Source organism: Lagenorhynchus albirostris, chromosome 4 (genome assembly GCF_949774975.1).
Source record: "Lagenorhynchus albirostris chromosome 4, mLagAlb1.1, whole genome shotgun sequence".
NCBI classification, from domain to species: Eukaryota; Metazoa; Chordata; class Mammalia; order Artiodactyla; family Delphinidae; genus Lagenorhynchus; species Lagenorhynchus albirostris.
In genome coordinates, this window is record NC_083098.1 from 121,542,423 (window position 1) to 122,119,138 (window position 576,716).

A 576,716-nucleotide genomic window follows, 5' to 3' on the forward strand; every position below is an offset into this window, starting at 1 on the left:
TGGCAAATCAATCAAACTCAAGGAGGGGATCATTGGAAGCTCTAATCTATAGCCTGTAGGTCAGAAACACAGGTGACAACCTGGGTTTGTAATTAGCATCTGAATGGGGAGCAGCAATCTGGGGCAACTGAGCCTCTAACCCGCGGGATCTGATGAGGTAGCTGGGTAGAAAGTCTCAGAAGTGAATTAAGTTGTAGGACACCCAGCTGGCCTGGAGAATCGCTTGGTGTGGGGAAAAACCCCAACACATTTGGTGATGAGAAGTGTCAGGAGTGAGGTATTCTGTGTTGAGTAGTAAAGGAGACACATGGGAAAGAAAAACAGAAGAAAGACTCATAGGAAGGAAAGACCGGGTTTGTTTGTTTGTTTCCTACACGTTTGGAAGAACTGTAGTGTTTTCTTTTCAACAGTGTAACAAGAAATCATTGTAACAGTGCATGTTTATTGAGAGATTGTGTGTCCAGCATGGTCTTAAATACTTTATGTACATGGTTTCATTTAATTCTCAGTAGAACCCTAATGGTAGATGCTTTTATTACCCCTATTTCATAGTCACAAAAATTGGGCCATAGCAAAGCACACATACCTAGTAAGAAGCAGTGCTCTCTGATTGTAGAGCCCAAGAGTTGAACCTTTATATTACCCTCCTTATTCTAATAGCAAACTATGGCATACTCATTCTTAGAGAAAGTATGGTGAGCATATTTTTCTTTTGAGAAAGTGAATTAATCTGTGATATTCTCCTTTCCTCCATGGGGTTAGAGTGGCATGAAATATGTTATCGAGAGCTGAGATCTCCCATTCAATGTTGTTAACTCAGACATTAAAGAATGCTCCCTTGGACAGACTTCATCAAACTAGCTAGCTGGCAATAGAGTACAGGCGTACCAGGTTTTACTGCACTTCCATTCATTGCACTTCGCAGATACTGTGTTTTTTACATATCGAAGCTTTGCGGCAACGCTATATCGAGCAAGTCTATTGGTGCCATTTTTTCCAAGAGCATTTGCTCACTTTCCGTCTCTGTCAGTATTTGTGATACGATGTTTCAAACTTTTTCATTATTACATTTATTATGGTGATCGGTGATCTTTGACGTTACTACTCTGACTTGCTGAAGGCAAGGTTAGCATTTTTTAGCAATGAAGTATTTTTTAAATTAAGATATGTACGTTGTTTTTCTAGACATTATGTAAACATAACTTTTTTTCTTCTTTTTTTTCTTTTTTTCTTTCTTTGCGGTACGCGGGCCTCCCACCGCTGCGGCCCCTCCCGCCGCGGAGCACAGGCTCCAGATGCGCAGGCCCAGCGGCCACGGCTCACGGGCCCAGCCGCTCAGCGGCATGTGGGATCCTCCCGGACCGGGGCACGAACCCGTGTCCCCTGCATCGGCAGGCGGACTCTCAACCACTGCGCCACCAGAGAAGCCCCAAACATAACTTTTATATACACTGGGAAATCAAAAACTTTGTGTGCCTTGCTTTATTGCGATATTCGCTTTATTTCAGTGGTCTGAACCAAACCGCAGTATCTCCAAGGTATGCCTGGGTCATGGAATTTAGACGACCCAGCCTACTATAAGAGGAGAAGAAAGTTAACAGCAAGAGAAAATGGAAGCCAGAGAGAGGGAGCCACACTGTGTACCCTTGTCCTCCACACACAGGACAGAATAGATGCTGCCGGTCCCAGTTCTGTTGACTGGTCTACCTAGCTTATGAGGGAGGTCTCCTGTGAGGTTAGATGGCTGCCATCATGCCTCACAGTAAATCCTTTTCTGCCCTTTCTGTCGTGTAACTCAACAAGTTGCAAACATTTCTCTAGCAGGTGCTGAAGAAGGCGGCAATGAGTACAGAGAAGGCAGCTTGGGTCACCTGAGGGCATGCCAATAGCTGTGCCTAATGACAATATCGGAAAGCCCAGTTTGGCTCCAGAAAGTTCCCTTGAGCGATCCCTGATATGGTGTTGACTTTTGTGAGGCCTCAGCAATGCAGAGCACCTGCAGAAGGGCTTGTTAGCTACAGGAAGTCTCTTTTGCTGTTCAACTGCACCTCCAGATCAGAAACATCAGACTCTTGGCAGGCAGAGCCTGTCAGCAGCTCGGGGAAATCTTTCCTTTGGTTTCAGTTCACGAGGTTTAGCAACCTCTTCAGTCACCTGTGAAGGAACTGAGAACCCACAGTAAACTGCAGCCAACTCACCCATTTATAACAGTTATGGCCATGCACACTATTTATTGTTGCAGAGTTCCAAGCACTGTAAAGCCCTTTTGAGAATTAGTCTCTCTACTCAAATATAGAATTTGTATGTTTCCCCCCCCCCACAGAGCTTGCCCTTTCTCTGTTCTATTTCATAACATCTAAAAATAACGTATAATTTACTATCACTATTTGTTTTTGTTGTTTGATTTGCCCTGCAAAGACCTTTTATGATATACTTTTCCTGGATATATAGAGATCTTCTTCACCTTACGGTGAGGTTATGTCCTCATAAACCTATCGTAAGTTGAAAATATCCTAAGTGGAGAATGCATTGGATATACCTAAGATACCGCACATCATAGCTGAGCCTAGCCCATCTTGCACAGGATCCGAACCCTTAATTAGCTTACAGCTTGGGTAAAATCATCTAACACAAAGCCTATTTGTTACTAAAGTGTTGAATATCTCACGTAATCTGTTGAATACTGTACTGATAGTGAAATACAGAATGGTTGTGTGGGTCCAGAGTGGTTGGAAGTGTGTTGGTTGTTTACTCTCCTGATCACACGGTTGACTGAGAGCTGTGGCCGCTGCCCAGCATCACGAGAGAAGGTGGTACCACATGTCGCTAGCCCAGGAAAAATCCAAACTCAAAACTCAAAGTGTAGTTTCTACTGAATGCATATGGCTTGCATACCGTTGCAGAGTCAAAATCGTTAAGTAGAATCTTTGTAAGTTGGGGACTATCTATAAATTAATTCCATTCATAGTAAGGTGACTTCGGAGGTGATTGCAAAGCAAATTTCCAATTAAACAAGTCTCTCCTTCCTTCATACAGTAAGTCTTTATTTACTGCATACTCTGTGTCTGTACTCTTCTAGATCCTGGGGATATAGCAGCAAGTAAGAGACAAAGATCTGTTCACTCATGGAAATGGGAGGCTTTCCTAAAGAAATAAAATATATAGCAACACAGATAGTAAAGGTCCTATTGAGATGAATAATCAGGGAAGCATAATAAGAACTAGGGTGTAGGGGTGGGACTGTAATTTTGAACTGACTGGGCAGGGACAGTCTCACTAAGGTGACACCTGAGTAAAGATTTGAAAAAGGCAAGAGAGTGAGGCTTACAGCTATGTAGGGAAGAAGGGCTGGTCAGAGAGAAGAGTGAGTGTGGTCGTTTATATATAGGTTGATTCCTTTTGGTCCTTGTGTTGCAAAAGGGAGACAATAGTTCCATAATGATTGACTGTGTTTATGGCTGAAACCTATTGCAATGGACTGTGAGTTTGTGTTCCCCCCAAATTCATATGTTGAGACTAATCCTGATGTAATTGTGTTTAGAGAGGGGGTGTTTGGAGAGGGGGTCTTTGGGAGGTGATTAGGTAATGAGGGTGGAGCTCTCATGAATGGGATTAGTGCCCTTACGGGAAGAAGCTAGAGAGCTCTCTCACTCTTTATCTCCCAGTGAGGATGCACCCAGAAGTAGGCAGTTTGTAACCTGGAAGAGAGCTCTCACCAGAATGCCACCATTCTGGCACCCAGCCTCCAGAACTGTGAGAAATACATTTCTATTGTTCATAAGCCACCCAGACTATGGCAGTTTGTTTTAGTAGCCCAAAAGGACGGAGACACCTATGAAATTAACTAATTGGTTTGAAAGGATAAAACAGTGTGAAGAAATCTCAAAAGATTTTGTCTAAAATGGCTGTATTTAAAATAAAACAGTCAAATCTGTTTATATAAGGCATTGTTAAATTCAAACAAAACATACTATATTTTATCAAATAACTGATTTAACTGCATTTCATTTTGAAGCAATTATTTTTATGACAAATAACAGAAAAGCTTCTCTGATAGAGAAAAAGTAAAGGTATAAGACAATGATCAACACATTCAGGTAAAAAAAATTAAGAAAGTAGATCTCATGTTAAGTGTTCTTACCACAATAAGATAAAATTTTCAAAAATGAATTCAGGAAAAAGTCTTTCTTCAAGGGCAAATTAACCTGACTTGGTTTTCCAGCTTCTATTTATGCGTCAAATAAATCTAATAACTTGAAGGTACTTCATTTTGCAAGCCTGATATGATCTACATCCCTGAATCTTCTATTAATGACTGAGAATATCCCTAAACTGTTTTGTGTGTGGAATCAAGAATCCTGCTCATCCCCTCCATATCTGAATAACTGCACTGGGAAATCCTTTGGTGCCTATGCAATTATTATCCTATTTTCCAAAATGAGAAGCTATAGGGAAGAAAATAGTAAGAAGGCAAGAATGCTCTAACCCTTTAGCTGGTTTCACTCAATGGTGACTTTGTCAAAGTCCCAAGAAGAGAGGATAAGCATCCTTCATATCTGTCCTGTGTTGGAGAGGGGGCTCTGCTCTGGGCTTGAAGTGGGTCCATCACACCCTCACCTTCTTGAAGGTCAGTACAGTTTCTGCCCTCAGCAAGTGTTCGGGAAACTTTTCAGTGTGGACACAATGATTAATTTAGTCTTAGAGTTCAAAGCCTCATTCTATCATTTTGAGTAAGTGACAGCACAAAGAGAGTACAGTAAAACAAAACAAAAAAAACCCCCAAAGGCTGGGATCAAGGCTCTCTGGAAATGCACAGAAGTTTCCAGATAGGGCTCTGCAGTTAGGTCAGGCCTGACCTTGTAGGCTCTGCCCCTCCAAGGCATCTGAGCATTTAAGTTCACAAAAGGTCATGAGCCACTAGGCCCTTCAGATCTCTCATTTAAACATTGCCAACATCCAGATAAGAATGTCTCTTTTTCATTTTCCTAGCTCCTTTTAAATGCACTAGGCATTTGTTACTGTTTTGGGACAATAAAGTTGCAGTGACCTCTTCCTTTGTAGAGACCTCAGTGATCTGCCAGGATTTTCAGGGACATGCTCTCCAGCAGTGGTTTTAAACTTTTTCTTTGTTTTTCTGTTTGTTTGCTTTTAATCCGAAGTGCATTATATGGCTTGTCAGCTAAATGGTTCTCTGTCTGGTGTGTTGTTTTTAATGATTCTCTGTGGCATCCTTTCCATTTCTCACTCCCTGATGACCAGAAGTTAATAACAGTAGAACTCTAAACAAATGAGCCACTATTTCCAAGGGACAGTTTCTGCCAGCATTAGATTATTTTTGTATTGTATGAAATGGTTTCCTAGGAGGATTTTATTTTCAGTAACCACAGTCTTTTTTGCTTCTTGATTTCATGGATGGTAGAAAAGAAAACAGTTTTGGATATGTAGAAAAATTGTCTTTAAAATCTCCAGCTACATAGCATATAATTTCCTATAAAAATTTTTATTGTGAAGCACAGAAGATCCTTTTAATGGAAGTAATCACAGGTGCTTTAATATAAAGCTTGTATAGAGAGAGATTTTATAAGCTAAATTCTATATCCTAGGGCCCCTTTAAGTTCAGTGGGAGAACTAACCATAATGCTGTGGTTTCAGCCTGTGGCCCATAATTTTCCCAAACTGTTTATTCACTTGAAAATTGTGAACGGTTAGTTTCAGAAGCTTTATAATCTGTGAGAATGCCTTTAACTTCCCACCTACCCCCCCACACCCACCCACCCACACACACACACACACACACACACACACACACACACACACACACACACGTCCCCTTCATGGGTCTAAGCTTGCTCTTTGCCTTAGACATCTCATGTTTGGGAGCGAAAGTTAGATTTCTTTTTAAAATCTTTTCAACCAATCCTTCCAAAACAAATCTGGTGAAGTCGATGCCATGCAGGGTTGAGACGTGGTGAACTGGCTGGGCAGCAACATGGGTTCCTGTACGGATCCAATACTGCTGGAGAAACTAGAAATTTTCCTAGAATCTTGTGGGAGAGACTAGCTCTACTTTTCCAGGAGGTTGGTTTATTGACTCATTCATTAGACTGTTGTTCTTACATTGTCTACTTTAAGTCAGGCATTTTGCCAAGAGTTGTAGATACAGATGGTTTTGACATAATTCCTACCCTCAAGGAGAAATGACAGTAGGATTCAGACAAGTAAATTGTCTATGACACTGTACTGTAGGAGACTAGAAAAGGAGTGAGGGGGGCAGAGGATGCTAGACTACATCATGCGGGATCAGGTGAAGTGTCTGCCCAGGGGTACTGAAGTTGCAGAGCTCTTCGTACAGAAACCTTAGCCTTAGTGGCATGGTATTGCCTACTAGGTACTTTCCTTCATGTGCAATACTTTTGCAGTTGATGAAACAAATGCATCTTCCTCAACTGACATCAAACAAATGTGAAGAGAAGTGACATGCTGAGGCAAAACAGAAAGAGAAATGAGTACATCTCTAAAACTCTAAACATTTTTCCATTCATATGTTGTCAGTCATAGATAGAATAGCCATCTATAAGAACTGCTGTAGCCAAAGGGATTGTGTGCACTGAAGAAAAGAGGGCGTCTGAGTAACTTGTCTAGGAATTAATGGCCGTCTCTACTACTCAGGAAAAAAAATCCATCAGCCCTTTCTCCTGTTTCTCAGTGGCTAATGAACCATGTAAAACTCCACCTTTGTACAGCAGGTTGGCTATAAGCAGTGCTTAGGAGGAAATCAGCAGCAGCTAACACCTAGAGTTAGTTAAATATCTCCCAGCATGGTATAAATCATCTTAAATGGAATTAATCCCCATCCTTTCAGTTTGTTTCCTAATGTGGGGTCCAAGGACCAGGTGCATCGGAACCATATAGGATGCTTGTTACAAGTACAGGTTCTTGGGTCTCTCTTCCACAACTACTGATTAAGAATCTGTTTGGATAATGGCCCTAAACATGCATTTTAATAATAAAATTCAGTGATTTTTTGCACACCACAGTTTAGGAGTACTGCTATGGCAGTCTACAATCTTAGAGTACAATCTGGCATAGATATACATGTAAAGTAAGAACATAGAGATATAAGGAATACATTTAACCCATGATAATAAATGTGGTTAAAAAGAGAATAATACTTATTATATTGCAGTCCCAGAAACCACTGAAACACAATTTATATAGAGCAAAACTGCATGAAGAAAACAAATTGATGCTTTCTTCTTGGATCTGCTAAGATTATAAACAATACCTTTCGGCTGGACTTGAAAAGAATTAGGGAGATCAGAAATCACTATTTATCAAATTTGCTGAATTATAAAATAGTTCCACCCATGTGGCATGAAACTACTAGATACGTTGCATATGTAAACAGCAGGAGGAAGGTTTACCATGGGTGCTGACAGAGACACAGATTCCTCTTCCGTGTATCTATCATGCCTTTCAAAGAAGGGGCAAACAACTTCAAATATGCTACATGCCTTTCAGCATTAGAATCCTCTTTGCTAATAAGTGCTAAGCACAGAGATGCTAATTGCTGACCAGTCTCAGATCCAGGAGCTTTAAGTAGCTTTCCTGACGGGCTTAATTGGCTTTTGCACTATGTGTATCTTGCTAGTGGTAAGTTCAAGGTCTATTTCATAGACACTAATGGTACCTTGGTATAAGTACAAATTTCAAACCAGAGCCAATTTTATTCCATGATAACAGTCAGGATCTGGGGTGAGGGTGTGTCCTATTACAACCAAGAAGATTTATATAAATTTTATCAGGAACTTTACAATCAATTTTCTTTTTTTTTTTAATTTTCAAAATTTCTTTAATATCTGGCTTAATAATAAAAGAGCTGGATTGTCATAACTGTTTCTCCATTCAATCTGTTACAATATTTTTTTATTTTAAAAATTTTTATTGGAGTATAGTTGATGTACAATATTGTGTTGGTTTCAGGTGTACAGCAAAGTGAATCAGTTATACATATTTCCACTCTTTTTAAGGTTCCTTTCCCATATAGGCCATTATAGAGTTCCCTGTGCTATACAGTAGGTCCTTATTAGTTATCTATTTTATATATAGTAATGTGTATATGTCAATCCCAGTCTTCCAATTTACACCCTCCCCAAGCAATTTTCTTAATTATCCAGGCTTGGGCAAATGGACATGCAGGTAGAATCTCACCTTTCCTTGGCCACTTTTCATTTCATAGCTGATGCTGACTCCTCCCTCCCTTGCTCTAACTCTCCCTCTTTCCTGGGGTTAAGTACATTTTCCTAGCCATCCCTGCTAAACAAATAGTTCTGGGTTATGATCTGCATTGGCTGAAGCTAATTGATGAATGAGAAAAAGCAGAAAGTTCAAAAGTCTGCATCAGGTTCTTAGATTTTCATATGATGTAGGAAGAAAGAAATAAAAAGTGATGGGGAAAGGGAAAAAGGAGAAGGAGAGAATTATATAAATATTAAAAGAAAGCAACATTATGCCAACTAGACATTAGATGTCAGTATCATTTTATAAAGATCAAACTTGGAAGAGGAAACATTTTTACCTGTTATTAGGAATAAAAGTTTTTCTCTTCTTGTTATGGATTGAATTGTGTTGAAGATGTTGAAGTCCTAACCTCCAGTACCTGTGAATGTGAATTTATTTGGAAATAGGGTCTTTGCAGATGATCAAATTAAGATGAGGTCATTAGGGTGGGCCCTATCCAATATGACTGGTGTCCATAAAATCATTAGGGTGGGCCCTATCCAATATGACTGGTGTCCATAAAAAGAGGAAATTTGGGCCCAGAAATACAACGTGACAGAGAGAAAGCAATGTAAAGACATGGGGAGAATGCCTGAGGCTACCAGAAACTAGGAGAGACATGGAACAGATTCTTCCTTCCAGACCACAGAAGGAATCAGCCCTTCCAACACTTTGATTTCTGATTTCCACCCTCCAAAACTTGAGACAATACATTTTTGTTGATTAAGCCACCCAGTTCATGGTACTTTGTCATGGCAGCCCCTGGAAATGGGTATACTTCTTGAAAATGATATTTAGAATTAAAAAGAACAAATTAAAATGTTATAAAATTGTAGAACTTTGCTCTGTGGGAGATAAGAATTTTCTAAGGAATTTTCTGGTTTGGTAAATGGACTGTTAGAAATTGAGAGTGGGAAAATAAGGTTGATAGGCAAGGTGGTAACTCAAGTTGAAGTCAAATTTTCTGAAAAGCAATGAAGATAGAAATAGAATTACCATGCATTAAAATAACAGAGACAAAGTACAAAAGCTCTGGGTCTCAAGTTAATCTCAGGCCACTGGGTGTGGACTAATACAGCTGAGAGGGCTCTTATAATATGGCACAAACTCCCCTTTTTCACATGATGAAATTGAGGCTCGGGAAGTTAAATTGCTGGCCAAAAAAATAGCTTTTAGCTTACAAAGCTGTCACATTGGATATATGAACAGAAGCTTGATATAGCAGAACGAATTCCATATACTTTATTACACGAAGTGATTAACTCAGAGACAGGCATCATTGTCTGCCAGTATGATTCCAGAATCCAGCCTTGTCTTAGGAGGCAAGGGTTTTAGGTTTCTGCCCGGAGACTTTCAGTCATTCAGTAGCTACATGCCACGTTTACTCACCTGAAAGGAGAAAGGAAATTAAGGTTTCAAGGGACACAGGAGTAATTATTTCCTCCATATCACATTTGTTTCATACGGTTTGAAGGTGACATGCAAGATAATGAGGTGATGTCTCCCTCTTACCCTCCCTCTCTCCTTCTCTATTATCATTAGATGATAAGCAGGAACTGTTAGAGAATCGACTAAAATTCATGAACCCAGTATTAGAATCCCTAAGATCTCAGGCTGGATGGCGATTTTACACAGCAAAGAAAAACAGGAAATCTTGAATGCTACAATTGAAAGTGAGCCCCATCTATCAAGACCTCCGGGTTTGGAAGGACTTGTTGGACATCACTGCAGGATGTCCAACAAGAATCATAATCTGATGGAGCAGTGGCTTCATTTCTGAACTAAAAGCTAATATTCATAAACTGCTGGTATGCTTTGCTGAGAAAATCTTATCTCCTAATCTTAGAAATTGGCTTTAATTTTTAGGAGCTATGCCTCAAGAAATATACTTTTCAGGTTGGCTATCTCACCTATCATGGTATTCTCTGATAATTATACACATAAACTCAAAGTAGGGCAGGGATTCTGTACTTTGGTCAACTTTTTTCTATCAAAGTAAGCTTTCATAACCCCTCTCTAACAGTAACTAAGACAAATCCTTATTTTAGATTTGCAGAAAAAAATGTGAAGTACAAAGAGTTCCCGTATACTTCACCTCCAATTTCCTCTATTATTATTAGCATCTTACATTAGTATGGTACATTTGTTACAATTAATGAACCAATATGATACATTATTATGAACTAAAGTTCATACTAACTCATATTTCCTTAGTTATTACCCACTGTCCTTTTTCTGTTCCAGGATACCACATAACATTTGGTTGTTACATCTCCTTACACTCTTATTGGCAGTGACAGTTTCCTCAGACATTCTTATTTTTGATGAACTTGACAATTTTGAGGGGTACAGGTCAGAGAATGTCCCTCTATTGGGGTTTGTCTGATGTTTTTCTCATAATTAGACCAGAGTTATATGTTTGAGGGAGAAAAACTCCAGAGGGAATGTACCATTTTTATCATATTTCAGGGGTATATAGTACCCATCTCACTGTGACGTCACTACTGGTGTTAAACCTTGATCGCCTGGCTCAGGTCGTGCTTATCGGTTTTCTCCACTGTAAAGTTACTCTTTCCCCCCTTTCTGAACTGTACTCTTTGGAAGAAAGTCATTCTCCACAGCCCACACATAAGGAGTGGATAGTTAAGCTCTACCTCCTTGAGGGAGACATTTCCATGAATTATTTTTAATTCTTATGCAAAGGAGACTTACCTGTTCCCTCCATTTATTAATTTATTTGATCATTTATTTATATCAGTATGGACTTAGGAACATTTTTATATCTTGAGTTACAATCCAATACAACTTTATTTTGTTGATTAAATTGTTTCAGCTTTGGTCATCGGGAGCCCTTTCATTTGGCTCCAGTATTCCCTTTGATACATTCCCATCACTGTGGGGTGTTTTTTTAAGCACTTCTTTACATAGTGGCACTACAGATATCCAGGGCTCATCTTGTTTATTTCCTGCTGTAGTCCTAGAACCAGCCATTTCTCGGTTCTTTTCACTGGAGAATGGTATAAAGATCTGGGCAATAAGTGTGCTCATTGCTACTGAAATATTGTTTCTCAAAGGCCTTCTCAGCTGCCAGAGCAAGGAAATGTACGTGTATAATAACCCTTACATATACATATATTGAAAAATATTATCTGTAACCATCTGTATCTACATTAGGCTACATATGAGTTCATATTGATGTCTCCAACTCTAATGCATTGTTACATGAGTCATTCTAGCCTCTTCCCCTTATCTTATCATTCATTTATGTTACTTATCTGCCATTCAAACCAGCTGCTTTTCACTTATATAATGTTTGCTTCTAGTATATATGTATAGTGGTATCAGAATTATTAACCAATACCCGCATGGGAAACAAATTTATCAATTAGAGTACAGTGCTTATATACAATTTCTTTTGCTTTCAGTCTTACACACTCCACTCTTTTCCAAAGTTACCTTGATCAGGACCTTTTCCCTCACGTTCTTTTGTGAGGTTTTTTCATACATTTGTGATACAGTTAGATTGTACTGTCACATTCTGCATTCCATCCTTGGATTCCCCTGACTTCGTATGTGATATTTTTAAAATTTGCTTTAAGATTCATTCTTTGTACTGTAAACTTCTATGGGTTTTGACAAATTCACAGTGTCATTTATTCACCATTGCAGTATCAATACGGGATTGTTTCACAACCTTAAAAAATGTCCCGTGTTTCACCTATTCACTGTGTCCTCTACCCTTAAAACTCTGCCAACCATTAATTTTTTTCACCATTGCCAGAAATGTCTCTTTTCCAGAATGTCATATAATTGGAATCATGTATGTACTTTTTCAGGCTAGCTTCTTTCACTTAGCAATATGGATTTAAGATCCATACATGGCTTTTTGTCATTTAATACCTCTTTTTTTATCCCCCCTACTAACAACATTCCATTGTAATCATGTACCAGTTTGTTTACTCATTTACCGTTTGAAGGACATCTTGGTTGCTTGTAGTTTGGGGTATGAATACTGCTCTAAACATTCTAATACAGATATTTAAGTGGACATACAGTTTTATCAATTTGGGTAAATATATAGGAGTGTGATTGCTAGATTGTGTGGTAAGACTGTGTTTAGCTTTGCAAGAAATTAATAGACTGTCTTCTAAATCAGCTGTGCCATTTTACAATCCCACCAGCAAAGCATGAGAGTTCCTGTTGCTTCACATTCTCACCAGCAATTGGTATTATCAGGTTTTTTTTTAAATTTTAACCAAACTAATGAGTGTGCAGTGCTTTCACTTTGCTGTTTTAACTTGTAATTCCCTAATGATGTATGATGTTGAGACGTATGATTATTTGCCATCTGTATATATTCTTTGCTGAGGTGTGTAAGGTGTTTTTTCTGCCTATTTTTAAACTGTTTTTCCATTTTTGACTTTTAAGAGTTCTTTGTATGTTTGGGGTACAAGTCCTTTATCAGATACGTGTTTTGCAAGTATTTTCTGCCAGTCTGACTTGTCTTTTCATTCTCTTAACAGTGTTTTCCACAGAGCAAAAGTTCAACTTAACAATCTTTTTCTTTCATGGACTATGCTTTTGGTGTTTTATCTAAAAAATCATCACCAACACAAAGTCACATAGATTTTTGTCTCCTAGAATTTTTATACTTTTAGAAGAAACTATAGAAGTGCTAAAGCTTTCCATTTTATATTTGGGTTTATGATGCATTTTTAGTTAATTTTTGTGAAAAGTGTAAGGTCTATGTTTAGGTTCATCTTTTTGCATATGGACATCCAATTTGTTTTAGCATCATTTATTGAAAAAAGTATCAATTCTCCACTGAATTGCCTTTCCTCCTTTGTCAAAGATCTATTGACTATATTTGTTTGGGTCTATTTTTTTTTGGCTTTCTAGTCTGGTCCAATGATCAGTGTATTTATTATTCTTTCACTATGCTGGTATTGATTACTTGATTACTGGAGCTGTATAATAAGTATTGAAATTGGGTAATGTAAGTCCTCTATGTTCTTCTCCAGTATTGTGTTGGCCATTCTAGGTCTTTTGTCTTTTCATATAAATTATAGAATCATTTTGTCAATTATCTACAAAATAGCCTCTTGGGGTTTTGATTGGGTTGCACTGAAGCTATAGAACAAGTTGGGAAGAAATGACATCGTAACAGTATTGAGGTTTCCAATCCATAAACATGGAATATCTCTCTGTTAATTTATATCTTTCTTGATTTCTTTCATCAGAGTTTGTAGTTTCCTGTATACAGATTTTGCATATATTTTGTTAGTCCTTCATTTTTCGTGCTACTGTAAATAGTATTTTTTTAAAACTATACATTTCACATTGTTCATTGCTGTTACTTAGACAAGCAATTGAATTTCTTGTATTAACATTGTATCCTGCAACCTTGCAATATTCACTTATTAATTCCAGGTGTTTTCTTGTCAATTTTGGGAGGTTTTCAACATCAGCAATCCTGTCATTTGTTTAAAAAAAATTATTTTTCCCTTTCCTTTTCCAATCTGTGTACTTTTTTAATTGCATGAGTTCTTACATGATGATGAATAGGAGTTATTTGCCTTGTTCCTAATCTTAGGGGGAATGTGTTCAGTTTTACACTACTAAGTATGATATTAGCTGTTGGTATTTTATAGATGTTCTTTACCAAGTTCAGAAAGGCCATTTCTTTTTCTTTTTCCCAGTTTTTTATGTTACATAAAGATTGTATACATTTTGGATTGTACAATATGATGTTTTGATATCCATATACGTTGTGAAATGACTACCATCATCAAGCTAGTTAACATATTTGCCAATAGTTATTTCCACCCTTTTTGTGGTGAGAACACTTTAAATTTACTCTTAGCAAATTTCAAGTATACAATACATTATTATTAAAATGGTCATCATGATGTACATTAGGTCTCCAGAACTTATTCATCTTATAACTGAGTTTGTCCCCTCTGACTCACATCTCCCTTTTCTTCCTACCCCCCAGCCCCTGGCAACCACGATTCTGCTCTGCTACTATGAGTTTGACTTTTTTCTTAGATGCTACATGTAAGTGAGATCAGCAGTAAATTTGTCTTTCTGTGTCACACATGACAGGATTTCCTTCTTTATAAAGACCTTATAATGTTCTGTTGTGTGTGTGTGTGTGAGAGAGAGAGAGAGAGAGAGAGAGAGAGAGAGAGTGTGTGTGTGTGTGTGTGTGTGTGTGTGTGTATTCTTTATCCATTCATCCACAGATGGATAGTTAGATTGTTTCCATATCTTGGTTACTGTGAATAGTGCTGCAATAAACTGAGAGTGCAGATATCTCTTAGAGATGATGATTTTATTTCCTTTAGATATATACCCAGAAATGGGATTTCTGTATCATATGATGGTTTTATTTTTAATTTTTTGAGGAAACTCCATACTGTTTTCCATAATGGCTATAAAACTTACATTCCCACCAATAGTGTACAGGGGTACTCTATTCTCCACATCCTCACCAACACTTGTTATCTTTTGGCATTTTGGTAATAGCTGTCCCAACAAGTATAAGGTGATATCTCATTGTGGTTTTGATTTTAATTTCCCTGATAATTAGTGATGTTGAACATCTTTTCATATACCCGTTGGTCATTTGTGTGTCTTCTTTGGAAAATGTCTATCCAGGTCCTTTGTGCATTTCTTAATTAGGTTTTTTTTTTGTTTGTTTTTTTTTTTGCGGTACGCCGGCCTCTCACTGTTGTGGCCTCTCCTGTTGCGGAGCACAGGCTCCGGACGCGCAGGCTCAGCAGCCATGGCTCATGGGCCCAGCCGCTCCACGGCACGTGGGATCTTCCCGGACTGGGGCACGAACCCGTGTCCCCTGCATCGGCAGGCGAACTCTCATCCACTGCGCCACCAGGGAAGCCCCTCTTAATTAGTTTTTTGTTTGTTTGTTTGTTTTGGTTTTTGCTATTGAGTTGTTCCTTACATATTTTAGATATTTAGATATGGTTATTAGATATGGTTTTCAAAATATTTTCTCCCATTCTGTAGGTTACTTTTTTATTTTTCTAATTATTTCCTTTGCTGGGTAGAAGCTTTTTAAAGTCTGTAGACCCACTTGTTTTTGTTTTTTGTTACCTGTGCTGGGGCCAAAGTCAAGGAGATTTCCTCTATGTTTTCTTCTAGAAGTTTTACAGTTTCAGGTCTTAAATTCAAATCATTTTGAATCGATTTTTGTGTATGGTGTAAGATAGTGGTCCAATTTCATTCTTTTCCACGTGGGTAACCCATTTTCCCAACACCATTTGTTGGAAAGGCTATCCTTTCCCCACTGTGTACTCTTGGCGTCTTTGTCGAAGTTTAGTTAACCATATATTCACAGGTTTATTTCTGGGCTATTTATTCTGTTCTGTTGGTCTATGTGTCTGTCTTTATGCCAGATCAATACTGTTTTGATTACTATGGCTTTGTAATATAATTTGAAATCAGAAAGCATGATTCCTCCAGCTTTGCTTTTCTTGCTCAAGAACACTTTATCTATTTGGGGTCTTTTGTGGTTCCATACAAATTTTAGGATTTTTTTCCTGCAAAAAATGCCATTGGAATTTTAATGGGGATTGCATTAAATCTGTAGATTGCTTCGGGTGGTATTGACATTTTTAAAATATTCTTGCAATCCATTAACACAGGACATTCTTTCACTTATCTGTGTTTTCAATTTCTTTCATCAACCTGTTGTAGTTTTCAGTGTACAGATCTTTCACCTACTTGGTTAGATTTATTCCTAAATATTTTATTTTTCTGATGCTCTTGAAAATGGGATTGTTTTATTTATTTCTTTTTCAGTTAATTTGTTGTTAATGTATAGAAATGTAACTGATTTTTGCACTTTGATTTTTGCATCCTGCAACTTTACTGAATTTGTTTATTAGCTTTAACAACTTTTTTGTGGAGTCTTTAGGTTTATATATAAAATCATATCACCTTCAAACAGACAATTTTAAATCATCCTTTTCAGTTTGGATGCCTTTATTTCTTTTCCTTGCCTAAACAATCTGGCTAGGACTTCTAGTACTCTGTTGAAAAAAAAGTGGAGAGAGAGGACATGCTTATCTTGTTCCTGATCTTAGAGGAAAAGCTTTTAGGTTTTCACTGTTGAGTATGATGCTAGCTGTGGCCTTGTCTGAATTATGTTGAGGTATATTCCTTCTGTACCTAACTTGTTGAGAGGAGTTTTTATCATAAAGGATGTTGAATTTTGTCAAATGCTTTTTCTGCATCTATTGAGATGACCATATGATTTTTATCCTTCATTTTTTTAAAACGTGGTGTATCACATTGATTTATATCCTTATGTTGAACCATCCTTGCATCCCAGGGATAAATCTCACTTGATCTTGGTGTATGATCCTTTTAATCTACTGTTGAATTAGATTGGCTAATATTTTGTTTAGGATTTTTGCATCTGTGTTCATCAGGGATATTGGCCTGTAATTTATTGGGCTATAGTATCAAGGTAATTATGGCCTCATAAAGTGAGTTTGGAAATATTTCCTCATGTTCAACTTTTTGGAAGTGTTTGAGAAGGGCTGGCATTAATTTTTTCTTAAATGTTTGGTAGAATTAACCAGTGAAACCCTCTGGTTCTGGACTTTTCTTTGTTGGGAGATTTTTGACTATTGATTTAATCTCCTTGCTTAACATAGTAATATATTAATTAGGGGTTGATGTTCATATATATTTACGATTGTTATATCCTCTTGATGAATTGACCCCTTTATCATTATATGATGACATTCTTAGTTTCCTCTTAAATTTTCAGACTTGACGTCTATTTTGTCTGATACTATTATTGTTATCTCTCTTCTTTCGATTTTCATTTATATGGAATATCTTTTTCCATCCCTTCACTTACAGCCTATGTCTGTCCTTAAAGCTGAAGTGAATCTTTTGTAGCCAGTATAAAATTGGGTCTTATTTTTTAATCCATTAAGCCACTCTCTCTTTCATTGGATAGTTTAATCCACTTAGCTTTAAAGTAGTTCTTAATAGGTTAAGACTTACTATTGCCATTTTGTTCATTGTTTTTTGGCTGTTTTGTAATTTCCTTCCCCTCTTGCTGTCTTTCTTTGTTATTTGATGATTTTCTGTAGTGGTATGCTTTGATTTCTTTATCCTTTGTGTATCTACTATAAGTTTTTACTTTGTGGTTTCCATAAGGCTACAAAAAACATAGCTATAACAGTCTATTTTAAGCTGATAATAACTTTGATTGCATACAAAAACTCTACCCCTTTACTCCCTTACCCACATTTTATGCTTTTTGATGTCACAATTTACTTTTTATATTGTGTATCCATAACAAATTATTATAGCTATAGTTATTTTTAACACTCTTATCTTTATACTTGTCTTTAATACTTACTTTATACTAGAGTTAACAGTGACTTAAACTTACTATTGCAGTATTATAATATTCTAAATTAGACTATATATTTACCTTTACCATTGTTTTACACTTTCATATGTTTTATGTTAATTAGTGTCTTTTCATTTCAACTTGAATAACTCCTGCTTTAAGCATTTCTTGTAAGGCAGGTCTTGTGGTGATGAAATCCCTCAGGTTTTGTTTGTCTAAAAAAAGTTTTTATCTCTCCTTGATTTTGTTGTGGGTTTTTTGTATACATTTTTTAATTTTATTTTTAAAATTTTATTGGAATATAGTTGATTACAATGTGTTAGTTTCAGGTGTACAGGAAAATGATTGTTATACATATGCATATATCTATTCTTTTTCAGATTTTTTTCCCATATAGGTTATTACAGAGATTGAGTAGAGTTCCCTGTGCTATACAGTAGGTCCTTGTTCATTATCTATTTTATATATAGTAGTGTGTGTATGTTAATCCCAAGTTCCTAATTTATCCCTCACCCACACCTTTCCCCTTTGGTAACCATAAGTATGTTTTCAAAATCTATGAGTCTGTTTTTATTTTGTAAATAAGTTCAGTTGTATCATTTTTAATTAGATTCCACATATGAGTGATATCATATGGTATTTGTCTTTCTCTGTGTGTCTTACTTCACTTAGTATGCTAATCTCTAGGTCCATCCATGTTGCTGCAAATGGCATTATTTAATTCTTTTTTATGGCTAATATTCCACTGTATATAGGTACCACATCTTCTTTATCCATTCCTCTATTGATGGACATTTAGGTTACTTCCATGTCTGGGCTATTTTAAACAGTGCTGCAATGAACATTGGAGTGCATGTGTCTTTTTTATGTATGGTTTTCTCCAGATATATGTCCAGGAGTGGGATTGCTGAATCATATGGTAGTTCTATTTTTAGTTTTTTAAGAAACCTCCATAGTGTTCTCCATAGTGGTTGTACCAATTTACATTTCCACCAACAGTGTAGGAGGGTTCATTTTTCTCCACACCCTCTCCAGCATTGATTGTTCGTAGATTTTCTGATCTCATTCTGATTGGTGTGAGCTGGTACCTCATTGTAATTTTGATTTACATTTCTCTAATAATTAGTGATGTTGAGCATTTTTTCATGTGTTTTTTTGGCCATCTATATGTCTTCTTTGGAGAAATGTCTATTTAGGTCTTCTGCCCATTTCTGGATTGGGTTGTTTATTTTTTTTGATATTGAGCTGCATGAGCTGTTTTTATAGATTGGAGATTAATCCTTTGTCAGTTGCTTTATTCGCAAATATTTTCTCCCATTCTGAGGGTTGTCTTTTCATCTTATTTATGGTTTTCTTTGCTGTGCAAAAGCTTTTAAGTTTTATTAGGCCCCATTTGTTTATTTTTGTTTTTATTCTCATTACTGTAGGAGGTAGGTCAAAAAAGATCTTGCTGTGATTTAGGTCAGAGTGTTCTGCCTCTGTTTTCTCTAAGAGTTTTATAATGTCCAGCTTTATGTTTAGATCTTTGATCCATTTTGAGTTTATTTTTGTTTATGGTGTTAGGAAGTGTGCTAATTTCATTCTTCTATATGTAGCTGTCCAGTTTTCCCAGGACCACTTATTGAAGAAGCTGTCTTTGCTCCATCGTATATTCTGACCCCCTTAGTTATAGATTAGGTAACCATAGGTGAGTGGGTTTAGCTCTGGGCTTTCTATCCTGTTCCATTGATCTACATTTCTGTTTTTGTGCCAGTACCATGCTGTCTTGATTACTGTAGCCCCCAAAACAATTAAGAAAATGGTAATAGGAACATATATATCAATAATTACCTTAAATGTAAACGGATTAAATGCTCCAACCAAAAGACAGACTGGCTGAATGGGTACAAAAAAAAGATCTGTATATATGTTGTCTACAAGAGACACAATTTAGACCTAGGGACACATACAGACTGAAAGTGAGGGGATGGAAAAAGATATTCCATGCAAATGGAAATCAAAGAAGGCTGGAGTAGCAATACTCATCTCAGACAAAATAGACTTTAAAATAAAGACTGTCCAGAAGAGACAAGGAAAGACACTATGTCGTGCCCATTTTTTGATTTGGTTGTTTTTTTTTTTTGACCTAGAGCTGCATGAGCTGTTTGTATATTTTGGAGATTAATCCCTTGTCATTTGCTTTGTTTGCAAATATTCTCTCCCATTCTGTGAGTTGTCTTTTCATTTTATGGTTTCCTTTGCTGTGCAAAAGCTTTTAAATTGAATTAGGTCCCACTTGTTTATTTTTGTTTTTATTTCCATCACTTTAGGAGGAGGATCAAAAAAGATATTGTTGATATTTATGTCAGAGTGTTCTGCCTATGTTTTCCTCTACGAGTTTCATAGTGTCTGGCCTTACATTTAGGTCTTTGGTCCATTTTGAGTTTATTTTTGTGTATGGTGTTAGAGAATGTTCTAATTTCAGTCTTTTACATGTAGCTGTCCAGTTTTCCCAGCACCACTTATTGAAGAGGCTGTCTTTTCTCCATGATATAGTCTTGCCTCCTTTGTCATAGATTAACTGACCATGGATGTCTCCTTCATTTTGGAAGGACAGCTTTGCCAAGTAAAGTCTTCTTGGTTGGCAGGTTTTTCTTTTAACACTTTGAATATATTATCTCATTCTCTCCTGGCCTACAAGTTTCTGCTGAAAACACATTGATAGCCTTATGGGATTCCCTTATATGTGAAGAGTTTCTTTTCTCATGTTGCTTTCAAAATTCTCTCTTTGTCTGATCTTTACTTGTTTACTTGTTTATTATAATGAGTTGTATAACTTGTTTATTATAATGAGTCTTCGTGAAATCCTCTTTAGATTGAACTTGGGAACCTGTGAGCTTCACATAGATGTCCATATCTATCCCAGGATTTGAGATGTTTTCAGCTATTATTTCTTTAAATAAGCTTTCTGTTCCCTTCTCTCTTTTACTTCATGGACTCCCCTAATGTGTTTCACTGGATAATGTCCAATAAATTCCATATGTTTGCTTTAGTCTTATTCATTTTGGGGGAGTGGGGTTGTTCATCTAACTGGATAATTTCAAATGACTTATCTTTGAGTTCACAGATTCTTTCTTCTGCTTGATCAAGTTTTCTGTTGACATTCTCCACTGCAATTTTATTTTAGTCATTGAATTCTTCACCTTCAGAATTTGTTTGGTTCTTTTTCATAATTTCTATCTTTGTTGACCTTCTTGTTCATGGATTATTTTCCTGATATTATTTCATTTTGTCTATCCTCTCTTATAGCTTGCTGAGCTTCCCTGAAAAAATTATTTTGAATTCTTTGTCCATCAAGTCTTCAACCTCCATTTCTTTGGAGACAGTTATGGAAAATTGTTGTGTTCCTTTGGTACTATCATTTCCCTTGACTTTTTTCATGTTTCTTGTAGACTTGCCTTGATGTCTGCACAAGTTTGATGCAACAGTTATCTCTTCCAAACGTTATGGACTGGCTTTGGTAGGGAAAGATCTTTATCTAACAGTGGGTGTGAGGGCACTGGCTGGGTGGGGTGTGGTGGTTTCAACACCGGGGAGGGTGCAGCAGCATAGTCTCCATGCAGCTCTGTCAGTGAGGCCACAGGTCTGGGGTGCGGGTGCTCTTGCTGCAGAGCTCATGCTCTAGGCACAGGCAGTTGTAGACTGGCTGCTGAGTCAGAATTTGTAGCATGGGCATGGGCAGAGCAGCCACAAAGCTGAGGTCTGGAGTGTGGGCACGCATAGTGGCTGCAGCTCTAGATCCAGGGTGTGTGCAGGATTGTGGGGGTAGGGCAGACCTGGTCTTGGGGTGGTGCAACAGTGGCTGCTTTTTGGGAGTGGGTGAGCATGCAGCAATGTCTCCCTCTCCAGGGGTTCACTGCAGTGATGGCTGTTGGTTGCATCAGTGGCAAAAGCTGCTGGTGCAGGACCCTAGGCTCCAGACTGATGAACACTATGGGGCCCTCAGATGTGAAAACTATAAGGAGTCTGCAGCTGTCGCTGCCACAAGGGCCACTGGAAACCATGGTGTCACCTGATGCATGGCTGATGCTGAGAGTTCCCACCATTCTTTTTTGTTTCCTAGCTATTTTCAGAAATCTCACTTATGCCAATCTCCCCAGCAATTCTTTGTTTACATTTATTCCCTGCTTTTTGTTCCACTGTGTTGCTGCAGGTTCTTATTGTACTCATGAGCCCTCCCAGGGTTATTTTCATTCATGGTTAGCTGTCTAATTGTTGGGTTTGAAGGGGGAGCAAAGGCTCATACCTCCTATTCCATTATCTTGCCAACATCACTCAAGGAAAGCCGCTTCTGTTCTTAGTTTACTGAGACTTATTATCATGAATGGTGTTGAATTTTGTCATATGCTTTTTCTGTAACTTATATGATCATATTTTTTAACATATTGACATGATGGATTACATTAATTGATTCTCAAATGATGTACCAGCCTTGCATATTTGGAATAAGCCATCTGATTATGGTATTTAATTTTTTTTAAAAGGTTATGTTTTTTTTTTTAATTTTATTTTTGGCTGCATACAGTATTTGTTTTTCTCTTTTTTTTGGCTGCGTTTGGTCTTTGTTGCTGCGCTCAGGCTTTCTTTAGTTACAGCAAGCAGGGGACACTCTTCGTTGCAGTGCATGGGCTTCTCATTGCAGTGGCCTCTCTTGTTGCGGAGCATGGGCTCCAGGCATGCAGTCTCAGCAGTTGTGGCTCACAGGCTCCAGAGTGCAGGCTCAGCAGCCGTGGTGCATGGGCTTCATTGCTCCGCGGCATGTGTGATCTTCCCGGACCGGGTCACGAACCCGTGTCCCTTGCATCGGCAGGCAGACTCCCAACCACTGTGCCACCAGGGAAGCCCTAGGCCTATTTAAATGATCTGTTTTTCTTTGTATGAGTTTTGGTAGTTTGTGTCTTTCAAGACAGTCAATTAAATCTAAGTTATCAAATTTGTGAGCATAGAGCTGTTCATAGTTTTCCTTTATTATTCTTCTGACATCCAGGAGATTGGTATTAATGACTCCTTTTTCATTTATGGTATTAGTACTTTGTGTCTTTTTTTTCCTTGGTAACAATCTTTTAAATCTCTGAATTTTAAAATTTGCTTCTGTCCAAAGTATTATTCACTTTGTCAAAATTTCTCTTATTTTTATTTATTTTTTATTTATTACTTTTTTTATATTTTGTGGTACGCGAGCCTCTTACTGCTGTGGCCTCTCCCGTTGTGGAGCACAGGCTCCGGACGCGCAGGCTCAGCAGCCATGGCTCACGGGCCCAGCTGCTCCGCGGCATGTGGTATCTTCCCGGACCGGGGCACGAACCCGTGTCCCCCGCATCGGCAGGCGGACTCTCAACCACTGCGCCACCAGGGAAGCCCTGTATGACACTCTTGACAGGCCACACTTGCTCAAGAGTTTCTGGTCTGGTTGGCCAAGATTTGCTGATAGTCCGTTGTAGTTTGAATTCTTCCTATCCGCAGTCCTGCTTCCTCTCCTTTTCTTCATAAGTGTTGATCCCTAACAAATATCTTGTGCCTTAACTCCATCTCATCATCCTTTTCTTGGCAATCCAAGCTGGGACGTTCCTGGATGGGGTGGTGTTATGAAAGAATTAATGACAGTGATCATTTGATGTTGATGATCATGAGTCCTTCCTACCTCTAGTGCATTGTTTCCAGGATTGCTTTGGGAAACAATGAGATATCTGGAATGGTGGCATTTTATGGCTCTTGGTAAAAAAGTAAATATGAAAGATTTCAGAGAAAGAAGTCCTCATATATCTAATGGCAGTGTGACTGAAAACAAAAAACAAAACAAAAAAGACCCTGAAACTTTCGAAAGTTAAATCCAAAAATGGACTTTTACTCAAACATGTGCTATCCTATGGAACAATCCTTGACAAAGTAGAAATTCAATACTACTTGACTCCTCAAACCTCCTAACCTTAGTTCTATTGATCTAGACTATTCTAACTAGGTATTTACCAGGTGAGAGAAATATAAACATTATCTGAATTTGTCACAGATTCTTGTACTGCTTCACATAGGGCTTCCAGTTCAATTTGTTAAAGAAGCAAAATGAAGATTTTAGACAACTACCTGTTAATCTGATATTTGAATGTAACGCATGGAGGAAAAGGGATTTCTTTCCTATATCTTTAAACATGCTTTTATCTAGGGTGGAGTAGGAAACAAACTCCATATCCTTGATTTAGCTGGAACATCTATTCTTCTCTGAAGCTTTTATGTAAGGTGAGGGAGAGAGGGAGAGAGAAAATACCAATGAGCAATTACCTACCTGAATTTTCTAGGCAAGGTAGATGTCCCAGGAAATTAAGGAAGAGGTTGTCCAGTAGCCCTTAACATGGACAATGCGCTGTTAGTAGATCTTAGGCACCACAGATTTTTTAAAGACAATCTTATCATGTCTACAAGCATTTTGCCATCGATCTCACTGGTTAATAGGTACTCTATTATTTTCAACTGCCATGCTCTTTTCTGTGGAAAATCATGTATCCATTCAACCCAAGCAAAATCAGACTGCTTTAGGAAATGTGAAATTTAATTGACTAGTACATTGCAAACTAAATATAGTCACTGGGCTCTTTATTTCCTGCACTTGTTTAGTTTACAATTCACATTCGGGTATTTTCTCCTCAGTAACCACATTTTGTTAGAGGTCTCTAGAGCCTGAATCTATTTTGTTTATTGGATTTCTTCCAATGTTTCGTTTGGAGACATTGAGATAGCTTTCATTCAGAGTAACTGAGAACTTACTTGCTGTTCTCCGTCTACAGTATACATTTGACCTTAGGAGACCCTCTAAGTTGCTCTCCACTTGCACATGCATATTGTACATCTCACTGCCGTCTTGGATGGAATCTCTTTCCCTCAGCTTTTCTGTCTTGTTACCAAACTGTTCTATGTTGTAATGTTTTTAAGAATGAGATCATGTTCACTTGGGCTCTTTAAAGATACTCCTTGCTCTTCATAACTTTTATTGACAAATTATTAACCTCTCCTTTCATCCTAATGGAGCGTCTCACTTTTGCCATCCCAGTCCACAAGATATGCTCTCTTTGGAACCAGAATCATCAGGAAGGGTGTCCATATAAGAATATTAACCCAGTTGCTGTATTAAAGATTGTGAAATTTTAGAGGGTCATCCTTGCAAGGAAAAAAAAAATGGGGCTTCAATTAGCTATTAGTGCTGAAGGCTGTCTGTGCATTTTTGTGGTGAGGGGAGTGGAAAAAATTCTAGTTTGAACTCTATTTTCTATGCTGTGTTTGTGTGTGTGTGTGTGTGTGTGTGTGTGTTTGTGTGTTTAACCCTGGGAAAATCTGATCACAAATCCTTACTTAGACAACTTTGAGCTGAACAGTTGCATTTTCTTCTGGTCCAGCTCAGTCTCTTTCATGTGCCTTCTCTTACTTAACAAAACATATCTACTGTTCCAAAAGCCACAAGGTTGCTTCAGAATGTTCCCAACTGCCTAACTGGCTCCTCTCCACACAAAACTGTTACTGGGCTTTCCATTTCCTGTCCACCGAACCCTCCATTCCAGCAGCAGCAAGACACAGCCTCTGCTTTGGCTCCAAATCTCTTCTGAAGAGGCACATTCAACCAGGAATCCTTCATCATAACAAACTTGTTTGTTCTTCAGAACTAAGTACATACTTGAATTAACATTTTCTTCTAACAACCAGGTGGTCCTGGCTCTTTAGAGAACATACACATTTAAAGGGTTAATGTAGTTTTTTAGAGTTGTGTTTTTTGTTTTGTTTTTTAGTTCACCTTTTCTTCGTCCAAAGCAAAGTTGGGATTCGGAATTATTTGCTGTAATTCTCACTGCCTGGCTGCCTCATTTTACTCATTTGGTTAACGGACTTTGGCTTTTTATGTTTTTTAAATTTTATTTAAATATCTGGTTGTTAGCAGACAGAAGGGCTGTACCGTGTTAATGAGGCCAAAAACAATGACTCATCCTGTGTCTGGAAGTGCTGATTTTACCCTCATGGAATTGAGAGCAGAGACCTCTTTAATCAAGATGAGATGATCAGCCTTGCTGCTATGGTGATAGAATGCATGTTTTCAGAGGTAGTCAGAACTGGATGGCACTGCAGCATTCCCCTGGGGAGAAAGACACCACTGCCAGCAACTCCACTCTGATCGCAGGCAATTTCAGGAACAAGTTGCTTACCCTGGTGATGGTTCTTAATTATGAGTCACAGCAGTATTAGGTCAGGCATGTCTGGAAAGCTGTTGTTTTAGTCTTACACTTTTAAAACTTTGCCTGAGTAAAGTTCATTTTGGTATTACTTTCCAAACACTCTTATTTTTAAAAAGTGACTTATTAATGAAGTTGCTTTTTGTTGAGAAAAGAACATCTTCAAACACAAACCTGAAAAAGCACCTATGTAACACTCCACTTCTATGGTATCACCAACCCCTGGGAGACTAAAGGGTATTGTATATGAGAGCTTTATTATTAATTAATATTATTATCATTAAGTATATATTTGTTGAGGGCCTACTATGTGCCAGGACACAGTAGTAATGCTTTCTGTCTTAGAGACACTGACATATGGTTATTAATAGCTACCTCTTCTTAAAAAAAACTTCTTTTTCCTTATATCAAAAATGTTTCATATTACAGAGCATTTGGAAAATTCAGAGAAGCATAAAAAATAAGACAGGAATTATCAGTAATGACAATATTCAGACTTGTTTATTAAAATTTTAATGGATATTCTTCCTTGATTCTTCTATTTATATAGATGGTGGTTGTTACAAAGATAGCATGGTTCCATTCACGAGTGCTTGTCCTGCTTTTACAATGAATATGTCAACTGTTGCTATTGATATATATTTTCCAGCTTTTATAATAAGCCCTATGTATTAGTTAAGACAGTGCTACCTATGATTATAAATATGCTGCCGAATCTCAGTGACTTAACCCAGGAGAAGCTTATATCTGCCTTACCTAACAAACCACTGTGAGTAGCTCTGGTCTGTGGGCAACTTTTCACATGTGTATTCAGGCATCCAGGCTTCTTTCCCTTGTGGCTTGGTCCTCCCATAGAGTTTGAAAATTGTTTGCCTTCAGTGGCAGATGGAGAAAGAGAAAATGGAGAATGCACATCTGTTTCACAGATTTCAAGTTTGAAAGTGACCTGCATCATCTCTACTCCCATCGCATTCACATTGCTGGAACCAGTGGCAAGGCTCCACTTAGCCTCGCAGGAAGCTGGGAAATGTAGTTTCTAGCTGGGCGGCTACTTCCCAGTGATGATTCTAGGCAATGGAAGGGAAGCACAGAGTTTGTGATGATCAGTTGAATGTTTCTATCATGTTCCATCCATCTGCGCAGCCAATATCTACATTCAAACTTCTTTCTAAACACAGAATATGCCTACTTCCTCCCCAAGGAATTTTCAGTCAATGCATCCCCCAAATCTTAGATCTCTGGACGAGGAACAGTCCTCTCCACAGGTTTAGATTGGCTCTTCATGATTTGGCAACCTTTGGGTTAAAAGGCACTCCCTGACACCCATATCATGGTGGAGCAGGGACAGGATAGCTAGAATAGTGAGAATTGATAGTACTTGTGTCAATGGGACTTAGCTAAGTATTGTGGACCACGGTTTCGTTGTTTGTTCCAGGAAAAATTTGACCTGGAAAGACATGGGTGTAAATCAAGAAATAATTTTATGGTTTGCTTTAGGAAATTCCCACAGATTTTTCATTGAGATACAATGGTCTGCTCACCTGGGTAGATAGCTCAATTATCAGTAACAGCTCAAGGCTTCGCTTCAAGACCTTCCCTGTCACTTACATCTACCAATCCGAGACTATTATAGCACATACTTTGCCTTAACTCAAATACTTCCTCACCTTGAATGACTTGCCTAAACCAATTGATCCTGGACTCTGAAATCTATCAGTATCCCATTTCTGACTTCTCCCTCCTGAGACACAGCTAAACCTCCAACGAGGTAGTAACCTCTTTTACTGCAGTGAGGTCTAAAATATTTAGATTTGTTTTAACAGACTAATGACACTGGGGCATTCAACAATTGAGAGGAAAAATGGGAATCACAGAGAAGTCCCTGCTCCCTGGCAAAGTTGAAATCATGCTGAGTTTGTGGCATTGTGAAGTCAGTCCCTCTGTCCTGGCCAGCGAGTGAGTGGTAGGTGGGGGAAGTGTCCCTTGATTCAATATGGAACCAGCTTTCTAGTAGGGATGCCACTGGTGGGAATGGCCATATTGGAGTGGGCGTCAGAGACTGTCCTTTGGTTCTGTTGAGCTTTCCATTTGTGCAAGTTTTGAGGATAATGCTTAAATGTTCAATAGCAGTTTGTTTTCATGGGCATTGAATATCTTTGTTTTCTTTAAATTTTTATTTTATATTGGAGTATAGTTGATTTACAATGTTGTGTTAGTTTCAAGGGTGCAGCAAACTGATTCAGTTATACATATATCTATTCTTTTTCAGATTCTTTTCCTAAATAGGTTATTACAGAGTATTGAGTTCCCTGTGCTATACAGTAGGTCCTTGTTGATTATCTATTTTATATATAGTAGTGTGTATATGTCAATCCCAACCTCTTAATTTATGCATCCCCCCTACTTTCCCCTTTGGTAACCATAAGTTTGTTTTCTAAGTCTGTGAGTCTGTTTCTGTTTTGTAAATAAGTTCATTTGTATCATTTTTTTTTTAGATTCCACATATAAGTGATACCATATGATATTTGTCTTTTTCTGTCTGACTTACTTCACTTAGTATGATAATCTCTAGGCCCATCCTTGTTGCCACAAATAGCATTATTTCATTCTTTTTTATGGCTGAATAATATTCCATTGTATATATGTGCTACATCTTTATCCATTCCTCTGTCGGTGGACATTTAGGTTGCTTCCATGTTTTGGCTATTGTAAATAGTGCTGCTATGAACATTGGGGTGCATATATCTTTTCAAACTATGGTTTTCTCCAGATACATGCTTAGGAGTAGGATTGCTGAATTATATGGTCATTCTATTTTTAGTTTTTTAAGGAAACTGCATACTGTTTTCTATAGTGGCTGTACCATCAACAGTCTTTTTGTCAGGATTGTGGATTCCTTGGCAATGTAACTTCCTCCCTCCATAACTTAGAGTAGATTCCTGTCCCAGGCAGTTTCATATACCAGGACTTACAACTAGAATTTTATCCCATAGCTCATTCTCAGGTCTGCTTTATTTCTTGGATTTCTTGCCCCACACCTTTCTCTTAACTTAGTGATGCCTATCTTAAAACTATCATAAAACAACGGGCCTAGGTGAGAAGGAAATATCTTTATTCTGATTTTGTGTTCCAAGACTGAGTCACGTTGTTTAACTGAAAACATAAAGGGCCTCTGTTGTTTGAAAACTTTTCAGTTACCTATTGATGTTTGAGTGCTAGAATTATGCAGACTTCCCAATTGTGAGAAACCCCAGAGAGCTGCATTCTCTATATTTCCTTTCATTTTTGCTTGCAAACTGGTCAATTCTTGCCCAAGCTCATCTTTCTTCCAACAGCGTGCTAAAAAGAGCCAGTAACAAGCTAACACAACTAACATTCTAATTTAGAGCTGCAAGCTTGGCAGGTACTTACTTATTGGCAGCCAAGTTTTTTCAAATCAGTTGCCACTGCATAACAGACTCTCCCTCTTTCCAATTCCTCCATCAATTTCTGCCATCCCCTGAATGACGGCACTTACTGTAGGATTCTGTTAGAACAGCATACTAGTTGCAGTGCCAATTTTTAGGATGAAAACAAAATGTCTCAGTCAGTGATTTGAAAAAAATAGAAGTATATTTCCTGCTCCTCACACAGACCTATGTGGGTGTTCCTTGTCAGCAAGTGACCTTCCATGTAGAGATTTGGGGACCTCCATTTCACACTGTGTTCTGCACCCCCTGCTCTCCTGCCACCCAGAGCCTCAGAATCCTCACTCAGACAAAGGATGGGGAGAGGACAGAACGCACACCTGGGTTTTCAGGTCTTTGGCCTTAGAAGTGATACACAATGTTTCTGTTCACATTCCATTGGTGAGAAGTAATCACATGACCACTCATTGCCGGGCGGTGGGGGGGGGGGAGGTGGGGGAGGACTAAGACATGCAATCCCTCCCCAGGGCCAGGCAGCGACTTTCCAGTGACACCATTGTACTTAGGAAGGAGAATGATTTGTGGTGACAAGTTAGTCATCTGCCACATTTCCTTTTTTAGGGCAAATTTCTTTTTGATCTGGACACCAGAACACTAATTTTCTATGGTGGCAACTAATAAATACCCAGTGAATTCATCTTCTCTTCTCCACATGCACTGTTACCATCAGGGCTCAGGAGTTTCCATCAGGGCTCAGGAGCTTCCATCGTCCACCTGGATTACTGCCTTAAATTCCTGGTTGAAGTCTGTATGAGTTTCCTACTGCAGCTGTAAGAAATTACCACAAACTTAGTGGCTTGAAACAACTCATATTTATTTTCTTACAATTCTGAGAGTTGGAACTCTCCTTGGGCTAAAGTGTGTACCTTCTGGATGCTGTCTGAGAGAATCTGTTTCCTTGCCTTTCCAGCTTCTAGAGGCCACTTGTGTTCCTTGGCTTATAATCTTTTCCTCCATTTTCAAAGCCAGCAGTATAGCATCTTCAGATCTCTCCTGCGCTCGCTCTCTCTCTCTCTCTCTCTCTCTCTCTCTCTCTCTCTCTCTCTCTCTCTGATGGCTGGTTCTGTAGTCACATCTTCTCTAATTTCCCTGCCTCCTTTCTTCCCTTATCAGGACTCTTGTGATTATACTAGGTCCACCCAGGTAATCCAGGATTATCTCCCCATCTCAAAATCCTTAATTTACTCACATGCATAACATCTCTTTTGCCATATAACGTAACATATTCCCAGGTGCCAGAAATTAGGACATGGGCATCTTTGAAGGGTTATTATTTTGCCTACCCCAGAATCCACATCTCTAATCTTGACCCACTTCAATATATGCTCCACACTGCTGCCAGAGTGATCTCTCTAAAGTACAAAACTAACCAAATCATTCGTATCATTACAATTTTTTTGAGAAGTAGTACATTTTATTACTAGACTAGTCAATTTTAGAAAACCACTTCTCAAAGCAAACCTAATATGAAGAATCAAATGAGATCACACCAACTGGAGAAAATGCATATCAGATACAGAAGCAGGAACATTTGTAATTTCCCAGTTTACTTTGTTGTGTCCCATGACATACATGATTTAAAAAAAAAATTTAGGGGCTTCCCTGGTGGCGCAGCGGTTGAGAGTCCGCCTGCCGATGCAGGGGACACGGGTTCGTGCCCCGGTCCGGGAGGATCCCACATGCCGCGGAGCGGCTGGGCCCGTGAGCCATGGCCACTGAGCCTGCGTGTCCAGAGCCTGTGCTCCGCGACGGGAGAGGCCACAACAGTGAGAGGCCCGCATACCTCAAAAAAAAAAAAAATTTAATTGAGGTATAATTGACATAAAATCTTATGTTAGTTTCAGATAAACAACATAATGATTTGATATTTGTATATATTATAGCATGATCACCATAGTACGTCTAGTTAACATCCATCATGATACATAGTGACAGTTTTTTTTCTCATGATGAGAGCTGTTAAGATCTACTCTCTTAGCAACTTCCAAATATGCAGTTCAGTGTTATTAACTACAGTCACCATGCTGTACATTACTTCCCCATGACTTATTTATTTTATAACTGGAAGTGTGCACTTTTGACTCCCTTCACCCATTTCCCCTACCACCCCCATCCTCTGTTTCTAGCAACCACCAATCTGTTCTCTGTATCTATGAGCTGTATTTTTTTTTTAAGATTCCACGTATAAGTGAGATCATATGGTATTTGTCTTTCTCTGACTTATTTCACTTAGCATGCTACCCTCAGAGTCCATCCATGTTACAAATGGCAAGATTTCCTTATTTTTTATGACTGAAGAACATTATATATATATATATATATGGCTATATATATGGCTATATATATGGCACATTTTCTTTATCCATTTATCCTTCGATGGGCACTTAGGTTGCTTCCATATATTGACTATTGTAAATAATGCTGCAGTGCAAATGGGAGTACATATATCTTTTTGATTTAGTGTTTTTGTTTCCTCTGAGTAAATACCCTATTTTTAGCAGAATCTCCATACTGTTTTCCATAGTGGCCACACCAATTTACATTCCCAAAAAGAGTGCACAAGAGTTCTCTTTTCTCCACATCCTCACCAACACTTGTTATTTCTTGTCTTTTTGATAATAACCATTCTAACAAGAGTGAGGTGATATCTAATTTTGGTTTTGATTTGTATTTCACTGATGATTAGTGACGTTGAGAATCTTTTCATGTACCTGTTGGCCATCTGTGTGTCTTCTTTGGAAAAATATCTATTTGGGTCCTCTGCCCACTTTTTTATTGGATTGTTGTTGTTGTTGTTATTGAGTAGTTTGAGTTCTTTATATATTTTGGCTATTAACCCCTTATCAGATAGGTGATTTGCAAATATTTTCTTCCATTTGGTAGGTTGCCTTTTCATTTTCTTGATGGTTTCCTTTGCTCTGCAGAAACTTTTTTGATATAGTCCCACTTGTTTATTTTTTGTTGCCTTTGCTTTTGGTGTCAAATCCAAAAAAATCATTGCCAACACCAGTGTCAAGGAGCTTATCACCCGTTTTCTTCTGAGGAGCTTTATGGTTTCAGGACTTATATTCAAGTCTTTAACCCATTTTGAGTTAATTTTTGTTTATGGTATAAGATAGTGGTCTATTTTCATTCTTTTGCATGTATCTGTCCAGTTTTCCAACACCTCTTGTTGAAGAGATTGTCCTTTTCCCATTGTATATTTTTGGCTCTTTTGTCATAAATTAATTGACCATATATGCATGGGTTTATTTCTGGACTCTCTTCTGTTCAGTTAATTTATAGATCTGTTTTTATACCAATACCATATTGTTCTGATTATAATAGCTTTGAATATAATTTGAAATTAGGGAGCATGATGCCTCCAGCTTTGTTCTTCTTTCTCAAGATTGCTTTGGCCATTCAGGGTCTTTGTGGTTCCATACAAATTTTAAGTTTTTTTGTTCTATTTTTGTGAAAAATGTTATTGGAATTTTGATAGAGATTGCATTGAATCTGTAGATTGTTTTGGGCAGTGTGAACTTTTTAACAACATTCTTCCAATCCTTGAGCACCAAATTTCTTTCTATTTATTTGTGTCTTCAATTTCTTTAATCAATGTCTTGTAGTTTTCAGTATAAAGATTTTTACCTTCTTGGTTAAGTTTATTTCTAGGTATTTTCTCTTGGTTCTTGGTTGGTTAAGTTTATTTGGTTAAGTTTATTTCTAGGTATTTTCTCTTAATGCAATTGTAAGTGGGATTGTGTTCTTAATTTCTCTTTTTGATAGTTCATTATTAGTATATAGAAACACAACATATTTTCATATATTGATTTTGTATCCTGCAACTTTATTGAATTTGTTAATTAGTTCTAACAGTTTTTTGTTGGAGTCTTTAGAGTTTTCTATATATAAAATGTCATGTTATCTGCAAATAATAACAGTTTTACTTCTTTCTTTTCAATTTGGATGAGTTTTGTTTCTTTTTCTTGCCTAATTGATCTGCCTAGGACTTTGAATACTATGTTCAATTAAAGTGGTGAGAGTGGGCATTCTTGTCTTTTTCCTGATCTTAAAGGAAAAGCTTTCAGCTTTTCACCATTGAGTATGATGTTAGCTGTGGGCTTGCCATATATGAACTTTATTATGTTGAAGTACATTCCCCCTATATCCACTGTGCTGAGAGTTTTTATCATTACTGGATGTTGAATTTTGTCAAATGCTCTTTCTGATCTATTGAAAGGATTGTATGGTTTCTACCCTTCATTTTGTTAATGTGGTGTGTCATGTTGATTGAGTTTTCTTATATTAAACCTTCCTTGCATCCCTGGAATTAATCCCAATTGATTGTATTTTATGATTCTTTTAGTATATTATTGAATTTGGTTGCTAACATTTTGTTGAGGATTTTTGCATCTATGTTCATCAGGGATATTGGCCTGTGTTTTTCTTTTTTTTGTGGTGTTTTTGTCCGGTTTTGGTATCAGGGTGACACTGGCCTCATAAAGTGAGTTTGGATGTGTTTCCTAATCTTCTGTTTTTTAGAAGAGTTTGATATGGATTGGTATTAATTCTTCTTTAAATGTTTGGTAAGAGTGCACCAATGAAACCGCCTGGTCCTTAACTTTTGTGTCTTGGAAGGTTCATCACAACTCCTTAATGTCTCTTTATCCATTATGTATAAGTTCTGTTATTCTTACCATACATGATATTGCATGTCCTTTGCTATCTGCTACTTTTAGTAGATTTACCTGCCAGGAGAAAACACTAAACCACCAATCTCTCTAGTATTATTTCCTAATACATTCCCTGCTCTTCTACTTTTTGCTTCAGCAACACTAAACTTCTTGTAGGTTTCTGAATGTATCATGACATTTTAGCCTTTCATTTTTTCCCACATGTCTACCTGAATCTCCTCTTTAGTTCTTCTAGAAAGATTCTGTTAATGTTTCAAATGTTAACATATGTACCTGCTCAACTGAAGTCTTTGATAATTGCCTTGCATAAGCCTGACAAAATCCAACTATTGATTTGCTCTATACCAGCACCCACGCAGATGAACTTGACAGGAGAAAAACATTTCACTGTGCTGACTTGTCTCATATTTTATTTGTGACCATAAACCCTAGTGGGCTCTCAGAACTTACTGTCAACACAAGTACACTTCCCTAGCCTGCTCCCTCTTCTCCTTCTCCCTCCCTCAACAATATTTCCTACCTTTTCCTCCCCTCTCAAAGCCTAATATCCCATCTTCCACCCTCTCACTAAGCTGGGGGTTTTGCTTCCTATTTAATTGAAACAGTAGGAAAAAAGTGAAGAGAATTTCATGCTGCCCGTCTAAAACCTACCATCCTGTATGTAGTGAGTTACTGTTCTCCACTTTTCTTCCTGTTATATAAAAGGTCTGCCAGTGCTTCCATCTAAGGCAACCCTTTTTCTGGGGCACTGGATCCCATCTCCTTTCAAGGACTTTGCTCCTGCAGTTGTCCCCCCCACCCAGTCCTATGTCATATAACTGACAGATTCAGAAGCCCATGAACCGCAAGCACAAGAAGTACAGAGAAAATACACATCATATGGAGAAAATACACAACCATAGTGATATGGTTATATTTTTAAAATCAAATATGGGGAATTTTGGCAATAATTTCTTCAAATGTTTTTTTTATTTCCTCCTATTCTTCTTCTTTTATGGGGATTTCAAGTATACATGTATTAGGCTGCCTGAAGTTGCTCACAGCACATTAAACTACTGCTCATGCTATTTCAGTTTTTCTCTCTATGCTTCATTTTGCATAGTTTCAATTGCTTTGTCTTTTTTTTTGCATTGCGTGTGCCTCTCACTGTTGTGGCCTCTCCCGTTGCGGAGCACAGGCTCTGGACGTGCAGGCTCAGCGGCCATGGCTCACGGGCCCAGCCGCTCCACGGCATGTGGGATGTTCCCGGACCGGGGCATGAACCCGTGTTCCCTGCATCGGCAGGTGGACTCCCAACCACTGTGCCACCAGGGAAGCCCTGTTTTGTCTTAAAGTTCATTCATTTTTTCTTTTGTAGTGTCTAATGTGCTAATAATCCCATCCAGTGTATTTTAACCCCAGACATTGTCATGTTTATATCTAGAAGTTCTTTTTGGACCTTTTCCTATATATATTTGAATTTCTACTTAACATTCTCAACCTTTCCTCTACTTTCTCGAACACAAGAAGTACAGTAACTGTTTTAATGCCCTTGTCTACTAATTTTATCATCTGTGCCCTCTCTGGATCTGTTCATCTTATTGATTTTTCTTCTGAACATGGTTTGTGTTTTCCTGCTTCTTTGCATACCTGGTGATTTTTATTGTATGCCAGACACAGTGAATTTTACCTTATTTATTGCTGGGTATTTTGTACTCTTGTATTATTAAAAAAATTTTTTTTTCTGGGGCTCAGTTAAATTACTTGGAAAGAGTTTGATTCTTTTTGAGTTTTTTTTTTAATGATCTGTTAGGTGGGATCAGTAAATCCTGTAGGGCTAATTTTCTTCCACTACAAGAGCAGTGCACTTTTGAGTACTCTATCTGATGCCTGTGAATTACAAGGATTTCCCACTCTGGATAGTGAAAGCACAAACTATTCCCAGGCCTATGTGACCCCTCATGATTAGCTCTCAGGTATTTCCCCCCATACTTACTAATCATTACTCACCTGAAGACTTGAAGCGGATCCTCTGCAAATCTCCACAGCACTCTCCGTGCAGTTCTCTTCTTCCTGGAACTTGGTCCTGTGAATTCTACTTGCCTTGGCCTCCCTGTTCTCACACCTCCTTCTCCTCAACTCAAGGAGACTATTGAGTAATTCTTGGGCCCCCACCCTCACGTTGTGTTACGGCTGGAAACTCTCTCCAGGCAGTGAACTTGGGTAATCATAGGGTTTACCTTGTTTCTTCCTGTCTCTCAGAGGTCACTGTCCTGTGGCACCTAATACCTAATGCTTGAAAACCATGGTTTGCTTTTAAACGGTTTTGTCTGTTTTTAAAATTGTTTCAGTCAGGAGGGTAAATTCAACCCCTGGTATTCCATCTTGACATACTTAATTTTGGATGCTTGACTTCTTCTCTCTCCCATCCTCCAAGTGTCATATTCATACAGTCAATTTCTGTCTTTGGCTGCATTTTTTCCTCCTTATTTCTGTCCAAATCTTTTTTACATCTTATCCTATTAATCAGTGGTGACCTTCACTTTGTTCTCATCCTACATTTAATTAATTCTCTGTTTAGTATCTAATCACTGTTTGTGTTTATCATCATAAATGTACTGGGGGAGAGTGGATTGCAAATAGCTTTCTGTTTGTGAAGACTTCAGGAACATTACTGCATTTCTGATTAGTTACTCCACACTTTTTTCTTATTTCCTCTAGATCAGAAGTTCTCAGCATGACCTGAGAATATCTGAGGGGTCCGTGAGACATTAGCAAGGTTTACATAAGGTCAAAACTATTTTCATAATAATACTAAAGTCTTAACTGCCTCTTTTATTTTCTCATGATGGCAGTAGATTTTTCTAGAGGTTGCATGACATATGGTGACATCGTTGCTCTAAGGTATAATAGATGGTGTGCTTGTATATTATCATGTTTGAAAACCTTTTTTGGTTTTAATTTCTAATTTGGTAAGTGTCAATAAACATACCCACATCAACAATACCTTTATGAGTTTCTCAGTTGCTTTTAAGGGTACAAAGTGTCCAAAGACTCAAGTGTTTGAGAAATATTGTTCTAGGTTTCATAAATTCATCCTTTTCATTCCACATTTAAAATTGGTAATAGCTATTTGCCAATTCTTGGGTCTTATTACTCACAAGATTGGCTACTAGGTTGGATGCCATCTATAAGCTGTCAATTTATCTGGTCTTCTTGAAAAATCAGACAGTTTTTTTCTCTATTACTGCTAAGACTGGTGTGAATGTTAATTTTATATGTCAACTTGACTGGGCCATGGGGTGCCCAGATATTTGGTTAATGTCATTCTGAGTGTCTGTGAGGGTGTTTCTAGATGAGTTTAATATTTGAATTGGCAGTCTGAGTAGAGCAAGCTGCTCTCCCTCATGTAGGTGGGTCTCATCCAATCAACTGAAGGCCTGAATAGAATAAAAACGCTTACCCTCCCTCTAGTAAGAGGGAGCTCCTCCCATCTGACTGTCTTTGAGCTGGGACTACAGCTTGCCAATGGCAGATCATGGGCCTTCTGAGTCTCCGTAATTATGTGAGCCAATTTCTTATAATAAATCTCTTTATATATGCATATATCATATTTGTTCTATTTCTCTAGAAAACCCTAACTAATACAACCAATAGAACAAGAATAACAAGGGGAAGTTTCAAAGGATCTTGGATCCTTTTGAGTGTTCATAGTCATTTTCACCCATCTGTAGTTACCAGACTGATTATCCAGGCTGAGTAATTCCATCAGGACTTCCTAGGCCTGTCTAAGGGAACTTGCTAGCCCCAATAGTATTTAACAGCAACCTAAATGATCTCTAGAAAAATAGATATGTCAATTTTAAAGGACAAGTGGAAGTGAAAAAAGAAAAGGAATAAAAGCCCAAACAGGGGCCTAAACAGCAAGGTCCATGTGTAGAAAGATCTGGAGATGAATGTAATCAAGTTGAAAGAACAAGTATTTCAAAACTAAAACTATGAATAGTAAGAGTGTTCTGGAATTTCCCTCCTATGTGGTACCTTGTCCTTCCACTATGGTGACCAGAGTAGAGAATGGGGGCTTAAAGGAACTTCAGATGATTGGACAGTGGAGCGTATACTAGACATGAAATGAGGAAACTTGGATTTGAGATAAAATTTTGTCACTGAGTGAGCTTGGTTATGTAATTTAATCTCTCTGATAATTTTTTTCACACACACACACACACACACACACACACACACACTGTATTTTATTTTTACAAGCGATAAATAAACTGACACCAAGCATTGTAAATGGATGACCACAACAAAAGCAACAATGATTGCAATTACCAAACATGAAACACATTCATACTATGTCATAATATTGACATTCAGTCCAGTAATCCTCCACTGTAACAGGTCCTTTACTTTGCAGTAAAAATTGATTTGTATATTTTTTGCCTCTGAGTCCTTGTGGGATTTTTTTTTATTATTATTCAAACAGAAAGTCACAAAAATTATAATCATCCTCATCAGTTCACTCAGTCCCGTTAATTTTTTTTCATCTTGATCTTTTGTTAGCATTTTTATGAATTCATCAGTTTTCCATTAGAGTTCTGAAAATGCTTATTCATTCAGTACAGCAGTATAGTCACTTACCAGAAACCTGTACTTGTCAGTCTTTTCCATGAATTCCTTGAAGATGAAACCCTTTTATAGGAACATTTTTGCAAAAGCATCAGAGTACACCCAGAACTGTCTGTAAATGACAAAAGACTTAAAAATGACTACGGTTAAAGATTTGATGAACGTTCATAATAATGCAATTGACAAGGAAATTTAGTTATTTCTGAGATATACATTTTAAAATAATAACTAGAATTATGACTTGTAACATTATACCAGAACATATACGACTTTTAGAAATTTCATGTAATGTCTGAAACATTTATATTAACATATTTCCATACAAATAACCCAAAGAAAGTTTAGTATTAATTGTATTTTTTTTATACTGCAGGTTCTATTAGTCATCAGTTTTATACACATCAGTGTATACATGTCAATCCCAATCGCCCAATTCAGCACACCACCATCCCCACCCCTCTACAGTTTTCCCCCGTTTGTTCTCTACATCTGTCTCAACTTCTGCCCTGCAAACCTGTTCATCTGTACCATTTTTCTAGGTTCCACGTACTTGTGTTAATATACGATATTTGTTTTTCTGACTTAATTTGCTCTGTATGACAGTCTCTAGGTCCATTCACGTCTCAACAAATGACTCAATTTCGTTCCTTTTTATGTCTGAGTAATATTCCATTGTATATATGTACCACAACTTCTTTATCCATTTGTCTGTCAATGGGCATTTAGATTGCTTCCATTACCTGGCTATTGTAAATAGTGCTGCAATGAACATTGGGGTGCATGTGTCTTTTTGAATTATGGTTTTCTCTGGGTATATGCCCAGTAGTGGGATTGCTGGATCATATGGTAATTCTATTTTTAGTTTTTTAAGGAACTCCACACTGTTCTCCATAGTGGCTGTATCAATTTACATTCCCACCAACAGTGCAAGAGGGTTCCCTTCTCTCCACACCCTCTCCAGAATTTGTTGTTTGTAGATTTTCTGATGATGCCCATTCTAACTGGTGTGAGATGATACCTCATTGTAGTTTTGATTTGCATTTCTCTAATAGTTAGTGATGTTGAGCAGCTTCTCACGTGCTTCTTGGCCATCTGTATGTCTTCTTTGGAGAAATGTCTATTTAGGTCTTCTGTCCATTTTTGGATTGGGTTGTTTGTTTCTTTAATATTGAGCTGCATGAGCTGTTTATATATTTTGGAGATTACTCCTTTGTCCGTTGATTCCTTTGCAAATATTTTCTCCCATTCTGAGGGTTGTCTTTTCGTCTTATTTATGGTTTCCTTTGCGATGCAAAAGCTTTGAAGTTTCCTTAGGTCCCATTTGTTTATTTTTGTTTTTATTTCCATTACTCTAGGAGGTGGATCAAAAAAGATCTTGCTGAGATTTATGTCAAAGAGTGTTCTTCCTATGTTTTCCTCTAAGAGTTTTATAGTGTCTGGTCTTACACTTAGGTCTCGAATCCATTTTGAGTTTATTTTTGTGTATGGTGTTAGGGAGTGTTCTAATTTCATTCTTTTACATGTAGCTGTCCAGTTTTCCCAGCACTACTTATTGAAGACACTGTCTTTTCTCCATTGTATATCCTTGCTTCCTTTTTCATAGATTCGTTGACCATAGGTGTGTGGGTTTATCTCTGGGCTTTCTATCTTGTTCCATTGATCTATGTTTCTCTTTTTGTGCCAGTACCATATTGTCTTGATTACTGTAGCTTTGTATTATAGTCTGAAGTCAGGGAGTCTGATTCCTCCAGCTCCGTTTTTTTCCCTCAAGACTGCTTTAGCTATTCGGGGCCTTTTTTGTCTCCATACAAATTTTAACATGATTTGTTCTACTTCCATAAAAAATGCCATTGGTAACTTGATAGGGATTGCATTGAATCTGTAGATTGCCTTGGGTAGTATAGTCATTTTCACAATATTGATTCTTCCAATCCAAGAACATGGTATATCTCTCCATCTGTTGGTATCATCTTTAATTTCTTTCATCAGTGTCTTATAGTTTTCTGCATATAAGTCTTTTGTCTCCCTAGGTAGGTTTATTCCTAGGTATTTTATTCTTTTTGTTGCAATGGTAAATGGGAGTGATTCCATAATTTCTCTTTCATATTTTTCATCATTAGTGTATAGGAATGCAAGAGATTTCTGTGCATTAATTTTGTATCCTGCAACTTTACCAAATACATTGCTTAGCTCTAGTCGTTTTCTGGTAGCATCTTTAGGATTCTCTGTGTAGAGTATCATGTCATCTGCAAACAGTGACAGTTTTACTTCTTCTTTTCCAATTTGTATTCCTTTTATTTCTTTTTCTTCTCTGTTTGCTGTGGCTAGGACTTCCAAAACTCTGTTGAATAATAGTGGTGCGAATGGACATCCTTGCCTCATTCCTGATCTTAGAGGAAATGCTTTCAGTTTTTCACCATTGAGAATGATGTTTGCTGTGGGTTTGTCGTATATGGCCTTTATTATGTTGAGGTAGGTTCCTTCTATGCCCACTTTCTGGAGAGTTTTTATCATAAACCGGTGTTGAAATTTGTCAAAAGCTTTTCCTGCATCTGTTGAGACAATCATATGGGTTTTATTCTTCAATTTGTTAATATGGTGTATCACATTGATTGATTTTTATATATTGAAGAATCCTTGCATCCCTGGGATAAATCCCACTTGATCATAGTGTATGATCCTTTTAATGTGTTGTTGGATTCTGTTTGCTAGTATTTTGTTGAGTATTTTTGCATTTATATTCATCAGTGATATTGGTCTGTAATTCTCCTTTTTTGTAGCATCTTTGTCTCGTTTTGATATCAGAGTGATGGTGACCTCATAGAATGAATTTGGGAGTGTTCCTTCCTCTTCAATTTTTTGGGAGAGTTTGAGAAGGATGGGTGTTAGCTCTTCTCTAAATGTTTGATAGAATACACGTGTGAAGCCATCTGGTCCTGGACTTTTTTTGTTAGAAGATTTTTAATCACAGTTTCAATCTCATTCCTTGTGATTGGTCTGTTCATATTTTCTGTTTCTTCCTGGTTCAGTCTTGGAAGATTATATCTTTCTAAGAATTTGTCCATTTCTTCCAGGTTGTCCATTTTATTGGCATAGAGTTGCTTGTAGTAGTCTCTTAGGATGCTTTGTATTTCTGTGGTGTCTGTTGTAACTTCTCCTTTTTCGTTTCTAATTTTATTGATTTGAGTTCTCTCTTTCTCTTGATGAGTCTGGCTAATGGTTTATCAATTTTGTTTATCTTCTCAAAGAACTAGTTTTTAGTTTTATTGATCTTTGCTGTTGTTTTCTTTGTTTCTATTTCATTTATTTCTGCTCTGATCTTTATGATTTTTTTCCTTCTGCTACCTTTGGGTTTTGTTTGTTCTTCTTTCTCTAGTTCCTTTAGGTGTAAGGTTAGATTGTTTACTTGAGATTTTTCTTGTTTCTTGAGGTAGGCTTGTATAGCTATAAACTTCCTTCTTAGAACAGCTTTTGCTGCATCCCATAGGTTTTGGATCATCACGTTTTCATTTTCATTTGTCTCTAGGTATTTTTTGATTCCCTCTTTGATTTCTTCAGTGATCTCTTGGTTGTTTAGTAACGTATTGTTTAGCCTCCCTGTGTTTGTGGTTTTCACTTTTTTTCCCCTGTCATTCCATTTCTAATCTCATAGTGTTGTGGTCAGAAAAGATGCTTGATATGATTTCAATTTCCTTAAATTTACTGAGGCTTGATTTGTGACCCAAGATGTGATCTATCCTGGAGAATGTTCCATGCACACTTGAGAAGAAAGTGTAATCTGCTGTTTTGGATGGAATGTCCTATAAATATCGATTAAGTCTATCTGGTCTGTTGTGTCATTTAAAGCTTGTGTTTCCTTATTAATTTTCATTTTGGATGATCTGTCCATTGGTGTATGTGAGGTGTTAAATTCACCCATTATTGTGTTACTGTCGATTTCCTCTTTTATAGCTATTAGCAGTTGCCTTAGGTATTGAGATGCTCCTATTTTGGGTGCATATATATTTATAATTGTTATATCTTCTTCTTGGACTGATCCCTTGATCATTATGTAGTGTCCTTCCTTGTCTCTTGTAACATTCTTTATTTTAAAGTCTATTTTATCTGATATGAGTATAGCTACTCCAGATTTCTTTTGATTTCCTTTTGCATGGAATATCTTTTTCCACACCCTCAATTTCAGTCTGTATGTGTCCCTAGGTCTGAAGTGGGTCTCTTGTAGACAGCATATGTATGGGTCTTGTTTTTCTATCCATTTAGCAAGACTGTGTCATTTGGTTGGAGCATTTAATCCATTCATGTTTAAGGTAATTATTGATATGTATGTTCCTATGACCATTTTTTTAATTGTTTTGGGTTTGTTTTTGTAGATCCTTTCCTTCTCTTGTGTTTCCCACTTAGAGAACTTCCTTTAGCATTTGTTGTAGAGCTGGTTTGGTGGTGCTGAATTCTCTTAACTTTTGCTTGTCTGTAAAGCTTTTGATTTCTCCATCGAATCTGAATGATATCCTTGCTGGCGAGAGTAATCTTGGTTGTAGGTTCTTCCCTTTCATCACTTTAAGTATATCATGCCACTCCCTTCTGGCTTGTAGAGTTTCTGCTGAGAAATCAGCTGTTAACCTTATGGGAGTTCCCTTGTATGTTATTTTTCATTTTCCCCTTGCTGCTTTCAATAATTCTTCTTTGCCTTTAATTTTTGCCAATTTGATTGCTATGTGTCTTGGCATGTTTCTCCTTGGGTTTATCCTGTATGGGACTTGCTGCACTTCCTGGACTTAGGTGGCTATTTCCTTTCCCATGTTAGGGAAGTTTTCGACTATAATCTCTTCAAATATTTTCTTGAGTCTTTTCTCTCTCTCTTCTCTTTCTGTGACCCTTATAATGCGAATGTTGTTGTGTTTAATGTTATCCCAGAGGTCTCTTAGGCTGTCTTCTTTTCATTCTTTTTTCTTTATTCTGTTCCATGGCAGTGAATTCCACCTTTCTGTCTTCCAGGTCTCTTATCCGTTCTTCTGCCTCAGTTATTCTGCTATTGATTCCTTCTAGTGTAGTTTTCATTTCAGTTATTGTATTGTTCATCTCTGTCTGTCTGTTCTTTAATTCTTCTAGGTCTTTGTTAAACATTTCTTGCATCTTCTCGATCTTTTCCTCCATTCTTTATCCGAGGTCCTGGATTATCTTCACTATCTTTATTCTGAAATCTTTTCCTGGAAGGTTGCCTATCTCCACTTCATTTAGTTATTTTTCTGGGGTTTTATCTTGTTCCTTCATCTGGTACATAGCCCTCTGCCTTTTCATCTTGTCTATCTTTCTGTGAATGTGGTTTTTGTTCCACAGGCTGCGGGATTGTAGTTCTTCTTCCTTCTGTTGTCTGCCCTCTGGTGGATGAGGCTATCTAAGAGGCTTGTGTAAGTTTCCTGATGGGAGGGACTGGTGGTGGGTAGAGCTGATAGTTGCTCTGGTTAGCAGAGCTCAGTAAAAGTTTAATCTGCTTGACTGTTGATGGGTGGGGCTGGATTCCCTTCCTGGTGGTTGTTTTGCCTGAGTCACCCCAACACTGGAGCCTACCTGGGCTCTTTGGTGGGGCTAATGACAGACTCTGGAGGGACTCACGCCAAGGAGGACTTTCCAGAACTTCTGCTGCCAGTGTCCTTGTCCCCACAGTGGGCCACAACCACACCCCGCCTCTGCAGGAGACCCTCCAACACTAGCAGGTAGGTCTGGTTCAGTCTCCCCTGGGGTCACTGCTCCTTCCCCTGTGTCCCAATGTGCACACTACTTTGTGTGTGCCCTCCAAGAGTGAAGTCTCTGTTTCCCCCAGTCCTGTCAAAGTCCTGCAATCAATTCCCACGAGGCTTCAAAGTCTGATTCTCTATGAATTCCTCCTCCCGTTGCCAGACCCCCAGGTTGGGAAACCTGACGTGGGGCTCTGAACCTTTACTCCAGTGGGTGGACTTCTGTGGTATGAGTGTTCTCCAGTCTGTGAATCACCCACCCACCAGTTATGGGATTTGATTGTACTGTGATTGCGTCCCTCCTACCTTCTCATTGTGGCTTCTCCTTTGTCTTTTGATGTGGGGTATCTTTTTTGGTGAGTTCCCGTGTCTTCCTGTCGATGATTGTCCAGCAGCTAGTTGTGATTCTGGTGTTCTCGCAAGAGGGAGTGAGACCACGTCCTTCTACTCCGCCATCTTGTTTCCTCCCCTCTCTGATAATTTCTTCCCTATAAATCATAACTGTTTTTGTGAGGCTAAGATTAAATGGATGACTCAGTATTTTCTTCTCTGGTAATTTCTCTAAGGAAATAATCAAGGATCTGTGGAAAAAGTTAGCTACAAGGATGTTCATTACTTATTGTTGATAGAATAAAAGTAAAAAGAAACATGCATGTTCACCAATAGAGAATTGGTTAAATAAGTAATGGTATATCATTTGGGTAAATAGTTTAGTATGAGGTTACTAAAAGTAATGGTATAGGAGCATATTGTTTTTTGGTTTTTGGTTTTTTTTTGCGGTACGCGGGCCTCTCACTGTTGTGGCCTCTCCAGCTGCGGAGCACAGGCTCCGATGCGCAGGCTCAGCGGCCATGGCTCACGGGCCCAGCCGCTCCGCGGCATGTGGGATCCCTCCCGGACCGGGGCACGAACCCGTGTCCCCTGCATCGGTAGGCGGACTCGCAACCACTGCACCACCAGGGAAGCCCTAGGAGCATATTGAAATGAAATTTGTTTATTATATGCTAGCAAGTGAAAAAAACAGCTTATATAAGGAAACATATAGTATCATCTTATTTTTGTTTTATGTCTGTAATTGGGAGAACTGAACAGGGAGTTTTTCCTTCCTGTAGATGAAGAATGATAAAAACAAAAGATCCTCAGCATTTCAAGCCTCTCTTATGAAATAATCAGTAAAGGTAACAGGGCTGTGTCATTTTTCTAGTAAGCTTGGAGGAGAAGTAGGAAAGAAACCAAATCCGTTAAGAATGAGAAAGGCTATTGGTGATCATGAGGCAACTAGCAATGTGTTTCCTTTTGTCAATGAAAATAATCAATAAACAATCTATAATAAGAATAGAAAAGAGTTTTATTTGAGCCAAACTGAGGACTAGCTTGGAAGCCCACTTCCCGGATTACTCTGAGAAACTGCTCTGGAGTAGAGGAGTTTTCAGCACAGTATTATATCTTGTCAGAACAAAGAAAAGAACACTAAACACATCAGGGTTACCTTACCTCAAAGTTTCAAAAAAACAAAAAAAGAACAGTACATCATGTACATAGCAAGTTAGCATGGCCTTTCACCTGGGAAGGGAGTATTATCATCAAAGGATAACCAGCACTGGCATGCCAGGAAGAGAGGCACTTAATCTTTGGGGTTTTTTTTGTGTTTTTTTTGGTACACGGGCCTCTCACTGTTGTGGCCTCTCCCGTTGCGGAGCACAGGCTCTGGACGCGCAGGCTCAGCGGCCATGGCTCACGGGCCCAGCCGCTCCGCGGCATGTGGGATCTTCCTGGACCGGGGCACGAACCCGTGTCGCCTGCATCGGCAGGCGGACTCTCAACCACTGCACCACCAGGGAAGCCCTTAATCTTTGTTTTTTAACATGGACTTTTTAAAAAAACAAATTTATTTATGTACTTATTTATTAATTTTTGGCTGCGTTGGGTCTTCTGTGCATGGGCTTTCTCTAGTTCTAGCAAGCGGGGGCTACTCTTCATTGCGGTGCGTGGGCTTCTCACTGTGGTGGCTTCTCTTGTTGCAGAGCATAGGCTCTAGGTGCGTGGCTTCAGTAGTTGTGGTGCGCAGGCTTCAGTAGTTGTGGCACACGGGCTCTAGAGCGCAGGCTCGGTAGTTGTGGTGCATGGGCTTGGTTGCTCTGTGGCATGTGGGATCTTCCTGGACAAGGGATCGAAACCATGTCCCCTGCACTGACAGGTGGATTTTTAACCACTGCGCCACCAGGGAAGTCCAACATGGATATTCTTTACTTACGGTCATTGTGTCTTTGTCTCTAATAATTAAAGCAGATGTATGGTGTATGTTTGATAGGCCACAAACAGGCTGTTTTAGTTAGCATCAAACGGAAGTTAACTCATGTATAAGCCAGAATGACTTCTCCATATCTCAATATGTGAAAATTTGTTTTATCACTTTCTGTCTTGGAAGAATTAGTGTTTGTTCTTGGGAGGGTGTGTGTATTCATGCTTTTAACAGATATGTTAAAAACAAAAAAGAAAAAAAAGAGTGAATGTGGAGCACAAAGGTGGGATTAACTCAAAAGAGAAACTTGAGGTTTCAGGCTGTTGGGGCCTGGAGCTTCATAATCCCTCTTTCCTTCTTTCCTGCCAAGTGGCATCATTGAATCAGCGTAGAAATCATATAGGAAACATTATACAGTTGACCCTTGAACAACACGGAGGTTAGGGATGCTAACTCTCCACGCAGTCGGAAATCCTTGCATAATTTATAGTCAGCTTTCCCCATATACACGGTTCCTCCATATCTGCAGTTCTGCATCTGAGGATTCCAGCGGCCAGGATCCTGCAGTGGTGTCATGTTTACTCCTGAAAAAAATCCACATGTAAGTGGATCCGTGCTCTTCAGACCTGCGTCGTTCAGGGGGAAACAGTACGAGGCAAGGAGGCTTCCGCAGCCTCCATGCCTCAAACCCTGGGGACGGCTCTTAGGGAATGGTAACAGATTGGGTGGTGAGAGACCGCTTTCTTGACGTCTACCGAGTGTGAGATATGTTTACCTGTGTAAATTTTAAGGAGTTTGGTGGCCTTAGCATGAGTCAGAGAGCAGGGCAGCCAGTTTAGGAACAAGGTAGACGCCCATAGCGGCCATCTCCTGGCAAGGGGCCCTCTCCTGGGACAATTCTTATCACTGAGCCTGTGACAGAGTAGGTACTCGGTCAGTGTTTCCTTCTGTTCTTGTTGCCTGCCTGTGAGGGTATTTAGTTTTGTTTTGTCTTTCCCACTCATCACGTTCCATTGCCAGCCCGGTGCCTGTCTGCCGTCCCAAAGCGCTTCGTTCTCCCTGTCTCTTCATATATCTGTAAGCTTATAGCTGTGTATATTCAGCGTTTCATCTTTTAGCAGAGTGGTCTCAAAGTGGATGAGCTAATTTTCTTACAAACTGAATGAGGGGAGGTGGGAGCGTGAGATCAATGGTCACTTTTCAAATTTGTCCTCTTAGCCACGCACCCTAGAGGGAGCCCCTCCCTCATAGTTTGAGTAATAGGGAATCTAGTTCTTTTGTTTGGGGGTGAAGAGGTGCTTATGAATCTATTCAAAGAGCAAATATGAGAGGAAGGTAAAGTCTGAGAATTAAGGCTTTTGGAAGAAAGACTGTGGTGACCAACCCCATCTTCAGTGGAAGATGCCTCTGAGTCACCTATATTTGCGACTGTGATACAAAGAGAGCATTGTACACATACCATGTAATCACAAATCAGTTCTTCCCACACAACAGCAAACTTGCTTCAGACCCCGCAGGAACAGGTTCTAGAGATGAACTGCCTGTTCTTTTGTTCACTTTGTGGAGCAGAATCCAGTGGGTGGATGGTGAATAAGGTCTCTGATGTTTACTTAGTTGTTACACTCCCCCGGGCTTGACACCCCACTTTCCTACTTTACTTATTTAAAGTGATAAAGAAAGAAAAACAGCACTGAAGACATTGATCACTAAATGTGGTTTCAGGCACGAAGTGTTCTTTACTTTTTTTTTTCCCCGAGGTTTTCACTGAAGTTTGGGCAGGGTGTCTGGAGGGCTTAAATGGGCCCTTTTTTGGGGACTGGAGTTCTTGGAAGAACTTGCAGTGGAGTGAAATGACCAAACTTTCCTACTCCCGAAGAGTTCTGTGGGGGGAGAATTCTCTAGCGCTGAGTTCACTGGGCACATCAGGAATATAACAAGAGAGAGGCTTCTGCGGATGAGATGTAGTTTGGAGGAGATAACGATTCCTTTTCCTTTTCTTTTTTCACCATTCTCATTACATGCATAGAATAGCAGCTTTAAAGGGGTCGATAAAAACAAAGATTTTTTTGACATTCCCAATGTATTTGTTATACGACAATATTTGTTCCTAAACTTTTTGAAAGTTTGATCCAGTCTCTGTGCAGGTCTCCTCCCTTCCGTAGACACCCATAGCCTAAGGGGAAATAGCCCACCCCTAGCCCTGGGGCAGGTCCTTATCAGTCTAAGCTGAACTGGGTAAGGCATGTGACCTAAGAAATATTTCTTTGCTGGGGGGTGAGGGGTGGCAGGTAGAGGAGAGAGAGAGCAATCCAACCTTCCATTGGATGTTGTCCTGTCCGGATGTGTCACTAGAAGCCATGTCATGTATATTGGGACCGTGAGGTCTTTTAAACTGGATTATAAAGTTTATACCCTTGGAAGGGCAAGCTGAAAAATGTTTATGTTGTTGTCACTGAATTTATCAGGTTGTTTATCCAGATTGTTTATCAACCCTAGAACTAATTCATCCATCTCTCGTTCTGTGAAATAATGTATTTTCCTTGTTAAGCTATTTGGAATTGTTTTCTGTTCCTTGCAGCCTAAAAAAGTTCCAAATATATACATTGATGCTGAAAGTTTATTCTTTATAGTAAAGTTTTTTTTTTCTTTCTTCAAGTAATTATAATGTAGGCAGTTTACAACCCTTGGCGTTACTCTGAGGCAACTCATATATGGGCTGGGAGCCTCAGCTTTTCTAACTGTAAAAGAGGAGAGCAATTCATTAACTTATTTGTTCAACTACAAATTATTAAGCACCTACGTTCCAAACACAGTTCTACGAGCGGGGAATATATCATGAACAAGAAAGACAAAAAGTTCCACCCTCATAAAATAGATAAAATGAGGAAACCATATGTTAAATAGTCATTGTAAGGAGAAAAAAAAAATTGGGGAAGGAGGATATGAAGTGTCCTATAGGAGAGTTAGGTCTGAAGTCTTGGATAAGATGGTCAGGGAAGGCTTTACTGAGAAAGTGACTATATTTTGCAAACAAATAAGTAAGTGAAGGAGACAGCCACTGGATCTCTGAGGAAGTGTTTCAACACAGGAAAAGACAAGTGCAAAGGCCCTGAGGTGGGAGCATCCGTAAAGGTAACAGGGAGCAGTATCAGGTACAGCCTCAAAGGCCACTCTCAGGACTTTGGTTTTCACTCTGAGTGATAAGGGGAACTACTGGCGGGTTTTGTGCAGAGAAGTGACATGCTTTGACTTCTATTTTAACAGGCTCATTTCTAGCTGCTACATCAAGAGTAAACAGAAGAGAGATAAGAGTAGCTGAGAATCCAATTAGGGGGCTATTCCAATAGTATAGAGAACACGAAGGTGATCTGGCCCAAGGGAGGTAGCAGAAGCCATTGTCAGAAGTGGTCAGATTCTGGTTATGATTTGGAGGTAAAAATGACGGGATTTCAAATAGAGGAATTAAGAGAGAGACCAAGATTTCTGGCCTGATCAGAGGAAGAGTTAAATTGCCAATTCTTGAGATATGGAAACAGCTGTAAGGGGAGGTTTTGGCACAGACGATTAAAAGCTCGGCTTTGGACATTTTGGGATGCCTAGTAGATCTGCAACGTAGAGTTTAGGTAGGCAGTTGGATCTACACGTTTGGAGTTTAAGAGAGTGATCCAGGCTGGAGATAACGACGTATCTGAGAGTCATTAACATAATTTAAAGTCATTGAGATTGGGTGCAATTATCCTGGGAGTGAGTGAATATAGAAAAACTAGAAGCGTTCCAAAATTTAAAAGCCAGGCTGTTGAAAAGGGACCAGGTAGAGATTGGGAAGAAGCATCTAGAACGGTAGGAAGAAAGTTGGGCAAGTGTATTGTCTGAAGGACAAGAGAAAAATGTTTCAAGATTGAGACAGGAAGCTGTGTCAAATGCTGCTGAGAGAGCAGGTAAAATGACTGAAAATTGGTCCCTGGAATGAATGACACGGTGGTCATCGGTGACTTTGGGAGAACCTGCTTTGTGGATTCGTGAGGGTGGGCTTAAGGGGACAGGAGGAGAGAGGTGGCAGACAGCAAGCGCATGCAGGCCTTTCAAGGAGTCTGGACATGAAGGAAAGAAACGGGGCGTTGGTGGGGATGTCTAGTGTAGAGGAAGCGATTTATGATGACGGGGTGCGGCGGGGAGACTTGCGATGCCTGCCAGCAGGTGTGAGGGGGAAGGGTGTCGGCCTCTGCCAGGTGCACAAACTATTTCCACAGCAACGGGAGAGAAGGCCAGGTGCTGCGTAGACAGAGATGCAGAGATGGCTTTATTTCTTGCTGTGAAGTCAGAAGCCGGGTCCTCAGGAGAACATTTCAGCTTATTTTTGAGAATTGTTTTATTTGACAGAAAAGCAGAAGTACCGTAAATACTTCGTGCTGCTCTCTCGGGCCAAGGTGGTTTATGACTGCTTATTGTTCCGGTCACGGACACATGGTTTAGTGTGCTGATATTCAGTATCTTTTTTTTAAAAAATATATATTCTCACTTTCACCTGACAAAGGAGACCATGGAAACTGAAACATTTGTAGAAGCCAGTAGAATTTTATTTAATGAAATCACTCAAAGGTTGTGCTTTCTGTGTTCACCCTTACATTATATATAGTTTTTATTTACAGAGATTCAAAATTTCAGTTACTTTAGGCTAAGATTCCTTGAATTTCCCTAGAATATACTGATTTACTCCATTTCATTTTCCCTACTTTCGGCTAGACTACCTCGCTATTCCTCATTTTGCTGCTGAGACATTTGAATATGAGTATATCCTTAGCAATATCAGTAAATCTACCTAAACAGGGCAGCGCATATCAAAACAAGAGTTCTATACGCTTCTGAGTAAGGAATAACTAGAACATTGGGAGTATTACTATCAGTGATTAGAACAGTTAGAGCTGCTACCATTTAATATTTCCCACCAAATATTATTCTAGGTACTCTGTACCTATTATCCCTAACCTTCACAATATCCTTATTGTTTTTTTTCTTCTCATTTTATAAACATGAAAACGAAGGTTCAGAGGGAAGAGGCAAATTGCTCAGAGTGTCAAAGACAACAACGACAGAACCGAACAATAAACCCAGGACTCCGATTGCACTGTGAGTTTCCCATTTATGGTTTGGCCATGGTTCAGCAACTACTAACAACGTCTCCCTTCCTGGCTCTTATATGGAGCCACGGATACAAACACACAGTTCTTGCCTAGAGAGGCATTACTCCAGCAGAGAACACACAAAGATGTATCTCCAAAACAATGTGGTTGGCGGAAGAGTTGAACACAAAGTATGGTCAGTACTGAGAGAGAGAGAGAGAGAGAGAGAGAGAGAGAGAGCGAGCGAGCGCTTAGAGCATGGTCTAGGGAGGTTTGCTGGAGGGGATGATAGTCTAAATTGAATTTCAAGGAATGAGTAAGAATTAGATTGAAGAAGTAGGGGAAGAATATTCTAGAAACATAAACGTGTGGTGCTTTTAATAAACTGAAAGAAGTTGAGTACTTCTGTACACTCAAGTTCAAGTTGAGGGGTAGCGGGAGATGAGGCGCTTGCCTATATATTGGAGATAACACAGGTTTGGTCAGATTTGGGTTAAAAATGGAATCTAGCTAGCAGCCATGAGAAGGATGGAGTGGAAGGCACATTTAGAAATTTTTAGGACTCTTGTTTTAACTGCTTTGTTCTCAGAAAAATTTCCCTAGGAGAGACATTTTGTGCACACAGTAACTTGTCATCATCACCAAGTACGTTCTTAGAAGGAAGCTCAGTTCAGTAGCTTCATCTTTATGTCAAAGGTAAATTATGGACTAATGAGACCATATAGTGCCATTGGCACTAGCCAGCGTCACACATGCATAAATAAATACAGTACCTCTTAAAAATAAAAATGGACACATTGTCAGCAGAAATCACAAATTTATTAACTCTTAAATATATCAATCAGTCATTTACCATTATGGCAAGAAATATATACAGTGTCCCACGGTAAACTGCAGTGTTTCAAAATGAGAGAAGATAATTAATAAATGTGTAATTCAATTGTGGTGGAGAGAACAAATCACAATTTCCTCACGTCTTAGTGCGGAAGACAAACTTGATCTACAGTAATAATACTTCAACACCACATGCTAAAAGTGTAAAAAAAAAACACTCTATACCTATTTTGTTAAAAAATACATGTATGCCACGTATAGCTGCTGCACAAAAAGGTAAAAGAAATTAAAAAGGGAAAAATGAGGCCATTATTTTTTCACAGATCTCATTGGCAGGTTAACATGGCCCAATACATTTACTGTAGATATTTATTTTATTTTAAATATATATAGTTTTAAATCGTGTAATAATTATCAGAAAAGCTTCAATCCATCTACCATACATCCACTAGCAACAATATCTAAGGTGATTAGTAATCAACACAGAAAGGTGAAATGAGAGAAAAGAGGGAGGGTTGATGTTTTTATTTTTTTGCTTCTGCTTTAAAAATAGGCTTCTGGGGATTGTGAATTACTATTGTTAAAATAATGCTGATGAAGATACCATGCACTATAAAGCATTTCAGGGAGGAGAAAAAGCCCCACAGGAATTGAATAAACAAAGGAGAAATGAGAAGCACAGAGAAAACAGGGACAATCCCTCCCGCCCCCCCCTTTTTTAAATAGGAAAATGCTAACTCCTCGAAGGAAGATAATGTTACTCTGACACATGAGAGAAGCTACAAAAGCACAAGTCACAGAGACAGAGTTCAAAACAAACACTTAGGAGAATGGAAAACACCCGCAGGCCTCTCTAACTTCAGAAAACTAGCCAGGGATGACGCAGGAGGCGCGCATCCTGCAAGGCAGAAGGAAGCGCCTTTGCACAAAATCCTGATCTACGACCAGCTTGGTACTCTCCTGGCAACTGCACCAATCAGTGAGACGTGGTGCAGGTACAGTAGGAACCTACTTGCTTTTATTATAAGTTTAAACAATTCTAATACCTCCAACATAGTTAGGATCCCTACGTCCAAACTCGAGCAGAATTACAAACTTTTGAAATCTTCTTGACATCATTTTTATGGGCCCAGAAGATGATCAAAGCACTAGTTTAGCCACCTCCGAAAGGCCTGTTTTTATTTTACCTTCATTATGCAAATTTCACTTTTCTCACACTACTAGACAAAAAGAGAAAAAAGAATGAAAAGCAGAAAAATATAAAGGAAGCAAACAAAAGTAATAAAGAAATAGGAGAAAATGAAGAAAAAAGAGCATAGGTTTGAGAAAGGAACAAAAAATTCAGCAAATTTCACCAGAACAGTGCAAGTATACCCTAAAGTGATCAAACTCGTCAATGACGTGAGTTTTTCCAGTTTACACAGTTTGACCAAAAAAGACATGACTTTAGGTAGTAGCAAACCCACCGATTCTCGCTTCCACATTCATAAGTGATTCTGCCCACGTATCAATCCCTTTAATTGTTAAACAGCAACACAGCTTTCAGTGACATATCAACCATTTCAACCAGGATCACACCAGGAAACTGAAGGTAATTTCTTTTCCCTTTTTTTGTTAAACAAAAAAGCTAAAACAGATGAACAGCAAAGAGTTTTTAAAAACTTACATTTCTGTTACAAACTGTCATTCAAAGAACGATAATTTTGAAGTCTGTTAAGTCTTGGCATAAGCAGAGAAACCGGATGAGTAGGTTTGTACTTTGGAGTATTGTGGAATTTTGTCTGACCTCCCCCTATTGTTTGCCAACAGTGATTGAAGTTTGCATGGAACATCTCCATAGTTGAAGTGTAAACAATGTACAGGAAGGAATATATGACAAGATGATGCATCACATGTGCATTACACGTAGGACCTTCACAACTTCATGCACTCAGAAACATGCATGAAGAGGAGGAGAGGACGGCCCAGGGTTACCATCCAGGTGAGAACAGAGAATGCAGAAGTGGCACTGTTGATACTTAGCTGAAAGGAGAGAGGGGAGACATAAATTAAACTGTTTTACAAAGTAGCATCAAATTGCTTTGCCAAAGATTAGGCTAGGCTACGATTTTATAACTCAGCAGTTAATAGATCGAAAAGGCTACGTATAAGAGATCTTTGCTTGCAGTCATTAAAAGAGAAAATGCACAATGTTAAAGCAATTAATATGGATCTTCTACTTGAATCTGTCAATTTGTCCACACAGAGCTAAGCTAAAAATAGACGGGGACTCAGGCTGCAAGCACATGATGAAATCTAAACATACATGTTTACCGGACAAATTAATAAATGAATAGCATTATTTGGTGGAAAGAGACGAAAAGTTTAAATGCATCCTTTAGCTTCTGTCATTATTCTTAGACTCTGCGGGAAATCACACCTAGAAGTCAATTTTACAGCCTCAGAAGTAGGGAAAACACGATTATTCTTATTTAATTGGAGGCCTTCTTTCTTTAAACCAACAGCTGGGAGCACTACCTCTTCCAAGGTCTGACAAGGTTCAGTGCTTGCTTTGAATGGGGAAAAAATTCACAACAGTACCACACATCTGAATTATTCTAATCCAAGGTAAGAAGCAAATCTTAGGAAATAACAATGCAGGCATGAATTGAATTACAGTCAACTTCCAATTATCCTCTGGAATTACTCGCTTTGTTTTAAATTTCAGCTTGACTTCCTCCTCGTGGTCAAACACTATTATATTCAGTCAGGCAGAGCCAATTAGTCTACCTATTAACCTTAGCCAAGTGCAGAACAGGAACTGTAACCTCTTGTAAAACAGTAAGACTCCAAAAGATCCTAGAGCCTGATATAAATTAGTTCTGGATAATTGAGAGTTGTCTGAATTGACCCAGAGAGAAGTGACTTTTGATGTGAGAACTCCAGGATATTCCAAAACTGCCACAATCCATGTGCTGAAGGGAGGGTCTCCTCAGCACTTTAGTACCTTGAAAATATGGGTTATGCTACACAATGGTGCCAACCATTAGACTCAAGAGCTCATGCAAATATGGTTTTCACTGAAATAATGTGAGGAAATATCCTCAAAGGGAGGAAAAACAGCCATGCAGCTTTTCAGTCATTAGCTCCAATCACAAAGTATCATGGAGCAGGGTGTTACTTACAAGACCCACATGGGAATGGTTTTCAGGCCTTAGATGTTTTGCCACAAAGAGGTGCTTCCTGAGAAGTTTTCTTTCCCATTTGGAATACAAGATGGCCTATTAAGAGAAGCCCCATTTAAGCCACCTGGCATAAAATGAAGTTTTCTTAAATAGGCTCTATCCCATAAACACTTTAGGGAATTGTAGAAAAGCCTAACCTTCTAGTACTGAATGAATGTAATCCCTTCTGTATTAACTGGAAATTGGTGCTGTACCTCTTTGGGGTAAAAAACACAGAAATGCACAAAAACAGGTGTCTTCATTATCGTTACATTCCTTTTGTCTTTCTCTTAATTACTTAGCTTTTTTTTGGGGGGGGGAGTGAATTTCAACCTATTTTTTTTTCCTTACTGACCCACTTTTTACAAATCCAACAGTGATACATAATAAGGCTATAGAGAAGGCCATTGAAAACCACTGTGGTGGGACATTATTAAACTAAGACATTTTGATGGATTCTCCGGAGTGAGTTGAATGGCTGTTTGTGTGGCCTTGATTCCCCATCCCATGCCCCCCAGATATTACCAGGTAATCCTGGTGAGAGAATCTGGAATGAGATCAGCAGTTGGCCGAACTTCTACTGATTCTGAACACCCCTTCTTGTTCTCATCTCACCCCACTTTACTGACGCAACCTCAACCCCCATGATTCCCCTTGACTCGAGCTGGAGCCAGCCTTCCTTACTGACAATCCTCTACCACAGGAAGCTAACGTCTGACCCTGTGCTTTTCCTCATGATGCTCCTTGAACTTGGACTATCTTCCTTTTGTTCTTTCTATCCTTCCATTTCTCCAAATTCCACTCCTCACTTAAGACCTTGTTCAAAATTCTTTTATACACAGTATACTTCCAAACTGTTATAAACAGTTTGCTACATTAGTCATTCATTCCCTTCTACACTGAAGTTGATTATAAACTTTGTTTTTTCTTTGGTATTGGTTGTAAGTTGCTTTCTAAACTAGAATATAAGTTCCTTAAGGGCAACATCTTTCACCTTGCATTTTACCTGGCACATTTTACCTGCACCTATGTGATGTGCAATAAATATGTCTAATTATTGATTGGAAGAGCAAACATGACATCTGAGGTAGAGTGCTGTAGTGAGAAAGATGCTGAAATACCTAATACTTGCACCTTAAATGCTGTATTTCATACATTTCTCATAATTGAGCACCAGTAGAAGAAAACCTGTGAAATGAAGCTCCTGATATTATACAGTCTCCCCACAGTATCTGGGGGGGGGGATTGGTTTCAGAACCCCCGAGGATATCAAAATTTGCAGATGCTCAAGTTTCTTATTAAAATGGCACAGTATTTCATATAACCTACACACATCCTCCCATATACTTTAAATAATCTCTAGTTTACTTAGAATACCTAACACAATGTAAATGCTATGTAAATAGTTCCCTGCAAGACAAATTTAAGTTGTGCTTTTTGAAACTTACTGGAATTTCTCCACCCCTGAAAATTTTTGATCTCAGGCTGGTTGAATCTGTGTGTAAGGAAACCATGGATAAGGAGGGTCAACTGTATTGGTCATTTTAGAAACTTTTCCCCCTAATTTTTCCCCTTCCTCTGCCAATTGTGACAATGAAGTCATAAATAGTTTACCTTATTACATGAATTCTCCCTGATTTAACCATAAGAGAAATCAGCGTAATAGGGTATCCTCTAATTCCTGTCTAAAACTATTGTGTACTTTCTAGGGCAAGTTTCAACCCACAAAAGGCTAGTCTGATTGATCTTTCTGGAGAATTACAGACTGCTTCTCATGAAACATTAATTCCCACCAGTGTAACTGACCACTAAATGACCACTAGCATTAAATAACAGATGCCATGCTATTAACAATGGAATAAGTAAAAGACGGTGACCAGGGGTATATTAACAAAGAAGCTGACAGCCTGGAAATATTTACTTGATGGGTACTGTTCGCGACCCCGAGCGATGAAAATGAACATTCTGCCACTTTCCATCCCGGCGGTGCCACACACGTGTCTCTTCTGACTGCATTGTTTTTGGCATTCCGCTGCCATCCATGTACTGTGTGAGCCTAATGTATGCTATGCAGGCAGCATCATCGCCTACCAGATGTACATGGGGGTTCAGGATAATAGTGTGGATTGGTTTATTGCTTTTGGACAAAGCTGAAAGAGAACAACATGGAAAAGAGAATTTAGTTTCTATGTAAAGTAAACCAAAACCAATAATAACTTCAGTTGGGACCAATAAATAGAATGCCATTCAACTATTAGTTCTTTGCATTAACTGAATGCCTGGTACTGTGCAAAGTATAAAGAAAAAGAGAGCAGAAGTAAATACAGTCATTATTTTCTTTGACTCCCTTTGTAGTTAAATTGTATGCCACTCTGAAAACTTTGAGAAAGCTGGAGAGACATATTTATATTGGGAAGTGGTTAGGAACAAGCCATAATATGAATAGAGATGGAGAAGGGCTGGCCCAGGTACACGGAGCAGTTCCTGTCTTTCCAATGAAGGAACCACTGGGGCAGTTGACAGGGCATCCTGTGGGCTTGTTCATTTTTTTTGTTAGTTGGTGAAGTACATGGGACAAGGGGAACATATCAAGCATGGAGACTGCTGTCTCCTAAGCAGGCTGGCCATAGTGTGACTCTGTTTCCCCATCTCATCCTGTGGCTCCTTTATTTAGTAGCGTCCATTCTATGTTAGTCCAGCTGTGGTTATCCAGTAAAAACCCAAAATTTGGTGTTGGCCATATAGCCTGATTCTGATTCTCTAGCTCTTTTCTTTGGTTGAGCAGCCCTAGGCTCCAGCCTTTGTTGTTTTGACAATAGCTATTTATTCTAGTTATTCAATGACTGAGATATGAAGATTTAGTGCAGATAATTGATTGATGATGCTACTCTCTTAGATCACTAAAACAGGTAGAACTGTTTTACCTGTTAACCAAACACGTCCTCCATTTTCAGAAAAGATCTGAATAAATTACTTAGTGCTACAGTCATGTAAAAAAGAATATCCCATTATGAAGAATATGTATTTTATGTTGAGGTAAGTTAAAATATTAATGGGTTAATTATTCTTTTACTACAGGTGAGATGGTGTCAATCGAGAGTCAACTGAAGAAAAACATTATGAGATGCTGTCAGTCACAGTGCGGGATGGAACAGAGAGAACAGAACATTTACTGAAGCTTTGTTAAGGCCAATTTACCACATAGTTATCTTTGCTTGCAAATGTCTAGTGCATATAAGACAAAGCAATTCATTAAATGTAAAAATCCATGCCAAGGCAGACATTTTCAGTGCTTATAATTACTGGATGTGAGCTTGATTATCCTAATCATTACTACAATTCCTCTTTAATTCATCAAAATCTCACTGCAAAAGGTGAATTCCCTCCCTGCATGATACCTAATGTCGTTATGTGTGAGGGAAAGGAGCATAAAAGAAACTTCTGGTCTACACTTTTCTTGGTGACCTGAAGGAATTCTGCAGGAGTTTCTTTTGTCACTTTCTCTTTCCTCTGAGACCATTAAAATTCTTGTAATTGGAACTGAAATATTTATCTGATTACTCATCTTCATTTATATTTATTTTACCTTGAAAAGGAGCATTAATTATGCTTGGAAGCCCTCCTCTATGTCAAATATTCTGGCATGCTGTGTTTTTTTTTATCTTTTCATATACAAACAATGTTTTATGAAAACCATTTTCATAAAACTATGTTTTATGAAAAATTCAACAATTTTTGGTCACTCATTTCACAGCTTATATTATACATTCACTGGGACTTCTATGGGGTATATTCAATCAACATCACTTTTTTATATAAACATACTTTTCAAAACATATAAAACTCTTTAAGGCCGTCATGTTTTTCAATTTCAAATACAAAAATATAAAAATACGATGCAAAATGCTGGACTAAGGTAAAAACTCTCATTGCAGCAAAGAGCCAAAGAATCTGTAAATTTGGGAGAAATTCAAAGAGAATTTGGAAAAGGCATGATATTAAATTTAGAATAAATGTACCATTCTCAAAGTAGAATCGATGAAAGTCCATCCCTTCCACTAAATTACCCAAAGCTTCAGGTTCAAAAGCAGTAAGGCCTGGGTCACAGATTTTCCTGTAGGAAAAAAAAATAAATAAATGAGTTAATGTAGTTCGTTGTTTCACAATATCTATTCTTATTTATCAGCCAATGAAGGAGTTTTTTTAAAAATATAAAATTTCTATCACAGGGCTTGGCAAGGCGGTTTGAGGAGCAGACCCTAAAAAGGAATATTGCAGAGACCTCAGACAGGGGCGAGACAATAAAACCAGCTCCAGCAGGCGGTAATCTATCACACTTTAGGAAGTTTCCTTTTTTAAAATGCCTACTTTTCAATTTCCAAGGTGAACTCTCTAGGCTTTCCCCAGTTTTTCTAATTCCCTAGTTTTTTAGTTGTTATAAGTTTATTATTTTTTAAATGCTCTCCAAGTCCAAGCTACCCTCCAAGTCCTATAAAATCAACTTTGGCTCTGAAATTAAATACTTTCGGAATAATTTTTGACATCACCTACGTTCATATCAAACATGTATATATGATTGATTTGAAGGCAGGTGTCACATCCTACACTTTCTGGCAATGTCTGACAGACTTAAGTAACCTTTAATTAACAAGCTTAATTAACTTAAAATTAATGAGAGATTCAAATGCACATTAGTTTTCTTTTTAATCCTAGAAATGTAATTCAAGAAAAACATATACTATTTTAAATATTCAGAGAAAGCCAATGGGCTTTCTTGGAAAATTTTATTTATTCAATGAAGAATTGTTAAACACCTACTATGTAGCAGATATTCTTTGAAACAATTATAACACAACAATTAATAATGGAATGGAAATAAATACGAAGTGCTCAAAAACCAGATGACATATATGTGAGAAAGGAAAGTTGAGCTGGGCTTTCTGGAATGAGTAGGAGTTTTCCAGGTGTGTGGAAGGGGGTAGGCAGAGGAGGGCAGCAAGTACAATGGCAGAGTATGGTTGGGGAATGATGGGTAGTTGCTTGACATGGTGAGCACTGGGTCTGGGCATGTTTATAAGTCCCGTGGAAACAGAGGAGAAAATATTTCCTTGGGCCTGTGGTGATCAGCTTAGGCTTCTCACAGAAGGTGCCGTAAAATCTGGATTTGAAGAATTAGTAGTTCACAAAGTTAGATAAAAGGAATACGTACTGAAAGATTTTGGATCATTTATTAATTTGGTGGGGCTACATCTAATTTCGTATGGAAATTGCCCATTTGGGAGGAAAAATGTTTTAACTGTTCAACAGAAATGCAAGTTTCAAAAGCCTCACTCATTATGGTTCTTGAACGTATGGTTCACAGAATTTTGGAACTGATTTTTTTTTAAGAATACTTTTAAAGTAAAAAATCACAGTGGTTATTCGTTGTGATAAAGAAAGCCTTAGTTGCGGGTGGGGTGGGTGTGGGTGGGGATTTTAAACTTTGCCTCAGACTTCCTGGGGGGCAGGTATTAAGGCTCAAAGTTAAATATACATAATCTAAGTAGTAAAATGGGAAAAACAGTGTTCCCATGGTAACAGGACTTTATTCTGCCAGGGGCTATTACTTTATCTATAAATATGACTTTTGGTTGTCAACATTAGTGAATCAAAATTTTTTACTACTTTATATCAGCACCAAAATCACCTGAGAGGGGCTTCCCTGGTGGCGCAGCGGTTGAGAATCTGCCTGCTAATGCAGGGGACACGGGTTCAAGCCCTGGTCTGGGAGGATCCCACATGCTGCGGAGCAACTAGGCCCGTGAGCCACAACTACTGAGCCTGCGCGTCTGGAGCCTGTGCTCCACAACAAGAGAGTCCGCGATAGTGAGAGGCCCGTGCACCGCGATGGAGCCTGCGCGTCTGGAGCCTGTGCTCCACAACAAGAGAGTCCGCGATAGTGAGAGGCCCATGCACCGCGATGAAGAGTGGCCCCCGCTTGCCAAAACTAGAGAAAGCTCTCACACAGAAACGAAGACCCAACATAGCAAAAATAAATAAATTAATTAATAAACTCCTATCCCCAACATCATAAAAAAAAAAGTCACCTGAGAATCACTGTACTATGATGGACCTTTTTACCCAGCCATTGAGTCAAAATACTTGAAAACTTGTTCATGTGTTCTTTCTCTCTCTCATATGTTTCTTCTATGTAAGTAATGTATGTATGTATCTCTCTCTCTCCTATCACAGGCTTTGGATTAATAAAAGATTCACAAAGCTGCCACTTGACCTGTGGGTGTGTATGCTCTGAACAGGTGTTCTAAGGACCAGCTGACAGGGCTGTACCAATACATTCTACCATGCAAAAAGCTCCCAAATGCAAGGTCCTCTTGGATTACCCCTGGGTCTGAGTGTACAAAAATCAAGCCAGATTACAGGCAAAGGAATTCGTAAACTGATGTGATTCCAAGGAATTGCATTATTTAAAATACCCTATTTTAAAGTGTCAGAATATAGGAAACGCTATATTTTGCCACTTTTTCCTGGCTAACAACACCAACAAGACACACTCTACCAATCCGCAGGGGAATGTTATTCCAAAAGATTTTTATCCTAAGTATATTATATTTGAAGAATCATATTGGGTCTAACAAAGTTATATCAGCAAAAAGAATAAAAGGGAATAGGTCTTACGGCACAGAATTCTAAACAGCTCTTTAACAACTGTTCAACTGTTTAATTCTCTGACAACAAACAGTGTTCTTTTAAACTCCATTTCTTACTATTTCTTTCATTCTAAGTATACTTTTATTAGGTCCTGTTAAAGAATTGATAAACACAAATACATATATATGTATATACTTATGTTTGTATGTATTTGCACACACATTAATTTATAAGAAGCAGTCCTGGATTTAATTTAGTTCTTATATTCAGTTACTCTCTTCCATATTTTATATTTGGCTAGCTATTTGTAACTGATGATAAAAAATATCTTCTTATTATACAAAACTTGGAAAGAAGCAGGAAATAAAAAACACAGTTTCATCTCCCAGAGGCAATATCTTTTTTCCTTTTAAAAACCAATTTGTCATATTTCATTCCGTTTTTATATTTTCTCTTATGTAGTTGGAATAATTATGTACACACACGTTTATATCCTGCTTTATCTTCAGTGAATACTCATAAGCGTTTTGCCAGATCGCTAGAAATTCTGCATAAGTATCCACGGTTCCAAACACACCACAGATTAATGTTACCATAATGTTGGACATATAAGCTGTTTATAATTTTTCACTATTTTGAATATTGATTCCATAACTATCTTTGTTCACACTTTTTGTCCCTGTTTTAAATTCAAAATCCCATGTTAATTTTTTTTTTTTTTTTTTTTTTTGCGGTACGCGGGCCTCTCACCGCTGTGGCCTCTCCCGTTGCGGAGCACAGGCTCCGGACGCGCAGGCTCAGCGGCCATGGCTCACGGGCCCAGCCGCTCCACGGCATGTGGGATCCTCCCAGACCGGGGCACGAACCTGTGTCCCCTGCATCGGCAGACAGACCCTCAACCACTGCGCCACCAGGAGAGCCCTAAATTTTTATAACTAGGAACATAGGGTTAAAGTAGTGATTTGAACCTTTGGAAACACTTCCTGGTATATAAATGCGACCCAAATCCCTGCTGTCACCACCACTCTGAAAGTCTGTCCCCATTTATACTCCATCAGGTGGTGGGAAAAGTCACTATTGTCCTGCAGTATCTGTGCCCCTTTGGTGATCAGCGGAGTTTTTATCTGTGCTGATTTGATCGGCAGAAAACCCTCCTTCAGATTTGCACACAACTAGTGGACATCAACATGCTTTCATTAGTTTACTTGTCATTCATATTTCCTCTTTTGCTAATCGCTCAGTTCCTTTACCTATTTTTCCACTTTTCAACCTTATCTTCTCAATCTAAATTAACTTTTGACATGTTTTACAAATATTTTTCTGTTTCTTTTTTGTCTGTTTTATTTTGGCTTTAAAAAAAATTAAAGTATATAAAGTTTCATCTATTTAGGTAGCCTAATCATTTCACTTTTTCATTTCACTGACTTCCCCTGCTTTTAAACTTAGATCTTTCCAACCAGAGATCAAACTCTTTTCTGCATTTAACACTTTCATTCAAGAGGACCTCACTAGTATGGTGTAAGGGGAAAGCTGAGAACTGATTTTTTTCTCCACTCAAATAACTAACTTATTGACCCACGTTCTTTGCACAATAAGCCTTCACGCCCTATTTGAAAGCTTTACTTTTATTTGATCAACGTGACTTCCTTTAATACCTATGGTAAACTTTAAATTTAACATTAGAACCCTTTCTTCAAATAAAATTTTATCTAAGAGGCAAACCCCTAAAAGAGATGAAGATAAAGTTGAGCTGTGCTGGCTGGAAAGGGAAAAGGCTGCCAGACGCTGCCTCCTAATCTCTTTCTCTGTCCCATCACCTCTGCAGAACTGCGAGGAAAAACGTCTCTTAAGCCAAGTGAACTATTTACGTGCTTTCGTGTTTCTTGTGTGTTTGCTCTCATGGATTGCTCTGCCTGGAATGCCTTCTCTCGCATGGAGGTGCCAGAGGGTCAGGCTTCTGTGCACTGACAAAGAAATCCCCAATCTTCCTATCAAAAGTCTCATCTTCTCTCTCTGAAATCTTAATTACATTTATTTCTCTCCTAGAGGCACTTGAGTCATGTATACGTTGGAATGAAGCTATTGCGGGTGTATCAAACCTGGCGTTAAATATACACGAGTCAGGTACATTGAAGAATGCATTCATATAGAAAATACTTTGTCATATGCATGAAAGCAAAATAAATGTGCCTCTACTCACGTGTAAGCTTCAAAGTCCCCGTTGTTGATAGCTTCGATGAGTTGTTCAGTAACTTTGATAATCTCTTGCTTTCGTGCTAAAGGCAAAGATAAAGAGTTGGGTGAGAATAAAGGGCAAAAGCCATATAAAATTACTCTAATGGTACTGCTATTTTCCTTAAACAGGGTATTACCAGTTAAGACACATCCCTCTCAGAATCTTGGTGTTATCCTCTCTACAATCTTGCTGCTCAAAGCGCACAGATCAACATTAGGTCCCTCTTCTGGGAGCCTGGCAGAAACACAGATTCTCAGGTCCTACTCCAGACCTACAGTTTCAGAATCTGTATTTTACCAGGACCCTCAGGTAAGCATGTTCACATTGGGGAAGCACTGCTGCCCTCCCTCTGTTAGAAAACAACAGTCACCCAGAAGGTCAAGGCTATATTTTAAAAAAGTAGTTCTTATTACCTTTACCAACATGATTGAGTTTACGAACATTCTTGTGTTATTTTAATCTATCTTCACAGTATAGCTGACATCTTGCATTGAGACATTTAACTTTAAGTATTTGCATTTTTTTATTGTTCAGCTCAACTAACCCTGCAAAAGAGGATGCTAACACTGTAATTGCCATCATATTTAGATAAATAGCCTTCCATAAACTGTAAATTGGAAAAACAAGGTATGAATCAATGCTGTGGATGGAGATGGAAGTCCCCCCGTATGGCTGTCAACTCTGACAACAAACATGATTTGTTTCTATTTCTAGCCCATAACCGGTAAAATTATTAACAGTTGGCTTGGCTCAAATCCCACCTACTTCATCTGCCTCAAGTGTTCTTTCCCTTTGTGGAAAGCCTACCTTGTATTATTCATTGGGCAATTAAGCATATACTATATACCATGACAACTTCTTTAGTTAAATTATTGTTTTAAATTGTTACTAAACTTGATTTACCGTGTAATGTCTTCCTAGTTAAATTAAAAGCTCCCTGTGGGCAAAGAACATGTTATTTCTTTGTATCCTTGAAAAAGCTTTATCCAATGTCTTTAATAAAACAGATGCTCAATAAGTTGAATTTGATCAACTGATTTGATAACCTTTTCCTGATTTCAGAACAGTATTCTCTTACTAAGGAAATAAAGCCATGAAATATTTTAAAAATTAAATTTAATTGAATTTTGTTTAAAGAACATTGTGATACTTTCTTAAATCACTGGAAATAAACTGGGGGTAATCACAAAAAGTTATTCCATCTATCTTAGATAGGCTGCTATTCATCATAGAAAAAGCTGAAGTCTGGTTTTAGTTCTTATTGATTAAAGTCAACCAGTTTGCATTTTTAATGAATCTGATCTTTTTTTTAGCAGATTCTTAACCACAAACTTAAAGTTTATATTCACTTTCAAAACTCCAGGTTATTCCCCTTATTACTGAACTGCAGGAGACTGAGCCCCCTTGGGCTTTGGCGACCCCATCTGGGCAGTGTTTATTTGTTGGTTGATTTTGCTGTGCCGGGTACTTCCTTTCCCATTTGCTATCATTTTGTAACACACATGCTGACCCTCTTCCCTTCCTCTTCTTTTCCTTGGGAAAATACAATGAATAAAGACTTATCGGTACAAAAAAAAAAAACCAAAAACCAAAAACTCCAGGTTATCCAGGTTGTGATATTCCTTATTTAAAACAAATGTCCTGGTGCTTGGTGATCACCTAGATAGGAGGGATAGGGAGGGCGGAAGGGACACGCAAGAGGGAGGAGCTGATTCACTTTGTTACAAAGCAGAAACTAATACACCATTGTAAAGCAATTATACTCCAATAAAGATGTAAAAAAACAAAAAACAAATGTTCTGTAAACCTAACTTGACTTTACTGAGATTATATGAGACTACCTTATAAAATATGGTTTGTCCACAAATGGTTGCTAACAATGTCAAGGTTGATAATATCAAAAAATAATCTCCATACAGGTTAGATTCCATATTCAGTTATTTACATAATTTCATTTATATTGAAAAAAAATAACATAAGGTTTCTTAGCTCCTATACACACCTAAAACATTTCTTGCCCATGATCATTTGATGAATGAATAGCTATAACATATCGAACATCAAAGCATACTGACAGAAGTAGTGGCAGGGAATAATTCTGTAATAGGGATGGTGCCAATGGCACAGTTTAGCTTAATTTAGTTAGGCAATAAGTGATTCATCTGTCTGTAGCGTCAACAGTATGAACATTTGGCAAAAACGCATGACAGCTGACCCAATTCTGGAATATAAAGGACACTGGTGCAGAGGAGCTCAGAAAATGAGATTAGAAAAATGTGACTACCAAAACTTCCTCCTCGTATTAAATCCTCATTTAAAACTAATAGATTTCTTAGGATGCTATGTGGCTAATAGGAAAAAAAACTACAGTTTAGAAAACAATGTTAATTTTTTAGGATAAAAGAAGGAAAAAATGAACATCAGATCACTGCCCTTTGAAGAGCTTCATTAGGCTAAGAGTTAGTTTACAAAGTGCGAACAGTTCTGGGTCACCTTCTGAAGTTCCTGAAAGTCTCTAGATTCCTTCAGAAGCATAATATGCAATTAGAAACATCGGTGTACATGGCCATGTCTCACTCTGAACCACTACGGAAACACTCATTAGCTCTTCAACAGTCTGCATCCTACAACTGGCTTAATTTTTGTCCTGCATAATCAAAGCAACCCAAGTGGCCTTCTTAGTTCTTATTTTCAGAAACAGTGGTGCTGTAGCTGGCAGGACGGCACATGGGAAGTAGCCAGAAGGCTTCTGTGCTGCATCATCATGAAAGCAACGTGCCTCTCTTGGCTCAGGAGGGGCCTGGAACTCAGTAATCTTTAGAGTGCTTGTTTCCCTGGAGCAAAGGCGCTCGAGTGAGTCAGGGCAGCACATGACAGCTGACTCTTTAAAGGAAAGCAGAAGGCTGGGAATGAATCTTTTGTATATAGAAGTCTGTTGTGGTTGGAACTGTTGCCACAGTGACCTAGAGGAAGAAGGAGGGTTTGATGCGAGCTGTATCTCCTCTCGCCAGCAGTGAGGCTGAGGAACAATCACTGCGCAAGGTGCCTGGATGTCTATGTTCTGGGGGGAGGGGTCGCTATCCTCTGGCCTTCCCTCTTCCTGAATGTCAAGTAATGGCCACTCCGGAAGTCAAAGTGGGGAGAGCTTGAGAGGTGTCACTAATTACCCTGAAGGCGAGGGAAGAGTGTACCAGTAAGGTGTTCCCTGAGTACCAGAAGCTTCTAACCTCATGGCTAGACACTTAATCACAGGGAACTGATTACCAAATAGTTTTACTTATAGAATTGAGGTGCTCAAGCCTATACCCACAGGTCCCAAAGTAGTTTCTGGGGATTTCCAGGTTCCTAGGGGAAAGGCAGGAGAGAAAAGCAAGCGGCAGAAATGCTCCAGATCCTGTGTGCGATTACTTTCCATGCAATTCTGCAAAAGAACTGAGAACACTGCCATGTTCAAATTCATATTTTTTGTCTCTTTATTGTTCTAAAGAAGTCTGGAAGAGAAAGATAAGAGTGTGAATGGGCCCAGTGTTTAAAAAAAAAAACAAACTCAAAAACCAAAAAAAATATATCCCTGGGAACCGAAAGTGATTATGTAATGAAACAACTGATAGATTTCAACATTTCTCAAGCATTATCAGATCTGAGCATCAGGACAATTCTCTGAGATATGCAGACCGATGTTACCTCTCTGGTTAACAGAGAAGTACAGAGTACAGGCACTGCCCAAAGGCACAGAGTTTGCTGATGACTCCTTTCTGCCATCTTGAAATACTCCCCTTTTTTTCTCTTTTCTCTGCTCTCATCATCTCACTCTCATTTGCAATGTGGACTTGAAACGTTTCAATTCCTTTTAAAGGCTCGGTCTGAGGCCCTCTTACCATATACTGTTATCCCTACGGTTCTATCTACACCAGTGTTCTAAATTGCTGTCTGTATCCCATGACTCCCAAATTGTTACCTTGTTTCTAGACTTTTCCTCCAGGTCTGTATGTCTGTGCCTATTCTGGAATCTCCGTTTGGAGATCTTTAATGCGTCTGGAATCCAACACACCCTAAACTGAGCATATGAACTTCTGTTGCCACAAACCTATTTGCTCTTCCAGGGACCTCCATCCAGGTGAACGGCATCATCCACCCAGGTGCACGAGCCAGAAAGAAGCCTGGGGATCATTTTTGACTTTCTCACACCCTGACTCTGAATCCAATCCTTCAAGTCCTATTGATTTTGCCTTTTCAAGGCCTTACACATTAGTCCACTTCTTTTCTTCTTACATCACTCCGGTACAAGCACCCATCATTTCTTGTCCAGAAAAATTATCTGAAGAGGGACTATGAAACCCCGTATAATCTAAACCCTGTCCATCCCACCAGCCCCACTCAAAGGCTGCCTTACTTTATCCTCTACACCCCACCCATGGCGCCTTCTCTCAGCAATTCAAAATGACCATGCTTCCTCCTTTGCAGCTCTTCATGTGAGCTGCCCTCTCTTCTTGGGAAAGTGTCCCCCATTATTGCCTTCATTTCTTTTATCAGCTTTCAACTCACCTATTATTTCTTCAAAAAATCCTACTTGGAGTCTCATTTTAGGAGAGGTCCCCGTGTTATAAGTCCACACATATCCTACACCTGCCGTTTAAAAGCACTTGGTACACTTGTACTTACGTACTTCTTTGTGTGTATTTGATCAGTTTTCTCTATTATTATGTTGTAAACTCCAGCGGGGTAGGTACCTCACCATTACAACCCGCATCTAGCATAGTACATGGCATAGAGTAAATGTTCAGTACATATTTGAATGAGCAAACTCAAGTGCTTTCTTATCCGATCATCCATGAGTCATATAATTTATCCTTAGCAATTACCGTGTTGTTTCCCAGGGTATGTCTTCAGCCTCTTCCTCGTTTCTTTCCTTTTTTCTTGGTAATCTCATTTATTCCTCTGGCTTTGACCATCTACTGAAGACTGCCAAATCTCTATCACGGACCTTAAGTCTTTCTGGGCTCCAAGTTCATTTTTGTGACTGCAATCTAAACACTCCCTGTTGTCCTGGCATTTCACACCTGGGGTGCTCAAAATTGACGTCAAGCATCTTCCTTGCAAAATCTGCTGCTTCTGTTGTATTTCTCATCTTGGATGGTGGCACCGTAATCTACTCAGCTGCCTACACCGAAATCCTTGATGCCTCCTTTCAATTCCTCATACGGTTGATCACCGGCTCCTCTTTATTCATCCAAATCTTTCTCAGATCCATTTCTTCCTCTCTGGGCTCATTGCCATTGCTCTGATTCTGGCTGTCGGATGTTCCTAACCACTCCTGCCCTGATGTCTCCCCCTTCTCCTCCCATACCCTCTCCTCACCAGCCCCTCCACTCCTCACTGCTGCAGAATCATCCCTCTAGAGAACAGAGCTGACCGTGCTGTTCCCCCACTCTCTGGAAGCCAAAGCTCACACTTGTTTGTTCTTTTTTGTTTTTGTTTTTGCGGTACCCGGGCCTCTCACTGTTGTGGCCTCTCCCGTTGCGGAGCACAGGCTCCGGATGCGCAGGCTCAGCGGCCAAGGCTCACGGGCCCAGCCGCTCTGCGGCATGTGGGATCTTCCCGGACCGGGGCACGAACCCACGTCCCCTGCATCGGCAGGCGAACTCTCAACCACTGCGCCACCAGGGAAGCCCTGTTTGTTTGTTCTTTAAAGGTTTTCCTACTCTATTTTTTTCCAGCTTCATTTCCTGACACTTCTTTTCCCCCAGGGCTCCCACATAGCCTATTCTACAGCTACACCAAGGGGCTCACTCTTTCCCAACTAGTCCTGGCTCATTGATAATTCTGTGCCTTTCCTCTCGCTGTTCCTTCTGCCTGGAAACTCTGTCTTCTGCCTGGAAATCTCCCTCAATACTTTGCTCCAACGTCACTTCTTCTGTATGGACTTTCCTGAGTGTTCCAGATGCAGCTATTCAATCTCACTGTGGTCCTCCCATAGCATTATCACAGGATGTTCACAGATCTGACCAGGACACGACCACTTTCTACCTTTTAACACCTAGTATTGAGTAAATGTCTCTGAATGCATGCACATATGAATACATAAATACATGGATAGACAATGTATATAAAGTTCTTTGTGCATTTTAATGCATTAGATAAATGCCAAGTATGGAGGTGATGATGATCATGTCTGGTAGCAGCCTGGCTGTGATTATGCTAACTGGAAAGGCATTCATGGGTCCTGCACATCTCAAAATCAGCAGAATTACCACCATATATGAGGCCACGGTATTTCCATGGGGAAGTAATCTGTATAGGTCTAGAAAGATTAAACTAGGCACATCTATCAATGTTTAAACTTATAATTTCTTTTAAGAGAGTTGAATGGAGAGAAGGAACCAAGTTATTTGAGCTCAGGCTTTTTCTGAACCTTTGTTCAGATTTTAAATTTATTAGTTTGAGGTGAAACTTTAACAATAAAACTTATTCAGAAGACTAGTTGGCCTACAATGAAACTTGGGTTGGGAAATCAACTGAATTTATACATGCAAATTGAGATTCACTAAAATGTTAGCAGAGTATCGAATATTAAAATCTTTTAGTGAACTGTGCCTAAAGATTTACTTATTCAGTGATCAAAAGTTGTTTAGCTTTTTTTATATGTATCATCTTAGCTTAGCAATTCTACTCATTTACTCTTTGTCAATATTTATTCTATTATTCTCTCACATAAATCGTACCCATGTTTTCTTTGGTCAGTCTCCCAAGGCAATAGAAATAAAAGCAAAAATAAACAAATGGGACCTAATCAAGTTTACAAGCTTTTGTACAGCAAAAGAAACCATAACAAAACAAAAAGACAACCTAGAGACTAGGAGAAAATATTTGCAAATAATGTGACCAGCAAGGGCTTAATTTCCAAAATATACAAACAGCTTATACAACTCAACAACCAAAAAACAAACAACCCAATTGAAAAATGGGCAGAAGACCTAAATAGACATTTCTCCCAAGAAGTCAAACCGATGGCCAACAAACACATGAAAGTATGCTCAACATCACTAATCATTAGAGAAATGCAAATCAAAACTACAATGAGGTATCACCTCACACTAGTCAGAATGGCCATCATCAGAAAAACTACAAACAATAAATGCTGGAGAGGGTGTGGAGAAAAGTGAACCTTCCTACATTGTTGGTGGGAATGTAAATTGGTACAGCCACTATGGAAAACAGTATGGAGATTCCTCAAAAAACTAAAAACAGAGTTGCCATATAATTCAGCAATCACACTCCTGGGTATATATCTGGACAAAACTATAATTCAAAAATATACATGCAGCCCTATGTTCATAGCAGCACTATTCACAATAGTCAATATATGGAAACAACCTAAATGTCAACTGACAGATGAATAAAGATGTGATACATATATATAATGGAATACTACTCGGCCATCAAAAAGAACGAAATAATGCCATTTGCAGCAACGTGGATGGACCTAGAGATTACCATACCAAGTAAAGTAAGTCAAAAAGAGAAAGACAAATACCATATGATATCACTTATATGTGGAATCTAAAATATGACACAAACGAACCTATCTATGAAACAGAAACAGACACGCAGATGTAGAGAACAGACTTGTGGTTGCCAAGGTGGGTGGGGAGGAATGGACTGGGAGTTGGGATTAGCAGATGCAAACTATTGTATATAGAATGGATAAATAACATGGTCCTACTGTATAGCACAGGGAACTATATTCAATATCCTGTAATAAACCATATGGAAAAGAATATGAAAAAGAATGTATATGTATGTATAACTGAATCACTTTGCTGTACAGCAGAAATTAACACATTATAAATCAACTATATTTCAATAAAATAAATTTAAAAATTTTGCTCTATTTAGTTTAACTACTCCTTCCATGTTTCTCAGAGTTATTGGGTACCTGCCTGCCAGAGACTTGAAGGACAGGGAGGTTAAGTGACTTACTAAAGTCATCCAGCAAATTCAGAAGCTGTGCCAGGGCTGGAGATTTATCTGGCTGAGGTGCTGTCTGCTGTTTAATTCACTAATCTATGTTCCTTTCCAGCCCATAGTGCCTCATTCAATATTTTGAAATCATAAACTTAAATAAACTACCTAAATGTCTTTGAACTTCCTCTGGGAAGGTGACTGATGACTTAATTACTGAGCCAGAGTTGTAATTAATTAATACACCAGTTCCACAAAACTGGGTATCCCATGGTTTTATTGTCTTTTTCCATGCTGCCATTAACAAAAATAACTCTTGGGAATAGTTTTTATTTTAGGCAAACATACAAATTAGGATCATTTTCATGTTCTGGGTAGTTTTATAAAAAAAGGTGCCTATCAACTCAGCTATGTTTGGAGTTTCCTGTGCAATTAACAGCTTGTTTCTTAGTGACTATTTTTATTTCACTAGTTTGATATATTAGTTAATATTTAGGAGAGTAATTTCCATTATTTTGGCTTTTAAAATCAAAGTCATCGAAGATTCTGGAGTTGATTGGTTTAATACTCTATTATATAATATTTTATCCAAATATAACACCTGGAAATTACCAAGCTTCTAGTCAAGAATGCTTTTCAAGAAATTATTATAAAGCTCACTTATCCATAATTCACTTGTTCAATAACACCAATATTCAGCCTTTTAATTGCTAGAGGCCCTCAAGATTTAAAAGATAAATTATTCAAATCATCTTTGTACTTTGCTCTATAAAAACCTAACTACTCTGAATTTCAAGGCGTAAATTGTTCATTGGGGAAGAAGTACTACTAGTCTTAGTCCTGTTAAATTGCTATGGTCTGACAGTAAATGATTAACAAATATTTAAGAACAGAAAAGTCTGGCATTGGGATCATTTAGTGTAAGTGAAAATAGGTTTAGATTTTTTTAAAAGATTTGTGAAGGTATCATTGGGTTACAAAATATGGCTGTGTCATTCCTAAGATGAGTCTGAATCTGAAGATGAAAAAAATATTTACTATTTTTTTAAAGATTAAAGGATGTGTAAAGTATTTATAAAGATTTTCATTAAAAATGGCTGACATAAAACTTTCAGGGTCTAAAGAAGCTATATATAGTTATACAGAACATTTGCTGATATGAAAGAATTCAGTCCATCCACATTAAAGTAATTGGGTAACTTTTCTGCCACCTGCAGCTGACTTGCAGAAGCTAGAAATAGGACAACATTATGAATACCATTGAGTATTCTAAGTATTAAGATGTTTTATGAATTAGATAGGTGTGGTTCCACTTCCAGTTAAGAGTTGACGACACGGAAAAAAAAGATTTTAAGAAACTGGTTCAAAGAATCATACCAACTGCTTAGATTTAAGATTAAAATTGTAGTCTCTGGGCATCAGGTGTATATATTTGCATGATAAGAGAAATACTAAGCATTCTCAAGAGGTATCTCTTTCTTCCACTGCAGAACCAAGGTGATGGTTAAAACTACTGTCTCAAAAGAAAAATCAGACTAAGAAAAGAGAGAATGAGACTTAGGATTTTTAAATATTTGGAAAGTTATTTTTTGCCTTGTTTTTGGGGGGTTTGTTTTGTCGTGAATGAAATCCAGCTTTCCCCAAATCTTGGAACTGTAATGATTCCAACTAACCCCTCCAATCAATTTTACATGATATTAGCCAAAACAGGGCATGTATCTTTCAGGTCAAAAGTAAATGCCAACCTGTTCATGCTCTGTCCTTCAGTATGGACAGGCAGTATAAAATATTGAGAAGAGTTAAAATCTTGTGCAGCCGTGAGTGTAGGCTTTATTTTTTTCAATGATTTCTACTGCTGTTGCTCAGCTTATAATTAATTTAGTTTCTCTTAAGTAACCTATTCCTTTAGAAAAAGTATAAAATTTGACTTCAATGAAAAACAGAATCCACTGTATGCTTAGATAAGTTTATTTATAACTCTACTTTCCTGAATAAGTTAACTGGTAGATTCATGAATGCTCCCTTGGACCAAGAATGCAGGAGCCTAGAAGGCTATCCGCCATGGTAGAGAACCGTCATATATCTTTGTTCATTTTGCAAAAAGCAAAAATAAAAAACGAACAGAAAGATACACCAAAATTAATTGAAGTGTGATGTCTTTGGATTTTTTTGAGAAAGCACCAGTTAGACTACAGTTAGAGTATAAAAAAATGTTATTCTGTGACTACATTTATTATTAAGTCCCATATATTTTTTAAAGGTCTTTTCCCCTTGTTTCCAGGTTCACACAAGTTCCTAAACGCATTTCAGTATTTCTCACACCAGTGTTTGCTTCAATGAGGTTGACACTAAGCAGTTTCCCAACCCACCACTGTACAGATCATACAGATATTTTAATTATAAGAACATCATTTCACTTCTTTCTAAGTGTTAAAACAATACTCATCTCATTCTGACCAATTTCCCTTGACGAGACTGACAAGATAAAACAGCAGATCTTACTACTGCTCAAGAATATGCAGCAGCATCTGCTCTCATTGTAATTCCATGCTTTCTAGCTAATTCTCATCTTCAGCAACTTTCATTGCAAAGTCTATCATTATCCAATCCATGCTTCCAGAATCATTGAATGGAAACTGCAAGAGCAGATCAGGTTTAGTGAAGTAGAAAAAAGAGAGGCCAATTCACGAAATATGTCATAGAACCCAGTCACACCACACATTGTTCAAAATAACTAGAGCATCTACAATCTACAGTAAATTAGGGAACTAGTGAAAAAAGTTAATGGAACAAATAACGTATCTATAGTTAAGGAATGTTTTTAATTTGGAAAATTATGGGAAATTAATAGACTCTCTTGATAAGTCAACTGTATAATGCATTTGTCTACAGCATTGTAGATCTAAAGGTCAGGGCTCGATGTAATATATGTGCCTATATGCCTAACTTTGATGATCTGATAATTATTATAGCCTTCTGAGATGTCAGACCATGGATTGAAAAGGCAGAGCAGTAGTCAGTCTGGATAAATTTATAATGGGTTATCACAACTTGCAAGACATACTTAAGGTTTGGAGGAAAATAACCTATTTTCACCACACACACACACACACACACACACACACTCACAAAATGATGTGAATTCCTGTAACTCTTCTCATGTCCCCATGCATTTGACAGAGAACAGGGACAAGACTCCTAGGACCAGGAGTCATTTCTGTGATTAGTTACTACATTTTTCAAAACTTAATTTGGGAGGGTGAAAATATCTTATCAGACCAAAAATTCTTCAATGAGTTTTCATGGCTAATGCTTTTTATTAAAGTGATATACCTCACACTGGCACTATATAACCGCTTTAGCTCTGGGATATTCTGATCTAAATTCAGCTTAGAAAACTGATTTAAAAGTATGTGGACCAAAAAGGTTGCCTACCATTTCAGTAAAGTACAAGAATGTTGTTGCCATCAAGCCATCAGACACTGCAGCCACCCCTGACGGTGCACCCTGAGGGGAATTCAGGATGGAAAAAACCAGGATACTGGCCCTAGATAGTTAAGATGCATATCAAAGGAATAATTTCAACGAGCCCAGACTCTTGCATCTTCCCATACATACAAAGCACTAAATTCACTAACTTGGGATGTCTGTTTTCGTGTGTGTGTGTGTGTGTGTGTGTGTGTGTGTGTGTGTGATTAGCAGTAATCTTTTGATGTTCCACTAATTTTTTTTTTTCCAGCAAAAACTTCTACATACCCTGGCTCTTCCCTTACCTCTTTGGGACACTTCCTCAGAGCTATCTGAGAGGCTGCCTCCCAGGCTATAGTCCTCAGTAAAGTCCTCGAACAAAACATAACTCTCAACTTTTAGATTGTGTAGTATTTTTTCCTGTTGACAAGTACTTGTTGGAATATCTTGGCCAAATTTTACAAGACCAGTAAATTTATTCTTGTTTTAATCAATGTGAGTATAGAAAGAATTACATTTATGAACTATATATTTCAGAACTAACAACATATTACTGTTGCTTTCATTTATTCTAGGATATATTATAAATGTAAATTATCATAAAATGTAACAGTAGATACATATTTGTGAGTATGAAATACTTTTTTCCATTATTTGTTGAATATAAAAGATGAACATTCATCAAAGACACCATTCAGGTTATCTGATGAGTAATTAACAGTCCACACTTAGAAACTTGAAGTTCCAGGGGGACAGACCACTTAGAACGCCTATAAGGGTTATCTTTAGCACTTGCATAGGCAGATTATACAACACATCACAAACCACTGAAGAGGAAATTCTTCAATAATTCACAACACTGCTCATGTTAGAAAATTCTAGTACAGACTAAAAGGATCTTACCAACTCAGACACAGGCGCTTACACATTCATCCCAAACAAACGTTGTTTGTTTTATCCTCCATAACAAACAAGCAAGCACCACACTTCATTTTTATTAACTGTTCATATATTTAAATAGCGTTAGTAAGTTCCATCTTAGTCTAATCTTTTTTTTTTTTTTTTTTACTTATAAAGGTTATAAATGAAGATCTTCTATTTCCTGAAGAGAGATTTAAAAACACAATCTCATATGCTCATACCATTTCTACACTGGTCACAGTACCTCTAAAAAAATCACTGGGGTCTCTTTAAATAAGCTGTTTTCTGTCATTAGAGACTGTTAAGCTTTTCAGAGGTAATACTCTATTCTTCAGCAGTATCTTTACATTTTTGTTCACCGTAACTCTATACAACGTAATAGTATACAATTTTTTTTAATTAGAATACTATAATTCTCAGTAAACTAGCTAAGTAGAGAGTAAAAATACTCTGTACTCAAAATAGACACCACCACAGCAAGTTATTTTCCCCAATTGAAAACATTCTCTAGCTCAAATTGAAAACAAATGACATTCTGGAGCAGAATTTCTTTATTTTCTTTCTTTTAAAATCTGAAAACACATAGTGATGATAGGTTTTTGTCTATTACTCAAACTTTCCCTAAAATCCCAAATTCTCTCCTTAACGTTTGCCATCCGTGTTGTGCTGGATAGACATAGTGTAAATAACCACATGTAGTGATGTTAATGAAGAAACCAATAATCCTGTAATGAATTACTTCAAAAACAAACAAATAATAGGTCTTTCACACTTAAGCTGTTAACTTCTGTCAAGATGGTTAGTTTCCCTCTGAGGAAACACTGAACTGGCTAATCACGGTCTCCAAGAAGGACATTTTATGTTATGGTTCTTGAGATAGTTTGCTTGAGAATTTGGCATAGATACACTCCTTTAAAAATATGTATTTTACTTTTGTCGAAAACAATCAGCCTACATACTTCTCTTTTATTCTCATCAGAGATAATCAAGACACACTCAAAATAAGCCAATTTTTCAAAACACGTGAAAACATCCAGGGATAAAAGGATCAGTTTAAATGAGGAAAGACTGAGTCATTACTTAAAATGTTATGTTTAATTAAAAACAAAATATGTCTCTAAACTCAAAAATTTTAAGAGTTCAAAGAAAATTAACAATGCAAAAACCTCATAATTAATTTATTAAGTGCCTACTACATGATATCATGGAAGCAAAAAAACAGTGAATTAAAATAATCTAATTGTTTAAAATTCATGACAAATTAAAATAATACTGTTACCTTAATAAAAGCTTTTAAAAAATATTGGCTTTTGTTTTAAACCAAATATGAATTTATTTTCTGTACTTGGGCAGCTTCTTTGTTTGCTTATGTAAGTAGATTGGCTGGATTGTGGGTTAAGATTGTGGGTCTTAACGTTTACAGATGTTTACCCACTTATCAAAATAAATGGCTTAGAAAATAGAAACACTGATGCTACAATAAAAATCACAGGTCCCTTTAGATTTACAGACTCTTTTAGTAGTGAACCTCTGTGCTTATATCATGTACTCATAGGAAAGAATGGCCAGAATTAATATAATTAATTTTGCTGACTATCATGGGCCAGGCATTTAACAAATATTACTCTAGTTAACATGACTACGTTTTGTTATTGTTATTATTGTTAGGTTTGAACCATACGAAATCTTTACTTCTGAAGGTAAAAAATGGTTAAGTATTGAGACATCATTATCTCCACTGTACACAATGTGACTCAGAGAGGTTTACATGGGCAGCTGGATCGCCTAGCTCATAAAAGGCTGGGCTGTAATTCAAACCTACTATCTTTGATACCAAAACACATCCTCCATCCAAACAGGAAAGAGGATCCTGTGACTTACTTTTGAAATTTTCATTTTCTATGTTTTTAGTTTCTCAATTATGGGGTGGGGGTAGGGAACATGTGGACAAAAACCTATGGAGATAAAAAGCTGAGATGTGATCATAACTTTTAGAGAATTCTAGTCTTTTTAGTGACTACTAGGACATGGCATGGTTGATTTCTATCTTATTTCCTTCCTCCATCAATTAAATACTTATTATTCCTACTCTTGCCAAACACTGCTCTAGATACTGTGGATATAAGTGTGGACAAACCAGTCAAAAATCTCTGTCCTGAAGAAATTTATATGCTAGTAGGGGGAGAGAGACCGTAAGCAAATAAGTAAAATACATATTCCAGATAATGATAAATACTAGGAGAAAAGGAAAGCAGAGAAGGAGAATGGGAGCACTGGATTTGGAGGGAAACAATTTAAAACAGGGTCATCAAGGAAGATCTGAGAGGGTAACATTTGATCAGAGACCAAAAAAGAGAAGAGGCAGCAAGCACATGGAATCTGTATCAGGACATATTAGGCAGGGAATGGCAACTGTAAAGGCCCCGAGGCAGCAACCAGCTTGAGACATATCAGGACAGTGTTCCTGAGACATCTATAGCAGATGAAGTCAGACAGTAAAGGGAGGTATAGCTGGAGGAGGTCCTGATCACTGAGGGCCTTATAATCCATTCTAAAGACATTGGCGGCCAATGGAAACAAGACATAATCTGATATACTTTAAAAGCATTACTCTGACTACTGTGTCGTGAACAGACCATAAACAGGTAATACCAAAGCAGGGAGACTGGCTAAGAAGTCATGTCAATAATGCAGGCTAATGATGCTTTTGTGGACCAGGGTGACGGAAATGGAGTCAGTGAGCAGTAGTCAATTAAAAAAAAAATTGAGTGTACTTTGAGGGGAGAACCCATAGGATTTGCTGGTAGACTGGGTATATAAGGAAAATTGAGGAGACAAAAAAAAAAGCAATACCTATAACTAAATCTGTCTTTTTGTACCAAATATGATGCTACTTTTCATATGATGGACGGGCACATTTTGCTTAACAGCACTGACCAAGGGAAAAATGTTACACTATTACATATCAAAAGAAACAAAGAAAAAATAGACTACCTGATTCACTAAGTGTTAAGGATAAACATTCATGTACCTTGGAAGAAACTTTCTTTAACATAGAGTAAAATTTTAATGCAAAAACAATTTCATTAAAGAATGTACTACAAGACTGAGAACTCCTTGAGCAAGGGTTTTTTGGCCTCAGCCTAGTCTATCATATCTAGTACATAGTAGGTGTTCAATGGTCTTTTGAAAAAAAACTAATTGAATCCGAATTTTCCAAATAGAGGTCTCTTTGTCAGGAATTACATGTGTTACATGCATCTGAAATTTTCTGTATTCGCTCACATGACTATTTGTAGCTATGTCCTTATGTTTGTTTTTCAATGAATATATTATTCTTGTTTTAGAATTATCTGGATACAAGCCAGAAACAAAGAAGGTACACTATCACGCAGAATCATCTTTATCTTTTCTAGACTTACTCACGAGGGCAAGAAGTGTGGCTATCGCCTCCGTAGGGCACCTTACACTGCAGGTGCCCACGGAACATTTGTTGCACTAAATTGAATAATGAAAATACCATTCCAAATGCAAATAAATAAAAACCCTTTACTTCTAGATAGTCTCTTCTATAAAGCGCCTTCATTCATGTGTTTGTTGGTTGCTTTCATTTGTTTTGTTTTGATTTCAGACTTTGTTTTAACCTGGGGTTGGTAAGAGTTCTCATAATTGGTCAGCAGGGCTAAACAAGCCTGAGGCTATCACTGACAAATTTAAGATGCAAATCTCACAGAAGGCAAAGAGTAAAGAGAAAAACAGAGTGAGTGCGGAGGGTAAAATAAAGGAATGTGAAAAAAAAGAGAAAATGAAGTAATTTTACATCGGTGGTAGAATGGAATGAATTCTGCATCAGTCCTATAAGTTATGTATCTTGATCTAAATGTTAAAAGATCAACAGGTAGACACACACATGCAGACAAGAATTTTTCTAAATAAACCTTTTTAAAAATCAAAGTTTGGATTAGAAACCTAAAAGAAGTTACTGTACACTGCCCTACAGGTCTTCTAAGACGCTTTCAATCTAATGGAATGACATAATCATCAAAAGTCCTTAAATACAATATCCAGGAGTTTCTTAATTTGCAGATTCCCTTGAAGTAAGAAATGCATGCAAGGCCAAGTGCTGAGTTACAGACTGCTTAAGGTGGGAAGGGGACTGGCATCAAGTGGTCCTCTGCCCCAGGGAAGCCTACACAGAAACGATGATTTGCACTAAACAGCAGAATTTGAGTATTTAGTCATCACACTGTCCACTACTGTCCAGATTTACAAAAGACACTACTGTCCACTACTGTGATCTGTGTCCAGATCACAAAAAGCTCACTAATCAAGTGATTCTGTAGATTAGCTGAGACCATGACATCCAGGTGTCATCATATACCTGCCTCCAGTCAAGAGATAAGGCTGTCAATACCTGTGTCCTTAAACTGGGCCTTATGCAAACATTCTACGCACATCACCACCACCTACGTGTCAGCAAAAGGAAAAAGAGTATAAACGAGCATGAAGTCCCCACATACAGCCAGTCTCACATTTCTGCAATACATTTCTGCTTGCGGTACAGAGCTCCACTGGCCTAGAGCTGTAAGAAAGATGAAATGCAGCACGAGATCCAAGCAGCTGCTGAATGCTGAGCTGAAGTGAGATGCCGGAAGCAGGATGAGTGACAGAGATCACTTAAGGGCACACAGGAGCCCAACGTCGACAGGGGCTGCACAGCTCTGGCATCCTGTGAAAAAGCAGTAGATGGACCAAACTGATGCGCACGCATCAGGAAGAAGTAGCTGACTCTAAGCAATGGTGCTGGGCAGGCTAGGAGGTGGAGAGACATTGTGGCACACAGCAGCAGGCCCTGCAAACCGTTGCTATAGCCACAAACCAAAGGACAGTCTTCACGTGTACACAGCGTCAAAAGGACCACTTTAGGTACACCCACACCCCCTGAGAGCAGTACTGCCATACTGCCATCCAGTCATGAAAGGCCACTAATGCCAGCTGTTTTGACAACACCTGGAATTAATGAATTACTAGACATATATTCAAAATGGAATGATTATTTCATTAACTTTGGACCGAAAAAAAAATCATATTTTGAAAACACCATAAATTCTAATAGAAAAACTTTTTTTTTTAAGTGTATAATGGCCTGTTATTATCACAGTGCTTCTATGGTAATAACTATGCTTCATTAAGATGCTTATTTGTTTTTAAACTATTAGTATCTCTCTGTTACACTGAATTTATTGATGTAGTGTTAGAGATAATATTTGGGTTGAGTACAGGACAAAATTAGGAAGCTGCTCACAAGGTCAATACTAGGAAGTCAATACGTTGCCTTGGAGAAAGAAAACACAGGACCAGCAGCTTTTTACAAAGAAGAGTTGTGAAACAACACAAAGTCCCTTAGGGTGACTGTGAGTTGGGGCAGAAAAATGTTGTGGTTATAACTCAATGCTGAAGGTTTTTAAGAAAAAGAAAATAAAAGGACGTTTAGATATGAAATACACTTACCTTGGGTCTGACTTTTTCAGTAAGTTTTCCTGATATTTATTGAATTAAATGGGAGAAATGGCTTAAATGATAGCACAAAAGATACATATAAAGCACACGGAAGAATGTTTTGCCTGAGGTGTTGAAAGCTCTTGAATAAAACTAGTTCACAAAGAGAAGACGTGGAGCTCAGGCAAACAGTAGACATTTAGTAAACATTCCCTGAATGAATGAAGAAGCTGAGATAGTTTAGATACAAAGCAAGAGTGACCGGGACCGGGGCCTCTTGAAAGCCAAAGGCCATTCTGAATGGAAACTAATACGCAGAGTTCAAGGAAAATGGGTCTTTCCCAAATCCCCGCTCTCTAGGTTCCACTGAATGGAAAGGACCGTCAATCTACTACAACTTCTGCTTTCTTCCTCCTCTGACAGCTGCTAGTCTTTCTACCTTTTTCCTCCAGAAGAGGCCAGGAAAGCGTACCCTGTTGTTGGTTCCTCGTTTCTTCCTCCGGTCAGGTCACCATGATGTTTTAATTCCCCCTCCCCATGTCTCTTTACAGTGGAGGGGAGGTAGACCTGTCCCTGCCAGGCTGGTCCTCAGGGATGGGACGGAATGTGCACCACACTGGCAGGGGAAGCATGCGATATGGTGTTCAAGGGGTGCGTACACCACCGCGAAACGATGCCAGTCGAGGTGCTGGTGTTGGGGGGGCGCCCAGCAGGAAGGAATGGAGCGTGTGGCTGCGAGTGCACTATGGGAATATGCCTTTAAGAGGATGTTAAAAGTTGTGGTGTTTCACCCTGATAACAAGGCTGTATATAGAAAGGATAGAGTTGGAAAGTGTGTGTGTCAAAGAAAAGACATGCAGTTTTGTGGATAAGATATAGTTTTGTAGTGAGGGTATGGTTTTGGTCAGGGGATATAATTGATTGGTCTTTGTGAGTTCCTAGATGTTGGATATGTGTGTAACTTTGGGTTCTAACAGAGCTGGACAAAAAACACATTCCCTACCAGGCTATTCAGAGCTATGGCAAACTCTGAGGTGAAGAGAAAAGAGTACAGTCATTCAAATGTATAAATATATGAGGGTCTTTCTGAAAGACAGTGCGCTAATAAATGGAGAGGTTCCCACACAAGCCTATCACCACCATAATAAATATATCAGAAACATTTATGACCGTTTTAGTACCCCCTGTCTTACAGTAAGAATGATGGCCTGGGTGACCTTTCAAAGGATCTTCAAGTCTTAAAGTTTTCTGGTATCATTCAATATTAAAAAGGTTAACCACCCAAGGACCGCATGGGTCTTAAAAAGAACACAAATGAGCCCTAATATATATATGCCTCTGTGGCCACATCCACCCTAGGAAAATAAAGCAGACACTTGAAAAGTTTATTCACTGAGTTTAAGGAAAGGAACCAAGGCACTTTGGGCTCCCTTATCAACTGGACGTTTCTTTTGATCTCAATATTATGCTTAATTTCTCTAACATTTGGTGTGTGTAGACTCAGCATAACTATAGAGACAAATACTGTCTCAATTTGGGAAATCCCAGCAGTGAGATGAAACCCATATCATTGTGATTTCAAGAGAAGAGCTGTTTTCTGAGAAGTACTGACATAATTTCATTTCACCAAATAAATATAAGCTGTAAGGCGAGACTGTCAGGGACTCTGTTTATATATTGACATTTACACAGATTCACAGCAATCACCCCAAGCCAATATGTAGTACCGTGAAGAGTCCAATTCAGGTGAGAAAGACCACTTATTAAAACCCTGCTTGTAATCACCTAAGAATAAACATATTCCTCAGAGGATGACTTGCATACAGTGAGGTGTTAGTATTCTCCTAATTTTATTCAGTTATTGAAAGATTCAGTCTCACCAGTGAATAATGCACAGGTTATTTCTTCTTTTTGATTCCCGTTCAGGAGAAGAATGTAAAAAGTCATATAAACATTTTGTTTGGGTGAAAGAGCTAATGAGTCCAAAATACTTGTAAAGATGCTGCTTTCTGAATCACTGGGAAAGCTAAATGGCACATCTGCTTATTTGGTTAAAAAAAATCTCTTTAATAAGACTGGCATCAGTGATTCATAAAATTACTTCAGTTCAAATTTTAGCTCAGAGGCAAGAGGGAGATGAATAGACCTACTAGGGCTTCCCTGGTGGCACAGTGGTTGGGAATCTGCCTGCCAATGCACGGGACACGGGTTCAAGCCCTGGTCCGGGAAGATCCCACATGCCACGGAGCAGCTGGGCCCATGCACCACAACTACTGAGCCTGCGCTCCAGGGCCCGCGAGCCACAACTACTGAGCCCACGTGCCACAACTACTGAAGCCTTCACGCCTAGAGCCCATGCTCTACAACAGGAGAAGCCACCGCAATGAGAAGCCTGTGCACCACAACAAAGAGTAGCCCCTGCTCGCCGCAACTAGAGAAAAGCCCACATACAGCAACGAAGACACAACACAGCCAAAAATAAAATAAATTAAAAAAAATAGAGCTACTAAGTAAAATCCTCGACACAGCTTTCCACTGTAAATAATGACTGACTACTTCTAGCAAAGTTAGATCAGTGCGCTAGTCATCTAAATAGAGACTACAATTTAAGTGTCAGCTGTTCTGTACGACCAAAGAGGAAGAAGTCAGCAGAGGTGACTAGCAACTTGTGGTCTACAGTCATTTTTATTTCTTTTTTTTTTTTTTTTTTTTTTTTTTGCGGTACGCAGGCCTTTCACCGCCGTGGAGCACAGGCTCCGGACGCGCAGGCCCAGCAGCCACGGCTCACGGGCCCAGCCGCTCCGCGGCATGTGGGATCCTCCCGGACCGGGGCATGAACCCGTGTCCCCTGCATCGGCAGGCGGACTCCCAACCACTGCGCCACCAGGGAAGCCCCATTTTCATTTCTTAAATAGCCTGTATGTCTCCTTGATCTGAGAATTTCCAGGTTCTTTATTCTATAACATGAATACAATTTTTCAAAATTATATCTTACCAATGCTACCTACAGAATTAAAGCCTATGGGGATACTATTAGGTAATAATCTTTCCAGATAATGTTTAATTATCTGATGGATCATTTCTCTGAATTTGTTTTATACTTCTTTTCCCTTAATACTTCTGGTTTTAAATATCCTTGTTTTTACCATTCTTTTTCTGGAATGTCTTCTAGACAAGTGGCCTGTAGGAATTGTAGTTACCTATACTAAATTAAAAAAATAAGAATACAAAACTGCATAAACAATTGAAGCAAAATTAACACTTCTAAAACAGCCCTGAGTGAGAGAGGGGCATGGACTTACATACACTACCAAATGTAAAATAGATAGCTAGTGGGAAGCAGCCTCATAGCATAGGGAGATCAGCTCGGTGCTTTGTGACCACCTAGAGGGGTGGGATAGGGAGGGCGGGAGGGAGACACAAGAGGGAGGGGATATCGGGATATATGTATATGTATAGCTGATTCAATTTGTTATAAAGCAGAAACTAACACACCATTGTAAAGCAATTATACTCCAATAAAGATGTTAAAAAAAACAGCCCTGAGACCAAAAAGAAGAAAACTGACTGCAAATGTGTGTTTAGTATGTATGTGCACAGGCACTGAGAAGATGCTGATAGAAATGCTGGCAATGACTCATATATGGAGCTAAGGGAACCTGGACAAATGAACTGAATGGAGATCAAGAATATATTAGAAAAGAGCATGAAAATCTAGGTTTGAAAGGCTGACAAATGCAGAATTTCATTGAAACCCAATTGAGACTACTGAAAGTTTCAAAAAATGGTTATTCTCATGCTCTGTTCTTAAATATAAGTTGTTTTCTAGACATACATATACCTTTTGTATTACCTTTTGACTGATATATTTAGAATTTGATATTATGATCCCAAACATTCATTACTAGTTTAAAATCACAATGTCCTTGAATATACCACATGTTGTCTATAGTTTAAAGACAGAGAAAAGAATATAATGTGAAGAAAAAAATGGACAAAATCAGTACATATAATTAAAATAATAATGTACTTATAAAAAGAAAAGTAATTTTGTGTCTCAGAATAGACCTAGTTCCTAAACTTATTAGCTATTTGAAACAAATACTTTTCTTCCGAGATACATGTAACTCTGAGTTGGGATTTTCTATTTCTGGTTTAATCATACCTTTCACATCTTCATCCTCAATTGTTGTATTTGAACTCTCAGTTGACTCCTGTTGAGAAGAAAACATATTTAAAGTTGCGAACAATGAATAGCTTGACTTTTCTTTTTCTCAAAAAATTGGCAAGTGATATACGTATCATGCAAAATTCTTCAGCAGGCTGTGCGCATATGCCGACATGCAAATGTACAAATATGTTACGTGGTTTTGACAGAAATAAAATGTCAAATGCTGCAAACATTTCAAAAAGGGAGTACTCTGGTTGCCTAATCCCCGAAGCACGATAAATCAAGGTGATTTGTACAAGTAGTCAAAGTATGCAACTTATTTTAAGAGCTGTGTAAGGATGTGTTGTGTTACAGTGCCCCATAAGGTGTGCTTTCTCTAAGTATTTATGAGAAGTTGAATATACTAGCCTAATGAATTTGAACCTTAAAAAACAACATTTTTTATTCCCAATTAATTAGTAATTAGTCCTTTCTTTGTGTGAGGCACTATATCAAGCAGTAAATTTGTAGGCTATTTATCAGCCTGACTTCTCTGTAGAGAGAAAAAGCGTTTCATTGAATCATTTGACGAAGAAGCTGAGATATGGTGAAAGTGCTTTCAAGAAGAATTTCCATGTTTGTGATCAGCACAATGGAATTATATGAATAATTTACTTTCAAGGAAAAAGCAGATTTTTTTCATTCATTTCTAAATTAGAAACTGGCTTTATTGATAAGAAACTTGCTCCCATAATGAAAAGACAAAGCTATTTCTCTGTAAAACTACAAATGAAGTTGCAGATTAATAAGCACAGTTAAAAGGACACTGTAACTGCCAGTATTAAGACGCGTTCCTTAAAATGGCTGACAAATTTTTCCATTAATAATGTATTAATAAAATATTTCTAGCAAAGAAATTTAGTAATGTTCATAAGAAAGACACAATTTTCTACTTGGAATGATTAAAGGCTACTGCCCCCAAAAATTGGAAACTTCTAATCAATAGCTATGTGTTCAGCAATGAAAACAAATTTTGGAAAATGATGCAAACATTAGTCAGTGTACTTTCAGAGATTCAATATTCAAAAAAGTGATCAATTTATACAACTGTAATATATAATATTTAATCCAAAGGGACAGACTAATTAAAGATATACCCAGAGTCTCCACAACATAAAACCAAAGCAGAGTCTTCATGCGTTTCTTAATGTGACCTAGTATTCAAATTTAAACTCAAGATGAGGATAAACCCATGCACTGTAAAAATAATTCATGTAAGCAGGAAATATCATGCAACAACTCTTACAAATGACATAGCTAGAATTATCGAAGTGTCCACTCCAGCTGCTATGCTTGGTCTTTCACTTGCTAACGATATTGAAAATAATTGTTCACATGTGTGATGCTCCTGACTACCTCGAGTCTTTTAGGGACTTAGAACATTCTAAGTGTCATGACTGTAAAATACATCTCATATTAAGGAACATAACACTTCATGTTTTTTTACTTTAGTAATTTTAATATTGACCAACTAAATGTTAGACCAGAGGAAATGTGTTTTCTAAGACTTTAACACTGTAGATAAGAGTAAGGAAAAGTAAGACCCATGACTATACTTAAAATTTGAGAAAAGTCTGATGAAGTATTTTTCCCTCCCCTTAGAGATATAATAATGGATGAGAAGTAACAAAGCAGAAAGATGGAATACGTTCGGGAACTGCCTCCTTTCACCCTACGGACATGTATACAAGTACTGTTATTTAGTTAACGTGCTATGCAAACAATTTACAATGGATAGGAAACATCATAGTCTTCTTTCAGGATAAGCAGTTACATGTCTGTTACTGAAATGCATATAATTAAACAAAAACAAACATACTTCACAAGAAGTGAAACTCCCTGATTATCCTCAAATCCATGCCAAACAACAAAAACACCACAAACAACAGGGAATTAAAAGAAAACAAAAAGCACACTATGACAACAGAATGAATAAAATTCAAAAGCAACATTAAATTTAAACAAATAACTATGAACTCAAGTTGATTTTTTTGAAGATAGTGGAATGATATAGCAAGAAATTCTAAAATTTCATGCAGAACACATCTAAAGTACAATGCAGACAGGCATGGGGGGAAAAACCAGATGGAATTGCTTAAGATACACAGTCATCTCGACATACAGACTTGTTAACTGCACTTTTACTGACTAATTGCACCATTCATTTCTCTTTCACAATGTCATTCATTTTTGTTTTCAAAGAAATATGTGTATAGTTCCAGATAAATTAGGCCCAAAAGAAAGTATGGTAGAAAAGGGTAAGGGTTTTCTTTCCTAATTTGAGATTATGAATTAATTTTGCTTTGAATAGTTGATGAGACGTGTAATCTTATTAAAGCAAGATGATGTTGATTCTTTCTGAATACCTTGTTTCCATCAGGGTTGTGGATTACAGTAGTTTGGGGCTCCTGAGTGAGAACAAAATGGAGAAAGAAACAGTTCGCATCGGTAAGTACATTCTTAACTAGTGCAGGGACAGAGCAGAGTGAGCCAGCTGACACAACTAAATAGTGACAAGAGCTTAAGCAATGTTAACTACTGTCAGAGGTTGCAGCTGACAAGATCTCTGATGAAAGATCTCCCTGGTGAGTCCATGAGATACAGCACCTCAGTACCCAGCAGCAGCATGCACAAGACCTTATTCGTGATCAGCATACAGACAAGGCTTTGAAGTTTGGAGACCTAAAGAGGCACTTGCTGTTTCACAAAGTCCTATATCTTTAACAAACAGCCTGTTAATATCTGTCCCATAGAAAACTGGCCAAGGGCACTGGAGATTAGAACTTTCTGAGATGATCTCAAAGTCTTTGTGAAGATATTTTTCCGCTGTATTAATTTGAGAACAAATTATGGTGTCACAATACATAGATAAATACCCTTGGAAAACCTAGAATCACTGGACAACGCTTAAAAAAGGGCTATCCTAAAGAATGTATTTCACAAGTCCATAAGAAATTCTGAGAAACACTGAAAAGGTTCTAGAACTAATCATATAAACACTGTAATTTGAGACACATTGCTGTTAAATTCCATGTTAATTCATATATATATAAGAAATTTCTGTTTTATAGACTGACATGAAAGATTTGTTTGTAAAGTCATGCTTCTCCATGAAGAATATATTATTTTTCCTATTACTTTCTACTAGAAAATTGAAGAAATAGTCCCAAGCGGAAAATAACAGTCAAATAACTGATGTAAGAAACGATTCAGTGTCAATACATCAACGGCATGCTTGGCACTTTCATTATATGATGTCCTAGCAACTGGGAGTTACTGAAACCCATGGAGAATGCTCTTCAATCATAAGCACTCTGCCCACTAGACTATCTCATCTCCACTACACTTTATGCTGAGTACTTAGAAAGCATATTTACTGCCGTCCTTCTTCCCTTCCCTGGCTGGAGGTATGATCAACACTGTCTTTTTTTGCTAGTAAGTAACCTGCTATCTTGATGTGTCCTTCCTTTAAATGTTTTTAAATTGAGCCTTCTGGTTAACTCTAGTGGGACAATCTCCCTAACATTTTCCATTCATCTGAAATTAACAGGACAGTAAAAAACCATTAACATTTCTGAAACTCATAAATCAAAACATGGAATAATTTGGGGAAAACATTATGGAACTAAGAACACTGAATGCCAGTATTCAAACCTTGAATTTCAACATAATATGGTCTCAAAGTGTTAAACTGATTGAGTTGTTTTAATAGTGTGAATTTGATAGAAATGGAAAAAACTGATTCCCATTGATAATTCAAAGCTCTGTGCTATGCAATTTCATCCTTTGGATTAAAGTGAAACAGTGATAATTTAATTTAAAACACAACAAACAAAAAGCTTTAAATTATCCAGTGCCTCTTTATCTCAGAAAGTGAGGTCTTACAAAGCCCTGCTGTCATAATAAGAGAGAAACGGGAACTCTGAATAAGGTCCACATTTACTTTTGTCTGGCAGTAATCCTCTTAGCTCTCCTTGATGTCAACAGTTGCGTCAGGAAAAGAAGAAACCACTGTTCGCATATCTAGAGCTATCATCAAAAGAAGAGCTAAGAGCAACCAAAGCGCATTCTACGGTATTTCTAAGGCAGCATGCAACACTTTTAACTGAAGACCACAGCTATCGTCAGTACAATGGTCAACAATGAAATGAGGTCATCTCATGTTAGAAACACACTGTTTGACAACTACCTTAATAAAAAGAAAAGAACTTTTCTCATATCTTAGAAAGCAAAAACAAGAACAAAATCCAAAAAAATAAAAATAAAAAATGTATGTATCTATATAGTGAAAGCAAATGAGAGAAACACCAAAAACAGTAAAGAACTTAAGAAGGGTTACAAAGAGTCCAGGTATACCAGCGCCGGGGTAGGAATATTTTCTTTGGGGCTGGTTACCACGTTGGCTTTGTTGTTTATCTGTAGGTATGCAGAAAATAGAAACAGAGATGCCTTAAACCCCTCGGTAGCCAATGTCTCTATACACAGCATGTCTATGTGGAGATATAGACATGAAAATAAAGAGCCACTGAAGATGAATGTGAAAGACACGGTGATGACTGACAGGAATGACGATCAATTCTAGTCTCCGATGGTCACACCCGGGCTAGGACTGTGTCTGTGATGGTGGAATGACAAAACGGACTTGGCTGCTTTGGCTGTGCCACCTTAGCAAACAAAGAGCTGCTTCAACGGAGCTCAAATCAAGTGTCAGAGTATGAAATAAATGTAAACATTTTCATACTCTGCAGGTTGGATTCTGTTCCCCAGCTTCCAATTTTCACTGTTATGCATACATTCCTTTTTTCATTTGATCCTTGAGTCTGAAGTCACACATAGACTGTCTTTCTCTGGGCAGCCATCATCATTTTGTGTAGTAGGTATCAAATTAAAAACTTAGGTCTTCTGATGAAATGCAGGCTTTATAGTAAAATATCTTAAAATGATAAGTCTGGGTCTCCTTTAAAAAATACATCTTCAATTATAAATGAGCAAATCGAACTCCTTACTATATTCTGGATGCAAAATGACTTTATTTTTCACAATTGTTTGAGAGGAAAACACTATGTATTCTATCAAATTACTGCTATTGTTGAAGACTATTTGGTAATACCATTCCCTTGCTTTAACATAATTGGTTTTGACCTTAAAGAAAGATCATTATCACTATGGAAGCCACTCTGTGAAAACAACTCAGAGGGTCAATAAGTATTGTAATGGCCCAGAGAAGACTCTTTGTTGACAAGTGGCAACTTGAAACTACAATTGAGTTTGGTTACTAAAGAATCAGACTGAAAAGTAATACTCAACATTCATTTAAACTCATGCATGACATTGTGATTATCAAACAAATATAAATTAACATTCATTTTCTTGCACTATATTATCTAGTTGTTTTCTTTACATATTATTATCTAAAAAATACATCCCATAATTTTAGTATAAATGTACTTAAGGACTTAAAGAGAAAAACATTCTGCATAAACTAAATGAATACCAAATGAATATTTATAAGCAATTACACGAATTTAATTGTTTAGACTTTCTGAGCATTCTTTTCTTTCATATTTTATACCTACAGATCACATTGAAACTGACACTGAGAGGAAGACAGAAGGTCCAAAAAATTAATTTGGGTACGTAATAATTTGCTTTTCTATTCATTCCTATTTGTGTGACTATTTGGTACCAGTATTATTTAAATACACTATAACACTGCGCTCAGTGACATGCAAGAAAAGAGAGAAAACTTGGTGCCCTTTACTGGAAAACTCTTTAAATATTAGACCATCAATCTATGTTTCGAGGATAGTTTAAAATTTTTCTTTAAATAGAAGTGTGCAGAATTTAACATAAAATTTGTGCAATAGCCAAAAAGATAAGAGATAATGGAGTTTATTAAAGAAGGGTCAAAATTCAGTATTCACTTTGGTACAGAATATATGAGAAAAGAGGAGGGACACACATGCAAATAATTTCCTATTCAGGAAGAGTGCTTGGCAAAACACAGCTGACTTCTTACCAAATGATCAGAAGTGTTTAAGATTAAAGCCCACAGGTATTTAATATAATCCATTTAGTTTGTATCAGTGATTGCAAAGAATGAAAGAGGAATATACTGAGATCTTTTCTGTTCTGAGATACGAGACTTGATTTTTTTTCCTAGGTTGTGGTTGCCAAGAACTGCTTTATTTTAGTGGAAATGTCTCACGGGCATACCTACGCACACAAACATAACCGTATAAGCGCACACACATCAACACACACGTTCCCACACACGTTCACACACAGATACACAGCATACACACACTGTCGTCTCTTCCAAATGAAGGCCATTCTGTCTGGATGAGCCATCCTTTATTGTTAGGCATGGCAAATATGAATTAAATGAATATGTCCCTCAACCACCACTTTTACTTGTGTTTAAATGTACAGTTAAAAACATTTTGGTTAAAGTTTAGCTTAATGATTTTTTTACTGTAGAAATCTTTTGAAGGTATTTGTAATGTTGATTAATTTAAAACAACAGGAGAATTTCTAGGTAAAAGGCTAGGAGGACTTCCTTTTAAAGAATCAGGTATCAAGTATGGGCTCAACCACAGCTGTCTTTTAAATATACAAGAGCTCTGGTACTTCTGTTTGTGAAATGTATTTATTTTATATTATGGAAGCAGAGTATTTTTATTTAAAAAATTAAATGAAACCAGATATTTAAATTATGCACTGAACTATTCTTACGTTATAAGAATAATAAGAATAAGGCATGGGCAAGATATTCTTATTTTTCAGGTGTTGAGCTCATTCAGTTTTAAGGTTAATAAATATTTTTTCCAAAGGTGCTTAACTTGGATGAATCCTTGTAAGATCACTTTCACACAATTTATAAAACTCCATGGTGGATGCATTCTGGTTTATCTGAACTAAGAATCACTCCTATCTTAGTAATCGTGATCACCATTTAAAAATAATCCTATAGTGTTCCTTCACTTTTCACAATAATTATAGACATTAATTATGTCATGGTTTCTTCAGTTTTAGGAGAAAACTGCACTTTTTTAATAGCATATGGATGACGGTATAAACTTTTTACATATTTCAAAAATTCCATTTCAAAGAAAAACAATAATATTTGAACATGGGCACTGTGTTTGATAGTTAATTAACATTAACCTGTAATGATCCTATACTTTCTCCACTTACACTAACTTAGGCAAATAAGACTGTTCTATTCCTAAGTATGAATTTTCACAGGAGGAGAAATCTGGCAGATAGAGATCCTCACCATCATCTGAACACTCGAACTGGACTTCCTTTTCTGAATTGACCAGTCAAAGAGAAAGGAAAAGAAACAAAATATGACCGGTTGAATTTTTAAAGTATCAAAGCATGGAGCACAGAATAATTTTGTCTTTAAAGGTGAACTATAAGTTGACTGGAAGAAAAAAGTTCTGGAAATGTTTCTTTCTATATAAGGATAGTAGTAAAAATAAATGTCTCAATAGAAACTGTGAGCTCTGTATCACCAAACAATACAGAAAAACACAAGGGAATAAAACATTTGGAAAATTTAAAATATCACATTTCCACCAATGTTACATTGGGAAAAAAGCAGACATCAACAGTCATTACTGAACTTTAAGTTGAATAAACTAAGCAGAAGGAAGAGAATATTACAGGTTGAGGACAGGAATTAATCAAAGGTAAATGCCAACCTAACGGGAATCACAAGTGCATGGTCACCATAGCTCTGGAAATTCCCAAATCACACACAGACAGGTGCTGAAGAAATGACTGGGCGTGAACATGAGAAGTGACAGATGATTTTCTAAGTTATATATTCAAAATGAACTGACCACTTGACTTTGGGTCAAGTTTAAATGTTAGAAAGTTAATTAATTCCCAAGAACGTTGAAGTGTTCATGAGGAATGTAGGTGTCTGCCAGTGGAAGAGAAAGAAAAGGATTAAAGAAATAAAACATCGAGGTAATACTCTGGAAAGATAACAAACACAATGCATGTATAAGGTTATATTCAATCAAAGGTAAATTCCTATGAAACAAAACAGGATCAGTAGAAAATAAGCTGTACTATTTTGTTTAGAAATCCAAGAAAGTCAAAATATTCTGCCATTATCTTTCTTGGAAAATTTTTCTAATTATTTGTTCAGGATATTCATGTTAAGTCTGTCTCAATACCTTATGATAGAAGAACAGGAACAATTAAGACCTTTATAAAAACTGCCCAAGCAGAGAAATATAGTTCATTTGAATTTTGATTTCCTAGACTCAATGACTTGATTTTTCCCCCCCAGGGGCTATAAATTTCAGCAGCCTTCAAGAACATAGCATAACTATTTGGAAAAGCATTTGGTTTTCAGGGATTTTCAGGTCACCATTACAGTTTGAGGATGTAGTAAAACAGAGAGGATTTAGACGTTCAGTTTCTATGGTAACTCCATATAAAGTCTTATTTTGTCATGATTATTTAATATATAATAAGTAGAAAAAATGCAGCTTTTCTTGGTATAAATATTAGTCATTCCTGTACATTAAATTATTTTATATTTCAACCTGCATCCTTTATCAGGAACTACAAAAAGTATAAGCTGCAATGACTTAGAACTTATATTTAACATTTAAAAATAATCCAGCATCTGAAAGTCAGAAATGAGTTTAGGAGCACCTGTTTAGCTTACCTTTACTCCATCTGGTTTCTTCAACAAACTCTTGGCTGCTGCAAAACGAGAGTAAAATCAGTTTAGTGAGTTATCCATAGAAACCGATAGCCAGGCAACAAAACAGGTTATTGTTTCCTTCTACCACCTTTACTGATTTATGGCCAACATATGCCAAGTTATCAAGGTCACATTGATGAGCGCGAGCTTACAGGACATTGAAATACAGTATCACTTTTCTTGGTCTTGCCACATCAAATTTAGAACTAAATTCTTATTTAGTTCATTGAATATAATTGGACACTTTGCCACTTATATTATTGGACTTTATTTCACTGTTGGCTGTGAAAAGGATACTGGAACTTTAACTGGACTATGCTTTTGTAATCCAGAAAGTTGATTTCAAGTCTTTAGACATCAGCTCACAGATTGTATTACATGTTCATTCACACCAAAAGTATCAGTTCTGCCACTTAAGTCCCTCTTCCTAGAGGTTTAAAACTCATTTGTGACAATTTTCTCTGGCTAAATAACATTCTTTTTAATAAATATATATTTGAAATCAGATAATTTCATTTTTACAAAAATATTAATAACTATACTTAAAATGAAATGGTATATTATTGACCTAGAGCAAATTTTTTAAATGCTTAGCATATGACCTTTAAAAAAAGGTATTATGTATTTTCTTATACTTCAAAATCAGAATACAAAGGTCATAGACAAAAGCCTTTTACACTGAAAAATTAAAAATCATAAAATTTGAGGCGAGATAGAAAACAAAATGAAATCTTCAACTAAATCAGAGAACTCCTAAAGTACATGGTCTTACATGAAACTTTACTTTTTTGGAGGGAGCTTTTAGCATTCCTTCTGTTACTGAACTCCTTGAGTATATTAAAAAGTGAAGTGAAAAATATACTTATGAATGGGTACATACACGGTGAACAGATTATGTAACTGTCAACGACAATTAGTAGATCAAGTGTAGAACATCCACAAACATGTAGGACAAAGTACACACTTATGCTTCCATTTAATGTTAATTATATATATATAGTTATTTAAGTACATCAGAATAGAATTTGGTATCTGAAATGGAAATACCTAGCTATAATAGAACTGCATGAACATGTAATTTCCTGACATCTGTTTGATTTGGGCCATTATTTTGATAGCACTTTGATAAATTTTAAATTTATTTAAAACATACAAAAATGTTAATTTTATTTAGTCTTTAGCAACAAAGCTATTAATTTATTATTAATAAGGCTGTAAGAAATAGTAGCCTTAGCTGTAATACTGTGTACCTGGAGCTAAGAAGCAATATTAAGTAAATCCTGTGGCAGTTAATAGGTTAGAAAGCAAACTCAGAATAATTGGAATTGCAATAGCAAGCGAAGAGAAGACAATGATTCAGGGTAAGCAGGGATTTGGCCTGGGACATGCAGAAATGTCCCTTTTGCTTACTATTCACCTTACCTCACAAGAAATACATTCCACATAACGGGAGAAAAGAAAAAATAAAAACAACTTTATAACCATATACTCATGGACAAGTTACTTTAAAGAGCATGTCTGGCAATGAAACAGAATGAATACTCAAAACTAAAATGCAATATCAACTATAAGATGTAACTGCGTCTAATGTTATATCAGTTGGTTTTGAAATGACGGATAAAAAAAAGTTTGCTTTTCATGCTAAGACATTCAGAAACAATATCAAATCCACATATTAGTCGTGAGTTTTTAGTTTACACGATGATGACAAGGAAAATGTGAGGTAAAAAGCTTCTATACATGGGTACATATATTACTAAAGGCCCAATTTACGCGTGAGACTTTAACAAAATGTACAATCTTAATTCTGGAGATTTTTTCAAGTTAGTTTGTCATTAACAATACATACCATATAAATCATCCTACTTTTTAGTGATTCACTAATGACTGGGCCACAGTGAATATTAATTTATTTGACTATAGCATATATCAGTTAATATTTAATGAGATACTGAACTCACCCATATAAATGTCAACTATATTAATCAACTGTTCATAAAACAGGTAACTTGACAAAGGCAGTAACAAGATTTTACTACACCAAACAAATTGGACAAAATACATACAATTGACTAACACAGTCCCTCAGTCTGTAGCGTTACTCATTGTATTATCATTGTTGCTGTTTAACAGGTCAGTGGAAGCCTTTGGAAAGCCTCCTATGAACTCACATTATATACAATGGGAGACAAAAGGTGACCATTTAATAAAATGGTAAACAGTAACTAGAAATTGGTTGAGAAATTTGGAAAACATGATAATGATATGGATCATCACCTGACATCACTACAATACTCAGAAGTGAAGTATGTAGCAGGAATAAATTACTGAAGACATAGCTGGATAACTTGATGCTGCAGATCACTCTTATATAAACAGTAAGCAAAGTAAAAAGGTAGTATTTTTGGTATAATCGTCTGACAATTGTTCCAAGTTTAAACAGCCAAACAGTAAGCTTTACCAATGCAACAGTCTTGCTGCTTCAGTCCCTCTCCATACATAAGACTGATGAGCTTTTACCAAAATTTTAGTTTTGGAAACCTGATCCTTTGAGGTAACCTATCAAAAAAAGGAGTTCCAAAACTCAGTTTCTGGAAAAGGTATATACTTTATGTTGACTTTGGCAAGTCACTTCTACAATAAAGAAATAGTTTAGCTTTTTTTAGCCCATTATTTAAACAAACTTATTTTTACCAAGAAATCATTTCAAGGAACGTTTATTACTGTGGGGTAGGTTCTCTGTAAATTCTTGAGTTTAGATACCTTTGAAAGTTGTAATCATTCTTATAGCAGGCCAAGATACTACAGAACTGTACTTTCAAAAGAACTTAGGCCTAAGAGAATTGGGTTCCTCAATAATGGCCTTCTTCTAAAAATCTTGCTTACTGGGATTCCCTGAGAGAATGAGACAAAAACAAGAAACTATTCATAGTTATTACTTTATGAGATACCAATTAATTCTACGTCAAAATGCTGAGCTTCCAGCTGAGGGGAGGACGTAGTTCCAAACTGTGTGCACCCCAGCAGGGGTGACAGAGGGGTTTCGTGTCCTGCTCCAGTGCTGACTAGAGGTGGGGCTGCCTGGGTGCCCTCGTGGAGAGTATAGTCACGGGCCTGACGCCTCTACGAGACAGCACCCAGGTAAGAGCCTCATGGCAGCCACAGGCGTGGAAGGAATCCATGGCATACATTTGCCATCCCTGAACAACAGTGTTTTTCTAATTATTAAAGAATTTAAAATTAAATTCCAAAAGAGATACCAGAGAGGAGAGGAGGGGATCAAGAGCAGAGTTCTTAACGCGTGTACCTGAAAAGTTCCTCGTAGCCAGCATAGTGGTCAAGATGGCACCCTGTCAGGGCAATAAGAACACGAAATTAATGCTGCCTTTGCAAATCACTGGCCTAACAAAGAAGCAGTGTTTGACAATAAGTCTTCTCCTAGCCTTACATTCAGTCAGGGCATTTTTGTCTGTTTTTGTTTTTGGTTTCCTGAGAGTAGCAGGCCTATGTTTCTCATAATGCTGGGACCACCCTTGTGGGTGCGGCCAGATTCCAGTTATTAACCTGCACAGCTGTTTTCCACTGAAGGGAGGGACCATGGCACGCATGGCCAGTGATCCTAGCTCTTCATCGTAGCTGTAATTCCAGTGTAGATTCCATTTCCCAAAGACCCAGAAGAAGAAGAGTATTGAGGCTTACACATTTTAAAAGCCTTTGCTCCGTTCTTCACACAGAATCTCACTGCTCACGCTGCCAAATCTCTCTCCTCACAAAAGTGGAAACTTTCTTACCTTCAGTTTTCTTCTGGCATTGAATTTCTTCAAGCAGTCAACAGTCTCCTGTCTGTGCATCATGGAAGCAACAGTAGAACGTTGCTGGAAGAGGAGAAAAAATAAACTTAATTGAGGATGTTTAAAAGATATTCATTCCTTAACTTCATCAAATTTTTATCAATGGTGCCTGCATCCATCTGACAGACTTACAAGCACTCAACTGCAAGAGTTTCCTAATAATGAATTTTGCCAAGACTATTTGTAAGACAAATTTTAAAGGAGAATGTATTTTTCATTTGCTCTCCTGAGATCTTTGGAGAACTGTCACTTACACAGATCCATGGGTGTTTCAGTGCCTCCGAGGCTGTGATACGCTTGGCAGGGTTGATAGTAAGCATTTTATTGATGAGGTCTTTGGCTTCAGGAGTCACTGTGTCCCACTCCGGTGATGGAAACTTTAAAAATATGTTTATAAAGGGTTTAAAAAATAGATACACTCAGTGGAACAGAGAAGAGCCAAATATACTAATAATTTCCTTAAGCAGTGAATTTCTTGTATAAGTTAAATTGTATCTACATATAGACAAACTGATGTAGATATATATATCCCCCCTCTATGTATATATCTATATATTAAGATAGAGTGTAATTGATAAGGGACAAACATGTACACTAAATTGCCATAACTACCGATACATTCTTAAATTTGGAAAAATAAACTCAGTCTTCTAGTCCTCTCAAAGCGTATTTGCTTTGATATGAAAATTCAATTTTATGCAGCCTTTCGCGTAATTATTTATGCAATTTTGCAAAAGTCAGTAAAGCTGCGACATTGTCACATCATCATGCTACTATGCCAAGGTTCAAAATAATGTGTTACGCACTTCCACAACTCATCAAGAGTAATAGCAGAGATAATAAAACAGCTTCAATTCCTGTTCCCAAACTGACCTATAAATTGTCGCTATTTGGAGTGCAGCAGTGAGAAGAAATTTGAGACTGCAAATTTGAGCCTCAGCAGGATTTCATTTTAACACTTCAAAAATGATAAATTTCACCAAAAGAAAGTTCATGAAATTTACTCTCATAACTTCTATTAGTAATCCGTTTGTATAGTAATAATACGATAAAGAGATTTATTCTAAATTTCTGTGTATAAATTTTTGTTGATAATTATGTAACCTCACTTTCACTTAATAAGCATATTTAGTAGAAATAATATTCTTGATGGGTTAAGAAAAATGTATATCGCATTAGTTTCTAAATAAACAAAATATCAGGTTCTTTTCTCAATTCATGAATTTTTATAGACAATCTTGAGAAAAAAGGCATTGTCACTGTGCCTTAATGGACTTAAGTTAGTGCACTTTTAGTAGTCATAAAATGGGCAGTTTGTGATCCATTGGCAAAAGGAAACATAAGAAAAATGATATTTACTCTTTAATACTTGCAAATTTTTGCCAGTTTAACAAGTGTCATTTTAATTCCAGAAGTTTATTTTGGGCAGTTGTAAAAAATTGCTAATCAGGAACTACTGAAGAAACACTCAACCCTGCTTCTTTATGATGTGCAGATCTTCTGATAGAAAATGAGGGTCTGGGTTCAACCTAGATAAAGGTGGGCCCTTTTCTTATTTTTCTAACTTTCACAAAGTCATTCCTTCACATTCACCAAGCAGTGCATTGCAGAGCTGTGTCTTCCCAGAGAGGTGCTTAGTTCTAGTCTGTAAAGATGGTGAATGTGCTAGCTTGGCCAGGTAAATTACAATCTGGTTCAATTATCATTAGTCTGGCTAAAATGGAATGCTTCAAAATTAAAGATTTCAAATACCTGTGATACACACATCCATCTGAATGTTACGTTTAGTCAGAAATGCATTGGGGAGGTCATGAGACCTGATACAATATAATACAGACTTCTCATAACTTTTCTCACAGCCACATTGAGCTTTTAACTTGTACACAGAAAGTGGATCCAATATTGCCTACCACTTAGCCCACTTAATAACATAGGAAGAGCATGTCCAGACCTTGCATTCTGACTTCCAGAGGACTGTGTGAGGTAAAACCAGAGGAGGTGGTAAATCATTTACAGACATATTTATCAAAGGAGAGAAAATTATACCAAAGAGCACAAAGTTAAGCCCTAAAGACAAAGTAGATATGGTCTTACTCTTCAGATACAGAACTTAATTCATACGCCTACTTTCAAATATTCTAATTGTAAATGAAATGTATTGGAATTGTGATTTTCAAATATTTTTCAATTGTGACACCCATTCTTCATATCAAAGCTCTCAGAGAAGCCACTTGGGTAAACAAAACAAACAGTCAAAACTGACAGAATGGAACAATGTTCTATTTGATACACGGGTCACTGCAAAGTATTGTTGGTATATAATTATGTGATAAGCATTTGAAAATATCATTCAGCTAAACAGGTAGTAACCATTTCTAAAGCAAAAATCTTTTAATTTTTATATGTTTTAAAATGCACTAAGATCCAAATGCTTGGACAAGCAAGGTCCTTCCTCAGAGACTTCAAACTGTTTTCCTTTCAACCTTAGGAGATATTGAGCTAAAAGGAAATAGAAACTGGATATAGATGCTGTATTTCTTATTCTTTATCCCCCTTCCCCTAAGAGAGAGGAAAATAATAAGGGACATTATTGAAAATTATGGTTAAAACAGCAATGAAAAAAATCTGGTTCTTGGTCAATAAACAAAAAACCCTCGTCTAAAGCTGGATGAACATTTATTACATACATCATAAGCTCCAGCCTTGATCTGCTGATAGAGTCTGTGCTGGTCTTCATCCCAGAAGGGTGGATATCCAACCAGTAGAATGTAGAGAATGACCCCTGGAGGGAATGAGCATATTAACATAACGTTAAGTCACAGACAACAAGAAGTTAAACGTGGCAGATCCACAATGATATTAAGCCACACCCATTCAAAGAGGGGAACCTGGACTGTTGGTAAACTTCAGAGAGACATGCTCTGATCTACTCTGAAGTGTTCTGTGGAGGGTGAATGCTGTTCCCCCTATGCTCAAGAGCTCGGATAATGCGGCAGGTCCAATGCACGCACCAAAGAATTCTAAAGATGCACAGCAGGACAACGCTGAAGATGAAGCTCACCTGCCATCGTGGCTGACACATTTGGCCCCGCTGAACCCTGCCTATATATGATCTCTCTGCGCTTTTATCTATTTAGATACCATGTGATTTTAGTCACTTTGTAGGTTGACATTTAAAAACATAACGTGTTATTTATTTCCTTAGTCATTTTGCTGCTAATTAGGACATTTTGTAGAGCAGTTGTGCCCTGGTTATAGATTCATGCTCTAAATAGTCAGGGTCCCTGGGAGTGTGGATAACATATAAAGAAATGAAAATCCTTTTCTCTTTAATGACCTTAGTCTTCAAAAATAGAGTTTTTCAGTAAAACAACTAAACCAGTGTTACTACAGAAGAGTATATGTTACAAAGAAGGAAAAGTAAGAGGAAAGTGAAACTGTACATAAAATTCAAAGAATTAAATACTCAGCTTTAAGACAATTTGAGATCTTTTTCATAAATATCAATATGTAATTCTTCACAAATTAATTTAATCAATACATGATTTAACTTTTAAATTAAAAAAAAATTCTTGCATTTGCTTGTTTTTAACTTGCCTTGAAATCATATCTGGGGTCTAAATTTCTCCCAGGACTGTCCTTTTTATCATCATATGTCCCTTCCTCTACTTTTGAAATACTTTATTACCCTGCTTAAGGTCTTCAGTTTCTTTTCTAGCTCCTTGTCTTGGAGGAAGATCTGCCATTACTCTGACGTCTCCTGCTTTCGTTTCTCTTGCTGAGTCCCCTTAACTGGGGAAGCCTGGGAGAGGTGGTAAGACAGGTGATACATTGACTGGAGTGACTGAGTCTTTTTTATCCCTTTGCCAAAGCTGGTCTCTTCGTTTCCTTACCTTTATTCTGTTAGTGACACCTAGCCCTGCTCCTGTCCATCAGACTTGACATCTGTATACGATAAACACTGTTGCAGCTAAAATGGCTTTAAACAAGGGTTTATTCACCCTAGACTTTTCTAACCTGCTTCAGGAAGACTCAGTTCAAAAGCTTATCACTACTGGAATAAAGCATTTTAAGCAACATTCTTAAACAAAAACCCAACAAGGCTTTAAATTCAAGGTTGAAAGTTACTTCACCACAGTGGAGTTTAAAAAAAAAGGACAATGCAGAAAATCACAATATATTGGTACCTCACCTTCACAACATAAAAATATTTTTTCCACCACTACATTACAGACTCAATGTGCATTCATTTAAATTTATTTTCATATTTTTACTATCTGATGTAATGATCAGATGTCAATGATCTAATGACAATGATAACAATGATGATGTTGAGAGTCTGTGTTTGTGTTCCCAGGATGCAAGAAGAAAAGAGGATGCACCTAAGTAGTTTTAACCCTCTGCTATGGTTTAGGGGGTGAAGAAGAAAATCAGCTTTGTAACTGGAAAAGTCTGTAGCAATTTTCTTTTTCTTTGTGAAAAATTATGGAGTAATTTTATTCAGTAACATAGCTTAATAACACAGGCTGCATTTAAAATTTTTTTTAAACATCTTTATTGGAGTACAATTGCTTTACAATGTTGTGTTAGTTGCTGCTGTATAACAACAGAGTGAACCGGCTATATGTACATATATATCCCCATATCCCCTCCCTCTTGCGTCTCCCTCCCACCCTCCCTATCCCACCCCTCTAGGTGGTCACAAAGCACCAAGCTGATCTCCCTGTGCTATGTGGCTGCTTCCCACTAGCTATCTATTTTACATTTGGTAGTGTATGTATGTCAATGATACTCTCTCACTTCGTCCCAGCTCACCCTTCCCTTTCCCCGTGTCCTCAAGTCCATTCTCTTATAGTAATTTTTAATTAGACATTTTTCTAGTAAACATCTGGAGTTAGACTGTTATAAAATTATAAAGCAGACTCACAACTGTGACATTTAGCGTTCTGGACCTAGGCCTGGCCTGCTTCTGATGCTTTGTTCTTGTGCATTACATCTACTGGTAGACACTTGGTATGGTACTTCTCTGGGAAGGGGAGGCTCACAGACAGTTCATTCCCCAAGAATCAGCAGCCACTATGTAGATAAGTGCTCGTGATTTAATTGCTTGATTGAGGGATTTCTACGAAAAATGTACTTTTAATAAAAATAGCATAAATATAGTAGATTTAAAAATACTTTCAGGCTGGAAGATTTAAAGAAAAGAGCTACATAGACATTACTGAGCAGACTGATGTGAAACTGTCAATGCCTATTTAAATAAACACTGTTTTGTAAGCTTACTTTGCCTTGCTCATTACACTAGATTCCAAGGCATTTCTGGGTTATGTGCTTCTTTGTGGCTCTATTTTCTGAAAGTACAGAACGACGATGAGAGTAGTGGCATTAATAAGGATAATATTAGTAAATTTTATTGCAGATAACACTTGCTGAGCACTTACCTGTGCTTTACTGCATTACCTCATTTAATCTCTATACAATACTATGAGGTAGATGTTATTGCTCCCATTTTACAGATGAGGAAACAGAAGCCGAGAGTTTAAGTGATTTAATTGTTTGAGCCACAAGCAGCCTTGACAAAGTCATGTCTTAAACGTCACCTGCAGCCACCTTTTCTTTACTTATGAACTTTAGCAAGAATGATCGTTTTAAGTTTTAAATTGTTTGTGTTGTCTAATTGAGAGGCCTTGACTTTCACTAGGAAGGTTTCAATTCGGTTCTGCCTTAAATATTCCCTGCAGCCACATTTTCCTTTAGCTATGCACTTTAACTTGATTATTTTAAAGTTCTTGTTGTCTATTTGAGAGTTCTTGCCTCACTAATAAAAATCCAATTTACATTTTCCTCATAATCCTAACATTTTACTTTTCTCCTAGGTCAGAGAAAAAAAGATGGTACTAAGACATCTATAACTAAAGCACTAATATCTTTAAAAGCCAATCAAAGGGTCTTCATTTTCTTTGCAAGAACACTTCAGGGGGTGATATGACCTCCAAATGTCAGACGTCTCTCCTGATGTTAGCCCTTCATGATCACTGCCTAGATATTTCATTAGGGCTTACAAAATAATAAAGATATTCTAATTCTATTACACCTCCCTTAGTCTAAGAATAACTTGCTTCCTCAGCTGTTTGGTTACCCTGAGATATAGTTCATAGAGGAAAGACAGGGTAATTAATTTTTTCCTTCTTTATTAATCAGTTTTCAAAATAATGCCTTGGTTCCCCAGCATCCTCCAAAGGCTAGGATTTCTGATGCATTGAGACCATTACTATGAATGCATGGACTTCAACTTATTTGATGCTTCAATCCCTTACTGTTATTTTGCTTATTTATCCTCTAGTTATCCCATCTTTAACCAGTAGAAGACTCTTCAGTTTGGCTCCTGAGTCCTGTTAATACAAACTCTGTGGCCTTTAATAGTTTCCCTTCTTTCTGGTTATCACCAGATGCTCCTGGATAATCTTGTACTTTTCCTAATCCAGACTTGGAATCAGCCACTTCTATAAGGAATCCTGATTTCTTATAGTGGCAAACGGTATATAGAGACCAAGATTGGGTACCCTGAGGAGTGCTCTGCGGGAAGTACACGCTTCTTCAACAAATAAATTGAGAAAGGAGGAAAGAGGAGTGAGAAGAGGGGCAGGGAGAGAGGAGCAGAACTTACAAATTAAAAGAGACTTAAGAGACCAAACTGATAGCAAAATTATGAGACAAGAGGGCAAATAGCAAAATTACTAGATATTTGATAATTTTAAGCAATTATTACATGACATTTAAAAATATTTCTATTATTGGACTTGACTTAAATAATCTTGGGGTGGAGGAATTAGCAGGGTGGTGAAGATGAAAGAAGATTAGCCATCAGTTCATTATACTACTATTCTCTCTACTTTGTACAGAGAATTTTCCCTAACATTTTCCATGAAAAGTTTAAAAAACTGTTGTGACACGGTCTGCTTCATATAACATTTTAAAAAATGGAAACTACCACTAGCTTTCATTACCTTATGTACATATTTGTGCTTGGGAGATGCCAGAGATGTTTGATGAATAGGAGTTGAGAAGCACTGATTACTGATTAGGTAGAAAGACTACATTATCAAGAACATTCAAAACTGAATTTTAATAAAAGCTAGAGTTAGAAAAATGATTACACCTATAATCACATTAATGATTAAAACATTCTAAAGGCTGTTCTTATGAAAAAAGAGGTGAAGAAGCAATGCCTGAGAAACTCTTGAGAAGTCAGTGGGAAGTTAATGGAGCAATCTAAGAAGGCACCCACTTCATCTTCTCAAAGGGCATGGCATGAGCTTGCGTGCAAAATGCAGGCGGAGTTTGGAAATTAACTAGCGAGGGATAAGTATGGCTCCTTTTTAGCCCTTATGCAAAAATAAATAAATAAATAAATCACAATTCAAATAGGGAAAGTGTTCAACTAACACTCTGAGACCCACAGAGCCAATGATGGGTAGAACAAAGATCTAAAAGATCAAGGCCAGCAAGTTAGAAAATTATTTTTCCGATGATGAAAGCTATTTACACCATGTGGTAGGGGTGGCAAACCGACAGGCTTTCTGGCACCAGGCTGAGGTGACAGCAGGTGCCTGCTGGGCGTGAGGTAGTCAGGAACCAGGGGAGAGCATGTGTCCGTTTGTCTCACAGGTACAGCGGCCTTATAAGAACAAAAGCATCTTGTTATTAGCTCTTTCAATTACTTTAGAGAAGCCAGAAACTGATGGTTTCCAGAAAAAATCTTCTGATAATAAATTATAAAGATAAATGTTAACACCCTCCAAAATAAAAGGTCCAACTGTCTGGCCAAGATATCTGTAGACCGCCTGTTTGCAACTTCTGCTCTACAGTGTAAGAATCCTAAGGTTTGCTGCCCTAAAGGAATTTGCAACTAGCTGAGTTATGCTGCCCAATGCTGGTGTACACCAAAATCACCTGGCAAACTTGTGAAAATGCAAATTCCTGAACTTCATCACAGAGAATCTTATTCAATGGCTCGTGGGTGGGTCCCAGAAAAGTTGTAGTTTTGATAAGCACTCAGGTAGGTCACTTTGAAGCATGTGATCTGTGATCCACAGTTTGAAAAACATCAAGTCAGGGAAACCATAAATACTATATCTAGAGAAATGTCTGAAAGTGTGTAAGTTCAGAATAAGAGGATATTGGTAGAGACTGGGAGTAAAGCTTCATGGGTTGAAGACTGATGAAGACGTGGGTCATAAGGGATGAGGGCAGATTGCCTTCTAAACGTGAGGCACACCAGGAATGGTCCAGTGTAAGTGCTGCAGAACTGGCTGGTAAGAGCAACAAATTGTCCAGTAGGCTTGTGATTTCAAAACGGTAAATACTTTCTCAAAAAGCTCTTGATGCTGACTTATTCCAGCTGAGATATGAAAAGGTTAAGGCTCAGAAATCACACAATTGCTGGACCTAAATTGGCCAAGAAAGAAAAAAGAAATATATTCCATAATATTTCAAAGATTTGTCAAAAGTTACTGTACATTCTGTGACAGCCACTATATTATCACTCATAATTGTTCTGATAACTAATTCAGGTAGAGAAGTAGCAAGATAAGGGGTGTGCGCTATGTTTATAGACTTACATTTATTATTTTTTAAAGCCAAGATGTAGAAGGAAGTTCGGTTAAAAACCAGTGATTCAGTGACATCTATAAACATTTGCTCATCCCATCAGGGAATTATGAAACTAGCTATATATGCAAGAAAACTATCAAAATCAATTTACTGTTGTTAATGGCAGAACACAAGGCTATGTTCTTGCTTCACTAATGTCTATCATTTACTTTCCAGTAATGGACTAGTAGCTTTCAAAGCCCAGGTACAGGTCAGATTATATTCCGTGTGAGATCACAAAAGCAAGGTAATGGTGGTGAGTATTGGAAATTCCCTGTGTACAGACTACTGCATGTTTCTAATAAAAATAATGCACAGACTTCTTTGAGCCATTATACCAGTGCTGTTCTGTGTCAACTGCCCAAAGACAGCCTTAGTGAGTGCTCATAGTTTAATTCACATAGAAGATTATCTGCCATTTTGCTAAACGGCTTATTCTGCATTCCTTTTATTATCTGGGTTATGTAATTTCTTACCACACTACCCAATGTCTAGCCTTGCAAAGAAGTAGTTATTCAATTGGCAAGAGCTAGTGCTGATGGATGGTTGAAAAAGAGCTGCTCTCAAGATATGCCATTACCTAAAAGCAGTAAAATAATGCATATGTTACTTTGGTGGTTATTATGGGGATGGGGATGAGGAAAGGTGCACCATCTTATAAGTGAATTTAATTTAACTATCAAGACATATAATAAAATGGTAAAACAATATTCTAAACCCACAGCAGAGATTCAGAAATGTAACAAAAAGCAGAAGAATCCATTATGATGTTCCTGGCAGTGGGCAGTGGGGGGTTATTTGCCCCAAATATGTAATATTAGAATATCTAAGACATTGCTGTGGTTAGATGCATGATCCCAAGGCATTCTAGGCGTGCAATTAAAAGATGCTACTATCTCTAAAGAAGATGGGAGCTGGTGGCAAATATATGCTTTAAATAGGGCATGGCTTGTCACAAAGGGATTTGGCTGCCTGTAAAAAAACACGTAAAAAGAAAAGGTAAGAAATCAAAAAATACCTAGAAACAAATGACAATGACCCAAAACCTATAGGATGCAGCAAAAGCAGTTCTAAGAGGGAAGTTTATAGCAATACAATCCTACCTCAAGAAACAAAAACACCTCAAATAAACAACCTAACCTTACACCTAAAGCAATTAGAGAAAGAACAAAAAATCCCCAAAGTTAGCAGAAGGAAAGAAATCATAAAGATCAGATCAGAAATAAATGAAAAAGAAGTGAAGGAAACGATAGCAAAGATCAATAAAACTAAAAACTGGTTCTTTGAGAAGATAAACAAAATTGATAAACCATTAGCCAGACTCATTAAGAAAAAAAGGGAGAAGACTCAAATCAATAGAATTAGAAATGAAAAGGGAGAAGTTACAACTGACACTGCAGAAATATAAAGGATCATGAGAGATTACTACAAGCAACTATATGCCAAAAAAATGGACAACCTGGACGAAATGGACACATTCTTAGAAAAGTACAACCTTCCGAGACTGAACCAGGAAGAAATAGAAAATATAAACAGACCAATCACAAGCACTGAAATTGAGACTGTGATTAAAAATCGTCCAACAAAGAAAAGCCCAGGACCCGATGGCTTCACAGACGAACTCTATCAAACACTCAGAGAAGAGCTAACACCTATCCTTCTCAAACTCTTCAAAAATATAGCAGAGGAAGGAACACTCCCCAACTCTTTCTGCAAGGCCACCATCACCCTGATATCAAAACCAGACAAAGATGTCACAAAGAAAGAAAACTACAGGCCAATATCACCAATGAACATAGATGCAAAAATCCTCAACAAAATACTATCAAACAGAATCCAACAGCACATTAAAAGGATCATACACCATGATCAAGCTGGGTTTATTCCAGGCATGCAAGGATTCTTCAATATATGCAAATCTATCTTCAATATATGCAAATCTATCAATGTGATACACCATATTAACAAATTGAAGGATAAAGACCATATGATAATCTCAATAGATGCAGTAAAAGCTTTTGACAAAATTCAACACCCAATTATGATAAAAATTCTCCAGAAAGTAGGCATAGAGGGAACTTACCTCAACATAATAAATGCCATATATGACAAACCCACAGCCAACATCATTCTCAGTGGTGAAAAACTGAAACCATTTCCTCTAAAATCAGGAACAAGACAAGAATGCCCACTGTCACCACTATTATTCAACACAGTTTTGGAAGTTTTAGCCACAGCAATCAGAGAAGAAAAAGAAATAAAATGAATCCAAATTGGAAAAGAAGACGTAAAGCTGTCACTGTTTGCAGATGACATGATATTATACATAGAGAATCCTAAAGATGCTATCAGAAAACTACTAGAGCTAATCAATGAATTTGGTAAAGTAGCAACATACAAAATTAATGCACAGAAATCTCTTGCATTCCTATACACTAATGTTGAAAAATCTGAAAGAGAAATTAAGGAAAGACTCCCATTTACCACTGCAACAAAAAGAATAAAACACCTAGGAATAAAACTACCTACCTAAGGAGACAAAAGACATGTATACAGAAAAGTATAAGACACTGATGAAAGAAATTAAAGATGATACAAACAGATGGAGAGATATACCGTGTTGTTCTTGGATTGGAAGAATCAACATTGTGAAAATGACTCTACTACCCAAAGCAATCTACAGATTCAATGCAATCCCTATCAAAGTACCAATGGCATGTTTCACAGAGATAGAATGAAAAATTTCACAATTTGTATGGAAACACAAAAGACCCCGAAGAGCCAAAGCAATCTTGAGAAAGAAAAACAGTGCTGAAGGAATCAGGCTCCCTGACTTCAGACTATACTACAAAGCTACAGTAATCAAGACAGTATGGTACTGGCACAAAAAAAGAAATATAGATCAATGGAACAGGATAGAAAGCACAGAGATAAACCCACTCACATACGGTCACTGTATCTTTGATAAAGGAGGCAAGAATATACAATGAAGAGGACAGCCTCTTCAATAAGTGATGCTGGGAAAACTGGACAGCTACGTGTAAAAGAATGAAATTAGAACACTTCCTAACACCATACACAAAAATAAACTCAAAGTGGATAGAAGACCTAAATGTAAGGCCAGACACTATAAAACTCTTAGAGGAAAACATAGGCAGAACACTGTATGACATAAATCACAGCAAGATCCTTTTTGATCCACCTCCGAGAGAAATGGAAATAAAAACAAAAATAAACAAATGGGACCTAATGAAACTTAAAAGCTTCTGCACAGCAAAGGAAACCATAAACAAGACGAAAAGACAACCCTTAGAATGGGAGAAAATATTTGCAAACGAAGCAACAGACAAATGATTAACCTCCCAAATATACAAGAAGCTCATGCAGCTCAATATCAAAAAAACAAACAACCCAATCCAAAAATGGGCAGAAGACCTAAACAGACATTTCTCCAAAGAAGATATACAGATTGCCAACAAACACATGAAAGAATGCTCAACATCACTAATCATTAGAGAAATGCAAATCAAAACTACAATGAGGTAGCACTTCACACTGGTCAGAATGGCCATCATCAAAAAGTCTACAAACAATAAATGCTGGAGAGGGTGTGGAGAAAAGGGAACCCTCTTGTACTGTTGGTGGGAATATAAATTGATACAGCCACTATGGAGAACAGTATGGAGGTTCCTTAAAAAACTAAAACCAGTACTACCATATGACTCAGCAATCCCATCACTGGGCATATACCCGGAGAAAAGCATAATTCAAAAAGACACATGCACCCCAATGTTCATTGCAACACTATTTACAATAGCCAGGACATGGAAGCAACCTAAGTGTCCCTCGACAGATGAATGGATAAAGAAGATGTGGCACATATATACAATGGAATATTACTCAGTCATAAAAAGAAACGAAATTGAGTTATTTGTAGTGAGGTGGATGGACCTAGAGTCTGTCATACAGAGTGAAGTAAGTCAGAAAGAGAAAAACAAATACCGTCTGCTAACACATATATATGGAATCTAAAAAAAGCAAAAACAAAACATGGTTCTGATGAACCTAGGGACAGAACAAGAGTAAAGACGCAGACATAGAGAATGGACTTGAGAACACGGGGAGGGGGAAGAGTAAGCTGTGACGAAGTTAGAGAGTAGCATTGACATATATACCCTACCAAATGCAAAATAGATAGCTAGTGGGAAGCAGCCGCATGGCACAGGGAGATCAGCTTGGTGCTTTTTGACCACCTAGAGGGGTGGAATAGGGAGGGTGAGGACATGGGGATATATGTATACATATAGCTGATTCACTTTGTTATACAGCAGAAACTAACCAACCAACATAGTAAAGCAATTATACTCCAATAAAGATGTTAAAGAAAAAAAAAAGAAAGGTAAGGATAGGATTGAGGAAAATGGAAGGTGGCTCTGCTTATGGCAAAACGGGCTGAAATCTGTGAGATGCCCTGTGGCTCTAAGTTTCTAGAGGCATTCATGAGGGGTGTGTGTGTGTGTGTGTGTGTGTGTGTGTGTGTGTGTATGCACATGGGGCACTTATGTTTGTATGTGTACATGCAGTATCTATCTAATATTTATTTGCATTTTTCAAGAATCTGATATAGCTCAGACAACAAGGGGGGAAACAACTCTTCATCTATCTTTTTTCCCTCTTCCAGCCAAGTAAGTTAGAGCTTCAACCCTAGACGTTACCTCACATTTCACAGAAGTGAAATCCCATTATGACAAGATATGCCATTATTTTAAAAGGTTAGCTATACAAACTGTATTGTGGAAATGCACTCACACAGAAAATCCAAAAACAAGTGTACCCAAATTTACCAAAGTAATATTAAAATTGAGCACAGTGTGTTTAGTGAGTCTAAACCCTGATGATATGTCATAGTTGTTAAAAATGCAGCTGCCCACACTGAGCTCAGAGCCACTAAAGCAGAGGGCCCATGTAGGGGCTGGACAGTTCTATGTATTGAAGTTTCAGCACTGATTCTGCTCCACAACCAGGAAAGAATCTCTAGTACAAAATATCAGGGTTTCTTTGTTTTCTTTTTAAATTATCTGATATTCTTCAAGGCCAGTAACATTGATACATTGTAAAAAGTGTTTTCAAATGCAAGAACCAAATAAATGATTTATTTAAGTTATTTAAATGAACGAGATATGATTCAGGAGCTGGAAGGTGGTCCATAATAACATCTTTTGCAACGTAAAAGGCGTGCAAGAAAAAAACTTAAAAGTGAACAAGGAAAGCAGAGAATTTAGTATTCAGGTGAGGCCATCATAATATTCAGCTGATGATCAGAACTACAATGCTGAATCATCTATTTAAATGTGTTCAGTCCCTCTCTTATAAGGCTACAGATCAGTTATCTAGAAACTTCATTTATAAAGAAACACTTTCTAATAATAATAGTAATAATAACTCACACTTATTTATTTTAAAAAATCCTCTCGGAAGTTCTAGGAGGTAAGTGCTATTATTATCTCCGTTTTTATAAGTGGAAGCTAGGGTACTGAGACTTGCCCTGGTTCTGACCCGTCTACACCACAGCCTCTCTCCAGTGCCTGGTCCGAGGGCCACACTCTAGCCGCATCCAACCCCCCACCCCCTAACACATCCTCCAAAAGACCTGTCTGCGTCTGCCTGTCTCTCAGGGTACTCTGCTCCTCTGAAAATTCATCAGCAGAAACGGATCTGTGATGGGGCTGATTTATTGCAAGGGAAATATTTGAGTTATCTGCCATTAACCTTCACATCTGAACAATAACATTTTGTGGCAATCCTCTAACCCAAAGGATTTTAGAGTTCTTGCTTAGGAAGTATTCTCAGGGAGGCAAGAGGAAGACAGAGCTTGGGGCACACCTAAGACCCTACCCTTTAATTAGGCTACAATTCCAACTTTTTAGGATAATAATAACTGTTTCCATTTTAAATTGCTTTACAAACTCTAAAACGTCTTCATTTAATGCACACCCTATTTGACCCTCATATAATTCTATGACGGTAAAATATTTGTTTTATAGGTAAAGAAGCCAACTCAGAGATATGAAGGAGACGGGGTTAGCAGGTGCAAAGCAAAGACTTGAACCCAGGCATTGCGACTCCAAACACTGTGCTCTTCTCACATCTGCCTTCCTAGGCATGGAGGTAACTCTAAGAGCCCAAGATGCACACAGTGAGATCAAACACCAAGTTGTTGTGCTAATGATGTAGTGTCAGGAACCTAGAGGGTTAGCTCCTGCCAATAACTCCAGCAGAAAAATTTTCAGAACACCCTGAAGTATCCCTTTTATTTCAGTCTCTCACCTATTTGAAGTATATGTTGACATGAAGAAATTCTGTTGTAAAAACTGTGGTGGAAATCCTCCCCATTCTATACCTTTGAGCGTGCATAGGCTACTTTTTGATTAGAGCTGGTTGTTAAAGGCCTAACTCGGAGCTCAGTCCCCACGGAACAGTCAATTACATTCCAAGATCCACTCTTTCCCTCTTAATCCCTGTTGAGCATCTTGTGGTACAGACATGACATCTGTGCTCAGGGCTTCCCGGTGGAGGTGACAGGATGGGAGTATACACCCCATGACCTCTGAGGGGGATTCTCTACGGCCCTGATCTCAAAGTGCCTCTCGGACCATGAGCTTTAACATCACCTGGGAACTTGTTAAAAATGCAAATGCTCCCGCCCCAGACCTCCTGAATCAGAAACAGCAACCTGCTTTTAACCGGCTCTCCACCTGACTGTGTTGTAGACTAAAGTTGGAGAATGATAACTCTAAACTGATTGCTAGAGAGCATCAACCTCAAATTTAACAGATACTACTTTTAATTATAACAATACTGGTGTACTGCAAAATCGGCATGAAAATGATTCCTTACCACACGCCCACATATCCACTGGCTTTCCATAAGGATCTTTGCGTAAAACTTCTGGAGAAAGATATCCAGGTGTGCCAGCGAAACCTAGGGGAAACAGATGTTAACGAATTAAAACCAACTTGACAAAACCAATATGAAGTGGCAAACTAAGGAGGAAACTTCTCTGGGCTTCTGTTTGTCAAGATAAAACAAGGATCTCAGAGAACTACAGTAATGTTGGACGAGTTTCTCTCCATAGCAGTATCAACACTAACCTGCCCTGCTTTGTAGCTTATTAGAAAAAAACACATCTTTCTGCAGATATGAAAGCCAATCTATTGTGCTGCACAGTGTGTGTACTTCAGGCCATTTGGTCAGCAGTTCTGATTCTTGTTTATGTGTGAGTTGAAACTAAACCTGTGAAAAGAATCAGAACATCCTCCCCTACACCTGGAAAGAAATGAGGAGAAAATTGAAGATAGGGTTACAACCTTGCCAAAGATGATACTTCTCATGGTACCTACATAACTTTATTATGAGAGGTGTTCACCTATAAAAGAGAAGGACCCAAAACGTGGATCCGGGGGACAAACTTAAAGCAAATTTTCAGTAAATATTTTTTGGAAGTGAGGTGGTCTGTACAGGGTGGGGGATGGCACTGAGAGTAACTGAAGAACTCACTAGGAGAAGGAATGAGTCCAAAATACATCAAAGAGCTCGCTCTGTACTAATAAATAATCAGTGTGTACTTATAACTGGCGACTAAAGAGAAGACTCAGGAATATTCAGAGGAATCACTGTTGAACAAGTATCAGCTAGACTTAACTTAAGGGATGCGGTATGAGAAACCGGACGGCCAAAGAAAGTTTCCTATCGTATAAATCAGTATGTCCAATAAGGTACACTTAAATGACAATTTATAGCTAGAATTTAGAGTAAAGTATTTCTTATTTCCAAAAATAATGGTTTTCAAATAAAAATATATACCTTAAAAAATACCAAAAATAACTATTCCTATTTGGAAGTTTTCTTTAAAGGCACATGAAAACTCGAAACTGTTCTGTAAAATGATATGTAATCAGGAATTCCTCCGACTACAAATCTCTGGTGAAGCACCTTATATATTTACTGTGACGCAAAGTGTCCAAGAAAGGAACCTTTCCCCCATCTCCATGACAAATTTGTACTTAAAAACAAGCATATGTATAACAGCTGGTGACTTCTTTGAACAAAATTACATTAGAAAATGAGGCAATGGGGCTTCCCTGGTGGCGCAGTGGTTGAGGGTCCGCCTGCCGATGCAGGGGACACGGGTTCGTGTCCCGGTCTGGGAGGATCCCGCGTGCCGTGGATTGGCTGGGCCCGTGAGCCGTGGCCGCTGGGCCTGCGCGTCCGGAGCCTGTGCTCCGCAGCGGGAGAGGCCACAACAGTGAGAGGCCCGCATACCACAAAAAAAAAAAAAAAAAAAAAAAAAAAGAAAATGAGGCAATGGGTTTTGGATATTACTTGTTCCCCCATTTTCATTACTTTTCCTTTCCTTGTTTGGTTTAGAGGAGGGCGGGGTAGACAATGAGAAGGGACTTCAAGAAAAGACCTGTAGGTTGTAGTTTAAGCTCTACATGGACCGCAGTGGATCCACCTCTACCTCAAACTTTACTTGATAGAAACGTTTGCTCAGTAGTTGTGAAGTAGGAAGAACTACTGAGCAACGGTGGTGGTTCCCCTGAGTGAAGTTCAAGGAGTACCTGAAGGAGAGACGTGGAGTCCGCTCTTCTAAGGTAGGGTAGGCACAATAGTTTTCAAGAGCTACCCAGCGCTTCTCACTGCCATATACCTGCTCTCTCACTCCAACCATCCCTCTCTGACTCCTCCCAAATTGAGACACACAGGGAACCCAATGGGACACCGATGCCAAAGACCAGATTAAAGACCGAGGTCCCAGCTGGCTCTTTAAGTTCCTTTACCATCTGGTTTTCCCCTTCATTCACCCAACATGACTTCTTTCTACTTCTGAGCACTCAACCTAAAAATCTCTTTAAGGTCTCTTGAAGATAAACTTCTCATGCTCACCCTTGATGATACTTTTTCTGTTCCTTGTACTTTTTCTCTTCCTTGGACCTTCAAGTTTTTGTTCTACCTTTACTCTAACAGAAGGTGGCTCTAAATTAGTTCCATGTTAGAGATCTCTTTAGCTAACTACCGTTCTCAGTGGTTCTTTCTTACTCTGAATTTTGACTACCCTTTTATATGCAATCTGTACCCTCCTATCTAGAGTTGGTAAACTTTAATATATGTCTTAAATAACTCAGTAGAATACCTGGCCTGGAGCAGGAAATGTTAATGATATTGCATCTAGGTAGAAAAGATAGGGAAGTAAGTCACTGTGTAAGAAATGCAACAGGGCTTCCCTGGTGGTGCACTGGTTGGGAGTCTGCCTGCCGATGCAGGGGACACGGGTTCGTGGGTTTGTGCCCCGGTCCGGGAATATCCCACATGCCGCGGAGCGGCTGGGCCCGTGAGCCATGGCTGCTGGGCCTGCGTGTCCGGGGCCTGTGCTCTGCGGTGGGAGAGGCCACAACAGTGAGAGGCCCGCGTACCGCAAAAAAAAAAAAAAAAGAAATGCAACAATAATCTTAAGTGTAAATTATTACAAACCTCTTCTGGAGACTACAAATGCTAAGAGCACAACTATCATTTGAGCAGTCAGTGGGGTCCTTACTCCTAAGAATGGTGAAGCCTACATCTAAATGCACGAACATTAAAACAGTGCACTTACGCTACAATTCTCATGGATACAGAAATACTGAGGGTAAGATAAATTAGGTCTTCTTCAGCAGCAGATTAAACTCCTAAGAATCTAGTTTATGATGATATATGCTATCAACAGGAAACTTAATGAGAGCTTGCCTTCTTTACAGACAGCATACGTTTCTCACTTTGAAAAACCAGTGGGAATATCAGAACAGATGAAACAAAGAGAAAACAGAATTACTTACAGTTGGAAATGTACCCATTGCAACATACTGCCATTAAAAAAACCCTTAACTTTAAAAAAAAGGAGACATAATGGCAACCAAGCAAAATAATTCTTCCATGAAGTAAGATCATGGTAGTTATCCTTTTTTCCTGGCAGCAACAAAAAACCAGAAGTGTATTGAAAAGAGCATTCCCAGTCCCACAGGAGAAACAGGCTGTTCTCTTTGGTAAATTTCTAGCCTTCCTAACAGGTATGTCATAGGGTGTTACTTCTAGCCTTTTTGGCTAGTATTCAAATAGATCAGGGCTAGAAAGACAGAAGAAGTAACATGGGAAAAACAAACACTGGAACTCGAAAATGAGAAAAAAATAATCAAACCCAATTGACAGCTTCTATAATGGCTTGTATAGTTTCATTTTTCTTATTTGTAATAGACCTCTCACATTTATTGAAATAAAATTATGTAAAAGCCTGAAACTCTGGCATTATACATAATGAAGAAAGAGTTCTGCTCTTTTCTTATTAAAATAAAAAGGTTCCCCACTCAACACTTATATTTTAAAAGATAAAATTAATCAAACACATGAGACTACGGCAGATGATACTGAATAAATATCAAAACAAGTCATTCATACTAAAATATGCCTTTACTCCTAAAACCTAAAATATATCACACAATACCTCCAAAAGAAATGTAGTACATCATATGCCCAGTTTTCCTTCACTTAAGTAACCATGAGGATTCACTTGAACTTGTAGAATAAACATTCTATTCTTTAAAAAAAAAAAGCTTAAAAAAAGCTAAAGAAAAAAATAAAAAAGAAACAAGTATTCTCTTAAGCTTAGAAACTATGTTTCTATACTTTTGAAATGCTGAATTTTCTTAGAACTTATAATGCACCTCTTAAAAGTCATTACCCTAATAGCTACCTTAGCAAGAATTTAACTGATATCACCATACTAAAGAGAAAATGGGAATTTTACTCCCCATCTGTCGTTTCTCTAGGACCAGCTTGCTATGAAAAATGAATTATCACAATTTGAAAATTTGTATACTTTTATATGGATGTTATTGCTTTCACTAGCCTGATATTTAGTCATTCACTCAACAACTTTCACTGTGTAGGCCAAGTACTGTGACATGTGTTTCATTCCAAGATGGTTTTGAAAACTTACTGAACAGCTTTCATAGCCCAGGCATTTTCCAATGCTCTACTTCACTTAGTCTCATAACAGCCCCATAAAGGAGTGTTTATTATCTTCATCTACAAAAAGGATACTGACCTCACAGAGTTAAAGTGACTTGACCAATGGCAGGTAGCTATTAAGAATCAGAGCCAGGATATCAGCTGAAGTATTTTCATTCAAAAAGCAGAAACTTTTCACTACACACACAGTCCCTCAAACAGCTTTTGATCTAGCAGAAGAGATAAAACATAGAGCCGCAAGCAAGAGAGATTTCAGGAGCTCAACTCCAATACTCTTGTAAGCGTCATCTAAGTTGTCGATGTTAAATTGGAGCCTTGGTTCTGGTAATAAGGCTTCTGGCTTATTCCTGATATCCAATCATCATCTTGTACACAGTTCTGGCAATTACATCCCTGAGCCTAAGTCCCTCTTTTGGTATCTCGTGAAGAAGGGTCCTGCTTTGCTCTAGAAAGGACCAGAGTCCTGTCTTTGAACCCAATTTCCAGGACTCTGATTTCTTCTAAACAGATTCCCTTTAGAGTTTCAGGGTTCCTGTCCTTTCTGCATGTTACCTGTAACTTGCTCTCTCCTATATACTCCTTAGTTCAAGCTGTCTTCATTCATAATTTGAACTACTGCATTAGCCTAACTGGTTCTTTGCCTTCAGGCTATCCTTAAAGCCATCCTCCAAATTGCTACCAAAATCAACATTACTTAACATAAACCCAATTATGTCCTTCTCTGCTTAAAATTTTTTACCAGATCCCTGAAACTTCTAAGATAAATGCCAAATCCTTCAAAAGGACATAAAATCCTTTCCTAATTCATCAACTACCACTCATCTCAGTATACTTTATATACTTTAGCTATAACAAACTTATTGTTATTCCTGAGATAGAAAAAAATTGTTTTATGCCTCTGAGGTTTTGCATGTGCTGATCCCTCTATCTGGAATGCCTTTATCTCCGTGCATACCAGTGAATAAAACTCCCATTCAGCCACTAGGAAGGCAGAAGCCTTACCCCAATCACTGAAACGTTCCCCAGAGGCAGAATTTCATAATTCTTCTCTTGTGCTCCAGAGCACCTCATGCGTGCTCCTGATACAGGTGCCCTGACATTGCATGCTAAATACTTATTGATATAGAAGTATGAGCATCTCAAGGGGCAGGATCTCTTAATTTATGTATCTCCAGTGATCTGCTCTGCCCATTTCTGTGATAGCCCCACTACTTCCTGTTGGACCCCAACTCCTGTTATTGTATATTCTTTACCTGTGTCAACCATACTCTTTCCTATGATAAAAAGATGTTTCTGAATCTCAAATTTACAGAACTAATTCTAGGTCCTACCTTTCAGTTTGCAGTTAAAAGGAACAAGCTTATTTATATGTCAAAATATGACACACCAAATGCCAACTTTGGAGGTATTAAACTCAGCTGGTAGGTAAGGAGAGCCTTAATGTAAAAGGCAGTATTAAACTTGAGAAGTATCACAGACAAGGATACTGGTCAGGTACTACTGAAACAGGACAGGCAGCAGAAAATGAGGTCCTGAATTAGGCTGCCTTCAGAGAAGACAGGCAAGGGTGCCTCACCAGCCACTCCCATTAACCAGCTGGGGCAGATCAGAGAGACAAGGTGAATCCTGGGAGCTCTGTGTACATTTTAGTACATGTGTATGTTTAGGGATACAGAGAAGTATTTGCACAGAAAACAACAGAAGTAAAGCACTTATTGAGCTCTCTTTGTATTTGTTGTTGTTGTTTAGAGGAAAAGCAATTCAAAGTGAAGGGCATTTTAAAAATTTAATCTCAATACATTGAAAGTCAGAAAAGAAGTGAGACTGAGGCTCTCAGAGGTTATATTTTAGGACACTACGTGAAAAATGGGCTAATACTGGGAAATGGCAGAAAGAGAAGCATAAAATCAGCGGCTGAAATCATTTATTTTGGCTGAATAGCAAAACAATCCATATGCCTAGTTAGAAATACTATAAATTTGTTTAGAGTTAATCTCTTCCTTAATTGCAAGGAAATGGAAATTTCATCATATAGAATTTTTGAAATTATCAAAATTGTAGAGAGTAAACTGGCACTTTGGAGAAATAGAAGATGAGACGAAACACACACACATATGCAGATATATAATATCATATATAAATCTCTATATATACACTTATAATATTTTTAAAACTTAAATTTGCTAATCACAAAGTATGTAAAATATTCTGCAAGTATTTCCTGAGCGCCTACTATTTACATAGGCATTTTTAGCATCAAGTGAGGCTGTATGTGAACAATCAGTGTTTTCTCAAATACTCTTCGACTACTGCAATCCTCCTTTTATTGATTGATTGATTGATTGATTGCGGTACGCGGGCCTCTCACTGTTGTGGCCTCTCCCGTTGCGGAGCACAGGCTCCGGACGCGCAGGCTCAGCGGCCACGGCTCACGGGCCCAGCCGCTCCGCTGCACGTGGGATCCTCCCAGACCGGGGCACGAACCCGTGTCCCCTGCATCGGCAGGCGGACTCTCAACCACTGAGCCACCAGGGAAGCCCAATCCTCCTATTAATTCTCAGAACAGAATCCATTTTATTCATCCATCCTTGAAGAAAAAAGTCTATGTGTTATTGCTCTTCTATTCCCTTAAATTATTTTTAGATTATATATCCTTTAATGTCAGTAAAATCAGGTACATATAAAGGTCCAATATCTTAACATTAGTCAAGTTGTCAGAATGAACGTTTCCATTCTATTTTGGTTAGGAAGTGGGATGTGACTGGAGCCAGAATAGTACAAGCAGCATGAGGTAGAGAGATCCTACTTACCAAACCACGCCTGCTGGTCTCCTTGAACTTCTATGGCTAAGCCAAAGTCTGCCAGTTTCACAGCTGCTCCCTTGGATTTGCTAGCTAAAAGCAAATTCTCAGGCTTTATTTAGAAAGAAAAAAGAGAGACTGAAGTGAGAACCTATTTTAAGTGACTATTCAAAACTAACATTTTATAAGGTTAGGGAAAAAAAAAAAGGCATGCACTGTCCTCTCTCCCGGAGACTGTCATTCCTAAATCCCAGGGAAAATATGGTTAGAAAATGATAACAAATGACCATGTGTGCAGGCTTCAGACAGATGCCTAAGTGTACTGGAGAGATACTGGGCTGAAGAGAGAATACGCTTGGGGAGCGATCAAATGAATGAGAGCACCTGTCTTGACCTGCTCACATGCTTCCAACGGCTGCTTGAAGTCCAGACTTGGCCACGGACATTGGCTTAGAAGCCTAACAGAGCACAGACATTTTCAGCAGAAGGAAACTTGGCAAAATGATAACAAGAGTTGGACCAATCTACAGACATTTGGCAAATGAAACCGTGCAAATTAAATCCTAGTTGACTTCAAGAGCTTGGACCCGAATGCAGTGATTTGGATTCCTCAATGTTTCCAAACAATTTCTGTACAAATTTTAGAGTTTTATTCTGAATTATGTATTAAAATTGCTGTCTTTAAGAATCTGTTTATTCTTAAAGGCAGAAAGAGTCTACTACTATTTGCCAAATGTTATAGTTGGATTTTTTTTCTTCGTAAGCCAGATTTAAAAACACAATTTATGTCTTCAAAGTATGATTCAAAGTATTACTTATATATTTGTTTTCACATCTCAGAATACTATAAGAAAGACACATTTTTATTTTCTTGGGTATTTATCGTTACTCAAGGACTAATAACTCAGTCTTGGAATAAGGCTGTGCCTACACCACTGTTTCCCAACCAGGGCATCGAGACACATTGGTACTTGGAAAATAAGCACCGTGGCAAAGTCTTGAATTTCCGTGGACTGCCTTGGTAGGTTTTAAGAAATGAAGGGAAAAGATGGTCAGGAAAAGGAGGCTGATTAATACGTACAGTACATCTATCATCCTTAGCTATGTGGATGAACGTATGTCTGGATTGGTATGTATATTTGGAAGAGTGGTTCATCTTCTTACCTTGGGATAAGACCCAGCAAATTTAGAGGTGTGTCTCAGACTCAAAAAAGTTGGGAAACAATGGACTCTGCAAGTGTCAAAACGACTGTCTGAAAAATCTAAAAATTCAGTCAGTCAAATTGGTTTTGTTTATATGTTGACAAACAACTAATTTCAATTTTTTCCCCATGAAATTGGCTACTTTTTTTCCTTACTGAATTAGTCAGTTCTGTTGGTTGTTTTGACCTTGGGTAAACACAGCCTAAACCAATACTTAATTTATTAATTAAGCCAGCCATGCAAATTAGCAAAGACTCATAACCAGAACTCAGAAGAAATCAGGTTAAGTCTACAAGAACTAGAGTGTAGGCAAGTAAGTTTTAATCAAGTACCAGACTTCTTCAGGCTATTGCTGCTCACTGCCATCAGATTCATCACTGTTATGACAATTGGTAATTGTAAGGACAACTTTGTAATTTTTTAGGGCTGATAGGGTTTTTAACCTCAACACTAAATACATGATAATTTAATTTCGATGTTGGGATGATGAGGTCTCAAGTATATGAAAGATCTTCATACTAAAATAACTTTTAGTAAAATCTAACATTTGACATTATTTGGAACTCTTGTTCATCTGTCAATATACTATAGTATCTAACCATGCTATATCATCAATATTTGACATTTTATTTTCACAACTAAAGTTTATGGTCCACTACACTCATGTACCTTTTACTTTAATTAAGAAGTGATTTCCAGCTATTAATTTATGGAATAAATGACTTGGAAAAAACCACATTAAACTGTAAGTGATAGTTTACTTCTCTGTAACCTTCATATTCAAAAGCATTGAGATGTCAGAGAGCTCTGCTAATACACATCTGTCCTAATTTGTCAAGCACAGACTCATTCAGGGAAAGAGTTCCAATCACTTTAGAAATCGCAATCATTTTAGGTCTTTCAGATCTCAAGTGAGCAAATGCCAGTGTCATCAGTGAATAAACAATTTAATGTGCTTTCATTCTTATCGATAGATCAAAAAGATCTGGGCAGTGCTGTGTGCATTATGCCCTTAAACACCAGGTATCTGCCAATTCAGAAGAAAGGGAACACCTTAGAGTTTTATCATACATGGCCTGTTGAATGACTGGGGCAAATATTCATACCTAGAGATGACCTAGAAGACCTCTCTGTAGGGCCTTGTGAGTCATCCAGGAAATAATAAATCCATCTGGGATCAGTGTTTCCACCTTATACCCGTGAAGACTGTTCAGCTGCAGTTATGCACAGGAAAAGGCTTGTCTATTTCAAGGCTACTGTATAGATTTAAAAATAAATAGCACTGAAATGGCTTCATGTTTAAGCACATCTTTTAGGCAAACCTAATATACAGAATTATGGAATGCAAACTGAAAAATTAGGATGATTATTGACTTTATTAAAAGATTATTTGCTTTATAAAGAAACATTAAAAGTATCACACACGTTTGATCTATATACAACTCTTTGGAATATATTTGTTTGAATAATCTTGTTACCATGTTCTGCAAGGATATGGAAGGCTTAATCACCAAGAATTTCTAAAGCAGCATTTAAACCAGGGCACCACACAGTTATTCTGATTTTCTTTAACTACTACCATTCATATAGCCTCCAACTTAAAAACATACTGCACTATAAAAGTTCATTGGCAAGTAGGCTAGTTCAGATTATGAATGTCCACAGAAATTAAGATAATATGTGGTTATATTCCACAAAAGCTGAAACAGTAGAATCTCTCACCTAATCAGTGGCTACTTCTTTAGAAAGGATGACCTTTACATTCTTCACTGCTAATATTCTATTATTTTGATTTTCTAAAACAAATGAGAAAGGTGAGATCAGAAACTCAGGCCTTCCAACACAACTATGGTTGAACATGGGGCACAGCACTGTGAGAGAAACGGGCAGCAGCACAATGATCTAGAAAGAGGGTGAAGGCCTGGATTTATTTCCTGGTCCTGACTGTTATTAACTATGTGGATTTGGGCAATTTAGACTCTTGAAGCTAATTAACTAATTCTTCATCTCACAAATGAACATTATAGATATATATTTTATCGCAAAACAGTATATATTAAATTATAAAATCCCACTGGATTTAATCACAGGGGCTCGTGAGGGACATTATATGCGTTAGTGATTAGCTATTATACTGCAGTGCAGCTGGCCATTTCAATGTGCATAACATTGAATATCTGTAATGAATGCTCATGACTTGAGAAATGTCTGTATTTCTAAATTAAGTGCAATCTATTATGTTAATATTTACACATTGAGATTATCTCTAAATTCTTATAATGCATCACTGTTTAGGTTGGTTTTTAAATAGATTCTACTGACATTCTCACACACAGGTTCCCTCCCCGCCCCATTGCTTCCTAATGATGCAGGATTTTCCACGACATCTGGTCTTAGTGTCAACAACCATTTATAGCATATCAGCTGTAATGAGCAGCAACTGTTTGCAAGTTTTGTTCTGTACTTCCATATGGATACAATGGCAACTACTTCCATTGTGATTTGGGATTTTCTTGAAACTGTCCAAGCATCTCAAAGTACCGAGGCAAGTTGCTGGAATCACTTTCAGAACTGGAAGAGACTTGGGAAATAAAATAATTCAAACCCCTCAGTTTGAGGTAGAGAGGTTCAAAATGATGAAGCAAGGACTTGAGGCCAGATTTCCTGATCCCTTCCTTTTCAAAGATGTGATACTGAGGAAGCTTCTCTGATGGTATAAAAATCATTCATTTTCAAAAGGTAGTCTATTCAGCAGATATTTTTAGAAGAATTTAAAGTAGTCAAAAATATTTATTACCCATAATCAAATAAAACAAGGGGAAACATGAAAAAGACATAATTTTGATTTTGCTTCTCAAAAATCTCATAAACACATCATGAGGATTTCTAAATTAGCATGACCTTTATTAAGGAACTGATTCAGCAAAGGCGATGATCATCTTTAACATTAGTCACATTAACATCTTCAACATTAGTGATATCACAGATTTATCTGTGCACATACGTGATTATCTATCTAACCAATGAAACTCAAACATTCGTAAATTATAAGGGTAGTGAAATCATGTGTGCTTTACTTTTTTAAAAAAGCAAAACATTTTTAATGAATATTATAAAACAGCAAGTTATTAGTTTTATTATTCTATATTATTTGATGCTTACATTCCCTTGGATATTAGCTTTTAAGAAGTAAAATTGTCTTTTAAAATTTCTTTCTTCTATTGGAAAGTCTCAGTATTTCAACATGAAGTTAATCAGTCAGTGCTTTGGTGCGTTTTCAGTCACTTCTCCTTTGCCAAAGAAGGTGTGAACAAAGCTCTTAGAAATCAACTAAATGAAATTTTGCATGAATTGAAAAGCCTGAATATCAGGCTCTCATGCACATGGTGGAGGTCCTTTTGTGCACATGGTACAAGTGACTTTTGCTTTTATTTTCACATGGCATGGATACCTGAATTGATGTACTTAGCACGGGGAATTTCTAGCTGATGCATGCACTGTGAGTTTGTGATGAGGAAGTACTGTTTCTATCATCACGCATATATGAGCAAGTTCGTAAGAATCACTCAGTATTCCATTCCTGTTTCTTGATCTGCCTCCGCATTAACAGCACACACTATCGAGCAGCTTGAAAGAACCCCAGTGGGACTTCCCCAATTAGCTGTTTCTCCACAGCCTGACATACACCAAGTACTCCATAAAGAAATACTAGAACGACTAAATGAATGATGGAATTTGTCACATGTATATAGTTTGTTTCTAGTATAGCTAGACATACATTATGTACAAGTGATGTGTTCTTTAAACATTTTTTTAAAAAGGTGGTTCTGAGAAAAGTGGAATAATTGTGATTTTATAATTATGCTAAATGTAGAATTCACTGTTTGATGTATCTACTACCCATGGTGACAAAGGATTTACTGAATGCTTGTCAGATTCCCAGAAAATGAATTACTTTCTTTTCTGGTCATACATGTGATTTTATTGACATTTCTATGAAAGTGTTAAAAATCCCCCCAAATCTCCAGAATTACTATCTTCATTTAAATATCTATATCTATTAACTATCCATCTATCTACTACCTATCACTCTCATATCCATCTACCCGTCTAATGATTTTTCCATTAAACATTGTTTTTCAGGAGGTAGGCTTTCAGAAAGACAGTATTTTCCACTGAGGCAATTCACTGGTGCTGATTTGTTGTGAAAAGATTCAGTCGTATGTATGAAGCCTCCTATCCAGATAGCTGTTCATGAAGTAGTATAGTAACCATTTCTGATACACTCTGAACTGAAGAAATCTTACTACTTTGTGTGAAATGTTTACTTGAAGAAGCACAGCTATATTAACTGTCTCCTTTGACTTACTTCCTTCTGTCAACTGATTCACAGAAGTTGTATTCTCCCGGTTCTTAAATGAGACAACACAACTGACTTGATATGCCTTTATTTCCTGTGACATCGAAAGTTGTCACTTGTTACTGCAGCCTCTTTTCGACCTAATATATTTTTGCAGTGCTTGTCTGATGTACTTCCTTCTTTCTGGGACACACAGCACAGATACATTTTCCACATATATTTAAGTGATCTTTAATTCACCAGCCTGTACGTTCCACACATACAAGGTCTGTTTGTTTTGCTCTGTAATATATGCCCACAGCCCAGACAGGGCCTTGGTAGGTGCTCAAGAAATGTTTGATGAATGTTTGTTCTTCTCTTTTGATACCTGAATTTTTAATCAGCAGAGTTCACAAATATCCAACACCACTCTTCATAAACAATCTATTTATAAGCACTCCAAAGTGACTGTCCTGATGTGGCCTAAATTAAATGGGGCAAATCCATTTTGTTCTTCTCGATGCCTCGTTTTCCAAAGGCTGTGGACAATGCCACCTTACTGATTTTCTAAATAGGACATCTTTGCTTTTTATACCAGTCTTTTGTCAAATTATGCTGCCCTCCTACTCTACATTAAATCTTAAATATGCCTTATTCTCTTATTCCTAATGAGACGAATTTTATATAGCTATGAAAATCCATAGGTGGGGATTATTTTAATCCCTTGACTCACTAAATTTAGACCCATTTTCCCAAATAATTCTTAATATTGCTAGCAAGATTATTTTACCATCATTGTTCTGATCTATTCTTTGATCTCTATAATGGTTTTCAATTCATTTATCTAACTGAATTGAGAAGTGGTAGTGATTAAGCTTGCAGACCCTGGAACCCAACTGCTTGGGCACAAATCCTATCTTACTAGCTTAGTGACCTTGAATAAGTTCTCTTACTCATGGCTGTTAAATCTCCCCTTAGGTAACATGGGGATGGTCATAGTGCCTTCCTCATGAAGTTGTTCTGAAGATTAATATGATGATACGGTACAGGGTATAACAGTAACTGCTTGATAAATGGCAGCTATGGCCATTTTTATTATTAAGGTTCTGCTTTGATTCAAACCCTCTCAAAGACTAGAGTCATATCCCTGAACTATAGTCCTATAATTATGTTAGCACTGCTATATCTCCCCAATACTGCTTGAATCTACAGCAGTTGGCCTGACACTGAATGCACCTTAGACAAAGGTTGTGGTCCATGTATCCAATGGATACTGCCTGGTGCTGACTGACATGCTTCTGTTACGCCAACATCCCACCACCCTGAACTTTCTCCTGTTGCTGTGTCTGCTGTGCCTTAGCCTTGTCTCTAGGTCTCGGTAAGTTTCCATCTGGTGGATTCTGCTGTCTAATAAGCCCCCAAGTGTGGCAGTTATTCAAATATTCAAACCGAGATCTGTATGCTATCACTGTATCAAAGAGGATATGTTTATCCTCTATTTTATTCAACATTAATTAACATACACAACAATCTGTTTTATTCCATGTTGTCCTTTATATTATAAATGTGCTTTTGGTTGAACTTGATTCATTCCTAAATTAAAGGACTATGCTGCAAGTATTAACTAGGTATAAGGTCTCACATTAGGCACTGTAAAGGAACACAATACGTTAAATAGCTATTATCTTAGGAGGGATTTATAAACAAACTGTACAGTACGCCTATGCTCACAGGTGTCTGTGATAATGATGAAAAATGTAATACTTCCTGTGTTTTTATCTCACTGATACGGACAAGTTAAACTGCATGCCTGTAGTGTACATGAATTAACATATGAATCATGACAGGGAAACAAAAATATATGGCCCAACAGAAGTAAGGGCAATATTTTGATTAAAGCCTGAGAATAGGTTTCGGCAATTGATCTTTTTCATTTTAATATATCGGTAAATATGCTATTGCAAGTTGTATACTTATCAGACTATGCATGGCGGATATAAAAGACACAAATCAAAGCCAGTGACTGAGCACACTGAAGGTGTGCATAAGTTGTCTCTCACGCACAAGTTTGGGCCTCTCAGTATATTATGTCATGGCCTACTGAAACAAGCATGAGAACTAGACTCAACTGAAGTGTATCCAAGTCAGCAACTTCACAGAAACTAGGACAATTATAGACATTATAACAAGCTCTATCAGAAATTCATCTCTATCCTCTCCTAAAAACAGGGTAAGAATGGAAAGCAAAAACACTTTTCTCCCTTGCAAGAAATCTGATGGGTGATGCAGCAGGCTGTTTCTTTTAGTAGTAGCCTCGCTGGAAATCACCTGCCTGAGTTTTTAATTAGTGACTTTAGCTCATATGTCAGAAAATATATTTTTCTTCCCCACCCACATCCTAGGCTCACTGCCATCTCTGAGTAAAGTTACAGTCTTTGGGGACTTCCCTGGTGAAAGCCCATGTGCAGCAACGAAGACCCAACTCAGCCATAAATAAATAAATAAATAAACAGGAAGGAAGGAAGGAAGGAAGGGAGGAAGGAAGGTAGGAAGGAAGGAAGGAAGGAAGGGAGTTCCGGTCTTTGAAGAGCTCTGCTGAGTTTGGACACTTACAAAAGTGCAATATCATGACCTCACAAAATATATTTTGAAAGTCATGGAATAGGATTCACATTTTTCATCCTTGGCTTTTAGAGTATACTTATAATTACATAAATGTAGCAAAATGTTTCAAATGATAACTTTATTAAATAGCAAAAATAATGTGTATGCCTACACACGTTCACTTAAAAAGGAAAAGTAGCACTGTGAGTACTACGAAGTAACCAAAAGGGGCACTGTCTTTACATGGCTAGTAAGGAATTTTTGAGGTGATTGCCAAATATATGGATTTTCAAAGGAACATATTATTTTTCCTTTATCCTGAGGGGTAAGTTTGGTGTTAGCAGATGGACACAGTCCTCTCTTGGTTCTCCAAAAGAACAAGCCATTAACCTACTTTTCCTTTAGACATGCAAAGCTCTCAGACTCAAACTGAAAATCAAAGGAAGATTCTAGAAAACTAAGGCAATGTTTTGCTTAAAAATCACATCTTCAAGTAACTCACTGCGGATCGTTAGAGATATATTCTTGTAGAACATACTAAATGAATGGAAACTACAGATTTACAATTTATTATAACTAGAGAAGTCTAGAGAAACCAGCCTAGGTCCTCCCACTGAACCCACTACAGTTCAAGACATTCTAAATTATCCTTTGCCACCTTTGTACTAAAGCCTGGAAAAGGCTGAGGTTTCAGATGAAAAACCACAACTATACAGTGCTCACATTTGCTATTTCCCCCACCCAGGAGTTTCTCTCCATTTAAATTTCTAGGCCTTCACTATTTCTCTGAAATTTCATAAGTAAAACTAGAATGCTGAGAGAAGAGGTCAGAAAATTAATAAAAGGATAGTCTTCTCTGAAATATTTAATTTCTAAATGATCTAAACAATTTTCAACCTCAATGGTTATCAGAAGCTGAGTCAAGTCTTAAAAGTATTAGTATCAAATATACTATTTGATAATAAAATTTGTTTTACCCTTTTTCCATCTGTTTTAAAAGGCAATAATACCTTGGCCCCTAGGAATATAAATAAATAAAAACCCAGGGAGCCTCAATGTCCTCAGAATTCCTGGGACTAATGTTAAGGGAAAGAGACTTCAGCACCCAGAATGGGATTCTTTAGCACCAATCACTTGGGCCAAAAATCTACCTAATACATTTATCTCTATTTACTTTATAATTCTGATAACCATTTACATATTAGGTAAATATAATATGACTATAAAATCACATGTTTGATCAACAAACATACTATTACGTCCACAGAACAAGTTTAGAAAGAAAGAGATCAGTCCTACTCAAAATCACATTAAATGCTGCATCCATTCTTAGGAAGAAGGAAATATAACCTATTTATTGTTAATGTTAGGCAATGCTTTCTCTCTGGATGAAATGGGATTTATGTAAGTCTCAAGTGTGCATTAGAGAAGAGATGACTGTGGCGAGGGAAAGTGTCTTCGTAATGTGTCGGAATGAGTCCACACAACTTTACTGCTCATATTTTTGCCTTTACAGGTATAACTGCAGCTGAACAGTCGTTAGGAATTGTGTGGTGGTTTGTCTTCTCCAAGGGCATTCATTACTCACCTTCAGGTCCCGATGGACTACGCCCATCTGATGGCAGTGTAGCACAGCCTCCAGGATCTGCTGAATGCAATGACTGCATGCAAACACCAGGGGGCGTGTGTTAGTTCCAAGCTTACACTCACTGTCTGTATAGCCTCAGAGAGACTGGGTTAAAGTGCAAAACTAGCAGACAACTGGAGTTGTATTTTAAACATCTTCAGTAATGTAAACATGCTCAAGAAGAGTGACTACTACCTCAGAACAATCAGGATCTTGCCAGATGTGAGCCAAAATGTGGGTCCACTTGTTCTAGAAAAATCCATCTTAAAAATATTTAATTCAGGAGCTCATTTCCTGGTTATAAATCCTCACAGGAAATGAACTGGAACACAACTATTATTTTTATAGCTTTTGTGCTCCACCTCCACCTCACACAAAAAAAGCTGTTTCCCTCTTCTCTCCCATTTTTCTAGTATCATTCCAAAGCTGTCACATTAGCAGTCAAGGCACCATTAAGGTTAAATTAGGATACGTAATGAATTTTTGATAAATCATTAACTTCGCATGCTTTAATTTAGCTGGCAATTATCATCTCTTGCCTGAGGGTTCATCAGACTCAAATGGAGCAATGCGTAACCAGTTGTTCTGCTACAGCAACCCATGGTCTCAGAACAGAAGTGGTGTTTAAATCTACAGGCGGACATACATCACAGGCCAAGTTTATCTCCAGGCAAGTGCTGGTCATCTCAGGAAAGCCTGCCCCCAAACTGCCTCTGGTGGTTTACGCCTCGGAAACGTAACAGGTGTTCTCAATACTGTCCTTCCCTTTTTGCTATGATGTATATTTAGCCTGTAGATGAGCAAACTGAAAGAGCCATCATGCATTATCATTTCATCATTTAGTCATTTTAGGGAAAAGTTGGGAAAGGCAAGGGAACCATTTTAAATACCCACCCTCTGCCCTTTCCCCAGAAAAAAAAAACCAAAAAAAAACTTCCTTTGATTCAGATTTATGGACTCCATATACTGACCTTCAGGTCCCTGTGAACTATGCCATTTAGGTGACAATGATTTACACTTTCTAGAATCTGCTGTATACAATGACTGTAAAGATACAAGGGCAGAATGGAAGGGAGAACATTTTAAAGGCACATAGTCACATTGAATACAAAATAAAATGAAAGTTTGAACGAAACAAACAACAAACAAAAATTATATTTTTCACATTTTTTTAGCTTTACACTGGAATTAAATAATGCTGAATAAAGCTAATTCTGGTTCTAACAAAAATGACATCCAACATAGAATTTGTGACATATTCAGACAAAACAATTTGAGCTGTGTGTGTTTTTCATTGCAACTCCATAAATTAAATCATTTTGTATACAGAACTCAATATTTCCATATTCAGGGAGACAATTTTATAAATAATTCCCACAATGTTCTGGGAAAGTTCTTCAGTGAAATAAAATTTATGGGTATTTCTCATACACATCTAAACTGTTTAAAATCTGAGGTCACAATTAAACATAGGTGTTGAAACAAGAGGGTAAACACAGATGAAGTGGCAGGTGAAACAAAGGTCAAAAAAAATGGAGGGAGACATTTACCATTTTGACTTAGAAATGGTGCTGCTTGTATAATATATTAATAGGAAAACTAACGCACGTCTCCAATAACAGGGAGAATTTAAAGTAAACCCATGGCATAAAACAAACTCCTCTTCAGTATAGTCATACTCTGGGGAAGGGCTAAGAACTTACAAAAAATAAATAAAATTTAAAATCCCCTGGAGCACTGGTGGTTGTTAGACACATTTTCATACACCCCAGTGAAGGAAGACTTATGCTTATTACTATGTTAAAATGCACAACTTATGCTATTCTTATTAAAGGCTCGCTGATGTCAAATAGACGCTAATTAAATTCTATGGTAGACGTCATCGATGGGCACCTATAAGGTCCCATGAGCTGTCATATGACATAGAGTAATGTAGAACATATCACACTGATGAATTCTGTACAAGTTCACTATGCGATTCAAATGCAGGTATATACAGACATTCATTCATTCTACATTCATTCATATAAGGATTAAGCAAATACTTTAATGAGGATATTTTCAATCATTTAATGTACAAAATACTACTACTCCAAAGTAAATTCTTGAATTAAAAGAAAGTAGTCACCATCTGATTTATTACAACATGTCACAAAATTGATCATGATTGTGATTTTCTAGCTCTAACTTGATTAAGTGTACCACTAAAACAGCTTCATATTGGTTGTTTTTGACTATACAGCTTATTGGAGTGTTGGTAATTATCTGTTAAATCATATGACTCTTTTTCCTTCTACAATAATGTTCACTTTATACTACCTTTTAGGAATACTTCACTCTCTCATCTCAAACCACTGGTATAAGTTATTGGGCTTAATGAATAACAGATTTCTAAAGAAGTAAACAAGAATTCATATTAAATAAAGTTCACCATATGTTACCAGTGAGAATTAATTCAATTCTTAACTTCTTGAGGACTAGTACTAAACAGATTTTTACAAATTATTTGCTCTTTATGCTTGTAGTTGAGAAGAGAATGTTTCTTCTCCTTGATTATGTGTGGGACCTATCCTAAAATGTATCCCATAGTACATTCCAAAATTTAATATAAGCATGCATATGAAATGATCCAACCAACCAAGGGTCTATCCTGTTATCTGTAGGGCTGCTCGATAGTGAAAATGGTCTCTAGATTAATTTCAACCAATATTTTGAAACACAAGAACAACCTGTTTAACATAACTTTGAAAAGCAAAATAAAGGAAATTCCCTCACTTTTTTTATTACCTTGATTAAAAAGATTACTCTTTTGGAAAGTGGGCAAATAGCTACTTCCAAGGCTATTCTGAAGCCCTTTTCAGAGGCCTAATGTGAGGAACTGGCTTAAACTGAACAAGCGATGATTCATTCGTTATAGCATAAGTGACATGGAACTTTCTATTTGACTTTGGCAGGAAACATTCCATTAAAAAATTAGAGTGTAGTCATGTGCAGAGAAGATTCACAAAATGTCATAAACAGTAGCATTAAACCAAAAAGATTAATCAGAAACTTAGAAGTGAGCCTGTATATATATACATGTGCTACTTTGGAGCGTTGGGGAACCTTCTATCGGCTGACTATCTGCTGAGGGCCAGGCTACAGGGGGATGAGCAGCCTTAGGAAGCTCTGAAAGCATTAGATAGAGAACCAGCAGGCACAGACCATCAGTAACTGAATATATATAAAACATCTCATTTATATTGCTAATAATGAGCCAAGCACTCACGGCCAGATTTTTCAAAATGAGTACCAACTGCAGAATATGTGTAAGAAATGCCAAGGAAATTAACACCATACAGTCTAAGTAATGTCTGAGCAAGTAGATTAATGTTACTTTACTCCAAAAACATTGCCTAGGAAGTCTCAAATTAGACAAAATGTTAGCCATTTTTAACTTCTGTAAAAATGTTGCCAATTAACAAGATTGGGAAATCCTCTTGAATCCTCTGAAGTACCTGAATAAATATTTTTCAAGTGAGAGTTCCAAGGACATTAATGGAATTTCCAAAGCATTAAACAGCTCATAATGCCTGAAGGAGACCACTGGGCCTTTTGGAGTCTGTTTCTTTTTATGGCCTCTGATTAGACATGGGCTGTTCATGGAACTTCTGTGATGATGGAAATGCTTTGTATCTGCTATATCCAGTCGGTTGCCACTAGCCACTCGTGCAATTAATTAAGCACTTGAAATGGGGCTAGTGCAACTGAGGAAGTGAACTTTTTATTTAATTTTAATTAATTGAAATTGAAATTAAGAGTCATATGTATAAACAACAAGGTCCTACTATATAGCACATGGAACTATATTCAATATCCTGTAATAAACCATAGCAGAAAAGAATAAGGAAAAGTATATATGTATAACTGACTCACTTTGCTGTACAGCAGAAATTAACAACATTGTAACACAGTATCAACTATACTTCAATAAAATAAATTTAAAAAAAAAGTCATGTGTGACTAGTGGCTACCATACTGGGCAGCCTAGCATCTAGAGAGCTCATAACTTTGATAAAAAAGTATATTTCTTTATTAGAAGCCATTCCAGTTAGGCTTTTTTTAAAAATAAAATATGTATTCTAACTATAGATACTAGATAAAAATAAAGTTTAGTCCAGATTCATAGTTGTTTTTTTTTTCTTCAAAGAATCATCTTGGAAATCCTTAAGAGAGAAATATCAATTAAGAGGGTCTCATCAAGAAAAGTCCAAGATGGTATTATAAAAGTCTCATAATCTTAAGCATCATAATATATTTGTAGAGAGATATACTGAACAAGTGTCATCTGAGTGCTGAGTCCTGTATCTTGCCCAGGGCAAGTCACTTACCTGGCGTCGGCTTCACTGTAATATTCTCTCGCCACTATGTCTTCAAACAGTTCACCTCCAGTAACTCTGTGAAGACAAACAAGATAGTCACATTAAAAAAGAAGAAAAAACTAGGCATCAATAGATTTGCACCAGTGTTCATACGAAATATATGCTTTCAGATTATTTTAAAAATTATTATCAAAACAGAAAGCATATTAAAACATTATAAGACTCCATAATGTTCAATTTATATTAATCTAAACATTTCCATCTTTTCTGTTTGCCTTTGCATCACTAGATCCCGAGGATACAACTTTCTGTATACCATAAATATACTCAGACATATCTTATAGAAAATGGTTTCTATGAAACTCTTCAATTCTCTAAATATTAACTGAGGTCTGACAAAGTGTGTGGAACCATTTAGCAACATTTTCTGAACAAAAAGAGAGGATAACACATCATGGGTGTAGAGTGTGAGTTTGCAGGCTGTATTTCTCTGGAGGGGCTCGTTTTTTAAACTGCAATGAACATGCCTTTATGGGCTAGAGGTGACCTTCCAAAATACATACCACTTTGGGGCTGAGTGCTTGATTTTCCTTGTAAAGCAATTTCCTTTATGTTCCATGTCTTTGCCGGTAAAGTAAGACTCAGGTTTTGGCAGTGCCTGAGAGGCAGCAGTGACCCCTTGCCAGCTAGGAAGGAGCCGTATCTGTCTGCCCTTCTTTTTTTTTTTTTTTTTTTTTTTTTTTTTGGCGATACGTGGGCCTCTCACTGCTGTGGCCTCTCCCGTTGCGGAGCACAGGCTCCGGACGCGCAGGCTCAGCGGCCACGGTTCACGGGCCCAGCCGCTCCGTGGCACATGGGATCTTCCCGGACCGGGGCACGAACCCGTGTCCCCTGCACTGGCAGGCAGACTCTCAACCACTGCACCACCAGGGAAGCCCAGCCCTTCTTAATAAAGTGAAGACTTCCCCACAACTCAGCAACTAGATTTGGTTACTCCAGGAAGTTCATTCAGACCGTGGACTTCGAGGTTCTCTAAATAAGGAGATTAACTATCTCTGGGATTAATTTCTTCTTCAGGTCCAATAGATTACTGCTTTGGGGCTACAATTCCCTAACCAGTGATTCTCTGGCTTAGGCTTTTCTTCTCCCTGCTTAAAAAATGACTTTTTAAATTTTAAAAAGTCATGTAATTTTGTGGTAAAATTTTAAAATATGGAAATGTACCAAGTCCTTCCCTATCTCTTAATCCCAATTCCACTCCGGGGAATAAATCGATTTTAACTTTACGCGTGTCCTTTCAACTTTTTGTGTATCTTTTAACATTTATACTTTTCCCTTTGCAAACACACACAAAGAAACACTTTTCTCACTAAAGTGCGCTTGTGCAATATACAACAATTAGGCTAATCGTGTTTTTCATTTTACATTAAATCATGGGCACTGTTTCATGTCAGAAGCATTTTTTTCCCTATTTAAAATAAGTAGTGTGTATGCGTGTGTGCACGTACATCTTTGAGAGTATTATTAGAAGATAAATTCTTAAAAATAAAATTACTGGGTCAAAGAGTATCCACATTTAAAATTTTGTTGGTAAGACAAGGAAAATTACCTTCCAAAATGGTGGTACCTCCAACATTTTGAAAGTACTGACAGGCCCACATCATTACTAATAATGGTTATTGTCAATAAACGAAAATGCCTATCTAATTGGAAAAAAGTTAGCTCATGTTAATACGAATTTGAGTATTAGTGAAATGAATCATTTTCTTATGTATTTATCAGTCATTCCTTCCTCTGTTATGATCTGACTTGATTTTAAAAGAAACTTTCAGCTTTGGAGTTTAATCTCATAAGAGCTAACATTTGTTGAGTGCTTTCCATGTGATACACAGTGTGCTAAGCTTTATGTTAACTGATAAATTCTAATAATTTAGGACAGTTTTACCACTAGCCCAGTGTATTGATGAGAAAATGGAAGTACAGAGAAGTAACTTGCCCAATTTTACACAGCCTTGAGTGGCAAAGGCGGGCCATCCACACCACAGCCCATACTTTTGATCATTACACAGTACAGCCCTTTCAATAATTACACTGTCCATTTTTCTAGAGATTTAGAAGGTATGAGTCATTTGGTCAAGCATCAAGTGAAGGTATAAAACTTGCTGTATGTACATTAGAGAGTGTGAGATAAAATTAATCTAAGATAGTTTTTTGTTGTTGTTCTTGTTTTTTACTTTAATAAGTTCTGAAATATCATCAAACGATAACGATGTTCCAGGGATCACCAGTTATTACTCGTCTGTATTTTCCTCTCCTAAATGAAAAGATGTGATACTATAAACTGTACACTTGTCTGAAAGTTTACCCAACTTTCCCCCATCTCCACTGCATTCTGGGTATTTTTAAGTCCTTTAATGTTGAAGTTACTATTTTCAATTCTATTACTTTTACATATAAAATGGACATCTAAAATGATTATTTAAAGCTTCATATGGGCTTGTTATGAAAACTATGGTTATGTGTACATGTAATTTCATTTATTGGCACAGCTAAGTTTTTCTCCCAATTAGAATCTATGATATTAATGCAATCATAAAGTGTGCCCTAGACAAATTATGATACAAAGTAATTAAATATTAGACAGAAAGAACTTCCAACAAATCTATTACTGTCTCTATAACGATGATAACAGTTTTGTGGGATTTCTTCCTTTGAACGTGACCAACGTAGATATGATATATATTCATATTTATCTTTGTTTCTGACCACAGGTAGCAAGAAAATCTGTATATATTACAAACAATTTTGGATTGTTAAAGTGTTTAACAAATATTGATTAAAAAGTCCATTTTCACTAATAAAATTGCTACTGCATATATAGTAGCTTCTTAAATATATTATATACTCCATGCGAATCGTCAGATCCTAAATCGCTAGGATCAGGACTTACGGATCTTTGTTACCTTAGCACCGAACCCAGCAACTAACACATAACATTTGTTCAATTAATGAGTACTGAAATAATGATTAAATGAATTAACCAAGTCAGAAAATCATGCTACCCATCTACTGTAAGTTTAGAGTTTACATGTGCTTAAAAAGAAAAAGGAAAACACTAAAATTTAGCCATACGTGACAACAGGTTTTATTTCTTAAGGGGTTTGTATCTAAAGAAGAATACTGAAAAGTCAGGTGTAACTATTAAACAAATTTAAGGGGTATAGAGAGCTTTATGTAGAGTTGGAGATTACGTAGTCAACTGTCTCTGACAGTACTCTTTCTCATTTTCTAGCATTCATTTTTCTCATTATTTAAAAATATCCTTGTGCAAATGAAGCCATTTTGTCATTTTTGCTATATGTATGATAAACGTCTGAGAAGGAAAAAATGGAGTTCTAATAGAACACACTGCCTTAAAGAGAAGCTTGAATTTTCTAACTTTAACACATTTCTATACTCACATGATTGTTTAATGGAGCACAAAATTAAGCAGCAGTTATTACAGATTTTGGAAAATTTTTAGTATGCTATGTGAAGTTTCACACAGTCACAAATTAAATCAGTCTCATGAATAAACTGTTAGATTAATTAATTAGAGATTTTGCAAATAAAGTGGGGTCAGGGATCTGTATGATATGAGGCATATCAATTATATATTTGAAGCATTAATTATCATTTATGAGCCTCTATAACCTTAGAGCTTACAGGAAATAAACGATAACTCTAGAACTATGAAAAGATGAGACTCTATATACCAAAAAGATTTTTGTTGTTGCTGTTATTTATGGGAATGCTGATTCATTTTGTGCTATTCAGCAAGAATGAATTATTCATGCTCCTTGTATATATATTTGTGAATTATATCAGAAATAGTTGATAGTAGTTTCACCTTGAATAAAACATTTATAAAATTTTGAGGATTACAGTTTTGCCTATGACACTGAGAGCAGCTGCTAGCATCCAAGATGTCAAAGATTGGACTTTGGAAGAGAAAATGGTTCCACGTTAACTCCAGAACCAGCACTGATGTAGAGATTAGAGCATGCCCAAGGTAGTGGGGCAAAACCCATGAACCTCAGGCTATAGCCACATTGGAAAACAGGAACCCAGAGCAGGGCCCAGCTAACACACAGTGAGGAGGCAATCTCTCCAATGCAGGCAGGGCCAGGAGTGTCTCCGAGAAAAAGGAGTAATTCCCCGTGGAACTCCAAGTATAGAGCTGAAGAACAAACCCAATGAGCAGAGGCCACCGGACCTGAAATCCAAGGCTCTGAACAGAGACAGCAGAAGTCATGTTAGCAAAGAATCACCATAGTCAAATTCTTTGTTTGTTTGTCCAAAAACATTTCATATGCTGACTTGCATTTGGGTGACGGGTGTGTCTTCCAGTGACCTCCTGGGCAGAAGCCGTGAGTGGTGACGTGTTCGCCTGTGCTACCTGCATGGTGCCCGGCACACTGCCTTCCATACTGTTGAACGATAATGGCAAATATCCATTGGGAGCTCACCATGTGCCAAGCCCAAGCACTGTTCTAAGTCCCTACGGGTTGTAACGCAACAACCTCATGAGGTAGATACTAGAGCTATCATTTCCGTTTTATACACAAGGACACTGAATTAGTGGAGGTTAAGGACTTTTCCCAAGAACACACAAGGAAGAAAGGGTTTGTTTATTCCCATTGTGCTACCCTAATTGTTTCCCCTTGGACACAAGCTGGAGAGCAGGAGAAGAGCAGGTCAAAGATCTCTGGAGAGCCCAAAGGGTCACGTGAAAAGACTGGGAAGAACAGTGACATAAAGGCACTCCCACTTATATCCCCTTTAATTCTTAGATTAAAGTAAGACCAACTGCTGGTGAGGGCTGGTCAGAGTGAAGCTGATCACGGTTCATTAACAGGAGTGTTACTGGTCTTCCTTCACCAAGTGGGATGGTCCCTTGAATAGGCAAGACTGTCAGCACCAGGCCCCACAATAGGTGCCAGTAGCACTACCTTGTCAATCCCACTATTCCCAGTCACCCCAAGGTCCCCCTAGTGTCCCTGATGAGAACCACTGAGCTAAGGGAACAGTCTATGGAGATACAATTGAAAAGTCAGGCCTTCTAAGCACCACCTTCTAACATATATAGTCAACCAAGCCAATCTCTGTGCACACATCTGTGATGGAACATTGTATCTTCAGTACTTTATAGCATGTCTGACAGATAGAAAGAGCTTAATAAATCTTTATTGAGTAGATAAATTATCAAATAATTAAATGGATGAATGAAACCAGTCCACAATTTTATGGTTTAACCCATATTTAAGCTAGAAACTGAGGGTAAAGAGGCCCAACTACCTTTCATATTATTTATCTACCAATCTCTAGACAAATCCTGCTGACTTTATCTCCAAAATGGATCTGAAATCAGTACTTCTTTCCATCTCCACTCTAATGTCACCAGTCCAAGTCATCACTGTCTGTCACCTGCATTACTGCAATGGCCTCCTCATTGGCACCATCTCCTCTCTTGCCCCTCTGTCATCAATTCCCCAGACAGTAGCTTTAAGTGTACATCAAATCTTGTCTCATGGCTACATGAAGCTCTTAAATACCTGTGCACTGCTTTTCCAGGCAAAATCCTTACATGACCTGCATGTCTCCTGACCCTCCTTGCTGCCCCTCTCCATCCTGCTCCAACCACAGCAGCCTTTCTCAAGTTCCTCAAGTACACCAAGCTCCTTCCCATCCCCAGGCCTTTTCACGTGCTGATCTCTCTTCCAGAACATTCCCAACGTCTTTACCTTTACTATTTGGTGAGTAAATCCCTCTTATCCTTCAAAACTTGGTTTAAATTTTATATCCTCAGACCCCCTACTCATCTAAGTTATCTTACCCCCTTAGAACCCTGTATTATACTCCATAACACTTATCACCATTATAATCACGTATTTCTTTGTGTACACATTTGTTTAATGTTTGTCTTTCTACCTGTATGGTTGCTCTGGGAGGGTAAAATCTGTTCCTGCTTCTTCACTATAAAATATAAGTGATGACACATAGTGCCTGTGACAAGCTCAATAAATGCTCATTAAGTGAATGATCCCAGGGTTTTATATTTCACAGAGAGCAGACGTGTGGGGTGATCACATATCAAGGCCATAATGTTGATGCTCCTGACACCATATCACTTATCATTATATTTTATAAGAAAGCAGGTATCTCTCAGGCAGTTTTCCCCTGGAAATCATATATTTCAGTTTTGGATCTTATAGTATCTTTCCCATAAGACAGAGTTTGTCTGTGAACTAATCATGTCTAATCACAAATGCAGGAAGTACTTGTTGAATTCATTACAAAGGCACATACTTGGATCAGAGATTGAGAAGGGAATAAAAACATGGTGTTTTGAGGGCAGACAGCAGAAGCAAAAACTACAATCCTGCAGCCTGTGGAACAAAAAACACATTCACAGAAAGATAGATAAGATGCAAAGGCAGAGGGCTATGTACCAGAGGAAGGAACAAGATAAAACCTCAGAAAAACAACTAAAAGAAATGGAGATAGGCAATCTTCCAGAAAAAGAATTCAGAATAATGATAGTGAAGATGATCCAGGACCTCGGAAAAAGAATGGAGGCAAAGATTGAGAAGATGCAAGAAATGTTTAACAAAGACACAGAAGAATTAAAGAACAAACACCTAGAAGAATTAAAGAACAAACAAACAGAGATGAACAATACAATAAATGAAATGAAAAATACACTAGAAGGAATCAATAGCAGAATAACTGAGGCAGAAGAATGGATAAGTGACCTGGAAGACAGAATGGTGGAATTCACTGCTGCAGAACAGAATAAAGAAAAAAGAATGAAAAGAAATGAAGACAGCCTAAGAGACCTCTGGGACAACATTAAACGCAACAACATTCACATTATAGGGGTACCAGAAGGAGAAGAGAGAGAGAAAGGACCAGAGAAAATATTTGAAGAGATTAGAGTCAAAAACTTCCCTAACGTGGGAAAGGAAATAGCCATCCAAGTCCAGGAAGCACAGAGAGTCCCAGGCAGGATAAACCCAAGGAGAAACAGGCCGAGATATATAGTAATCAAATTGGCAAAAATTAAAGACAAAGAAAAATTATTGAAAGCAACAAGGGAAAAATGACAAATCACATACAAGGGAACTCCCATAAGGTTAACAGCTGATTTCTCAGCAGAAACTCTACAAGCCAGAAGGGAGTGGCATGATATATTTAAAGTGATGAAAGGGAAGAACCTACAACCAAGATTACTCTATGAGTAATGAGATACAGCAAGGATTTCATTCAGATCTGACAGAGAAATGAAAGGTGTTACAGACAAGCAAAAGCTAAGAGAATTCAGCACCACCAAACCAGCTCTACAACAAATGCTAATGGAACTTCTCTAAGTGGGAAACACAAGAGAAGAAAAGGATCTACAAAAACAACCCATAACAATTAAGAAAATGGTAATAGGAACATACATATCAATAGTTACCTTAAATGTGAATGGGTTAAATGCTCCAACCAAAAGACACAGGCTCTCTGAATGGATAAAAAAACAAGACGCATATATATGCTGTCTACAAGAGACCCACTTCAGACCTCGGGACACATACAGACTGAAAATGAGGGGATGGAAAAAGATACTCCATGCAAATGGAAATCGAAAGAAAGCTGGAGTAGCAACACTCATATCAGATAAAATAGACTTTAAAATAAAGAATGTTACAAGAGACAAGGAAGGACACTACATAATGATCAAGGGATCAGTCCAAGAAGATATAACAATTATAAATATATATGCACCCAACATAGGAGCACCTCAATACATAAGGCAACTGCTAAGAGCTATAAAGGAGAAAATCGACAGTAACAATAATAGTGGGGGACTTTTAACACCTCACTTACACCAATGGACAGATCATCCAAACAGAAAATTAATAAGGAAACACAAGCTTTAAATGACACAATAGACCAGATAGATTTAATTGATATTTATAGGACATTCCATCCAAAAAAAGCAGATTACACTTTCTTCTCAAGTGCACACAGAACATTCTCCAGGAGAGATCATATCTTGGGTAACAAATCAAGCCTCAGTAAATTTAAGAAAATTGAAATAATATGAGGCATCTTTTCTGACCACAACACTATGAGATTAGAAATCAGTTACAAGGAAAAAAAATGTAAAAACCACAAACATATGGAGGTTAAACAATACGTTACTAAATAACCAAGAGATCACTGAAGAAATCAAAGAGGAAATCAAAAAATACCTAGAGACAAATGACAAGGAAAACACGACGATCCAAAACCTATGGGATGCAGCAAAAGCAGTTCTAAGAGGGAAGTTTATAGCAATATAAGTCTACCTCAAGAAACAAGAAAAATCTCAAAATAAACAATCTAAACTTACACCTAAAGGAACTAAAGAAAGAAGAACAAACAAAACCCAAAGTTAGTAGAAGAAATCATAAATATCAGATCAGAAATAAATGAAATAAAAACAAAGAAAACGATAGCAAAGATCAATAAAACTAAACGCTGGTTCTTTGAGAAGATAAACAAAATTGTTAAACCATTAGCCAGACTCATCAAGAAAAAGAGGGAGAGGACTCAAATCAATAAAATTAGAAACAAAAAAGGAGAAGTTACAACAGACAACAGAGAAATACAAAGCATCCTAAGAGACTACTACAAGCAACTCTATGCCAATAAAATGGACAATCTGGCAGAAATGGACAAATTCTTAGAAAGGTATAACCATCCAAGACTGAACCAGAAAGAGTTAGAAAATATAAACAGACCAATCACAAGTAATGAAACTGAAACTGTGATTAAAAACCTTCCAACAAACAAAAGTCCAGGACCACATGGCTTCACAGGTGAATTCTATCAAACATTTAGAGAAGAGCTAACACCCATCCTTCTCAAACTCTTCCAAAATATTGCACAGGAAGGAACCCTCCCAAACTCATTCTATGAGGCCACCATCACCCTGATACCAAAACCAAAGATACTACAAAAAAAGAAAATTATAGACCAATGTACTGATGAATATAGATGCAAAAATCCTCAAAAAATACTAGCAAACAGAATCCAACAATACATTAAAAGGATCATACACCATGATCAAGTGGGATTTATCCCAGGGATGCAAGGACTCTTCAATATACACAAATCAATCAATGTGATATACCATATTAACAAACTGAAGAATAAAAACCATGTGATCATCTCAATAGATGCAGAAAAAGCTTTTGACAAAATTCAACACCCATTTATAATAAAAACCCTCCAGAAAGTAGGCATAGAGGGAACCTACCTCAACATAATAAAGGCCATATATGACAAACCCACAGCAAACATCATTCTCAATGGTGAAAAACTGAAAGCAATTCCTCTAGATCAGGAACAAGACAAGGTTGTCCACTCTTGTCACGATTATTAAACATAGTTTTGGAAGTCCTAGGCATGGCAATCAGAGAAGAAAAATAAATAAAAGGACTACAAATCAGAAAAGAAGAATTAAAACTGTCACTGTTTGCAGATGACATGATACTATACATAGAGAATCCTATAGATGTCACCAGAAAACTACTAGAGCTAATCAATGAATTTGGTAAAGTTGCAGGATACAAAATTAATGCACAGAAATCTCTTGCATTCCTATACACTAATGTTGAAAAATCTGAAAGAGAAATTAAGGAAAGACTCCCATTTACCACTGCAACAAAAAGAATAAAACACCTAGGAATAAACCTAACTAGGGAGACAAAAGACATGTAGGCAGAAAACTATAAGACACTGATGAAAGAAATTAAAGATGATACCAACAGATGGAGAGATATACCATGTTGTTCTTGGATTGGAAGAATCAATGTTGTGAAAATGACTACACTACCCAAAGCAATCTAGAGATTCAATGCTATTCCTATCGAATTACCAATGGCATTTTTAACAGAAGTAGAACAAAAAATCTTAAAATTTGTATGGAGACACAGAAGACCCGAAATAGCCAAAGCAGTCTTGAGGGAAAAAAACAGAGCTAGAAGAATCAGACTCCCTGACTTCAGACTATATTACAAAGCTATATTAATCAAGACAATATGGTACTGGCACAAAAACAGAAACATAGATCAATGGAACAAGATAGAAAGCCCAGAGATAAACCCACGCACCTATGGTCAACTAATCTATGACAAAGGAGGCAAGGATATACAGTGGAGCAAAGACAGCCTCTTCAATAAGTAGTTCTGGGAAAACTGGACAGCTACATGTAAAAGAATGAAATTAGAACACTCCCTAACACCATACACAAAAATAAACTCAAAATGGATTAGAGACCTAAATGTAAGGCCAGACACTATCAAACTCTTAGAGGAAAACATAGGCAGAACACTGTATGACATAAATCAAAGCAAGATCCTTTTTGATCCACCTCCTAGAGAAATGGAAATAAAAACAAAAATAAACAAATAGGACCTAATGAAACTAAAAAGCTTTTGCAAAGCAAACTACAAACAACATGAAAAGACAACCCTCGGAATGGGAGAAAATATATGCAAACTTATCAATGGACAAAGGAGTAATCTCCAAAATATAGAAACAGCTCATGCAGCTCAATATTAAAAAAACAAACAACCCAATCCAAAAATGGGCAGAAGACCTAAATAGACATTTCTCCAAAAAAGATATACAGATGGCCAAGAAGCACATGAAAAGCTGCTCAACATCACTAATTATTAGAGAAATGCAAATCATAACTATGATATCACCTCACACCAGTTAGAATGGGCATCATCAGAAAATCTACAAACAACAAATGCTGGAGAGGGTGTGGAGAAAAGGAAATCCTCTTGCACTGTTGGTGGGAATGTGAATTGATACAGCCACTATGGAGAACAGTATGGAGAGTCCTTAAAAAACTAAAAACAGAATTACCATATGACCCAGCAATCCCACTACTGGGCATATACCAGAGAAAACCATAACTCAAAAAGACACATGCACCCCAATGTTCACTGCAGCACTATTTACAATAGCCAGGTCATGGAAGCAACCTAAGTGCCCATCAACAGATGAATGGATAAAGAAGATGTGGTACATATACACAATGGAATATTACTCAGCCACAAAAAGGAACGAAATTGGGTCATTTGTAGAGATGTGGATGGATCTAGAGACTGTCATACAGAATGAAGTAAGTCAGAAAGAGAAAAACAAATATCGTATATTAATGCATATATGCGGAACCTAGAAAAATGGTACAGATGAACCGGTTTGCAGGGCAGAAATAGAGACACAGATGTAGAGAACAAATGTATGGACACCAAGGGGGGAAAGCGGTGGGGTGGTGGTGGTGGTGGGATGAATTGGGAGATTGGGATTGAAATGTATACACTAATATGTATAAAATGGATAACTAATAAGAACTTGCTGTATAAAAAAATAAATTTTTTTTAAAACATGGTATTTTATGATTCTTGGGAGATAACTAGCTATGTTTATATTCCATTTTTTGAAGAACTCAACCCATATACCTCTTTTTAATTTTTTTACTATAATTGAGTACAGAGATCAAGAATATCTATATGTTCAACTTCTGTTTGACATTATGCCCCTCTCATATGTTCAAAAACGTTCAAAGTTCTTGGTGAATGATGAGTTTTAAGATGAGTCAAGCGGTGCAACCATGACACGAGCAGAATGAGATTTGTCAGCCAGTTGTGATAAAGTGCCAACGGTGGGCATGCAGGCGGCTGATGCAAACTTGGGATGGACGGATTCAAAACACAGTTCTGGTTCATTGTTAATGCCACTGTTAGTATCTTTTTTTAGCTAAGATCAATTTATTATGTAAGTTATTTTCTAGCTGAATACCCAGTATTTGATAACACCTCTGAAGTAGTAGATTATCTGAGGCTGACCAGAAATGGTTTTCTCAATGGATGCCAAATTGTATGATGAAAATCAAAAAAGGCTGAGAGTTGCTTTAATAGAAGGTCCAAAGAGATTCTTATTGATTCTGATGTAGATAGATTTGTTGAGGAATTACAGTAGAGATAATAAAACTGAGACAGGCCATTGGAAGTGTTCCATTCAAAACCTGAGTCAGGCCAGGAGGAAAGGCAGCACACTGGGGGAGGCTCAGTGTGGGATATTAAAGCAGGACAGTGTATTCATTGGCACTGTCCAACTTGTAGCATTAAGCAGAGTGGGGGAGTGGACTGGGGTGGCAGGGTCTGAAATCTTTCAAAGGAGCACTTACTTTACTCCTGTTTTTCTGTGTAATCAATCTTTCCCTTCAATATCATTCTGGATTTCTGTATCCTCCCTCAATTCTAAAACTCATGCCAACTCTGCTTTTTAATCCCCTCCTCATTCCGTCTTTCGCAAATGCAGATGAAAAGTTTGAACCACTAACAAAAGTTCATATTCTTAAAGTTTTTTCCTCTTTGATGACCAAGAAAAAGCATTAATGAAAATAGTGCTGCTAACCACAATTAAGGGCACATAGAATAAAACAAATGCAGAAATGAGATAGGTTATTTTTGTTCTGTTAACATCACAGACCTCCTCAAGTGAGCAAGTCAGTCATTAAGCTTATTATGTGTGTGTGTGTGTGTGTGTGTGTGTGTGTGTGTGTGTGTGTGTGTGTGTGGTTTAACAAGATGCCTTAATCTAAGATTGCTTAAATGCTCAGGCAATATTTTGCAAAGACGTACATTTCAAAATGAATGCTTCCTGAAGGCAAGGAATAGACCACGATTCTATACATTAAAAAAAAAAGTTTGATACAAATTAAAATCATAGAGAGATACCAACTCACACGGCTTAAGATGGTTGCTATAAGAAAAACCAGAAAATAACAAGTGTTGGTGAGGACGCAGAGAAACTGGAATACTTGTGCACTATTGGTGGAAATGTAACATGTTACAGCTGCTGTGGAAAACAGTATGACAATTCCAAAAAAATTTTTTTAAACAGAATTACCATATGATCCAGCAATTCTACTTCTGGGTATATACCCCAAAGAATTAAAAGCAGTTTCTTGAAAAGATATCTGCACTCCCATGTTCACAGCAGCATCATTCACAATAGTTAAAACATGGAAGCAACTCAAGTGTTCATTGGCTGATCAGTGGATAAGCAAAATATGGCATATGCAGACAATGAAATATTGCTCAGTCCTAAAAAGGAAGTAAATTCTGACATATGCTACAACATGGATGAACCCTGAGGACACTAAGCTCAGTGAAATAAGCCAGTATGATTTCACTTACATGGGGTACATAGAGTAGTCAAAATCAGAGAGACAGAAAGTAGAATGGTGCTTGCCAGGGACTGAAGAGAGGGAAGAACGGGGGGTTATTGTTTAGTGGATGCAGAGTTTCAGTTCTGCAAGATGAAAAGAGTTCTACGGATGGAAGGTGATGATGGTTGCCCAACAATATGAATGTGCTTAATGCCACTTAACTGGACATTTAAAAATGGCTAAGCAATTTTTATGTTATGTACATTTTACAATACAATTTTTTTAATCAAAACAATACTTGATGATGATAATAATGGCAGTGAAAAAGAGTATAATGGAATGCAGACTAAATAAGTATTGCTACTTCCTATTCCTCTGTGGGTCCCAGAGGGATTTAGGAAATTATCCATACCATACACTTGAACGGTAATAAACAGTTCTACATCATCCAGTTGTTTGTTCCACTGTTACTTTTCACTTTTAGGCAGCATGGTCAAATTGATAATGAAGTAGATTCAACATAATATCAACTGGTTTGTTATTAGCCAATTGTGTGAGGTCAGGTCAGGCGAAAAATTTTTTCCATGCTCTAATAAAATGCAAGAGAAAAGACAGCATTCCTCCCTATTCAGAGCCACGAGATAAGGGCTGTGCAATTTGTGCTATATACAAAGGCACAGCCAAGGAGGCAAGGGAGGGCTGCAATCCAGCCTTATTCCACTCTCTAAGCAAAGTGCCCATACCAGGAGCTTTTTCTAATGGCACAGAAACACCAACAGGCTAACAGTGGCTCTATCCATATCTGACCAAGTTCCATGAGTAATTCGGTTCACATTATCCCCAACTCACCAAGATATGACTGCCATGACCCCAGAACCCCTCTGCAATACCCAAGGACACTCAGCAAGGCAGACCAAGTGTTCTCAACCTGGGCATATCAAATTTGAAAGTAAATGCTCTTTCTGTAGTGTCTATGAGGTGTGAGCCATTTATAAAATTCTTTATAAGTCCTAATGGAAATCTTGAAATGGAAATTTAAGGCTGTGCAAGCTGTGTTTGGAGATCAGCAGAATTGTTTGCCTCTCTCATGTCTTATCACAGAACATACCTTCTTTTGACTTGATCAAAAGAAGGGCACATTATCTCCTTGGGCACATTATCTCCTTGGCAATTGATGACTTGCAATCACACAGCTTTGCACCAGTCCCACTCTTAGCTCACCAAAAATCTAGCGTGGCACATGCACATATTTTCTAAGGATGGAGGAGTTGATAAAATAATACGCTCAGCTCTCCAGAAGAAGACACACAACAGACAACACAGTGCCTATGCCTATATAAAGAGAAAAAAAATGAGAAAACTGATAATCCATCCAGGTAGACTGTGGTGTATGCCCTGTTGGGGCATCAGGCTCCCCTGCCAAGCATGGGCTTCTGTCCCTTAGATTTCCAGTCCCTGGAGCCGAAGCTGGGCCCACACCCAAATGTGCAAGACACTCTTGGAGGTGAGGGATCTGGCTGAAGAGAGTTGGTTACACCCTGGACCCACAGTTTGGCAACAATAATCTTCAGCTGAAGATGTGAGACCAAAGGAGAAATATCTCTCAACGCTCAGGTAATCTGCAATGTAATTAAATCATAGAGAGAAAAATTCCATTCTTATAATTACTATCTAATTTTCTGCTTCACCTACCCAAGCTAACTGCATATCCTTTCACATTTTAAAAAGAAGTTAATTTATATATTTATAGCAAGTTTTTAAAAAATAGTGAAGTCACTGATCTTTATTTGCTGACCTAAATATTTTTAGTAATTTCCTATAAATTATATATTGTATTTATTTTGCATATATCATATATATACATATAACATCACACTTATCAAAAAATAGATTCTCATTTTAAGAAGTGAAAGAAAAAATTCTAACATATATCATACATCTCAACAAGATACCTGATATCCCATACTCTAATGTACATAAAAAAATAAAAGCCAGAAACAGGAAAAAAGCACTCACCATTTACAGATTTATATATACTACAGATATTCTAAAGAATCACAAGAGACTATTATAAAATATGTTTTTAAAAGAGTGGAAAAGTCCACCTAATTGGAAACAATTTGAGTCCTGTGAAGAAATCTATTAACTGCACAATTGAAATTCAGTAAATCTATCAAGTTCTACTATATAACAGATAAACTAAAATCTTGATACTTGTGCTATCTCTTAGTCATTTACGAGACTAAGTTTCAAGCAATGCAATGTGGATGTGACTATTCTAAATTTACCTTCATATTGAAATCACTGTCATTTTAAAAAATCTCTTGTATTACCACAATTTTTGCTCATATTTTATTATTTATCATGCCTGGATGATCAGAGGAAAATAATCACTTTTAAAAAAATATCTGCCATTAGCCCTCTGACGAATGTTACTAAGTGATCATCATCACCTTATAAACTACATATCATTAATTTTTTTACATATACTGAACCACTCTAGGACTCCTGCTGATGTTCTGCTGAATTTTCCTGTGAATTCCTGTTTTCATTGTTAATGCCAGGGCAACTGCCTTTGACTAAAAATATCACTGCAGCTAAGTTTTGTTTCACAAGTTAATTGGGCTGAAACAGTTGGCGTATCTCAGTAATTCATCTGAAAGTTGGCTTTAGGCACCAGAAGAATGAACCTGAATTTAGCCACAAAATGTTTGGATCATCTTATGAAAGCAGCAAAGCCACTGTAAATGATGGGCGAATTTATACTCCCAACTAAGATTCTAACATATTTCTGACCAACATTATTCCAGAAAGAATCCTGGAATAGAGGTGACAGATGAGTGAACCTAGTGATTCAATGATACATGCCTGTAAGACAATACTCCAAAACATTGGGGTTTTCCAAGATGACAGGTATGAGTTTTGACTCTTCAGGAGCCCGACAGACTCTCTGTTGCAGAGGACATACTGTTCTTGGGGATCCCTGTGGGTGTGTAGATGTTTACAAAGGAAATACTCAAGCTTATGTGGCTGCAAGCTATTAAATGGTGCTTGCTGGGACTTCCCTGGTGGCCCAGTGGTAAAGAACCCACCTTCCAATGCAGGGGACACAGGTTCTATCCCTGGTTGGGGAATTAAGATCCCACATGCCACAGGGCAACTAAGCCCACATGCCACAACTACTGAGCTCCCATGTTGCAAACTACAGAGCCAACATGCCCTGGAGTCCTCGAGCTGCAACGAAGAGCTGGCGTGACGCAACAGAAAAAAGATCCCACGTGCCTCAACTAAGACCCGATGCAGCCAAAAAAAAAAAAAACAGAGAGAGAGAGAAAATAAATAAATAAAGTAAATATTTTTCTTAAATGGTGCTTGTTGTTTTATGAATTCAGGGAATAGCAGGAATTTCCCCACTAAGTTCTCCAGTTAGAGACACATTTGTTCTCACATTTTCTTCCTGATAATACAAATAACCATGAGGAGCTAAGCTTGTCACCTATACATCAGCATTTTTTACATACTAATTCTACAAATATTACCGAACTGTATCCCTAATATGTACAAGGCTTGCCCGTACTAACAGACAGGGATATAAAGAATCAAGTTGTAACTATCATCAAGCATTTGGTCTATTGGAAAAAGCAGAAAAATAAATCGAAAGGTATCTTTCTGTGGAACATGCTTTAAAGCATAGGTCTGTTTTTAAATCCTTACGACCTGGTAATCCTAGTAACTAGAAAATCTTCTCATTTACATAGGAAGTATGTGCAACTGTAAGTAAAAAAGTTCCACCCAATACTCATTGGCATGATAAAAGGAAGGAAAATTAGCATGAATGTGGATGGTGTAAGAGCTCACAGATAAATAAGCAGTAAGTACCATCCACCCTGGAGCATTATACCAATGCATGCCCAATGTCAGTAAGGCTGGGGGTCCTCTCATAGCTTGTCACCTATTGCAGTTTATGAGAAATTCCTGCTACTTTCTCCATTTTCACAGAGGGCTTTAGACCACTGCTATATGAATTCAAAAAGTTACACTCTTTATACACAGGATAAGCAAAAAGAGAGGAGGGAGGAATAAATTCACAGAGGATAAAAGAGAGGAGAGAATGATAAATTCTTTCTGGGAGTCAGAGAAACCTTGAAGACTGATGTGCTGTTGGAGAAAGAATTTACATAAATAAGGAAGAGCTGGCCAGGAAGAAACGTGGGACAGGAATGCCCAGGCAGAAATGCGAGTTTAGTTGGAGAAAGATGGAGAGAGAAAGGGATCAAAAGGATTGGAAATAGGAATCTCAATCTCTTCTTATTTGGTCCCAATATTGTTTCCTTCCATTGTTCGCAATAAATACCCAGGATATACCTATTACTAAAGGGACTTACAGAAGCTATATTCTCCCAAATGCTATAAACATTCTCTTTGGTATGCTCTAGAGATCATGCTTTCATACTGGAAACTGGTAGTAAGTTAATTTCTAGTATCACAACACTTTCCCAAATATCTGAATAAAGACTCATCAAACTAGAATCAATCTAGTTTTTGTTTTTGTTTTTTAAAGATAATGCTGGATTAATTTTCACACAGGGTTACAGAAATAATGCTTCTTGAAGGGGTATCTAGGGCAGTAATCTCATTTTTAAAAATATACCAAAAATTAGTCCTGGTTTTATTCCCAATGTTTTGATTTAGTCAATAGCAAATAAGTAACTTGTTTCTAGGTTTAGCATTCATCCTCACAAATTCTTCTCCATGTTTCAGCTTGAGTACCCACTCTATTGCCAATATACTACACTTATTACCGGACAACAGATTTCTTATTTTTTACTTTGTATTTTTAGTTGGGTCTCTGGAATATTACTGAATGATTTATTGCACATGTGTATGCACACACTTGCACACACACCCACTTACTTCATAAGTATGAAAAAACATAGCTCCATTTGCTTTTGTAATTTTATCTAACTTTTTATTGGCTATACAATGTTCAACAAATTTCAAAACAAATAATGAGAATCACAGTAAAGCTATAGGAATTCAGATTAATTAGCTGAATAGGCATATTTCTGAATTATGGAATATTTTTCTCAGGAAATGAAGCTATATTTCTTTTAAATAAAAGGTAATAAAGCCTTCTTTGCCTCCTTTGCAAATTAGAGGTTCTGCCAGAGCTCCACTAAGAAACAGCTAAGAATCGTACATCAAAATGCTACAGGCAAATTATTGTGTTATGTACTTATTTGAAATCTCATTTATACTCACTTTCTTAGCATACTGCTTATCTAGAATAGAAAGACAGACCTAGGCCTAGATCACTCAATTACCATTTTAGAAAATGAATAGTCTATTTGTGTATTGTTTAAACTAGCTTCCAAGAGGTATGTAAGACAGCTTATCATCTGTCAAATCACCTAAATTATCTCATTTTCTCACCTGAACTCTAAGTGCATGTTCTAATGTTTCTTATTGAAGTTAAAATACAAAAAGAGTAACAAATTTGTACTTAATAGCCACCTACAAGAACCTATACAATCTTAGCTTGCCTCCATTTTTTATCACAACAGCTCAGTAAGAGGAAATGTGCTTAAACTTAATAATTAATTGTGCACTGAATCAAAACTATTTATTTGTTGCTTATTATGTGCAAGCCACTATGTTAAGTGCTTAATTTATTGGTTTAATCATTTGGTTTAATGGAATTAAAAAAAATAAACAATTAGGTTCTCAGGAATATAAGGCTTAATTTAATTAATTACTGCAGAACTACAAACTCCTAATTCACAGTTTGCTTCATCACTATTCAACAGTAAGACAACATGATCTTCAGATGCAGATTTAAAGATGAAATATATCCTATATACATATTAAACACAGTATTTGTAGGAATTATTACTGATAGCAATTCATCCCTGGAATACAAATGTTAAGTCAGTATAATGCTAATTAGCTTTAGCACGATGCCAAATGTAAAGCACACTCAGAGGCTCTGGACCTGGGTGTTTCAAGTCTAATGTGTAGGTTTCCTTCACTGAGAGCATTCTTTCTGTCTCTGACAGAAGCCTCACTTCTCCTTCCTCTTATATATCCTGCCCTCTCCTGCCGCCAGCTCCACAGGGAAGAGGGTGTTGCAGACATACTGAACCATTTTGTGGGACCCTAGAAAGGAAACCATAGGATGCTTCAATGTCTTGTCACATCTCCAACTCTAAGATGGCAGGTTGCTAGACGGGTAGATTGATGGATGGTACTATTCTGAAGTTATCTAATGTTGGAGAAGGAAAGATGATTCACTAGGAGGCACTTCTCAATATCAGAGGGAGCAGAGGTGGTGGTAGAATTCTATTTTAATCACTTGGATGTTGTCTATTTAACTACATTATTCAAGTCGGAATATACCTATACTCAACTCTATATAAAGAACAAGTAACAAGCAAATTCAGCATAGGATCATATATCCCTATCAAGTTTGTATTTTGCTTAAGCAATTTTTTTTTTTTTTTTTTTTTTTTTTTGCGATACGTGGGCCTCTCACTGTTGTGGCCTCTCCCGTTGCAGAGCACAGGCTCCGGACGCGCAGGCTCAGCGGCCATGGCTCACGGGCCCAGCCACTCCGCAGCATGTGGGATCCTCCCGGACCGGGGCATGAACCCGCGTCCCCTGCAAAGGCAGGCGGACTCTCAACCACTGCGCCACCAGGGAAGCCCCAAGCCCCTTCTTGATCTCAGTGATCTCCTCATCTATTCCACACTGAGGGGATGATCACCTGAACACTCATCAACATTCTCAAATCTCATTTATGTCCCTGTTCATCTTATACTGGGTCTCTCCACTACTTTTGACACTGCAGACCATTAGCTCCATATTCCCTTGTTTCCATGAGAATCTGTTCCTAGGAATTTCCTCCTGTCTCATTCATAGACATTCTTTTTTTTTCTCAGTCACCTCCTTAAGCTTTGACATGCAATAAGGTAATCCCTTGTGAAAATGATACTTCCTATGATTTAAACTGGATATGCATGCCAATGAATATGGAACTTGGATGTCCCACAAGCACCTTAAACTCAATTAACTTTATTTGTCTTTATCCCAAGACCTGCTTCTCCTCCCATATCCCAAATCTCCTTTAATAGTACAACGAAGTTAACCAAGCCAAAAACCTGGTTAATCATCCTTGACTAACTTTACCCTCTTTTCTCCATCAGTTAAGAAGCTCCGTTAATTTTGCCTTTTAAAAATTTCTTGATTCCCTCTACTTTTTGTCATCCTTTCTACTGCTGCCATGGCCACATAATATCTCAACTGGACAAATACATCAGTTTCGTGACTGCTCACCCTCCTTCCAATTTTACCTCTTGCCACATTGCAACCAGCATGATCTGTCTAAAAAGCAAATCTGACCATGTGACTTCCCGGCTAAAAGCTTTGCCATGGCTGCGCTCTCCCTATGGGCCTCTTACCAGGCTCATTTTGCACATATGTGCTTCAAGTGCAATGTCAAGGCATCGCTGATATTCTCCCCAAAAGCTAAGACTCATTGGCCTCTAGCATATAGTTTCAAGACCTTACTATGACATACACAGACCTCGTGATGCAACTCTTACTGGCAGAGCTCTTTTTACTCCACACAAATTGTCTTGGATTTTGGCTACTTGCATTATGTCTCCATGAGTTTTTAATACGATTCCCTGCTGATAATGCCTAGATGGCCTAGATTTCATTTTCCTTAAGTTTACACTCTCTTCAAGAAAGAAGCCCAAGGCTTTTTCAGGAAGACTTCTCTAAAATCCACTTACAACACACTGTGCTTGTTTGATTTAAATTACACATGACACTGAGACCGTTTGCTCTACACCTAAATCCCTAATTATATTTCAAGATCAGGAATGGCAAGGACCATGTCTTATTCATTTTTTTTTTTTTTTTTTTTTGGTAACTCCTGTGCCTAACACAATGCCGGAGACATATTAGTAGCTCAAAAACATTACTTGAAAAAGAAGTAGCTTAATAAACATTACTGGGAAAGAGCAGATGCAAATATGAAATCAGTTTAAACAGAGAAGTGGAATTATGGACAATTTTTATTATTAAAATTTTCCTTTAAAGGGGGATATAAAACTCCTGTCTTTCCAGTCATTTGCACATTTTTTTATCAAGTATTTACCAAGTATCTATGTATGAGAGCCTATATTAGGTGAAGGATATGATGATCCCTTGTATTTTTTTCCCTTGTAGAAAATATACAATATAGTAGGACATCATCAAGTATAAGCAAATACCCATGTGATATATAAAATGATATCAATTCAAATTTTTGAAACATAAATGCTTAGCTATTACTACAAATAAGCAAGTGGAAACATCAAATGAAAGCAGTTAAGGCAATTAGAGTCTTCAAAAAAAATAACATGTAACCACAGGATGTGGTTAATCCCCAATCAGACCACAAATATCTTGCCACTAGGTCACTAGTTGCAGATAAGCCAATGATTAGAAATGTTTTTAGCTAGAGCCACAGTGTGCTGGTTTGTGAAACAGAATCAACAGGGTATGGGGTTGGTGATTAGATAGGGTCATGTTCCTATAAATTTATTCAATATAGCAAATTAAGAATGGTTCATGCAATCCCCCCCCTTTTTTTTGGTTGCCAAGTGCTTGGAAGAATACTTTTCACATAGAAGTTATACAATAGATGAACAAATGAATATGTGCAGGCAAGACAAATGCCACTGGTCATGATCTTTGCCCCAGAGATGACAAATTCACTTTAATTTGAGGTCTAAATCACTTCTGGGAATGTTGAAGAAAGAATAGAGAAGGAGCTTTTCTGAACTCAAGAGTTTGACTTCCAGCAGAATAGAAAAATTTAACGGAGGCTAGTAATGTTCCCAGATGCACCTCTGGAAGATTTTGTTGGGTTATTTGATATTCTGAAATACCAAACAGAGTTTCTATAAACTTTCCTCATTGTAAAATGTTTTAATCTCTATTAGTTTTTCTGTGAAGTTGTCATATTTTCCTTTCAATATAATTTTCAGTTCTGACTAAGAAAAGAGAGATTCGGTCAGAAGAGGGAAGGAGGGAGAGAAGGAAAGGCTCTCCCCAGGGAAAATGAGTTAAAGATGTCATCTTATGAGTGTGAAATCAGCTCTGTAATTCTGGCCCAGGACAGGGAGAAGGAATCCCTTTCTTTTAAACCCCTACCTTTTCCTAAAGCTCTGAATGTCCAACATTCTTTATATATTGGCAATATATATGTATAGTTCATCCCAAAAAGTCCAATTTACCTTCTCAAGAAGACACTGAAGTTTTTCTACTTTTCACCTGCCCCCAACCTTGCCCAAATCACTATCTTTTTTTTTTTTTTTTCTCTTGAACTCCTGCAGTATCCATTTCCCCTGCTTCCATTCTGGCTCCTATAATTGCTTTGCCACACTACTGCAAGAGTGAGTTTTGTAAAATAAAACAGGTCCTTAACGTCCCAGCTTTAAGCTCTCCAGTGGTTTCTCACAGCACACGGTATCACACCCTAATTCCCTTTCTTGGCCCTCAAGGCTGTTTGAGCTCTGGCCCATATACTTACCTTATACATTACTTTATATCCCTGTCCCCAAGTCCTTGTGATGTTTGAAGCCACAATGACCATCCTTAGGCTCCCCAATGAAGTTACTCTTAGAGCTGTACCTGTTGTCCACTGTGGGTGGAACCTCTACTTCCAGATCTTTTCAATATTTGGGCTTCTGCTCCTGACACCTCACAGTGGCCCTTCCCTCATCATCCCCTTTAAATCAGCCATCAGCCCCTAGTCATTCACCATGTATCATCCCGTTTTCTTCACAGCATTAAAAATGATCTAAAATTATCTTGCTGGCTTTACTAGTTTATTTACTTATTATCTATCTCCTCCTCCCCCGACTACTACAATATAAGTTCTGTCTTTTCCATCACTGTATTTCCAGGGCTTGGAAGAGTATATGCATACAGCAAGCATGAAATAAATGTCTGTTAACTGAATTAATTAATAAATCATCAGATTCACTGGCATTAAGATCGGTCAACCAGAAAAAAGCAAATCAGAGCCAAAGAATGAACATTATAGCAAGTACTGAATGGAACTGAAATTGGTTAAAATGACAAGCTTAGAAGCTAGCTTGTGCTAGAATTGTGGGTCTGCTACTTAGCTATTACTGTGTAACCTAGGAGAGTCACTTAATCTCTTTGAGCTTCAGTATCCTCATCTATAAAATGGCAAAAAATAGTACCTAATAGTATTGATGTAAGCATTAAGGAGTTAAAAGAGTTGAAGAACATAAACAGTATTGGATACACAGTAGGTACCCAATGAACATTAGTTATAATGATTATTACTTCAATACAGTGAGACCACTTTGGTTACTATATAGCAACCACATAACTAGGCATCATTGTACTGGGAATCAAGTTTATAAATTTAGAAGTAGAAGCGATTAACAATAACTTGATACTTAAAGTACAAGATTTATAAATAGAACATATCCATATATTGTGGATAGATGTCTCAAATGCTTTTTATGGTAAAGCTATATTTTTATTGTTGTAAAATATACATAACATACAAGCTATTCTTTTAAGCATTTTCAAGTGTACAAACTAGCGGCATGAAGCACATTCACACCATGTGACCATCAGCACTATCCATTTCAAAAACCTTTTGATTATCCCAAACAGAACTCTGTAACCGTTAAACAAAACCTCCCATTCCCTTCTCTCCCTCAGCCCCTGGCAACCTCCACTCTACGTCTGTCCCTATGAATTTGTCTATTTTAGGTACTTCGTATACATGGAACTATACAATATTTTTCCTTTCGTGTCTGACTTGCTTCACTTAACATAACATTTTCAAGGTTCATCCATGTTGTAGCACGTATCAAAATTTCATTTAAGGTGGAGTAATATTCCATTGTAAGTATATAGCACATTTTATTCATCTGTTTATTTGATGATGGACACCTGGGTTGTTTCCACTTTTTGGCTAATAATGCTGCTATAGACCTTGATATAATAGTATCTGAGTCCATGTTTTCAATTCTTTTGGGTAAACACTGAGAAGTTACATTGCTGGCTCACATGGCAATTCTATACTTAACGTTTGAGGAACTACCAAATTGTTTTCCAAAGTGACTGCACCACCTTACATTCCCACCAGCAATACAGAAGGGTTCCTAATTCTCGCATCCCTGATAACACTTGTTATTTTCTTTTCTGTTTGCTGTTTTTGTAATAGTCATTCTAGTGGTGTCTCATGGAGTTTTGATTTGTATTTCCCCTAAGAACTAGTAATGCCAAGCATCTTTTTCATGTCCTTATTGACCATCTGTATATCTCCCAGGAAATCGTTACTAAATCCAATGTCATTAAAATTTTATCCTATGTTTTCTTCTAAGAGTTTTATAGTTTTATTAGCTCTTAAATTTAGCTCTTTGATCCACTTTGAGTTAATTTTTGTATGTAGTGTAAGGTAAGGGTCCAACTTCATTATTTTACATGTAGATATCCAGATATTCTCTAATGATTTTGTTATGATGTAGGAAAATGGCTGAAAAGGCCATTAAAATTTGTATATGTCTATAAAGATTAAATATGCATCAGTGTTTCCTTTAGATATAGACTATAAAACAACAGAATATTACAATTACCAGCATTTTTAGCAATTCACTTCTAAATACCTTACACAATAATGTGGGAGAACTGGCTAATGTTTAATTCAAACCATTATAGCACAAGACCCTCTCCCAAATGGCAGAATTCATGCAATTCAATGCTAAGATAATATCTCTATGGAAAATATTAAATTGGCTTTTATGTTGTTAAAGTTTAGAAAAATCATTTGTAGCAATAACAGATATGTACAAATAGATTCTCCTAAATTGTAAATATTATAAATAGTATTAATGAACCAAGTTCATTCTTGTTTTTTCTTTATAGTTAATATAATCTAATTATTTAAGAATGCAGTTCTAAATATCAGAAAATTCCCTACTCATGCATATATGTCTCTACTTCTACTTTTCATAACTTTACTGTTTGAAGCCTAGCTCTCAATTCTCCACAATTTCAAAAGAGTTGAAATAACCTGCTGACAGAACAAGGTATATATCAAACCATGTCATCGGATGAAGCACCCCTACTGCAAATTTAAAGATATACTACTAAGAGATCCATACGTTTCTATCCATTTATCTCTCTACGAGGCATTCAGATATTATAAAAATAAGGCTATGATGTTCTTTCACTGTAATCAAATTAATTTTAGGATAATGTTATTACTCTTTTTTAATGAAAAGATTTTACATAATTAGTTATTCCTATGTGAAAAACAAAAAAATCAAATCTATTTTGAGATATTTTATAAGAAGCAATGCCCTCTAGCAACTAGGAAAAAGGCATTCATGCTTAGAGTGGCACAAATAACTATAAGGAAGAAATGAGCAGAAAATATAGAGATGAATACAAGCTAGAAATAATACAGTAATAAGACTTAGATACCCTGAGTAGCATTCAGAAAAACGTTTGTCATTCACAGGTTCCAAGTCAGACTTTGGTTGAATTTTTGCTCTACCATTTATTGTTCTTAGGGAAGTTATTTAACCTCTTTATCATTTAGAGACTAATAGTTATTTTGGGTTTACGTATGATAAAGTTTATTAATATACACAGCAAAATCCTTAGCATATATTAAGGACTCAACAATGTTATCTATTTTTACTATTATTATAATGTTATAAAAGCATGGAGTTTTGCTGTCAGCCATTACTACATCTTGCTTCTATTCTTGATGCCTGCATAGGGAATTACAATAAGAAGTTTATTTATAAGCTGAACAGAATAAATTTATGTGAAGGAAAGATTTCAAAAGAATATCATATCTTATTCTAAATAAAAATACAAAGAACCATACATTTTTAGAGCTTTTACCTGATACATAATTTATTCCACTTGCCTTATTTAGCCACAGACACTATGGTACAGAGAGTATGATACATCCAAGGTCATACAAATAGGCTATACATTTATAATAAGCAAATTTATTATAATCTCAAGGTTTCAAACTTTCACAAGTTTTTGGTCAGATTACTACAATAAAAGAAGTATAAAATGCAGATGCTTGTATCCCCAGAGATCCATCAGCAAGGAAAATCATAAATGGATATCCAAACTTGGTAATTATAAACACATACTTCACAGCATCAGAAGTTCATCTTTCCTAGGTCCCACCATCGCTACAAATTGTATCCAACACTACATATCTGTGTCCAGATCCTTTTCTCATTTTGTTCTTTTGTTTTTGTAAGACCCATCAGCTGCTGAGAGACAAGATGTTCAAAAGAACGAATATAGCTGAGACTTGGTCTTTTGAAAGAGTAGCCTAGCTCTGCTTCCTTTGTCTTTGGCTCACCTCCTGTGTGCTTAATGGGAGATATACATACTTCCACTCCCACAGCTGAAAAACTGAGCTGGAAATATCAAGGTGGCCAACTACCAAATGTGACTTTATGCCCTGAGGGTATTTGCCATAATAGCTGACATTTAAAGAAACAGGTAAGCTTTATTAAGTACTTGCTTTGTTGGACACTTTGTGAACACTGTCTTATTTAATTTGTTCAAACACACTTAAGAAGAAAATAATATTCCATCTGTTTTAGAGATGAGAGCATGAGGCTTGGTGCAGATAAGTTGCAAAAAATCACACAGCTGACCTGGGACACATAAGTGGATCTGAATTTACGTACCAAGCTCTTAACCAATGCTTACTGCATCCTACAACAGTTAACATACTGAATTTACTTAGTTTTCTTTACCATATTTAGTTATCACCACATTCCTAGGCATGGGTTTTTATCTTGGGCTATATTATATATATCTAATATTTATTTTACATCAACTATAAATTATATTTGACACTAGAAAAATATAGAAAACAATAAAAATGAAACAACTGCAAACTCTAAAATGAACACATAGGGGCTTCCCTCGTGGCACAGTGGTTAAAAATCTGCCTGCCAATTCAGGGGACATGGGTTCAACCCCTGGCTGAGGAAGATCCCACATGCCATGGAGCAACTAAGCCTGTGCACCACAACTACTGAGCCTGCACTCTAGAGCCCGTAAGCCACAACTACTGAGCCCACATGCCACAACTCCTGAAGCCCGCATGCCTAGAGCCCATGCTCCGCAACAAGAGAAGCCATGACAATGAGAAGCCCGTGCACCGCAACAAGGAGTAGCCCCTGCTCTCCGCAACTAGAGAAAGCCTGTGCACAGCAACAAAGACCCAACACAGCCAATAAATAAATAAAAACAAATTAAAAATAAATAAATAAAATAAACACATAGGCAGAGACATTATAGGACAGTAATGGACATTTATCTTGAAAGCTTGAGCCAATGTCAAAAATAAAATTTCAATGTCCGAAAAAGAGAAATCAAAAAGTAATTATCAGTCAAAGTTCTGCTATAAACAAGATTCCTATAGAGCTTTGCTCATATTTCAGGAGGAAATTTGGTTTTAAAAAAAGGACAGGTAAAGAAGACTCCTCAGACTGAGCTATGGGTGATTTGTCTTCAAAGGTTAGGTTGACTTCGATACTCTCTCTCCTGTGTTCCTCCTTCTAACTGGGAAAGCTTCTCGGTTTCAAAGGGGCTACAGGTCCAGTGACCCTGTACATACAGCAGGTCTTTATTCTCTGCAGCCTGTCTTAGTCCCCTAAGATCTTCAAAAAAAAAAAAAAAAGGCATATTTATAGAAACATGTAGGTCAGGTTGCTTCAAAGTTGCCTTGAAGAAAGTGCCAGTCAGGCAACTGAAAAGATTTCAGATTAAGATCCTTATAGAAATAAAAAGAAAAATATACATTTGCGCTTTAGTATACATGAACAAAGAAAACTAATTGTTCTGAGATCTAGCCTCTGAATAGCAACATAAAGAGTGCCATTTTTAAAAAGGCTTGTAATAATAGGAAAACTAAGCTCATTAGTAGTCTTTGATTCGCATTAAAATACTTTCTTTCATTAAATTTATTTTTTTCTTTTAAGTAGAGAGTTCAAAATTGCTAATAGTTTATCATCTAAATTGAAGAGAGAATTAGAAAACTCAATCTGTAAACGTTTGTAATAAGTTTTAAAAAGTCCTGAAACTACATGATATTAATCCAAATTAAATGATTATTTTTCCCAATGATATTCACAAAAGCAGAAATGACAAGTGAAAAAAAAGTTACATTATTTTAATGTTTTAATTATTATTTGTGGATAGGTTTCTGATTTTTTTTGTAAAATCTATCTATAGCTGTCTTGTAATATGTATGTAGACATACATATTTATGTGTATCTGTCAGTCTAGCTATCTATCTATATTACACTTTTTCTATGTGAGATGTTAGTTTCATCAATGTTATTAACAGAACACAGCCTGCACTAAAGAAGTGGGAAAACCCATCTGGACACAATAAATTCAATTAACTAAAACAATATACTCTCAGAAAACTGCAAAAGCCCACACCAATCTTCTTTAAGTGGTGAGACATCTTGTCCCTAATTGCATCAAGATTATTTTATCAATAGTTCAAGACGGGTACAAATCAGGAGGACAACAACAGTCCTTAAATAAAAAAATAAAAGGAACAGTCTCAATATCTGTTACTTAAAAAAAGAAATCTTTGGCTACAGTATCCTTTAAGACATGGTGCCTTCTTCCTCTCCACAGTATGACTTACTTTATAAACCGGATACCGAACTGTTTAAATATAGTACATTTACATATGAACTGTTTTACTCTGAATGTTGGCAGGTAAAGGGAAAAGTGCCTGGAAATACGTCATTAGCTGACAAGGACTGACTGACCTTCGACTCTTATTTTTTTACATTGAAAGCTCTCTAAGACCATTTAAAAAATTCAAAAAACATGGCAAAATTGGCCATAACTCATACAGAGAAAAAGATATGTAAAATATATATTGGTAGCAATTTCAACCTGATAGATTGGGATAAAATTTTCATTAAATCACATATACACACACACTAATGAAATTGATTTTATTACAGGGAACTGGATAGCTTGAGGTGATCTTTTGAACACTTATTCAGAAACTACAATTATGTTTCTAATTTGCCTGAGCATTTTCATACCGACTTCAATTCTCTTCTTTTAGGAAAAACACAGTATATGAGGGCTTGAAGGGATTACTAACCATGTCCTCAATTGAACTCAGCCCCACTTGGCCTACCCTGGATATTACAATAAAACACACCAGGCGTGTGGGAACCTGCTGGTGGAGAGGCAGGGAGATAGTGAAGACCTTGGCTCAGCCGTGTGACAGACAGTGATTCCAAGTATAACCTTGAGACAGTGTACAATTAAGCAATCAGAAGCTTCCAGATAATAGAGAGACTTATAGACCTATCTCTATACATTTTCTAACTCCCACCTCTGAACTGATGTAAATCCAACCTTACTCTTCCGTCCTACCTCAGGCAAAGAAATCTCCCTCCTTCCAAAATCAGAACTTCAAATATGATATTAGTTTATTCCTGCTTTTTTCCTTCTGAATCAGTATCTCCTGATTCTCACCTCTTTTTCCTGGGGCCTTCATTATGCCCTTCTTCATTGGCTCCTTCTAATTAGCCTTTAAATGGCTCTTCCATCAAAATCTCCGTCTACCCTCATTTTCTCTCCCACCATTAATGTCTCATCTTTTAACTAGCTCTAGCCAATGTCTCAAGGGCATTTCATGCTGTGCATAAATTTATTCACTTTAATCTACGTCTTCATATTACAATGGAATTACTATTTACATAGCCCCCATCGCAGTGAAGCTAAATTCCACTTTCTTTCTTACCACAGCACCCAGTGGTTTACTATGTTCTACCAAACTCTAGCTCCAAAATACCTCTGGACTTGATCCCCTCCTCTCCACCCGCCGTCCCACAGTTAGAGCTTCACTGTGTCTCACACGGACTACTAGACAGCCTCTTATCTCTAAATTTGTCTCTCCCTTCTACAAATATATTCTCCACATTGCTGTTACAGTTACTGTTCTAAACTGCAGTATGACTATATTAGATTCCATGAACAGCATCTGAATAAATTATAAGGTTTTAGAGCCCAGGAAGGACTGTTGAGATAATCTCTTCTAGTACAGAATACTGGGGTAATAGTTCCAAACACTAATGGATCTCTGTTAGAACCCAAAGGTCCTGATTCTTCACCACATACTTGTCAAAGCTGATTTCCAAGTTTGAGTCTTGGTTTATAAGTTGAGACACTTCTTTCTCACTTTCAATACCATGAAATCATTAAGTGCTCTTCACAAATTATAAGGAATTTGTGAAGGAAAATATGCTTTGGAACTTAGTAAGGTTTTGACAAAAGTGTGCCACTAGACAAATATCATTGAGGAAATATTTCTCTCTGTTGACATCAATGGAAAAACACTATTTGCCAACTCTCAAATTCTGTTAAATGTTAAATATTCATTCAAAAATGGCTAGAGCGGGCTTCCCTGGTGGCTCAGTGGTTGAGAGTCCGCCTGCTGATGCAGGGGACACGGGTTCGTGCCCCGGTCCGGGAAGATCCCACATGCCGCGGAGCAGCTGGGCCCGTGAGCCATGGCGGCTGAGCCTGTGCATCCAGAGCCTGTGCTCTGCAACAGGGTGGGAGAGGCCACAACAGTGAGAGGCCCGTGTACTGCAAAAAATAAATAAATAAAAATGGCTAGAGAACATTGTAAATGAAAACAATAACCCAAGAGGCAACAGAAAGTTGCTGTCATTCACCACGACTAGATTTGAGAACTCTACAAAGGTTCTTATAAGCCCAATTCTACTAGGATATGTCCTCCTTTGTCAGTACCATAGGGTGTGATACATAGGTGGAAGAATTTGAAGAAAAAAAATAAACGGAGCATCTGCACACTCACTTCTTCAAGTTTTAACAGCCAATTAGGCTTTCTACAGTAATATTTATAGCCTCACAAAACTCGGGTAATAATGTAATCATTTTTCCCTTATGGGGAATGTAAGCTGCTAAAACTACAAAGTAAGGGGGTATATTTTATGCATTTGCTGTCTTAAGGAACTTAAAAAGAAGGGTAATTGTTTATTTGAAGATTACCATCCACTCCTTAGACAGAAAGAAAATAGACAAACTAATGCTATGTGTCTGTATGCTAATTGCACTGTTTTCATGAAACAAAATGTAAAACAAAAATTAGAGAAACGTCTCATTTGCCCGACATCTTTAGGAATGGGGATATTTTCTTAAGTTATTTTTCCAAATAACAAAATAATTACTCCTTTAAGTTCCAAAACTGTAACTATTTTTATGGCTATATCAAAATATACTTAAATATCTCTGAATTCTTAATTTAAATATATAAAATATAATATTTTAATGACTCAGGATCATAATTAGGATTATGGAGTTCTGTGTTCTGTACAGTACGTGGTGCTTAAGAACTACAGAAGTAAGCAGAAAAATTTGCTCCCGTGTTAAGTCCTCTCAAACCACAATGATGTTCTGGCTCTTGTTTGTTTTTTCCCTCATTTAAAATTTGCTCATTCCCTTGCTCAGTCAGGCAGTCAGCTCCTTTTCTTCTTGTTACTGCAATCACTTTATCAGCTCCCTATTACTATTTGGTCTGTACTTCTCCCCTCAAATTTCCAACTTCTAAGTATCAGAGGATTTGGATATTACATTATAAAACCTGTTAAAATATATGAAAGTCAATATGTCCTGATGGAAAGTTTGAGATTCTCATGGAAAAGGGTGCATGAGTTTTAGTGCATATATTTTTAAAAATATTTATTTTATTATTTTTTTAAATTTTTGGCTGTGTCAGGTCTTAGCTGCGGCATGTAGGATCTTTCATTGTGGCACGCAGGCTCTCCGTTGCAGCATGAGGGCTTCTCTCTAGTTGTGGCGTGCGGGCCTTCTTTCTCTAGCTGTGTCGCCTGGGCTTGAGTGCATGGGCTCTGTAGTTTGCGGCACGCAGGCTTAGTTGCCCCACGGCATGTGGGATCTTAGCTCCCTAACCAGGAATCAAACCCGCGTCCCCTGCATTGGAAAGGAGATTCTTTACCACTGGACCACCAGGGAAGTCCCAGTGCGTGTTTTTTGACAAAAATTTTAGTCACATTAAATACCTTTCTTGCTTACTGACTTCCTAATAAATGGGAATTTAGAAATGTAAACTGTATGACTTTTTTTTGAAGAGAAGCCTTGCAGGTCTCTAATAAGTGTCTTCTAGCTAAAGTAAGAAGATACCTAGATGTCAACTACTAAGTTCTTTTAATATTTTAACTTTCGACTTTTCAAGAAAATACAGAATAGAATAAAAAGCTACATTCACAGCTTCCCAATGTTTAATCCTGTTAACTTGTTAACATATTGACACATTTGCTTCTAATCTACCTTCGCCCTGTCTTTATTTTCAAAAGAAAAAAATAATCACTCCATTATTTTCAGAAAAGCTAGATATGCTCAGTACAAAGAACTAAAACAATGCAGAAAAGTACAAAATAAAAGCAAAAAGGAGAAAAAAAATTATTCCAAACCCACAAACTAGAAACTGTATGTGTGTGTGGGCGTGTGCGTGTGTGTGCACAGGGGAGGATAAACTGATGACTGAAACATAAAGAGACATTTTAAAAAATGGGACTCATCTGCTTATTAATCTTAATTTCCAGAATATTGTTTAATTAAATTTGAAATGAACAGAAGAAGTAATCAAAATAAATCTTAAAAACTGTTAGCAGGTATATCTCTTAAAAGATCATTCAATTTTTAAAAAAGAGAACTCTGAAAAAAATTGAAACTAGAATAATTTCTAACTACATGTTTTAGTTTAGATGGCATCAACTATCTCCCTGCTTTCAATGAGGGATGAGGATATTAGCATCCTCATGGTCGCTAATTCCCCCTCTCTAACCTCTCTATTTTGTTAATCATAATTTTTAAATTGTCTGGATTTATACATTCACATTCTCTTGGTTGTCAATAATTCCCAAAATTGTTTAATATTTATGTCATCTCAAACAGGATTAAATGCCATAGCCACGTCTTTTACCATAGTCTTTTTCATTCACAAATTCTTCATTTTAATTGATTTGCTGGATTTTAATTTTTCAAGTAGTTCCGCCAGTCTTGCAGCCCACCCCCATCCCAACACACACACAGTAAGAGTCCAGTGAATTTTATATTTTTGGAGTATTTTTCATGTTTGAGAATTTTTACCACTGTCTCTTCCCTTTGATAGCAACTTGCTGTCTGGAAGCCTAAAGAATTCTCTTGTTTTTTTTTTTTTTTTTTTTTTCTCTTGTTTTCTTACAAGTGTATCAGCTTAAATAGGACACATCTCAGATTCATGTTCTGATTATAAATTTCCTAGAACATACTGTACTTTAATATACAGATTCAATTCTTCATTTTAAAGAATTTCTCTTGCATTATATGTTATATTCCATATTTTGGGTTTTCTATTCAGGGACACAAATTACTCTTATGCTGAATTAGCTTTAGTTCTGTTCCATATCTGTAAGATTCTCTAAAGCTACTTTATTCTTATCTCTTTCATCCATATACACTGTCATTATCATGAGTGTTTTTACTACGTTACTAATTAAGACAATCTGGTGTTTAACAACTACCTTACATTTTGTTAGTCACTTAATTGATAATGATGCTCATTTGGTCCTCAATTTGTTTCCTCAGGTATACATATGATATATCCCTTTTATCTTCTAGGCTTTGGGCTCTTTATTGAGTATGTGTTCTTATTAAGTTGTTCTTTATTGTGAAGCAGCTGTGAGATTTTCTTTGGGCTATTTGTGTTACAGTTTTTTCTTTGGGTTCTTTGGTTTATACTATATTTATTTATTTCATTTAGCTCTAGTAGGTTTGTATAATTGTTTGCACAAGTGCCGTGCATTTTTGCACAAATGCTATGATGCATTTTTTGTTTTTTTCATTCTCCACATGCTTGCTTTCAGTAAAGATCTTGAATTTTCTCTGAAAGAATGTGCCTGATTTGAGTTTCTCTCCACCATTAGTAAGACCATATGCTTTTTCCCCCACTTCGAGCTACTAATTGAAGGCTGATTTTGGTGTCTCACAATCCTACCATCTTTCCATAGCTTGGGAGACTAATAGGGAGGAGGGGGTTGCAGTTTGGCTGTGTGGTGTATATCCTTTCATAGAATACTTGGGCTCTACTCTTAGTTAAGGTAGATGCTTTGTACCAGAATTCAATCCACCTCACTGGGGAAAGATATTCTGTTCCCATGGAAAGATATCCTCATACTTAAGATCATTTTCCCAACGGCGAAATGCCCATTCAATTCTTATTCACATCTCCCGTTTCATTCATTTCTCACAGGTCTCTGCTTGTAGTACTTCTCAGTCAAAAGAACAGAAAGATAAGGACCCACAAAGTGTATTTCTTTACATATTTCGGTATTTGTGAGAGCTATCAGAATTGAGTTAGCTCAGTGGTACAACTCTAGAAGTACAGAGTGGGTTTAAGAAACAAGCTACACTATGTCTCTCTGCTCCAATTCAGAATTGTTTGTTTTTCATACCGGAGATAAGGTTTTCAAAAAGGGTGCTTTAAGTTATGGCTCATTCCTTACTGGTTCATGTTAGTTTAAGAAAAAAGAAAAACATCCAAAAACTCTTAGCTAGTTTTGCTTATTTGGTAGGTATTGAGGGACAAGGGGCAGTTAGGTTTTATGTTGTAGTTTCTTTTTTTTTTTTAACATCTTTATTGGAGTATAATTGCTTTACAATGGTGTGTTAGTTTCTGCTTTATAACAAAGTGATATCAGTTATACATATACATATGTTCCCATATCTCTTCCCTCTTGCGTCTCCCTCCCTCCCACCCTCCCTATCCCACCCCTCTAGGTGGTCACAAAGCACCAAGCTGATCTCCCTGTGCTATGCAGCTGCTTCCCACTATCTATCTATTTTACGTTTGGTAGTGTATATATGTCCATGCCACTCTCTCACTTTGTCACAGCTTACCCTTCCCCCTCCCCATATCCTCAAGTCCATTCTCTAGTAGGTCTGTGTCTTTATTCCCGTCTTGCCCCTAGGTTGTTCTTGACCATTTTTTTTTCTTAGATTCCATATATATATGTTAGCATATGGTACTTGTTTTTCTTTTTATGACTTAACTTCACTCTGTATGACAGACTCTAGGTCCAACCACCTCACTACAAATAACTCAATTTTGTTTCTTTTTATGGCTGAGTAACATTCCATTGTATATATGTGCCACATCTTCTTTATCCATTCATCTGTTGATGGACACTTAGGTTGCTTCCATGTCCTGGCTATTGTAAATAGAGCTGCAAAGAACATTTGGGTACATGATTCTTTTTGAATTATGGTTTTCTCAGGGTATATGCACAGTAGTGGGATTGCTGGGCCATATGGTAGTTCTATTTTTAGTTTCTTAAGGAACCTCCATACTGTTCTCCATAGTGGCTGTATCAATTTACATTCCCACCCACAGTGCAAGAGGGTTCCCTTTTCTCCACACCCTCTCCAGCATTTATTGTTTCTAGATTTTTTGATGATGGCCATTCTGACCAGTGTGAGATGATATCTCATTGTAGTTTTGATTTGCATTTCTCTAATGATTAGGAATGCTGAGCATTCTTTCATGTGTTTGTTGGCACTCTGTATATCTTCTTTGGAGAAATGTCTATTTAGGTCTTCTGCCCATTTTTGGATTGGGTTGTTTGTTTTTTTGATATTGAGCTGCATGTAAATTTTGGAGATTAATCCTTTGTCAGTTGCTTCATTTGCAAATATTTTCTCCCATTCTGAGGGTTGTCTTTTCATCTTGTTTATGGTTTCCTTTGCTGTGCAAAAGCTTTGAAGTTTCATTAGGTCCTATTTGTTTATTTTTGTTTTCATTTCCATTTCTCTAGGAGGTGGGTCAAAAAGGAACTTGCTGTGATTTATGTCATAGAGTGTTCTGCCTATGTTTTCCTCTAAGAGTTTGATAGTGTCTGGCCTTACATTTAGGTCTTTAATCCATTTTGAGTTTATTTTTGTGTATGGAGTTAGGGAGTGATCTAATTTCATACTTTTACATGTACCTGTCCAGTTTTCCCAACACCACTTATTAAAGAGGCTGTCTTTTCTCCACTGTGTATTCTTGCCTCCTTTATCAAAGATAAGGAGACCATATGTGCGTGGGTTTAGATCTATGTTTCTGTTTTTGTGCCAGTACCATACTGTCTTGATTACCATAGCTTTGTAGTATAGTCTGAATTCATAGAGCCTGATTCCTCCAGCTCTGTTTTTCTTTCTCAAGATTGCAAAGCACGTATTTTGACTCTGGCCCCAAATCTATAAGAACTTACAGTTTCAGTCTCTGTCTTGGTTCCAAATCCAGGTTGACCTAGCTCCAGTTAGGTGTCCACACCTAATCCGATAAGCTTGTATTCAGAAGGATAGAATCAGGTGACATGCATGGTGGCTCACACTGTGGTATGGGTAGGATTTGTTCTCCAAGAATAGGATGTGAGTAGAAAGGAAATTTGAATATAAAACATATAAACATGTAAAGCATTTAAATCTAGGACACATGCTTCTATTTAGTATAGCTATCTCTTTGACCTGCATTTATCAAGTTATAATTTACATATGGCAAAATTCACCCTTTTCAGTGTACAGTTCTATAAGTTTTGACAAACACATATAGTCCTGTAACTATCACATGTGACTGAGACAGAGAAGGCTTCCATCATTAACTCGGATTTAAATATCCTCAAAATTATTTATTTTAAGACTCTTTCTTCACTTCACTTTAAAGAAACAAGCCAATAAGTAGCTATTTCTCAGGAGCTTTCATCCAAAAAAATTTGTCTTTAAGGAATAAGGTAAACATTGTATATATTGATACTGGGTCTTGAGTGATTGGATCATATGTAAAACAAAACAAAGGCTATTTCTACTCATAGCCTACTTCAGGTTGTTATTTACATAAATACTGAAGGAACTGCCTTAAGTTAGGACTTCATGAAACACATAAAGTGTAGGAGGTCCTCATTCTCTAGGGACTGACAGAATGCCTCTTAGGTAAAGGGTCTCTGTGATATATATAGTACTTATTGTTCTAAGTTTAGACAATGTCTGAATTTAGACCACAGCTTGCTGACAAATATACACTATCCCATGGCACTCTGCCAGCGGAGAGGTAGAAAAGCTTGGGAGATAATCAAAGGTCACAGCTTTATTTAACACCATCACACACCAAATAGAAAGACAGGCATTCACTGTTGGGGCAGAGACAGTGTGTCCTCCAGTGACTGCTTAGCCGTTTAGCAGAGTCAAATCCTGCCTTTAAAAGGTGGGACTCACCAAGTGGCCTAAAACAGGTCTCATCTTTCACCAAGGGCTTCTAATTTTAAATTGCTGCCATGCTAAATTTTATCTTGAGTGTCGCCCTGAGTCTCCACCCAGTTTGTTCAGATCTAACACTGGTTTTAGACAAGACTCTCCCAGGGCCATGGATTTCAGTCTGTATTGTTTAACACACAGGCTGCACGGGGCACAAAGCAATGCAAGATGATTAAGAATTTGAATGAAATCCTTATATATCAATTTTTAACATCAGTTAACTTACAAAAATTCTAACCTCTGTTGATATCACTCTCTGTGATAACAGAATCCACTAGGAAGAAAGTAAAAACAAAAACCACGGTTTCCTAGGAATCAAGTTAGAGGTCCTATTTAAATGCTATTTAGAAATGCATTGTAGCAGTGTTATGGGTTGCTACTTGGCCTCACTTGGTAAAAATGAGTAGTATCACATGTTATGAAACTCAACTCCTGTAAAGAAGGTGAGGCTGCAAGATTCTTCAGGATAACTTTGTTCAGAACTAACATGTCTCTAGTAACACTGCCAGAGGGAAAATTCAACTGATAATCGCTGTGAAAGCACTTATGGTCTGAAATGGGACCATTTAAAAGAAAATGAAATTTCCAGTTTTACTTGCTACAGCTAAACTTATCTAAGACAAAGGTAAAAGCAAAATGTAGTCACAAAGACGTAGTTCATACAACAAGCTACTTGTTCAATTTTTTTCCCCAATTGTTACAGAATTCAGAGTCCAGCACACAGATTTACCTCACCTGAGCATGCATTTTATTCCAATTGTGGACAAACCTCCCAGTGACTCGGTAGAAAAAAAAAAATTCACCCTTTTTAGTGTACAGTTCTATATGTTTTGACAAACACATAGAGTCCTGTAACTATCACATGTGACTGAGACAGAGAAGTGTAGATAGACTGAACTGCCTAAATCAGGGCCACCATCGCTCTGATGGTGCATGCCACATATGCCTTTAGAGACCTGAAAAACCTAAACTACTCTTCCATGAAACTTAATCATTACGCTGGGCCATAGAGTAATCTGATTCTCGTATTTGCATTATAAGATCCAATGGAATGCAGGAGTATACGTGGGTATTTCAGGTATTTCCAGTAATCTCCACTGTCACTAGAATGGAGTTGCTTATCTATAGTGGGTCAAGAGTTGCCACAGCCTTTCATGGCTTAGGGGTACGTGTCTCCTGGGATCTCACGCTCTCAGCCTCATAGTATGGTAAGGCTGTACAAAACCTCATGGGGAATAAAATACGGAAGGTGAGGAAGTAACCTGGGAGTCTGGGGGTTCTCGGGATGACTACCAAAAGCAAGGCTAAAGAAGGGCATAACAAAGTGAGTTCAAGTGGATGCAAAGCACCAAGGCTGTGTGAATTGTAGGGTGGGAGCAGGGGAGGTTTCTGGGCCTCCCTCTTCACCCCTGATGATGGCAGGCTCTTTGTTGGCAGGCCTCCTCTTGACTCCAGACGAAGGGGGTGAAAGGCCTCTTCAGCCGAACCAGGTTCTTTATTGCCATCCAAATAAAATACACGTCAGTTCTCACTTCGGTTCAAAGTGATCTCTGACTAGAATTCTATTCCCTCTATGTGTGTAAATTTATACACACATAAACATCATTTATAGGTAATGCTTTTTAATCCTCTAGTTAGAAAAAACTCTGTTTTCCCCAAACTCCCTGAGCACAAATATTATTATATATTATTGCATCAACTACCAAAATCATATTGTGAGCAATTTGATGGCAGAAACAGTGCCATCATCTTTGTATTCCCCATAACACCTAGCACAATAACATCACACATTAGGTGCTCAATAAACATTTACTGACGGACACAATGAGAGAGATGCAACAGAAACTTTCTTTTCCTCCACAGAGCTCAGACTTATAATCACAAATAACACCTATTAAGTGCAGACTCTCCCTCAAGTTCTGTTCTGGAAGTTTTATATCAATCAAATCATTTGATTCTCACAGCAGTCCTAGAAGTTACATGGTACTGCTATTTCTGTCTAACAACCAAGGAAATTGAGGCCCTGAGAGGTTAAGCAAATTGGTTCAAAGTCAGACAGGAAGTAATTGGCAGAGCTGGGGGTCAAATCTAAACAAGTGGGTTTCAGGACTCTGGAGTCCTGTACTTAACCTCACTGTCTGGTTGCTGGAATAGGGGCAGAGTTGAAGCCAAAACATCATTTCTGAAGAAAAGATGAAAGATGGTTCCTTAAGACTAGACAGGCTGAGGACTTATTTTTCTTCACTTTCTTCAATTTACTTATTCTCTTCTTTCCTTTTCCTTTCTATTCTTGCATCTTCTTTCCCTTGCTTCTCCTTCTGTTTCAACTAGGCTCCCTGGTTGAAGGCCACAGAAACCAACTCTGGCTTACGTGAGAAGGAAAGGGGTCTAGTGGCAGGCTATGGGGTAGCTCGCAGAATCAGAGGGAGGCCTGAAGAAGCAGGCTCAGGAGTCAAGAACCAGGAAAGCTTCCTGTTTCCAGGCCACAGAAGCTGCGGGGTCTCTTCTAAGCATCTCATCACGAGTTCACTCCTACCATTTTCAGTCTTTTAGTTACTTGGCTTAGGTTTCAAATTCCAGAGATTAGGGGGAGCACCTGACAGTCCTAGCTCGGGTCATGTGCCCACCCCTTAAATAAAGGAGAACAGGACACCTTCTAGAACAGATTCACCAGGCTACAAACAGTTGGTCCTCTATAGTCACAGATTCTGCATCTTCAAACTCAACCAATAGAGGGTCAAAAATATCCAGGAAAAAAAAAAAATTCCAGAAAGTTCCATAAAGCAAAACTTGAATTTGCTGTGCCCTGGCAACTATTTACAAAGCATTTACATTGTATTAGGTATTACAAGTAATCTAGTGATGATTTAAAGTGTACAGGAGGGTATGTGTAGGTTATATGCAAATGCTACACCATCTTATATAAGGGACTTGAGCCTCTGCAGATTTCAGTATTCAGAGGGAATCCTGGAACCAATCCTCTATGGATGTTGAGGGACAACTATATAATGGAGAAAGCTTGGTCCCACAGTTAAATTGTGGTGGTTACCAAAAGAAGAGGAGAATAGGGACTTCCCTGGTGGCGCTGTGGTTGAGAATTCACCTGCCAATGCAGGGGGCGTGGGTTCGAGCCCTGATCCGGGAAGATCCCACATGCTGCAGAGCAACTAAGCCCGTGCACCACAACTACTGAGCCTGCGCTCTAGAGCCTGCAAGCCACAACTACTGAAGCCCACGCACCACAACTACTGAAGCCCGTGTGCTGAGAGCCTGTGCTCCAAAACAAGAGAAACCACCTCAATGAGAAGCCCGCGCACCGCAACGGAGTGTAGCCCCTGCTCACCGCAACTAGAGAAAACCTGCGCACAGCGACGAAGACCCAACGCAGCCAAAAATAAATAAATTAAATAAATAAAATTTAAAAAAAGAGGAGAATAGATAATAGGCAACGAAAGCAAAAGTGTTGACGATGTCCACCTTTTATCTTAAAAAAAAAAAATGTCCTCTATGTCTTTATCCATTTTTGCCTAATAAGCCATCAAAACCAGTGATGGCCTTATTCACTACTCACAGATCACTGTGGAAGATGGAACTAGAGGCTGAGTCACTCTCTCCTGCGTTTTTCTGGGTCCCATATTGGCCTGCTGTCCTTTCTCATCATCATCACTTTGGACCAAACATAACTAGGGACTTCATAGCTTCTTAGAGTGAGTGTGAGTTAAACATGATGTTTTCAATTCCTTAATCAATAGTCTCCAGAACTTTTTCACTCAAGGAGAGGAAATACCACAGGTTAGAAATGTGACCTATTTGCTGATTAAATCATCTATAGATTAAAATAAAACCAGGGACTGCTAGAAACTGAGTAATAAATTTTAAAATTAACAAAGAAGACTGTACTTTGGTATAATCAGCATATGAAATTTCAGGCTTAAAGCTGAACCTCGAAAGTGATTTTTTTCTAAGCCTCACTGGATATCTCTTCTCAGCCTTTTGTGCGTATGTGCGCACACACAAACATACATGCACACACACATACATGCATACACCTATATACATATATGTATAGATGCATACATATGTATATAAAAGTACATGGATACTCTCTGTATATGATAAAACATATACAATACACACAGGATAATTCACAGGTATTATCTGATTTCATAAATTATCATGTTCCCTATATATCTTTATTCTTTTTGACGTTTTGAATCAGAAACTAATATGATGAGAGGAAAACTCATTAAGCAGAATCCATAAAGTCGCCTGAGTTTATCTGATGTCTAAGCTAAATATGCAAGATTTAAAATTTCCAATATGATTTAGCATATAGACCTTAATGCTTAAAAAGTAAAAGCAATTTAAAATATTTAGTTCCTGTTCTGCAAAGAGAACATTTAAACATTGCCTCCAATATTAAACTGGAAGCCACTGTGTTTAATAGAATGTCAGCTAGCATGTAGCAAGCCTTGCTCTCATCTCCCAGACTTCTAGCTTCTTCAAAGGCATTTTCCTCTTTGGCTTGGTTCCTGTCCACCTCTTCTCTTTATCTGCCTATTGTGGACCTCTGTTCTTTTTTGCCTACCTGCATTTATTTCTCCTTTGTTAACTGTACCCTTTTTTCCTTTCAGTAAACTGGCTTGACCAACATCCCTTTCAGCTCCAAAGGCTACTGTGTCATTCCCTTAGTCAGAATAATTGGTTCAGGGATGGACAACACAACTCAATTTTAGTACAACTGTTGGAATTAAATGGGAAAAAGAAGCTTTCTTTGCAATGAGACTTATTACTGTAAGGAAAATCTAAGCCTGGAATTCTGGGGGCCACTATATTGGGAGAACGTACCTGACAATCAAGTAGAAAAAATTTGGGACTAACTGAACTTGGGCCACTTTTGAGCCACATTTGAAACTAGACGTACTTTTACATGTTACTGTCACCACTTTTCAGCGAAACTCTCTCAAAATCTACCAGGTGATTCTAGCTCTCAAGGCTTTGTTCCGACTTCTCTCAACAGAACAACCCTAGGATGTGAGGATCAGCTCAGTTCTCCTTTATCCAAGCATCTTCTGATTCTCTGCATTTGGATTTAGTTCAAATTGGTCCAACTTTCATGAACCTAGGGTTTATCTCTGTATTCCACAAATGAAACATCTCCGATACTACTTATTGAGGGCCTATAACATCCAGAATCTTACAGAAAAGCCACTTTTCTATGAACACTTGCTAGTTACAGTAAAAGACAAAAAAGAAAAAAAGAAAGGATGAAACTGATACTGTCTTAGCTCCATGTTCGGGGAATGCAGTTAAAAGCATAAGTCCATGGAGTGGGGAAGGGGTGCACAGTTTGAATGAAAAATAACAGACTTCAGAAAGCCCCACATTAACATTTGGACTGAAGGGGGAGAAGATAAAAACAAATCATTCAAAACAAATGCAAGCACATGATACTCCACCATTTAAGTTTTGTAAATAGAGAGCAGTATTTCACAGTGGTTCATGGTATTGTCTTCAGGGTCAAGAAAATCTGAGTTTAAGTCCTAGCACAGCCATTTACTCTGTGACCTTGGACAAAACAATTAACCTTTCCTGCCCCAATTTCCTTACCTGTAAAGAGGAAGTAAGTAATACTATATAATTCATAGAGTTACTGTGCAGAATAAATGAGACAATGTGTAATAATATGCTTTGGGAAGGGGGCTTCATAGTACCTAACAAATGTTAGCTCTGATTTAAGTCAGACATTCTTTGCAAAATTCAAATGATTTTCCAATAATATAATGCATTGATAAGGGCGGTTCAACAACATTGATCTAAGCAAATTTCACTTGAGTATATATCATTTTATTCTTGGGTTTTATTCACATACTCAGTAACTTTGTTTCAAATAAATAATGAATGCTTCAAATCAGCAGAGACCAAGTCAAAACCATAGTCCCTAAAACTCTCTTCACATTGCAACACTCAAAAGGAAAAGTGTGGTTATTTGTTTTTAATCCCTTTCTGCTTTCTTTAGGTAAAGAGATTACATGGACAACCAAAGAGAATTTCCACTTTGAGGTGGCCAAAAAGAGAAATAGTTAACACTGAAGCTGTTACAGGAACAAAGCTTTAAGTTTGAGCACATAAGAAAAGTGTTCTTCCTTCTCTAGACTATTAGTAACAAACACTTTAAGTTTTTCCAAACTCCAGGCATAAATTTCAAGAGTATAAATATTGCAAGTCCTAAGGCACTATGCCTTATCTATTCATCATTTCACTTCTATTCACAGTCCCCGAGTGTTTTGGGTTTTATGACTGTCAGCTAGGCATGCCCTTAGCAAAGGTCCATATCATCACTAACTCTAGGACAAGAAACCAAATGCTGATGATGCCGTTCATCCAGATCAGTGGCCTCTTTGTTCAAGTAAGAGCAGGCAGAAAGGATTTCTTACTGTCCACGAAAATGCCCCAGTTGGGTCAACGTTTCTGGAAAGGGTTGAATAGTTTTCAAATTCCAAAATAAGAGATTAAAAAAGCAAACAAAAGAGGCTTTCTTTCCTCAGACTCCAGTGAAGAATGTGACCACTAAAGAAATATATTAGGCCATGTATACATTGCATGTTTCAGTCTTGGCACTTTGTGGGTTTGAGAAAGAGAATGACAGGAATGACTTCAATTGTCTAAATAATTACAGTCATTAGCATCAGGCTCCCAGGGTAACTGAATATCTTACTTTGCTTGCTGGCTAAAAATAAGTAACCAAAATGTTCCCAAGAAAAAGTCAAGGTAGATGGTAAATATCAATTAATTAAGCATCATAACAATCAAGAAAAATCAGTATTTGAACTTAAGTACATCATAATCATCATGCTTCAGAACATTACATCCATTTTGACCATACAGGCTTAGCTACTTCACATTTCTTAAAACATGTGTTCATGATGTCACATTTTGCTCCAAAGTAGATATTTTGCTAAACAAAATCTCCAGTTTTAGTTTTGGTTAAAAATCCATTTCTATGAGTCTGAGCATGCTAATTAACTAGTATTTAGGCAACAGGACCTTCAAATAGCTAGCACTGTGGCACCATATGTACCCGAAGTAGCAAGTAAATGAAAGGAAACCTAAAATATTCACTTCAAACTCTCTAAACTCTTTACAAAACAAGTTTGTATTCTTTCCAGAAGCTTCCTCAGATACTCTTATGCAAAAATATTTATTGAATGCCTGCTTTGTGCAAGCGCTCTTCTAGGCACTGGGGATAAAACAGTAAACAAAACAGAAAAAGTCCCTGTATTCATGGAGCATTCTAGTGGGCAGTAGCAGATAACTGACCAGATATAGTTTAAGTTTAGTCTATGACAGGTTAGGTGGTGATAAATGTCAAGGAAGGGGGGAAATAAAGGCCAAGAAGGAGTAAGAGTTGGTAAAGAAATAAGGGCAACCCTTAGGGATACAGGGAAGGCCTTCTTGAGAAGGTGGCCTGTGAGCCCTGAAGGGAGGGAGAGGTAGACTAAGCAGGTTGATGGTAGAAGAACACTCAGGGCCAAGGAAACAGGAAGGGTAAATGTCTAGCTTGTTCCAGGCCATGAAGAAGGCAGTGAGTGTGGCTGGAGCTGAGAAGGCAGGAGGAGAGGGTAAGCCATGAGACAATGGAGTGCTCTGAGCAGAGCAGTCTCTGGCTGTTGTGCTGAGCATAGATGCAGAAACAGGGAGACTAGTCAGGATGCTTTTACAGTGACCCAGGCAAGAGATGAGTGGTTTGGGCCAAGGTAGTGCCACGGACATGGTGATGAGTTATCGGATTCCGAATAGATTGTAAAACTAACAGGAGTTACCGATGAATCAGATATAGTATTTAAGAAAAAGAAATGAGTTAATAATTACTACAATGTTTTTGTCCTGAGTGACTGCAAAGATGGAGTTGCCAGTAACAGGTAGGGGCAAGTTTGGCAGTAGGGAGATGAGAAGGTCAGTTTTAGACATTTTAAATTTGAAATGATAGTCAGAAATCCAAGTGGAGATGGTGAGTAGGCAACAGGAAATGTCTGGAATTCAGGTAGAGGTCTGAGCTGCAGTTATAAATTTGGGTGCCATTAGTTTTGTTTTTTGTTTTTTTCGGTACACGGGCGTCTCACTGTTGTGGTCTCTCCCGTTGCGGAGCACAGGCTCCGGACGCGCAGGCTCAGCGGCCATGGCTCACGGGCCCAGCTGCTCCGCGGCATGTGGGATCCTCCCGGACCGGGGCACGAACCCGTGTCCCCTGCATCGGCAGGCGGACTCTCAACCACTGCGCCACCAGGGAAGCCCCGCCATTAGTTTTTATATGAAATTTAAAGCCATGATACTAGATGAGCTAGCGAGGAAGTGAATATAAGCAGAAAATGTAAGGTGCCCAAGCAACAAGCTCCTGGATCACTCATCTAGGAGATGAGGAAGAACTAGCAAAGAAGACAGAAGGATAGAAGAAAATTACCTATATGATAGATCCGAATTACATCTATGGTATTTTGAATATATGCATGTTACTTAATATCTAAACAAACTTCAAGTGCCTTGAAGAGAGGGACAAAATCTAACTCGTGGTGGGCCCTAGAGACCAGCACGGTATCAACTATATGATAAACACTAAAGGTATTTGTTGAATGAATAAGTGGATGAATAAATGAATTCAGGATCGTGAGGGTTTTGTTTAGCTCAACAAATATTTACTGAACACCTTCTAGTTTCAGAAACTGAGCAAGACAATGGGGAAGAAAGATACATAAATAGAGACCTGTCTGACAGAGAAGACAGATGGGTTAAGTTGACAGTGAATTGGTTTAATTTCTTGCCAAGGGCAGCATCAAGACAATAAATGTAAAAGTATCAGGTATGGACAAAAACAGTATGTTCTTTAAAGAAATATATTTGTTAATATATTTGATTCCCTCCCCTCCTTTTTAGCAAGATATATGAGAAACAGTGAAAGTTAATGAAAAATCATAATTCAAGATAATAAATCTATATATAAAACTTTTCAAACACACTTCCATCACTACACTAAAATAGTAAAGAAGAAAAATGAACAAGATAATGAATTGTAATTTTCCTCAAAATTCTATGTTGAAAGCTTTTTTCCTGAGGGTTCAATAACAGTCCTGTCAGGTTATTGATTTGGAATTCAAAAAATTCAAAAGCATTTGTGAAAAATCAGACTCCTATTTCTCTCCCACATATTTTTTCAAACAAAAGAGACATCTTCCTTAAGACAATTATTCTCGTCTGTCAACATCTTAACAAAGTTACAGCCACACCAACACTTACGAAACACGTACAGAACAGACACACACAACCAAATGGCTTGCTGGGTGGCCAGAGAGACTGGTGATTACATAGGGAGGCAGATGGGCTGAAACACTGACTGACAGATACACAGGCATAATAAACCAGACTTAATGGCTAAATACTGATCATGCGGAACTATATAATTGGTCAAATATTATCCACACAATTATTACTAAATCATGAGTGGCCATTTTTAATATTTCAAATATTTCAGTTCTACTTTTCTAATTCAAATCAATTAGCAAACTGGTAATTTTCGTAAGTTTTATCCAGACTACTGGGAAAGAGTAACTCTGTGCAGGTAGATGTTGGCCCTCATCCCTCACAGAACTGGCATACACCACACAATGTGAGTACACAGTATGTATAACGTGTATACCCCAAGAATGAACACATGCAATTGAAACTGAGGTAACCTCAATAATTGCTTCTACTTTCTTTGACCTATTTAAAATGTCAAATAATTCAAGACATTTATCCAATAAATGTTTACTGAGCGCCTACTATGTTTTAGTGCTGTTTATATCCTCACTTTAGCTGGTAAAAAGTTCTTTTTTTTTTTTTCCCCAAAATCTGCTTGTTTGTCAGATGCTTGTTAGATGTTTTACTTATTTTATTCACATATTCAAAATTCCAAAACACTGAACTGGTAACTATTTCTGAGTCTGATAAGTGTCTTTTAACAAAATGTCATTGTTTTAACTGTTCTCAATTACACAGCTATCAATTAGCTAGTCAACACTTTAACAAGATAAAATATTCTTTTCTCTAATCAGATTACTGTAGTTATTTTAGAAATGGAATGTTCCAAACCAACAGTAGGTTTCAACAAAAAAGTTTCAGGTCCAATTAATCACCATATCTATTACTTCTACCTCTTAAATTACTCTCAAAGCTTTCCACTTCCTGCATTCCCACTGCACTGCTTAGATCCAGAAACCTGTATCTCATGCTAGGATGCCAATATGTTTCCCGACTTGTAGCTGGAATGACTTTTCTAAAATATCTCATTACATCATTCCCCTTAATTCCCCCTTTTAAAAAATCAGGTTTTAGTTCAAGGAATGAAAACTAGGGAATGGGCTTTGAGAACTGGCCCCTGCCTGCTTCTTCAGTCTCACAGCTTCATGGTGCTCCCTTTCTCCCCTCAAACTCAATGGCTCATCCAGACTGAGGTACAAACGTCTAGAATTGTCTACAGTCTCTCTCCTCTGGGCCATTGCACTTGCTGTTCCTCTTGGCATTGCAGGAAGAAGACAGAATCTGTGACTGACTAAATTCTCCTTATCCTGCACATCTCAGCATAGTCTCTTCCTCCATGCTCGCACCCTGGCGGTCATTAGGCGCCACTCCTTTCCATGAGCTTACTCCATCTCAGGGCTCTCCACAGTTTACTGTCTCTCTTCTTGATTAGGCTCTAAGTTCCTAGAGGGCAGGGACTATATCTTATTCATGGCTTCATCTCTAGTATTTTTTTTAATTTATTTTATTTAGTTTTGGCTGCGTTGGGTCTTCGTTGTCGCACACGGGCTTTCTCTAGTTTGCAGTGCACGGGCTTCTCATTGCAGTGGCTCCTCTTGTTGCAGAGCATGGGCTCTAAGTGCACGGGCTTCAGTAGTTGTGGCTCACGGGCTCTAGAGCGCAGGCTCAGTAGCTGTGGCACATGGGCTCAGTTGCTCCGCGGCATGCGGGATCTTCCCGGACCAGGGCTCGAACCCACGTCCCCTGAATTGGCAGGCGGATTCTTAGCCACTGTGCCATCAGGGAAGCCCTATCTCTAGTATTTAGCAAAGTGCCTGCCATATAATTAGCACCCAATCGGTATTCTAGTCATTGGACGAACGTATGATAATAGCAAATCTATTTACAGAGAAAGTCTAAAGTACCAAAACTTGGGAGAAAACTAACAGCAAGCCAAGAGCAGCACCTGCCATGTTTGGGTGTCTCAAGTAGAAGTGAAAAGTAAGCAGGGATCAAGTAGGACTTGGGCTTCCTGCCTACAAAGTCCAGGCTTGGAGATGGAATGGATGAGAACATAGCAGAAAATATCAGCACATCCTGAAGAAGCTGACTGCTAAACTTAGTCCAACATCTTTCAAATTGTAACTTTTCCAGATTCTCTTACATAGCAGAATGTCACTGACAGTTCACAGACACTAACTGTCTCTAAAATGACAATTAATACCCAAGATAGCAATTCCAGCTTTGTCCAGGAAGAAGCATCTGACCCAGGAGCTGAAAGACATTTACTTAAGAAGGCAGCACTTTAATCAGCATCCAAGATTTTATACTTAATTAACTTTTTGAGAAAACTGTGCTTTCAAAATCTGCTTGAACAAGAGTCAGTAAATCTCTTTAATGATTATGGACAACAATTTCCAATGAAGTGTGATTAAGGAATAGTTTTCAGTTGTTTATTCTATCAGTCTTGGTGGTCTATAGTATATGAGAAACACATAGCTCAGACTTCTAGTTATCTTAAAACATGTCTTAAAAACTTTAATTTCTGACCTCCAGCTGTAAATGACTATGCCTTGCTTGTCTTTTCAATTCCAATTTAGGAGTTTTAAATTAATTTTATAATATTCAAGATTAAAAAAAAAACATTGTATGATCTTCTGGTTTCTGGTCTGGCAGGTAAGGATCTCAGAAGTTGTCACTCTGTCCTAAAAACAAATAAAAAGCTGAACAAACTAAAAAATTAACAATTTTCCATAGATCTGTCAAATAAGGTCACAAGGCAGACTGCTGCCCCTGAAACTGAAGAGACTGACAGGCAGATACAGAAAATCACAACTTACTGAAACAGAAACCTCTGCAGGAACCAATATCGTGGTAGGAAAATCTGACCTATAATTGACAAACTGCTGAAGGCTCAGTGTGGACAAGCTTAGAAGATAAAGCTCCAGGGGTACCCAGTCATGTGAGGGCCCAGACGATTGAAAGTTTTACCTCTAGGAGTTCTATCAGGTCCTCACAGTGAATATCAGAGGAAAATCTTGTGCTTCCAGCAGTGAGAGGGGAAAAGGAACCCTTTTGAAATACGGCAGAGCATTCTGTTCTTTTTAACAAGGGCCACCTTAATGAGATCATCTTACCAGAGCCTAAACTACTGAGGTATTAACAGAGCCTAACTAACTCAGGGGGGAATGTAAGTAGAAGAAGGGAAACACCCAATTCCAGCTTTCTCTAGCTATCCTGTCCCAACCCAAGGGGCGGGGGTGGGGTGGGGGGGACAAAGCAAAACTGAGAAGCACTGGTGAAGTTGGCAGTCCAAGGGATGAGGCTCACCAAAAGACTGAAACCTAATCATAGGACTGCAGAACGCTTCCCCTCCCCCAACACCTTACCAACACATTACTAAAGGCCTACTAACCATGGTTCCTTTTACCCAGTACATCATGTCCGTCTTTCAACAAAAAATTACAAGACATACCAAAAGGCAAAAAGCACACTTTGAAGAAACTTAACATGCATCAGAGCCAGAATCGGATATGACAGGAATGTCAGAATTATTAGACCAGGAATTTTAAAAACTATGATTAATATGTTAAGGAGATTAATGGAAAAAGTAGACAACATGCAAGAACAGATGGGTAATGTAAGCGGAAAGGTGAAAATTCTGAGAAAGAATCAAAAAGAAATGCCAGGATGAAAAAAGAAAACACTGTAACAGTAATGAAGAATGCCACTGATGAGCTCCGTAGTTCACTGGACCCAGCTGAGGAAAGAATCTCTGAGCTTAAGGAAATGCCAATAGAAACTTCAAAAAAAAAAAAAAAACAGGTGGATGATAACAACAATAACAAAGAACAAGAGAAGCAAATAGAAAACAGTAACAAATATGGTAGATATTAATCCAACTATATCAATAATCACTTTAAACATCAATGAACTAAATACATGAAAAGAGATTGTCAGAGTGGATCAAAAAACAAGACCCAACTATATGCTGTCAGAAAGAAATTCATTGTAATTATAAAGACATACATAGATTAAGACTAAAAGAATGGAGAATTATATGTCATGCTAACACTACTAAAAAGGAAGTGAGAGTAGCTATATTAATAATAGAGCAGACTTCAGGGCAAGGAAAATTATCAGAGAAAAAGAGGGGCATCACTTAATGACAAAGGGGTCAATACTCCAAGAATATGTAACAATTCTTAATGTGCATGTGCCTAACAATACAACATCAAAATACATAAGGCAAACACTGGTAGAACTGTAAGAAAAAATAGGTGAATCTACTACTGTAGCTGGAGACTTTAGCACCTGTCTATCAGAAAAGGACTGATCCAGCAGGCAGAAAATCACTAAGAACATAGTTGAACTCAAGAGCACCATAAATCAACTGGATATAATTGAGATCTATAGACTAGATCTATAGATCTATAATTGAGATCTATAGACGACTTCTATACTTATACTTCTGTATAAACAACAGCAGAATACACATTCTTCTCCAGCTCATATGGAACATTCACCAAGATAGATGACATTCTGGGTCATAAAACACACCTTAACAAGTTTAGAAGATTAGAAATCAAACAAGGTCTACTCTCAGAGCACATGGAATTAAACAAGAAAGAAAACTGAAGGATCCAAAATACTAGGAGATTAAACAACACATAAGTCAATGAAGAAATAGCAAGAGAAATTTAAAAATATTTTGAATTAACTGAAAAAATAACATCAAAATTTGTGGGATGAGCTACATATAGGGAAATTTATAGCACTGAATGCACATATTAGAAAGGAAGAAAGATATCCAATTAATATGCTAAGCTTCCACTAGTAAAAAGAAAAAGAAGAGCAAATTAAATCCAAAGTAAGCAGAACAAAAGAAATAATAAAAATTAGAGCAGAAATCAATAAAAATGAAAACAGGAAATCAATAGAGGAAATCAACAATAGCAAAAAAAGCTGGTTCTTTGAAAAGATCAATGAAATGGATAAGTCTCTAGCCAGGCTAATTAAGAAAAAAAGAGAGAAGACATAAATTATTAATATTAGAAATGAAGGAGGAGACATTACTGTAGATACCATGGACATTAAAAGGATAATAAAGGATTATTATGAATAACTCTATGCCCACATATTTGATAATCCAGATGAAATGACCAATTCCTTGAAAGACACAATCTGCCAAAACTGCACAAGAAGAAATAGACAACCTGAACAGCCCTATCTATTAAAGAAATTGAATCAATAATTAATAACCTTCCAAAACAGAAAGCACCAGGCCCAAATGGATTAACTGGTAAATTATACCAAACACTTAAGGAATAAACGATACCAATTCTTCACAATATGAAGCAGAAAACAGAAGCAGAGGGAACACACTGCAACACATTCTATAAGGCCACCATTACTCTAAAACCAAAACCAGATAAAGGCACTACAAGAAGGAAAAATTATACACCAATATCCCTCACGAACATAGATACAAAAATCCTCAACAAAATATTAGCAAAATGAATATGACAATGTATAAAAAGATTTATTCACCATGAGCAAAGAAATTTTTTTCAGGTATGCAAGGCTGGTTTAACATTTGAAAATCAATGTTATCTATCAGTAACATCAAAATAGGCAAAAATAGAAAAATCACATGATCATATCAGTTGATGTAGAAAAATAATTTTACAAAATTCAACATCCATTCATGAGAGTAACTCTCAGTAAACTAGAACAGTTCCCCAACTTCATAAAGAACATCTACAAAATACCACAAGCTAACATCATATTTAATAGTGAGAAACATGAAGCTTTCCCACTAAGATCAGGAACAAGGCAAATATGTCCCCTTTCATCACGCGTTTCCAACATCATACTAGAAGTCCTGGTTAATGTAGTCAGATAAGAAAAGGAAACAAAAGGTATACAAATTGAGAAGGAAGAAATAAAATGGTCATTATTCACAGATGACATGATTGTCTATGCATAAAAATCCTAAAGAACTGACAACAAAACTCCTGGAAATAAGCAGTTATCACAAACTGCAGGATACAAGGTTAATATACAAAAGTCTATAGGTTTCCTATGTGCCAGAAATGACCAAGTGAAATTTATATTAAAAACACATTACCATTTACATTACCTTCCCTAAAAATGAAATACTTAGGTGTAAGTCTAACAAAATATGTAAAAGATCTATGAGGAAAACTACAAAACTGATGAAATATCTCCAAAAAATAACTAAATAAATGGAGAGATATTCTTTGTCAATGAGCAGGAGGTCAAGATGACAGTTCTTATCAACTTGATCAGCATAATCCCAATCAAAATCTCAGCAAGTCTTTTTGTGGATATCAACAACCTGATTCTAAAGTTTATGTGGAGAGCCAAAAGACCAAGAATACCAACACAATATTTAAAGAGAAGAACAAAGATGAAGGACTGATACCATCTGACTTCAAGACTTACTATAAAGCTATAGTAATCAAAAAAGTGTGGCATTAATGAAAGAATAAACAAACTGATTAATTGTATGGAATAGAAAGCCCAGAAATGAACCCATATAAATATATAAATATAGTCTCTCATCTTTGACAAAGGAGCAATGGAAATACAATGGAGAAAAGATAGACTCTTCCATAAATGATGCTGGAACAGGTACATATTAAAAACAAAACAAAAAACCCCCCTAAATCCAGACATTACACCCTTCACAAAAACTAACTCAAAGTGAACAACAGACCTAAATGTAAAACTATAACTATATAATTAAAACCATAAAAATCCTGGATGATAACACAGGAGAATATCTAGATGACCTTGGACATGGGGATGACTTTTAAATACAACATCAAAGGCACAATCTATGAAAGAAAGAATTGATAATGTGAACTTGATTAAAATTTAAAAATTCTGCTCTGCAAAAGACACTGTCAAGTAATGAGAAGACAGGTTATGGACTGGGAAAAAATATTTACAAAGACATCTGATAAAGAACTGTTATCCAAACTACACAAAGAATTCTTAAAACTGAACAATAAGAAAATGAACAATTTGATTCAAAAATAGGCAAAAGATCTGAAGGATACCTCACCAAAGAAGATATGCAGATAGCACATAAGTATATGAAAAGATACTCCACACCGTATGTCACTAGGCAATTGCAAATTAAAATGAGAAAACCATGGGAATGTAAATTGATACAGCCACTATGGAGAGCAGTATGGAGGTTCCTTAAAAAACTAAAAATAGAATTACCATATGACCCAGCAATCCCACTACTGGGCATATACCCAGAGAAAACCATAATTCAAAAAGACAAATGCACCCCAGTGTTCACTGCAGCACTATTTACAATAGCCAGGTCATGGAAGCAACCTAAATGCCCATCAACAGACGAATGGATAAAGAAGATGTGGTACATATACACAATGGAATATTAGTCAGCCATAAAAAGGAACGAAATTGGGTCATTTGTAGAGATGTGGATGGACCTAGAGACTGTCATACAGAGTGAAGTAAGTCTGAAAGAGAAAAATACATATCGTATATTAACACATATATGTGGAATCTAGAAAAATGGTACAGATGAACCAGTCTGCAAGGCAGAAATAGAGACACAGATGTAGAGAACTTACTTATGAACACCAAGGGGGGGAAGCGGGGGGTGGTGGTGGTGGTGATGGTGGTATGAATTGGGAGATTGGGATTGACATATATATACTAATATGTATAAAATAGATAACTAATAAGAACCTGCTGTATTAAAAAAATAAAATGAGATAACTGCTATAAATCTATTAGTGTGGCCAAAGTCCAAAACACTGACAGCACTAAATACTGGTAGGATGTGGAGCAACAGAAACTCTCATTCATTGCTGATGGGAATGCAAAATGATACAGCCACTTTAAAAGACAGTTTGGCAGTTTCTTCTAAAACTAAATATACTCTTACCATATAATCCAGCAATTGTGCTCCTTGGTATTTACCCAAAGGAGCTGAAAACTTATGTCCACACAAAAGCTTGCACATAGATGTTTACAGCAACTTTATTCATAGCCAAAACTCAGAAGAAACCAAGATATCCTTCAGTAGGTAAGTGCATAAACAAACCGTGGCTCATCCAGGGAATGGACTATTAGTCAGTGCTAAAAAGATATGAACTATCAAGCCGTGAAAAACATGGAGGAAACATAAACATATACAGCTAAGTGGAAGAAGCCAATCTGAAAAGGTTACATACTGTATGATTCCAACTTTGACATTCTGGAAAAGGCAAAAGTATGGAGACAGTGAAACGATTAGTTGTTTCTAGTTAGAGAGAAGGGTGAGATAAATAATTGGAGCACAGAGGACTTTTAAAACAATGAAATTATTCTGTATTAAACTACAATGGTGGATACATGTCATTATTCATGTTATTATTATATTGTTATTATAATGACATTATACATGTCATTATACATGTTATTATTGTAAAAACCCAGTCAATGTACAATACCAAGAGTAAACCCTAATGTCAACTATGGACTTCAGGTAACAATGATGGGTCAATGTAGATTCATCAACTGTAACAAATAGGTCACTGTGGTGTAGGAAGTCAACAGCGCTGAGGCTGTGCATGTGTGGGGATGGGGGTATTTGGGAATTCTCAGAAAGTTCTGCTCAATTTTGCTTTGAACCCAAAACTGCTCTAAAAAAATAAAGTTTATTAGAAGTGTAAAAGTTTAAAAAAATTGTTTAAAAGTTTCCAAAGTCCTAAATTACATAACCTTTTCTCCTTACTTCATAAAGACAAATATGGGAATTGATATAATATCAAGAAATCCAGATTTATATTAAAGAATGAAAATTACTAAAGTGAACAAATGAAACAGAAATTGGGCCTCTGGAATTTAAGACAATTATACCTGACAATAATTCTAAAGAAGCCATCAGATGGTATTCATCTTGAAGAGCCTCCTCCCTCCTGTAGGTTGTCAGCTAAAGAGTACTCATGAGATGAGGTTGTACCTTATCCTACACAAACTGAAAGTGTTTGTTAACATAAAAGACCTATGATGGGGCTTCCCTGGTGGTGCAGTGGTTGAGAGTCCACCTGCTGATGCAGGGGACATGGGTTCGTGCCCGGTCCGGGAAGATCCTACATGCTGCGGAGCAGCTGGGCCCATGAGCCATGGCCGCTGAGCCTGTGCGTCCGGAGCCTGTGCTCCGGAACGGGAGAGGCCACAACAGTGAGAGGCCCGCATACCGCAAAAAAAAAAAAGAACTATGATGTGTGGGTGAAAGGGTTGACTTTGCCACCTTGGAGCAGCACCGTAATACATGAGAAAAGTTGAATGTTAATTTTGCCTTCTACTCAGAAAAGAATCAAAAGGATATGAGTATCTCTATCCCTTTCTATTAAAAGTACAGGATGTCATAGTCATTTAAAATGCTTTTTCTTAAAAAATACACAGGCATACCTCCAAGATACAGCAGGCTCGGTTCCAGACCACCAATATAAAATGAATATCACAACAAAGTAAGTCACATGAATTTTTTGTTTCCCAGTGCATGTAGAAGTTATGTTTACACTATCCTGTAGTCTATTAAGTGTCCAATAGCAGTATGTCTTAAAAAAAAAAAAAAGGTACATACCTTAATTAAAAAAATACTTCATTGCTAAAAAAATGCTAACCATCAACTGAGCTTTCAGCAAGACATAATCTTTTTTGCTGGTCAAGGGTTTTGAAATATTTTGAGAATTACCAAAATGTGACACAGGCATATAGAGTGAGCAAATGTTGTTAGGAAAAAATGGGACTGATAAACTTGCTGGATGGAGGGTTACCATAAACCTTCAATTTGTAAAAAATGCACTCTCTGTGAAACACAATAAAGCAAAATTCAATAAAGCAGTATATGCTTGTAACAGATTCATTACCATTTTTTATTAATTCTCTAACAAATAGAACACTGAAATTATTTAGTATAACCTTGTGAAACCTGTATTTTCCCAACTGTGAACTTCTACAGTTCTAGATTTATAGTTTTCCACTGTAATGGACATTAAATTTCATTTTAACAACAGCCAAGATGTTTTGATTCAAACGCAATTGATTTTAAAAACAAATAAGCATCGAGGGCTTCTTTGTTATTTAAAATATCCTCCATTTTAAATAGATTAACTGTTTCTTGCATGTAAATTGCCAACTAACAGCAAAATTCCGCAGACAACTTTGTTCTAAAAATTATTTTCAGACAGATTATACAGTCATCCCTCAGCATCCGTGGGGATCCCCAGCAGCTATTAAAATCCAAGGGTGCTCAAGTTCCTTATATAAAATGGTACAGTATGATCTTATACGCATATCCTCCCTTATACTTTAAACCATCTCTTGATTACCTATAACACCTAATACACTGCAACTGCTAGGTCAATAGTTGCCAGCTTCAGTAAATTCAAGTTTTGCATTTTGGAACTTTGGAATTTTTCTTTTCTCAAATATTTTTGATCTATGGTTGGTTGAATTCATGCGTGTGGAACCTGAGGATATGGAGGGCCGACTGTACCTTTTTACTTTATTCCTACCAACACCTTATGTACTTCAGGGACTATCATCTACCTGGATGTTAGTGCAGCCACCTTCTAACTGGGTTCACCACCTCCAATCTAATCTCTCTTTGCTCCAATCCGTGTACATAGCAAAATATCACAGCACTTGATTTATTTTTCTTTCCTTTGACAGGAGTTTAACCTAGAGACTTGTGCTCAAGTACTATTTTGCAACAGTAAATAGTCTTCAATACTGTGCTTTCACATTCTGATCTGAGTGTAAAATTATTTTTGCTACTACTGTTTGTTAACTACAATGTTTGGTGATACAAATTAAAGGAAATATTACACTTTGTAGGTTTTAAGACAGATAAAATTTGCTGTAAATAATAAGCAAAAGGTATTCAGAAAAAAATCATACTAGGCCTCCACCTCCCAAAAGAATTAATAATCACTGGAATATACATACCTTGTGAAATACAGGAGAGTATCGTCAGCATAATAGAAGAATTTTACTAAATTACCATAAAGATGACCAAGTTACTAGGCGCACATACCAGATGTTTTCACAGACACTGTGAAACTTGTTATATTTGTGTTATGTAAATGCTGCTGACCTGTTGGTTATATAACCAAATATTCTAGTAGGTGAAAAAATGCCATAACATAACATTTCATTATGTTATTTTGAAGGGAAAAAAAGGGTCATTCACCTTCCCTTCAATCTGCTTATCTGCAGCGCCTGGTACAGAGTGAGTACTTACCAAGTGTTTATTCGCTGAACGAAGAAATATCCCCAAGGACATAATTATGCCTGCCTCAGCTTCAGTTCTTCCCACTGTTTCCTGATATCCCTGACTGAATGGAAGGTTGCCTGACTTTCCCAATCCCCTGTGTAACTCTTACAGCTTTTACCACACTAGGTCTACACCACAGATATTTTGAAGGCATCTAAGCCCCTATCTAAACTATAAAATCTTTGAAAAAGGATGGTGTCTGACTTATCCTTTAGCCCTAATATTACCAATAAAACTATCAGCTCCCCAGTCCAAGGAGTGTATTTTGAAAAAGTATTTCTAGTATTATAATTTCAAACTTGTATAAACGAAAACTAAACATGTTTTCCTAACAATAACCACAAAACATGCAACTTGAGCAGGCCTTCTGGCTGGTAGAAATATGATAAAATGGGGCAGAAGGAGGAAGCACAGCAGATTCTCTCAGAGTACTGCTTTCTGAATTTACCCAAATGGGACATTTATTTTAAAATGCTCAGAAACATTGCTTTTTTTTCCCCCTTAAAACATTAGGCAAAGTGTCTTGCTTTCAGTAGGCGCCTATCACATATTTGATGAATGGAATTTATTTGGAGACAAAAACACAAACACTTTAAAACAGAAGAAAAAAAGAAATACTTCACATACCAAGGTATGACTTTGCTAGAGAAAAAAAATATGTTCTTTTTAAAGACGTAATGATAGCATTTTCTCCAATACTTTAGAGTCGTGAGAAACTTTCTAGTATTTAAAAATGGTACCAGGAGTCCCATTAATTCTATCAGAAATCTCAAATTGATGCGAATAACATCCTGGCTTCATAGAACAGAAAAGAACTTGAGAGATGTCTAACAAATTTCTCATCTGGACCCATGGCCTCATTCTCTTTGAGAAAAATAAGGCTTAGAGAAAAGATATTGTTAAATGTTTAGCCCTGGGTAGCTTTGAGATTGAAACTTAAATCTTTTCATTCTGGGTCAGCATGCTTTCCATTGAGCCTTAATCTAGTCTATTTTAGTTCCCTATTGAGATTACCAAAGTTCAACCCAAGTGTTATTCTCTTACACATTTACTTAAAGTGTGATATATCTATACGTCATCGTGTACATTCACCCAACAAGCGCATAATACAGATCTTCTCTGACATATAGATCCTGAAATATACATGCCATATTCAAGTGACTGCCCTTGTCAAGGCCTTTTTTCCCATCAGTCCTAGAAATGGACTGGATCTGCTTTATTTCCTAAGGCCAATGGCTCTGCCTTTAGGCTTCTCCCTTGAGGACTGTAATTCTAGCTCCATTACTTCACTGTCTTATCTTCTGTTAGATTTCAGATAAATCCACATCTCTTGCCTCTCGGAGTTGCTGAGATGTGTTTAAAAACCCTTCTAGGCACAGACCTTGACAAAAATGATTCTAAAAAATCAGGCAGTTCAATATTTGCTGTGAAGATATCTTTGCTTTCATGCAGGCCTTTCCCACTGATTCCTGAGTCTATTTGCAAAATTGACTATTAACGCTTTGTAGCTGGAAACAGTGGATAGATACCTGAATAAAAAATATAAATTAAAAGTAACAAAAGGAAATCTTTTTTTTTTTCCCATAGAACTCATGGCCCCTTCTGTTTTGCTTTTTAGAAAAGGAAAGAATTCCATTAGAAGAAGACTCAACACACCTATAAAAATAGAACTTCCCATTAGATTCTGAATAGCTCACATTCCACAGGAAGTATGCACAAGTACCACATTGCCAAAACCAGCATCAAAAGGACAAACACAGAGAACATTCCTTCTTCAGGAATTCAAGTAGTTATTTTATCTTGGAACTGATTGGCAAAGTGACTTCCAATTTTTCCATGAGTATTTCATTGATATCTTTAAGATCATACTTTTCTTAAATTAACTATGTTTAAAATGTGCATTTTTCTAAAGCTACTTACTTTTCTTCTTCCTAGAATACCACCACCACAATTAAATAATTTAGAGGAATTATTTATTTATATTTGTTATAATCTCTTTTTAGTCATTGAAAACCTACACTTTTAGCCATTGTTTCCAACTGTCTAAAGCTGGGTGCTTTACTGGATTGTGTTTAACTAGTTTATTAATCTCATTTACTGGAAAAGCATTTTGATGAGAATTACTGATAACTCTCCTCTTAAACTTTAAACATTGAAGGATAATTGCAACAGATTTCAAAATAACAGCAGATTTCTCATGTTACTATGGTTCAAACGTAAACTCTACATTTTGGTTTCAGAGACATTAATAGCACAAACAAATATCATTGCTTCAGATATGATCCACTGTAATTAAAAATCTTATTTTGTTTTCAAATGAAATGCTTTCTTTATATGTTCTGCACCAATCACTAAGTGCTGAATTTTTTAAAAAATGGTGCACTTTAAAAATAAACTTTATTATAAACAATGTGATTCTTATCATTCCCTGCATTTAGTAAGGAAATCTTACCTTTAAAAATCTATAATATTTAAAACATGGATATAAATAACTTGATGACTGTGGAAAAGCGGCATGGCATGGGAAGAAGGATGCCTCTTTCTTTTATATTTGGCCTAACACTGAATCGCTTTTTGGAGCTGAAGGGGATCAGGATATGCCCTGCCAAAATATGCCACTTTGGCATAAGGATTATATTGAGCTAAAGGCAAGTGAGAATCAGCAAATACAGGAAGAATTCTCCACTCCATGCCCTTAATCTGCCTAAAAGCAGGACATAAATTTCCCTTTGAGGAAGGTGTCTGCTTCCATCTAAGCAATTCTTACCATCTAAAACAAGGAGTTGACACCCTGAGTCTAATTGCTTCTTCCAATTTCACTTCTTTGCTGTGAGCTCATGTGCACATAAATATTAATAAAAATGTTGTGCCTTTTCTCCTGTTAATCACTATCTTTTCTTAGTTTAACTCACATGCCTTCATGCATTGAACATAAGAAGGTAGAGAAAAAATTTTTTCTCTCTGACTGAGCTGTGATTAAACCCAATTAGTCAAAGTGGAGAGGGAAGGGGGAGGGGCAAATTAGGGGTTAGGAATTAAGAGATACAAACTACTACATGTAAAATAGATAAGCAACAGGATATATTGTATAGCACAGGGAATTACAGCCATTATCTTGTAATAACTTTTAATGGAGTATAATCTATAAAAATACTGAATCACAATCTGTATACCTAAAACTAATATAATATTGCAAATCAACTATGCTTCAATAAAAATAAATAAAATGAATACATTTTAAAAATAAAAAAAAATAAACCCAGTTCTGAATGGTGGTTTAGGTAATGAGCATTAGCAAAAGTGTTTTTTTTAATTCTAGTACTCATCACAGCATGAAGGACATATCCCAATGTATAATGACATACCTTGATTATACTGTAAAGGAGATCTGACAAATTAGACCTATCAAGAAATCACAACATGTCTAAAAATATGGGGTGGAGGCATTTCTCTCACTAAATAAAGAAAAAAAACACAAAAAACCAAAACCCTGTGCTCTCAGCCCTGCAAAGCAGTAAAGAGGTACTTCCCAGGGGCGTCAATTGGGGTTGAGTAGGAAACCTGGGCTTCTACCCCCACCTGTCAGTAATAAGATGGTACCTCCTCACCTCTGTCATTGTGGTATCAGAGGAAGACTGTTAAAAAGATGATTTAAATTAAATTCAGAGTCTCATAATACCCAAAATGTCCAGGATATAATACAAAATCACTCATCATACCAAGAATCAGGATAATCTCAATATGAATGAGAAAAAACAATGAACAGATACCAATACCAAGATGACAGTGCTGTTGGAATTACCTGACAGGTTTTTTAATCAGCCATAATGAAAATGCATCAGTGAACAATTATGAACACACTTAAATAAAAAACAGTAGGAAGTCTCAACAAAGGAATAGAGGATACACCAAACAACCAAAAGTCAATGGTAGAACTGATAAAAACACAGTAGCTAATAAAATTTTAAAAACTCAATTGATGAGCTCAACAGCAGAATGGAAAACAACTGAGGAAAGGATAAGTGAACTTGAAAAGAGAATATAAATTACCCAATCTGAACAAAAGAAATAAAATAAATTTTTTAAAAATTGAACAGAGGGGCTTCCCTGGTGGTGCAGTGGTTGAGGGTCCGCCTGCCGATGCAGGGGACATGGGTTCGTGCCCCGGTCTGGGAAGATCCCACATGCCGCGGAGCGGCTGGGCCCATGAGCCATGGCCGCTGGGCCTGCGCATCTGGAGCCTGTGCTCCGCAACGGGAGAGGCCACAACAGTGAGAGGCCCGCGTACTGGGGAAAAAAAAAAAAAATTGAACAGAGTCTCAGGGACTTATGCGACTATAACAAAAGATCTGGCATTCATGTCATCAGGGTTCCAGAAGGAGAAGAGAAAGTGAGGCTGAAAAAGCAATCAAAGAAACAACGTCTAAAAATCTCCTAAGTTTGGCATAAATCTATATACTCAAGAGATTAAGTGAATATCAAATAAGATAAACTCTAAGAAATTCAAGGCAAGACACACCATAGTCAAACTTCTAAAAACTATAGACAAAGGTACATTTTTTAAAGCAGCCAGAGAGAAATAATACCTTATCTTTAGGGGATAAGCAACTAGAATGATAGAAGATTTCTTATGAAAAACAAAAGAATCCAGAAGGAATTGGCCCAACATTGAAAGAAAATTACCGTTAACCTAGAGTTTTATATCTAGCAAAAATATCCTTCTCAAATGAAGAGGAAATAAAGACAGTCTCAGAAAAGGAAAACAGAATCTGTTGCTAGCACATCTATACTCTAAACGAATGGCTACAGGAAATTCTTAAAGAAAGAAAATAATACAAGAAGGAATGCTGGAACATCAAGAAAGAACAACGGTAAAAGTGAAAATATGAGCTTTGAGAAAGACTTGAAAAGAAGAACTAGTGCAAGTTGGAGTGTTGCCAACCTACAGCCACATGAACAAGCCATGAATGGAATGTGACTGTGGAAAGAACCTTGTGCAGCAGGACTGTGCGTATCCAGAGATTTAGTGTCTATTCTCTAGCAAGTATGTGGAACACCAATATGGCAGACATGTTTGGTTGCCTATCCAACAGGCTAGACTTCCCTTCCTGCTACAGATTGAATATATGATTGGTCAAAGCCAACTGCTGTAATTCTATCCCCTTTACTACCACTTGGTTCAGACATGTGCATGAGAAGGAATTCTAAACAATAATTCATTATCAGCTGTCTTCTGAGGGACTGCTGGGAAAGGTTTTCCCTATAAATAAAAATATATGCAATGGGATTAATCTTTCCTTTTCTTCTGCCTTTGGAAGTCACTGTGATACCTGAAAATGAGGCAGCAAACTTGAGAACATTAAGGGGAACCTGAGGGTGAGGACAAACCCACATACTACAAAGAACACAGAGAAAGATGGAATGAACTTGGTTCCTTAATGACATCATTGGAGGGCTGAATTAACCAAACTTAGTACTAACCTGTCATTAGACACATTTTACATGAAATAATAATTTTTTTCTTATCTATTCCCCAAATATCCCATTAAATACTACAGAGAAGTCCATCATATGAATGTACTGTAATTATGCAACTGATTCCATTATTGGATTTATAAGTTGGTTTTCTTTTTTTTCCCACTATAAAGGACAATGCAATAAAGAGCTTTCAGTATAAACTTTATCTGAAGTTAGGGTAATACTTTCTCTGTACTTTGTTCTGAGAAGGAAAATTACTAAGTTAAATGAAATGGACATTTTTGATATGGAATATCAATTTGATTTTCAGAAAGTGTATTCTTATTTAACCCCTAGCAGCAATGTGTATGGCCTGTCTCACTATACCCCATCCAGCCAGAGGGGATGCTGTGGACTGCTCCCCAAGAGCACTGTTTTCCCTTCATTCTTATTGATAGAAGCTTGGTTTATAAATCCTGATTAGTCTAAGTCGATCTTGATGACTCCATTCTCCCTGCCAGTGATTGGCGAGGGGTAGGCATGTGACCTAGCCCTGGCCAATGAGATGAAAAATGGGAGGCTTACTAGGTGAATTTTTCACTCTTAAAAAAAAAAAGAGAGAGACAATGTCTTCCACTATAAATTACCATGTCTCCATGTAATAATTTGAACCATGCCAATGTGAGAACAAAGCCAGTGAGCTGGGGTAAAAGATGGAAGTTTGGTGATGTTGTTGAACCCCTGAATTAACCAACCTCAAGGGTCCTTGAGCCTTCTTTTTATATAAGATAATAAGTTACAAACACTTCAAAAAAATTCAATGGAAAATTACGCTTATGTATAATCAGCCATCTTTGTACCCCAAGGTAAAACTGAGAACTACTTATGATATCACAATGAACAATCCCAAAGGAAACAGACTCATAACTATTTCCCTTATGAAGATTAACTTAAATTTTAAATAAACACTGCTGAGCATTCGCCTCATTTCAAAAGAATTAGAGTTGAATGTAATTTGAAGAACATTTAAAAATATTATAGGGTCATTCATTTGGACTGTAACTTGGAGAAAAATCATCCTTAATTCAAGATCTTCAAATAGACAGCAAAAATAAACAAACACAAAGTATGTTGTACTTACAAATCAAACACCAAGTAATGGAAGCCCTCTTCCGATATGCTGTCGTGAAGTCGCACTAAAACAAAAGAAAAAAGGAAAAAGAGAAGAAAGTCTGTGTTATATGTATGCCAACAATCAACATTGAGCCAAGACTTTTAATAGGCACCTGTCTCCTAAATTAAAATGTTAGCAACACTGTTTTAGTTTCTGATGAGTCAGCATCCTTTATGGCAAGGCTTCGGTTCAGACAGACCCAAGGTTTAAGTTCTGGTTCTGATAATTATTAACTGTGTGATCTTAAGCAAATTAATTAACTTGTAATGATAACAGTTCTTATATTTTATAAAACAGTTGAGAATATTAAATAAAACAATACAAGTAAAATAATTCGCGTATTGCCACGTGAAAACTAAATAAAAGTCAATAATTGCTTTATCTCCATATGTCCAAAGTTACCAGGCTCCAGCAATTCTTCCACTGAGAGTCTCTTCCTTGTCATTCCCTTTGCTAATATCCTAGTCCAGGTCTTAAGAGTCTAGTAAATGGACTCCATGCCTCTTCCTCTCCCTTTTATCTGGGAAACTTCTATATAGCACTCTCCAGCCAGCCGAAACAGTTTTTATTATGCTATCTCTAAGAGAAAGTCACCAAAATCTATTTACCAAATCATCAGCCAAAAACGTACAGCTAGAACTTTTTTTGTGTGTGTGTGGTACGCGGGCCCCTCACTGCTGTGGCCTCTCCCGTTGCGGAGCACAGGCTCCGGACGCGCAGGCTCAGCAGCCATGGCTCACGGGCCCAGCCACTCCGCGGCATGTGGGATCTTCCCGGACCGGGGCACGAACCCACGTCCCCTGCATCGGCAGGCGGACTCTCAACCACTGCGCCACCTGGGAAGCCCACTTTTAATAAACTAGAACTTTTAATAAAATAATCTAGAACTTTTAATAAAATAATCTACTTTAATAGATTTAGTATTAAGCATATGAACACTACTTTAGATTTTCCAGTGAGCTAAACGTTCAGTGATAACTAGCCCAAACCAAAGTTTCTCTCTTCTGAATTTAAAGCACTCACTGTTTACTGCAAAATAACCACACGTGTAAAACTCACTTACTTTTTTTTCCTGCTATTTATTTTTGCCTAAGCCCCCTGACTCCCTTAGATGGTAAACTTCCTAAGTATCCAATCACTTAAGGGGCCTTAGCCTTCACTGGGAGCAACGGAGGCCAAGAAAAGCAACAAACTCATAGGACACAAATGCTTTTGAAAAGTCACCAAAAAAGGATCATGATTTCTACTACGACCAGTCCTTAGTACTTTCCCCATGCAGTGATGACCATCAATATGGAAAATGTGGATTCAAAAGAACACTTAGATGGTCACACAAGCTACTATAATCCACAAAGGGAGTTTGTAGTACCCATGTCATTCCCAAGGTCACAGACATGATAGAATGTCCATTCTTTACAATCCAATTCCATCCCCTTCAGATGTCATCCTTGGCTCACTATTAAAATCTTTTCTGAATTCCTCTCCAGAAATTTCTCCTAAGTAGAGAAAGAGAGGCTTTTGCTTCACCTATAATTATGGATTATCATTTGTAAAATGTAAGTTTTCTGTTACCATGAAGGGGGCCCATGATGCAGGCGTCTGGGAGCTTGGCCACTGCAGCTCAGTCTGAGCGCCTCTATTTGTCTCTAGAGCACGCGGAACGTAAACGCTGCAGCATCCCTTTCCTTATCTTATTTGTTTCTCATAGTGTCACCTTTGAATTATGGATGCAGCCTATTTTACTCTTATTAACGAACTCTAATACCTGTCCTTTCTTCAGGACACAGAGTTTCTTTCTCATCAACACTATCAAACAGGAACCACATTTCCTAAGTCTTTGCATCCCTCACAGAGACTTGGCAAATAGTAGACAGTCTTTCATAAAATTGGTTTTGAGCATTTACTATACCAGGTGCTAGGCATTCTCCCCACTTTTTAGACAAACATTTTCATCAAAGCTCAGTATACTTATATATGTCTGAAACAAAAGGATTGCTATGCAAACAATTCTCCTGTAACTTTAATTGTGTGAAGGGTATTCTTCAATTTGCCAGTGTCAGAGATCACATGCTTCATCCATAAATTCAGAGTGACACTAAAGATGAGAGGGAGACTGCTGTGTGCTTACACTGCAGTCATGAGTTTAACTTGCCTGCTACCTTTGCTTAAACTTATGCCACCAAAGAAAATCAAAAGTTTAGCTCAATGATGAGTCTTCTGCTCAGTCATTCAGCACAGTAAGGAAAGCCAGATCATGGGTGATAACTCACTGGCTTTCTTATATGACACAGACTCACAAATATCTCATTGAGCAGCTGTAACACAACCTGTGTTTAAATGAGTTCAGATAATGGTATGGTTACTTGAAGAACTCAGACAGTTACTCTGTGAAAATAAGGTGGATTTCCATGCTATCAAAGTGAAAATGAAAAGCAAAAATCACAACGTGAGCTGGAGGAAGTGACCACTTTTTTCTCACATTGTCTCAAGGTAAAATCTTCAATTGGAGATGAGATCTCAGGTTTTCAGATCAGAGTTATAGAGCTAAACAGAGGTGGATATTTCAGGTACAAGTGGAGAAGCAGTACTAATTTCTGGTTATATCTGGAATAAAGTTTTCTTAGTCTGACTACCACTACCTTATAAATACTTGGAATTAATCATCATTTGGAAGTAAGTTATTTTTTGAACAAGTCAAGAGTTGCTCAAGCCTGATAATCAAACACATACATTGTTTGGGGTCAAAACCAGTTTCACAACAGCATTTTGTCAGCAAGTACATGATAATGGTTAAAGATAAAAACGGCCTGACCAAGTTCAATCCTTTTGCATCACACCATTCTAAAATAATCTCCACTATTTCTAACCAGCCATTTGACCAGGTAAGATTAATTCTGAATAAATTTTGATATGATACAGTGGAAAGAAACTAGCATCATCTTTACTTGGGATAAATACGTACACATTTTCATAAACCTAAACAGTGTAACAGTTATCTAGGATAAACATTTAAATTCTAAGACATTAAGTATGAGATTTATAATGGTGAAAAAGGTGCTTCTGAGGCTAAAATATTTCCAAAGTTTAGCTGACCCAAGGCCTAATCCTTTTCCTCTCTCTCTTGAATGACAGAGTTAGTATAAATCCCTAAAACTAAACATAGTAGGGCAATGCTGCCAGTATCATAATACTAGCAGAGTAATTCATACAGAACAGATTGTATTGCATCCTCTAATCACTGGTTCTCAGCTCTAAGCAATACTCCTGGTTAGAAATGAGGTAGATTTTGCATTTTTAGTTGGCTATGTTGCAAGGATTGAGGTAGTTGGGTTTGATTCACATACTGGGATGCAAATATGGCAGCTTTTAAGTCAGATACTTTTTATATTCTCATCAGCAGTTAATTATATTTCACAGCTAGAGCAAGCATTAGCCAAGTTAGGCCATGCAATGTGTCAAGCCTTCGCAAAAGAGGGATGCCAAAGTTGAGTTCATTTGTTAACTTAAAAATATATATATATATATAGATATAGATATATATATATATTTACTAGTTTCAGACATTATAACAATCAAATGGCAACACTCTAGAGAGAAATTTCACCTCAACCATTACTCCTGGCTCTTTTGTGACAAACCTGGTCATTTCTGGAGAGAAAACTTTTCAGATAGCAAACAAAGAAGCACTGAAAACCAAACTCAAAATAAAACTAACATTTCTAGAAAACTGAAGGTAAACCTGTATAGATGCTCTCTTTTCCTTAACCTCTATTTCTTATAACATGAGTAATACATTTAATAAAGCAACACCATTTAAAAAATCTCCCCAGTATAAAAATACTAATTTAGGGGCTTCCATGGTGGCGCAGTGGTTGGGAGTCCGCCTGTCGATGCAGGGGACACAGGTTCGTGCCCCGGTCCGGGAGGGATCCCACATGCTGCGGAGCGGCTGGGCCCGTGAGCCATGGCCGCTGAGCCTGCGCGTCCGGAGCCTGTGCTCCGCAACAGGAGAGGCCACAACAGTGAGAGGCCCGCGTACCGCAAAAAAAAAAAAAAAAAAAAAACTAATTTAGGTTGTGTGTATTTGAAAAATATATGCACTCTATTTCTTTGAAATATGAAGCCATGCATATATAGTTTATTTTATTTTAAATTAAGATAAGCAGATAAAAATATATAGATATTTCTTTTGTTGCTATTGTCAAAGTCGGTAGTATTATAGCATTTATATTTTGATTTTCTTAACTTGTCTTAACAAGAAACTTTTAAAATTTGGGCATAAAAAGTTTGGAAATTTGACTTAGCTGTCTAAGGCAAACTGATCAGACACAGAAACTACAGTTTGTTCTAATTTTAGATATTTGAACACATAAATTTCTAAAGTTACATAAGAGATACATATTTTGACAATATACTGAGCGATATGACCCATTAATAAATACCAAATAAGCCACTACCCACTACTCAAAAATGAAAATAACTTTAGTACCAGAAATCAAAAAACTGTTTCAATAAAATTTCAAATATTTTTTCTGAAGTGACAGGAAAATCTTTGTAAACTTAATATTAACATTAAATTATATTTAAAAGCAATTCATTGCTAATATGAAAAAGTTATTAAAGTTAAGAACTTTCTGAAAAAAGCAAACATAATTATTACATGAAAATTCAGTGGGGAATGCCACCCATTTTAAAACTATTTTAAAAATACACAAAAAAAGCCACTGGAACACAAGATCAATCATGAAAGTCAAAGCATATCAACTCCGTTGACCATGATCTCCATCCTTATTCTCAAATTATCATCACCTCATTTCCTGAAGCTAATCCTAAATCCAGTTTAGATTAGCTTCAATATCTACAGTATCAGGTTAGTAACAGGGCTGACTAGAAGAAATCACAATGTCTTCTAACAGTCCAGATCTATTTACAAGCTCATATTATTCAAAGGAGCTTCTGGCTGGTCAAAATATCTATTACTTGGGAGAATTACAACCTGGGAAGATGGTAAAAGTGAGGAGAAATGACTAATAACTGCAAACTATATGGCCACCATATAGTTTGACACTGATCACATGACACCAAAAGAACATGAGAGAACAATCAATTCTTTTGCATGAAAGTCATAAATGACTAAATATAGAATTTCAGAGATGTTTAATGAAATAGACAAGTAAATGGATAGTTCTTTTAATAGCCTTTCCTGCTCATTTTTAATAAAATTATATATGTGACAGGAAATGACAGACTTATTACTAAACCAAGTAATATCTAGAAATAGTCTTTGTTTTCTTTGAAAAATCATTTGAGATTACCTTTTTGCACATTTTCACTTCTTGGAAAAGTTAGTAATCATTTCAAGTTTCCTTTATTTAAAAAAGTTTTCCTCTTTCAATTCTGCATCAATATCATTTATTTTATATATTTGAATAAGTGATTCCAACTTTCTTCATTTTTCTCTTCTTACCATATCTTTCTGCTATTCCATCTTCTAATACTTATATAAAGCTAATCAGAGATTACTCATGGATATCCTTAAACAATAGGAATATGAAGAAAGGAAGAGAAGCAATTGTCATCAGATGACTTGCATATTAAAGAAATCTCTAGATGGTGCACTTTCACACTGTACTTTAATTATAAGGACCTAACAGAGCTTTGAGCTAATACCGTCCTTCTGTTGAGTTTATACAAAATGCACACACCTATATACTATGTATTAAATGTGTAAGAGTGTCTGGTGAAGTAGACAAAAAATGGCCATTTGTAATTCCTCTGCTCTTACCTGAATAGCACCACTATAATACCCACTGTCGATTCCAGTACCATTTTACCACTCTGCCTGCTATAATCTGGGTCAAAAAGAAAAGCCCTATTGCTGCTAATTGCCCACCAGGCTGCTCCGGTGGCTCCATATTTAACCAGCAAGAAACCAACACATTAAATGATTAAAGTAGTACAGTATTTAACTATATTTTAAGATTAATCAAAAGCTATGTTATTTATGATAAACTAGGACTATCACACAGAAGGAGTCTGTATCATGCCAAAGAATGGACCAGATAAGGATTTTTTTTAAGTGCAAATCAAGGCAGTATTGAAAATAAGAATAAAATATACTGAAGTGCGTTTCATATTTCAGGTAACCACTAAAGCTTTGGGAAACTTCTGTTTGAGTTTTATACATATATAGAGCACACTTTAAAAAAAAAAAAACTACAGATCACAGAAAAATGCTTGATAAGCACTGGGTCCCATGATTCTATAAGAGGATCCTATAAGATCCTTTCCAACTCTAAGTTTCTACATTTCTCTATTTCTGGATGATTATAGCTAATAAAAAGTATGGGAAATAAACAATACATTCATTACCAATACAAGGTTGAATATAATCCCCTACATTTAAGACTTTTCCTTCTTCAACATTCCAACACATTTAAATTTAAAACATACTTCATTTTATTTTGGATCTGTTTTTAACAAACAACTAGAGAGAAAACTTAAAATGTTTATCTTGACAAATTAAAAATAAGTCCTTTTCAAAAATGTACTGGGCAGATGTGTTGCTTTTCTGACAACAGCCCTGGAGAACAGAATAAATAGAAAACTTATTAGATCATCCTCTCTTTGCAACTTACTACCATATTATCTTAACACTTGCAACTGCATCTTCCCTAGAGATACACCAGCCCAAATGCTCTCATCTTTCAAACCCCTTTCTGAAAATTCATTTCTTGCATAAAGTATTTTTCCAAACTTGATTCACTCCATAAGCAGGAACTAGGTGAGTTTAAAATTCTACTAAAATGTTTTAAAAATGCAATGTAAAACTGTATTCGTATTATGTTTTCTCAATATTTTTCAATAACTATTTTTATACTGAAAGTACTTAAAGATATCACTCTATTTCCTCTGGATAATATACACAAACATGAAGCACATGAAAAAGAACATACTCTAATCTTAGGCTCAAAATCAAGGAAAAACATAAAAGTTATTTATGAACTTATTCATGAGTTGGATATCACTGGAATAATAAAGGATATTAATATATATAGCTACAGGCACTGGTATACTAGTCAGTGCCAGTAAGCACAAGGTACCTGGTAATATGACTTTGGTTAAGCCCTCAATGGAACAGTTAGTTCACCTAGGTCAATGATTCTTCTTTTAAAGTAAAGAATAATTGCCCGTTTATCATGAAATCAAGGAAGTTATAATGAGTGCCAGACATCTCAAACATCTGGTGCATTTGCTTGCCTCATAGACGTCTCAAAGCAAACAAGCCCAAAGAACTCAGTCTTCTCCCTAAATTCTGCTCTATTCAGTGTCTTTCATATCTTTCCAGTTGGTCAGGATAAAAAACCTCAGTGTAATTTTGACTCTTTTCTCTGATGCTGAAAATCCAATCTGATAGCAAGTCCTTCAAAATACATAAGGAAAAAAATTTTTCTAGGTTTCTACCCTGCCCCTCATTCTCCTTTTACCACAGTGGCCAGAATAATCCTGTTAAGACTAAAATCTGATTATTGCCCTTTTGCTCAGAGCCCTCCAATGGCTCTCCAACTGCCTCTGAGTAAAAGCCAAAATCCTATTCATGGCCTACGAGGTCCCACAAAGTCCATCTCCGTCCCCACCATTTATCTGCCTGGCGTCTCCTACAACCACTCTTCCCCTGGCTCACTACACTCCATCCACACTGGCCTCTTTGTTGCCTTTGGAGAAAGAACTGGGGGCAAACTCCTGCCTCAGTCTTTGCACTTGCTGTCTCCTCTGCCTGGAACTCTTTTTCCCCAGCTATGGTTCACTGCCTCATCTCTTTCAAGTCCCTGCTCAGCTTTTCACCTGTTTTTGTAAATAAAAGTTTTACTGGAACACAGCCATGTCAGTTTGTTGATATATTAACGATGGCACTTTCAAGCTAGCACTGCAGTGTTTAGTAGCTGCAACAAAGACCCTACTGCCATGAAAATGAAAATATTTACTATTTGGCCCTTTACAGAAAAAGTCTGCTGACCCCTGGAGTAGAAGAAAAAATTGTTGAAAGAAAGAAGACAGCTTGTGAGAGGCCAGGATGTGACACAGACAATCTACATGACTAATTAAAGCCATCGACAGTGATGGTTAGAAGTGGGGAAGGAGAGAACATAGTAAGTCAGCTCTTATATAATACAATAAATGAGTAGGTGTACCAAGACAATGGTGGGAAACTGTGGCCCTGAGTAGTAAAGGATGCTGTAATCTGAGAAAATGTGTTCAAAGATGGGGTGGTGGAAAGATGGAGGTGTGGGGCACTGAGGGAGGAGGTATTAACAGTGGTTATGTAAAAGTAGTGAAGAACAAGAAAACACCTGTGCACCACCAGGTTCAGGGTTATGTGGAGGACAGAGAAAACAGCCAGCACTGTCCAGTGCTATAGCACACTCAAGAGAAAGCCAGACTGCAGTTAGCACAAGAAGAAATGAACATTCAGAGACCACTGGGAGAACAGAGGGCACTCTGCAGAGATTATGACATAAGATTTGTTATTTTATAAATAACGGGAAAGGGAAAACTAATAACAGGTGCTAAAAGTTGGCAATTTTCTCACAGTTTAGATATTAACCCAGTAGTTGAAGATTTTCTCTTTGATAGATTTTCACATTTAGTTTTCTTTTTTCGAAGAGACATTTTAAAATACATTAATTTTTTTTTTGCAGTACGCGGGTCTCTCACTGTTGTGGCCTCTCCCATTGCGGAGCACAGGCTCTGGACGCGCAGGCCCGGCGGCCGTGGCTCACGGGCCCAGCTGCTCTGCGACATGTGGGATCTTCCCAGACCGGGGCACGAACCCGTGTCCCCTGCATCGGCAGGCGGACTCTCAACCACTGCGCCACCAGGGAAGCCCTAAATACATTAATTTTTAAAGACCAAATTTAAGCAGTATGAGTTTCTGCCATTTTATTACTATCATACTCCTAGAGGGTTCTAAATCCTATTTAAAATATTTATGCATATGTCCTGTATTTATAGCACCTAAATTCCTTACAGGACAATAGTTAATCTGATTTGATTCTTTCATATCATAACAATTTTAATATCTTCTTGCTCAGTTTTAATTAAGTTTTCTTCCTGGTTCTTGTTTTCCAGATAGGAATGCTGGAAAAAATGAATGAAGAAGATACATCTTTAAATTTGCTCTCAATGAAAACTACATGGCATTAATTCATTTTATTTTTTTTTTTTGATGGAAACTGATTCTGCCATCTCTACTCCTAAGCAAAATATTATGTCAAACTGACCTTTCATCCTGAACAAAAAATATTAATATATTCTTTAAATACATTTCAGATTTATTGGTAAATATTTTTACCTCTATAATCTTGACCGAAGTCTTCAGTCAGAGACTCTAAGCCAATGGGATACATGTTTAAGGAGCTTTACGAATGTTCTACCTAAGATTTTCAGGAAACAAAGTTCTTGGTAGAGGGGAGTAGTTCATTTCTTCGGTTATTCAGCTGATTTTCCTGAGTGCTACATGTTGGGGATATGACTGTCAACAGGTCAGTGGTGATCCGGCCCTCATACAGTTTTCAGTCTTTGGGACAAAATCATCTTGCTAATTTTGTGACTCTTAATTCTAGATGATCAGAGTCCCAGCTAAAGCATATCCCAATAGTTACATTTTATGGTCATCTCACTAACCACAGCTATGGGAGCATATGAACATGTTACTATGTGGCAAACACATCTAAACAGGCCATTGGCTCTAACTAAATGCACTATAAAATGTCTTCATCTATATGGGGCTACTAAATCAGCAGTCGTTACCCACTGACCAACTGATTTCATCAAACGTATTTCCCTGATTTTTCTTTTTTCCTGAATTGGCTTGCTATTGAGAAAATTTAACAAGTCATTCAACCTAAAAGACACATTTCCTAGTAAACATTAACATCCCCTGTGACTTACCAAATCCATAGCCACAAGGCAGCCATCATTTCAAATTGCAAATCTGATTATATCACCCTTGCCCAGCTTAAAATTCTTCAATGGCTTCCTATTGATTTGATATTAAGGAGCAAACTCCTTGACATGACCCACGTATCATATAATTTATCACCCAAACTGGGACACTGTGAGAGTGAAAGAGGGTGATTAATGGTCACACCAGTAAACCAGGACGGCCCTGGAAAACAGGTTAGCCTGGCCACCCACCCAGAAGGCTCTCTCCTTCTTCAACTTCCCTCCCTCTTTGCCTCTAGCAACAGAGGTCCTCTTTGAGACTTGGTACTAGTTCCCTCCCATAACAAGTCATTGTTAATACTGTTGCTTGGCATCCTCTTTCCTCCTCTCCAGGTTAACCCTCATCTATCCTTCAGAATGTATTGGGTTGGCCAAAAAGTTCATTCGTGTTTTTCCATACAAACAAACTTTTTGACCAACCCAGTATTTTCAGCATCACCTCATCAGGGAAGCCCCCTCTGGCTCCCAAATAAGCTCTCATAGCACTGCCCATCTCTCCTTCATAGAACTGGTCACACTTGCAATGATGTCTTTGTGTAATCATTTGACTAACATCGTCTTTCCTGCTGAACAGATTCCCTCAGATGACTACAGTCATATGCCCCTAGGAAATACTTTCATAGCATCAGACACCTCTGTTAAGAATACATATATACTCCAACCTGAGAAAACCATAATTCAAAAAGAGTCATGTACCACAATGTTCATTGCAGCTCTATTTACAATAGCCAGGACATGGAAGCAACCTAAGTGTCCATTGACAGATGAATGCATAAAGAAGATGTGGCACATATATACAATGGAATATTACTCAGCCATAAAAAGAAATGAAATGGAGTTATTTGTAGTGAGGTGGATGGACCTAGAGTCTGTCATACAGACTGAAGTAAGTCAGAAAGAGAAAAACAAATACCATATGCTAACACATAAAAAAAAATGGTTATGAAGAACCTAGGGGCAGGACAGGAATAGAGATGCAGATGTAGAGAATGGACTTGAGGACATGGGGAGAGGGAAGGGTAATGTGGGACGAAGTGAGAGTGTCATGGACTTATATATACTACCAAATGTAAAATAGATAGCTAGTGGGAAGCAGCTGCATAGCACAGGGAGATCAGCTCGGTGCTCTGTGACCACCTAGAGGGGTGGGATAGGGAGGGTGGGAGGGAGGGAGACGCAAGAGGGAAGAGATATGGGAACATATGTATATATATAACTGATTCATTTTGTTGTAAAGCAGAAACTAACACACCATTGTAAAGCAATTATACTCCAATAAACATGCTAAAAAAAAAAAAAGAATATATATATACTCCAAATAGACAAAAGGACAAATACATGTCCCTTGAATATCATAATAGGACATTGTCTAACTGGCTCACCTAAGGATTTTCTAATTCTCTAGGATAGTATCTTTGTTCTGATTTTTTATTTTTTTTAGGCCCTAATCAAAAGAGTTTGTAAACTCTGACCCATTGGCCAAATCAGGACAGCAGCCTGTTTTTGTACAGCCCATGAGCTAAAAATGGTTTTTATATTTTTAAGTGACTGTAAAAACAAAACAAAAGCCAGATGATATTGGATAGAGAACTCACATGGCCCACAAAGCCTAAAATATCTACTACTGTAAAGAAAAAGTTTGCCAACCCGTGGGTTAGGGTATTTCACTTGTACAAAATGGATGACAGTATGAATGAGTCTTACCTGATAGGAATGCTAATGAGTGTTGTGATACAGTGATGGAAATGGATTTGCAAAGGTTATAGTTTTATTGCCTCCAGAGCAATAATCATTTTAGTACTGTAGCAATCTCATTCCAGAATTCTTTCTTTCCATGACTATGTATACTTCTGTTACTCATCTATGTTTCTGAATTAGCTTTGGCATACTGCTAGTTCCCTCACTGATTAAGTAAACCTCTGATACTTTAGATAGACATATAATGCTTTAATTGATATATAGTACCACATTATATGGATATACCGCAATCTATTTACCCAGTCCCCTAAGGAAGGACATTTGGATTGTTTTCAATCTTTTGTTCTTCAGTCCTATTGCTTTCACTCACCTTCAGTGAGCTTCTCATTGTTATTAACTATAACAACACATGAGCCAGGATTTCCAGGCCTTCTTTTGTTCAGAGGTAACTAACTGATAACCTGTTGTTTGTGCTTTATCCTCCAGACAAGCAGGACTTCTTATTGTTCCCTAAGTTCCCTACTGTTCCCTAACTTTCCCCTAAGGAGGAAGTTCCCTAAGAAACTGACCCTATTTGACCTTTGAGACCCTAGAGCTCCCTTTCATGGAATGTTACCTACTCCAGCCTCTACTATGGAAACCCTATCTACCCTTTAAGCTCAAATGCCAGATGCTCATGATCTGTGGACCTGACATGGACTACCCTTCCTTTATTTTCTGTAGTCCTTTAAGCCTCACTTCAGGTAAATTTAAGGGAAAGACAAAGTAAAAATTACCCACTGAAATAAAGATCTGAAACTTAATCAGTCTTGAGTAAGTTTCATCATTTTGGAAGTAACACATCTTAAGAGCTGATACATAATCAGGAATAGAAAACCAGAAATTATATCAAACTTCCATACAGAGCCAGGGTGTACAATGGAAACATGGCTTGAATGTAACTGATGCAAAACAAAACAAAGCGGAATCTTTTCAATCACCTTGTAATATGTTTGGTATAAGATAATGATATTCTTGCAAATTGGTAAAAAAGAGAGAAATGGAGGATAAGAATTGTTGTTGTCCCTAAGTGCCTGAATCAGTTAAAATGAACATTCTTACTTACTTAAAAGAAAAGTCAGCCATGTCATTTTGCCCTGCCTTTATATATATTTAGCAACGTTCTGTTCTTCCTGTGCTTTCTAACGTGAACCCTCACACAAATGAAACAACACACTGAGCAGTCAACAAGGTGTTGCCCCACGAGGTGGTGAGCTCCTTGAAACCTGGTGCTGTATTTCTGCTCTCTGTACTCACTGTGACTAGTATATTCTGGCATATAGAAGAAACTGGGTAAATGCTTACTAAAGGAATGAATGGATTATGGTATCAGTATATCAGTGGGTTGGTTTAGGCTAAGTCAGTCTCCTAAGCCATTTCTCGGAGAACGATATATCCACATATCTGTAATTACAAAATAAACATAAACTCAAACATTGGACATGTGGTGACCCATAATCAAGACACAGGCATACTAAAATTTGCCAGGAAAGCTGACTTTCAACTTCCAACAAAAAAATTAACACCCTCTTAGCTATAATAATATTTAACAAATCCTGCCTTGTCCTAAAGTTTTTTCTATGTCCTTGATAGAAGCAAAAATCTCTCTTATCTCCGACCAGGCACACGGAATAATGAGGAAGTGACCACCTGCCTAGTCGAGCAGATGTCTGGCGATCAATGGAGCAGACACAGGAGTTGCAGCCAGATCTGACTTCTCTTCTAGTTATTTATATATGCCTTCTTTAACCATGGAATGTTGAAGGCATGGAGCAAGCACTCAATAAGTAGTTGTTAGTAATGAATTCATTTGTTCTTTGAGTAAATATTTATTGTGTTCTTACTCTGTGCAAAGTATTGCAGGTCCTAAGAATGAAGCAGGAAACAAAATGTGCCTGACCTCACAAAGCTAATGTTCAAATGTGGGAAGACAGACGAACGTCAATCAAATAGGCAAATGTATATGTAAGAGAGTGGTAAGTGCTCTGAAAAACAATAAAGCCGAGTTAGGGGGAAGTGAGTACCAGGAAAGGGAGAGGGAGGGTATTTGGAAAAAGTTTCACAGATAAGGTGAATCTTGAGGGGAGGCCAGAGGAAATAAACAGAGCAAGCCATGGGGATGGCTCAGGTAAAATCAGATGGAAGACAGAGGGAATACAAGACCCTAAGGGAAGACTATACTTGGTATGTTTGAGAAACTGTGCCTGGAGTGGAGGGAACAAGGGAGACGGTAGCAAGGGATGAAGTCAGAGGTGTGAGTATGAGTGTGAGTGTGTGGGGGCGTGAGGTGGGTGGGATATGGGGCTTTAGAGGAGGGTATGATAAAGGGCTTTGGCTTTTCCTCTGAGCTACATGGGAGTTCACTGCAGGGTTGTGAGGAGTGGGTGACATGTCAAAACACTGTAAGGAAGCAAAGGCAGAAACATAGAGAAACTAATATAAAAAGCCAAGTGAAAGACAATGGAGTTTCAGACGAGGCTAGTGGCACTGAAGGTGCAGATGTGTTCAGACTCTGGACGTATTTTGAAAGTAGGTGCTGACAGGAACCGCTGATAGATTAGCTGTGGGATGTGAGAGAAGGAGAGGAATCAAGTAGGACATCAAGGGTTTTGTTCTGAGTAACTGATATATTAGAATAGGTGCAGATGGAAGAGGAGGAGGTTGAAGAGATGGGAGTACACAGGAAATGCCAAACATACACGTAAATGGAGAAGTCAATTGGGCAGTGGATAAATTCATTCTTTAGTAAATGAAATTTACTCTCGGCTTACCTGAATATAGCACATTAAAACTAGGTATCAGAACATTACATATAATGTTTAAGAATAAGGCTCTGGGGGCTTCCCTGGTGGCGCAATGGTTGAGAGTCTGCCTGCCGATGCAGGGGACACAGGTTCGTGCCCCAGTCCGGGAAGATCCCACATGCCGCGGAGCGGCTGGGCCCGTGAGCCATGGCCGCTGAGCCTGCGCGTCCGGAGCCTGTGCTCCGCAACGGGAGAGGCCACAACGGTGAGAGGCCACAACAGTGAGAGGCCCGCGTACCCCAAAAAAATAAAAAATAAAAAAAATAAGAATAAGTCTCTGAAGTCAGAATGTCTAGGCTCTAATCTTGGCTCTGTCACTTATTAACCTTTGATCTTGGACACTTAATCTCTGTGTCTCAGTTTCTCAGTTGTAAAATGGGAATAATAAGGGGATCCTTCCATTGACTTGTGACAATTAAAGGAGATAGTATACATCTAAAGCTCAAAATAGGGCATGATACATAAAAGGGCTGGATGAATGTCATATATTACTGTTATCATTAAATTAAATGACTATAATTACTAAAGTAAAAGGAATGTTATGAAATGTTGTTTGAAATTTTGAATCAAACACTTTTGATAAATTAATTTGCATAATATTGTATGAAATACATTCTCTAATACTTGTGGTTGGCACTAGGCAGTTACAGTAGGATGCATGACAATAGAGTTTCAGCAGGTGGATAGTCAGAGGAAGAAAAGTACCTGACTGAATCAGGAAGCTTTAGCCCAGGACCAACTATTAAACAGCTTTCTCTCCAATCCTGGCAAAGTACAGAATGGATGTGGACCTCCATTCTTCATATGCAAATTAGGAGGCTGGAGTTAGATGGGTCTTAGCTGTTTCCTTCAGCTAGAACAATCTACTAGCATCTAACTTTAAGAAATACTTATAGGGCTTCCCTGGTGGCGCAGTGGTTGAGAGTCTGCCTGCCGATGCGGGGGACACGGGTTCATGCCCCGGTCTGGGAGGATCCCACATGCCGCAGAGCGGCTGGGCCGGTGAGCCATGGCCGCTGAGCCTGCGTGTGCAGAGCCTGTGCTCCGCAACGGGAGAGGCCACAACAGTGAGAGGCCCATGTACCACAAAAAAAAAAAAAAAAAGAAATACTTATAACACTGATTATACAAATGAAGAGTTAAGCTTTTTTTGTGGGGATTTGTAAAAAAAAAAAAGTTTTTAAATAATAGGTTTATTGCTACCTATGAATAAGGCAGCAAATTATCACCTGGAAACTTTTCCTTATTTCTCTTAAATCATTAATTGCCAAAGGATGCTCTCTTTGAAACTAAAGGAAGTAGAGAAATATATCAATACCTTTCAAATAACTATGCAGTTAATTCTGTGTAGAAATGCATTCCGTTAAAAGTGATCCTTTCATTTCAAATCAGTTTTCCACAATTTTTCACTACAACAAATTTTAGATTGCTTAGTGTGGTCAGTTCTCATTGTTTGCGGTAGTTATGTTTTACAGAGTTGCCACAAACATTGAGTTAACAAATACTGAACCACTGTTCCTATGGGAAATACAGGCTTAGCTTCCTGCAAGCTTCTAGTCACATTTTGGTCAGCGAATATATGACCTTTCTTTATGCATGTTTCCATTTAAAGACATCTTATTAAATACATATTACTGACTTACTAACATTGAACCCACAGCCAACAGCACTATAACTCATGCCTGAAAGCAGCTTCTCTACAAAGCTTATCTAATACATGCGTTCTATCGTATCTTCTCCATAAGGCACATCGCAGCCTTTCTGAGCTTAGAAACACTAGACAGCACTTCAGCCCTATGCTTAGGGGCCATTTTAAACAGCAAAACCAGGCACTATTAAATAGAATGTGACAGACACTTGTTTTGAGTATGAGAGCTAACACAAGAAGACAGAGTGTCCCCTTGTCAGTCCTCAGCAGGGAATGCCCATGCACATTGGGTGGCTCCAACTCTTTGCTGCTCTACAGGTGTCTGTGAATGTCTGAGAATGAACACGAAAGCACCCCAAGTATTGACAGGATTACAAATAAATTTTAGCAAGCAGGTGATTTAACAGATGTGGAATATGCAAATAATGACTGACTGTGTTTATTTCCTTATGCAGCTTTAATTGATCATGGATCTCAGCTCTTTTATTATATTTATCTGCTCTCTAGCACTACAATCAAGTGTTATTAATAAATACTTAATTTTCAATGAGGAAATTAAACCTATGTAGTTAACCATTTATAAAATAAAACTTTTTTAGATATCAGTTATCATCTGATCAATCTACTCTATAAGCTTACATTTTCCAGATACAATCTTCCTAAATATTTCATTCTTTATGTATAATCATAAACACTATTAAAAGACTGTCTACATACGATGACTCTGTGTTAGATACTACATTAGCAAATTACACTGCAGTTTATAAACTACAATAAGATTGGCTTACATTCAGGAAAGAAAGAGAAAAGGAGTAAGATACGTAGCCTTGTTAATTTAAAAAAGCCATATTTAATATTAATATGAACTATGATTAACACTAAAATGTGAAAATTACACTTAAAAATGAGCAGTAAAATCAGAATTATAGGTGACCTTTCTCCTGGATTCCTGCCATGGAACAGTGTTGTCTGAAGAGAGTTTGATATCTGTCACCTTCTCTGATCCTCTCGAAGGACTTATCTTTCCTGCTACAAAGCCTCTGAGCGTTAAAATTATTCATCATCTCATGACATATTTGGGGCTCCCTGGCAAAAACAACTCTGTAAAGATGATGCATATGAACAAAGAGCGTGGAGAAGAAAGGTATATTATATAATAAAAAACGAAGGTAATTCTTTCTAGTAAAGGTGAATTCCTTCTTTATTGTTTTCATTTTTTCATTTTTTAAGGGCAATGAAATCTTAGAAAATAAAATGTTATTTCAGTGTCATTTTGGAAAAGTTACAATTCTTATTATCTCCTAAACAGAAAGCTTCTAAACTAGGTGAAGTCTGTCTGTACGATCTGAGAACAGAAGAAAAAGAGCGGCTGTACCCAGTCCTCTTGCTCCGAGTTAGCAGTAACACAAAGCAAAACCGCACCCAACAATTTCAAGCACAGTTGGAAGAACATTTCCACCAACCTAAAAAGTTCTTTATTTCTAGAACTGGACAAAACAAAGTCTAAATAGTAAAAAAAAAAAAAAAACTGTAAATCAATAGTACACTGGAATTAAAGGACTAATGTTTCTTATTTCGAGAATATTCTTTCAATTACATAATTCGTTAAACACAAAAAACAATGAGGAAGAAACTGTGGTAGGTGGCAGACTGAACAGAGCTACCCAATGGACTGAGTCTCAGCAAAATTTTTATAAACTGCCAATGTAATTGAATCATCTGAATAAATAAGTTTGTAGCAGAAATTCCTAGAACCTAGGGTAATAATTTCTGTTGACATTTGTGCCATGGTCAATTTCAAAAACCAAAAATGGACTCAAAAGAATTTTAATAATTTGATTTTTAAAGGAAGTATACAGATAGCCTTAACTAATTAAAAGTACTTTAAAGAGGGCCTGAGATTCCTCCAAGGAGAGGAGCCTTTCCAAAAGAAGAGAGAACTGAACAATTAATAATGACTCAGTAATAAAATGGAGAGTACAGTATTCTCTTTGATGGGAGGGAGAAAAGTAAGTAAAATTCATAATTTTAATGAGGAGAGGAGGGAAAAAAAGCAACATGAAGTACAACAAGACAGTTAGTCCAATAGTAGCAGTCACAGCTTGCCAGTAATGCCATTTGTAAGTCAGTCAGAAGCTGCATTCACAAAAATGAGATACTCATTCAGTGTCTGCTTCCCTCAAAATTCTATATGACAATGAGGTACAATCAGTACTGACTGTACTGCTGTTTCCATGTATTCATTTAACAAATATTGAGCACCAATTTGTGCCAAGAAACCGTCTAGGTATTGAGGAATCAACAGTAAACAAACCAGTCTCTGACCTCACCTCCACCCATCTGGAAAGACAGCGGAGGCATTCTCCCCACATTTGCCCAGGACAAAGTGGCATGGAGGAGTAGAATATACAGGCTCTTCAGAAGCTTAGAGATCCAGACTTTTTCTACCCGACACACACATGTACCTGGCCCTGTAATTAGGTTCATATAATGGTGCACAGAGCTGGGCCCTGAAAATCAGATCAAGAAGGAAATAGAATCCCTGTCCTTATAGGAGTTTATCGACAAAGGTGATAGGCTCACAATCACTGGGCAATAGTGGGAAAAGCAAATATTTATATAAAGATATAATTGATAGCTTACACAGAAAGAGAAAGCACCTTTTCAAGTCTGACTCATAAGAAAGAACTAATCAAAATCAAGGTCTTTCCTCTGATAACCACTGATACTTCCTCTCGGTGAATAGGAGTGTCCAAGTGTGAATGAATATTAGCCCAAACATTTCTGAATGCAGGTTAGACTCTAAATCCAACTTAGGTGGCATGGATATTGTGAATAACAATTCACTAGTAATTATTAAGAATACAAGAGAAGGTAAGGTCCCCTCAAGCTCTCAAATCTTATTAGATTGGTAGGAAATTGTACCACAAATATGGGCACTGTGATAGGTCTTTTACGTATAGAATTTCTAATCCTCACAGCGATGTGAGGTAATCTTATTTTCAGTTTCACAGATTTTGCTTTCAGTAAAAGGAAGGAAAAGGAATTTGTTTCTGCAAACATAGGCTGTAGAACTGGAAGATAGAGGATTCAAGTACTGGTTGGTTGTACTTGAAAACCAGTACTTTCAAACTAGTCTTCAAAAATATGTTAATATGCTAAATATTTGTATTTAACCAACCCCTAAAGGAAAACAGTGAATATAATATGAATCAGGGAGTGGAGAAATGAGAAAATAAATATACCCTGCTTATGCTTTCTAGTCAGTACCTTTTTGGTTTTTATGGGAAATGTGCATTTATGGTTTATCGGTAAACTTTGTCGTTTATCTGTAAAGACGGAGGAGGGCCAAGTGGAATGCGACCGTAGGTTAGACTGACTTTCTGCTGATAGGGAGCTGTATAGCCATGTCTGTTGTTAAGGTTGACACCTGTCCTAAGTGGCTGGTTGGTATTCAGGCCGTACTAATTGTTAAATGTTTAAAATATCATTCCTAGTTGCGTGCTGTCAACTCCTGATTTTATATTTCCAGCCCTGATCTCTCACTGAATTCAGACTCACCCAATGACTATGTGATGTCTCTACTTGGAAGTCTGATAGGCATTTTTAAATCTATGTGCCAGTAACTAATCCTCTCATCTTCCTTCACAACATGCCCCCACCCCAGTCATGCCCATCTCTACCTGGGGCAGCTCCATCCTTCCAGCTTCTCAGGATTGATCACCGACTCCCGTCTGCCCGTGACAACTCAAATCCAACCCACCGTATATTTGGCTCTACCTTCAGAACGCATTCTGAATCTGACCACGGTGTTCCATCTCCACGGCTGCTGCCCCAGTGCAAGTCACTGATGACTGTAACTGCCTCCTAACAGGGTCTCCCAGTCTCTGCTTTTACCCTTGCGGTCCTCCAGTGACACAGAAGCCAGAGCGATGCTCTTAAAACAGAAGTCAGATCAGCTCACTTCTCTCCTCAGAACTCTCAAAGACTTCCCATCTGTCTTAGGCAGCTCTAACCTCTCTATAGTACCATCTCACTAGGAAGGAAAGCGAAGATCCTTATCACAATCTACGAGCTCCTGTCACCTTTCTGGTAGCATCACCTACAACCTCCTGTCCCCTCACTCCACATCATGCCATGCCACACTGGCCTGCGTGCTGCTCTCAGCTATGCCAGGCAAGCTTCCAGCTCAGTCTCCCTGAAAGGCTCTTCCTTTGGGTGTTGCAAAGCCTGTTGCCTCATTTCCTTTTGGGCTTGGCTCACTTATCACAATCTGACCAATGACAGGATTTGTTTGTTTATCCCCAGCCCCTGCTCCTGAGTATAATCAGTAGGCAAGGGATTTTGGTCAGCTTTGTTCATTGCTGTATCACAGTATCTAGAAGAGTACCTAACACGATAGATATTAAAAAAAAACTTGCTAAACAGATGAATAAATGAATGAGGCTGATTCTGCAGGCCACGTGTAATTCTAAAGCTGCACGGATTTTCCTACATTTCTTGCAATAGTTCTGTATCCAAAATCGAGTATATCCTCAGTGTTTTGTTTTTCAAAATAATGTAAAATAAAATATATCCAGCAGAATAAGAGAGCTGAGTGAAAGTTAGTATAAAGGGGAGTTATTTAAAATCCCATTAGCAAGTTTCATGAACTTGTGATCCCTTATCTTTGGTCCCTTGGTTTCATTCGTGTTTGATTTCAGAAATCCTCATAGGAAAAGCTGAATGCACCCTTTTGTTTCGGTTTGGGCACATAATCAACAATCTTTAGCAGCAAGCAAATAATAATCCGGCTATTCACGAGATTTCCCCTGAAAACTGTAGGCTGTAAACTTACTTTGGTATAAAACTTGAAGGCAAATTGCTACAAAATATCTATCAAGTAAGATATAATCTGAATTTTTTTTTTTCCAGAAACTATAAAAGTGTAAGGATTTTTTGGTCTGCAGGTTGATTCCTAGGCCTTTACTGTGGAAGCCTGGGCTGCCTGGGCAGAGTTTGAAATGCTCTTGAAATAATAAATCCTAAATCTCAGGGAGGAATACCAAATCTCTGAACTGGTTCCCTGCGTCTACAGCAGTTTGTGGACCGAAAGCAAGAAAGAACAGCAACCTCATCCCCGTCCACGCTTAAACGGACACGCAGCTCTCCATTCTACCCTCCCAAACCTCGTTTTATTCAGTCACTCTTTGTGCCTCCCAATTTGTAACTTCAGGGCCTGACCCACCCATCACTCTTCTAATTTCTGAATCCTCTCACCAGAGGTAGGAGCTAGTAGCGTACTCAAATAATTCTGTACATTTGTTCAGGCATAATATAAAAACACCAATTTAGATGAATGAAAGGGAAGCCTGATTGGGAAGATGAGGTTGAAAAGTACGAAGCTTGAACAGAAAATAGCTCTGATTAGAAACACAGGTGTGTGTGTGTGTGTGTGTGTGTGTGTGTGTGTGTGTATGTGTGTGTGTGTGTGTTTGTGTGAGAGAGAGAGAGGGAGAGAGGGAGAGAGGGAGGGAGGGAGAGAGAGAGACCGTGAGAACAAGGGTGAAAACGCTAGAATACAAAAAGAAAACTGAGTTAGGTGTTGGAGAATGCGAGCATGAGGGTAAGAGGTCACCTGCAGGAAGCATCCTCTTCTCTTTTCTTAGGTGTGATTCCCACAGGGGCCCTCTTTCTAGGGGGAAGGTTAGGTACTTACAAGGCACAGAATACAATGTTCTCTCAGTTTTGCCTGGTGCACATTTAGGAGAACAGTTTGGAGTTCGTTAGAGGTAGGAGACAACTGGCTGAAGGAGGGGTTGAAGGAGGGGAAGTGGTCTACATGACTAGAAGTAGAGAACAACTAAGGGAGCTGAAATGTACAAGATTTTGCAGAGTTAGGATTTTAGAATTTAGCCTGAGGAACTAGGGAGCCATGGAAAGATTTTAAGGAAAGGTGGGACAGATCTGATTTGCATCTAAAAACTATCTTTCTCAGAAGCAAAGTGAAGAATGGAGGAGAGGAAAAGTTTATTTGAGCTTGGCCTGTGGTATGTGGGTAAAGAGAAGAGGAGAGACTTAAAAGCCATTAGGGAAGCTGAAGTGAGAGGCGTTGCTCAGCGACTACGTAAGTTGGCAAGGGAAAGAGAGGTGGACTGGATGGCACTAGGTTTCTGGATTAGGCAAGGCTATAAAGTTGAGGCAGGGAACACAAGCAGAGGAGCAGGTCTGGGTGGGGCGGTGGAGCAGGGTTGGAAAACAAGGCCCATTTCATGCATACTATTACCAGTAGGGTACAACATCCAAGCGAACATCCCAGTAGGTAGTGGGAAGTGTGTTTGGAAAGAAATGCTAGACTGTGAAAGATAGGTTTGGGGATAAGCAGCCTATGATTGAGATGCCCTGGGTAGATTTAAGGGATAGGCAAAGGTAGAGGAACTCAGGAAGGAAACTGAGAATGAATTGTTAGAGACAAAGAAGACATCTGAAAAACACCAGCGTTACAAAGCCAAAGCAGGTGACTCACACTTTCAACTTGTAGAGAGGCAGCAAGTAAGACCAGAACCTGAAAGGTTCCACTGAACTTAGTAATAAGGTGATGGGTAATCATGATGAGAGCAGTTCCATTGGAACACATGAGCCTGAATGAGGAGGCTGATGGAATGGAAACAGAGTGCTTCTTTTTCAAAAAGTTTTCAGTGAGAAGGGAACAAGGGGGAATTACTTACATAGCTAAATGTGTGTTAATAACCTTTAAAATGTAGAAGGATGATTACTCGGTATTATCCCCAGAACTGACTCATGTCAACTTCCATGATTTGGGGGCAACATTGTTCCCAGCTCCCTTAAATTTTGTCCTTCAAGATATTCAAATCTGTCCAATACCCTGCATAAAACATTTCACATACAACATGAGCCTCTCTCTTCTCTATGTATCTAATTTGGGCATTTAATTACACGCTCCTTTGAAATGTTGAGTATTTTCATGTGTAAATGTCCCAACTTCCCACACAAGTAGGAAACCCCTTACGTGTCAATGATATTTGGTACCATGTAGGTCATATTCTAGCGCTTTATCTAAATAAAAATGTCATGCAGCTGCACAGAGAGCTTTCGTGGCTTTAACCAGAGGAGGAAGTGAAGAACAGAAGGCTTGTGTAGTGGAAACGTGAACTTTGGAATCAAACAAATGTGTTTGAATCCTGGTTCCCCCCTTCATAAAATAAGTAACTTCAGGCAAATTAATCAATCTCTTTGAGACTCCGCTTCTTCATCTGTGCAGAGCACATAGTAGGTGCTCAACATTTATTAGAGCCATTCAAACAATGGAGGTAATACTAATATCTGCAAAGTACTTGTTGGAAAAATTAAATAAGATAATTATGGTAAGTGTTTAGACACAATAGTTTTCAGGTTATTGCTATCTAAGAATCCTTCTTAATGATTTCATTCTCTAGACCTAGTATGGAAAAGAAAGAAGACAGGGAGTCTAGTGATCTACCAGAGTTGAATAAAAGGTTCCTGGCCCAAAGCTTTACTGGGGATTTAGGTCTTTGTAAAATCATCTCTAGAAAAATGGTTTTTCTAAATTGTGGTCTCTGAAAACCTGTATCAGAATCATTTGGTGCTTGACGTAACCAATAAGTAAATAGACCCAAAAATCGAGCAAGTAAGTAAATAGCAGATTCCAAGAGCCCACTCCAGGTCAATCTGTGATGTTGAATCCTACAAATATGCATTTTTATCAAAGGAATCTTATGCAAATGAAGGTCTCAGAACCACCCGCTGGCAGTCCACCTGATTGTACTGTGTTCCAACACCACCAGGAAACAAGTCCAGTTTTGTGTATTTGAATTATTCATTAGGATTCCTAATAGGGCTCTGTAGAGCTCTACAGAGTTACTTTTATCTCAAAGAAGCCATAATCTTCAAGTGGGCTGGGAAGTAGAAAGGTAGATGAGAGGAATACAGAACTACTGGCTTCAGAGTTGTAGAAAATCAAAAAGCATCTGGCCACTATCAGAACCTCCACTCCCCTCCACGCTCGCACCTCTTACCGTCAGCACACACACAAATGCCATCAAAAGCAGACAACTGAACAGCTCAGGCTGAATTAAACCCAAACTGATAACAAAGTACCTACTCAGAAGGGAACTTCCCTCAGCATCCCCACAATCTCTCAGGTCAGGGGTGCCAGGGGAAGGGAGGCTATTTATCTTTCTCTTTTGTGCAGTGTTCACCATTCAGCCTAAAGATTTATTTTCTTTTCCATAAAGAGGTTGTGAAACCATAGGTTTCTCTTCCTCACCTGTCTTTCAGAGCTGGTGAGGATAAGAGAGACCTTCCTTTCACCATAGGGCACTGGAAGATTTCCTAACTCCAGATACAGCTGGAAACAAGATCCCTCTTCCTGATCTCTGATGAAAAGGATCGTGACTTTGGTGGGACTACCCATGGCAGCATAAGACCTTAATTGGCTGATATAGAATGGAAGATTAGTTTAATAAAATATCACTTATTGGAATATATATTTTCCACTGCCTATTTCTTCAGTCCTTCACTCAGAGAGCTACTAGCCTTTCAGATCCTGAAGTTACCCAGACAGTCACTAATATAACCATTTGAATATCATGTGATATTAAAACACTTTATGGGGCTTCCCTGGTGGCACAGTGGTTGAGAGTCCGCCTGCCGATGCACGGGACACGGGTTCGTGCCCCGGTCCGGGAAGATCCCACATGCCACGGAGCGGCTGGGCCCGTGAGCCATGGCTGCTGAGCCTGCGCGTCCGGAGCCTGTGCTCCGCAGCGGGAGAGGCCACAACAGTGAGAGGCCCGCGTAACGCAAAAAAAACAAAACAAAAAAAAAACACTTTATGAATGATTTTCATACTCTCTCAAGATACTTCTTAAAAAGAATGTTATCTTTAGGAATAAAATGCTGTCAAGAGTCTCAAATAATAGTAGAAAAATACTAAGGCAGTAAATTTGCTATTGGCAACTTAATAAAATCATGATATAATTTGTGCTGGGCTAAGTAATGACCCACTCATGGTGATCATTAAAGTCCTCAATTTGCAAAATGAACATAGGGGTAAAGGTGAAAATATATCTGTGAAATGAGATACTACAACTTAAAATTAAGAATAAGAAATCACTATATATATATATATGTAAATAATAATAGTTATATACAGTTAACCCTTGAACTTGACCCCTTGAACAGGGGTAAGGGGTGCTGACCCTTCATGCAGTCAAAATTTTGTGTATAACTTTACAGTTGGCCCTCCATATCTGTGGTTCCACATCTGCACAGTCAAGCAATCTCAGATGTAGTAGTGTAGTGTAGTACTGTAGTACATATTTATCGAAAAAAGTATATCTAGAAGAAGACCAGCACAGCTCAAACCCAAGTTGTTCAAGGGTCAACTGTGTATATACATACACACACACACAGAGCAGGAATTATCTCTATGTTATGTAACCCAGGGACTAGTAATTAATCAAAACATCAAATAAATTCACAAAAGTGAAAATCTTTCTCAGTAGACTAGTTACATTTCTTCAGTTTATATCTATTCAAATATCTGCTAAAATTTGTGATGTTTCAATGGAAATGAAAAATTTTGTCTTCCAGGAAATCAGAGGCAAACAGGATAGAAAAGCCAAACAAGGACAAAAGCCTTAGTGTGGAGAGACAGAGCAGGGGACAATGTGGAGAGTTGGAAAAATGGAAGGTCAAGGCCAGAGGCAGTTATCACAGGTTCAGGTCACAAATAGAGCTATCTGCAAAGTCATGCCCAGGGGCTCATAAGCCCAGACTTCAAGTGTGTAGACTTGGGTCCAGGGCCCAGGAAGAGCAAGTCAAAAACCAGGAACCATGTCAGCTCTATCAATCACCTGCAGTAGGACAGGGTCTGGGAACTGTGTTGATGGTCTTCTGAGGCCAGGGAATTCTGATGAGCTGTCGACACATAGAGAAAAATTGTTGACCATTGATGGCAGCTTGCACCGCCCATCTTGATAACCTGCTGGAATGACTCTGAGTCTAGGTGCGGTTTGCTTATTTCCCTCACCAGGGGAAATTTCTCCTACACCTGAATGGCCAACATGTTCAGGGTGGCATCATCCTCCCTCTTTGAGAAACATCAGACACCTCATCAGTGCTCATATTACAGCGCCCCATTTGATTAACCTAGCAGAGTACTGAAGGGGATCCAGGTCAGCTTTACAAGTGCAAATAGGTCCAAAGGAGAGACGGGATTTCCTCATGAGATCTTTGCAACTGAAGGTGAATATAATATGGTCTCTTCTGTACTCTCAGAGAAACTGTCCTCTATTATATCAAAATTAGTTCATTATACCCATTACTGTCAGAATGGTTTTCTATTATTAAGAAAGGCAAAAAAAAAAAAAAAAAAAAGAAAGGCAAGGGCTTCCCTGGTGGCGCAGTTGTTGAGAGTCCGCCTGTCGATGCAGGGGACGCAGGTTCATTCCCTGGTCCAGGAAGATCCCACATGCCACGGAGCAGCTGGGCCCGTGAGCCATGGCCACTGGGCCTGCGTGTCCGGAGCCTGTGCTCAACGGGAGAGGCCACAAGAGTAAGAGGCCCACATACCACAAAAAAAAAGAAAGGCAAGCTCTCAACTGAGGCCATTCTACCTGTCATTTTATAAGAGGTACAGCCCCTAGTAGACTAAGAGTATTTTGGGAAGGATGGGGGAAAGATTCGATTCAAAAAGAAAAACACCTCAAAAATATTAGAATAAACAGAAAAAATAACATCCTGTCGGATTCACAGCTTAGAGGGCACCAAATCTGCCAAATGAGGACAAAACTGGCCTAGGTTATATATAATCCAAAAGTATGAGGAAAAGTCAGGGTCAAAATTGTTTAGAAATAGCACCTGTGTGTGTAAATTCAGAGGTAATCTGAAACATGATCAATTGTCAAGTAAAAAAGAATACAGGTAAGCTTTGAGTGATGTCAGCTCTTAACCAAACCTAACATTAACAGGTTACCTAGGTGTGGTAGTTGGCTGATGAGGTGGAAATCCGTGAACAGCAACTATCTAGAACCTCACTGCAGGGCAAGAAATCCAGTCAAGGGTCAACTAGGAGCACAGGTAACAGCAAGATCAACAGCCAGACTGAAAGGAAACTGAGCAGCAGTGTTGAGGCTTTTCATATCACGTTAGACCTAGAATCCGGAACAGCACTAAATCAGAAACCAGAGTTGAAATGAAACTGTTTTCCAGAATTAGAGGAATTCAGAAATGGAAAGCCACACAGGTCTTTACTGCACCCAGATATTTTAGCTTCTGTCCTCCAAGACTCAGAATATACGAGGTGGCCAGGGAATCAAGGTGAAGCTGTTTCCCAGGCCCAGGAGAGAAAGCATTAGGGAGTCCAGCAGATATCTGAGGTCCAAATAACCCACCAAGGAAGGTCTCCTAGACGCTAGCATAGGGCTTTAGCAAACTATGGCCCACAGATCAAATCCAGCTCAATACCTACTTTAGAATGGTCTGTAAACTGAGAACAGGCTTAAAAAAAAAAAAAATTAAAATGGTTGTAAAAAACTCAAAAGAAGAATATTTTATGACATATAAAAAATAAATTTCAGATTTCAGCGTCTGTAAATAAAGTTTTATTGGAACACAGTCACACCTACTCAGTTATGAAGCATCTATGGCTACTTCGAACTACAATGGCAAAGTTGAATAGTTAGGATGAGAGAAGGCATGGCTAGCAAAGTCTAAAATACTTCCTATTGGGTGCTTTATAGGAAAAGCACGCCAATCCTTGCGCAGGGCAGGGCTCCCAGAGGCCTTCAAAGGAATCACTGAGGACAGGACAAGCCTATTAAAGAAGCAAGAGTGAGAGAGACAACCAACCCTCTTTCTTTACTCATCAGTTTGGCAATTTCATCGGACAAGTAGGCTTTTGCTTTGAAGAGTGGAGCAGTCAAATTCAGGGCTATCCCATAAATGTCTAAGAATGAGGATCTCCAACCAGGTAAGTGGGTGATCTGGCAAGGGGGGGAAACTGGTGACTTTTATCGATAGTACAGTTCTGCTTCCTGGGGTATAGTTAGAATGCTCCCCAGGAAAATGGGGAAGCAGCTAGCAGTTTTAGGTGTCTGCCAGGTAAAAGAAACAGTGAGACCCTGACACTCCCAACAAGGATGCCTGAGAATCTACAAGCTGCATGGGAAATATATCAAACAACACCAAGAGGGGTATGGGTCAAGATTCCTGCAGGATGGGGAATTTCAGACTAAGTGATAAGGGATTATTCAGGAAGACCAGACAGTAAAAAGAGGTGTGCTGCCATATGGTGTGTTGACCTGCCCAACCAGACAGAAACCTTAAGTTTGCTCTCTGGTTTTACAGTCTTTGTTTAGGTGTGGGCTTGCCCTAAGCCACTGATACGATTTCATAAATTAAAATTTATGTTTTTCTTCTACTTATATTAATAGAAGTGTGTTCCCCTTCAGATGATCTAAATTTAACTTAAAAATATATCCACCCATGCATTCTTTAATCCCTGCAACATTTATTTATTGAGCACAGACTTTATGTCAGAGGCTATTTTAGGTACAAAGGATATAACAGTTAACAAGCAAAGTCCCTGCCTTCCTGGGGTTTTATATGCTAGTGGGTAGAAAATAATCAAAACAACAACTAAGCATACAGTGTCATGGTAAGTGCTAGACAAAAAAGTAAAGCAAGGAAGGAAGGCAGGGAGTGTGCTGCGGGCATGAGAGCTGGCAGGGGACGCCTCCGGATGAGGCAATGGGTGAGCAGAGAGGCCTGAGGGAAGCAGCCTACAGAACTGCTGGGGCAGAAGCAGCACCCTCAGAGGGAACACAGGGCACAGCTGAGGAACCCAAGGAGCCCAGAGGGTCTGGAGGAGAGCAAGTATTGGGGAGAGAAGTGGAGCTGATCTAAGATCAGGAAGATAAAGTGGCTGGTGATCCCTGTGTAGGGTCTCAGGCCATCGTGAGGACTCTAGGGCTTGTCTTCTAACTAGAAAGTCACTGAGCAGTTTCTGAGCAGAGGAGAGACATGGTCAGACGCACAGCAGCCAGAGTAATCTTGTTAAAATTCACTATTGAAACACTGAAATGTTCCCAAATTAAAAACAAATAACTACGAAACAACATTCCCTTTAGTCTCAAAAAACAAACAATTAAATAACACTGTCTAGTTTATGGGAAGACCTCAGGAGAGAGTTTCATTTGTTTTTCCCTTTTATTGGGAGATGCTCTGCAACTGCTACATCATAGTAATGCATCACTGATTCAGATTAATTGGGGACAAGACCCGTCAAAATTAGTTAAAAGGCGGAATTATTCTATTTTATTTAAATAAATTTCATTACCTTTTGGCACGTGAAGTAAGGAATCAGGCTTGCCAAGGTTACCTAATAAAACTTGAGCATTGAGTTTTAATGAGCAGATTTTTAAAGGCTTGTAATTAGCATCTGTCAGCACCAGTCTCCGCTAGGTTGGCTTCTGCCTACAGTGCAATTTCTCTGCTTCCCTTTAGATACTTCCAAATTGTTTCAAAAGCAGTTTATTCTCTTCGCTAGATGCATATCTAAAATCTTATTTATTTTCTTAACAAATTCTTTGGGGAGGGATTAATAATGTAAAGATACAAATAGGCATAAATAAATGTGAGGTTAGATTAGTTCCTGTCTGAGGGTTTAATTCTCAAGTGAACTGGGTAGTGTTTCTCCCTTCCACAGACTACATCCCCAACTCAAAATGCATGCTTTATGAAGATGAGAGTTGAGGTGGAGAGAACTGTGCAGATCTTTTTATATGAACTACAAGGTCATTAAGACTAACATGAGAATCACATTTAAGAGTAAGAGGTCATTTCACTATATTTCTTCAAAATAAGTTCATTTTGTTTTAATATGAAATCTATGGTCCAAAGGTCCATATTTAGGCTTTATTGATCTCCGTAAGTACTCCAAACTATATGAAAAATTTGATGTCAATATGCAATTTTGTGAAGAGAGAGAATCTATAGCCTATAAAAGTTTATCTGAAGGAGGCTGAAGATCCAAAAATGGTAAGAATCGCTGTTCTAAGTGATTCACAACGACGATAAAATGATTTCACTGAAGAATGATTTCCTTTTTATCTCCATCTGATTCTTGGGAGGCATTCTCCTACTTTACTTAAATATTGACTTACATAGTTTTCACTTCGTTTTAAATGAAAAATGTTTCATTATATAAATATCCTTTTTGAACAATTTAGAAAAAAACAAAATTCTAATCTGTGTTTCTTCTTAATTATGGTTGACATTTAAACTAGTTCTTTATTTTTCTACTTTTTTGTTAAAAGGGAGTCTTTTACAAACTTTTGCTCACAGGATATTCTATGCAAGTGTCATTGCCTACTTGTCCTTCATTTAAGGGGACACACTGACTCATTATTTTAATGTAAGGAAATTGCATGGATCCAGCAAGTAAAGGCTGGCTATCTGTCTTACTGTTATTGTTGTCACTCTTACCTTAAATCAGAGTTTTTCAATCTCAGCACTATTAACTTGTTGGACCAAATAATTCATTATTGTGAGGAGCTGTCTTTTGCATTGTAGGACGTTTAGCAGCATCTGTGGCCTCCACTCAACGGATGCCAGATGGGCACCCTCAGTTGTGACAACAAAACACACACTGCTAAGTTGCCCCAGGAGAAAGAGACAGTGAAGGTGACAAAATCACCCCAGGTTGAAATTCAGTGATTATAAATCATTGATTCTTTGGCTTTCTGGGTAGGGGAAAATGGCCTTATCTTATTTCTCTTGTCCATATTATAAATGTATTATTAGAAAAGTGACCAGGAGATGTAATTTAATTTTGAAAGGCAGATTTATATACGGAATATCAAAAGAAAAGGTCACTGGAATAATCTACACATATGAGAATGACATTTGAAAACCATGTTTCATCAGAGTTCTTCTGTTGGAAAGTTCCTAACAAATAAATTTAAGTATATAACTGGAATTACCAGCTTTTAAGTGAGAAATTGGGGAATGGCAATTGGCTGAAGAAAACATCTGATCTTCAATATTAAAACTTAATTATAGCTCCAATAAAATTAAGCCTGTTAATAAAACATAGTCTTGGTACTTATAAGAGTAAAAGTTGATGTAAGTCTGCCTAAAATCAACACAGTTGAACTATTATTGTTAAAAGTCAAAAAAAGTCAATATTGCTTTTTTGTACAATTCCAAATATTTTGTCCCCAAAATATAGTTTCCTTTTATTTATCTAGAAAAAATTTATCTATTTTATATAAAAATGTATCTTAAAGTACACTGAAAATAAAAATAATCTAAGAAAATTATTGTTATTATAGCTCTTAAAAAAAAAAAGGCGTTTCATGCTCTTTACAAGTAGGCACTTGTCATCATTTGTCTTTGGCACCCTTCACAATCCTCATACTGTTAGATGTGTTTATCCACTCTCACTATCCCGACGTGTCTCCAAAATACGTATTCACATTCTGTAGAGTTCTATGTCGTGTCCCACATGTAAGTCAGATAAGATACGTGCAAATTAAAGTAATTAAGGTACTGAGTCAGAAAAGATACATGTTTGGCTAAGGCACGAGAGACTAGTGAGAAGTGAGCCTTACTCTGGTTGAGAGACCATGGGAGAAAGAACACCCTAGAAATGCTAAACCACAGTTAGGTGATGGAGTTTGCGCAGAGACTATCTTGCATGTTCAGAAGATACTTTGAGCAGAATCTGACTATCTAGACTTCCTCTATATAAACAAGGACCCAAAACCAAGAGTCTAGCTGCCGTCAAGTACTGGTCTAGGAGGGATGATCATAATGACTGCCAACCACTTCCATCCTGAAGAGGAATGTCCAAGTGGTTAGAGACTTACACTTTCTGGCAAAAAGTGAATGATCAGGGTTTTAGGTGGTGGTGTTTGCTATTTCTATTTTTTTTTTGTCCATGGTCCCCCAAAAGAGATATTTTCCAATCTTTAAAAAAAATTTCATGTTCTCATATTCAACTAAATTTCTAATTTCTTCCAACTTTCTTTTCTTGTTTTCTCTGTTCTTAAAGAAATCAATATTTCTCTAGTCACTCAAAACAGACACCTCAGAGGAACCTCCTTCTATCCCACTCACCACAATATAACTGCTGCCCAAGATGGTCTGATTCTACCTTCACAATGTCGCCGGTATCTTTGCCCTTTCTGCCTTCTCTGCTCCCATTACCATAGTCTACGAACTCATCACATCTTATACATAAATTAATTCAAAAGACTTTTAAATGCTTTTTCAACACCAGTTTCTCCTGACTCTGAACAATTATGCTTATTATTACCAAATTTGTCTTTCGGGGAAACTGATATAATCATGTGTGTCAACTAAATTAATCTTTAATAATTTCCTATTTCTACAGATTAGCGATAAAATTCCTTGACACAGAAAGTCAAGACTCTCCACTATTACTCCCAATCAAACTTGATGGCCAACACACAAATTATACTCCAATCACTCCAGATTTTCTATCATTCTTCAAGTGTGACAAGGACGTTTATATCTGATCTTTCCTTTTGATGTTCTTTCCATAATGCTATCGAGTCCAATCCATACTCCTTTATGGCAAAATTCTGTTCATTACCCAACATATTTCAGTTAAACTTCTTGGTTTATTCCTTAGTGCTCTCATGGCACCCAGTAAGAGTTTCATTATAGGATGTAACCACTTTGTATTTTAGTTTCATACATCACAATCTGCCCTCCTAAACTGTAAACTCCTTGTGGTTAAGGACTATGTCTCATTCATCTCTGTAGTCTTTCAGTATTTTAACTGCAACAGAGTTAGCACTGTTCAACTCAATCAGTGCTTAATGCTAATCATTGGAAATCACAAATCATATATATTTTATTTTGCTCATCTTGTTTCATTTTATGTGTATCTAAACTGGTATAACTTTTTAATTCTAAAATCAAATGTTGATGTAAAAATCTCATGTAATGATTAAGAAATTAGAAGAAAAAATAATGGACAGGAAGAAATTAAATCAGTATCTTTTAATAATATTTTTAAAGTTATTTTCAGAGCTAATCAAAATATAAAATACTGTTTCACCCCTTTGATTTTAAAGTAAGAGTTTTGCTCTTAATACAAAACACTGTTCTTTTTTTTTTTTACATGTAATCCAACCCAAATTCATCTGAATATTCAAAACCACTGATACTCAAGGGAATTATAATTGTGAATATCTCTACAGGGGAACTGTTTACATAATGTAAGATTCCAATTAAATATTTGTAAGTACAATTATTCATTTTCTGAACAGAATGAATGAAAGACAAGATTTCCTATACATCAAAATAATGGATTCACAAAAATTACTGCCATCTTCTTTGGAGAGTAATTTTGTAGGCTATAGAAATTTTTCTTCTTATTCTAAGCCTTTGGTTAAAACTCTTACACAGTATACCTGTTACTGAAAATTGAAAGTAATCTTTGAACAGTGAACTACTGAACTTCAATAGTGTGAACAAAATCCTACCAAATAATTTTTCTGTCATTTCATAGACAACATATTGTAAATGACCACAGAAATACAAAATGTGAAAAGATATTTTAACAGAAGAATTCAAGTCATATTACTGTATATATCTATTTCCTTTCCTTCAACAGTCCATTAGCCTTTTAAACTAAATAATCAACAAAATTAACATATCAAACAGTAACCTGACACAGTCATCACTCCATGGCAAGTTCGTCAGAGATGAGGTTGTTTTTGTTAAGCAGATGCACTATAAATCAAATTCAAAGAGCAAACGCTTCTACCTTTGGAGCATTTTTAAAGAAAACAAATGCCTATTTTCAAACTTAAAAATAATGAGAATATAGCACTACCTTTCCTAAAGTGACAATTTTTCTATCAAACTAAACCACAGCAAGCATTATAAAATGCTAGAAATAGTGTTATAATTGAACTCTAAATTGCACTTCCAAAAGTTATCTCCAAACTCTAAATTGGTATTCCTAAATATACTCTATTAAAATAAGTTATGAGCATTGGTTGTTTAAAATACACATGCCCACCTGAGGGTTCATCTGATCTTAGAATCCATCATCCCGTAAATGTCCTGTCCTGATTCTTTTTCTACAATTTAAAGAATAGCTTTTACATTTTGTCTTGTCGGGCCTTCCCTGGTGGCGCAGTGGTTAAGAATCCACCTGCCAATGCAGGGGACATGGGTTCGAGCCCTGGTCCAGGAAGATCCCACATGCTGCAGAGCAACTAAGCCTGTGCACCACAACTACTGAGCCTGCGCTCTAGAGCCCACAAGCCACAACTACTGAAGCCCACACACCTAGAGCCCACGCTCCACAACAAGAGAAGCCACCAAAGTGAGAACCCTGCACACTACAACAAAGAGTAGCCCCCACTCACCACAGCTAAAGAAAGCCCGTGCACAGCAATGAAGACCCAACGCAGCCAAAAATAAATAAAATAAATTTATATATAAAAAAAATTGAGTTTCATAGAAGGATCCTGATTAAAAACAAAACGAACAAGTAAAAAAAAACTCCGCTTCATAAGAATAACAAGTTCAGTAAACTAAGATTGCATTTTATCTTAAACCTGAGCAAGGAAAGCACTCTTTGAACTATAGTGGGTCATTATTGTATAATTTCTCTTTAGCCAATATTATGGGCTGAATTGTGTCCCTCCAAAATTCATGTTAAAAACCTAACTCCCAGTACCTCAGCGTGGGACTATATTTGGAGCTAGGGTCTTTAAAAGAGTAGTTAAGTTAAAATGAGGTCATTAGGATGGACCCTAATCCAATATGATTAGTGCCCTTACACGAAGAAGAAATTAAAAAAGAGACATCATACAGAAGGAAGACCATGTAAAAACACAAGGAAAAGATGGCCACCTACAAGACAAGGAGAGAGGTCTCAGAAGAAACCAACCCTCCCTACACCTTGACCTCAGACTTCTTGTTTCCAGAATTATGAGAAAATGCATTTCTCTATTTAAGCTACCCAGTGTGGGGTACTTTGTTATGGCAGCCCTAGGAAAATAATACAGCCAACCAAGAAATGCCATAGGCTTTTATCAGGGTAAAATACTTACAAAAAGGTATATTTACATTTCAGAGGTTGTTTTGTTTTCTCTCTAAACCAGAAGGCTCTTATTAGACAGCTGCTAGTTTGTTAATGCATCTGATTTACTTGTTAGTGTCTATTTAAGTAACCCACAAAATGCAGGATACTAAAAACTTCAAGGAAGGAATAGACACTGAATGGCCCTATACATAAAAATAGAGAAATATAAACCATCTCAGTGAATGATTTTGCTAATTCTACTGCATGATTACTCCCTCTCTCATACCGTGCATGTCAGAAATACTTTGGCTGACAGTAGAACTGACAGAGGTGGGACGGTAACATTTTTTGAAAATAAAACTATTGTCACAGAATATAGCTTCTTCTTTCCTCTGTTTCTTTCTTGCATTTGTTTTATATTCATCAATATTTTTTAGTTTTGAACATTATCATGCCATTATATTCATGAGGGATAATATTCTAAACAATTTTACTAGTTTCTTGAATAGTATCAATGATTATGAGGTAAACATTTTACAGGATAGGTGAAAAGTAACTTAGGTGACTAATATAATGGCCTAAGTTCTGTCCCTCTGTACTTCAGTAGCAGCATCTGAACAATCCTTAAAGATACATAAAACCACTATTCAACTAGTAATAGCTTATATTATTTTTAAAGTGTTTGTATGAAAGAACTGCTACCTTCTGAAAAACTTTTTAAAAACTTTGAAGAAACAAATGTAACAAGATCAAAAGTTAGGAACCTATTTGTTAATTGCAAATATTCTAGTTTATTAAATTAATATTTTTAAATTATGGTAAAATTACATGATGCAAAATTTTAGTTAATATTTAAAATATATTGAAAACATTTTCTTACCAATATTGGGGTGCTTCAAAAGACGGCAGATTCTAGCTTCCCTTTCCAGTTTCTGATGATCTATTAAAAAAAAATAGAAAAATAAATCACAGCATTTAGCAAAAGAGATTAAATGACAATAAACAGCATATCAAAATGACATAAAGCCTTCACATTTACTTATCCTTTGGTTTCTTTTTTTTTTAAAAAAAAGTCATCATTTGAATTTGGAATTAGGTGAACACAATAGTTCAACAATATAATTATTTTTTATTGGCTTGAAGCTTGATAGAATGAGGTATAAAACAAAGCTGAATTTAGACTTTTGCTGGGGAAAACAGTAAAAATGGCACAAAACAATAGTATTCTTTCTTATCCCTACCCTAGGTATATACTGTTACAACAACTTAAATATGCCAATATAGACATACACATTTAAGCAAAGGATACCTATCTGGCAAGTGGAATGCCAATGGAACCAGTGCTAAATAGGGTTAATCCCAGTTTATCCCTAACAACAAAGTGTTCCCTGTCCAGTCATATTTTCTATCAAATACTCTTCCCACAATTTTTAATCCAACTTCCTAGATGTATGATGCTTTTCCATATACCAAGAACTCCCCAAACACCAAACTGCTTGCTCATCTCCACCCTGCTCTGTTTCCCTAACCATTTCCTTGAAGGGGCACAGACTACTGTAAACTTGCATTTAAAAAACCATCTGATACTCTTCTTGGTTTCTTTGTAGTAGTTCATATGCACATAATTATAACCAAAATCACTAGCCAAAACACAAAATAAATGGCAGAGAGAGGCAAGAACACCACAGAAATATACGTTGCCAATAAGAACAGTACTGTAGAGTGTGGTCCTTATTGAAAGCCTTTACATAGAGGAAATGATTTAAACCTTACAATAGCCCTCTAAGATAGGCAATGTTATTATCCCTACTTTACAAGTGCAAAAACTAAGGCAGAGAGAGGTTAAGATTATAATATTCATAAGTGGCATCTACCAAATCTGCTCTCATTAACTAGTGTCATAAAACAGCCTTAAGAGAATGAGGGGGGCACCTACCTAACCACCCACACAGTTTATGCCAATGGTCCTCAAACTCTGTGGTCTCAGAACCCCTTAACACTCTTAAAAATTATCAAGGACCCCCCCCCGAAGCTTTTGTTTATGTGGATTAGATCTATTAATGTTTACTTTACTTTATTAGAAATAAAATCGAGGCAAACTTTAAACATATATTCATAAATTCACTTAAAAACAATAATGAAGCCATTACATTAACATAAGTGACTGCATTTAACTTTTAAACTTTTATTTGGAAATAACTGATACTTACAGAAAATTTAAAGAATAAGACTAGTACAACATGCACCCCAATATTCATTGCAGCACTATTTACAATAGCCAGGACATGGAAGCAAACTAAATGTCCATCAACAGAGGAATGGATAAAGAAGATGTGGCACATATATGCAATGGAATATTACTCAGCCATAAAAAGGAATGAAACTGGGTCATTTGTAGAGATGTGGATGTACCTAGAGAGTGTCATACAGAGTGTAGAGAGTGTCATACAGAGTGAAGTCAGAAAGAGAAAAACAAATATCATCTATTAACACATATATGTGGAATCTAGAAAAATGGTATAGATGATCTTATTTGCAAAGCAGAAATAGAGACACAGATGTAGAGAACAAATGTATGGATACCAAGGAGGGGTGGAGGAATTGGGAGATTGGGATTGACACATATACATTATTGATACTATGTATAAAATAGGTAAATAATGAGAACATACTGTACAGCACAGGGAACTCTACTTAACGCACTCTGGTGACCTAAATGGGAAGGAAATCTATAAAAGAGGGGATATATATACGTATAACTGATTCATTTTGCTGTACAGTAGAAAGCAACACAACATTGTAAAGCAACTATACTCAAATAAAAATTAATTTTAAAAAAAGCATAGTACAAAAAACACCTGTGTACTGTTTATTCAGACACATTAACATTTTACCCATTTTCTACATCATTTACACTCTCCCTCCCTGTATATATGTTCGTGTATATGTATATATATATTTATCTAATTGACACACATGTATATATAAATATAAATATTTATATTTATACCCAAAATAATTTTTAATGAACCAGGTGAAGGCAAGTTATGAACATCAAGGTCCTTTACCCCTAAAATTTCAGTGTGTATTACTAAGAATTGTGATATTCTCTTACAGTCATAGTACAGTTATCAACTTCAGCAAATTTAACATTAAGACAATAAGTTACCATCAACACTCCAATTTTCTCAATTTAACCAGGTGATGACCTTTATAGCATTTTTCTCCTTTTAATGCAGGATCCAGTCTAGGGTCAGATACAGCATTTAGCTGTCATTTCTCTTTAGCTCCTTTAATCTGGAATATTTCCACAGTTTCCCTTTGCCTTTTATGACCTGACATTTTTGAAGAATACCATCGTGTCTATTTTTTTTAAGAGAATATTTCTCATTTTGGTGTTGTCAAATGTTTACTCATGATTTGATTGAGGCTATGTGTTTGCAGCTTCAACATATGTTCTCAACTATGTGTCCTCAGCTAGCACATTATCCTTCTAGGCTATCACATCTGGAGACACACATTGTCCAACTGCTTCTCAAAAGTGATGATAACTTGGATCACAGGTCAAGGTGCTGTTGAATTTCTTTGCTAAATAATTATCTTTTTAATTTTCCTTTATAACTAACAAGTATGTGGGAAGACATTTTAAGACCATGAAAACATCCTGCTCTTCATAAAAATTTCCCCCTAGATTTAGCATCAGTGATGATTCTTGCCTGAACCAGTCTTTACTATGATGGCAGCAAAATGCTGATTTTCCAGCACAGTAACGTATTTTTCATGAAAAATACTATATTCCCCTCTCCCCTCCAAAAAAAGTGAGAAGAGTGGCACTGTTAAATTTTTCCAGTCTCTTTGATGTCTGGTTTAACAGACAACATCTGTATTCCCATGTCTGCTTCTATATTCAATATGCTGCAATATGTTGTGTGTATGAAGAGAATCTGACTCACAAGGTTATATAGTTGGACAAAGAAGAAGTGTCGTAATAGCTTTTTCAGATAATTGTGGATGTTATTCTTTAATATTATACCCAAACTCCATGAATGGTAGTTTCTTAAAGGTTAGTTGCAATGTGAAACCTGAAACCTTATCAATAAACTTTATGAATCATATCAATGAAGTTATAAACTTTAAATCAAATTTATTTTCAACACTGGATATTGTCCAATATAATAAAATTTTACCCTGCTACATTAAAATCCATTGTTCTTTCTTGCACTTTGAGTCTTTTACTCAGGCATAATTTTAAAATATGATGCACTGGTCATCTGGAAAATGTTGGTTCAGTATGTTATATAGTTTTTGCTGACACATTTCATTACACACTATCAGAAAAGTAACAACTGTTAATATCACCATTAATCTCATCAGAAAATTCTTTAAATTTGGGAATGAGTGTAGTTCTCACGGGCAGATACAAGTTTTCCAAAATTTTAATTTTTGTTTGAAAGCTTGAACTGTGTTATTGGCAATAAATGCTATCCGTTGTTTTCCTTGAAGTGATAGGCTCACTCTGTTCATTTTTGAGAAAATGTCTGTCGAAAACCTAAATCTGAATAATCACAGCTAGCTGTTCAGTTGTTATTTCAAATAAAAATGGTGTTCCATGAAGAAACAGCTAATTCAGCTCCCAACTCAAACAACTGTGCAGGGGTTTTTCCTTGAGATAATCATTGTACTTCAATATGGAAGAGAGGTGCTTTATGCATTCTTCCCACTGAGTCATGCAGAATGTTCCAGAGATGTGTGATGGAAGGTCAAGAATTAATAACAGTAATAATTTTAATTGGTTCATCAAGGACAATTTTAAGTGAAATGAAGTTTGGTTTTTTTTTGGTCTATGAGTGCATGTTGTTGAAAAATAAGAGTCCGATAGTATAGTTTGATGTCACTGCCTTGATTCATGCAAAGGCCTCGGCAATTTTATGACTATTTCTTTTGTGTAATATGTATACATGTCAACGCATACCCAAAAAAGGGCAGATAATGTCTTAGCTTTATTATGAAAATAGTTTTGACCTTGTACATCCCCTAAGAGGGTTTTGGGGACTCCTGGGTCTGTGGGCCACACTTTGAGAACCACTGGTATACATTATAAAGAACTATTTCATAATAATACGTATTTTTTGACAATTTAGGAAAATATTTTAAACATATATAGTGTTATAGATAGCTCAAAAAGAAATAGTGTTTTAAAGAATCAGCATAGCGTTGGATAGGATCTAACAGTATATCCATTATACCTGGATTACCAAATATAAAGACAGATATTCTCTGGCCTTACCATCTAGAACTACAAGTACTTCAAATAAATATAAATTCTTCAAACCCCCTATCGTTTTAACAGTCTTCATTCTTTTTTTTTTAAGAAGTCAAATATTTTAATGGTATCCATGTTTGTTAAATCATTGAGAGTCAGACCCTTTCCTTACACAGTCTGCAAAATATTTTGGAATGACCTCAGATTTCATGGAAGCAAAGCCCTTATAGCTTCCTCACGAGGGCGTGAATTCTTTTAAGGGTGGGTGCTGTGTCTTACTCCCTCTGGGATCCCCAAAGCTTATTCTTTTTTTTTGAAAATCTTTTTTATTTTTATTTTTTTAAATACATCTTTATTGGAGTATAATTGCTTCACAATACTGTGTCAGTTTCTGTTGTACAAAAAAGTGAATCAGCCATATGCATACATATATCCCCTCCCTCTTGAGCCTCCCTCCCACCCTCCCTATCCCACCTCTCTAGGTCATCCATCGCAAACCACCGAGGTGATCCCCCCGTGCTATGCTGCTGCTTCCCGCTAGCTAACTATTTTACATTTGGTAGTGTATATATGTCGATGCTACTCTCACTTCACCCCAGCTTCCAGTTTCCCCTCCCCGTCCTCCAGTCCATTCTCTATGTCTACATCTTTATTCCTGCCCTGCCAACAGTCTTCATTCTTAAGACAAGCTACTTCTAGAATATTGTTATTTAGAAATATACAAATAAACACAAAATGTTAAACCAGATTTTGAAAATGTATCTAACACCATCTTAAATACTGTAAAGTAGCCTATGTAAAACATATGAAAAATACATGCTTAGAGGAATTATAATTTTGTTATGGAGACGGGAAAATGCAAATATATATGCTAAACCATGTGAGCTATACATCATCTAATACCTATATAATCATGTGAAAAATAAAGAAAATCAAGGTAGCAAAAGACCTTTGGACAATAAGTGAGTGGTATAGTGTCTTAGCTAAAGAGATAAACATAATTATAGAATTTTATATAGCCTATTCTTATGGAGTGACTGTGTCTCTGTAAAACTCATATGCTGAACTAACCCCCAGTACCCCAGAATGAGACTGTATTTGGAGATAGGGTCTTTAAAGGGGGTAATTAAGTTAGAATGAGATCATTAAGGTAGGCCCTGATGCCATACAACTGGTATCCTTAAAAGAAACAGAGTTAAAGAGTTTAGGACACTGACATGCCAAGAGGGAAGACCATGTGAAGACACAGGGAGAAGATGGCCATCTGCAAGCCAAAGAGAGAGGCCTCAGAAGAAACCAACCCTGCCAACACCTGATCTTGGATTTCTAGCCTCCATAATGTGAGAAAATAAATTTCTGTCATTCAAGCCACCTCACCTGTGGTACTTTGTTATGGTAGCCTCTAGCTAACTAATAGACCTAAGTATTAGTTTTCTATCGCTGTATTAAAAATTACTACAAACTTAGAAGCTTAAAACAATACGTATTTTTAATCTTGCGTTTTCTGTGTGTCAGGAACCTGGGCATATTTTAACTGAGCCCTTTGCTTTAGGGTCTCTCACAAGGCTGCAGTGAAGGTGTCAGGGTTGGAGTCTCATCGAAAGTCTTAACTGGGCAGGATCTGCTTCTGAGCCCACATAGTTGGAGGCAGTATTTAGTTCCTCAAGAGTTGTTGAGCTGAGGGTCTTAGTTCCTGGCTGGCCGCTGGCTGCCCTCACTTCCTTGCCACGTGCCAACATGGAAACTTGCTTCATCAAAGCCAACAAGGGAAAGAGAGGGTCTGCTAGCAAAATGGAAGGCCCTATCTCACCTAGCCTAACCCCAGGAAGTGACGGATATCACACTTGCCATATGTGCTTGGTTAGAAGCGAGTCACTAAGCTGGCCCACTTTTAAGGGGAAGTAATTACAGAAGGGCTGGGATAGCAGGAAGCAAGGACCATCGGGGCCATCTTAGCGGGTGTGTGTGCCGCATCTGACTACGAGGACTGGGGTTCTCATGAGCTTCTCTCTGATACCCAGCTTCACTTACTCTTTCTTCCATACAATCGCATCACTTAGTGATCTCCTATGAAACATAAGGCATTCTGCACTCATCCATCAGGGCATGTTGTGACATCTCAAACATGATGACAGAACTAAAGTCTTCATTAAATGGAAATGCATATTGCTCGGTGTGCTTCACATTCAACATCAAGTTCACGACTTTGGAGGGAGTAGGTAGGTGAGGAGGAGTGATGAAGTGCCTATTATCACCAAAGTGCACTTCTGTATTTATCCTGCTAAAGAGAAAAATTAGTTCTACATTTAAAATTTCCTCTACTTTTAATTCAGTGGGCAAAAAAAATCATACACCCTACCTCATCATTCCCAGCACTTACAACTACAATGGTAAGAGGCAAAGACGGATTACAAAAGGCAAGAAAGACATCCATAATACTGTGTATCACCATTTGAAGATTTTCTTTTATTATCCACACCCCCTACAGCTAGTGTAGAACCAGCTTCGTTTATAATTTAATATTTATTAAAGTACTCAACCTATAATAGTTTGGCTTTATTCTTCCTTTGAAGCTCAAGTTCACAATGTTATATGAATAAAAGTATAACTCGTCAAGCTGCAATCTTGTCAGGCCTGATAAGGTACATGCTGTTAGCAATATATGGTTGAAGACTTACCGTATCAAAATGCCTTAAGGAAAATATATTATTGTTCAGTTTTGACAAAGAATCAGTGGAGAATAGTATTACCCAGTACAGAGAACTCCGGATTTTAAAAAAGTTTGAGAATTTTGAGAAAATGTTATTTCTTTCCAGCTTTAAGGTACTTTTTGGTACTTAATAAGGTATTTTATTTCAAGTGAGGTAAAAAATGTGAATTTGGACCTAATAAAATAAATCCTTCACTCCTGTTCCAAGTCAAATTTTAATCTTTATGCAAAATAACTCTGATCACAAGTGAAATTAAAGTGCTAGCCTTGAATCACCTTCTAAAAGCAATGAGTATCATTAAAGCTACATAAAGCAACAACTTATTTCTCTGGCAGCCTCAGGGAATAAGCTTTTATCAGTAAGTAAATTTGAAAAGTAACTACCCCCCTCAAATGATAAAGCTTTAAAATGTTAACCTCTTGAGTGTGTGTGTGTGTTGGGGGGGGCGATCTAACAGTCATTGCTTTCTTACATAGATGACATATAATTTAATGTTTTTGACATGATAGGGTCATCATTATTAGCTTCCATTATTACTCTGCAGTATTTCAGTGAAGCCCTCAGATGCTGCTGAGGTGTGAAAGCCCGCAGGTCGCTGCCTGTGTCCCAATCTGCCCCTGTTCCCACGTATGGAATGACCTTGCCAGCACAGGCAATGCCGATGGATGGTTTGGGCAGGGGAGGGGTTTGGCCTTCCGTCATAATTGGTCACTTACCACCTACCTCTCCCTCCACAACAACACACACACACGCACACACACACGCACATTCACACAAACGTGTAAACATACAGCCCAAGGAAGACATGGGTTTGCTACACTCAGGAGGGTTTAACTCTTCTAGCTCCCCCTTCCTACAAACATCCCCACCCCTAAAATCATCTTATATAGAAATTATGGAGGAGTCACCTCTGAGGCCCATAAAAATGGAAAGTTTAAAATCCAATTCCATCATTACTTTTTGTTCTGCTGGCCTTTGGGCTTCCCAGCTTAAGCTGCTGCCTTCCCTGCTCCTATCTCCTTGGTTCTTCCCTGGCCCAATGCTCCAGTTTGAGGTCAATGCCTCAGATCCACCTATTTGAATCCTGCTTCTCTCTCTTCTGCACTACAACCAGCCCAACTTGATTCTCAACCTTTTTTCACATGTGTTCGGTTTCTAAGCAACCACAGTCTCAAGTAAGAGACTCTCCTGTTCCCCCTCTAAAACCAAACCTGGCTGGTTATCCATTCTCAGAAGAGGGAAGATTCAACAACACGGATATAAGCCACTGCACGTTTTGTATTGCTGCAACTGTTTATTATACCTTTTCTATTTCTTCACACTTTTTTGCTGCCATCTCTTATTGCTTTGAGTTTCTCCAACAAGGATACAAAAATATAAAACCACCACAAATAACCTGGCAGTGAGCACCTGAAGAGATCTCCTCTGAATAAAAGGTACAGTCTTTAGTGTATGGATTCTGAAGCACTATAATAATATGGATACTTAGATAGAAGTCGTATTCCTGGAGGTCCTGGGATTACATTCTGAATACATTTTTCTTGTTAGAGAAATCACTTCTGGCTAAATGAGGCCTTCCTCTGGTAGGAATATAAATTCTGTCCACTTAAGTAGGTCATATTTAAAACCACATTGTAAGTTAAAAGGAACTATTTAAAGGTTCACTTCATTATAAAACCTGAGCATGACGTATATGGATTTAAACCTGTCATATTCATTTAACAAAAGGTTTTTTAAATTCATAATTAAATATTATACTTTCACGTTACCCACTTATTTTGAACTATGTCTAATCCATACCATAGAATTGATTTTTTAAACTATGTATTTGATCTAGATTCTTTCTGACATCAGGTATTAGTCACTTCCCATCACTTCTGCTGCCCACTAATATCCTGGAGGGAGAGGACGATCTCAGGTTTCAGAGCAGAGCAGACAAGAGTTGCTATCTGGTTGCCAAAGTTCCCTGGCCTCTCAAAAGATTCTTCTATCAAATGGGCATAAAATATCTAGCATCAAGCACTGTATTTGGAACAAAGTAGGAAATCAATAAATCACAGTATCATCATTATTATTATTAAAAATCTGTCCAACTTTAAAAGACCTAGATTCCTAAAAGATACATTAAAAAGTATATTAATTCCATCAAATATTATTCATTTTACATGAACGCATATACTATGAAAATAGATTTTCCATAAAATCATTTGATTATGCTATTCAGGCCAACTGAAATAGTGGGAGAACCACTGATATCAGTGGTCAGAAAGAGACAAAATCAATACAGTAAAATATGGACAAAAACTCATAGTTATTCAGTTTTATGGTATACTCTAAATAGCTCAAAAATAAACAAGAATACAGGAAACATTTTTTATTCGCCTAAGTGTAAAACTTTTAAACAAATCAAGTTAACCAGTTACATACAAACTAATGATACTCTTTCATTAATCCATTTCACACAACCAAAATAAATGCTGTTCCGATAAATAATTTATCACATTATATTGTTTCAGAGGGAGCTGGTAGAGAATATATTTAGACTATTTCCTAGATGTGTAAAGGAATAGTGCAATCTGGTGGCACCATTCTTACACTGTCCTACAGGAGAAATACTTTCCCTCTTCCACCACAATAATGGTATTCGTTCAAAGACATGACATTACATCTATGAAAATAATGCTTTAAACAAAATTATTCAAATGTAAGACAAAAGCCCTATCTTATAAGGCTCCTGTTCAGCAGCAATTTAAAGAATACAATATATTATAGATCTTTTAAAATTGCAAATAGTAAGCAGTAATTTATATAAAATACTTTCATATAAAAGTTTGTTTAATATCTGATTATATAGAATATCTACACAGCTACCAAAAATGTAGTGAGGAGATGGGAAAACTCCATTCAGACCTAACAGAAGTCTTAGGACAGTCTCTTAGTAAGCCTCTCACTAGTTCTAGGTGATGGGCTGAGGAACTTGAATTGAGCTGTTAACCTTTGGGAGGGGAAGCAGGAACTTAACTGTGTAAAAGAGACACAGGGCACAAAGTACTGAATATGAGACTGTTGCTGGAGTGTAGATTTCCTCTGGATGATAAAGGGGAGTGGGCAGGAAGCCCTGCTGACGCCCCTGGTAGCACTCGATGACCTTAGCCAGATCTCCCCCTAGGTTCACAGCCTCTGATGGCATTGCTGTCTCCCTCTTGAGGGGTACCTCTGCCCGCCTGTGTATCTACCACTCTGCTGACGTGGAGATATCACACACAGCACGTTCTAGGGCATGGAACTAGTATTGCGAGGGTCACCAGAGGAACCCACCAGGAGAAGCAAACCAGAAGTCTAGGAACAAAAGGGTGGTATCCACAACAGGCAAACAGCCAGGAAAAGTCCCCACAGCAGGCCACAGTCAAGACTGGTCCACCGGAGGAGAGCAAAACTTACCAAGATGACATTTAGGACACAGGTGTCAGACAGAGTTCACACACAACAGGTGACTGTCTGTCAATAGCACCATTTTAAACTACTATGTCCTAAGTGATTGTTAATATATCAATAAAAAACAAATCCCTACAGAAACAAGTTATGAGGGTATCAGTCGATGCATATTAATAATTAAAGATATTTCTATGTATCTATACATCAATAATTTAATTGTACATCAATAATCCATACAAATTTTTTAAAAATATTCTAAGTATACTCCTGTAAAGAGCATAATTTTAATTGTACATCAAAAATTTAATCCAGGACTTCCCTGGTGGTGCAGTGGTTAAGAATCCGCCTGCCAAAGCAGAGGACACGGGTTCGATCCCTGGTCCGGGAAGATCCCACATGCCGCAGAGCAACTAAGCCCGTGTGCCACAACTACTGAGCCTGCGCTCCAGAGCCTGCGAGCCACAACTACCAAGGCCACGTACCACAACTGCTGAAGCCCGTGTGCCTTGAGCCTGTGCTCCACAGCAAGAGAAGCCACAGTAATCAGAAGCCCGTGCACCACAATGAAGAATAGCCCCCGCTTGTTGCAACTAGAGAAAGCCCGTGCACAGCAATGAAGATCCAATGCAGCCATAAATAAATTTTAAAAAGTCTTAAAATAAAAAAAAAAGTCTTAAAATAATAATAATTTAATCCATACACATTTTAAAAAATATTCTAATTATACTCCTGTAAAGAGGCAATGAGATAAATTTTGTATAATATGTTATTCTGCCCTCAGTCTCCACAATTTGGTCTATACCATAGCACTCTCCCCAGGTGTAATTTTCCTTGTTTTGGAAGGATTTGCTGCACAATTCCAATTTCCTGTTTAGGCATAATAGAGCTAAATCACTTGAGACATGTTGCATTAAATCTTTCAAACTTACTACCTAGAGACTAAAAGGACCCAAAAGAGAAACAAAGCATATACAATCCACACTTTACCATTTTTTTCCAGTGGCCTAGATGGTTTACAGGCAGATGCACAGTAACACAAGAGAGCATTTACTTCAGGGATTTGCTATTCTTTTTAGCTTTTCTTATTGTGGTAAACATATTTTGCTATTCTTAAACATGTTTTTCTAATAGTTAAGAACACAATTTATTCAAAACATGAAAAGTATAAAATATTTATACAGTTTTCCAGAGGACTTCTTCCTTATGTAGTTTAATCTTAACATTAAAAATAGAAATAAAATAACAACTTTGGATAATAATTTAGAAGAACGTAGGAGAGAAATGTAAGAAACATGGATTTTTATGGTTCCTTTAAGCAACTGGAACATTTGTTTATCCATTTTTCTGTGAATGAGTTTCACCCAGAGATAACTGCAAAGCTAACAAAGCTTAAACCTCAGGACCTTTCAGAGGCACAGGCCGCTGAAAGGATCTTAGCTACATGATCATGTGTTTTCATAAAACTTGCAGAACAAGATATTTTAACACCATCAGTTACAACCATTATTTCTTTCCATTCCCTCCATCACACTTCCCCTTGTGTTGAGTAATACTGAAGTGGGCATGAACATTTTTGAGATCTAGCTAAGGGGAAGTTGAGTTGAAGATACAATTTAGTTTGGATTTAATGATACATTTACTTGGTTTGCAGTCACTTCTGGGTATAATTATGTTATTGCTAGTCATCCCAATGTAGGGACGCTTCCAGGAATATGTCCGCGTCCCAGCCTGCCATGGGATGACGGGACACCCCAGAGCTGCATCATGATATAAACTTGTACTACAGTTCACCCTGCAAGTATGTGCACAGAGAAGAAAGAGCAAGGTTTATTTTTGCTATTTTTCTGGACTTTGTTGTGCTTTGCATTACCTGTCAGCTTTAAAAAACAATTTCTTGTGACTATTTTCATTCTAAATATAGATTTTGAGTTTAATTCTGTATTTATAATTTTGTTTTCTTTTCCTTAGGGAATGTCTCAAATTGCATAAGCTTCAGGCCCTACTAAACCTGGTTCCATAGTCCTTATTATTCTTTCAAAAAAAGGGGAAAGATAAATTACTGCTTAAATTCTAAACTTAAAAAACCACACAAAATGTGTATTAACTTTCCTCTTTAAGTAAATAGAAACTCATTTATATTATTAAAACTAGTCACTAAACAGCCATACACATCTTATGTTACATTGGTTGTAAATGACAAACCACAGCAAAAAGATCACCAAGTTGAAAATCAGGGGGAAAAAATGGCTTTCAGTACAGGCTCTGCCAGGAATAAGGGCAAAAAGCAGCAGATTTATATATGTGAAAAGCTATATTCATTCCTTTCTATGCTATGAGAATACTACAGATTTGAGATAACTTATTTTTAAGTTAAGGGGAAAAGAGTCCTATGTCAGACATTTATTATTAACATATTATTAAGCATTTTATCAACATATTTTATTAACATATTAGTAAGCATTTCTATTAATCAGAGACAGGACACTGAATGATGTTTTTAAGGTAAAGTAACTTATTATAGTCTAGCTACTCATGAACTGTCAACAGTAATTAATCTAGAAATTATTGTTTTTAATAATAATAGCCTTTGAATTGGAGAAGGAAAGTGAAACTATCATTTATTAAAGTGTACTCCCCAAGTTAAAAAATTCAAGACACCTAAAATTCTTGTCTCTACGCATTTTAATCATATATTCCTAGTTTACCAAATTTTATGGAAGCTTTTATTTCCTACCTGCATAAATATGAGGTTTAATGTAGCCACCTAAATGAGAAAGAAAAACCACTACTGAAACAAGATATTAAAATGAAATTGTCTCAGTTTTAGCTGAAATCCTGAAAGCTAAAAACAAAACAATTGTCAGGTGCAGGGTGCTAAAACCATATATTCAGTACTTCCCAAGAGGTCAGTTGAAGCCAATCTCTGTCATGAACCCACTGCTCATTTCCAGCTGTATCGGAGCAGGTAATGAGACCACCAGGGAGAACTGCTCTGGAAAGAATCGTCAGAACACCCTGCATCCCCTCCTATCCAACGCTGGAATGGACCTTACCCAAGGGTACCAAACTAAGGGTGACTCAGAGAAATACTGGAAGAGGTGCATCCCTTAGATTTTGAGAAATATAAGAACAGCTACTTATTTTAAACCTAACTCTAAAGGCATAAAACTGTGGCTGGCTAGCTGCCCTGGAGTTGCAAAGCAAAGAGTGCTTTGTGATCAGGCTATACTTCCACCTATGGCAGACAAAGATGCATGTCTCTCTGAAAACTGATTGTGGGCCCACAGGAGGGACTGTCTTACAAGAGGCAATCCCCAAGAGGCCCACCTGGGGAGGCAATGTGATCCCAACACGGGTGGAATGCCAGAAGCCCAGGAGCAGGAAAGGCAGTTAAAAACATCCGGCCAGGGGAAGCATGGTCATCAACAGCATAACTACCACCAGAGGTCCCTAGGAGGAACTGTCCAAAAACCCACACAGATGCCCCCTGAGGGAGAGTCAGCAATCATGCATCCATCAGATGGTAGCAGTGCAGATTACAACTGTACCATTGGAATCAGACTTGCACAGATCCTTACAGCTCTGTCCTGGAGGGCCAGTGAGTGGGAGAGCAAGTGGGGTGACAAAATGCGTTGGGTATCACACCCCTTCCATGCGCCACGGAGGCTCTCGAACCTGAAACAAGCTTGACTTGGGAGAGGGGAGAAGTTTTAAATAATATTACACTGGTCAGGACTTTTACATTTCTGAGAAATGAGACTGTTCTTGTGACTAAAAGGAACTGCAAAGCTCTGAAATCTGACCAAGACTTCATCTAGGGCAGAGGTGAAAAGGTACAACGGGTTTGAGGGAGCTGAGAAGGGCAGTGTCAGTGGGGTGCAAACGATCTAATTACTATATTTTAATATAATAGTTATAGATTAGAAATATTTTCTTTAACAAATCTGTAACCATCTGGAACTTGGATTTACTGAATATTATTTCCTTCACATGCCATTCCTCTGCTTTCAGAGTTCCATGTTCAATTTCCTTTGAAAGCAGAGTTATGAAGAACAGTCTAGGTTCTCATTACATGAGAGCATTTCATGTGTCCCTTCCAATCACCTAAAATTTTTCTAGATAACTTACACTTTAAAAGTGTATCATCTTGGGCTTCCCTGGTGGCGCAGTGGTTGAGAGTCCGCCTGCCGATGCAGGGGACACGGGTTCGTGTCCCGGTCCGGGAAGATCCCACATGCCGCGGAGCGGCTGGGCTCGTGAGCCATGGCCGCTAAGCCTGCGCATCCAGAGTCTGTGCTCCGCAACGGGAGAGGCCACAACAGTGAGAGGCCCGCGTACCGCAAAAAAAAAAAAAAAAAAAAAAGTGTATCATCTTATTCTTTCTGATCCTGAAAGTATAATGCATCTGAAATTCAGGACAGAATTCCTTGGACTTAAGAGAGTGGTATTCTTAATTTATCATCATTCTAGATGTCATCCTTCGTCATTCATTGGGAATGAATATTTATCTTTTACCTAGAATGCTCTGTCTCAGGTAAGTGCTGCATCATTTAGAACATGTGTTTGGCATTGGCATGGCATTACAAACTGGGCCAGCTCTAAAGCAAAAGCTCTTTGCAACCCTGCCTGGCCCAAGGCCCACAGTTTACGAGGAGGCATATTAAATGCCACCTAAATTGACTCTGGTGCCTTCTAAACTCTGAAATGTTTAGAAAATGTTTGTCTCTATGTGGTAAACTTTAAAGCTGTCAGGCAAAAACCTGTCCTGGACTGACATGTGAACTTAACGCCCACTCCCACATGAAATGAACAGACCCACTCCCCAGCTGCTGTAGATAGAGTGACACTGAAAACAATTTCTGATTTGTGTTAATCCACAGGTATTATCAGAATCAAAACATGGCTCCCTAACAGCTGTAAAGGCGGCAGGGGAAGCCCTACAAGCTTATTGGGGTTTTGTTCATCAGTTAAAGAAATCAACGGCTACCTCTCCCCAGGGAATAAAACGTCAGAGGCACTAGGGAGAAACCCATACTATTTGCTCCTTTAAAACTTGAGACTCTAGGAATTCTGCCAAGTGACCTGGAAGTGTGGGACTGTGACCAGAGGCCACTGAAGAGAGCATCCTGCATTAGCTTCTTGCAGTAGAATTGAGTACGTGGCGATAGTACACCCTGCATATTCCACCCCTGACAACTCACCTATCTCCTACACAATAAATCTTTTTCCTTTTCACATAGCCTAATTATTCCTGACTTGTCTCCATCCTTGTTCCTTTTACTCTAATATTATTTTTCTAGAAAATCTTATTATAAAAATGATAGATTCTAACTAGAAAAAAATATATGTATATACATATATATACACACACATACACACGTATGTTTCATATATACACACACAACACATTTCAGCTAAAAGAAATAAGCATCATTTAAAACTCCACTACCCAGGGAGCTCCCTGGTGGTCTAGTGGTGAGGATTTAGTGCTTGCACTTCCATGGCCTGGGTTCAATCCCAGGTCGGGGAACCGAGATCCCACAGGCCGTGCAGCGTGGCCAAAATAAAAAAACAAACAAACAAAAACTCCACTACCCAGATACACCATTATTTACATTTTGATGCAGGTCTTGCTAGTCTTTTCCTTTGCATATACACAACATACTCCTTTTGACTTTAAAAATCATAGTTTATAGACTTCTGTAGACTGCCGAAGTCCCTCAAGCAATTGCTTGGTACAGAGAGGTGGCTGACTTGCTGCCTAGATGAATGATACAAGCTTACAAACTTGAATTTGGGGAGAGGGAACATCCCTTCCGGACAAAATATATCCCAGTCATACCAAAGTATGACCCTCTGTGCAATCTCTTTTTAAATGATGTGACTAACTGGCTCCTCAGAATATCTGCATCAATGGTGAAGTTCTCATAGAATCAGAGGAAAATTAATTATTCTGATTAAAAAGTTCACTCTGAAAGAAAAAAACATGAGACTGCTATGTAAATGTACATGCAAAGGTGACTGTAGTCACAGAGTCACACAGGTAGCCATGTGAAAGTGCATAAAATGCGCAGGCTTTCGTGAAAAGAAAAACAGTGAAATCTTCCATCCAACGCAGCTGTGTTATATTTACTTCATTCATAATTTATCACCATGCTTTATTCATTGATGTCCACCATTTGCCTTTTGGTAATACAAGAAGATCTATACAGATCTATACAGACACAACTCCTGTCATCTTGGAATGTACAACCCAAATGGAGAGGCTCCTTTAGCTGTGATTTGATACATCTATATATTGGCCAAAATATAATGAAAATGTGGGGAAAATATCACTCAAAATCCAGGCTATCTCGATCACATAAACCATTCAAATCTTATGAAATGGTTATTTGGATTAAGCGGCTCCCTCCACCCCAACCATTCAGTCTACTTTATTTATTAAAGGCTCGGCATCTAGCCGGTCTTCTACTTCACCCAAAGCCTGCCAACACAACACGATGGGCTACTTCCACACACACAAGGATAACGGGTCACAGCCTCTCAGTTCCTTGACCTCTTCGTCTCCAGTGACCTTCACCTCCATTCCAGTTCAGTCACCACTCTAGCAGTCATTCCTTGATACTTGGTCATCCTCCCCCAGAAGCAGGAAGGTAAAAATCCTGATCTCTAACCACCAAACTGCTCACTTTCCCAACTGTTCATTCAACACTTCCTAGGTAACCTGTTCCAACCATCTGGACCGCCAGCTCACCGACTCCTCCACTTTCCCTCCATTACTTACTTTCCTCCACGTCCCTAAGCATGCTGCTTCCAGCCACACTGGCTGGGCTTCTCTGTTCCTCAAATATGCCATGAATTCTCCCGCCTCAGAATCTTTGTGCATGTAGCCCCTCTGCTGGAATACTCATTCCACCTCTCTTTGATTGAAATCTACTTATTCTTCACATTCTAAAACAAGTATTTTTCTCTTCAGGAAGCCATTTCTAACATGCTGAAATCCCCTATGCTTGCTCACACATAGCAAAGATTCCACTTCATAGTTATGTGCCACACTTGCGATTTTTTTAATTTAGTCGTAAGGGTTTTTTTTTTTTTAATGATCTATCTCTGCAATAAACTGTAAGGTCCAGTACAGTGGATTTCCTGATTTTTGTTCACCATTTTATACCCTACACCTAAGAGAGTGTCTGGCACATAGCAACTAAGCAATAAAAATTTACTAAATGAATTCGTGAATAAACAGGAAAAAACATATATAATAAACACAAAAGTAGGGGTAAAAAAAGAATGGAGACTGCTTCTGATACAACTTGGCTTATTTCTTTCTCCAGGTGGCCACAGAGATATGAGGATAACCTGGTCAATCAATCCAGAGGTTGCTTAAGAGTCAGACGAGACAAAACCATCTGAATAAGAAAGCCTCCCTCTTGCGTCTCCTTCCCACCCTCCCTACCCCACCCCTCTAGGTGGTCACAAAGCACCGAGCTGATCTCCCGGTGCTATGCCATTGTCTTTTAAATGCTTGCTTCTCCCAAGCCCCTCTTCTTTTAACTCTTCTCTACATGTCTGCCATACAGACTAGTTACATATTCCTCAGTCTCTGCTTTTCTGCTCTAAGTTAAAAAATCAACAATAACACGTGAAAGAAAACAGAAATACTAAGTCATATCCTTTAACCACAGGTAGGGAGAAATCGAGTTTTTTAAAAGTTACATTGAGTTTTAACAACTCTCATTTCAAAACATAAACAAAAAAATTTAAGGCAAATCTCTCAATACAAATTTGAAACTAAATCACAAGCAAGGAAACATCAACCCCCCATTGCAATATAAAACTGAATTTCTTAGAAATGCCCCAGCATACATTCTTTATAATGAGATCAATTTCATAGTAGCTGTCTGACTCACTGGTTTTTTAAGACACAGATGATAATATCCAAACCACTTAGGAAAGAAGAGAGAAGGAAGAAAGGAGGAAACGGAAGGAAGGCCTCAGTTACACTCAAAATGATGTATCTGAGGATAAGCTAAAAAACACTTTATATATCTCTAATGCATACTGGAAAAAGGTGCAATATTTGGTGTGTGTTTCTTTGCAAAGACTGATAAAAGTTAATTACACAAAAAGGTTAAGGAAGATGTATTTAGGGATAAAGAATGGTGATTTTAAAATGACAACTTACTACAAATGCCACTAATAGAACTAAGAACTTCACCTGTCAAAGGCTTCGTTCATGTCCAATGAAAAATAATCCTAACAATTAACCTATATAAAAACTCTATCACAAACCTAATAGTGACTGAACTTTTCCTTCTTGGGTACGCTTCGTTTTAATCTGAAAATATTATTTCCAAATTAATAAATTACAGAATATGACACAAGCTCATTATTAAAAAGTCCATTCATTTGCAACTTGAGGAATTCCCTTCTACTAGTCCTGTTTTCAGATAATGTTTAAGTTCTTCTCACTGACCAGGTTCTGTGGAAATGGAAGCAGAAGATATTTACAGAGATCAATACTTATAAAAGAAAGGGGAAGATCAGGCAGAGTGAGACACTGAACTGTTATGCAAGTCCAACAAGGCCTCGACCTGCTGGACCTGGGAGACCAGCTCTGCAGCTGAGGCTGACCCTGGACTCTGGAGGCTCTGCTGATGCCTGCCCCACCTCCACCCAGCAAGGCCTTCCTCGGAGGGGAATCTGATGGCCTTCCCCAGTGTCTGCCACAGCTCTTTAATAGCACATGAGCTTAAAAAATATATAGTTTAATAGGTTCAAGAAGCTGGGTGAGACAGGAGAAGCAAAAGGACAAAATCAGAGCTACTCCAGGGTAAGTTCCCTTTAGGAATTATGGGACTGTGGACTGCTGTTTTCACAAATGAGGACACGGAGGTGTGCAGAGGTGGAAATCTGCCCAGTCACACAGAACTAGAAGAAAAAATGCTCTCTGTGTCATGGGAAAGCCTGTCCTTGGCCCGAATGTAGGCGACCTCCCATTAGGATACGGAGAGATGGCACTATACTACACAGGGACTTGAGACAAAGGCCTCCTAATGATAGGTCTGATTTATGGAACACGTTTCTCTGGGGCAGTGCTGGGCAACTGGCCGGCATGGTATAATTAATCTTCACCATCTCCCTATGAGACAGGTAGGTCACAAAGAGCATTACCCTAAATTAAGAGTCAGAGAGAATGAAACACAAAAGGAATTCCTATAATTTTCCTGTAATTATTCAGTAAATTAAAGGAAGCATCAGTAGAAGACCAGGTACCAGCTCCCTGCTGACTGTATTTACTGAGGCAAATAGCTTTATTGCTAGCTGTATTTAAGCTTAAGCTATACTTCTTTTCTTTTCCTTCCTCCCATCTATCATAAATGATACTTCTATATTAAAAATGAAAAATGAGATAAACTCTACACTCTATTTTCAATGCAAAGATAGTTAGTGACATGGCCAATCCCCACAGATCATTTACTAGCCACAGAAAACTCCAAGGCTGTTCTGAGAAACAAAATTTGACCTCAGATTTTATCCTGAGTTCATCCCAAGCTACAGATACAAGTGATCATACTGAGGGGTAAAAATCATAGATTAATACCTGGTTAGTCCACCATTTAATCAACTCTTCTATTGAGATTTAAATGACAACTGAAATACGAGTCTTTCTTTTATTTAGACAGATGACTTCTGTTTAAAATATATCAGATGACATACCCCCATATTAAAAAACAGTCTTTTCCACTTATAATTTATTTGATTAGGTTTGTAATTCCAGTACAGTATGTTTGTTTCCCTAGCTCAAGGCATATTTCTGGTCAAAACTGAAATTCTCTATCCAGTGGAAAAAGCATGGGATGCAGGAGCAATAGACCCACGTCTGAATCCTGCCCTTACTTTCTGGGGCAACTGCTGAGCTCCCTTTTCTGTGCTTACGTGATGGAAGATGAAAATGCTTTACAGGGTTACGGCAGGATTTAAATTAGGTTACACACATGGAAACTTCCATCACAGAACGTGAGCTCAATGTTTGAGCTGTTTTGATATAGGAAGAACAATATATTGTTTTTGCATTAGGTTTTCTTTTAATAATTTCTAAATATGAACTGCTTTGAAAAGAGAATAAGGTATATAAGAAAAGTATACACTCAGATTTTTATAAATTGAATTAAAAATAGTAGGTCCCTTAATGTTTCTAAATTGCAGAGTACTATCATTTAGACTCATCTTCAAAATTTATGTCTTTAAAATTCAAATGCTTAATTTATTTCAGTGCCATTCAGACTTCAACTTCTGATCCAACACTGACTAAAATTATAGTGCAATTATGAGTAGGCCAAGCTTGTCTTACCTCCTTTTTTCTTCTGTACTACAACCCAAGTGCCTAGAATCCTCAAATAATCTCCATCTCTCTCACCCTCTGTCCTGGTGAAATCATGCAAAGACCTTTAATTTGGCGTTTATTTTATTTCAAAGTAGAAGTCATATCATCTTAGCATTTGTACAGTAAACACAAGAAAAGTGCTCCTCTACTATTATTATTAAAGTAAATGTTTTAATTCAAACATTCTTCAATTAAAGTCAAAATGAGTCATCGAAGTTTTGCTGGATCAAAGAAGGGCTAAAGTACACGGTGCTCTGTGACTGTAATAAACCTCACTGAATTCACTACTTTCTTTAGGGAAATAAAAGACTCTTAGTTTCACTGTGTTCAGTCATCTGCCAGTTTCTCTAAATATAGTTGAGTCAGATGATCTACAATCAAGAAAACAGAATAAAAGAGGGTACTGGGGAATTAGTCAATGCTTATCCAACATCTGGAAACTGACTTTCTAAATTAAAGCGAATAGAAAAATAAGAAGCAAAATATTTTAAACACCACTTGTATGTGTTATTTTATCCCATTCATGACACTTAATTGGCAACCTCAACTCCAAGAAATGGGCTATGTGCACTAATTTTTTCCCACCCACCTCTTATCATACCCAGACAAGACAAACTATTTTAAGTGGGTGTAATGGTTTGGTTTCAGGCATTTCAAAATCCTCCACCACCTGCACAGGAAACTCTGACTGAAAAAAACAGTCAGGACCCCTCAGAGCAGTACCCAGGACACAGCAGCATGCCCGAGGGTTGAGTCTGGTTAGGAGATGGTCACATGAGATCAGCAGAGGGACATGGTACTCCCAGCATGTGTCATGTTTTCCTGTCAGTACAGGTTTGCTGCCCAATTGTGGCTGCCTCTACCTTCCTGCAGTTCTAGGAAGTGAACTTCAATTAAACACTGACACTATTTCACGAGTGCCAACTATGAATCAGGCTCTGTGCTAGGTGTACTGAGGGATACAGAGATGAGAAAAATAGATCCCTGACCTCAAGAAGCCCCACAGGTGAAGAAGGAAAAACAAAGATAGATAAATAGCACCATACAATGAGGGAAGTCCCAAAGCAGAGCTACATATTAAGTACTGTGGGAATGCAGGTGAGAGAAAACAATGCACAGAAGAGGCGAAGTTCCACCTGGGCTTTGAAGAATCAGTATGGGTTTTCCAGTTAGACAATGATGAAGCAGATTCTAGACAAAAAGCATAGTGTGACTAACACTAGAGTCAGAAAAAAGTATTTGGAATGTCTGGAGAAGAGCAAAGAGTTTAATAGGCTTGGTGGGGACGAAGACTTCAAACATGAGCTGGGGAGAACCTTGAAGAGCTGACAAATCACAGCTGACCACTGAACAACAGTCGAACAACAAGGGTTTGAACTGCGCTGGTCCACTTACACACTGATTTCTTTCAACAGTAAATATTACAGCACTACACAATTTGCCGTTGGTTGAATCCACAGATTGGGAGGAACCGCAGCTAACTCACACGGACTGCCAGCTGCACGGAGGGCAGGCACCCCAACCTCCCTGCATTGCTAAAGGCTCAACTGTAAAATTCAGTACTAAGACATCGTGCTGCAGGGAATGTGGGGTTTAATTAGAAGGATGAGCTGACAAGTCTTTGTTAGCAAGGAAGTATACTATAGTGATTACGTGTACGGATTCTGGAGTTAGACTGCCTGGGTTCAACTATCAGCTCTACCACTTACCACGAGGTTTGTGACCTGAGGCAAGCGCTGTGACTTCTCTGTGCCTCAGCTTCTTCTGTAAAATGAGGATATTAACAGTACCTACTTCATGCAGTTGTAGAGAGATTTTTATATAAGAACAGAACAGTGCCTGGCATATAGTGAGCAGTACCAAAGTGCTGGATATTATTGTTATTTTAGAAAAATAAAGTTGATGATATTATGGAGTATGGGACCAAAGAAGGAAAGATTATAGGCAAGGATTTCAATTAGGAGACTAATGAAAATTATATCTGCAAAAATTAAAATTCTCCAAACAGAATAACCAGGTATCATATAACTTAACACATAATCCAAAATATATATACACAAAAAGTTACTATTCATACATTCCAAGTGAAACACAAATAAGTGTGTGTGTGTCTCCAAATCTCTTAGGTAAACTAACAGATAAATATGCCATAACATATATATTTATAAACAAGTTATAAATATACTCCTTATAGACAACCTAGTAGGTATTGTACATATAAATGTAATTTAAAATTTAATAACTTGGAAAGTACTAACTGAAAAGAACGAATGCTTCTTTATGCTTTGTATATTTGGGGACTCACTCAGAATACGGGACAACGAAGATTACACACCCCCTCCATGACAGTTTCCCAGCCCCAGGGTCAGAGACGAAATTCAACAGGAATAGGGTAAGCATACTGCTTCCCATCTCTCCTTTTTTGGCCAGAAAGTCCCATTTACTGGAAAAGCTTCAGAAATCTTTACCAAAAATCCATTTAAAATCCCAAAATTCTACTTCTCAGAAAAATAATGTTTCTCTTCAGTCTAGAAATAACATCCAGGCCTCAAAGTGCTCTACTGTCATTACTTCTAAAAATACACCAAGCAGATGAAAGTCTTGAGGTCAGTTTCAAATAATGCGTCACAGCAGCTTTACAAGCTGTGGCCACACTCCATCCCACTGCAGGCAGTGGGTTCCCTAAAGGGCACACCTGCTTGTCCTCATCTCTGATGCACACACCTGCAGAGAGCCGGAAGCAGTGAACTGGACAGGGCTTCAAGACAGACGAGGCTGAGCAAAGTCCTTCACTCTGTTGATTGCCTTTAGTAAGCCACCCAAAGAGAGCAAACCAATGAGAGGAAAGATTCTCCAAATGCAGCAGTTCTTTCCAGCTCAGCCCATCTCCCAGGATCCTGTAAAGGATTTCCTGGGCCCACTATCATGTGTAAGAGCCCCTGATACCACCTTATATCATTTGAACAGGTATACATAACTTACATTCAGATTTCAAAAAGGAAACTCATGAGGCTATAAATGATAGTAAAATACATCTATAAACTATGAAAACAAACAAAAATAGGTAATGTTGCAAAAAGTGTTGAGTAGGGACATTTTAATTTTATGTTAATATAGTCATGAAAATTATCCACTTATTAGAATAAATAATAGGCATCTTTGGGAACCAGAAGAGCTAAACATTTAGTTACTATTTCCTCATTATTTTCTTTGAAAAATACAATTAAAAGATAAAGTAGGGCTTCCCTGGTGGCGCAGTGGTTGAGAGTCCACCTGCTGATGCAGGGGACACGGGTTCGCGCCCCAGTCTGGGAAGATCCCACATGCCGCGGAGCGGCTGGGCCCGTGAGCCATGGCCGCTGAGCCTGCGCGTCCGGAGCCTGTGCTCCGCAACGGGGGCGGCCACAGCGGTGAGAGGCCCGCATACCGCAAAAAAAAAAAGATAAAGTAAATAAATGAGTTATGAATGAGCACCAAGTCACTAAAATGCACTTGGTTCTAAGCAACATCCTTGACACTAAAATTTAAATAAATTTTTATCTCGAAGGTCATGGAAAGGACGTATCAAAATATCTTCAAATAATGAAGTCCAAATAATTGAGATGCATCTACATGAAAAGTTACCCTCTGGTACACCTTTGCGGTATCAGTCTCTGTACCTTTTCCCAATTCTTTGTAAAAATATCCGTAAGCGAGGGTACTAAAGAGAACATTTACTTCTATTTTGCTAACAACAAGATCTTGTTATTTTTCTAAATGCCATGATTCTCACATTTTGGGGAGATCTCTAATTTTCCTAAAAGAGGCTTTTTATTGCACCTTTGATGCATTTATCTTTAAGAAGGAAGTACAAAACTTAGTTTAGAACCACTTTCTTTCCTGAGTGATTAGGAATGTGGGGAATTAAATCTGCAAAAATTTTTGGCCACAACCCAAGTATCTGGAGTCTTATAATGCTCTAGATATATTTTTAATATGATCATTGAGAAAAAAAGCTTTCAGCCCTGATTTCTCAATAAGAGAACCATTCTTACCCATCCTGGTTAGTGTGAGATTTTATCCCAGAAGTCTTAACACCAACATACTAAGCTCCTTCCTTGTTTTAATACATGTATGCACATATACACACATCAGATTGTTCAAATAACAGTTTCACAATACAAAACTCCAACATTACTGGATACAAGTTTCCCAGGGGGGAAAAAATTGATTATGTATATAATAAAATGTTTGCAAAATTCACCTGGGAACTAGCCAGGAACACTCGTGTTCTCTTCTTTGAAGCTGTATATTGTGGCCTTTCCTAAACAGAGCACAGAAAATTATTAATAATCCTCCCCTATTTTTCCCCCTTCCCTCATTTGAGGAAAGAAAGTAAGTTCATCAGTCCTCAAGTTAGATTTTGAGCCATGCGCTACTGAAGGGGAGGAAAATACACTTTAGAGCATGCAGCAACCATTTCCTATGTTCCTAGGTAACCTGTTACAAATCATTGCTTAGCTGTGATCAACAGTAACAAAACCTCTAGCAGTACTATGTCCACACAAATGCATGATATATAAATGTTTATTGACTGAATAAACATCAGTTGGTCTTACATGTCATTCTATGTAGCTTGTGGTCACAAATCATCTTAAGGGCTAGCCGGGTCATCAATCAAATGCAATGCAAATAGTTTAACGAACTAGGATGAAAAAATGGACAGCCTAAAAAGCTGTCACTCCCAGGAGCACCAGTGACTGAAATGGACCGATGGGCATTTAGAATAAAGTGAGACAAAGGGTAATAAAACTGCTACATTAAGCATCGAGTTTGTCTTGTGGCTAAACAAGGAAATCTTCAGTCTCTAAAGCTTTTTTTTTTTCCCCCCTGTTACGCGGGCCTCTCACTGCTGTGGCCTCTCCCGTTGCGGAGCACAGGCTCCGGACGCGCAGGCTCAGCGGCCATGGCTCACGGGCCCAGCCGCTCCGCGGCATGTGGGATCTTCCCGGACCGGGGCACGAACCCGTGTCCCCTGCATCGGCAGGCAGACTCTTAACCACTGTGCCACCAGGGAAGCCCTCTAAAGCTTTTTATCTGGCATATGCTTTATAAGAAATAAGAAACTTAAAGAATTCCTTAGACACCCATCCACCAGCTGAAAATGGGTAGCTTCTGACTGTTGTCAATAACATAAAAGCAGCCAAATACAAATGAGATATTTTTATTCTCCCTTTACTCTAAACATAAAATATTAAATCATCAGGCACCCTGCCTGTTTCCTACATCCCTTCTTGGTTCAATCACCACAGAGAATCTCACATAAATACTGTAAGTTTTTATATGAATTCATGTCTCTAGCATGACCTCTATTCTGATTTCCAAACATTTCCAGCTGCCAGGGGACCATTTTCACTGGGCTGTCCTACAAGGTGCTTCAGAAACATTCTTCACAGACCAGAACTCATCCTCTTCTGGTTCCTGTTGCCCAAACTTGCTCCGTCCCCTTTTCTTCCCCGCTTTCCTTCATCCATGTATTCAGTCACGCAACTGTCAACTTTCTGACCCTGAAGTGTCAAATTCACCCCAAATCCATCTCATCTTCCACTTCCACTGCCCGAAGCCACATCATCATTGCTTCTCGTGTGGATTTATAACCCTGTCTTTCAGTCTCTTTTGATCCTATACCAAAAAGTCACCATGGAAGAAAAAAGAGTAAAAACAGGTTAACGTACAGAAAGAGGGTTGAATACATTTGGAAAAAATAGTTAAAAGGATAAATTAGATCAAAAGAGAACAGGAAGGGAGGGGAGACTCCTCCTCAATCCCTATCACTTTTCCTGTCCTCCTTCAGCCTCACCCTGAACTAGAACAAAGCTGTTTACTGCTAAATTCCCTCCATCCTGAGTTCTGTCCTTAAAACTCACAAGTAGGGCTTCCCTGGTGGCGCAGTGGTTGAGAGTCCGCCTGCCAATGCAGGGCACACGGGTTCCTGCCCCGGTCCGGGAAGACCCCACATGCCGCGGAGCGGCTGGGCCCGTGAGTCATGGCCGCTGAGACTGCACGTCCGGAGCCTGTGCTCCGGAACGGGAGAGGCCACAACAGTGACAGGCCCGCATACCGCAAAAAAAAAAAAAAAAAAAAACTCACAAGTAAACACATATATGTTAATGAGAGAACTTTACACACACACATATAATTTTACATGCCTGTGTAACTGGGTCTGTTTTCATCTCAATTTTTACCAAGTACAGTTGACCCTTGAATAACGTGGGCATGAATTCACTTATATGCAGATTTTTTTCAGTAATGAGTACGACAGTACCACACCATCCACGGTTGGTTGAATCCATGGATGCAGGACTACGCATGCGGAGGAACTGCATATACTGAGGGCCAACTATAAGTCATACTCGAATTTTCGGCTGCACATAGAGGGTTGCCACCCTAACTCCCACACTGTTTAAGGGTCAAATGTATTTAAAAACATAAATGTAAACTTTTGAAAAACAAGCTGACCCATCAATACTGAATACTTTTCCGTGGTGTGATAAATGCAGTGGTACCCCTCTTCAGAACCTAGGCGCCCATTCCTTAGCTGCTGGGATTGTTGGAGGTGGCTGGCTCTCAGCTGAGTCCTTCTCCAGGAACTGTGAGCTGCATCTACTGATGCTCTATGCACAGGTTTAAAGACCCAGCCCCCTAACCTAAATGTGGGACACTTTTGACGGGCCACCTCCACTCTAGAGCCTACCGTAGATAGACGGAGGCCTTTCTTTGGGATGCATTACAGTTCCAACTTTTAACTCTGCCCAGTCCTCCATCTTCACTCCTCAGAGATGCTGATCCAACTGTGACTGGATACCTCCCCATAACTTTCCTCCATGCAAATCTCCACCTCAGAGTTTGTTTCCCAGGGAACCTAACCTAAGACACAAGGCCTCTTAAGTTCCTACATAAACCAATCATTCCCAATCTTTCCAACCTCATTTCAATCCACTCTCAGTTTTGCTCATTACACTCCAGACACATTACCGGCCTTTCTTTTCCTCGCTGTCCTTGTTATTCTTGTCTCAGTGGGTTTTTATCATTTTTTCCCCCTCTGGCTTAAATGTTCTTCCTTGGCTTTTTCCATGGGTAGCTCCATCTCATCATTCAGGCCGCTGCTCAGATGCTACTGACACACCTCTTATTACTCTTTCTCAAGCAGTCTCACTCTCATCTTGTTAATCTGAATCACATCACCCTCTTTATTTTCTTCATAGCACTTAACACAATCTGAAATTATCATATGTGTTTATTACCTGCTTAAAATAAATCTGTTCCCAATCTCCTACCATTCTTCCACTCCCACTAAAATATTAATCCGTGTTCACTACTGTTTCTCCAAAGTCTAGAAAAGTGCCAGGCACATAATGGGTGCTCATTCCTGAATTCACACTGGTGAAGGTGTTGATAAAATTCTGAGAGGAGAACAATAGGTCACAGGTCTGTAACTCCTGCCACCCTAGCCAACAGAACATCTCATCTAAATTCCTATAGCTTCCAGCAAGGAATCTATAGGGGAAGATTCCAGGATATTAAGGAGGGAGGTGATGTGTGAAATAAAGAAAAATGAGCTCCCAGATGTGGGAACAAAAGGTACTCCTGGGCGTAACAAAAGGCACAGATATGTGCCTTTGCTGATCGCTGGTCTTATAAGTCTTCAAAGAATTATTACCTTGGAGAAACTAAGGCAACAAAATAATTGGAAATGTTATCATATTATGTTTATTTAATAATCAAAGTTATATTTTTCAAAATGTCTACTGAATGATTTCCACATTATTAGGCATTTCCCAGCAACTGCCTTATCCTTTTGCCATGTATGATGATGATTAGACCTCTCCTCCACTTGAAAATATCTAACGTTTTCCTACTAATGTTGAACAATTTGCAGATTGGTCCTAGGCAGGCTTTAATTTCAATTTATTTATTCAACATATATTCACTGATTTCACTGTGCACTGTGTTAAGCTACTGTTAAAACTGAAACTCAAGAACCGCAGTTCAGTATATGCTGTTAGTTTCCCTATAGTCTTGGGCCAGTTTCTCTCTCTGAATACATCTCTATTGATACTGGTAATAAATCCCATAGGAAAATATGAAAGAGATTGTTTGTGAATGCTCTGAGACCCCAAACCCTTAGACACAAACTAAGAATATTTTACAGCACTAAAGAAGTTATGATCACAGCACAGAGTAATTAAAATTCGTGTTTGTCTCGGGATATACAAAATATTCCTTAATACAGAGTGCTCTGTTCCCCACAACCCAAATGCATTAAGGCATTCATCATCATTACTGTCACAAAAAAGAGTCTTAAAAAATAGATCACTCTCCATTAAAATTAAAAGGACAAGGATTATCCATCACAACACTTTCCAAAACTGGAAGACTGAAAACCCTACCCGCTCTGCATAGCTTCCTAGACTTAGGTACCATACCTGCTCCACCAATAGTTTAGAACATGAAAGCATATACTTTTATGAGATTAAAGCTAATTATGCCTCCTAAATTGGAAATCTGGGTGGAAAGAAGTACACAGTCTGATTGTAGGACTATAGGCAATGCCATTAGGTTGAGCAGACCTCCAATGGCTGCATTTATATTTAAAAAGATTAATAAATGTTCCTGAATGCAGGAAGGGGAAATCCCAGTTACATTCGCCACACTGCTTAAATGGGTGATGAGGGAAAATGGCCAAATTACAAAATGACTCTTCACTTCTGTTTTGTGTTTAATGAAATTTTCTTCCTACTCCTGAGAAAAGGACAAAAAAAAAAAAAAAATAGCCCTACATAACAAGAATAAACTCAGCAATGAAATAATTACATAAACAAGACTTAAAATGCTGCTGAGGAAATCACTGAGATACTTAGCAAGGACTAAAATTATTCAATCTTCAACCTCTTGTTCTCTAAGAAAAGATGATCTCTAGCACTCAAAGTTCTTCATGAATTCCAGGTGCCTTGTCTCTGCACAAGAGTTCTCTGTTGACCATATTTTTTCCATTCATACACGAAAATACCAATTCAACCCTATTTTAAGAGGATGAAAACAGGTATCCTCAGTCCTCCTGATAAAATATACTTAAAATAAGTAGTAATATCAATTTGGTAATAACATTCACTAAATAAAACTACGTCTATAAATCTTCAGTTTGTGAACTTTGAGTAATATTAAATTTTGATGATTTACATATACAGTTAATCCCTTTTGCACCAAACGATTTACATACATAGTTAATTTCTTTTCCTTTATAGAAAACACACTTGCGTAAAACATTTTTGTATATACTAGTATACTCCTTGAACATGAGTGTATGAATTTTACATTATTCTTAGGAATATTATCTTCATTGACTATCATTTAAGGTGAATTTTGTTTTCAAGTTCTATTAATATAATTTGCAGAACTGCTTACAATGGTTTTCATAAAGCACAGCGTTCATGAAAGCTTTTAATTCCTTATTCAGTCAGGAACCCACAGGAAGTCTTTTATACTCCCTCTGACCCACAAGAGATGTGAAAAATAAATAAAACCAGGCTGTAGCAGTTGGCTGTAAACTGGTGCTGAGCCAACCTTCCTGATAGATACCATCCACAGAACAGAATGATGGGCAAGGAGAATTCTGAGTAAGGGGTCCGAATAAGAAAGCCAATCCTAAGTAATCTCCTCAGGTAGCACTGCCCCCGAATGTGGCTTCAATATGTTGTCAGAACCACCATCTGTAAAGTTTATGAGCGCCAAGGCTCCCATAAAAAATTCCTAGGAGACCAGCCTGGAAGTCAAGAAAGCCAAAGAAAGACTTAGCTAGTTCGGCTAAATTCCAAAATGTTAACAGATATTTTGAGATTTTATTAGTGTAAAGTATTTGGAGATTACCCAATATAATACTGTCTTTTATCGGTAGCTTCAGTTAAGCCCTTGCTGAAAATCAGCTACTCATTTCCTTAGACTTAAATACTCCTCTGCTGATCCTTACAGAGAAAATGGAAACATCCAGTAAAGGCAGCAAGTGGCAAAGCAACAGAATTAATATCCTATTTCCCTTCTCCTTGGGTCTATTTGTTACTCATATTCCTTGCATTCTAACTGGAATGGAAATGTTTGCTTTTTGAAAGGTTAATGGGGTTCTACTGGAAATTTTTGTTGGGGACCTAAGAATGCAAAAGCATGTCTGTGAATTCTGAGGTCAGATATAGCTATAAACAAATATAAGTACAAAAATAAAATGATACCTTAATAAAGATGTTTTCACTTGTCTAGATTAAAGCTTTTGGTGGGTTAGCTAAAGGAAACGTTTTAGACTTTCTTACACTACCGAAGTAATATTTTCTAATTTTAAAATCTACCAAATGAACACAATTAAGAAGACTTTATCTGCTACAAAACCATTCTATTAAGCATTCCAAAGCTAAATGAAAATGAGTTTTAATGTATCCACTCTCCCTCACTTATTCATGCTAGAGTAGCATTACCAAGCAAAAGCCAAAATTCTCCCCTTCTGTATACAAACCCCTCCTGTTTGTTAGTCTTTAAATATCTTTTATGAAAATAAAAAACTCATTCATTATCCATACCAGCTAGCTACCTTTTCTGGGGGTAGATGGATTAATCCATGGGTGGAAGAATTAGCCAATCTGTCCAGAGAATGGAAATGCCACATGATGTCACCTGACCTCAAACTTTAGGAGTTTCCTGACCCCCTAGACCCATGGAGCATGGAGATACATTAGTCTTCAGGAAAAGGAAGATCTAGTTTCTTACTCACTGATGGTTTACTAACCAGGCATTAATACAAGCTTTCACTAATGCTCTCAGCTCTTGCAATGAAGTGCCACGTATGTCTCCAAGTGCCACCCATGTCTTTATATTTTGAGAAGTTAATAGTCAAGAATAGAGGGTGACCTGCAACCCACTAAAAAAATGCTTTATCTATTTCTCAAAAAGCGGGGGCTTCTCTGGTGGCGCAGTGGTTGGCAGTCCACCTGCCGATGCACGGAACACGGGTTCGTGCCCCGGTCCGGGAGGATCCCACATGCCGCAGAGCGGCTGGGCCCGTGAGCCATGGCCGCTGAGCCTGCGCGTCCGGAGCCTGTGCTCCGCAACGGGAGAGGCCACGACAGTGAGAGGCCCGCGTACCAGAAAAAAAAAAAAAAAAAGAAAGCAATTTATTAGAATGTCGTCAAAATACCAAAAGGTTAATTTTAATAAGCTTTTCCTTATACTGCTAAACTATACAACTTAAGGCACAATTAAGTGTTGTCTGACATTGTGCTCTAATTGGCTTACCTGTGTAAGTCTAGGCTCTCAACTGACAGCAAGTTTCCTGAGGCCAGAAACTTTTAGCAACACTTCTATCATCCACAACACAGGTACAAAGTGTTCTATACATGTTTATAGACTGATTCACAGGTGGGTGGCCCTTGATTAGCACACAGTTGATGCAGAAATAAAGATTGCTAACAAAAGGAACGTGAAAATAAGTTTCCAACTTTCTTTTTAGAATATGATCTGATCACAAGCGGAGAGTCAAGAGAGCCCTTCATCTTACTGAAATGAGTATTTATTCTGACTACGTCTCAAAATGAGAAAAGAAAACTAGAATGCCCCTTCACATCCCCCAAGCCGGATGATAACTGTCAATACTACTGCCATTTTGGACTTTGTGGGATGGCAAGATGGGTGAAAAGAATGAGTAAAATAAAGATAGAGAAACTAAATGAAAAAAGGTGTGGGAAGGTCAGGAGGAACTTGCAAATTATTCACTATCCCATCTCAACATTTCAAATACTATCTATATATTGACAAACACAACTTTTTATCTCCAACCCTGACCTGTCCCCTGAATTCCAGACTGTAGCTAAGGCTCAGTTCTTTATCTCTATTCGAATATCTAAAAGAATGTCTGTTTAACATGTCCAAACTTAGCTCTTGTTCCTTCAGTTGTCCCTGTCTCAATAAATAACAGCCAGCCTTCTAAGCTGCTCAGGACAAAAGTCTTATCCTTGACTTCTCTCTTCCGCTCCCACCCCTATATCCAATTGTCAGTAGCTCCCATTGGCTCTGCTTTCAAAATATAACCAGAAAAAAAAAAAAAAAAAAAAAAATATAACCAGAATCCAGCCACTACAAGCACCCAGGTCCAAGCCAACATCATGTCTCACCAGGAACACTGTAACAGCCTCCAATTGGTCTCCCTGCTACTGCCCTAACTCAGTTCAATCCACCTTCAACACAGCAGCCAGAGTGATCCTTAAGTCAGATAATATCACCCCTCACACAAAATCTTCCAAAGGTTCCGCACTTCACACAACATAAAAGACACAGATCTTAATATGATCTACAATTTCCTGCGTGATCTGTGCCCTGTCTCCCCGCCCCACCCCCTCCCAACACACACACTTTACCTCATCTCCTATTATTCTCTCTCTCTGGCTCCAAACACACTGGTCCCCTTGTTGTTCCCTTGAACATACCAGATATGCTACTGAATCAGGAACTTCCTGATTCCTCTTAAAAATTTTTATTTTATTTATTTATTTTTGGCTGTGTTGGGGCTTTGTTGTGGTGCACGGGCTTCTCTTGTTGCAGAGCACGGACTCTAGGCACGTGGGCTTCAGTAGTTGTGGCACGCAGGCTTAGTAGTTGTGGCTCATGGGCTCTAGAGCACAGGCTCAGCAGTTGTGGCACATGGGCTTAGTTGCTCCACGGCATGTGGGATCTTCCCGGACTAGGGCTCGAACCCATGTCCCCTGCACTGGCAGGCGGATTCTTAACCCCTGGGCCACCAGGGGTGTCCCCTGATTCCTCTTAGAAAGCTCTTCCCACAGGCATACACGTGGTTATTCCCTTACCTCCTTTAGAACTTCTCGTAAATGTGCCATATTAAGTGAGGTCTTTCCCAACCATCCTACTTAAAAATGCAACTCACACACCTCGACAGATGCACCTATATACCTGCACCTACATACATATACTCCTTAGCTCCCTTCTCTTGCTTCATTTTTTTCCACGGCTTTTATTACCACCTCACATACTTATATTTTACTTATAACTAAAATATTACCTCCATGAAGTAGGCATTTTCTTCTATTTTGATTCCTGCTATATCACCAGGACCTAGAATGGTGCCTGGCACACAGTAAGCAATCAGTAGCTAGTGCTTTAATAAACAAGCGGACCCACTAAGAAGCAAGAGCGAAGAATTACTGTCTCTACACAATCACTCATAATGGATTTCAGACATCTCCCCTGCACTCTTGAGAGTTGTTATCGTCCACCATTATGACTAATCCATCCATTACTAATAACCTGTTAACAGCAGCTATTAAGTAACTGTATTTGTGTGGTCCAAAAGCAGCCCTGACCTTCTTGTCTTCATCATAGATGAGACAAAATATTAGCAACCCAATCCTAAAAGCTAACATTTATTGAGTGCCTACAATATACCAGGTACTGTGTTAAGCACTTTAATAGATTATTCAATCCTCACAACATTCTAAGACACATATTTCTTTCTTTTTAAAAGGAGGAAACTGAAGCACAGAGACTTTAAAAAATTTAACTACCTTATGATAGAGCAATCCCACTTCTGGGTAAATACCCAAAGGAAATGAATTATTGTCTCAAAGAGGTATCTGCACACCCATGTTCACTGCGTCATTATTTACAAGAGCCAAGACATGGAAACAACCTAAGCGTCCATTGATGGATGAGTGGACAAAGCAAATGTATAGATATAAATATACAGATACAGATACATATCTCACTTATATGTCAAACTCATAAAAACAGAGTAGATTAGTAGTCGCCAGAGGCTGAGGGGAGGGGAAGTGGGGAGATTTTAGTTAAACGGTAAAACTTCTAGTTATAAAGTGAATAAGCTCTGGGTATCTAATGTACAGGACGGTGACTATGTTAACAATACCGTATTGTATACTTGAAAGTTGCCAAGAGTACATCTCAAATGTTCTTACCACACACACACACACACACACACACACACACACACACAAAGGTAATTGTGTGAGGTGATGCTGTGTTAACTAAACTTATTGTTGTAAACATTTTACAATATATACATGTATCAAATCTTCATATTGTACACCTTAAACTTACACGGTGTTGTATGTCAATCATATCTCAATAAAGATGGGAGAAAAAAAGGGGGGGAAAAAGAGACTTTAAAAAATTTTAACACGGCTAGGAAGTGAAAGAACAAAGATGTGAATTCAGATCATCCAGACACCATGTTCTTAACTCTTACCTCTAACAGAAAGATGGTCCCATCAGGCAGTACCAAGAAGATAATGTGTAAGTATGTTTTGAGGTAGTCTGAAAAACAGCCTAATAAAGGTTGATACTTGGATGTACAAGGAAGCACAACGTTCCTAACTTGAAAGGAGTCAGATTTGGTACAGGAGGCAGTGGGGACCCGCTGCATCTGAGCCAGGAAGTCAGTGATACTGACTGAGGGTCTCTCCATAAGTGCACTGACCCTGGTATAAAGGTTTGGAAAAGGCTGAAGAAAGAAAGGAAGGCAAAAATGTACATTTGGAATATATCTGTGCAAGAGCATGGAGACAAAAATGAATGCACTCATTCACTCGTGTGTTCGACAGCATAAGTCTCCAATGCTACAAGCACTGTTTTATGTATCAGGGACACTAAGAACAAATAGACAATCCTTATGCTTAAGGAGTTCATCTCCTGACAAAGGTAGTTACAGGGGAATGATTAAGAAGCCAGCCTGAATAGGCCAGATGATGCAGAGGGAGTTTACTGGAGAACAGTGAGGGAAGAGGTTAGCAGATAAAAAGGGAAGAGATTATGGAGGAGTTTGAGGGTCGGAGGAGTCTGGATTTGGTTGTAAAAATATATTAGTTGTAGATTTCTGACATACACAATAAATCTGTTGAATGAAAGATCACGATTCTAAAATTCATTCAAAGCCCTGGCCTAGTCGCTATTTTTCTCTTTTTTGTACCTGAATAACTACTGCAAGAAAGAAAATCATTTGTTAGCATCTCTCAACCTACCAATAATCTTGGAAAATACGAGAAGGAATCTTTCTTACTATACTAGGCCAGTTCTTATGAGAAATGACTCATGATATTTCTCTGTTTTGAAATACCTACAAAAAATTCCAAAACATAGCTGGCTTTTTCCCCCAGTCATTTACAAATGACTCCCTCAAATAGAAGTCCTTGGAATTTATCAAATAGTCCATTTTCTCCTTGAATTAAACTCCTAAGAACCACTGCAGAAGTCATAGGGTAAAAGAACCCACCTTCCCTTTCCTTCCTGCTCACAAAACTAGCAAGTCACAATGTTTAGTCTTCTAGGTCACAAAGGAGAGATCATTTATAAATGGCAATATTCGTTCAATACCTATACCCAATACTCTTATTTGACTCTTTCCTAATACACTGACTTGGTCCCATAACCACAGATCTCTGTGCCTCAGATTCACCATCTATAAAACAGAATTACTAGAGCTACTTGGTAGGATTTCTGTGATAATTTAGTGATTAAATATGTCACCTACGTACAATAATGCCTGGTCCGCCGTAAACCCTCAATAAATATTAGCTTTCATCATTGTTATTATTGTACATGTTTTTATTTTTCTATCAGCGGTTTATATTTAAATTTAAAATATTTTACAAATTTGCTGCTAAAACAATTCGAATAGTACAAGAAAGAAAAAGACAAAAATCCCATCTTCTCTATCTCTGGCTCCCTCAATCCCCCTCTCCAAAAGTATCACTGCATGTCCTTCCAGGCATATTTTGTATCAGGAAATATAACTATATAGCCAGACATTTTTTTAATTTACATAAATTAGATCACACTTCATAAACTGTTCTGCAATTTGCTTTCCGTTCACCTAATGATATGTCTTGTACTCATTCCATGTATGTTTATATCATCTTTTTAACATAGCAGTCAATTTGGAGGCACTTGCACCATAATTTAACTGGTCTCCAACTGATAGACATGGAGGTGTGTCCCGTTTTTACTATTACCAAACAATGCTTCAATAAATATTTTATATGTGTACATACACACTTTGGTGATTCTGTCATTCTAGAAGTATGTTTGCTGGATCAATGGCTATATTTATATTTCACTTAGATAGTAATTATACAATCAGATATTAATTATATTTCAATTGCCAAACTGCCTCTAGGAAATTATATACCTCAGTGGTATACTTTTAACGTCTTAAAGATCAAATTAATCTAATAAGAATAGAAATATAGGGACTTCAGCAGCTAAGAACAAATATGATGTGCTCCCTGTGCTTAGCTACTGGTATAGGCAGTTATAGGAGACTGATTAAGGAATCAGCCTGAATAGACCAGAGGCACAGAGGATCTTTTCTGGCAAATACTGCTACTATCTCTCTTATATGCCATGAAATTACAGTAAAAACCATCATGTAAAATGCTACTTTTATTCTGCTTATCTGATATCCTTGTCTTATTTTATTATTCATAACACCACTCACATATTTTTGCTACCAAGATTTTACTTTTCAGACAACACAGTCTCAGAAAAACAGACATATTTAAGTGGTGTAAATGCCTTTTAATAATATGTCGTGGATACTCAAGAATACAATCTAAGGTTTAACAAGCACTTAACTCTGACCTATCATCAAGCTGGAGAGACAGGTGACATGACGACATTCCTTCTCCCTCCCATTTTGCCTCACTTTCCAATCTCCCTTCATACCTAAAAAGTGATTTACATAATCCATAATCATCTTATTCCCATCCCCAACAAAGATAATAAGACCTATGGGAAATAAAAAATTAGTCCCATATAAAACAAACCACACTTCGGGAATTCCAATATAGTTATATAGAGAGTATACACGAAATATTTTGCATATAGAGACCAAATTTTTCTGATACAAATTTAAATGAAGAAACTCTTTTCTATACATCTGTATTCGTTAAAATATATACGTCTTAACTTTTGTTTTGATAAACCAAAGGCACCATCTCTTAGGAACAGATTTATGAACAAGAGACAGTCATTCTTTTAAGAAAATTACTAGACGCTTTTATAATGCAAACGTTGCTGGGGAATTATAAGTCTTGTTAAGAAACTAGTTCTCCTATTTGATTATTTCATTTCAAATGACTATGTACTTAAGCAACCTACATTCCTGCTTGTCCATAACATCTCCATCTGGTACTTTCTGAATATCAAATTTTACAAAATTGTTTCTGTGGAAACACAAGCATATAATATTGAAAGGGCAACTGAAACTGAATTTACTTCAGCAGTACTAGCCAAAGACAGCCAACATTGAGGCTATTTTTTATAAAACACCCTAAGAAATTCTGCCAACTTTAAACAGGCAGTCATTTCACTGCCCTGTCAAAGGGTTATTTTTAATAAGCTCATAATTGTATGTTGCCCATCGTTGCTTTTGTCAGTGAAGTTTAAGTAAATTCCACCAATTCATAATAAAGGCCAAGGGAGGATAAACCCTTTGGTTGAGAAAATTACCATATACAGAATACAGTATTTCCTTTTCCTGCTTGTTCTGGGAGCTACCACACTGGCGAGAGAATAGGCTATTTCAACTCCAAAAGAGTCACTGATACCGCCTCTGTCTGCATAATTCCAAAGCCTAGCCTTGTGCCATACTTCCCAGCCCTGGTAACAGTGGCTTCTCCTCCTTAGCTCTAAATAGCAATATCAAATAACCAACCCCTTCAGATCAAGAAACAATAACAAAAATAAAAACACTTCCCTCCAAACCAAACAGAGGTGTAAAATTGTGAAGGAGACACGAGGGCCCCAGATAAACTGTGCCGTCTACCTATCCAGGAAGACCACTCAATACAGTTTGCCCCTCCTGACTCTAGCTGTGGGCAGCTCTGTTCTCCCTGTAGAAGAGAAGAAAGCGGTCAGAGCAAACTCAACTGGCAAGAGTAGGCTCAGCTGTGTCAGCTGGTATTTGGAAAAACTGGAGAAGGTAAAATGCCAGGCAGCCTTTGGATGAGCCCAGGACACTCTAGAAGGGCACTCTTCCTACCCTCTTCAGGAATAGACAGAAGGCAGGAAACCTGACCCAGGCTTCAGAAAAGATCCAAAGGAATACATTGCCAGAAAAATTTCAAGTTCTTAAATCTCAACTAATAAGGTTTTAGTTAAACTATGTCTTCAGTCATCACTTACTGACGACCCACAAAATCAGGCACTGATGAAAAATTAGCATAGAAATGGATATATTTTTCTTTAATAATTTTGTTTCCTGTAATCCACAACACTTCTCCTGACTAGATGAATTCCCCTAAAGCACTGTTTTCTTCATGTCACATCCCTGCTCCAAAAGCTTCCTGTTCTCCCTAGGGTAAAGCCCTTTTGGCAATCTTATAGCCTATCATTTCAAACATAAACACTCTACACTATCCAGGTAATTAATTTCACTGTCCCCACACAGAGCTTTTATTCTTGCTTCTGTTCCTTTGTTTCCACAACTCTCAACAAGTGGAATACTATTTTTACCTTTCTGCCTGAAGCAGGTTGGGTTCTCTGGGTAGCAGACTGAGATGGAGTTTAGTGTGCCAAACATGTATTAGAGAATGTCCTTGGGATCAAAACCTGAGGAAAGGAGAGGAAGGATGCAGAACTGGGTAGAGGGAGACGTCGGTGATGACACAGCTATGGCAGCCTCAGCCAACACTCTGAGGATCTCTGTGGCTAAAGTGGCCCTTCAGAGTTGTCTCAGGTTTGCTGAAATGGTGAGGCCTTTTTATTCCACCCTGATCACTCACTGCATATGGGTCACCATGGGAAGGGTGTGACCTCCCCGACGAGACGGCTCTACAAAGGCAATCCCTGAAGAGGCTGATAACATTCCCAAAAGCTGAGACAGCAAGACCTTCTTTGAAGGGTCACCTGGGAAGCACATCACCATACACACCACGCTTCCTGCCCAAATCGTCTCATCCTTTAAGGCTCACGTCTAGTCTATTTCTACAGCATATAGTCCCTAAGCATAACACTAACACTTAATAAAACTTCAATTGTGTTATTTAATATTTCAAAAATGGTATTTCCACTAAACTATACAAGCTGCTGAAGGGTAAAAACCATGAGTTATATATGCCAATAACTTCTTTAGAACAGGGATAAACAATTTTTTTATATTAAAGACCAGATAGTAAATATGCTAGGTTTTGCATATCACATATGGTCTCTGTTGTATATACTTTTTTTTTTTACACAACTTTTTAAAAATGTAAAAACCTTTCTTAGCTCATTGGCCATTTAAATATAGGTCAGATATGGCCCATGGGCCATCAGTTACCAACTTTTGCTTCAGAACAGTAATGTCAAATGGCAATTTAATGCAAGCCACAAAAGCAAACCACATATGTAATGCTAAATTGTGTACCAGCCACGTTAAAAGAGCAAAAAGAAATATGTGGACTCAATATTAATGTTTTATGTAATCAAAAATATAAAAAATAAAATTTCAACAAAGAATCAACACAAAAATATCAATGGGCTCTTTTAAATCCTTTGAAATCAAGTCTTTGAAAATCTAGTGTTTATTTTATATTTATGTCAAATTTCATCTCACACCAGCCGTAATTTCAAGTGCTCACTAGCTACATAGAGCTAATGGCTACCACACTGGACAGCACAGCTACAGAATACAGAGGATGGTGTTTTGATAACTGTGATTGTGTTTATTTAAACAGCGTTTACTGAGTTCTAACCACTGGGAACATAGATTGATTTGTACAAAATATGAGAATATAGATTTAATAGGAGTCAATTTTTGCTCTTAAACAGCCCAGAGTTTAGTGGAAAATAGATGGGTGATAAAATAACAATGTGATATGTTAGTGGTCTGAAGAAAGTGCTACAGTAGAATTAAAGAAAAGGAGTTAGGTCTTAATTGGGCACCAAATCTGTAAGAACTTCTTCAATGCACTATAAATTCTTTAAAATCATAATCTTTTTAAAGTTAAAATAATTCAGACTTTTAAAAATATTTTTCTTTCTTTAAATACCGTCTGTATGAGGGAAATTAATTTGGGATGCAACAAAATTACTACAACTGGATAAGAAGTGCACAATCTCTCATAATGAATCTATCGTTCTATTTTATAGAAGGCATAAAATGGAAGGTATTATTTCAAAAATATATTTTTAAAACTATATTTCAAATTTCTGCCACAGGTGCAGCTTTCTATTTCTCATAACATTGTTTCTTTTAAAGGACCAGGTGCTTCATGTGCAAAATGATGCCTTCTGGAATTTCAACCAAATAGCTGGGAAGCTTTTTTTCTTGCTTTTGTGCAATCAAAGTTTATGATTCCCCAGAAAATATAATTGATATAGGAAAGCCTTAGAAAAACAGTATTATTCCTAAAGAGATAAAATAGAGCCTGTTTTCTCTATGGTGTTTATCTGGGAGCCAGAGGGATACTAAAACGAAATTTGAGTATCTTCTATAAATACACAGGATTAGCATTTCCATCAGTTTCCCCCAGCAGTCTAATAAGCTTCCCAGACATTATGTCCTTAACATTTCTGGCATCAAAGTAACATAGCCTGTAATTTTTCTTTCTTGGTGCCTACCAAAATTTAATGGTTATAAGCTATTTGATTACAGTGGGATAGTCTGGTATATTTTACTAATTGTAAAAAATGAACTTTACTGTTATAAGAAAAAGGGGAAATTAATATTCCTGACTAGAATTTAAACTTTATTAACCTAAAGTAATTTTATTTAAAGCAAGTCCATAACTAAATTTTATTTTTAATAGAAACATGTACATTCTAATATGTAGTGATAGAGAATAAATATACATTTAAAGTCTCATTAGCAATGTGGAATGTCAGCCTAACTTGCTTGACAGTTTCTATGCTATCTCTCTCACTGGAGCAGAAGAGTTACTAATTTGGGGAAGGAGGGAGAGAGCAGGGAGTGGTTATATGAGGAAAATCTCATAAAATCTATAGAACTTCTTCTCAGAAAAACTCAAATTTTCATACACACTATAAAGCTCATAATGAATCCATAAAAGTTCATTTACTCCAGGTTAAGAACCTTTCCACCAAAAAGTAGATCAAATTTATCAGTGAAGAATAAAGCATTGAAATTAAATGAGCAAGAAAGCATTATCAATGAGTCTTGTACAGTTAACTGTAAGTTAATGTCGCATGAGAATAAGTTGCCTCTATAAAAGAAGAGTGCCTAAAAGTTAGAGCAGGTGTCACACAAACCGCAGGATGTAAAACAAAAGATGAGCAGATTCTCTGGCACTCAGTAATTGCTACCATGCTGTACCTGATTAGAGTTAGGGAAAGTACCAGAAATACCTCTCCCCTCTTCAGAAGTGGTAGATGGAGCCTAGCACTCCCTACTTCAAAAGTTTGTTCAGATGCTTCAACTCCTCTCCTTCCAGCTCAGCGTCGTTGCCCAGCAGCTACCTTCTCCGCGCTATCACCGCAGATAGACCCTCAACCACCTGAAGGATGATTTGTTTAAAAGGCGGCCAGTATGTTTTTGCATCTTTAAAAGGTGGCCAGTATCTGGACTTTAAGTAGGAGACACTGTAAGCTATTCTGCCTTTCAAAGTTTTAGCTTTGAACTAAGTGATAGGTATATGAGAATACTCTGTACTATCTTTGCAACCATCTGGTAAATGCAGAATTATTTCAAAATAAAAAGTTCTAACAAAGGTGTTCTTCTGAGAGATTACTCATTAGTGGTTTTTGTTTTCTCCGCAGAAGCGCATAGACTGGAGATGGGATTTTCTTCAAAATTGATGGTGGATGGGATTTAAAGGAAAGAAATATTACATTTGGCTTCCTAGTAAGAGTCTCCAACATATTAAGGGGGAAAAAAAGGTAAGAAAGAATTGTCAAGAATTCAAAGAAGACCATTTTATCAGTCTCTGAGCACAGCATTCTCAGAGAAAAGGAGCAACAGACCACTCCTGCCTGTGATGGTGGCAGGGAATCAATAAGTGACTCGACACAGGCAGCATCTCTCATGGCAAGATCTATGGAAAGAGAGACACTGCTACTTCTGAAAAACTGTCCAATTTAATGGGCCATTCATAAGTAAAGAAGATGCTAAGCGACTGGTAAGACATTAAGAGACGTTGAAATGCTTTTCCAATAGTTGCACTGAGCCACAAATTTTTTTCTATGCGGAATAGCTTATTTTAGGGATGCATTTTATAGAAAGAAGCTAACTTTTACCAACAATTGATTTAACGTTATTAAACCGGTGATGAACATCCTCTTAAGCACTTTATGTAGCACTTACTGAGTGAACATAAACTTTTAATTAAACTAAAAAAAAAAGCATGCATGAAGAACTCCAATTCCAAATTGGCAAATTTACAACACTGCAACAGAATGAAAATGGTAGGTCTACTAATAGGAACTCTCCCATTTAAGTTGAATGAAAACAAGGCATTCCCCAGCTAAATAAAAATGATAACTTTGACTCCTTACCCAAAACAGGAAAGGTAAAGTATTAGCATGAAATTCAGTAGCAAAATAAGCAAATCTAAAATTTTAGAAAGTACTACAGTAATAACACACCTCCCAAGAAACAAAGTGATTTTATAAACTACAAATGCTCTTAAGTGGGAAGGAAAAAAGGCTGGTTATTTTAACAAAATGCACATTTTGGAGTGCAAAAAGTTCGTTCAGGATTTTCCATAACATCTTACAGATATCAGTATGGCTAAAACTTGGCCTGGTATTTGGTACTATTTAACATTTCCTCAGTAAAATAGGTAATGTAATAGATAGTGAGCTTCTTAAGTTCCCATTAGTAAATAAGCCAGAACCAAAGATGGAACTTTGGGGGACTCGAAAATGTGGTTCGTATTTTAGAAAACCCGTATGTAATCAAATGGTTGAGGCAAAGGTGCATTATTGTCAACTATCTAGGTATATATGAAATGTTTCAAGGTCCCATTGAATACAAAGAACAAATCATTCTTAATCAGTCACTTTGAACATATTAAAATCTCTAAAAGTTTTTTTCCATCAAAGTATCCTTCATACTTACGCAGGTATTTTCTGTCATTTTGCAAAACATGTTATGGAATATAAGATACATCATACACAGGTAAGGCTGGCCATGTGAAATAAGTAAAATAAAGCAGGGAAAAAAAGAATCCTGTACCATAGCAGACCTGTAAGTGAAATGTGATAGCAGGCCACCATTCTTGTTGTGTTTTAAACAAGCACATTACTGGGGTTCATAAATAGAAAATTAGTTTAGAAACTCTGAGGTAAGCTTCTTATTTTACTCTTCACTGCTTGACTCATGCTGGATATCCATGCCCAGTTATGATCTCCACATCTGAAAGGGAATGCAGAGAAATAAAATAGAAGGAAGAACACACAGGTGATGAAAGGGTTGGAAAAAGAAGAAAGACCCAAAAGATAGAAGTATTCAGGCTGTGAAGAAAGAGCTAAGGGGATACTTTTTAATGTCCTTGAAATATAAAGACTATTATATTGAGAATGGTAACCAGCTGTTCCCCATCTCTATTGAGGACAAACCAGAAGAAAATGGCCTAAATCAAAGCAGTAACAGATTTGGGTTATTAAGGGAAATCGTGGAATCTTTTCCAGAATTAGTTAAAACTAGACAGATATTTAATTACCTAAGGAGGTTAACATACAGGAGTGAGAACTACAATCTGATTTACAAGACCCTTTTAAACTCTAATTTCTACATATTCTTTATCAAGACATATTAAAATGCATAGAGAACTATTAGATATTATTGAACACAGTCAATTAGTCTGAATTATAGGAGGCAATGAAAACTGCCTTGGATCAAACCATAATGTGAGACGCTGGACAAGATTTTTAACCACAGGATGCTTCAGCTCTGTGGAAGCATTCATCTCCAGAAGGGGATTATAACAGCATTCACCTTGTAAAAGTGTTGTGATGATTGAAAAAAAAAAAGATAATTTGTGTAAAGGATCTGGTACAATTCTTAGACATTTTAGACGCTCAGTTAATGTCAGTTCCCTTTCATGCCCTGACAGATGCAACACATGAGGTTTTGAATTTTCCAAAAGGAATAGAGATATAATACCGCGAAACTTCCCTGAACCTTTTTTTGTTCATGTTAGTCACAGAACCAAAAAGTAGGAAAGTACAAGTACCAGCCGTCAAAAAAGACCTCTCTCCAGTCTATAATTTCTCTCATTCTTTCCTCTTCCTGGCTCTCACTTTTTCCCTGGAGTTCACAGGTCTGAGTCTTATTTTGAATATCATCATGTTACTATATTACAGGTAAATTATGGTAAATCAAAAGGAATCCACATTTTCCGTTACAGGTCATCACAGCTCACTTTCCAAGTGGTCCATGACAAGGTTAATGCTGGTATAATCTGAAGGCTTCCAAGGTGTCTCAGCATTCAGAAAACAAAATTTGGGGATAGATTCTCCAGGAGCAACTAACTCTACAAACCACCCCAGGAACTGGGCTGCATGGCTTGAGAGCCCTACTGACAATTAAATCAAAGAAGAACTACAGCTCACATCTTTCAGCCCTGTTATCTGTTGCCTGGTAACCAGGCTTACTTCTGCACTCTGACCACATCACAGACGCTACAGTAAAATTATGCTAGCATGCACATCACCTAGTAATTTTCACATCAAGAGTGGGGAAAAGTTTTCTTCACAGCTTTAGAGATAATCTTTTTAAAAAGCTAAACTTTCCTGCCAGTCTGTAACCTACCCATAAAACGTGTTATCAAATTGAGCATGTTTTATTCCCTTCAAAATAAAAAGGGTCTTGGTTTTTGTGGGGTTTTTTTAATGGAACCAAACTACACGAAACTTTAAGGGCAGGAAAATATTGATACAGCTAGCTGATTCGGCTATAAAAACAGGAAATTGTTTTCCTGTCTATTTTTTATGAATAAATCACCCCATGATCTGTAAAACAAATTACATTCTCTCAAAAATCATATTATTTCTCTAAGTACATATATTACAATCTAGTTTTTTGTTGGAGAAATTTTACAAGTAGTCAAAACTATCTTTTTCAATTCCAAAGAAATTAAGATCAGTGATCATTTTTTTGCAATTTAAGCATATTGCATTTTATAAATTTAAATACATTAATGTTCACTGAATTATATCAGGCTCAGAATTGAAAGAAGTGCTTAAAAATATTGGTCCTACACCTTCCAATTCAATTAGAACACAGGGCAAGCAGAAGAACTGGTAGATAAGAGAAGACTGGGTATACGGATATGGGTACCTAAAAGGTAAAAGGTATAGGGTGGAATGATTTAATTGGGAGCTGATTTAAATGAATCTAACTAGAGCAGCAGTCCCCAACCTTTTTGGCACCAGGGACAGGTTTCGCAGAAGACAATTTTTCCACGGAACGGGAGGGGTAGTGGTTCGGGCAGTAATGTGAGCTATGGGGAGCAATGGGGAGCGATGGGGAGAGATGGGGAGCGATGGGGAGGGATGGGGAGTGATGGGGAGGGATGGAGAGCGATGGGGAGGAGATGGGGAGGGATGGGGAGCGATGGGGAGGGATGGGGAGCGGCAGATGAAGCTTCGCTTGCTCACCCGCCATTCACCTCCTGCTGTGTGGCCCGGTTCCTAACAGGGTTGGGGCCCTCTGAACTAGAGCGTACCAGAGAATCACTGTAGTCTGACAGTCTTCCAAATGCCACATGTCCCTGGATCCAAAGTGTCTGAAAGACCCAAATATCACAGGGTATCTACAAAGATAAACGAAGTGCAATCTGCTCTGCTTTCAAGGAGGCCTTTGCATGCGGAGCAGAAGAAGCTAAAGTTGTAAGAGATACAGGCATATATGAGAGCCCTCAGAAACGAGTATAAACGTCCCAGAAAATAAACAGGAATTAACTTTTCATTTGTGAATAAAGGCAACCTTGGGTTTGGGAATGGCACTTATTTTTACTTTAATGCCATGTGGGCAGAAGGGCAAACCTGCACCTTTATCTTTATTTATTTCCATAGTCTGATGCTGATATGAGAAGTAAAATATAGAAAGAAATTAGGATATTTGGAAGGTAACAGTTTAAAGCTCCAACCTTTCTGGTGTACCATATCTCAGAACTACAGATTTTCAGAGACATATGTCAGAATATTTAAAAACTAGGATACTTTGACAAGAATTATTCACATATTTGTGAATAAATTTTTGTCATTTTTAAAGAGGTCAAAAGATTTCAGTGACAAATATGTAGACTAAAGCAGGTTAAGCTATATTTATCTACTAGGGTACAGGGCATCAGCTAAAAACTCATCACTAACTAGCCTGATGAAAAGGACAATTCTAGAACTTAAGACGATATGGTAACTAATAAGTCCTTGTCTGGGTTTTGATTCCCATCAGATCTCTGGCACAAACTCAAGACATGCAAACTGTTCTTTAAAGCTGGAGGAACAAAAGCTAAGGAACTAATGCTGTAAATAGAGAGATATTCTGAACTCCCAGGACTTTGAGGCTATGTGCTTCTGCCCCCGAAGAAGACAATAAACACACCTTGCTCTTTGGCACCTACCTGAACTTGCTATTCAAAACATACAAAAATACACACATACACACACCATCAGTCCCAAGTGTCAATCAATTACTTCTTTTCCTCATTTATTTGGGGAAGATGAAAATAGAGGGATTATAATTAAGGGATAAATATTTTAATTGGTACAGCAAAGCAGACTTCGTAGAATGTGCCTTATTAACCAGACCTTAAGCAAGTCTTAAAATCCTGTGTGTGGCTGCAGTTCCACCCCCTTGGACTGTTTCTACTGACATATTGCTGCTGTCTCAGCTGTTGCTGCCACTACAACTTCAGCAGCTAGGTGAGGCAATGCCAGAGTGGAAGGTAAGTTTGTGCTATTTTCAGAGAAAATCCAGAATCAAAGACTGCTGACTTAAGGTATACTAAATTCATTCTGAGAAACGGGACAGGACCTTAATAAGCAGTCAGGGCATCGACCCAAGCACACAACTCCTAAAGGAAGAGATCGAACGTTTCTCTAATGCTTGTCTTCTTTGGATTAATTATGAAGTGTGTTCTACATATAAATACTTTCTAGCTCACACTCTTTGAAATCTAAATCCTGTGGAATTGCCAGAACGTTTTGTTTATAGTAGTTTTAATGTCTAGTAGTTTGTTTATAGTAGTTTTAGTTTCTTAATACCTACTTGGAATTTTAGACTTTAGTGAGCGTACAAAAAAAAAAATTGTAACTTGATTAAATATAAATATATACATCATCTATTTTATTACCTATTGTATCATACGTATTTAAAGTTAAATATATATGTATATATGTATAATAAATGTATGTACATTTTAGAATTTCCCAACTTATCCTTTGCTATACATTTTAAAAATACTAACACAAGCCATGAATAATGCCACTATTCTCCCATTTGTACAGTGTCCCAATGGAAGCTGTAACAAACCTAAAAGAAAATAATACTGAGGAATTCAAAATCTATACTAAACCTGAAATATTTACACGTATAGGTGTAAACATATTTCTACTTAAGAGTTTGTACCTGTTTGAACTAAAAGATAAATTTAAATGAGTTGATAAAGTTTGGCCTCAAGGCAACTGCAAAACTAAATTGAAATGACATAATAATATTGATTTACAATGAAATGGTTATTCCCCAAAGATTCATATCAGCATGGAACTGGCCTTTTTGTTGACCTATGAAAATAAATGATCTAGGAATTTATTTTTAATTGCTATCACAGTGAAACGGACCCTACAGTCAGCTTACTGGAAGCTTACTGGAGGCCTTCACTGACTCTCCACTTTGTCATTTCCTTAGCTTAATGCATATAAAGAATTTCTGAATATTAAATATTTTTCAGGGTGAAGAGGTTGCATGATTTCTAATTTGTCTCTAATTTGCAATTTTTAAGAAAACATTATCATTTCCATTAAATATACTTTTCCCTCATTTTATTTTCCTAGTTAAAAAGAAGTGTTCATTCATCTCCTAAATATAGCATATATTTTCTAAATGTGACAGACTTGAGACGTCACATGATGGCCTTGTCAAAACATCTACCCCACTCTACTGAAGGATGTCTTAACTTCTATGTTTAGAAATTCATTATTTTGTTGTAAGTCTCTGAACTTCCCCAAAATGCAAGTATCATTTGGAAAGGTATCTCATTATTCATCCTCAGATTACACGTTACTGCGTGTGAATTTATCAACTTATGACAGTAAACTTTTATAGGAAAGGATATAGTCACCAATTCCTGAAGTACAGAGGCAAGCTTGAGGGAAACCTTGGTAGCCAACTATTAACTTTGACCTACTTGAAAACGTGCCCAAGAATGACCCAGGAGGACTACGGTTGTTAGCAGTTATTTTAAATTACTCCTTATCTTTAGAGTTACGGTCAAGTTCAGAGTTACAGAGTTATAACTTAAAGCTGATAAGGGAAATAGTGTTCCCCTAACTGGATGTTAAACTAGATATTGTGCAAGTACACTCCTATTTAAAGACTTTAACTGTTCCTTAAATACAACCACCAGCAAAAGCTATATGCCATTACTTCTTTTACCTCAAAGTAGACAATTTGAATGTCTCAGGGTGTACTCAAGTAGCATCAAAGCACTAGCTATCTTTCTAGTAATTGCAAAAGGCTCCTTTTCAATGTTATTCGAATTCTAAAACTGCAAAAGCTCAAATCTCTGTGAATACTTTTTAATTCTGTAATAGTTTATATAGAAAATAATATAACAAAAAAAATTTACCCATCACCACATTTAAACCAATATTAACATTTTCACCATATTCGCTTTCAATCTCTTTTCTTACAAGAAAAGAAAGGAATTCATGTTTTTAGGAAGTATTTCTCAATTTCTATGGAGCACTAGCATCCTAGATGCTACATGCAGTTTCCACCATCAAGTGGGTTTGGGAAATGCCATGAACTATATACCTCCTCCTTAGAAATTCACAATAATGTCATTACATATTGGCTCTGAAATATCCTACAGTAAAAAAACATATTTGATTGTTTAACAAAAATTTCCCCAATTCACTTAGTCAAATAATTTCCTTTTTCTGACTGGGATTTCCACAGCATCACTGCACCACAGAACACCAGCTGGAGACCTTGTTTTGGAGTAAGTTTTAGAGTCATTAAGCTTTACCACACACATAGCGACCATCACCTCTGTTACTTTCTCTGAAAAACTCACAACTCAAACAGAGAAAATGCCATACTCATGCCACCTCACAGGAATCTAAAGTTGCTGAAGAGTTTGCTCCCCAGTCTACCTCAGGTATAAAGCCTCTAAGTATGTATCTGCAATTGTTCCATCTCAGTCATTTGCTGTAACAGTAGTAAAAATATGGATCACAACTGAATCTGTTACACTAATCAAACTCAGTCTACATTTTGGATCAAGCCCTCAGCTTTTAGCAATCAAAACACAAATTTGAAGAGCCAAATACCATTTATTACATGCCACAAGGAAGTGGTTTGTTGCTTGACACTGTTTTGTCATTTGATGAATCTTGAACAAATCACAAGAACTCACCTCTAGGACAGAATCTTTCCTTTGATATACTTAATAAAATGACTGCATAAAAGAAATGACATCCAGCAAAGCGTACTAGTAAAATAAGGGAGGACACCCAGTAAAGAACAAAATGTTCAGTTACATGTAGTCCTAAAACTAAATCCCTACGAACTCATGTTTGGTACCATTTAGGGGTATTTTGTAAATCAAAAGAAAAATAACTCAATGATACTGCTATGAACATATAAAACTGAACAGAGTTCTTAAAGTTCACATTATTTTCATTTAGCTTCCAGAATTAAAAGTTTGAAAGGATTCCTATAAAAGATTAAATTTTTCAAACCTATTTTACCTTTCCTAACTTTTAAAAGTGTTCCAGACCAAATAAATCTTCTAGCATTTTGCTGAATAAACCACTGGGATATGTATTCCCTGTCTCGCAGAATGGCATTTACTGTTACAAATTAAGAGGGAAAGGTAGATGTCTCAGAAAGCAATAAATTCTAATTTGTAGGTAGTTTATATTTTCCAGAATTGTCTATCTTTTCTATCCATCTTTAAGATCAATTAGAAATAGTATCAATAGCCATAGAAAATGCTTATAAAAATCAAAGTGAAACATAAGAAACAAAAATCCCACCTTGCTGGTAGAAAAACTGTCTTTGCTGGTCTCTATCCAATATGAGTTTAAAAAATAAAGATGATAAATGGTTTAAAATTTTTATAGAAACCTCTTGGAGAATCTAGTATAATGAGTTTTATGAATGTGCTCATAATTAAATTCTCAAAAAATCCAGGGACTTGATACTACTTGAAACTTGTGTTATAAATCTCTCCTCAACTGTACTTTTTTTATGCACACCAGCAAAAAGAAAAACAAATCTTTACCTCTAAAAGTGAGTGTTGAGATAAAGCCAAATTTTTTGTGTGTGTGTAAATACAACTTAAAATGATTCTACTAAATCTCTATGTTCTAGTTTTAAGTTACAAAGGCAGGGGAGGGGAGGATTTAATTTGCATTCCTAAAATCTTTGATTATTGGATACAGAACTGTTCATATGCTTAATTATCTTTATTTCCTTCTGAAATAATCCCAGTTAAATAATTGTATCTTAAAGTAATTGTTATATAGCTATACTAAAGTTATATTCAGACCACTGACCTTAGTTATACTACAAAACTAAGAGGATTATGTCTTATACATCACGGTTATTTATGCTGATAATCCTTAAATGTTATATCCTGCCCTTGAGCTTCCATTACCTTTTTTCAAAACAGTCTTCAATAAAATTAAGTTTGTTGAAGGGCATAACTTGGAAAAAACATACATTTAGCAAATATGTGAGAATTATTTTTCAAGCAAAATGGAAACAAAAGATAGATATAAATACAGTTTTAGACAAAAGCACTTAATGACAAATTATTTCTTTTTAGAAAGAAAACTAAATAACACTAAATATTAAGAAAAGCCATTGCAGACCTAAATTAAATAAATAAAAGGAACAGGTAACAATTTAAGAAAAGTATATGCTAACTATTATCCTCATGTAAAAAATGGAGTGATAACAAAATACAGGATGAACACAAACTGCTTATAAACAATTAAAATGATTATATAGCCTCCTACACCTGTCATCTTCTAATCTTCCAGCATATTATATCCATTAATCCTCTGAGCATTACTTTGAAATAGGATGGAAGGCAACACAACTCATACCTAACTAAATAGGTTTGGTTTACAAAACTTTAGCAAGCTACCTCTAAAATTTTAAGGCCCCCTTGAGAGGAATGAGAGAGAAAGAAATTTCTAATATCCCTGTTCTCATTTTTTAATATCTGGTTCAAATCCTAAATTTAGTCAACAGAGAAAGAAATTTCTAATATCCCTGTTCTCATTTTTTAATATCTGGTTCAAATCCTAAATTTAGTCAACACTATGACAGTTTTTCTTTTTATGACATCTTTGGTCAATATAAATATCCTTTTATAATTCTTTTGGTTTTAAAATTCCTTTTTCTTATCAATAAAATGATAAAATTGTTTGCTTTTTTAGACTTTGATATGCTAATCTTTTAATTAACCTTATCTTATTTTGCATTTTAAAACTATATGTTTTCCTCCTGGGGGTTTCTAATTTCCAAAAGATCCATTTCTGAGAAGAAAAAATTTTTAAATGCATTAAAATCCTCTTTAATAAACTTAAAATGTGGGGTGAAGAATGAATCACATGAAATGAAAATAAAGCAGGTAAGAATTCTGAAGATAGAAAATGAGAAGGGGTCTCAAACTGAGTAGCATCAAAATCTTGTGTAAATCGAACTACTTATTTTTTAAACATTAATGTCTAAAAAGAGAAATGCACGTCACAATTCTGGAAGGATTCACAGAAACTACCTACTAACAGATAAACTGATTATTTTTGCAAAATGGAAACAGGGTTTGATGAAGAATCTAAGTTTTCACTTTATAACTCTAGGCTATTTAATTTTTATTCATAAACATAAATTACTTAAATAATATAGTAAAATATTTTTTAAAATATGTATATGCCAACTCTTTGCTCTGAATCAAATTTACTTTGCCTAGAAAGGAACAAGTCTTTCTGCCTTTCTAAGCCACCAATGTGAAGTAAAGTAGTCTTGCCCTAAATAGTTCACAAGTAGCTTCTAGTAGCTACTAATAAGTTTAATCTACTTATAACACATCACTTTAAAATTTATTGTCAGCAAACATTTCTGGAGTGACTACAAAGCACTGGATACAGTTTTTGGCACTTTCATTGCCCATAGCCTAATTCTTTTATAATGATCCTAAACACTCTTAAAAAACTGAAAGATGATCTCCTTACATCCTTTAACATATATACATATCTGTTTTCCCACCTCTACAGAAGACATTTTAAGTAATGATATAATCATGAAAGTACAGTTTGATCTGGTTGGTTGGAGAAGCTTTAACTCCTCTCTTTCTCTCACTAAAGATTCCCATGGGTTGTGTCTTCCAAATATATCAAAATCCAACCATTTCTCACTACTGAATAAATACCCCACACAAAACCATTATCTCTTGTTTGAATTATTTCCATCACTTCCGAACTGTGCTGATTATTTATGCCCTTGCCCCTGTATAATTTATCTTCCACACAATAGCTTGAGTGATCTTTTAAAAATATGTAGCTCACAGAAAATCCCAGAGACTCTACCAAAAAAGGTCACAGGATACAAGATCAATAGACAAAATTCAATCATATTTCCATATGTGAGCAATGAAGATGTGGAAACTGAAGTTTTTAAAATACCATTTATAATTGTTTAAAAAAGAGTGGATTCCCTAGTACAAATATAACGAAACATGTACAGAATCTGTATGCTGAAATTACAAAACAATGATGAAAGAAATCACGGATCTAAATAAAGGGAGAGACATATTCACAGATTGGAAAACTCAGAAGAGTAAAGATATTAATTCTCCTCAAACTGATCTACAAATATAATACAATTCCTATTAAAATCCCAGTAAGATTCTGTAGATATAGACAAGATTATTCTAAAATGTATATGGAAATGCAAAGGATGAGAACAGCTAATAGAATTTTGAAAAAGAAAATAAAGGGGGAAGAATCATTCTAACTGATATTAAAACACAGAGTAATCCAGACAGTGTGGTACTGGAGAAGAGTCAGACACATGGATCAGTGGAACAGGATAAAGAACCCAAAAACAGATACATGCAATATGCTCAACTGATTTTTCACAAAGATACAAAAGCAATTCAACGGAAGAAGGATAGCCTCTCTTCAACAAAAGGTGCTTAAGCAATTAGATATACAAAGGCCAAAAAAAAAAAAAAATTGAGCCTCAACCTAAACCTGTTATCTTATACAAAAAAAATTAAGTCAGAATGAAAAACTTCAAAAATTAAGAGAACATTTTCAGGATCCAAGGTTAGACAAACAGTTTTAGACTCAATACCAAAAGCACAATCCATAAAAGAAAAGATTGATAAATTGGACTTTATCAGGATTAAAAACTTTTGCTCTGTACAAGACCCTGTTAAGAGGATGAAAAAACATGCTATAGAGGCAGAAGAATGTATTTGCAAACCTACCTAAGAAAAGACTAGTGATTATTGTACAATATACAAAGAACTCTCAAACTCAAGAGTAAAAACCAAATAGTCTAATGAGAAAATGGTATATCCAAAATATACCACAAACTCTTACTATTCAACAATAGAAAATGAACAATCCTATATAAAAATGGGCAAAAGATCTGAACAGACAACTCACCAAAAAAGATATACAGATGGCAAATAAACATGAAAAGATGCCCAACATCAGGTATCATTAGTGAATTACAAATTAAAACCATGGTAAAATACACTATACACCTATTGAAATGGTCAAAGTCCAAAAATACAGCACCAAATGCTGGCAAGGATGTGAAACAACAGGAACTCTCATTCACTGCAGATGGGAATGCAAAACAGTAATCCACTTTGGAAGTTAGTTTGGTGGTTTCTCACAAAAATAAGCATACTCTGGTTACCATATGATCCAGCAACTGTACTCCTTAAAGAGTTGAAAAACCATGTCCAAACAAAAACCCACACACAGATTTCATAGCAGCTTTATTAATAATTGCCAAAATTTGGAAGAAATCAAGATGTCCTTCAGTAGGTGAATGGATAAACAAACTATGGTTCATCTAGAGAATGGAATATTATTCAATGCTAAAAAGAAATGAACTATCAAGTCATGAAAAGCCATGGAGTAAACTTAAATCCATATTGTTAAGTGAAAGAAGCCAATCTGAAAAGGTTATGTACTGTATGATTCCAACTATAAGACAATCTAAAAGGCAAAACTATGGAGACAGTAAAAAGATCAGTGGTTTCTAGGGTTTGGGGAGATGGAGGAATGAATAGGCAGAGCAGAGAGGACTGGCCACCAAGAAAGTCCTGGACTATCATCTTGACAAGAACTTTTCATTCTCAAAGGTGTGATACTGTGAAAAGTTGACCACCGCTCATTTTTAAAAGGCAATTATTTTAATATCAGAGCCTAACATGTTATGCATGCTAAGAAGCACTTCATTTAGATCATCTTCCTCAGAAATACCTAAAGTTACACATGTTCCATGAGCTTGAACCATCACATCTGGCTTTCAATATTTAAATCTTAATGAATCTGATTTTATTATATGATTTATTTGTATCAATATTTTTTCTTAAAATCTTTGTACTTAAAACAACTACAGGGACTTCCCTGGTGGCGCAGTGGTTAAGAATCCCCCTGCCAATGCAGGAGACACGGGTTCCATCCCTGGTCGGGGAAGATCCCACATGCCATGGAGCAACTATACCCATGTGCCACAACTACTTAGCCTGCGCTCTAGATTCCGCGAGCCACAACTACTGAGCCCGTGTGCCACAACTACTGAAGCCCACATGCCTAGAGCCCATGCTCCACAACAAGAGAAGCCACCGCGATGAGAAGCCCGCGCACCGCGACGAAGAGTAGCCCCCACTTACTGCAACTAGAGAAAGTCCGCGCACAGCAACAAAGACCCAATGCAGGCATAAAAGTAATTAATTAATTAATTAAAATTTAACAAAAACAACTACAAAAATTAAAATTAAGCTACGCATACATAGCCAAAACCCAAAGAATAAGAAATAACAAACCTACTAAGCAGGAAGTCAGTTCAAGTGGAATGCTGAATTTTTTTTTCACATCTTTATTGGAGTATAATTGCTTTACAAAGGTGTGTTAGTTGCTGCCGTATAACAAAGTGAATCAGCTATACATATACATATATCCCCATATCCCCTCCATCTTGCGTCTCCCTCCCCTCTAGGTGGTCACAAAGCACCGAGCTGATCTCCCTAATAGCCATGTTTGTTAGGAGATTTCATTAAACTATTTGTTTAAAAGATGTTCAGAATCTAGAATTCTATCATGTTTTCCTAAATAAGTACTCATTCAAACCTCTGAAAACCATGAACACTCATATCACTGACTAACTGGTCTAGATGTAGGAAACACCACCCTGTTGGCCAACTGAAATCTGCCTGGGGGTCAGGGGGTGGCGCAAGGGGAGTCTGTATTGCAAGTACAACACTCCAACCATGAAACAATATTTCAAACCAAACAATCTCTGGACTCCTAGGTACCCTTCCAGCTTAGAACTGTGTTGCATGTATTTACTTCACTTAAACGTCAACTCAGAATTTGGAATTAAATAGCCTCTGGGTTTCTTGGCACACTGCCGAAGAAGAGAAGCCCTATTTAATCCTCATATTACTTAAATTTGTACAAGTAGATTTAGAGATATAGATATAAATTCTGTATATCTAAAGTCAAAAACAGTACATATCTTAGTGTTAAGGTAGTAACAGATGCCATGGGTCCATAAATTAACCACTACCACTGTATACAGAAAAAAATTTATGGAATTTCATTCTAATACATTAGCAATAGTTTCCAGTTCAGTAAAAGAAAAAGAAATCCTTTAAGTAAAATTGACACTGATTTTATATATATAAAATCTTATATATATGTAAAATCAGTGTCAATTTTACTTAAAGGATTTTTAAGTAAAAAATATATACATATAAACTATATATATTTGATTGGGAGGTAGGTTTACTTGACTGGGAGGTAGGATTCAAAACCAAATTAATATTTGAGAAAAGTAGCACTTTTACAAAGAGTCTGAACACTAAGATCTATGATAGCATTCTAAAGCAAAAGCACAAGAGATTCAACAGGTTGACTGCCCACACCCAGCGCTTGTCCTGGATCAAGATACAGATAGAGAGACAGAAGTTTATTGAGAGCTTACTTTATGCCAAGCAATGTACTCAGCACTTGACATACATTTCCTGCTGTAATCCGCCCAATAACCCTGTGAGGTACATATTATGTTACTCCTCCAATGTTATGCATTGAAAGATGAATGCTCTGAATAGCTGTTTATTTATTACCACTGGCATACTCAAATCCTAAAAGCTATTTTTATTTTCATTAATTCTGTGCTACTTATAAGGCAAACATATTTCTCCTAGACTTAGAAAACATAGCCATACTCACTTGTTACTTTGGGAGACTTTCTGCTTCCACATAAAATAGATTGTGCTATTTGCAGTATTATGAGAATACTAGTTATCACAGACCAACTCATTCAGTAATTGAATTAAACCAGGAGAGGTCACACTTTCATTAGTACAAAACAGATATTAATCGAAAAAGACTACTTCTTTTTTTGGAAAGCAACGTTTCTTCATAACCAAATAAACAGTGAATTTTCAACTACTCTTCATAATGTAATGAAGCGTAGCTCACCCACTTTCATGAGACAGACTCTTCTAACGTGAAATGTATGTTTTCTAAGAATTGGTGTTGTATTAGACTTAAAAGAGAATTTCCTATGTTTACTAGATGTAAGTGACCATACAGTCTGGGCTCTGAAATAAATGGAGAGATAAAACCATGTACGCAGATTGGAAGACCAAATGTTAATAGGTCCATTCTCACAGAAGTAATCTATAGGTTCAATGCCATTCAAATAAAACTCCTGGTGGATTATCTTTGTAAGAAATTGACAAGCCTAACACATGTAAAATCGATAGCTAGTGGGAAGCAGCCACATAGCACAGGGAGATCAGCTCGGTGCTTTGTGACCACCTAGAGGGATGGGATAGAGAGGGTGGGAGGGAGATAAGAGGGAGGAGATATGGGGATATATGTATATGTATAGCTGATTCACTTTGTTATAAAGCAGAAACTAACACACCACTGTAGAGCAATTATACTCCAATAAAGATGTTAAAAAAAATTGACAAGCCATTTCTAAAAATTATATGAAAATAAAAGAACCTAGGATAGATAAAACTAGCTTGAAAAAGAACAAAATTAGATAACATACACTATCTAATGAAGCTACAATCAAGACATCATGGTAATGGCATAAAGACAGACAAATGAATCAGGCTACTGGACAGAAACTGACGCGCACATATACGGTCAATTGATTTGACCAAGGCACCAAGGCAATTCAATGGGGAAAAGAAAGTCTTTTCAACAAAGGTGATGGAACAATGAGATAAACATGAAAAAGATGAACCTTGCCGTTTACTATATACCATATACAAAAATAAATTCTAAAAAGATCAAAGACTGAACTCTAAAGCTAAAATAAACCTTCTAGGAGAAAACACAAGAGAAAATCTTTGACTGTGAAGCAGGCAAAGATTTCTTAGGACACAAAGCAGTAACTATGAGAAACAAAACTGGTAAATTAGACTTGCATCAATATTAAACATTTCTGCTCATCAAAAGACGCTAGTAGGGAAATGAATAGGCAAACTACAGCTTGGGAGAAAATATTCACAATACATATAATCTGTACCTCGACTGTATAAAGAAACCTTAGAAATTTGCAAAAAAAGACAAAAACAAATAATCCAAAAATGTTTAAGAACAAAATTCTTAAACACTCAAGAATAAAAAAGATGTACAAATGGCCAATAAATACGTTAAAAGGTGCCCAACATCATTAGTCATTAGGGAAATACAAATTAAAACCACAAGATACTACTTCACACCCACTAGAATGGCTAAAAAAAAACACTGACAATACCAAATGCTGGTGTGGAGGATCTAGCAACCGAAATTTTCATACACTGCCAGCGGGAAATTAAATGGTACAACCTCTCCAGAGAACAGTCTGGCAGCTTCTTGAAAAGGTACATCTTACCTTATGATCCAGCAATTCTACTCCTAAGTATTTATACAATAGAAATGAACACATATTCTTTTACACAAATGCTCACAGCACTTTTATTCGGAAAACAGCAAAGAACTGGAAACAATTTAAATGTCCCTAAACAAGTAAATGGATTGATATATTGACACAATCATATAATGGAATACTGCTCCTTAGCAATAAGAAAGAATAAGCCATAAGCAATAACAAAGATGAAGTCTCCAAAATGTTATGTTGGGTGAAAGAAGCCAGACACAAAAGAATATACAGCATTTGTTTTCATGCACATGAAGTCCAAGAAGAGGCAAAAAACAATACATGGTGATAGAAACCAGGAAGTAGTTGTCTATCGGGTGAGAACTGACGGGAAGGAACATAAGAAACATTATGCAGTGATAGAAACATTCTATATTTTGTTTGGGGAGGTGGCTACACAGACAGATACAATTGCCAAAATTCATCGAAATACACATTTATGATTTGTGCATTTTAAATTGTTTCTTAATAAAAGGTATGTTAGGTTTTTTTTTTGTTTTCTTTGTTTTTTTAATGTTTTAGCTGTGGTATTAGAAAGAACTAGGTTCAAATTCCAACAGCACGTTTCTTCTCTCCATGACCTTGGGAAAGTTCCTTAACTTCTCAGTCCCTTGGTTTCCTGATTTTCAATGTGCATATAATAAAAGCACCTACGTCTGTCATAGATTATTGTGAAGATTAAATGAAATAATGGACTAGAAAGCACTTAATGCAGTGCATGAAATAAGTCAGCTCCAAAAACTTGCACTATTATTACTAATTCATTATTAATCAAAGCTTTCCAAAGAGCATGCCTAATACAATCAGAGGTAAGGACATATACAATTTTCCATCTAAAACTAATTTCTTGCCACAGTAAGTTACAACAAAAAGCCTCTTCTGCTACTGCAGTTTTGATTAAAATACAGTGATTATTGTAAACTAATTTCCAGTGGACAATGGAAAAACACAGGATTGAATTTGCAGCAATAATAACTGTAGAGTATAGAAAAAATAAAAATAAAACAAAAGCCCTCAAACCTGCATTCAAATCATCATCCCTTCCTGCACTATTTCAATAGTCTCCTAACTAGTCTCGAAGCTTCTATTCTTGGACCTTTCCTCAACCTGTTACCTGAGAGAAGCTACAGTGACTGTTTTATAAACATAATTTAGATCATCTCATGCCCCTGCTTAAGTTACTTCAACAGCTAAGCAATGTTCTCAAAATAAAATCCACATTTCTTACTATGGCCCACCAGACCCTCCATGATGTAACTTTTTCTTACCTGTCCATCTTCGGTCAGTCACCTCCACCCTCACTAACTGCATTTGAACTCCAACTGGCCCCTTCTGTCCTTCCAGACTGCCAAATCCTGTCTTATCTCCTGCTTTTTCACTTGCCATTTCTTATGCCTCGTGTGCACTTGCCCAGCTTCTCCTCTCCCTGTAAGCCTCAATTCAAATGTCTTATCCTCAGAGAAACTTTTCCTGGCCACCCTGTGTGAAGCTGGCCTCCCAGGATCAGTTTCTATTACATCCTCTTGATAGCACTTATTAACTCCTGCACACAGCTTATGTCCACGTTTGCTGTCCATCTCCCACCATTAGACTATAAGCTTCACAAGAATAGAAACTCTCATTTTCACGCAGCATCCTCAGTCCCTCGCAGATAGTAAGTGCTCAGTACAGAGTTCTTATATTAATTACTGAATCCATAAGGGTGACTATAATTTTTTCTTGACTTCTCAGGTAGTATTAATAGCAAATTCATTTCAGCAACATACTCATTGTCAACTTTTTTCGAAGCTCATCTTTTTATGGTTCTGTTTACTTCTTATTCTCATGTCTTTTGTCTGGGTAGTAGCTTATTCTAAGTGACAAAATGAACTAAAATGATGAAGGCAGTAATAATACAAAGTCTCCTCAGATGAAAGAATTACATATAATGGCAGAAAGTGCTTCCTATTTCTTAGAGATATTTCACTAAGGTACTCATGAGTAATACTGGCCATATACACTCTATTTCATTTGCTATAGAAACCTCTTCCATCAAACTACAAATACATATTGCAGAGGAATTTTTACCTTGAATAGGTTCATCAAGAACCCAAATACACAGGGACCAAAACCGTAACATTATTAACAGAGCCAGGCCTATAGTTGAGGTACCTTTTCCATTTATATGACATTTCCTTACTGCAATTCCTAGAGTTCTGGGCCTTACTGTAATTCCTTCACCTAGCTATAGAAAGGATTGAAAGTGTTGCTATTTAAATCACTTTGCTCAGAGAAGCTTTCTTCTACCTGGTCCCTAGTTCAACTCACTTGACCCTCCTTCTGCAGAGTGAATGCATGACTAAACTTTTTCTAACCTTGTTTATTCTTATGTCACTTGTACACACAATATACAAGGCACCACATTTACACCTTCTCTTGCTAACTTACATGACAGTTAAAAGAGTTACCACTGAACGGGTAAAGTCGTATCAAAAAGTCACTTATTTAGCAGTTACTGTGGTATCACATATTTCATGTCACTGACTTAAAAAATGCAACACGTATAACCCTTAGATGTTAAGTCATCAATTTCAATACATTCACCCACTGATTCTTCTTAAGAAATGCTACAAAAATCCAAACAGACTGACTAGCATTTCAACTTCTTTCCTATAAATCTGCTCCCTCACTAAAGGAACACAGGAAAGCAAAAACACGCCACAAAATTAAAACACAGGTAACGGATGTAAAATAAAACTGAAGGTTAAGAGACCTAGATTCAAAGACTAAGAGACCATAGGCATTCATTTGATTTCTCTGTTTATCAGCATTCCCAGGACTTAAAAAGGGCTTGCCAAACCTTCCCTAATTGCTTCTGAGACTTTATAAGGATATAAAATTATAACTGTAAAAATTACTTCAAAAACTTTAAGAGTACTATCAAAATGATGATTCTGCAATTATTAATGAGTTCCCAAGGAGTAAAAAATTACCAGTGTAACAGAAACAATTTTTGTAAGCACTATATAACATTATCTTCACTAATCACATTATTCCTTGCCTCTTATTCCCTAATGGTAAAAAAAAACAAACAAAAAAACATTTCAAACTATTAAAAGTAATCTAAGAAAAAGTTACTGCTCTCCTTATACCACTCCCTCTCACAAGTTCATTCCCCTTTTCTAAGTTCACAGCTCTATATGATTGTAAAGCCACAGGACACGAAAGCTGTGCTCTAGTCTCAACCCTGATACTCTCTACTGCAATGTCAGATGGATCATTTCACTTCCCTGGGCCCAGTTTTCTCATCTTTAAAATTAGGCAACTGGACTCCAGCAGTGGTACCTAGACTCCTGGGGCATGAGCAACCTCTTTCAATGTCAAAAAACCCAACTACACATGACAGTGGTGGAGTTTCTAGTATTACTGGTTGAGCTTTTATGAATTCAGTAAAACTTTTAAATGAATTTGCCTTTAATCAAAATGGCATCCATTCACAATGCTGTCATTGTACGGTAGTTCACATATTTTCACATATGTTAATCAGTACACATGAATACACAGACCTCTAGAAGTAATTAAATGACAATGGCCCTGGGCCTACAATATGGGAACTTTTGAACTAGAGAAGGTTTAAGAACTCCGCCATCCTGCCCTGTGCCCAGTTATGACATGACATGATCCTATACAAGGGAGAGAACATAAGCTAAAGATACTCACAATTCACAAGGTAGGTTAATGGGTTAAGCAAATGCTAGTTCTTCTAGCACTTCTATTTAATATATCCCTTTTTAAAGACTTGAAAATGTTTCTTTCTATAGCAATTTTTCTTTGGCCATCTTTGAAATGTGACTTTTCGCACAATATTCAAACAAAAAGAGCGAAATTTGAGTTTTCATTAGTCACTATGACTCCTTGAAGAGTTCATGCTTATTCCTTTAAAACGTAAGTACCTCGTCTATGTAATGCATCGTCTTAAAAAAATGCGTGATAGGAAGTCATGCTCTACAAGAAGTGCTACACAGTACAAATGAAAAAGATGTACGAGTGGTTATTACCTAATTTCCAAATAATCTCAAATAAACATAGGATAAAAATTAATATAAATATGTAGTAAATATAAAGTAAATGAGCCTATGCAGGACAGATTTACCACAACGTTGCCCACTGAAAAATGTGTAAGTTTTTTTTTTTTAATTTACTTATTTTATTTATCATTTATTTTTGGCTGTGTTGGGTCTTTGCTGCTGCGTGCGGGCTTTTCTCTAGTTGCGGCGAGCAGGGGCTACTCTTCGTTGCAGTGCGCGGGCTTCTCACTGCGGTGGCTTCTCTTGTTACGGAGCACAGGCTCTAGGCGCGTGGGCTTCAGTAGTTGTGGCTCACAGGCTCTAGAGCGCAGGCTCAGTAGTTGTGGCGCACGGGCTTAGTTGCTCCGCGGCATGTGGGATCTTCCCGGACCAGGGCTCGAATCCATGTCCCCTGCATTGGCAGGCAGATTCGCAACCACTGCGCCACCAGGGAAGCCCGAATGTGTAAGTTTTGAAGGCAGACATAGGTAGACTAGGGGAGAGGAGTAAGAAAGGGGCTTCAGGTGTTGAGTTGTATGTGCAAAGAGACAAACTGAAACGACGAAGCAGCATGCTAATTAATGTTGGTTATCAGCAAACCAGCGTCAAGAAAAGCACCATTTCAGGAGGCTTCTGAGCAATTTCAAAAGAAATCTTTGTAACCCTCCTGTGTACCTGTAATAGCGGTTGCCTTATATTTATGGAAGGAGTCTCAGTTCTCAGTGTCTTTTCTACTGCATAAGCATTTTCTCTTTGATTAGTTTTAACACCTCTAGGCATGAACACCACAAATGAAAGATCAAAGAGTATCTAAATGCTTCTCTGATTTAAAAAACTGTTTCTCAGCAAGTACCAATCCTTTTTTAATTGCTAAACTGAACATCCGTTTTATTTCTACTTTTTTTTCAGCCAATTTTGTTTTAAATGAGTTAGAAATCCATAAAAAGAGAGAAGAGTCAAGTGACCAGGTACAATCATTAATTCAAATAAAATATCCATAATGTTGAAATTACCAAAAGTTAATTTGCTACTCTGTTGAAAGCTTGGCTGGCATTCTAAAAGCAGAGATAGAGAAAAAAGACAGAGTTGCTAAACATGTTTTTACATAAAGGTAAGGGGCCATTTCACTTATTAAATATAGAAATATAGGTTCTGCTCAAGCAAGTAGCATTTAAAGTATGAAATTACATAAATGGCATTTTCTTCATGAGTAAACTGTGATGCACACATCTAATTGTAATAGGCCTTTTTATAAGGTGATTACTTAACATCTGCCTTTTAAAATACATAATACAAAGTAACTTTGTTCACGACTCAACCACTGGTAAGCCAAAGAGTAAGCCAAATATGTACAAATGAAAACAAGTTTCCATTCTGACTTCGAACAGAACTGACAAAAAAAAAAATTTAAGGAAAAAACAACTTTCATTTTTAAATATCAAGAAGATTCTCACCTGACTTCTATAATAGAATGAAAGAATGGGAATTTTGTTTAAAATTTTCATGTTTAACAAAATTTTTTTTAAATAAGTGTAATTGATGTGTTTTAGCTTTCAGCTGAGGGTACAAAAATCTTTGCACACAAAACCTCTAAGAAACACAGAAGATCAAGAGTAATATAAAAACCTTATTCTAGATGTTGGTTACAGGAGATAAGTTCAGTTGTTTAAACTTCCTTATTTCTTTTTTCTTAGTTCTTTCTAAAATGCAACATTATATGGGCATGGAGAACCCTGTGGCGAATTTTACTTGATCTAATTCAGAGTTGATAACTGGAAGAAAAGGTCATAGAACCTCTTACTGAATCACAGCTAACATATTTACATAATAATATTCTACTATATTCTAATATACAATAGAACATACTAATTAGAATATGCTAATATAGTATAGAATATTTTTTGTTATTCTTTTTCATTGACTTAGATTTAGTCTTCTCAAAAATAACTTTTCCAAGTAGGTGGCATATATACAAATCACTTCATGAGTATGCAAATCAAATAGTTCCAATTGTTCGATATTAACTACTGACAATAACAGAGTGGGTGGTCTGAGCATTAATGACAAAGCAGCTTCACCATTTCAAGAACTACCTGACTGTCTAGAAACACTGGTTATTAAAATGACAGCACCTTCATAATCAACAAGATACAACAAATTCGAAAAGCTGATGGGATACCATGTTTTACTGTGGACACATTTATATTTCTCTAAATGCAATATATACATTTATGTTATTACAAAGGGAAAACAAGAATAAAATGTGAACACTCCACTTACTCTTTTAAAATGCCTCAAGAAAAAAAAAGAGGAGAGAAAAATCAACTTAAATAAGCCAGGACTTTTATTCTTTTATTGAATATGACAAACTTTTAGGTTATAATGTGTAATCATCAAATTAATAAAGTATATTTTGAAAATGATCCACTACACATTAGAACACACACACACACACACACACACACACGCCCCACAATGAAGTTATTCACCTATTAGAGAAACTGCAAAACCAACAGCACATAGGAGCCTAAGGCAGAATAACACATAAGGGATATTAAATTTAAAATTCTACCTTTAAAAAAATTTGTATAATATGCAATATATAATTTATAGACATAAATAAAATGTACATGGTGCTTTACAATTTGCAGAGTGTTTTCATATTAAATTGTTTGATTTTTCACAATAACCCTGAGAGAGACACAGGACAAGGGTTATTATTCCGGTTCTAATAATGAAGAATTGAAGCTCAGTAAAGTTAAAATATAGCTATAGTAACTTAATAAACAGCAAATTTCTAAGAAACAATAAGGTGGCTGAGAAATTTTTACATTGAACATAAAACAATTAGAAAGCAAGGAAAAACAAAAGGGAGACTCAAGTAGACATATAAAACCAAATGACATTAAATAAAGCATATTTATATAACTACATTAGTACTATCACCTCTGCTAATGGCAACAGAATGAGTCCCCATAACTTTCTACAAAAGAAATGGCTAAAATTTTGAATATCGGAAATAATAAAAATGAAAAGTATCCTTTTACCTTCTTTGTTAGAGCAGGCATTTAAAAGACTCCACCAACTTTATATAACTACTCCTCAAGAACATATTGATGGAGATTATTTAGAAAAAAGTATATCCTCATTTATAACTCATATTGAATTAGAAGTCTACCTGATTCATCACTAAAATAATAAGAATTCCACCCACTAACATCCCCATAGCTATATCTGAGCTTACTGCCATCTTTGAACAACAAATCTATCACTTATTCAATAGAAGCAATGGAGCTGTGATCTGATCATTTGGTCCTATAAATTGTTTAAAAAATACAAAAACAAAAATTAAACAAAACAGACCTCAAGCAGAAGGCTTTTCAAAAAGGCTCTCTTTCCCACTCATAATTGTCATTTTACTTTGAAATATTCACATACAATCAGGTCTTCCAAGTCATCCAATTTATTTCAAAGGCTTTTTACACGCCATTCCTCAATGCTGATCTATTTTAAATACAGTTTTATTGTATCTAGTATTAGATATTGTGTACAATGAAACATATTAAACCCTTAAACTCTTCACCTAGATTAGTCCCACAAACCAACATTGTGCACACCATACTTCCACACATCCTAGCACTTAAAAGATACTGATTTAGAAAGGCAATTTGCTGCAAAGTTAATAACTGAATTTAATCAAAGTTTGCTACTTTTTTGCTTAAAAACAAGTGAAACAAAGGAAGAAGCAGGTAATACAATGGCATATACTCTCTTTTAATGTCTAAATTAGTACCTGCAAAAGCTTAATGAAGTTTGCAGATACCTTGCAAGCCTAGGGCATGGATAACACTCCAAATCACTGCAATGAGGTACTCAACAAACCAAAACTTTTCAACAAAGTACATGGCATTTAGATCTGAAAATATAACAAACACTATGGCCCTTCATTCACACTAAAATTAATATGATAAAACTAGTCAAATGAAAAGTAATTATGAAAGCCAGGCCAAGGGCTAAAGAAAAAAAAATATACCGCAAAGCTAAAGGTTAAAAAAAAATTGCAAAAATATCCCTCTGGCTTCTCGTGACTTATCACATTTATCATACACTAAAAAAGTCAAAATGCTAATGAGAGGTTAGAACTGGCAAACCCCATCACAATGTCAAATATGCATACTGTTAAAAACTCCATTTTCCCCCTCAGGTAAATAAATAGGCATCATGTCTACGGCAACACTTCTTTTCATGTAGTAAAATATGCAAGGTAACAGCTTACAGAATAAAAATATCTCGGGGCAAAATGACCCCACACATTCCTGTGTATAATACAGCGATCAAAATTATAAATACATAGGGCTTCCCTGGTGGCACAGTGGTTGAGGGTCCGCCTGCCGATGCGGGGGACGCAGGTTCATAACCCTGTCCGGGAAGATCCCACATGTCGCGGAGCGGCTGGGCCCGTGACCCATGGCCGCCGAGCCTGTGCGTCCAGAGCCTGTGCTCCGCAACGGGAGAGGACACAACAGTGAGAGGCCCGCGTACCGCAAAAAAAAAAAAGAAAAAATTATAAATACATAATATATATTCCTTTCTTTGTTTCACCAATTAGAATGTTCATTTAATGATCATATACAGCCTTTTAGATAGACTGCTAAAAAACCCCTACTATTCACATTTGCCAAAAAATGGAAGTAACCTATGTGTCTACCAACAGATTAGTGGATAAACAAAATGTGGTATATACCTACAATGGAATATCATTTAACCTTAAAAAGGAAGGAAATTCTGACACATGCTACAACATGGATGAACCTTGAGGACATTATGCTAAGTGTAAAAAGCCAGTCAGAAAAGGACAAATATTGAATGAGTCCACTTGTACGATGTATGCAGAGTATTCAAATTCATTGGGACAGAAGATAGACTGGGGGGAGGGGAAAATGGACAGTTATTGTTTAACAGGTACAGAATTTCAGTTAGGGAAGATGAAAAAATTCTGGAAATGGATACTGGTGATGGTTGCACAACAATGTGAAAGTACTTAACACCACTTAACTGTACACTTAAAAGTGGTTAAAATGGTATATTTCATGTTACATATATCTTACCATGATATAAAAAAAAAAACTTTACTAATTACATCTATGCTTCACTCTCCTTAATGTTTCTGCTAAGGAATAATATAGCATTTCCATAATTCTTTGTAAATATTTTGTGTCATTTAGTTAATGAATTATCTTTAAAAGGCAGTACTTCTTTACATTAATAATTAAAATAGGAAATAGGTCCAAAACAAAACATCAGGCTCACTAATAAATGAGACTCTGCATTGAGAAAAAGCGGAAGGAAGATTGCATTTGGGTCAGTGAATTTGGGCAAGGGCTAGAACCAAACAGCTGCAATGTACTCTCTCCATCTGGGAAGCCATAGTCAGATGGAATATATGCACCTACAACAATGTGGTAGGTCCCTCATTATTTTTCACAACTCCAGATTAGCCTTTCGAATCATAAAAAGTTCAGCAAATTGCCTAAGGTCATCTTGCTGATGTTAGAAATCAGTTTCCAACTCTTTATAAAAGAGCTGACAAATCAGCTTTTATATATTGCAGACTCAGAAGAATGAGGGAAGAATCAAAGTATTTCTTTGAAAATCACTATTGTGAGGAGAAAAATTTAAGTTGCATGAATCAATAAATTAAACTCCTATCTATGAAATCACTGTACCTTGTTTTCTGACAGTTCTCCCTAAATTAGACCTGAGTATTATACAAGATGGTCTGTACATGTTCCCTTCCAATATGCTCCATAAATAATGGTTTCATGTGTGTGGCTGTTTAAATATACCCATATAAAAACCCACAAGGGAGAAAGAATGTGTGGGAAAGTTAACCAGTCTCATATTTTTAGTTGACTTACCAACTTGATTTTTTTTTTTAATGAAAACAGAATACTGCACAATGGATGAATGCAAAAGAATGTTTTTTATGTGCTGTCATCCTCTTCAGATTCTAGCAAACACACATGTTACTTTTCATGATCCCTGTAACTCTCTCTTTGGAATCCTGTATATATATATGGTTTGAATGAAAATATAACAGTAAAATATATAATGCAATAACATCAGTAGATACTCACTATTTCAAATACAAAGCAAACTTTTCCAGTATGAATTTCTCCACATCACTAAAAATGTCTTGAGAAGAGTCAAGTCTGAAAGGCTATTAATCCAACCTAGTCTTCAAAACTAATTAAAGCATTTTATGAAAGATGTAATGTGGGGAACAATGCTTATCAATTCAGTTGGAAATAGCCATCAAATTGTAAATATATATGGCAATATAGAACCATCCAACAAATGTCTCACCGTTAATGCAAAGTAGGTTTTTTAATGTTGTAAACATAAATACTAACTGAATTAGCATACCCCTTAAAAAAAAATTCCTTCGTTTTCATTCCTAAAACTGTTCATAGCACTTAGAAGCACAATACATGAAAATAATCCACAGATGGGTTAATCTTGCATTGCCAGATCAAGAAAATACAACGCTGCAAAAGAGAACTGAAATTCATCACTCAAATTTCATGGGAAAGAGAGGCAGCATTCTTAGGCCTTTAATAAATCCTAAATTCACTCTTCAATTTAAAAGATGAAAATGGAAACTCCTCACTGATTATCAAGCTAATCTGGGATTTTGGTGAAAGACAACTTCAGCCCACTTCTTCTCAGCACCCCCCAGCCCCCCCAATCACTCCTCAAAACAGCTCTCCACAACAAAAGCAAAATATCTAGCAAATTTTATACCAGTGTCCACAAGACTATGGGTATCTGCCACAGCCTGGCAAGTAATGTGCAGAAACAGACACCTCTCCTACAGAGGTGTAACAGGAAGGGGTGGGGGTCTAGTGTAAGAATATTACCACACTTCCCATTCAATCAAAAGAAAAATACCCATTTGCATCAATATTCTAACAAAAATCCATGATACAAATAAAGATCCCCAGGCCAAATTCTTTCCAGTAATAGTTGACATGAGTAAGGAGATCATACAGGAACAGACAGGTTGGATTGATGATTCTTTGACGTGAAACAGATGTTCCTTCCAACTCTGGGCACAGCTAATTTAAAATAATGGTTAAACAAAGACCTTCCGAATTGGTATGATGTCTCTATTCCTCATACATAAAGGAAGATGGTCATAATTCACTTTCTTACTCTGAAACTCTACTTCCATATCTTTTTCACACATCAAAAGATCTATCTAAATTACAATACTTTCTTACCATGTGTTACATGCACATATGTTATAATGAAAATTAATCAGGTTAGTAAACCAATAATTCCTATAGTACGCTACAGGGTACTATCTTTTTCATAAACTATTTTGTATTTCTTGAATGTGTGTTTGTGTGTGTACAGCATTTTCCTCCAGTCCTAGGAACATATACAAGATAAATAAAAACATAGGTTTTCACAATAAACTTGGACACAAGTGTTCATAGCAGCATTATTTATACTAATAGCCAGAAAGTGGAAACCATCCAAATTCCCGTCAACTGATGAATGTATAAACACAATGCAGTATATCCATATAATGGAACATTAGTCAACAATAAAACACGCTACAACATAGATGAACTTTGAAAATATTATGCTAAATGAGAGAAGCCAGTCACAAAAGACTACATAATGTATGATTATATGTCTATAAAATGCCTAGAATAAGCAAATTTATAGAAATACAAAGTAGACTAGTGGTTGCCTGGAGTTGGCAGGGGAAAGAAGGAAAGGTGGGAACAGGGAATAACTGCTAATAGGTAAGAGGTTTCTCTGGGGAATGAGGAATCTCACATTTAACACAGCAAAACCTGAACTCTTGATTTTCCACCCCAATCTACTTCTACTCCACTACTCCCCATCTCAGTTAATAGCACCACCTTTGGACAGCTGATTTGGCTACAAATCTAGTAGTCATGCCTCTTCACTTTCCTTCACACCTCACAATCTTTCCACCAGCAAGTCCTATATTTTCTCCTTCCAAAATACATCCTTCTCACCATATCTACTGCCACTTTCACGTCTCCCATAGGCTGCAAGAGTCTCCTAACTAGTCTTGTTTTCACTCACACATCCTTCCAATTTCTTTTCCACATGGCAGCCAGAGAGAGATTTTTAAGACAAAATCTGGTCATATCACTTCCCTGATCCACATCCTCAATATGGCTTACCACTGCTTTAAAATAAGATTCAAACTCCTTAATATTGGCTAAAAGGCTCTATCCAATCTGACCTCTGCCCACCTCCCAAGATCACTGTGCTGTGTACTTCTGTCCTCCTGGCTAATTACACTCCAGATTTGATGACTTTCTTCCTACTCTTTAGCAAGCTCATTGTCACCTTGGTCTTTTGGCCTGGAATGTTCTTCTCTCACATTTTCTCATAGTTTGCTTCTTATTATTAACATCTCAGCTCAAATGCTAATGTCCTCAGAGAGGCCTATCCAAAGTAACCCCACTTGGGGTCACTAACTTATGGCCCTGTTTTATTTACTTCATAGCACTGTATGGCACTTATCTATTTAAATGGCTCCTCCAGCCTCTCCCAGTTTGCTCAAACCTGTATTTCTAGAATCTAGAAATTTGCCCACTCATAGTAGTTGCTCAATAAATGTGTTCAGTAAATGAGTGAATGAATGATGACTGATGTAATGGGGGTAAAATAAGACATGAGATCCCTTGGAAACTAGAGAAACAAAATCCAGAGCTACAAAAACTTCAGCATGAAAGACCTCAAATTTCCATTTATTAGACAAAAGCTAGTAACTCAGAATGGTGTAAAGATGTCTTCTTTTCTAGAACTTAGAAGTCCAAACTCAAGACACAATGTCATTTGTGGGAAATCAGTTGGTAGAGGGAGAGAAAAGTAGGAGTAATTAGATACTAAACATCACAGTAACATGCAAAGGGAGAAAGAACTGGGAAATGAATGAGGGAATGGAAAAGTATTTGATGTAAGAAGAAAAAAATGAAACACATTCTGATCACATCTACCTCAATTACAATCTTTGGGTTCATTGCCTTTGTAGTGAACTTAGAAAAACAAACAGAAAAATGACACAAACTTTTAAGAAAATTATTCACTATACCAATGCTTTTGGGAAAACTTATCAAACCAAAAGTCCTTATCATCATAGTCAATGAACCAGAGATATGCATATAGGAAAGTAAGCAAAGGCACATAAAATTGAGTGTTCGTGATGATAAACCTTATTAAAGGTTGGTAATAATACATCCAGGATGAACTAGCTTATGTCTTTACAATATTTATTTCATATTCCTTATCTGTAATAATTTTCCTCCACAAGCAGTGCTTTCCTACTGATGAAATTATGGATAACTCAAACATTAAAAGCTGCCTGCAGAGTCTTTTGTTTATGTAGAGAAATTGAAAAAAATTGATAGAAATTAGGGAAACAGCTAATATAGATTGTGAACTGAAGAGTCCCCAGGCTTCCCTTTCAGGTAGAAGGAGAAATCTGCTACCAAACATTCCAAAATGGTATCATTGTGGCTGTCATTCCCGTAGAATAAAATTTTCTTCCCAATTTTCTGCTTTCTAACTTCCTCCCCACCTCCTCTGTCCTGCCAGACGTACCGTAGAAAGAACATAATAGAATGACAACAGCAAGGGCTTTTGCTATTACCTAGGGTTGGATTTAAATTATATTCTTACTAGTTGTACAAATTAAAGAAAATATTTAAAAAAAAAAAACAGAAAAAAAAAAAAGAAACCTTCCTCCTTAAATGTTTAAAAAGTGCCAGAATCCTTCGCCTTGTGAAGCCCTAGGCAGTTTGGGCCTAGATTCAAGGCCACGTTCACTGTACCTGCTAATGATCCACTGCACACTGCTTTTGGGGGACCCCTCTCTCCAATCCGCAAAGACCACCCCAAATCTGTTCTAAGCTCTCACTCCTACTTCTATTTCTCCTATTCTCAGCTGGGCTGTAACTGTCTTCTTCTCCACTCCAAATGCCTTAAGACTTAAGACTGCACAAATCTGTGCAGCCTTCTCCTGCTGCCCCCTCAAGAAGAAGGTCTTCTTCCCACACACACCCAAGTCTCCAGGACTCTACCTCCCAGATTTTACCCTCTTCCCTTACATTATCAGTCTTTCTATTCTCTAGTGATTCTTTCTCCTCTTCCTTCAAATAAGCTTCAGTTTTACTTATCACCAAAGTTAATTCCCTTGACTGGGTTAATCCCTGAAATTACCCCTTGGCATGTATGTCTGTCTCTCTTTTCCTATTTTATTAAACCAGCAAGGTTTCACATGTTATCTCCATTTATTCTTTAATCCGAAGAAATAGGTTTTGTTCTTTCTCCATTCAGCAAATATTTATTAAATACCAATTATACTTCAGGCAACATGCTCAGTTACAAGGATGTGAAGATGAATAGCAGACCAGCCTGATTGATCCTCATGACTGCTTCGCTCACATAACTGAAATTCTGCTATCTGGGAAACCAAGGCCTTTTCTTGGTCCTCATTTCCTTATATTTCTCTGTAACATCGAACATCACTAGCTATCCCCTCCTTTGCAAAAATTCTCTGAGTTCAAAGCACTGCATTTTCCTTTTCTGACATATCCTATCACTTCTCTTAAAGTAATCCTAGTTCCCCCTTTCATCCATTAAAATGCAGGTATTCCCCCACATCACTGTCCCAGGCTCTCTTTTTTTTCCTTTCTATCTTCTGTCCTTTGCGATCTTTTCCACTAGCACGTCATCTCTGTGCAGACAAGTCACAAATAGCAGCTAAACTGATTACTGCAGTTTATTATAGATTAAAAACAAACAAACAAACAAGGCTTGGAGAGGTTACTAAGTTCACCCAAGATCACAAGAACTAAGAACTGGTAGAGACAGGTCTTGAACTTTGGCAATCTGATTTCAGAGCAGATGCTTTTACCTGTACAGTGTATTGTGCTGCTTCCCGAGTCCCTTTCTCAAGGATCACGCTCAATTTTCAATGATCTTTTAGATATTTCAACCCGAATATACAGCTTAAACACAAGTCAATTCATCATCTTCCTTCATTAAAATCAGTTCTTCATTTTGACTTCTCAGTTTGTTATATGAAAGTTACAATTTTCCCCATGATTCAACTTGAAACCCCAGTCAGCCTTGTCCTTCATTATCTTAAGGTTTCAGAATTTTAGTATCTTACACTCTAAGCCAATCCATCCTTCTTACTCACTGCTGCCCAGTAATGTCTTAGATGACCTCTTTAAAGTGTCACCACTGTATTTAAGACAATATTCTCAACTTGGCAATCAAAGACCTTCACATGTTTACAGGCTTTTTTTTTTTTTCCTGATTTCCCACAGATTCTCTATCTTCTGCCCAAACATTTCTGCACCCCTGTGTCCTTTATCCTTCTTCCTTCCTCCCATCCATCTTAACTTCTACTTCCTCAGTGTTACTTTTCTTGCTTCCGCAACTAAATGGCGCTACTAGGTACACTGAATTATCATACTACATTGTTTTATTACTCATCTTTATCTTTTCTATAATCATTTATGTGTGTCTCCTATTCTCCAAATCATGCTATCAGTTTTTTTGTGGGAACTGAGCATATTTTATTATTTTCATGCCTCCTACAGCTTGCTTTTGCCAGGCATAATGCAAATAGTTCTGACAACTTTTAGGGAAAATGCTAACCTTGCTTTCTTTCCTCATCAAGAGTAGATATAGGCTATCGTATTCTTCATTATTAAATGTTAAGCTCCCAAAGGTACATAATCATACAGAGGAAAAGAGAGACAGACTTTACTTTCTTGGGGATAAAAAAGCAGGATATAAAATGTTTTAAAGATAGAACATTTTTATAGGAATTGGGTTACTGACCCAGAGACCTACCCAAATTGCAGTCCAGGTAATTCGCTCCTTGCTCTCTAAATCCCTCTGCTATTTCAGCTGGGTAATGCTGGCTCCTCCACTCCATGGCCCAGGAGGGAATGGGACGTGCACTATGAAACAGCTGCAACATGCCACTCGGGGGGACAGGCCTCCCGGCACTGGGCACAAGAATCCCCGAGTGTCCCTCACCCACACTCCAGAAGTACTGTGGGACTCAGTTAGGGAACGTCTCAGATCCTTGAATGAAAGACGCTAACCAAGCATTACTGTGAGCTACAAGAATTTTTCAAAAGACTCATTTCTCACTTCCCTCCACCTTTCTTCCCCAAAGCTTGCTATAAACAGTTTGAATGAAACATTTATATGCTAGATTGAGGAGAAATTATCCTCTCACAGCTAAGTGCTTTTTTTTTTAAAATTTATTTATTTATTTTTGCGGTACGCGGGCCTCTCACTGTTGTGGTCTCTCCCATTGCGGAGCACAGGCTCCGGACGTGCAGGCTCAGCAGCCATGGCTCACGGGCCCAGCCGCTCCGCGGCATGTGGGATCTTCCCGGACCGGGGCAGGAACCCGTGTCCCCTGCATCGGCAGGCGGACTCTCAACCACTGCGCCACCAGGGAAGCCCGCTAAGTGCTATTTTTAAGACTGACTCTGTGTGTGTTCACTGTATATTTCTAATACTGGTATCTCTCAATTTGGATTTAGTTGGTTCAGATTATTCTAAAACATAAAGTCTCCTACCTAAAATAGTTTCTCAAAGTTTGCAAAAGGTCAACAGATATTAATTTCATTTAAAAAAATCATTATTACTTTAAAAGATTAACTCTCTCAGTGATCCTTTAGCCATCCCTGTTCAAGTCTTAGGGCCTTCTCTATACTGTGTCACTGGCCGATTATAGATACTGTGATTATTAGCACTAAACAGATACAGTGCTGTAAGTAATCCAATAATTGGTTCTCTGTCAAGATGAGATATATCTTTTTCTTTCAAACAGACTTAAGGTTAACAATTAAATTTTGTTTATCCCTTCTCCTGATCATAAAATACATAGGAAGCAGGGGCAAAGTCAATCCAAAGAATATTTATTTCCAAAAATAATTTCCAAAGCACATAAATACTAGTGAAAGTAGGCCTCAATCCTATTTACATTTATAGGAGTTAAATAGTTCTCTGATACCTTTTTATTTTTCCTTCTCCAATTCTACTAGAATGAAAACTGGCCTAAATGAAAACTGGCCTGAAATCAGGAGGCCTACACTCAGATAACAGTAGACTTTGACCCTGAAATTCTGCTTGCAAACTGGAATTAGGATTTTTCCCACCTTACTTTCTAACGACTATACCAACCTTGAGTCACTGTTTTTGAAGTCAATAGAAGGCTTTCTCTTCCACAAAGCTCCTACACCAGAACAAAAATATTCTACTATAAATTATATATATATATACATATATGTATACATAGAGAGAGAATAAAACAATACAGCCCCCCTCTAAACTACAGGTTACATAGTCCTTAATATGAACAAAACTGGGGAGATCTTACAAATTAAAATGTTTTATAGATGCTAAGTTCCCTTAAAAATAAAAATAAATAGGAGGAAAATATTGCATGGTTAAGCCTAGCTAGGGAGGTTAAATATTTAAATGGAAGTTGTCTTCTAAGTGAATGAGAGATTTTTTTCCATTATTTAAGGGAAGGGAATAAATTACTATTTTCTACCATCAGCTTGTACTAAATTATATATCATATCACAGAATTAATCTGTTAATTTTGAGCTTTTCTTAAAAGAGTATAGTGTATACAAATCTAACTGCTAAAAGTTCTGGGTCCCTAAATATGTTAATATGTTATCATAATATGATGTAGTTTGGGAGTCGTTTATTCATTCATCTATTCAATAAATATCTGTGAAGGATCCCAGGCACTACTCTAGACACTGGGAATTCAGGGAGTGAATAATGTCAATACCATTTTTAGACAACTTACTTACCTTTGGCTTTGAACCAAAACCTACATTTTCTTAACAAGTTATTCATCCAATATCACAACTGCAGAAACCATCTAGTTTTTCTTGTTTATAAACACAAATGGGATTCCCTAGGGCACTTTTAATATTGGTTGATTTTTTTTAAAAAACTCTAATTATCCTCCTGTCCTTTATCTTTCACTCAGTCACTCAAAATTTTTTTTTTGTATTTGCCTCAAAGCTAAATAAAACAAAATATGAGGTAGATAAGTTATTATTCCTCTCTTATCAGCTGTTCATCCCTAATGACTCAGGGCTGTAAAATCCCCAAAACCCAACATATTTAATACCTTCCAACAGATCCTGCTGCACTTAAATGATTCACTGAAAGAAAAAATGTCCATCTCTTTTCATCAATTTTTGCATGCTTTCATGAAACTTTATATACAGTAAGTTGACCACTCAGGGTTAAAAAATACTTATATACTTTCCAGTTCACTTTTTATTGGCACATAATGATTTCTTTGCTTCTCATTAATTTTTAAAATAATATCCTATTATATCTTTTCTATCCATCTTTAAATTCAAAAGTGGTCATTTCCAAAACCCAGTTCCGAGATCAGCTCCTCTAGTAAGTTTTCCCTTACCTTTCAACAACCCAGTTACCTTCTTATACCCCAGAATGAGTAAATATTTCCATTGTGACACTCATCAACTTGCCTGATAATATACTTCGATTGTGACACTTATCAACCTGCCTGGTAATATACTTGACTCCACATCTATTTCACCTTGAAATGAAGGACCTTATCTTTGTACTTTTGTTTATCTAGCAGGGGGTGTGGAACAAGGTAACTGTTCTTTTGTTAAATTGAAATTGAAATTTAGAATCATGCTTCCCAAAATTCAGTTTTACTAGCATACTTAAATATTACTGGCGGAAATGTACAACATTTGCATAATGCAATCTGGCAACATTTATCAATAATTTTGATAATTCAATCCTCTAACCCATTAATTCTCCTTTATGAATATCCCCTAAGAATTAGAAATATGAAAAAGTTTTACAAAACAATGTTTACTATCATATCATTTATCATAGCAAAGAACAAATTTTTTTAAAAAAACTAGCAATACTAAAACTTATGTTTTACTTAGCGAAGTGTAATTCAAAGGATTTGTAGTCACAGGGAAATTTTATAATATTAAGCAAAAAAGCAGGACACAAAATTGTATATTTTAGTCTAGTATTCTGACAAATTAAGAAGAAAAAAAGAAAGAAAACAAAATAGTAACAGTGATTGTTTGGGGTAACAACTTTGAATGTGTCTTCCTCTTTCTATTTTTCTGTACTTCCCCAATTCTGTATTTAGAATATATATTTTTATATAATTTTTAAGTGTTTTTATCCAAGTTGGTAATAAATAATTTGAAAAGTATTTCAGAGGTATGTCCAAAGTATACATTTCTCTCTGTAACAAATATGAATATATATATAATCTTTAATATAAAAGCATATACACTGGGCTTCCCTGGTGGCGCAGTGGTTGAGAGTCCGCCTGCCAATGCAGGGGACACGGGTTCGTGCCCCGGTCTGGGAAGATCCCACATGCCACGGAGCGGCTAGGCCCATGAGCCATGGCTGCTGAGCCTGTGCGTCCAGAGCCTGTGCTCCGCAACGGAAAAAAAACCATATACAATTTGCTTTACTAAAATAATAAAAGATTCATCATAAATAAAGTTTCTACAAAATGGCCAGAATGTTCAGCTGAACTAATTTCACAAATCACTTCTGCCACATCTGGCCTTTAAATTGCCATTTTAAAATATGATTGAAACGCTTTTATGAAAAGAGCATATTTTCTAAAATATATATATGATATACACTGTAAAGTTATAGAATTGTGAAATCCCCAATATCCTGTAACATATCACACAAGAAAAGTTCCTTGAAGAGGAAACACAAATAAGTGCCCTAAAATATGTGTTGTTTTCCAATATTGAAACAAGTACACTTCCTAGTCCTTCCACCAAGTTTCAGGATTGACAGACACAGCAATTATAACAGCTAGCCTCTAACTGCCTTTACTAAAAAATCAAATAATTACTCTAAGCAAATAATATCCATGATTTGTGCATCCAAAACTCTATAAAGTATCACCAAAATGCTTTTTAAAGTGAGCTTTGTTAAAAGCTAAGTGAAAAAGTAACCACCTCTGGAGAATGGATCAAAAATTTTAAAATCCAAACGTTTTAAAAATTTAATGATGACATGAATCTGACATTACTGAAGTGATACTGATGGACACACAATGAAAATGTCACCCCTTATTATTGAGCCACTTTACATTACATGGTTTTAAAAAAAAGCAATGAGAATTTGTATGTAGTTGCTCAAAAATTTACTGAATTATACAAAATTCTTTCCAATGAATAACCTGTCATCTGAAAGCTAATGGAATAATTAGGGAATTTTGAATAATTGAGAATTAATTTATTCAGTTAGTGAATGCCACCTGACATGCAACCTTAGCTCAATTTTCATTTATTTTATCTGTCATAGGACTCTGTTAATCAGAGGTGTATTTCAAAAGACAGAATCTTATTTGCTCACCCATTCATTTGTCCATTCATGCAACAAACATTAACAAGTATATGCAATATTGTAATTACTGTGCCAGACACAAATTCAAAGGTAAGTTTAAAAATGTCCACAAGATGCTTGAAAGCTACAACATAAATAACTGCAATACAAGGGGATAGATGTGACAAGCTCCTAAAGAAACATGAAAAAGGTACTCAAAGGATGAGAAAAATCATCACATCTGGCTAGAGAAGGGAAGGAGGGGTGGAGAGGAAGTCAGGGATGGCTTCCTGGAGGAAGCAGCACCTGAACTGGGTCTTAAAGGAGAGAGGAGTTCAACAGTACTAGGTGTACTCATTCCACCTGCAGGGTGGAGCCGGACTTTCTCCCTTCCTTTGAACATGCTGCTTTACTTTGCCTGGCCAACCATTTCTCCTTTTTTTTCTAACAGGCTCACTTATCATTCTAAACACAATCTCACACATAAATCTCTTCATGAAATCTGTGATACCCACCGCCTCCAACCATATCTCCGTTGAAGGCCCTGTGAATACCTCTATTACAGCCCTTAAAAGCTCCATATACTGTATTTACCATGTCAGCATCCACATTAATAGACCATGAAATACCTGAAGGCAGAATCTCTACCTTTCACGTCCATCTCTAGATCTGATCAAATGCTCAGCACAGTGGGTACAGAGGTCTAACGATGAGGTGACTAAATGAATTAAAAATGTTGCAACTATCAGCTGGAAAACCTGTGTAAGAAGCTATTTAAAAGAGTTGAATGAAGAGGAAAAGAAAGCTCAAATTAGAATGGTGAGAAAGAAGTGAAGGAAAAGGAGTTGAGACAGGTTAAGGGAAAGACTGGTTAAGGAAAAGAAAGGAATTAAGCCTTCTTGAGAGCCTGGGGAAATTATGGTGCCATTCACAGAAGGGGAAAATTGGTGAGTCCACTGGGCACATGGAGAGTTTGGGCCTGGATTACTAGTGAATACACTTCAGCAGAAATTTAAGTTATCTATAACATAGCCTCCAAAAATTGCAAAAGTATTTCTTTACCAAAACATCAAATTTTAATTTAAACACTAATGTCATAATGTGGCATATCTCAACTCTCTATAACTTCCCTATAAGATAGAATAAAAATTTGATTAATTTTCACTTACTGCGTTTACCTTTAATAAGTTAGTTTTATACAACTTACTGATTTCAATGTGTACACATCATCATAAATGAAATTTCTTCAAAAGGAATTTCTTGTTACTAAATAAATTCCAAGTAATTTAAGCCTTCTCTAGCCTTAAGGGAAAGGGTAAGATTATATACTAATATATGAGAATTAATGCAGTTTATTCCATGATTTAAACACATACAACTCAAAATAAAATACAATTTACCTAGATAATAAGTGCATAGTTTTTCCATTGGCACCTGATTCATCGACTAAGATCAACCAGTTAATTAAAAAGTCCCAGAGTATAGGGAAATAAAAGAGGTAGCTCTCCCCAAAAAGTTAGGGGTAGTGATTAACTCTTAGAATGAGGCAAGGGATGGGAATCAGCAAGAACACACAAGGAGCTTCAAAAGTAAAGGGAATGTTCTAATTATTAAGTTGGGTGGAGGTTTACTAGGTGCTTGATTACTGTTTTATAATTAAATATGCATAATTGCATATATCAAATTTTATGTAACAATTTTTTTAATCCCTGTGCAATCTAACAAAAAGTAGAGAACCTTAGGTAGAACAATTAACTGTATATAAATATTACATAACAATATTATATATATATCTTTATACTACTTGCTATACCCACGAGTTATTTTTCCAACAAATAAAAAACTTAAGTTTGTATTTTTCTTTCAGTTGCCATACTTCTGTATGAATTTGACACATACAACAGTGCTGTCCAAGAAGAAACAACGAAACACACATTTGTCTTCCATTCTTCACTGGTCTAACAAGATGAGGTAGAGGAGAATGCCTTTCTGAGCAGGTTTCTCTGAGCTTTGGCTAAGAGCTGAGTTTTAAGTAAATCATTTAGAGGAAGTAATCCTAGGAACTTTATGTTAATCAGTTAATAAATTAAGTTCACCAAAATATTTCATTCTTCTGTAATTATTTTCCTACCTTTTTTTTTTTTTTTTTTTTTTTTTGGCTGTGTTGGATCTTCGTTTCTGTGCGAGGGCTTTCTCCAGTAGCAGCGAGTGGGGGCCACTCTTCATCGCGGTGCGTGGGCCTCTCACTATCGCGGCCTCTCTTGTTGCAGAGCACAGGCTCCAGACGTGCAGGCTCAGTAGTTGTGATTCACGGGCCTAGTTGCTCTGCTGCATGTGGGATATTCCCAGACCAGGGCTCGAACCCATGTCCCCTGCATTGGCAGGCAGACTCTCAACCACTGCGCCACCAGGGAAGCCCCCTTTCCTACCATTTAAAAAAGATTTTTCACTACATTGTTTTCCTTTCACAAAAGAGCATGGTGAGGCCTTCTGAAACTTCATTTTGATCTTATGTTACTGCAGCAATTAAAACACTATCTTCTCTCACAAGTTGGAACCCCAAATATATTTTCCAATAAATACTCAGTTCCATACCTTGCATTGGGAATATAAAGATGTATATAAGGCATAGTTCTTTTTATAAAGGAACCTGAAGTTTAGTGGGAAGATGAGCCAAGCACATACAGATCAGTACAGAAAGGTTAAGATAAGTTCTCTGTAACAGCAATCAATGGGATGTGATGATAGAAAAGATCCAGGCTTTAGAGCCAGAGAAAACTGGGTTGAAATTCTTGATTCTAACATTTACTAACACTGAGGCTCTTAGTAACTCAGAGTAACTCTTAGTAACTATTTAAAAATGGAGATAACATTGTCTATCTGAAGGCTCCAGTGTGCATTAAATAAAGTGTCTTAAAAGGAGATTGTAGTATTAAAAAGGGTTCACCTAACTAAAAAAAGTCAATGATGATGTTGTTCTGTGACTGTGTATAATTATAATAGTTGATATTTAAAATCAAAACCTAACAACAAACAGAGCTGTGCTCTCTCCCCTCCAAACCTACCAGTTTCCCCATCCTAGAGTAAGAGACAGGTTATGGCAGATGAAAGGTCTATGAATTCACCTTAGTATTGTGATATCTACTTTAACTGGAATCATAAGAATTTTGTCATCTAAAAAATTTCCTACTACAAAAATAACGTCTTACTAATAGTCACAATAAACATACCATATGAATAAAATAAAATTTTCATTATAATCAGATATCTAAACTATTTTGAACACTCTCTCCAAATTGTTTATTTAGACTTTGGTACTTGAGCCCCATCTGCATTATGGTTTTAAATATTTATTTAAATCCATATTATATAAAAGCCTTCCTTCATTTCCCTGGGCAGAAATAATCTTTCCCTCCTTTGAAAATCCACGGCACTTTATTCATGCTAGACTTATACCACCATTTATGTCTTCTGTGCTCTCTATTTGTGTAGATATGTAAAGTTTAATAATTTTAATCATTACATATTTATCAAATAAAAACAAAATGAGGTCATCTTTGTGAATGTGCTTAGTAATCTATAAAGCAGTATAAAATATAAATTATAAAGGTATTATATTTTAGAGTAAAAATATTTTGCTAAGACTCCATTTAATATATCGCAGTACAATTTACTAAACGATACTATCATTTAAAAGCTTTAAAATAGCCTTCCATGTAAACAATCATTAACCAATTGCCAATAACTTATTAAAAAAAAAACTCTACATACTATTCCCCAATAAATGAGTATTTACTTTTAAAAAAAATACTGACCAGCCCTAGAGACACTAGGAGTTGGCCTACCTCAGTATAAGCCCAAGGAAAAGACTTAAAAATTAAACTTTGAGTTAACAAAAGAAGTTAAATGTCCAAGAAAATCCTACTATGTGCTTTATAGTAATTCATGATTGTTAACATTGAAAAAACTCATAAAAAGTAATTACTAAATTTTAGTTTTTATATTGAATTGATTCAATATTTCAATGGAAATGAAAAGTATTAATCTAAATGTATAAACAATCAAGGTTCTCAGGGTGTTCAATTCCTACTGAATGATCAGTCAGGTAGAGGTTATACGAGTTATTAACCATCACAGTGAAGCACTTGACAACCACATTCCCTAAGTTTGCCTTATTTAATGATGCTGGAATACTTAAAGTATTTTCATTATTTCCTGGAAATACAGATATACATGTTTATTTTCTACCTCCTACTTTTGAATATCAATATTTTTATTCACCAAAAGAGAAAAATAAATACTTAATATTAAAGCCTACGTAAATGTAAATACAACTAAACATAACCAAAGGGCACTAAAATGATAAGGATGATACATGCCACTTTGGGTCTCAATAATTGAAGAGTTGTAGAGATTCCATGTACAAAAATCAAATGATTTACTAATTTTTTCTGAAAATATTGTTTGAGCCAAGAAATTTTTCAAAAGTTAGTATCATTTGCCCAATTAGTTCTAAATTGCCAAATCAATAATGTATAATCAGAACAACTTGATTCACCTATATCATTTCAGTTCTACTTCCAATTCAAGACAAGTAACCACAAAATGAGAAATTACAGTAATTTCTTGACTGCCTGGATGCCAAAAAAAGAAAACAGTGTAGCAAGAGTTAGTTATTGACATCCCTATTATAACATAAATAAGACTACTTAGGGACATACATGCAATATTCAGATTTCACAGCTGAGACCTAATTTTCTGTACATGGTCAAAACAGTTGATAAAGTCCTGATTCATGGTCTAGTAATACCAATCTAGGAATTAACAAAACTAGCAAAATCAAAGTTTACTTGCATTATATCTGAAGTTTTACAGAAATATAAAATGAAGCCCCATTTTAACTTTAGCAATAGAGGTAAAATATACCTGTAATCACATATATTATTTCAAGTTTCTATTGTAATTTATAATATTTTACAAAACAATGACTTATGGTATATCACAGACTCTATGTAATAAGAAGTGGTTTCTAATGATCAAAAACATACAAAAATCTTTTACCACAAGGAGGCTTTAAAATGTGAAATAAGTCACATGTACTGTTTCCAAAGACATCTGCCACCAGAACCATCAGTCCACTGGATTCTGAACTGCAATCACAGTCCTTCATGGACTTTACATAATCTGACAGTACCTTACAGTTATAAAAATGTCAAAATAGACAAAATATCAAAAGAGAAGGGCAAATTAGCATTTGTTAAGTACTAACCTAATTTATCAAAATGATATAATTTCTACTTGTCATGGTAATAATATGAGAAAATTCTATTATCACTATCCACCACTTACTAAGCACACCTTCTATTCCTAGCTAACAAAAAAAATTTTAGAGGACAGAAATTACATATAAAATATCAGATGACTGAAACATTTCTACACTATTTTTTATTTTAAAAACAAGCCAAATTATATATGAATGTACTCATCTATGTGATCAGTACTGTATGAACGTATGAACAGAGTGCATGCAAAGAGTATGAATGCTCTTTGCATGCACGTGTTAACGCAAAAGGAAAGAAATTCTTCAACAGACTCTGAGTCTCCCAAATATGTTGTGTGTGACTAACAGCTGAGAGGAAATGCAACTGAAACTGTCTGCTGGAAATCCATTAAAATCTAGGCACAGAAAAATACATGGGTGACAGTATAGCTGGAGGTGCAAATTTGTGCAGGAATGTAGCCAAAGTTTTGGCAATTCCCTCATGGTCTTAGATGTACTGACAATGGCCTTTCTTTTTCAGTTGTACTGTTACACTTAAAGAACATTATTTAATGGAGTTGAAGGACCTGCTTAGTCTTTAAAACCAATAGGCTTAAAACTTGGATTTACAGAGGTATGGCATTTCTAATAATACAAACAAAAATTTGCACAAAAAGTTCCATGATCCACAAAAACTGCCATATGCAATCAAAAAAAAAAAAAAGTCATTACCTTGAGGTGAAAAAATGCTGTTTTGCATTTCATTCTACATTTCCCTTTAAGGAAATTACTTTAAATTTTTTTCTGCAAAAGAAGTTTTTTCAGATCATTATCTTCTGGGAAGGGAGTGCTTTGAAAGGAGAATTCATATTTTTAAGCACTTGCTCTTAGTATACTACCTTACAGACTTCTTTACATCCAGTATTTGCTTGTTCTTAGGAATGAACTAGGTATCTAACTCCTTTACACACCATTTAATAGCCACATTTGATTCGAGTCACTCTGCACTGAGCCCCCCCTACTATGTCCTCAATGCTGTAGAATGTGATACTAAAAAATGAAAGCATGGTATTCTCCCATTAAGAGTTTATAGCTTACTATCAGTATAGGTTTAACAAATGTATACATTCGAAGGTATAAATATTCTATAAACAACTCTAATTGGTGTGACAATATAAAATAAATTGAACATTTTGAAGGAAAAGTACGATAGTATTTTATAGGTGAGAAGTAATAAGTAAAATTGACACAGCACTTTGCACTTTTTAAGAAGTAGTTCTCATAAAATTCACTGAATCCTCAAAACAGCCCATTAATACCATATAGGGATTTTTTCCCCCATTTTACTGAAGAATCACCTGAGACCAAGAAAAGTTAAGTGACCGAACCAAATCTACAATACTAAGTACACTAAATAGTAGAACCAAGATTCAACCCGGGTTCTCACAGCTAAATCAAGGCTGCCACTGGATTTATGATTTTCAAGTTCTGTCATACAAATAATTTCCTTTGATCCTTACAACAACCCAATGAGGTAATAGCAGCCAATATTCACCTAATGCATATTACATAGCAGGCATTGTTCTATACTGCATTAATTCACTTACTTGTCACAAAAACCCTATAAGAGGCTTAAATTATTATTTGATTTTACAGATGAGAAAACTGAGGCTCATAGAAAATATGTAAACTGCCCAAGATCACACAAATAATAGGTAGGGGAATCATAATTTAAATCCAGGGCATCTAGTTCCCACACCTTCTTCTTCACCTCATTCTTCAGTAGGTTAAGAAACTTGCCCAAAGTCACAGGAAAGAAAAGTGCAAAGGGAGAACAAGAAGCATGCATGTTAGCCCTTCACCCTAACTACTTTCCCTAAATGTAATCTGAACAATAAGGATCATTAAATCCAGAAGGGGCAAGGTAGCTTTGGAGTAGATTGTTCTCTAAGGCAGAGTATGAGCAGGTGAGAAACATCAGCAGAGTAACAGGGAGAAGGAGTCCCATCAGGCTAGAGAAGACTTATCTTCCACCCGTTCGAGGCAAAAGAAAGTAAAATAAAATGTATGTGAGCAGAGACAGGCGTATTTGCCACCCTGGTGTAGGTAGTATGAACTGCGGTAGACGAAAAGGGACGATTCTAACTAAGAAATTAGTAAACATGAAGCACAGACTGATTTATTTTGAGAGAAAATTTAAAGCCACTGAAAGATATGGGATAGGTGTTGTAACGCCTCCAAAAGAACTGATACCCCACTCCTGCCAAAAGTACCTAGCACACAGGAAGAAATTATATAAGCACCGAAAAAAATCTGACTACACTTTTTCCTTTTTCTTTTTAACACTAAAATGTCATTTACAGTCTAGCAACTCCTTTACCATTAAAGATGTTCTGTGGAGGAGAGAGAAGTGGGGAAAGGGAACATAATTGAGCATAACGTGCTTCTCGTTAGTTCTCATGTCCTGAATCTATGGTGCGGGTTACTTTAACAGGTAGACCGTCCTCAGACTCATTAAAATCAGGTGAAGGAAATCACAACAAAATCCCATTTAAATGAATAAACTGAAACGTCAACCTAAATCTAAAGTACACGTTAAAAGTAGAATCTGCAATAAAGAGAAAAAAAAATCATGGCAGAGACAGACACAATGATACCAGGATACTCTAGAAAGCAACACTTTTTAGAAGACAAATTAAAGGAAAAGTAACCCTAATGGAATTTTTTCTCTCGTTACTCAAAATAAACCAGGTCACTGTAATGGACCTACACTATGGCATTTTGTTCATTTTAATTTCATTTTAATTTCATCATGCCATAAATTCCCATGGAAACACCTTAGACACGTGCTCACAATAATTGGAATGCTTACCCTTTCAGTATAAGTACTTTTGCATGAGTTCAACAAAATAAAAAGAATGCAATGAGGCCCCTCCAAGTTTTTTGCTTATGTCAACAGCTATTTTATGAGTACGAATTACCTTTGCGGTTATAAAGCACGTGTAAAATACATTACATGAGTGAGAAGCCTTACTGCAGATGATCCAGTAAAGGTCTGAACTGCACACAGAAACATCAAAATCAAGCTGAATTTCCTAGAATATAGCAACCATAAAATTTTCCTCCCAACGCCATTACTGTTAAATATACCTTGATGAATTAAGTTCAAGTGTAACTACAATTGAAATATATGATTCAGCTGAGTTATGACCCATTTTTCCTCTCAAAAGCAAAAGGGAATAATGACAGTTGTGAGACTTACATTTTTCCATTCCAGGGTTTTTCTGAAAGTTATTTCACAGGGGAGCTAAAGGCAAAATGCACTTAGTGATATTTATTTGCTTTAAAATAGTTATTTATGCTACTACTCACAGGACAGATAGCATTTTAATAACAATTTATCAAATAACAATTGTATTTGGTCATTTATTTTTAAACTGTACAGACCAAGAGGCATTCAGGAATGAAATAATCGCAAAATGTCATATGATACCTAAGGCTACAAGTATAACTAAATGACATATTTACATACAACAGAACCAACATACAACAGAACAAACAACCAACATGACAAATACACAAGTAACATATATGTGATTGAAAATACCCACCCCTAGCAGAAAGCTTTTTGGTGTTGATAATTTTGGCAGCATATTCTTGTCCAGTAGGGATTTTCATACATCTTCTCACCACTGAGAATGCCCCCCTGAAAACCAATAATTAGCAGGTCATCAATATAATCAGCTCTGATATTCTATTAAAAACGCACATCTGAGCATTTTTATTGAATTTAGTGAACTGTCAAATATCAGTATACCATAAAGTAATCTCCAGAAAATGAACTGTTCTTCCTGGAAACTGAGACCCTCTTTAATGTTGAAGAATAAAATTAGATTTCATTAACTGGGAGCACACATTATTAATCAACAAAATGAAAAGAACTGCCAATTACGACGGCTCTTGTTTGCACATGAAATTTGAAAACATTTTACACTTCACGCTAACACAGTACCAAATGCTCTGAGAAGAAACCCTGCAAAGAGTAGAGCTGAGACGGAGCAGCAAAAAATCTGCTGCCTATTTATTTTAGTAGGAAAAAATAAAATTAATGTGGCTTCAAGTAAGTAAATATGGTGATTGTTTTCATTAAAATAAGTCTTAGGAACACTTGAGTGGGGTTTAACAAATCCTGCTATGGTGATTTCTCTGTGCCCTGTTTTGGGCTGGGGGAGGGGAGAGTTTGAATTAAGCTGCTCTTCCGACATATTCTCCATGTTTTAACAGCAGACAACATAAATATATAAGGATATGATTTTCATTACATTTAAAAGATATTTACATGTCCTTTAATTCAACTGTATAAAACAACAACACACACATAAACGCGCCCCTTCCTTAAGCAATGTTCGAAACTAGCGACAGAGGATTTGGGTTTGGGTTTGATGCTACATAAATTAACGTTCACGGCTCGGCCTCTAGATTCTTTGCACAGGTTCTCAGTAGGTCTCCTGTCCCCTTCCTTAACATCACCAAGTACAATAGTTCTCTGCCCGTCAGGTGTAGGAGGTCGTTTTACACAACGATGGGCTACCCTTGGGAAGCTCTCTCCCGGTCACCAAAGGGCTTTTCCGCTGCCTGTATAAATAAATCCTCCCAGAGAACGCGAAGATACACACGTAAATCCTAGGAAGGATGATGATGAGCGAGTAATCTACTGCAAAGAATAATCGTGGATATGGGACAGGGGTTCGAGTCCCTTGGGGTGGCCCTTTTCCTGGACAGAACAACTACTGGACGCGAAATAGACTCTACGCCAAGTTGAACTTTCGGCATCAATAAATATGGCAACGTCTGTGGCAGCGAGTTCTCATCCGTACGTGGGTCGTACGGCCGACACGCCTGCGAAGCAGGCGGCATCTCTATTTACAGAAAACATGATCTATGTTGCATTTTACATGGGTTCTTGTTTCCTCTCCATACACACAGACACACGCTCGCACACTTCTCAGGATGACAGCTACAACTGCAGGGATCGTAAATCCACCAATTCTCTGGTGCAGAAAGGTGGGGGGAGCGGGAGAAGGTGGGCTGAGGATTATCGGAATGGGCCACAGCCGGGGTGGAAGGTCTTGCCCCTTCTTTGTCCCCTCCTCTTACTAACACAGCACCTTCCTCCGAGCTGACACACCAGGGGCCCTCCTCCCTCTCCTCCCGTCTCCCAAATTCCCTCGCCCCACGCGGGAGGCCGGTGGGTCGGGGGTAACGCGACCCGCCCTCTGCTGGAAAGGGGACGTGAGGGTGCCCGGCAAAGGCGCTTACTTTCCGAGCTCCTCGAAAAGCTGATACTCGTCCGTGAACCTGGTACAGGTTGTAGTCGAAGCCATCCTGGGTCCGGGCTGTACCCCTGGCTGGGAGTGCGGCGGACAAGACGCGAGCAGACGCGCGGCTTCCCCAGGACTAGTCCCGCGGCGCTGTCACCCAGGGCCGCCCTCACTTTCCTCGTCCGAAAGTAGCTCGCCGGCGAGGGAGTATGCGCAGGGGCGGGGCGGGAGGGGAGATGACCAGAAAGGGTGGCGTGGGGTCTCCTCCCTACGGTCCGCCGATCCTCCTCCTTCTCCTCCTCCTCCGGGCCTCGCTTCCTTCTTCTCCTCCGGTCGTTCCACCCGCCCCCTTTCCAGCCCCTCTCCTCAAATGCAGGGGCAAAGTACTCAAGAAGAGGGACTGGGAAATGGAAAAAAAGCCGGGCACAGGGCGAGAGGCGAGCAGTTGCGAAATGATCCGCACCGGAGCAGGAAGGGTAGAGGCGGAGGGGAGGGAGCCCGAGGGGGCGGAGGCCGCGGAGCCGGGAGCGGACAGCTCGAGCCCAGCTGCAGCTGTCAGCAGGCGCGGGCGCGGGGTGCGCCAGGGCCGGCCTCCCAACCGCGGGCAACTCGGCCGCCTCGCGCTCCCCACGAGCCCACGCCGCTCCGAGACTGCGCGGCGGAAGAAAAAGCGTTGGGCTCGGGCGAAGCCTCGTCTGCTGTCCCCAGGCCTCCGCCTCCTCCCCGGCGCCTGGCAGCACCCCCTCCCTCACGAAGCCTCCTCTTGCTGGTCCCACACCTCTTTCTAGCGACTCTAACACTGTCCCTTTCCCACCCTCCTTTCCTCCCTCCCCGAGCCTCACACACGCGCAGAGATGCCTAGGGAGAGACCAGGTGGGTGGAGGATGTGCGGGGGAGAAGCCGGGAGAGGGTTTAGGTGAATGAGGCGAGACGTCAAAATTACAGTTAAACCCGCAATTAGGCTCCTGCCTAAATGTGGGGCTGAGTTAGCGGGAATATGTGGGGTAACTCGTGGACTGCCGAGGGCTGCTGCCGGGGGTCTCAGAGGCCCCCAGCCGGGTTGTGGGCGCCGGGCTCTAGGGACCGACCCCCGCCGGCGCGCAAGCCGCGGTGCCTTAGGTAGAGGGGCGAGGGGTGCAGGCGCTTCATCTGGGCGCGGCTCCGTGTTGACACAGCGGGGGCCGGATGTGGGTAGTCGACTGTTTCCAGAGAAGGGTCCCAGCCTCCCACACCTCCCGGTGATGCTCGGGCCCACCCAGCAGAAGCCACGCCGCCTGCTTCTAGGAGCCCGGCACGGGGTTCCTCCCTCTCCCGCAGCCTCTTCGGCGAGGGGCGACGCCCGCCGTGCCACGTTTCACTTCTGATATGACTGCCACCTCACTCTCCACGTCCCCCCGCCGTTTTCTAGGTTGGGTTTCTCAGACTCTGGCAATCCCCAAAGGCCTTTGCTTCGGCCATGAATGTTAACAGAATGAAAGCAAAAACTCCGCCACGGAGCCACACCTTCCCTACAGAGTAAACTCCCCAGTAACCTCAGTGAGTTCTGATAGTAAGACGGTTTCTCGCGAGATTTCCTGCTTGGCGGCGGGGGCGGGGTGGTGGGAAGGTTGGGTGTCGGTCACGCGACCTGGTCGGGTCTGATGTCACTCGCATCACGTGAACAGGTCTAGTGCCTTTCGCTTTGCAAAAGGAAAAAGGAAAAGGCGAGGTCGTGCGTGCTTTGCTTGTATGCTCAAAGATCTGGTGGGACTGTGGCACCTGAGTATACTCCGTAAATGGCTATCTGAAAAATCACTTTATAGTTCAAGAACACGTGCTATTTATTAGCATATCTGTCATAGTTTACAGTAAATACGAGGAAAAAAACTATCGATTACATTTAAAATAGGAGAATTTCTGAGTGCTAAAACAACCCGTGGGCCTTCCTTCCAGTCCTCTGTCTTTAATAAACTTATGCAATTGCAAACTTAGAAGCAGACCAAAACCGAAAGAGTTGTGAATGGTCTTTTTCAAATTACTGCCTTTTGTTTTACAGTATGGGGACTTTAAAAACCTGCAATTCTATTGCTAATTTGCATCCTTAGCATTACATCAGGGATTCAAATTTCCACAGCTGGAAGATGAAAGGTAAATAGGAGGTCCAGAGAATCTAAGATTGGAAGGAGTTATTTCTTGCTCTCAAAGGCTGCTGTTAATTAGTGAATTTGCCCACCGTCACACATAATCCTAATTCCCTTATTTCCTGATCTGGGGAACGCTATTCTGCCAATAACTGATGTTTTTACCAAAGTTCTCAAAGTGATCACAATTTTTAACGCTTATAACAAAATTGGACTTTGTACATATTTTGATTCCTAACCATAAAAAGCAAATATTGTGTAAAATGTAGTGTACAAGATACCAAAAACTATATGAAGAAAAGAAACAAGGTGTCTAAATATTAATAATTGGGCTAGAAAGTTGAAAAAACAATAATTTAGTCTCGGCTAAAGATTTTTAATATATATCTTAAATATTTAACAACATGGTTCCAAGTTATAATGTAATAATTTAATATTGTTATGTGAATCCAAAAATGAAACAGAAGTAAACTTAAAACAGATAATATAGAATTTTACAACTCTGAGGAAGAAAATTGTTTTTTAAATATTCAAGTAACGAGGCCTACATAATTACTGTATTTATCTATTATTTAAACTACCCATAATTGTAAATGGTTATGATGATTGTGTAATACAATAAAGGAAACAACTGAGTTTTAATACTGACCTATTATTAGACAATAAATGTGTTAGACAATAAATGTGTACTTTTTAAGCAAACACTGCTTAATCTATATTTGCACCATTCCCTGATCTATATTTTGTACTAATTAAAATATTTCTTATTTAAGAAAAACTGACAGTTATTTCTGATGTTTGAACTCCTTAAGACATTAATCCTTTGAAAGTTACACTGAAATTCCATATTATCATCTCTTGCCTCCTTCCTGGTCTCCCGCTTCTGCCCTGCCTCCTTTCATTCAAGCCTCAGCCCAAACAGCCAGAATGATCCCCTTAAAACCTCAATCAGAACAAACCATGCTTATGCTCAAAACCTTATGAAGGCTTCACCCCATCTAAACTGGACTAAAAACAAAATACTAAAGATGGCTTATAAGGCCCTAGAGAATCTCTACCCCTACTCCATTAGCCTTCTTACCTCAATTTGTGCCCTGGCTCACCCTCCTCTGGCCACACTGGCCTCTGTTGTTCCTGGAGCATGCTTCTTCTTAGGGACTTTGCATTTGCTGTTCTCTGCCTCCCAGAATGTTCATCTCTTAGTTATCATCCTATCTCATTTCTTCACTTCCCTCCAATATGTTCTCAGATATTACCTTACTGTGGTGGTCTTCCCTGCCCACTCTATCAATGACTGCACCTCTCTCAGACATGATTTCTAGTCCCATTCCCTGCTTTATTTTTCCCCTCAATACCTATTACCATATAGTGTACTATACATTTTTTTCTTGTTAATTGTTTATACTTCCCAACTAGAACACAAGCTCCCCAAGGGCATGAATTATTGTATGTTGTTCACTGCTCTATTTCTAGCAACTAGAATAATGTCTGGCACATAATAGCTGCCCGATGAATTTTGTTACTGGGTAAATTAATTATTTGGGGGTTTAGATTAATCACAATTTTCATATTAAAATTGGTAGTTGATAATTAACATACCATTAAGACATCTTACTATAAGGGTGATCATTTTCAATCAAGATGCTCACAGTATCCCATGATTAAAAGTGTTTATGCACAGAAATGGATTTTTTAAATACACAAATAATTGACATCAAGAAAAAAGGATCTAGTACTAATTTTCTTGTCATTGGAGTCCATAAAGGAAGAAGGAATTTCTGTTTTTTAGATATATTGGCCTTACTAAATTTTACACTGAAATAAAAGGCAGTGCCAAAGGTTTTAAATAACTAGAGCTCATTGTGAAGACACAAATCAATGTAAGGAAATGAAAAGTGTGGCTTAAAGTGAATTTTTTTTTTTTTTTTTTTTTTTTTTACGGTGCGCGGGCCTCTCACTGTTGCAGCCTCTCCCGTTGCGGAGCACAGGCTCCGGACGCGCAGGCTCAGCGGCCATGGCTCACGGGCCCAGCCGCTCCGCGGCATGTGGGATCTTCCCGGACCGGGGCACGAACCCGTGTCCCCTGCATCGGCAGGCGGACTCTCAACCACTGCGCCACCAGGGAAGCCCTAAAGTGAATTTTTCATGTGTAAAATGAAAAAAAAAATTTCTAAACAGTAGCATATTTGGCTTCTCAATTGATTTAGTTAATCACACAAAAATTGAGATCACTCAGTGTATAGCTTCTAACTTTCTACTTTGCTAAGGCGGAAGCAAAGTATTCATAATTTTATCAACTTTAAAAATTTACCCTTTAATACGGGAAAGGCAGTAACAGCAAACAAAGGGGAAGGGGTGGGGGGGGTGGTTAGGGTTGGATGACTGTTGGTTTGAAAAGTAGTTGTAAGCAGAGTCCTTTCACTACCTAGACTACTGGACTTCAATCAGGTGAAATCATGTCAGTGCCAAGACAAGGAAGAAATCTTGCTCTAAATGTATCCCATCCCTTTTTTGTGATAGCATTAACTGACAAACAGCAAAGAGACAGAAGACACTGAAAATGATCACTACATACAAATACAACATGAGAATAAAAGATAGAACTCTTGTAGATAAAAATTGCAAGACTTCAGTAGTCCCACTAGGAAGGGATAAATTTCTAATACTTAAACAAAACAGCTATTCTCAGTCACTCATTTCCCTTGCTACAAAGTTACATACAAGAAACAAGGAAGAGATGACTATCTCCATAGCACCCCCAAAGGCCGAATCCATCCGTAGTATGTATATTTCTGTGAGAATTTTAGCAGGGTCTGTATTGTAAGCCACTCTTCACTGCAGTTTTAGAGGCAAGGAGAACAAAGCAACTTGCTGTTGCTTTTTTCGGTTAGTCTTCCTAAGGTACAGTAACTTAAGCACATAGAGCCCGACACAAATACAGTCTACAAGTAAGTGGATAATCTATTCGCCACACCATCCATTTGTGCAAGATAAATTTACAGATGAAGAAATTAACTGTTGGGACTTCCCTGATGGCACAGTGGTTAAGAATCACCTGCCAATGCAGGGGACACGGGCTTGAGCCCAGGTCTGGGAAGATCCCACATGCCACGGAGCAACTAAGCCTGTGCGCTACAACTACTGAGCCTGTGCTGTAGAGCCCACGAGCCACAACTACTGAAGCCCACACGCCTAGAGCCCGTGCTCCGCAACAAGAGAAGCCACCACAATGAGAAGCCTGCGCACCGCAAGGAAGAGTAGCCCCTGCTTGCCGCAGCTAGAGAAAGCCCGTGCGCAGCGACAAAGACCCAACACAGCCAAAAATAAATAAAATAAAAAATAAATAAATTTTAAAATGCTGTGAATTCAGAACACAATGATTTAAAAATTTATTAAAAAAAGAAATTATTCGTAAAACAAAAGGTAGTAATAGAAAAGGTTTTCTTTGCTTCATCAGATGCTGAATTTTTTTTTTACTCAAAATAAAAAATGTGCAAATAAACAAGAAAAGAAACGATATCCGCCCAATCAAAAAGTAGCTCTTTTCCCATTACTTTCAAGTATACGGGTTAGCATACTATCCTCCATGAACATACATACATACCTACCACTGCTAAAGGAACTGTAGCAGGAAATTATATTGAATATGATGTACAAATTGAAGCAACATACATACATACCTACCACTGCTAAAGGAACTGTAGCAGGAAATTATATTGAATATGATGTACAAATTGAAGCAACTGTGTAAAAGATTGTGGAGTCATTAACAAAGAAAACGAATTAGCAGATGCTGGTTTCCTCTCGAAACCCAGCAGGACCCTGTGGGGCTCCTGGGCACAGAAGGCTTTCTGTCCCCCATTTTCTTGTTTGTAGGGAGTTCCAAAGGGCAGATTCTAACAGTTGCTAATCAAGGGAGGAGCAGCCCAAAAATCACCTGAGGCAACATTAAAGGAACCAGAGAAACTCATCAAGAACACCTGAGACAAGGACTTCCCTGGTGACGTGGTGGTTAATAATCTGCCTGCCAATGCAGGGGACATGGGCTCAAGCCGAGATCTGGGAAGATCCTACATGCCTGGGGGAAGATCCCACATGCCGTGGAGCAACTAAGCATGTGCGCCACAACTACTGAGCCCACGTGCCACAATTACTGAGCCCATGTGCCACAACTACTGAAGCCTGTGCACCTAGAGCCTGTGCTCCGCAACAAGAGAAGCCCCCGCTCCCCACAACTGGAGAAAGCCCAGGCACAGCAATGAAGACCCAATGCAGCCAATAAATTAATTAATTAATTTTAAAAATATATATATTACCTGATACCAGATTAGAGGAGTGCAGGCCCTACACACATCCTAATCTTATCAGCAACCCCACCCTTGAACTGTTGCTATAAAACTCCCCCATCAAATCCTCCCAGGTCCCCTCCAAGGGACACAGTTTTTTGGGGCAGGAGCCACTGTGTCCTCCTTTGCCTGGCAAAGCAATAAAGCTATTCTTTTCTACTTCACCCAAAACCCTGTCTCTGAGATTTGATTCGGCACCAGGGTACAGAGGCCGAGCTTTCGGCGTCACTCTGTGCACGGGTTATGACTTTCACTTACTACTGTTGCAACACTTATCACTCCTGTAATTAGGCTATTGGCCCCTGCATGGCAAGGAACTGCCATTCAGTCCATCACCACAGCACTAGCACAGGGCTTGTGCCCTAACAGGTGCTCAAAAATACCTTTTATTAAAAAAAAAAAAAAAGAATATATGTTATCATTAGTCTTTGTCTTCCAAAATATCAAAAATGCCCAATCTTTAAAGGGTGTAATGAGTCCCCTTTGTTGCTATATTTAATGGATCCTTTTCACTCCTTACATAACTTGACCTCTCTGTATCGGTTCATACTGTTGACCTGAATCTCTCTGTTGGTTTCCTTGTCTGATGCCGCATTCTCTACTCACAGCACCTCACCTGCCAGCCCACATTTCTGTCTCCTCTTTTCTTCAGGCTCATTCCTGGTGGCTCTTTTTCTCCATCTTTGTGGTAAATAGTTGCTCTCAGGATTCTGTCTTAGGCGACTCTTTTTCTTATTTTACACACCTTTCCGGGGCCACCTTAGTAACTCTCATTATCTTGATTATTTTCTGTCTTAAATTCGCCTCTCCAGGTGTAGATCCTTAGGCAAGATCAGAGAGTTTTTGTGGCAGTGCTCTCAGAGAGAAGGGTAAGCAAGTGGAGAAGCAGGGGAAAAACAAACTCAAACAAAAAACCCAGCATGTGCCTTCAGGCAAAGTCCCAACCACAGCCTGATCCACCAGCTGCTCAGGCGTGTAAATTACACCCAGATTTTTTCCCCTTCAGGCAAGGACTTCCCCATTCCTTCATCAGGCAGTCATTGACCACCAGCTATGGGGGAGGGGGAAAAGAAGGGACATAAACTCCCAAAGGGTCAAGTAAGGCCCTCCTTACTTTCAGGCACATAGAGAATGAAGAAGGGAAAAACCAAGTCAGCTAGATATCAAAAATGCTAATGACTGAAATCTTTACCTCCAACTCCCATTTCTCCACAAGCTTCAGACTTGTGTTGCCAGCTCCCTATTGGAAGTTTCCTCCCAGAGAATCTACCTCTGATTCAACACATTAAAAATTTATCTCCCAGCTTCCCTCTCTATCTGCACCTCCTCCATATCTCAGCAAGACTTGAGGGTCACCTGTAACTGTCCCTCTCCCTTCCCTCCCACAGCCAATGACAAGTCCACACACCTCAAGCCATACCCACTGCAAATGCCTTCTTTTAAGCCATCAGCTTTTCTCACTTATATTAAGGCATTAAGTCACCCTTCTTTAGTGAACTTACACTAAAGAAATCTAATGTGTCTCTCCTCAGTGTAGATACCATTATTAGTTCATCACATATCCTTAAAAAAAAAAGCCCCAAATCTTTCATATACCCTACCACGCATTTCCTGGTTTGGACCTGCTTAGTTTCATGGACTCATCTCTCTTGTCCCCATGCTACTCCATGATTCCTAAACATTTCTAGAATTATCTATCCACTTCACTTCATTTCTCATCCCTGGCATTCTAGACCAAACCATCATCATCTCTTAACCAGTTTGCTGAAACAATCTCCTAACTGCATTAATCTGACGTCATTGAAATTCTTCCTGATAAGCATCTATCTATCTAGTGGCCTGTTTATCTAAAGCACAGAGCACCTCATTCTGTTTTTCATCCTGAATTCCTTTTAGGGGGCGTTGTCAGTGGGCCACTGCAGTGGGTGGGGATTTAAGCCTTGCGTAAGTGATTGATGAGCAAGGCTCTTTGTTCTTTTTTTGTTCACAATCCCCTTTGCCTCCTTCTGGTCATAAAGTCAACCAAGGTTTGGGAGGTATTTAGTGACTGATTTGTCCAATGGCTCTAGGAAGGCTCATTCCTAGATCAGGCAAGGATTTCGTTGGTAGGCCATTCATGTGCTATGTCTGCATTAGGCCCTGTTAAAAACCTAAAAACTCTCTGGATCATCTGTCTTACTAGTCTACTGCGGTCCAGAAAATGCTTCTCCCTTGTTGCATCTTCTCATACATAGAAAAGTACTAAAATCATTAACTTGACATATCTGTTTTGTGGTTAGCAGTAATCTTTTACCAAGATACATGCTCAATTACATGTATTTCATAGCCAAAAAAATGACATATATACTAGTTCCTCCCCTACTTCTTTGGAGTGGTTCCTCAGAGCTATCTCCTGGGCTACAGTCTGCGGTAAGACCCTGAATAAAACTTAAACTCACAACTCTTATGTTGGGTGGGTTTTTTTAAGTCGACACTCTTCTCTTGATTCATGTAACTTCAGAGGAAGGCAGCGTCTACTCCAACACTCTTCATTTTCAAAACTTAACTTTTTCCAAAAAATCAATGGTTTAAACTTCAATAAATTACCTTTGCCAAAAGTTGAAATTTCTGTTTTCATCATGTAGGGGCCAATGCTAAGGATTTCCTATATGCTATGTATCAGATAGACAAGGCAAACTGGACTCAGAATAGATTTTGAAATGTACTTTCTTACTCAGTTTATTATCACCAATCCTGTATAATTATAGTAACTTCTGTCCTATTTGCATGACAGGTCCGGTTAATTTATTATTATTTATTATAATTTATTATTCAGATACTACTTATTCATTTCCTAAATCATCAAGGCCTCTGATATTTCTTATCTCTCTGCTTATTTGCTTTGCAGAAGTTGGTTACCATGCTCATTTATTCCTCTCTTTTTTTTTTAATTTATTTTTGGCTGTGTTGGGTCTTCGTTGCTGCTCAGGCTTTTCTCTAGTTGTGGCGAGCAGGGGCTACTCTTCGTTGTGGTGGCAGGCTTCTCATTGCAGTGACTTCTCTTGTTGTGGAGCACGGGCTCTAAGCACGTGGACTTCAGTAGTTGTGGCTCGTGGTCTCTAGAGCGCAGGCTCAGTAGTTGTGGTGCACGGGCTCAGTTGTTCTGCGATATGTGGGATCCTCCCGCAGCAGGGCTCGAACCCGTGTCCCCTGCATTAACAGGCAGATTCTTAACCGTTGTGACATCAGGGAAGTCCCTTTTCTTTCAAGAAGCAGAAAGAGAAGAGGTTTTAAAAATCTATTTGCCCAATGAGATAATCCATGTGACTAAACCTACCCACCAAAATCTGTACTATACTCCTTCGACAGAAATAGGGATGGAGCTGTACACATAGGCAGAATACATTTACCAGAGTTCCCTGCCTCCAGATTACGTTCTTGGAAAAGACATGTGAGCAGAAGTGATGTGTACCACTCGAGGTTCCAGACCCTGCGCATGCTCTTTAATGTTTTTCATGCTTCCTAAATGACTGCGACAGTAATTCCTAGGGCAGTCCTGTAAGTATCTTGTTGAAGATGGCAGAGCCAGTGTCAGCCTGGGTCCCTGAAAGCCTTCATAAGAGCTGAGCTGCTCCTAACCCAGAACCCTGCTCTTGACCAAAGAAATAAACTTCCTGTTCTTAAGGGAACTGAGTTTTGAGGATCCTGTCTTTTTCTGTAGGTTAGTCTACCCTATCTAAAACAAAGTATGTAAACAAACTCTTAAAATCTAAAGTACTGCACAAATATAAAGTATTACTATAACTCAAAGCTTATGAATAAAATTACAATGAATGAATGAATGGAAATAAGTGATTTGGGTTATGACCATATTTTGTTTTTCTACATCATGCCCGTTTCCATTAGTGTGGTAATTGAGAGTTAGCTGTTTTAGAATGGTCCAACTCCAGTCAGAACACGTAGCTATATTGTTCAAGGTAAAAAATTAAATAAAAGAACCAGTTCACCATTCTCACTTCCTACTACACACACACACACACACACACACACACACACACACACACACACACACAAATACAGTTTCCCTTCAATAGGGCAGATTTTTAGAATTTCTGGAAGCTATAGCAATACCCCTGCAAAGAACATTTCTCTCTGAAACCTCCCATTTTTAATGCTTTTCTATTATATCTGTGAAGAAAAAAAGAGCTTCAATTAGTAGCTTATTTGTGAGCAACACTTCTTTTCACAATTATTTGGTTCATTTAACAAAGAAGATGTACCCTCATATTAAGAGTGAAAAGCTGTTTTTGAAGGTGGAGGCAATTAAGCTGGGTGAGTTATCAAAAGTACATAGAAAACAAAACAAAACACTCGTGCAGCTTAAATGTGAAAAATTATGCCATCGATTTTGCAACATTTATTGTATAAATCGTGTGTTTCTGTATTAGGCCAGGGATGCAGAGGATGTAATGTAGAACAAAATAAAAAGTGTCCCTAATTTTATAGGGCTTACTTTTGAGTGGGGGAGATAGGCATTAAATCAATTATTCATAAAAAAATTAAATAATATGAAGGAAGAATATAGGGAGCTATGGGAATGTATAATGTTTGTCTTGGTAGGAGAAGGATGAGCAAAATGAGATCTGAAGGATGAGTAGGAATTACCTAGATAAAAGAAAGTACAGGGAAAAGCATTCTAGTAGATGGAACACAGCAAATTCAAGGCACCAAAAGAGGTCCACTGGATTAGGGTGCAGTGAATAGAATAAGGCTGTAGGAGTGGATCAGAGAGGCTCTCATGGGGAACTTAAAACTATATGAAGGGTTTCCCTGGTGGCGCAGTGGTTGAGAGTCCGCCTGCCGATGCAGGGGACACGGGTTCGTGCCCTGGTCCGGGAAGATCCCACATGCCGCGGAGCGGCTGGGCCCGTGAGCCATGGCCGCTGAGCCTGCGCATCCGCGTCCGGAGCCTGTGCTCCGCAACGGGAGAGGCCACAACAGTGAGAGGCCCGCATACCACAAAAACAAACAAACAAACAAACAAAAAACTATATGAAGAGCAATATGGAAAAACTGAAAGGGTTTAAGAATGGATGTGATTTTCTTGTCATAAAGTTCATTCTGGCTGCCTTGTGGAAGATGAGTGTTAGCAATATAAAAAGATCAGCTTAAAAGGCAAGGTAAAGGAAAGTGATGGCTTAGATTTAGACGGAGGTGTTGGTGAAAATAGAAATAAATAAATATTTAAAATACATATATTAAAATAATAAAAGACCATCTGTGTTAATATGAATTAGATAAAACTGTAGACTATCGATATCAACATGACTTAGATTTTATTTTTTGTTTTTAGCAAAACTCTGCCTAGGTAACACAGTACTATAAATCAGTAAATAACTTTACTGTTTGCTTCAGGAAATCTCTTCAGATCAAACTGTTAGAGACAATAATCTGCTCCTCCGGCCAAATAACTTGCTCATCAGTTTAGTTGTCAAGACTAACTTCACAGTATCCACCAATTTTAAACTTAGCCCAGTTCTCCATTTCCCTTCTTGAAAGACTCCTTAAAATTCTTCAGGCCGGACCCCAAATCCTATAAATATCTCACCTCTGACTACCTCTTTCTGAAACTGCCGAGACCCCGTCAAGGTGGTGTTCTCCCTATTGTAATGAGTTAAGAGTGCTTCATTGAAAGATTGAAGATATTTTGAGGAGCTCAACAAGGTAAACACAGGAAGTAGTTTCACAAACACTCACATAGTCATACAATGAAATATATGAAGCTATTATTGCATTAAATTACACTGTAGCAAAGTACTGGCATTGAAAAATGTCACACCATGTTAACTAAAAATTCAAGTTACTAAAGAGTTTACTTTAATTCCAGTTTAGTTAAATTTAGTTTAATCCCAGTTTGATATGTTTGGTTGTTTGGATGGATGGATAGGTAGATAGAGAGAGAGAGAGAGATGAAATTCTCAAAGGACAACCTCCTAAATTTTAACTGTGCTTATCTTTTTATCTTTAAGGGTAAGAATATGAATGAATTTTTTCCCAGTATTTTCAAATTTTTCCTCACTGAACACATTCTACTTGTGTAATAAAAACAATGAATGCTATGAAGAAATAAAACTTTTGAATTTGCATATATTGGGGAATTGGAATATGTACTTCAAAATCAAAAAAGTTTAGAATTTATAAACTCTGAGGTTTCTTCCTTAATGTTTCCTTGTTTGGTGATGGGGAAATAGTATGGAGGAATATAATAACTACTCTTTTCATGGCATAGTTTCACAGTAACCATGTAAGATACATGATACTTTTCATCTTATGAATGAGAAACTGGGGCACTAAGTGTTTAAATAATTTTATTTCTCACTAGAAACAAGGGCCAGTTGGCGTTACTCTCCAGAGTATCTGATACTAATAGGTAACATTTATTGAGTACTTACTATGACTCACAACCCTCTGAGATAGTTTTCTATTATTTTCATTTTACAAACAAGCAAACGGAATGGACCTGTGTGTCCAAAGGGAGTGACAAGGTAAGGAATCAAACCCAGATAAGCTAAACCCCAGGGCCTGTATTTTTTAATCACTGTTATCTTCCATATGTATACTCGTTTTACACACCACAGCTAGACACTCATAGATATACTTTACATTTTTCAAATGGATAACTCTGAAAATATTTAGCTCCTTAAGACTGGTTGCTCTTTAAGGGGAGGAACAGTGAGAATGAAAAAACTACAGAAGGGGCTTCCCAGGCTTCCCTGGTGGCGCAGTGGTTGAGAGTCCGCCTGCCGATACGGGGGACACGGGTTCGTGCCCCGGTCCGGGAAGATCCCACATGCTGCAGAGCGACTAGGCCCGTGAGCCATAGGCCCGCGTACTGCAAAAAAAAAAAAAAGAGAAGACTACAGAAGTCACTTGGCTTCAGGGGAAAACCAGCTGAATTTCCTACTTCACTAATTTAACCACACTAATCCCCAAGTGTCAAATAGTATTAACCAATCAACAGCTGCTTTTCCAGAGAGCTAGGTGACTCATTGTCTTTTTTTTTTTTTTTCTTTTGCAGTACACGGGCCTCTCACTGTTGTGGCCTCTCCCGTTGCAGAGCGCAGGCTCCGGACGCGCAGGCTCAGCGGACATGGCTCACGGGCCCAGCCGCTCCGCGACACGTGGTATCTTCCCGGACCAGGGCACGAACCTGTGTCCCCTGCATCGGCAGGCGGACTCTCAACCACTGCGCCACCAGGGAAGCCCTCATTTTCTAAACATACTGCTCATGTAGCCACAGAATTTTGGCTGAGCCCATCCTTCTCCTCTCTCGGAGGCCTCGTCTTCAGTTTTTGCTTCTCCCTGGCTCTTATTCCTCAATTTAGGTTTCTTATTTAATCTTAGGGCTAATCTAGGTTAGGATCTATCTGCAAATCTGACTAAATGTTAAGGGGGAGAAGTTAATGATAAAATCCTAAGTCTTTACTAGATATTCCAGTGACTAGAGGGAAACACTTTTCCTTAATGTTCAGCCCATCTCATTTTTTAGCATATTCCCAAGGTCTACTTCCCGAACTTCAATCCAGGCTCTTCCAATAGTCTAGCAAAGACAGATTCCAGGTGATCCCCTGAAATGTAAGGAAGGATTAATACTCACGTGTGTTCTATCAATAGCTACACTGCCACCTGCTGAAGTCTGCGCAATCTGGCTTCCGTCCCTCTACCGCTCTGAGGATCCTACTAATAACCAAGGACTCCCAATGACTAAATCCAGGCAACTTGACCCAAACATCATCTTCATGGCAATCTGTAGAAATATACATAACCAATCATGTAGCTTTTCTTAAAACTGTCATTCTTTGACTTATTCAGTTCCAGTTCTCCTGGTTTTCTCACTGCTCATTATTCATTTTTCTGCCTGTTCTTCTTCCTTTTTGTTTAAACGAAGGCCTTTGCCACTACTTTGGAGTGTATAACACTGCCAAAGACCTTGTCTCTTGCCTTCATGTGGGTAACTCCCACATCATGGTCCCCAGCCCCATAGCTCTTCAGAGATGCTCAGTTTTATATCCCACTTCATGCTTTGATGCCAAAGTATATCCTTTCCAAAGTCTCAATTTATGTTAATGGTACCATTTCCCCACTTATTCAAAATCAATCCTTGGAGTAATGTTTGATTTTTTTCTTTATATTCCCCATTTCCAACATTATCACATCCTGTAGATTCTACATTAAAAATATCTGTTTTAAAAATACCCGTTAGGATTTATTCCTTCCCACTTATATGCCATCATCATAGAGGGAGTCTATTGTCTTTGTGCAATGGTCTCCTGACTGTTTCACCCACTGAGGCTTCTCCTCCAAGCCCATTTCCCTAGTCTTCTATGATTTCCATTAGTCATATTCTATATTAAAAATGAGGACACGTTAAAAAATGAGACCTAAAATAAATTTTCAGACTCATCTGCATTCCTTCCATAATAACTATCATTTATTTAGCATCTACAATGTGCCAAACACTTTGCTAACCACTTTACAGATATTGTTTTTAATCCTTTCAATGATCATAAAAAGTAAGGCTTATTATACCTAGTGTACTTTTGGGCAAACAAGATTCAATTAACAGGATGTTTGCTTTCATAAGGTCACAACTTAGCAGGCACATAGAGCTGTCATTTGATCTAGGTCTCCTGGATTCCAAAGCCTGTTCTAAGAATTTAATATATGATACTACAAAGATGCAGAAATCAGATAATCACTGAATAAAAAATAAAATTTTGTTTCATATGTGACTATATATCAGAAAAAATTTTAAAGTCAATCCAGTGAAGTTAATCTCAGGATTCTTATTGATATACAATGAGATTAAGTAGAAGTACAAGAAAACAGTTATTGGGACTTTAACCTATCCTAAATTTCTTAGCTCAAATTGAAGAAATGGTAATTTCTGTAATGGCCAAGTATTTATTTAACCCAAACTGTGATTGTCACTGTTATTTGTTGTGAGATAAGAAGGAAAACTATCTACCTCCCAACAAATAATGGCGGGGACATCCCCTGGGTGATGTGTGAAACGGATGCTTGTCAACACATGATTATACAAAAGATGTCTGTAATGAACCATGTGCTAGGGTGAGTTTGCCTCTCATGTAATATGACAGAAAGACAGCAAAAAAATAACTCCCTATTTGGCCACCTGGAAGGAAAGTAAATATGTCTATGAAAATGGCTCTGTGAAGACCCAAGATGCTACAGTTTATGAAAAAGCAGAGCTTTTCTCCACCCTCATAAAAACAAAACAGAACAGAACAGAACAAAACAAAAAGTTGATGAGCTATAAGCTACTTCCCAGAGAGGTACCAAGTTGTTCCATCCTTGTTCTTATTTATTCCTCCGTTTCTTTTTTTGCCTTCACGTCATTACACTGTTTTTATATAACTTTTGATTCCTTCTCTACCACCTCTCCAATTCTGTATTTACAAATTGTTCCAGTGAAGGAAAAAGCATTTTATGTCAAACAACACAGTTTATAGTCCAGCCTGAGGAGCTTATTATGCATAGGAAGTGAATGCAAATTAAATTAATTCTGGATACAACTGAAGGCAATCCTTTTTGTTCACTGAAGAATTCATCAGCCTCTGAAGCCAAGATCAATCCAGAAATAAAAGGAAGGCATGTTGGTGTATTCAAATGTCAATTAAATATAGATTATTGCCAGAATTTTGTAGAATCTGCCAGTGATTCCTAAGACATTACTTTAAAACCAATATTTATGTAACTAATTACAATTTTCTGCTTTCAAGTGTCAAGAATGAGCTTGAATCACCTTAAGCAAAAGCGAAGAATTTATTATAAAAATTCAAGAACATTTTACAAAACACAAGAGAAATAATCTTTTGTCTCAGAGAGGTTTGGAATTTAGAAATGGAAAAACATCAAAGAGCTAGCAGTATTTTCTTACTCCATCTTTCATTTACACCTCTTTCTGTGCTGTAGTTTTTACTGTGCATGGCATAAAGTGGCAAGGTAATCCCATAAGTTTGTACAGGTTGCTGACTGCACAAGGGTGTCCAGCCTTCGACACAGTCTAAAATACAATCTAGCTCTGCTAACCAAGCTGTGAACCCTCATGGTTGAGTTGTCCTAGAAAGGGTGACTTCTAGTTTCTAAAAGGCAGCATATGAGTAAGCGGAGACCCTATCAAATGCCGTGGTTTTACATATTTCAGGTCCGGTCACACAAAGAAAATGAATACGGTTCAAACTACAAATCCCTAGTAAAGAGATTTTGATTGAATGTGGTACCCAATTCTGGTTCAATTAGCTGTGATTCAGAAGGTAAGGATATATATATATATATATATATATTTATTATTATTATTATTATTATTTTTTTTGCGGTATGTGGGCCTCTTACCGCCGTGGCCTCTCCCGTTGCAGAGCACAGGCTCCGGACGCGCAGCCCCAGCGGCCATGGCTCACGGGCCCAGCTGCTCCCTGGCACGTGAGATCCTCCCGGACCAGGGCACGAACCCGTGTCCCCCGCACCGGCAGGCGAACTCCCAACCACCACGCCACCAGGGAAGCCCAGGATATATTTTTTAAAACTGTGAATTTGTTAGTCTTTGGTGGATAGGGCATTTATTCACAACACCTCTAAATTTTTATAACTCAGACTGCCCACTACCCTCTAACTCTTAGAGATTTCCTAAGAGTCAACTACTTATGAGATGTATATCAGAATGGAAAGTATGCCAGGAGCAGTAGAAACTATCTAGATTTGGAGGAAGAGCTACTTCTTTTCTTCTCTCCATAAACATAAAATTCTTTATGGGTTGGCTTTGCATTTTTAGGGGATTGGAGATCAATTGATTCTTCAATTAAAATATAAGGTGTGGTTGTTGAAGTATTTGTTTTGTATATTTTCTCCAAAATAAATTTTGTCTTCCTCTTATGGTTACCAGATTCAGCAAATAAAAATACAGGGCACCAGTTAAATTTTAATTTCACATAAATAATAAATAATGAATAAGTATGCCGCATGTATGAATTTCAGATAAATAATGAATAATAAATAATAAGTATGCCCCATGTAATATTTGGGACATAGATATACTAAAAATTATTGCATGGGGGCTTCCCTGGTGGCGCAGTGGTTGAGAGTCCGCCTGCCGATGCAGGCGACACGGGTTCGTGCCCCGGTCTGGGAAGATCCCACATGCCGCGGAGCGACTGGGCCCGTGAGCCATGGCCGCTGAGCCTGCGCGTCCGGAGCCTGTGCTCCGCAACGGGAGAGGCCGCAACAGTGAGAGGCCCGCGTACCGCAAAAAAAAAAAAAAAAAAAATTATTGCATGGGGTATACACTAAATAATCATTCATTGCTTATCTGAAACCAATTGACCTGGGTAACCTTCATTTTATCTGGCAATGGCAATCTTACTTCCTTTTTATTATAAGTAGAACCCTAGAGAATTACTTTTAGACATTTTTAGATCTAATTTTGGCAGAGGGATGGAGTTAAGAAAATAGAAACAGATGTCTAGCCCTACACGTGAAGGATACTAAAACTTGACCTGGTGGCTTTACAGTGGAATATGATAAATGATCACCTGGTCCCCATGAGTAAAAATGTCTGTGTTCTCTTTGGTGAAAGAAAATGAATGAAGGCTATCGTATTATTTTTATAGTATTTACATGTACTCAATCATACAATAGAGCAAGGATATTTTATAAGTAAAATATAACTAACAAAATAGCACATAATTTCATCAGAAAGCTAAGTTACTTTTTTAGAGCTGAGAGAAATCAGATGATATTTCCATATATTAACACTGTCACATCTCTTTTTACTTCTTTTATTTAAATTAATTATATAGAATCGCTGCAATTACTTATAGTTAATAATTAAAACAAATCATCTAATGTTGCCTTTAGTCCTTGAGACTTAGTCCTGCTTTTAAAAAGTGGCACGCTGGTATGTGTGTTAAACTTAAAAATTTAAATCATAGAATTCTGAAAGAAGGTAACTGTCTTATTAAGTCATCTACAACCTAAAAGTTGGAATAATTATTACTTAAGTACACATAAAATGTACTTGGGTTTAGACTTAATCAGGTAATTACAGTAAGAGTATGATTTTTGTAAGAAATGAGAGAAATATCTTAATTTTCCTTTATTACTCAAAAGTAACAGGGCTTCCCTGGTGGTACAGTGGTTAAGAATCTGCCTGCCAATGCAGGGGACATGGGTTTGATCCTTGGTCCAGGAAGATCCCATATGCCACGGAGCCACTAAGCCCGTGAGCCAGAGCTACCTAGGCCGTGAGCCACAACTACTGAAGCCTGTGCGTCTATAGTCCATGCTCCACAACAAGAGAAGCCACTGCAATGAGCAGCTTCAGTAACACCCGCTCACCGCAACTAGAGAAAGCCTACGCACAGCAACAAAGACCCAACACAGCCAAAAATAAATAAATAAAATTAAAAGAAAAAAAGTAACACTACCATGATTATTTTAGAGATTTGATGAGCACCTGTTCTGTTCCATGCAGTATACTAGTCAAAATATACATTTTAATCTTGTTTCCTTTCCATAATTTTTATAGAGTAGAAATTATGATCTAGATTTTTAAAAAACCTATTAGAAACTGAAACAGAAATATTTATTAGCTTCTGTAAGCCACACATATAAATAATAAGTGATCATATCTGGTTCTGAAGCCCATATGAGATACCATAATAAAAAAATAAATTCATGTGTCACTAAAATATTTGACCCACACCCAAGTCAGGAAGTATTGACAATTATTTATTTATTTATTTATTATTTATTTATTTATTTTTGGCTGCATTGGGTCTTCGTTGCTGCGCATGGGCTTTCTCTAGTTGTGGCGAGCAGGGGCTACTCTTCGTTGCGGTGAAGCAACCGATGCGTGGGCTTCAGTAGCTGTGGTATGCGGGCTCAGTAGTTGTGGCTCTGGGGCTCTAGAGTGCAGGCTCAGTAGTTGTGGTGCACGTGCTTAGTTGCTCCGCAGTATGTGGGATCTTCCCCGACCAGGGCTCAAACCCCTGCCCTCTGCATTGGCAGGCGGATTCTTAACCACTGTGCCACCAGGGAAATCCCAGAAATATTGATAGTTTATCTTGGTTTCTCAATTCTTTTTTTACTCTAATAAAGATAAATATATGATTTTAAGAACTAATTAACATTAGTATTCAACAACTTTTTTTGATGTAGTGAATTATTCAGCTTCAAACATAGTACATTGTTTAGGGGACATAGATGATGATCTGTCAACTTTTGGTGGAAATGCTTTTATAAGTTATAGTAATTTTTCATCTTTGAAGAATACTCTCAGTCTGAGAGATTGAGCAACATGGCGTTGACCACTAGAGGGCTTAAAATTTGCAATCTAATGGTACTGATGGACGTTTCGTTTAGGGCTTCTGGTAAATTTTGAAAAGGGAAATAGACACACTGACTCTATGGATCTCATGTGCTGAAAAAATGTTATAATTAAAGTTAGTTAAAAAAAAGTTTTAATATTTGTTGGAATCTTCTAAACAATTGTAATATTAGGTTATTGTACAATTACAGTTATTGTAAAGTTGTACAATAATTTAAAAATTGTTATTTGATAAACTTCCCAGAGAGTCTTAGTGAAATTGGAATATAATGTTAATTGAAAGCATTCTTTCCTAACAAAAACTTACCTCAAGGTCCAGGCATATATGATACTTAGAGTATGAGAGGAAAAAGTAAAAATAAATCCTTCATTTGAAGGGCTCCAGGGAAAGCAGTGTTTTCAGGAGCCAAGTCAAAATTCAGCAAAACTCCAAAGAAAATGTTCAGTGAAGAGGTTAATGAAGGAGAGGAGTTTTCTGATGACAGGAAGTAAGTTTGGGCAGAAGGGCTTAGATGGCCAAGAGTCTGGGCGATGTGTGATCAGATTAGCGGGGCTGAGAGCAGGGTGCATGAAACTGAGTGATCTGGGAAATGTGCACTTCTCATGGGTGATACAGGAAAACTGGTTTTGGAGGCACGATGGGAAGAAGACACAGGACACAGTAATTAAAGATCATGGGGTGGTCGGTCTTTCCTGCAGCTGCAGGTGGGACGGTGGTGAGGCCATAGTCTCATCCCTGGGGTTTTAGAGCAAGGGGTAGTTGGAGATCTTGGGCCTTATGCTGCTGGAGAAAAGTAGCAATTCAGTTCCCCTTGCTTCCCATCAAGGGCCCTCTCTACTAAGTAATTCCATTTATTGGAAAAACTCCTACAGAATCTCTAAGCCCAAAAGTCCCCTGCTTTGTGAACCTTTCCAGACCTCCACATCTCATAGTTAGTCATTTCCTCTATATCCCAAATCACTTTGCACAAACAGCTCTTTGAACCTGTATGACATTTTATTGTAATTGTTGACCTGTCTCTCCCAGTACACACCGAACACCTTGAGTAACAAATTGTGGCTTACTTTGTATCCGTACTACAAAGGAGACCGTAACCACACAACTCGGTAACAAACTTAAGATCTATTAAGTGCTCAATAGCTTTAAAAAAGTGACTTAAAGTGAATTAAAAGACTGCTTCAGCAGTATTACTATTATGACTAACTGCTGAGAGTTTCCTACGGGTGAGCACTATACTAGTATGTTGTATATACCCAATCCTGATTTGGTAGCCGTCTTAGTCAACTCAGGCTGCTATAACAAATACGCCACAGACTGGGTAGCTTAAACAACAAACAGTTATTTCTCACTCTCTGGAGGTTGGAAGTCTGAGGTCAGGGTGCCAGCACGGTTGGGTTCTTGATGAAGGTCCTCTTGCTGGTTTACAGATGGCCTTCTCATTGTATCCTCACATGGTGAAGAGCAGAGACAGAAAGAGAGCAAGGTGTCTCATGTGTGCCTCTTCTTAGAATAGCATTAATCCTATTCGTGAAAGCTCTAGCCTCATGGCCTCATTACCTCCCAAAGGCTCTGCCTCCTAATATTATCACATTGAGGGTTAGGATTTTAATGCATAAATTTTGGGAAGACACAAACATTCAGTTCATAACAGTAGATGATACTATTGTCATTTTACAAGCAAGAAAGCTGGGACTCAGTCTCAAAGGTTATGCAGTCAGGAGGATGTAAAACCAGGAATCGGTCCTAGTTTACCTGATACTAAAGCCTTTCAGTTCTATCAAATTGCTGTCCCGATTCCATTTATGTTCTCATCCTAAACTTCTAAAATCTAGGAGTTTAATTATTGCCAGTGCAGATTTAACACCACAGTGACAAAAATAGAGAAAATGGAAGTTGTTAATTTTATTGTAATATTTACTGTTTATTAGTGTGACTGTTCAAAAAAAATCTTTCTGGAGAGTAAAATAATACAAAAGGAAAAATGGCCGATATAATTCAAATTTGATCAAAACTTACTTTGGTTTACAGGACAAAATATGCAAATTATACTCTGAGGGTAAGCTCAGCTAGGAATATGCAGAGAGCTCTCAAACACTAATTCCACCCAGACAAAAAGAAATATGGAAATGTCCTAGAATGTCATGAAGTTTCACAGAAATTCTGACATAGGTAATAAAATGTGAAACTCTATTTTGCTTCTAAATTACTTAAATTAAGCACACTTTTTAGAATATGGGAGACCAAGTAGCCTTATGCACATTTAACTTTGTAACACTCTTCTTCCCTAAAGTGAGAGCTGTTGAATATCCATGGCCCATGTTGAGTTTGTCCAAGTCAGAATCCCAGAGGATCCCTGATGTGAATCTTGCGTTCGACATGGCACATGAAAATCACAGAAACTTCCTTCATTGGTAATAGCTTAGGTGTGCAAGGCCAGAGTAGGGGCTCTCTGTCGTTCTGGAGAGAGAAAGATTTGAGCACATCCTCAGACCTCAGAAGGAAAACAGCATCCTATTTCTTTATTCTTATTTTCTGGGTCATTCACAGGAACATCAGGGTCAATAAAAGGATTCCAACTACGTATTCAGTAATCAAAACATTCCATTGTTGGTACTGTACATGTGACAGTAACTTGACTGTACCCGGGAGACAAGAGAAGAAACATGAGGAGCAGCAAGTATTTTTTGGAACAAAGGATGTTGTAAAGGCCAGTGTCATGAATAGGTCCTTAATAGGTAAAGCATTTTTTTAATTACCTTGATTCAAGTAACCAACTAGGGAATTCCCTGGTGGTCCAGCAGTTAGGACTTGGCGCTTTCACTGCCGGGACCCTGGTTGGGGAAATAAGATCCCCACAAGCTGCTAGGCATGCCTCCCGCGCCCCCCCCAAAAAGGCAAGTGGCCAACTAAATCAGATGATTCCGTATTCAGTAAAATAACTAAATCCAGTAAAACATAAAACATTAGGTCTTGAATTATATAGTTGGGTGGTTCACATCCAGATATGCAGATAATATGCAAATCTTCACTTCATTTGATGCTTCATAGGCATATCTTGAGGTTTACAGGTAAATGGAGTTGGTTCATTAGACAATTAACAGCCTATGGAAGAGGCCGTTCTATCAAAATTGGACTTTAATTTTGTGAGTTACAACCTCTGACAGAATGGCACTTAAGTTTCATTGGCTAAACTGCCAAAACTACTAGACTCTGAAAGAACCTTCAGGTGCTGACCCGGGTTTAACTCTTTCAACACCCAACAATTTCTGTCTAGACTAAATATGATCATCAGATTCTCTCATATAACCACTAGACACATCTCAATAGAATTTATCCTGTTGAGTTTTTAAAAATTTGAACAGGAAACAGGAACAACAAGAGTTACTAGGTATTACTAAATTTATCAGCTATGATCTCAGATTCCTATCTTTACCTTTAATCTTTACTTGCTGATTCTGTTAACTATAGCCTTAAGACTTTTCCTAAAATCAACAATCCTGCTAAGACTTGAATGCTGAGGGTATAGGGTAAGTTAGGAGAAGTCAGGGTTTGGGGTTGGCCCTGTAAGAATGATACTGGCTGATATGGTAAATCAGAAAGGCAAGAGCTTGTGTTCGGAGGGGTCGGCTAAGAAACAGAAGGTTAACATGAAAAATTCAGTTTAGAACTGTCAGCTGGTAGGGATACCAGTAGAGAGATTAGGATGGAGAAGGTCAGAGACCTAGAAGGAATGGAAAATAAAGATGGGTCAGGTACTTAATCTTTTGAGTGTGTGTAGCAGGAGGCTAGACTCTAAAGCACAGAGTCTAAATAGTTGTAAATCGTTATCATTAGTAGTAGCTATTCTTAGCTATTTTTATTAGCTTTGTACTAAAACTACTATGGAAGAGATTCCCACAGAGCTCTCATGTAAGGCCTCATGTTATAAAAATATTGGGCTTGAATGAATGGGTAGTTAGAGGCAAGTGAGACCTGCATGGAGCAGGAAAATGAGGGGTGGAGAGTCAGGCAGTTTTCCTACCTGCAGGATTCCAAGAGGAAGTGGACTTCGGTTTGTATTCCATCTTCATCACATATACCTGTATAGTCGAATTAAAGCCATTTAAATCTCCCTGATAATATTTAATACGTTGGGTTGCTGTGATAATAAATGAAATACTCTATGTACCATATCTGTTTAGAGTAGCCACCCAGTAAATGTTAACTTCCATTCTTCTTCATCTACCACTTAAGCATCGCTTATAGCACTAAGTGTAGTCTTGTACATCTCACTAGAGTCTTTATTATTTGATGATAAGAAATGTGTGCTGTCTTTGTGTGTGTGTTTTCTTTTTTTTTTTTTTTGGCCGTGCAGCTTGTGGGATCTTAGTTCCCCAACCAGGCATTGAACCCTGGCCCTCGGCAGTGAAAGCATGGGGTCTTGAGCACTTGAATGCCAGGGAATTCACTGTGTTGTCTTTGTATCACCGGTATCTGCCTTGCACATAGTAGATGATCAAAAATATATTCCACAAACTTGGCATATCTGGAAAGTATTCTCTTAAAAGAGACCAGGTTGATAAAATGGACAACATCTAAAATTTAAGACATTAAAAAATTTATCAAGGGGTTTTAAAATACCCATATAAACATCATGTATATTTTCTAGGATAGATATCAATGAGATTTCTTTTAAAATACTGACGGAACTCTCTGGTGGTAGGAATTGGAAATATGGTATAAAGTCAATTAAAATACTCTGAAATGGGCCTGCTCCCAATTATATTAATTTAAAATACTAGACACCTGCTTTCTCAGCATCCTTTGCTGCTGATTTAGAATTCAGTTGAAAGGTGCTGGGGTGAGGAACATCTTGAAAGAGCTATGTCAAGAAGAGAAAGTGTGTATAATAGATAGAAAATTGAAGATGGAATACCAATATGCAGTCATAAATTTTGAGTTTGGTACTCTAGGAGTAGACTACTGCTGGTTTGGATGAGGGTGGATTCAGAGAGGGAGAAGAGTCAAATGTAACCGATTACACGAGCATCGCCCCATACCTCAATACGTTTTCTGACTGCTCCCAGAACACACATCCATGTATCCAGCAATGCTGCCCTTGCACATTATCAAATTTTCACTGGCTACTGGGTCATCCAAATCAGCATACACATATACTGTAATATCTCTCATCTAACAAGAAAACAACAACAAAAATCCTGCCTGTTTTCACATTTTCTGTCCATATATATACCCCATTTGTAGAAAAATTCAAGGAGGAATTGTCTGTGCTCATCTCTATTTGCTATCTTTCTATTCTTTTTTGAACCCACTAACAAGTCTTTCTTCCCCATTCAACTAAAATTACTCTTGTTAAGGCCTCTTGTGACCTTTTGTTGCTCAATCTAACAGTCAGTTTTTAATCGTCAAATTACTTGAACTCTCATCAGAACTTGGAACAGTTAGTTATTCACTCTTTTTTACAGCACTTTCTTCACTTGGACTTTTGGACAACATTCTGTCTGCTATCTCACTCGACATTTTTCCCCTAACTCCTGAGTCTGCTTCTTCACTTTCTCAGTCTCTAAAGTTTGGAATTTCCCAAAGCTCAGTCCTTGGGACTTCACTGTTCTTTAATCATACTTACTCCTCTAGTGATCTCAATCCAATCTTATGACTCCAAATGATATTTATATAGGATAGATTCCAAAATTCATAACTCTAGCTAGACTTTTCTCCTGAACTTCACTTTTATACACCCAATTACCTACTTGACATCTTCACTTGGATTAGAATAGATATCTCAGACTGTACTTATCTCAGACTGACTCCTAATTCTCCCACCCCAAACACTCAGATCAGCTGTTTCAGTGGTCTTCTCCACAAGTCATTACACAGTTAATGAAAACTGCATCTCTGCAGTTGCTCATTGCAAAACTCTAAAGTCTTCCTTGCTTCTTTTCTATATCTCACATTTGATCCATCAGCAAATTTTATTGGTTGTACCTCAAAATATATCCGGAATCTGTTCACTTCTCAACATCTCCATCGCTACCACTCTGGTTCAAGACATCATCAACTCTCACCTCAATTACTGCCAGAGTCTCTAACGGTCTCCTTACTTCTGCTCTAGATACATAGAATCTATTTTCCGTCAGCAGTTGGTGTGAATTTTAAAGAACACATCAAATTATGCCATCTCCTTCTGCACTGAGCGAAACCCAAAGCCTGTTCTCTGACGCTCAAAGCCCTAAATACTTTGCCTCCTGCTACCTCCCCGAGGCCAGCTGCTCCCACCCTCTGCTTTGTTCACTGTGCTCTAGACATATTGGCCTCCTTGCTCTTCCCTGCCTTTGTGCTGGTTACCTTTGCCCAAGACAGAGATAGCCAAAGCATGATTTTCCTCCTTCAGTTCCTTCTTGTCTCTCTATAAATGTCATTCTATTGCGAGACATTAACATCTTTCCCAGACCCTACCTGTCCATGGAGCTCTCTAAGGTACTGGACTGTAGTCCTCTGTGGCTGACTGGCTTAGAGACTCGGCCTCAGAATCTGACCTAGTACCTGCCTTGCAATTTATCTTTCCTGACTCCAGTTAAAAAGGCTCCACAGCTCGCTGCCAGCCCTTGCCTTGGCCCCGCCTAACTTTGGCCACAATTAAAAGCAGCTGCTCACGGGAGCAGTTCCTCAAATTGGCAGCTTAGTTCTCTGGCCTGTTCCCCCATAGTGCTATGGTTGGTACTGGGCCTTTGAACTCTGATTATGAAGGAGGGCATCTGTATGGGTTGTGGAGAGACAGCAGTGAGTGATAGGATAAACAGAGAATTAGATGGCCCAGTTGGCTAGGCTTGGCTTCATGATAGACCCTGGATAAACTCTAGCCTTCTCTTAGAATTTCTTTTGTAAATCAAGTGAATTATACTTTCCCAAGAAATAAACTTTTTCCTGTGACATAGTTCAAATAATATATTTCTCATAAATGTGAATGAGAGTTTATAGCATCAGGAATTGGGCAAAAGTAGAAAGTTATTATTCAAGAAGAGTTTAATCACTGCTAAATTAAAGCATGATGATTCATATTAGTATTCCCAGATTATATAAACTTAGAAATAGCATGGGCAGGTCTATTAAATTGAAAAGTCTATTGGTGTTCATAGTGATTTTAAGTTTGAAGATAATAAGCCAAATGGAAAGTCAGAATGATAAAGATTTTTTTAAAATGCTGGCCAGGAAGAGAGGTTTCAAGAAAATTAGAGGAAATAAATTCAGATTTTTTATGGCCCAAATAGCTTTACCATTGCTGTTTAGATAGCCATTTAAATGGCCTTTTCTGTTGCCATTATTTTTTCTCTCTCCTCCCTCTCTATCAGCAAGCAGTGATATGTCTGCAACATGTCGCTGCCTTACTTAAAAGTATCTGCTGTCCTTCAGCTCCCAAAGAATCAATTCCCTAATCTATTGCATGGCATGCATACTCTTACTTCTTAAGATTCATCCCCGACTATCTGTCTATTCCTGTATTTCTAGATGTAAAATAGGGATTCCCTAACTGTCCAAGAAATTTTGTTCTTCCAGGCTTTTGCTAGGATTATTTTCCCATCCAACAATACATTTATCTTCCTTTCCTTGCTGGGAGAATCCTGCATATTCTTTAAGTCCAGATAAAAATTTACTCCCTGGTCTTCCCTGGTGGCACAGTGGTTGAGAGTCTGCCTGCCGATGCAGGGGACACGGGTTCGTGCCCCGGTCCGGGAAGATCCCACATGCCGCGGAGCGGCTGGGCCCGTGAGCCATGGCCGCTGAGCCTGTGCGTCCCGAGCCTCTGCTCCGCAACGGGAGAGGCCACAACAGTGAGAGGACCGCGTACCGCAAAAAAAAAAAAAAAAAAAAAAAAAAATTTACTCCCTAAGGAAGGTAGTTACTCTCCTCAAGCAGGAATTTTTTTTTTTTTTGTGGTACGCGAGCCTCTCACTGTTGTGGCCTCTCCCGTTGCGGAGCACAGGCTCTGGACACGCAGGCTCAGCGGCCATGGCTCACGGGCCCAGCCGCTCCGCGGCATGTGGGATCTTCCCAGACCAGGGCACGAACCCGTGTCCCCTGCATCGGCAGGCGGACTCTCAACCACTGCGCCACCAGGGAAGCCCAAGCAGGAATTTTTTAAGTTTTTCTCATTGACCAAGGTGAAATTACAGTTTAGATGTTAAAACATATATGTCTAATATTTGCAATATAAAGAACACATGGCATGCTTACATAAAGTTTCTCAGTTCACAAGCTTAAATCATTTTATAAATATGAAGAATGAATTCTCTCTACCACCAGAGTAGGAAAATAAAATGGTGTTAAATGTGATGATGTGATAGAAAAAAATACACACTTAAACTCCACTGGGTGTTTAACACAGCAGTAACCCCTAGGAATACATTATACTCACCCAGATGTTTCCATGAGTCTGAAACAAACTAAGATCATTTAAGCAGTTCCTTTTTTTTGGAATGTTCAAAAATATTTGCAAGATTCATTTAATTAACAGTTTTGTGTGTGTACATGTGTGTTTAAAGGATCTCAGACACACCTAAAGGTTTTCAGAAGTGTTATTCAGGTAAAACACACATTGATAGAACAAGACAGTCACCATGCTGCACCCTGCTTTTAAAACTGGCTGTTCATGTGAACTGGTATTACTTGCTAGCATTGTCAAAGATGAAGAATCCTGAGAACTTCTTGAGCAGGTAGGTAGTAAATCTAGCCACCAACCTGAGTTCTTCTTTGTCTTGATGATTCTTATTTTTTGGCCAGAGTTACGAAAAGCCAAACCTTCAAATAATAGGCCTGTTTCCTGTGCACTGGCAAGTTCTGGTTAGCTGGCAGACAGGCCTCTGGCAAAATCTAGGCCTCTCATGTACTAGGGAAGAAAGCTGTTATTTTATGGCTGACCCACAGGCCCTGATTCAGAAATAGTCTGAGTCATGATGTATTTTTAAAAATATCTATTTCAAAACTGTAAAAAAAAAAAAGAGGGCACAAAAGCAAAAAGATAGCTTTAATGACATTTTCTACCTTGGACACACCAGGCATTACATATCTGTTGCTTTCCTTGTTCAAAGGAAAAGCCCATTAGACAAAACCATTACACAAGAAAGGAAATCATGACATGATTTAACGAGGTTATTAGTAGTTTTCATTATAGATGATATTTTTTCAACAGAGTTATGAAAAATGTCAGAAGGTACTCAGGGCTTTATGTAGGATTATTTCCATTATACTCAATGACTATGTTTTACAATTCAGAATATAAGCATCTAATCATTGTAATAAATATTTGTAATAATATACAGTTTAGCTCATTTCCCTTCCCAGTTTTATTTATCACGCTCATATTAAATTCTTAGGGACTATATGTCTATTAATATCCAAAGGAGTCTTACATATATTACATATTTCAAATACTATTATTTATCAATGCTATTCTAGAAATTTAATTAAAAATGTAAAATATCTTAAAACAGTCCAGAAAAGTGGGTACTTATAAATTTAAAAAATTCATATATTGCCTAGGGAAGAAAAAAATAACTGAATAAATAAAGGTGCAATGGGACCAAACTGCTTTTGAGGACACATCACAGAAAAGAACTCAAATCTGTATTCCATAAATAAATGAAATTAAATTTAAATCTAATAGTCAGTGTTTGAAGGAAACAATAATGTGGCACTAGGCTATATAAAGTGAACCACAGCATGTAGGAGCTATGAGTTTCTATTCTTATAATGAATATTACTCAGGTTTTATACCAAAGTTATGATAAATTTGCGTTCTGCAATTGCTCTGTAATATGGAAATTGTGCAATGAGATTCAAAGAACAATCTATTTACAACTTAATCTTGAGGAAAAATTTCTTGGGTTAAACACCACAGCCAAATGGGTATAATGGTGAAATTGGGGTGGTCACCTAGAAATGATACATCAGCCCATTCCTTTAAAATTAACAATATCTCTTCTATCATAGGTATTTCCAGTTCCTCTTGTATTTAAAAGCACAGATGTTAGGAGGGCCATTTCAACACTTTTGTAGATCAGAGATTATATTACTCAATTACCTGAATCATTTTTTTAAATTGAATTCTAAATTCTGTGCAAAATCAATAAAACTTTTCCACTAACTAACAATAGTAAATGCCTTTTGAGGATCATATACTCTGTAGTGGATTATACTCTGCATTAGTTACCTATTGCTGAGTAACAAATGATCCCCAAATTTTGTGGCTTAAAATAACAAACATTTATTATCTCTGTGCGTCACACATTTATGGGTGGCTTAGCTGTGTGCTTTTGCCACAAAGACTCTAACAAGACTGTAAGCAAAATGAAAGTCATGGGTATGATCTCTTGAAAGGGCTTGACTCAGGGAGGATGCAATTTCAAGTTCACTTATGTGGTTGTTGGCAAGATTCAGTCCTTTGTTGACTTTTGGACTGAGGTAACATTTTCTCACTGGCGGTTGGCTGGTGACCTTCCTCAGTTCATTGCCATGTGAGTTTTTCCATAGGGCAGCTCAGAGCCTAGCAGCAGCTTCCATCAGAATGAGTGAATAGGGAAGCAAGAGAGGGAAGCAAGGCAGAAGCCATGGTCTCTTTGTAACCTAACCTTGAAAGTATCATACCATTACTTTTGCCATATTTGATTAATTAGAAGTGAATCAGCAGGCCCAGCCCACACTCAAGAGGAGGGAACTTTACACAAGGGCATGAATAGGAGGAGATGGGGATCATTGGGGGCCATCTTAGATGTCGCTCACCACATGCCCATTTATAGATGAGGAAACAGAGAATTTTAGTAACATTTTCAAGCAAAATAGAGAGTAAATGTAGAAGCTAGAACTAAAACTGAGGTGTGATTGATTTTAAAGCCCAGAGCGTTTCCATTGCACCCTTGTGATAATGAAAGAATAAGTTCAAGTGACCTGGGAAAGCACTGGGACAAGTCAAAGCATCAGTATTAGTAAGATTTTTTGTTTTTAATGGAGCTAGGTTGTAGCTAAGAGGTAAGCCCAGGAAAAATTGTATTATTTTTATTTATGGAAGATAAAGACAGCAAATGTATCAGGTGACATGGTTGGGTATATAAATACTTCAAATTAATCTTATAAATAAATATTGGAATTTAGTAACTGAATTTTGAAAGTTTTTTCAAAAATTTAAAAAAATCAATTGAATTCTAATTTCCAGTAAGGTATGTTAAGAGAATAAAAGTACAATACTATTTAGAGAGGCATAGGAATTCAACATCTAGGAGTAAACACAGTGAAATATGCAAGACCTATACCCAGGAAACTACCAAATCATTATTGAGGGAAATTCAAGGAGGACCAAAACAAGTGGAATGATATACCATGCTCATGGTTTGGAAGACTCCACATTGTAAAGAAGCTAACTCTTCCCAAATTGATTTATAGATTAAATGCATTCCAAATCTAAATACCAATGCTTTGTGAGCATGTGTAAGTGTGTGCAAGTTGATCAACTGTTACAAAATTTGCATGGAAATACAAAAGGCCAAGATGACCACAATAATCTGGAAGAAGGAGAATAAAGTGGAGGATTTACCCTTGATATGAAGCTCATGAAACTACATGTGGCACTGGTTCAAGGTTAGTTAGACAAGTAAATCAAAGATACAAGCCCCCAGGGCTTCCCTGGTGGCGCAGTGGTTGAGAGTCCGCCTGCCGAGGCAGAGGACCCAGGTTCGTGCCCCAGTCCGGGAGGATCCCACATGCCATGGAGCGGCTGGGCCTGTGCGCCATGGACGCTGATCCTGCGCGTCCAGAGCCTGTGCTCCGCGACGGGAGAGGCCACAACAGTGAGAGGCCCACGTACCGCAAAAAATAAAAATAAAAATAAATAAAAAATAAATGAAAGATACAAGCCCCCAAACAGACCCACACATATATAGTTACTTGGCTTTTGAAATTTTTGGTACTTCAGAGCAATGGATAAAGGAGTGTCTTTTTGGCAAATGGTACTGGGTCAGTTGAATAATCATACGAAACAAGGTGAATCACATCATGCACAATTATCAATTTGTAAGTATAAATTTAAAGCGTAAAACACTCATCTTGCAGAGGAAATCATCGGAACATATCATCATGAATTTGAAATAGGCAAAGATTTCTTTAAAGGTTCACCAAGAGCACTAATTATGAAGGATAGATTGTTGAACTGGGCTACAATGGAATCTAAAATTTCTATTAATTGAAAGACACCACCAGAAAGTGAAAAGACAAAGCACAAATTAGAGAAGATACTTACAATGTTTATAACTGACAAAAGACTTGTATTCAGAATATATAATGAATTCCTTGCAAATAAATGTGAGTGTAAAAGATAGCTCAGTTTTTAAAGTCGGCTAAAGAATTAAGCAGGCACTTCAGAATATGATACCCTAATACTGAATAAATAGACGAAAAGAAGAATTAACTTCAATGGTAATAAGAAAAAGCAAATTAAAACTATAGTGAGATATAACCATACACCTGTAGGATGATTAAAATGAAACAAAATTGAACTGATAATCACAAGCATTGGCAAGGATGTGAAGCCGGTAGGAGTGTACTTTAGTGGAATCACTTTTGAAAACCCTTTGGCATTATTTACTAATGGTGAACATATACTACCCTATGACCTAGAAATCCTAGATTTCCACCAAACCAAAATGGTACAAAATAAATACCAAGAATGCTCTTAGCAGTATAATTTTAATAGCCCCAAACTGAAAGCAATCTAAATATATATCCATAATTGGTGGAATAGACAATAAATATAATACAGCAAGGAAAAAGAACCCACTACTGATACTCAAAACAACATGGATGATTCTACAAACATTTTATTGAAGCCAGATAGAAAACAATATGTTCTATATGATTTTATCTATATAAAGCTCAGTAAGAGGTGCTGGCATTGGGGAAAAAGATAACTTAGTTAATGGATATCTAGTAAGATAATTGAGAGGTCAGGTTCCTGAGCATACAGTAGAAGAAAAATTAGTTCCACTAGAAAAAGTACTGTTATGGAAAATGACAAACAAAATTAATGAATTAAAGAGAGTTAAGTTGATGAAAAAATAAACATAAAAAATTTTTTCCTAATATTAAATACATATAAGTAGCTAACATATTCAGAATTCTTTCACTTCTAAACAGTAGTATTTTAAACTGTCTTGACCTTTTTCATTTGTAGTGGTAAATTTTTTATCCAGGGGTGGGATAGGGAGGGTGGGAGGAAGATGAAAGAGGGGGTATGGGGATATATGTATATGTATAGCTGATTCACTTTGTTATACAGCAGAAACTAACACAACATTGTAAAGCAATTATACTCCAATAAAAATGTTAAAAAAATAAATAAAAGGATTGAAAATACAAAAAAAAAAATTTTTTTTTTATCCATGTAGACAAGTCTGGTGAATACCCTTGGAGATTTTTTAAAAGTATCTAAAATGTTAAAGAGCCACAAATTAAATGAAGTGAGTATTCTAAAATAAATTTTAAGCTACACTAACTTTTTAAAAAATATACTTGTTTATTTAGGCTGTGCTGTGTTTTAGTTGTGGCATGTAGGATCTTCGTTGCAGTATGCATATGTGATCTAGTTCCCCCACCAGGGATTGAACCTGAGCTCCCTGCATTGGGAGTGTGGATTCTTACCCACTGGACTACCAGGGAAGTCCCAAGCTACACTAACTTTTAATGACAATTATTGAGAGCAAACTTTTTAGTATGTCACCAATGGAAGTACATGGGCAAGGCATAAAAAATGGTTACAATGACTAGTATACAATGTTATCTTTTGTGTATATGTGATGGGTGATTAGGGCGTGAATGGCCATTTATTATGGAAGATTTAATTAATGTACAGACAGAGAACTAGGTGCTGACAATGTTCTATCATATCTTAAATATTTCCGAAAATAAATTTCTTTAATTAGAATATTAGATAATTGCAGTTCAGTAACCTGATTTTATAACACCTCTATAACTCTCTCTTCCTGTATGAAAACTTATACTCTGGCTTAACAAAAGAAAAAAGTAATAGCTAGCAATTTAAAACTCCTATCTGCATGTGGCATTTTATCTGAACAAGGATGACAGGATTGTGCACATAATTATTATTTAGGATCCTGCAGAGCACCTAAAAGTAAAGGCATACATATCTCCACTCCTGATGTAGCGTCAGAGATGACAGCAGGGAAAACATTCTCTATTGTGGTCATCTTAAGTCTGGCTAAACACAGAATAAAAAAGCATCTTACCTGTTCTGCATTTTATTTCCAATTTATTTCCTTTTCACGAAAACACTGACAAGAGGGTAGTGCATACCTTTGATGTGTTTTACTTAGGGATTTATCATGCATCAGAATAAGCTGTCTGTCAGATGTATGACATCTAGATCCACAGTTTTTAAAGACCATGTCAATAGAAATAGCATTGTTGGGCTTCCCTGGTGGCGCAGTGGTTGAGCGTCTGCCTGCCGATGCAGGGGACACGGGTTCGTGCCCCGGTCAGGGAAGATCCCACATGCCGCGGAGCGGCTGGGCCCGTGAGCCATGGCCGCTGAGCCTGCGCGTCCAGAGCCTGTGCTCCGCAACGGGAGAGGCCACAACAGTGAGAGGCCCGCGTACCGCAAAAAGAAAGAAAGAAAAAAAGAAATAGCATTGTTTATCAGGTGCACGTGAGGAGTGCGCTGAGAGTCTGACGCCTGGTCTTTAATCTTGTCTAGCTATGTCCACACGGACAAATCAGTTCTCGTCCCTGGACCTTATTTTTCTCAGATATAAAATGAAGGTGTTGGGCTCATTTAAGCAATTTAAAAATTTCATGTTGCTTTATAAAACTATGTTGGAGCCATGTGATAAACAGTCTTTACGGCAAAAAGACCAGAAATTATATGGAGGCCCAGGGCTTACTAGACCCCTGTAAGAAAATGGAGAGAACAATCAAATATTGGACCCAGGTTCAGGAAATAGAGAGTGAACCCCAGCTCTGTTGTCGTTAGCTTTGGAGTGTCGAGAAAGTCACTACCCTTTTAAAATCCTTGATTTTGTTCTCTCTAAAACTTCTACCCCTAGAAGCATGTGCTGCCCCAGTCACAGAGCAGGCTCCTTCAAATTGGTAGCTGACTCTCAGTCCAACATACTTGCAAGTGAGAAAACTTACTTATTCTTTTTCTATTTTTTCCCCAAGGGGTGTTCGAGGGATTTGTGTTATTGTTGCCAGCTTTTCTACTCTTAACCAACTTAATTTACCTTCATGGATAAGAACCAGAGTCTGCCCCCTTTTGACCTGGATCGCTAAAATCTGCACATTTCCATATTTGGTGAGTATTTCTGGTACCTAAGTTTTTTGCCTCATGTGATAATCTATCATATTCAGTGATGTGCAGCATTTTAGGTTGTCTGTTTTTCCCCGATAGCAGCCGCAGGAGTGTTATTTCATGTTATTTGTATATAAACTGTGATATATGCAGTGCACATTGAAAAATTTTTAAAAATCCTCAAACTGAAAGCATACTAGATAAATTAAAATTCCAGCAACTGTGCTGGAGCCCAGGATTGCAGCAAGGAGGGGTGTTGGAATTGCTGGTTTGGGGTATTTGTTGCCCTGCCTGTGGACACCCATAGTCTCTGTCCCTTATATAAATTCTTGTGAGGTAATCTGATTGGTGTAGCTCAGCCCACAGACGGGATGCCCTCCAGCCCGAATCCGATGTTGGAAAACCAGTTGTGGCTGGGATGGTGGAGTTAAATTACAGAAATATGGCCACCCAAGATACCCAGGGGCAATGAATGGGATAGTGTCCAGCAAAAGGGGCCATGAATGGGAACATATTCTCTGGGGAAATTGTTCAGCAAGAGTAGCATGTTTTAATGTGCCCATTGCCATGAAGTGGAGCCTGAAGACAAAAGGTGTTTATGATTAGATCAAGGCTGAAAAAATAAGGATGCTAAAAATTGGTAACTGTACAGTATCTGTGAAGTCCAGATTGCAAATTTCAACTCTAAGCCTGCATATGTTTCTGACGTTTAGACAGCAAATTATTATCCGTAAGATGTTACAGAAAGCCCGAATGAACTTTTTGGCCAGCCCAATATTATGTACTGTAACCATTCTATGCTATGCCATAGATGCGTCGTCACTGATCATATTTTCCTCATTTAGTTCAGTTCATCAGGTAAGAAACTGAACATATATGCATACATTTCTAAGTTAAAATTTATCCAAGTCTTAAAAATCTTCTTTTGTTTTTTCATTGGACTTACAATTTTGGAAAAGTATAAAGTACTTAGGATTTAAAAAGACACAGCTAAAACTCAAGTGCATTAAATATGTCTTAATTATTTCTTAAACCAAAGTCCAAGTTAAGTTTATGTTCTAAGTAGAATATGGTACTTATTTTCATAACTTTACTGACTTTTGTAGATATACTCTCTAACATCTGTTTGAGTTTGAAACTCAGGGAAAGAATATGAAGGAGACTGTTTTTCCTAGGACAGCTGCAGAACAATGAACTATGCATGGCTTCCTTTATATGAATTTAGAACTGACCTAAATAACTCAACTCAAAAAGGCTACAAAAATACCATCTCATAGCTACCAGTTTTCCCCTAGTGTTGCCCTTTCAAAGGGAAGTAGAGAGAGTCTTAGAGTGAAGGAAGAAAGGTTGTTGAAGGAGGACAGGGCTGCAGGCTGCTGCAGTCCTAACATTGGGCAGCCCTACTTTTCCCCACCCTGGTCATGCAGGACCAGTGGTGAAGTGTCCCCTCACCAGGCAGGTGGACTGTGCTTGTCACCACTTCAGAGCTTGGACCAATCCCAAAGTTGGCATTCTGTTAGTGAGGCATTTCTTGGGCGTGCAGGTGTTTTATCTGCCAAATAAAATTTGCAGCTGTGATCCCACTGGCCCCTCAGTGTTGCACTTTAAAAGAGAAGAGTAGCTCTGAAAGCTACCAACAAGCATGATATTACAGGGAGTATTTTTTTTTCACACGTATCCTTTTAAAAAAAAGTCTAAAGGTGGATAAATTTAGAAAAAAAGTTATAAGTTCATCAGAATAAATTATTTTATGAACCAGAACTCATAGTGTCTGAATTCCTACTATTAGTTATTATTTTATAGATACCAAACTTTAAAATAAATTCTAATATATTCCTTTTTTATTGTTGAATTTGGGCAGAATTCTTTTTTTTTTTTTTTTGCGGTACGCGAGCCTTTCACTGTTGTGGCCTCTCCCGTTGCGGAGCACAGGCTCTGGAAGCGCAGGCTCAGCGGCCATGGCTTACGGGCCCAGCCACTCCGCGGCATGTGGGATCTTCCCGGACCGGGGCACGAACCCGTATCCGCTGCATCGGCAGGCGGACTCTCAACCACTGCGCCACCAGGGAAGCCCCCGTGGCAGAATTCTTTATGCCTGATTTTTTAGGGAAAAAAAGACCTTTCTGTCCTGAGAGTAATATATAACAAAAACCTTTTCATGATTTTGAGAAATGGTAAGCATACAATTCAAATTACAGCAGCTTTCAATGTAATAGCACTGAATAATCACCTCATTAGCAGTGATTATCTGGATATTAATAGAAGTTCCTGACCCACAGATTCTTGTTGCAAATGTTTAGTATGATTTGCAACAATGTGTTACAAAAATGTAGCTATATATTTTTTACTTTGCCTTAGTATTGGAGGGTTGAGTCCCATGAAGATTTATGAGATACTGCATGATGTAAAACTTATTGACTGTCAGGAATCTCGTCTTAAGGAACTGCACTGTTCTTTTTACTTCTGGAACCATTCTGATGCATCGTAAATAGGAGTGTGTGTGTGTGTGTGTGTGTGTGTGTGTGTGTGTGTGTGTGTCTTTCTTCATAATTTATTTTCTTTGCTGTATTAGTATACACCTAATCAAATTACATACTGAAATGGATACTAGCCTTAGGAGAAGTACTGCATTTTGGTGGCGAATGATTTTGTACATTATAAATGGTTAGTGGGAACTTTGATGTTGTTATTGAAGAGTTTTCCCATATCTGAAAATTTAAGTTTTCAAATACCGAGAGGCAGAATTTCTTTTCCTTCTATTTTCTGTTGCTTGTTTTGTTAAGAAACCCCATTTTAGTAATACAAATTTCTCTTTGCTAACTGCCTTGGTAGAAATAATTTGGTGAAGAATGTGAGGCAACACTTTGTCTACTAAAAACATTTTCCCCTTTTTATGGGTAGTCATTTTTTGTAATTTAAATAACTAAGCCATTCAACTGGATACTTTTCAAAGTTGAGAGATAAAAATTTAAACAAATTAAAACACACCATTTGTTAGATAAAAAATATATTATTTAATTCTTTATCCTCTGCTCATAAAAATAGCTCTTTTGCCTTGACCAATATTTTAATACACGTATTTATGACGTTATTACTCATGGCCTGAATTAAATAAGAAATTCAGATGAGGAAAACAACAGAAAAGTGAAAATATCTAGTTGTCTCATTTCTAATACATTTCTAACATGCTATTTGTGAGAAGCAAAAGCCAAGAATCAAATCTTCCTTCTTTAAAAGTTGCTTTAAAAATGTTTTTATGAGTCAAATTTAGTACTTCGAAAGGGACCCTGGAATAATTACATCATACATGAACCCTGGAGCCACCCCACATTGGTGGAAATGAATACTTATTATGTGGAAAGTGTTATGGAACAAATGTGTTAGAAAGATGCATTTCAGGGAGATAGCTGGCAAAGCACTTAGCATTATATAATCAAGCTTCTCCTTAAATGCATCTTTATTCTGCCAGTTCTATCATATAAAATTTTAAATGTCTCTTTGCAGAACCAATTCATTATATTTCCCCTTATACTTTCTTTTATAAGCTGACAAAAATATCAAAAGTCTCCAAAATGCTTGTTAAGGACCATCTCCAACAGTCCTTTAGGATGGTTTTACTGAAAATTAGATAATTTCTGCCAACCTTAGAAATCAATCTGATTTAGGAAATCTTTCCATGGCAGAGTAGTCTTTATTTATGATGACAGAATTCTCTGAGCTCCCCTTTCACACCTTCAGGTTTCCAGTTTCTTGTGACATTTTGGGAGAAAACCCATCAAGAATAAAGTTCAACACTGGAAATCTAAATACGGAGTCTTCATGAAAGCCTTTTAGAAAGGAATCAGGTCACTTCTGGAGGAAGACCTTGTCTATGTAATTTGCAAATGAAGCCAGAGTGTCATAGTCTGTTTGTTTTCTTTTGTCCCAGTGATGCAAGGAATATGAGCCAATCTTGAACCAGTTCCGGAACAATTAGCAAAACCTCAAACTGTTTTAAGTGTTCTATTTAAACAAGGAAGAGATTACAATGAAAGGAAGAGATTACAATGCCAGAAGAGATTCCAAAGGATAAAGCTTTGTATATGCTAGCTATTTAACAAACTGCTTGCAAATAGCTTTAGAACTTTAGGGACTGTTATATACATTTACAAATTAAGTTGAAACATCTCTCAGGCTCCAAACTGTCTCCCTATTTGTACTAAAAAACTCAGTCATCACAAGGTGGGCAGATTCCACAGAGCAATATTTGAACATGACGCCACATTCAGTGCACAAGGACAGACTCCTGGCAGCCGCATTTGCCCGTGACTCCATTTCCCTGGCCACAGTGGATCAGACCATTTATTCATGCAGTAAACATTTATTGAACATTGGCTATGCGCACTGTGTTATAGGTAATCAAAACATATGCAGTTGCCGCCCTTGTGGAGTGTTGCAGTTCAACATGAGTGTGTCTAGACCGAGGAGCTTGGAACTGGGACAAGAGAGAGGGATTCAATTTCTGTGTGACTGGAGCTATAACATGCAAACTGGGAACTGCTGAAAATCAAAATCCACCACATAAACTGGGGAGTCCAGAGAGAAGAATGAAGCACACAGAAAGAGATACTATTCTCCTGATTATTAATAGGTGTACATTTATGGCTTTTAGTCCTTCTAGAAGCTGGGTTGCATTCGCCCACTTGTTCTTTGAGAAGCCCTACAACACTAAAATGATATTCCTCATTTTCCTAATATGTTCTGAGCTATTTTGTTGTTGATGCTGCTTACAATAAAATAAATTAATATTCTAGACCAGATAACTAAGGTAGCACAGGCTCAGGGCAAGAAATAGGCTCCAGGCTGGGGGTTGAGAGTTGGGTGAAAATTTATAGACTTAGAGGGTAAATAAGACTCTTCAAATGGTTTACACAAACTTAGAGCCTTGAGTGGAGGGAAATAATATTCAAAGAAATAGAAGTACTCCATTGATGACGATGAAATGCCCAAGGTCGCGAGGCCCCTCCACAAGACCACCAGAGTCGAGAGTCAAAGCCAAACGGCAAGGGTCATTTATTGCAGGTTCGAACCTGGACCTCCGCGCACTCGTTGCCGGTGACGCTAAGAGGTCCTGGCGGAGTTTAGTACAGCTCTTTTATAGACAGGTACAAACAAGTTCGGGACGTTCTGCGGGGCATTCCAGGGGTGGGGAGTACTGATTGGTTGATTTTTGAACAGACACTATTCGCCGTCTGATTGGTTGGACGGTTGCAGGTTGACTTTTGAACAAAGACACTAGTCGCCGTCTGATTGGTTGGACGGTTGTGGGGGGGGGTCAGCAAGCGTAATTACAGAAGCGAGAGCGGCTAGTTAAGTTTCGGTTTCCTGAGGTTTCGTTTCTCAATTGGAAATACTTAAGACGGGGCCATGGTCACAAAAAGAAATAGTGCAAACAGGAAGACTGATGCAACCCTAGCAGTGCTGCGGCCTCCACCAGCCCAACGGCAGGGCGGCGGGAGGCTGTGCGCCCAACTTCAGGCGGCGCTCCCAAATGTGGCAAGCCCAGCGCCGCGCCCTGGAATGGCCCTTTTTCGGCCCTTCTCCTCCGGGAGGAACAGAAAAGAAACTCCAGGAAAGGCACAGATTGAATGCAGGGCGTCAACTCAGTCCTATTCCCACCAAAGTAGAACATAGCCCCCTCAACGATTATGTTAATGATGCTGAAGACGATGAGAGAATGGCTTATATTTGCTAGATTGGGAATAAACTCAGTGAACCCTTTTGAAACATCTCTCAGGCTCCAAACTGTCTCCCTATTTGTACTAAAAAACTCAGTCATCACAAGGTGGGCAGATTCCACAGAGCAATATTTGAACATGACGCCACTCCTACATCCATACCTGATTGGATTTTTCACTCATTAAATAGATATTTATTGAACACCTACCATAATTAGAGTGGTGAGTCCAACAGACATTGTTTTTGCTCTCATGGGTCTTATAGCCTAGATGGAGTGGGTATCTGATCCAAGATCCTGTGCTTGCTGCTTCAGTGTAGATTCACTCTAATCTTTGTGAAAATCCTCCGAAGTAAGTAGTATTATGCTTATTTCACAGAGAAGGGAACTGAGCCCAGCTTCCTCCCCCTAGGACCCATGGGAGTGAAGTTGCTAATAACTGTAAAGCGAATAAAGGACAAAGGCTGAATGAAGAATACAGGTCTAGGGGCTTCCCTGGTGGCGCAGTGGTTAAGAATCCGCCTGCCAATGCAGGGCGCACGGGTTCGAGCCCTGGTCCAGGAAGATCCCACATGCCGCGGAGCAACTAAGCCCGTACACCACAACTACTGAGCCTGCACTCTAGAGCCCGCGAGCCACAACTACTGAAGCCCGTGTGCCACAACTATTGAAGCCCGCGCGCCTAGAGCCTGTGCTCTGCAACAAGAGAAGCCACCACAATGAGAAGCCTGCACCCCGCAACAAAGTATAGCCCCTGCTCACTGCAACTAGAGAAAGCCCGCGTGCAGCAGCAAAGACCCAATGCAGCCAAAAATTAAATAAATGAATAAATAAATAAATTTATTAAAAAAAGAATACAGGTCTACTCTAATTCTCTGCCCTTCCCATTTACATCATTCAAGCCCCACAAACAGGAAACAGAAACACATAGCTATGATCCATGGGCCAGAAAGCCACAACTACTGCTGCTACTAGGAAGATAGGAAGCTTTGCACTGGATGCCTCCATGAAGTGTTGGCCTACCAAAGTCAGCTCAACTAACCTCTCCACATGTGGGAGATGCAAAACCCTAAACATCTCCATGACTGTGCTTGTTAGCAATAGCAAATTAATGAGCCTAGAAATGGCTTCCTCCTCACTTCTGCCTTCCACCATTTTGCATAAGTACAACTTACTGTCAGCACTTAATTTGTACTCAGAACCTTAACTGCAAAGGACTCTGAGTAAATGTAGCTTTCAGGTTTCTAGCTTATAAACGATGACATACCAAGAGGAGGGGATACATTCTGAGCAGGCCAGTCTGTCATATTTGTCATTCTATTAACTCATGGTACCTTTCGTACTTCATGCTTGAATGTTCACTTGGAAATATGATCTTTCATATTGGTAAGTCTGGACAAGCAGGTTTGTCTGAGATATTTTAGGGTTTGAGTTAACCTACTTTTTTTCACATAATTAATTGCAAACAGCATTTAAAAGTAAGGCGGATTTGACAAACAGATACCTATAAGCAGAGTGGAGAAATGACTGAAGTACCTCAGAGTCAGAAACCTGAAGTTTGTGTGTATGTTTTTCCCCTCCAGGCTCCCAATAACTGTTGTCACCTATAACAAGGTATCTAACCTCTCTGGGTTTTTTAGTGTTTTTTCCACTATAACAAGAATAATGGTTCTCGTCACTTCCCTGCCTCTAGGGGTGTTGTCAGAATTAATGAGACACCAGGGTGAAAGCTTTCCACTTTTTTATTCCCCTCAGAGAATGCTGGAATGTAAATAAAAGTAATACCTCTATTTTGTGAACGCTTTTTCCTTCTACACGTCTTAGTAACATTCAGAAAAGATTTTTTGAAGCAGCAGCAATTATCGTAGGTGTTACATATAATAAAGGAACTGTATCTGCCAGGAAAAACAAAGGAGGAACCAAAAGTTTGAGTCAGAGAAATCTCTCCTGGCTTACTCTTTAATGGAATCAGTAGGAGGTCTGGGATAATCACATGAAAATATTGCTGTACGGAGAGCATATGAAACTAGGAGGACAAACCACTAATTGAAGTTACCATCCTGAAAGTAGAAAGAGAAAAGAGATGCTGACTGCTGACATGTTGCTGAGATGTTCTTAGTCATACTGGAGAAAGAAGATGAGGGTTGGAGGTTAAACTGTTTGTGGATTAGGATTGAACCACTCAGAGCAATAAGAATAGTCTCACTGCTCATTACAACCAGCTAGAAGTTAAACTTTGATGAGATAAAGATGTTCTCAGCAGTGTCTTTGATTAGTTAGCCAATGAACTGTCTGTTGACATAGGCAACATGTACTATGTCAATTCTGTCACTTTCATGGAATACAATCCTCTGGTTTTGATTGATGTAATGTCAAAAATACACATCCAAAAAGATTTATTCTTTTCCATCTGTAGATGATGAATTTCTAAATAGAGCCATTCTCAGGGATAGAAAATAACCCACTTCTCTGGTGGACCATGAATCTATGCACAGTTCAGCTGGATCCTCTACCTAGGGTCTTATAGTACTACAATCAAGGTGTTGGCTGGGCTGCATGCTCATCTGAAAGTTTGAGTGTTGAAGACTCTACTTCCCAGTTTACTCAGAATGTTGGCAGAATTTCCCTGTGACTATAGGATTGAGGGCCAGGGATTTTTGTTGGCTGTGGGCTGGAGACTTCCCTTAGCCCCTAGAGGCAACTCTCATCTCCTAGAGGCTGCCTGCAGTTCTTTGCCATGCCAGCTTCTCCAACCTCTCTCCTTACTTCATTAAACCAGCAAGGAGAGTTACTAGAGGGACATCTCATCTTCTTTGCCATTTTCTGTTGGTTAGAAGTAAGTCACAGGCCCCACCCACACGCAAGAGAGGGATTTATACAAAGATGTGAACATCAGGAGGGAGGATCATAGGGGTCAGCTTAAAATCTGTCTGCCTTAATTGGTAAGGAAAAACAACTCTGAGGCTATTATGACTTTGAAAATTTTCAGGATGATAGAATGAATCTGAGCTAATCCCTGCAGATTGTGTTGCTTTATCTTCAAGTCATTTGCTTCATTCATGGGTTGAATGGGGAAAGAAAGCTACACACACTGTGTGGATAGAAAGCCAAGAGAGGTGGGATAGGGTCAGATGGGAGATGGAGGATGAGTCCCAAAGGAAAATTTGGATTGTTGATACTATGGAGGAAACCAACCAACATCCATACCATGTTGTTTACAGGACATTTGTGTGTGTGTTTGTGTGTCTGTGAGTGTGTGTGTGTATACACACTACATGATGTGTTTATGTATAAATGCTATGTAATTTGTGTTATATTCAATAATATGCATTATTATATATGAAGTAGTGTCCACACTTTAATAATTATGATACATCTGTATTTATATCTATTATATTACATATACTAATCTGTAATATGTACTTTTAAAAAAATTTAGACTTGAAAGAGTAGATACTTGAACAATTTCATATTTCTTATTTATTTATTTATATTTTTGGCTGTGTTGGGTCTTTGTTGCTGCACATGGGCTTTCTCTAGTTCTGGCGAGCAGGGGCTACTCTTCACTGTGGTGTGAGGGCTTCTCATTGCGGTGGCTTCTCTTGATGTGGAGCACGGGCTCTAGGCATGTGGGCTTCAGTAATTGTGGCAGGCGGGCTCTAGAGTGTGGCTCAGTAGTTGTGGCACACTGGCTTAGTTGCTCCGTGGCATGTGGGATCTTCCCGGACCAGGGCTCGAACCCATGTCCCCTGCATTGGCAGGCAGACTTTTAACCACTGCACCACACACACACACACACACACACACATTTTACCTAATTGGCATGTATCACTTTTAAATTGGAAAAAGTAAACATTAAAAAAATGTGGCATCAATCAGGATTTTATAATCTTGGCTAAGAATTTATAAATTTTAAAAGAGTAGGAATAAATGTGTATTTAGATAAAAACTTTATGTCTTCAGGCCTTGACAAATACCAAGAAAGCATGAATTTCTAAAATGAGGTCAATCATACTTTATGTACCTAAGTAAATGATATGTGAATCTAAACACTTAATGTAATGTTGGCTTAACAATGCTTCAAGTAGGCACACTGACCATAATTTAGTGGTGTTTTGGAGCTATTTTCTTATCTTAATTTTTCCCAGGCTTTTGAGAATGGAAAATAACAAACTCTAAATGTCAATTCTATTTTATAATATGGATTTGAGAGAAAATGTTTTCATTCATCATTTTTAAATCAAGTCAATTAAAAAGAAGCAAATGTAAATTAGACCCATGGTTTCAAATCATAGCACGGAAGGAGGTTTCTGAAGTAGGCAGAGAATCACTGACTGAATTTTGAAGAACCACCATTCTCAAAAAGTAGCGACATTCAGTGTAAACCGTAGAGAGGGGAGGAGGAGGGATCCTGATGGTTTGCGTTCCGTCCTCCCCCTGCTCAGCCTGTGCAAATTTTCTGACCATCAGTATACCTGTCCCAATAAGAATTCCTGTTTTTTTCCTTCCCTATTCTCTTTCTCTCCTTCCAAAATTGCAAAGGTGCTTTAGGTAGATTGAATATAGAAAAGTTTGAGTTAAAGATGGTAAATAGGATTGTGGAGAAGGAGGGGAAGTGCAACATTCCACTTTATTCTTTCTTCATCTCAAGCTTAAGCAGAAAAAAACAAACACAAAGACAAAACAACCAGAACAAAACCTCTCATTAAGAAGAGCTTATGCAGAGATGCCTGTACTGCATGGCTAATGTGAACGATGGAACCGACAGCTGCTTTATAAGAGCAAAATAATTGCTTTTGATTCCTTTTCTCTCCTTAACAAGTATATATACTTGTTCTGAGATTCTAAAAGATCTAGCTTACTTTTGAGCCCTTTGTCAACCAAAGAAGGAAAGAAAAATAGTCTGGTTAGCTGGGCTTCAAGGTCAAAGGAGGTATGCCTGATTTCCACATAAGAGTTCATATACTAAACTACTCCTTTTACAATTACTCCCATTCGAAGAAACAGTTCACACATAATCATTTAAGTGCTTCAAATAACAAAAATTGGAATGGAATCAACTTCTTTGATATTTTCAGTGTTCTATTACTTAAAATATTCAAACTGGCTGCAAAAAATATTTAAATAAATGAATAATTTAAAAAACCTCTTGAGATAGTCCAAAAATGAGCTTTGGAACAGAACCAGGTACGAGGTCGGGAACAACCTGCATTGGCTGACCCTAGCTTATTATGTAACACTTGGCTTATCTAAACCTGGAATAGTCTGTGTTTAGACACCATGTGTACAGTTCTTTCTGCCAGGATGCCGAAGGTGTAGCTGTCCCTCGTTGGGTTCTATGCCGGTGGTCTCCAGGTGGTTGAATTCTTCTATTTAGTTCAAGTGTTTTTGTTTTACAGTGCCTAACTAAGTAGGTTATTTAAGGAAGGATTATAGACTACAACAAAATATCTAGTTGAGGAAAACTTGAACAGCATTACGAGAAAGTATATATTGGTGTTCTTAATTAGTTGACTTAAGCATGGACAGATAGCTAATTACCTCTTCTTGACTAACTTGTATTCTCTTCACATTAGTATCATGTATTTTTCGTACTACATACACTCAACAAATATTTATTGCATGCCTACTATGTGTCAGACATCGTTCTAGGTGCCTAGACACAATGATAAGTGAACTGGACACAGTCCAGCCTGTCCTCATGGCACTGTAGCCTGAGATGGAGAGAGGCATACACTAATCCAATAGTTATAAACAAATGCAAAAATTACAGTTCTTCAAATACTACAAAGGAAAGGTACAGAGGTAGACTTTTTGGGGCATTGAAATGTAGTTACTGTGATTGTGGGTCTTCTTAGGACTAGAGCTGAGCAGTAAATTTTCAGCCTCTTGATTCTTCCTGTGTGCATTCCTGACCTATTTCATCCCCACCACGTCTCGCAGACTCCACCCACACTTGGAAGACTCCAGCTTCACCACCCCTTCCTCTCTAGCCTGAATTGCCCCTCAGCTTTCTCAATCAGGTTCCTCCCCTCCTATGACCTCTGAGTTATCTTGGTTCTAGGAGCAGAAAAATTCAGACTTCAAGCCGACTTCCAAATCTCTCTGTCTCAAACAGTGACTGCTGGCTTTCTTCTTTGGGTCTTGGCTCATGGGGACTGTGGGTTAGGGGAAATGCCTTCAGAATACTATTTAGAAACTCAGACTATTCCCAAACAAACACTTGGAGGTATAGTCCTATCATATTAGCAAAGCGAATAGGTAGACATCTGGTACAGAAGGAGGGAAAGTGAGTGTTGGTTACGTACACGACAGGGATGAAGTTCAGAGCAGCTAGTCAGAGATGAGCCAGTTCATGGGGGTGCAAGGTCAGGATGGTAGCAAGATGGATGCTTAACTACAAAACTACATGAATATATGAAGTTCTAATATGCCTTCTGAACATTCTAATGGTTTCCTGTGTCAGGAACAAATCCTATTAGACTTCCTTAGATAGAGCAGGCAGAGCAGGGGACTGAGGGTATTTAGGAGATGTGGGAGACTGAGCATCGCCCAAAACTCCTAGTGAAGACTTAAAGATAATGTGGTCCCAGATCTTGTCTAAGGCTTTGAACGAATTATATCTTTTAATGCTGGATTAAAAGTAAGCCCCTATCTCAGAACACTTTGGAAAAGAGAAGACATGATAACTGTATTTAAATAATTAAAGGATTGTAGTAGCATTCAGAAACATCAGGGCTATGGTTCAAGACTCTGGAGGACAGAGGTAGAATTTTGCTCAACAGAGACTTTTCTGACAGTGAAAGCTGTTTGAACACAGAATAAGTTACCATGTCAGGCACCTCATGGCAAGGTTCAAAGGCTACATGGCCTTCTGTCAGTGATGAACAGAAATTCATGCATCAACCAGAGGTTTGAAATGAACTCTAACCTTCCCTCCTGCTCTACAACTTCTAGGGTGGACATTCCCAATCAAAAAATGTCCTCAAGGGCTTCCCTGGTGGCGCAGTGGTTGAGAGTCTGCCTGCCGATGCAGGGGACACAGGTTCGTGCCCCGGTCCGGGAAGATCCCACATGCCGTGGAGCGGCTGGGCCCGTGAGCCATGGCCGCTGAACCTGCGCGTCCGGAGACTGTGCTCCGCAATAGGAGAGGCCACAACAGTGAGAGGCCCGCGTACCGCAAAAAAAAAAAAAAAAAAAAAAAAAAAGTCCTCAAGAGGACAAAGGTTTTAAAATACTTTAGTGTGAAAGAAAATGTTTTTATAAGCACAACCTTAAAACATTTAAGAAGAAATAACACAACTGAAAATTGCACACTTTCATTTTGATTTTTAAGTTGCTACAGTGGATTTTTCTGGCTTTACATTGTACATGTAAGGCTGGTATGTCTTAGGAAAAGAGTTGGGGGTTGAATTAAAATAAAATAGAGAATTATTTATTTTTAACATCTAGTGTTCCAAATGATGTTTTGGTTTGTTGAAACTGCAGAAGTTTAGTTCTCAACTCCATTATAAGCCATAAATTCAATTTACCATTTCACACAACACATGCATCATGTTTTGTTTTGGATTTTTTTGGCATGAAGCATGGTTAGAGTAGGTAATGTAGAAAAATTTGGAAATGACTGCTACTCTTTCTCTCCAATGTTGACTGTTAGAGGTTCAGCAAATACTCTCGAATTAAGATAGGCTCTCCAAAACAAATCCCTTTCTGCCTGAGTTGTAGCTTCTGGAGGATAAATAATTGAACATATTCACTGATGACTAATATATAACACTATATATACCAGGCATATCATAAAAATGTCAAGTTAAGCTTTACAAACTGTTCATTTCTATGATTAATATAATATCTTTTTGAAGGTATGCTCCATGTCTGAGTTCCTCTTTCACATTAATTCAAGCAGTGTTTGATCTCCTACTATGTGCAAAGCACTATTTTAGATACTCTGAGAAATACAAACGTGTATAAAATAAGTTATTTTCCTCCCTAGTGGTTACAGTATTAGAGCAGAAAATAAGACAACCACATAGAACTGGAACTTAATATCAGATAAGCACATTAATAGTGGTATAAACCAAATATTCTAGAGATCAGAAGAGGATAAGACCTCTTCTTATTGGGGAAACCCAGCTGGGCTTCATGGAGGACGCATTCGACTGGAGCTCTCGATGAGTAGGATTTCATAAGTAGAGATGGGTGTTAGATTTTTATGCAATGGCATGAAAAAAGGCAGAGGAGAAAAATGTTTAAGAAATGGCGATTAAATAGTTGGATATTTTACAAAGGAGTAGTGTAAAATATGTCTAGGGGTGGCTCTAGCATATGCTTGCAGCACCAGGCTAAGGGGTTTAGACGTGTGTTTAGAATAATAGGATGACTGAAATAGTGTTTTAGGAGGCTCAGTCTGAGAACAGTGTGCAAGGAGAGAGATGTGTGATAGAGTGAAATTTGGGGAGGCTACTGTAGGAGTACAAGCATAAGGAAATGGCAGCAGAAGTGGAATGGAAGCTCTGGGTAGGACATATATTGGGAAGAATGAATCTGCAGAATTTAGTGTATGGGGTTGGGGGCAGTGGAAGGAAGTTGAAGTTTACAATAATTCTAAGGTTTAAAGTTTGGACTATTAACAAAACATTAGTAAATAAATAGAAATAGTGAAGAGAGGACAAAATGTTGGTTTTGGGTTTTTGAATTTAGATGTCTTGATTTTGAGATGCTGATAATGTATCCATAAGAAAACATTTAAAGCATAGGAATAAGGCAATCAGTCCCTGAAATGACATACCAGAGCTTGAACGCCTCCTCTACTTACCATAAATTGGGTAAATTACTCTATCTCCCTGAAGTTCAGTTTCCTCTTCTATAAACGGGGATAACTTTTGCACCTATTCATAGGTTTGTATGTAATATAATTTATGTAAAATTCTTTTCCTGGTGCTTGGTAAAATGTGGCTCAATAGCAGCTAGCTATTTTTGCTCATAACCTTGTTGTTAAGAGGTAGGAGGAAAGGTGGGTCTAGAAGCCAGCACGAAAAGTATAGTTCTTTTTGTTTGTTTTTTTATAAATTCATTTATTATTTTTGGCTGCACTGGGTCTTTGTTGCGGCGCGCGGGCTTCTTATTGCGGTGGCTTCTCTTGTTGTGGAGCTCGGGCTCTAGGTGCACAGGCTTCAGTAGTTGTGGCATATGGGCTCAGTAGTTGTGGCACTCGGGGTTAGTTGCTCCACGGCATGTGGGATCTTCCCGGAGCAGGGCTCGAACCTGTTTTCCCTGAATTGGCAGGTGGATTCTTAACCACTGCGCCACGAGGGAAGTCCTAAAAGTATAGTTTTGTATCGTCTTTGGAACATGGCTGGTTGATGCCTTTTTTTTTTTTGCGGTATGCGGGCCTCTCACTCTTGTGGCCTCTCCCATTGCGGAGCACAGGCTCAGGACGCGCAGGCTCAGCGGCCATGGCTCACAGGCCCAGCCGCTCCGCGGCACGTGGGATCTTCCCAGACCGGGGCACGAACCCGTGTCCCCTTCATCGGCAGGCGGACTCTCAACCACATCACCCCCTGGTTGATGCCATTTTAATGGATGACAACAGATTATCAAACCTTGAGAAAGTAGGAGATGGGAAAGAAGAGGATTCATGAAAAGCATCAGAGAAAGAGTAACAAGAGACACCAGAGGGAAAACTCTTAAAGTCATGGAATCCTAAACAGCTACATTTCAAAAAGAACTGGTAAGCATGGTCCGATTTTGCTAAAATCTTAAGAAGGATCTGGGTGGATAGGAGGCTATTGAATTATTTAGGTCATTGGTATCATTCAAAGGCATTTATCAGAGGAGTATGTTTCTGGATTTTGGCCCTTGGCAAGACTTCCTGTAAATTGTATTTAATTGGTGGCCTCACATTCCATAGCATTGATTATGCCTATCATTCACCACCTTGTACCCGAAAGTCTTGAAATATCTGAGTTAAGCAATATTATAGGTTGAGAATTTCTAAAGCCTTTTACAAACCATAGAAAGCCATCAGAGACTCTTTAAAAGTAACCATCATTCCTATGTCTGATTAAAATGAATATAATACTAATACTTTGAAGTTGATTGTTGCTTATGTTTAATGCATTTTTACTTAGACAAATTAATTTTGTCCTTACGACTACCTTATTAGTTAGGTAGGAGAAGTATTAAATGTCCCCATTTTATATGCAAGTAGTCTGAACTTTCAAAAAGTGAAAAATTGAATACATAAAAAGAGTTGGGGCCTGAATGTAATACCTAGTCAAAGATTTGCACCAAAATATACACTGGTCCATTCCTTTCTCTATTAACCCTCTCTTTCCTCCTTTGAAATCTTTCCCTGTGTTCTCATTTAATAAGATCCTTTCTTCCTTCTAACGTCATCCTTTTACTTTTCATTTCTCCTCTTATTTTCTTATAAATATTTTCTATTGATACCTTAAGTGAGTAATCATTTCAGGCCAGAGATGTGAGTCCAGGTTATATGTTTTATTTGACGTGAAGAAGGGAATGACGAACTCTGTTTACGAACCTGATTTTGGCTCTGATAAAGACAGAAAGGGAAAGGTGGGGAAAAAAAAACAACCTCGTGATTAGGGGTTTAGCAAAAGCACTAGATAGTCTTGGTTGTCATGGAGACCACCACAGCCACTGCTTTATATGCAGATAATGTGCAGGAAGGGTAGACAGGAAGATTAGCTATACATACAGTTCTTGAATACTGAAATGGTAGCAATAAGAAAGCTACTGGCCTCAGGAAGCAGAACTAAAACAGGTCACAGCAGCAGGAAAGTCAGAACCAGAGGTTGAGGTAAAGAGTTTGGCTGGGAAGCCCAGACAGGCAATGTCTGTTAAAAAGCATGTATGGTAGTCATTAGTGCTACTTCCCAAGTATTTCTGGCTCTCTTTCTCTACAGTGCATGATAAAACTAATACTTCTGGCAGCTTTGTGTGTGGGAGGAGTCACATGACTAGTTCTGGCCAATGAGTTATGAGCAGAAGTGACATGTGTTATTTTCAGGCCTAACGTTTAACTGCTGGTACGAGACCCTCCAGAGCTCTATTTGCCTTCTAGCTCAGTGACGGGCATCGTCTATTAGCTTGAGTCCCTGAATAACTGTGATGAGTGAGCCTCCCTGTTGACCCAAAATGGGTGTTCAGTGTGAGTAAGGAATGAGCCTTTGTTATTTAAAACCATTGAAATTATTTTAAAAAATTATTTCTATTTATTTATTCATTTTACCTCAGTGTTCCCTAGCCTGTCCTGATTAATACAGCTAATGAATGGTAAGGGAAATATTGGCAGGCCATATGTGAGAAGTTTTTCTAGTTATTTGTTGCTGGGAAATAAACCACCCCCAAACTTAGTGGCATAAAATAATGTATCCTATTATGCTCATGGATCCTGTGGGGATAGGAATTCAGAAAGACAAAGTGGGGCTGGCTTTTCTCTGCCACACAATGGCTGGGATGACTAGCATGGCTGGGGGTTAGGATCACCTGTGTCTTCTTCACTCACAAGCCTGGCACTTGGGCAGGATGGCTGAAGTACAGGTGAGGCCGGGCCTGTCCACAGGAGCACCTACCCACATGTGACCTTTCCATGTGGCTTGGGCTTTTCACAGCATCGCAGCCAGAATTTGAGAGGAAGCATCCTGAGAATGAGCATTCCAGATGGTCTGTGTGGAAGCTTCATGGCCTTTTATTATACATAGTGTCAGATCTGTGCCTTCTATTGGTTATGAGATAGTCGTAAGAACAACCAAGAATCCAGTGGCAGGGGAGTGGGGAAGGAGGTGTGAATCGGACTTCACTTTTCCATGAGAGGGGTAGCTAAGAATCTGTAGCCATTTGCAAAGTCATCTGGAAGGATAAAGAAAAGCTTGCATAATCATGGAAGGAAACTGATGTGCAATGTGGTCAAATCACAGTTCAGTTCATAAAAACAAGATCCTATCTCTGTATGGTGTTCTGCAGCTTATAGCACATTTTCATATGCCTTGCCTCATGTGATCCTCCCAGCCATCCCCTGCTGTAATGAAGGACTGTTATTTTTATCCCTAGAATATAAAAGAGTAAGATAAATTCTGAGAGGAACCAGAACTAACTAAATACCATACCACTTAACGGATAGCTATTTAAATCTATCTTCTAATATTTCAAACTATACCCTACACCTTACTCTGGATTAAACAAATAATGTTAAATGCTTACTAGTTATGAGGCACTCTCTTAGGTGCTGTGGATATATAAAGACAAGTAAACTATCTTTGTAAGCTAGTGGAGAGGACAAACTTGAATGCAGAAAACAAAACAAAAGGGGTGACATTAAGAGCCCAGTGACAAAGACGTAGAGAGGATGGGGCACTCAGTTCGGACTGTGAGGAAGTAGTATTTAAGCTGAGCCTTAAAAAATAAGAAATATTTAGATTGGTGGAAAAGGGGTGGCCAAACTAATCCAGCATGAGCAAAGGCACAAAACATGAACTTACACATTCAGAGTTCCAGAAGAAGAGAGTGCGGCTGAAGTATAAAGCAAAGAAAGAAGAGAGGGAATCTAACATTGCACATTAGTCAATTCACCTTAAATTGTCTCAAGGCTACCCACGATGTCTTTATTTTGAGAGCTATGCAACAGAAAATGTTAAATATTTCTCACGTATACACATCATTTTCCATCTCTGGAGCTTAACTCATCATCACTAACTTCTCCGTGGCCTCATAAGGTTCTTCAAAGTCATCTCTCAGTTGATGGGTTGACTCTTGGTGGGTGCTACTTTCTTTGGTTACAAACTGCTTGTCCTTTTGACAGAGACTTCATTAGTCATTTACCTCCTCATATAAAATAGAGCCGGAATTAATAATAATTTAGATGGTCTTAAAATTTTCCCAGAAAAACTTCTTGAAGGAATAGGAGGTAATTATTACAGGAACAGGTAGAGAATTATTAGCTACTTTTATAGAATCATTTCTACTCTGATCTAACTCTAAAACAACATTGAAAAAATAAATCATATTTTTTCTAGGCTGCTTTCCAAAAGGATGTTTTTCAATTCAGTTCTTAACACCCTGCTCTAGGCTGCTCCCTCTTGAGCCACCCTTATCTCCTGCCCCCCCTTCCCCTCTCAAATTACTCAAGATCCATTTCCTATTTGTCTATTTCCTGTCGCCCACCACTAAATGCCCTTCTGATTACAACAACAGGGATTAAAACTTTGCACTTACAGAAAAATATTATCTCACCAAGATTTTGCTATGGAACTTTTCATGACCACTAGGAGATAGCGAGCATGAAATGATTAAACAGAAATGACTTTGAACTACTGTTGCTAGGAGTATTCATTGCATTAACACTGAAAGTATGACATAGAGCGTATGGATCTGATTACATTTTATGCCCCAAACAGGAAATTACTTTCTTGCCCAAAGGCGCTTAAACCCTTGTGAAGTTCCCACAGCATGGGAAAGAATATTGGTCCTGCAGAGAGAAAGCAACACTTAAAGCAGAAGACACTGATCTTGGCTCGAAGAACAAGGCATCATATCACATGGCCAGCGTGTTAGAGCATATATGATGCGCAAAAACCCTTTGGCAGAAATCAACTGATTCTGAGAAAATCAACAGGTACAGTGTCTGACACATAATAGCAGCTAAATGAATATCTGTTAAGAGAAAACCAATACTAGAAGGCTATATTTTGGGCAAGTCCATAAGCATAATTAAAATCTACTAATAAGAGCCTGAAAGATAAAAACAGATACCCCAGATGCAACTTAGTAGGACAGTAAACCACAGGTGACATATAGAAATAGAATCCTAATCCTACACAACATTGTAAATCAACTCTACTTCAATTTAAAAAAAAAAGAAATAGAATCCAGCCTAGGAGCAAGAGTTTAAAAAATTATCAAATCCTTTAAGAGAATGTACTAATATATCCTGTATGTAGAGTACATATAAAGTTGCATGTTAAACTTGGTGTATTTCTCATTACAAAGTATAGGTTCAGTTAACTTAAGTAAACATTTTGGTCATTTTCATTAAGTTCATAATGAAATAACTCATTGTTTAACATGGATTCCTAAATGCAATGACTCATATCTGGCTATTAGAATTAAAATTCTGGTGCTTTGATTGGCAAAACCAGGAGAGAGGAAAGTAACAGAATTAGGTCTTTATGCTGCATGTAATTCTGTTAAATTAGAGAATAACTTGAGGCTTAGAGAGCACAAGTAGCTTGTCCAATGCTACCCACACATGTAGAGAAAGCACCAGTCTCCAGGAACAAGATTGTTTAATGTTCAGGGTGTTTCCATAATTCGCTGCTGCTTCGAGTCTTAGGAATTACTGCGTGCCTTATCCTTGAAACTATTCAGCGTGTAAGGCACTATTCACAATAATTTTCCAGTGGATAGAAGCAGACTTTCTGTATTTACTCACTAACCATTTTTGTTCTGGACATTGGCCCCTCTTGATCTTTAGCTGTAATGTAAATATCACACTATTTAAAAAAAATATCCACTTATGATGGGAGGAGTGTACAAATGATGTTGAAAATAATTCTTCACTTTAATATCTAAGGAAAAATATACAACAGTTATCTATCAGCATGCTTAGAAATGTACAGTCTGGCTAAGTTTAAAGTCTTTTGCTGAATGTCTGACTGAAAATGACATTCAGCCAAGGTATTAAAGATGGTGAGAAATGTAATAAATTCTACCTCTGAAAGGTCATTTTGGTTCTGAGGAGAACACCTTAGCTTATGATTACATGATTATGCCAAAGTGTTTCTGCAAGAATGAATAGGCAACTACTGTCTCCATCTTAAGAATTATGATTTTGGTAAAATGCATCATTTTCGGGGACTCCCAGGATCTAAGACAAATTATTCTTTAGAACTGCAGACATTAATAATATCTAGTTGGAAAAATATTTTCAACCGTTAGCACTTTTAGAATAGGCTTTAGCTTACATGTTTTTAAACTATTCACTTAAAAGAAAATATATGCCAAATGCTCAAAGCAATGATTTTTCTTAAAGTCTTGCATTAGGGAAATGATACAGACTCAACTTAAGTACACAAAAATAATCAAACAACTTGCCTTAGGGTCTCTAGCCTGTCTCTTCCAGTTTAGGCAACACCTAATTTTATGTAGTTATCTTTAAGTCCACCACTCATTCTTTTTCACAAATATGCATGAAAGTCATGTGGTAAATAGCTTTCAGGGCATTTTCAATCTCTTGGGCCAAATTCTTAACAGACTACTACTATAATAGTCCCAAGAGCACCAAAAAGGTTTCTGCTGTTTTCAAGGGCAATTGGCTTATTAGCAGGGGATCTGACATGACCAATTTAAGGCATTTTTAAGTCAGCCCCGACTAAAATGGACACAACTGGATTATCTTGCTGAATTTCACATAGCTAATTCAAAATGCAATTTAATGACTTAGAAAACATCCCATCTTGTTAAGCAATGCAGTTGGGCACCCACTGACTTAGGAACTGTGTCATTCAAGAGCAGCCAAATGTGTGTATATACATCAAGGGAAAGCATTAAGACACTATGATAAAGGTTAACAAGTAGTTTTTAAGACTAAATATGTTGCAGACGTGTTTAGATCAGTAAATATATTTTGGTTAAAGTTTTTTATATTTCTTGATTTATTGAAACATATAGAATAAAAATATAACTCACATGCCTATATGTAACTTAAAAGTGTTGGTAAATAGCATTACATTGAATTATTTAAATTAAGAATATATTATGTATGGTTGTAGAGACTTGGATAATTTGGACCAGAAGGGATACTGGTCTTCAGTGCTATAGAATAATGGGAAGAGGAAAGAAGCTGGGGCCAGGGATGAGGAAATTAACCTGGCTTTGTGTCTGGGTTCCTGGCAGAGGGATGGCCAGCATCCAGTATACAGTGTTCAAAGGTGTGATGAAGACAGCTTGAGATCCCAGCTTGATAATGCAATGCAGGAAGGCTTTGCAAGAGGAGGAATAATCAGTACAGGGTAGATGGCCCTATCATGGTTCCAGATGGTCTCTCCCTAAGCTGGGATTACAGAGAGCAAGATGCAGCCAGGACCCCCAGGTTCTAGTCTCAGTAGGAGAGAGTGCTGTTAAAGGCCAGAAATCACAGTTGTTATTATGGTTGTGGGCTTTGGAGTCAGTCAGACCTGGATTATAATCCTGGTGCTCCCATGTACTCACTGTGTTTTGTAACCTCTTTAAACTTAACCTCTAAACCCCAGTTTTATCATTGGTAAAGTGGAGCTAATAATATTTATTTCAAAAGATTTTTTGAGAATTAAATCATGTATAGTAGAATCTAATGGCTAAGAGTGCAGGAATTAAGAATGTAAAGATAAAAGATGTAGCTTTGGAGCTGGACTCCTTGAGTTTGCATGCTAGCCTGTGTTTTGGGGCAATTCACTCTCTTGGCCTCAGTTTCCTCATGTCTATGGAAGGAATGCTCAGTGAACCTATCTCTTAGGGTTTGTTGTTAGAACAGTGCCTGTTATGTAATAGTAATTTATAAAGTTAATTAGGGCTTCCCTGGTAGCGCAGTGGTTGACAGTCTGCCTGCCGATGCAGGGGACACGGGTTTGTGCCCCGGTCCGGGAAGATCCCACATGCCATGGAGCGGCTGGGCCCGTGAGCCATGGCCACTGAGCCTGCGTGTCCGGAGCCTGTGCTCCGCAACGGGAGATGCCACAGCAGTGTGAGGCCCGCGTACCGCAAAAAAAAAAAAAAAAAAAAAAAAAGTTAATTAAATTATTTATGATATTATCTCAACATACAAAAGAATTTTTATTGTTGCTATTACTCTGGTTGATAAGGCCAGTCATATAGAGAGCTGAACATGGTAGTGATGAGGAGGCAGCTGTGATTAGCAAGCATCTGTGAAACCAGGGCTCTGTCTAGATTGTAAAACCACAAGCCTCACCCCAGATGGACGAGGAGTCTGTGCTGTTCATGTGCTGTCTGCCATCTCCAAGAAGTCAGCATCTGAGTAGTGAGACCCATTGCTAAATGAAATGTCCATAAACTAAGGCTCAGCAAGGTAGGGGAAGTGAGGAAATAAAGACCACATGGTCAGTATTATAGTTTTAAGAAGAAAACCATATGTGTCTGCCTAAAATTTTTTTTTTTATTATTCATTTATTTAATTTTTGGCTACATTGGGTCTTTGCTGCTGCACACGGGCTTTCTCTAGTTGCAGTGAGTGGGGGCTACTCTTTGTTGCGGGGCACAGGCTTCTCATTGTGGTGGCTTCTCTTGTTGCAGAGCATGGACTCTAGGAGTGTGGGCTTCAGTAGTTGTGGCACACGGGCTTCAGTAGTTGTGGCTCGCGGGCTCTAGAGCGCGGACTCAGTAGTTATAGTGCACGGGCTTAGTTGCTCCGCGGCATGTGGGATCTTCCCGGACCAGGTCTCGAACCCGTGTCCCCTGCATTGGCAGGCGGATTCTTAACCACTGTGCCACCAGGGAAGCCCTCTGCCTAAAATTTTGTTATATCTTCCTCAGAATTATTGCTTCATTCCTGGCTTGTTCTATTCTGATAAGAGGCTCCTGAAGATGTTTCAAAATAGGTCATTCCTCACTGGGAACATAACTTTAATTGCATTCTTTTTGAATTTACACTAAAGAACATGATTATACACTCAATTTCTCAATATCCTGGTTTTCTTAGCTATAAAATGGAGGGGTTGGATGAGAAATTCTGTAATAACCTTTCAATTCATAAATTATATGATTTGATGATCATATATCATATTTGGCTTTCCTTAGAACGCCACCTTCAGAGACTAGGACATATGATTTTTGTAACCATGTTTTAATAAAGTCCTTATGGAACTCCATGTAACTAAAAACCTTTGGATTAGGTCCAAGGTCATTAAACTACATTCTGTGATAGAGTGGGCTCTATTCTATAGAGATTTTAGTTTATAACATGTGTGCTTTAAATAAAGTAATTTATAATGAACTAAAGCCTGAGGGAGATCTGACTTTTTCAATATGCTCTGTCTTATCTTTTTCTATTAGATGGTGGAATTGCCTATAAAGGAAGTTACCTTGACACTTACATCAATTATTCCTATTGGAAGCTTCTCACTTCACCTTAATCTTTAAGCCTTTAGCTGTTCTGAATTGTGTCAGGCAAATTCTGAAGTACTCTTGGCTTTGTAAACATCATATACTTTAATAACCATTATTATTCCTTCAAAGCATTTTGCTTCTTTCTCCAATGATGTATTAGGTCATGGTAATAGCTGACATCTCTGGGGTGCGTGGTATGTGCCAAGTTCTGTGCTGAGTGTAATACATTGCATTTGCTCATTTAATCTTCATGGGAACCCTTCGGGGTAGTGCTATCATTACTCCCATCTTATGGAAGAGCAAATCAAGCTTTGAAAGGTTGAGTATCTTGCTCCAGGTCACATAAGTGGTTAAGTCAGGACCTCAACTACCAAGTTCATGCTTTTAATCGCTCAGGTTTCTCGATGAGCACAAGGGAGAGGTTGACAGTGAGGATGTCAAAAGCTTATGAATTTAGATGTGTGACCTTCACTAACAGAAAAACCTCAAGATACTCAAGTGTACTTTATTTGAGCATTGTAGCTATTTTGTAGAACTTGGGGATTCTTTCTTATGGCAAGTATTTTGCTTTCTTTAAGTCTGTTCACTGTATTTTTTCTCAGTTGGAGCTTAAATCTATTTTCATCAAAACTAACAATTCATTCATGCTTTCAGAAAGTTTGGCAATTATTTCTATTTGGAAATGGCTTACACAACTTCCCTGGAGGATCTTTGCCTTTTATGCTCTTGAAAAATAAATTATTTTGAGTTCCCTCTGTCCTCAAAGAGCTATTATTACTAGCCAAATCCTTATCACCACAAATAGGCCAAAGCATAAGAGGCTTTCATTGATACTGTTCATTAAAATATTCATAACTAGGAATTTTAGATGCGTTCCCTGTTTAGTGTAACCAAGCTATTATTGCATGTGTATATCTTTTACCTACTTACTTTTTTTTTTAACATCTTTATTGGAATATAATACCTTTACAGTATTGTGTTAGTTTCTGCTGTATAACAAAGTGAATCAGCTACACATATACATATATCCCCATATCCCCTCCCTCTTGCGTCTCCCTCCCACCCGCCCTTTCCCACCCCTCTAGGTGGTCGCAAAGCACCGAGCTGATCTCCCTGTGCTATGTGGCTGCTTCCCACTAGCTATTTTACATTTGCCTACTTACTTTCTTAAAAGTGATTTTCTAAAGTATAAAAAATATGAGACTTTACATGCATATTTTTGTTTTGATATAGGACAGGTGATGTGAAGAGGGCACATAATAGAAGATTTTTCCCTCTAAGACGCCCCGTCAATTAATTTCTTAAGCAATAATTGCAGCATGGTGCAAGGCATTGGGTTAGGTATAGCGGTAAATACATGGAAATAAAAGAATAGATGGTCTCTAGGGCAATAAGATATATATTTGAAGGAATAAAGTGCAATTTACAGAGTCGCAAAAGAATACTGACAATACTAAATGCTTTAAAGAGAGAGGAATTTGTGTAGCGTTGTTATGGAAGATATTGGTTGGCCAAAAAGTTCGTTAGGGTTTTTCCCTTACAGCTTAACGAAAAACCCCAGTGAACTTTTTAGCCAATCCAATATAACAGAAGAGGTAAGAATTGATCTTGTCCATAAAGGATGAACAGGCATTTGATGCAGGGAGGGATACAATGAACTAAAACCACAGGCAGGACCATGACATCAGGACATGCTCAGGACAGCAACTAAGTCTTCTTGGTTCACAGGGAAAGTATATGTAAGGGCTAAGTTAGAGAAAAAATGAAAAGTGTAGCTTGCAATCAGATAGTAAAGAAGTTTGAATGATAATCTATGAAACAGGATCTTAATCAATAATTCTAATTCAATTCTAATGTAGGTGGGGGTTTCCCACACCACCAAGTAATTTTGCAACACCAGCTGGGTGTCCTACCAATCAACTCAATTCTGACACTCTTTACCCAAAGATAGCGTCAGATCCCACAGTATGAGGGCTCAGTCCTAACAAGACTGCATCCTTCCTCCCACTTCAGATACCAATGGCAAGTTCAAGTTGACACCTATGCTTCTGACTGATCAGCTACAGATTGGATGTTCCAATTATCCTCTCCTTGGGTTTTATTAATTTGCCTGAGTGGCTCACAAAACTCAGAAGCATTTTACTTACTACATTACCAGTTTATTATAAAAGGATATATAATTCAGAAACAGCCACATGGAAGAGATGCATAGGGCAAGTTATGGGGAAAGGGCACAGAACTCCCATGCCATCTGCAAGTGCACCACTCTCTCTATGTCTCTACGTGTTCACCAGCCTGGAAGCTCCCTGGACCCCCTCCATTTGATATTTTTAGGAAGGCTTCATTACATCAGCATGATTGATTAAATCGTTGGTCATTGGTGGTTAACTTGACCATTAGCCCCACTCCCTTCCTAGGAAATTAGGGGGTGGGACTGAAAGTTCCATCCTCTATTTATTGTTGGTTCCCCTGGCAACCAGCTCCCAACCTTTTCACAAGTCACCTCATTAACATAAACTCTGGTGTGGTTGAAAGGGGTTTGTTATGAATATCAAGACACCTTTACTGCTGTCATCACTTAGGAAATTTCAAGGGTTTTAGGAGCTCTGTGCTAGAAACAGGGTCAAAGACCAAATATATACATGTATATATATACACATACATACATATATATGTGTATATATACATATAAAATAATTCACAATATCACATTCATCAAAGAGACACTGATTATTTGAAAGTGGACAACTAACATGTTGTTGTTTAGGGATACTTTTTTTTTTTTTTTTTGGGATCTTGGGCCTCTCACTGTTGTGGCCTCTCCCGTTGCGGAGCACAGGCTCCGGACACGTAGGCTCAGCGGCCACGGCTCACGGGCCCAGCCGCTCTGTGGCATGTGGGATCTTCCCAGACCGGGGCACGAACCCGTGTCCCCTGCATCGGCAGGCGGACTGTCAACCACTGCACCACCAGGGAAGCCCTAGGGATATTTTTTAAAGAAAGGTAAAATTATTATTCTCCTACAAGATATAAAATAAACATGTATTAAATATTTTATTTAACTTATAATAAGGGAACTAGGCAGATGTTCAAAAGAGAATCCAGGGGCTTCCCTGGTGGTGCAGTGGTTAAGAATCCGCCCACCAATGCAGGGGACACGGGTTTGAGCCCTGGCCCGGGAAGATTCCACATGCCGCGGAGCAACTAAGCCCGTGCGCCACGGCTACTGAGCCTGAGCTCTAGAGCCCGCGAGCTGCAACTACTGAGCGCGCATGTCACAACTACTGAAGCCTGCACGCCTAGAGCGTGTGCTCCGCAACAACAGAAGCCACCACAATGAGAAGCCCACGCACCGCTATGAAGAGTAGCCCCCGCTCGCCGCAACTAGAGAAAACCCGCACGCAGCAACGAAGACCCAATACAGCCAATAAGTAAATAAATAAATTCTTAAAAAAAAAAAAAGAATCCAAAGAACAGACAGACACATTAATTGATCAGGAGTATTGGAATAAATGTAAAAATGGAGACAAAACTGTTTTCTAGGTGTGTGTGGGGTGTGCTGTCTCTCCACTGGACAGAATTTATTGGCATGTCTATAGGCAAGATTTATTTTGCATTTTTATTAGCTATTTCCAAGTTATAAAATTGTAAGAAGCAGAAAACCCAGAAGAGTGTATAGTGTGTGCAGGTCGATAGGGATGGTTAGGATGTTTATAGTGAATGGTAAGAGAGGAAGGAATTCAAAATATGTACAAGTAAACATGTTGCCTGGATGTAATTGCATTATCAATCATGAAATTACAAGGGAGAATGAGGAATCCATGATTAATCTCAGTTTCTAACTTGTATCACTGGGTGAGTAATACTATAATTGACAGCATTTTTTAAATTATAAGATCAATTTTATACAAGTTGACTCTGAAGTGCCATTTAAATGGGAATGTTCAATGCATTCCTTTTATTTCCTTCCCACAGCGGGAACTGCATGTTCTACTGTCCTTTACTATTATACTTTCTTTAGGAATTTAAACTCTGCTATAATGGTGGGCCCTCTCCTGTGAGGTGAACCTTTTGGGATGGTAAGTAGACTGCAGGTAAAAGAAGGTCTACTACACACTAATGTGTAGGATCTTATCATTGCATACGGCATTTTATCTCTAGAAAGGCCCTGAAATGAAAATATATTTCCTTGCAGGTAAGAGCTTCCTTTCAGAAGCTAAAGCTATCATATTAATGTGTTAAAGAAAGAACAGATTCCAGAATAAATGTGACTCAGGGCTGGTAAATGCTTGGGCTGGAAAATAGCAAACACTACTGTGTTTTTTGTGTGCATGGAACCGTGCTAGGCACTTTACTTCCAGGCATTAGTTCCTATTATCCTTACAGGATTCATTTGGGGTAGGTGATATTATATTCCCCATTTACCAGTGAGGAAACTAAGAGAGTTTGTTACTTGTCGGGCCTCCCAGATCTAGTAACGTTCGAACCAGGACTGAGCTCGGACTCGTGATTCCAGATACCACACAGATTCCACCAGACTCCACTGCCACTTGAAAGGAATGGAAGATTTGCAGTTATGGTTTTTCAAGGGAAGGCAGACTTAGGATGAGGGTCATAGTGAGAAGTCTTGCTCAGAAATTTGAGGGTACTGAGTATCTGGGGATAGGGAAATCAAGGTGCACAATGAAAGAAAGATCATTCAAGCAGAGGATCAGGGGTATTTGAATTCAAGTGAAAGAGGATACGACATTTGGCTTTAGGATCATGTCTTTGCAGAGTATTGTTCCTTTGTTGAAAACCATTAATCAAAATATGTAGGTGGTTAGGTGGTTGGGCTATGAAACACCATTCATGAGTTCATAAATATCTCTGCCACTTACTAAGCTGTTTCAACCCTGAGCGGTGTGCTCTCTGTGCCCTCAATTGTAACAAGGGGATGATAGCTTCTCAGCGTTTTTGTGAGGAATCAGTGAGGTAAACTCTAAAGCACTTAGAATAATGCTTGGAACTTAGCAAGCATTCAGTGAATATTTACTATTATAATTATCATTAATTATACTGATGACACAGTTCACTTTCCAGAGTATTTGAATACATCGTGGTTGTCTCAGTCAGGGTTCTCCAGAGAGATAGAACCAATAGGGTGTGTATATGTAAAGATATTTATTTTAAGGATTTGGCTCACACAACTGTGAAGGCTTAGTGCATCCAAAATTCACTGGGGGAGGCTTGGCAGGCTGAAGACTCAGGAAAGAGTTGCAGAGCGCGTTCAAAGGCAGTCATGCTGGAGATCCAGGAAGAGCGAATCTTGCCGTTAGAGCCCAATCCCTTCTTGTTGGAGAGGTCAGGCTTTCGTTCCTTTCAGGACTGTAACCCACCCACATTATAGAAGACAATCTGCTTTACTCAAAGTCCACCAAGTTAAATGCTAATTTTATCCAAAAACAGCCTCTCAGAAGCATCTAGAATAATGCTTAACCAATATCCCCATCCTTTCAGGCTGTTATAACAAAATACTGTAGACTGGTGGCTTAAACAACAGAAATTTATTTCTCATAGTTTTGGAGGCTGGGAAGTCCAAAATCAAGGTCCTGGCAGACTCAGTGTCTGGTGAAGGCCCTCTTTCAGGTGCTTTCTTGCTGCATTCTGACGTTGTGGGGAGAGGGAGAGGGAGAGAGCGAGACGAGTCTCTTCCTCTTCTTATTAGGGCACTAATCCCAAACATGGATGCTCCATTCTCACAACCTCAATGAACCTAATTACCTCTCAAAGGCCCCACCTCTTAATACCATCACATTAGCGGTAGGGTTTAACATATGAATTTTCTGGTGGGGGGTGACACATATTTATTCTATAACAAACAAATGTCTGGTATTTGTTTTACAATGACAGTCTCGGGTAAGAAATTATTTTCTTGTCCAAGGTTAATAAAAGGACTTATGATAGAGTTTGTAGTTCAGCTGAAATCTGAGAGTACAGTTATTTTTCTTCCTTATCACCTGGTTGGAAACGCTTTTTCCTGGGATGTTGACTTGATGCTAATTTTAAACATCTTTTTCTTTTCAAATTATTTTATTTCATTTTTAAAAATAAATTTATTTTATTTTATTTATTTTTGGCTGCATTGGGTCTTTGTTGCTGTGCGCAGGTTTTCCTCTAGTTGCGGCGAGTATTGGACTACTCTTCGTTGCAGTGCACAGGCTTCTCATTGCGGTGGCTTCTCTTATTGCCGAGCACGGGCTCTAGGTGCGTGGGCTTCAGTAGTTGTGGCACATGGGCTCAGTAGCTGTGGCTCGTGGGCTCTAGAGCGCAGGCTCAGTAGTTGTGGCGCATGGGCTTAGTTGCTCCGCGGCATGTGGGATCTTCCCGGGCCAGGGCTCAAACCCGTGTCCCCTGCATTGGCAGGCAGATTCTTAACTACTGTGCCACCAGGGAAGCCCCAAAGTATTTTAAATTGTAAAATTAATATCTGCTCACTGTAACTAGTGAAAAAATTATTAAGGAAGCGCTAACAATTTCCTTCCCCTTCCCTGAGGAGACCAGTGCAAATAACTTGATATGCATCCTTTAACCTTTTTCTAAGTGGCAAGAGCTTGCCTGCAGGCAGTTTATTCTGGAAAATGATCCCAAGGACCAGGGGTGGAAGACTGGAAAGAATGAAACAGGAGAGGAGGAAAAGTCAACCAGCGGTTTGTTTTCAACCTGGTCAGAACTGTGGGAAGCTGGGACTTCAGAGGAGCAGTGTAGAAGGCATCTCAGAGTTGTTAGCTCAAGGGACAAAAGAGAAACCATTTGTATACTGCTTCCCACTCCCTAGTGGTCAGGATATGCCCTGTGCCCTTTTCGATTTCACGTTTGCACCTGTGTTGGAATGGCTGCGTTCCTACAAATGTCTCAAGTGTTGATGATAAAGACTCAGGGCGCAAAGCAAGAAATATGTGATGCAGCTGAAGTAAGGTGCTGTCAATTACACTGACAAGCAGCTGGTTGCTACAGCAACAGCTGGAGTAAAATGTGGACTGAGAGAATGTGAGATGATACCCAGGAGATATCTAAAACAAATGCATAATGTTCCATAATGTGTATGTACCATATTTATTTAACTATACACAATTGGGTAGGTATTTGTGCTGTTTCCAGCCTTATTTTTTGCCACCGCAATGTTGCACTAAACATTCTTATGCATATATTCTTATTAGCTGGTGCTTTGAGGTCTATATAATATATTCCCCAAAGTGGAATTGCTGCTTCAAAGCACTTTTCATCTGTTAACTGATTCCTTCCTTCCACAGCACAGTTATTATTATTGTCCTCCTTTTTCATATGAGGAATCAGGAGCACGTAGGAGTCTAGGAAATGAAAGCAGTTAGAATTTTTTATCGGGTACTGAAAGATTTAAATTCCAAAAATTTCTTGGACCATGAAAAAAAACCGATTTTAATGTTGTTAAATCAATGTGTTCTTATTTCTTTAACCTGAAAATCATGTTTTCTTGCAGCCATTTAAGCATCATATTCCCAGGGAAGGGAGGAAGGTGAGTGCTACTTCCCCAGAGAGGAGTTTCTGACCTAGCACAACTCTTTTCACAATTTTCAAATTTTCTCACAATTTCTTTAGGTCAGAAGTCCAGGTGAGCTCAGCTGGGTTCTTTGCTTAAGACTTCATGAGGCTAAAAGAAAGGTTTTGGCTCAGCTGCATTTCTTACTAGAAGCTCTAGGGAAAAATCTGCTTCCAGCCTTATTCAGGTTGTTGGCTGCATTCACTTCCCTGTGTTTGTAGGATCGTCTCTGTTTTTTTTGCTGGCTGTCATCCAAGGGCCACTCTTTGCTCCTTGCGTTGCCTGCAATTCTTTTTCATGCTCTCCATGTGTCCCCTTTCAGCAGTGGTAGACCAAGTCCCTCTCAAGCTTTCAATCTCTGACTTCTCCTTTTTCATAGATCTCTGAACTCCAGCCAGAGAAAGGCCTCTGCTTTTAAGGGCTCCTATGACTAGATTGGGCCCACCTGCATTATCCAAGATAAACTATTTTAAGGTCTGTAATCTTATCTGCGACGTCTCTTTTGCCGTGTAGTATAATCTATTCACAGGTCTCAGGGACTGAGGCATGGGCATCTTTGAGGGTTCATTCTGCCCACTCCACATATTATAATAATAGTATGAACAAAGTGTTAATGGGAACGCAGAGGAAGAAGATGGTAATTCTATCTGGAAAAAAAGGTGCTGCAAAGAAAGTCTTCATCGCAGAGATAACATTTGAATTGTATTTCTAAGGAAGAACGTGATTTCACTAGAGAGAGTGGGTACATAAAAGTTATTTCAGGCAGGGGCTTCCCTGGTGGCACAGTGGTTGAGAATCTGCCTGCCAATTCAGGGGACACGGGTTCGAGCCCTGGTCTGGGAAGATCCCACGTGCTGCGGAGCAACTAGGCCCGTGAGCCACAACTACTGAGCCTGCATGTCTGGAGCCTGTGCTCCGCAACAAGAGAGGCCACGACAGTGAGAGGCCCGCGCACCGCGATGAAGAGTGGCCCCCGCTCGCTGCAACTAGAGAAAGCCCTCACACAGAAACGAAGACGCAACACAGCAAAAATAAATGAATAAAATTTAAAAAAACAAAACAAAAAAACACTTGGTCATGTTTGGGATTGGCAAATAGTCTAGTATAGCTAAAGTGTGTCTGAGTTTAAATCCTAGCTGTTCTGCATAACCGTCTCTGTAGTCTTAGACAAATCCGGCTTAGTCTTGGTTTCTTCTGTGAAATGGGGGTAGTTCGTCATAGTGCTTATTTCACAGAATATGAGGATTAAATAAGCTAAAATACCAAAGCACATAACGTAGTGTCTTTCACATTATACATGCATATCAAAGACAGCTACTAGTATTAACATTCCCATTATTATTATTCCTAGAGCTAGAGATGATTGGGAAAGAGTGGAGAAGTGGCAGGAGTGAACGAGGCTGAAAGTGCAGTCTGGGGTCAGAGTACAGTGTCAGAGTGGGACTGAATTAATCACTGTTCTTTCTGAGTCATTTTCTTCTTCCAGTTTCTCTGACATCACTCTTCCATGGGTTTTATCTTACTTTTTTCTTTTAATTTTTATTTATTTATTTTTGGCTACGTTGTGTCTTCGTTGCTGTGCACGGGCTCTCTCTAGTTGTGGTGAGCGGGGGCTACTCTTTGTTGTGGTGTGCAGGCTTCTCATGGCGGTGGCTTTTCTTACTGCGGAGCACGGACTCTAGGCGCGCGGGCTTCAGTAGTTGTGGAGCACGGGCTTAGTTGCTCCCTGGCATGTGGGAATCTTCCCGGACCAGGGCTTGAACCCATGTCTCCTGCATTGGCAGGTGGATTCTGTTAACCACTGCTCCATCAGGGAAGCCCCTTCTTACTTTTGAAGGTCTCATCTTAATTTTCTTGAATTTACTCTGAGTCCTCCAAATGTCTTCTGACACTGTGTCGTTTCTCTAGACAACTTAGCCTATTTCCATGGTTTTAATGACTATATTTTTATTTCTGGCCCCAACTCTCCCCTCAACTGAGACCTGCACTTGGAAATTTCAACCTAAACATCTCCACCCTCATCCATTGTTCTTGTGTCTTGACCACTCGCTGCCCTCCTGCCACACCATTATCACCATCCCCCCAACACACCCAAGAACTATTCATATTCCAGTGTTCTCTGTCTTAGTTCTTGATATCAACATTCCCATCGATGAAAATAATTGCAACTAGCAGGTCCTGGAATGCTGTTTTATTCTTATGTGCTTTGAATATGCCATTTCATTTACTTGGCATACCCATCCCAAGCTCAGATATCTTTCCATTCTGAAGCCCCTAAAATAAGTGACCACTCGCTGCCCCCCCCAATGCTGCTTCTGTACCTAGTGCACAATTTTGTGGTTGCACATATTGCATTGCATTGTAAATAGCTATCGATATGTCTGACTCTCCTGGAAGTCCACTGTGGGCGCCTTAAGAGTCCATGCTTTTTCATCTTTGTGTTCATTGTCCTTAATAGACTACATGGCTTATAATAGTAAATACTAAAAAAATGGTTGTTGAAATGACTTTGAGTTTATCTTACAGGCAACAAGTCAGTTTTTAAGTCAACGAATGGCATTGTCAGATAAGTGTTTCAGCAAGTAATTCTGGCAGCTGTGCTAGATGGATTGGTGGAAAATGAAAGACAGGTGGCAGCGAGTCTATTCAGGAGGTTCTCTATAATCCAAATGAGAGAAGATAAAGGTCTAGCAGTGATGGTGGAAAGGAAAAGAATGAACAAATTTGAGAGATTATTACAGGCAGGATTTCTATGACTTATTGAGTGATTGGATGAAGTAGAGGGGAGAGAGAGGGGTACAGGACAATGCTGCAGTTTGGGATTGGCCTAGTGAAATAAATGTTGAGTAAGAGAACTTAGAAGGAAGGCTTTGTTCATGGAGAAAAAAATACAACGTTTGGTTTTGAACATGTCAAGACAGAGGTGCTGAGGGACACACTGGGAGAAATGTCTAAGAGGAAGTTAGAGTTAGAAGTCAGGTATGTATTTTGTATGTTTTAAAATGTTTTTCCAAAAATCTGTTGATTTTGAGTGTTTAAGCAAATTTGCGAAGCATTTCTTATCTTTTATTTTCTAAAATATAAGCCTTTATCTCCTTCTATACTCTCTAGGCATAGTGTACTCAATGCTACATGGTGAGAATCAATAGAAAAATTAAGTTGACAAGGTGTTGGCACCTCCTTGTCCCTCCTTCACTCTGACCCCCTCAAGGAGGAGAAACAGAAACACACACAACCGATCACCATGGAAGCAGTGGATACGCAGAGGTCAAGAATGGAACTTAAAGTCCTACGGCAAATGATAGTAGAACTTTGCATCTCCTGGCTCCTGAAATGTTTATCTCAAGAGAGCATTAGACAAATATAGTTTGAATTTCTCAAAAGATGTTGGAGAATTTCTCTCTTCTCTCCTATCTGAGATCCAGCAACAATGGATCCTTGAAGGGCTGTCTTAATGATATTGTTTCCAGAGAGTATTAGGCTGTTTTGAAAACCTGTGACATTCGTCCTTTTGTTTATCTGGATTCTTGCGGTTGTAGACAAAACATTTAGGGCCACCTACCCTCTGATGAAGTGGGAGAGGCTAAGTGGTACATGTTTCCCTGAACAGGAAGGAAAAGAGAATCGCGAGGGATGTAGCAAGAAGCAGAATCATCTCCCTGAGGAGTGTGATTGCATCATGCAGGTTTTGTGCCTGCTTAGTGTCTCCAAATGTGGATTTAACTGTACTGTGATAGCATGTTCATAGTTAGCAAGAATATGAAAACAAGTAACAGCTTTCTCACCAGTAAGACATCTTATTTACCTATCCCTTACCAGCTGCATAGAAACCACAGACAATAAATCTCTCTTGAACATTTGTGAGGTTTCTTCTTAAAATTCAGGAAATATAGCCCTCCTACAGATTGCAAGCAATTCCAAACTCTTTTCCTATGCGATTTCTACTTAAAATCTTTGTGCCAAATGCAATTTATTTTGAGTACTCTTGAGTTTCTTAGGACTTTAATGAGTTTAATGAATGTTTGCAATGATTTTTCACATCAGTGCTATGAGCTTTAGAGGCTAGTTCTTCATTATGGTTTACCAGACCAGCTCCCTCCCTTGCTGGCAGGTGGACATTAGGCATTTAAAAAATTTGACTATGCTGTATGGTGAATATCAAAAATAGTAATAATGAGTTCATCACAGTGTTGGCACCTGCTTGTCCCCTCTCATTTGGATCTCTCAGAGAGGAGGAACACAGATGCATATCAAGGACCACTGTGGACCCAATAGACATAGAGGCACAAAGATGGTTCTGTATATATGCAGATTGTGGGTGGGGTGCACTATAAGGTAATGTGTCACCTAGATCATGGCCGTTGTACACTGAAGCTTTTATGGGAGAAGTGAGGGGGTTATTCCTGTAAGAGTCCTGGAGGCTGACTTTCTTCATTTGTTATCTGACTAATGGCTTTGAGCTTGGTGCACTTATTTTCCCCAGCTTTATTGGGATATAATTGACAAATAAAAATTGTAGATATTTATGGTATACAGTGTGTTGTTTTGATATAGGTATAAATTGTGAAATGATTACCACAATGGAGCTACGTATCCATCACCTTACATAGTTATCATTTTTTGTGGTGAGAACATTTAAGGTCTACTCTCTTAGCAAATTTCAGTATACAATACAGTGTTATTAACTATAATCACTATGCCATACATTAGAGCTCCAGAACTTTTCCACCCTGCATAACTGAAACCTTGTATGCTCTGACCAACATCTCCCTGTTTCCCCTATTCCCCAGCCCCTGGCATCCAGCATTCTGCTTCTATGAGTTTGGCTTTTTTGGATTCCACATATAAGTAAGATCATGCAGTATTTGTCTTTCTGTATCTGACTTGTTTCACTTAGCATAATGCCCTCCAGTTTCATCCATGTTGTCCCAAATGGCAAGATTTCTTTCGTTTTAAAGGCTGAATAGTATTCCATACACCACATTTTCTTTATCCATTCATCCATGTATAGACACTTAGGTTGATTCCATATCTTGGCTGTTGTGAATAATGCTGCAAAGAATGTGGGAGTGCAGGTATCTCTTTGAGATACTGATTTCATTTCCTTTGGATATATATTCAGAAGTGGGATTGCTGAATCATATGATAGTTCTATTTTTAATTTTTTATGGAAATTCCATACTGCTTTCCACAATGGCTGTATCAATTTACATTCCCACCAACAGTGCACAAGAGTTCCTGAGCTGGGTATACTTTGTTCCAGTAGAAAATCTTGGTTTTAGTGAGTTAGCTATATGGGAAAGAGAGTGAAGATCTCTCTTTCACTCTCACCTCTCTTTCAAATTAAGCCTGGGAAGACTCCCAGGCTTAATTTGGCTCTAAGCTTGAAGGAAGAGTGGCAAGAGGGAGGCCAGGTGGGCCTTAAGGTTCCAGGATTATCTGATGGTTTTGTAGGTTGGGAGAGAAGGTATAGATTTGAGACAAAATACCTAGCTCAGTATGAGGAGTGTACATTGGCCTGAGCCATCACTGGAATCCAAGGACCAGCACCCATTCAGCTGAGGAAGGAGATGTCCTCACATGTGACAGAGTAAGTCTAGTGGAAGAGCAATATCCATAAAACCCTCACTATAAACTACAAACTGCAAAATGGAAAAACAGAGTTGGTTTCAGAAAAATGTAATTATGTACCAAGCCATAGCATCCTGATTTAGATATTCATGTTAAAAAAGGCAATTATGAAGTTTGTCATGCAGTATTGGAGAAAATTTCCCTGTTCAGCTCTGGTATTCGTCAAGACGATTTGGTTTCCACCTGGCTGCCCAAAGAGAATTGCTCGGCTGCTATAGTAACTGTGTCCCTGGCTATATGGCAGTTGACAAAAACACTCTTTATATGCTGACTTTTATGCTTAGAAACATAGGCTTCGCTGGTGGGATGGATAAAATTACAAGCTGGATGATAAAATTGCTGTAATAAAATTGTTATAATACTTCTTTCTTTATCTCATGCCTCACATCTCATTCCTCACCAAATCCTGTCAACTCCATCATTCCTACCCTGGTCTAGGCTATCACCATCTTTCACAGGGATTTTGCAGTGGCTTCCAGACTGATCTGTTTCCTCTCTTGTCTTTCTTCCTTCCACTCTCTAAACAGCTGTAAGACTGATCTTTTAAAAATTTAATTCAGATTATTCCTTTGATTCAAAGTCTCCAGTGGTACATTAGTCAGCTCTTGCTTCAATCAGGCCATTTAACAAAACGCCCTGACTCTCAGAAGTTGACAATAGTAAGCATTCATTTTTTTTTGCCCACAGGTCAGCTGGAGTGGCTCTGCTTCAGGCTCCAGGATGGGTTTTGGTTGGTCCATGAATTTTATTCTGGGCCTTGGCTGAAGGGGCCTTGACTTCCTGGAGCCTACTCTTCCAATGGTAATCGGGGTGTGGGTGTGTCCCAGAAGCCAAGAAAACCCATGTGAAAACATTTAAGGCCACTGCTTGTGTCACATTTGCTAACATTCCATTGATCAAAGGAAGTCACATGCATCAGTGGCATGAGGAAATATTCTCTACACATGTGGAGGATATTGCAAAGAAATGTGGCCAAGGGTATGAGCGTGTAATCCTATTACAAGCAAGTGAAAAATTGGGACCAATAATCATAACTCCCCAGAATGACTTCCTATGGCGCTCAGAAAAAACCCATTCTTTCTTACCTGCTTAATTCTTTCTTCACAGCACTTAGCACAACCTGTCACGTATTCTAAACTATTCACTGGATTTTTCTCTGTTTCTTCCATAAGCTCTGTGAAGACAGGGACATCGATGTTCGCAGCACACAGTGGGAGCTCAAAGTGTAATTGTGAATAAACAAATAAACTGAATTGCAATACCTGCCATGTTCCATTCATTCTCTGTTGCAGCACACAACCTTTGAAGCCTTGGGAATATAGCAGCAACTGGCCACGTAAAGACATAAAACACTCATAGGCCAAGGGCAAACTTTCTTTCCTTCTATAGATTTTTACATATAAACTTCTTGCACAAATGGAAAATACTGATCTAGAGTCAGTTTTTTTTCTTGTATTTTCCCTTCTGAGTAGTTTTTGTCAGGTTTTTGAAATTGAAGAAGGCGTAAGGATTTTGTATGAGCTTCTATCAATCACTGCTTGAGCCAATGCACTTTTGATTGTGTGTTTGTATCAGGGATTGGCCAACTTTTACTATTGGGTGCCAAGCTTACAATGTCTGCTTTTTCTTGGTTTAGTTTTACTTTTTTTGAGGTGTGGAAATTCCCTGTCATGAATAGGGTATGTGTATATTTGAGTATACAATTGATATTACTCTCCAGGTCTGGGGGTTTGACTGGGAGTAAGTAATCTAGCCCTTGAGAGAGGCAGTGAAGTAGCTGCTTTCAGAAACAGGATCTCTTTAAAAAGAGGTACATAGGTAATCAAACTTATAAGCTTTTGCACAGCAAAGGAAATCATCAACACAATGAAGAGACAGCCTACGGAATGGGAGAAAATATTTGCAAATGATGTAACTGACAAGGGCTTAATTTCCAAAATGTACAAATAACTCATACAACTCAATAACAACAACAACAAAACCAACCCAGCCAAAAAATGGGCAGAATACCTTAAAAGACATTTCTCCAAAGAAGACATACAGATGACCAACAAGCACATGAAAAGATGCTCAAAATCGCTAATTATTAGAGAAATTCAAATCAAAACTACCATGAGGTATCACCTCACACTGGTCAGAACGGCCATCATCAAAAAACCTACAAACAATAAATGCTGGAGAGGGTGTGGAGAAAAGGGAACCCTCCTATACTGTTGGTGGGAATGTAAATTGGTGAAGCCACTATGGAGAACAGTATGGAGGTTCCTCAAAAAACTAAAAATAGAGTTACCCTATGATCCAGCAATCCCACTCCTGGGCATATATCCAGAGAAAACTCTAATTTGAAAAGATACATGCACCCCAATGTTCATAGCAGCGCTATTTACAATGGCCAAGACATAGAGATAACCTAAATGTCCATTGACAGATCAATGGGTAAAGAAGATGTGGTATATATATATACAATGGAATACTACTCAGCCATAAATAGAATAAAACAATGCCATTTGCAGCAACATGGATGGACCCAGAGATTATCGTACTAAGTGAAGTAAGTCATACAGGGAAAGACAAATATCATATGATATCACTCATAAATGGAATCTAAAATATGATACAAATGAACCTATTCACAAAACAGAAACAGGCTCACAGACATAGGAAACAAACTTATGCTTACCAAAGGGGAAAGGGGTGGTGTAGGGGATAAATTAGGAGTTTGGGAATAGCAGATACAAACTACTATATATAAAATAGATAAACAACAAGGTCCTACTGCATAGCACAGGGAACTATATCCAATATCCTATAATAAACCATAATAGAAAAGAAAATGAAAAAGAACATATACATACACACATATATAATGTGAATCATTTTGCCATACACCAGAAACTAACGCACATTGTAAATTAACTACACTTCAATAGAAAAAAAAGAGGTAGGTAGGGAGGACTGCCGATGGCTGAGAGCCCAGTTTCCACTGGGGATGTACAACAGTGGCATGCACACCATGGGAGATAATCCTTCCCATATGTAAGCCAACCCTACAATATCTTGTACCTATTCTGTGGGCCAGGACTACCCAAATATCAGCTGCAAGGAAATGGTATGTGTGGGAGAAGCATTGGAATCATTTCTTAAAAAAGAGCTCTTTATCAGGGTATAATGTGAGATGAAGTTAGGAAGAAGAACTGTGATTCAAAGTGCAGGGAATGAAGCCAAAAGTCTGGAACTGGGATGGCAGCCAATGAGTGTGTTAAGCTTAACAGCAAGGGAACCAGGGAACAAGTGAAGGTTAACCACGGGATAACAAGAAAAAAAAGCAAGGTACGACAGGGCAGTTCTGAAAGTCATTCTGTGAATGCAGCATGCAGGCCTTGGCGTTCCTTTCAGGCACAGCTTGTAACTGAGCTAGACTGGGCATATCAGTTATGTGTGCTCCGTATTTTTATAGGGATTATGGTTCAATTTATTTATTTATTTTTAATCGCCATTACTGTTTAGGTAGAAAGGCATACTTCAAGAGTTAGATATGTTGTATAGTTTCTGGTATTTGAAGGAGTCTGGGCTGCAAAAAAAAAAAAATTCAAAAGTGTGTTTAAAAGTTATACCTCAAGTCATGTGGTCCGTGAACTCTTAGACCTAATAAGAAGCAGGATTGATGCTCGTTACTCCAATTAAATGTGAAAGAGAAAGGATGTGAAAATAGATAATTGGGTCTGTTTCTAAGCCCAATTCCTTCTTTCAGAACTCTAACGATATATTTAGATCCTAACTGAGGTGACATTTAATGGAATATACATTTATAAATTATTAAAGTACATACATGGTTTAACTAAAACATTTTTGTATATAACCAATAAATATTTCAACGTCTTTAAATTTTAATTTATCATCACCATTATTATATCTTTATTTGTAGCTTTAGCTAAGCATGCCGAGAAAAAGGACAAGCTTTTGAAAAAGTAATATATAATTATATTCGCAACATTAAAGATAATGGTAAGCAAACAGGCCTATTCATATAATTGTTTTGGGCATCAGGTAGTTTTAAATAAACACTGGTTAAAATTGTATTTCCCTAATTCAGACTGGCTTACCCAGTTTTTTCTCTTTGTGGAAAATCGCATAGCCCAGGGAAAAATCTTCTATCTGAGACACTAAGTCACACTTTCTAGGATTTTCTTGGGTTCATTTAATTACTATTTCTACTCTGCCTGAGAGCATTTTATTTCCATAAGTTCCTTTTCTATATTTTCTCTCTTTCTAAATTAGCTTTAGGCAGTGGATACTTTCATATCAATTGTTTTAAATAATATAAGTACTTCCTTGTTTATTCCTTGTTAAGTCTTTATCATGGTGTCTGGCACAAAATATAAGTATTCTCTAACATTAATAGCCATACTCTTCCCAGACCTATACATTTCCTTGTCATCTTCTATGTACCCTCATTCAATAAATATTAACTGAGTGCGAGACAGGCTCATTAAAAAATTGTATGATAATGAACTACCCCAGTGGGTTGTATTATTTCAGAGTCAGTCAAGATTATGATCAAGTTACATGGTCCATTTATATTACCCAGTATTTCTAAGAGAATTGCATGTTTTCAGTTTTACTCTTCAATGGTTCTGTAAGCAAAAGCTCTTATGAATTTCCCTAATCCTGCTACTAATTTCCCCCAAATAAAAAGTTATGATTCATTATTCATTTATACACATTTATATGAATTTTTCACTATATAACATTAATTTATTTCACTATCATTTTATTAGTTATCTATTGCTGTGTAACAAATTATCCCCAAACCCTAGCAGCTTAAAACAAGTGTTTATTATCTCACAGCTTCTTAAAGTTGGGAATCCAGAAGCAACTTAGCTAGGTGGTTCTGGCTCAGGGTTTCCCATGAGGTTACAGACAAAATGTCAGCCAGGCTGCAGTCATCTGAAGGTTTGATTGGGCTGGAAGATCTGCTTCCAAGATGGCGCTATCTCATGACTTTTGGCAGGAGGTCTCACTTCTTTTGGCAGGAGACCTCTTCATGGGGCTGCTTGACATAGCTTCTAGCTTCTCCCAGAATTAGCAATCCAAGAGAGCAAGGGACAAGTAGCAATGTCTTTTATCACTCTTCTCAGTCACTTTCACCATATTCTATTCTTAGTAACTCATTAAATCCAGCCCACACTCAAAGGAAGGAGAACTAGATTCCACACTTGGAAAGGAGGAGTGTCTAAGAATTTGTGAACATATTTTATCACAAATCAAAGAATCATCAAAGCTATCTGAGCCATTCTCCTACTTTGACAAATGAAGAAACTGAATCCCAGGGATGTGATGATTTGTAAAACTCTTATTACCCTCATACTTCTGCCCTATATAGAATTGAATTCTTTCCTTTTTTTACCCTAGGTCTTTGAACTTTCTGGCTTTTGGTGTTCCTTCTGATATTCCTTCTGTCCCTTTCACTGCTTTAACATCTTCTATATAGTTAACTAAATAATAATAAATATTTATCTATAAGTTCTTCATAAGCAAAGGACACTTGTTACTCATATTTTTATATGAGTAATGTGCTAATACCTGGCACAAAACCTGACACATAGTAGGAACTCAAATATTTGTACTAAGCTTGTTAATATTTGCTCACCTCCCACCGGCACGCCTTTTAGGTTGGTGTGCTATTGTTTGAGATCTTAGATTAAAAATAACCACAGGATATCTCTCAAAAATTCCATTTTACAGTCCTTAAGAATGTGTACATTTGATCATGAAGATGTTGAGGCAGATAGCAGCAATAGTTGAGAAAATTGTTCTTTGCCTGCAATTATTCTGCCGAAGGAATCATGTGGTTAGAGATGGAAAGGCAGACTTGTGAAAGGCAATGAAAATATTTAATGGGTTCATTAATGGCTATAGAGTTTAAATTGGTAACATTAAATAGAATCTGATTATCTAAAAGATATGAGATCAGCTACTTCTCAGATGTCAGGGTTAGCAAACAGCTAGTGTAAACACCACCATAACAGTAACTTGGTAACAGTACAAGTTTTTTTCAACAAATGAATGTGAATGAATCAGTGGTAAAGGGAAGACACTGTGTTTTATTTCCTATTCCTTCTACCAGAGTGGAGCAAACTCACAGAAATATGATACCAGTGTTGAAATAAGTCTACATCCAAGAGCTAAATCTTCTTATCTGCTGCTAGCTGGTTCCAGCCATCCTATTGCTTTCAGGGAGCACAGTCCATCTCCAAATCATGTCTCTGAGACTATTAAGGAAAGCAGTCTCCAGAGGAGGCCTGGCGATTAGAAGCAATTGGGGCTGAACTCCCACTGTAGTTCTTTCTCACTTCATCCTCTCTAGTGAGATAGCTTCTAATTGCTATGAGCTATCACTAATGTATTCATTTAGTCATTATTTGCTAAGCACTGTATACATCAGGGGTCCCCAAGCCCTGAGCCATGGACTGGTACCTGTCCACGGCCTGTTAGGAAGCGGGCCACACAGCAGGAGGTGAGTGAGTGAAGCTTCATCTGCGGCTCCCCATCACTCCCCATTGCTCCCCAAGCTCACGTTACCACCTGAACCATCCCCCCCCACCCCATGGAAAAATTGTCTTCCACAAAACTGGTCCCTGGTGCCAAAAAGGTTGGGGACCACTGGTATACATGATAGACATTGTACAAAGGAACTTAGAACTTAAAAACTATAAAGAAGACATGTTCTATAGTACTAGAGATATAATAATAATATCTATTTGCTTAGTGTTTTCCAAAGGCCAAGATAATTTATGCATCTGACCTACATTCATTGACATCAGCAGGGTAGGTATTATCCCCATTTTACACATGAGGAAAGTAAGACTAGCATTTAAAGTATTTGTCCTAAAGGATTGCAGCCCAGGAACCCCATTTTACACATGAGGAAAGTAAGACTAGCATTTAAAGTATTTGTCCTAAAGGATTGCAGCCCAGGAACCCCATTTTACACATGAGGAAAGTAAGACTAGCATTTAAAGTATTTGTCCTAAAGGATTGCAGCCCAGGAACTGTGAAATCTGAGCTCAAACTCAGGTAGTCTAACTTTACATAGAACATATTTTCTGTCCACGAGGCATAGCACGTAGTACACAGCTGGTGCCCAAAAATGTCTATTGATTTAAAAACAAGAACACGATTACTAAAATTCAAGGATGATTATAGTGCTGGATGAATGTTGCAAAAAAATGTTTCTCTGGACCCCAAGTATGGAATGTGAGATAAGTTATATCTCAGGATAATCTATTCATACCTCAGAAAAGGAATATGGGGAAAAAGCTTCTGTGAATCAACAGTGTCTATTAAGAATCTTTTTTTTTGTTTTGCTTTAAACCCTTTAAAAAATATGCATTTGGTATAGTTAAAAATGTATTTAGTCCCTTCATCACTCATCCTTTATTGCTATTTTCTTTTCCTTTTATTCATGATATTATTTTGCTTACTTTCCTTTATTTTTATTATTTTTTTGTCTTAGTTCCAAAAGGGAAGAGAAAATTCACATTTAAAAAAACAAGAGGGTGTGAGATGTAAAATTTTTTTAGATGCTTCTTACCTTTGTTAAAAAAGAAACAACAAGCCCAAAATGGAGTCACTTGTGCTAAGCCTCACATCAGCAAACCAAGATTAAATATCTAACCTAGGGGCTTCCCTGGTGGCGCAGTGGTTGAGAGTCCGCCTGCCGATGCAGGGGACGCGGGTTTGTGCCCCGGTCCGGGAGCATCGCACGTGCCGCGGAGCGACTGGGCCCGTGAGCCATGGCCGCTGAGCCTGCGCGTCCGGAGCCTGTGCTCCGCAACGGGAGAGGCCACAACAGTGAGAGGCCCACGTATAGCAAACAAAACAAAACAAAGGTAAAAAAGTATCTAACCTAATTTCAGCCTCTCCCAGGAATGTGACCTTTAACCAGTCAATCTGGAATTACCTGGTCAGCACTAATGAACTAATCTACCTTATAGGCCTCTGCCTTCCCCCAAAGGAAGGCAACCTTCCCTGAAATAATCTACTCTTTGTCAGAAGCTTCCTTTTCCCACCCACTTCTGCCTATAAAAGCCTTCCATTTTGTACAGCTCCTCAGAGCTCCTTTCTATTTGCTAGATGGGATGCTGTCTGATTCATGAATCCTTGAATAGAGCCAAATAGATCTTTAAATTTACTCAGTTGAATTTTTCTTTTTAACACCTGGTGGCTATCCATGTTTTATTTATGTGAGGGTATCAGGTCTGTGGGAAACAATGTTCTTAGGTATTTTTGATTAAATGAGCTACTCACATTATGGATATCTGAGAAAGCAATAGTGTTAAATCCAATATATATATTTGTACTACATAAAGTTTAAAATTCTAATTTCTGTAGTTCAGTATAAATTTTTTTTTTAATGTTATTTTCCCTGGAGAGGTAGAAATAGCATCTTTTGTCCAAGGGGAAATTACTTCATAGAAGCTGTGTAACCTAATTGGATTTATTTTTAATAATGTGTGACATAAAAAGGTTAATTTGAAATGTTAAGAAGCAGTGAATTCCTTGGAGAATTCACTAAAAATTAGCTTTACTTTACAAATTATTTTGTTGTACTGTCTTTCTTGCCTGAGGGTCATTTGGTACTGAAGTCGAAGATAGTAGGTATAAAATAATTAGAAGAAATAATATCACATAAAAAAACCCAAAATTTCACATTCAAGTGCCTGTTACAACATAAATTAAACCACCACTTAACATATTTTTCCATTACCTTCTGTTTATAGTATATCCCCTAAGTTTCAGAGCATTTTAAAAATTAAATGATCTGAACCTTACATAGTTTAGTTAGTAATCTGATAAAAAAGAAAGAATAATTAGATTTAACATACTAAGAACATTTTTTACTTGCTTTTTTCATTACAGTGAATTCCTTTTTGATTTAGTTTTTTGTATCATTCCTTAATGTGGTTTTGAAATATTTCCTTCAGTACAATTAACTGTATGTTTTGGAGCTGATAAAATAAGCTGAGAAATGTTTAACAATCCTGGTCAGAATTTAAATATGTTGTAGTCGTGTTCCAATAAAATAAAATAAAATAACTATCTTTTGTGTTAGACATTTCACTAGTTATTGACCCATTAATAAGTCATCTCATAATTAAAAGTTTCAAGGTCATAACTTCAATATCATTTATAAAGTACACAATCAATTTTATAATGATTGCCAGTGTAAAGCTCTACTAATATCTAAAGTAAGTAGTAGCAGCTAAGACTAACTCTTAGGTTAGTGCTTTTTTTTTTTTTTTTTTGCGGTACGTGGGCCTCTCACTGTTGTGGCCTCTCCCGTCGCGGAGCACAGGCTCCGGACGCTCAGGCTCAGCAGCAATGGCTCACGGGCCCAGCTGCTCCGTGGCATGTGGGATCTTCCCGGACCGGGGCATGAACCTGTGTCCCCTGCATTGGCAGGTGGACTCTCAACCACTGCGCCACCAGGAAGCCCAGGTTAGTGCTTTTTGTGTTGCAAGAATTTCCTCCAGAATGTTAACAAATTCAAGCATACTTCTTTAACAAAATACATCCCTTCACAGCTACCTATAACAATGAAGAATGTGAGCTCTTGACCCTTATGAGGTACAAAGACGAAACAGTTACTGGTTGCAGAGAGACTCAGATCCAAATTGGAAAAGACAAGATGGAGGATTGCTTAGAACAATAACACATTATTATTAGTTAGGGAGTGTTAGCCTGCAGAATGCAAACACAGGCTCCAACTCTACTGCCAGTGTAACTGTGGGCAGATCAGTTCACCGTTCTGTTTGTTTCCTTTTGTGGGGAATATGAACCATCCCAGAAAATTGTTTTCAGGAGTAAACAGAGCAATATATGGAGATGTTCTCAAGAAAAAAATGGTCTTTGTTTATTCATTCATTTTTCACTTGATAAATATTTATTGCATACCTTTATATTAGGCGCTAGACTCCCATACACTAGTGGATGAAGCAGACAGGGTCTCTCTCCTTTTAGGAATTTTACCATAATGGAGGAGAACGCTCAGCATTATGAATGGTTATTAAAACATCCCTAGAAAAATAATAGGCAAAATGTTTAGGGTACTCCCATAGGATAAAGTCATTTCTAGGTTTCACCAGATTTCTCTGCTAAGTTCGAACATTATTGTTTTTATTTAAGGTTTATTAATTGGATTTATATTATTATACTCACATTCTTTGAAAATATGAAGTGAAGAAAAAATTGGGGTTATTGATAATTATTCTCCAAATACAGGAGCAGCATGATGCGCAGGCAGGTATCAGATCAAGAGTGAGGAAATATGAATTTTGATCAATTTTTCTAAAACTATTGCAACCATAAACGATTCACTTAATCTTCTTGTGACTTGAATTCTGCAGTTATTAAATGAATGGCTTGACCAAGGTCATTTAAAGAAAATGATATCAACAAATATTTATTCTGTGCTCAAAGTGTTTTACAACATTCTGCAGGTTATAGAAAGAAGGAAAAAGACAGTTGCCCAAGAGAGTTTTCAATCCAGCTAGAGAGAAGTATTCAAAAGATGATAAGAAACTTAAAAATGAGGCAGAAGTAGAAGATATAATATGACAGGAAATGCTTAACTGCTAAATGAATAATGCATGTAATATTTCCTACAGGAACTAAAATGGGAAAAATATTAGACCATAAAGAGAAGGGAAGGATTCGTAATAAAGTTAGGGAGGCCACTGATTCTTGAAAGGTAAACATTTGGATAGATGAAGAACGTCCAAGTGGAGAGAACATCTAAAGACACTTGAGGATCTATAATTCCCTTTAGGAACTAGAAAAAAAAATTTTTAGCACCTAGACTAAATCGATAGACAGGACGTGTTTTCTTAACAATAACTAATTTTTCTGTAACAAGTTCTTTTTAATATGCCTTTAGGAATTTCTCATATGCTACTAACAAAAGAACACAAGTGTACACACAAACACATGCATACCATGCCACTTCCTGGTCAGATATTTGGTAGTGAATGATGCCTTAGCTTAACATTTTTTATTTGTTGGCTGGTAACTGCTGACTTACTAAAGTCCATTCCTTATTTACAAATAAAATTGTAATCTCCTCAAATGTTCTCTATTAGTAGTTAGGAGTATGAATGTTGAAACTGGACTGCCTACATTTAAATTCTCACCTCACCACCTACAACATACGTGACTTTGGGCAAGTTACTTATCTCTCTGCCTCTTAGTTTTTACTTTAATAAAATGGGGATAATAATAATATCTATTACACAGGGTTGTTGGAAAAATTAGTAAACATATATAAAGTGCCTAAAAGGGAGTCTGGCATGCAGTAAGCCTTATATGCATGTGAGCTACTTATATACATACATATATAAATATATAAGCATTTACAAATCAAAACCAAAATGAAGTATCACCTCACACCAGTCAGAATGGCTATAATCAAAAAGGCTACAAATAAATTCTGGAGAGCGTATGGAGAAAAGGGAACCCTCCTACACTGTTGGTGGCAGTGTAAATTGTTACAGCCACTATGTAAAACAATATGGAAGTTCCTTAAAAAACTAAATATAGAGTTACCATATGATCCAGCAATCCCACTCCTGGGCATACATCTGGAGAGAACCATAATTTGAAAGGGTCCATGCACTCTGGTGTTCATTGCAACACTATTTACAATAGCCAAGACATGGAAAAAACCCAAATGCCCATCAACAGAGGGATGGATGAAGAAGATGTGGTACATATATACAATGGAATATTACTCAGCCATAAAAAAGAATGAAATAATGCCATTTGCAGCAACCTGGATGGACCTAGAGAATATCATACTAAGTGAAGTAAGTCAGAGAGAGAAAGATAAATATTATATGATATCACTTATATGTGTAATTTAAAAAATAATACAAATGAATCTATACACAAAATAGAAACAGACTCACAGACATAGAAAATAAACTATGGTTACCAAAGAAGGGAGGGATAAATTAGGAGTATGGGATTAACAGATACAAACTACTATACATAAAATAGACAAGCAACAAGTTCCTACTGTATAGCACAGGGAAATGTATTCAATATCTTATAGTAATATAAAATGGAAAACAATCTGAAAGAAAAAAAAATATATGTGACTGAATCACTTTGCTGTACACCTAAAACTAACACAGTATTGTAAATCAACTATATTTCAATAAAAAACATAAGGATTTCTATATTTAAATGTATAAAATAAATATATAAGCATATGACAGTTGCTAGCACCCTTTATATATATATAAATTTGTTTATACATATAAAGAATGTTAGCAAATGTTAAATTATAACACTGTAATCATTATGCCTAATAATATTTTTCAGTCATAGAATGACCACTATTGAAGACTTAACATCAACACTTACTAAGTGATAGAGACAAAGATGGAAACTAGAAGTTTTGTGATAATGCATTTGAAAAAGATAAAACTGAAATGTGCTCAGGAACACTTTCAATACTGGCCTTGTAAACCACAACATGGTTTACATTTCTTGTCAAAGCTGTAGTGTTTCTGAAAGTCAGCTCTAGAGCCATTGGAATCACTATTAAGTGATTATGCAGATAACCCCAGGAGATAACCCCAGGAGATAAGCCCAGGAGGCAGTGTAAACTGATGGAATCTCTGGCTTTGTTCACTTAGAAATGTTTTAAAATTTCATTGGTTTGGGGTGAACTTTGCCATCTTTAGCAACTCCTTCTTTCCTATTCACATTTGCCTAGATTAAATGAGACTATAGACTTTTAGAAAAGTAGGCGCTTTTTCTTAGCAGGTTTGGGTTCACTATGTAATGTGAGAAAGAAGTCAAGCGTGTATTATATATATGCATTTGGCCACGAATGTGTGAAGCAAAGTTTCATATTTTATTTATAATTTGTTGTGATGAAAGGCCTGATTCAAAACACAAATATAGCCACAGAACCACTGTTAAAAAAATATCTAATTTTTTACGACATTTTGTTTCTATGAAAGAGGGCTGGTATTATTTCGGAAATGTTCTTTTTAAAAATTAAATTAATTTTTAAAAAAATACTGAAGCCCAGGGAAAAAGCTATTTACTTTATTGGTCAACCTTAGTTATTATTTATATTCTTTCTGACTGTCTATGCTCCCTCTGGTGGATACTATTACATTAGAAAATTCTTCATTTATTTCCCCCTTTATTTCCCCAGGCCTTATATAGCCAACACAATAATAACAAACTTGACAAATATAAAACTCTGCTCCTGAGTGATACATTTGTAATGTCCCTGTATCAGTGTAGAATTTCCCCCATCATAATTGTTGAAAGCTAAATGAATGGTAGTACAATTAACTATGTGTTAACTGTCCATAATTAATGCAACAATAAAAAGTTTTTTCATTCTCATGAGACAATTGACATGTCATGATTATGCCAGACTCTTTCTTCACAAAATACTTAGAATATATTTGTTCTATTTTAAAGAATTGAATAATACAATTAATCTGATTTTATCATCTCAAGATTTTTGAGTATGCAAGGAGTACTTTGAGAATTATACAACATTTCTCTACTGGTACTAACCAAAAGGAATGCCCTGGCTTTTCTTTTATTTTTTTTTGAATTTTATTTTATTTTTTATACAGCAGGTTCTTATTAGTTATCTATTTAATACATATTAGTGTAAATATATCAATCCCAATCTCCCAATTCATCCCCCTCCACCACCCCCCAGCTTCCTCCCTTGGTGTCCATACATTTGTCCTCTACATCTGTGTCTCTATTTCTGTGCCCTCGTTTTTCTGTTTGACATACTTTTTAATTTTAAATAAAGCAGATTAGAAAACTATTGGATCTGAATATATTTTCTCAGAATTCAACAATTTCTTGAGTAAATATCCCTGTTTTTAGAAAACAATGCTTTCTTCCTGGCCCATTCATTAGAATGAGTGATAGTAACATGCACAAATCCAAGAATTACTACTCAGAATAAAATTCTTTAGTTATAAAATTAGTCTAGAGCAATAGTTGAATTTTTAGAGCCTGGTTCCTTTAAGCCATCTCTTCCCAGACGAAACACACACAGACCTGACTTGAAAACCAGTGGCCTAGACTAGAGAATCCACTTTTTTTTGCCTGTCCCTAAATCACTTTTTATACAAATTGACAGCTAGAGTTTTTAAAGACTTTGCATACGTATTGAAAACTAGACCTGTTAAAAACAGTTTATGTTCTTAAATCTCTCAACTACATTTTGGGATTAAGATTTTAAATGGTGAGTACACCATTCACATATACAATCACAGATATTATTTTGACAATTAGGGCAAAAAAGTGATACTTTCTGCCCATTATTCTCCATATCGGTTAACCCTCCCATTGTCCAATTTGAACTTTGCACACAGGTTAATACTGAAATCCTTAGTTTCTTTTGTGTAGCTATAATGGCTTTCCATTCCCATAATTAACCCATTACCAAATATTGAACAGAGGTTGTTCTGAGTTTGTTCCTTAGAATCTCCTCAGTGATAAGAGGGGCATGAACATCCTGCATGTAAGCAGACTAAAAATAAGATTTCTTGGTAAAGCCTCTTTGTGCTTCCTGCTGCTCTTCACCACCAGCTCATTCCCTAGAATAAGTCCCTTCAGTTCAGCTGTACTGCTCATTATATTTTTGTTCTCCAAAATCACAGCTCTTTGGTTGGAGGCTGAGAGAGATTGGTGGGTGGAAATGTTATGTGTCTAAGTGAACACATCTTGTTTAGCTCATTCTCCATAGACATGGCTCCAACTATACCCTGCATCATTCATGTCTCCATTCATCAAACATCCAGTGAATAGCTGATATTTGAATTTCCGTGCTGGGATTACAAAGACCAAAATAAAGTGGTAGGAGGGATTTTCCCCATGAAAAGTATGACCACTGGTATAGGAAACATAATTACAAAAATTGGATAAGAACTTCAAATGGGAATGGGATTCTGAAATTACAAAATGATGTAACTGTTTCACAGATTAGCAACCAGAAAACCAATCACTCACTAAATATTACTCAAATGAACAAATATTTATATCATAACACTCTTCTGGAATTCTAGCCAATGTATAAGACATTAAATAGAAAAAAATAAGATTTTTATTTTGCAGTGAATGAAACAGTAATATATATTTTTAAACATCTTTATTGGGGTATAATTAGTTAACTATGGTGTGTTAGTTTCTGCTTTATAACAAAGTGAATCAGCTATACATATACATATATCCCCATATATCCTCCCTCTTGCGGCTCCCTCCCACCCTCTCTATCCCACCCGTCTAGGTGGTCACAAACCACTGAGCTGATCTCCCTGTGCTATGAGGCTGCTTCCCACTAGCTATCTATTTTACATTTGGTAGCATATATATGTCCATGTCACTCTCTCACTTCATCCCAGCTTACCCTTCCCCCTCCCTGTGTCCTTAGGTCCATTTTCTACGTCTGCGTCTTTATTCCTGTCCTCCCCCTAGGTTCTTCAGAACCATTTTTTTTTTTTTTTAGATTCCATATATATGTGTTAGCATACGGTATTTGTTTTCCTCTTTCTGACTTACTTCACTCTGTATGACAGACTCTAGGTCCATCCACCTCACTACAAATAACTCAATTTCGTTTCTTTTTATGGCTGAGTAATATTCCATTGTATATATGTGCCACATCTTCTTTATCCATTCATCTGTCAATGGACACTTAGGTTGCTTCCATGTCCTGGCTATTGTAAATAGAGCGGCAGTGAACATTGTGGTACATGACTCTTTTTGAATTATGGTTTTCTCAGGGTATATGCTCAGTAGTGGGATTGCTGGGTCATATGGTAGTTCTGTTTTTAGTTTTTTAAGGAACCTCCATACTGTTCTCCACAGTGGCTGTATCAATTTATATTCCCACCAACAGTGCAAGAGGGTTCCCTTTTCTCCACACCCTCTCCAGAATTTATTGTTTGTAGATTTTTTGATGATGGCCATTCTGACCAGTGTGAGGTGATACCTCATTGTAGTTTTGATTTGCATTTCTCTAATGATTAGTGATGTTGAGCATCCTTTCATGTGTTTGTTGGCAATCTGTATATCTTCTTCGGAGAAGAGACAGTAATATTTGTTTGCTGGCAATACAGCATATACAAAGAATACTGAAGAAAATGATTTGAAAATTCTTAGAAAGCAGAAAATAACTCAATAAAAGGGTCAGGTATGTGAAAGACATGAAAAATGATAGATTTTCAGTAAATAATGATCACTTAGCAGATATAATGGAAGAAAAGTATTTAACTCCAAAAAGCAACAAAATACTACCACGGGATATATCTTAAGAAGAAATATCATGATCCACATTAAGAAAATTATAAAACTTTGCTGAAAAACAATAAAAATTCTCATGGGTACAGACATAAATTTTTTCTTGCGAGAATATTTTAATGATGTCAGTTCTTCCCAAATTAATTTATGTACTTCTTGCAACTCTAAGTGAAAATAATAGTAGGATCATTTTAAGACTCTGAAATAAAGATTTGAATATTTATTTGGAATGATTAAAAAAAGAAAACTGAGATGATCTAAATTTATTTTTTCTTCTTCCTTTTTTTTGAGTGGAAAAGTTGGACTGGGATCTTGCCCTAATAATGAATAGATTTTTAAAATATATTATTATAAAACTAGAAATAATGCTATTCATTGCCATAAGAATTGGTAGATAAATTAATTAGACCATAGTATGTGAATGTGTGTGTGTATGTATGTATGTATGTATAGACAAAATATGATATATTACAATTTACACATATATATGTAATTGTGGATGGATGAATTCTTCAATAAATGGCGTTAGAAACAGCCTTTACTTTGAGGGGATGTGTTAGCTTAAACCTTCTCATTTCATCATATATCAGAATAAAACCCTAGTGAATAAAAAAGTTAAGTACAGAAAATTCTAAATTATACTAGAAGAAAATTTAACTGAATACTTAATATCTCAGGATGGGGGTGGAATATCTGAGGATATACGCTATGGGAGAAAATACAAATGAAAAGACTGATAGATTTCAAAAGTAAGACATTTTTAAGTTTTTCTGGAAGAAAAACATCAGAAAGGCAGATGAGAAATTAGGGAAACATAATAAGTTATAAAAAGAAGTTAATATACTTTTTTATAGGAAGACTTTTTTCTTCATTGATTTTATTTATTTATTTATTTTTTAAATTAATTTTTATTGGAGTATGGTTACTTTACAATGTTGTGTTAGCCACCACTGCACAACACAGGAAGACTTTTAAAGATAAATGAAAAACAAATTTAGTTCCAACAGAAAAGCTGGAAATGATGCAGATAATTCATACATGAAAATATGCAAGTGGCCAATAAACATATTTTAAAAAATATCAAACTCACTAATAATAACGGAAAAGAAAAAATACATTGTCATAAATTTTAAAAACTGCAGAAATACCCAAAGGTGCTGAAGATATGATTAGAAAGACTGTTATATACACTGCTGGTCAAAGTCTAAGTGGAAATAACATTTCTTGGAAAGAAATTTTTAGGAAAACACATTTATAGTTATTCATATACATTTATCTTTGCATGATTTAATGGGAAAAATTATAAACAACCTAAATATTCAATTATAAGGGAATAATGTATCACTTTTGTTGCATCTATATAATGGAATATCAGGCTAGTAGTAAACATTCAGCTTTTAGAAAATTATATTTATTATTATTTTCTAATACAGAAGTAATATCATTTATGGAAAATCAGAAAATACTGAAAAACCTAATAAACAAACAAAAAGATTAGCCTAACCACACAGAGAAATCTTCACTTTTTTCCTTTTTAAATTGAAGTATAGTTGACATATAATATTATATCAGTTTCAGGTGTACAATGTAGTGATTTGATATTTACATATATTAGGAATTGATCAGCGTGGTAAGTCTAGTAACCATCTGCCACCATACAAAATTATTAAAATATTATTGACTGTATTCCCACTGCTGTACATGATGTCCCTATGACTTATTTATTTTATAACTGGAAGTTTGTACCTCTCTATCCCCTTCATCTATTTCCTACAACTCCTCTTACTCCCACTCCCTGCCCCAAGAAGACTTTTTCACGCGTGATTTTTTTCCTATCTTTAAAGTTAGGATTAACCTTATATTTAATTTTTAATCTATCACTTTACATAATTTTAATCCTGGGAGATTATATATGTGTGTGTATGTGTGTGGTGCAGAGAGGGAGAGTAAGAATGAGAGCTCGGGGAATTAGAGAGCTAGAGGGTAAGAAAGAGGGAAAGAGGGAATAGGAATTCCTTGGTAAAAAAAAAAGACTTAAGTCAGACACTGCTGTTGCCTGGCTGTCTTTTGATCTACTACAGTTTTTTCTAAACAGTGATTGGAATAGGAGCATCTATGTGCATCGGATTACTTGCAAAGATGGCCACCCCAAATTCCTTCCATCCCTGTGATACCCCTCCTTCCATCAAGAGGTAGAGTCTGTCTTCCTCTGCCCTTGAATCTGGGCTGGTCCCATGACTTGCTTTGACTAGCAGACTGTGGAAATGGTGTTGACTGAATTCCGGGCCTATGTCTGAAGAGACCTTGCAGCTTCTGTTTTTTCACTCTCTTAGAAGCCAGGCATCATGTAAAGAATTTTAACTATCTGGCTAGAAAAAGTTCATGAGGAGATAGAGAAGGGCCTTGGAGGATGAGAAATTATGAAGGAAAGGAGAGAGACCTAGTCAATCCCCAGTCATTCTGAGTGCCCAGCTGAGTGCCAGGTTTGTGAGTAAAGCCATTTTGGATCCTCCAGCCCCAGCTGAGCCGCCTCTGCTAACATCACCTGGAACAGAGACTAGCTTCCCCTAGTGAAACCTATCCAAAAGGCAGAATTGTCAGCCATTTCATTGTTGTTTTAAGCCATTAAGTATTGGGATAATTTGTTATGCAGTACTGAGTTAACTGAAATACTATATGAACCAGATTTGGCTAATGATGAGAGGGGCTTCTGAGGCACAGAGCCATGGGTATGATCCTTTTTCTCCCACCCACCCCCCTTTTTTCTCCTTCCTGAAACATGACAGTTACAGGTGCAGCGGCCACCATATGACCACAAGGTGACGGGTATAAGGATGAAGCCCTATATGCTAAGGACAGCAAGAAGAAGGACGGAGAGAGCCAGACTGCTGATGGCATCCTTGAACTACTATCCTGCCTTACATCTGCCTATCTCTAGAATTCTTGTACTTGAAGAAGCAATTACATGTTTAAATGTTAAACTTATCTGTTAGGTTTGCTGTCCCTTCTAGCTGAATGTAATTTAAACTGACTTGACAGGATTTTAAATTTTTGGTAAAATTTCAAGGCATGGAAAAAATGCATGATATAATTGTATGTGGCTGAATCAGGTTTCAAATACAGCTGTCCTAACAATAAGAAAAGTATATCAATCTATGTATCTATGTTATATATGTATCTATCTATGTATGTATCTATGTATCTATATATCTATCATCTATCTCTTTATCTTGCTGTCTATCATCTATCAAAATGAATAAGTGAATAAAAAATGAGATGCAATACATCCACTTTCACCTTTTATGATTAGTGGTCCATTCACTTAATCACTTAAGTAACTTCACTAGTCTTGTTTTCTTCATCTATCAAATAGGGGTAAGCAGCGTAGTTACTGTGCAGTGCTGTTGGGAGGTAGAGAAAATGTATGTAAGATGCTTAGATTTGTGTTCACACTAAGTAAGCGCTGAACAAATGCTAGCTATAGTTATTTCTATGAAGTTTTCATTTTCATTTGTCTACTTTTTTGCTTCTTTCATTTTCTACAATAAGAATAATTAATTTTATAATCAGAAAACAAAGCAAAGCAAAAAGTCTTGGAGAAAAATCTCTGCATGGTACTTATATAATATTGAGCTCCAAAACAAATACAAAGTTCCACGGAGTAGAGGTTGAGTTTCAAAGTTTTGTGGCTTGGAAATATTTATTCACTACCTGAAATATTTATCAGTACTATTTAAATATTTTGTTTAATATTAAATGGCAAAAATAAATCTTTGTGGCAAAATGAATCTTTATATCATGCTCATCTATGTATTCTTGACTAAACATGTGTACTTTAAAATTGCCACAAAACCCCACCCGGTAAAGCTGCAGTGTTTCTAGATGGGTATTCACAAAACATCAAGTTGAACTTGTCTAAGATTTTTCTGAGCATATGGCAAAAAGTGGGGAGCTAACACTTTCTGTTACTTATACTCACTGGATTTGCCTGGGTTGATATATTTCTGGAACTTTAATATTACTCAAAATAAAGTAGAGAAAACAGCACAAGGAATTTGATTATTTCTGACTGGTGGTTGATCCCCAGTGTTGATGGAAATCTGGCAATTATAGCAACAGAGTCTGATGGCTTTGGATTCTTGAATTTTAAGTTATTTCATAACTTGAAGGTGGATGTTCCAATTTCCGTTCTGCTACTGACTGGATGCCTATAATTACCACATTGTCCTGGTTTTTTTAATGTGTAAAATTGGGTTATAATGCTGAACTTTTCTTTGTTTTTCTCTCTTTCAGAGTGTTACTGTTTTCCAAATTCTTTACAGTGGAGTATAACAATGCGTATAATGTATCCAGATAAAATAAAAATATGTAACTAAGGAAGTCAGCACAGCTGATCACAAGCTTTCTGATGGAAGCACCTAGAGAGACATGGAAGGATTGCACAACTTTTAAGCAGTCTAAGCGACCACGTTTCTTTCAAATAAGGCTTTGTTAAGAACTGGATTGCTTTTACGACACATTGCCAGTTACACTTGAAGTTAATTGCCAGTTAAGTTTCAACGGACCTGGCAAGCAGAATTCACGTTCTCTTGTGCAAGTTGAGCTTAGCAAGGACTGTGCCAGAACAGAGAGCCATCCCACTGCTTCATGCAGATGGGCTAAGGAGTCATCTGTGGGCAGGGCCAGGATTCTCCTCATGAACATGAGCCATGGAATGAGGTTGTTCAACAGAACAGAAAAAAGGTTAAAATGAAATAATAAATGAAAAACCAGACATTTAAGTAGGTGAAGTCTAACCAAAAGGCAGAAATAAGGTATACTTTGAAGGCAAGAGAATTTATCCCAAAGACTCATATAAATTTTAAAATTTGGAAAAAGCAAGTAAGTTAAGAAAATGAAACTTGAAAATAGACGCCAAAGAAGCTAGGTCTAAATGGTAAAAAGTTAAGAAAGAGGTTATTAAGACTAAAAGTGTTTTTTAGGACTACAAAATAAAGTTAAATTATGTTTATTAAAAATGTAGGAATAAGTGTTTAAGTTAAAAAATAAGCAGAAAATCTAAACTATAAAAATGAAATAAATTAGAATAAAAATCAGGAGTAAACATCATAGGCGGTATTAATAATAAGTTTTAAGTCAATGTTGAGGTGGTGAACCACAGACATCAGTTTTAGTTAAGGGAGATAACTCAACCACGCTGTAGGCAGGCTAGCAAAAGGAGCCCTTAGCTAGGACAGGTGCTTGGTTGAGAGGTGACCTCCCAAGTCGAGTCATCAGAAGGTGTGTCCTTCCTGAAAGAGCAGAGCTATGCAAATTCTTTAGCCTATATTTTTAGTTCAGGGGCTCACTCTTGTTAGAAACATTCACAATTATAAACAAAATTGTGATAAACATTTGTGTATCTACATCTTTACACATATTAAAAAATTTTTTTTTAGGAAAAAGTACTGAAAGTTTAGTAGGTTAAAGTATATACACATTTTAAAAAAGGTTTTTAATGTCACATAGTGTCAATATGTCCCCCTGTGGCTGGGAGCAATTTATATTTAAACTAACAGTGCATAAAACATTGATTTCACTTCTCCCTTGTCTAACCCTGGTATTATACACTGTTTTCTTTGGTAATCTGATAGTTGAAAAATATCTTGTTTAAAATTGTATTTCTTTGACTGTTATTGAGCCAATTCTTATGAAAGGAAAATTTATTTATTCAGAACTTTTCCCTTCCTCTTTTCTCGGTCTGCTAATCTTGATATAAATACTAGGATATTTCTTACAAGGTACATAACTTAATTGGCAAATAACTTTGGAGTAGTCACTACATACAAAACATGTTTGTTCATATTCCTTTGGTTAAACAGGTCTTTACCAAACTTCCTGCTTACTAGTTAGTTCTCAAATCTGGCTTGATTCATAAGAAAATGGAAATAATGATTAATTAGTGACAACAGTTGTTTGAATTCCCAACGTTATTTGGTAACATAAAACATGTTGACTCTTATGAACTTCCAGCTAGTTTAATTATAATTAAAAATGAGACAATAAATTAAACTCAAACTGCTCTATTGAAAAATCAAGACTAGTTGTCTTTTATGATAATCAAGTTGTATTATCAACTTTGGGTTTTTAAAAATTTTTTTTGTATTATCAGAACTTGAAAATTAAAACAAAGTGACAAAATTAATATATTTAAGTTGCAGGTAATATACTATGCAATGCAAATTTTATTTTCTGAGTATAATTTATGAACCTACACATTTATATTCTTGTCTACTGCATACTGAGTTTTCTTTGGCTTTTAAAATGTTTTCTTACCACCCATTTAGAGGATATTGAGTTTTCAGAAGATAGGGTCGATAACTTCTGTATTTTAAGATCAGAAAATTTAGTCTGTATATTAGAAATATTTACATCCCTCACATAAATAGTTTCAATATTGAAAAAGGAAGACAGATGTTCTCACATTTTAAAATTAGATTTCAGATTGCAATATATATAACTACAGGAAAGGTTTAAAATTTCTTAGAGAAAATAATAATTACAAAACATTTGGTCAAAATTTTCAAGTAGCTTATATGTTTGTGGCAATTGTTCAAAATGTACAAAACTGTTTGAAAACCCTAAAAAACTTCAAGATTAAAATTTCATTAGATACTATTTTAGGATTTTTTCCCCTTGCTTTTAATAGAGTTTATTGAATAACTTTCAGCACGCAAAGAGACATTAAAGTGTAAATCTAAGACTTTAATTTTGGCAAAATGGTTGACCAGTCGAGCAGAAAAACCCCTCCTAACATCAAATGCCTGAAATAATGGGTTAAATGTTAAAAAATGTTTTAAAAATCATTGCTAATGTGGTAGTAAATTAAGAAAAACCATTAGAGGGCACAATTGACAAAAAACACAAATCCAGAGCAGTAAGTGAGCACTGGAGTCAGTGTTTGCCTGGAGAAAACCTGACAATTGTCAGTAAACTTGGGCCTGGATTTTAAAGTCCCGTGCACCCACGGAGCTGGAGGCAAAGCATGGGTCTGAGTGTCCTAGAAGGCTGGGTCAGAGATAACCTCAAAAATCTGAGACACCACTTCCCAGAGGACAATACGCTCAGTGACTGAAAAAAAGAGGCGAAATCCCCTTTCAGAGGAAGATGTTGAGAGTACTTGCCTGTCTAGCCTTGTGTATTATGATTTTTAATATTTTATGATGCTTTGATATCTTGGGGCCTTGCTGATTTGGGAGAGACTGCCCTACCCAGGGATAACTAATTCCTAGAGTTAGCAACTACCTGTGAGCATGCCTTTCATATGCAAAACAAATAATCCTGCGTCTATATCCTCAGCCACCTCCTTTAGGTAACTCTCACATACCAAGTTAAGATTCCTTTTGCCCTAAATCACCCCAAGACCATAGATATCGAGCATTAATTCATACTACTGTGTGACTTAAAACCCAAGCCAATAATTAAGTCAAAGTGATTCTGGTTTGGCAGTGACCCCAAGAGCCCAGCAAAAGAAAGCACAAATCTGCTATGGAGGAAAGAAAACACAATTTTTAAACATTTCTCAGAGTTCCAAAGAATATCATCCCCTAATAAAAATATTAAAAACGTGAAGAAATAAGCCGTAAGCAAGGTTAACAGAAACAGAATGTTATGAACCATATTTGCAAAGCCTGTAGATATTGTAATAATCAGAAGAATATAAATGAGTACTTTTTAATTCCTTAAGGAAAAAGAGTGAATCAAAAATATAAACAAAGACCAAATTACTATCAATTAAGAACCAAACAGAAGTTGTAAAAATTAAAATATAAAATTAAATTAAAAAACCTGATTGATGGATAAAATAACACATTACACAGTTGAAGAAAGAATCATTAAATGATACAAAGAAATTACCCAGGATGCAGCAAAGAAAGAAAAGGAAAGGAAAATATGAGAGGACAGAGGGAAGAGTTCCCAGACACTCCTAATGATAGTTCCAGAATAATAAAATATAAAGATGGTGAGAAGAAAATATTTGAAGAGATAATTGCCATTTCAGATACACCAATATCAAATTCAGGAAACTCAATGAATCCCAAGGAGGTAAATAAAAACAAACATACACCTAGACGTAGTGAAATTAAGATATTAATGAAGAAGCAGAGATATTTAAAATATTAGAGAATAAAATAGAATAATCACAAAGGACAAACTATTAGATTAAAAATTGATTACTCAGCAGTAGAAACTGAGGCCAGAAAATAGTGAAATAATATATTCTAAATACTGAGAGAAAATAATTGGTACCATAGAATTACAGATGAAGCAGAACTTTCTTTTACAAATGAGATGTACGTAGGGATTTTACATAAGAAAAAGAATACAAGTTACTGGTTGTTAATATGAAGTCTTATCTACTTTAGAATATAAATCTTGTAATCAATATAAGCTCTCCTTTCCCCAGAGTCCAGAGACTTAGAAATTGTGCTTAATGATGGGAGTGGAAAAAATCTCTCATAACCCTGTGTCTTTTCAAGCCCTTTGTCCACTGGTGTTGAGGCAGGGAGGAAGAGTCAAAATGTGTAAATACGTAACTGCCTATGGATAATTGGCTGACATTTACTTTGTTAGCTGAAACTGCTCTCCCATTACTTAAACTAATCCTCCACGGGCAGATTGCTCTTCACTTTTTGTCACTTGCAGCCACTTCTCTGTGGCAGGCATCTAAGTGCTGGTTTTCTAATGGGCAGGTATTTGCTAGTTCTTTGAAGGGCTCTGAGGGACTCTTACCCTTTGTAGTCTGGCTTGGGAAAGTCAGCTGATGCTTAACCACCTATTATCCCTCACTTCTGCCAGGGGAAGTTTGCTTCATTACCGCTTGTGGTTGGGGATTCCTATCCTAGTTTGTAGTTCTCTTAGGGAGTGCTAGTAAAATAACTCAATGTCTAACCTACACTCACAGTGACTGTGGGAAACAAAGATATCCTTTTCACACCACACAGTGGGAGTACAGGCTGTGCCCCCTTGTGGTTCTCTCCTCTTTATGTCTCTTGCCCTTCTCTTCTCTAATCAGCAGCTTTAAATCTAGGATACCAAATGCTCTGCTGGTTCAGTAGCTTAGTAACTCATAGTTTTTTGATTTTAGAATTTGACATTACTTGACATTAGAATGTGGATTTGGGCACTAATTCTGGGAAAATAGGAAGATATGCTTGCATTACTTGGTGTTACACTGTGGACCCTAAGGCATTAATCCTGGGACAGTAAGAAAGTTTTCAACTGGTGCTCTGCCAACACCATGTTATAACAACATATCATCAAAGACAGAAATTGTCTTTTGCATAAATATTATGCAAACATCATTGAAGATCATTGAATTCTCTGCACTACATTAGAAATTAATGTTTGTAGTGATACAGTACAAGTTTTAAAATATGGACAACTGTGGTTTTTGGTGATAACAGTAAACTATAAATAGCATTAGAAATACACAATGAAGGTAAAGCATGTGCAGGTAAATATGGATAAGAAAGCATTGTGGTTTGCAGAATTGTCCAGAATGAATACTATATACAGCTACTCAACCTGAGAACTTTCAGGGTACTAATTTCCTTTATAAATTCAATTTCATACTTCTGAGACTTATTCTGAGTCCTAACCTACATAACACTTCGAAACTCATTTTCAATTCTCATTTCTATTCCCTCTATTCTTAGTCAGATTAGTACAGTAATAATAAAAAATTGGGGTGACTATGCAAAATGGTTTAATCTAGTCTTTCTACAAACTAGTATAAGAAAAAGGCAAGTTCTTTCTACCCAGAATATTCAGTCAAGGTATAATTAAATGAAAAGTTGAGCCAAGGCCCTGCCTTCTCATCTGATGGTCAAAGATCAGTTGAGTTTGTTTTTATTTAATATTTATTTCTTTATAAATTCTTACTGATTTTATACTAACAGTTATTTTCAGACTTTTGTCCTTCGAGAAAAACTCAAATCCCTGCCACATCTAGCCTCTTTCAAAGCCATTATATTTCTTTAGGGAAAAAAACAATTTAAGAAATCCTAACTTAAAGGTATGACAATAGGCTTATCCACTGATACGTTTCTTAATAATTAAAAAGCAAAGAGTAGTTGTAATGAATGAAGATTGATTCTGATGTAATGCTCAGCATGTGTCTATGAATGAATTTAGCACACTTGTAGTTGATGTGATTAGGAGAAATGACGGCTCTTAGAAATACAGCTAAGGCTTATGAACTGACTCTTTTCTGCTGCAACACCTTGAGCTCTCTAGAGAGACTTGATCACAAACATCTGCATCATATGAATGGCAGCTGGCTGAATGAAATTTGGCAATAATTGGTCTGTACCTAATGTTTCCATACACAGTTAAAATAAAGAGCAATACTTTTCATAAATCCACAAAGCCACCCTCTGAAAAAAAAATTTCATTTTATGGAAGAAATATATCTTCAAGATATATTCTCAGAACTTCATTTTCAAAATGTCTGTTACCTTATAACGATTCAAAACAAACATAAATGAAATGGTTCCCTCATTTACTATTTTTAAAAAGTAATTAACTGGTTAAGATGCATAAGAAAGAATATGTCCTCTGACCTCTTTCCCAAGCCACCTATTTAAAAATCCTATGATTTATAGAAAAGAGCTAACCTTAATTAAAGTTCCTTAAGTTGTTTCTTCAGTTTTGAATATATGAGAGGAAAAGGCAGAATATTTTACTGGCAAGAACTATTGTTTCTGATTGTTCCTTCTTTTTGAGAAAACTCTACTGCTGAGAATGGTTTGTTTCAATATGCTAAGAAAATTTGCTGTTATAAAGTTTCACTTTTGTAAGCTATTTTTGCCCTTTTAACATTTTCATCATTTTGAATAAGCTAAAATATTATACTTCATTATGTTATTTGTGAACATACTTTTCTCTTCCAGTATTCAATATGCGTTAATGATGCAAGCAGACACTTCTGGGGTCCTCTGGTGTCACTCTTCCTGTCTCTTATAATCACATGGAATAGTTTAATGTATAATCTAATGTCAACATTATGGCTTCTGATATTCTTTTTCTCTAAAATATTCCAGACCTTCTTGAAATATAGATGACTCTACCTCATAAGATTGGAAAAATAAGAATGGGTTTGACATATCTTAATGTTATCAAAAACAAGGATGCCTTCAGAAATATCTGAGGTAGTATGAAAAAAGGCAAAGAGGGTAGTTTGTGAGAGGTCTTCCCATGCCCAGGATATCAAATTTAACATCAAAAACATCAAAAATCAAAAGGGAAAAAAATGATTACAGTCGATTTGACCATGTTAAGTATGTTAAAGAAGACATGATTCTGTGATGAAACTAAAACAGCACAAGTTAAAAAGTGGTTGTAATGCTCATATAGGCTTCCACTGCTTCTATAAAAATGCAATATATTAACCTCAATTATTTGAGACATACACTGAAGTTTTGATCAAATATAAGCTTTTAAATTACAGAAGTTGATCCCTCTTTACTTTTTTAATGGAGATAAAAATTCTGAGACAGACGTATGTAAAAGATGGGAAAACGATCTCACTTTCAAGGTGGGGAAATGTATTTGAGTTAGTCAGTAAAAATAAAATGTCAGCGAATCAAAGGAAAAGAGTATAGATCAACAAGACCCTGTAAAAAACAGGAAAAATAATAAGTGGGAAACTACAGAACGCTTGCATTTTAATAACACAAAAGTGAGGCCAACCAAGAATACAGAAGGAATTTGACCAGGTAGCATCTGTTTTAAGGAAACAAATTGTGCATTTAGGTTGCCCTGGCAGCAGGTGTGTCTTCTTATGCCAAGACATTATAATGAGAAAATCACATGAACTTAAAGTGAATTACAAATAGAGGTGACCCTATCTCCCTTGGAAATAGGTTTGGAAAAAGAGTTTGGAACAGGTGTATGCCATCAACTAAAGATGAAATCATGAGAGTGAACATTTGATGTTCCAGGGGGAGAAGTTGAACCTGTATGCTCACAAGCTTCTGAGTGTAGCACAAACCTGTTGTTTTTTCCTACTGATTTCAGTTGAAGCCAGGGAAAATAAATAATATACACACCTATTCACATCATTAGAATCACTGCTGGGAAGGAACCTTGGACTGGGAAACTGTGGAAGGTCATTTTTCTGGTTGTCTGTGTAAGGTGGTTTTGTACCCAAACTACTGTAGCAGTCTGGGCTCTGGGTGACTCTCCCGGCTCTAATTAACACACAGAGTCTGGATGTGTCTCTCGCATGTAATGATTCCACTTTTGTTAGAGTTCTCTCAATAGCAGAAACACAGTGTTTTTTGAGTCTACCACATTCCACTGAAGGCAGCACTAGTACTAGAAAGGTCTTGCTTATATTGAACTAACACTTGCCTCTCAGTAATTTCAGTCTGTTAGTCCTAGGTTTGCTTTAGAGAGTCACCTATGCAGTTTTAAAAACATTTTAATCTAGTCATGAGCTCTAATGAGTGAGTTTAAGCTAATGCCTCTTTTTTTAAAAATTAATTTTTTAAAAATATTAATAATTTTTTGGCTGTGTTGGGTCTTCACTGCTGCGTGCAGGCTTTCTCTAGTTGCAGCGAGCAGGAGCTACTCTTCACTGTGGTGAGCGGGCTTCTCATTGCGGTGGTTCCTCTTGTTGTGGAGCACGGGCTCTAGGCACGCGAGCTTCAGTAGTTGTGGTTCACCGGCTCTAGAGCACAGGCTCAGTAGTTGTGGCTCAGGGGCTTAGTTGCTCCGCGGTACATGGGATCTTCCCCGACCAGGGTTCGAACCTGTGTCCCCTGCATTGGCAGGTGGATTCTTAACCACTGCACCACCAGGGAAGTCCCTATAATGCCTCTTAAAATGTGCCTAACAATGATATGCCTCCTAGTAATGTACTTCTGTTGTTAACCATAATAAATAAGAAGAATATACTTCTCTTATTTATAATAATGATAATAATATTATGATTTGTTATTAGGCACACACTACTTTATATTTTATAAACAAATAGGAACAGCAACATTCCCTGCGTGTGGGTCTCTCCAGGCTGGAGAATAAGTGTGACGTACTGAAAGGAGAAGAGTGGTTGAACTCATCATTTGACTGATTTCAGACTTTTTATTGTTTAATGTTCTGTTAACTACCTACAGCTAAAGGATGAGATGAGACTCAGATGAGACTCCTGAGGGATTTGTCAAGCTCAAGGAAATTAGTGACATCTATTTTTAAACATTATGATCTGTGAAAAATCAGTTTTGCCTTTTACTGTCTTACTTTGATTTAGTCCAAACTTCTCTTGTTGTAGGAAATTAAGGCCCTGTACGAATGGTTGGTCTAAGAGAACACAGCTTTCCTACAAAGTTCTCATGTTTTTCATCTTGCAAAAACCCCAAAAAACCAAAAAATTAAAGAACTGGATCTGAGTAGTAATTTTGTTGTGTCTTTTCTCTGTAGAGGACATACACCAGCACTGTGAAGCTTCTAGCTACCTATTTTTCTTCCACTTATGTATCAAGGTTGGTTTTCTCATTCAGAGAAGGCAGTAAAATAAATAAAATGAAGTTACCAACATTTTTATGAAATAGGCATTTCCTCTCTTTTCACACACAATTATAGGAAGTTCATTTAGTAACGCTGGTTGAATTTTTGATTCCTGGAGAATTTCTAAGATGACATATATTGTGAATGTGAGGTGAGAACAGGTGAATGGTTTTAGCATGGCAAATTCGATCATATTGCTTATTATTTATAAGATACACTCAATCTTAAAGGATACTTCAAGGTTTTAAAATAGTAAGAGTATCAGTAGTACATTTTGTAAGATAAAGAGATATTAGAACATTTGAACAATAGTTGAAATCTATTTGTTCAAGTTCCTTCACTCCTTGAAATTGAGATAATAGACTTTGGAAGTCAGATTTCAGAAATTTATATTTTGCATGTAAATAGTATACAAAATACTTTTTTAGTATAAGAGGAAAGACAAGTAATGATAGGGAAAATTTTCAAGGATTTACTTAGTATTTCACAAGCATGTACAGCATCAAAATCAGCTGATGAAATGTCTCAGCTCAAAGGCATCTTACAAAGACATTTTAAAGACGTCAAAAGAGAAAGATGTTATAAAGGGCAAATAAATTAAGAAGTAAATTAGCATTAATAACAAATTATAAGGAAATTAGAATATTTCCATATTGACCAAAAATCCCAAAATTATTTAACAATTTTAAAGGAAACAAAATAATTCATGGCGGGGTCTTCCCTGGTGGCGCAGTAGTTGAGAGTCCGCCTGCCGATGCAGGGGACACGGGTTCGTGCCCTGGTCCGGGAAGATCCCACGTGCCGCGGAGCGGCTGGGCCCGTGAGCCATGGCCGCTGGGCCTGCGCGTCCGGAGCCTGTGCTCCGCAATGGGAGAGGCCACAACAGTGAGAGGCCCGCATACCGCAAAAAAATAAAAATAAAATAAAATAATAATTCATGGTGGAAAAAATAGTCAAATGATGTTTAGAGGGAAAAGGAGGACTACAATGTAGAGGGAAAAGGAGGACTACAATGTATTAGTAATCTGAAGTTTATTGAAACCATAACTTTGTTTTTAATAGGAAGGTTTAGGAGAAATTTAGAGGTAGAACTAGATAATTCATAAAATAACTGGTTTCTTTAAATTTATCAGTCAATTTAAGACAGTTTAGAATAATTCAAAATATATTCTACTGAAATTATCCCATAACACAGCCTATTAGGTAATTTGACAAATGTGTCATGATGGAAGTTAGTAGGATATAATTTAATAAACTACTTCTTGCTGGAAAGAATTAATGCAGTTTAATAGAAAATGGTGATTCATCTTTTTGTTCATAAGTACTTAAATCTTACATTGATTTTACTTACAAAAATGATCATAAATATAAAAATATTGACAATTCAGGCAAACAAATAAATATTTAACAATTCATAATCTAGAAAGCAGAGACTTGCTTATTGTTTTATTATGCAGGGTAATAATGTGAATCCACTTAAAACTAGTTAATATCCTGTTAGTATATGCCTTTTTCCACTAGAAAATCTAACAAGACCAATTTTTGAGCTGCAAATACATTTCCTCATTTAATGGTCAGTAATAGCTATAATTAGTTCTGGAACCATCATTCAAGCAAACATTATACGATTACATGATTATAATTAAATATACAAATATATACACAAAGATATTTGTAAATCTGGCAATAGTAAATAAAGTTATCTTTTTTGAATATCATTACTACCTTTGACTGTAGGTAAAAACACAACTTTCAATCAGTAGTCTTTGTCACTCTTAGATTAGGTTGGAACATAAGTGGCAATTTGGCATAGCATATCCTAATGTGAAAGTTTGCTCAAAGACTTTTTTAAAGATAGGTGCACAGAACTAAGATAAGTTAATATTAAATTTCAACAAGTGGGTTTGTTTAGTTTTTAGAGATATTAAATACAGTATATTTATTGAAAGATGGGGAAGGAAAGGTAAGCATAAGAAAGGGAAAAGAGCCAAAGAGGAGTGGTAGATAGACAAATAGGCAGAAGAAAGAGTGGCAGTGGTGGAGTGGGGCAGGGCAGAGAAGCAAAAGGATAGTCACTGCAAAGATGAGAACGACAGAGAGGGATTTGAGGGGAATTCTCATTTTCTTAGTAGAGTATCATATAATCAGAAAGCCATACATGCATATATGCATGCCTTTTAATTTCAGTTTATATTTATTAGCAATTTTGGTTAGAATTGAGTTTTAATTGTGATTATTAGACATGAATCAATTGTGAATGAAATGTATATACAGATTTAATTGCACTTACCATTCAATATATCATTCACATTGCCTCAGTTTCATGGTTTAATTTTAAAGGACGTAGATTTAAATAATTAAAAATTAGTTACATACAGTTTCAGCCAGTTGAAAGAAACCTGTTGACATGACACCTGGTGGCAGTCATCTGTAACATGTAATTGGAGAGATGTTTATTTAGGTTCCACTAATTTCCACATGCTAGTTAACATGGTAGAAAAATTATTAAAATATCAAGTGATTATATTAGGCCTTTTTTGTTCTGTGTTCAATGTTAATTAAATACTACAGTGTACAAGACACTTTGCTAGGTATGTAATGGTTTTATTACTGGTTTTGGGTAAATATCTGGGAGTGGAATTGCTGTCATAGGGTAAGCATGTAGTAGACATTCCTACTGTCAACCAAAATAAAATAATGCAGGAGGCTGCAGATAAGAAAAGAGTTTATTTGGGGTCTTAATGAAACCATATACAACTCCCTATGTCCCCATCTTTTGAAATAAAAGGCTTTTGGTTTAGTCTCTAAGGTTTTCTCCGAGTCTCAAAAGCTGGTTCAAGAGTTAATGATCAGGAAATGTGAAGATGCAGAAACAAAGAATAGCTGTTGAGCTGGGAAACAGGTAACAATTTAGACGATAAATCAGCCACATAGCAGAGTCACCGAACTCCCAGTTCCCTCAAAGATATAAAGGTCTGACACACATTCCAAAGTTGTTTTTATAGGAACTAGACCCTTACCAGATGAAAATTGCTGACCAAAAGCATGTAGACCCCAGACCAGTTGAAACCGGAAGATTGATGATGCTGGAAACTTCACCTTGATGTCAACCAATACTGGAATTGAGCACAAGCTAATCAGGCACCTGCAGCCCTCTCCCTCACACTGCCTTTGAGAACCCTTCCCCAGAAGCCACTGGGGAGTTCAGGTCTTTTGAGCATGAGCTGCGCATTTTCCTTGCTTGGTGCCCTGCAAATAAACACTACTTTCCTTCACCACAACCCAGTGTCAGTATATTGGCTTTGCTGCGCTTAAGACCCAAGTCCAGATTCAGTAACATTAAGAACTGCGGTTCGGGAGACACAGATTCTGGTAACCCTGAAGGAGGGAAACTGGTGCAGTCACTATACTCAGTAATGACAATGACAATGACAATGACAATGACTCTGATCTCTGCTCTGGAAGCTTCATGGTTGCTTTCGGGATAACAATGAAGAAACAGAGTAAAAATGTATCAATTTTGCTGACAAAGATGGGTTCCTGTTTGAAACATGGTTTGCTGAGAGAGACGGAGGAGATCCTCACAGGCTGGCAGGATTTGAGAGAAGTACACAGAAATCAGTAGCAGACATGTTGAAAGGACTGAGACATTTGTTGGCTGAGGACTGTGAGGTAGGATTGGAACGAGCAGTCTAAATGGTGCTTTTGGCTTTTGCTTTCTATTCCAGGCAAGGGAAGAAAGGGTCCAGGCATTCCCGAAATTGGGCTGTGGGTGGCAGAGAATGTTAGAAGCCTCTGTTGCTCTCTCCTCTATGCTAGATGAGAAAGAGCAGGAATTCCCAAAGGTAAGAAACAATAGAGAGAAAGCATTAATTAGATCCCCAAACTGAAGCAAGTCTTTGGGCTTTGCAGCTGTTGAGCTCTTTGAACCTGAAAGGAGATATAGCTCACTTATGCATGCACAAACACTTTATCTGCTTCCCCCAATGGCCCACTCCCCTTCTACCTTGATCTTGGCTGACTTAAGTTTAGGGGTAGTGCTCAGGGCTTCTTGTCACCAGCAGATGGGGGTAGCTCTACACACCCACCTCTTTACTCCAGGGAACTTCAGGAGGGGAGGGATTTAAATGTTAATAATCTGTTGGACACAGGTGTCTATGTGCCTAGTTCTGGGGCAGGAAGGGGTGTGGGACTCAGAGATGGACAATAAAGGAACCAAGAATGTAAAATGTGAAGCCATGGTTCTATGTGAGAGGACATAAAGAAACAGTCCAGCCACAGCCCAGGTGCTGGGAAGTGCACAGGCATGGAGTCAAAGAAAAAAAGAAGGGAAGAACCTCTCCGCTTATCCCCCTCACTACACTGTCACTGCAGCCACTTGTCCCAGTAGGGAGATAATAGCTTACCCTGGCATCTGTGACTGTAATCTTTGAAATGCTAAGTTAACTCTTAGGGCTTTGAGCAAAACTTGAAGAAAAGAAAAACAAGTTTAATAAAAAGACTGTATATTTTATTTTTACATATGCATGGGCACCTTCACAGGAAAATGAAGACCCAAAGAAGCAATCAGAGCTGGATGCTTATGTCCTGGGTTGGACAAAGTATAGTAAACATTGAGGATGTGACAAGGCAAAGGGGTTTGGGCTAGGACAGTGAATTGTGGAAAAGTGACTAGAAAGATGAGGGTTAGTTTAACAAGTTCTTTTGTACAGATTTCTCTCAGCTTTGACTTCCCATCTCTGGTGATGAGAATGTCTTCTTTCCTCCTGATACAGAGAGGGCACCTTTCACTTGGGATTTTTATCTCCTCCTTTCAGGAAGAAAAAGGAAGGTCAAGGTGTCCTGATTGAGCTGCTATTTTTAAGGTGCCTTTAACTCACTCAAAATAACCAATATTCCAAGGGGGCATATTTTGGGATGACACGCTCTGAACCTCTGCATTTTGTTGCTGTTAAGTCTGAATGTGTAGTAGAAATTATGTGGTGTTATATGCTTATAATTCCCTACCTTCTTGATGCTAGAGACAGTTGATTATTCCAATCAGGGAAACCTTAAAATAGAGAAATGTTAGTGGGACATGTATTAGAGACAGAATGAGTCTCCATGACTGATGAGTTATGCTATCACTTTTGTTGAAAAGGAGCCTCTGGAAGTTCTGGTGATGGTGATATAAGAAGATACAGTTTCAGATTATTAAGTAAAATCAAGGTTTTACTTTTTTAACCTTTGTTATGAAAATATTCTTTCTCACAGTTGTTTAGAATTTAGATGTTCAGTCGAAAGTAATCCCCAGTCATTCACAACTCTTAAGGCTGAAGAAACTTTAATTATTAAAGTATTGTTTCCAGAGCATTAATATGTCATATTGGGCTTCCCTGGTGGCGCAGTGGTTAAGAATCCGCCTGCCAGTGCAGGGGACACGGGTTCGAGCCCTGGTCCGGGAAGATCCCACATGCTGTGGAGCAACTAAGCCCATGTGCCACAGCTACTGAGCCTCCATTCTAGAGCCCACGAGCCACAACTACTGAGCCCATGCGTCTAGAGCCCGTGCTCTACAACAAGAGAAGCCACCGCAGTGAGAAGCCCGCCCACTGCAACAGAGTAGCCCCTGCTCGCCGCAACTAGAGAAAGCCCGCGCCCAGCAATGAAGACCCAACGCAGCCAAAAATAAATAAATTTATAAAAAAATGTCATATTAAAAATTGTTTTTGGATATTTATTCTGAAAGATAAATTTTACTTTTGATTCATTAGATAAGATGCCCTCCATTTATAATTAACAGCTAAAGAATTTCTGCAAAGAATGAATACACATTTTTAATGAGAATATGTTATTTTCTTGGACCTTTTAAGTTGGTGGGATTGATTTTATCCAAAACTGCATAACCCAATTGACAAAGAATATTATAGGATTGTAGTACATTTGAGAGGAAGGAAATTTCAAATCATAGATATGAAATGGAAAGTTAAGTAAATATGTTCAAGTCTACCTAACTCCCACGGACAACATTTTCATGTCGTGTGTTTTATAATGTCATATCTAATCAATGAATCAATGGACTTCACAGAGATGCTACGACCAATAAAATACTTAAGAAAAACTTACCTTTAAAGAAACAGATTTCTTTCTTTGCCAGTTTGAAGAGCTTCGTAATAAGATACCCAAGGATGTGGGATATAGTCCATTTGGCTTCATAATTCTGTGAAGACACAGAGGTTTATTTGCTATTTATATTTTTCCCTTCTATGGCTTGCTACAAAAATTATTCACAATTTAATCCCCATTTCTCCTTTCTGGAAACTCTCATTTATACTGTATTCTGTTACATTCAAAGTAGTGTTAGAATAATTATGTTGTACTCTGTTAGGTAATAAAGATAAAATTTGCTCTCAGAATTGTATGATTTTTGCTTGGTTTTGGCTGTTAACACTCTGTTCCTATAACTATACATTACTCAAGTTGGTTTTTTCTAATGCTAGAAATTTCTTCATTTCACAACAATGCTATTATTATGAGGAATGGTATTAGGGATGATTAGTTCTATTTTTCAACAGTGAAATTCCTATACAACCGTGGAAAGTGGAAACCCAAGCAAATGTAGCTGAACATATGAATATTTGTGATTATCTTACCTATTCATGCAAAAAATAAATATATATTGAACACTGACTAGGAGCCAGGCATTGTTTTACATACTGGCAATACAGATGTAGATAGAGCAGACATAAAACTATTTTTGTTAAGAAGCTTACACTCTAGTGGGAAGAGCCAGAGAATAAATAAAATATGTAAGTAAAATATGAAATATATTAAAGGGTGATAAGTCTATGGAGAAAGATCAAGTAGGGGAAGAGAGTGGAGAAGAGGAGGGTGTTTGGTTATTTGACTAATGGCTGTGTCTTCCAGGAGCATGCAGACTACCTGAAAACAGGGACTCTGTCTCATGTTGCTAGTCACCATATCACAGCGTTTATCATATGTGGCACTTACCAAGTACTGAACAAATGGATGGGTAAACTTGGTGTTGAATGAGTCCTCCCCTTATCCTGATCTACTCTTTCTTTTCCACACTACTTTATATAGTATATAATTTATTTTTATAGTATATAATTTATTTATTTATGTTTATTACTTATTGTTTGCATCACTTGGCTAGAATATCACCTGCACAAGGAATAAGAATTTTAGTAAGAATTTTTATTTTGTTCACTGATGGATTTCAAGCACCAAGAACATTGCCTGCCAAGCAGGCAGTAGGATTTAACAAACATTTGTAGAACGAATGAATTTTAATAAGTAATTTCACTAAGAGGAAACAATGAAATTACTAACTTCTGACACAAGAATTTTGTTTGCTGCTTCTGGCAAGCCAGTTTATTCACATTCTGATGGCTACTGACAAATTCACAGTGTATGTACTCAAGAATCCCAGGAATAAAATGCTTAAGAAGCAAATCCTGATGCCAAATTCATGTACCTTGGAATATCAAATGTTACAATGTATTAACTATCTACTCATTCAACTATCAAAGGGACAGTTTCTCCTCTATTCTTAAGATTCTTAAAAGGGAAAAGTGAGGGAAAAGTATGTAAATACAGATGAAACAAGACTTGACAGCCATGGTGTGGATGTTTTTCACTGATTGAAAGGTACCACAGAGTTTTGTTTGTTTTGTCGTTTGAATAAAATGATTTAGATTCTTTCCCATCCAAGACACATAAGCCACATCCACAATTTATTTTCTGACAAAGCTAGGGGGATACTTATATTTCATTCCAGGGGTTTCCTTTGGTGTCCTAATAAAAGGATCAGAGGTTTTAAAGTGGTGCTATTTACACTTGAAAAAGCCACGGGCAACTCTCAGGTTGCAAAAGAAATGCAACCTGAGAATCACAGTTCAGGAAAATGAACTGTGAATAAAGGCCCCACGTGAACATAGTTTTAATGGTTAAGGCATAAAAGTCAAGTGCAGAGTATTTTCCTCCCTGGACATCTTGAAACACCTAGTGATTTGTTGACAGCATTTTGGAAACATTTCTGTTCATTATTTATACATGACTATTGTATTAGATTTTAGTTTCTTAAGGACAAGACACAGACTTCTCCTAAATCGCCTACCCAGAGTCATGGGGGGGAGGGCAGGTACTCTCCTAAAAATAGTAAATAACGTCCTTGAAGTCATTTCCAGGTAGAAAACTGTGGGCTAATTTATTTTCATTGAGAAAGTTATGGTCATTTACAGAGAATTTAAAATCACACCATATTACATAATATCTACTGGCCTCAAATGTGAGTTAATTTTCATGATCCTAATTTGCCTCTTTTCTCCTTTTTGTTTTGCTAGGGATTTCTAGAAGATTCTATGTTTACACTGAAAATTTCTGAGGTCTGTTCCATACTTTGCCTAGTCCGTGTAATGTGCTATAGACAAGGGTTTTATGGTGAAATAAATTAGAAAACACTATATAAAAATTTCCTTCTGTTAGAGATTTACAAGGCAAGCTAAGATTTTAAAAACTGTAAGAAAGTCTGCATAAATTGAACCCTTTAACCTTGTTTAACTCCACATATCCTGAACTCATTTTTCCTCAGAACTCTTTTTTAATGTAATAATAACTATCTTTTGAATTATAAGATACTATCTATTTTATGACACCTCATTAATTTATGTGCCAGTAAGAGAGGAAAACACTGACAGTATGCCTTTGATTTTTAAGACCCATTTAAATATACAGTTGACAAAACACAAACTCAGGAAATAGTACTTAATCCTATATAATGAAACGGAGATATATATTCTAGAACTGAAATATTAAAATTTGTAAATATTAAATTCTTTTTGTCCATTTTAGTAACTTTGGTAACAGTCTATCAATTCTTTTATAGATTTCCATGAACTGTGAGAAGCTATCCTCTGAATTCTGATATAAATGTATTTAATAGTATGCTGCCATACTGCCACGTACATTTCTTTAATCACAATTGTAACTTCACATATCACAGTTCTAGCTCTCTGTGATTTTTCGAGTGCAAACTATGAGACTTACAGGTAATATTAGGAGAGGGCACCTTAAAGAAAACTCCAGGGCCCATGGGAACCACATCAACCTGTCCTCACTGATCACCCATGATAAACTTCATTACAGATCACGTTCTTTTAATCCTCCTCATGGCATTTGCATGCGTGAGTTTCAAATTCGCTTTTTAACAATGCCAGATAGGACCCATATATTCATTTCTCTGTATCTCCCCACCAAGTCCACTTTGTATAAGAGCAGGGTCATTACAAATCTTATTTATTAACAAGAGAACACTTTTCTCCATGCAGTGGCCAAGTGGAAATATCTCTTATTTGCAAAATTCATATTATATTACTATGGTTGTTAGCAAATCATACCTTCATTTGCCTATTTGCCTATTTGTAAAGATTTGTTAAAATGAATAATATAATTCTATATAGATGTTAAATCAGAAAAGCCACACAATCTGCTGGTGCTATAAAATATGTCATTTTAATAATTAAGATACATAAATAAAGTGTTTATGACAGAAACAATAAAGTTGTCTCTCAATTCTGTACAAACGCTGAATTTCCAAGTAATTTGTAAGGAATATATTCATCTTATTACATTCAAAATAATGGTTGAACAATGATGATTATCATTTTTTTCTTTTTATATTCTATAAATTCACACACTATTAATTTATAGTATTACAGTGCTTGATAATCTTGATAATATGAAATAAAATTCTTCTAATGGTATGTAGAAAATAAAAATAAAATAATTAAAAGTCATTTGTATAACTATTTATGAAAACAAAATAATTAATATTTTTTCTGTAAAAATAAATTATGTACTTTATTCTGAAACATCATTCTATTAAAGTGTTTAGAAAATAGTTACATTCACGTTTTGGCAGTGTGCTCAAACTTTCTTATTTGCCATTCCCTTATGCATGATAAAGTGAGGTGCAAGCTGTTCACATGTGAGAAAAACAGCTTATTTTCACAGGAAAGGAAATGATATATGAAATAGAATTAATTAAAAAAACCCAAGTGCCCTATGATAGATATACAAAAATTCTCTAAGAAAAAAATGTTCTTCAAGGCCTTTGAGGTGATGCAACCTTTGACTACACTTCATCAAAGGTGGTTTTTAATCATGCTGCTCTGTAACTTCCATCAAAGTAGCATGTCCATCAATTGCAGGTTACAGTCCAATGTTATAATTTAAAGCATAGTGTTTGGTCAATTGACTGAAGCACAACAGCTGGACTCGTCACTGACCACCTTTTATAAACGACCAAGAGAAACAAACATCTCCTTTCTGCTCTAAGCATGGCTTCCAAGAGTAGCACCTTTGACACTGAGCACAAGCTTTCCCGGTGGCAGAAGTCTCTGGAGTAGCACAACACGAAAACAGCGAAGCTGATGGCAGGAATCCTACTGAGCCAAAAACATGCTGGTTCACCTAGAAAACTGGTGAAAGACTAAGTACTGATTTAAGTTTAACCAGACAGGAAAAAATTTGTACCTATCCACGAGGAACACCCAATCGGCAATTTGTAAACGAACCCACTTTCTGCTGTTTCTTCTTTGTCTTACTTTTCTTCTGCTTCTTCTCAGTCTTATTTTTGCGTAACTTCTGTTTCTTGTTTTCCTCTTTATACCATGGTCCCCAGACTCCTCCATTGAGCCGAGGGTTACTTCTGGGGTCTTTGGGGGGGTATCTGACAGGCACCGCGGTCTTGTTGAACTGTGAGAGCCTCCGGAGGAGCTGCTTCACAACTCCGGGATACCTGTTAGAAAGGTCCACTCTCTCGTAGGGGTCGGCTGTGATGTTGAACAGCCATACACTTTTGCCAGTTGACAACGTAATCCGTTCGTTGTGCCACCGGTTCGGCCCTAGGTTGCTGAACGACTGAGGGGGCACCCAGTCACTGTACCCGGGGTTCCCTGTGAGCAGTTTCCAGTGCTGCACTCTGATGGCCGACTGGATGGCAGTGTTCCAGATCCCATAGCCTGCCGCCCAGGAGCCATTTTTCGCCTTGGTATAAATGGGGTCGATGTTGTGCAAAATATCTATTCGGGGAGAACGAAGGCCTTCACTTATGGTCTCCCAGATGTCATAGCCATCCAGTTGAATGTCCTCATCAATTTGTCCTTCAGCCAGTGAAATCAGAGTGGGGTACCAGTCAGTGATGTGCACAAGCTCCTTACACACCGTTCCCTTGTTTTTCAGAAGTGGACTGTGCACGAAGCCAACAGCCCGGATCCCCCCTTCCCAGTAGGTTCCTTTGCTACCTCTGAGGGGCCAGTTACTTCCTCCTGCTGTGGGCTGGCCGCCGTTATCTGAAGAGTATATGATAATGCTGTTGTTATAGAAACCATATGTCTTTAGAGCCAGGGTCACATTGTTGATTGCTTCGTCTAAGCAGGAAAGCATGGCAGCATACCTGCGCCTATTTATGTTGATAATGGACCTGTAGTGTTCAAAATACCTGCCAGGGGCTTGCAGTGGAGAGTGCACAGCTTGGTAGGCAATATATAAAAATAGAGGCTTTCTGGGGTCACGAGAAGCTAAGATTTGCTGCACTCTCTGAGTGTACATCTGTGTGGAGTATATGCCATTGTCGTAGTCCCAGGCAGCATTGTCATTTTCGTACAAGTCATAGCCACACATCCCGGGACTGTCACATTTGTAGTGTGTATAGTAATCGCCACTTCCCAAGAGGGAACCAAAAAAGGTATCAAATCCTCTCTTGGTGGGCATACATTCTTTTCTATAAAAACCCAAATGCCATTTTCCAACCATATGTGTTGAATATCCAACCTCTTTCAGCTTCTGAGGTAGGGTTGCATTGTCCAGAGGTAAGCAGTTGGGCTGTGTAGGTCTTATGATAGAATGTTGAAGTCCGGTATGTATCTGATACCTTGACAAAAGAGTAAAAATTGTGTCAGTGCAGGATAAAAGATAGATTCCACATAAAACAATGATTCTCAAATTAAACAATGTTTCTATGAAGAGAAATGTTACCCCAAATAAAATATGACCAATTCAGTATTCTACTGTTGCTCAGAAGTCCTACCCTAATTAGCTACATGTTTAACATTTGAAATGCATTTAAATCAGTACTTTTGAAACTAAGGTTTCACCACCTACCTCAAAATCCTTTTAAAGCTCTTATAACAGAATTAATCTGAATAAACTTTAATCTTTTAATTAATTACGTGACATAACAAACTACCATGAGAAAGGAAAGTATATAAATTTCAGAGTGTTTGTAACCGAGCAGGATCCTGTGGAGCCTTCTCAGGATAGACTCCACCTCCCAGCCCCCTCCCACCATGCCATGTCCTCTGCCTGCTTCTTGTTTTCAGAAAAACTTTAGCCTCCTAGGCCTTCCCCAAGTTCCAAAGAATAAATTTAATCAGAGAAGTGAGAAAATGTAGAAACAAAGGAAAACAGTCAAGCAAGACAAAATAGTAATAGTTTAGCCATTAAACAAAGTCAAGGACCTTTATTTCCTCCTCAAGGGCTAGAGATAATATTCTGAGCCATATCTTTGAACTATTTTGTCGATTCTGAAACCCCCACCAGGTGGGAGAAGTTAACTGAATGCTGCCCACAAGCACATAGACTCCAGGCTGGTTGGAACCAGAAGGTTGAAGATGTTGACTCCTGGTTACCTCACCACCAACCAATCAGAAGAATGTCTATGAGCTGATCACACACCCCATAACCGTCTCCCTCACTGTGTCTTTAAAAACCTTTCCCTGAAAGCCATTTCAGGGTCTTTTGAGCACTAGCTGCCTAGACTCCTTGCTTGGGGACTGCAATAAATGCTGCACTTTCCTTCACCACAACCCGGTGGCAGTAGACTGGCTTTACTGGGCACTGCGCACAGGTGAGTGGACTCAAGTTTGCTTTGGTAACATGCTGTTGTTATTGTTGTTGTCGGTTTTGGTCTAAGGACCTCACATTAGTTCCTAAATCATTTTCTGAAATAATTTCCAGCTGAGTAGGAAGAACTAAACATTCATGCAAAAATTATACAAAAATCTCCTGTTTGATTGTCAAAACCTGTTAAATCTCTGTAACGAGAAAGAAAATATTTCTGACTCACAATACACTATTGTTGAAAAGCCATTTTAGGTAAATCTTTTAGCTAATGCTACAGAAGAATTACATTTTTCCAAAAACAGCAGGAAATGAATCCTTTTATATGTTTCCCACAGTGTCTCCTTTTTAAGAAAATTATATTCACTTACAATGTAGTCTAAGAAAACGAGTTAACTCTTTCTATACATTAAAATTAAGCAGTTGTTAATTTCTGGTATTGTTCTCTTCCCAAGGATATTTTGCCAAGGGACTTTTTTCCAGAGAATGGTATGAATTTTCAGTTGGGTCAAGATGTACCCATTAGTTCATGCCATTTTAAAAGTGATTAATATCTATAGTTATTACATAAGTTTAAAAAGACTTCTTAAATAGGAACTATAGAGATTCTGAGAAAATGAAGTTTTTAGAGAGCGTTAGTGTAAAAGTAAAAATATTCTTGGAATCAAATTACAAAGAGTAATATTGAGATCAAAAAGAATTTTTTTTCCCAAATCGATTGAACCTGAAAGGTCAACGTATCACACATGTCTTTGGTGAATAGTTCAATTTATTTTCAAATGTTCAAATGATAGTATAATGCAACTGTGAGTTCTTTCAAAGTGTCAACAGCAGTAACAGGCTGATGGTTTCATAGAAGTTGTAGGGATGTCCGGTCACTAACACAAGGCAGCATTCATATGGGTCCTGTCTACACAGCTGATCAGTTAGCTGTCAAAGTTCACAATTAACACACTTGTGGTAATTTAAGTAATAAATTGCCAAAGAAATAAGCTTTTCATATGTATTATTTAGCACTAAATTCATAAAGTGTTATTGCTCTTGATAATTATTGATTCAGTTCAGGATCATTCACTTCTGAAACCACTAATTTTTGTATAAGCACTTGACAAATTGGTAACACCTATCAATATAAACATTGAGGATATTTAAAAAGGAGAAATCTGTATGATGTAAGAATTTGAGGGAGGATTTGTGGGCATGGGTTACTAACTAATTACCTTATGCAGAAAATGTACTTGGCCAGAAATCTATTCAAGTAATTGAACAGGTAACCAACTAAAGTCTTTCTAATTAAATTGGGCATTTTTGCACCTAGTATTAAAGGCAAAGGGAATTGAGGCTTTTGAAATTGTAAAATAGAGAAAATGTTCATACAAAAAGAGTATGAAAGAAGAGGGCTGCTGCTTTCAGAAGATGGTACAGTGTTAGCAGATAAATAAGAGAGTTCAGCGCTATTAATCAACTATGTGGTTTCTGTCTTCTCCAGAATAGAATGGTTTTCATATTGCAAAATTTAGCATCAACAGTATAAAGGTTGGCAGCAGTTCCTAACAGAAGAGAGCTTTTCAGGGCAGCTCCTGCTTAAATGAGTTCAACCCTGTAGGGCCAAATAGGAGGGAGTATGAGGTAAAATTGGAGGCAAGGGTTAAGGGTATAGGTTTTGGGACCAGACATAACTGGGTTTGAATTTGCTCGACTGCGAATTAGCTGTGTGACTTTGGGCAGTACTTATCCCCTCTGATCCTCAGCTTCCTCATTTGTAAAATAGGGATAATAATACATATTGGGTTGTTGTAGCATCAAAAGAGAGCACAGAGTCTGGTAAGGAGAGTACATTCAGTAAATGATAGCTTTTATTATTATTATCCCAGAGTTCTGAATCATATGTTACTAACACATTTCTTTAAAGTTTTATCATTTATAGGCCTTATTTCACATGCATTATTGCATTTAGTCCTCATTACAACAGTGAGAAGTAGGATTCTTTACGTTCATTTTATAGATGGAAGATAGAGACATAGAGATGTCCCCCAACTCCCCAACCTGCCCCCAGGCTGTGAAACATGTTCCTGAACAACAAGGGCTAAGCCTGATGCTTTCTCTAGTCTCTTTAAGAGTTAATTCCACTACTTCTTGAAAAATCAAGGAGCAGAGGAAAGATGCCACGTCAGTCTTGAGAAGTGAATCTGTTCTAACTTTCTAATTAAAGATAGGAAGAATTTATAAACCAAATAGTGAGGCTTATGCTGACCTCCCCAAATTTTGAGAACTTTTTAAGTAGATAATTTGTGAGCATTAAACAAACAAACAAATTAGGTAGGATCAAAAGAAAAGTCCTGCCAAGTTAGCTTCATTTTCTTTTTTAAAAAAGGATCAGAATTAGGAAAATAGCTTAGGAAAATGATAGGCATTTGAAAAGGCTGCCCATGATTCTTTTCTTATAAAATAACAGAAAATCAACTGTATGACAGCACTATATATTTGTGATAAGAATGATAATCTTACACTTTCATACCAGTTAATTGCATACAGAAACTTTTCATTTACATGATATTCTCTGGCTTCTACAACAGTGTGGAGCAGGCAGGCGGGCTCCATTTATTAGTTTCATCTAACAACAACAATAACAACAATAAAAGGACACTGAAACTCAGAGTAATTTAGTGGCTTTCCCAAGTTTTACAGCTGTAAGTCTTGGGTTCTATACTGGAATCCAGATTTTTGGCTTTGGAGACTCACATTGTACACTCACAGCTAACTGAACAGTTAGACCCATGTAAAGTTTGGGTTAATTTATTTGCATTAATCTTCAGTATTTATTCATTTCCGTAGTTAAGTTATATTACTGAGTTTATAACATGTGCTAAGAATTAAGTTTTTGTTTTGTTCTGTTTCTCCCCCTGCCCCCAGAGCTGTTATATTACAAAGTGGGTTGTAAGTAAAGATCCTACTGGCAATGAGGGTGACATGAAGCTAAGAGTTCTCTGAACCCTGGGATCAGACGGAGATGGTGCTGTCAGTCATGAAGAGCAGCATGCTAAAAATGCTAAGAAAATTTTTTCTTTCAGGAAGGAGATGGTTGGGCTCTAGGGAAGATCTTGATAGAGTTTTTGGCTTGTCAGTGACATTGACTTGGCAGCAGCAACTAGCTGGAAGACTAATCAGATAATTCTTCAAAATAAACTAAAAAATAGTATATTAATTAATATTAATTGATTAACTGGTTGAGAATCCCCGATCTGGAAAGAAGTTTCTGGAGCAGCACAACTGGGCCCTTTCTTTGGCTTCAACTCATTGATTATTATTATCCACGACTTGAATAAAGAAATAGAAGACATGATTATTATGTAAGAGGAATAGTTAAAAGCGGCATAATGAAGATTCAAAGTAATCTAAATGACCTGAAATGTTGTTGAAACAGATGATAAAATGTACATAGAAAGTTAAAGAAGGGCTTAAAGACTGAAAGGGAATATGTCAAAAAGACGTAGAAACCTGAATTAAGGGGCTCTTAACTGGCCAAATCTGGGACAAGGCAAGCATCAAAATAAACAGTAATAAATTACACCCGCTGAATAAAATAGGAGACCCTGAGTCCATACTAATATAAGTAAATAAGTAAATGGGAAAAGTTTGGTATGCAATGGTATATTGATAGAGTCTCAAAGTACCTCCCCACAAAACACTTATTAATTATATATATGGAAAAGAGTAACCACACACTGGAAGTGCTTGATAAACACCATATTAATCAAGTGATCAAAGTTAACATCATCAGTAATCAGGATAAATCGATATCATGTGCCACCAGATAGAATGCAATGAGAATATAGCATTGTTTCTACAGTGTTCCACCCTAAGGTACACAATCTGAATCTAATTCTCAGTAAATATCAGGCAAAATTAAACTGAGGGACATTCTACAAAATAACTGACCTAAAATCTTCAGAAGTATCAAGGTTATGTAAGTCAAAGAAGGACTGAGGAACTCTTCCAATTTGAAAGAGACTAAGGAGACATGAATAAATGTAATAACGCGATTCTGAATTGGAATGGTTACAATAAAGGACATACTTTGAGGACTAAATAGGAATAATAATGTTCTCCTGTTTTTGATAGTTCTTTTGTGGCTAATGTAGGAAAATATCTTTGTAGGACATACACACTAAAGTATTGGAGATGATGGGGCATCAGGTTGGCAACTAACTCTCAAATGGTTCAGGAAAAAATGTTATTTGTGCTGTACTTGAATTTTTTCTGTAGGTATAAGATAGTTTCAAAATTTTAAAAAAATGTGTAAGAAAATCTAAATGGGTTAAACGAAAGGCACTACATGTTATTTAAAAAATCAACTCTTTACATGTTAGTTATATAAGACTATGTAAATAGATGTGGGAAGTTGGATCTATCAGACTATGAATTTAATAAAAAGCAAAAAAGAAAAATAAGAGCTAAAATATATACACTGTACTAATTTATAAACATTATAGAAACTTATACAAAAATAGAAATTAAGACAGATGAGATAAAAATAAATATAAATAGAACTTCTGGTATTTCTTCTTACATTCTAATGAATCTTCTTGTGTTGTCCTAGGGTGTCAGGACTACAATTTGTAGATCGTTGGTATAGGAAGGAGATTGTAGGGAGATGAAAATCGAAGCACAGAGGTTTTTTTTTTTAAGGCTATTAAAGTAGTTTGGGTCAAAGATGATGGTGGCTTGGACTACCATCTAGTGGCAGTAAAAATGGAAGTAAGTGGATGGATCAAATGTATACTTTGGACTGAGAACTGATAGGACAATTTCAATGAGGGGAGGGAGGATAATGAGAGAGGAAAGGGAAGAAAATAATGACTTATAGATTTGTGGCTTTCATCATTCGGTGAATAGCAGATGGACCAGCTGGTCTCTGTTTTATTCCAAAGTATATAATTGGGACCAATGGGTAACATTACAAGGAGGCAGATTTCAATTCAATGCAAAAAAAAAAAAAAATTCTAAAAAAGAAAAGAAACAAAGACCACAAAAAAATAGGTTAGATGATCATCTACCAAAGATTCTGTAAAAGATATACCTGAATTGGAAAAGAAGTACTAAATGACCTCTAAGGTTCCTTCTATAAAAATTCATGTGTCAAGGACTATAGCTTCGTGTTTCCATAAAGAACTCCATACGACCTCAGAGCAGCTTTACAAAACCAAGTTTATAATATTTATGTACAAGTATTTGATAAACAGGTTTCCACAATGCATCAACATATATTTAACTTCTTTCTTTGATAATGTAAAGTTAGATTAAAAAATAGGTTTTTCACATAATGCATTCTGAATACATACTGTAATCATGTTTGCTAAAAAATAAACTAATTTTGAAATTTAGTGGATTTTTTTGGTCTCCATCTGGCTACCATGTGAAGAAAATTCCATATGAACAACAGTAAAACTAGAGTTGATGCCAAATCTGCTTAAAACAATAGCTATCATTCTCACTTTCTGGCCAACTTACAAGAAAAAAGCTAAGTGAGCCTTTCAGCTTGGCATTAGAACATGTGAAGAGTTTTGTAATCTTTTAAAATATTAATTTATATTACTGAGTGCTGGCAGTGGCGGTAGTTTTTGAATTCTCCTTTTTCTAATAATATCTAATACAGTATTATTATTTTAATCCAATTACATATTTAATGTATCCCTGTAAGTACAAACACTTACAAGGATAAAAAATGAATCCTAATAGTTTCATTCAGGCTCTAAAATCCAGGATGGTTACAGGGTACAAAAGCAGCCAATAGTGCAGTAGAAACTGATAGTTTGAAGGGAAGGAAACAGGTATAACTGACTATAGTTTACGAATCAAATGTCATACAGATATTTATAAGTTAGAAATATATAACTTATTTTCCATATGCTGAAAGGAGTTCCTTTATTACTTTCTTCCAAAGACTTTTTTTTATCTCAAAGACTATAATTCTATTTGTAGGCCTTAATTTCATTACTTAGTACTTATATATTCTGGTGGGAGGTGGAGGTTGTGGAGGGTTGTCATACCAAGTCTATGCCAAGTTTTTCATCTCATGAACAAATATCCACTCATTTATGAGATGCAAACTAGGCATAGTTTAGAATGAATTACTTATTTAACACTCTTTCATCCACCACGAGCCAGACACTGCTAGCTTTGGGGGGGTCACAAAGTTGAATAAGATGGGTTCTGCTCTCAAGGAACTCAGTCTATGTGAGATGCAGACGACAATCAGAGGATTATCACAACAGGAATAAATGCTACAGCAAAGACAACCACAGCCTTCTCTGAGTGCTCATAGCAGGATCAGGAAATGCTCTCAGAAGGGACCATGTTAGATGTGAATGCATTCACAGGAGTATCTGGGTGAATCTGGGAAAAGGACAGACATTTCAAACACTTGCAACAACATGGACAAAAGCAAAGTCACAGGGGAACACGAATCAGAGATGATTCTTGAGGGAGGAGGAGCCATCCAGGTAAAGGGCTGAAAGGAAGGCAAAGAGCATTTCAGTAAGGAGTGGAATGTTCAAATACAGAAAGGGAGAGAGAGTTTGGCCCTCTGTGGATCAACAGTTCAGAATACAGATTCAGACATATCTTGACGAGAGATGAGAGTATATAGACAAGTAGGTGCCAAATTACAGAGAGCTGTATTACAGCCTACAGCTGTACTAAGGTTTTTGTACTTAATGTAGAGCTCACAGGAAGCCACAGAAATGCTTCTGAAAAGAGAATAACATAATAAGTTTTGCATTAGAGAAAGCACTCTGGCTGTAGTGTGAAGAATGCATTGGAATGGAACAGGACTTAGGCAAGGGGATTTGCCCTAATCTAAGAGATAAATGTTGATAGTCAAAACTGAGATGGGTGACAGTAAGGATGAAAGAAGGGGATTAGAGATTATAAAGAGGGACATTTAATAGGGTTACAGACTGTAGGTGAAGAGCATGGGACAGAGAAATGTTGAGAATGAGGCCAGAATGTCTGGTCTGGGTGGCTGAGTAAAAGGAGGCTTCTTGCACTAAGAAATTCAGGAAGAGGAAAAGAGATGAGTGGGAAGACAATGAATCCTGCTCTGCATTAAGCTGGAGGCACCTGTGAGATACCCATCAGGAGGTGTACAGGATGACATAACATAAAGATCTGAGACTACTTAGCATATAGGTGGTATGTGAATTCACGGGAGCACATGACACTATCTACAGACAGAATGGAGACTGAGGGCCAAGGAAATAATACCATCATCTAGAAGAAAAGCAAGGAGCACCAGCGAAAGAGTCTGAGATGAAACAGCTATTGTGTGAACTAGAGCAGGAGGGGAGTTATACAGAGTGGCCTGTATCCCATACTGTGAAGGAGCCAAAGAAGGTGAGAACTGAACAGTGTCAACTGGATTTCACAACAAGCACATGGGAACTGATAAACAATATTTTAGTAGAACGGTGTGGGAAGAAGCCCAGACTTTTGTAAGTTGAGACATGATTGGAAAGTGAAAATGTATAGATGGTGAGCATAGACTACTTCAAGACTATAAATGGAAAAAGAAAATAAAAAAGGAGTATAGTGGGGCTCTAAGCGCTGATGCGGAAAAGTGCTTATGATGTATTGCTGCCTGGAAGGACATCTGGCTATGGCAGAATATCTTATTTATTATTAGCTCTTTATAATAAAAAATGTAAAGTCCCATAAGGGCAGGGACTAGTCACTGCTGTATCCACACCCCCTAAAACAATATTTGGCTCATTATAGGACATCAATAAATATTTTTTAAATGAATGAACGAATAAATGTGAGTGTGCATGTATTCGCTGAGAGAGAAAGAGAAAGAAAAAAATGTAAAGATATACACCAAACCCTTGGACATGATTATTTTCAGGGGAATAACAATTGTGGGAGAAGAGGAAGCTTTCACTTTCTGTTATATAAATTTATATATAGATGAAATTTAGATGAATGGGTTTCAAAGTAACTAGCTTATTCTACTCAGACTAATTGTTAATACGGGATTAATTTTACCAAGGCAATTTGTTAGCAATTTAAAATAAAAAAACAAATCTAAATGCCAACAGAATGAAAAAACTCATTCATCTTATCAAGGAACGTTCTTTCTAGTAAGGACGTCTACTCGGAAGATTACCTTTAGACCAGAAGAAAGGGGATGGAATGTGCTAAATTAATTCTGTAATTATCCCCTAAAAGCCAGAGAAAATGTCTCCTTTCACTAAATAAACAAAAGGATAGATAACTTGTCACATAATTTTAAAAATTCCTACCTTTGAATGGTCTTTGCTGGTCATCGGAGGCTGCTGTTTATCCTTGCAATTGCCTTTGTCATCCACAAAGATTTTGCTACACTGATTACAGTTTTCCTGGTCTCATAAGAAACATGGCTGCAAATCACACGGTAAGTGGTTTCTTTCTGAAAACATTCTTTTTACTCTCATCTATAGTGTGTGTAAATTCTTGGTAGTTTCCATCAAAAAATAAGTTTAGTCCCTAACCAGAGGGACTTTGCCATGACCCCCTTTTTCCATGTTATCTTTTGGAAGTATTCCTTTTAAAGACCCGGACTTTCTACACTCCATTATTTAAACAAAATAAAGTTTAATACATAAATTAAAGACTACCAAACATCTATCTAAATGAACATTCACTTATATAGTTAACTGATTCCTCATCTATAAAATTATTTACAGAGTAGAATTTAAGAGGGAACTCCAGAGGTGCATTTAAAATGATTTAACTTAGACTTTTTCAAGGACACATGTATTCCAAAAAGCAAAGTGTACCCATACTGCCAAAATAAAATTTCTACTTTTCTTGCTATTTTTACTACTACCACAGAGTATTATTAAATCAATTTAGAAAAATTTTGATTTATCTCTTCTATTCTAAACAGAAAATGTGCTTTGAGGTGTAGAACAGAGAGCAGCTTAAATATTAAACCACATTTCACATTACCAACTTTGCCCTGAGACAGGATGTGTTACGAAAAATATTCTTAGCTAATATTCTATTGATATTAGTTAAAATTATCAATGTAAAGTGCAGATTCCTTAGGAAAAAATTCTTTAAATTTTTTTGAAAATATGATCTATTCATTTTCCTCTGTATGCATCAGTCCATCATTTATTTAATTCCCCTAGAAATAGGACTGCCATATTTTCAAATGGTGGAAAAGTCCAATGTTTTCTTTGTAGTTCTGACTTTGAAGAAAAAAAAATTATGAAGAGCTTGACGTTTCTGTTCACCAGGTGTCTTCTCTAGAAATTAGCCCAACAAAAAAGTGGTAACATTCTTGCATTCTTGAGCAGGATTATCTCCTCTTACCTGTCCTTAGGAATTCTCTTTCAAATAACTGAGTATCTTTGCACCTGAAATTAGCCACACATAAGTGAAAGTACTTTATGTCAAACTCATGTGGAAGGCATCAGTGTCTTAGCTGCAAGCTATGTGAAAAGAAACTGAAACTCAACGGCTTAGTAGGGAAAATGATGGCAGTCTCCAGAAAAATTTACAAATTCAATTTAATAAAAATTACATTTATTAAGAACCTACAATATTCCAGGCACTGTACTGTGTGGGGAACACAAAAGATACTAAGAATTTATGATAAATAAATCTATGGGGCATATTGTGATATACTAAGTATCAAAAGTAGAGAATAATTTTTATGTTTTAGGGAAAGTTGCAAAAAGAATATACTTGCTTATTCCTCAAGGCAAATGGCTATTACACTTTCAGTTAATTAGCATTACTTGTAAAGGAACTTTATAATTCTATGCTATAAAGCAGTTTCAACTAAAGATAATTATTGTGTAAAACTGTATTAATTGGTATGACTAAATTCTCAAGGCTAGAGCCATGCCTTTTCATGTAGGCATCGTTAGAAATAGAACATAGGCACCAACTGACATGTATTAAATAATTTCTTTCCCAAAAGATAAATTCATGGCCTTCTAATCTATCTGTGACTTTGCCCTTCTATTGGTATCTTTTCTAAATTCTAATAGCGATGACAATTGATTCTGTCCTAAATACAGATATTGAACTATTTTAAATAGCTTAGAACTTATTATTAAAATGACAGTATTAATAAGCAACTAATGCTGGCAGATAAGAATGTGGAATTGATATTTTATATTCTGAGCTGTTGAACTATATAAGTAGTTAAATGAAAGAAATTTAGCAAATTTAAACGTATCCTTGTCCAAATCATTATCATAGATCATCTTTCTTCTACCCCATGTACAATAGCATAGTTACAACTGCCTTAATTTTTTTTTGCGGTACGCGGGCCTCTCCCTGTTGTGGCCTCTCCTGTTGCGGAGCACAGGCTCTGGACCTGCAGGCTCAGCGACCATGGCTCACGGGCCCAGCCACTCCACGGCATGTGGGATCTTCCCGGACCGGGGCACGAACCTGTGTCCCCTGCATTGGCAGGTGGACTCTCAACCACTGCACCACCAGGGAAGCTCACAACTGCCTTAATTTTATATAATAATTCTTTTCATTCAACTTTCTCCTTTATGTAGAAAAATACCCAGAGTATTTGTTAAATTATTCTTAAGAAGCTTTCGTATGTTTGAAATATTTCACAGTGATAATAATAATTTAAAAAACTGGAAATAAAAAAGAGAACTAAATATGCCCTGAAGATCCCTCCACAGGACTTTTTTTTTCTTTTTTAGTTGGGGTTATATGAAATAAAATACAGAAGACATATTGTAAATTGTAAAATTCTATACAAATGCTAGTTATAACTATTTATTACTATATCTTCTCTCTTCTGTGCCCTTCCCATCCATCATCTCTTTAACTCCATGTCTTTCTCCTACTGCTCTGTTGTGTGCAAGTGATGAAACCAAAACCAAAGCGAAACAAAACATAATGCCATCACTTGGGACTAGTGAATTAGTGTCTTGCCCATTGTCTTTCTTCCTGGCAGTCAGATTGGAATTTCCAGTTGTCAAACTGAAGCTTATGCCATGCAATTGCTTTTTTCCCCTTTTACGTGTCAGTTTACTTACATGTCTATGGAGGAATGCAAAGAAATAACACATTGATCTATAGGGAGACCCATGCCAAGTACTCAGCTTTATTTAAAAAAAATAAATGTTCTGAATGAAGACGGTTTGTAAAAAGAAGGATAGGCATTGAATCTATAGGAATATTTATGGTATGCTGAGCTGTAATGACATATTAGCAGAACCCACCTGATCTCTTTGTTGCCTGAGTCATACTTTCCAGTATTAATATATGGATCTTGTTATATTTCAGACATGGAAATAAACTTGTTCCCCAAAACTTTCTTTGGAGTGCTTTAATATTATTAAGTGATACTTATTTTGTCTACCAGAGGGAAGATTTGACAAATAAATCTCAGCTGTGCTATTCCATCCAATTTTTTCTTATTCTTTACTCATACCATAACAGATAGGTTTCCAAAATATCACACAGATACTGCACCTATGACCCTGGGAAAGCATACTCACTACTGATCATAGGTTTCTCAGCTGAATGTATCCTGGAAAGCTCCCAGAAAGTACCATTAAAAATTCATGGCAGTAAAATTTGTTCTTGAAGCTGCTGCTTCTCTTACTGCCCGTTGCCCACTTTCCTGTACCATCAGAAGGAATCATGTGTCCTGTTAAGCTATACCTGCCAACTCCTCTAAAAATTTGTGTTGCAAGAGCCAAAACTGTCACTCCCATGTTCTTGAATTTCTGTAATCCTGAAAAGCTGTTAAGTGTTGTTTTAGCTGTATTTCTACTAGGATCCAAAATACAGATTCTCAAAATTAGTTTAATGGTATTTTTATAGTAACATAAGGGAAAGTGCATGCAAACATGTATTGATTTGCTAAAAATTATATACAGAAGCTGAATTAATGTGGTTCTTAGAAGTCATATTCAGAAAAAATTATATTAGAAACAAGTTAAACATAGATCATTAATGACAATATAACTGGAGGCATACTAAGGGAATAATAAGTGATTTTGGCCTACTAACGGAGGACTGTGTGATCTCCCTTGGTAATTTACCAATTTATTATTAGAATGTTCAATATGTCATAAGATTATCAATAACTTTGCAATTCTATTACTTGTCCATGTTATTAGGGTTATTTTACTTTGAATTTACTATCTTGTAAAACAACAGAGCTGAAAACTAAAATGGCAAATTCACTTCAGAGAATCTCTGTGCATCAGTTTCCTCATTTCCATTTTTATGCCTCAGTTTACTCAGTTGCTTCAGTAACCTCAAAATGAAGTTAATATTAGCACCTTTCTCACTGAGTTATTATGAGGATTAAATGAGCTAATATATGCGAAGTGCTTAGAACAGTGTCCAGAACATAGAAAAACAATAGAAAAAATTACAGAGTTCAATGGGGTTACTAGAGTTTTGCAGACAACACATTTTCCAACCTTTGGTTGTTGTCTGGTCTCACCTAACAATGAGTAAGAATCTCTAAATAACTACCACTTGACAAATTTTGGTATAGTAATCAAGAAGAGTATCACATGTATCTGAAAACACGACTCAAACACATCTCCCTTTTCCAGCTATATACCTTTATGAAGCTAAGTTTTCTTCACATACTTCAAACATAACAACAATGAAAATCCAATTATCTTCTATTAAGCTAGCCATTAAAGAGATAGTAAAATTAAAAATAATGCTAACCTTCTCACTATTTTTAAAAAGAATATTGTTATAGTCATAAAAAGATCTTATTTATGTTAACATGTAATTGGTTTGTCATTTTTAAATAAATATTTTAAGAAATTCTCAAGTTTTAATGTCTATTATGGTAAAAACCAATAGTATTAACTCATATAAGCAAAAGTTCTTTGGAGTCCTCAGTGATTTTTAAGAGTGCAAAAGGGCCCTGAGGCCAAAATGTTTGAGAACCACTGATGTCTTAATATTCTCTGAATTACTCTGATTAAAATTTTCTGAATAGATATATAAATAATTACCAAATCTAAATAACAAATACTTCTATGAAACAGTATTTTGTGGTACAAAGAATATGAGATTAGGAGTAAAAATTCCAATACTGAATCCATTGTTAACTCTCCAGCAAAATGAAAAAATTATTTTTTAAAGTCAAAATAGTATGCCAATTCTGGCAAAATTCATGTCAGTGGTGAGAAATTTCTGTATTGCTTTCTTCAACTTCTGGAGTAGCCAGCTTTGGTTTTTACAAAAAGTAAAATAAATAAATAAAAGACTATTTTTCATATCTGGGTTGCACTGAAGCTGAAAGGTATATTGTCCTAGGGAAAGGTGAGATTTAGCTGAGAGCAAGGGCTCAGCTGTAGGAAGAGATGACCATGAGACTAGTAATTAACAGAAATCCTTGGGAAACTACGGGACTTGCCACAAAGAGATGAAATCAATTTTAGGTAAATGAAATCTCAAAGGAAAGGGTAAAGTCGAGCATTAACAAACAGGCATTGCCTAAGGTAAGTCAATTCTCTATGTAACCATGTATGCTTCTTCAAAATGGAACAATAATACTTACCTCACAGCATTATTAAAGACATTAAAATGAGTTAACGTAAGTAAAATGTCTATGTAAATTGTAAAGTGCTAAACAACGGTTAATGTTGATATTTTTAAAGTAACAAGTGGAGCCCTGGATCTGTCATCAGAACACATGGCTTTCAGGTCATGTTCCATCATTTGGATCCATCACTAACCCTTCCTAAACCTAACTTTCCCCTCCTGTATGAGGGGCAGGGACATGTTTGATTCTTGTGGGTTTGGGGAAGGGGTAGTTAGTGAGGGCGAGAGCCAGAGAGATGGTAGAAACCCGTTGCTATGCAACATGACCCCACGTTTTCAGAACAGTCAGTAATGCCTCAGAAAATTATTGGGAATCTTGTGGCAAAAGGAGGGGGCAGAGGTTCATAGCTCAGTGTGACTAGAGGAGAAAGCTGAAGGATGGGCAGATGCAGGAATGCAGCCCGGAAAGCCAAAGAAATGATGGGAATGGCCTTGGCCAGCCCTGACTATGGAAGAGGGCTGTGAATCATGGTTAACTAAATCACTGTTCCAAATGATATCTGACTTTCACTTAATATGGTCAGAATTGTAACACATGCCTTTCTCTTCAGGTTGCTGTGAAAGTTCAATGAGATAATATGTATAGAGGCCCTTTAATACAAGTTTAGTAATCATTATTAAGTAAGATAGGAGCAAAACAGAGTCCTGTAGATCCCGCTCATAGACACAATCTGGGTGTTGAAATAGTTTTGTATCTAACAGGATTCATGCTCTGTAAAGTGAATATTGTGATGCTTTATTAAAGATTTCTAGTAGGAACTAGAAACATACTGTTCTATGGAAAGGAAGCACTTCCTTCTGTGTACTGAACACTTTGTTCCACACCCCTTTGAATTTTAAAAAAGAGGAAGTAACTTGATATTCCTTTGTATAAAAGCCAACAGCTAGTTTCTGAGAGTTAGAAAAAAATGATACCACTATTCTGCCAAAGATCATAATTATTCTCTAGCTCTCATAACAGGGCAGTTTCAGTATGAACGAAAAGACTCCCATAGAATGTTCATGTTTACCTGAATGTCCAAATCTCATAAAACATTCTCTAGAAAAGTGTTCAGTAGCCATTACGTACAGGTGAACAGACTTAAAGTACACATTTATAAAACAAGGCAGCAAGAATAAAAATTATCCAGGATCACTTCACAAAACCTCTGTACACTGTAGACTACTGATACATTTGCAGAAATGGGTTAGAATAACAATTGGTGATACACTTTAAGAACTATACTAGCCAACATCAGGAAAACCCTTCCACAAAACTGTAAAACTTCTTGTATGAAATAAGGAGTCTAGAATTAGGAAGTCTCCAGGGCCTTTCTGTTCTAGCAGTCTATGAATCAGTAACTTTTACTAGTAGTTAGAAGCTGGAAGATGAACTGAATTCTCCTAAAATGAAAACTTTAAGGAGAAAAATCATAAAGTATCTAGAGGTCTCTATGTCTCTTCAGAGGCACAGACTTAGGATCAAAGTCCACATCAAATGTAAGTCCATGTGGGACATGAGTTATGACGATGGCCTGTTTTTTTTTTGTTTGTTTGTTTGTTTTTGCGGTACGCGGGCCTCTCACTGTTGTGGACTCTCCCATTGCGGAGCACAGGCTCCGGACGCGCAGGCTCAGCGGCCATGGCTCACGGGACCAGCCGCTCCGCGGCATGTGGGATCTTCCCGGACCAGGGCACGAATCCGTGTCCCCTGCATCAGCAGGCGGACTCTCAACCACTGCACCACCAGGGAAGCCCCGATGGCCTGTTTTGAATGCCTATTATGAGAAAGTCAATCTGTACTTAACGTACCTTAATCACCTTTCAGAATAAGAATGAAGTTAAACATTTTTTGAATAGTCCTGAGGTCCAGGATAACCACAAATGTCACATTCTCATTCTTGAACAATTTAATCTGGGCCACTGACAAGCTTAAGAAGGTATTCGATAAAAAGCAATGGCACCAATAATGACATCCTAGAGCATTAAATCTAGGGTTACTGCACGAAATGGGACGACTGGACTGTGTGGGCATTGTATGGAGTTGAATTCGACTCACCAAACAAAGAGAAAGAGCAGAATATTGTTTAAAATTCTCTGAAATAGGGACTTCCCTGGCAGTCCAGCAGTTAACACTCAGTGCTCCCAATGCAGGGGGCACAGGTTTGATCCCTGGTCCGGGAACTGAGATCTTGCATGCTGCATGGTGCAGCCAAAAATAAAATGATCTGAAATAGATGTACAGATATACATTTTTAAAGATCATAACTGTGAAACCACTGGGAAACCTGAGTGTAGAAAGAAAAATTATAAGCTTTAAACTTTGAGTTATCTTTGGTTAAAATGAAAAGAAACTATAGAAAACCACGGTATTTGATGACAAGCCTTGAGAGAAAAGAATCTTGTTGACACAACTGCTTTGCAACTTCCATAAACAGTGCTGAGTATTACTCATTCCAGTAACAGAAGGAAGAGCACAAAGAACCAGGCTGTTAGGAGACTGGGGGTTGGGACGTGTGTGCAAAGGATTTAAGAAAGATTCTTTTAGTTTATAACACACTCTTCTTCTTATTATCTTGAATGACAGTTCCTGTGTTTAATTTTGTTTGTTTGTTTTAATTTATTTATTTATCTTTGTCTGTGTTGCTTCCCAGGCTTCCTCTAGTAGCGGAGAGCAGGGGCTGCTCTTCGTTGCGGAGCGCCGGCTTCTCATTGCGGTGGCTTCTCTTGTTGCAGGGCACAGGCTCTAGGCATGTGGGTTTCAGTAGTTGTGGCTTACCGGCTCTAGAGTGCAGGCTCAGTAGTTGTGGTTTAGTTGCTTAGTTGCTCTGTGGAATGTGGGATCTTCCCGGACCAGGGCTTGAACCTGTGTCCCCTGCATTGGCAGGCGGATTCTCAACTACTGCACCACCAGGGAAGCCCTCCCGTGCTTAATGTTTATTGAGGGGGGCAAAGGTTCTCAGAGTTATTCACTTGAAACTACAAAATCTGTTTAATCTACCAGAAATGTAACTTTTAACCCAGAGGCTAGGTCAACCACAAAGCTTACTAAAAAGGCTTGCTCATCTAGGCTGTAAACAAAGCCACCAGCTAAGTGATTATTAACCCATCATTCTAGGAATAATCTCACCAGCCTTGTGTTAATTAAACTCACTACATGGCATAGCTTCTCTTCGTAGTCAGAAAGCTACAGTCACTTTGGTTCAGCTTTCCATTTCGCAAATCACTAAAATAAAGGCTGCCTCCAGCCACTTTTAATCCAAATGCAACATAAAATTTCATCTTCACAATAGCCACATGCAGATAGCCTGGTGGACAACAACCAGAAATGAGGTACCTTGGTGAAAAATTCAGGTGGACAACGAGTCTAAATATCAATGAATTCTCGGGCTACCCTGGTGGCGCAGTGGTTGAGAGTCCGCCTGCCGATGCAGGGGACGCGGGTTTGTGTCCCGGTCCGGGAAGATCCCGCATGCCGTGGAGCAGCTGGGCCCGTGGGCCATGGCCGCTGAACCTGCGCGTCCGGAGCCTGTGCTCCGCAACAGGAGAGTCCACAACAGTGGGAGGCCCGTGTACCGCAAGAAAAAAAAAAATCAATGAATTCTCATATAGTTCTAAGAAAAAACCAAATAACAATCACTATGCTGTACAACGTAAACAGGGCAGATGTTTTCTTCCCTGTGATCCATCTTCCTCATTCAAATATGAAAGAGAGCAATGTAAACATTATAGTTTGTGAAGGAAGTAATGTCTACTACAGGGAAGAACACTTAAAAATGCAGGAAATATCTCTGTGTCTACTTCTCTTCCCAAGGCAGCCCTTTGCTTAAGTAAAATCTCATGATTTAGTCAAAGATGCTATGTTAGGAGAGTACTGAGCTGAAATCCTTGGTATGAAATTAAAAACCAGACCAAATCAAGTATTGTTATTCATTTTAAATAGTTCCAATTACTAAGAGTTTGTAATCAATGAAGAAATGTAATTTAACACTTACTTTTCATATTTGAAATGTAAATAGAAGGATTATTAACAAGTATTTTAATTATTCTTTTAGGATTAGCTATTGGTCCATGTTTAATTACGGCATGTGTTACATAGTATCATCCCATTAGCTCTATCGTTATGCTTTTTTTTTCAAATATATTAGATATGTTCTATAGTTGTGTGATGGAAGTAATGGTAGATTCAACTCCCCTCAATCACTGTGATATTTTCACTATGGGAAAATGATAATATTAGAGCAGTCTTCATACTTTTACTCAGATACTCTAGAAAACAAGAAAGTAGTTTGATAATAATTAGATAGCATCGAAGAATTTTAGAATACTCTGAAACAAGTAACATTAAATTAGAATGCTTTATCTGATGATTTATTAAACATGTTAGTTTTGTTTGATTTTATGAAAGTAATTCAATTTAGTACTGGTTAAATTCCTTTCCAGTGTACTCCATAGAATGATGTAATTTGTTGAACTGCGTACAAAAATGTTACGTGAACTATGTGATGATTAATTTTTGTGTCAACTTGACTAGGCCGTGCTACCCTGATATTTGGTCAAACTTTTTAAATATTTCTGTGAAAATATTTTTAGATGAGATTAACATTTAAATCACCAGACTGAGTGAAGCAGATTATCCTCCATAGTGGGTGGCATATTCCAATCAGTTGAAGGCCTTAATAGAAGAAGACTGACATCCTCTGAAGAAAGGGGAATTCTCCCAGTATACTGCCTTCGGACTTGAACTGGAGGGTCTATAGCCTGCTGGCTTATCCTGCAGATTTTTGGACTTGCCAACCTCCACAATCATATGAGCCCATTCCTTAAAATAAATCTCTGTCTCTGCAATTATTTATATTAAAAGTAATTAAGTTAAACTAAATTAAAATTCACTTTCTCATTTATATTAGCCACATTTCAAATTTTCAATAGTCACATATGGCTAGTGGCCACTATACTGGATAGCACAGATATAGAAAATTTCTATCATTGAATAAAAGTTCCATTGGACCACATTTCTCCAGAGTAAGGCTGTCTAGATTCAAATTTTACTTCCAGGGCTTATTACCAATGTGAACTTTGTGCATGTAGTTTCCTCATATGTAATATAATAGTAGTAGAATTTACCACCTAGGGTTGTTTTGAGAATTAAGTATTATAACTTACGTAAAGTACTTGGTTTTTTGTAAGTATTCGATAATTGTTAGATTTTACTGTTAGTAATAGTACCATAGTCCCCAATTCTAATAAAATGTACATTTTTCATAACTTAATTAAAAAATTGTTTAGTATTATATAATTAACTTATATATTTAATATATTGGATTCTCTACTATAATGTCATCTTATAATCAATAAAATATGAAATATATTCCCAGAGCAATGTATATATTTGAAATTTGCATATCAAAGTGATATAAAATTCTAAAAGCACCATAAGATATAAATTAGGCAGGAACACTGAGATGAATAGCTTGGAAGAAAGATAATTTGTTTTTATTTTATGTCATAACTATAAAACTTCAAATTTATGTCCCTATCCTTCATATTATGAAAGATTTCCAGCAAATATTTACTTGTCTGTTTAAAGATGGAAGACCCAGAGCTCTTTAGGTTTCTTCAGTTCTATAATTAACTTTCTCCTTCTCTCCCCTCTCCTTCCTCCCTTCCCTCCCTCCCTTCCATCCCAAACAGTGTGCTGCTAAACAAAGGTGAACAAGATGTAGTGGCTTATCTCAAGGAGTTTACAGCCAAATAATAAAGGATAAGGTAAAGATCTAGGTAATTTCAATTCAGCGTGTTAAGTGCTTATACAGGAGTGATGACAGTGTGATATGGAAACTCAAAGGTTGGCATTTCAAGAAAGTTCAAAGAAATATTCCCTGGGGAAATATTTAAGCTGAGTTTCGAATATAGAATAGAAAGGTGAAGAGGGTAGGAAAAAAACCTTTCTAGCAGAGGTTAAATGATGTAAACAGGCACAATGGTGGAATTTTAAGTAGCTCAACATGGCAGGCAAGAGCCAGGGTTGAGGATGTTGGGAAGGGTTTTGTGTGGTTAAAGGATAGCTAAAACTAGCAAACTGGAATGTCACCTGATAGGACTTTGCCAGTAGAACTCTATAGTTTTCAAGATATTCTAGCTCTCAAGTTATAGCAAGAGAAAGTTCCTCTACTAAGGAATGCAGAACCATAAAGTTTCAAAATATTGAATGTGGGAGAGACAGGCAGAGAACCCAGGTGCTGTCCACAAAGGTCAGGACTAGGCAATGAGGGCACTGTACAATGGGGAAATGGAGCCCAGCTATAAGAGAGGGAAGTCCTGAAATAAAAGGTAAGAATGGCTTCCATTCAACAGGAGAATGAATGCAGTGGTTATGCCAACACAATAACATTCTATACCATATGAAAATTTGTATTTTAGGATAATAAATAATTTACTTGGTCTATGTACTTATGATGCCAGCTACCAAGTATATATTTCTTTTCTTTTTTTTTCTTTGCAGTACGCGGGCCTCTCACTGTTGTGGCCTCTCCCGTTGCGGAGCACAGGCTCCGGACGCGCAGGCTCAGCGGCCATGGCTCACGGGCCTAGCCGCTCCGCGGCATGTGGGATCCTCCCGGACCGGGGCACGAACCCGTGTCCCCTGCATCGGCAGGCGGACTCTCAACCACTGCGCCACCAGGGAAGCCCCTAAGTATATATTCCTAAGAAAAAGATCCATTTTCAATGCAGTGGCTGAAAACTCAAATACCACACTCTGAATCATGAAAACTTAAAAGTTAAATATCACCCAATTAAGTACCAACAATTAAATACTGCTCTTTAATGTAATTTTTCAACATGGTCCGCACATGTTTCTGAATCTACTAACTGTAGGCAGTAGAAGTATAAATAAATATGCATAAAAATAAAGACTGTCAATGGCTCAGCTTCCTTTGCTTTGGCCCAAATTCAATATATTTTGAGCAAGAGGAAAAATAATGAGTGAATTTTTCCTATTCATTAACAACTTTACTCTCCTCTTGGACCTAGCATGATCCAAGATTAAATGAAAAGAGGAGGCAAAAGCAATTAATGAGATAACCAAAGCAAAGAAGGGTAGAGAAGAAGGCGGCCAATTGAGCTATAAATGGAGTAGCCACTTTTTCCTCCTGCTCAGAAGAGAAGAAAGCCACCTTAAAGAAAGAATAGTTGTATTCTCCCCTATTCCATTCCTCATTTTATTTTGTTACTGAAATTAATTTAAAGTAAATGTATCCAATCAACTATTTTTCCCTGGTCATGATTAAAAATAATTTTTGGATTATTTTGGAATGGAAGAAGTTAAATATCTTTCTCCTTTGAGGAAGCTTTACATGTAAGCAAGAACTCATGTCAAGGGGTTCAGAATACCTGCAAGAAAAAAGTAATAACTGTAAGAACAAATAAACAAATAAAAATTAGAATTGAATTGAAAAGCAGGAAACATCTTGATCCAGGAGAAATTAAAATACAGTTTAATTGCTGAATCAAAATACACTGAAATGTAAACATAGGGGCAATGAGATTATTAATCTCAATCAGGAAAGAATGATGAGAATTAATAACAAACCAACAAACAAACCAAGACTGGAACTGAACAACACAGCCTCAAAAGCGGCAATGAGGAGAATCCACTTGAAGGTCAGAAGAAAAGGAAAGGATGCAAGAAATGAGAGAAAAAGAAAATAGCTCAGAGACGTCAACAATTTGCTATTACTTAGATAGCTGGCAATTATCTAATTTTCATTTTTAAGCAGGGGATTTAAGAGTGTAAATGTATCTTTAAATAATTAAAGCTGATGCATGGACCAGAAAATTGGTTCACTCAGCATACTAAGTCCTTGTCATAACCATGATAAAGCTAAATATTATTAGTGAAGCTTAGACTCTGGGCAACTGAAGGGAAATATGGGGAAAAGGATGTTATTAATAAGTCATATTATGTGAAAGTCCAGATTTTCCCCAAGAAGTTAATGACCAAACATATACGAATTCCTGGAACCACAGTATCAGCCTAGATCTGGCAAAACCTATAAAAGTCATTCCCTAAACAATTTTTTTCTTTTATAAGCTAAGAATTAGCTTAGGCTAAATTTCTACAGAATATCATCAACTTATAAACGGCCCAAAGCAGACTTTTCTAGCAAAAGTTAAGACTCTACTCTTACTCACATTCTACCTTTCCACTCATGAACATCAAAACTACAGTCTCATTTGTCAAACACACTTGCTTTCCGATAGTATATTCTCAGCTCTGCAGACCATTGGCAAGACCCTCCCCCATAACACGGAGAGGTTCCCACCACACTCTGGATCAGCCCCCATCCCATTTGGTCTTTTATTCCTATTTAAGTCACACCCCAGGTGAAACCTGGGTTTCCTCAAATCTGTGTCTCCAGTTGCACAAAGGCTCTGTATATTCATTCCTCCTTTTGCTCCCCCATCTCCAACTCCTCCCTAACACACTGTGTCCTCTTGGAGCAGTTAGAAGAGAAGTTAATTCAATCTCTTCTTGAACGTGATCTTTATCTTCTTGTTGCCACTGAAAACTGGCTTTCTTCTGACAACACTCCTTCCCCCGTAGCTCTCTCAAGAGGTGGCTCTTCTTTCTTCCACACCTCTCATAACGCTGGGCCTGGAAGTGGGCTAAATACCCTACTTGCACTTCATAACTACTTCCAAACTTGCACTACATAACTACTTCCAATTCTCTTTCTCCTCCGTGTAAACCTGAACTTTGAATCCCATGTTATCAGACTACAGAAGATACTGCATCTCATTTTTTCATACCACTCTTCTTCAGTTTTTGAAGATTTTGGCTCTTAGTTTACTGTAAAACACTCTTCAACTCAACTTCAATATCCAGATGAATGATTCTCCAATGCCTTGAACTCAGTTCCTTGACATCCTCTCCTCCCATGATCTTGTCTCCCCAGCTACCAACTCCTGTGATCACATCCTAGAAGATCTTATCATTTATGGAAACCCCACTCTAATCACAATTTTAAGCACCTCATTCTCTAATCACTGACTCTCCTATTTTCCCTGCTCATTCCTTCAAGTACCTAATTAAAAAAAAAAAATCTGTGCCCACTGAGACTAGCAATCAATTTATTCTTTTCACTATCCTTATACCCATTGCCTAATTTAAATCCCATGTGCATTCTTTGTAATTACTTCCTTGTATATGTATGCAACTCTCTTTCCTTCCCTCTAACTTTATCACATTCTTTTGGTAAAAGTTTAATTTTGCCTAAATCCAACTCTCTGCCTAAGCCATTCCATGAAAAAAGAAAAACCTAAAATGACGTGTACTAGTCTCACTTTAAAGTCATGATCATGAATCGCAAGTGGGCCCTTAGTGCTGGCCATCAATCCTACTTTATTTTCCTTGTTCCTAGACAAACTTTTCATACCATACTCCTCTCCTCAACTCTCTAACAGCTCCACTGTCATCCTCACTCTCAGCGCATAAAGTTACTTCTTAATTCACAAAGGAAACAGAATGACTCAGATTCTAACTTCCACAAAGGACCCACCCCAATCTACCACTTCCTTGTCTCTGTGCTTATACGCTGTGCCTTCCTTCTTAGTTCATGGATAAGGTCAATCCTCCACCTTACACATTAGAGTTCATCCTCTGTTGTCTACTCCGGAACATCTTTCCAGAAATTCTGCCACTCTAACTTCAGCATCAGCAAATTCTTCCTTTCTACTGAACCAATCCCATCAGCTTAATAACGCTGTTGCTGTTATTTACTCCATCTTATGAAATACCTTTTCTTGACCCTACTTCCCTTTCCAGGTACTGCCCCATTTTTTTTACTTCATTTTTACATCAAAACCCCTTGAAATATTTGTTGACACTTGTCTCCACCTAGCTTTCTCCCATTCTCTCTCTTTTTTTTTTTTTTCGGTACGCGGGCCTCTCACTGTTGTGGCCTCTCCCGTTGCGGAGCACAGGCTCCGGACGCGCAGGCTCAGCGGCCATGGCTCACGGGCCCAGCCGCTCCGCGGCATGTGGGATCTTCCCGGACCAGGGCACGAACCCGTGTCCCATGCATCGGCAGGTGGACTCTCAACCACTGCGCCACCAGGGAAGCCCTCCCATTCCCTTTTGAACATATTTCTAATAGGTTTCTCTACCCACAACTCCACTAAAAGATCACCATTGACCTCCATGTTGTTAAATCCAATGGCCCATATTCAGTCTTCCTCCCACTTGGTCCATGAGTAGCTTCTGGCAACTTGATCATTTGATTCTCCTTTACACACTTTCTTCGCTTGGCTTCCAGAACACTCTCTTGGTTTTCCTCCTACTTTGCTGGCTGCTTCTTTTTAAATAGTACCCTTTTGATTCCCTTAATCTAACAGACATCTTAACTCTGGAGTGCCCAGGTTCAACTTTGGATCTCATATAATCTCATGGCTCTCAATGTCTTTCACTTATACCTTCAGATATATAATCTCTCTTCCAAACCCCAGTTTCTTGTATTTAATTGCTTTCCTGAAAACTCCATTTTAATCTCTAATATGTGCCTCATACTTACCGAATCAAACTTTTTATTTACCTCCCTCCTCAAAAGACATAACTGATTTAAAACAATAAACAATTTAAATAAAGCTGCAGTGAACATTGTGGTGCATGACTCTTTTTGAGTTATGGTTTTCTCAGGGTATATACCCAGTAGTGGGATTGCTGGGTCGTATGGTAGTTCTACTTTTAGTTTTTTAAGGAACCTCCATGCTGTTCTCCATAGCGGTTGTATCAATTTACATTCCCACCAACAGTGCAAGAGGGTCCCCTTTTATCCACACCCTCTCCAGCATTTATTGTTTGTAGATTTTTTGATGATGGCCATTCTGACTGGTGTGAGGTGATACCTCATTGTAGTTTTGATTTACATTTCTCTAATGATTAGTGATGTTGAGAATCCTTTCATGTGTTTGTTGGCAATCTGTAAATCTTCTTTGGAGAAATGTCTATTTACAATAGCCAGGACATGGAAGCAACCTAAGTGTCCATTGACAGATGAATGAATAAAGAAGATGTGGCACATATATACAATGGAATATTACTCAACCATAAAAAGAAACGAAATTGAGTTATTTGTAGTGAGGTGGATGGACCTAGAGACTGTCATACAGAGTGAAGTAAGTCAGAAAGAGAAAAACAAATACCATATGCTAACACATATATATGGAATCTTAAAAAAAAAAAAAAGGTTCTGAAGACCCTAAGGGCAGGACAGGAATAAAGATGCAGATGTAGAGAATGGACTTGAGGACACAGAGCGGGGAAGGGTAAGCTGGGACAAAGTGAGAGAGTGGCATGGACATATATACACTACCAAATGTAAAATAGATAGCTAGTGGGAAGCAGCCACATAGCACAGGGAGATCAGCTTGGTGCTTTGTGACCATCTAGAGGGGTGGGATAGGGAGGGTGGGAGGGAGATGCAAGAGGGAGAATATATGGGGATATATGTATATGTATAGCTGATTCACTCTGTTATAAAGCAGAAACTAATACACCATTGTAAAGCAATTATACTCCAATAAAGATGTTAAAAAACAAAAACAAAACAATTTAAAATTGTGTATTCTAAACCTTGGAGTTTATCTTTTACTAAACCGGAATATGAATTGATCCAAGAAAGTAAGAGCAAACAAAACCAGTTTTCTGGTGCAAACTCAATTCAGGGATTCTCTATGTCCTTGTTTTGAGTGCATGCTCAACCCTTTCTCTGCTTTCCCATTTATCCTAAGTATATAACATGATTCTCAAACTTCCCCTAAAATAGCAATTAATAGTGTCTGGGTTTCATATTACTTTTCTTCTGAAAGTCAGTACCTCTGAAAACTTAAAATGAATTTTAAACATTCTTTCTAACCTTATGTAATTAATTAAGGATACCAACCGAGGGAATTAAATGTCAGATAAAACCAAATAATTAGGGAACGTGCTGCCCATTATATCCTCACCATAATTCACAATGTAAATAAATGCAAAATATGATGCTTTAACCTAGAAAACACATACTGATCATACAGGTAACAACTCTGACTTAGTCTGACCTTTTTCTCATTCATGTAATAAACAGGTACTGAGCAATTTCTGTGGATAAGGCACAACTTTTGATGTCATGAATAATGCCAAAATATATAAGAAATAAAGAGCTAAGTAAGGAGGACAAGACATATATAGAAATAAATGCAAGACAAAAAATTCTTTGTGTGCTCTGAAGAGGAGGAAATTAATTCTGGCTGGATAGACAGAAAGAATGTCACATGGTTTACAATTTACTGGAGGGTAGAGTCTGAGTACTGGCTTTCTACTTCATACAAGAACACTGAAATAAAGGTTTTACTTTAAAGGTTATTGAATGAATGAGTGAATGAATAAATGAATGAATTTTGTGTACTTGAATCAGATTGACATTCAAAAGAAAGAGAATGTATCTGCTACCTTCTGAAAAAGAGGACATTTGCATGTAGAGGTAGATAACAGTGGGCAGATGTATTCCAAAGGGCAATCTGGTTTGGTCAGCAAAAAAAAATTTGAAGAACATTCAGAAAACACATCTACAACTTTCATTAGGTAGCTGCTTTTCACACTTCACACTTCACACACAGGCACCTGAGTTCGTAATTTCTGGTGCACATAATAGCTACTTAAGAACTAAATAGGGCTTCCCTGGCGGCGCAGTGGTTGAGAATCTGCCTGCCAATGCAGGGGACACGGGTTCGAGCCCTGGTCTGGGAAGATCCCACATGCCGCAGAGCAGCTAAGCCCGTGAGCCACAACTACTGAGCCTGTGCGTCTGGAGCCTGTGCTCTGCAACAAGAGAGGCCGCGATAGTGAGAGGCCCACGCACCACGATGAAGAGTGGCCCCTGCTTGCCGCAACTAGAGAAAGCCCTCGCACAGAAACGAAGACCCAACACAGCCATACATACATATATACATAAATAAAATAAATATTAAAAAAAAAAGAGTGGCCCCTGCTTGCCGCAACTAGAGAAAGCCCTCGCACAGAAACGAAGACCCAACACAGACAAAAAATAAATTAAAAAAAAAAGAACTAAATATATTGAATGCATACATGCATAAGTGAAGGCTGAATGTTAAATAGTATTCTCTATCAACTCAACCTGTATATTTTCTATGTAGCATAATGTGAAGTTATCTTACTCATTGGGTTATTTGTTCCCTATATACTGCACACTGGAACTAGAATATAAGTTCCATGCAGGTGAGGGCCTTTTCTGACTTCTTCATCATTGTATTTTTGGTGCACTGCAAAGTGCCAGATACATAATATGACTGAAATAGTACAGCATGAGTGTTTTAGCATAGGGGTGTGGCAGAGTGAAGAAGGCAATAAAGTTAACTATTACAAATGAGGAAAGTTGACTTGAAAAATGGACACATAGCTAACAACTGATACTTTTTGAATATTCACAACTTGTGTGACATTGGGCAGGATGCTATATGGGATTTATACATTAAAAATCAAGCAAGGAATATAAAAAATTATAGTGTCTTTACCCTCTGTTCATAAAATGAAGACAGTAATATGATCTTCCCCACTATAACCCATAAACACAGAAAAATATATTTTTCATTAGACATAGAGAATTGTTCAGAGAATGTTACTACATAAAGAAGAGAAAATTTTAATAGCTAGAATTAAAAATAATGTTCTAATTAAAAAAATAATTTGGTTTCTACTTTTTATACTATGCTGAAATAATCTAACCATAAAAAAAACTAGTACATATTCTTTTAGAATTAGAATCAGATTCACTGTAGGCTTTAACCTAAAAATAATTAGAAGGGCACTTTCATTAATCATAGAAGTGAAGATATTTTATTAGGGCTCAAATACCAAAACATTTTTGTTTTGCAGCTCATAAAAGCAGAATAATAATGAAGCAAAATAAATTAAAAAAATACCTCTAAGGGGCTTCCCTAGTGGCGCAGTGGTTGGGAATCTGCCTGCCAATGCAGGGGACATGGGTTCGAGCCCTGATCTGGGAAGATCCCACATGCCGCGGAGCAACTAGGCCTGTGAGCCACAACTACTGAGGCTGCGCGTCTGGAGCTTGTGCTCCGCAACGGGAGAGGCCACAACAGTGAGAGGCCCACGCACCGCGATGAAGAGTGGCTTCCGCTCACCGCAACTGGAGAAAGCCCTCGCACAGAAACGAAGACCCAACACAGCCAAAAATAAATAAATAAATTTATATATATTAAAAAAAAATCTCTAAGAATGCAATAAGTATTCGGTTGTTTCAAATGAAATATTAATGTGTCTTTAATATCTTCTGTTCATATGTTCACATCCCCACTTTTAGTTATATCGCATCAAAGTCTGTGAACACAAGAATATTAAGGCATCTAAAGGACACGGAAAACTTAGTGAGAATTAGGTCCTGCTGGGTTAAGCAACAGAGTAATACTGAATGCCTAGAAAGCAGGGGTTAAGAAAGAGAACTCAGAGAAGGAGGTGTAGTTAACAAAGATGGATTTTGTCCACTTTAAAACTTGGCCTAGAATTGGTTCTAAGAAAAAGTTACATTAAAGAGTAAATTCAAAATGGATTACAAATTTAAAATAAGAGAAAAATTTTTTTCATGTTAAATCCAAATATTTTGACAGGCTGTATACATACTTCTTGAATTTAAGTATATATGTTTAAAGCAGACTATTCTTGGGGTAAGGTTCTTAGGGACCCCTTACACAATTGATTTTCTTTTTCTTTTCCAGTTTCTACAAGGCCGTCCTGAAGTAAACCTCCAGGTTTCAGAGAAAAAGGAGATAGCCTTCCGCTAAGTAGCCTTTGAAGGTTTATTAATAGATAAACAGATCTTTCCGTTTGGTTCTACATCTGAATTTCTTTGCTCTTCACAGAGTTGGGAACACTGTAGAGGCTCATAAATATTTCTAGAAAGAATGAATGCCATCTTTCCAGATGTAAATGTGATGTACACAGCAACATGAGAACACCCTCTATATTCTGAAAATAAGATGCACTAGTCAGAGTTTCTAAGGACTTTGAAAGTTGTAAAACAAAAAAGCCACTTTTCAGTTACATAAATAAGCAAGTCAACGTGTAGTTCTTTGGCATCTCAGAGAATTTAAAATGACACAAGCGTCGCTTCTTCTGTGTTCATGTTTTGGTTCATCAAGTATTTATTTAGTTTCTACCATTTGGAAGAAAACCTAGGACTTTAAAAGATGGGAAGACATGGCCTATCTGCCCTCAAATGATTTACAATGAAATAAAGTATCTGATATTTGTGTGTTCCCCAGAAGCCCCCAAATAATCACAATTCAAAACAGATGTGCTGTTAAAAGTTATAAATTGTCACTTAATTCAAGTTAAAAACATGAATTAAATACCTAATATATAAGGCAGTACATGAAACTCTATGGTGGAAACAAAAATAATACACAATTTATACTTTAAATTATAATCTAGATGAAGCAATAACTCATATACATGAATTACTGAAAGCAAGACAAAATGTTAAATTAACATTGCCAAGTTAAACCTGCAATTCAAAAACAAGAACACTCAAAATATTATCATTCATTATCAACTGTAGCACAATTCTGAGATAGACATTATTATTATAATTACAGATTATAAATTAGAGGTTTACAGAGGTAAGAAATGTATGAAAGGTCATGTTTCCAGAACATGGATTTGCAGGGATGATGGTGGGAGCAGGATAGAGAAAGTGTCAGGGACCTGACTTCCCTGAAATATGATTAAACTGTTGAGATGCTAAAGGAGGAAGACGGGATACCAGTTACAAGGAATCTTGTTAGGTAAATGTGGGATGAGTAGTGAGTAATAAAGGCAAAGAAAGATTAGATCCTGGGGAGACTTGAAGACCTAGTAGAATGATGGTAACAGCCTCTGAATTCATGCTTCCACCCCTTCTTCTCACTTTCCATATTGTTCTACTCAGACTAATTTATTAAGCAGCTTCAGGATCAATATTTTACAAAATAAAGCCCAATGACATAATCCTGCTGTTAAAAAAAACCCAGTTACCTACGAAGTACACATAGTATAGACACTGCAGAATATAAGCCCACTTTGTCACTGTTTGAAATAAACCCCAAACAACATCACTCCTGTGACTTTATTCAAAATGAATCATTGTTCTGGAACCACTTCCATATTTAAAGGCCCATTTCAAATACCACCTCTGCCATGGAGTTTCCCTCTCTACTTCAAACACAAAGTAGAATACAATCAACAATGACTAGGGAATGTTCTTAGATTTGTCAAGGAGTGGATATGAGTGATCTTTTTACAGTATTTTTATTTTTGTGAGTGATCTTTAAGTTGATATATACACAATGGGCAGTGCTGCTAGAACTTGAGTTTTTTCTTAAAATGGAAAAGTCATAAAACTATGAAAAAAATATTTACTACATGTTTATTTAAATAGCACCCAAGATATATGTTCCATCATAGCCTAGAATAGGTAACTTTTGGGTACAGCTAATATATATATGATATGTGAAGAAAATATTTGGCCTAGTCAACATCACCAATTAACAAATAAGAAATTTCAAGTAGTGATAACGGTTATGGAAAAAACCCAAAAATGGTAGAAGAGAATGTTTCCTTCCCTACAGAAGTAATATGCTTGTGAGTTATTTATGACTTCATTCTAAAATACTATCTTATCTATAAGAGCCTGAATAGGAAATTACTTGTTGAGATTTATATTCATTCATAACTATAAATCAGCAAATCCAAATGGTTTATAATCACCAAGAAATTTGAACCAGGAAAAAATTAAAAATTATTACTTTTTACTTTGGAATCTTCTTTACAATTAACACTGTAGATTTGAACATTCCCTGGAACCCTAAAGCTATACAAAATGTCATATTTTATAATGTCTAGGCAGCTTTACTTATTTTAAAACCAACCACTTAAAACTTTCTATGCCCTGATAATAGTTGCAAGCATGCTGTATTCTAGGATTTTTTCCAAGCATATCATTAGTGCTAACCTTATAGCCTTGAATTTTATTGTGCTTCACTGATATATATATTCCAGGAAACATAACAATTACATTACTGCAGGAGCACAAAGGGAGGAGTGCAGCCCAGTGCTGTTCCACATCCTCTTCCAGGCTTTTTGGATAATATCTGTCTTTGTTCTTAGAATTTTCTGTATCTCTTCATTTGGCTTTGCTCTTATAATTTTCTGTATTTCTTCACTGCAACAGATGTTCAACAAGTTTCTTAAAGTCCACCTTTAAGAAATGTGTGATCTCATCTATGACACCATTTTTTTTCTGGCTAGAAGTGAAGATACAGTGAATACCAGAGACCATCTCTTTCCTTTATGCTTGACTTTCATCAGAAGAGGGAAAAAAGGCATATGGACAAAAGATGAGGAAGCACACGCTAGAATCTGCCATTTCTCAACAAAGTTCATGATCTGCACACAGTGAACTAGGACTGGTATTCAATGACCCACTGTCATTCCACAGATACTCACTGATGGCCCCTTCAATGTCCAACTTAGACAGGAATGATGTACAGCCGAGTGTTAGTGAGGTTTGACTCTAGGCCTGTCCCTGTGCTAAGGGCTTTACCACCTTCTTCCTATGTATTTCTCATAATGACCCCATGGGTTAGGTATGCTACTGTCATTTTAAATATGAAGAAATGAAGGCATAAAGAGATGAAGCAGATGTTCTCATCACTAATAAAGCACTTTTGAAATGTATAGAGTTACCCTACTCTATACATATCATATTAGTTCCTTATGCCTCCCAACAAGCCTGCAGAGCAGATGAAGATCATTGTTATTATGGCTCAAAGCCTCTCCTCCACTTCATATTTAAAGGCTCTTTGGAGGAAAAAAAAGTATGGAGGGATTTTCTTTCCTAGGTTTTTCCTACTTTTAACCTGGGAATGTCTGGGAATCAGACATTGTAAATGCCAAGACACTAGGGGTCCACAGAAATGCGTGCTACACAGATGCAAACTACATGGTTTCTCAGGAAATAAAAAGAAGTTCTAATAAAACGTACTGAAAAGTGATTACACAGGAATAATAATATGGGGCTGTCTGAAAGGAGAAACCTGCTTCTGAAAGAACAGCTTCTCTATTTCCCTTTGAAGGGATTTCAGCTGTCCAGAGCTGTCCTGAAGGAAATCCATCACAGAGAGGAAAGGACATTTCTATTCTACATCCTCCCCATTCTTTTTATGCTCCCCCTAAACCTGCCTCCTCTTGCACCCTCATGGTTGCTTTGCTGCCAGCTGGTGAAGGGAAAGCTATTCCTAGTACAGCAGATGTAGGAAGCACCAGCCAGATGAGCCCTGGACCTGGCAGTCGGTTTGGTTTGGTAATAAGGAAACAGCTTATTCCTAAGAGAAACATAGGAACGGGACACTGAATCATTCTGAGAAACGTTATGCAACAGCTGTGAGATAAATCTTGAAAGAAAGAGGGGGAAAAAAAGGTAGGAAGGGAAGAAAAGAAAGAGAAAGAGAGAGAGAGGTTGGTTTTGTTTCAAAAGGCCTACAAATTCTGGAGTTATGTAAATTCTATTTGGTTCTGTAATATTAATATCAAAATGCTGCTCACCAGCTCCTTAGGCTTCGGTGAAAGTGATTGTGTTCTCTTTATTTTTTTTAATTTTTTGTTGTTGCAGTACGCAGGCCTCTCACCGCTGTGGCCTCTCCCGTTGCAGAGCACAGGCTCCGGATGCGCAGGCTCAGCGGCCATGGCTCACGGGCCCAGCCGCTCCGCGGCATGTGGGATCTTCGCGGACCGGGGCACGAATCCGTGTCCCCTGCATCGGCAGGCGGACTCTCAACCACTGCGCCACCAGGGAAGCCCTGTTCTCTTTATTTTTATAGTCACTGATTATAAAGGCTTGCGTATTAAGAGGCTATGCTTTTCTGATTATCCATAACTAGGCATAGGAATAAGAATTATTTTTTTCTGGAGTCTGTTCTGGGATGGCATCCTATTCTTAAAGAAATCTGCATACAGTTGAGCACTGGCATACTGGTTTGGCCAGGATACTATGTAAGTCTGTTTATGGCACTCTCTTGTCCAACTCTGCACAAGTCTGGGGGAAGGAATCGAGGAATAAAAGAAAATAAATGAAGGTTTCCATGTTTGAAGAAACAAATGTAAAAAAGGGAAAGGAACCAGAATCACAGAAGTTAAAGATATATGAGAAAGGCATTAAAAGCCCAAACGGTAAAGCTGTAAAGAGCCAGACAGCTCATTTTATTTCTGAAGAGTTTGCTAATAGAAGGTTCTTATTTGGATTGATCTAGGCTCTACTTGTCTGGAGTCTTAATAAATGCAGACTCTCTTCTACATTATAGTTCTTCAAATATGTGAAGACAGTTACCATGTTTCTGAGTTGTCTCAGCTATTTCAGCCAATCCTCACGCTCTGCGGTTGTCAGAGCTCCCCTTGGCCCGCAATCCAGTTTGTTGGTGTCCTTCTGAAAAGCTGGCATGTGAATTGAACCTAATGCTCCAGATGTAGTCTGAACAGTGCAAAGTTCAAGTGGGACTATTACCTTCCTTGATGTGCGATCTACACTTTGTGAGGATTCACATCAGTTTATTTGGAAGTTCACGTGGGTGGCATATGATGAGTTCACAGGCAGCTAAAACCCTAAGTTATTTTTTTTCATGTATAATTGTCTTAAGCCAGGTTTCCTGCATTTTGCAGAAGAACAGTTTAATTGGTGAATCTACACAGAGAATTTCCCATTTCCTGATTTTTTTTCTCATTCTTCCTGCCATTTAATGACCCAGAAGATACTTGATTTTGTCATCCAGTATGTTAGCTATTCCTCCTCTGTTAATTTTGGTAAATATGTCTTCACTTGAATCATGTGTTAAAGACTTTGAGCGGACAGCACTAACTCAGAGCAAAGTCTTATAAAATGTTACTGGAGACCTGCCCTCAGATTAACTTTGATTTATCACTCAATTCACTTTGAATGGCTCATTCAACTTTTTACTTACCATTAAGTCTATTTTTTTTTTTTTTACTTAAAAGGATTGACTTTTCTATAAACTTTGTTGAAACTGAGCTATTGTATACCTATAACTTCCCCTGATGTTGGCATGCCAAAAGAAAATTAAGTGATATTTGGGGGGCATGATTTCTTCTCCATGAATCTGAGGTAGATTCTAATGATCACTGATTACTAACTTAATAATAATCAATTGCCTAGTCAAGTAGAATTTTTATTCAGGGCACCATAATCAATTAAACAGTCTTGTTCCTAAAATCCAGACTTTTCTCTTTTTGACATTGGGATACTACACATCTTCAATATTCTGATACATTTACTTTTCAGGAGTCTTCAATAGATGCTTTTCAATTTTTTCACACACGTATTAATGTTCAAAATATGGCAGGTAATTTAATCCACTGTGGATTTTCAATTCAGCTAACTGTTCTTAAAATCTCTTAACCCCCTGGATGAGGTAGTGCTGAAAGCAGTCACTAGAGGGCAATAGAGGGCTGAGAAATAGGTACCAGACTGAGTGACAGCTGGTAGGGCCAAGACACCTGTAGGCTAGAGAAGACCAGCACTTGGTAGGAGAGGCATATCTTTTAGGCTTATCCAAAAATTCCAGTTTAGATACATGGTTCACATAAAAACTGGGACATGATCAAGATGGATCTGCCAGTCAGCACTCAGATGGAGAATACAGCAATGACACACATTTTTAGAAGTTTGATATCAATGTCAGAAAATATCCTTGACAACAGGAATCTTGGTGTCATGGTTGAAGTCTGTATTCAAAGCTAAGATCAAAATAGCACAGACTCAGCCATAACAGCTACAATTTATTGAGTGTCTACCCATATATCTAGCAATAAACCAACAATATCTCTCATTCTTGGAACAGCCTTTGGAAAGTAATAGCATCCTCATTTCATAAAAAGGAAAGTGGGGTTTAAGAAATTTAAGTGGAAGAACTGGAATCTGGATGGAGGTCTGTTGAGCTCCAAAGCATGTGTTCTCTATGCTGAAAGATTGTAGAGTATCCTGATTCAATAATTAGAACTCTGGGAAGAGAGTATGGCAAAAACTTATGACAATCTGCTTCAAAGACCTGCCCTTCTCTCTTAGAACTTGTGGAGAGTGGACACATCTTCTCATTTATCTTGGGCTTCTATTTGCCAGTAATTGTAATCATATTTCATCAATCTTTTACAGTTTGAAGTTCATTCTGCTTTCCAAGGAGACTGTAAACAAAATACATTCTATTTTCTTTAAAGTCTTGAGGCATATGTATACTTTGTAAACATAATATACCATTTTTTTTAGTTCTATGGATTTAATACAAACTTAATGCAATATTCTCAGTAATAGTTTGAATTTCAAATAGGACCTGTACCTTTTGGCCCCAAATATTATCCACATAAATGCAGCACCAGATGGACCTAGTGAAAATGCATACTAATTAATTAAGGGAGGAAATATTTAAAGAGGTAAAAAAGTATTTCCAATTTTAGTATCTGTAAAAAGAATTATTAATGATAGCATAAGAAATGATTTTAAAACTGCTGAATGTTAAATAACTTAGATGGAAGTGAAGATTAAGTGCTCTGGGGAGAAAATAAGATTCAAAAAGTAGCAGAAGTGATGATAAGGTCACTGATGTCAAAGATGCGGGACATGTTTAAATAAAATAAAATTGTTTCAAGAAATGTGAGATTCAAAAAGGCAATGTTTTTAAATATATTGAAAGCATTCTACAACAAGCTTTAGGACTAAGTAAATGAGTATGGTTCTTTATAACTTTACTGTTCTGGGTTTCTAATGGCTTTCTCAGCAAAGAAGTAATTAAAATAATATATTAAAACCAAAATCTATTTTAGACTTTCTGAAAGGATGTCCTCTGGTTTCCTAGAGTCACTGACATCTCATTAGATAGCTGAACATATCCATTACATATCTGAATATACAGAAATCTATTAACAGTGGTCTCCCTTCTCTTTGCCTCCCTCCTTCCCAGCAAATAAAAAATATTCCTTGCAATCAATACAGATTTTTCCTTGAAATTAATATATAAGTTTTCCACAGTAGCTTTCTCTGATCTTAAAAAGTATAATCTGAAAGGAGTATGAAATAGAACAAAATTTCAAGCTTATGTAAATAAACCCATATTTCATATTATTTGCTTGTTTTCATCCTTAATGGGGATATAGATTTCAAATACTTATAAAAGAAAATAAATAAAATGTTTATTTCAAATTCTGCCTCAAACAAAATACTTAGGAAGCTCTATGTTTCAAAAAACCAAAATATCTTCATTCACTTAAAGTTCAACATAGATTATACTTTAGAAGCCCACATCTATCTCTTTTATCTCTCACTGCACTAACTGTCCCAAGGACAAAGATTTCCATAGTTACAGGCATTTTTTGATGTACAGGTATTACCAATAGGTGGGAATTTATCTCATAGTAGCGAGAGAGATGAAGCCAGTTCATACTGGCCAGCAATCCACCAATGGCCCACTTACTGAAAATAGAGCCATGCCTTTTAAATTTGTGCTGTTTCTGAAAGGTCCATGGACATTCAACACCTACACCCCAGGAGCCAGATGTCCGGAAGCTCTTAAAAATAATTTCCAATTTGTTCTAATGCAGTAATGCTTCCTCTTTATTATTCTCTGTGCACTTATCTGTCTTATGTTATTTCTGGTCTCCTTCTTTTCCCCTACAAACAGAGCTATGTTCTTTTTTATCCCCCCTCTCAGTTTCTTGACTGTTTTCTTTAGCATATGTGAGCACACAGCATCTGTTTCTGAGTCTATGCCAGATGGATGCAATTAATTATTGGATAAATCTGAGGAAAGGGAGATCAAGGTACTTTTAACATAGGCAGGGGATAATGGAAGGGTAGAACAGGAACTGAAAAACGGAGACACTCATTATCAGGAACACACTAAAGCCACTTCTCAGAGTTTTGTCAGATCCAGTGGCACTTATGTCTAGTTTGAGAAAGTCCTTGAGCAGTTATGGCAGATGTATTACACTTACCTCCCCCTCCCCTCCCCCAAATTCTCATTAAAATCTATTAAAATAAGTGGACACACTGGTTATTAGTTACATGTTAACTCAACCGATTAACCAACTTCTTTTAGGTCCTAAATCTACGTGGACTCATGGTAATCTAAGTGATTATGTAATTAAAAAGAAAATTTGGAAAAAAGAATCAACAGAAATACTCAGAAGCCCGGGTCCCACGCCATCTTGCAGGGGCTGTGCCAGAGTTTTTATTATAAGAGAAACTACTAGGCTGCAATCTGTTTGGCTTTTCCAAGCACCAAATTCATATGACTAGACCTCAGTGAATACCATGAAAATAATAATGACATGTGCAGAGTGCTTTCCAGTCTACATATTGCTTTATTTAAACTTCATAATTGTTATAATCCTCATTTATGGTTAAGGGAACTGAATCTTAGGGAGGTAAAATGAATTAGTTAGGATCACATAGTGAAAGACAGTGTTTTAAACCACAACTTTCAAAGGCCAAAATGAGACTTTCTGATCCCAAATCTTGTGTTATTTCTACAATGTTGTGCTGCCTTTCTTCAAAATCCTTTAACAGATTCTACATTGTAGGAACAATAATGCTGCTATTTTTAAATATTTTTTAATGTGATTTTTAAAGAAAATGTTGCCTTTTAGTATCTTCCAGCAACAGGGGCTATGGTTTAACATTTTATGAAGATAATGTTTCTAAGCCATTTGTAGTATGGTAACTGAGTCTTTTTAAACCAAAAGTTTAGAAATGTTATTGAAATCTACTTAAACATGCTTACTCGGTTCCACTTTATTTTATTTGGTCAGAATTTTTTTTTCTGTGTATTGAAACTTGCAGTTTCTGTAGACTGTAGCCTTAGCAAACCTAAAACCTCACCCAGGGATCCTCATGGTTACTGACAAGTACTTACCTAAATGTGCCAACAACTCATGAATAATGTAATGCCTCAGGATAAAGAGCACTGATTTAACCAAAATGTGTTGAGAAAATAAAGTTTCAAAGCACACTAATTTTGATTACCTTTGATTAAAGTGCTGTTACAATTATAAAGGTTTCTGAACTAAAGATAAAGGACATATATTCATTGAGATGAGGGAAAAATAGATAACCATGTCTTTAATTAGACAATTTAATCTCTAAGTTAATGTGTTTTCACATTAAGCATGTTTGAGCTCACACTTTTTATAAAAAGGCCTGAAATATCTCTATAGCTGAAATATTCAAAAAAAAGTTAAAGGCAATTGCTCAAATTTTAAAGCAAGTATGTTCACTCTGCTTGGGGCAAAACATAAAAATATTTAGCTGAATAGGGAATAGTTTATGAAGTTCTGAGCAGCTAAAACAAGAGTGTTTTTTATAAAAACATTGCAAATGACAATTTTGTAATTTTAATAGAAACAAAGAATACCATGAACAAGTCTCTTTCTTAGAGATTTTGATCTTGTCCAGAGGCCAAAATAAATGGACTCTTTGATCCTCACTGATCCTCTGATAGTACTGTACAGGTGCTTCAGTGAAAGGACTGGAAATGACCTGTGAGCTGCCTATTTATGATGCTGCCCTAACTCCACCGAACTCTTCCACTAGTGGCCTGGGATGAAGGACAAGGCCCTACACTTGCCAGATGGCCAGCATTAGATAAATAAGCTATGGAGGCTCCTGGAAACTACAGTGAGGTGTGGTGGTGTTCCCTGCTTCTGAACACTTGGGTAGGGTTTGGGGTAGGAGTGGGGAAGCTTGCCTTGGAAGCCTGGGGAGTCAGGCTACATTTGTGCAGGTGGGAGAGCGCATATTTTGTAGTAGAGGCTTGTTTGTGTATGAACGTTTACTTCTGTGGACCAGCTTCTCTTGACTTAGCCCAGTATTCAAGTGGCTATGAGAAGAGAAAGCAAATTCCACCCTATCCTGGGAGACACACTAACCTTATTTTGTGAATTTGGAGTCCTCTGCCTCATACAGTCCGGCTGAGGTACTGAAAGCAAGAAAAACCATTTTGAAATATAAATTAGATCATGGCACATCTGCTCAAAACCTTTTCTGTGGCATCTCATCACTCTTGGGTTAAGGACCATACATGGTCTGGTCCCTGATTTTGCCTCTGTTCTCATTTCCTACCATGTTCTGCTCATTCACTCCACACCAGCGTCCTGACCATTTCTCAACAACACCAAGCCGGCTCCAATCCCAGGCCCTTTGTCCCTGTTGTTCCCTCAGCCTGGACCAACTGTGGGCTTACCTTATTCCTCATTTCATTCAAATTGCAAATGTTTCCTCTTCACAGACACCTACACTGTGTGCCCTATAGAAATAGGGCAATTCCTCTCACTCTCTTTTTCCTTAAGTTGCTTTATTTTTTTAATAGTATTTATGACTTCTTAACATTGTATCATCTTTTTATTAATATACCTATTAGGTATAAAGTGCCATTTTTATAGGTTAAAAAGTCCCAATATCAGAAACTTAAATGATACTGCCTAGTAGATATACATGCAACCTGTTTATCTTCATTGATGTATTTTTTTATGTGAAAAAATTTCATGTAAATTAACTTCTATTAGGAAGAATGCAAGTTGGTTGGATTATTCTATTCTATTTTATCTAGTCTATATTATTTTATAAGTTTTGTTTATTTTGTAAGGAAATTAGCTATTGTCACAAAATGTTCTTTTTGAATCACATACATTTATTATATATAAATTAGAGTATATCTATATAAACCATTATATAGTTTATGAAAACTAAGTGCTTTGCTAACATTTACTTCACATCGAGTTCTTATTACATGTGTAACCCAATCATGATGAAACAGAAAAACACTCCACAAAACAAAAGCTCGAGGAAATAAGGCTAAGGAATGAATTAAGGTATTTATAAGTTATGAAAATGATAGCTTATGGTAAGTATTCTAATCCCACTGAATATAAGTAAGGACAGAAGAAGCTTAACTGGAATTTAAAATTGGTAAGGAAGGGGAACTTTCTTGCTTATGTGGTTGAAAATAACCAACCATCATTTTTTTAAATCAGAGAAGTATTTGGATTTTCTTCTCTGGATTTTTTTTTTTTTAATGAAAATTACCTTTTGGAAATTGTTTAGCTATCATGTAACTCCAACTTAAGCAAACTATGTCCAAAGCTGCTACAGAAAGAAACAAAACTCATTCCCAAGTTGTTCTGGGATAATAACACATCATCTTACTTATGAGAAGACAAATTACATAATTCAGCCTCTCCCTATTGTATCTTGATTTTAATCAGAAAATTAATATATTAAGAAATGTAAAAAATAAAAAATCTTTTCACTTATAATAAGTAAAATTAAATTATTCAGTAAGGATAAAACAATCTTGTAACTTTAAAGTTTTGATTTGAAATTTATAGTAGAGATATAAGATAACTGTTTATCCACAGGATATACAGATATTAGTGATAAAATACAAGTGGATATAAAATATCTGGAAAATGCACAATATATATTTATGCTTCTTTGCCAGTTATATCCAAATGGTAGCTCTTTGGATTATAGTCTGATGATAATTTCTCTTTTTCCCTTTCTCTTTTCGTTGTCTTTATATTTCCAACTGACTTAGGCCTCTCTCTAATTATCTGGAACAAGATATAATTTAAATTATAACCAAGTATTCATTGAACCCCATCTCTTAAACAAGACTAAATGGGTAGATGAGACAAGTTAACAAAACAGACTTGAATTGAAATATAATAATTTTTCAAGTCAACACTGGAGAAGTTGAATATTCATTGAGCTATATGCCCAAGCTTAAAAAAAATTAAAATATCTTTTAAAATTTCTTTGTCTAAAAATATGAGAATAATATTGGGGAGGATAGTGATTTTGCAAGAAAGTGAGATAAAGCCTACTCTATAAAAACAAACACTTAGAATAAAAAAAATTAGGATCCAAATTATTCATATTAATAAAGGAGCCTCCTTTTTTTTACAGGGTGTTGTTAATATATTGTTCCCTTAGAACATAAAGAGTTAAGAAAAAAAGAGGATCTAAGCTATAAAAAGCAAAAATATTAAGAAATATTACAAATATACTAGAAACAAGTAAGACACATATTCACTTGATAAATAGTGACTGTTTACTATATGCCATGTAATGTCAGATACAAGGCAAATTAAAAATTTTAAGACAAGGCCTGTGCCTTTGAAGATCTGTAGTACTGGTAAGTGTCAATAAAATGTGTGAATAAAAAAGGAGAAACCCGTCTGCAGGAATAAACAAAGGAAGTAAAATTTGACTTGAGTTTTGAAGGATAAATCACAGGATGAGAAAGGGGTAAAAGGCATTACAAAAGGAACAGCATGAAAAGGCATAAAAGTATGAAAAAGAGATAAGTTCATGAAATGGTGACACGATCAGATGTAAGTAGGTACTTGGGTACTTGGAGGAGTGATGAGAAAGGAGTCTTGGAGGAGTGATGAGAAAGGCGTCTGGGAGGATAGCAAGAGGCTGGTTTGTGAGGGGTCTTTTGTGCCAAGCAAGACGTAGGCGCCCCATTGTCGAGAGTACCATCCAATATGCAATTTAGTAAGGTAATTTCAGTGGCTTAATGAAAAAAAATGGCAGAACGAAGAGAATGGTGGCCATGGACCATTTCATAAGCTGTTGCAACTGTACAGGTAAGACGAACCTACATAATTATGTATTTTGTCGTACATAGAGAATACATTTTACTTTAGAATAATTAGTGTTTTAAATAACTGTGGGCTGCTCATAATTATGAAATGTTTTTAGGCAAGGCTAGGTTTATGGAGGCAGCCTGAGGAGGACTCATTACATAGCAAGTTAATAGCATTAAGGCTTCAATGTGATGTCTGATGCTTTGGGATGATGACAGTTCTTTTATATTCAGCTCTGCCTAAGGTATTTTTTAATTTACATAGCTTTTATTTACATATCTTATTTCCATTTTATTTATGTATCTTTATTACCATCTCTAAACATCTTCTTTTAAAAAATTAATTTCAGAAACCTCTCCTGAGAAAAGTGAATACAAAAATAAATCCTGTATGACTGCAAAGCTAATAAGCAATACACTTTATTGGAAAATAAAATGTAAAATTAAGTCAGCTAGCCATTTATTTGAGAATGGCAATGCATCTTTAAAGTTCTTCTGCAACAAATGTGCCTTTTAATTCCATCGAGTAGGAAAATTTTAAATCCATCTTTCCAGTATACAACATTGAAAAACAAAACCTAACAACTCCAAGTTCTCTCTCTATTGTTGAGCACAAAACCATACGCACAAATGCACAACATATGTTCTCATAGTTCATGCCCACTGATTTGTCTGTATATTGAACACAATGGTTTTCTTCTTTTACGTTTCTTTAAAAAAAAAAAAAAGTAACATTAACTTGCAAGAAGGACTCCAAATTGCCTATGTGAGGAAAAACCTTAAAAGTCAGACAGAATTTCATCTACATGGCTTAAATACATCTTTTAATCTCATGATGTAATGGCAGTTGTAAAACTTTTATGCATAAATAACAAATCGGTCAAGCACACAGACCTTCTAAGACATCCTCTCTGGACAACATCCCCTAAGTTAGGAGTCAGTGATTACCATTCTATGTTCCATGCTAAGGTGCTCAAGAAAACAGCTTTGTATTGTGTGACATATACAAGTGCAGCAAATCTTTTTAAATTTTCATGTTGTTTTGGGAACCTTTTTAAAAGAAACTGTAAGCCAGCATACGGAAAATTATAAACATGGCCCAAGTCTGCCTGGAATCTAATTAGGGATGCCTTCCAGCTGTTGCCAATGCCTGGAGCCTCTATTTCATCTTACTCTCTCCTTCCAAACTACCATGGAAAAGAAAGTTGAACAGCAGTTCTACTGATGCAACTTGAACTGAATGAGGCGGCCCAGTAAAAAAGGAGATGAAAAATCAGCCACCTTACTTAGTGTTCCTGTACATAAAGCACTGCACTATGAAAATCCAGTCTAACTGGGGAGAGTTACAGAAGCAAAATTAGTCCTAAATAAAAAATTATATGCTTAACCAGTAGCCAAGAACAGTGTTATCAAGGTTATGATTAAAGACAGAATTCAGTCTCATGTTTCCCCATGTGTAGAGAGGTTAAGGAATCCATTAATTATTTTCCTATTTGTACTACATTCCCCAAACCAGACACCTATGATAATTAAAGAAGGTCTGTAAACCATTAGCTTTGATAAATGTCAGGTCTCTGCATCACAGATTTGCTCTTTTTTCTCTCAATATATTAACCTGAATATTTTGTCTTTAGCTGTTATATATATATATATATATATATATACACACACATATATATATACTAATGTATATATAACAGGGCTTAAGGCATAGCATATTTGGAAAACGCTGATCTGGATCTTTAAGGATAAATAAGATTTCAAATAGGCTAAGAAGAGGGCAACTGTGGCACGATTTTACCTCTCTCTTTTGTTTAATCACTTACTTTCCGCTAAATTCCCCTCTATTTTCTGCTATGCCTTCACCCACCTCTTCAAGTGTTTGTCTGTATCTTGAAAATACGCTCTCTTTGAACCTGCTACTTTTTAAATTACCACACTATTTCTCTCCTGCTTTTCTTTCAAGACCAAAGCCGTCACACAGATTACACACACTCTTTTTATTTTTATACTCCACTTACTCTTTTAATAATTTCTGCAGAATCAAAACTATTTGAGTTTTGGGAGGGGGATAAAATGATGACTTTCTTCTTAAAATAGTGACTTTAAAGCACTATAAAAATTGTAATAATAACTGGAACTGTCTGAAAAGAATGTTTCTTTGCAGGCAAATGTTGTTAAATTAAGTAATCTGCCTCAAATTGCTGCAGACATATTTTTGAATGGCTCACCCAGAACATATACCTCATAAAACAATAGCATACTGTGGGGTTGGGGTGATGGAGAAATGATTTCTGTTTACCCTCAGTGCAGTGTTCCGTCCCATTAACAGCTTTACCTCTAAATATGCATGACATTTCCTTCAAAAACAATCTTCTGTTTAATGTTTCAAATGCACAGACCAGTCCTGACCTAGTGAATTAATTCCCTAATATTGAATCATTCTGGCCAAACATGAGTCAGAGTAATAAAGTTCCCCAAGACACTTAGCTGTTAGAACATCAGGGACATATGTGAACCTGTTAACAATTTCACAGTCTCAAGGGAGACAGAATATTTAACTTTTATGAAAGGCCAGGGTAAGAGAGAAAACAGCATTTCATTTGTTTCATATCTTTTTTTAAAAACTGAAGTATAGTTGATGTTATATATGTTATAATACAATATTATATATGTTAAAGATGTACAATATAGTGATTCACAATTTTTATGTTTCATGTTTTATCTTTTATGAATTTCAACATTTATTAGAGGAGCCTCAGTTTGCTATCTTTTTTTATTTATATAGGTACAACGATCAGGTATAGCATTTAAACACAAATTTTACAGACACTCGCTAATGTTTCACTTTCTATTTAGCTTGATTTTTTTAGACCATTTGGCAACTACAATCAACATAGGATTAACTGTTTCATCAGAATGTTGTATATGGTTGCATAGTACCAAATAGTATTTTGTTTCTGAAAAATGGAGTACAAATATGAAGCCAAATAGCGTGGCTTAAAGTCAGAATATTCTCCACTTTGAATTTTGATTAATGCCTATTTTGGTTAATGTTACTATGATCTACCAATCACCCGAATAGAACTTTTCTGAAAACCGTCTAGTTTCTCCTCTACTTCAAGCTATGTTCATTCACGTATTAAGTAATGTCCATTCTATCACTAACTGTCTCTTAAATTTTTGTTCTCTTTTCCTCTCTTACTATTTGACTTATCAACTTCTCATTTCTCATCTGAACAACTGATTCTCCTGCTGTAGAATTAGAGAAATAATAATGAGTCATTTGAAGTATAGTAGGCATTTTATAAAGTCTACAAAGGAGAACAAATTCTAAATGTTAGTTCCCAATAACTGTTCTACAACATGTTAACTACAACTTAGTTATTGAATAGCAATTTCCTCCTACTCTTTTCTCTCTACTGGGATATTGAAATGGTATTTGATGACAAGAGAAAATCTTGAAAGTCTGACACCTGAAAAGCCTTTTCCGCTGTATAGGCATTGTGGTTTCATTATTATTTTCCACGTACCTCCATGTCCCCTCTTTTGGGTGTTAAAGTCTTGCATGCCCCCTCCACTGTAGTATTATAATACCTCAAGATTATTACTGAATTGCCTCATCTTTAAAAGCTATTATCGATTCTTTAAAAGCATCAAAATGAACATCATAATTTGTAAAAAAAAATATATGCTGTAATCAAAGCATTTTCTTTAAGAAATGTGTTTAAGAGATTGGTGGCTTTTTGTTGCTGCTCCTTCTGTGTCATTATTTTTACATTTTATACACTGATGCCTGTATTCTATATTCTTGAGAGAGATTATTGAAAAGGTACTCATTTGTAGCATTCAGTCAGTAATTCATCTTCCTTGACATGTTGGAAAATTACTCCCAGAGTAGATTAAATAGGCCTGAGTATCTCAAACAATGACCCAGGAGCCCTGGAGACTGGGCAGAGGGGCCCTGAGTCTACCTTAGAAGGAAGGGGTTGAGGGTGGGAACCCCTGCCAGCAGCTCTGCTTTATATGTTTTGTATACTGGGCTATTCCATCAAAGAAATTCACTTGAATAAAAAGTTCCACAGTTAAAAAAAAAAAATGGAGTTTGTAAATCACAGAACAAGTTTTAAGTCCAACAAGGAAATAAACAAATTTACCTATGGCAGGCAAACATGTGTGAACTGGCCAGCTCCTTGAGATCAAAAATAAGTAATGGAGAAAGAGACAGCAGTGTGGTTCCTGTGTAGACAGCCAGGGATGTGATACTAAAATCCTGCTTCAGAGACCAGGGGAAGGCCTTCAGCACTTGGGAAGTGAAATAACACTTATGTGACAAGAGAATGTGGCTTGACTACAGTTTCACACAAAGATTTAAAACTAAGAGACTTACAGGAGGGATCTGAAATTGCAAAAGGTTCTTTTAGATTCAGCATTCTTTAAGAAATAAATCATTGAAAAATATCTTTTGCATCAGTAAGAGATTTTTTGCAGTGCTTGTCCTTAAAATCCAAGAAAAGGAAAATGTGGGTTTGCCGTTACATCAGACAAGGTTGGACCTTTTGATCTCAATAGGAGGGTAACTAAGGTGAATGAATGGAAGCAAACATTCCTCTCAATAAAACTTTTCTCAGGGTCTGCACAGCTGTTGACTGACTCTTTGGTCCAGAAAACAACAGCAGTAATACAACTTATTCAGGGCGGTTCATAAGCTATTTAGGAAGTGCTTTACTAACTTGAAGAACAAAAAGAAGAGATCACCAAAGGGGGACGTTTTATTAAAAAATGCCTGTTTTTCTAAAAATAAAAGCAGATATTCTATTTTTAGTCATTTTAAACTGAGAAACAAAATGGGTGTGCCTTAAATTAAAAACAATGTAATATAAGAAGTAAAGCATTAATATCATAACTCTAAAATTACAGGTGCAGGGCCAACCACAAAGCACTGTCCAGACTCTTTGGCACTGACATTAATCCAAGAGAAAGGGAGATATGTGTAGGTGTGTGCATGTTTGTTTGCAGACACTTGGTATTTGATCTGTCTGAAGGAGCAGCATTTTCAGCATGGTGGAAATAGAGGGAAATGTTGAGTTCATACTTCGGCTCTTCTTGTTGGTTTCTTTTTTCATCAACCATCTAAGAAACTCTGGATGTGCAGAGTTTGTGCCTGTAAATCCAATCCGGTAAAGTGATGGGAATGGTGAATTCACCCAGTCAATGCCATCCTGGGACAGCCTTGGGGCCCATGGACAGCCATCCTTGCCCTAAAAAGCCTCTTCCTCCACATTTACCTGTGCTGCTTTGTCTTTGTTTTTAAATATTAGTAAGTGGCTGAGCCAGAATCAAATGCTCAAATGCAGATCTTCTGACCCCCATCTACTACTCTTTCCCCAAACTATACTGTGAAATGAAATATATATATATTATATATATAATGAAAAAAATATTACTGCAATCCTTCAAACCTCAGGGAGTCAGGCAAAGGAGAATGGAGAAGCAAAGGCTAGTTTTCATTGATGGGCTTTGAAGTGTACAATGTAATTGTCAAAGAAGTTCCTATAATTTGTGATCAGTAGTAACTTTACCTGTTTGAGTGAGCACTTTTATTTTATTTTTTTTGATTTGTTTTTTTTTGCTTATAGCAGAATGAATGACCTTGAAGTTGTACTTGATTCCTCTTTTTCTTTCCAACCATCCAACCCATTTGTAGTCCATCCAAAAATTCTGTCTGCTCTACCTGTGGAATGTACTTAGAATTGACCCCTCTCCATCACTCCTCTCCACACCCCATCACTTCTCACACAGGTTAGTGCGATGGTCTCTTTACTAGGTCTTCCTGCTGCAAACCTTACCTCCAGGATCTATCCTCAATAATCTGCCAAAGCAATTCTGTTAACACCAAAGTTGGGTCATGTCACCCCTCCGCTCCAAGCCTTCCAATGGCTCCCATTTCACTCAGAGTGGAAGTCAAGATTCCCTGCCTTGGCCTTCATTGCACTACAGGATCTGGCTCCCTTAACCGCCTTGACCTCACCTCCTCCTACTCTCCCCTACCCCCTCTCTGATCCAGCCTAGCTGGACTGGCCTCTTGATGGTACTTGAGCACACCAGGGGTGCCCCTGTCACAGGGCCTGTGTGGTTACTGTCTGCCTGGAGCAGCAACATACGAGACTCCCTCCTTCACCTCCTTTCTTAGTGAAGCCTTCCCTGACCTCCATGATATTGCTCTCTTCACCCTTAACTCTTAACCTCTTAATTCCCATCCTGTTTCCTGCTATGTTTTCCTTCTCAGGGCATATTGCCCTCTAGCACACTATATATTTTATTTATTTGTGTCTCCTTGCACTAGAATAAATCCCACGAGAACAGGGATTTTTGGAGGTTGTGTCAACTGATATGTTTCCCAGTGCCTAGAACAGTTTCTGGCAGAGTAGGTGCTCAGTATTGAATGAATGAATGAATAATGAATGAATTTCAAGGAAACAAAAACAAGAAGCCCAATTAAATCAAGGGTCATTACCTCATGAACCATCAAATGGTAATGGGAAGCTTCATGAAGGCTTACACTGAGTTTGACAAATTAGTCAATGCATAGTTTTCTTCCCTATAGAACATCTAAGGATATGCATTTAACTTTGGGAATCTCCTTTACAAGAATGAGAAATAGTAACATTCACCTACCTCACAGATTTGTGGTGAGGATTAAGTGACAATATAAACATTTGCCTCAACAAAACTCTAAGTTACTTACGTTTTTTGTTTTGTTATTTTGACATCTGAGATCATTCAGAGCCGTATCAGAAAACAGACCTGAAAAGTTCTATTGTTGGAACCAAATCACTAAATTATTCTAGCAATTCTCAGACTACTGATCCAAATGGCCCAATTTTCTTTTAAAGGCAAACAATTACAATGAATTCCTCAGCTAATTCAGACTATGTACAACACTATAGAAAATTAGGATATACATGTATTCATCAGGAGACTGATGCAAATTAGATCAAATCCATAGTTTAATTTAAACAAGACCCTGAAATAAATGTCCACTTTCTTCAAGTTGTCATTGTAGTAGAAAAGTTCTAAAAGAAAAGAGTAGTGTGCCAAAATGTCTATCTCCTAGCATCTTTAATTTTAGGATTTAGTCCTTAGAAATTCAGTTGCTTTTTGCTCTTGAGTCAACTGCTTTGCCCAAAATAGGAATCTTTTTATCATTCATTCTATGGGAGAGCAGAAACACATTAATAGAGAAGGTGTCTCTTCAAAAGTTAGACCTTTGAGACCTGAAACAAGCTTTCAATTGTAGAACATAGGAGGAAAAATGCACTTGCAGCTTGGATAGTACTTAATTAAATAGTCATATGCACAGAGTAGGTGTTAAATAAATGGTGAAAAAAAGAGAGATAAAGATGGTTATAAATAGTCTTGGAACATTAAAGGCTAAAAGTATATTGCAGTGTTAATCGGTATGGTTTCTGAAGAGCAACTTCACTATCACCAAGCAGCCTGTTAGTGATCTGGCATCTCAGGCCTCACCCTAGACCTTCTGAAACAAATTTCTGGGGAAGAGCCCAGAGGAATAAATGCTCTAACAAATTCTCCAGGTGGTTGATAATTTTATTAATAATTTAAGTATTCTTACAAATTCTAAAAGGTAAACTAATAACATTATCCTTAATTTATATGTGAAACAAATGAACAGCAAGAACAGATTCCAGTTTTCCCAAATTGAATGGGAAAGCCAGTTTGAAATGAGTTTCTGGTTCTTAGAATAACTATATTTAGGTTTTTGTTGTTTTACTTAAATAAGATATTCATTTATTTCTACTCTAAAGATAAGCTATGCAGCTATACCTAACCCCTCCTGTCAACCATCTGAATAATGTAGTGGAAAATCATAATTTTGGGGGTTGGAATTCTAGTCTCATTACTTACTATGGGATTTTGGCCAAGACACTTTACTTCTGTGAGCTTGATTTCTTCTTATGTAAAATGTGGATATTAATAATTATCCCCAAGTTATGAGGCTTAGAGAATATATTGAGATATATATATATAATACATATATAGATAAATAGATTAAATATATTAGAGAATAGTATACGTATACAAAATATATTCCTTAAGTGTCACATAAATGGTACATCTCCACTCCCAATATTTTATCTTCAACTAAATGCTTTAGCTAGAAAAATGTACAATTAAATTAATTTTATAGCATTACAAAGACAACCAAACAAGGATCAAAGAAAAAACTGATTTCAAGTATTTGAGCTTATATTTTTAAGTGTGTTAAAAAATCTAAACTAAATTAAACTTTAATTTGATGAGTATGAATTACTCAGTTTACATACATTTATTATACATTTATTATGGCCTTATCTATGCAAGAACCTGATGTGTTCAAAGGATATAACACTGTCTTTAACCTCATGATGTTCAATCTCAAAGATAATTTTTAAGTCTAATAAAACAATTAAAAAATTCTTGAGCTCTTCAGATTCAAGAATATGGCACAATCTTTTTATAAATTTGTAATAAATTACAGATTTATTAAAAATCTTAAAATTAATGATCATTTATGGTATACATTTATAGTCTAATATACTATATTATAATATAGTATATGTTTAGTATATTATAATATAGTATAATATATGTTTAGTATACATTATGGCATACATAATACAATTAATATAGCATCATATTATACTATCAAAATTACACTATAGATTGATAATTATAGTATAGACTAATATAGTATAAATTAATAATTAGAGCGGAGCTCGCAAGTACAGATAACTCATGAATTTTTGCTAGATAGGAGAGCAGAGAAATTGGGTCAATTAACTTTTTTGCTTTGCTTTTGTTTGTAGACAGAAGGAACTTAAATTCATTTACATGCTGATGGAAATGATTTTGTAGAGACATAAAAATTAATAACGAAGGAGAGAAATGGTAAAACTGTAGGACTCAGGCGCGTGAGGAGGGGAGAAGGAGCTCTGGGAGCCACGTGTCTTTGACGGGTTCGAACACTTCAATGCCCTACTGGAGGAAGGAAGGCAGAGACATGGCTGTCGATGCCCGTAGGTCAGGAAATGTTACACTGGTGATAGGAAAGAGATAATTCACTATTGCTTCTTTCCTCTCAGTGGAATTGTGAAGAAAAGTAATGAGCTGATGAGGGGATATTGGCAATCTGAGGAGATGAGAAATCTTGAAATAGTAGTTCTGAAGAATTGGACATATACTAAAGGAAGGTTAGAGGATCACTGGGGCATTTATGCGTGCCTATTTCGGATTTGTGGTCATGAATTTAATTTAATCGAGTATTGGTTGCCACTCAGGTTCCTGCTACTGTGTCCACCTATTGGTTGGACCTTCTCAGACTCTGAACGTTGCCAAACCATGCTTATCCAGCTTGTATGGACACTGTGCATGGAATAACCCAGTACTCTCACAGGGTCCTGTTAGTTTCCCCAGCCTTTTTCTCATCCAGATCTGGTTCCCTTACTCTCTCCAGCAAGCTGGAGAATGACCAAGTATTGAGAAAGCGTATCAATGTATCTCCTCAGCAAGGGTACAATGACCTAGCAATTATTTTCTGGCTTTTCTCCTGCCAGGTGTAGGTGGTTAGTAGACTGGTGTTGGTGATATGATGGATACATGACACTGATTCTGTCTGGTCAGTGGAGAGAAGAGTCCCATTTATTGCTTTAAAATGATCAATAATGTTCTTTGTTGGAAAAAATCATGTGCAACATGCCTTTGAATTCTAAGAATTCTATCACTTTTTTGGTGCCACATTTTATTATACCCAAGAAAATGTGTATAAAGGTGTAAAATGATCAGGGAAGTACTGAAGGGGAGATGAGGGACATAGAAGGTCTGCAAGGATGCAATGGTGTTTCCCAGAGGAGAATGAAGAACATTCTAGCAAAGGGAATTCTGCTTAGAAGGGAACAGGGGGGTTAAGGAGCATAGCCCTTGTGGGAAAGTATAAGTACCCTGGCAGGGATAATCCACAGAGGGTATAAATGGAAAAGTGTTGGGAGATTGTACCCGAATCTTGTCAGAGGGCAGATTTTGAAGGTCCTTATATGGAATGCTTAGGAACTGGGCTTTAGTCTACAGGTAATGGCAGTTTCTAAAAGATTTTAAAGCAGGGAGTGGCATGATTTTGACTGTGCTGCAGAGATTTCACTCAGGTCTTAGGGTGGAGTGTGGATTCAAATGCTGCAGGCAATATAATCATTTAGGAAGTTAATGAAATAGTGATCATAAAGTACGTGAAATTTCAATCACCATGAAGCCTAGAACAATGTCTTATTTTAAAACTCTTTATTGCACACCTACTGAGTGGTAGTCCCTGGGGTGAGCAGCATTCAAAGCTGAATAAGATGTAGTAATGATATTCAAGAAAATGTTTTAAAATGATTGTTGATTGAAGGAATTTGAAGTAATTAATCACTGGCCTTTCCATTACCCAATTTTTAATTCTTCTCATTTAGTGTGGTACTCTTAATGTCACTGTTTAAACATACATCTACTTTTGCTTGTCACAGCCTTAGCAGGCTTCCAGCAGATTTGGCCAAGCATGACGACAGCAGCATGCCAAGTGTGACAACCAGCAACAACACACACAATCTCCAAGTGTAGAAACTTAAAAAATATACCCCTAATCACCTTCCTGGACATTTCAGAACAAAAATATACGAGAAATCCTGGTGGGTAAAATATATTAAAATTGAAACATGGAATTTAACTTTTTGTGCTTACAGATTGAAACTGGAAAAGAGATATGAGTATACCCACAGCTTTTATAAAGAACAAGCAGTCAGTTCTTTTAAAGTTAGTATGTGATTAAACATTATGGAGCTATAGCTCTAAATGTAGAAGAATGTTTACTTAAAAACTATGTAATACTTAAACGTTTTCAAACTATTTTCATATATGTTATCTCAAGTGCTATAACCTTTGAGATTATCATTATTCCTATCCTACAGATGAAAACATGGAGTCTCCGAAAGATTAAATTACTCATTCAAGGGTCATAGAAATTTGCTGAATCAGTACTGTAATTCGGATTTCCTCACTACATATTTTATGTCTTTTCTGCTCTGTCACATTGCCTGCCAGACGGAAATATTTAAATGATTGTTTGTTCATTTTTTCATTCATTCACTCGTTCCTTACATTTATTCTTTGCGCCTATTAGTACAAAGCACTAGATTGGCTGCTGCGTGATTTATGGAGGTAATAAATCAGTCTTGCTACTCAGGGGGCCAGTGTGTGAACCAGGTGGAAAATCATGCCTAATATGACAGTAATAGAAATAATTATGTAAGGTCATCATTGGAATAAGTATTTCTGGCTAAGGAATCATGGAAACCTGTATAGGGAAGGTGGTATTTTAGCTGAGTCTTAATGACTTAATGAGTGGCTGGCATTTGGGCCAAGTGAGATAGGGTGTGAATTCCAAGGAGTGGAAACGGTATGTGCAGAAGGAGGGAGAAAGTCAAGTATAAGCCATGCTCGAGAAACAGTGAATCATTCTTTTCTCTGGAGTAGAGAGTTTGAAGACAGAAAAAGATAAGGCTAAAAATTTTTTTGAAGACAGGACTAAGGTACTTACAAATTTCATGGCAGATGGAATGGGGTGATGAAAACGACAAGGGTTTTGTTGAAGCCACACGAGTTTAGGTTCCAATATAGGTTCTGCTGCTTAGAAGCTGTATGACCACCCACAACTTGTATAATTTCTCTAAAACATTCATATATCATCCATAAAATGAGGATATTTGTTAAATACGTGATACATATTTTTTGAAATAATAAAAATATTTTACCTTCAGGGTGGATGTGAAGATCAAATATCAGGATGTTTGAAAAGCAACTAGCACAAGAAGGCCCTCAGTTAAAATCACTTTCTTTCCCCATTCTGTGGTAGTCAGTGGGAACTAGGAATTCCCTAGTTTGCCGAGGGTGGTGATGTAGTGATAGTCATGTTTGAGTAAAGCCAATGTGTTGGGTGAATTAGAAGACAGAGGGAATAAGGGAAAAGACACAAAAAGTGTTTTTTGCAATACAGCACACAGGGAAATGAATGTCTCAATGAAGTTACACTCCTGGGAATATTTAATATCTGGAATGAGAAAAGAACATTGCAACACACTCTAATTATATCAAAGTAAAGTACGGAAAAAGATTACATAAAAACTAATTCCATAATATTGCTATAGGAAAAAGTCCAAATGAAACTAAACTTTGAAATATAAGACGTTTTCATGCTGAGCTCCTATTAGAAGCAGGGGCTCCAAGCCTTTTTGGTCCTCCCTTCTTTGATCTCTGGGAGAGGCCATACGGATGAAACAAAATGATCCGAACCCTCGGCACCTGGATATATTTCCACCTTTCAGGACAGCTATTCAGGAAACTCACCAGAATTACCTGAATAGGGATTCACTTCAAAGGGTGTCTTTTTAAAAAGACTCATTTAAAAGTAGGGATTTTGATCATAAGGGTGTGCCAATAGCTTACTTGACCATGATTCTACTGTCAGAAAAATCCATATGTTCAAATAGGAAAAGGCAGCTATTTGTTGAATGGTGTTGTCTTTTGAGCCACTCTCTTTGAAATGGATATGTGAAGTTTTAAAGCCACCCTCCCCATTTGCTCTTACATTCATTTTCTAAAGCCGAAGTGAGGCTTGGGAAAAACTCCTGTTTCTTCCAAACTTCTAACCATAAACATTTTTCTAAATATTTATGTATTAACTAAATATTTATGAATGTAATAAGTGAACTCTTAGTAACTGATCTTTATTGTGTACTCTTAAGTGGTAGAACACTACTTAAAACTAGGTCTTGGATAACAGAAGTGGATGGAAGAGGAAGCATGCATGACCCTTGATGTTTATGATCTAAGTGGGGGTGGGGGGGTAATATTTCTGAATGTACCACATGCCTATGAATTGGAATGATCAAACCCTACTCCCCTTTGCTTTCTTGAATCTTTCTCCTGTGAAAGTGACTGAAAGAATTCAATTACTTTTTCAGGGTTTTCAACACTAGGGTAATTGTTAATTGATAATTTCATATCTAAAAAGAATACTTTATAAACTACTGGGAGACACATTCCTTTGCTTCTATAGCCCACTGCAGTCCATAGAGGAGGTCTACATAGACCTTGCCTTCCTGGACCAAACCCCCAGACTTCCTGACTATGTGCCTGACTGTACACAGTGTGGCTGCAGTGGTTGGCTATGGACAGGCAGGAGGCCCAGCTCAATCAATCTCTAGAAAGAAGCTATAATTAAAACTTGACACTTAACATTTCCCAAGAGATCATCTGGAAAAAATCCCACCATACTTTTCAGGACTTTTTATTTGAATCTTCATCCTAACTCCAATCTTTCCAATGTATCTGCTTTCATTCATATTCTAATCTCTATATATCTCTGTACATTCTCTGCTCTAATTAAATCCTTCTCCCCTTCTAACTCCCTAACTCCTTCCAAGGAGCCTTCTGTTACTGAAAGTCTGTAATTAGCAAAATCCTCTATGATCTCATTTCTTTCCTGGACATTTCTTCCACCTTCTTGCTCTAGCTGATTGCTGGCTATCCTCTCAACTTAGCGCTGGTCTTCTACCCATACCCTAATTATCGAAGAGTCTGAAGCAGGGACTGGGTATCTTCTTAGTTCCTCACTGGCACTTCTACACAGTTTGGCTCCTGTTTCTTTCTTTTTTTTGCATTATGCGGGCCTCTCACTGTTGTGGCCTCTCCCGTTGCGGAGCACAGGCTCCGGATGCGCAGGCTCAGCGGCCATGGCTCACGGGCCCAGCCGCTCCGCGCCATGCGGGATCTTCCCGGACTGGGGCACGAACCCCTGTCCCCTGCATCGGCAGGCGGACTCTCAACCACTGCGCCACCAGGGAAGCCCTCCTGTTTCTTTTTAAAGGTGCAACTTTTTTGAAAAGTCAGGCAACAGATTAGAGACTCACTATCTTTCCTGTTAGAGTCCTTTATCTAATTCCAGGCCCTGCCCTCCCACCGGTCAGTCATAGATGATTCCAGCAACTGGCTCACTCTATGCTCTTTAATACAATTTCTCCCATTATTCTTAATGGTCTAAATATCCACCCAAGTGATCCATCCAACTTCCTGCCCTTCCAATACCTTGCCTTCCTCACTTCCAAAGATGTTTTCCTCCAACTCACTTTAGCACCATTCCCCTATCATTTCTAAAAACTGCACTACTTATGAAATTTTGATTCCAAGCATGCACTTCTCCAACTACCATTATCTATCTTTTCAGCTTTCCAAGTATACTGTGGTATCCTCACTTCAACCCTAGTCAGACAGTCAATCCATTGACCCTGGCACTTTTTTAGAGAACATAAACCCCTTATAGTTTTCCCCTTTTTCTTGCCAAGTTTAGAGTCCACAATCCCACTCTATTCATTTGGCAAAGGTCCAAATCTAGTTAAATCCACCTCTTCAACAGCGCTTCTTCTGCACACAAGTACCTGAACATGGCGCAAGAAAAACAAGCGATGACTCGTCTCTGTTTAAATTTATGACCACAAATCTCAGATGGGCTGCCCAATATTTTTACAGTACTGCCCTACTTAATTCACTTTCTCCCTTTCCTAGAATATTTTCTATCTCTGTCTTTAAACCTTAAGATCCTCATTCTCATCTAATGACCTCATTTGTTATTTCACTTAGAAAGTAGAATAATTCAGAAGAGAACTACCTCATATTCTCCAAAACCAAATCTTTCAATCTCTTTGAATCTGTACATCCATACCCTCCCTTCTTTCATATTAAAGTGAGTGAACTGGTAAAGAATAGCTAAAGCATTTTGGAAGAAGAAAAAGTAAAAGGACTTACATTCCAGATATCAATATTTATTATAGAGCTATAGTAGTTAAGAGAATGTAGGATTGGCACAAGAATAGACAAAGAGACTAATGGTGCAGAATACAGTCCAGAAACAGACCCAAACATGTATATTTACCTGATTTATGAAAAAGATGACACTGTAGTGAGGTAGAGAAAGTATGACATTGTTAATAAATAGTGTGGATCAAATGGATTTACATATGGAAAAAATATGCTTGAATCCTAACTTATACCATATTAGAAATTAATTCCAGATGAATTATAGATGTAAATAGAAAAATAAAGCTATAAAACTTAAAAAAAGGCCACTGTCATGATCATGATTTAGTCAAAGATATCTCAAATAGGACATGAAGAAAAAGATTATAAATAAGCCTACAATAAAGTTAAAACCCTCTGTTCATCAAAAAACTTAATTAAGAGAGCGACGAAGCAAGCCGCAGAATGGGAGAAGTCATTTGCAATACAAATATCTGACAAAGGAATAGAATATAAAAATAACTGCCACAAATCAATAAGGAAAAGCCAGCATCTGATGAAAAAACAGGCAAAAAAATTGAATAGATACAATGAGATATCCAAACAGTCCACAAAAATATGAAAAGATGCTCAATTTCTTTAGTAACCAAGGAAACACAAATCAAACCATTATGGTATACCAGTGCATAACAACCAGAATGACTAAAATGAAGAAGACAATGCCAAATGTCAGCAATGATGTGAAGCAAATAGAACTTTCCATACATTGCTAATGAGAGTGTATAATGGTGGAACCACTTTGGGTAACTGCTGGACAGTATCTACAAAAACTGAACATACACATCCTGATAATCCAGTAATCCCACTTTTTGATAGATACCCAAGAGAAACGTACCCCTGTATTCACCAAAAAACATTTGCAAATATGTTTACGGCAGCACTATTAATAATGGTCCAACACTGGAAACAACCCATGTCTTTCAACAGAATGGATGAATAAATTACAGTATATTTATATAAAAGAACACTATTCAGTAATTGGAATAAATGAATTATATCTACAGGCAACAACATGGATAAATTTTACAAACATAGTGTTAAGAGAAAGAAGCCAGACATGAAAAAATACCTTCTTTACAATTCCATTTATATGATGTTTGAAAACAGGCAAAATTAATCTAAGGTGTTAGAAATTGGGAGTGTGATTACCCTTGGCAAGGGGCAGGGGTTGTTTGTAAAAAGAAATTGATTTATCAAATATTCTGTTACAAATACACATTATTTGAGTTACCTTTGCATTTGTTAAAAATGATCATCATGGTATTTCAAGTGGGAAAAATGAATAACAAAATAGTAAAAACACAAAATTATTGCCCAAGATATGAATTCAGCTCAGACTGCCAATCTTTCCAACTCTAAAGTCTGCGTAAAACACATCTAAATTTTGCAAAACTCATAATTCTCTTTCTGAGGCCTTCACTATATTCTCTTTTAAGAAGAAATGATGTCATGTCTACATGTCTTTATTTGAAAAACTATTTTTAAAAAATGGTGAAAAAATTACTTTGAAATAAACCAAATGTAGGCAGCTGCTTTCTCAATCAACCTTTATATTACCAGTCTAACTTTGAACACCTACACTGTTGTTTCTTAAAGTCCAGTGTACAGAACTTCTGCATCACTACCTCTCTTGGAATCTACTGCCACAACTATTTAAAACGGGGTAACAATAGTTACTACCTCATAGAATGGTTATAAAGATTAAATGAGATAAAAATGCATTATCTTGGAACACAGTAACTGCTCAGTAGATGCTAGCATTTAATACTAACACTCAATTTATATTAGTACCATTATTAGAATAACCTGGTATGTTTGTTAAATTACTATTAATTTCTGAGCTCACCCCCAGACCACTGAAGCTGAGTCATTGGTTGGGCCTGGAAATCTGCACTTTAGCTACTACCATTTGGCTAATTCCTTCTGTGCAAATTTGAGAATCACTGTCCAGAGATTAGGGCTTACTTATTTGTTCCTCACAGTTCCAATACAGGGATCTGCACACAATGAATGCTTATTGACAGGCTGGCTTATGTCCAATATTGCCAGACTGATATGACATAAATTATTAAAGAATCTGGAATTTATTAAGATTTGTGCAGTATAAGGGAATAGATTTTTACATTTTGACTCCAGCAAAATATAAAGGGAGGATTGTTTTGTTAATAGTATCAAAAGTAGCTCCAGCTTCAATCACTTAAAACTCTTTCTTTATAAATGTGAAGATATTTGAATTCTATCATATTCCACATAACTTATTCTTTCCCTTAATATAACTCAGTCCATTTACATTTTTATTGCTTTTTTTAACTTTAGAGGATCCAGAAATCATAGATATGTACTCATGGAGAGGACAAATGACCACATTCTCTGGGCTTGCATTATGAATATTAGACCCAGAACTAGGCTTCTATAACCACTTTCTTTCTTACATCTGTGTTCATTTAAGGAAGGTTCCAGCAATTTGTCTAAAAGGAGAACTGAAAGTGCAAATGTCTTCAACTGTTTAATTCAAACAGAAATTTAAGTCAAATCACAGTAGTTATTTGAAATTTTTGTCTATAAGGCAGTTATACAACTTATTACACTGAACAGAAAATTTTAATAAGGAGAATAAATCTTCTCATGAGATGTTTGCATTGAAAAGACAGGAGGGTCAACCTTTGACAGCAAAGAAAATGGAGGATTTATTTCCACCCTCATGTCTGCTTCATGTATTAACATAAAGATTAAAGGATAAAACCTAGATATTTTATCAGTGCAAGATAATGTTTAGGAACTAAAGAAGAACTTCTTTAGTGAAAAGTCTTAAACGAATGTTCTATTGTGAAAGATAAATTCATACAATTTAGTTACACGTTTTTCAATTACTCTTGGTTATCTGAATAAATCTAAATTCTATAAATTTAGTTTAAGAAGTTGAGGGAGACTTTATGACTCATTTATTTCATAAACCAAATATAAGAGTGTTTGGATTAGACATGAAGAACTTGACCCACAGGCCATCAAATGGACTTGTTATTTTCCTGCCAACAATCTTCTCCTTTATAAATACCAAATGCCCTTGACTTTCTGATGCCACAGTTAACCTTTAAAATGACTCTGAAGTACAGTGAGTCTTCTTTACTCTCCCACTAAAGAGAGGAAAGGACTGTTTTTTTTTCTTTTCTGGCAGTGACGCTAACTTGTGACAGTTTGCTAAGCAGTAGAAATCATATATTAAGCAAAAGTCTCTGCAAGACAGAGATTACTACAAAATAGTCTTTATTTTTCCAATGGATACTGGCTACTCTTATAGGATCCAATTCCAAGAACAACTTCACTGAAGCAAGGGTCCCCTGGAACTGAAATCACAAGACTCATACACTGAAACCACTAAGGCTTTTCTTCCACCTCTGTCCAGTGGCAGCTGGACCTCTGCATCTCCTAGTTTATCTCAGTTCCACAGGCTGAATTTGGACATGCAAATCAGTTATAGTAACCTACATTCTGACAGGATAGAGTAAAAATATGAAAATGAGTGAACACCCTAAGTAGAATATTTAGCTGTTTAGCAAAGCAATGATAATACTAAAAACACTTACTTAAGCATCCTAATAATCTGCTTTTTCTTAGAGTTAATCAGAAAATTCCCAGATGTGTGAGGAGCAGCAGAAAACATCAGATGACGTTTAACTCATGCTGAGCATTTACAACTGTTATCTTCTCCCATTTTGAGAACTACCCTGGTAATTACACATTGCCTTCCTTAGTGATCCTGTCAGAGAAAATTACTTATCAAAGACCCAAATAGAGTCACATGTACACTGGTCAGATTTTACACTGCCTTTCATACGTTTCTTTGGCCCCTCTTCTCTCTGTGATTACCCGTGGCTTTGATTATTCAGTCCCAGATTTAAGAATAAACCAAGAGGGACTTCCCTGGTGGCACAGTGGTTAAGAATCCGCCTGCCAACGCAGGGGACACAGGTTTGAGCCCTGGCCCGGGAAGATCCACATGCCGCGGAGCAACTAAGCCCATGCGCCACAACTACTGAGCCTGCGCTCTACAGCCTACAAGCCACAACTACTGAAGCTCATGTGCCACAACTAATGAAGCTCACGCGCTTAGAGCCCATGCTCTGCAACAAGAGAAGCCACCCCAATGAGAAGCCCGCGCACTGCAACCAAGAGTAGCCCCTGCTCACTGCAACTAGAGAAAGCCCATGCACAGCAACAAAGACCCAACGCAGCCAAAAATAAATAAATTTATAAAAAAAAAGAAAGAAGAAGAAACCAAGAGTCCAGAAAAAATTTGGTCTGTTTTTCTTATCAATGATGGTGACTGTGAATTCTATTGTGACACCTGAAACAAAATCTGAACATGCTCAAAAGCCAAAATAGACTTAGAAAAGGAGAACACTTCTGGAGACCTCTGGTTGGTAGGTGGGAGTTTACAAGTTCCGATCTCATTTTAAAACTCTGAAGGTCCTTCACAGCAGGCTCTGAGAGTAAGAAAAATGAGACTAAACTAGTGATGAGACTTTCAAGATCATCAACAGGACATCCATTTTAATTCCCACCACAACTAAATGCATTTGATCCATTCATTCATTCACTCATTCATACATTTAGTTCCCCATATCTTCTGCAACTCCAGTAAGTTAGGAGCTGGATCATAATTAAGTGCTTAATATATCTCCGAGGAATAAATATATGAAGCAGTAACACTTACTTTCCAGTAATAAACTGACTCCTGGACGGTGTGCAAATAGGCTGGACATAGTAGTTCTCCAGTTTAACTCCTTCGGCAGCAAGCTTGTCAAGAGTGGGAGTCTTTATCTCCGATCCGTGGTAACCCACATCTCTAAATCCCTGATCATCCGCTAGGATGAAAATGAGATGGGGCTGGGAGATGGTAGTTATGCTGGGCTCTGGTCTCTCTCCAGTTTGAGGTCGCATAGCCCCTTCCTCTTCCTCCTCCAAGCCCTGGCCCCAGGACAGGTAACCGTAGGTGAGGAGGCTGAGGACCCAGAAGCCTGCCAGCACCCCCATGGCTAGCATCTTTCCGGGCCAGACCCAGGCCTGCGGAGGAAGTGGCGGCGACGGAGGTCCCGAGCAGCCCCTGGGGGCCATTCACTCTGGTCCCGGCTGAAACTCCAAGGCAGAACAACGCACCGCGCGCCGCCGCTGGCGCACACATGCACGCAGGAGGGGTAGAACCAACAGGCGGTGGAGGTGGAGGGGTCTCCGCCTGGAAAGAAGTCCGTGCTCCTCTCAGCTGTCAACACGTCCAACAACTTTAATCTTCTACACGTGGTGGCTTAGGGGATGGGACGTGTCAGAGACCAAGGAGTCGCTTTTCTCCATCAGATCGCACTTTTTCCTTCTCCTCCTCGCTCCCCAAAGTAGCTGCCACACAAAAAGTTAATGCCTCCACCCAAAAGTTCTCAAGAGAAAAAAAAAATCAAGTAAGGAATTGATAATCACCTTGGGCAGGAACTTTTCGTAGCCATAACTTTTCGCCCTCGAGGTGGAGGAGTGAGGTTCTCCCAGGGGCGCGCGCACCGTTGGTTGCGGGGTCGACCGTAGGTCCGGCAGTCCGGTCACCTGGAAAGTACTGGGAAGTGGAACCGCCGAAAAAGAGCTCTTACCCATGCAGATAACAAGCAGCATGCAGTGAACCGGCCTCCGGATCACTCTCTCCACTTTTCCAGAGCTATTTCTCTCGGTCTTCTCCGAGGCGTTTGCCAATCTCCCCGACACTCACCAGGCGGCGAAATGACAAAAACAGCCCGCTTTACTGATCTCCCTCCACCGCTGACCACCTCTTCTCCGCAGGAATTTCGAGCAGCTGTTCCTTCTCTCCGCTGCTGGAGCGCACGGGGACCGAAGTGGGTCCCTGACCCCGTGCACGCTCCACGCCAAGCCCACTTGGTCTCCGCGGGGTTGGTGGCCCGGCGGAGGCGCCGCAAGCTGCGTGCGTTTTGTCAGAGAACTTACTTAGTTTTGGCACTGGAGTTCTCTGCTGCCTCCACCCTCTTTTCTCTCCAGTGAATCACAGAACTGTATTCTCTGCTTTAGCTCCCCCAGGAAGAGGGGGAGGGGTAAAGCCGGTTTAGAGGTTCGATCTTTTTCCTTTTCGGGAGGAGGAGGGAGGAGGGAGGGGAGGTTTTGCCGGAGAGAGAGCTGCCCGCTGCTTGAGCCCTGCTGGATCCAGGGGGATCCGCCTGGGCTACCGCTTCCCTGGGTCTCGAGGACTGCCCTCCATCCTCCGGAGAGGGGGAAAACGGCGGCGGGAACGGGGAAGGGTGAAGTGGGCGCTTCTCCTCACGGGTCTGCAAATCAAGAGACCGCTCTCCCATTCCGAATGCTGTGCATGCAAACTTTTTCTAGCTTCTGGAGGGAGTGAGAGAGGAAGAGCAGGAGAAACAACAAATTGCGTAGATAACACTCCTTCCTTCCTCTTCTGGTTTTCCTTTTCTAGTCTCTCTCCTCCCCCCAATTTTTCCTACTTCTTTTATTCCCGCCTCCTTTTTTTTTTAAACAGTCCCGACTACAAGTTAAGTTGAATTCCCTTTCCCTATTGCTGGCCTTTACAGCCTGACTTCCTCATTAGCGTCTCTCTACCCGAAGATACTGAAATCGCCTTCTCCTTACATTTCCACAAACTGACCCTTAGCGTGTCTCAGCCAAGAACATGGGGAGGAAGAGGAGTTACACATCTCGCCCTCAGGAACCACGAGGCCGGTCTGCACTCCTGCAGTACAGAAACCACCATTTCCCATCTAGAAATTCGGGAAACTTTGTCCCCCTCGCGTTTTTTTATAACTATGTGTAGTAAAGCAAAAGCTTGTCCTGATTATGAAAATATGCCTGCTTTTACTAGAGTCCTGTTTTTAAATCTCTGCTCAAAGACAGGAATGGGATTTATAGTATCTGTAGGGGGAGGCAATTAATGCCAAGAGCCACCGAGACATGCTTTCTCCCCTCCCCAAATTCATTCAGTAGTTATTTATTGAGCACCTACTATATGCTGGCACATAAAATGTCAGATTCTCCCAATTGCCTAGGTATAAATCTAAGTTTCATTTAGCCATTTACTTATTTTTATCTACTTATTTTATTGAAGTATAGTTGATTTACAATGTTATATTCTGTCCTGTTGCTAAAGTTCCTGTTAAGTTTCTAAGCAAAACATTAGTCAAATGGAAATTTAACACCGTTGAAACTTGTAGTGTGCACTATGCAGTTATTTTTGCTAACATGTGTAGCCTTCTACTAGTCTGTTCTCTTCCCTGAGGCCATTCTGGTTAGTCTGTGGAGAGATGGGCAGTTTTAGAAGACCAGCTTGGAAATGTGATCTTGGCAATTCTCTGAGTTAAATCACCAAATGTGTAATGAGTGAACTGAGTATTGGGAGATTGAAAGCACTGTGAGGTAATGCTCCCAGCTCTGTGGGTCTAGCCAGGTGCTTGAGTAGAAAAGATGAAAATAAACATTCAGATCAATCCAGGTACTTTTAGTTGGGGAGGGTCAATGACATAATACAAGAAGTGTCCGTGTTGCTATACAAGAAAGAGGGCCATTTTCAGTTCACATTTCAAGCAAGAGTAAAAAAATAAACGTTAACATTTACCAAATACTTACCATGTGCTAACCATAACACTCTATGTACTGATAAACACACACACACACATATCTGTAAGTATTTATACACTGTTTTATACACTTTGCCTCCTTTCCTTCTCCACCAACCTTATAAGATATCCACCCATTCAACAAATATTTGAGGAGCTGGGCCAGTGCTGGAAGCTGGAAATATAATCGTGAACTACGTCAGGTATAGCCTCTGCTCTAGTGGAACTTACATTGTGGTAGGGAAGAAATATACTGATAAACTAATCATTCCTAAACTCTAATACCTACTATTCTGTGGTATTCTGTATAAGTATCCAGATAAGTATTCAAAAGAGAAGGAACAAAATTCCAAGACATTTTAAAACAAAGTAAGCTGACTTAGTGTGGTTAGTGGGTAAGGTGGTACAAGAAAGTAACCTTAAAACTGAGGGAGATGTTATATTGTTTATTATCCTCTTTTGCAGGAAATTTAGACTTAGAAATCTGTCTGACTTTAAAACCCATATTTTTCAAAAGCTGTTCTTCCCACAAGTGGCTTTAAGATGTTTTCCAGCCATACAGCACAGAAAGAACACAGCTGCCAGAGTCAGAGAATTCTAATCCCCACACAAGGCATGCAGACTATCCACACACAGGATGGAAAGGCAGAACTCAGCCCTAAAAAAGCCATTTCTGGAGTAACACTAAAGGAGACTAAGAACTACTTACAGTTAGTAATAAGAGCCAAGAAACAAGAATGGTCATGCCATGGTAGACCAAAGGAGATGTGACTCAAAGGGGAAAATCCATCAGCTGAGTGCCCCACCCACGGTAGGATATAGGTAAGGATTATTTCCACATACATAAGACTTGAGAATGAAATCATAGGCTGTTGAATGGCCTATGCTTTATTGTACCTATATTGATATTTTAAATACATAAACTTTGCATTTCTAATTATAGGATTGGTTTCATGCACTCTAAGCAATAGTTTTAACATTCTTATGAAATCCCAAGTTAAAGACCCTCAATAACTTATGGTTCTTTCCTGAGCTGGCATCTTGGTGTTCAGGCATCAGGTTCCCTTGTGGAATCACATCTTAGGTTTATTTTGGCTTGGATGTGGTCACATTGCAAATACACTACTCTAGTTATGGAATGATTATATAAAAATTAAAGATACTATTTGATTCAGTTAAAAAGATGAGAAAAGCAGAATTGCTTAGAGGTGAAATTAGTGTGAACCAATTATTCAGGTAAAGCTTAATCAGGAGATGGGATTGAAGCTATGCCTTAAAGTATGATGGAAATTTGGAAAGGAGGAGAAGTTAAAGGAAGGACATTTCAGATAAAAGGAAAGAGAATACCAACTGGCCAAGACACAGTTGGACTGGGAGAGTTTGGAAAATAATGTTAGAATGTTCAAGTGACACCAGATATTGAAGGACTCTGAAAAACTATGAAGGGATGGACCTTGATTCTGAGGGCATTAGGAGTGATGAGGTCCTTTAAACAGGACATAATATGATAAAATATTCTACTAAATCTTATTTAGGTTATTTCTGGGATTTGTAGAGATAGAAGCTACAAATGAATTGCTTCAGTCCATAACAGTTTGAAGAGTTGTAGTTTTACCCTGAGAAGACTAAGTCTATTGAAGTTTTTTGTTTTAGAGCAAGACGTGATGAAAAATATAAGAAATCACAGGATATTTTTAGGGAGAGATTTGAGGGAGTAAAGACTAGACTCACACAACTGCCACAATGTGTAGAATTTCTACAGCAATATATATTTTAGGATAAAGAACTATGCTATGGCTATGCCATCTGATGGGAGATGGGCATTCACTGAAAGTTTAGAAAGAAGTAAGTAATCAACTAAGAGGAACACATGGGACAAAGGAATAAGGGACACAAGATAGGACCTCCTTTGATTGGATAATGTTAAAGGAAAAAAAGGAGTAGGGTAAATTGGCAGGATGGTCACTACTAGAGAGGGGAGATCAGAATAAGGCACCACAGTGTGGCCTGGGGCTCCCCAGGGGACAGACCAAGGGTAGTAGATGGCTAGGAGTGGAGGGTGGAATGAAGGAGTGGATATGAGGAGCCTATCAGTAAATAGAGAAGCTAAGAAAAATCACAGATAAGCAGTAAAATGTGTAGTTGCACAGAATTTCTTTGAAACATTTATGTTAAGCCTCACCATAAAGATGACATTTCCTGTAGCACAGTATGCATGGACAGAATTGCCCTAGCTTACAAATTGCATACATATAAACAAGTTTTGTTTTTTGGTGTTTTTTCCCTAGTAGGATAGCATGCCTACTACACTGTTTCCTTTTCTTCTGTAGGTTATTTATTTTCAACTAAACATGTACTCAGATGCTTAAAAGATACAGCTAATTTTTAAATGCAGCTTTAAAAAAATGTGAAAATGGTCAATCTAGGGATCTACAGACTATTAAAAGATTTAAAATCCTAATTGGTGCTTGTTTGGGTTTATAAGTATATTAAGTTCTTAAAAATGAAGGCTATTACTAAGTTTAAGTTCATACACAAATTGTCTAAAACAAGTTTGTCCTAATATAGTCATCTTCACATGAATTCCATATAATAAACTCCTTATTAATCATTATTAACTCTTTTTGAGGCTATGGATCTAAGGCTACTTTGAGCCATTGTCACAAGAAACAACAGCTCGCTGAATAAGACCAAGTAGGATGGTTAAATGCCTGGTTTAGTAATTGAGATCACTTCCCCTTTTATGGAAAGTCTCTGTTGAAATAAGCTATAATAATTTATAAAGAAAACATGAGACACCAAAGTTTCAACTGTGTAAAACTGTGGTTACCCAAAAGTAGCAAGGTTTTTGACATGAGAAATTCAGAAAATCTGAAGTCTCAAAGAAGAGATCTTTCTTCCATTCTATAAACATCTTTATGTGAAAGCAGACTTTTAAACAAAATGTTTATTATGGGAAAGCATGGTAATTTCTATAATTTTAAAATCTGTTTTATTGATTAAACTGTAAATAAAATTCTATATCATTTACATAGCAATTTTCTGTTTACAGTATCAATTCCTAAGCCTGGCTGCTCAATAGAATCCTTTAGTGATTTTTTTAAAAAGGAAATTCCCAGCTCCACCCAAAACCTAAATCAAAATACCCAAAGTCTGAAAATATCTATATTAGAAAAAACTTTCCGGGTGATTCTCATGTGTGTTGAGTTTTGAGCACCACTGATTTAGAACCTAAAGCATCAAGAAGCTTTAATGCGATTGCTTAATGGATAAGGTTGGTGCCATCTACCAAATATAATATGGGAAACACAGCGGAAAAATAGGTGGATAAGTCTAGAGTCAGCACATCTGAGGACTGAGCACCTAGTTCCTGTAAGATGGCAGGAAGAAGCACAGTTGGGATATGGCTAAACCACCAGGATCTAGAAAAGAAGGGAGAGGCATTAAAGTCTAAGGGGGTGATTATGTGGGACAGCAGTCTGTGCAGGCATTGGTGGATTCAGAAACACTCAAAGGGAAGACCAGCAGGAAGAGCTAAGTTTGGAATCCAGCTCCTCCATAGATGTCTTTGGGTAAAATTCCTGTTACTATCCCTGTGGCATGGACCAAAGGTGTAGGGTGCTGACCTCCTGATATTGATGTGGTGTGGTGTCTGGTCTCAATGGGGCTAGACAGATGTGAAATCCAAAGTCAAGGCTCACCAGTAAGAGTAAGTGCTTGATCAGATATCCAGGGAAGTAGCATATTCCTGATTATGGACTTTATGAATCTATAACAATCATATGAATTTAAGAATATAAGAATCAAGTGAATCAAAGAATAAAAATTGTATGAAATTTATAAGATATTCAGTAGTAAAATAAATAGAAGTTAGTGACTGGAGAAAAAGAATGAGGGAGGAATGAATGATTATACCCAGTTTCTGGCTTGGAGAAATTGAATGAATAGTGGTACCATTTATAATGGTAGGAGTCATGAAAGCACTAGCAGGTTTGGGAGTAGGCAGCAAATAATTACTTTAATGTTGTTGAATTTGAGGTCTGTGAGCCATCTCAATGAAGGAGTGCAATAGTTAGGTGGATATATGGGTCTGGACCTCAGGGAATAGGGCAGAACAGAAAATTTCATCCACACCTAGAGTGGGTAAAATTTCCCAGAGAAAGGTGGAAAATGGGAGTGAGAAAGGGCCTAGGACAGAACTATTTAAGGATAGGGAAGATAAAATGGGGCCCACAAGGAGACTAAGAAGTAGCAAGAGAAATATAACGGCAAAAGGGGGCGACATTTATTGAACATTACTTAATAATGGCATGGTGCCAGCACTATATGAAGCGGTTTTTCATGAACCGTCTCAGTGCTCTTCACAACCATACTTTACTTATACAGGTGTTATTATTTTATAACAAAGTGGGGAGCAAGAGAAGGACATCAAAGAGAATAGTATATCAAATAGCCAAGAACCAGAGAACCAGCACACCAGGAAGTGGGAGAGGTCAATAGAGTCAAGAGTAAAGAGGACAGTGAGATAAAGAACACAGTAGGTGTTAGTTCATTGGGATAAGTTCTCTGCGAATAGCTTACTAAAGCTTATTTCTCATCTGTGTTTACCAACATTGACAATGATAAAGCTCTAAAGTTTTGAAGTATTGATAACAAAGTAGGTTGAAAAATAAAACAAGGTTTTAGTCCAAAATCTATAAAGAAAAACCCTAATAATCATCAAATAATATAAATGTTAGAATAAACTAGATGAGACGTGTGGAGTCCTTACAAAGAAAAGTATATATTTATATTGGAAGATGAAAAAATTTGAATAAATGGTTTTGAATAAACTTTCTTCAAAACGAAGTACCAAATATTGTAAAGATAGTTAAAAGCATGCATCTAGCGCCATTCTGCCCATTTGCTAGCTAATAAGTTACTTATCTTCTCTTTGCCTCATTTTTCTCATTTGTAAAATGGGGATAGTAACAGTACCTAATGGATAGTGTGGCATATTACTTAGCTGTTGCCAAACAGTGCTGCTTAACAAACCACTCCAAAACTCAATGGCTAAAAACAACAATAATTTAGTCTTACAGGTCTGTGCATCTGCTGGACCAGCTCTGCTCCAAGTGTTTCCCATCTCCTGCGTTCAGTGGGATAGACGCAGGTTCTTCTCATGGCAATGGCTGAAGCACAGAGAGCAAGCCCAGCCAAGCAAGCACATACCAACACTCAGCTTATCTCCTCATGCGCCATTGGCCAATGCAAATCTTAAGACCAAGCCCAGAGTCAAGGGGTAGAAAATACACCCTTCCCAGGATTAGGCCAGGACAAAGCTGTGGATACAGGAAGAGTTGAAGAAATAGGGCCAATAATTAAATAGACCAAAGTTGTTTTCTTTTTTTCAAAGTTGTTTTGAGAATTAAATGAGTTAATATTTGAAAAGCACATAGAACAATGCTTGGTCCATTGTAAGCATTATTAATGTTTGTTTTAATTTGCTATTACTATGATAATTATTCCTAAATTATAAATTATTCCTAAGTTTAATGAGTTTAATGTCATTGAGTCAAAACCTCTATCTGATGATAATTCAGAACTCAACATAAGGTAATCTCAAGAAGAAGAGTTATAGGAAGGCCCCAGCCTTACCAGGTAGTAGAACATATTATTGTACAACAATAATTAAACACTGATTAATTAAAGAAAGAAGAGGCCAAAAATGGATTTGATGTTATAGGAAAACATATATGAAAATAAACTTTTCAAAATGAAAGGTTAAAGACAGTGATGAACATAATACTTGGATAATTATGTAACCATACTAAAAAAAATGAATAATTAGCACACACCAAGAGAAAAACATATCTAGTTGAAGTTGGAGAGCTTAAAAAAATTTAAATGAAGGAAACTCCAACAGAAAATTTCATTGACTATATGTCAGGTATATGGGGAAACTTTTATTTTCAGTTTTTAAATGATACAGAAATTTCAATGGTAAATGACTGATTATGAAATACTTTTAACAGACTATTACATCAGAAGTTTTAATAAAGGTGCCAAGATTCAAGCTGTGATTTTCCAAAGAGGTATACCAGAACAAGATACCAGTTTTCAAAGGAGATTATTAAAAACAAGTTTGACAACTCTTAAAATTCTCACCCATGCCAAGGCAACAAAGGGTCAGAGTGTGTGGAGATTAGAAAGGATTTGTGAAGACATATTTTTATAAAGTTGTTGGTGTGCCCTGAGAACACCTAAACCTGCCTCTAAACCTGCCTACATGGGTCCAAGGTGGGAGATACTGACTCTGAGGTCCTGTGGTCTGGTACCTGGTTGTTGCTTGAGACACATCAGGACAGGGTGTCAATGAACCAAAGGAAGAGAGGGGTTTACAGGGGCTGGCCAGCTCTCCCAGAGTTTGGTGGGGCAAAGGATGCTCGAGTGTTCCCTGGAAACCAGATGTGGGCCACATGTGAAAGGAAGCAGGCCTGGAATTGTCTCAGGTCCTGTTCAGGAAGGTCTCCTGCAGGCTCAGGCAGACTTCCATAAAGAGAATCAAGTGGTAGCTCTCCATTCTGAGGGGCTGACTCTTTAGAATATGCCTAGAGACGCCTGTTCCCATGTCAAGGGAATTGCAGATAAGACACTGTGGGGGGCCCACATGAAGAAAAGTCACCCTGAGCACCTGCTAGGCCCAGATGCATCAGAGGCATCATTCAAGAACCTACTTGACTCACCTACCTGTTCTCCCTCCCTGCACACCGATCCTAGAGGAGTAGAAGTTGAAGTTAACAAGCTAGAGAAGGAGAACTGGAAATACAAGGCAGGGAACAGGGAACTGGAAAAATACTCTAGGTTTCCAGGCTGAAGTAGTACTGATCTGGGGAACAGACAGAAGATTTGCTTTAAATGAAGCTCAGAGTTTTCCTAATTATATATGATTGGGGATCCTAATTCTGAATTAAGATCAGGTTCTGTGATGTACCACGACCACAGATTATTTGTTATTTGTGAGTGAGTCTAGAAGTCTGAGGGCAAGAGACATTAGGCCCACAGAATTTAAAGAAACACTGAGAAATAAAAACAAAGTTGTTAGAATCTGCTGGTTGTGCTTGTTCAACGTAATAGATATACAATTTTAACTGTGTGAAAATTAATTTACAAAGCTAAACCCTAAAAGGAAAATAAGCTGGTAAAATACTTCTAGTACTATAGCAAGAAAAGAGATCATATGTTTTCCATATAAAGAGTTCATTCGAATTTATAAGAAAAATATCCTGACCACCAATAATTAGTATGTAAAGAAGTTGGGCAATTAATGCAAATAGAAATGGATCAAAAGAAAGTAAAAACATTTATCTTATTTGTAATGAAAGGAATATAAAGTGAAGCAAATTATCATATTTTTTTTTTTTTTTTTTTTTTTTTTTTTGCGGTACGCGGGCCTCTCACTGTTGTGGCCTCTCCCGTTGCAGAGCACAGGCTCCGGACGCGCAGGCTCAGCGGCCATGGCTCATGGGCCCAGCCGTTCCGCGGCATGTGGGATCTTCCCGGACCGGGGCACAAACCTGTGTCCCCTGCATCGGCAGGCGGACTCTCAACCACTGCGCCACCAGGGAAGCCCTATCATACATTTTTATACCTATTAAGTTAGTAAAAAGAATGGTATATGATATATAATATTAGTAAGATTGGCGTGAAATTGGTACTCCTCTGAGAGCATTGGTTTGATATATCCTTTAAGCATAATACGTATCACAATATCGTATCACAAACGATACAGATATCTCAACATATTAGCTCAGTAACAGCATTCTTTGATACTATCCTAAGGAAATAATTCAGTGGAATAAAAAAGGTATATTGATGCAAACGGTCATGGGAGCACTATTTATATATAATGCAAGGGAGTGAAAACAGTTTAACGGGACACAGCGAGAAGGAAAGCCTCAGAGCTGTGAATCAGATGTGGTTTCATGGTCATATTCTTCCTTCTGTCTCTTTGTGATTTGGGGCAATTCACTTAACTTTTCTGAGCCTCAGTGACGTCAGGTAAAAATAAAGAGTGAGAAGAATTCTAGCCCTAAAATTATACCCTCTGTTTCTTTTTTTTATTCCTTTTCTCTCTCCTTAATAAAAGTACGGGCTTTCTAGGCCTTAAGCCTGTTAGATACCAGCTAAATTGATAAGGTCAGAGAGGTTTCAAAACAGAAGCCAGCGAAGAATTTATGTATTTTCAAAAAATACTATATCATCTTCTCACAGTGAAATTACATATAGGTATTCATTGTAGGTTCACATATCTTGTTTTATTAAAAAATATCCTCAAATTTTGTAAATATGGTACTTCTTTCCTTACTTGAAAAATAAAGTACATTTGAAGACTAGATTCAAGTTTAGTTCTGTTGTCCACCATGGTGCTATCTCTTTGAGTTTCAGTTTTCAGCTGTGAAGAAAGAAAATAATAACTTCCCCATCCACTTTTACAGCGTGGTTCTAAGAACCAAATTGAGATGATAAACATAAAAGTGTTTTGAAACTATCAAGCACCATATTGGTCTTTCATCTCTCCCCAGTTTCCTTAATTTTTCTGACTTCAGAAAACGCTTTGCCTCTGGGGTCTCCTGAACAAATGAATGACTCTGTGCCCATCTGAAAAGAGTGGGTGGAACTCTAAACCTAAGCCAGTGGTTGTGGAAAGAGTCTGGTTAACTTTCCACATAAAAATAAGAGTTATGGATACTAAGAAGTCCACAACCAGCCAAGATCAACCCATAGTGAAAGATCATTACAGAATCACAGCTTTCTAGTATAAGGTAAACATCCTGGCTAGGCCCACCCCTAACATTACAGAGCTGGTGTCAAGATTGAAAATGGAGGCCTATGTGCCATATATCTAAATATTTAATAGTTATGTCAAGCTAATAAATTGTTAAACAAAATAGGTTCTACCCTCCTATCTACAATGAATTCCTCTGGTTGGCTTCCGTTTGAAATCTCTGACTTCATCAATTTAGCTCATATCTAACTTGTTTCTGCCCTAGAAATCCTGCATTCTCCTATTATAGGACGAGCAAAGGAATATACATGGGAAACAAAGATATCATTTGAGAGCTGGAATGTATATTTACCTTCAAAATGATCTGGAAGTCTATCAAGATTAGAATTCCTGGACTTGTCAGAGTTCCCTGTCATTAGTTGGTGGTTTGAGTGGTCCTAAGTTCATGTTCATGCCTTTCTTTTCCTGTCCCTGCTCCTGCACCAGAAGGCCTTTAGATTCTTAGTGTGCAGACACTCTAGACCACAGGACCAAACTGTCCATATCCCCATAAACGGTTGTGTTCTCTCCTTGATCCAGGGAGCATACTATAGGTGTGTGGTCCACCCTCAGGAGAACAGACCTGCAAAAGGGATCTTTGCATGGAATTTTTGGGTCCCAAATGTGATCTAAAAGGGGGTATGTGGACTCTGTGTAGGCTTCCTGCCCTCTGGGAAGGAACAGAACTGAAGGAGGGCTGGAGAGTAGGCCCTTTACAGGATGGGAACTGGGGCAGGTGCTCCTCTTGCCCAGGTCTACAGTACTCTTTCTGGCTTTTTGATTTATCAGCCTCTTTAACTGCCCAATCTCTTTCTTACTTCCACTTTAACCACCCTTAGGCTCAGTTTCACTTTGGGCCTCCTAATCCCTCAAAGTGGGAAATCTTTGCTCATGCCCTACTTCTACTTTCATTCCTACCAAATATATTTTTGTTATAGTTCTTTCAGTGGATGATCATTTCCTTTCTTAACATGTGTAGGCAGGCCCCTCTCCTATTTATTCCTTCACTCAGCTCACATCCTCTCAATCAATTCAAATCAATTTCAAAAATATGCTTGTTTTATGTCTTTGTTTTTTCCTTCCTCCTGCTTTGCCATTTGTTAAACTATCCCCTATCAAGGGTCCACTATAATTGTCAGTCATTGGAGATACATACAACAGAGCATAAGACAGGCACGGTCCATGCTTTCATGGAGATTGCAGTTTACTGGTAGAATAAATAATGGCTGATTAGCTACAATTGTGATAAGTGCTTTGAAGGTGATATATCTAGTTCTATGAGAGTCTAAAACAGGGGTCCTAGTCTATATGGGAGAAACCATATGCCAACTTTAGGTAAACAGCTCTATTTATTTTCTTTACTTTGGCTTCCGTGCTGCTGAGTATTGCTTGATTTCATGCTATTCAGTCTCAGGGGAGTTTTTCTTGCTGTTTAGTTATCCTTTTAATGATTTTGAAGGTTCTCTCCCACAGCTTTTGAAGACTAAAATGTAATCAATGTAAAGTAGGCTGTGATGTAATTGTCACCTACATGTGGTAATCTCATGCCAGAAGGATACAGACAAATTTAACAGAGAAAAGGTGACAGATGTAGGTTTTCCCCTTCATATTGGAGCCTAGATACTCTCAGCTTCTATCTACACCTGCATAAAATATCTCTTAAGAATAATCATATCTATATACCTTGATTCATTTCTCACTGCTTGACCTTTTATTACTATGCACATTATAAGGAAAAGAGAAAGCAGTTACCTTCACTAGCAAATGCAGCCTGTCTGGCTACTGAAAATATAATAATAAATTCAAAATAATAAACTAGCATTCTTATTTTTTTGATCATTTTCTTATAGTTTTGGTTAGTGTAAACTACTCACACATAAATTGCTAATCTGCTAATGCTTGGATGAAATAATACAATAGAGCTGGAGTTTCTGAACCTAGAATGCTGAGAATGTATCCTGAATCCATGTTAATATTACTGACACCATAAAACTAGGATGAGCTGTTAAGTTTTAGGTTTACCTCTGAAACTGCTTCTTCTAAAACTGTACAAACTATGGATGCTACCAGAGAAGAGGACGACTGGAAGAAGACCCCTAGGGTTTCTAAATGCTATGATCTGAATGAATCACCCCAAAATGCATTTGTTGAAATCCTAACCTCTCAAAGGTGATGGTAGTAGTAGGTGGGGCTTTTGGGAGGTGCTTAAGCCACGAGGGTGGAAATTTCACGGGGAGTAGTACCTTATAAAAGAGGCTCCAGAGAGATCCCTAGCTGCTTCCACCATGTAAGGACATAGCAAGGAGGCACTGGATAGGAACCAAGAAGAGAGGCTTCACCAGAACACAACTATGCTGGCACTTTGATCTTGGACTCTTGGCCTTCAGAACTGTGAGGAATAAATTTATGTTACTTTTAAGCTACCCAGTCTGTGGTATTTCGTTATGGCAGCCCAAATGGACTAAGACACTAAGTAATGAAAAGGAGTTGGTGTCCATTTTTGTTCCACATATAACTTAAAACATCAAGATCCTATGTCATTATAAGGAAATCCAACTTAGTACTGATCTTTCCATTATAACCACTTTAATGCCTTCTTGAATTTCAAATATCAAAAATTTCATTTTCCCCTAATATTTGTGATGTCGTGAGTTTTTTTTTAGGCTCACCCTCCTGTGCAGACTGGTCATAAATTCTTCCCTTCTCTGTATGCTGCCCTTTGCAAAGCTTCTCCTATCAAGAGGAGGAATCAATATTCCCCTCCTTGAATCTGAGCTTGACTATGTGACTTCCTTTGTCCAATGGGACCCAAGTACACTTAAGGTAAACAGAGGCTTAAAAAGTGTTTGTACCTGGGGACTTGCCTTTCCTTTTTCTGTTTTTCAGAACCTTGAGATCTCTGTGATAGAAACCAGAACTAGCCTACTGGAGGATGGGAAACTGCATGAAGCAGAGACGAATTGTCTCTTGTTCCAGAGATGAAGCCCAGTAGACCTAACTAGTTATGAATGACGCCATCCAAAATCATCATCCCCAGCTGAGTTACCTTCTGACCATAGCGAAGAACTGCCCAGCTTACTCAGAGAATCATGAGCAAATAAAGTGGCTGTTACTTTAAGCTACTCAGTTTGGGTGTTGTTTGCTATATAGCAAGTCACACTGCCAAACAACCCTGTAGTTAATTTGCTTCTGCCTGTACCCAGGCCATGATACAAGGCCTGACAATAAAGGGCCATATTCGATGGATGCTCCTCCTAAAACAGCAGCATGCTGAAGTGAGAGTGGAAAGACCAACAAGGACTGATTCCAGGGACCAAAGTGAGGAGGAAATGAATTGAATGGCTTCTTAGAAAAGAGATGCAAACTAGAGGGAAAAAGTCACCTGGGAATAAAAGTTATGAACGTAATGGACATGGTAGAAAGTCTATTCTGACCTTAACTTTTGTCATATAATAAAAAGGCCTTTTTTGAAAGAAATTCCTTCAATATTATGCATACAGAGTTTCAACATATTTCAGGCACATATCAGTAAATATTTGTGGAAGAGAAGTAAATTCAATGGATATTTTTCCATTAGGATATTTCAAGATTAATAATAGCATACTGTCCAGTGCTATCCACTTTTAAAAAATACTTGATGTCAGATTTTTGGGGCTTAAGAAACATAACGATATCCTAGTGATATCTTTCTTTAAGAGAATACAAATTATTATTATTATTATTTTTTTGCCCCAGAGAACATTAATTGGGCATCAAGAATGAGATGATTTTGTGAAAGCATTGTGCATAGTACCTGGCAGGATGTGATATTTTCACCATAACTCTTTTACTGAATGGCTTACTAGTCCTAGGCACTTTCTTCACACTGTGTGTGTATTAACATATTTAATCCTTGCATCAGCCTTATGAATGGGTAGTGTCTTTACCTCCATTTTAGAATTAAGGAAACTAAGACAGAGGTAAGTTAAGTAACTAGCTACACAGCTAATATATTGGAACAGAGATTCGATTTGGTCTCCCAACCCACCTCTCTAAAACTAACAATTTTGTTTAGTACTTTTATATTTCAGGAATTTCACTAAGGTTTTACCAGTGAGTCAAGTTTTTTAACGCTCATAACATCCTCTGAGGTACTGTCGCCATTTGCATTTTATAGTAGGTGCTCAAAATGTGCTAGTTTTGTGTCCCTCCTTTCTCTTTTTCTCCCCTTTTCCCATTTCTGCCCTCTCAGCTCCTGGTTCTACAGTGACTGGAAGAGGACCTGTCTCCCAACGCACCCAACTTTCTCTGCATAGTCTCACCTGAGGTGCCAGGTGCCGTTCTTTCTTCTGCTTCATTTAGTCTGCTGTTGAACCCTGGTAGTGTATTTTTCGGTTCAGTTATTGTATGCTTCAGCTCTGTAACTTCTGTTTGGTACTTTCTTATATTTTCTGTCTCTTTGTTGAAGTTCCCACAGTTCATCCATTTTTCTACCAAGTTCAGGGAGCATCTTTATGACCATTATGTTGAACTCTTTATCAGGTAAATTACGTACCTCATTTCATAAGGTTTTACCGAGGTTTTTATCTGTTCTTTCATTTGGAACACATTCCTCTGTTTCCTCATTTTGCTCAACTCTCTGTTTCTATGTATCAGATGAAAGAGCTACCTCTCCCAGTTTTGAAGAAGTAGCCTTGTGTAGAAGATGAAACTTACTGTTCAACCTTGCCCCAGCTCTTGGTTGTCTCTGGAACCTTTGTGATTGTCCAAGCAGGCTATTTTATTTTTAATAGCTCCCAGTTGTTGAGGGTGTGCCCAGACCTGTCAGTTTCCCAAGGGGAAGAAGCTTAGCACATTATTTCAGACTAACTGGAAGCCAGATTCTCAGGCAGCAGCTTTTAAAGTATGAAAATATATATAGTAATGTGGGACCACAATGGTAAATTCTGCTGACCTCCAGAGCAGGGGATCTGGAGGTACCTCTTGGGTGACAGTTGCAAAAATTGACGTTCCACGATTGTGTAAGCTCCCATCTGGGAGATACCAGCCAGCTGGAGTGAGGTAGAGGAACAGCACAAACTGAGAACATCTTCCTAGCCTCTAGATGTGGGGCAAACCTAAAGCCTGCCCCTCAGGCTGAAGCTCCAGGATGAGAAAATAGGCCTCTTTCACAGAAAGACTGTGGAGGAGTTTCAGTCTGTGGTCCGTGCAGTGCCCTGGAGGCGGTAGCCTGGCAAGAACTGTTTCTCCAATTGTTACAGTCCCCTGGGACCCAGGAATGCAAGTCCCACTGGCCCCCCAGAGCCGGGCGATGAAGGGGCATCCCCTGGGCAGCAGCTGCAAAAACTGGGGCACCAGACACGTGTAAGAGTTTCCTCCAGAAGATCCTGACGCTCTGGGGCAGAGGAAGAGTGTGAAGACAGCGCCCACCCTCTGAGTCTCAGGGGAGGTTGACCATCAGCCCTTAGATGTGTGTTGAATTAGGAGCCTGCCCTTCAGGCTGCAGCTCTGATGGAAAGCCGATAGGCTCCTTTCACGGAAAAACTGAGCTGCCGGCTCTGTTGCCTCTTGCTGTGCCCTGAGAGTGGTAGCAGCTTAAGGGCTCTTTCTCCCTTGGTTATAGTCCCGTGGGACCCACCAGCATAACCCGCCTGGTCACCGGAGACAAGTGATGTAGAGGTGTCCCCTGGCAGCAGCTGCAAAAATCAGGCTACCAGACAGGGGGATGAACTCCTTCCCGGAAAAGGCCGGTGAGCTGGAGGGGGGTGGGGGGGGAGCACAGCTATGGTGGCGGCCGGCCTCCGTTACCCGAGAGGACCTTCAGAGCCTCTAGAAGAGTGCCAGTCAGAAGCCTGCCCCTCAGGCCAAAGCTCCAGGACAAGAAAACAGGCCTCCTTCTCAGAAAAGCTGTAAGTTTGCTTCAGTCCGTGGTCCTCTGTGCAGCACCCTGAGGATGGTAGTCAGCTGAGAACTCTCTCACGGATCGTTACTGTCTTGTGGGTCCCAGGGACGCAAGGCCCCCTGGACGCCAGAGGCAGGTGATGAAGCGGTGTCCCCTAAACTGCAGCCGCAAAATCCAGGGCACCAGACGTGTGTAAAAGCTCTCCTTCGGGAGCTACTGGCGCTGTGGAGGGCGGTAGAGTGAAGATGGCGCCCACCGACAGGAAAAATGGCGCCAGGCGGCGTAGGTAAGGTGGAGGGGGAACACGAAAAGGTCACCTGCCAGCACCTCTGTCCCCAGAGAGTAACCTGACAGGCCCTGCCCCTCTTGCAGAAGCTTTAAGTGTAGCAACTAAATCTCCTTCATCTATAGTCTCAGCACTTTTCAAACTGCTGCTTCTGCGCTGGGACCTGGGGCGAATGGGTCTGTGCGTGCGCCTTTAAGAACAGTTTCTGGTTCGCCACAGCTCCTCGGATTTCTGGATGTGACCCCGCTGGTTTTCAAAGACGTTTTAGGGGCTCCCTCTCTCAAGTTCAGGTCTTTAAAAGCTGGGGGGGCCCGATGTGGGGTGTGAACCCTTCACCTCTCAGGAAGAAGTTCTGAATTCCGCTCTGCGGTCGAGGCGTGCTCAGGGCATGTTTATCGCGAGACTGTGTCTCAGCCTCTCGTACTGTACCTGTACCTCGAAGTGGCCCTTTTCTCATTTCCTGAGGCGAGGGAGCTGTTTGGCTAGTTTTAGGGTCTTCTCCAGAGGGAACGGTTCCATATGTAGCTGCAGACTCAGTGTGTCTGTGGGAGGAACGGTGCCGTCCTGGACCACCTCTGGCCTGACGCCGTCCTGTGTGGTGTCCGCTGGGCCTGAGGCGCTGTGATGGAGCCCATCCCTTTTGGTCATAGACAGGCTCGGCCAGACCCAGATGAGATGCATTTATGTATTATAACATGGGAAGATCCCACCCAGACTCATGGACCCTGGAAACAGCTGGTAACTATTACTTTGTGTTTGCTTCACAGACATGTAAAGGGAGGCTTTGAGTTGTTAGTTGCCTTCTCAAGGTCACATAGAAAAATCCTTGACTAAAGAGGCAATGAAAGGACAAGCCTTCTATTGCTTCTGCTTTCGTGCTTTCCTTTTTCATGACATCACGCCCTTTATTATTTATTAAAGTGTCTTCCTTCTTGTTTATAAATTAAATGCCAGAAGATTTTAGCTTAAAGTTAAAAAACATAGTCCTCTGTAAAATATTATTAATGAAGGCAGTTCTTACGCTCAATTATTCGGAAGGAATTTGATTTTAAGAAAATAAGTGGAGGAGAGACCTTCAAGATGGCGGAAGAGTAAGACGCGGAGATCACTTTACTCCCCACAAATACATCAGACATACATCTACATGTGGAACAACTCCTACAGAACACCTACTGAACGCTGGCAGAAGACCTCAGACCTCCCAAAAGGCAAGAAACTCCGCACGTACCTGGGTAGGGCAAAAGAAAAAAGAAAAACAGAGACAAAAGAATAGGGTCGGGACCTGCACCAGCGGGAGGGAGCTGTGAAGGAGGAAAGCTTTCCACATACTAGGAAGCCCCTTCGCGGGCGGAGACTGCGGGTGGCGGAGGGGTAACTTCGGGGCCACGGAAGAGAGCACAGCAACAGGGGTGCGGAGGGCAAAGCAGCGAGATTCCCGCACAGAGGATCGGTGCCGACCAGCACTCACCAGCCCGAGAGGCTTGTCTGCTCACCCGCCGGGGCGGGCGGGGCTGGGATCTGAGGCTCGGGCTTCGGTCGGAGCGCAGGGAGAGGACTGGGGTTGGCGGCGTGAACACAGCCTGAAGGGGGTTAGTGCACCACGGCTAGCCGGGAGGGAGTCCGGGAAAAGGTCTGGAGCTGCCGAAGAGGCAAGAGACCATTGTTTCAGGGTGCGTGAGGAGAGGGGATTCAGGGCACCGCCTAAACAAGCTCCAGAGACGGGCGGGAGCCTCGGCTATCAGCGCGGACCCCAGAGACGGGCATGGGACGCTAAGGCTGCTGCTGCCGCCACCAAGAAGCCTGTGTGCAAGCACAGGTCACTCTCCACACCGCCCCTCCCGGGAGCCTGTGCAGCCCGCCACTGCCAGGGTCCCGGGATCCAGGGACAACTTCCCCGAGAGAACGCACGGCGCGCCTCAGGCTGGTGCAACGTCACGCCGGCCTCTGCCGCCGCAGGCCCGCCCCGCGCTCCGTGCCCCTTCCTCTCCCCGGCCTGAGTGAGCCAGAGCCACCTAATCAGCTGCTCCTTTAACCCCGTCTTGTCTGAGCGAAGAACAGACGCCCTCAGGCGACCTACACACAGAGGCGGGTCCAAATCCAAAGCTGAACCCTGGGAGCTGTGAGAACAAAGAAGAGAAAGGGAAACCTCTCCCAGCAGCCTCAGGAGCAGCGGAGTAAATCTCCACAATCAACTTGACGTACCCTGCATCTGTGGAATACATGAATAGACAGGAATCATTCCAAAATTGAGGCAGTGGACTTTGAGAGCAACTGTAGACTTGGGGTTTGCTTTCTGCATCTAATTTGTTTCTGGTTTTATGTTTATCTTAGTTTAGTATTTAGAGTTTATCATCATTGGTAGATTTGTTTACTGATTTGGTTGCTCTCTTCCAGATATATATATATGTATATATATATATATTTCCTTTTTCTCTTTTTGTGAGTGTGCATGTGTATGCTTCTGTGTATGATTTTGTCTGTATAGGTTTGCTTTTACCGTTGGTCCTAGGGTTCTGTCTGTCCATTTTTTTTTCCACTAATGTGAACCAATTCATTTGATTTTAATTACAGAAAAACATGGCCACACTTTGTCTAAATACATAGCCAGCTATTGAATAAAAAGTAGTTTGAAACATTTCACAGTCAAAGCAGTTTTTGTACAAATGACCTAAAATATTAGGTGTCTTTTGTAGCATAGCTCTATCATCCAGTCAAATTAAAGTAACTTGAACCCTCTGTTTTTCTTAGTGTCATCACTTCTTTGCTAGCCAGTTTTCCATCGTTCTCTAAAATAATATGGCTCTTTTATAACCCCATAACTATAATATCCCTCCGCGCAAAAGTCTCTTTTTACTCCTTATTTACTACATATTTACGTTAACTAGCATAAATGTTATGGCTCTATTAACCTCCCAACTCACTAAAGAAGTGTTATCTACCCTATTGTTGATGTCACAGCCTAAATTCATCATCTGTTATAGCACATTAGAGATTATATTATTAGTTATAACAATTTGATTGTTTCCCCTGTCAAACATGGATGATATCTTCCCCAGAGCAAAGCTCCTGGAATATAATTAATTCCTTAATAAATATTTAATAAATAGATGACAGTGTCATATCTCCTCTATTTGAAGGCCAGAATTAGGGAAACTGCTATCAGGTTTTCACTTCTGGGTCAAGGAGCATAAGACACAGCAGCTGAAAGTGTGTGAAACCAGAGAATATTGAGGAGTTTGTTTTAATTTGTGACTTTCAGGTCACAAGGAAAAATAGGTATACTCAAGTTTTCTCCAGTGATGTGGTTTATTAGTAGATAAAGACAAAATGTATGGAAGGAAACAAAGAAAGCGTATCAAGAGCCAGGCAGCTCTCATGAAGATTCAAAGCAATAGCCACTGCTGTTTTGGATTCAACAGCAATTGTAGTGGATCAGCAGTAATTTCACTAACTCAGCCATGGCTCTGGTGACCCAACCCATTTGTCTAGTGGACACCCAGTGCTTACTACTCTAGTGACTTTGTGACCCAGCTCCTCTTACCTCTGATATTTCTAAATTTGCTACTCTGTATACTTCCTTTGCTTCAACTCTGGGTTTTTCTCTAATCTACTTCTGCATCATCTGTCCGCTTTTTGTGTACTTACATTCTACATTTTTCAAGATTGTAATTTACTGAATTTTTTAATAGGTAGAATACTTAATATCAGGTCTCCTTATATGTTACTGGACTTCCTTCACCTAGCCTGTAGATGGTTCTCTTTACAGCATTATCTTTGCTAATTAAATCAGTTTTGGTCAATATAGCAAGATCATGAAGCACTAAGTAGGCAAAATAAGGCATAATTTCTGTATGTATGATAATGAAAGTGTGGTTATGTTAAATACTCTTATTCTGGAGATACATGTGCTGAAATATTGGGGGGGATGCAAGGTTTAGATTTCTGCAACTACTTTTCAATGGATCAGCAAAGATATATGTGAGAGAGAGAGAATGTTAATTACTGGGTGATAGGCAGAGAGGTGTGTATTATTCTATTCAGTTTTTTTTTCCTGTATGTTTGAAATTTTGCATAATAAAGTTGCAAGAAATAAGGAAAACATTAAGGAAAAATGACTAAACTGGATGCTTTTCATGCCAGGATTTTTTAAAGGTTGTTCTCTGTGTTTTAAGACATACATGGGAAGAAATTAAAAATGTAAGGTTATTGCTGTGGTTTTATCATGTCTTATATGAGTTTGGCTCATTCCATTATTCTAGGTAAATATTGAACATTTGTTGCCTGTTCAGGATGTTGCCAGAATTAAGGTGTTAATATCTTCATAATTCTCTGAACTCCTTAGATGAGAAGTGCTATGCAATTGAAACATATTGCTGAAATGGTGATCATCACTATTAACCTTGCATGGCACCTTGTATTTGAAAGTGCTTGGTAACCATTTTCTTTTAATTTTAAGTAACATGCCCAAGATGACATATATATATTTTTTTTCTATGTCATAATATTGACATTCAGTCCAATAATCCTCCACTGTAACAGCTCCTTTACTTTACAGTGAAAATTGATTTGTATATTTTTTGCCTCTGAGTCCTTGTGGGATTTATTTTTTTAATTCAAACAGAAAGTCACAAAAATTATAATCATCCTCATCAGTTCACTGAGTCCCATGTAACTAATTTTTTTTATCTTGATCTTTTGTTAGCACTTTTATGAATTCATCAGTTTTCCATTAGAGTTCTGAAAATGCTTATTGATTCAGTTCAGCAGTATAGTCAGTTACCAGAAACCTGTACTTGTCAGTCTTTTCCATGAATTCCTTGAAGATGAAACCCTTTTATAGGAACATTTTTGCAAAAACATCAGAGTACACCCGAACTGTCTGTAAATGACAAGAGACTTAAAAATGACCATGGATAAAGATTTGATGAAAGTTCAAAATAATGCAATTGACAAGGAAATTTAGTTATTTCTGAGATATACATTTTAAAGTAGTAATTAGAATTATGATGTAACATTATACCAGAACATATAAGATTTTTAGAAATTTCATGTAATGTCTGAAACATTTATATTAACATATATACATACATATAACCCAAAGAAAGTTTAGTATTAGTTGTTTTTTTGGTTTGTTTTTTTATACTGCATGTTCTTATTAGTCATCAATTTTATACACATCAGTGTATACATGTCAGTCCCAATCGCCCAATTCAGCACACCACCATCCCCACCCCACTGCTGTTTTCTCCCCTTGGTGTCCATACGTTTGTTCTCTACATCTGTGTCTCAACTTCTTCCCTGCAAACCGGTTCATCTGTACCATTTTTTGAGGTTCCACATACATGTGTTAATATACGATATTTATTTTTCTCTTTCTGACTTACTTCACTCTGTATGACAGTCTTTAGATCCATCCACAACTCAACAAATGACCCAATTTCGTTCCTTTTAATGGCTGAGTAAAATTCCATTGTATACATGTACCACAACTTCTTTATCCATTCATCTGTCGATGGGCATTTAGGTTGCTTCCATGACCTGGCTATTGTAAATAGTGCTGCAATGAACATTGGGGTGCATGTGTTTTTTTGAATTATGGTTTTCTCTGGGTATATGCCCAGCAGTGGGATTGCTGGATCATATGGTAATTCTACTTTTAGTTTTTTAAGGAACCTCCGTACTGTTCTCCATAGTGGCTGTATCAATTTACATTCCCACCAACAGTGCAAGAGGGTTCCCTTTTCTCCACACCCTCTCCAGCATTTGTTGTTTGTAGATTTTCTGATGATGCCCATTCTAACTGGTGTGAGGTGATACCTCATTGTAGTTTTGATTTGCATTTCTCTCATAATTAGTGATGTTGAGCAGCTTTTCATGTTCTTCTTGGCCATCTGTATGTCTTCTTTGGAGAAATGTCTATTTAGGTCTTCTGCCCATTTTTGGATTGGGTTGTTTGTTTCTTTAATATTGAGCTGCATGAGCTGTTTATATATTTTGGAGATTAATCCTTGGTCTGTTGATTGATTTGCAAATATTTTCTCCCATTCTGAGGGTTGTCTTTTGGTCTTGTTTATGGTTTCCTTTGCTGTGCAAAAGCTTTGAAGTTTCATTAGGTCCCATTTGTTTATTTTTGTTTTTATTTCCATTTCTCTAGGAGGTGGGTCAAAAAGGATTGCGCTGTGATTTATGTCATAGAGTGTTCTGCCTAGGTTTTCCTCTAAGAGTTTTATAGTGTCTGGTCTTACATTTAAGTCTCGAATACATTTTGAGTTTATTTTTGTCTATGGTGTTAAGGAGTGTTCTAATTTCATTCTTCTTTCTTTTTTTTTTTTTTTTTTTTTTTTCCAGTACGTGGGCCTCTCACTGTTGTGGCCTCTCCCGTTGCGGAGAACAGGCTCCGGACGCGCAGGCTCAGCGGCCATGGCTCACGGGCCCAGCCGCTCCGCGGCATGTGGGATCTTCCCAAACCGGTGCTCGAACCTGTGTCCCCTGCCTCGGCAGGCGGACTCTCAACCACTGCGCCACCAGGGAAGCCCTAATTTCATTCTTTTACATGTAGCTCTCCAGTTTTCCCGGCACCACTTATTGAAGATACTGTCTTTTCTCCATTGTATATCTTTGCCTCTTTTGTCATAGATTAGTTGACTATAGGTGCATGGGTTTATCTCTGGGCTTTCTATCTTGTTCCATTGATCTATGTTTCTGATTTTGTGCCAGTACCATATTGTCTTGATTACTGTAGCTTTGTACTATAGTCTGAAGTCAGGGAGCCTGATTCCTCCAGCTCCATTTTTCTTTCTCAAGATTATTTTGGCTATTTGGGGTCTTTTGTGTTTCCATACAAATTGTGAAAACTTTTTTTCTATTTCTGTGAAAAATGCCAGCAGTAGTTTGATAGGGATTTCATTGACTCTGTAGATTGCTTTGGGTAGTATAGTCATTTTCACAATGTTGATTTTTCCAATCCAAGAGCATGGTATATCTCTCCATCTGTTTGTATCATCTTTAATTTCTTTCATCAGTGTCTTATAGTTTTCTGCATACAGGTCTTTTGTCTCCCTAGATAAGTTTATTCTTAGGTATTTTATTCTTTTTGTTGCAATGGTAAATGGGAGTGTTTCCAAAATTACTCTTTCAGATTTTTCATCATTAGTTTATAGGAATGCAAGAGATTTCTGTGCATTAATTTTGTATCCTGCAACTTTACCAAATTCATTGATTAGCTCTAGTAGTTTTCTTGTGGCATCTTTAGGTTTCTCTGTGTATAGTATCATGTCATCTGCAAACAGGGACAGTTTTACTTCTTCTTTTCCAATCTGTATCCCTTTTATTTCTTTTTCTTCTCTGATTGCCATGGCTAGGACTTCCAAAATTATGTTGCATAATAGTGGTGAGAGTGGACATCCTTGTCTCATTCCTGATCTTAGAGGAAATGCTTTCAGTTTTTCACCATTGAGAATGATGTTTGCTGTGGGTTTTTTGTATATGGCCTTTATTATGTTGAGGTAGGTTCCCTCTCTGCCCGCTTTCTGGAGAGTTTTTATCATAAATGGGTGTTGAATTTTGTCAAAAGCTTTTTCTGAATCTATTGAGATGATCATATGGTTTTTATTCTTCAATTTGTTATTATGATGTATCACATTAATTGATTTACGTATATTGAAGAATCCTTGCATCTCTGGGATAAATCCCACTTGATCATGGTGTATGATCCTATCAATGTGCTGCTGCATTTAGTTTGCTAGTATTTTGTTGAGGATTTTTGCATCTATATTCATCAGTGATATTGGTCTGTATACTTTTTTTGTAGTATCTTTGTCTGGTTCGGGTGTCAGGGTGATGGTGGCCTCAAAGAATGAGTTTGGGAGTGTTCTTTCCTCTGCAATTGTTGGAAGAGTTTGAGAAGGATGGGTGTTAGCTCTTCTCTAAATGTTTGATAGAATTCACCTGTGAAGCCATCTGGTACTGGACTTTTGTTTGTTGGAAGATTTTTAATTACAGTTTCAATTTCATTACTTGTGATTGGTCTGTTCATATTTTCTATTTCTTCCTGTTTCAGTCTTGGAATATTATACCTTTCTAAGAATTTGTCCATTTCTTCCAGGTTGTCCATTTTATTGGCATAGAGTTGCTTGTAGTAGTCTCTTAGGTTGCTTTGTATTTCTGCGGGGTGTGTTGTGACTTCTCCTTTTTCATTTCTAATTTTAATTATTTGAGTCCTGTCCCTCTTTTCCTTGATGAGTCTGGCTAATGGTTTATCAATTTTGTTTATTTTCTCAAAGAACCAGCTTTTAGTTTTATTGATCTTTGCTATTGTTTTCTTTGTTTCTATTTCATTTATTTCTGCTCTGATCTTGATGATTTCTTTCCTTCTGCTAACTTTGGGTTTTGTTTCTTCTTCTTTATCTAGCTCCCTTAGGTGTAAGGTTAGATTGTTTACTTGAGATTTTTCTTGTTTCTTGAGGTAGGCTTGTATAGCTATTTACTTCCCTCTTAGAACGTCTTTTGCTGCATCCCATAGGTTTTGGATCATCGTGTTTTCTTTGTCATTTGTCTCTAGGTATTTTTTGATTTCCTCTTTGATTTCTTCAGTGATCTCTTGCTAATTTAGTGACGTATTGTTTAGCCTCCATGTGTTTGTTTTTTTACCTTTTTTCCCTGTAATTCATTTCTAATCTTATAGTGTTGTGGTCAGAAAAGATGCTTGATGTGATTTCAGTTTTCTTAAATTTAGTGAGGCTTGATTTGTGACCCAAGATGTGATCTATCCTGGAGAATCTTCTGTGTGCACTTGAGAAGAAAGTGTAATCTGCTGTTTTTGGATTTAATGTCCTATAACAGTCAATTAAATCTATCTGGTCTATTGTGTCATTTAAAGCTTCTGTTTATTTATTTATTTTCATTTTGGATGAACTGTCCATTGGTGTCAGTGAGGTGTTAAAGTCCCCCACTATTATTGTGTTACTGTCGATTTCCTCTTTTATAGCTGTTAGCAGTTGCCTTATGTATTGAGTTGCTCCTATGTTGGGTGCATATATATTTATAATTGTTATATCTTCTTCTTGGATTTATCCCTTGACCATTATGTAATGTCCTTCATTGTCTCTTGTAACAGTCTTTATTTTAAAGTTTATTTTATCTGATATGAGTATTGCTACTCCAGCTTTCTTTTGATTTCCATTTGCATGGAATACCTTTTTCCATCCCCTCACTTTCAGTCTGTATGTGGCCCTAGGTCTGAAGTGGGTCTCTTGTAGACAGCATATAGATGGGTCTTGTTTTTGTATCCATTCAGCAAGCCTGTGTCTTTTGGTTTTAGCATTTAATCCATTCACGTTTAAGGTAATTATCGATATGTATGTTCCTGTGACCATTTTCTTAAATGTTTTTGTATATCCTTTTCTTCTCTCCTGTTTCCCACTTAGAGAAGTTCCTTTAGCATTTTTTGTAGAGCTGGTCTGGTGGTGCCGAATTCTCTTAGCTTTTGCTTGTCTGTAAAGCTTTTGATTTCTCCGGCGAATCTGAGTGAGATCCATGCTGGGTAGAGTAATCTTGGTTGTAGGTTCTTCTCTTTCATCACCTTAAGTATATCATGCCACTCCTTCTGGCTTGTAGGGTTTCTGCTGAGAAATCAGCTGTTAACCTCATGGGAGTTCCCTTGTATGTTATTTGTCATTTTTCTCTTGCTGATTTCAATTAATTTTCTTTGTCTTTAATTTTTGCCAGTTTGATTACTATGTGTCTTGGCATGTTTCTCCTTGGGTTTATCCTGGGACTCTATGTGCTTCCTGGACTTTGGTGGCTATTTCCTTTCCCATGTTAAGGAGGTTTTTGACTATAATCTCTTCAAATATTTTCTCAGGTCCTTTCTCCCTCTCTTCTCCTTCTGGGACCCCTATAATGCGAATGTTGTTGCGTTTAATGTTGTCCCAGAGGTCTCTTAGGCTGTCTTCAGTTCTTTTCATTCTTTTTTCTTTTTTCTGTTCTGCAGCAGTGGATTCCACTTTTCTGTCTTGCAGGTCACTTATCCGTTCTTCTGCTTCAGTTATTCTGCTATTGATTCCTTCTAGTGTAGTTTTCATTTCAGTTATTGTATTGTTCATTTCTGTTTGTTCTTTAATTCTTCTAGGTGTTTGTTAAACATTTCTTGCATCTTCTTGATCTTTGCCTCCATTCTTTTTCTGAGGTCCTGGATGATCTTCACTATCATTATTCTGAATTCTTTTTCTGGAAGGTTGCCTATCTCCACTTCATTTAGTTGTTTTTCTGGGCTTTTATCTTTTTCATTCATCTAGTACATAACCCTCTGCCTTTTCATCTTGTCTGTCTTTCTGTGAATGTGGTTTTTGTTCCACAGGCTGCAGGATTGTAGTTCTTGCTTCTGCTGTCTGCCCTCTGGTGGATGGGACTATCTAAGAGGCTAAATGGGCAGGACTTGTGGTGGGTAGAGCTGACTGTTGCTCTGGTGGGCAGAGCTCAGTAAAACTCTAATCTACTTGAATGCTGATGGGTGGGGCTGGGTTCCCTCCCTGTTGGTTGTTTGGCCTGAGGCAACCCAATCGTGGATGCAACGTGGGCTCTTTGCTGGGGCTAATGGCAGACTCTGGGAGGGCTCACAGCAAGGAGTACTTCCCAGAACTTCTGCTGCCTGTGTCCTTGTCCCCACGGTGAGCCACAGCCACCCCCGGCTTCTGCAGGAGACCGTCCAACACTAGCAGGTAGGTCTGGTTCAGTCTCCCCTGGGGTCACTGCTCCTTCCCCTGGGTCCCGATGCACACACTAGTTTGTGTGTGCCCTCCAAGAGTGGAGTCTCTGTTTCCCCCAGTCCTGTCAAAGTCCTGCAATCAATTCCCACTAGGCTTCAAAGTCTGATCCTCTAGGAATTCCTGCTCCCATTGCCGGACCCCCAGGTTGGGAAGCCTGACGTGGGGCTCAGTACCTTCACTGCAGTGGGTGGACTTCTGTGGTATAAGTGTTCTCCAGTCTGTGATTTACCCACCCACTAGTTATGGGATTTGATTTTACTGTGATTGGCCCCTCCTACTGTCTAATTGTGGTTTCTCCTTTGCCTTTGGATGTGGGGTATCTTTTTTGGTGAGTTACAGTGTCTTCCTGTCGATAATTGTCTAGCAGCTAGTTGTGATTCTGGTGTTCTCGCAAGAAGGAGTGAGAGCACATCCTTCTACTCCGCCATCTTGGTTCCTCTCTCTCTGTCCATTTTTTTTTAGAATAGTTTTTAGCAGTTTTTTCCACTTGCTCTCATTGGTGAATTTGTTTTGTGGTTTGGATGCTCTCTTCTTTCTTTTTTTAAATTACTTTTTAATTTCTTTATTTTTCACAATTTTTTTATTTTAATAACTTTATTTTATTTTATTTTATTTTATTTCTTTCTTTCTTTCTTTTTTTTCTCACTTTTTTTCAGAGCCGTGTGAGGCTGATAGTGTCTTGGTGCTCTCGCCTGGTGTCAGGCTTGTGCCTTTGAGGTGGGAGAGCCGAGTTCAGGATATTGACCCACCAGAGAAATCACAGCTCCATCTAATATTAAACGGTGAAAGCTCTCCCAGAGATCTCCATCTCTACGCTAAGACCCAGCTCCACTCAACAACCAGCAAACTAAAGTGCTGGACACTCAATGCCAAGCAACGAGCAAGACTGGAACACAACCCCACCCATTAGCACAGAGGTGGCCTAAAATAATAATAAGGTCAAAGACACCCCAAAATGCAATGGACACGGTCCTGCCGACCAGAAAGCCAAGATCCACCTCATCCACCAGAACACAGGCACCAGTCCCCTCCACCAGGAAGCCTGCACAACCCACTGAACCAAACTTAGCCACTAGGGGAAGACACCGAAAACAACGGGAACTACGAACCTGCAGCCTGCATAAAGGAGACCCCAAACACAGTAAGTGAAGCAAAATGAGAAGACAGAGAAACACACAGTAGATGAAGGAGCAAGGTAAAAACCCACCAGACCAAACAAATGAAGAGGAAATAGCAGTCTACCTGAAAAGTAATTCATAGTAATGATAGTAAAGATGATCCAAAATCTTGGAAATAAATTGGAGAAAATACAAGAAACATTTAACAAGGACCTAGAAGAACTAAAGGGCAGAAAAACAATGATGAACAACACAAGAAATGAAATTAAAATATCTCTAGAAGGAATCAACAGCAGAATAACTGAGGGAGAAGAACAGATAAGTGACCTGGAAGATAAAATAGTAAAAATAAATACCTCTGAGCAGATTAAAGAAAACGGAATGAAAAGAATTGAGAACAGTCTCAAAGACTTCTGGGACAACATTAAACACACCAACATTCAAATTATAGGGGTCCCAGAAGAGGAAGAGAAAAAGAAAGGGTCTGAGAAAATATTTGATGAGATTATTATAGTTGAAAACTTCCCTAATATGCGAAATGAAATAGTTAATCAAGTCCAGGAAGTGCAGGGAGTCCCATACAGCATAAATCCAAGGAGAAACATGCCAAGACACATATTAATCCAACTACCACAATTTAAATACAAAGAAAAAATATTAAAAGCAGCAAGGGGAAAACAACAAATAACACTCAAGGGAATCCCCATAAGGGTAGCAGCTGATCTTTCAGCAGAATCTCTGCAAGCCAGAAGGAAGTGGCAGGACATTTAAAGTGATGAAAGGGAAAAACCTACAACCAAGCTTACTCTACCCAGCAAGGATCTCATTCAGATTCGATGGAGAAATTAAAACATTTAGAGACAAGCAAAAGCTAAGAGAATTCAGCACCACCAAACTAGCTTTACAACAAATGCTGAAGGAACTTCTCTAGGCAGGAAACACAAGAGAAGTCAAAGACCTACAGTAACAAACCCAAAATAATTAAGAAAAAGGTAAGAGGAACATACATATCAATAACTACCTTAAATGTAAGTGGATTAAATGCTCCAACCAAAAGACAAAGACTGGCTGAATGGATACAAAAATAAGACCTATATATATATTATGTCTACAAGAGACCCACTTCATCCCTAGGGACACATACAGACTGAAAGTTAGGGGATGGAAAAGATATTCCATGCAAGTGGAAATCAAAAGAAAGCTGGAGTAGACAGCCTTTCATATCAGACAAAATAGACTTTAAAACAAAGACTATTACAAGAGACAAAGAAGAACACTACATAATGATCAAGGTATCGATCCAAGAAGAAGATACAGCAATTGAAAATATTTATGCACCCAACATAGGAGCACCACAATACATAAGGCAAAGGCTAACAGCCATAAAAGGGGAAATACACAGTAACACAATCATAGTAGGGGACTTTAACACACCACTTTCACCAATAGACAGATCATCCAAAATGAAAATAAATAATGAAACACAAGCTTTAAATGATACATTAAACAAGATGGACTTGATTGATATTTATAGGACATTCCATCCAAAAACAACAGAATACACTTTCTTCTCAAGTGCTCATGGAACATTCTCCAGGATAGATCAAATCTTGGGTCACAAATCAAGCCTTGGTAAAATTACGAAAATTGAAATTGTATCAAGTATCTTTTCTGACCACAGCACGATGAGAATAAATATCAATTCCAGGAAAAGATCTGAATAAAATACAAACACATGGAGGCTAAACAATACACTACTTAATAATCAAGAGATCACTGGATAAATCAAAGAGGAAATCAAAAAATACCTAGAAAAAAATGACAATGAAAACACGACGGCCCAAAACCTATGGGTTGCAGCAAAAGCAGTTCTAAGAGGGAAGTTTATAGCAATAAAATCCTACCTCAAGAAACAAGAAATATCTGAAATAAACAACCTAACCTTACACCTAAAGCATTTAGAGAAAAAAGAACAAAAAATCCCCAAAGTTAGCAGAAGGAAAGAAATCATTAGGATCATATCAGAATAAATGAAAAAGAAATGAAGGAAACAATAGCATAGATGAATAAAACTAAAAGCTGGTTCTTTGAGAAGATAAACAAAATTGATAAACCATTAGCCAGACTCATCAAGAAAAAAGGGAGAAGACTCAAATCAGTAGAGTTAGAAATGAAAAAGGGAAGTAGCAACTGACACTGAAGAAATACAGAAGATCATGAGATTACTACAAGCAACTATACGCCTATAAAATGGACAACCTGGAAGAAATGGACAGTTTCTTAGAAAAGCAGAAGCCTCTGAGACTGAACCAGGAAGAAATAGAAAATATAAACAGCCAATCACAAGCACTGAAATTGAGATTGTGATTAAAAATATTCCAAGAAACAAAAGTCCAGGACCAGATGGCTTCACAGAAGAACTGTATCAAACATTGAGCGAAGAGCTCACACCTATCCTTCTCAAACTCTTCCGAAATATAGCAGAGTGAGGAACTCCCAGTCCCAAACTCATTCTATGAGGCCACCATCACCCTGATACCAAAACTAGAGAAAGATGTCACAAGGAAAGAAAACTACAGGCCATTATCACTGATGAATATAGATGCAAAACTCCTCAACAAAATACAAACAAAGAGGATCCAGCAGCACATTAAAAGGATCATACACCATGATCAAGTGCGGTTTATCCCAGGAATGCAAGGATTCTTCAATATACTCAAATCAATCAATGTGATACACCATATTAACAGATTGAAGGAGAAAAACCATACGATCATCTCAATAGATGCAGAAAAAGCTTTCAACAAAATTCAACACTGTTTTATGATAAAAACCTTCCAGAAAATAGGCATAGAGGGAAGTTACTGCAACATAATAAAGGCAATATATGACAGTCCCACAGCCAACATCGTTCTCAGTGGTGAAAAACTGAAACCATTTCCACTAAGATCAGAAACAAGACAAGGTTGTCCACTCTCTCCAGTATTATTCAACATAGTTTTGGAAGTTTTAACCACAGCAATCAGAGAAGAAAAAGCAATCAAAGGAATCCAAATCAGAAAAGAAGAAGTAAAGCTGTCACTGTTTGCAGACGACATGATGCTATACATAGAGAATCCTAAAGATGCCACAAGAAAACTACTAGAGCTAATCAATGAATTTGGTAAATTAGCAGGATAGAAAATTAATGCACAGAAATCTCTTGCATTCCTATTAACTAATGATGAAAAATCTGAAACAGAAATTAAGGAAACACTCCCATTTACCACTGCAGCAAAAAGAATAAAATACCTTGGAATAAACCTACCTAAAGAGACAAAAGACCTGTATGCAGAAAGCTATAAGAGACTGATGAAAGAAATTAAAGGTGATACAAACAGATGGAGAGATATACCATGTTCTTGGATTGGAAAAATCAACATTGTGATAATGACCATATTACCCAAAGCAATCTACAGATTCGATGAAATCCCTATCAAACTACCGCTGGTATTTTTTACAGAAATAGAAAAAATTTTTTCACAATTTGTATGGAAACACAAAAGACCCCAAATAGCCAAGGCAATCTTGAGAAAGAAAAACGGAGCTGGAGGAATCAGGCTCCCTGACTTCAGACTATACTACAAAGCTACAGTAATGAAGATAGTATGGTACTGACACAAAAACATAAATATAAATCAGTGGAACAGATAGAAAGCCCAGAAATAAACCGACACACATATGGCCATGTTATCTTTTTTTTTTTTTTTTTTTTTTTTGCGGTACGCGGGCCTCTCACTGTTGTGGCCTCTCCTGTTGCGGAGCACAGGCTCCGGATGTGCAGGCTCAGTGGCCATGGCTCAGGGGCCCAGCTGCTCTGCGGCATGTGGGATCTTCCCGGACCAGGGCACAAACCCATGTACCCTGCATCGGCAGGTGGAGTCTCAACCACTGAGCCACCAGGGAAGCCCATGGCCACCTTATCTTTGATAAAGGAGTCAAGAATATACAATGGAGAAAAGACAGCCTCTTTAATAAGTGTTGCTGGGAAAAGTGGACAGCTACATGTAATAGAATGAAATTAGAACTCTCCCTAACACCATACACAAAAATAAACTCAAAATGGGTTAATGACCTAAATATAAGGCCAGACACTATAAAACTTTTATAGGAAAACATAAGCAGAACACTCTATGACATAAATCACAGCAAGTTCCTTTTTGACCCACCTCCCAGAGAAATGGAAATAAAAACAAAAATAAACAAATGGGACCTAATGAAACTTCAAAGCTTTTGCACAGCAAAGGAAACCATAAACAAGACCAAAAGACAACCCTCAGAATGGGAGAAAATATTTGCAAATGAAGCAATTGACAAAGGATTAATCTCTAAAGTTTACAAGCAGCTCATGCAGCTCAACATCAAAAAAAAAAAACAACCCAATCCAAAAATGGGTAGAAGACCTAAATAGGCATTTCTCCAAAGAAGATGTACAGGTTGCCAACAAACACATGAAAGAATGCTCAACAGGGCTTCCCTGGTGGCGCAGTGGTTGAGAGTCCGCCTGCTGATGCAGGGGACACGGGTTCGTGCCCCGGTCCAGGAAGATCCCAGATGCCGCCAAGCGGCTGTGCCCCTGAGCCATGGCCACTGAGCCTGCGTGTCTGGAGCCTGGGCTCCGCAACGGGAGAGGCCACAACAGTGAGAGGCCTGCGTACCGCAAAAAGACAAAAAAACAAAACAAAGAAACAAATAGAATGCTCAACATCATTAATCATTAGAGAAATGCAAATCAAAACTACAGTGAGGTATCACCTCACACCAGTCAGAATGGCCATCATCAAAAAATCTACAAACAATAAATGCTGGAGAGGGTGTGGAGAAAAGGGAACCCTCTTGTACCGTTGGTGGGAATGTAAACTGGTGCAGCCACTATGGAGAACAGTACGGAGGTTCCTCAAAAAACTAAAAGTAGAACTGCCGTACGACCCAGCAATCCCACTACTGGGCATATACCCTGAGAAAACGATAATTCAAAAAGAGTCATGTACCACAATGTTCACTGAATCACTATTTACAATAGCCAGGACATGTTAGCAACCTAAGTGTCCACTCACAGATGAATGGATAAAAATGTGGCACATATGTAAAATGGAATATTAATCAGTCATAAAAAGAAACGAAATTGAGTTATTTGTAGTGAGGTGGATGGACCTAGAGTCTGTCATACAGAGTGAAGTAAGTCAGAAAGAGAAAAACAAATACTGTATGCTAACACATATATATGGAATGTATAAAATAAAAAATGGTTCTAAAGAACCTAGGGGCCGGACAGGAATAAAGATGCAGCCATAGAGAATGGACTTGAGAGCAAAGAGAGGGGGAAGGGTAAGCTGGGACGAAATGAGAGAGTGGCATGGACATATATACACTACCAAATGTAAAATAGATAACTAGTGGGAAGCAGCCACATAGCACAAGGAGAGCAGCTTGGTGCTTTGTAACCACCTAGAGGGGTGAGATAGGGAGGGTGGGAGGGAGACGCAAGAGGGTTGAGATAAGGAGATATATGTATATGTATAGCTGATTCACTTTGTTATAAAGCAGAAACTTACACACCTTTGTAAAGTAATTATACTCCAGTAAAGATGTTCAAAAAAAAAAAAAGGAAAATAAGTGGAATGGGCATTACATATGCTTTTATATTTTGATAGAATATGACGCTTAGCCCCCCACCCCCTTCCAGTCTCTTAGGAAGCTTCTGATTTTAAGTTGCTGGGTCAACTGTAGCAATAATAACGTATTTTGGCAACAGTAAAACATATGCAGATGTTTTACATTATTCCCTGTCCACAGTGGAGGAAACGAATATTGCTGATAAGAGTTTTTTTTAAATGTCTTTTAAAATTACATTCCATATTTAAAATGTTGTTTGTCAGATTTTCATATTAAAATAATACCATGGGAAAGGCATTTCATTGCTTTAAACTATTGTAATTTATATAATTTCCTGTTGATAGCAAAGATTTGGCTCATAAAAATAAGATTTTATAGGTCATGTTTCCCCTTGTGGCCCTTTGTGTTTACTTGGCATTATAAATAAAAATATAGATTATCTGCAGATGTTTCTATTAGCATATTGAAAATTCTGAGCCATAAATTCTGGTTATAAAGTAGCGTCTGACTCTGGTTTACAATAAATATCTGCCTTAAAAATTTTTGGAGACAAAATGAAAGTATTCTGTTTCTTTCAGTTTAATACCACATGGAAACTAGTTTTGAAACATTCATAAATTTCTTTTCATATGAATGAATTTAAGGAACCTGCATTTCCTTTGTGATGATATGTTAATAGTTTTAGTTTAAAAAGTACATGTAAATATACATTTAATCATATAATATCATTTTTGTGGAAATATCCAATTAACCTATCTGAATTGAACATAAAATAACCAATAATTATGGGTGTACAGCTATTATGGGAGCTTTTAAAATTTATAAATTGATAGGTGGAAAATAATTCTGATTTGGTTAAGTATTCTTTCCCTCACTGCTATAAACTTTAATGACATTTGTAACAAGAGAATTTCTACTTCCTATCTTGTGAAGTAGAAAAAGTCAAAATTCAAAGGAAGGAAGTAAATACTTTACAATGTTAGAAACTTTCTGAATATACTTTAAACTATATAAGGAGTGGTAAGCAAATAGTGGTGTTTCAAATAATTTGAGATTAAATGGGAAAAGACTGTAGAGGAATAATGGAAGAATAATTGAATTTTTAGAGAAAATCAATATACAAATATATATTACATAAAAATGGAAAGATAAAAATGGGAGTATTGTCTCATTATAGATTTAAAATATATTTTATTTAAGTCACTTTCAATAAAAAGGTATCATTTTCCCACACTATTCTAATTTTAACATTTTTGATGTTATATGTATTAGTTGAATTTCTTAAGTCAATGTTATTTTCTGGAAATAACTAGAGGAATCTGTTATGACAAGGTATATTTTGTGTTTTGATTCCTTTTAAAGATCCATGTTGTTGACCTAATACATTGATTCAGAAATAACAAACAACTAGTTGAATCTAGTTCCACCGTTAACCATATCTTGAAGCTTTATAGAGCAAACGATTAGAGCAAGTTTTAACAAAGGGTACTTGCCTGCCACCCACTCACACCCTAATCCAATTAAAACATGCATGAACAACCCTCAGAATGGGAGAAAATATTTGCAAATAAAACAAAGGACAAATAAAGACAAAGGATTAATCTCCAAAATATACAAACAGCTCATATAGCTCAATATCAGAAAAACAAACAATCCCATTAAAAAATGGGTGGAAGACCTAAATAGACATTTCACCAAGGAAGACATACAGATGGCCAAGAGGCACATGAAAAGATGCTCAGCGTCACTAATTATTAGAGAAAATGCAAATCAAAACTACAATGAGGTATCACCTCATGCCAGTCAGAATGGCCATTATCAAAAAATCTAGAAACAATAAATGCTGGAAAAGGTGTGGTGAAAAGGGAACCCTCCTGTGCTGTTGGTGGGAATGTAAATTGATACAGCCACTATGGAGAACAGTATGGAGGTTCCTAAAAAACTAAAAATAGAACTACCATATGACCCAGCAATCCCACTACTGGGCATATACCCTGAGAAAACCATAATTCAAAAAGAGTCATGTACCACAATGTTCATTGCAGCTCTATTTACAATAGCCAGGGCATGGAAGCACCCTAAGTGTTCATCAACAGATGAATGGATGAAGAAGATGTGGCACATATATACAATGGAATATTACTCAGCCATAAAAGAAATGAAACTGAGTTATTTGTAGTGAGGTGGGTGGACCTAGAGTCTGTCATACAGAATGAAGTAAGTCAGGAAGAGAAAAACAAATACCGTATGCTAATGAATATATATGGAATCTAAAAAAAAAAAAATGGTACTGATGAACCTAGTTGCAGAGCAGTAATAAAGATGTAGACATAGAGAATGAACTTGGGAACATGGGGTGGGAGGGGGAAGCTGGGGCACAGTGAGAGTAAAATCTACATATATACCCTACCGAACATAAAATAGTTAGCTAATGGGAAGCAGCAGCATAGCACAGAGAGATCAGCTCGGTGCTTTGCGATGACCTAGAGGGGTGTGATGGGGAGGATGGGAGGGAGGCTTAAGAGGGTGGGGATATGGGGACATATGTATGCATGTGGCTGATTCACTTTGGTGTACAACAGAAACCAACACAGTACTGTGAAGCAATTATACTCCAAAAAAGATCTATTTAAAAAATTTTAAAAATGTAATTGTGAATCACTATATTGTACATCTGTAACATAGAATATTGTACATCACTATACTTCAATTAAAAAATAAATTTAAAAAAATGCATGAAAAGAATACACAACAAAACATCAAAAGTATCTTGAATGTAGAGTTACTTTGCCTAGATGTTGCTCAGCTTATATGTTTTCCCACGTGGAGTATAAAATTTAGTTTTCAAAGTTCCAGAGAAGTGCACATAAGATGAGGTTTCCTCTATGTATATTTTTATTAACCTAATATTAAAAATAGGTTACTTTGCAAAGTGATGAATTACTTGGGCTTCCTCCAATTGATTTTCTACATTCAGCAATTATATTAAAAAAAAATACAGACCTGATCATGCACCAGTCCTGCCCTACATCTACCTTAAATTCCTTTTGTCCAGAATGTTTATTTTAGCTTATAATTATTTTATATATATATATATATATATATATATATTTTTTTTTTTTTTTTTTGCGGTACGCGGGCCTCTCACTGTTGCGGCCTCTCCCGTTGCGGAGCACAGGCTCCAGATGCGCAGGCTCAGCGGCCATGGCTCGTGGGCCCAGCCGCTCCGTGGCATGTGGGATCCTCCCAGACCGGGGCACGAACCCGTGTCCCCTGCAACGGCAGGCGTACCCCCAACCACTGTGCCACCAGGGAAGCCCTAATTATAATATATTTGATTAATACCTGCCCCCGCCGCCACTGAAGTAGGCACTAGGTCAGGTTTTGCTAGGCTTAAGGCTTAGTGCAATGTCTGTTCTATAGCAATACTTAATGAATATCAGCTGAAGGAAGAGGGGTCATGGAAATTGATGTTGCATGGAACCGGGGTCCTTTCTATCATGCTGGCCAAAAGGTTCGTTCGGTTTTTTTCTGCAAGATGGCTCTAGTAGCACTTAGATGTCTTTAACTTCATTTGAAACAATTTTGTTAGATTGTATGTGACAATTGTCATATCAGCGTGCATTTAAGAAAAGATTTATCAAAATTGGTGAATTTTTATGTAGCCATTTTAATACTGAAGATGGAAGAAAAAAGCAACATTTTTGGTATATTATGCTTTATTATTTCAAGAAAGGTAAAAACGCAACTGAAACACACACACACAAAAGATTTGTGCAGTGTATGGAGAAGGTGCTGTGACTGATTGAAAATGTCAAAAGTGGTTTGTGAAGTTTTGTGTTGGAGATTTCTTACTGGATGATTCTCCGTGGTCGGGTAGACCAGTTGAAGTTGATAGCGATCAAATGGAGACATTAACTGAGAACAATTAAAGTTATACCATGCGGGAGATAGCCGACATACTCAAAATATCCAAATCAAGGGTTGAAAATCATTTGCACTTGTTTATGTGAATCGATTTGATGTTTGGGTTCCACATAAATTAAGCGAAAAAACCTTCTTGACTGTATTTTCGCATGCGATTCTCTACTTAACCGTAAACGAAAACGTTCTGTTTTTAAGACAAATTGTGACAGGTGATGAAAAGTGGATAATGTATAATAATGTGGAACGGAAGAGATCATGGGGCAAGTGAAATGAACCACCACCAACCACACCAAAGACCAGTCTTCATCCAAAGACGATGGCGTTGTGTACACGGTGGGATTGGAAGGGAGTCCTGTATTATGAGCTCCTTCCTGAAAACCAAATGATTAATTCCAAGTATTGCTCCCAATTAGACCAACTGAAAGCAGCATTCGACGAAAAGCATCCAGAATTAGTCAATAGAAAACGCATAATCTTCCATCAGGATAACGCAAGACTGCATGTTTCTTTGATGAACACCAAGTAAAAACTGTTACCAGTTTGGCTGGGAAGTTCTGATTCATCTGCCATATTCACCAGACATTGCACCTTCGGATTTCCATTTATTTCGGTCTTTACAAAGTTCTCTTAATGGGAAAAAATTCAATTCCCTGGAAGACTGTAAAAGGCACCTGGAACAGTTCTTTGCTCAAAAAGATAAAAACCTTTAGGAAGATGGAATTATGAAGTTGCCTGAAAAATGGCAGAGGTAGTGGAACAAAAGGGTGAATATATTGTTCAATAAAATTCTTCGTGAAAATGAAAAATGTGTCTTTTATTTTTACTCAAAAACCGAAGGCACTTTTTGTCCAACAAAATACATTGTGTCTAATTATCTTCAGTGGGTATGAAGGTCCTGGGATCTTTGGTATTGTTTGTTAGCTTTGAAAAATGCCTCAGTTAACTCCACCCCTCCATCAGTGCCCCCCATCCCCTTGCCCCCTTGGAAGTGAGAGAGTGATTGGGAAGTTTTGGGGGCTGCTAAAGTCCATTTAATGTCTGGCTGAAAAAATGCTTTTGTCTTTCTTAGGCACACTGAGATAACTCTTGTATTCATTAATTTGCTCTTCTATCCTCACTCAACAAATATTTAAGAAGTATGTTACAACAAACACTAGAATAAAGAGTAATGAAGGTTTGACTATGTAGCCAAGTCTACTTTTACAGTTGGCAATATGGCAGCAAAAAAGCAAATGTACACTGGCTCACAGACCAATTTCCTTGCTTGAGACTCACTCACCTGAGAGGACTGTTACCTTTTCAGAAAGGATGGGTTGAAGAATTAAAGTGCAGTTTAACAGGCTGAGCAGAGATTCTTTCCTCTTTAGGAATATGGAGCCCAAATTGAAAAATAACCTGCCAACCCTACCCCTTCATCCCCCTGTGGAGAGGAAAAGGAAGAAAGAGAGAGAGAATATGAGAGAGAATAAGAGAGAGAGAAAATAAGAGAGAGAGAAGAAATGGACAGAGATACAAAGAAAAACCATTCTGTACCACTGGAGACATTCTTTGAAGGTTCTCTCTCTCTCTCTCTCTCTCTCTCTCTCTCTCTCTCTCTCTCTTTTTTTCAGAGAATTCCAAAACAATAGGAAACATCCCCGACTCTGAAAGATGCAAAGAAATCTGCTACTGGTTCTGTGAGGAAACAAGGATTTATGATAGCTTTTGACATTGAATATAGTCTCTTTGGGCAGCTGGGTTCTGCTTCTTCAAGCATGTTTCAAGAGGTGGGAATAGGGCCATGAAAAAAGGACAGAATCAGAATCAGATGTATTGAGGCTCTGCTCTATCAGTTGCTAGATAAGACCTTTAATAATGTGCTTAGCTTGTCTAAATATTCTAGGTTCTATGTGGATGGGCTAATGTCCTTTATAAAGTTATTGTGAGGATTATATGAAACAATTGGCATATCACACTATCTTCAAAGTGTGCTTTCCATGTTAGCGTGTTATTTCTACTCTCCTAAGATTTTTCAAAGTTCAGGTAGAGATACGTAATTGATGTGGGGGTGAGTGATAATCTCATGAAAAAACATGGAGGTATATTTAGGGTGTACAATTATTCTTGTGTAGGAAATTAGAAGTTTGAGGTCATAATTGAAGTTTGCATTGCTTCTTCCTACTGACAGTTGGATCTTTCAAACAGAGATAGTAAAAAGTGAAAGATCTGTTATGCATATGGTATAAGTGAGTAATAGTTTTCTGATGTATTCTTGGCTTTTAGTTAGGTATGGGGTTAGGGATGAAGAGCAATCCAGAAAAAACAGCTTTCATTCACGGGTGTGAATGCCAGGAGGTGGGGATCATTGGAGGCCATCTTAGAGGCTGCCTTTCACAGTAACCGAATTCCTACTTCTAACAAGAGCATGAAGATAATTGGAATTACTACCATTTTCAGGAAGGACCCTGCATTACCACTGCAAATGTAGTGTTGTTTTGAGCTAATTATAATTTATACTTGCTGAAATGTATGCACTAGTTAATGCATTTGTAGACTTGACCTTAAAACTTAACTTTTATGACCTTTTATTTTTTGTGTATTTACTGCCTTTCTACATTTTTAATGGCATTCTGTTTTTATCAGTTCTTTGTTACCACTGCCCCATCCTCCCCTGATGGAAAAGAGAAATGTAAATATGTTTCAGAACTGGCATAGGGAATTGGATGCTGTATTCAGTTTAGGGCCAAGAATGATAAACTGTAGTTGACAGCTTGAACCCCAAAGATCATTTCCTCTGAAATATACTTTGAAAATACAAGTAGTCAAGATTAGGATAAAATTGTTTTTTTTCCCCAATTCTAAAATTTTCTTATTATAATTAGGCAACTTACTGGGACAAGGACATTCAATTTTTCAGTTTCTCCTATAGATAAGATTTAAAGGAGACAATAAAATCAAAGTATATAGCTGGAAGAGAATCTTAGAGATGACTTACTCATTCTCTCACTTTACAGATACAAAAAGTAAGCCCCTACAAGCCTCAGGTTCAAAGATACCTCAAACACAGTAATGTAAAACCAGACTCATGACCTTCCCTGCAAACATGGTCCATTTCAGTCAACGGTATATGCAAGCCCCAAACCTGTAGGTCCCTGTGGACACTCTCATCCACTATATCCAATTCATCATGAAGTTCTATTCATTTCACTCCTCAAATAAAGTATATTTGAATCCATTTACTTTTTTCCTATGAAACATGTACTTGGTCTAAATGACCATAAACTACATTCTGGATTCCTGTAATGGTCTCTTCCCTGATTCTACTCTTGCACCTTTGTAATCCATTCTCCCCAGATTAGCACAATAATTCTTTTAAATGCAAATCTGATGCCATCACTTCCATTTCTTTACATTGCTGTTAACTTCAAGACCAAAATTGTTAAGAAGCCCTCCAAATATCCTGCAGGATCTGGCCTCTTCTGTCATATCTGATGATTCTCTCTTCCCCTTACCTAGGGACCTAAAGTTCCTTTTTAAACTACTCTGCTGCTTCAGGGCCTTCCTTTAAAGACTTTCCTCACCTGGACCAGTGTTCTCTGCTCCCTGTGTCCAAACTATTCATATCTTGGGTCAGATATAACTTCCTCTAAGAAGCATTCTTTAACCTTTCTGATGCAGTCAAGTTTCCCCTATATTCTAATGTCACATTTGTAATTATATTTTTAATTTGTGTGATTATTTGATTACTTCTTATTTTCCTCACCAGATTGTGTTAGGAGGACAGAGGAAATGAATGTTTTGTGCACCATATTATTTCACTATTGGGCACAGAATTTGAGATCTAGAAACACTTTTGTGAACAATGTCTGAATGAATGAGTTGCGTCTTGAACTCAGGTCCCTTAACTCAGGTCCGGTGTGATTTCTACCACATTTTGCTGCCTTTTCCTCTCTTGTTAAATAAATAATTCTATCTTTTAATTGAAAATGGAAGAAGCATAGGAGTTTTAACTTGATAGTGAATTTAAAAATGGGAGGTGAATAATCACTGAAATGAAAAACCAAGGTCAATTGTTCATAATGGAATTGCGTAAATAAAAAAATGAAGCACACACAAGACAGTGCTAAAAAATACAGAGGGACATGGGGCAACAGGTAAAAATTAGTTATTTTAGCATTATCATGCTAAAATAAAAACAGGGACTATATGTGTATGTTATAAGTGGGCCCAGTGTAGAAAGTAAGTTAGAAGGACACAGAAGCAGAGAAAAAGCATCTGTCACACAACCATTGCTAGCATACCTAAGAGAGATACGCAAAGCAATGGCTTCTTTTTAAGCTCTAAAATGTAATATCCCAGACTATTCACTTTTCTCTAGTTAGTCCTGAAAAACTGTACAAACACTGATCCTATGGATATTTGGTTATGGCATTCTCCTCTACCCTCACCCTCTGGAAAGATTAGCTTAAAGTAAGGAAAAAGAATTTTGATGACCTACTAACCTAGTTAGATTATTAGAGTCAGACTTTGGCCACAAAATGATTCCCTGTGATTCACACTGGGCCTTGAATAAATATCCTAAAACTTTTGGCAAAAGCTTTAAAACATTTTTTTGCACAATATTTTTTCCCAAACAATGAGAAGATCTACCTTGAAAGTTATGACTGAGGTGCTTGGAATTCTGCTGTCTCCTGTGGAGGAGGCAAATAGAAAAGACTGCCAAAAAAACTAAACCCCTGGAAAGGATGGGCTTTAAGCCCTCTCTCAGGAAATGATCATACTCTACATCTCACACCTGGGTAGAGGTATGCATTCTTACTAACATCCTGAGTAGGACTGTGTTATTTTAAAACTGACAAATGAAAGACTTGCCTAGACCATATCTGACTGTGTAATTGTTATTAAGGATGATCACTCTAACAAGAAATTGCTTTTGCACAAGTATTCACAGGTACCAATTCAATATTTTTTGGATTCTATGCAACAGTAAAGTAATAAATATAATTTTAAAAGTACTTATGTTTGGAAAAAGGAAAAATTAGCGTCTAGAGAGAAAAGAGGAAAGAAGAGGTAAGATATCTGTATCTTTTTTACTTCATACAAAAATCTTTGCCATTTTTATATAGTAGGTCAAAATTTTTCAAATAATGACTTATATGAAAATCTTAATTTCTAATGAAAGTGCCGAACTTGGATTTGATCCTGAACACATAGGCACATCGTGTCTGGTTGTTCAACCCCAAGGAAGCAGAATATGTTAAATGAGGAATTGTATTTTTAACTTAAAAAAATCAATAATTGGGGATAGAATTTTCCTTTGCTATTTATTTTATATTACATGAAAACCCTTCAAGAAATAGTTTACTTGTGATATTTGAACAGCAAATATCAGTGGCATTGTCGAAACTTAAGGCAATAATGCAAGTTATTTGCATTTTGGGGGCTTTAGTTTCTTAATCCATAAAATAAGGATAATTGTTCATTCCGTATATATATGCCTATTCTAACTACTTTATATAACAGTATTAAAATAAGCAGCAAAATTAAACTATAAAGGAAAACTAGAGAAGTAGGAAATTAAACACACCCCAAACATACACATACACACAGAAAGTAACTCACTTTCCAGGTCTCCCCACCTTTTTGTTAAAGGAAAAGTAAACACATTTTTGGTTTTCAAAGGTCTATCTTAGAAATGTTACTGTATCAATGACTACATTTACTAAGTAAAAAGAAACAATAATAAACTTCCCGATGCCATGGCTTAATTTAGTATGGGTTTCATACATATCTCAATGGAATGTTTTTCTGCCTATAGACCCCGTTTCCTAAGGTTCTATGAAGCAGAGTTGGGCATCCTCTCTCCTTACTCCCCCAGCACCAATAAAAGTGTTAAAGCCTGTAGCCTGCAGTAGAGAAGCCACAACAGATAAAACAATAAGTGTACCTTTTATAACTGGAAAAGTTTCATGGTGTAAGAAGATAGTACCGTTTAAGTAAAATGAGGATTTGATTATTTTAACTATGATTTGCAGTCACTAAATACTAATTTTATGATCTATAAAATAATTGATGAGAATCCTGAAATGCCTTATTCCAATTTCAAATTATAAATGGAGGATTTATAAAACCATCTACCAAGTTTTTATGCAAAGAGGGAAATATTTTGAACAGTTATAAAGCCCATGGGGTTTATCAAAGCAAAACAAATTAGAAGCATTCTCACTTTGCTTAGCTCTACAAGGCATAAACAGATTAACTGGTCTTTCTTTTATTTCTGAGATTTATATCTGATAGCTTGCTCTGAGCAATATGATTATGAGTGGAGAACTAGAGAATTTCTTATTCCTTTTAAATTCACGTTACTAAATCTCAGGGCTGCAGCCATTTGCTAAAATGCTCAGAGTTTTAGTGCTTAACATCATCCTGCTTTGTGTAGATTAAAAATACATTCATTGAATACATGAATGAATAATTGTCAGAAATTGAATAGCTTATATGTTAAATTTCCATCCTTGAAAAAATATGCTGTTTTTGTTAAATCTTGAGATCTTTCTCTTAACCTATTTTTTGGAGTTCACAAGAGGCACAATATCAGACAATAGGTCAGAATTTAGAAAACATGGTTTCTCTGTTAAAGGAACATAACAACATAAAGAGAGTAGATATGTCTTACTTTATAGAAATTAACCTGCCCAGCATGTGTTATAGATAAAAAGAACAATGGGGTGGATGAATAAACCAATACGTCAGCTTATCTGGCCTAAATCAGATTTGTAATGGGCATTTTCCAAAGTGGGTGTGTTTTTCTGTTTCCCCTCTGCCTGGTCCTCCTGATTTAGTGATGTGTTGTGGACTCCCTCCATTTGCAATCATTCTGATTCATTTCCTGGCTTTTAAAGTTCTTTCCTGGAATATTTTCTTCTTGGGCTGCCATCTCAGAAGCAGACCTCTCATCCTTCTTTGGACTTATTCCAAAATCAACTATGTGGAACTCAGGCCTTTGTGTGAAGACTTGAAAAACCAAGGCCCATATCCACTTACTTTTAGCTGTAAAAGATAAAATAACCAGACAGAAGCAAAATACCTCCTTTGGTCTTTTTTACCTTGGTCTTTTAAACAAAAGTTTTTAAATAATTTTATTGGCTTGTAGGAAAAACACAATTGATAGTGTTGACTAAGAGGATCTGTAACAATGAGAAAGCATGGTAGGCACTTTATTTTTATTTTTTTATTTTTTACATCTTTATTGGAGTATAATTGCTTTACAATTGTGTGTTAGTTTCTGCTTTATAACAAAGTGAATCAGTTATACATATACATATGTTCCCATATCTCTTCCCTCTTGCATCTCCCTCGCTCCCACCCTCCCTATCCCACCCCTCTAGGTGGTCACAAAGCACCAAGCTGATCTCCCTGTGCTATGCGGCTGCTTCCCACTAGCTATCTATTTTACGTTTGGTAGTGTATATATGTCCATGCCACTCTCTCGCTTTGTCACAGCTTACCCTTCCCCCTCCCCATATCCTCAACTCCATTCTCTAGTAGGTCTGTGTCTTTATTCCTATCTTACCTCTAGGTTCTTCATGACATTTTTTTTTCTTAAATTCCATATATATGTGTTAGTATATGGTATTTGTCTTTCTCTTTCTGACTTACTTCACTCTGTATGACAGACTCTAGGTCCATCCACCTCATTACAAATAGCTCAATTTCGTTTCTTTTTATGGCGAGTAATATTCCATTGTATATATGTGCCACATCTTCTTTATCCATTCATCCAAAGATGGACACTTAGGTTGTTTCCATCGCTGGGCTATTGTAAATAGAGCTGCAATGAACATTTTGGTACATGACTCTTTTTGAATTATGGTTTTCTCAGGGTATATGCCCAGTAGTGGGATTGCTGGGTCATATTGTAGTTCTATTTGCAGTTTTTTAAGGAACCTCCATACTGTTTTCCATAGTGGCTGTATCAATTTACATTCCCACCAGCAGTTCAAGAGGGTTCCCTTTCCTCTGCACCCTCTCCAGCATTTATTGTTTATAGATTTTTTGATGATGGCCGTTCTGACTGGTGTGAGATGATATCTCATTGTAGTTTTGATTTGCATTTCTCTAATGATTAATGATGTTGAGCATTCTTTCGTGTGTTTGTTGGCAGTCTGTATATCTTCTTTGGAGAAATGTCTATTTAAGTCTTCTGCACATTTTTGGATTGGGTTGTTTGTTTTTTTGTTATTGAGCTGCATGAGCCCCTAATAAATTTTGGAGATTAATCCTTTGTCAGTTGCTTCATTTGCAAATATTATCTCCCATTCTGAGAGTTCTCTTTATGTCTTGTTTATGGTTTCCTTTGCTATGCAAAAGCTTTGAAGTTTCATTAGGTCCCATTTTTTAATTTTTGTTTTTATTTCCATTTCTCTAGGAGGTGGGTCAAAAAGGATCTTGCTGTGATTTATGTCATAGAGTGTTCTGCCTATGTTTTCCTCTAAGAGTTTGATAGTTTCTGGCCTTACATTTAGGTCTTTAACCCATTTTGAGCCTATTTTTGTGTATGGTGTTAGGGAGTGATCTAATCTCATACTTTTACATGTAGCTGTCCAGTTTTCCCAGCACCACTTATTGAAGAGGCTGTCCTTTCTCCACTGTACATTCCTTCCTCCTTTATCAAAGATAAGGTGACCATATGTGCATGGGTTTATCTCTGGGCTTTCTATCCTGTTCCATTTTTCTATCTTTTTGTTTTTGTGCCAGTACCATACTGTCTTGATTACTGTAGCTTTGTAGTATAGTCTGAAGTCAGGGAGCCTGATTCCTCCAGCTCCATTTTTCTTTCTCAAGATTGCTTTGGCTATTTGGGGTCTTATGGTAGGCACATTAATTCAGCATTACGAGGCACTTCTGTGTCCAGTGCACAGTCTCCAGTCATACATCCTGGGTCTTCTCCCTGTATCTTCCAGTAAATCCTTAATTGATTCAGAGGCTTACTGGATATCTCCATACCTCATTTCCATCCCTTGTATAAATGAGGAAAAAATTATGGTCACTACCGTCTTTTGGAAAATAGCTATTTAAATGTATTGTTCTCTTTTTTTTTTTTTTTTTTTTTGTGGTATGCAGGCCTCTCACTGTCGTGGCCTCTCCCGTTGTGGAGCACAGTCTCCAGACACGCAGGCTCAGCAGCCATGGTTCACGGGTCCAGCCGCTCCGCGGCATGTGGGATCCTCCCGTACCGGGGCACAAACCCGTGTCCCCTGCATCGGCAGGCGGACTCTCAACCACTGCGCCACCAGGGAAGCCCTGTTCTCATTTTTTAAATCCATCAGTCTGAAGATTCACTCACTACTCCTCTAAAACTTTTGAATGTTTTAACAATCCATTTGTTGTAGAGTATAAGTAGCAAAAATAATTGCAGCTGTCCTTCGTATCTCAGTCTTCACTAAAACAAATTAATACTTGACTTCAAGCTGCTAAGCACCTAGAAGGTCTCAGAGGAAAGAATTAATGATTTTGTTTGCATCTTGTTTTCGGTTGGAATATAGTGGTACAAAAAGTATATTCTCAAGTTATGAAAAATATTCATGGTTATCTTTTAGTAGAAATATTTATTTTAGAATAACTAAAGTTCGATCTATTTATTTGTGCAATACAATTGCATATAATTATTTTTGTGTTAGTGACTGTAGAAGAGCATGCTTGCATCTTATTATTATTTTTTCCCAGCACATAATGGAAATTTGGAGATGTCCGTGTGGTTTTGACTTCATGGTAATGATTTTTGTGCTTATGTAGGTCTTCCAACTGAACAGAGAAAAATTCTCATTCCAAAACTACTTGTGTTAACCAACTGCCATTCAGATTTGAGGTCTGGGTAAAAAGAGAAGGAGAGAGAATGAGTATAGCACATAATCCAGAATGTGTAACATATTCTTCATATAAGCAGTCTGGTACATGGAACTCCTCCAAGCAAAATTATGCATCATGAATCTGTAAGAACACACTGCAGATTTAAAAAATGATTTCAGTTTCATTTCAAGGGTGGAGTGCCCCACAATAGAGATTATAGTAGGCTAGTGGCAACATGTACAGTAGATTGGCTCCCAAGCCTAGTTCATTGCTGGAATCTCCTGGTGTGACCCCAGCAATGCTAAAATCAGAAGTTCTAGCATATGTCCTGAGAATTCTATTATTTTAAATATTCAATATTTTAAAAATCTCTCTAGTATGGGAGTTATCCTTGTAGTGGTCAGAGAGTAGACATGAAGTCAGAGAAGCCAGGGTCTAATTTTGCCAAGTCTCACTTTTCTTGTGATCAAATGGAGGAAAATGATACCTGTTCTGTAAAGTGCTGCAACATGAGAGTAAACCATATGCAAAACACCTGCTAAAAAATTGTCTCTCAGAGGATAACCACTATTTTAAAAATTGATAATAAATGTTATAATGCAAGGTGAAGAACTTCAACCAGGAGAACAAGATTTGTTAAGTGGGACTAGAGAAGAGTTTAGAAGCTGAGGGTTAAGAAATAATGTAATAAACAAGAAAAATGGTACATGAGGAAGTGGATGAGCAATTCATAGTGATGACAGAGATGCTGATGTGGGAGGTGTGAATAGTATAGGTCAGAACCATGGAGAAAGTGAGAACCAAGTTGTCAAATATTGTTGAAGGATTATCCTGGAGAGAGAAGCAACTCAGAACTCAGGGAGAAAGTCCCTGAAACCTAAATCAAGAACCAATGCAAAGAGCCTGGACAACAGAGATCAGAACCTTCCACGTGTGAGAATGTGGCATATAGTCCAGCGCTAGGTTACTGTTGGTACAGTCTTCCTAGATTTAGGGGATGGGAGCAGGGAATGGGGAGCACATAATTATGGATCATGAGTGAGCACAGGCAGTGCTGGACCATAGTGTCTGAGGTGATGGTACAATTCTCTCCATTTGCTTTTCTGTGGATATTAAGAAACTGATCAAAAGACCAAGGCAGTTGATATTGTTCTCACATTTGAGCAGAACATGAGGAAATAGATGTGTCTTTCATGACAATAATATGACACCATATTTTTATTAATTAGTGTAGAAGATTTTCTCTCAACATAAAGGTCGAAAAAAATGGGTGGCTTTGGATCTGAGAAAGGCAAAGACTTTCCTTGTGAGGAAAATATAAACTGAGATTAGAGGTAAAAGTAACAGCATCATTTCAGAGGAGAAAGTGGTCAATCAACAGAGTTACGAGTAGATTGGAAGTGGATGCAATGATTGAAAATAGAACAATTAGAATATTACTGCTACATTTATTTGGGTGTTGCACTTACTGAAATTTTACTATCTAGTCCAGATCATAGGATAATATTAGATTTTAAAAAGCCAATTTTTATATTATTTTTTCCTATTTGATTTTGGTAAAGGCATTTTATTCCTTTGAGGTTCATAAAATTATTCACATGGTTTTAATCTTACTATTTAATTGTGTAAGTACCAGACAGAACTAGATTAATTTCTTGTTTGAATGTTGTTTACTCAAAATGTTTCACGATGTCATTTGAATACTTTGACTGAGGCATGACCATTTAAAAGCCTTCACAGAATCTAGGAAATTTTAGAGATCTGACTTTCTCTTATAACAAATATATTAAGATGTTACCATTCCACATTAAATATTTATACATAACTAAATAAGTTGAGTTTCAGTGCAGTTTAAATAACGTACAATTTTGTACCTACGTTGTTATCAGTTAATAATAATTTCAATTTATAATTTTCTTTTCATATTTTTGAGCCCATAAAAATTTTAGAGTCTTGAAAATCTGACAAGCACAAGATGCAGTGCTTTTAAAGATTTATGGAAAAACAATTGGTCTAGGAGTAGGGAGTATTTTACATATGTAGGATAACCTCTTAGAAAAAGTACATCTTAAGACTCATTACAAAGGAGTAGAGAGAATGTTTGTTGATCCATTAAATATCCCATTTCTCAAAATAATAGGATTTAGTGATTAGTTTGGGGGGGTTGATATATTTACATTTATGTGGTTTCTTTCCTGAAGTATCTTGTAAACTACTTAAGACATAGCTTTCTTTTTAGGCCTCGTTTTATCCTCAGGATCAGTCTAGCAACTTCTACTTAGTAAGAGTTTATAGATTAATTATTCCTTCAAATCTAACCACCTCCTTTATTTGTTTTTTTCGTTTTGCTTTAACATTGTGAGTATAGTTCCTATGTTGGCACCAACTTGCAGAAATCATGAAAACGTGTCACTAATAGATTGTGCAATATTTAAGGATTTACTGTGACTTCCTATGTTCTAACCAACAGAAAAATATTTTAACAGGTCAGCATATGGGTCTTTGTATTAAAAATAACCTTCTCAAAGTTTACGTCTTTGCATATTATTGAGTCTAATGCCAGCGCTGAGCTAATATATAAGTAGAAAAAAACATCTGCCATTTCACAGACTTGCTAATAAAATTCTGTTACAAATTAACTGATCCCTTTGCTAAGAATTTTCTAGTATGAAGAAAATTTGTCTTATAAACATAGTAAAATCCAATATGTATAATATTTATGCCAGATCTAATTTCATCTACTTTTCCTTTTTAACTGGCTGTTTAAAATCAAGTGGTGTTGAAAGGCATTGTGCCACATCTAAGCCTGAGATGCCTTAGAATTGTAACTTGGGTGGAGGTGCAAAAACAAACTAGTTCACAGGAAATTTATTGTAAAAAGGCCACAGGGACCACTAATTTCATGGTGCAGAGCAGATTCAGAAAGTCACCTAAGCCTACAACGTTGCTGTCTTCGTATAGTCAAATAAAAAGATACAGTCGATATAATGGTGGAAGAATGAAATGGGTAAAATGGGAATAAATGTCCTAAATTACTATTAAATAGTGGAATTGACTTTTATTTTGAAGTTAAGTTTGTTTTTCTCTATTTTTTGATATCTTATTTTAAAAGAAAATGATATTACCTGTTAAAATGTCACTCATTTGGAAAAATATAAAAAACGTACCACAGATATTATCTCTATATACAAGTAAGGGGGATTAAATGAAAAATGTTATTCTACTATATGACATTTGGGAGAAAGAGAACAATGAAATCATTTAGCAGTTTTTGAATTTGTAAAAACATAATGTGAAAAAAGTAGCCAGCATATCTAGCCAGCCTACATCATTACAGATTCTTACATGTCTATATTACTAAGAAAGAAACAAAAACAAATGAAAATTATAGAGGATGACATATACCATCTTAGTCATAGCTTTCCGTATGTTTCCTTAACAAGTTTTGGTTACATCTAAATGCTTCTAAATAGGAACAAAACAACTCATTAGATTTTTGCCTGAGCATGTGCAAGAAAGTATTTACTCCTTAGAGAAAAGCAAAGGGAATGATATAAAGAGTGCAAAGAGAAGCAAGGAAAAAGACATCTGTGTGGTCTGATAGAATAATGGGTGCAGAGTCTTGTAGAGAGATCCTTATGTATTTGAGAATGTGCTGGAACCCATGACAAGAACTTGGTCTAAGTAAAATAAAAACATTGCCAAATATAGAGGACCACAGAGTAGGGTCCCAAAGTATATTTGCTGAACCTAATTGGATAGCTTTCAATGTATTTGAATATCTGGTTCATGTTTAAAAAAAAAAAAGCACTGTTGAAAAAATCGGTAGCTGCTGCTCTCCTTCCCCAAAGCTGTTACCATGGAAACCACACTCCACTTTTAAACAAGTATGAGTGTTTTGGTCTCACGTACTTAGTGATACTCTTTTGGCCATTTTCAAGATGGTGGTTTTTCTTTCCCAAACATTAAAGCCCAAATCCTGATGTAAGAAGCCCTGTGAAGACAAAACAAGCTCTCAAAACCATTTGTTAAATGGAGATGAAATACCTACCTTTCAGTATAGCTATGAAGATTAAGTAAAATGATGTTTTAAAACAGACTAGTATAAAAATTGTGATAATAACACTAATAACAACTGTTATGGCTGAATTGTGTCTTCCTCAAAATTCATATTTTGAAGCCCTAATTTCTAGTACCTTAGAATGTGAATCTATTTGGAAATAGGGCCTTTAAAGGGGTGATTAAGTTAAAATGAAGTCATTAGGGTGGGCCCTAATTCAATCTGACTAGTGTCCTTATAAGAATAAACTTGGACACAACAGAGAGACACTATGAATGCTCCAGCACAGAGGAAAGACCATGTGAGGATAGTGAGAGAAGGCGGCCATCTGCAAGCAAAGGAGAGAGGCCTTGGAAGAAACCAAGCCTGCCAACACCTTAATCTTGAACATCTAGCTTCCTGAAATGTGAGAAAATACGTTTCTGTTGTTTAAGCCACCCAGTCTGTGGTATTTTGTTACTGCAGCCCTAGAAAACTAATATAATAACAGGGATTGAAAACTTACCATAGATTTTACAATTACTACTGTTCCTTGGTACAGTCGCTGAATCAAATTAGAGGATGGGTGAGGATGTGAAGGGAGCACTCCTCCACCTTTGCCTTTAACATCCTGGTAGACCAGCTGTAGTTCAGGCAATTAATTGTGTCTTAGTATTGCAAGAACAGAGAGAAACAATCTCTGACAGTAACTGACAGGGTCCTTCACAGTTTATCTTTTGTGTGTTACTTAGCTCTGGATGGAATCTACCTAATTATCAAATAATTATTATTATTTATTATCAATTTATCAAATAAAATCTGCATTATCAAATAAAATCTGCATATTATCAAAATTATCAAATAAAATCTGCATATTTTATTAAAGTTTTATTCACCATTCTTCCTATGGAAATTTAAATACACAATAATGACACAGATTTTACTTTTCTTTCAAATTTTGAGCGTGGAGTGAATAGAAAGGAAAATCCATTCCATACAATGTATTTGTTTACTGTATTCTTGCAAGGCATCCTTCATATTGGTTTAACTTGGAAGATCTACCACTGTTTTCTAAGTAAGGCCAGTTTTACTTTCTCACATTTTAATACAGATTTATTTATTCTGGTGAATATGGTATGTTTATTCTTTCTTTCTTAGCAAGCAGGAAGAAGTCTGAACCCCAATTAAAAATGCAAATTTGGGCTTCCCTGGTGGCGCAGTGGTTGAGAGTCCGCCTGCCGATGCAGGGGATGCGGGTTCGTGCCCCGGTCCGGGAAGATCCCACAGGCTGCGGAGCAGCTAGGCACGTGAGCCATGGCTGCTGAGCCTGTGCGTCCGGAGCCTGTGCTCCGCAACGGGAGAGGCCACAACAGTGAGTGCGAGGCCCACGTACCGCAGAAAAAAAAAAAAAAATTTTCTAGGTGCTTAATGCATAGTAGAATTGTAGTAGTTTTTGTTGGATGCATAAATGAACAATAATAATTTAAAATGTAACTACCATAATTTGGAAAAAACTTAAATTTTTAGTTTATCATTTTTCAAAGGAAAATATACCAGGCCTACCACTTTTATAGATATTTTGACTGACAGATTCTTTTCTCAAAAAGTAGCTCATTTGTAATATCATGAAGGTAGTAGTTTATTGAGAGTAAGTTTTGATAACCTGTCAATAGTAGTTGACTTCCACACTGTGAATTGTACTCACATTCCATTTGAAAACTGATTACCTTCACTGTTACTGAGAGTATCTGCCTATAGAGCATAAGAATACTAGATCACTCATTCTTGTTTTGTTCATTATGAGTTTGGCCATTAGCTGATGACAATGGCTGTGGTGGTCATATGGGAGGTTTTTTTTTTTAACATCTTTATTGGAGTATAATTGCTTTACAATGGTGTGTTAGTTTCTACTTTATAACAAAGTGAATCAGCTATACATATACATATATCCCCATATCTCCTCCCTCTTACATCTCCCTCCCTCCCACCCTCCCTATCCCACCCCTCTAGGTGGTCACAAAGCACCAAGCTGACTCCCTCTGCTATGCGGCTGCTTCCCACTAGTTATCGGTTTTACATTTGGTAGTGTATGTATGCACATGCCACTCTCCACTTTGTCCCAGCTTACCCTTCTCCCTTCCCATGTCCTCAAGTCAATTCTCTAGTAGGTCTGCGTCCTTATTCCCATCCTGCCCCTAGGTTCTTCATGACCATTTTTTTTTTTTTAGATTCTATATATATGTGTTAGCATATGGTATTTGTTTTTCTCTTTCTGACTTACTTCACTCTGTATGACAGACTCTAGGTCCATCAACCTCACTACAAATAACTCAATTTCATTTCTTTTTATGGCTAATATTCCATTGTATATATGTGCCACATCTTCTTTATCCATTCATCTGTCAACAGAAACTTAGGTTGCTTCCATGTCCTGGCTTTGAAAATAGAGCTGCAATGAACATTGTGGTATGTGACTCTTTTTGAATTATGGTTTTCTCAGGGTATATGCCCAGTAGTGGGATTGCTGGGTTGTATGGTAGTTCTATTTTTAGTTTTTTAAGGAACCTCCATACTGTTCTCCATAGTGGCTGTATCAATTTCCATTACCACCAACAGTGCAAGAGGGTTCCCTTTTCTCCACACCCTCTCCAGCATTTATTGTTTATAGATTTTTTTAAGGATGGCCATTCTGACTGGTGTGAGATGATATCTCATTGTAATTTTGATTAGCATTTCTCTAATGATTAATGATGTTGAGCATTCTTTCATGTGTTTGTTGGCAAGCTGTATATCTTCTTTGGAGAAATGTCTATTTAGGTTTTCTGCCTATTTTTGGATTGGGTTTTTTTTTTTTTTTTTTGATGTTGCGCTGCATGAGCTGCTTGTAAATTTTGGAGATTAATCCTTTGTCAGTTGCTTCATTTGCAAATATTTTCTCCCATTCTGTGTGTTGTCTTTTGGTCTTGTTTATGGTTTCCTTTGCTGTGCAAAAGCTTTGAAGTTTCATTAGGTCCCATTTGTTTATTTTTGTTTTTATTTCCATTTCTCTAGGAGGTGGGTCAAAAAGGAACTTGCTGTGATTTATGTCATAGAGTGTTCTGCCTATGTTTTCCTCTAAGAGTTTTATAGTGTCTGACCTTACCTTTAGGTCTTTAATCATTTTGAGTTTATTTTTGTGTATGGTGTTAGGGAGTGTTCTAAATTCATTCTTTTACATGTACCTGTCCAGTTTTCCTAGAATCACTTATTAAAGAGTCTGCCTTTACTCCATTGTATATTCTTGCCTCCTTTATCAAAAATAAGGTGAGCACGTGTGCATGGGTTTACCTCTGGGCTTCCTATCTTGTTCCATTGATCTATATTTCTGTTTTTGCACCAGTACCATACTGTCTTGATTACTTTGTAGTATAGTTTGAAGTCCAGAAGCCTGATTTCTCCAGCTCCATTTTTCTTTCTCAAGATTAATTTGGCTATTTGGGGTCCTTTGTGTTTCCATACAAACTGTGAAGTTTTTTGTTCTAGTTCTCTGAAAAATGCCAGTGGTAGTTTGATAGGGATTGCATTGAATTAGTAGATTGCTTTGGGTAGTATAGTCATTTTCACAATGTTGATTCTTACAATCCAAAAACATGGTATATCTCTCCATCTGTTTGTATCATCTTTAATTTCTTTCATCAGTTTCATATAGTTTTCTGCATACAGGTCTTTTGTCTCCTTAGGTAGGTTTATTCCCAGGTATTTTATTCTTTTTGTTGCAGTGGTAAATGGGAGTGTTTCCTTAATTTCACTTTCAGATTTTTCATCACTAGTGTAGAGAAATGCCAGAGATTTCTGTGTATTAATTTTGTATCCTGCTACTTTACCAAATTCATTGATTAGCTCTAGTAGCTTTCTGGTAGCATCTTAGGATTCTCTATGTATAGTATCATATCATCTGCAAACAATGACAGCTTTACTTCTTCTTTTCTGATATGGATTCATTGATTTCTTTTTCTTCTCTGAGTGCTGTGGCTAAAACTTCCAAAACAATGTTGAATAATAGTGGTGAGAGTGGAAAACCTTGTTTTGTTCCTGATCTTAGTGGAAATGCTTTCAGTTTTTCACCACTGAGGATGATGTTGGCTGTGGGTTTGTCATATATGGCCTTTAGTATGTTGAGATAAGTTCCCTCTATGCCTACTTTCTGCAGGGTTTTTATCATAAATTGGTGTTGAATTTTGTCGAAAGCTTTTTCTGCATTTATTGAGATGATGATATGGTTTTTATTCTTCAATTAGTTAATATGGTGTATCACATGGATTGATTTGCATATATTGAAGAATCCTTGAATTCTTGGGATAAACCCCACTTGATCATGGTCTGTGATTCTTTTAATGTGCTGTTGGATTCTGTTTGGTAGTATTTAATTGAGGATTTTTGCATCTAAGTTCATCAGTGATATTGGCCTGTAGTTTTCTTTCTTTGTGACACCTTTTTCTGGTTTCGGTATCAGGGTGATGATGGCCTTGTAGAATGAGTTTGGGAGTGCTCCTCCCTCTCCTATATTTTAGAAGAGTTTGAGAACGATAGGTGTTAACTCTTCTCTAAATGTTTGGTAGAATTCGCCTGTGAAGCCATCTGGTCCTGGGCTTTTGTTTGTTGGAAGATTTTTAATCACAGTTTCAATTTCAGTGCTTGTGATTGGTCTGTTCATATTTTCTATTTCTTCCTGGTTCAGTCTTGGAAGGCTGTGTTTTTCCAAGAATTGTCCATTTCTTCCAGGTTGTCCATTTTATTGGCATATAGTTGCTTGTTGTAATCTCACATGATCCTTTGTATTTTTGCAGTGTCAGTTGTTACTTCTCCTTTTTCATTTCTAACTCTATTGATTTGAGTCTTCACCCTTTTTTTCTTGATGAGTCTGGCTAATGCTTTAACAATTTTGTTTATCTTCTCAAAGAACCAGCTTTTAGTTTTATTGATCTTTGCTATTGTTTCCTTCATTTCTTTTTCATTTATTTCTGATCTGATCTTTATGATTTCTTTCCTTCTGCTAACTTCGGGGTTTTTTTGTTCTTCTTTCTCTAATTGCTTTAGGTGTAAGGTTAGGTTGTTTATTTGAGATGTTTCTTGTTTCTTGAGATAGGATTGTACTGCTGTAAACTTCCCTCTTAGAACTGCTTTTGCCGCATCCCATAGGTTTTGGGTCGTCGTTATTTCATTGTCATTTTTTTCTAGGTATTTTTTGATCTCCTCTTTGATTCCTGCAGTGTTCTCTTGGTTATTAAGTAGTGTATTGTTTAGCCTCCATGTGTTTGTATTTTATACAGATATTTTCCTGTAATTGATATCTAGTCTCATAGTGTTGCGGTCGGAAAAGATACTTGATACAATTTCAATTTTCCTATATTTACCAAGGCTTGATTTTTGACCCGAGATATGATCTATCCTGGAGAATGTTCCATGAGCACTTGAGAAGAAAGTGTATTCTGTTGTTTTTGGATAGAATGTCCTATAAATATCAATTAAGTCTTGTTTAATGTTTTCATCTTGTTTAATGTATCATTTAAAGCTTGTGTTTCCTTATTCATTTTCATTTTGGATGATCTGTCCATTGTTGAAAGTGGGGTGTTAAATTCCTCTACTATGATTGTGTTACTGTCTATTTCACCTTTTATTGGTGTTAGCCTTTGCCTTATGTATTGAGGTACTCCTATGTTGGGTGCATAAATATTTACAATTTTTATATCTCCTTCTTGGATTGATCCCTTGATCATTATGTAGTGTCCTTCTTTGTCTTTTGTAATAGTCTTTCTTTTAAAGTCTATTTTGTCTGATATGAGAATTGCTATTCCAGCTTTCTTTTGGTTTCCATTTGCATGGAATATCTTTTTCCATCCCCTCACTTTCAGTCTGTATGTGTCTCTAGGTCTGAAGTTTGTCTCTTGTAGACAGCATATTTATGGGTCTTGTTTTTGTATTCCTCAGCCAGTCTATGTCTTTTGGCTGGAACATTTAATCTACTTACATTTAAGGTAATTATCGATATGTATGTTCCTGTTACCTTTTTCTTAATTGTTTTGGGTTTGTTATTGTAGGTCGTTTCCTTCTCTTGTGTTTCCTCACTAGAGAAGTTTCTTTAGCATTTGTTGTAAAGCTGGTTTGGTGGTGCTGAATTCTCTTAGGTTTTGCTTGTCTCTAAATGTTTTAATTTCTCCATCGAACCTGAATGATATCCTTGCTGGATAGAGTAATCTTGGTTGTAGGTTTTTCCCTTTCATCACTTTAAATATGTCCTGCCACTCCCTTCTGGCTTGCAGAGTTTCTGCTGAAAGATCACCTGCTAACCTTATGGGGATTCCCTTGTATGTGATTTGTTGTTTTTCCCTTGTTGCTTTTAATATTTTTTCTATATATTTAATTTTTGGTAGTTGGATTAATATGTGTCTTGGCATGTTTCTCCTTGGGTTTATCCTGTATGGGACTCTCTGTGCTTCCTGGACTTGATAACTATTTCCTTTCCCATATTTGGGGAATTTTCAACTATAGTGTCTTCAAATAGTTTCTCAGCCCCTTTCTTTTCCTCTTCTTCTTCTGGGACCCCTATAATTCGAATGTTGGTGTGTTTAATGTTGTCCCAGAGTCTCTGAAACTGTACTCAATTCTTTTCATTCTTCTTTCTTTTTCTGCTCTGTGGTAGTTATTTCCACTATTTTATCTTCCAGGTCACTTATCTGTTCTTCTGCCTCAGTTATTCTGCTATTGATTCCTTCTAGAGAATTTTTAATTTCATTTATTCTGTTGTTTATCATTGTTTGTTTGCTCTTTAGTTCTTCTAGGTCCTTGTTAAACGTTTTTTGTATTTTCTCCATTCTATTTCCAAGATTTTGGATCATGTTTTCTATCATTATTCTGAATTCTTTTTCGGGTAGACTGCCTATTTCCTCTTCATTTGTTTGGTCTGGTGGGTTTTTACCTTGCTCCTTCATCTGCTGTGTGTTTCTCTGTCTTTTCATTGTGCTTCACTTTCTGTGTTTGTGGTCTCCTTTTTGCAGGCTGCAGGTTCGTAGTTCCCATTGTTTTTGTTGTCCTCCCACCAGTGGCTAAGGTTGGTTCAGTGAGTTGTGTAGGCTTCCTGGTGGAGGGGACTAGTGCCTGTGTTCTTGTGGATGAGGCTGGATCTTGTCTTTCTGGTGGGCATGCCCGTGTGTCGTGTTGTGTTTTGGGGTGTCTCTGACGTTATTATGATTTTAGGCAGCCTCTCTGCTAATGGGTGGGTTTGTGTTCCTGTCTTGCTAGTTGTTTGGCATAGGGTGTCCAGCACTGTAGCTTGCTGGTTGTTGAGTGGAGCTGGGTCTTGGTGTTGAGATGGAGATCTCTGGGAGATTTTACCCATTTGATATTACATGTAGCTGAGAGGTCTCTGGCGCACCAGTGTGTTGAACTCGGATCTCCCACCTCAGAGGCACAGGCCTGACGCCCGGCCGGAGCACAAGAGCCTGTTATCCACACGGCTCAGAATAAAAGGGAGGAAAAAAAAGAAATAAAGAGAGAAATACTAAAGTAAAATAAAGTTATTAAAATAAAAAATAATTATTAAAAATCAAAAAAATTAAGAAAGTAATAAAGAAAATAATGAAAGAAAGAAGAGAGCAACCAAACCGAAGAAGATATCCACCAATGATAACAAGCGCTGAAAAGTATACTAAAAAAAAAAAAAAAAAAAGACAGAGAAGCATACACATACACACTCACAAAAAGAGAAAAAGGGAATATATATATATATATATTATATATATATATCGTTGCTCCCAATGTCCACCGCCTCAATTTGGGATGATTCCACAGGCATTCCACAGATGCAGGGTATACGAAGTTGATTGTGGAGCTTTAATCCGCTGCTCCTGAGGCTGCTGGGAGAGATTTCCTTTCTCTTCTTTGTCCTCACAGCTCCCGCGGTTCAGCTTTGGATTTGGCCCCGCCTCTGCGTGTAGGTCGCCTGAGGGCGTCTGTTCTTCGCTCAGTCAGGACGGGGTTAAAGGAGCTGCTCTGGCTCACTCAGGCTGGGGCGAGGGAGGGTTACGGAGTTCGGGGCGGGCCTGTGGCGGCAGAGGCCGCCCGTGACGTTGCACCGGCGTGAGGTGCGCCATGCGTTCTCTCGGGAAGTGGTTCTTGGATCCCGGGACCCTGGCCGTGGCGGGCTGCACAGGCTCCCAGGAGGGGAGGTGTGCAGAGTGACCTGTGCTCGCACACAGGCTTCTTGGTGGCGGCAGCAGCAGCCTTAGCATCTCATGCCCGTCTCTGGGGCCCGCGCTAATAGTCGCGGCTTGTGCCTGTCTCTGGAGCTTCTTTAAGCAGCGCTGTTAATCGTCTCCTCGCGCACCAGGAAACAAAGAGGCAAGAAAAAGTCTCTTGTCTCTTCGGCAGCTCCAGACCTTTTCCCGGACTCCTTCCCAGCTAGCCGTGGTGCACTAGGCCCTTCAGGCTGTGTTCACGCCGCCAACCCCAGTCCTCTCCCTGGATCCGACCGAAGCCCGAGCCTCAGCTCCCAGCCCCGCCCGCCCCGGCAGGTGAGCAGAGAAGCCCCTCAGGCTGGTGAGTGCCGGTGGGCACTGATCCTCTGGACGGGAATCTCTCCGCTTTGCCCTCCGCACCCCTGTGGCTGTGCTCTCCTCCATGTTTCCGAAGCTTCCCCCCTCCGCCACCCGCAGTCTCCGCCTGCGAAGGGGCTCCCTAGTGTGTGGAACCCTTTCCTCCTTCACGGCTCCCTCCCACTGGTGCAGGTCCTGTCCCTATCCTTTTGTCTCTTTTTTTCTTTTGCCCTACACAGGTACGTGGGGGAGTTTCTTGCCTTTTGGGAGGTCTGAGTTGTGCCCTCGTTCAAGTAGGTGTTTTGTAGGGGTTGTTCCACATGTAGATGTATTTGTGATGTATTTGTGGGGAGGAAGGGGATTCCTACGTCTTATTCTTCCGCCATCTTGAAGCGCCTGAGGGTGTGTTTTTTCTTTCTTGACACCATCCTGAAAAGTTTAGGAGTTGCTTTAAATTTCCTCTTTCCTCCTCTTTCCTTCCCTTCTGGATTGTGTATATGAATATCATTTTATAGCTCCATCATTGTTATAAATATAAACAGGAAACATTTATAGGGTACATTTTGTATTTACATTAATATATTGAAAGCTTTCTGATCCAAGCAATTGTGTCTTATCAACTTATTTTCTCCTACTTATATCCATTATAGGCTTTGGAATCAATATCAGATATTGAATATCTGTCGAATTAATGATTGGCCTGAATATCCTTCTGAGAAGAAGTGTTCCATTATTAGCTGTATGAGGTAATGCTTAATTTGTTTTAAATTATGCTTTCAAGTTTTAAAGCATAGTCCTTTAACCCAGTATTTCCAGATTGGTGAACATACCTGATAGATACCATTTATGTGTTTTTAGAAAACCCATAAATGTCTGAATATATCTGGAATTGATCAGATTAAAATTTTTCCATTAAGAGAAATGGGCAAAGACTGAGTGCTTGCTGAAAAATAGAGTTGCATGTGTAGACTTGAATTTGCAGTTTGAGAGATGTGCACCCTGTGGGCAAATCGTGGTATCTGCATTCTATGAACTTACTAAATACTTGAAACAATCAATTGCATGTGTATGAAACAATTCTTAGACTTAGCTGATATGTGGTTAAACAATCAGAAGAATGGTACAGATAGTAAGTTCCATAAGAGTTCAAACACTATGGTCTGGAGGGGGTGAGAAAAATTTCACTGAAGGAAGTGGGGCCTGAGAAAAGTTGTGAAAAATGCTTGGAAGCTGATGCAACATTATATGGTTCAAAGTCCTGGGATACTGCTACCAGCCTGTGCTGGTATCACACTATCCCTAGCCTTGGGGAGCCGTTGACTATGTATGGTCTCGTTAGTCCAAGGCTTGTGGGACACCTATCTAATAAGCTTCCATACCATCAAGGGTAGTATTTTTGTACCAGATTAATAGTTCCGGTTGCTCTTCCTCCAAGACATGGATCAGTGCTATCATATGTCATATCCCTGTTTAGCACCATCATAACTAAAAATTTGATTTCAAGAGTACTCATCTTCACAGAAACTCTCATCCTTGTACTGTTCTGTCCAACCCTTAATCTGATTCTCCTACTCCCGTCCCATTTCCCTTTAGAGCCCTTGTTCTTGATCAGAAAACTACCCTATATGTTCCAACTCTTCTAGGAACATTCTCTTAGATTTTCACCTTAACAAAAATTGCTTGTCCCTTTATAACTGTTAGCTTTAATGTGGCCTTCTCAAGTAAAAGCTGCTTGTTCTTTCTCACACTGACTAAATGAGGTATAAGATAATGAAATAAAAATTCAAATTTTTAAGGCAAAACAAGAAAAACTTAAACATAAAATTTTTCTTTGCCCTTTGGACCTCCTCTCTCCTCTCCAGTGTGCATTGTGCAACTGCATTATGTGTTAACTACACCTCCCAGTGGCAGAAGTACCTGCTCAACCATAAAGATCAATTTTTTTCTCCTTCTGCTGCCAGCCATATAACTCCTTAGAATATAACATTCCTTTCTAAATCCTGTAAGGGGTCACGATGACCCACCACTCACCTTGTACATGCAGATATCTTTGGTGAACTTTATGGATAGTGCTAACGTATCATTTCCTTTAAAGATAGTGACTGGTGCAGAGCAGGCTGGTCAGAAGACCTGGGGAGATACTGTGAAGCACCTAGTGCAAGTTCTTAGCTTAAATACTTATGACCTTATTAATGTTACTAGCGGTATTACTTGTATTCTGCCCATTTTACAAGATTATTGTCTCTTGCATTACTAAATGTATGTCGGACCTTCAGATAAAATTAATCATGATTAGGTGACTTGAAATGATTGACCAAATATATAGTGCTATAAGATCAATCAGTCACGAAATGCCTCCCAAACATTTGTTGAAATTAAGACTGAAAAGGGAAGGGATTGTAAAATGAAGAATGTTGCCAACCATCCAGTCCTACAAGAATCAAGCCATTAGCCACTATAGTCACTGACGTATGATACACCCTGAAACGAATTCAGGGTGAGGTCAGAATGAGGCACTTTGTGCTCTGGGAAAACTTGCAGAGCTGGCCCTCAGATAGAAATTTTTAGGAGAAAATTTTATGAACCCAGTTTCTTGCATCTTCCCATACTTAGAAAAGCTCTAAAACCATTAACTAAGGTGTCTATTCTTCATGACTAGCAGCAACCATCTACTGAGATGTGTGCTTGACTGCACATACCCCTTTTGCCAAAATCACATACATAACTAGCCTCCCCCCTTACCTCATCAAAACAGTTCTCAGAGCTCTCTGAGAGATTGTCTCCCAGGTTATAATCCTCAGGTTGGCTTGAATAAAATTTTCCATTTCTTTCTCAGATTGACTGTTGATTAATTTTTCATTGACAAAGAGGTTGGGTTGGTGTTTTCTTTGATTTTTATTTCCCCTACTAGCTCTTCATTCTTCTCCCTCCTGCAAATGCCTACTACTACTCTTGAGGTTCATGCCACCAAATTATATCCCTCTTCCGTATTTTTTTGTCATTGTTGTCTATTTACCTACTTATTAAAGCCCTTTTATTTAAGAATATAGATTCCTAAATTCTGTGTATTTCTTTGTGACTTCAGAACCACATAAATAAATCATTCAAAATTATGGCTTTTTGGTGCTTTGGTCTTCTCATCTTCAGATTTCTTTTTATTTCTCTTGTCCAGCCACTTTCATACTGGGTTTTTTCAGAAAATATACCACTTCTGAAATCTTGGTTTTCAATAACCCATTCACCCATAACCACTATCTACTTTTCTGGAACATTTATTCAAGTATCTCTACTGCCAAAATTTTTCAAGTACATCAAGACTGTAATCCCTACTCACATCTTTTTGGTGGTCCACTCCAAGGTTCATTTTTTCCTCCTATTCAGCCTACTTTGTCTTTATTCTAATTACTTTGTTGCAATTTTCTTCAATTCCTTCTGCCTCTGTTCTTCCATTTCATTTACCTTGCAAAATGCTGCCATTTGCTTTTGTGACTGAACTTCAGTTGAGAATATTTGTTAGAGAAAGACCACATGGCTCTGTAATTTAAAATATCAAACTTCCACTCAATACTATTCATTGACTGCCATTTTCTTCTAATGGGATCATGTTTCCACTTTCAAGATAAAACTTCCCTCTCCAAACCACCTATAACTTCTCCTTCACTGTTACTCTCAATGGATCATTGTGCTGTTTTATTTCTTCCCCTTTCATTTTCACCGAAACCCCCGGTTACCGGATTTCCAGGCCCACCATTCTGTGCCCAGCATTCCACTGAAATCTTAGCTGGATCAACAGTAACCTTCCACTGTCTAAATCTTGCTCAGTTTCCCATAGATGGATAATTCCTTTTTTTTTCCCCCCTCACCTTTGTCCTTTGGCTTCTGCTTCACGACCTATTGATTTTCTTTAACTTAATGGTACCTTGTTTGTTTCCTCTGCTGGCTACTCCTCCTCTATTAGACCTTTAAATGGCCCAGGTTTTCTAATTCTGGGTCCTAGATCTTCTTTGTGTCTTCAACATACTTTTTCTAAGTGATCTCATTATTTGACATAGATATGAATTCAGTATTTATTCTGATGACTTTCTAATGTTTATATTTATCCCTGAGCTCTTGACTTGTATTTCAAACGGCTTATCTGACATCACAATTGGATGCTTCACATACCTCTCAAGCATATCCTATTAGGAAGCAGAAACTCATGAGTTTCCATTCTAAATCTCCTCCTTAAACTCCTCTCTTTCTTTGACACCTTAGCAAATAACATCAAAATCCATCTAGTTGTCTCTTCTAGAAGCAAAAGAGTAATTTGTTATTTCTTTTCCTTGCTATACCAATCTATCAGTAAATTCCGTTGATTTTATCCCCAAATTATTCTCCAAATCTGTCTACTTCTCTTCATCTCCACTTACCTATCTCAGTTCAGATCACTATACTTTTTTTTTGCCTTAAATATAGCTTACTAACTTATTTTTTTATGTCTATTATTGTTCCCTTCAAATCATTCCCTACAAAGAAGCGAGCATGATTTTTAATTAAATCTAATCATGCCATTCCTGTGCTTAACACCCATCAATGACTTCTAATTATACTTAGAATATAAAGCAGACTTCTTTCCATGACCTACAGAATCACACATGCTCTGGTCCCTGCCTACTCTTCAAATCCATTGCAAGCCACTCTCCTAATAGTTCACTATGTTATTGACACTCCAGTCTTTTAAAAATTTAATGAGCCCATCAAGGTTTTTCCCATCCAGACTTATTTGTAATCCTTGTTGCATCAGTATGAAAATCTTTCTGTAGGATTCAATTTCAATGCCATAAAAATTTCATTTTTGTCTTCCTCATTCCCTATTGATTTCCCAGCATCTAGAATGGTGCCTGTCACACAGTAGGTGTTCAATAAGCATTTACTTAATTAAATACATGAATACATTTCATCCCTAAGGTTTTAGCTGAAATTTCCGCTCCTCAGATGGGCCTTTGCTAAATGCTATTTCTGAGGTAGCTCCTACTCCAGATTAAATTACGTTTCATCCACCCCTTACCATTGTCATAGTATCCCATAACATTTTAATTTTCTTCCTAGCAGTTTTTATAATCTGCAATTATCTTGCTTATTTATTTACTTGCTCGATTATTATCTGTGTTCTCTAGTAGAATACAAAATCAGTGAGGGCATCTTCTGGCTTGTGTATCACTGAAACGTCAGTGCCAAGCACAGTATCTGCGCACAATAAGCCTGTACAAAACCCCCCAGGAAATATTATGAAACAAATTAAAAAATAAGGAAACAAGCAAGAGCAATATGAAAAGATTTCTGAGGAAAAGATGAGGGAAGATGAAGGCAGACTATGATAAACACAGTTTAGTGAAAGTAAATATAAAGAATAATAAGTAATAATAAGTAATAATAAGTAATAATAAGATTACTTATAAAAATGCCAAATTACACAGGTTCTTTTATTACTCATCTGGAGAGTACAATTTGTTCTTCCTCTTTATTTTTCCTCCTTTTTCTGAGCCAATTACTTATCCGTGATAAATGTTCTCCCAACCCCTAGTCATGCTGGTTGAAATTTTTTTTTTCCAGTCTTTGATGTGGAAAATTTTCAGTGGCTTTGGAAATGTAAATAGATTAGTCAGACTTTTTTTTTTTTTCCGCTGCTAAACCAGGAATGTATTCCTCCTCCGATAGGATTTTATCTAGATGTTTAGTAATCCTGCATTTTATGCATGCCTGAACTTAACTCATAGCTGTCCCTATGCTGTTTTATGGTTGTCTGTCTTTTCTACAAAAAAATATTGTCTACCATGGTTTTGAGTTTTTTTTTTAAATTTATTTATGGCTGTGTTGGGTCTTCGTTTCTGTGCAAGGGCTTTCTCCAGTTGCGGCAAGTGGGGGCCGCTCTTCATCGCGGTGCGCGGGCCTCTCACTATCGCGGCCTCTCTTGTTGCAGAGCACAGGCTCCAGACGCGCAGACTCAGTAATTGTGGCTCATGGGCCTAGTTGCTCCGCGGCATGTGGGATCTTCCCAGACCAGGGATCGAACCCGTGTCCCCTGCATTGGCAGGCATATTCTCAACCACTGTGCCACCAGGGAAGCCCCATAGTTTTGAGTTTTTAATTTAAGATATCCGTTCATCGAAAAGTGTACAAAATATGAATATAGAGATCAATGATTAGCCACCTTTCAGATCAAGAAATTAAAAATTACCAGCACCACAAAAGACCTATTTTTAATGCACTCCCAATTGCTTTCATTTCCCTCCTCCACTATAGTTTGGTTTGATTTAAAATTCACACAAATAGAATCATAAAATATGTATTTTTTTTAATGCCTGGCATCTTTCTTGCAACATTATGTCTCAAAGATTCATTCATGTTGTTATGAGTAGCAGTATTTCATTCTTTGTCATTGCTGTTTTTTGTTTCACTGGACAAGGTTATCACAATTTATCTATCCATTTCATTATTGATGGCAATTGGGGTTGTTTCCAGTTTTTGGCTCTTATGAATAATGCTGAAAATTCTTCTACATGCCTCTTGAGATACTTGTGCAAGCATTTCTTTGGGGAACGTCCTGGTAATGGAATTGCTATCTTATAGGGTATGTATATGTTCAGTTTTAGAAGATACTGCTTAACAGATTTCCAAATTCTTTGTATTGATTTAACATTAACCAACAGAATATGAGAATTCCATTGTTTCATGCTCTTGCATCTCTTGATACAGAAAGTCCATTTGATTTTAGCCATTCTAGTGGGTATGCAGTAGTATTTTACTGTGCTATAATTTTCCGGGTGACTAGTTCTGTTCCACACTTTTTCATAGATTTGTTGATCATTTGGATATGTCTCTTGCCCATTTTTATTTTGGGTTGTGTGTTTTTTCCCTATTGATTTTTGTATGTATGTTTTATTTATCCTGCATATAAGCCCCTTCTCAGTCATATGTGTAGCAATATTTTGCTCATTTTTTTGACTTGTTTTTTTTAACTTTCTTAATGCCACCTTTTGATGAACATAATTGCTACATATTAAAGTGGTTTAAATGATCATACCTCCCCCTTATTGTTAGAACTTTTTGCTTCTTTTGTAAGAAATGAGCTACCTAACTCAAGGTTGTGAATACATGATTTTGTATTATCTTATCAAACTGTATTGCTCTCCTTTTCATATCTAGGTCTACTCTCTATCTGGAATTGTCTTTGTTTGTGAGATATGGGTAACATTTATTTTTTTCCATGTGGGTATACAATTAAACCAACACCATTTATGGTAAAGCCCATCCTTTATTCACTGTGTTTTAGGGCTACTTTGCCATAAATCCAGTGAGTATACTTATGGACTCTGTGTTCCATTACACTGGTCTATTTTTCTATCCTTATGCCAACAAAACACTGCCTTAATTATTGCAGCTTTATAATGTCTTGATTTCAGTAAAACAAATCCCACCTTATTTTCCTTCAAGAGTGCTTTTGCTATTCTTTTTTCTTTTTTTTAAAGACTATTTTTTTTAGAGCAGTTTTGGGTTTACAGTAAAATTGAGAGGAAAATACTAAGATTTTTCATATATTCCCTGCCTCCACACATGCATAGTCTCTCCCATTATCAACATAACTCACCAGAGAGGTAATTTTTTTACTAAGAATGAACTTACAGTGACTCATCATAATCATCCAAAGTCCATTGTTTACCTTAGGGTTCACTTTTGGTGTTGTACATTCCATGGATTTGGGCAAATGCATAATGACATATTTATCATTATAATGTCATACAAAGTATTTTCACTGCCTTAAAAATTCTCCATGTTCTGCTTATTCACCTCTTCTTTCCCTTTTCCACCCTTGGCAACAAATGATCTTTTTATTGTCTCCACAGTTTTGCTTTTCAAGAATGTAATATCACTGAAATCATACAGTACATAGCTTTCTCAGATTGGCTCCTTTCACTTAGTAATATGCATTTAACATTCTTCCATGGTTTTTCATGGCTTGACAGCTTATTACTTTTTAACACTGAACAGTATTCTATTATCTGAATATACCACAGTTTATTCACTCACCTACTGAAGGACAATCTTGGTTGCTTTCAAGTTTTGTCAGTTGTGAATAAAGCTGCTATAAACATCCATGTGCAAGTTTTGGTGTTTTTCACTCCTTTCAGTAAATACCAAGGAGAATGATCACTAGATCGTATGAAAAGAGTAGGTTTAGTTTTGTAAGAAACCATCAAACTGTCTTCCAAAGTGGCTGTACCATTTTGCAATCCCACCAGCAATGCATGGAGAGAGTTCCTGTTGTTCTGCATCCTCACCAGCATTTGGTGTTGTCTGTGTTCTGGATTTTGGCCATTTTAATTGATGTATAGTGATATCTTATCACTGTTTTAATTTGCATTTTCCTAATGACATGTGATGTGGAGCATCTTTTCATATGCTTATTTGCCATCTGTATATCTTCCTTGATGAGGTGACTGTTAAGGTCTTTGGCCCATTTTTTACTTGGGCTGTTTGACCTTTGGCTGTTCTTAGCCCTTTGTGTTTTCTTATAAATTTTAGAATCACTTTGTCTAGCTCCATAAAAAAAACAAAAACAAAGAACGTGTTGAGATTCTGACTGGGATTGCATTGACTTTATAAATCAATTTGGGGAACTTAACTTCTTTATAACATTGACTCCTCCAATATATAATCACAACATTTCTTTACATTTTTGTAGCTCTTTTAAAATTTACATATAAGTTTATAATTTTCTATGTGGAAATGTTGCACATATTTTGTACATTTATTTTGAGTATTGATATTATTTGGTGCTATGTAAAGAGCATCTTTACATATATTTTTAAAATTATGTGGTTGTTTCTATTTAAAAGTAAATACAACTATTTCCTGATGGCTAAAACATCTCTTTTTGAAAATATAATGGTAGGCAACTGAGGGACTATGTAGAGAATAAAGGTAATGCTGAATATTTAAAGGTAAAATTCACATAGTTTTTGATGTTACTTGTGAATCATTCATTCATTCATTCATTCAAACCTTGATGAATACCTTCCATTTACCAGATACCATGAGATTCATGAGGGACATAAAATGGTCCCAAATACAATGTAACAATTCTGTAAAAGAGGCATGTATAGTACTGTATACATGCCTCTTTTACAGAATATATATATTTTATATATATATTTATATATTTTATATTTTATATATATTTGATGTTCTCTCTCTATATATATATATTCTCTCTGTACATATATACACATTATGACATATATATAAATTTTCTTTTTTCATGTGTATCATCTAATTTAATCCCTTTGACAGTCTTGCGAATTTAGTTTTATTAATTCTTGTGGTTGGAATGGAAACTCATACAGGATAGATAATCTCTCCTTAGGTCCCACAAGTTATAATTATGGGGCTGGTACTCAAACTCAGGTCCTGGTCTCTGAGGGAGGAGCCCATTCCCCTGTATCATAAACTTTCCTTGGCACTGAAGTCCCACCAGTCTATAAGGTGCAGGGTTCCCAGGGGAAACATTCTGATAAATAGAGGTCAATGATGAGATCAGCATGCATTCCCCTGGAATGTAAACTCCGTGAGAGCATGTGCATAGTAGATGACATGGCAAGGGAATGGCCTGCACAAATGAAATGATTACAGGCATCTCTTTGATTTTAATGGTAAGTTTAGTTTTCTAAGTTGTTTTTCTCCAGCTTGCAAGCTAGGATCTGAGTCACACCACAATAAAGCAGTTGAAAGCACATTTTAGCTCAGACTTAAAGATCCTGAAAATAATCATAACAATTTTGAAAGCAAAAAGTGAATCATTTTTAGATATCACTTTATTCAAGTCATTTGCTGTAACTCCTTGTCATATATAATTAACTGGCTCATCAATTCACCTTCTGACCCTCAATAAATTTGAGAAACTTATAAAAAATATGTAATTCTCATTTGAAAGGTATATTGGACTCTATCCTCATGCCTATATCACTAGTACTTTGTCAAAACCTTGGGGAATGTGAGTTATCTGTTTCAAATCAATGGAGTAATTTTAGATATAATTTACTTAATTTCTTCTGTTAGTTACATATAACATGACAACAGTAATTGTAAATTTAATTCAGAATTTTTTTTTTTTTTTTTTTTTTTTTGCGGTACACGGGCCTCTCACTGTTGTGGCCTCTCCCGTTGCGGAGCACAGGCTCCGGATGTGCGGGCTCAGCGGCCCATGGCTCACGGGCCCAGCCGCTCCACAGCATGTGGGATCTTCCCGGACCGGGGCACGAACCCGTGTCCCCTGCATCGGCAGGAGGACTCTCAACCACTGTGCCACCAGGGAAGCCCAGAATTTTAATTTAATTTACAAATGTGTTACAGAATCATAGAAATGGAATATTTTTCATATGTAAATATGAATTTTCTAGGTTTTCTATTCTGTTTTAGAGGGCTGTTTATTTCTGCTCTAGTAATACAAAACTACCCTAATCATTATAACTTTCTGCATTTTTAAGAACTGAGGTAAAATTAACATAACATAAAATTAATAATTTTAGGATATACAAATTAGCCATATTTAGTACATTCACTATATTGTGTAATCACAATCTCTATCTAACTCCAAAACATTTTCGTCACTCCAAAAGAAAATCCCATACCCATTAATAGGTCAGTCCCCAGGCCCCCTATCTCCAGACCCTGGAACCATCAATCTGCTTTCTGCCTCTACGGATTTACCTATTCTGTATATTTCATATACATGGAGTCATATAATAGGTGACCTTTGTGTCTGGCTTCTTTCACTTAACACATTGTTTTCAAGGTTCATTCATATTGTAGCATATGTCAATACTTCATTCCTTCTTACGGTTGAATAATATTCACTGTATGGCTGTACCACATTTGTTTATGCATTCATCAGTCGATGAACACTTGGATTGTTTCCACCATTTGGCTACTGTGAAGTGCTGCAATGAATAAAATATTCTTTAAAGGTTACTTATTTTTTATCTCTCACCCAGTGCACCATTACCAACACTGGTCATATATACACAATATGAGTCTGATGACGGTACCTCATAAAAGAAGCTATTCCAATATTAGTCAGCAGTAATTGTTGGATAATTTCTATATCTAGCCCAAAATTAGTGTTATCTAATTCCATTAAAATCATTTTAAAATGTATATGCCTATAAATCACTCAAAGGAGAAACTGAAAAAACATGCTTAGGATGATGCTTAGAAGAAACTGAAAAAAACATGCTTAGCTGCATATGATCATATTTAAAAAAACAATCAATTTATCTAATATTTTTTAATTAACTAAAAAATGCTTTAACTCCTTTTTACTC

General features: G+C 37.6%; 2 protein-coding genes and 1 long non-coding RNA gene across 18 annotated transcripts; all 3 read right to left on the reverse strand.

Moving 5' to 3' along the window:
• Window positions 1–52,574: 52,574 nt before the first annotated feature.
• On the reverse strand, window positions 52,575–328,118 carry CAMK2D (calcium/calmodulin dependent protein kinase II delta). 15 transcript variants are annotated; one of them, XM_060148622.1, is made up of 22 exons: window positions 327,533–328,118; window positions 325,825–325,919; window positions 237,106–237,165; window positions 200,900–200,954; window positions 135,998–136,063; window positions 132,599–132,671; window positions 121,864–121,966; window positions 114,890–114,973; window positions 102,028–102,122; window positions 99,595–99,717; window positions 99,281–99,364; window positions 98,797–98,839; window positions 95,451–95,488; window positions 91,115–91,174; window positions 89,125–89,166; window positions 86,714–86,762; window positions 64,663–64,738; window positions 59,834–59,928; window positions 57,736–57,964; window positions 57,263–57,309; window positions 55,776–55,871; window positions 52,575–54,633 (listed from the first exon to the last, which is right to left on the reverse strand). In XM_060148622.1, the coding sequence occupies exons 1-21, from the start codon at window positions 327,595–327,597 to the stop codon at window positions 55,798–55,800; spliced, it is 1,656 nt and encodes a 551-aa protein (XP_060004605.1). In that variant the 5' UTR covers window positions 327,598–328,118; the 3' UTR covers window positions 52,575–54,633; window positions 55,776–55,797. The 15 variants fall into 15 exon arrangements, with proteins under 15 accessions (XP_060004605.1, XP_060004618.1, XP_060004604.1 ...); XM_060148635.1 differs by lacking the exon at window positions 55,776–55,871 and adding an exon at window positions 94,038–94,070; XM_060148621.1 differs by lacking the exon at window positions 55,776–55,871 and having other exon boundaries at window positions 95,451–95,485; window positions 327,533–328,117.
• An 8,589-nt stretch (window positions 328,119–336,707) lies between these two features.
• On the reverse strand, window positions 336,708–350,238 carry LOC132519470 (uncharacterized). The gene is made up of 3 exons (XR_009540169.1): window positions 348,722–350,238; window positions 341,637–341,774; window positions 336,708–337,236 (listed from the first exon to the last, which is right to left on the reverse strand). It is a non-coding gene; the product is annotated as an uncharacterized LOC132519470 (long non-coding RNA).
• Window positions 350,239–431,142: 80,904 nt separating this feature from the next.
• On the reverse strand, window positions 431,143–520,335 carry ARSJ (arylsulfatase family member J). 2 transcript variants are annotated; one of them, XR_009540403.1, is made up of 5 exons: window positions 503,576–503,715; window positions 481,196–481,245; window positions 441,502–441,601; window positions 435,772–435,865; window positions 431,143–432,094 (listed from the first exon to the last, which is right to left on the reverse strand). XR_009540403.1 is itself a non-coding variant. In XM_060148636.1 (4 exons), exons 3-4 carry the CDS (start codon window positions 503,974–503,976, stop codon window positions 440,203–440,205), a joined length of 1,800 nt encoding a protein of 599 aa, XP_060004619.1. In that variant the 5' UTR covers window positions 503,977–504,450; window positions 504,611–505,239; window positions 519,588–520,335; the 3' UTR covers window positions 439,222–440,202. The 2 variants fall into 2 exon arrangements, 1 of the variants encoding a protein (XP_060004619.1); XM_060148636.1 differs by lacking the exons at window positions 431,143–432,094; window positions 435,772–435,865; window positions 481,196–481,245 and adding exons at window positions 504,611–505,239; window positions 519,588–520,335 and having other exon boundaries at window positions 439,222–441,601; window positions 503,576–504,450.
• Window positions 520,336–576,716: the final 56,381 nt, after the last annotated feature.

What these genes read in the sequence shown, in the direction of transcription:
- CAMK2D (XM_060148635.1), bottom strand. Translation starts at nt 327,597, where the DNA reads ATGGCTTCGACTACAACCTGTACCAGGTTCACGGACGAGTATCAGCTT. An exon ending in AGTGGATATGTGGGCGTGTG is followed by an intron (nt 102,123 to 114,889) that starts GTAAGGAATCAT and finishes CATTCCCTCCAG; the next exon opens with GGGTCATTCTCTACATTCTA. An exon ending in ATGCCAGAAGAAAACTGAAG is followed by an intron (nt 98,840 to 99,280) that starts GTAAGAAAGTTT and finishes TTGCCCTGACAG; the next exon opens with GGTGCCATCTTGACCACTAT.
- ARSJ (XM_060148636.1), bottom strand. Translation starts at nt 503,976, where the DNA reads ATGGCCCCCAGGGGCTGCTCGGGACCTCCGTCGCCGCCACTTCCTCCG. An exon ending in AGTCAGTTTATTACTGGAAA is followed by an intron (nt 441,602 to 503,575) that starts GTAAGTGTTACT and finishes TCTTTTGTCAAG; the next exon opens with GTATCAGATACATACCGGAC.